Source organism: Macaca nemestrina, chromosome 9 (assembly GCF_043159975.1).
Source record: "Macaca nemestrina isolate mMacNem1 chromosome 9, mMacNem.hap1, whole genome shotgun sequence".
Taxonomy (NCBI): domain Eukaryota; kingdom Metazoa; phylum Chordata; class Mammalia; order Primates; family Cercopithecidae; genus Macaca; species Macaca nemestrina.
Genome location: NC_092133.1, coordinates 143,563,728 through 144,140,443, shown reverse-complemented (window position 1 = coordinate 144,140,443; position 576,716 = coordinate 143,563,728). Strand labels below are relative to the sequence as shown.

Sequence of the window (576,716 nt, the reverse complement as noted above, 5' to 3'; positions counted from 1 at the left end):
AAATTCAGTCAACCACTTTGTTAAGACAACATGAATGACCTTTGCTTCGGTCCTAAGTTTCTAATTTTCATCTGAGACCTCCTCAGCTCAGCCTTCACTGTCCAGATCACTACCAGCATTTTGGTCACAGCCATTCAACCAGTCTCTAAGAACATCTCAACTTTCCCTCATTTTTCTATCTTCTTCTGAGTCCTGCAAACTCTTCCAACCTCTGCCTGTTTACCCAATTACAAAGCTGGTTCCACATTTTCAGGTATTCTTATAACAATTTTCCACTCCTTTGTGCCAATTTTCTGTATTAAGCTTTTTTTCCATCACTATAAGTACCTGAGACTGGGTGGGAGGTTTAAGTGGCTCATGATTCTACAAGCTGTAGAGAAGACAGCACTGGCATGCACTTCTGGGAAGGCCTCTGGAAGTTTACGGTCATGGCAGAAGTTGAAGCAGAATCTTGCACATCACAGGGCAAAAAGCAGGAGCAAAAAACAGAGGGGCGAGTTGTTACACACTTTTAAATAACCAGATCTTATGGGAACTCACTCACTATCATGAGTATAGTACCAAATGGGATGGTGCTAAGACATTTATGAGTAATCCACCCTGATGGTTAAATTGCCTTTCACCAGGTCCACCTCCAACATTGCGAATTAAAATATGAGATTTGGGAGGGGACATACATTCAAACCCTATCAGAGGAGTCTTTATGTTTTTCCAAATATAAGATTATGTCATTGGCAAAAACAATAATTTGACTTCTTTTCCAAATGGGATGACTTTTATTGCTTTCTCTTGTCTGACTGCTTCAGACAGGACTTTCAGAATTATGTTGAATAACAGTGGTAAAAGTGGATATTCTTGTCATCTTCCAGATTTTAGAGGAAAGGCTTTTAGCTTTTCCCCACTTAGTAAGATACTAGCTGTGGGTCTGTCATATATGACTTTTAATATGTTGAGATATGTTCATTCCATACCCAGTTTTCAATGGGCTTTTTATTATTAAAGAATATTAAATTTTATCAAATATTTTTTAGCATAATGGAAATGATTATATGGATTTTGTCTTTTTTTTTTTTTTTTTTTTTTTTTTTTTGAGACAAAGTCTTCCTCTGTCACCCAGGCTGGAGTGCAATGGCATGATCTCGGCTCACTGCAACCTCTGCCTCCTGGGTTCAAGTGATTTTCCTGCCTCAGCCTTCCGAGTAGCTGGGATTACAGGTGCCCACCACTGCACCTGGCTAATTTTTTTATTTTTAGTAGAGATGGGATTTCGCCATGTTGGCTAGGCTGGGTTTGAACTCCTGAACTCAGGTGATCTGCCCACCTCAGCTTCCAAAAGTGCTGGGATTACAGGCATGAGCCATTGAGCCCGGCCCCTTCATTCTGTTTATATATCACATTGATTGATTTGCATATTGAACCATCCTTGCATCCCTGGGATAAATTCCACTTGGTCATTATGAATTACCTATTTAGGTATTGTTTAATTCAGTTTGCTAGTTTGTTTTACAAATTTTTGCATCAATATTCTCAAATATGGGGCTGTAGTTTGTTTTTTTTTATGTGTCTTTGCCTTGTTTTGATATCAGTGTAATACTAGTCTCAAAGAATGAGTTTGGAAATGTTCTTTCCTTCTCTATTTTTCAGTCTGGTCCTACAGCCTTTTTTTTTTTATTATGGCTTTAATTTTGTTACCTGTTATTGGTCTGTTCAGGTTTTGGATGTTTTTCCCATTTCACTCTTGGTAAGTTGTGTATGTCTAAGAATTAATTTCCTCTAGGTTTTCTAATTTGTTGGCAAATAATTACTCATAGTGGCCACTAATGATCCTTTGATTTTCTGAAGTGTTACTTGTAATGTCTCCTTTTCCACCTCTGATTTTATTAATTTGTATCTTTTCTGTTTTTTGCCTAGCCTGCCTAAATATTTGTCAACTGTTTTACTTTTCAAAAAATCAACTTTTTGTTTCATTGATCTTTTGCATTGTTTTCTTCATTTTATTTCTGCTCTAATTTTTAATATTTCTTTTCTTCTAATTTTGAGTTTGGTTTGGCCTTTTTATTCTAGTTAATTAAGATGTATTGTTAGGTTATTTGCAGTTTTTCTGTTTTTTATATAGGCACTTACAGTTATAAATTTTCCTTTCATAATAGTACCTCTTTTACCGTATTCCATAGGTTTTGCTATGCTATGTTTCTATTAGCATTTGTTTCAAGAAATTTTTCCATTTTCTTTTTAACATTTTTATTGACCTTCTGATCATTCAAGAGCATACTGTTTAATGTCCAAATGTTTGTATAGTTTCTGAAATTCATTTTTTAATTGATTTCTAGTTTGTTCCATTGTGGTCAGAGAAAATGCTTGATATTATTTCAATTATTTGAATGTTTTTAGACTTGTTACTTAACTTATGGTCTATCCTTGAAAATAATCCATGTGCAGAGAAGAAGAATGTGTATTCTGCAGCTGTTGGATGAAATTTTCTGTAAATATCTATTAGGTTCATTTGTTATATAGTGCAGATTAAGTCTGATGTTTCTTTGTTGATTTTCTGTCTGGAAGGTCTATCCAATGACTAAAGTAGGGTGTTGAAGTGTCCAGCCATTATTGTATTGATGTCTCTTTCTTTAGGTCTTATAATATTTGCTTCATTTATCTAGGTGCTTTAGTGTTGGGTGCATATATATTTCCATTTTTTCCTCTTGATGAATTGATCTCTTTATTATTATATAATGACCTTCTTAACATCTTCTTATAGTCTTTTGTTGAAATCTATTTTTGTCTGGTATAAGTAAAGCTATCTCTGCTCTTTTTTGGTTTCTATTGGCATGGAATAACTTTTTCCATCCTTTTATTTTCAGTCTAAATGTATCTTTATAGGTAAAGTATTTTTTTGTAGGTCACAGATTATTATCTTGCTTCTCTATCCATTCATCCACTATTTGTCTTTTGATTGGAGTATTCAGTTGATTTACATCCAATGTTATTATTGGTAAGCACTAACTCCTGCCACTTTGTTACTTGTTTTCTGATTGATTTTTGTCCTCTCATCATTCTTTTCTTTCTTCCTGTCTTCCTTTTAGTGAAGGTGATTTCTCTTTTAATATTATCTAATTTCTTGCTTTTTACTTTTTGTATATCTGTGTATGTTTTTTGATTTGAAATTACCATGAGGCTTGAATATAATATCTTATAACATCATTTTAGACTGTGGAAAATTTAACATTGATTGCATAAACAAAGAAACAAGCAAAGAAACTAATAAAAACTCTACACTTTAATTCCACTGCCATTCTTTTAAACTTTTTGTTGTTTCTCTTCCTTCCCTATTTTACTGTCTATGTCTTGGAAATATGTTGTAGTTATTTTTTATTGGTTTATTGTTTATTCTTTCTATTTGAGATTTTGGCACACCATAATTACCATGTTATAATATTCTGTTTTTCCATGTGCTATTACTAGTGAGTTTTGTACCTTCAGATGATTCCTTATTGCTCACTCACTTTTTTTCTTTTAGGTTAAGAACTCCCTTTAGCATTTCTTGTAGGACAAGTCTGGTGTTAATGAAATACCTCAGTTTTTGTTCGTTGGGAAAAGTTCTTATTTCTCCATCAAGTTTAAAGGACTTTTTGCCAGACGCATTATTCTAAAGTAAAAGCCTTTTTTTTTTTTCCTTCAGCTTTTTAAATATGTCATGCCACTCTCTCAGCCTGTAAATTTTCCCCTGAAAAGTCTGCTGTCAGATGTATCGGAGTTCCATTGAACATTATTTGTGTATCTTCTCTCGCTGCTTTTAGAATCATTTCTTTATCCTTAACCTTTGCGCGGTGGCTCAAGCCTGTAATCCCAGTACTTTGGGAGGCCGAGGCGGGTGGATCACGAAGTCAGGAGATCGAGACCATCCTGGCTAACATGGTGAAACCCCGTCTCTACTAAAAATACAAAAAACTAGCCGGGCGTGGTGGCGGGCGCCTGTAGTCCCAGCTACTCGGGAGGCTGAGGCAGGAGAATGGCGTAAACCCGGGAGGCGGAGCTTGCAGTGAGCCGAGATCGTGCCACTGCACTCCAGCCTGGGTGACACAGCGAGACTCCGTCTCAAAAAAAAAAAAAAAAAAAAAAATCAATCAATAAAAATGTAAAGGCTGAGTGCAGTGGCTCACGCCTATAATCCCAATCATTTGGGAAGCAGAGGAGGGTGGATCACTTGAGGTCAGAAGTTAGAGATCAGCCTGACCAACATGGTGAAACACCATCTCTACTAAAAATACAAAATTAGCCAGGCATGCTGGTGCACACCTGTATTCCCAGCTACTCAGGAGGCTGAGGCAGGAGAATTGCTTGAACCCAGGAGGCAGAGTTTGCAGTGAGCCAAGATCGGGACATTGCACTTCAGCCTGGGCAACAGGAGCTAAACTCCGTCTCAAAAAAACAAAAAAAAATTTTAATTAAAGAAAGAAAAAAAAAAAAAAACAAAAACAGCCAGGCGTGGTGGCTCAGGCCTGACTGCAATCCCAGTACTTTGGGAGGCCGAGGCAACTGGATCACTTGAGGTCAGGAGTTCGAGACCTGCCTGGCCAACACAGTGAAACCCCACCTCTACTAAAAATACAAAATTAGCCTGGCATGGTAATGCAGGCCTGTAATCCCAGCTACTCAGGACGCTGATGCAGGAGAAGTGCTTGAACCCGGGAGGTGGAGGTTGCAGTGAGCTGAGATCACACCACTGCAGTCCAGCCTGGGCAACAAAGTGAGACTCCTTGTCAGAAAAAGAAAAGAGGCTTGGCTCAGTGGCTCATGCGTGTAATTCCAACACTTTGGGAGGCCAAGGCAGGTGGATCACAAGGTCAGAAGTTCAAGACCAGCCTGGCCAAGATGGTGAAACCCCATCTCTACTAAAAACACAAAAAAATTAGCTGGGCTTTGTGGCAGGTGCCTGTAATCCCAGCTATTGGGGAGGCTGAGACGGATAATTGCTTCAACCCAGGAGGTGGAGGTTACAGGGAGCTGAAATCGCGCCACTGCACTCCAGCCTGGGGACAGAGCAAGACTCCAAAAACAAATGAAAAAAAGAAAAAAGATAAGAAAAGACACCGCAGGGCCATATGGGTTTACAGCTCAGTATAAAGTAACCCTAATGAAATCTGAGTTTATTTAAAATGGTCAAGGTCAAGGAAAAAAAAAAGAGTAGTGACTTTCTTCAATTAATTTTATGGTATAATGTCAAAGCTTGATATAGTTAATACATGTCAACTAACTTAGGATGAGAATGTTTATAAAACAGATGTCATTTTATGTACCATTACAAATATACTGCAAATTAAACAGACTTTCTCAACAAAAGAAAAACTGTTGTTGAGGACTTCACTTCCATTAGACGCACACATTTGTTTTTCCTTTTTGAGACAAGGTCTCGCTCTGTTGCCTAGGCTAGAGTGCAGTGGCGTGAGCATGATAATGTGCCTACTTTTCCATTTTCCTGTGTTCTTTCCACTATGTTACCAAATAAACTTTAAAACACCGAGCACTGGCCAGGCGAAGTGGCTCACGCCTGTAATCCCAGCACTTTTGGTGGCCGAGGTGGGTGGATCACCTGATGAGGTTGGGAGTTCAAGACCAGCCTGACCAACATAAGAGAAACCCCACCTCTACTAAAAATACAAAATTAGCCAGGCGTGGAGGCACATGCCAGTAATCCCAGCTACTGGCGGGGGCTGAGGCAGGAGAATCGCTTGAACCCAGGAGGCGGAGGTTGCAGTGAGCAGAGATCGCACCACTGCACTCCAGCCTCGGAAACAAGAGTGAAACTCCGTCTCAAAACAACAACAGCAGCAGCAACAAAAAACACGAGCACTGATCAGGGGCGCCTGTTTCCTCGGCCTCAGGCTGTGGCGCCTGCCAGTCCCCACCTCGGTGTTCCTCCTCTTCTCCTGGTACCAGGGTCTCTCTCAAGAAACAAACGCGCATTAGTAACCGGCATCTTGGCCTGCGCTGCGGGTGACCCGCTCAAGCCTCCATGAAGGGACGCTAGTTCAAAGTGAAGTCCGGATACAAACAGCCCGAAGGGAAACGCGGGCACGCCCGCTCCGCTGTACTCACAGTGGGGCAGGAAGCCTTTTCTTCACTTTTGCCTTGGTGGCCCCAGGTGTCCTGGAGCTGCAGCAGCATCTCCCTCTCCTCACTGCGGACGTGACCCGAGGTGCCCCCAAGTGTCCTGAAGCCGCGGCCCCTCCTGGTTAGGTCCTGAGGAGAGAAAGCTTCGTCTTCACAGTGGATGCCCCAGGAAGCCGCCGTGCGGATCGGTCACGGTTCAGGCGTGCAGCGCTCCGGGTTTGGCAGGGCTGGGCGCCCCCTCGCGGCAACTCTGGAGCATCTCTGAAAATCAGCGCCTGAATTTTTCCAGATAGCAAGCAAAGATGATGACTAGTTCACGCCTGTAATCCCAGCGCTTTGGGAAGCCGAGGCGGGAGGATCACTTGAGGTCAGGAGTTCGAGACCAACCTGGCCAATATGGTGAAACCCCTGTCTCTACTAAAAGTACAAAAAAATTAGCAGGGCGTCGTGGCGCACACTTGTATTCCCAGCTAATCAGGAGGCTGACGCAGGAGAATCGCTTGAACACGACAGGTGGAGGTTGCAGTGAGCCGAGTTCACGCCATTGCACTCCAGCCTGGGCAACAAGAGCGAAACTCCCATTAAACAAACAAACAACAACAAAAAAAAAACACCAAGCACTGATCCAGGGGCGCCTGTTTCCCCAGTCTCAGGCTGTGGCGCCTGCCAGTCCCCAGCCTCCCAACCTCCCGACCGCCTGACGGCGTCTCCGCGTTCCCCCTGGTGCCGTTCTCTGGGTACCAGGGTCTCTGCCCAGAAACAAGCTCGCATCTGTAACTCACATCTTGGCCTGCGCTGGGGGTAAGCCACCCAAGCCTCCAAGAAGGGACGCTCGTACAAAGTGAGGTCTGGGTACAAACGGCCCGACCAGAAACGTGGCCGCTCTCGCTCCGCTGCACTCAAAGCGGGGGCGGGAGGCCTTTTCCTTCGCCTGGGCAGTCCCAGGTGTCCCAGAGCTGCAGCAGCGTCTCCCTGTCCTCACCGCGGACGCAAACCCAGGTGTCCCCAGGTCTCCCGAAGCCGCCGCGGCCCCTCCTGGGTGGGTCCTGAGAGGAAGCTCTGTCCTCACAATGGACGCCTCAAGACGCCGCCATGCGGATCAGACGCGGTTCGCAGGGCCAGGCGCCCCGTCGCGTCAGCTCTGGGGAATCTCTGAAAATCAGCGCCCGGATTTTTCCAGGCCCTGATTTTGGAAATTTCAACTGAAATGGAGACCACCATCCCGTGTCTTGACCCAAATGCATGGAGATACCAAACAAAGAAGTTGGCCAGTTCACGCCTGTAATCCCAGCACTCTGGGAGGCCGAGGTGGGCAGATCACTTGAGGTCAGGAAATCGAGCCCATTCTGGCCAACATGGTGAAAGCCCATCTCTACTAAAAATACAAAACTTATCTGGGTGTGGTGGCACACGCCTGTAGTCCCATCTATTCTGGAGGCTGAGGCAGGAGAATCCCTTGAACCCGGGAGGCAGAGGTTGCAGTGAGCTGAGTTTGCGCCAGCGCACACAAGCCTGGCGACACAGCAAGACTCAGTATCAAAAAAAAAAAAAAAAAAAGAAAGAAAAAAGAAAAGAAAGAAAAAGAAAAAGGAAGGAGAAAAGAAAAGGAAAAGAGAAAAGGAGAAAGAGACCCCAGGCTACGTGCAGTGGCTCACACCTGTAATCCCAGGCGTGGGAATTTTTTTTTTTTGGAGACAGTTTTTTGCTCTTATTGCCCAGGCTGGAGTGCAATGGCACGATCTAGGCTCACTGCAACCTCCACCTTCCAGGTTCAAACGATTCTCCTGCCGCAGCCTCCCGAGTAGCTGGGATTACAGGCACGTGCCACCATGCACACCTAATTTCTATATTTTTAGTAGAGACCGGGTTTCGCCATGTTTAACAGGCTGGTCTCGAACTTCTGATCTCAGGTGATCCCCACGTGCCAAGGCTTCACAAAGTGCTGGGATGACAGGTGTGAGCCATGGTGCCTGTCCAAGAAATTTTTTTTAAATTAGCTGTGCATGGTGGCTGGTGCCTATACTCCTAACTACTTGGGAGGCTGAAGTCGGAGGATTGCTGGAGCACAGGAGGCTGAGGCTGCAGTGAGCTGTGATCACGCCACTGCACTACAGCCTGGTGACAGAGTAAGACCTTCTCTCTTAAAACAAAACAATCACGCCTGTAATCCCAGCACTTTGGGAGGCTGAGACGGGTGGATCACGAGGTCAGAAGATCGAGACCATCCTGGCTAACACGGTGAAACCCCGTCTCTACTAAAAATACAAAAAAAATTAGCTGGGCATGGTGGCGGGCGCCAGTAGTCCCAGCTACCCTGCAGGCTGAGGGAGGAGAATGGCGTGAACCCGAGAGGCGGAGCTTACAGTGAGCCAAGGTCTTGACTCCGTCTCAAAAAATAAAAATAAAAAAAAAGGCAGGTTGTGGTGGCTCACGCCTGTAACCCCAGAACTTTGGGAGGCAGAGGCGGGTGGATCAACTGAGGTCAGGAGTTCGAGACCAGCCTGGCCCACATGAGGAAACCCTATCTCCACTAAAAATACAAAAATTAGCTGGATGTGGTGGTGAGCGCCTGTAATCCTGGCTACTCAGGAGGCCGAGGCAGGAGAATCGCTTGAACCCGGGAAGCGGAGGTTGCAGTGAGCCAAGATCGCACCACTACACTTCAGCCTGGGCGGCAGGGCAAGACTCTGTCTCAAAAAAAAAAAAAAAGGAAGAAAGAAAAAGAAAAAAGAAGATGGCCAGTAGACAAAACTCAATTTATTTTCTTTCTTTTCTTTTTAAGAGACAGAGTCTCGCTTTGGCGCCCAGACTGGAGTGCAGTGGCGTGAGCATGATAATGTGCTACTTTTCCATTTTCCTGTGTTGTGTCCACTACGTTAACAAATGAGCCTTAAAACACCGAGCACTGGCCAGGAGAGGTGGCTCACGCCTGTAATCCCAGCACTCTGGGAGGCTAAGGCAGGTGGATTGCCTGAGGTCAGGAGTTCGAGACCAGACTGGCCAACATGGTGAAACCCGTCTCTACTAAAAAATAGAAAAAAATTAACTGGGCATGGTGGCGGTTCCCTGTAATTCCAGCTACTCGGGAGGCTGAGGCGGTAGAATAGCTGGACCCCGGGAGGCAGAGGTTGCAGTGAGCCGAGATCGCGCCATTGCACTCCAGCCTGGGCAACAAGAGCGAAACTCCGTCTCAAAAACACACACACACACACAAAAACCGAGCACTGATGAGAGGGCGTCTGTTTCCTCCTCAGGCTGTGGCGCCTGCCAATCCCCAAACTCCCGACCGCCCGACAGCCCAACGGCGTCTCCCCGTTCCTCCTCTTCTCCCGGTACTAGGGTCTCCCTCCAGAAACAAGCTCGCATCCCTAAGCGGCATCTTGGCCAGCGCTGCGGGTGACCCGCCCAAGCCTGCACGAAGGGACGCTTGTACAAAGTGAGGTCGGGGTACACGGGAAATGCGGCCGCGCTCGCTCCGCTGCACTCACAGCGGGGACAGGAAGCCGTTTTCTCACCTTCTCCTCGGCGGTCCCAGGTGTTCCAGAGCTGCAGCAGCGTCTCCTCACAGAGGAAGCGGCCCCAGGTGTCCCGAAGCCGCGGCCCCTCCTGGGTGGGTCTTGAGGAAAGGAAACTCCGTCCTCACTGTGGACGCCCCAGGACGCCGCCGTGAGGTTCGGACTCGGTTCGCGCGCGCGGCGCTCCGGGTCTGGCAGGGCCGGGCGCCCCCTCGCGGCAGCTCTGGAGAATCTCTGAAAATCACCCTCTGGATTTTTCCAGGCTGAGATTTTGGGAATTTCAACTGAAATCCAGCCGGCCATCCCGTGCCTTGACCGGAACGCAATGAGCTAGTAATAAAAGAAAATGACCAGTTCACGCCTGTAATTCCAGCACTTTGGGAGGCTGAGGCGGGCGGATCACTTGAGGTCAGGAGTTCGAGACCAGCCTGGCCAACATGGTGAACCCTTGTCTCTACTAAAAATACAAAAACAAGCAGGCGTGATGGCGGGCGCCTGTAGTCTCAGCTACTCGGGCGGCTGAGGCAGGAGAATCGCTTGAACTCGGGAGGCGGAGGTTGTAGTGAGCTGAGATTGTGCCACTGCATTCCAGCCTGCGCAACAGAACAAGACTCCATCTCAGAAAAAAAAAAGAAAAGAAAAGAAAAAGAAGATGACCAGTAGACAAAACTCAATTTATTTTATTTGTATTCTTTTTAAGAGACAGGGTCTCATTCTGTTACCCAGACTTGAGTGCAGTGGTGTAATCACGGCTCCTGGACTCAGCTTCCAGCTCCTGTGTTCAAGAGATTCTCCAACCTCAGCCTCCCAAAGCACTGGGATTACAGGTGTGAACCACTGTGCCCAGCCCCACCTGATTTTCTTGTATTTATTTATTTTAATTTTTAATTTAATTTTATTTTTTATTGGCAGGGTTGGGTCTCATTATATTGCCCAGGCTGGTCTAGAACTCCCAAGCTCAAATGATTGTCCCAACTCAGCCTCCCAAAGTGCTAGGATTACAGGCATGAGCCACCATGCACTGCCTGATTTTCTTTCTATCAGCAATAATGTATAGGACTAATTTGAACTTGAAATTTAAAAAAAAAAAAATGCCACTTACAATAGCACCCTCAAAATTGAATTTTTTAAGTATAGATTTAACAAAATACATTCCAATCCAAATACAATCCAAATATGCATTCAGAAAACCTTGGATCATGGTTGGGAAGAATAAAAAGTATATAAATAAACTCAGATATTCCTTGTTTAGGAGCAGTACACTCATTACTGTTAGCTTTACCACAAAAGCTAAAGTAATGAAGAGAGTGATATTGGTGAAGGAACGGACAAATAGATAAACAGAATAGAATACAGAACCCAAAAGACCCAAATAAATACTGTCAACTGCTTTTGTCAAACGGGCAAAAATATTCAATGGGAAAGAAAAGTCTGTTCCACAGACGGTGACAGACCAATCAGAAACCATAGGGAAAAAAATGAATGTAGACAGAAACTTTGTAGCTCACCCCAAAAAAATCACTGAAGATATAGTCTGTAGACTTAAATTTTCAAATATAAAATTGTAAAAGTTACAGAGGACAATCCACTTGACTTTGGATTTGTGATGAGTCTTTAGATACAATACCAAAAGCCAGTTCATAAAAGAAAAAAATGATAATGTGGACTTTATTAAAATTTAAAATGACTACTCTGTGAAGTATCTTAAGAGAATCAAAAAACAAGTCGTAGACTGAGAGAAAATATTTACAAAACAAACCTGAAAAAAGACTTGTGTGCAAAATATACAAAGAAATTCTAATAACAAAAAGAAAAACAACCCAATTAAAATATAAAGTCACCTCACCAAAAAATATATACAGATGACATGCCCGGGTGCAGTGGCTCACGTCTGTAATTTCAGCACTTTGGGAAGGGGAAGCAGGCAATCACTTGAGGCCAGGAATTTGAGACCAGCCTGGCCAACGTGGTAAAATCTTGTATCTACTAAAAACACAAAAATTAGCTGGGCATGGTGACTCGCGCCTGTAATCCCAGCTACTTGGGAGGTGGAGGCAGGAGGATCACTTGAACTGGGGAGGCAGAGGTTGCAGAGAGCTGAGATCACGCCACTGAACTTCAGCCTGGGCGACAGACCAAGACGCTTTAAAAAAAAAAAAAAAAAAATTGGAGGTTTGCTGTCACAAGCCAAGAAACTAACAGCAGCTAAAGAGAGACCAGAAACAGATCCTTCCCTAGTGCCTTCAGAGGGAGCATGGCCCTGCTGAGACAGAGTAGAAATGGGACTCGGCCCACCCCCACTAATGCGTTGTTCCATATGTGCCCGCTGACCCCCAGACCTTGCAGCACCATACTGGCTGCAGGTGCCATACTCGCTGGCCAGACCTTGCCACTGTCTGAAATAAACTAAGATAAGCAGCATCCCGCCATAAGTCTTACTCAAGGGGATTGACTCGATCACCCGCTTGTGCACAAGGCCAGGAGAATGACGGATCCCTACGCCTGGCCTCGTTATAACACTGAAGTCCCCACCCAGGTATGGGCTTTTCTGCTATTTTCCAATCACACAGCTTGTGTCAGCGCGATTCTTCCCTGCATCTGAGCACCCTTCACTCCACCCCATACATGTAATGACACTCACCTAACTCATAAATCAGGCATGTCACCCTCCTTAAGACACCACAATGCACTCCCCTTGGGGAGCCAGCCAAGAATCCTTCCTCCTGGACAACCTTTAGGGGCATAAGACTTAATAAAGCCCATCTGGGAAACTTGCTTGGCCTCGTATCAACTTCTGTTTCATGGGAGCCTAAGAACATGTAGTCGGGAACACTGCCAGCATCTTTATTTCCGACTTCCGAACTTTGGAACTGTGAGACAACAAATCTCCGTGGTTCTAAGCTACCCATTTTCTGGCACTTTGTTACGACAGCCCCAGGAAACAAATGCAGGCACATTCTGCTCCATCTGCTGCTCTCTCCAGACCACAGCTCCTCCCCAAGCCCACCCCATGAGAGGCTGAGGACAGAAGCAAGACCCTTCACAGGCCACCATCACTGCTGGATGGTCACTTCCAGCACTGACTGTCTGGGAGCTCCAACCTCAGTTCTCAGTTTCCTGGAGCCGATGGGAGGATGAGGACAAGGAGGAACGAGGGTGCTAGCCTCCCAGGAACTGTCCCTGAGCCTCCACCCTGCTGTCCCGAAACTGTCCCTGAGCCTCCACCCTGCTGTCCCGAAACTGCCCCTGAGCCTCCACCCTGCTGTCCCTGGAGCTGCCCCTGAGCCTCCACCCTGCTGTCCCCAAAACTGTCATTGAGCCTCCACCGTGCTGTCCCTAGAGCCCAGAAAGCCCAGGGCTGGCCAAACATCACCCCTCACACCTCCTCTGGCCCCTCCTCCCAGCCATCAACACTTTGGAAGAGGCATTAAGCCCCTTTTAATCTCTAGAAAGGTGCCTCAGGAAGGCACAGAGAGGTTACACCAGGTGGTCATGGTGCCTTACCTGTGTCTACTGGGCCCTGGCTGGCCCTTTAAGGGGATGAGGACGGAACAGCTGAGAGACCACACCCCTCAGAGGCCAGGGATAAAGCAAAGGGACAGTGAAGGAACCTGTGGGCAGGATGCTGAGGGTAGAGGTTCCTCCCCACAGGCACTGAGCAGAGGGTTCCTTCCTCCCTGAAGCTGCCCCCGAGCCTCCATCCAGACAGGACCTCCGACCACTACTAGGGACCCGATCTTAGGAGGTTCAGTCCCAGACAAGGGTTCCAGAGACTTAAGTCCACTTTCCCAAAATGGACATGATGCTTCTGGCAAGTCAGGGACCTAGAACGTCCAGGACAGAGCCTTGCTGAGGACGGAAGGGAGCAACGTGCCCTGGAGGTCCTCATGCAGCCCGGGCCTCTGGCAGTGACCAGCCAGCACCCAGGCACCTCCTTGCTGGGCCTCCGAGCCCTGATGGTCACACAAAAGGCCACAGGCCAGGGCTGGGATGGGCCCAGGGCTCTGCATGTTACCTGGGAGGGCTGAGGGGTGGCATCCCCTGTAGCAGCTCAAGGCACAGTAGTCACTGCTGTTACTGTTGCCCTCTGAGTCTGGGGGAGCTGGCCTGGTGGGGGACGTGGGGGCCCAGTCCTCCGGTGGCAGACAGGCAAGCGGCTGAGCCCTCCACTCCGCACACCCTGCTGGCAGCACATTCTCTGAGCTCAGGTTCCCCGGGAGGCAGGTCCCAGTGCCCTCCTGCTCCTCCTCCAGGACCACAGATTTCCAAGGACCCGATGGGCCACAGGTGAGCAGTGCAGTGGCCTCCTGGACGCAGGGCTCCGAGGCTCCTCGTGGTGTGCCAGCAGCACAGTCCCGGGTCAGCAGCACACCAGCCCTGTGGGCCCCCATCCAAGTCCGGAACAGAGTGCGGGAGGAGGGAAAGGCTCAGGCAGCATGTTCAGAACTCATCCTGGGAGCAGCTGCCTCCTTTCTGGCAAGCCCAGCCTCCCTCCTCCTCCAGGAAGCTCTTCTGAGGTCCACACCCAGAGGCCAAGGAGCGCCTGTGGCTTGGACATTCTGTCTTTCCTCCATGTGCCAGCCCAGCCTCATCATGGGACCCCGAGTCCCTTCAGGCTCCTCACCGCTCTGCCAGCACAGGGCCTGGTGCTCACAGCACCCCGAACCAAGGTACAGATGGTGACATCTGCCCAGGACAGAGCCAACTCCTGATGGCATGAGTCTCAAGTCCTTTCAGCAGCTACAGAGACTGGGCATTCCCAACACACACACACACACACACACACACACAGACACACACACACACACAGACACACAGACACACACACGCACAGACACACAGACACACAGACACACAGACACATACATGAGTTGCTGTCAGGACTGGTGACTTTCAAATCACTGGACTAAGGCTGGCAGACCTGGATCTTCCTGTGGGGTCACAGGAGGCCCCCGCCTCCAAAAGGAAGCTGTTCCCTTGGTGGGACCAGGAGCCTCCATCCCATGCACCACACATACCACACCCTCCATCACTGCACTGCTCCCTGGAGACCAACCTATGGCACCAGATGCCCACCAGAGGGTCTAAATAACCCCTGGCAGGTGCCCTTGTTCTCTAGGGAAGGGCTGGTGCCTGCAACAGGATGACAGGCCAGGGACAATCACAATCTGTGTCCTGCCCAGCCTTGTACTCAGCTGCCCATGCTCTTAACAGTCACACCTACCACCCTGGGGAAAGAGGGGGACTCTGCCAAGAGCCAGGTGCCCGGTTTATGGTTCAAATTGAATATTTGGACAAAAATCTTGAAAACTAGGCTCCTCACTGAGAGACAAAAGGATTTTTCTGCACAGTAAGCTGGAGCCGTGGTGTGGAGGGGACATCCTTGCCGCACAGGGCCCAGGGATGCCCTAGGGCACAGGGAGGGAAGATCCTGGGGAAGAGAGGTCAGCTTGGCCCAGACCCCAGGGAGGGGCCCTCACTGCTTCTTGTCCTTTGTCCAAAGTGAGGAGTCTGAGGGGAAAAACCAGAGACCACTCACTGGAGCCCTCCGTTTCCCCCTCCTCCCATCCCCCTCCTCCCACCTCCTCCTCCCACCCCCGTCCTCCTCCCACCCCCCTCCTCCGTTTCCCCCTCTTCCCACTCAGGCGGCATGAACCACCAGCCCAGCAGGGAGGGGAGGGCCTGATGCAACCCCCAAGTTGCTCACTGATTCTTGGGCTGTGGGGGCCCAACAGGGCCACAGAGGGGGAAGTGCAGAGCCCACTCCTCAGCTGTGGTGCCAGCATGAAATCTGCGAGGACCAGGGGACCAGGCAGAGCAGGAGCCCAGAGGCAGTGAGAGCCCCGAGGGCAGTGCACACACCACAGACCCTTCCCCACAGCCACAGGACAGACACGTTTGCAGAAGGAGGAGGTGAGGCACATGGTGGGTGCAGACAGCCGCAAACCAGAGGGGACAGAGATAAGTCATGAGAAATTTACATTTTTCCATCAACAGTGGAACTGGAGACATGAGAACAAAAAGAAATCAGTAATGGAGAATAAAGCTAGTTTTTCCCCATTTGAGACACAGCATATAGATTGAAATACACTGAACATACAAAAAAGGCTCCAAGCACTGACAAGGCTCGCATACTGGCTGCCAACCCTCATGAAAGCCAACATCCCGGGCAGGCCAGAGCTCTGGGGAACACCTGCCCCCGACGCCCTGCCGTGGTCTCTACACACACCTGGAAGTTCCCATTGTGCACACTGTAGAGGGGCTAGAAGAACACCACTGGAGAGGACACGTTCTGGTAGAAGGTTCTCTTCACCTGAGGCCAGCAGAGGCCAGTCAGAGGCCTGTGGGGAGCCAGGTGGCCTGAGGTGGCCTGAGGTCACTGCAGAGGCTGAGCTTCCTTCCATCAGCAGGAGGCCCGCCCACCTTGTCCCTGCCACTGCCTCTCTCCCGTCTCATCACATTCCAACCCACTCTCAGGGTAGGACCCAACTGGGCCTCCTTGCCTAACAGCCTCACAGAACTGATTTATACTGAGGCAGGTGTCCTTTACAGCGTGAGCGCCAATGGTGGATTCAGAATGGGGAGTTACCAGCCAGGTCCTCAGCCCGCAGAGGGAGCCAGCACCTCCAGGAACCTCGTCTTTGACATCAGCAGGTCTGTGGCTCCCAACCTACCCAGTGTCTCCTTGAGCACCAGACTTGCTGCCAAAGATCCACTGACCCTCCCACAAGGATGTCACCTGGGGCTCCAACCCAACAGGTGCAAATAGACCTCCCCAATCTCCCCGCAAGGGTGTCCCCCATTTCCCCACCTCAGGGGTCACCACACTCATATCTCATCCAGTCACATGTCCCCTCTATTTCTCCCTCTAAGACCCTGCAATTCCCTCCACTTTGCTCTATCTCCATTTCTTTCACTGGCTCATGCCAAATCATCTCCCTGTGGGCACCCTGCTGGCCCCCATTTGTCCCCAGCAGGTCCCCCATGTCCCCTTGTCCCAGCAATCCATTCCTCAAAACACAAACTAGGCCATATCACACAGTTTCACACTTTCCTTTGCTCCAAGGAGAAGTCAAGCACCCTCCCGCTTAGCCGCACTGAGCACCCCTCTCCCCACATCCTCTTCCTCACATCCGCTGCCTGACATAGCCCCTGCACCCCCTCTTGTAACCTGATATGTGGTACACGAGGCATGACAGTTTATTGAAGAAGGGTCTTTGTCCATCTTGTTCTCTAAGGCATCTGCCAGGGTGAGAACAGGGTCCTGTGCACACCAGATGCCTCAACTGTACTGTACTTTCATAGAACATGTGAACAAAGGAACAAACCAAGCTCCTCCAGAGGCAGAAAACTAGGACCTCCGGCTCTTGATCTCAGTGACTCTGGGTCTGGTTGGGACCCAGCTGCCCTTGTCTTCGGCCTCTGCCACAGATCCCCCTTACCTTCTCTCCCTGGCAACTTGAGAACCCTCTTCTGGCCCAGAGTGGAGACTTGAAAAGCCCACTCCATCCAGGACCAGACAGTGGAGAGAGGAGGGGAGGAACCAGACAAGAGTGGCCCTTGACGGCCTACCCACCACACACTCACACATGCACACAGTGACACATCTGCACACATACACTAGCACGTACACTCTCACCCACTCACACATGTACACACACACTCACATCAGCTACCTACCTGGGTGATGGCTTGAACAGGAGGGAGGTCAGGCCAGTCAGCAGGAGAAAGACAGACACAGCAACAAAGGTGTTGCCTGGCTGCCCCCAGGGTGGGATCAGAGGGCCTGTGGCCAGGAAGGGCCCAGGGGCTATGAGCAGCCTCAGTGCACACTTACATGTGTGCACACATAAACACATACATGCACACTCACCACACTTATGTGCACACACACACAGAGAGACACAGGCACACTCACCCTACTCCCATACACACACACGAAGCACACACATGTTCATGTCAGCATGTGTGTTCACACACACACCTGGCTCCAGTTCCTCCCCTCCTCATCACTCCAAGTTGACATCTCCTTATTTAGAGTGGGGAGTCTGCCCTGGACTGCTGCTCCCAGGAGAGAGGACCCCAGGGGAAGCCAGTCAAAGTGTTACCTCCCAGGCCTCTTCCTGCCTCTTAAAGCCCAGCTCATAGCTGAGAAGTGTGGTCATCAGCTCCAAGGCAGGACTGATGCTCCAGGTCAAGATGCAGTGGCCAGAGCTGACATTGCTCTGCAAATCAGAGAGTGGGTCCAGCTTCACTGGAACAGAGTGAAGCTACCTAAGGCTGAAGCCCCATGGGTCTGGGTGTGTCAGTCAGCACACCCAAGACTGGGGATCTGAAAGATTCCCAAGGGGCATAGTCAAGACTCTCTCAGACCAGGCACCTCAGTGGGAGACTGGAACAGAAAAGCCCCAGGCGGGACAGGACAGCAATAACTTCCTCTGGCCTCTGCAGCTACACCACGTGGTTTCTAAATATTGCTTTCCCTTTCCTTCACAGTCTGCGGCTGGAAGTTCTTCCCAGCATCTTACTGGAGTCCTTCCTGCTATGACTGAAGAACACTTCACGTGACTCAAATGCCAGCCCCTGCCCCAACTAGCAGCCCTGCATCTTTATTTTCTGCCCAAACCCTGCCCCTGCAGTAACCACGTGGACCCTCCCCTCCCAGGGTCCAAGCCCCCAGCCCTGGATCTCACTTGGCAGGGACTGAGAACACTCACTGGGCCACAGGGGTCCTAGGTTGCAGGGCCCTGATCCCAGCCCCCAAGCAGCTAGGATGTTCTTGGCAAAGGGCCCTGCCCCAGGTCTATAGCTGATACTCACCGTGTCTCCAGGGCAGGCACTGCAGCTCCACCAGGCTGACCTGCTCCCTCCCAGACACGCAGTGGTGGAAAGTGACGATGAAATTGTTGCATAGCAGGAGCACTGCCTCGGGTGGCAGCACTACAGTGCACTCGCTGACCCACGATATGCACTTACGTGTGCCACCAGGAGCCCTAATGCTAGAAACGGCAAGTGTCAGCACCATGGGGCTGCTACACTGTCCTGGTGTAGCTGCTGCCATCCTGGGGACCTCACCCTCATCCCTGTCCAGGTGGGCATGGCCCTCCACCCTCACCTGGTGAAGAGGAGCCCGGGGCTGGAGCCCTGGCCCAGCTCTGGGACAGACCAGTGGCAATCGATCCTGGGAATGTCGTTGGTGAGGCAGGTGAAGTTTCCAGCCCTTGGCCGTGGAGACAGTGACGGTTGGGAGCCCACAATGAGTGCTTCAGGGCAGAGCTGAGTTGGAGGGTTGCAGGGGGATCTGACACCCTAGCAGGGTAGTCAGCAGTGAATCATCCCAGAATCTGTCCAGGGAAGCACTGGGAGGCCTGGGAAGTGGTGGGCTCTGACCCATGGCTCACAGGCAAGTCAGACCCAGAGAGGCATCAAGAGGTGAAGGAAGGGAGACCAGGGTCAGTCCAGGGACTGAAGGTAGGGAGATAAAGGTAGGGAGAGTAGAGACTGAGGTCCAGGCTCACCCCTAGAGGACATGCCCCAGCACACTTTGGGCCAAACCTTTCCCGAGGGGCTCGACGTCGGACAACCCAGTCCCCCAAACATGCCCTAGTTATGCACTCACCTCATACAGACACTAGTGCCCAACTCTCACCTCGTCCAACTCCTGAGACAGAGACTCCCGAGCGGACACAGGTGCAGACACAGGTGCAGGCCAGGAGCCAGGTGCCATGTATCGCCTCATGGTCCAGCCTGCAAGGGGCTGGGCTGAGGGCCTGTGCGAGCCATCCCTGGTGCTCCCCATGAATTTCTCCCCAGCAGGTTGCTCAGTGGGTCTCCATCTGCACTCACATGGTGTCCTGTGAAAGACACTGGGCACCACTGCCCAGGCTTTACCGATAAGGAACTGAAGTTCAGAAAGGCCACTTGACCCAGCCAAAGACTCATGGCTGCAGAGTGTCAGACGCACCCTCAAACTTAGATCCTGGACTCTGACTTAGCTTGGTCTCCACGTCTGCCAAGAAGGCTCCTCTCTAGGATGGGCATCCTCTGCCAGCCCATCCCCCATCCCCGGGCCCAGGCCCCATCCTGCAGGGGAGTCGGGATTGGGGGAACCAGTCACTACCAACAACCACCACAGGTGCATTTTCTACTGTAATTCTCACAGCAGCTCCACGAGGGAGAAGCGCTGTCCCTGTTCACAGGCAAGGAGCTGAGTCCCAAGGAGGGAAGGAGGGGAAATGACTTGCCCAGGGTCACACAAAAAACTTCTATGCATGCTTTTTTTTTTTTTTTTTTTTTTTTTTTTTAAGACGGAGTCTCCCTCTGTCGCCCAGGCTGGAGGGCAGTAGTGTGATATTGGCTCACTGCAACCTCCGACTCCTGGGTTTAAGCGATTCTCCTGCCTCAGCCTCCTGAGTAGCTGGTATTACAGGCTCCCGCTACCATAACGAGTTAATTTTTTTGTATTTTTAGTACAGACAGGGTTTCACTCTGTTGGCCAGGCTGGTCTCGAACTCCTGACCTCAAGTGATCCACCCGCCTTGGCCTCCCAAAGTGCTGGGATTACAGGCGTGAGCCACTGCTCCCAGCCTCTATGCATTTTCTCTCCCTTTTGTCTTCTTAAATAAAGACCCATCCCAGAGTTCTGCGCCAGGAAGGTGGACGAGAGTGGCAGTGGGGTATCCATGCAACAGATGGCAGTTCCTGAACTCTGTTGCACTCCTGTTCCAAGGTGCCTCCAAAGGAGAGCACCACCAGAAGGGCAAAGCCCTCCACACTGGAGTGTGAGGCCTGAGTCCCAGGACCCTGGAGGAGCCAGAGGTTGGCTGGAGATGAGGGGCTGCATGTCAGGAAGCTCTTGGGGGTGGGAAAGCTGCTGATGCCCTATCACCCCATTTGCAGCTCCAGTGGGACACCCATAGCCCATAGGCAGGAAGCAGGGCCAACCTGATTACACAAGACTGATTAGTTTTAAGGAGGAGAAAAAAAAACAGACATGCACACAGACTACAGCACGCACACCCTTAAGGAACCCACACACCCTCAACGGGCAGCAGGCAGTACTCTAACCCCACTCCGCCCCACTCCCGGCAGCCTGTCCAGGTGCCCACGGGACAGTCCCCTGTTAAGACTGATGATCAGGAAGCCTCACCCTTCCCTAGAATGGAGCGTGCAGCCTGGCCCCACCGGCCGCAGCATGAGACACCGTGGCAAGTTCTCTGCAGCAGCGTCTGTCCCTTCTCGCAGCAGTTACTGGAAAGGTGGGAACGGGGAGGACAGTCAGCCTGCTCTTGGAATTTGTGAGAGCAGGGCTGGAGTGACCACCAGGATCTGCGGAAGCACAGGCACAACAGCCACAGCTGAGAGCTGACCCAGGCCCCAGGATAGACGACCGCTGCCCCAGCAGTGGAGAAACACCCACATGTGTGGAGAATCAGGCCAGGCCAGCCACAGGCTAACCCAGGAGCAGATGGCTTGAAAGCAGGGAGTGGGTGGCTCCAAGCTCAGCAGGCCTCGTTTCTAGACAGGGAGAGGGGATGGTAGGGCAGGACCCACATGTGACACCTGAGAGCTACAAGGGAGGAGGCCAGGACACCCCCTGGGGAGCACTGGAGAGGTGGATACTGCGACAAGGCAGCATGGCCATCTGAGGGGAAAGTCTTTGCTTTTCCTCTGCACTGAAAACTTACATCTGTACCTGGTAAGCTGAGCAGGGCAGTGTTACCACCCTCCTACAGATGAGGAAACCGAGGCTCAGACACCTGGGACCTGCCCAGCACCTGGCTCCTGACACCTCTGTTCTTGGCACATTCCCAGCAGCTTCTACACAAGCCTGGGAACTTCCTGAGGGCGGTGTCTGTGAGTCACCCCTCAGTGCGTGCCCCAGCAGAAGGCACCTCAATATTTTATAAATGGGGTGGAGATGCAGGCAGAGCTGCCTTCCCCCATCCTTGACCACAGGGCCAGGCAGTCAGGGCAGGTGCACACACCCCTACCTGCAGGGCTCCCTGCTCATGGATGTCACTAGGAGGCAGAGGTTGCAATGAGCCAAGATGGTGAGATGATGCCACTGCACTCAAGCCTGGGTGACGAGCAGGACCCCTGCCTCAAAAAAAAAAGCCAACAGGTCTGGGCTAACCTTTAGTTTCTTCTTCCATGAAGTGAGGGAATTGGACGAGACATCTTTTACAGGCATCTCTAAAAGATGACAATGCTGGGATAACCGGGAAAGACCTACACTCTAGGAATCTGCCTGCTTGTTTGTTAAGTGATCTCTGATGACCTGTAACTCATGATTAGAGTTGGATGTCATCATTAGTAAGCCCTTACCCAAACTGTTTTTTTGGGTTTTTTTTTAATTTTTTTTTTTTATTATTGTACTTTGAGTTCTAGGGTACATGTGCCCAAACTGTTATGTTACTAGTTTTGGATTTAGGAACTCTGGGAAATTCTGCTAACTACATTTCTCTGACTTTCTCACATGGATCTAATCCAAAATTATTTCATAATTCTAAAGAAAATGAAATGCTCTTTTGAGCAAGGAGACTAAAAAAATCAAAGCAAACACATCCATCTTCCATTGCATATTGGTAAATGTATTACTCACTTCATTGAACCCCATCTAATCTTCCCAGCATAGAAGAAATTACCTCAGTGTATAAATAGTATCTAAAATAGTATTTCACCTTTATATTCATGATCTGTCATGCATGTTTAGATTGTGACAGCTTAATATGTAGTATTGCTAGGTGCATAAGAATAATGTTATACAAAAATCCTAAATTTTATATGAATACCTTTTGAGTAATGCACAAACTTAGCACTGCTAATGCAATGTACCATGCTAAATGTTTTGTAATTGTAAGTTATACTAGTAAATTACAGTTTACCAATGTACTGATACACTATGGAGACTTTAATTTCCATATTTCATAATGTTTTCACTTAAATTTTTTATTATAGTGTGAATAAAGTTTTGGATTTGAGACAAACAATCTTGCCAATTCTTATTAGTCGGTTCTTAGGACAGAAATAAATGTAGAATATTGGAGAAGATATTTATACAACGAATGGATCCAGAGTCTGTTATATACCCAAATTATATGACCCTATAGAAGGGCAAAGTGAGACTCTGCAAGATCTAAATGTTTGCTTAGGCTTCCTGCTTGCACAAATCAAGAGGAAGAGCTTAGCAGCCAAACTATTTAAACATTTTTTAATTTTAAAAATAATTCATCACACACCAAAATGCCCCACATTTTACCTTAAGTCTCTAAATTGTTTCTAAGCTGTCTCAAATTCAAATTTCTATGCCATCTGCAGAAACCTGGTCTCTAGCATCAGACTTTTTTTTAGCAGGTAAAAGTTGCTATTCTGGAACAAAGCAACAGTAAAAGGAATCAAGATGAGAAAATGTGGATCATTGGGCTAGGACAGCACCCCTACTCAACCAGATGCACCTGCTTGTTCATATAGATTTCATCTAGAAAGATGCATTTCTTCATACAGTTTCAAATAACTTCTTCAGAGGCATGAGTCAGAGTTTCATTAACCACATGCAAGAGTGTTTTTCTTTATCAAAACACAAGGGCATATATGTAGATACTTGATGGTCTTTTGCAGATGAATTTGCAAAAGAAAGCTTCACTGTGAAAATATCATACATTAAATGTGTAATAAAACAGTGCTTGTTAAAATAGAAAGACTGACAGGTCATTATACCCTAAAGTGGATTTGACCTTTATTCTCTGAAGCATACGGATCGTCTTTAGTTCTAAAAGACATTGGAATTTTAAGAGAAATGCTCACACTTCTGAAAGTCAAGAACATTTAAAAGTAACCAGAGGTAAGTCCTGCAGTTCTCTGATATGGTCATGTTCAGTTTGCCCTCAGAATGAGGTCCTTTCCATGCTGAAAGGAGCAGGCTTAGAAATAATCATGTCTGTCGTGTATGAACTAAACTTGTTTTGGAGGCCGGGAGCGGTGGCTCATGCCTGTAATCCCAACAATTTGAGAGGCCGAGGCGGGCGGATCACTTGAGGTTAGGAGCTTGACACCAGCCTGGCCAACATGGTGAAACCCCGTCTCTACTAAAAATACAAAAATTAGCCAGGCGTGGTGGTGTGCACTTGTAATCCCAGCTACTTGGGAGGCTGAGGCAGGAGAATCACTTGAACCCAGGAGGCGGAGGTTGCAGTGAGCCGAGATCATGCCACTGCACTCCACCCTGGGTGACAGCACAAGACTCTGTCTCAATCAATCAATCATTTAAAAATAAACTTATTTTGGAGAAAACCTTCCGGGTTGGGTGTCTAACAACAGTTCAGCATACAGACCTTGGCTTGGACACTACTGACATTTCCTATCCTCATCACCTCCTCCCAGGCCCACCACAGAATCTCTTGCCTTCATTTTATTCATGCCTTGTTAAGCCTATTTCATTGTTTTGTCATAATCTAAGGTATAAGAAGGATCAGGTAAGTTTGTTTTAAGTTTTCTGCCTTTCTAGGAAGACTTCAAGTATGTTGCATTTTTGCTAGTTTTTTCCTCATTCCATAAATCTCACTTTTCCTGGCTTCTTAGAAAGACTTGAGATAAATCTTATTAACTTTTCAAAGTCTTTCTCCAGGCTCTTTTCTGAGATTTAATAAATCCAGCTCACAGTGAAGACTTCCCTTCTTGAATTTTAGGTCAGTTTTAATTTAAATAAATACTTCCCTATGGCATGTCTGCATCTTTGCCTATAATATTTCACTCCTGAACGAGATTTTAAATCTCTTGAACACAGGAATCACATATTACATCTTTTAAAACAGCGTCTAAGACCATTGATTCATAAAGTGCATCGCATGTAAGAAATACAGCTGGGATACACAATTCGGTTACAGTGTTTATAGTTCATCAAGTATTCACTGTAAATAGACTTTATACCTCTATACTTTTGCAGCTACTGTGGGCCCCTCATGATTCATTGCATATAAACAACAACCATATAACCATCCAGTTCTCAGACTCTAACTTCTTAGACTAATTAACTTCCAGTGGGGGTGGGGGGGGGTACTGAGGGGCACTACAGCGTGACTCCAGCCACCTGGAACATTTAAAAATAACAAAGAGGGTATTTCAGGAGCTGTTGCTCAGGCCCTCCCCTCCAGGAAACAGTGTGTCTGCATCTCCTCCCCCTTCACCCAGGGTGCCTGCCTCAGGCCGGATCCTCTATTCCACTAGGATAAAACTCCTGAGTGGAATCCAGAACGAGCAGGGAATGAGAGAAGAAGAACTAGATGAAGAGGCTTCATTCAGAGCGGGACACGGATTCGCAAGTCCACTCAACAATCCATACCTTGGAGGGAATCCCCACTCTGTCCAGGGACAGCCCTGAGGTAGACAGGCTCTCTAGAAGGTGGCCAGAGGGGCTGTTCTTCCTCCTCCTGGCCAGTCAGAACTCATCGCTGGTGTTTCTGGACTTGCCTCCCAAGATAAGATAACCCCAGAGCAAAGAACACTATAAAGCTTTAAAGTAAATGATTCTACAACTAGCTTGATTTCTCGTTACTCATCACCAACTTGAAACAAAATCCTAACCTTGGGAAAACACACACACACACGCACACACGCACACGCACACGCACACACACGCACACGCACACGCACACATGCACACGCACACATGCACGCACACGCACACGCACACGCGCACACGCACACACATGTGCACACGCCACACGCAAGCACACGCACACACGCACACGCACACACGCACACGCACACGCACAAGCAGACACGCACGCACACGCACACATGCACACACACGCACACACACACACGCACACACACGCACATGCGCACACACACGCACACACACGCACACACACGCACATGCACACGCACACACGCACACACACACGCACACGCACGCACACACCCCCTTTCTGGGAGTGGGTGGCATAGGGTTTTTCTTAAATAACTAAACAGTAGCAGGCCATTTGTGTAGAATGCTGATATATTGAAAATATCATTCATCCAAACTGTGACTGACAAAAAGAATAATACATACCTAAGACATACTTGTACTATGTCCTAGGGCTCTTTATATATTCAGAGCCAGCTAAAAAAAATACATGGATAGAAACTGTTGCTTAAGCATCTTTCCAAGTAATGTTCACATATTAAGCTACTAGGAAAGGAGAGAGATTTTCCTATCTGGCGAGAAAATGATTGCATGGTCTGATTTATACAGAATAAATGTGTCTTCAAATTCAGTCTCTACCTCTTCACGCTGCTCTTTGAAACATTAGATTCACATGTGCAACATCATATGCAAATAAGTGTTTTCTGAAAATATTGTAATTGCTTTTTTAAAAGAGACAAGTCTCTCTTGCCCAGGCCAGAGTGCTATTCACAAGCATGGTCATGCATTATAGCCTCAAACTCCCGGGCTCAAGTTATCTTCCCACCTCAACCTCCCAAGCAGTGTAGATAGGACTACAGGCACATGCTCCCAGCCTGCTACTTTCTCATTTAGCAACCTCTTAATCTTCAAATGAGAGCAGAGTATCCCTTATCAACTGCTAGGAAATAAAGATGGTGTGTCATTTCATATTCAAATACAAAGAAGAAATACATTTCTATAAGGTTAGTAATTTAAAAAAATCTAGCTAAATAAAATAACCTTCTATAAGGTTAGTAATTAAACAAAATAACACATCTAGCTAAATAAAATAAATTATCTGCACACAGGTCCAGGGCATTAAAACAACTAAAAAGGAGAGAGAAATATTCCAACTTTTTTTAGTGTTGCAAAATGATATTTTCAAAGCAACTTAACTTTTAAAATTATCTTCAGTTACCAAAACCACTCAATTTTCCAAAATTCCAGATAAATGTTACTCATTAAAAAGGCTATTTTCCTGGTTAATTCTCAGCACACACATGCTTTCTATTTGCACAATATTCTTAGGCACTCTTGGTGCGCTAACACTGCAATGCCCTTATTCTGTGTGCTCTGAAGTCTTTAGGCGCTGCCCTTGTAGACAAAATATATACGGATGCAGTCTCATCCCTGGTGTTTACCCTCTTTCCTGAACCTTGGCCATGATGTGCTCCCTGTAAGCATTCTCTTTCTAAAACTTCACAAGTGGGTAATGAATTTCTAATCATCAATGCATGGCCTGTAGTACTTCACAGGAAGTACATAAACAACTACTATCCTCAAATTTTCATCTCCAACATCATTTACAAAGACCATCACTGTTTTACAACCTAGTGATCTCACTCAAAATAAGTTTGTTACGTCTAAGTACTCTAAACAAGTGATTTCGTCTGTAGGCATTATATATGAATAGTGATCTCCTCACTCCTTTATTCACTTGGACATAAATGTTCTCTTTACTCTTTGTAAGGCATATACAGAGATGAATAAAATACAGACGGTGCCTTGGTATTACAGACTCAACATAGAAACAGACAAATAAACAATTTTAACACATGAATTTGAGTTGTGTTGTGTGCTCTTAAAGAGTGCCTTCTGGCTGGGTGCAGTGGCTCATGCCTGTAATCCCAGCATTTTGGGAGGCCAAGATGGGTGGATCACTTGAGCTCAGGAGTCTGAGATCAACCTGGCAACATGGTGAAACCCCGTCTGTACCAAAAATACAAGGCCAGGCATAGTGGCTCACATCTGTCATCCCAGCAATTTGGGAGGCCGAGGCAGGTGGATCACTGGAGGTCAGCAGTTTGAGACTAGCCTGCCCAACATGACGAGACCCTGTCTCTACTAAAAATACAAAAATTAGCCATGTGTGGTGGCGCACACTTTTGATCCCAGCTACTCAGGAGGCTGAGGCAGGATAATTGCTTCAACCCGGGGGACAGAGGTTGCAGCGAGCCAAGATTGAACCACTGCATTCTAGTCTGGGAGACAGAGTGAGACTCTGATTAAAAAAAAAAAAAATTAGCCAGGCATTCTTACAAATCCTTGGGGTGTCATTTTTCCAGCTGGAAACCTCTGTGGCCAGTGGCACCTTTCCCTGAGTTTTGCTCAGGCCCACTGGGCTCATTCTGCTCACTCGGTCTGGCAGGCTGCATTTGGCTCATGTGACAAGCCTGGATCTTATGCCTGCCAAGGGCAAGCCAAGCATGGAGTGGTGAGACGTGTGTGAGTGAGTGAGCGTGGGTTCTGGCCATTGCACACAGTCAACCATGCTGCAGTGGGGCAAGCAGCTCCAGGTGCCAGCATGGGTGCTGGCTCTCTATGAGGCTGTGGCTGGACCAAGTGCACTGCCAGCAGCTTCCACAGCTGGCACTAGGGAATGCAGTGGCACGGTGAAGCTTGGAGACTTCAGGAACCACAGGGCCCCAAAGATGGAGTTGCAGCCCTGGCTTGGGGAGCTCCCAGGTCTGGGCACCCTGAAGGGCCACAGAATTTCTCTTCTTCTCTTTGCCTGCAGTGTGGCAAGGAAGGGGCGTATTTCAGCTCTGTTTGTCTTACAGCTCTTTCAGTCCCGCCATTTGAGAGGTCCTGAGTTCTTGTCCTGTGTCCAGGAAGAATGAGGTATGCAGACAATGGAGGGTGTGAAGAGGAGCTTAATTGAGTGACAGAATAGCTCAGAGGAGGCCCTGGAGTGGACAGTTCCTCTCTGCAGCTGGTTGTCCTAATTTCTGCTCAGCTTCAGCTGAGCCGGGAGCTTTTATGGGCCTCAGAGGGGAGGAAGTGCACACTGATTGGTCCATGCATGGCCATGGGTGGGCCAGGAAAAGGCACCACAAGTTCCCATTTTGATCCATGGGATTGGCAGCAGTCCCCAGCCTTAAGGTCCTCCCTGGCCTGAAGGTGGGGCTTCACTAGGGACCCACCCACTTCTGCCCAGGAACCTATCTGCCTCCTGCTGCTGTTCATGGCACCCATGTTATAGGTGCCAAGGTGTGCCTGCAGGCCAGCACCAAGCTGCCCTCAGCTCCCCTTGGCTTTCTTCCTATGCTCATCGACACCTAAAGTCTGGAGTGGGCCAAGGCTGGGGGCTGGCGTGTCAGCACTGCCCTGAGTGTGCGCCCACCTGGCTGGGCTGTGAGAGTGTCTGCTCTGAGATTGGAGCAGGCATTGACAGCAGGGAGAAGCCAGGTGGTGGGAGCAGGCACATCCAAGTCTGTGAGGGAAGGGGGGCCTTCCTGAGGGCCCCCAAGAGTGCAGGGATGCCTGGGTCCACAGCCGTGGTTTGGGTGGCTGCCGCTGTGCCTTGGGGGACAAGGCTCTTGTCTGCTCCATGCAGTGGGAGGTCTGCAGATATAATATCTGGATATGATACCCTTTTAAATTTGTCCTAACTTTTCTATAACACTGTTTAAAGTGACCCATATTGCATCATTAATGTCATTAATTAATTCATCGTAGAAAATATGAACCAGTAACTTATGACTCGCTGACATTTTAATAAATTTCTAATATCCACAGAATTCCTTGGACACTAGGAAGAAAAAGAAAATGAGAGCTTGTTAAAGTGACAGAAGCCAACCTCCCTCACACAGTCAATGGTATTTTGACTCCTTGCTTCAGTGCTCCTCTTATACCAAGAAAGAAAAACACAAAGGAATAGAGTTGATGGTGTAGCCATTGTTAGGAAACTTAAAATTGTCCATTTCAACCTTCACTGAACTTGAAAAATGTACTATTTTTAGTCACATTTCCTATGTCAGTCAAACCGGTTTCACCAGTTTTTCCCCTACTCAGAATCCAGGTAGGCCCAAATCAAAAATGCTTTGTTGTCAACACGTATAAGAATACCCAAACACCCATTCAAATGTTCACCATGAAGTATGAATAACGCCTGAGAAAGTAAAATCAAACAAATTGGTTCCTACTAACAGTAAATTTAAAGTAATTGAGAAACGTGGTCAGTTTTGTACACAAGAATTAGGGTAAAATGTTGAATACAACAGGAGATCAAGTTAGAGCACTTGAAAGAAACACATGAAAAAAACAAGCCAACTAAAGTAAAAATATATAAAAATGTAGTGAGATTGACCATGTGTTCATAATTGTTAAACTTGGATAAGAGGTACATGAAAATGAATCACTCCCTCTCTTCAGTGACTTTTGCTTATGTTTGCAATTTTCCGTAATTAAAAAAGTGGAGAAAATAAATCTGAAAAATCCAATTTGTGTTTCTTTAAGGTCTTCTTTAAACAACTAAATATAAAAATAGAAAATGGTTAGAATATGTATAAAAACAAGATGCATTATAGTGTAAGTTTTCTGGGGGAAATTAATACAGTACAGAATATTGAATTAATCTTGGGGAAAAAAGACCACCAATTAACCATGAAGCTGGTGTGACTCTTTTTTTTTTTTTTTTTTTTTTTTGACATAGGGTCTCGCTCTGTCGCCCAGGCTGGAGTGCAGTGGCCGGATCTCAGTTCACTGCAAGCTCCGCCTCCCAGGTTCACGCCATTCTCCTGCCTCAGCCTCCCAAGTAGCTGGAATTACAGGCACCCACCACCACATCCAGATAATTTTAGTAATTTTTGTAGAGATGGGGTTTCACCATGTGGGCCAGGCTTGTTCCGAACTCCTGACCTCAGGTGATCCACCCGCCTTGGCCTCCCAAAGTGCTGGGATTACAGGTGTGAGCCATCGTGCCTGGCCAAATCATTACTTTTGAAGAAATAGTTAACAATGATAATTTCTTTTTGAATGATAATAACTTTTATTAATAAGTTAAACTTATTTACATGCAATGTTGTACATTTTTTGTATTGGGTGCAGTGGTCCATGCCTGTAATCCTAGCACTTTGGGAGGCCAAGGCGTTGGATTGCTTGAGCACAGGAGTTTGAGACCAGTCTGGGAAACATGGAGAAACCTCTTATCTACAAAAAAATACAAAAATTAGCCAGGTGTCGTGGCATGTGCCTGTAGTCCCAGCTACTCGGGAGGCTAGATGGGGAGGTCAAGTCTACAGTGAGCCAAGACTGTGCCACTACACTGTAACCTCAGTGACACAGTGAGATTGTGCCTCAAAACATTTTTATTTAAAATAAAAGTAAACAAAATGTTTATAAATTCCTCTCCAATGATTTACTATTCAAGCTCTGGACTGATTATGTGATTTTCATGACAATGACATACCTGCTCTACTCTCAGACAAGCACAGTATAATGAATAGAAAAATTAGGAGTGCTATTGACTGAATTGTGTCTGCCCAAAATTCATATCTTGAAGCCCTAACTTCTTATGTGACTGTAATATGGCCTTCATAAGGATAGGGCCCTGATACAATGATACAATAGAATTAGTGTCCTCATAAGAGACATCGAAAAAATCTCTTCCTGTCTCTCTCTCTCTTCTCCCACCATGCAAGGACACAGTGAGAAGGCAGCTGTCCGCTAGCCAGGAAGCAGGTGCTCACCAAAAACCAAATGGGCTAGAACATTAATTTTGAACTTTCCAGCCTTCAGAACTCCAAGAAAATAAATTTCTGTTGTTTGACCTACCCCATCTATGAAATATTGTTATGGTAGCCTGAAAAGACTAATAAGAATAAATTAAAATTCCATATCCCTTGACTAAATTTTATTCATGTCTTATGCTTTGGCAATCTTTGGCCAGTACTGCTATCAGTTAATTTTATTTTTCATTCCTCTGTTCCAGTTTAACAAAGCCACTGCAGTGACAGAGGAGAGAAAGGATAAGCAAGGAGTAGAGAGAATCTATATGCCAGGCAAGCGCCTCATTAAATGTTAACTTTTTATGATTCACGGTGCTTAAGTGTATGAGGACACCAAAATGTGTTTTATGAAAATTGAAGGTGAATCTGAATGGAAGACATTTCTTTGATTTAGCCCCTGTCTTGTCCAACCAAGGTAAGGTTACAGAGGTGAAGTTTTATAGTGTAAATGCAACGAGTACTTGCCTTGGATTCAGAAAAATTTGGGTATATGATCCTGGAAAACCCACTCAGACATTCTGAAATTTAGTTTCTCCCATGTTAAACAAGAGCAATAATGTCTACCTTACAGAGCATCCTGAGAATCGAGATAGCACATAGTACTATGCTAAATGACCGCTGTTACTGCTAAGAGAAAGAAGTTAACTCAGAGGAACTTTGGTGTTTGAACTGACAAGCAATAAATGCTGAATGCAGTGCAAAATTTTGTCTCTGAGAACTACACACCTAAACTATGCACTACACATAGAAAGGCAGTATTTAAAAACCTAAGGCTAACTATATAGTTTTCTTTTAATGGAAAAAATCACAAGAAGCCTGCACTCCATTTGTAGAGTTGTTACTTCCTCATATCTAGAGCTACTTGTGGCCTTAGACTTCGCTATTTCTATAGAGCTAAGCTCTTGTCCCAGCTTCTTGTTCCTAAACACGCAGCTCTGCCTCTGGCAGTTTTAAACCAAAAACAAAATTTCAAGCTCCCCCGCCACCCCAACTATTTGAATGGACTCCCTCCTAGGCCAGGTCACTCTAAAATGCAACCGGAAGGATTAGTTCAGGCCATGGTGGGAAGTGGGGGTCAGACATGCCTCATTATACCCTCCAGCGTTAACATCAACACAGACCTCAAGTCTGATGAGAAACATTTACAACCTGTTCTCTCTGAAGCCTGCGACCTGAAGGCTTAATCTGGATGACAAAACTTTGGTCTCCACTACCTCTTATTGTAACCCAGACATTCCTTTCTGTTGATAGTAACTTTTTCGACCAATTGACAATCACAAAATTTAAAATCTACCTATAAACTGGAAACGCCCCCACCCCCAGCCCCACGCTCAACTCGTGCACCATTCTGGACCAAACCAATGTCCATCTTAAATGTATTTGATCGACGTTCGACTCTTTTCATCCGCAGAGTGGAGAATTCTAACCCTGCGGTGTGATTCCTGAGACCTGTGCCTAGCTAGTGGTTTCAAGCCTTATTTACAACGATGAATTTTGATTCTTTTCAATTAAAAAAATCTTTCATTTGATTAATCTCATGTTAATGAATAGAAGGGAATTGTATTCCAATGACCGAAAATAAGTCAGCAGTGATAGAAAAGAAAAATTGTTCCCAGATCAAGACCTATTTGTCAATAGAAAAGCACCAAGAAGTTATTACTTCCTGCAATATATAAATGGAAATGTCCAAAAAGAGTCAACTAAACCTGAGTTCAAAAAAAGGGAAATCACAGACTTCTGTACCCTGTTGATTGGAATTAATTATTAGACCTAAAAAATGTAAAATTATACAAAGTCACTTCTATGCATGTACAAGTGTGATACACACACTGTTACAGGATCCTTGAGGTATCACTTTTCTGGCCGGTGGTGCCGTTGCCTGAGTTTTGCTTGGGCCCTCTGGGCTCGTTCCACCCACTTGGCCTGGAAGACTGGGCTTGGCTTATGCTACCAGCCTGGATCCCACGCCTGCCAAGGGTGAGCCGGGCACGGGGCAGCGAGAGGTGTGTGAGCGAGCATTGGGTCCGGCCACAGCGCAGTTAGACATGCCGGCTGCTGCAGTGGGGTGGGCAGCTCCAGGTGCTGGCACCAGCTCTCTGCAAGGCTGCAGCTGGACCAGGTGTACCGCAAGCACCTTCCACGACTGGCACCAGGGAACACGGTGGTGCCTGGAAGCTCAGAGATGCCAGGAATCACAGGGCCCTAAAGAGGGAGTCATAGCCCTGACTCAGGGAACTCCCAGGTCTGGGCTCAATAAAGGGCCACAGCTCTTCTTTCCTTCTCTTTGCCCACAACATGGCAAGCGAGGGGCATGTTTCAGCCCTGTTTGCGTTACAGCTCTTTTAGCCATGCCATTCGATGGGTTCTGAGTTCTTGTCCCGCAACCAGGCAGAATGAGGTACACAGTCAGGTGGAGGGTGAGGAAGCCGAGGAGGGCTTTACTGAATGATATAGAACAGCTCAGAGGAGACCCACAGTGGATAGCTCCTTTCCACAGCCAAGGTGTTCCAAGTGTTCAGCTCCTAGCAAGGAAGAGGCCCTGGAGTGGAAAGCTCCTCTCCGCCGGCAAGTCATCCTGTCGTCTTTCCAGCTCTCAGCAGAGAAGTGACCCTGGAGTGGAAAGCTCCTCTCTGCTGGCAGGTCATCCCAATGTCTGCTCAGTCCTAGCTGAATCTGGAGCTTTTATGGGCCTCAGAGGGGAGGAAGTACATGCCAATTGGTCCATGGGCAAGTCCAGAAAAGGCACCACAAGTTCCCACTCTGGTCTGCGGGACTGGCAGCCCAATCACCAGTCTTGAGGATCCCCCTGGCCTGAAGGTGAGGCCTCACCACACACCCGCTTCCACCCTGGAACCTGTTTGTCTCCTGCTGTCGTTCACAGTGCCCAGGCTGTAGGTGCCAAGGGGTGCCTGCAGGCCAGTGCCAAGCTGCCCTCAGCACCCCCAAGACTTCCCTCCTATGCTCATCAGCACCCAAAGTCCAGAGGGAGCCGAGGCGACAGGGGGCTGGTGTGTCAGCACTGCCCTGAGTGTGTGCACACCTGGCTGGGCTGTGAAAGCACCCAGGCTTGGCCCCAACTCTGCCCGGAGATTGGAGCAGGGGCTGACAGCAGGAAGAAGCCAGGCAGTGGAAGCAGGAATTTTGGAGCCTGTGGAGGCCTTCCTGGGTCTCCTATTGTTCCTGGCTCCTGCCGCTGCCATCAATACTACTGCCATATACTATTCCAGATGCCGAAGGCACATATTAAACCACCACGGGGTAACAGCATCTACCAAAAACAATCAGAATCTTCAAATAAAATATTGTGTAAATACATAAATAGATCTTCAGATACTCTATTTTGTCAGACTTTGCCTAGAATAACTTAGAAAACTTCTGATATTCACTTGTAAAGTAAGAATGATTGATACATACATTAATATGGAAGAGATAATTATTAACCTTAAATACACAAGGACAGGGCAGAAATAGAATTTTACATCAGAAGACGTTATTTCTCATTACTATAAGATACTATTACCTAAGTTTCAAAAATAGTGATGAAAGGAGTCAAGCTCTGTAAAAATATTTAAAGAAGTTTATTCTGAGCCAAATATGAGTGACCAAGGTTCAAGGCCCAGTCTCACATGGTCATGAGAACATTTGCCCAAGGTCATGGAGCTACAGCTTGGTTTTATATGTTTTATGGAGACATAAGACATCAATCAATACATTTGGAGCATGCGTTGGTTCCGTGTAGAAAGGAGGGACAACTTGAAGAGTTGGGACTTACAGGTCATAGGCAGATTCAAAGATTTTCTGATTGACAATTGGTTGAAAGAGTTAAGTTATCTAAAGGTGTGGAATCAATAGAAAGGAGTGGTTGGGTCAAGATAAGGGGTTGTGGAGATCAGGATTCTTATTATGTAGACAAAGCCACCCTTTAGAGACAATCAATGGCAAATGTTTCTTATTCAGGCCTCTAAAGGGTGCTAGACTCTCAGTTTCTCCTCAGGATTGGAAGGGCCTGGACCAGCGAAACATCTACTTACATTATTAGAGGTTCTTTATAGATACAATTTCCCTCCACAAGAATGGCTTTGCAGGCCATTTCAAAAGATTGTAGATAAACATATTTGGGGGTAAAATATTTTGATTTCCTTCTTTATCTGTCATGTGACATTATGCCAGGGTCAGATTGGAAAGTAAGCCATGTTATACAGGGTTAAATAAAACCCATCTGATGAGATTTTATGGTTTGTAGCCATGACTCCCGAGGTTACCAGAAAGGGACCCCATCTGGAACCCAAGAGAGGGTTCCTGGACCTCACGGAATAAAGAATTATAGGCAAGTCCATAAAGTGAAAGCAGTTTCATCAGGAAAGTAAAGTAATAAAGGGATGGCCACTCTATAGACAGAGCAGCAACATGGGCTGCTTGACTAAATATGCTTTTCGTTATTTCCTGATTATGTGCTACACAAGGTGTGAATTCATCATGAGGTTTCCAGGAAAGAGGTGGGCAATTCCCGGAATTGAGGGTTCTTTCCCTTTTTAGACCACATAGGATAACTTTCTGATGTTGCCATGGCATTTGTAAACTGTCGTGGCGCTGGTGGAAGGGTCTTTTAACACGCTAGTGCATTCTAATTAGTGTGTGATGAGCAGTGAGGACAACCGGAGGTCACTTTTGTAGCCGTCTTGGTTTTGGTGAATTTTGGCTGGCTTCTTTATTTACCACAACCTGTTTTATCAGCAAGGTCTTTGTGACCTGAATCTTGTGCTGACCTTCTATCTCATCCTTTGACTAAGAACATTTAACCTCCTGGGAATGTAGCCCAGTAGGTCTCAGCCTTATTTTACCCAGCCCCTATTCAAGATGGAGTTGCTCTTGTTCAAATGCCTCTGACACCTAGACCACTTAGATAGGAATTTGGACAAGAGAAGAAAAGGGTCAGTTTCGTCCTCAATAGCAATAAATAACACTACAGAAGTAAATATATGTGATAGTAATTAAATGTAACCTCCCATAGTAAACCTTCCATGTGGATTCTTAAGCTTTTTTAATTTTGTATACATATACATGAAACTTAACATCGGTGACTACTATGAAGACGAAGCATACGTCTAGGAAATTAATGTCCTTAATGGGGAAATGAAGAATACTGTGTAACTTAACATAATGACACAGGAGCCTGGAAGGAAAAATTCTGTTCTTTAATCCTTAGGGTTTTCTCAGTTGAAAAATAAAAAAGCAAAGCCATGGACAATGGAACCCATCCACTCCCAAAAGGAAGGAAAAAAAAAAAAAAAAACAAAACAAAAAAAGCAAAGCGAAGCTCAGGAGGAATGGAATACACTGAGATTTATACACCAGGCGAAAAGCAGTTGTTCTTGATCCCTTTCTGATGAGATAAAGACCTCTAAAATCTTGGGATGCAGCTGAGATTGCTATTTAAGTGGACAGAGCATCATAGGCCAGCTCCTTTGTGAGCTCCACGCCCCACATGTGTGCGGCTTCCAGCATAACCTGCCTCTACCTGTTGCAGCGGGACTACGATGTGGGTTTCCATGGCAAAAGCTCCTGGAGTGATTCCCTAGGGGTCGAAGTTTCCCTCCGGGAGGAGTGGCTAAAACCAGTAAATTTTCCTTTCACAATCTTAACGCTTCCAAGCTTTCCCTCTCAAAGTTTCTTCTCCCCACCATGCGCCCACCCCCCCACCACAAAGTCTGTATATAGATTGAGCAGTTCAGTTGATTTTGTGAAAGAGAGAGGTTAACTTGGTGACATTGTTTGAACCATACATCAGTTCAGGGAATGAGAACGAAACCTAAGTTTTGACATTGTAAAGTTTTCTTTCAAGCATAGCAACTCTGCCTCATTTGTGTTTCAGACAATGTTCAGTGTATTTAAAATATTGAAATGACAAAACTCAATGATTTTATGTCTCTTTGCAATGTAATACACAAGCTCTTTATAGGACAAAAGCTGAATATAATTGGTGGACTATTAAATGAGAATTGTATGTTTCACCAAACTGCTGAGCTACTAAATTCTAAAAGTTGTCTGTTAACTAAACAATAGGAGATTAGCTGCACACACTACTTTTTATTTATAATAAGTAATTTTTATTTATAATATTTTTATTTATAATAAATGTCAGCAATGTTAAGATATATCAACTCTATTATTTTACCACCATGATGATTATAGCACTTTTAATCTCAAGCTATGTCTTACAGAATGTATGTTCCTTTGAATAAAAATTTCACTTTTTTTTTTTGAGACCAAGTCTAACTCTGTTGCCCAGGCTGGAGTGTAGTGGCATGATCTCGGCTCACTGCAACCTCCACCTCCTGGGTTCAAGTGATTCTCCTGCCTCAGCCTCCTGAGTAGCTGGGATTACAGGCATGCACCACCATGCCTGGATAATTTTTGTATTTTAGGTAGAAATAGGTTTTCACCATGTTGGCCAGGCTGGTCTTGAACTCCTCACCTTAAGTGATCTGCCCGCCTCGGCCTCCCAAAGTGCTGGGATTACAGGTGTGAGCCACTGCTCCTGCCCTAAGAATTTCTTATAATCATGCTTAGGCATAAGAATAACTCAAAACAAACAAACAAACAAACAAACAAACAAACAAAAACGGAGTTTCGTGCTTGTTGCCCAGGCTGTAGTGCAATGGCTCAATCTCGGCTCACTGCAAACTCTACCTCCTGAGTTCAAGTCATTCTCCTGCCTCAGCCTCCTGAGTAGCTGAGATTACAAGGACCTGCCTCCACGCCCGGCTAATTTTTGTATTTTTAGTAGACAGGGTTTCACCATGCTGGCCAGGCTGGTCTTGAACTCCTGACCTCAGATGATCCACCTGCCTGGCATCCCAAAGTGCTAGGATTACAGGTGTGAGCCACTGCGCCCAGCCAAGAATAAGTTTTAAAGTTCTTAAATCTCCATCAAATTGTTAAACTACAGAATGATTAAATATAAAATTTGTAATATTGTAATAACTGCTCAGATTATTCTTTGTTGTAGGAGAAGATTTAGCATCTTATAAAAATTAGGTGTGAGAAGAGCAGATGTTTCTTTAACCAGCCAGATGCAAATAACTATAAGGTCACACTACCCGATATGGTAGCCAGTGGTCACTAATATTTAAATTAGATGAAATAAAAAATACAGTCCATCCATTGCACTGGCCTTTCTGTCAAGTGCTAAACAGATCTGTGTGACCAGTGGCTACTCTATTGGATGGTACAGATACAGGACATTCCCATTATCTCAGAGAGTTCTCCTGGGCATTGTTGCTCTAAGGAGAAGCCTCCAGAAAAAGAGAAGCTAGGTCGATGAGGAGTGTAGGGGAAGGGAGATGAGCTCAATGGCCATATTTCCTCAATGTGCAGCCATTCTTTCTTTTTACCAGTGTCATCTCATAATGGGAAGAAATAGATGAAAGGTTTTCTCTCTTACAGAGTTTGAAATGCTGCTTGTCCCGTGATGAGCTATCAGGATTGATTGAATGATGCCTCACTTTCACGTAGAGATGTAGCCCAACAAGATTTCAACAGATGTGGTATTAAGTTGTTTCAAATAACGAATCCTTCAGTATGAAGGCATAGTGAATCTAGTTATTACAGAAAAATATGCCCTTGACGAATTGGGAGAAGGTTACTTTAACATTCTAGCATTCTCTTAAGTATCAATGGACTCTTCTAACAACAGGTGTCAATAAGCTTTATGAGTCTTCAAAGACGTCTGTATGGCAGACAAAGTGTCAGTCTTTAAAAGGCTACGGTGCCGTTCCAGATCGGCACAACAATTTTGGAAAAGAGGGAAAACATGTTTCAGTTAAAAACTTCAGGACCGAAAGGAGGCAAATGTGTTTGGGCTAAAACATAGCCAGAACAGAGAGAAAAATCACCTATTTTAAAGTAACTGATATATAATATTCAATGATTTTTATGGCAAATGATTTCAACATGGGCCAGAAGGCTGCACTTATTTTCCTGATGCTGCCAGATAAACCATGGGTGTGTATTTTTGTTACGATATTACTCCTTGAATTAAAAAGTATGCAAATATGTTTATTTATTTATTTATTTATTTATTATTTTTGAGACTCTATCGCCCAGGCTTGAGTGCAGTGGCACGATCTCGGCTCACTGCAAGCTCCACCTCTCGGGTTCAAGCAATTCTCCCGCCTCAGTCTCCCGAGTAGTTGGGATTACAGGTACCCACCACCACGTCTGGCCAATTTTTGTATTTTTAGTAGAGACGGGGTTTCACCCTGTTGGCCAAGCTGACCCTGAACTCGTGACCTCAAGTGATCCACCCACCTCAACCTTTCAAAGTGCTGGGATTACAGGCGTGAGCCACTGTGCTCAGCCAAAATACATTTATTTAAAATTCCCCTAAGCACTTGTGTTTGCGTACATGTCTGTGTGTATAGGTATGTGTATTAGTCCTCACTACTACTATAAAGAATTACCTGAGATTAGGTAGTTTATGAAGAGGTGGAATTGGCTCACAGTTCTGGAGGCTCTACAGGAAACACGGATAGGTGGTCTCAGGAAACTTACAATCACGGTAGAAGGTGAAGGGGAGGCAAGCATGTCTTACCACGGTGGAACAGGAGGAAGAGAGCAAAGGAGAAAGTGCTACACACTCTTAAACAACCAGATCTCGTGAGAACTCACTCACTATCAAGAGAACAGCAAGAGGGAGATCCACCCCCATGATCCAATCACCTCCCACCAAGTCCCTCTCCCGACACTGGAGATTACAATTAGACATGAGATTTGGGTGGGGACACAGAACCAAACCATATCAGTATATTTTTTAGATGTAACTGAAATTGTGGGAAGGCAAATCTAAGTGATGTCTGTAGTTATTGATACATGCTCTGACTGGTGTCACTTCATCTCTCAAAAAGATTCAACAGCACAGAAAGGGTTCAGAACCACAGCTGCCAACTGGCTGTAAGAAGCGAAAGAACAAAACAGGCGAATATAACAATAAATAAATAAAACCTCATTTTCTTGGTGAAGAAGAAAAAGGAAAATAAAGAAGAAATTAGATTTCCAACCCTTTTGCTCTTAATAAAAATATAAGATTTGATCCTTTCAATCCCCACTGGAAATCAGCAGTTCTCTACATACAAGTTACTAATTTTCTTGTTTAAATTGATATAATCAGTACCATATATATTGAGCATATATATGTAGACATGTGTATATATATATATGTGTGTCCCTCTTAGCTTAAGAAATCTACCCCGCACTCCTCATCTCCATACAGTCATGAAAAAAATTAGCATCTGGCAACAGGGGAAACTTACTAGAGCCTTTTTTTTTTTTTTTTTTTTTTGAGATAGAGTCTTGCTCTGTCGCCCAGGCTGGACTGCAGTGGTGCAATCTCGGCTCACTGCAACCTCTGCTCCCAGTGTTCAAGCAATTCTTGTGCCTCAGCCTCCCGAGTAGCTGGGACTACAGGTGTGTGCCACCACACCCGGATAATTTTTGTATTTTTAGTAGAGATGGGGCTTCACCATGTTGCCCAGACTGGTCTTGAAGTCCTGGGCTCAAGTACTCTGCCTGCCTTGGCCTCCCAAAGTGCTGGGATTACAGGTGTGAGCAACTGCACACAGCCTAGAGTAATTCTTTACCAGAATTGGTACTTTAGGAATTTTAGTTATGCCATTTAATTTTCCTCAATAGTTGTGGACTAACTAATTGGATAAAAGTGTATTGCCTTGAAAGAGGTTGAATTCAAAGTTGTTTTCTTCTTCTAGGACATGTTTACAGATCTCTGGATATACATACCGCAACTCAAAGAGAAAGCTGTGACTGCTGTGATGGGTCACAGACCAAGTTGGAATCCACTCGCCACAGTCTAGGTGACCTCAGCTCACACCTGAGTGGACTGACTCCTCAGTGTTCTCATGATCTGCAGTGCTGGAATTCTCACTCCAGGAAGTGAACAGAAACCACACACTCATCCCTGACCACGTGCCTAAACATAAACTGGCCGCAGATTTGTTCAGGCAATATACTCATTTCTACTGGAGAAAATCAGGGAAGGCCACCCGCTGAAGAAAAGCTTCAGGCAAACGATTTGCTCATAAGAAATATACCAAGCACAAAACTCTACATCAGCTGGTTTTACTGATTCTTAACTTCCTGATGTGGACAATTTGAATAAACTAATTGGTCTAATTTTCCCAGAGATGTGGTAGGAACAGAATAACGTAAAGGCATGTTGACATGTCCTTACATCTTTTCCTTCTTTGGAAAGATAGATAAAGATAATGAAGGAATGGTTGAAAGGAAATTAGATCGGAAATAAGAAAGACATGCAGGCAAAACTGTTATGAGTTCCGTTCTTGTACTGGTGCATTTTTTGGTAAGCCAAACCTAGCTCCATAGGTTCACAGGGTGCTGGTGAGAGTGTGCTACCAGTTCTATAAATGTGGTAATCTTGACACCTAAGAAACTATTTTGGCCACATGGCTTGCTGGGGGTGTATTCATTCAAAATCAAAACAGGCATAGTTAATTCACTCTCCCAGCAACCACACAGCAGGCTGCGTTGGCTGTGGGGTTATTAGTCCCTCCAGCCAGGCATAAAAATCTAGGCTGCATACACAAGGAGGTTTGACTGTTGCAATAGAAACCCATGTAACCAGGACCCACAGGGAATCAAAAGAGAGAATTCCTTACAGCACGTGGAGATGGTGCCTTCTGGGAAAGAAAACTCCTAATGAATTCTCAATATAGGCAGAGGCTTTACTCCTTAGTCTTTGATTCACCCATTATTCAGTCTATTTCCAGATGTAAGCAGATCTGCTAAACTCTCCTTTAATAGCAATTCTTTCTTTACGCATTCTTTCTTTACACATGTACATCAACATATGCGACAAATGCACGCATGACAGCCACATTCCTCCTAAAAGACATTTTTTGAACAAGAATATATATTGGCAGAGTAAAGCTTTCTGATTCTTCTTTGGGATACATTGCATCCTTGTAGGAAATGCCTGCCAAGAGCAGGAGTTGTAGAGATCCCTGCACCTGTATTCAGGATCCTTGCGTGGAAAGAGAGGCCTCACCGGCCCGATGTGGAATCTAAGCTGTGCACGCCACTAAAAGGGTTGCAATCCACCAACATCTTACAAAAGGAAGGAAGAAAATCCTCTGACAAGGATGATGAAGTGGCAGGCAACTCGTCATCATAAATACCTCGTAAAAGGCAGCAGCTTCTTTTATGTCTTCTGATAAAGACATGTAAAAATTCTTTTTTCAAATCGAGTCAGTTCAAATATGGGAATATATTTTTATTTTGTGTCATTACATTGTCAAGCGTTTAGAAATAGTCCCTGGAGGCTGGGCACAGTGGCTCATGCCTGTAATCCCAGCACTTTGGGAGGCCAAGGTAGGTGGATAACCTGAGGTCAGGAGTTCGAGACCAGCCTGGCCAAGATGGTGAAAACCCATTTCTACTAAAAATACAAAAATTACCGGGCGTGGTGGCGGGTGCCTGTAATCCCAGCTACTTGGGGAGCTGATGCAGGAGAATTGCTTGAACCTACGAGGCAGAGGTTGCAATGAGCCAAGATCGCACCACTGCACCCTAGCCTGGGCGACACAGTGACACTCGTCTCAAAAAAAAATTATCTGGAAAAACAAAGATATTTATGTATTTCATAGCCAGTGGAGTGTATATCACCTTTGTCTATAGAGATGGCATAAGTAACAATGTTTCTTGACTGAACCAGGGTTATGTGTGTACATATAGGGATGGGTACTTTTCCTTCCTTCCTTCCTTCCTTCCTTCCTTCCTTCCTTCCTTCCTTCCTTCCTTCCTGTCTTTCTTTTGTCTTTTTTTTCTTTTTTTTTATGGAGTCTTGTTCTGTCACCCAGGCTGGAGTGCAGTGGCACAATCTCAGCTCACTGCAACCTCCGCCTCCAGGGTTCAAGTGATTCTCCTGCCTCAGCCTCCCCAGTAGCTGGGACTACAGGTGTGTGCCACCACGCCTGGCTAATTTTTGTGTTTTCAGTAAAGATGGGGTTTCACCATGTTGGCCAGGCTGGTCTCGAACTCTTGATGTCAGGTGATCCACCCGCCTTGGCCTCCCAAAGTGCTGGGATTACAGGTGTGAGCCTCCATGCCCACCTATCTTTCTGAAAGAGCAAAACATGCAGCATAAGCTTTCTATTAGTTTTAAGACTTCATTGGGCATGCTATTCCAATCTAAGTATTTTAAGTTCAGTTATTAGAATTATTATTTTATAGAAAAATGTTATTTTATTTTTAAATCTGTAATTATCTTTGTACATTGAAATTTAAAATGTCTGTAATGTGTCATGCTGATACCATTTTATTTGAGTGCTAAGACCAATTACTATTCTTTTTTCCATCAAAAATGATTGAAATTCTGCATTCTCCAAGGAAAGAAACGAGTGATAAAATATTACAGTAATGTCAATGATCACATAAAAGAAGGATTATACTCTTTTAAAGTACTTTTAAAATGATTCCTAAAAACCTATTACATTCTTTTAAACTTTGGAACTAACTTTAAAAATTACCAATACTTTGCCTTGTTACATACAAATTAACAGACATTTACCTCATCTCTGAGTGTGGATGTTATTTTTGTTAGATACCTTCAAGTCCAAAAGATGAAAAGGTGGCTTTTGCCATGGAGAAAGCTCCTCCTTGCCTGGAGCTGGGAGTGGCCACATGTTCTCAGTGGAACGCCCCTCCTCCACGGTGATGTGGTGGTCATTCTGATTGACGCTGAGAATCTAGGTCTGAATGGGAGGACTGGAAGCAGGGCGGCCAAAGCAAATAACAGTGTCTGTGGAGCCAGATACTAGTCTCATTCTGGGGCAGATTCTGCCAGGTTTTTACAACTACAGCATAATTACAAGGACTTTAACAAGCTGCAGTCATAAAAGTGGATTTACATGCATAAGCAGTGTCTTTGTTACAATGAGGAAAAGATAAACGGGAAGATAGTCTGTAAGAAAAAATATTTTTCAGGCCGGGCGCGGTGGCTCAAGCCTGTAATCCCAGCACTTTGGGAGGCCGAGACGGGCGGATCACGAGGTCAGGAGATCGAGACCATCCTGGCTAACTCGGTGAAACCCCGTCTCTACTAAAAAAATACAAAAAACTAGCCGGGCGAGGTGGCGGCGCCTGTAGTCTCAGCTACTCGGGAGGCTGAGGCAGGAGAATGGCGGGAACCCGGGAGGCGGAGCTTGCAGTGAGCTGAGATCCCGCCACTGCACTCCAGCCTGGGCCACAGAGCCAGACTCCGTCTCAAAAAAAAAAAAAAAAGAAAAAATATTTTTCTCCTTACTCCCATTTTACATGAAAGATGCAATGGAATTCTGTTTCATGTAAATGTGCTAATTTTCTTACTTAGGCTTTAATGGGAAACCTGGTGAGTGAGAAGGGTCCTCTGCAGAGAGCAGGCTTCCCTGGGAGTGGTGCCCAGAATGGGCTTTGGTCCTGCTTACCCTGGGCACAGCAGGGTCACGGGCACCATGCGTTTTGCCTCTGCCACACTCTCTCCACCCCCTGCCCACCCTGTTGGAAGCCCCTCACAAAACCACTCCTTCTGGGCATTTCACATCTTGTCCTAAAGGAAAACAGCTGGAAGAGAATGAGAGAGCAAAAAAAGAAAAGAAATCATCTATTAAATCTCAGTCTTGTTTTGACAAAATCGTAAATGAATAACATGCACATTCTAAACATTTATATTCCAGAAATTTTAGTACCTAGGTAAACTTTTGGAATTTAACTATATGACCTAAATTCTAAAAAGGCTTTCTGCTTTCCTATCAGTTTCTCTCCAAGATCACAGTGGACTTTGTAGGTTGACACATGAAAGGTAGCAATTGTTGTTAATAATAATAAAGTCAGATAATATACAGTTGAGAACTGAAAGGGCAAACGATTGTATAGACTCCCATTCCTATGTGTTATGCCAAACCTTTTATTCATGCTTAAAGTCCTGGCTAGTGTCCACAAAAACCTACTTTTCCAGCTCTCTCCACCCTCTCAAGCTGTTGCCCTAGCTGTTCAGTAACTAAATAGTCCTAAACTGTTGACATTGTTATCCTAAAATCCATGAATATAAGACCATTCAGTAAAAACTCCAGCAAACAGAAAAATCAGAAATACAAGTGGCTTGCTAACTTAAGAATTTACTTCAAACACTGGAAAGTAATAAATTAAAATAAATAAATTAAAAACACACACTGTTTTCTTGTTTTCCTATCTGCAGCCATGTCTGGGGACAAAGAAATTCCATGATGTAAGCCTTTGAAAGATAACAATGTTATTGATTTCGAATGTCACTGCAAAGAAATGAAAGAGTAATTCCAAAGGAAGGTAAACTCTAAAAGTTGAGAGGAAATCTCTTTTTATCTCGATTCCAATTATGAAATACAACATTATTAAATTATTTTTCTTACATTTTATCCTACTTAAATTTAACATTAAGTTTGGAATAAAGTCTCTAAGACAGGATATTACAAGTAACAGAACACAAGAAAAATCCTTCATGAAGGATCACTACCAATCGGTTGAAACATGAGGGGGTGTGGGCGCACTTCCAGCCCTTCTGTCAGTGCTTGCAAGAAGACAATAAATAGCATTCCACACTCTACACTGACACATCTCCTGAAAACTACTGTTATCATTTAGGTCGATTTAACACACTGAAATACATCTTTAATGTTGATGACATTCTACTATATAATTTGAATTGAGGCCCTATCTTTGAGTTTAGAGTCACTAAAGCAGCGGACAAGTATTTGTAAGTACTTATGTTACTAGGCACGTGCATTTTATTTATATGTTAGTTTTCATTGAGACATAGGAGGAGTTTACCAACTGTATTAAGAACTTCAATCAGGAATCCAGAAGGAAAAACACCAGGGTGAGAGCATCTGGAAAACTATCCCCTCAGGCACGTTTTCAGTTCAGCAGAAATGTGGCCCCTGTGTCTTATAATCCAGAAGGAAAACACCAGGATGAGAGCGTCTGGAAAACTATTCCCTTAGGCACGTTTTCAGTTCAGCAGAAATGTTGCCCTGTGTCTTATAAACATGTCAATGGCTTCTTTGCAGGAGGGAAAATGTAACTAGGAGATGATGTTTATTAAGGTAAGAAACAATGAACACCGAAGACTCCTTCCTCATTTTCAACAAGGCAAAGAACTGGCAATCCCTGCTGAGCGTTCATTTTATAGAGGAGTAAAACCAAGATAGGAAAAAGATCATTTATGATGTGTTTTTAATTAATTTAAACAAGGTAAAAAATTATACTTTTGCACATGTTGCTGTATCTGGGCTTTTGACATTTAAAAACACAAGTGTCAAATATGCTACCACTTAATCTTTGATTTCATGTTAAGACTTTGCTTTTGTTTTAATTACATAGTGATGTGGAATTTAATACAAAGGAATCCCAGTTTTTTCTATGTTCCATAAAGGTGGTTCCAACTAACGAGCTTAGTTACTTTAGTAAGAAATGGAATTTTAAATATTAATAGTAAAATCTAATTCTATTTATTTTATTTTCAAATGAACACATTTACTGAGCACTTATGGGTACCACAAAACCCCTGAATGCTAGTACTTATTTGGTACCTGCACATGCACATACATACACACATCATCATATCATATAGAAGATGTCCCTTCCCCCAGGACAAATGATAAAGTGGCACGGTGGGTGCCGAATGGTCATTTGAATTACAATCATCTAGGTGAGTGAGTGAAAGTCAAACTCAGATATTATATTTGAAAGTCTATTTGAGCACACATTGGCATTCTCACCACCCCTGGGATTCTCCTATGTGCTTGATAATATTTAGGACTGTGAAAAATAAAGCCCATTTCCCCCTAAATATTTTAAAATAAATTTATGAATATAAATATATAATTTATATATAATATATATAAATATATAATTTATATAATATATATAAATATATAATTTATATATAATATATATAAATATATAATTGATATATAATATATAAAAATATACAATTTATATATATAATATAGAAATATACAATTTATATATATAATATATATAAATATAAATATATCAGTGTTGATACCTTAATGTTATATTAACATTTAGATACAATGTTTCTGTGAATAAATAATACATATTACTCAATATATATGTTGTCACCACTGTCTTAATTGTACTGTAGTGGACAGAAAATGATATTACTTTTCATTGTTCATATTAATAGAGGGGACAGATACAAGCATAAAACAAAATTGGATATTAAAAATAATGATAAAATAAATGGGATGTTACTTTCACTTGACTAAGGTTCTATCTGCAAAATAATAAAATCTTAACTTAAGGATCAGGAACAGAGTTCTGAGTCCCCTTTACCAAGATGTTTCTCTGTAACCTGGTCTCTTTGTTGACAAAGACCATTCTCAAACATGAAACTTTTTCTCAAATTTCTTTTCTGAAGTATGGAAAGTAATCAGTAATTGAACACCAACATGGCTTCACCTCATTCCAACAGAGAAATTGCTCATATGAAGGTCACCAATATTCTCAAAAGGTCCCATCTGCTTTCATTATTTGACCTCTCAGCAAGTTTTAAAGTATCAGATTATGCTCTATGATCAAGACATTTTCATTTCTCACTTCTTGACGACACCACACTGAACTAGTTTTCCTCCTCCTTCACAAGTCAACTTTTTGGGTTTATATTTATGCTTGAAACAGGGGCTCACCCTGTCACCCAGGCTGGAGTGCAATGGCACGATTATGGCTCAGTGCAGCCTCAGACTCCCAGGATCAAGCAATCCTCCCACTTCAGCCTCCCAAAGTACTGGAATTATAGGCATAAGCCACTGGACCCAGTACAAGCCAGCTTCTTGTTCTTCTTCGCGGAGTCTTTCCAGTCTATGTAGGGATCTAACAGGGCTTTTATTTGGGTGTCTTTCTTTTCCCCATCTATAATCTCTAAAGACAGCCCCATCTAGTCCAATGATCTTAAGTAACAACTAAATGTTGATGATTCCCAAATGCATGTCCCCAGTCTTTACCTTTCTCTTAAGCTCCTGACTACTGTATCTGTACCCATCTGCTTATCTGTTATTTCTTCTTGTATGTCTTGAGCATAACTCAAAGTTAACATTAGGAACAGAATTCCTGATTCTGCTCTAAAACCTGTTCCTCCCCAAATATTCTCCATTTCCAAAAATCACACTATTCTTTTAGTTACTCAGTCCAAAAATTTGGGAGCTATATTTAACTTCTTCACTTCCTTCATTCCCCAATTTTATCCAACAAGACCTGTCAGTTCTAAACTCCTAAATACATAAAAAATGATTGACATCTGTCCAGCTTCAGTTTACATCCAACTCCTGGGATGGACATTTCAGACTCAGTGGTGTTATCAAAAACCCAGTTTCCTTCCATCCTTCCAAGAGGCAAAAGGCAGAATTCTAGACCAATGAATGTTTGGAGACCTCTTTCATCTCTATTACGCATGATGTCAATTGCTAGAGTATATGGTTTTGACTTTTAGTATTTTAAGAATCCAGATTATGGGACGATCACAGTGCTCTAGCTAATAAAGTTTAAAGGGAGGATGAACTCCACAGAGAGGAAGACGGAATATATTTGTATGAGGTAAAGGAGACATGGAGGGAAGGAAGGAAGAAGGAAGAAGGAAGGAAGGAAGGAAGGAAGGAAGGAAGGAAGGAAGGAAGGAAGGCAGGCAGGAAGGAAGGAAGGAAGGCAGGCAGGCAGGCAGGCAGGCAGGAAGGAAGGAAGAAAGGAAGGAAGGAAGGAAGGAAGGACAAATGAACCTACGGTTCCAAAATATTCTGTAAAATCCACATATTGAAGGAAGACTCTCTTCATTCTTTTCTATGATATAGGAACAACACACTTATGTCAATATCTAAAAATAAATTTAGTAAGTTGAGTTTAATAGGTAAAAAATGATTTTAATGAATTTTCTTAGCTTGGTGATGCATGATACAAGTATACTAAATTGCTTCTGACTTTACCTTTCATTTTAAAGTTAGCATATTTTGTTGCTTTTATTTTCACATTTAACAAATTTTTACATTATGTATACAATGTCACATAAGCAATTGGAAAACTATGTAGACTCAAATTCTCTAGCATGGAAATTGGCTATGGCACACAGTCACATACTAACAAAAATTAATGTCATGTTGTAACATTAACAATAATAAAAATATTTCAATTCAGATTATAACATAAAAGCATATACAAGCTGAATTTTAACGCAAATGCTTTGATAAAGAATTATAGGCAAGGCGCAGTGGCTCATGCCTGTAGCCCCAGTACTTTGGGAGACTGAGGAGGGCAGATCACTTGAGGTCGGGAGTTTGAGACCAGCCTGGCCAACATGGCAAAAACCCATTTCTACCAAAAAAATACAAAAATTAGCTGGGTGTGGTGGCTCACACCTGTGATCCCTGCTATTTGGGGGACAACAGCATGAGAATCACTTGAGCTTGGGAGGTGGAGGTTGCAGTGAACCAAGATCACGCCACTGCACTCCAGTTGGGGCAACAGAGAGAGACTTCATCTCAAAAAAAAATTATAATTAAAACAATATAGTAGTTGTAAGTCTCACATCTGATCATACTTTTGAATTCCTTCTCTTTATCTGTCCTCATCTACCAAGTCTTGCCATAAAAGAATCTGAGTAATTGGATCTCTTGGAATAATTAATAGACATAATAACCACGATGGGCCTAGCTGTGAATTCTATACTCTTAAACACTAGGTGGCCAAAGGGAAGATTTTTTTTTTTTTCACTTTGAGTGACTCATCTGAATATAATATTTTGGATTTATTTTTTGCTCGTTTTAGAATTTTTCACATATCTAAAAGCCTTGGTTTAGTGCGTGCTTCTTTCTAAAATTTTCTAAATCGTTGCTCTGATGGACAAAATATAAATTTTTAATACTAGGCAAGGAGATTTTCTGTGTGTGGCATTACAAGTACAGTCTTTAAAACATGTGCTCCTAATTGGGTAACACATCTGAAATGACAGACTTGAACAGGAATAGTAATTAAAAGTCCAGACTTCAGATCTGTCGGTAATCTTGGACTCAAGCCTGGGATAGGTTACTTGTCAGCTGGGAACCTAGGCAAGATATTTTATCTTTCTAATTCTCAGTTTCCTCATGAGTAAAATGTGGGTACTAGAGTTATCAGTTGGTAAGGATTAAATGAGCTGGAACGGTAAAAGCTTAGTCACACCATATGGTTCTCAGAATATTTTATTTTAGTTTAATGAATACAGGTCCTTATTGTGCAAGGGATCTAATAATCAAAGATAAATTTATAGAAGAAATTAATTTTCTAACTACAACTTCTCATCATCATATATAGAGTTTTTAATCCCATGAGGAATATGAGTTCAACATCACTGTAACTCTTTTTTTTTTTTTGAGACGGAGTCTCGCTCTGTCGCCCAGGCTGGAGTGCAGTGGCCGGATCTCAGCTCACTGCAAGCTCCGCCGCCCGGGTTTACGCCATTCTCCTGCCTCAGCCTCCCGAGTAGCTGGGACCACAGACGCCCGCCACCTCGCCGGGCTAGTTTTTTGTATTTTTTAGTAGAGATGGGGTTTCACCATGTTAGCCAGGATGGTCTCGATCTCCTGACCTCGTGATCCGCCCGTCTCAGCCTCCCAAAGTGCTGGGATTACAGGCTTGAGCCACCGCGCCCGGCCTAACTCTTAATGTAAAATATTGAACTGATGGTATGGTTTGGCTCCGTTTCCCCACCCAAATCTCATATCAAGTTTTAATCCCCACGTGTCAGGGGAGGGGCCTAGTGGGAGACACTGGGATCGTGGGGGTGGATTTCCCCCCTTGCTGTTCTTGTGATGTGAGTTCTCCTGAGATCCGATGGTTTAAAAGTATATGGCACTTCCCCCTTGGCTCTCTCCCTTCTGCCGCCACGGGAAAGTGCTGGCTTCCCTTTTGTCCTTCTGCCAGGATTGTAAGTTTCCCAAGGCCTCCCAGCCATGCTTCTAGTTAAGCCTGCTGAACTGTGAGTCAGTTGGACCTCTTTTCTTCATAGACTCCCCAGTCTCAATAGTTCTTGACAGCAGTGTGAGGGTGCACTAATACAACTGACTTCTGGAAGTTGATTGAGTTTGAGGGGAAACCTACATGAAATGCTATCATGAGCATTTCTTCTGATTGGACTCCCACTTAGTCTATTGGATTACCATTTTCCTACTGAACACACTTATGTCTGGCTTCACTTTTGCTTTTATTTTTCCAAAATCCCAGTCAGAGAATGCTAAAACCAATGCTATGAGGTTGAACCATATGAAAATGCCAGTATCCAATTTCTTTGACCTATAAAAATGGCTTCAATTTGATATTACTATGAACGATAGAGTTGTTCTTCATTTAACAGAATAAATGTATCCATAGGAATATAATATTTAATTAAAAATAAATTTTCTGGGCCAGGTGCGGTGGCCCAGCACACCTGAGTGTAAACTCAGCATTTTATGAGGCCGAGGTGGGTGGATCACTTGAGGTCAGTAGTTCAAGACCAGCCTGGTCAACATGGCGACACCCTGCCTCTACTAAAAATATAAAAATTAGCCAGGTGTGGTGGCGTATGCTTGTAATGGCAGCTACTCAGGGGGCTGAGGCATGAGAATTGCTTGAACCCAGGAGGCAGAGTTTGCAGTGAGCTGAGATCACGCCTCTGCACTCCAGCCTGGGCAACAGAGTGAGACTCTGTCTCAGAATAAATAAATAAATGAAATAATGTTCTGCTACCTGCATTGCATGGTACTTTTGCATTTAGTTGCTTGCTAAACAAATACCACTTAAAGTTGCACAGCAAGTCTGCTAAAATCCAACATTTCACTTTGTGAAAGGAAAATAAGTATCAGGACCCCAAAATCACTAAGCCAAAGGTAAAAGTCAATTTGGGGAACCGTGTCAGACAAACCTGCTTTCCATTTTATTCCCAAATAAGATAGCCACAAAGATAAAAATAAAAATAAAAATAAAAATAAAAAAAGCTGTATACCTTATGACAATTTTGCTCACAAGGAAATTCCTTGGGGGGACTCAAGATCTTTACCCTAAAACCATTCTGTTGAATTTTACCCTGGCAAGGTAAATTGATAGCTTATTTTCACAGGTGTGGGACAAAGGACAGAACTCAGTCATCCTTCTGCTCACCTGAGACAAATACATATCTGATTGCTTCCTCTGCCTTATCATTTATGTAAATGCAGAGTTGCTGAGCCGGAGTAAGGCATAAGTGACAATCTGTCTACCCCCGTCTCACGTATAAAGTGTGTATATCAGCAAAAGGCTGATCAAACACTCAAAAGAATACAACCGTTTGTCTCTTATCTGTGACAAGAGGAAGCAAGGAAGCCCCTGCTTGAGTTGTCCTGCCTTTCCAGACCCAAGCAATGGACATCTCACCTGGACTGACTGATGTCTCCTGCCTCCCTAAAACGTATGAAACCAAGTTGTGTCCTGACCACCGTGGGCACATGTCAGCACCTCCTGAGGCTGTGCCATGGCACGTCCTCAACCTCAGCAAAACAAACTTTCTAAATTGATTGAGACCTGTCTCAAATACATTTGGTTCACAATTTCTAGAACATTTTTTAATAATTGAAAAATGAATATGACACAAGAAAATAAAAATGCAAAAAAGAAAATGTCAAACACAAATACTTTTGTTTTCCAGAGATTAATATAGTTAATATTTTTCATATCACTTTGTGGTCTTTTTCTACTAACATACACGTTTATTTTTACAGTATATGATCCTTTTCTTTAACGTCTATCCTAATCCTAGTTTTGCACTTCACATTTAAAAAGACCTTTATAAACAACTTCTTTAATAAGTTACATAAATCCTATCATAGGAATAAATCACAATTTATTTAGCTGTCACGCTATCGCGTGTGTGTGTGTGTATATATATATACACAAACACACAAATCTTGCTGGCATAATATGCCATTTACATAAAGGATAATTAGCATTCATTAGTAAATATATAAGAAATTCTATAATTGTCCCTAAATCTTGTTGTAATCTATATTCAATTACCTTCTCTTCCAGCAACTGTCCTTTTTAAAAAATGCAATTACTAATAAAAAATTAAAAATGTTCTCGCTGGGCGCGGTGGCTCACGCCTGTAATCCCAGCACTTTGGGAGGCCGAGATGGGCGGATCACGAGGTCAGGAGATCGAGACCATCCTGGCTAACACGGGGAAACCCCGTCTCTACTAAAAAAATACAAAAAAACTAGCCAGGCGCGGTGGCGGCGCCTGTGGCCCCAGCTGCTCGGGAGGCTGAGGCAGGAGAACGGCGGGAACCCGGGGGGCGGAGCTTGCAGTGAGCTGAGATCCGGCCACTGCACTCCAGCCTGGGCCACAGAGCGAGACTCCGTCTTAAAAAAAAAAAAAAAAAAAAAGTTCCGAGTTTCACTTTCTTTTAGCTTCTTTGCCTATATTCTGTATGAATTTTCAAAATAGGTGTTAAAAAAAAGAAATGAATACAAATAAGAAAGGACAATCAGCCCCTGAATAACAGTGTGTGGAAAATTACCACCAGGCTTCATGGAGAAGAGGGACTGCGGACTGACCGATGCAAGGAGGAGGCCGAGGAAGCGGAAAGAAACGCATTGCTTTCTATGTTTTGCTTTCTACGCATGGTAGTTGAGGATGCAGAACTTCCTGTGCTTGAAATTCTCAGCGCAGTTACATTAAAAGAAAAAAGGAAGTTGTGCTCTCTGAAGCTTTCATTTCTTCTTCTTCTGTTTTTGGGGGGAGGTTTGTTTTTTGAGACCAGGTCTTGCTCTGTTGCCCAGGCTGGAGTGCAGTGGCACAATCAGGGCTCACTGCAGCCTCGAACCCCTGTGCTTGAGCAATCCTCCTGCCTCAGCCTCCAGAGTAGCTGGGACCACAGGTGCGCACCACCATGCCTGGCCTCCAACTTTTCTTTGACTTTATCTCAATACTGCACATAAGCAAAATAAACCAATCAAACTGTAAATGCAGAGACAATGGCCAAATAACATAGGAAATATTTTTGAATTTTAATATTTTGTAGAAAATATAATTTGGCACTGTAATTATTTACATTTCATTTTATTGTTCTCCTAGATATTTACTTTCTACCATTTCCCCTGGGAGATGTAATGTGTTTACTATATTTTTCTTTAGGTATTTAAGGGATTTATCACCAGACAATTTATTGAGACATAGTTTCCTTTAAATAATAGAAGAATACAAATGGACGTTTTATACTTTACTACTTCTAGAAGACAGTTTCCTATGAACTATTTATTTATAAGTATTTATAAATGTTTATTTATTTAAATGTTCCTATCCCATCAGCCTTTCTACAACTTCTCTCAGCTTTATTCGTATTAAAAACCTAAAACATACATGAAGATAACATCAGTTTTAATTTTATGCCAATTATTCAAACCTAAAGAAAGCTTTTCTGAAAACTAACAAAAGGGAGAATCCTTTAGAACAATGTAAAATTCCAAAGGCATCAATGGTAAATATTGTGATGATTTCTTAAACATTAGTTTGTATGGGAACATGAGTAATCACAACTGTGAGAAAGCTGAAGAAAGAGAATGAAAATCTTAAATGCTATATACCACAGTACTGGGTTTTAAAGAAACTAAAAGGCCAGGTGTGGTGGCTCACGCCTGTAATCCCAGCACTTTGGGAGGCCAAGGCGGGCAGATCATGAGTTCAAAAGATAGAGACCGACCTGGTCAACATGATGAAACCCTATCTCTACTAAAAACACAAAAACTCGCTGGGCGTGGTGGTGTGCGCCTGTAGTCCCAGCTGCTCGGGAGGCTGAGGCAGCAGAATTGCTTGAACCCAGGAGGTGGAGGTTGCAGTGAGCTGAGATTGCCCCACTGCACTCCAGCCTGGCGGCAGAGCGAGACTTCGTCCCAAAAAAGAAACTAAAAAAATTCCTGCACAAATTCTCATTTGCCATTGCCACAAATAGGTGGCAATGAGAAGGGAATTTCTGTAAAATTTAACATTGAAAAGGCATGTTCACAGCTCTGTGTTCAGACATGATCATTGACATGTGTGTATAGACCTCAGTAATGATGGCCAAGTGCAGGTGCCTTTTGTTTTAATGTAAGTTCACTGCATGAAACTCTCCACAAGCTGACAGTGGAGCCTATGACTAAATTTTGTCATTCCTAAAAAGTGAAAAGATGTTGGAAAGGTATCCCTGACAAAAGGTTGGAGGAAGTATATAAACATGCAAGTGTGCATTTTCTGGTACTTTAAATGTTTAAATAAAGAAGAAGAGAACAACTTCTTAAGATACTACAGCGATTATTCCCATGCCTCTGTATATTGTGAATCCAAGAATTAGTCTCTTAAACAGTCCTGGCTTCCATCCCAGGGGAAGAAGTTTTCTACAGGGAAGCACCGGTATGATAGTGCCTGCAGAGAGGCCAAGCATTATTAAGTGCAGTGGGGAAGAAAGGAAGCCAGAGATAAAGAGAAACAGGACCAGAAAGTGTATCTGATAAGAGAGCTTTTGAAGGACAGAGCAGAAACAACAGGATTTCCAGGAACAGAGGCCGGTATAGCATTGGAATTCATAGAATTTTAGTACTAATGGGAACCTTGTGCGAATTGTAAACTTCCATCATTTACAGAGAAGGGAACTGAAGCTGGGAGAGGTTGCTACGTGCCAAAAGTTACATAACTAGTCAGAAGCAGAGTCTGGGGAAGTGGCTGCTGGAACTGCAGTTCTGAAAAACAAACAACAAACAAACAACCTAAAAGAGTCAACACAGGCTGCAATTGTTTCTTCTGTTCCAGATAACGGTAATTCATCTGGAGCTAAAGATCAAAAGCCAGGAGGAAATCCCCAGGATCCAGCCTGGGTCGGGCTGTGGATCTGTGGGGACCAATGAGGAGTTGGAGATGCACCTGTGATCAATCACGCACATTTGTGTGTCCTTAGATGTCTTCACTTTGTTGTCCTGTGTGCTGGACTCCAGGACGTGGTAGAAGGGGAGCTCCTTTTGTGTCAGGCATTTCACAATATTTGGCCCATTTAATATTCATCATTACCATTTTACAGATAATAATAATTATAGATACTAATACCGAACAGTTATTCCAATCAGGTAGTATTATCATTTTACATGCATTTTCTCATTTAATCCTCTCAACGACCACTATGAAATCATATAATTGTATTATTCCCATTTTACAGATGAGGAAAATGAGATATAAATTGGTAAATAACTTATCCAAGGTCAACAGCTAGAGAATGGTGGAGTTAGGACTCTAATCCAAGCAATCTGATGTTAGAAAATCATACTCCTGAAAAACAGGGAAACCAAGGTTCAAAAAAGTGAAATCACTTCAATGTCTCACAGTAAGTTGGAATTTGGACTCAGGTGCACTAGTGCATATTCTTCTACATCATGCTACAGAAGAGAGACGGGGCCAGGCACGGTGGCTCGTTCCTGTAATTCCAGCACTTTGGAGGCCAAGATGGGCAGATCACTTGAGCTCAGGAGTTCGAGACCAGCGTGAGCAACATGGCGAAACCCCATCTCTACCAAAAATACAAAAAATTAGCTGGGCGTGGTGGCATGCGCCTGTGGTCCCAGCTACTCGGGAGGCTGAAGTGGGAGGATCGCTTGAGCCCAGAAGAGGACGTTACAGTGAGCTAAGATGGTGCCACTGCACTCCAGCCTGGGTGACAGAGTGAGCCCAATCTCAAAAAAAGGAAAGCAGGGAAAAGGGAGACAGGGAAAAGGTTAGAATGACAATTTTGAAGGAAAGAAGGCACACACATACACAAACATCCCTTTTTCATCTTGTGTGATGAATTGCCCTTGAAAAGACAGGATCATACTTTTCTTTAAATGTTCTGAAGCATATTAATCTGGGTGTGGGAGGACCTACTTCTAATAAATAGTGTACATTCATGGACAGAAGTGGGGAACTGAATTTCAGAAGCCAGTTTTGGAGCCCTGAAGAGATGCCTGGAGCCTGGGTTTCAAGGCCCACAGGCACTGGAACTAGGCCTGGCAAGCACTGTCAGCTCACCTCCTCGGTTGCTGTGTAGTAAAAAGTTGCCACTTAAGTATTGGAAGAATCATGGCTTTCAATGGAAATGGATTTCCTATACTGAGAGTTTCTTTTTCTCTTCTTTTGGAGACCGTCTTGCTCTGTCGTCCAGGCTGGAGTACAGTGGTGCAGTCACAGCTCACTGCAGCCCTGACCTCTTGTGCTCAAGCGATCCTCCTCTCTCAGCTTCTCAAGTAGCTAGGACTACAGGAGTGAGCCACCACATCCAGCTATTTTTTCTTTTTTTAAATTTTGTAGAGATGGGGCCTCGTTATGTTGCCCAGGCTGTTCTTGAACTCCTGGACTCAAGTGCCTCCCGCCTCGGCCTCCCAAAGTGTTGGGGTTATAGATGTGAGCCATTACTCCTGGCTGAAATTTTTTTAAAATTAAAATGCGGATAGTACCAGCTTTAGTCTGAGCCACAGAGGGTGGCAACAGCAATGAATGGTAACTGCTGTTACAGAGTTCGGACCACAACTTTCTAGTTTCAAAAACATGATTTTTAAAAGCATCCACAGGTGACTGGAAATCCTTAAGCAACATTAATAAACTTGTTATATACTAACTTATATGCCAGAACGTTAATCTAATAGAGAAGAAGATAAGGAGAAACCACAATCATATTCAGAACATCAATATCTAATCCTAAAGACTATGGAAAACTGTAATCAGAAGTCAGAAAGGCATGGAATGAAATCAAAGAATATTGTATAGTCTTAGAAAATATTTTATTAGGGCAACCCGCTCGAGTCCCCTTCCACGCTGTGGAAGCTTCATTCTTTCGCTCTTCACAATAAATCTTGCTGCTGCTCAAAATATATATGTGTGTGTGTGTGTGTATGTATATGTATACATATGTGTATATATGTATATTATATATATAGGTCTCTGAGAAAGTCTCCCTTTGCAGTACGAACTAACCTTGTGGAGTGGCTAGATCATGACTGCTCACTTCAGCATCTTTTACTGAATGTTTCTCATCCTCTTGCTTTGTTGGAGGTCTGAGGATGGGGGGCTGTAGCATGTGTAAGAGATGACACTCACTAGGCACACATTTTTGAGGGCTGCCCCACATCAGGAAGTGGCTCTGGAGGCAATGGGCCAATAAAGGTGCTGTGACGTTTACACTCACAGCCATCTGCAGCAGTCCACACTTTATTACAGTTACAGTTAACATTTTCTTCCACAGTATTTCCTGATAATATTTAACAAAATAAATAATGAGACTAAACCCTAACTCATGTCAAATGAGTTTGAGCAATTATTACCTTTCACACACCATACTGTACCAATAGCCAGGTAAGGAAATCTGATCTGGACACTCATTCTAGAAAATAGAGCAGTGCTGCTCTGATTGGGGGTGGGAGGGGTATTCCCACATCTTGGTCCTGCAGAGACAGCTCCCTGACAGCTCTGAGAAGCCCCAGGGCTCACTGGCACCCACTTTGAAACTCACCAATCCAAAAAGGAGAATTAAGAAGTAAAAATCTGTCTGTATTCATTCCATAAAGAGTATAGCTTCGCCACGTAAGATACTAGCACAGCAATTAGTTACTGGTCTTCCGGGCTTCCTCCAAACCTCCAACCGTTGGCCCCCAGACCCACACACACACATGCATTCAGTTGAGGGGCAAATGAAACAAATTAAACTTTTAATGGCCTCTTGGTATGCATTTCAAGAGAGTTAAGATCAACCCAAGTTTCTGCCAGCAGTGTATATAAGTGTTCATTTTGCTAACTCTCAGTAGCATTATCACTGGAAACGAATTCTGTCTTATGAAGCAATGTTACATTGTTTGAATGTGTCATTACTAGTGAATTTGAATAGTTGTCAGTATTTATTAATAGTTTTATTCCTTCTTTTGTAAATTATCCATGGCTTTTGCATTTTATGTGGGGAGGGATATTCATATTCATCTTAGTGGATAAATACCACCTTACTTGGAAAATAGAGCCAAGGGTTAAATTCTAGGCAAAACCAATAGGAAAATCAGGGTAAGTTATCTAACTTACATTAGGTTGAATGAGAGATGGTATCGCGGTATAAAATTTGAAATGATGCCTACAAAGTATAACTGGAGAAAAATGTGGAGTTATGCAGCCACTTCTTTCCTAAAAGGTAAGCTTCTTTTTATTGATACGATGTTGTCTTACTCGAGTGCCTTCTGTAAAACACACAGAACTATGCAGTCCTCTATTTTACAGATGAAGTAACAGACTTTTTAAAAAGGTGACTCACTGAAAGCTCTTCATTGTTGGAATTCCCGGTCCAACATTCAAACCAGGCATGGCTTGCTTTTCTTCTGACACGTTTTAATCCCTCTACTAAATTTTAACGATATATATTCATTCTTAAAATGAATTAAAATTATTCTGTGATGTTCTTTGAGATAACCAAAAACTCTCTGGGATGTATCAGAATGAGGGCTGTAAAGATTGTGTTTATTCGACTAGTGTATATCACAGACCTATTCAAGTACCACCCATTTCTAAATTCGAACAATCTTAGAAATCAGTTGTAAAAGCAGATTGATATATTTTATCAGAATCCCCAAATTCCTACAACGGTCTCTTCCTAATGATTTTTCAGGTGGGGACACGTGTCAAGACGCCCAAGAGACACCCGAAACCCGGGGTAGTGCTGAACCTTACTTACATTACGTTTTCTCCTACACATACCTGCCTATAATAAAGTTTAATTTGTGAGGCACAATGAGAGATTAACAACACTAATAATAAACCAGAACAATTATAACACTATACTGTACTAAGAGTTACGAGAATGTGGTCTCCCTGAAAACACCTTGCTGTCCTGTACTCACCGAATTTCAGAGGAGAGCCCTCTGACTGACAGGTGTTCCCCGACTCCCAGTGGCGAAAGGTCCTTCGGGAAGACAGGTGAACACTATCAAAATACGCTTATCTCCGAACCTTTCTTAAACCACAGTTTGAAGGGATCGTCTCTGATTAGGTCTAGAATTCCTCTCCATAGAAGATAACCTACTTCTCGCGCAAATCTGCAGTGTTCTTGCAGGGCTGCTGATGGGTGGTCCTGTTCTTTTCGCAGTCCTGTTTGCGCAGAGATGGAACGAGGAACTTAGCGTATACCACTCTTTTTGACGACAGGAGTAAAAGGCTGTTCAGACTACCCGAACAATGTCGTTAAGGGAAGCACTCGTACTTCTCAGACTTCGTCGTTCCGGACCCCGCGAGCCCGGGGCAGGCACCAGGTCCACCCGGGGCTGAGCTGCCGCGGCGCCTGACAATGCCCCCTCGCGCCCCGGCCTCGGCGCCCGCTCCCGGCTCCAGCGCGCCTGCACGTACGTAGCCTTCACGTGTGTGTGGATACGGAGTGCATGTGTGGAGACAGAGGAATATGCTCCAACAAATTTCGGATAGAAGCGCCGAGGACAGGACGTGGGGAAGGTAGGAGCCGCGTGCACGGCTCCGGCCCCGGGCGGGAGGCGGCCGCAAGCCGGGCCGGCAGCGCGCAAGTCCGGCGCCAGCCGCTAGAGCCCCCAGTGCGCGGCCCGGCCGCGGGGCGCCTCGACCCGACACAATAAACTCCGAGGGCCGGCGGGCCGAGGGGCCGGTGGGGCCGAGCGGCCGCCCCGCGCAGCATCGCCATGTGAGCGGCTGCCGCGGCCTCGCGGGGACCCAACTTTCCCGGGCGGCGGCGCCCAACTTCCAGCCGCCCGCTCCGGCCCCGCAGGCCCGCGGCCCCCGGGGGAGACGCGACTAAGTGCGGGCGGCGGGGCCCTCCCGGCCCTCACCCCGCACGCGGCGCCCCGGCCGCCTGGCCTCCCTCGCTCTGGCGCGACCGCGGCGTTCTCTGAGGTGGAGTATTACAAACATGGCGCCCCTCGAGCCCGGAGCCCTTCGCGCGGAGCCGGCGGCGGGGTCCGGGCGGGGGGAGCCGGGGAGGAGGGAGGAGGCCGGCAGGGAGGAGGAGGAGGCGGCCTGAGCGTCCCCCCCGCCCCCCGCGCCCGTCGCCGGCTCAGGCCCGAGAGGCGCCGGGCGGCGGGAAGGAGGCGGCACCGGAGGGGAGGGCCGGGCGCGGCGGCGGCGGCGGTGGAGGAGCCGGAGCATAATGGTGGGGAAAGCTCGGCGGCGGGGCGGCGGGGCGGCGGGGCGGGCGGGGGCGTCCGTGGAGATGGCGCGGCCCGCGCGGTGGAGCCTGCCTGGCCGCGGCCTCTGGGGCGGCGGCGGCACTAGCGGGTGCTGATGGTCGCTCGCCCGCTCGCGAAGGGCTCCGAGCTGCCGGGGAGCTTTGTGGATGGCGGGCCGGGCCGGCGGGGCCTGCGAGGGCGGCGGCGGGGCCTGCGGAGGCTGCGGGCCCGCGCCCCCTCGCCTTGGGCGGCCGCGGAGGAGGCCCCGGGATGAGGCCCCGGAGGACCGCGCGGGGCCTGCTCGGGCCGGGAAGCCGCGGAGTCGCGTGAGCACCGCCCGCCGGGCCCCATGCCCCTCTTTCGGTCAGGCCTCCTGGGCCCGTGCGCAGTCGGGGCCGGCGGGGAACGCGGCCCCGGGCGTGTGGCGGGCGGAGAGGAAGGGTTTGTCGCGCGGCATGTCGTGTGCTAGCCCGGGAGCGGCGGGCAGGGCTGGCCCCGAGGCCCGGGGCGGAGATTCGTCGGTCCCCCGGGGCTGTGAGCGACCCCGGCAGCGGCGCCGCCGCCTCAACAGGTCCTCGCGGACCTCCGGGACAGTCCTGCGGGGTCCGCCGCCCTCCTCCCACCCAGAGCTCCGGGGAGAAGCTGCTGAGGACGCGGCTGGGACGAGGGGGGGCGCCGGGACCCGGACTTTCACTTGCAGTCTCCCCTCGCGCTTTTCTCCCGAGCCGGGAGGAGGAGGAGCTGGCGATGTGTGCGCCGTGCCTGATGTCTTTTGCAGAGTGACCGCCGTACCTGTTTTATTCGTGTGTACCAGGGCGCGTTGTGCTGTGCGGTGTCCTATGCGGTGGGTACGCAGTACCGGGGATCGTATATGGTGTGTACTCTGTGTCATATGCAGTGTGCTCCAAGTACCCGGTGTCGTACCAGGTATCATACACGGTGTGTACATGGTATCTTCCTCACTTAGGCTGTGCACTCAGTCCCCGGTATTTTGTGCAGTATGTGCATGGTACCCTGCTGCCATATGAGGTGTGTGTGTGGTACTCCGTGTCATATCCGAGTGTGTATAGTATCTGGATAGTATTGAATATATTTACCTGGTGTCACATACAGTGTGTATGTAGTACCTGGTGTCATATATGCTGTGTGAATAGTATCAGGTGTCATATACTGTGTGCACACAGTACTTGGGGTCATATATGGTGTGTACATAGTATCCTTTCACACTGTATGTGCAGCACCCAGTGTCATATACAGCCCTTACGCAGTTCCGGTATTCTGTGCAGTATGTGCAGGGTACCGTGCTGCCATATGAGGTGTGTGTGCAGTATTCAATGTCATATACATTAGGTATATAGTATCTGGTGTCATATACAGTGTATATACACTATCTGGTGTTACCTATGTTTTGTGTATATATATGGTGGCATATACAGTATGCATACATTACCTGGTGTTATATATGGTGTGTAGGTAGTACCCAATGTCATATGCCATGCATATATAGTACCCAATGTCATATGCATCATGCATGCACTATCCTTGTCACAGAAGCTGTACCCAGTGTCAGATGCAGTGTGTGCCTAGTACCGAGTGTCATATGTACTGTGTACACAGTACCCACTGTCTTATCCAGGGTATGTAGTACCCTGGGTCATATACGGTGTGTACATGGTATCTGGTGTCATGAATGTCTGTGAGCCTGGAGGAGATACCCAGGTGGCCCATTCAGGGCCCTGCTGGTAGGAGGGAGTGGTGCAGGTTGGGTTTTTAGGGAGGTCTAGAACCCTTGGTCTGCCTCACTTAGGTGTTCTGCATCCTACAGTAAGCTGAGTCATATGGAGGCAAGAGCATTCTTTAAAATAATTTAATCTGTTTGTTCAAAAGCAGAAAGTAAATGTTTACTTGTTTTCCTCTAAACCGAGAAATATAGTAATTTTAGCTTAGTAATTACGGTGTGCACAACGTTTTCAGATTTTTGAGGTTATTGATTTTAATTAATGGTTGGGTGTTATCAGGGAGATAGTGTTGGTTGTACTTAGAAAGCTGGTAGGCAGGGTCATCTTTGTAGTTTTTCTGAATGTCTCATTTTTACATGCAGGAAAAAAATATGAAAGTAGAGGCATTTAATTTGCCTTGTCTTTGACTAAGTGGCACAGGTTACATTATAGTTGTTATTTTTGGTTGACTCATCTTTATAAGATGACCAGGCTAGAGAATCAAAGATAGAGGATATGGGATGTGATTATGACAGAATCAAAATATTTGTCTTGCTTAGCTCTGTGACTTAAAGGATTTCTGTATTTCACATGGTGCTTTTTCCCCATAGAGATTGCTCATATGAAAACCAAATCTTCCTTTTACAGTCTCTAAATTGGACAATTTATTTTTGCAATTACCGTTTGTGAGGTGTTTAAATAAATGTACATGTACAAGCTTCCAGCTTCACAAAAATAAATCAATTACAATGTTAAAATTTAGTTCTTTCATTCATACTGAATACCATTCTGTTGGTGTTTTTTTGTTTTTTTGAGACAGAGTCTTGCTCTGTTGCCCAGTCTGGAGTGCAGTGGCGCGATCTCGGCTCACTACAACCCCCGCCTCCCAGGCTCAATCAGTTCTCATGCCTCAGCCTGAGTAGCTCGGACTACAGGCGTGTGCCGCCACACCTGGATAATTTTTAGTATTTTTAGTAGGGATCAGGGTTGGGGGTGGTTTGCCATGTTGGCCAGGTCTCAAAACTCCTGGCCTCAAATGATCCACCTGCCTTGGCCTCCCAAAGTGCTGGGATTACAGATGTGAGCCACTGCACCCGGCCCTGTTGGCATTTTGAATGGATGTCATGCATGTTTCAATGAATGACATATGTTTATCTGGACTCTCGTCCTTCATCCTTTGGTAACCCTCCCAGTTTTTTCTTCTTAGGGTTGTTACAGTGGTGTATAATAGAGGCATTCATACCCTTTGGCATACCTTAATTGAGACACTACTTGGACCTAAGAATTTTAATACTTGCAATAAAAGTATCAAATGCTGCTGTAACTTGCTTACTTAAAGCCCTAACCTGCTGGTGTCAGATTTTCGGTAACTTTCTTGTCCTTCAGTTGAATTCTACATGGAGGAAAAAAAAGAGAAAAAAGAGTTAGCCTTATGATAGTTAAAACTTTTCACTGTTTGAAAACCTTAAATTGGATTTAACACTGAATTTTCTTTTTTCTTTTTTTTCCTTTTGTTGAGACACTCTCGCTCTGTCGCCCAGGCTGGAGTACAGAGGCACAGTCTCGGCTCACTGCAACCTCTGCCTCCTGGGTTCAAGTGATTCTCCTGCCTCAGCTTCCTGAGTAGCTGGGATTACAGGTGCCCGCCACTATGCCTGGCTAATTTTTCTATTTCACCATGCGAATCTTAAACTACTGGCCTCAAGTGATCCGCCTGCCTTGGCCTCCCAAAGTGCTGGGACTACAGGCATGAACCACTGTGCCTGGCCTATCAATACTTTGATGAATGATATTATTATTCATTTATTTTAATTCATTTGAATAATACAAATAACTAAAATACACTGTGTGAGAGTTCTTATTATAACCATTGGTTTTACGTGAATATTTTTCTTTTTTTCATTTCTGGCACTGTGTCCATAACTGCTTCAGTTTGTATTTTCTGTATTTCCTTGAAGCAGATAGATTTTCCGAATAAAGGAGAACTGGTGTTTTCTCTTCATTTGATCTTCATTAAAACCTCACCAACATTTCTACTAGGAATTCAGCATATGTGTGTTTAATTTCTACCAATATCTCTTACATACTTTCAGTTACTTGCAGTGCCATTATCAGGTTTTCAAAACAAATGTAAATCTGCTTTGATACAGTGATTTGTGCAGATATTAGTGACCTGGAGGTTGTTCTTCAGGTTTTCAGTGTTTTGTCTTCTCTTAGTCTCGACTTTTGAAATAGTTAGTAGCTACAATTTTATAACATAAATGAGGACCGTGATAATAATATATCATGTATTGTCTGTCTACTGTATATCAGCCACTGTGCAAAGTTACTTACACGTACACTCTCCAACTTAAACTTACACATAGTCCTTTTTTTTTTTTTTTGAGATAGGGTCTTGCTTTGTTGCCCAGGCTGGAGCGCAGTGGCGCCATCTCGGCTCACTACAACCTCCACCTCCTGGGTTCAAGTGATTCTCATACCTTAGCCTGCCAAATAGCTGTGACTACAGGCAGGAGCCACCATGCCTGACTAATTTTTGTATTTTTAGTAGAGTTGGGGTTTTGCCGTGTTGGCCAGGCTGGTCTCAAACTCGTATATATCTGCCTGTCTTGACCTCCCAAAGTGCAGGGATTATAGGCATGAGCCACCACGCCGCCCGGCCACACATTGTCTTCTTAAAAGCATAGCAGTCAGTCTTCCTTTTAATTATGGAAGGTTCACCTTGTAGCACACTTTAATCACATCCTATCCCAGACACACACACACACAGAAACACACGAGAAGTGGATAGATATTTTTTGAGACAATGTGATTTATATAACATAAAAGTTTGAGAGTCTCTGGGATAAGAGGTAAATGATAGAAACGAAGATAGTGTGAGGGAGAGAAGAACCCAAATCAAAATACCCAATACAGTAGTCTTTTTGAATAATCATGGCTTAGTTACGGTTTTAAAAACATATGCAGAAATGATTTATTGCTTAAGGAAAGATTTTGTGTGCACCTGTTGTTACTGTTTTTCCACTAGAAAATCCAGAGAGTTATTTAGTTTGTATCATGGAAATGCTGTACAAGTTTTAGTATCAAAATTATTTGCAAATGCAAAGAATATGTAAAATAAGATTTTTTTTAGTGTTTATGTAATCCATTATTATGTCTTAGGACAGAACTTTGGCAAATTATTAGACATAGATATTTAACTCAATTCAATAAATAACCTAATTAGATATTTAATCTTTCGTTGCATATATATTTTTCCTGTTCAGTAACTTCCCGATTTTTATCTCAGGTTTCTTTTAAAGAGAATTTAGCATATTGGAAAATATTTTCATAATTACAGTGCTGGGTAAATTCTTTTAAAATGTGTTCAATCAGATAGTAGTAGAAATACCCTTAGTGCACATACTTAAGTTATTCACACTATTAATTGTAAAGTTACAGTTGCATTGAGTATGTGACACATTTCATTTAATATGGTAACATCTGCAAATGTCCAGAATGTTTGCTCCATAAATGTCTACAAGTTTGCCCACTTTTATGTAAAACTAAAGAAGTAGAAATGACAAAAGTAATAGAATGCTGCTATATCAGAGTTATAAAGGAATCATATAGAATCTTCGATCTGTTTGTTTTGAGAGGGATATATTAACAGATCACATTAGCTTACACATTAATTGGAAAATGTGTTTTGCTGAAATACAGTATTTTCATTTTTCTGTAAACTTAATATTTGAGTATAGTAGGTAAACTAGTTTTACATCAGTGCGTTTATAGTTCAAGTTACTTCATAATTCGTTTTATAAGATCACACTAAAATATTGTATTTTCATATAAGGAGAATATAAGCAATTTTAATATCTTGACCTCATTTATTAATACATTGTTATTTATTGAAACTCTGCTATGTGTCATACTCTTCTTAGACGCTGAGGCGAGAAAGATAAGATGGCTCTCGCCTTTGTAGAGTTTACAGTTCAGGGTAACACATTTATTGAAGCAAGCACAGTAAAATGTAAAGGCAAGAGGACTGCTTGAGCTCAGGAGTTTGAGGCTACAGTGAGCTAAATCAGCCACTGCACTCCGACCTGGGTACTGTAGGACAGTGAATGAATTAAGGTAAGTCGTATTTGAGTTAGGATTACTTGCAAAGTCTTAGCATTGATGATTTAAAATTTATCCTGATTTGTAATTTTGAGATTTTACTATATTAACAACCTGAGGGTATTTAAAAGCAACTTTATTATAATTGGTAACTTTTAAAGCGCTCTGTTGAAAAGTAGAACTGTATTAAATATCAAACATATATTGTGTTCTCCAGATATTATCTCAGCATTTAAATGAAAGGTAGATCCAAATTAAATTTGTAGTTTTTTGTTCTCTGCGGTTTGGTCTGCACGTTATGTTAAGTAAATTTAAAATATAGGTTAAGAGCAAAGGATATTCGTTCCTAATTTAAGCATTTATCATGTGAACATGAAAGATACTAAAATATTCAAAGGATTTCTGTTGAGAGCTTGTCATATAATATTAGCTCTCATAACTAGGGTTAAAAAGCCTATTTTTAAAAATTGGGAAGATATTGTGGTTTATAGCAAGATAATCTGATTTATACACATTTTAATTTGGCTGTACACATTAGGTCGCTTTACGAGTCTGCTTTCTAAACAGTTTTTAGGAAGCTGGGTTTAATCATGAAAGTTGTTTGCGGCAGCACCATTTGTGTTATTTGTGTTTTGTTTTGCTTTTAGACACGGTCTCATTCTGTAGGGAGTGCAGTGGTGAGAACTCTGGTCACTGCAGCCTCCACTTCCTGGGCTCAAGTGATCCTCACAGCCTCCCCAGTAGCTGGAACTACAGGTGTGTGCCACCATGCCTGGCTAATTTTTTGTAGTGATGGGGTTTCACCATGTTGCCCAGGATGGTCCCAAACTCCTGAGCTCAAGCGAACCACCTGATTCGATCTCCCAAAGTGCTAGGATTACAGGTGTGAGCCACCTTGCCCGGCCTGTTTTTTCAAAGGGGTCACTTTTTGAGTGTCTCACATACTAGGCAATTTTCATATCCTGTTTAGTCCTCACAAAAGCATCATGAGGGATGTGTCATTGTAACAATTTGTAATAAGCGAATAGACTCAGAAGGGTTAAGTTACTGGTGCTCAAGGTCGTAGAGACATAATCAAATTGGTCTGAATTCAAATGTATGACTACCACACCTGTAATCTGCTATGCTGCTCTGTTTCCCGAAAACCCATCAACTCCTTAAATCTTTATAGTGATATACCTTCATTTTCCCAATGCACTTTTATAAGTGCAAAAGTACGTAATATTAACAAAGTGTAAAACTGTGTACCACTGCTTATAAAAGCAGGAGGTAGAAAGACAGGAGTATTAGGAAACTCCGGGCAATCAAAACATTCTATTTATGAAGTTCTGGTTAATGCCTACTCACTGGTAATGACAGCTAGTAATCTGAGAACAAGCATAGATAATTGGTTCATTTTCTTGCTTGTCACTATGGTAGCTCACATTAGGAAGATAACTTGGTTCAGGGACAGGAGCACTGGAGGCGGGGCACCTGCAGGTCTTCATTTTAATACTTACATAATGGAGAAAATTGTTTGAAAACATTTGGAATTAACTCAAGTATTCTTGCTGTCTTGGAAAGGGAAGTCATTGTCTTGAGGTTGTAACACTCCCCCTACTGGATAAGTTCAATTTGGATTCAGATAGCTAATTTCTTGAAAGCTGTATTAAATGCTAATTTCTTGAAAGCTGTATTAAATGCTAAGGCTTCAGCATTCTGTTGGGTATGTACTGTCATCTAACATAAAATAATACCATTTTGTGAGAAGCATATGGTTAAGAGAGAAATAATCAAGTGATAGCACCCACAGATTGAGATCATCCTGACACTCATCAGCAGTGATGCTGCAATGGAATAATTGAGGGCTAAGCATGAGGGAAGCTCTCTCAACTTTTGAAAGCTATTATGAATTTTTTAGTTTTCTCTTCTTGTAGAGTCTTGATTTATCTGCCTCTTGCTTGTTTTTCTATCTCGAAAGTATGTCTGACAAATGCTGTTTTAGAAAGCAGGTCCTTAATTTTCTATTGAATTTTGACATGGAGCCCTTCCCCAATTAATGTAAAATATACCTACTTTCACTGTCCAGTTCTTGCAATACAAAAAAAAAAAATTGAGAAAAATTTGTTTGGGCCTTCCATTGATGTCAAATTTAATAGGTTTTGAGAGGAGGTTATTTACCATTAGAGATGTTGTCTTTTTAAATTATAAATGATATAAGTCTACAGTATTTTTTCTACTGTACTTGTAATTTGGCATTTTCTTGTATGTTTAGAAAAAATCAAATTTAATATTAAAGTACCAGAGATCCTTTATTTCACAATACTTATTTTACCAGTCTGCACATGTATGTTCTACAATTATAACTTAACGAAGCCTTTTACTTGTGATCAATATTCATGTTGGATTATTTCAGGTAAGAAACTGCCATTTGAGGCAGGGTCAGGTAGCTCATGCCTGTAATCACAGCACTTTGGGAGGCCGAGGCGGGCGAATCACTTGAGCCCGGGAGGCAGAGGTTGCAGTGAGCGGAGATCCTGCCACTGCACTCCAGTCTGGACAACAGAGCAAGACCCTGCCTCAAAAAAAAAAAAAAAAAAAAAAGAAGAAACTGCCATTTCAATCATTTTAAAGTTAATTTTTAAATATTTTTAGGACTGTTCAAATAAAAATAATATTAGTCTCAGTTATTTTCAAATGAATTAAAAGCTGAACAGCCAGCAGTCCAATTTAAAGTTAGACTTTCCACTCATGCTGAGGAAAAATTCACTGTCGTTGCAGTCGTATTTGTACCTCATTTATCTATTTTAATTTAATTTTGTTTTTTAACACAGAGTCTCGCTGTGTTGCCCAGGCTGGAGTGCAGTGGCACCATAACCGCCATAACTGCTCACTGCAGCCTCGATCTCCTGGGGTTAGGGGATGCTCCTGCCTCAACTTCTCGAGTAGCTGGGACTATAGGCGCGTGCCACCACACCTGGCTAATTTTGGTACTTTTTTCGTAGTGGGGAGGGTTTTCCCATGTTGCCCAGGATCATCTCAAACACCTAGGCTCAAGTGTTCTGCCCATCTCGGCCTCCCGAAGTGTTGGGATTACAGATGTGTAATCGCCTGGCCTATTTTTTTTAAATAAACTGTTTAGAATTTTAGATGACAGTGTTACACAACTCACATTAGGAACTAGGAGTGAGTTAGCATAGTGGTTCTCAGTTGTGGCTGACTGAGCATCTGAATTCCTTTTTTTTTTTTTTTTTTTTAACAAAAACATTAAATCAATCTCAGGGGTTGGGTCTGGGCTCTAATTTTTTATTTATAGATATAAAATGTATTTTATATATAATATATGCAGACATATTTCATTAGCTTTAGGTGCAAGTGGTTTTTGGTTACATAGATAAATTGAGTAGTGGTTAAGTCTGAGATTTTAGTGTGCCCATCACCTGAGTAGTGTACATTGTACCCAATATTTTAAAAATATTAAATATTAAAGAGATTTTTAAAATCTCTTACTCCTCTTCCACTCTTCCTCATTCTGAGTCTCCAGTGTCCATGATACTACTGTGTATGCCTTTGTGTACCCATAGCTTAGTTCCCACTTACAAGTGAGAACATGCAGTGTTTGGTTTTCCATTCCTGAGTTATTTCATTCAGAATAATGGCCTCTAGCTTCATTCAAGTTTCTGCAAAAGACATTATTTTATTGATTTTCTTTTATGGCTGAGAGTATTCCATATGCATATATCACTTTTTCTTTTTTCATTTATTGGTTGATGGGCACTTAGGTTGGTTCCCTATCTTTGCAATTGTGAATTGTGCCACAAGAAACATATGCATGCAGGTGTCTTTTTGATGTAATGAGTTCTTTTCCTGTGGGTAGATGCCCAGCAGTGGGATTGCTGAATGAAATGGTAGATCTACTTTTAGTACTTTGAGGAATGTCCGTGCCGTTTTCCATAGAGGTTGTACTAATTTACATTCCTATACATTCCCATAAGCATTCTCTTTTCTTCACATCGATGCCAACACCTATTGGTTTTTGACTTTCCGATAATCACCATTCTTGTGGGGGTAAGGTGGTATCTCACTGTGGTTTTAATTTGCATTTCCCTGATGATTAGTCATAGTTAGCATTTTCTTACGTGTTTGTTGGTTATTTGTATATCTTTCTTTGAGAAGTGTCTATTCATGTCATTTGTCCACTTTTTGTTGGGATTTTTTTTCTTGCTGTTTTGAGTTCCTTGTAGATTCTGGATACCAGTCCTTTGTCAGATGCATAGTTTCCAAATATTTTCTCCCATTTTGTGGGTTGTTTACTCTGATGATTATTTTCTTTACTGTGCAGAAGCTTTTTAGTTTAATTAGGTCTTGTTTTTTTTCTTTTTGTGGCATTTGCTTTTGGGGTCTTAGTCATAAATTCTTTGTCTAGGCCACTGTCCAGAAGAATTTTTCGTATGGTTTCTTCTAGAATTTTTATGGTTTTTGGTTTTAGATTTAATTCTTTAATCCATCTTGAGTTGATTTTTGTATAGGGTGAGAGATAGGGATCCAGTTTCATTCTTCTATGTGTGACTATCCAGTTTTCCCAGTATCATTTATTGAATAACGTGTCCTCTCCCCAATTTTGTTTATGCTTTGTCAAGGATCAGTTGGTTGTAAATATTTGGCCTTATTTCTAGGTTTTCTATTCTTTTCCTTCCTATGTGTGTACTTTTATATCAGTACCATGCTGTTTTGCTTACTATAGCCTTGTAATATAAAGTCAGGTAATGTGATGCCTCCAGATAATAGTTATTTTGCATAGGATTGCTTTGGCCATTTGAGCCATTTTTTGGCTCCATATGAATTTTAGGATTTTTCTCTATTTCTATTAAAACAATGTTTGTATTTTGATAGGAATTGCATTGAATCTATAGATTGTTTTGGGCAGCATGGTTGTTTTCATGATACTGATTTTTCCAATCCATGAACATGGGATGTATTTCCATTTGTTTGTATCATCTGTGATTTCTTTCAGTAGTGTTTTGTAGTTCTTCTTGTAGCGATCTTTCACCTCCTCTGTTAAGTATACTTCTAGAGTTTTGTTGTTGTGTTGTTTTGTTTTTGCAGCTATCATATAATAAAGGATTGAGTTCTTGATCTGATTTCTCAGTGATACGGTTTGGCCATGTACCCCCCGCAAATCTCATCTTGAATTGTAGCTCCCATAATCCCCATGCATTGGGGGAGGGACCCAGTGGGAGGTAATTGAATCATGGTGGCAGGTTTTTCCCATGCTGTTCTCATCATAGTGAATAAGTCTGGCGAGATCTGATGGTTTTCTTTTCTTTTTTTTTTTTTTTTTTTTGAGACGGAGTCTCGCTCTGTCGCCCAGGTTGGAGTGCAGTGGCCGGATCTCAGCTCACTGCAAGCTCCGCCTCCCAGGTTTACGCCATTCTCCTGCCTCAGCCTCCCGAGTAGCTGGGACTACAGGCGCCCGCCACCTCGCCCGGCTAGTTTTTTTTTTTTTATTTTTATTTTTAGTAGAGACGGGGTTTCACTGGGTTAGCCAGGATGGTCTCGATCTGCTGACCTCGTGATCCGCCCATCTCGGCCTCCCAAAGTGCTGGGATTACAGGCTTGAGCCACCGGGCCCAGCCGATCTGATGGTTTTCTAAAAGGCAGTTCACCTGCACAGGTTCTCTTGCCTGCCATCATGTAAGACGTTCCTTTGCTTCTCCTTTGGCTTCCGCCATGATTGTGAGGTCTCCCCAGTCATGTGGAACTGTGAGTTCATTAAACCTCTTTTTCTTTATAAATTACCCAGTCTCGGGTATGTCTTTCTAGCAGTGTGAGAACGGACTAATACACTCGGCTTGGTCGTTGTTGGTATATAGCAGCACTACCAATTTGTGTACATTGATTTTGTAGCATAAGACTTTACTGAATTCATTTATCAAATCTAGGGGTCTTTTGGAAGAGTCTTTAGAGTTTTCTAGGTATATGAGCTTATCATTGGCAAACAAATAGTTTGACTTTCTCTTTTCCAATTTGGATGCCTTTTATTTCTTTTTCTTGTCAGATTACTCTGACTAGGACTTCCAGTACTGTGTTGAATAGAAGTAGTGAAAGTAGGTATCCTTGCCTTGTTCTAGTTCTTAGGGGGAATGCTTTCAACTTTTCCCCATTCAGTGTGATGTTGACTCTGGGTTTGTCATAGATGGCTTTTCATATTTTGAGGTATGTTCCTCCTATTGAGCTGTAATTTTTAAAAGGAAACAGTTTTATTTTAGCTTTTCAAGTTTCAAATTTTTATTTTTTGAGGTGGGCAGAGGTATATGTGCCTTTTTAAATATTTGTTTTTGGAGTAGCGTATATAAAATGTTGTACCCTGGGACTTTTAGCTCCAAGCCTCAGGAATTCTCTTTCAAGAATCAGATCCATGAAGTTCCCTTAAAAAGATGATAATTAAAATAACCCGAAAAATAAATGCATCCTAGATGAGAGCCTTAAATCTTTTTGGATTCCTCAAACATGCTACTGTATTGCCAGAGAAAATGGATATCAAAGGTATCGTTTATTGATATTCCCTGATGGTCACAGATATAACTATAATCATAGGTAAATGCACATTAGATCTTGAGATACGTTATAGTCAGGATATGGGCTGCCATCCACTTTGAATGTCTGGGCATTCCGGTAATTTGAAAAACAGCAATACAAAAGTGTTCCTGCCTGTCCTGTAGCCAGCTCTCCAGGATGTCTCCTAATCCTGATAGGCATCCCTGGGGCAGTCAGATCAACCATCTTGGGGTTATGTCTTCAGTCAAGTGAGACCACCCGAGAAGGTTTTTCAGGCTTTGCCTAGGTCTCTGGCTAGCCTCTTCTTTATCCCTGATGTTTATCTGGATTTCGGGTGATTATTGATGTTCCTCCAGGCTAGGGGTATTATTTCCACGTACAGATGGTTCTACAGGCTTGTCCGTCTACAGGAGGAGATGAGAGTCTCTAAACTAGTGTCAGAAGAGTGTGTCTTAACTTCCTTTGCTCTGGGAAGAAGCCCTTGAGGTGTAAGACTCACTGTGGCTCCAACCCCTACTGTCCAATATTTGCATTCACTCCTTAGTAATTATATTACTCACACTAGGGTTTTGAGGCTTCACAGGTATCCCAGGACCTAGGCAGTGCCTGATAATTTCCACAGGTTTCTTTATTTTCTCTTTAACATAGTGTTCATAATTCTTCACTGATTCCACAAAAGCCAAGATGCATGGCAGGTGGAGTTTTAGGGAGTGACCAGGTAAGCCTCCCTGGGCTTGGTGCTGACTGTCGACAGGGTGCTCACCAGGGCCTCATCAGGGCTCTTCGTTTGCTCTTCTGATGGTGCAGCACAGCCTTGTCCACCATTGGTTTTCCACTGGTGTCAGTGTCCTTACTGTCTTCCGGGTTAGACCTCAGGTGATAACACACAACGTCTGTGTTTTTAAAGTGTGCTAAGCCAAATTTTCTTAAATATACATAATTTTGTGAGTTTTAGATTACCGGATACATTCAAGAATTATATTCTTAATTGCTGCTGTGTTAGAATTGCATTTTAAAGACAATAATTTTATGAAATTTGAACTTGAAGAATAAAGTGGAAAATGTTACACTAGACATTGTGAATAATAGGAAGGGAGAGGGTCTGATGTCTGACTCATAGAAAGTAATTGACTTTGAAAAATATGAATTTTCTGAAAAGAAAGGCTGAACTGAAACTTGACCACTCCAGTCTCTGATCTCTTTCTCCTCAGCTCAGTGAGACCACAGGCTCCCTTTGGATCTCCATCCATGCACTGTGGCCTGGGAATTGCTGTGAGGCAGAACGCTGAGGTGGTGGTGGTTGTTGTTATTGTTATTATTATTTGAGACGCCTAGGCTGGAGTGCGGTGACGCTATCTCGGCTCACTGCAAGCTCTGCCTCCCAGGTTCAGCCATTCTCCTGCCTCAGCCTCCCGAGTAGCTGGGACTACAGGTGCCCGCCACCCACCACACCCGGCTAATTTTTTGTATTTTTAGTAGAGATGGGGTTTCACGGTGTTAGCCAGAATGGTCTCGATCTCCTGACCTCGTGATCCGCCCACATCAGCCTCCCAAAATGTATTATTATTTTTTAAATATGGTTTACTTTTGAAAGAACAATACAATAGTAAATAACTACTTAATACATGTACTGTTAATAATATTTTCATATTAAATTCTGGGTATGTTTTAGTATAAATGGGCACTAATTTTATACTTTATCAAGTCTCACACTTTAAATAGACATTATATCACTTAAGGGAAATTCTGTTGTGGGAGTGGAGAAGAAAGGCTGAAACAGAGTCTAATGAAGTACATTATTTCTACACTTCTTTCTCTTCCTTTTTAATGGAACCCTGCCCCTCAGATAGAGTGGCCACTAGTTGCTTTGACCACTCCATCTTCAGAGATTGCAAGGCAGAAAGTTTGAGAAATGGAGTCATAAGTGAAGGAAATAGTTTGGCAGGATTCACCCCAGTTTAGCCTGAAAGTGTTAGGAATGGATGTGAGCTGGCCAGCACCAAGTCTAAAACCTGGCAGATTTTAGAGAATCTGTGCCTCAGGCTGTAGCCATTTTTAATGCTGATGAGATGGGATTATTCTAGAAAATATACCTTCAGAAGTCACAATAATTAATTTATTTATATATTTTAGTTTCCTGGACACCGACTCTCCTCCCCCTTCTCCCCAAAACCTGTGTTTACTCCTAGACCTCAGAATCCTTCTTCACCCAGTGCCCTAGACAGTCATTACACATCCATTAAAAATGTGAAATGTGAGCAGACTTAATTGGCACCCCTTTTCAAGATTACAAGAAACATATTTTAACCAAATTAAAACTCAAAGTACTTTAGAAAGAGCTATTATATTGCAATAACCGAAATATTTGGTTATTTAGCTATAGAAAGTGCCAGATTTATTGGCACACATTGTCAGTGTCCACTGTTGGCCATGTCTACTGTTGCCTGACACTTCACGATGTGTAAAGTAATTGTGAAATTTTAATTTTTTATTTCACATTTAATGAAATATTTTATATATTTTCAAAGATACAAACTTTGAGAACTATATTCATTCAGTAAGACGGAGTCAAAAATAAGACAGAAATGTGTATTTTCAAAACCAGAATTCTGTTGCTCAAAAGTTGGACATCAGCCTGAAGTATGTTGTGATTGTGGTGACATGTGGCATCAGAGTGAGTGCCAGGAGCTGTTCTTCCCGCGCATGTCTTTGCTAGATTTGATCTAAAAAGTGGCCGTATAATTCCCTAGTTCTTTTTCCTGTTGTTCATTCATGCTAGTAATATGTATATAGTCAGGTAAAGTTTTCTCCTTCATTGTGGTATAGTCTCTTTTGCATGGAATGGCAAATAGTTGAGGGTTTAAAAATTATAGTAATTCCCATGTAATCACAATGTAAATAATGGAAAAGTTCAGTGGCAATTTGGTCTAACTTCATGAATTAATTAAAACGTGATAATTTCAAAGATAAATGTATTAGGAAAAAAGAGAGGTCAGTAGAGGTTGAGATACCACCTGAATTGTTGTCTGTAGTATTATGCTATTATTAATGTGTATAACATATAAACTATTGCGTTATCCTACCTTTTAAATTCATTATCAAGCAAGATGTGTAACTTGTGGTGTAAGCTATTTGTATAGGAACAGATTGAAATTTCCTATTGTCTCTCTGCCCTTGAATACCTTTAGCCATGGTACTGATGTACTGATATGTTCTCTAGGTAATTCACATTCCACCAGTTTTGAAGTACAGAATTGTTATTTGCTATTTTTGTCAGATATGAAGCTTACTATTATACAATCTGCAAATTATGACAAATCTCTCAAAAAATTTGAGAAATGAAACATTCTGGTTAAATTTAGCACAGACTAGTATGATTGCTATATAATAAGTGAATAGCCAATTAAAATGAATATTAATAAAAATGTTTACATATCCTGTTTCTTCAATTTTCAAGTTCCTAGTAGACAGTGATTATGTCATTGTAATTAACTTGTTAGGAAATGTTCTAGCAGATGACAGGATCACAGTAATCCCTGATCTACCATGCTGGTAATTATTCAAAGTTGGCTGTCTCAAACTAGAAATATCACAAAAAGTTTCCATTTTTTAAAAATCTACCTCTGTTATTGGCATACATTCTATTTATATCAGTAACATCTACAGAATGTTTATTGTATGTTACAGAAATGGCGATTCAAAACATTTAAAAAGCAAAGATTACATACTTTATTATAGTTGAGTCTCATTATTCACCGTTATGCACTGAATTGATGAATGCTGACCTGTTGCACTAGGGGAAATAGTTTGGTTCCTGTGAGCCTCTAGTCACAACATTTTTATAAACCAAAGTGCCATTTGCATTAGTTGGGTTCATTTACCAATGTCCTTGTAAAACAAGCCAATTTCTTCCACGTAACCCATTCCCTCTGTAACCTTTAGCAAATATTAAAAAATTTCTTTTGCAGCCTCCTGATCTGCAGAAACTGCCTTGCCTTCAAGTTTAATGGTTTCATGCCATACCACCTTTTGAACATGAGACAGCCAGCACTAGCCAAGAAGGGTTTAACATTTTCCTGACCCTGTGTAAAGAGATCATGAATTTCTTTGGCTTTCAGCTTTACAACATTGCTGTTCACCACACTTGCTGTTTAATTGATCATCATCCCATGAATGCACAAAGTTAGCCACTTTTCTATAACTTCATCACATGCTATAGATGTTACCGTAGCACTTTTGGGAATGGCCTCATACACAGATGAGCGCATTTTCTTTTCATTTTTCTGGGTGTATCATATTGTTGAATCATTGACATTGAACTCAAGGCCAGCATTACTATAATTCATACCTGAACAAAAGCTCATCTCATACATACATATGTGTGGTGTTACAGTGTCTCTGTAAGGCACATCACAGCCTTCTTGCACTTAGGAACACTAGCACATCAGCATTACACTTGGGGGCCACTATAAACAGCAAAATCACAACAAAAAGCACAAAAAAGCGAAAAACCTGGCATCATAGATCTCGAGACGGATGCCTGTTATTACAGCATGAGAACTGAAACGAGAAGGCAGAGCATGGTCGCGGGGGTCCCAGCTGGGAGTGTGCATGCTGGTGACTCAGTTGTCAGCTGCTCTGTGCATTTCTGTGGTCATATGATGTCAGAACACCATAAGGATTGATTTGGGGATTACAAATAATTCTAGCAAGTAGGAACATTTGCAAATACATAATCTGCAAATAATGAGAATCGATGTAGATAAAATAGCTACAGCTTTTCTATATGAGGATTTTATATCTTTTTAATAGATACAAAGATTTTTTTTTTTTTTTTTTTGAGACGGAGTCTCGCTCTGTCGCCCAGGCTGGAGTGCAGTGGCCGGATCTCAGCTCACTGCAAGCTCCGCCTCCCGGGTTCACGCCATTCTCCTGCCTCAGCCTCCCGAGTAGCTGGGACTACAGGCGCCCGCCACCTCGCCCGGCTAGTTTTTTTGTATTTTTTAGTAGAGACGGGGTTTCACCGTGTTAGCCAGGATAGTCTCGATCTCCTGACCTCGTGATCCACCCATCTCGGCCTCCCAAAGTGCTGGGATTACAGGCTTGAGCCACCGCGCCCGGCCGATACAAAGATTTTAATAGATATAAAGATAAAAACATTTTCACATCTTTTAATATCTCATTTTATTAAAAAGTCAATTTTGTACTGAAATTTCATGGCTACAAATGAAATATAAGAAAATTTCTCTTATTTTGTCTCCCATCCAAGTACTAACCAGGCCCAATCCTGCTTAGCTTCCAAGATCAGATGAGATCAGGCGTGTTCAGGGTGATATGACCGTATTTTGTATTCTATTAGTTGGACATCTTTTTTTTCCATGTAATTTTATCTCTGTTTCCAACCTAGGCAGTAGTGGCTTAGTATATAATATGTTTTTGGTGTATATGACTTTAAAAGAAGAATCAGTGTTTGGCTTTTGGCTTTGGCCCCCCCCCCCCCCCCCCACAAAGCATCTCATATGGTTAAAAAGAAAGTGAGATTTTTATGATGAAAAATGTACTTTTTTGGTATGTAGCTTTAAAATTTTATGTTGAGAAAAGTGTATGCAAAATCTTGAAGGAGAAGATGGACAAATTTAACTACATACAATTTAAAAATGAAAAACCCTGTTGTTAACAAAGAAGGGAACTGGAACTATATTGGCAACATAGATGATAACCCAAAGGATAATACTCTTATGGTATATAAAGAATTTTTAGCTGGGTATGGTGGCCCACACCTGTAATCCCAGCAATTTGGGAGACCAAAGCAGGAGGATATCTTGAGGCCAGGAGTTTGAGACCAGCCTGGGCAATATAGCGAGACCCCATCTCTACCAAAACAGCAACAACAATGAGAAACAGAAATAGGAATTTTGAAGAATCATTAAGAAAAAAGCAAACAATACAGTGGGAACACAAGTGGTACTTTTCTAAAGAAGAGCTACAAACAAAAAAAAAGGTTTTGCTTGAAATGATGTTTGGCTTCACTAGTAATTTTTTAAAAAGCAAATTAAGACATGGTATGATTTTTGCACTTTTGGTTTTGGCCAAGATTAAACCAAGACCAAAAATCTAAAAAGATTACCTATTAGCCATAATATTTATAATTTAAAAACTCACGCCCTTATTCAGAGGGGAGCTTCCACCCTCTTTTACCGTAACCAAAGAGGTCCTCTTTGGGAGACTGGCTGTCATCATGGTGATGTATTGACGTTTTGGTGTACAAGAGACTTAAACCAGTTCTAAAAGGACAAGGGAATCCTTTGAGAAACCTATATACAGTTACTGGGCCATCGAGTGGCAAACCTTGAGGGAGGATATAGAAAACAACAAATTTTAAGCACAGGAGTGCAAAAGCCTGACCATTTAATTTACAGCAGGGATTTTTCAAGTCTGGTGGACTTTACCCTGCAGGGGCTATTTGGCTCTGTCTGGAGACAATTTTGATCATCATGCCTTGGAGGATACTATAGGCATCAACTAGGTCAAGGCCAGGGAAGCCACTGAGCATATGATGCACAGGATGGCCTCACAACCAGGAGCCACTGGCCTCAGATGGCTCCAGGGTTGAGAGAACCTGCTGCAGAGAGAAACAGCCCCTGTGCACCTGAGTCGATTTTTCTGTATTGTTGCATATGATGACCTTGGGGAGTTAGAAAACATGTTTGTTTATACTCTGTTTAAGCAGATATGGGCATTTCAAACATACGTTACAGTTGCAGTCACATCTTAAGAAATTTTTAATGCTTAAAGAAATCACTTACTTGGAAAATTTATAGAATGTATCTTTAAATTGGGATAAATCAAACCTTACTGTATTTTGGTGTTTTACTTACACAAAGCACATAACTAAAACTTATGGATGGTAGATCCTTTTCCCTCTGTTCATGTGATTAATTTCTTAGCATAAATATGCTACATGCTTTAAAGTTCTAATCACAAAGATATTATATACTTTAGCTTAAAGGCCCTTATTAAGTAAAAACAAAACAAAATAACTAGTTCCCTAACCTTCAGATAATGTGAGGACCATCAATTTGGAAGTAAACTAGTGGAATATATTCATTTGAGAAGTAACATATTTGTGGAGTGGAGAATTTCAGATCGTTTGGTCTGAGTTTTCATACATATCCAGGTCATGATTCCAAATACTTATTTAATAAAAACACAGAAAAAGAGCCACGTTAAAAATACAAACAAAATGAGGCCGGGCGCGGTGGCTCAAGCCTGTAATCCCAGCACTTTGGGAGGCCGAGACAGGCGGATCATGAGGTCAGGAGATCGAGACCATCCTGGCTAATACGGTGAAACCCCGTCTCTACTAAAAAATACAAAAAACTAGCCGGGCGAAGTGGCGGGTGCCTGTAGACCCAGCTACTCGGGAGGCTGAGGCAGGAGAATGGCGTGAACCCGAGAGGAGGAGCCTGCAGTGAGCTGAGATCCGGCCACTGCACTCCAGCCTGGGTGACAGAGCAAGACTCCGTCTCAAAAAAAAAAAAAAAAAAAAAAAAATACAAACAAAAAATACCTTTGTATTACTTACCTATTTTCAATGATCTAGGCACAGATCTCCTTACTGGTATTTGAGGACTGGCAGTATAGGCTCTCTTACATTCTTTGATATTTCTGATGGCAGACAAGAGGGTATTAGAAAGAGTCAAGTTTGTTTTTTTAACTGAATTTTACAGTTAACACTTGTTATTTTTATTGATAAATTACTGTGTACCATAGTGAACTTTTGATGCCTAGGACTTGGCAATTTCAGGAAAATAATTTAGATTTAAAATATGGTAAAATGTTAAGTTGTACCATAAAAGGTTTATATTATTCTCTCTAGTATATTTGAAAATTTCCATAATAGCTTTTTTTATTTTTGTTTTTGGAGACAGAGTCTTGCTCTGTCGCCCAGGCTAGAATGCAGTGGTGCAATCTCGGCTCACTGCAACCTCCGCCTCCCAGGTTCAAGCAATTCTCCTGCCTCAGCCTCCCAAGTAGCTGGGATTATAGGTGCATGCCACCACACTTGGCTAATTTTTGTATTTTTTGTAGAGACAGGTTGTCACCATGTTGTCCAGGCTTGTCTCAAACCCCTGACCTCAAGTGATCCACTTGCCTCAGCCTCCCAAAGTGCTGGGATGACAGGCATGAGCCTTTGTACCTGGCATAATAGCCATTTTTAAAAGTTAATAATTAACAGTAATGAAAATGAAAGCACACATAAGCTACTTTCCTAGAGGGTAGGGGAGGCCTCAAGGAAAGGAAGGGCAAAAATCAGGAATCCTGGTTTGGAAATTCTTTATAATTCTGTGTAAGTTCATAATTTTAATAGACACTATAAAAATAGTCCTCTGCTGACTCCTCACTTGAACAAAGTAACAGGTAAATTGACTCCAGTGACTTTTAAAAAAAGTATACAAATCAGTGATTTCTAGTGCATTTACAAGGTATTGTAGCCATTACCACCGTCTAATTCCAGAGCATTTTCACCACTCCAAAAAGAAACCCCAGACCCAATAGCAGTCATTTCCCATTTTCTTTCACCACATCCCCTGGCACCTACCAGTCTTTCTGTGGATTTGTCTGTTCTGGATGTTTCATATAAACAAAAATCATATAATATGTGGCCTTTTGTTTCTGGCTTCTTTCACTTAGCAGAATGTTTTCAAGGTTCATCCATGTTGTAGCATGTGTCAGTATCTTACTCCTTTTTCTGGCCAAATAACATTTCATTGTATGAATAATATTCCATTGGATATAACACATTTTGTTTCATTTTGTTTATCCATTTATCAGTTGATGGACATTTGGGTTTTTTCCACTTTTAGGCTAATGTCAGTAATACTGCTGTGAATGTACATGTACATGTTTTTTGTGTGGATGTATGTTTTCAGTTCTTTTGTGTATATGTTTAGGAGTGGAATTGCTAGGTCATTTGGGAACTCTGTTTTCTTTTTGAGGACCTGCCATACTGTTTTTGAAAGCAGCTGCACCATTTTACATTACCAGCAGCAATGTATGAGAACACTGGTTTCTATTATTGCACCAGTTTCTATTATTCTGTTATTCCTTTTCTTCTTCTTTTTTTTTGAGACAAGGTCTCGCTGTGTCACCCAGGTTGGAGTACAGTGGTGAGATCTTGGCTTACTGCAGCCTTAGCTCCTGGACTCAAGTGATCCTCTGACTTCAGCCTCCTGAGTAGCTGGAACTGTAGGTGTTTGCCACTACGCCCAGCTAATTTTTGTTTTTTTGTAGAGACAGGGTTTCACCATGTTGGCCAGACTGGTCCTGAACTCCTGGGCTCAAGTCATCTGCCCTCTTTGGCCTCCTAAAGTGCTGCCATTACAGGCATGAGCCACCGCACCCAGCCTATTGTATGATTTCTTGATTGAAGCCATCCTCGTGGTTGTGAACTGGCATTTCATTGTGATTTTGATTTGCATTTCTCTAATAACTAATATTAAGCATCTTTTTATGTACTTACTGGCCATTTACGTATCTTTTTTAGAGAAACATCTGTTCAGATCCTTTATCCATGTTTTACTTGGGTTATTTGTATTTCTATTGTTGTAGTAATTTTTGTATATTTTGAATAGAACCTCTTTATCAAATATATGATTTGCACGTTTTTAAAAATTTTTTAAAATTTCTTTTACATTATATGGTTGTCTTTTCACTTAATGGTGTTCTTTGAAATACAAAACTTTTTAATGTTGATGAAATCCACTTTTTTTTTCTTTAGTTGCATTTTGACATGATCCCTCTTATTTTTTTTTTTCAGTAGGTGATTATACTCCACTGTATGGATGCCCCATACCGTATTCAACCAGTTCCTTATTGATTTACTAGTACAGATAGGGCTATGATAAATGACTTTATATATACATCATTTTGTGATTTTTGCCAGTGAGATTGGTGGGTCAAAGAGTAAATGCATACGTAACTTTGGTGATTATTGCCATATTCCCCTCTATAAAGACTGTGACATTTTGTGTTCCCACCAGTAGTGTATGAGAATGCCTACTTCCCTGCAGCCTGTAAAGCAGAGTACATTGCCAGGCTTTTAGAGTTTTGCTAGTCTAATATGTAGAAATGATATATTAAATGTAATCTAAAAATTGCTCTTCTCTAATAATGAGATAAATTAAGCATCTTTCAATGAATGTGTAGGCCTTTTGCATTACTTTTTGTGTTTTCTGTTTATCCGTATCTTGTGCTTATTTTTTTTCTATTGGATTTTGGGGTGTATTCCAAGATTTTAGAGGTTCTTTACATATTAGGGATATTAGCCCTGAATTTATAAGTTGCAAATATTTCTTACACTTTTGCCTATTCAGTTTGTCACTTGTATTTTTACTTTGTGTGTGCTGTATTTGGGATGTGCAAAGGGTTTAATTTTGCTTGTTTTTGGGTTTTGTGTGTGTTTTCTTGTTTGTTTCTACTCTTTGATTTTAAAGGAATTTACTCATATTTCCATCTAATACTTGATAGTTTTGATTTTCTGACTTTTGATTGTATTTTTCATTCATTCTTTTGAGTTTTCTGAATATATAGTCACATCATCGGTGCCATCTGCAAATAGAAGATGCTTTACCTTTTTCTAGTTCTGATTCCTCTGATTGCCTTCTCATGTGATTGCATTGGTAAATACCCTCAAAGCAGTATGTAATAAGAAGGGATATAGTGAGGATCCTTAACTGTTTCTTTATTTTAACGCAAAATCTTCTAATGTTTCTCCATTAAGTAAGATGATAGCTTTGAAGCTAATATGTATACAAGCATACCTTGGATATACTGTGGGTTTGGTTCCAGACCACCACAACAAAGTGAGTATCACAACAAAGTGAGTTACACACATTTTTTGGCTTCCCAATGTGGATAAAAGTTATGTTTACACTATACCATAGTCTGTTAAGTGTGCAACAATGGTATGTCTAACAAGACAAATGTACAGACCTTAATTAAAAAATACTTTATTGCTAAAAATGCTAACAATCATCTGAGCCTTCAGGGAATTGTGGTCTTTTTGCTGGTGGAGGGTCTTGCCTTGATGTTGGTGGCTACTGGCTGATTAGGTGGTGGCTGCTGGAGGTTGGGATGTCTGTGGCAGTTCCTTAAAATAAGGACAGCAGTGAAGTTTGCCCCATCGATTGGCTCTTTCTTTCATGAAAGATTTCTCTGTCTTTGTAACGCTGTTTGATAGCATTTACCCACAGTGGAACCTCTTTCAAAATTGGAGTCACTCCTCTCCAACCCTGCTGCTGCTTTATCCACTAAATTTATGGAATTTCTGAAACCTTTGTTGTCATTTCAGCAATGTTCACAACATCTTCATCAGGATTAGGTTCCATCTCAAGGAACTGTTTTCTTTGCTTATCCATAAGAAGCAACTTCTCATTCATTAACGTTTTTCCTGAGATTATAGCAATTCAGTTATATCTTCAGGCTCGACTTCTAATTCTAGGTCTCTTCCCATTTCCACCACATCCGGAGTTAACATGCCCAGATCTATCAGAGGAATCACTGTATCAGCTTTAAATTTAGGAAACGTATTCTTTAATAAGACTTGAAAGTTGAAATTACTTTTTTTTTTTTTTTTTTTTTTTGAGACTGGGTTGTGCTCTGTCATCTGGGCTGGAGTGCAGTGGCACAAACAGGGCTCCCTGCAGCCTTGAACTCCTGAGCTCAAGTGATCCTCCTGCCTCAGCCTCCCAAAGTGCTGGGATTATAGGTGTGAGCCACTGTGCCGAGCTGAAATTAATTCTTGATCAGTGGGCTGCAGAAGGGAGGTCGTGTTAACCACATGGAAATAACACTCATCTCCCTGTACATCTCCATCAGAGCTCTTGGATGACCAGGTAGATTGCCAGTGAGCAGTAATATTTTGAAAGGAATCTATTCTTCTGAGCAGTGGGATTAAAATATTCTGTAAACCATTCTGTAAACAGACATGCTGTCATCTAGGCTTTGCTCCATCTACACAACATGGGCAGAGTAGATGTAGCATAATTCTTAAGGGCCCTAGGATTTTCAGAATGTAAATGAGCGTTGGCTTCAAGTTAACGTCACCAGCTGCATTAAGAGTCAGCCTGTTCTTTGATGATTTGAACCCAGGCATCATCACCTCTCCGGCTGTGAAAGTCCTAGATGGCATTTCTTCCGACGTGAGACTATTTTGTCTTCATTGAAAATCTGTTGTTTAGTGTAGCCACCTTACTCAGTTATCTCAGCTAGATCTTCTGGATGACTTGCTGTTTCCTCCTGTATTTTTATGAGACAGCTTCTTTCCTCATGAATGCCCTCATGAATCTATCTCTGCTAACTTCACACTTCTCTTCTGCAGCTTCCTCACCTCTCTCAGCCTTCAGAGAACTGAAGAGAGTTAGGTCCTTGTTCTGGATTCAATTTTGGCTTAAGGGAATATTGTGGCTGATCTGGTGTTCTATTCAGACCACTAAAATATTTTCCAAAGCAGCAATAAGGCTGTTTTGCTTTCTTATCATTCGTGTGTTCACTGAAAGAGCGCTTTTGATTTCCTTCAAGAACTTTTCCTTTACATTCGCAGCTGGGATAGCTATTTGGCTTAAGAGGTCCAGCTTTCAGCCTGTCTTGGCTTTCGACATGTCTTGCTCACTAAGCTTAATCATTTTTAGTTTTTGACTTAAAGTGAGAGAGATGTGACTCTTTGTTCACTTGAACACTGTGAGGCAATTGTAGGGCTGTTAATCCACCTGATTTCATTATTGTGTCTCAAGCAGGCCCGAGCAGAGGGAGAAAGATGGGAGAAGGAGCAGTTGGTGGGGCAGTCAGAACACACGCGTTTAGTAGGTTCACTGTCTTACATAGGTGTAGTTTGTGGTACCCAAAATAATTAGTGACAGCAAAGATCACTGATCACAGATCACCGTAACACATATAATAACGATAATGGAAAAGTCTGAAATATTGTGACACTTAACAAAATGTTATCCAGAGACATGAACTGGGCCCACCCTGTCGGATCAAGGGCAGTAGACTTGCTTGACTCAAGGCTGCCACATCAGATTTTTTTTTTGAAAAAAAGCAATACTTGAGCACAATAAAGCAACTTGTAAACCAATGAGGTTTGCCTGAATGTTAAAGCGATATCCCTCAGTTCTTCGTTTTTAAGGGTTTTTTATATGAATGAATGTTGAATTTTGTCAAGTGCTTTTTCAGTATCTCTAGAGGTGATCATATTCTTCTTAGTTCTTCTGATATCATTTATTATATTAATGTATTTCCTAATATTGAACCATCATTGCATTCCTGTAATGATACATTAAAAACGGTATTTTGATTCTGTTTACCAAAATTTATTTAAGATTTTTGCATGGATATTAATACATTTGTAGCATAAATTTATATGTTTATTGGTATATGTATGTGTTGAGTCCAAGGCAGTTGCTCAGTTTGTTTGTTCCCGGGAGCCCCTTTTCTAAGCCTGTCCTGCGCTTGCTCTAACAGTGACTGGACTTTTTTACAGGTCTGCTATAAAGCTCTTGGTTTGGGAATTCCCGTTCCATCCCTTCTTCCTGTGTTGAGTCCTGTTTCCCGGACGAGGCAAGATTGCAGGTTTTTCTTTCTCCTGATTTATTTATTCATATTCGTAGCTTCCTGAGAAAAGGCGCATACATTTTTTGAATATCTACGTGACTGAAGTGTCTTTAGTTGGCCTTCACTCGTTGATCATTGAGAGGGATTAGACATTTAGGTTGAAAATAATTTTTCTAAAGAATTTAGAAGGCATTCATCTATCATTTTCTAGTTTCCATGTTGATACCAAGAAATCTGATAACATTTTGTTTTATGACCTCTCCCCATCACCCATCACTGCCTGGGAGGCAACTCTCAGTGTTTTGATATTCTAAGCTGATGTGCTTTGGCCTTCCTTCCATTTATATGTTGGACAGTTGATGGGCCCTTTCTGTTTGCAAATGGCTGTTTTTCAGTGCTAGAAACTCTTCTTGAATAATTTTTTCCTTCCATTTTATTATTCAGATATTATATCATGTATTTTTCTTGTCTCCTATTATGCATTCCTTATTTTTTTGTTCTACTTTTTGGGAGATTGCCTCAACTATTTTCTAACCCTTTAACTGAATTTGTTATTCCTCATATTTTAAATTTTCCTGAATATTCCTACTTATAGTATCTTATTTATGGTTTATAGATAAAATTCTATTTCTAACTCTTTCATATTAATTACATATATTTAAAAAATCTTTACTGTTTCTGCATTTTCTGTTTTTAATTCCTCCTTCTCCCCCAACCCTTACCCTCTTCTGTTTGTGTGATGTGGCCTCTTTCTTTATTGAGAAGCTAGTCTCAAATACTTGGTTATCCGTGGCTGTCTGTTCACATTTAAGGGTGAGACACTGGAAAACTGGTGTGAACAGTTGTCTTGGACTCAACACATACCTGTACCTATTCTGTGTGAGTTGGCTTTACTGTTGGGATGTCAGGTGGCCAGGTGGCTTTTTCTTTAGATACCTTCAAATGTCAGTGTCTAAAGAGTCTTTCTCTGGGAACATTTAATTTCTCCAGAAAGGTATTGTTTGGTTTCTTGCCTGAGCCTGAGATCTGGAATTTGGCTGTAGAAAGGGAATGCCAACTATTTTTGATTGATTATGTAGCGTTTTGCTTAACACCGTGTTCCCCTCACACCCTACTCCAGCTTAAAATCCCTTCAGTTGCTGTGTATTGCTGTCATATTGCAATCCAAGCTACTTATTGTCAGCTTTACATTCTGCATGATTTAATCTCAGTATGGCTCTCTTCTGCTTTTCATAGGTCTGTTTACCACATTCCACTGTCCTTTCTGCTTCAAACATACTGAGTTCTTTCTCACTTAACAGCTTTGCATGTGCTTCCCTTTGTAAGGCTAGCTCTCTTTCACTGTTTAAGTCTTTCCTCATGTATAATCTCCTTGACTTCCTAGGATAGGCAGGGTTGGTTAGGTTATGCTGTGATACCAAGCGACCTCAAAATCTCAGTAGTTTAAAACAGTGATTGTTGCTCATAATATATGTCCATCACAGATGAGCTGGGAGTTCTGCTGTCATTTGTCCTCATTCTAGTATGTAGGCTGACAGAGCAGCCACCAGTTTCGGAATGGTATAAAGAAAAAGAAAGCATAGCAAATCATAGTGAGCTTTCTTACATCATCCGTTGTACAAGTGGTATAAATCCCTTTTACTCAGATTCTGTTTGTCACATTCACACATGGCCTCGCCTAATTTCAGTGTGGTGGGGAAGTGCATTGTCCTAATTAACAGTGCATTTTGATTTAACTAGAAATTGGAGTATGACTTTCTCGAGAAGGAAAAAGGAAGGATAGTGTGTGTGTGCTGGGGAGGTATATGTGAAAGAGATTAATTGACTTAAGTAGGAAGATAATTACATAAGGGTAGGGTTTGTAAATACAGAGGTAAGACCCAAAAAAGAAAACTAAAATAGTTGACAATGATTGCCTTACGGTGGCAGGAAGAGGGGGTAGGGGGTTTGGGATTATTTGATTTTTGAAAAATCATGTGTATATAGTATTTTAATTAAAATAATAAAATTTAAATCCTAGACCTTCATGTGACCTCTCATCTGTCTCTTTCCAGCTACTGTTCCATCTACCTCCTTTACTTTTTTCAGTCATTCTTCTGGAAGGAGTTCTCTTCTCTATTTCAGTTCTTCACCTGCCACTTCTTAACCCACTCCTATCCAGTTGGGGTGCTATTATTTCACTAAGACAGCTCTTGCTGAAGTCATCAGTGACCAACATATTGCTAAATCTAGTGGATATTTTCAGTTCTTTCTGCTTTTTGACATCCTAGCATTATTCTGTACTTTCTGAAATCTTTTTTTTTTTTTTTTTTTTTTTTTGAGACGGAGTCTTGCTCTGTAGCCTGGGCTGGAGTGCAGTGGCCGGATCTCAGCTCACTGCAAGCTCCACCTCCCGGGTTCACGCCATTCTCCTGCCTCAGCCTCCTGAGTAGCTGGGAGTACAGGCGCCGCCACCTCGCCCGGCTGGTTTTTTGTATTTTTAGTAGAGACGGGGTTTCGCTGTGTTAGCCAGGATGGTCTCGATCTCCTGACCTTGTGATCCGCCCGTCTCGGCCTCCCAAAGTGCTGGGATTACAGGCTTGAGCCACCGCGCCCGGCCTTTTCTGAAATCTTGCCTTCACCGTACTTCTGTAAGACAACTCTCCTAGATTGGCTCTTAGTTCTTAGGGGCCTAGGTCGCTTTCTACCATATTCTTTCCTGGGGCAGTCTAATCTACATTGATGGTTTCAGTTACCATGCTTAGGTGCCTCACAGATCTTCAGCATATATTCTCAGCTCACTAGCTCTATCTCCACATACCTACTTAACATCTCCCTTAGATGTCTAAAAGACGCCTGAACTTAGTCTGCCTAAAACCAAACTCAGCACACACATACATATACCACTGCCTTCTGCAAACTTAGTCTCCATCCCAGATTTCTTATCTCAATTGAAAACACCCCAATGTAACACCCTGTGAAAACCGGAAATCTAAGCATTATCCTTGACACTCACCTCTCCCTTATTCCCAGTCCAAAATTAAGTTGTGATATCTTTTCCTCATTCTATACCCTGTAGCCAGAGGTAACTTAAAAAACCCATTATTTTCTAAAGCTCCCATTGGTCTTGCATTCTTTTTGCAGCTTTTCCTCAATTACTACTCTCCTCTTCCTCATTTCAAAACTTACTCCAAAGCTACAGTAATCAAAACAATGTGGTATTGGAATAATATAGATATGTAGTCTAGTAATAATATAGATTTATAGTCTAGTGGAATAGAATTTAGAGTTCAGAAATAAACCCATACATCTATGGCTGTTGATTTCTGACAAAGTCCACTCAATTGGGAAAGAATAGTCTCATCAACAGATGGTGCCAAGATAACTTGATTTCCACATGTACAGAATGAAATTGGACCCCCTACCTCACATCGCATATAAAAATTAACTCCAGATGGGTCAGTAACCTAAATATAAAAGCCAGAACCCTAAAACTTTTCAAAGAAAACAGTTTAATCTTCATGACCTTTGATTTTGCAGTGGATTCTTAGGTATGACACTAAAAGCATGAGCAACAAAAGAAAAAATAGTTAAGTTATATTTTATCAAAATTTGAAAGTTTTATGCATTAAAGGACCTTATCAAGAAAGTGTAAAGACAGTCTACAGAAGGGAAGAATGTTTGCAAAGCTTGTATCTGTTCCTGGATTGGTATCTAGAATATTTAAAAAACACCTACAGCTCAACAGCAACAAAAAGACAGCCCAATTAAAAATGGGCAAAGGACTTGAATAGACATTCCTCCAGACATATATACATATCCAGTAAATACATGAAAAGGTGTTCAACATCATTAGTCCTTAGAAAAATTCAGGTCAAACCCACAATGAGGTAATTACATTTACTTAGATGGCTATGATTTTTTTAAAGTGAAAAATGGGAAATAATAAGTGTTGGTATTAATGTGGAGAAATTGGAACACTTGTACATTGCTGTCAGGATTGTAAAATGGTGCAGCTGCTTGTGAAAAAGAGTTTACTAATTCCTCAAAAGGTTAAATGTAGAATTTATTACATGATCTGGCAATTCCACTTCTGGGTATATGTTCCAAGGAATTGAAGGCAGACCCAAGCAGGTACTTGTATGCCAGTGTTCACTGCAGTCTCATTCACAACGTTTTTCAAAAGGTGGAAACCACCCAAGTGTCCATCAACAGATGAGCAGATAAACAAATTGTAATTTATCCATATGGTGGAATATTCTTCAGCCGTAAGAAGAAATAAAGTACTGGCACATGCAACAAAATGATGAACCTAGAAAACACACTAATTGAAATAAGACAGACACAAAAGGACAAATACTGTATGATTCCACTCATGAAATGTCTAGGCATATTAATAGATATAGAAAGTGGATTTGAGGATGTCAGGGGCTTGGAAGAGCAGAGAATGGGGAATTATTACTTAATGGTCTGTAGTTTGGGGCGATAAAAAGTTTTAGAAATAGGTAATGGTGATGGTTGCAAAACACTGGGAATGTACGGTAATTAGTGCTGCCAGATTGTGTACTCAAAAATGGTTAAGATGGCAAATCCTATATTAATATATATTTTGCTACAGTTTTAAAAATAATATAATGTTCCAAAAACCACTGAATTGTACACTTCACATGGGTGAATTGTATGTGAATTATACCTCAATAAAGCTTTTTAAAAAATAAAAAGGGTAACAATTTTCTCACCCACCATTTTGTTTTGTAGACTGTTTTGTCAAACTGAAAAGTCCTGAAATATCCTTTTGCATTTACTAGTATAACTAAAAAGGTAATTAAAACATTTTTTAAAAAGTGAATAAAGGGTTCACAATGACCTGTTTTGCTATCAGGAACCTTGATCAATGTGTTGCGTAGCAATATTTCCCCATTCTTAATCTAATGTACTTTGATCCAAACAAACAGAAAGCTACCAGGAGATCCATTCTGAGGGCTCTGTATTACCAGTCATCCACGTTCTGTGACTGCCACATGTGGAAAGTGTACAGCAGTTTGTCTTGGGGCTCTTGGGGCAGTATTACTGATCTTTACTTAAGACCTGGTAGTTAACCATTTATTATTATAGACTAGATTTTTTTCTCTTCCTATTTTTTAAGTTTTTTAATGTGGCAAAATACACATAACATAAAATTTATTATCTTTATCATTTTTAGGAGTACAATTTAGTGTATTTAAATGCATTTATAATGTGCAATTCTCACCATCATCCATCTCTGTGATTCTTTTTGTTTTGTGAAACTTAAACTCTATACCCATTAGACAATAACTCTTGATGCCCCCTGGCAACCAACAACTAATTTTTTAATATCTCAGGTTTGGCTGGGGAGAGTATTGAATCAGTAAGTATTTATTTAGCATCTGTTTTATGGTAAAAGTTATTAGGGGCATGAAGAAGGTTTAAAATATGAGATGCTTTAAAAAACTGACAATACTGCTGGGCAGACAGTACTATATATGCAATAATTATATAGTAATCACAATGATAACATGGCATTTATTATAATTATACCTTGGATATATGTAGCTTATACATGCAAGTTATAATGATAATTGTGGGGCACCAATAAAAGACCAAACACATTAAAAAAAACTAATGCTAGGATTGATAAGAATTTAATATATAACGCCAGGCATGGTGGTATGTGTACCTGTGTCCTTCGGGAGGCTGAGGTAGGAGGGATTACTTGAGTGCAGGAGAATGGAGTCCAGCCTGGGCAACATAGTAAGATCCTGTCTCTAATCATTTAATGTATGATTAGGGAGGTATCACATTTTGTTGGAGAAGAGAAAAATCCTTCAGTGAATCACACTAGCTCAGTGGTTGCTTCTTCAGGGAAACACTCTGTATTTTCATTTAATGCCACATTCAAAAAGTAATTCCATGGTTTCCAGCCTGGCATGGAAGGAGCTCATAAGTAACCATGCTGTCCTAACCACAAGTAAAGAGCTGAACAAGCAAAAATAATAATAATAAACAAAAAAGCTCTTTTAGATCCATCAGGGAAGTGAAGCCATGGGGCATACTGCTGCACCGAGAATTGGAGACAGACAGGTGGATGTGAAGAATCACAACTTAGCAGAGCAGAAACCCACGAGCAGAAACCTCTGTGGGGACCAGTGCTGGAGTAGGAAAGGCTGAACCGTAATGGATGAATCGCTAGATGTGGGGACCAGTGCTGGAGTGGGAAAGGCTGAACTGTAATGGATGAATTGCTAGATGTGGGGACCAGTGCTGGAGTGGGAAAGGCTGAACTGTAATGGATGAATCGCTAGATGTGGGGACCAGTGCTGGAGTGGGAAAGGCTGAACTGTAATGGATGAATCGCTAGATGTGGGGACCAGTGCTGGAGTGGGAAAGGCTGAACTGTAATGGATGAATTGCTAGATGTGGGGACCAGTGCTGGAGTGGGAAAGGCTGAACTGTAATGGATGAATTGCTAGATGTGGGGACCAGTGCTGGAGTGGGAAAGGCTGAACTGTAATGGATGAATTGCTAGATGTGGGGACCAGTGCTGGAGTGGGAAAGGCTGAACTGTAATGGATGAATTGCTAGATGTGGGGACCAGTGCTGGAGTGGGAAAGGCTGAACTGTAATGGATGAATCGCTAGATGCACAGCATGGACAACTCTGAGAGTTAGAAACTTCAGAGGGACCCAGTCATGGGGGACGGCTGCCACAGTTTTGAATTTTTACCTCCGGGAGCTTGACCTCACAGTGAATATTGGAGAAAAATCTCCTTGTGCTTCTTGCAGCGGGAGGGGGAAAGGGATCATTTTGTTATGTAAGAGCTTTCTGTTCTTAACAAAGCCTACCCTCAGGAGACATGGTTTTACCGAAGCCTAGCCTACCTGGGGGACGGGAAATACCTAACTCCAGCCTACTGTAGCTTTCTACATGGGGAAAGGGAAATATACAACCTCAGCCCCCTCCAGTCATCCCGTCCCACCTAAGGGGGGAAACTGCAGCCCTGGTGAAGTTCAAAGTCCAGTGGCACAGGCTGTCTAAAGATTAAATCGTAGGGCTAAGAAGGCTTCCCTTCCCCACACCTTGCACTATGTTATTAAAGGCCTATTTAGCAAGGTTCCTTTTACCCAGTACATCACGTTCACCTTTCAGCAAAAAATTACAAGAGGTCTACTAAAGCAAAAACCAGCAGTGTGAAGAAACTGAACAAGCATTAGAACTAGAGTCAGATATGGCAGGAATGTTGGAATAATCAGACCACGGATTATTAAAAACTGTGATTAAAATGCTAAGAGTTTTAATGCCAAAAAATAGGCAACAAGAATAAATGGACGATACAAGCATAGAGATGGAAATTCTAAGAAGGAACCAAAAAGAAGTGCTAGAGATAAAAAACACTGTAACAAAACAAAAAAAACTGTGGTGGGCTTATCAGTAGACTGGACGTGACCAAGGAGAGAATCTCTGAATGTGAGGATATGACAACTAGTAATCTTCAGAACTGAAAAGCAGAGAGAGACAAGTCTGGGAAAAAAGCAATTGAGAAAAGAATATTCAAGAACTCCAGGAAAGCTACAAAAGATGTAACATATGTATAATGGGAATACCAGAAGGGAAGGAGGAGAGAAAGGGACAGAAGAAATATTTGAGTCAAGAATGCTTGACAGTTTCACCAGTATCAGACACACCAACCAAAGATCCAGAAAGTTCAGAAAACACCAAGCAGGCTAAATGCCAAAAATATTATACCTAAGCATACCATATTCAAATGTCAGGAAATTAAACTTGAAAGAAGCCAGAGGAATAAGCACTTTACCTGTAGAGGAGCACAGTTAAGAATTACATCTGACTTTTTTTCAGAAACCATGCAAGCAGGAGGAGTTGGAATGAAATAAAGTGTTGAAAGAAAAAACCCCACCAACCTAGGATTCTGTATCCAGTAAAACTATATCTTTCATAAAAAGTAAAAATACAGACTTTCTCAGACGAAATTAAGGAAATTTGTTGCCTTGTAATGTTAAAAGAAGTTCTTCAGAAAGAAGGCAAATTATTTCAGTTAGAAACCTGGATGTAGATGAGGAAAGGAAGATCATTCAAGAAGGAATAAGGAAAGATAAAATACATTTTTTTTCTTTCTACTAACAGATAATTTGTTCAAAACAATAATATTAACTGTGTATTTGATTGTGTGTGTGTGCGCGCTTATGTGTAAGTAAAATGAATGACAGTTTATGTGTAAGTGAAATGGCACAAGGGACTGGAGGGAAGAATTCAGAATATTTTGTTGTTATAAGGTACTTGCACTGCCCATGAAGCAGTATAATGTTATTCGAGAGTGGACTTGGGTTAGTTGTAATGTGTGTTGCAAACTCTGGGGAAACCACTACAAGTAGTAAAGCAAGAAGTATAATTGATGTGATAAGAAAGGAGAGAAAATTGAATTGCATAAAATGCTCAACTAAAACCACAAAAGGTAGGAAAAGTGTGGAAGACAGAAATAAGAGTAACAAAGTCAAACAATAGAACATAGTGACAAACATGGCAGATATTAATCTAATTATATTAATAATCACTTGAAACATGGCCTAAACACAGCCATTAAAAGACAGAGATTGTGAGAGTGGATCAGAACACTCGACCCAACAATGTCTTGACTGCCAGAAATGCACTTTAAATATACAGATTGAAGAGATAAAGAATATAGCATGGTAACACTAATGAAAAGAAAATCAGAATAGCTGTATCAGTTTCAGTCAAAGGACTTCAGAGGCAGGGAAGTTATCAGGGATAAAGGTGGGCAGTATATAATGATAAAGGAGTCAATACTCTAAGAAGGCATAACAGTGCCTAATGTGTATGCACCTAACAACCGAGCATCAGAATATGTGAGGCAAAAACTGATAGAACTCCTAGGAGAAATAAATGAATCCACTGCTATAGTTGGAGATATCAATACCCCTCTAGCAAAAATAGACTGATCTAGCAGGCAGAAGGTTGGTAAGGACATAGTTGAACTCAAAAACATCAATCAACTGGATATAATTGACATCTATAGATTACATTATTCAATAACAGCAAATCACACTATTCAATCACAGCAAATCACACATTCTTCTGAAGGTCACACAGAACATTCACTGACATAGACCACGTTCGATGCCATAAAACAGACCTTAATAAACTTAAAATAATAGAAATAGTATATCTGCTGTCAGACCACAATGGAATGAAGAGTGAAATTAATAACAGAAAGATAGCTGGAAAATCCCCAAATATATTGAGATGAAATGCACACTTCTGAATAACAGGGCTCAAAGAATAAATCTTGAGGAACTTTTAAGTATTTGGAACTAAGTGAGAATAAAAATGGTTTATCAAAATCAGGTGATCTTACCAGTAGATACAGAAAGAGGATTTGACAAAACCCAACATTCTTTCATAAAACCTCCCAAGAAACTAGGAATGAAAAGGAGCTTCCTTGACTTGTTAAAGAGTATCTACACAAACCCTACAACTAACATCATACTTAATGGTAAGGAACTTGAAGCTTTTCCATTAAGATCAGGAACAAGGCAAGAATGTCCCCTCACCACTGCCTTTCAACGTCATATGGGACGTCCTAGTTGTCTTACTCTATTCCTGCTGCTATAACAAAATACCACAGACTGGGTAATTTATAAATCACAGAAGTTTATTTCTCACAGTTCTGCATGCTGGGAAGTCCAGGATCAAAGCACTGGCAGATTCGTGTCTCGTAAGGGTTGCTCTGTTTCCAGGATGATACTTTATTGCTGTGTCCTCACATGGAAGAAGAGATGGAATGGCCAGGCAGGTCTCTGAAGCCTGTTTTTTAAGGGCTAATCCCATTCATGAGGGCAGAGCCCCCAGGGCCCACTCACCTCCCAGCCTCTCTACATCTGAATGCCGTCACCTTGGGGTTTAATTTCCCACATAAATTTTGGATAAACGAAAACATTCAAACTGCGGTACTAGCTAATGCAATAAGATAATAAACAGAAATAAGAAGCAAATAGATTGGGAAGGAAGAAATAAAACTGTCTTTGTTGGCAGATGACATGATCATTTATATAGCAAATCCAAAAGAATTAACAGAAAAACTCCTGGAACTACTAAGTGGTTATAGCCAGGTTGTAAGATACAAGGGTAATATACAAAAATCCATCACTTTCCTATTTATCAGCAATGAACAAGTGTAATGTGGAATCAAAAGCATATTGTTTACATTAGTACCCCTGAAATGAAATGCTTAGGTAGAAATCTAATAAATTGTGGACAAGATGTATATCAGGAAGACTGCAGAGCTCTGATAATAGATATAAAAGATTAAATAAATGATGCAATATTCCATGTTCATGGATAGGAAAACAATATTGTCAAGATGGCTCTTCTTCCCACTTTTATGTACAAATTCATGTAGTCTCAATCAGAATACCAGCAAGTTATTTCATGGATTCAACAAATCAATTCTAAAGTTTATATGCAGAGACAAAATACCCAAAATAGTCATCGTAATATTGAAGGACAAAGTCTGAGGACTGATACTACCTGACGTTGACTTACTGTAAACTTCAGTGACCAAGACAATGTGGCATTGGTGACAGGACAGACAAATGGGTGGATGGAACAGAATAGACAACCCAGAAATACATAAATACAGTCAGTTCAACTTTTACCAAGGAGCAGAGGCAATACCTTGAAGCAAAAAGCCCTTGAGGAAATGGTGCTGGAACAAATGGACATCTACTTTCAAAAAAAAAAAAAAAAAAAAGTTAAGAATCATCTAGGCACAGACCTTACATCCTTCACAAAAATTAACTGAAAATGAATCAGGGACCTAAGTGTAAAATACAAAACTGTAAAACTCTTAGGCAATAGCATAGGAGGAAACCTAGATTACCTTTTGTGTGGTAATAATGTTTTAGGTACAACACTAAAGGCATGATCCATGAAGGAAAGAATTGATAAGCTGGACTTCCTTAAAATTTAGTACTTTTGTTCTGTGAAAGATAATGTCAAGAAAGCGAGATGACAGGCCACAGACTGGGAGAAAATAATTGCAAAAGACATATCTAATAAAGGACCATCAAACAAAACATAACAAAGAACATCTAACATTAAATAATAAGAAAATGGAAAACATGTTCTGGAAATGGGCAGAAGGGCAAAGGTGGGAGCATCACTTGAGGCCCGGAGTTGGAGACCAACCTGGGCAACGTAGAGTAATCCTGCCTCTCCAAAACATTAAAAAATAAAAAATGAGCAGGGCATGGTGGTGCATGCCTGTAGTCCTAGCTACTCTAGAGTCTAAGGCAGGAGAATCACTTGAGCCCAGGAATTTGAGGGTATAGTGAGCTATGACTGCACTGCAGACTGGGTGACAGAGTGAGACCCTCTTTCAAAAATATATTTAAAAAAATTTTTTTAAGGGCAGAAGACCTGGCTGGACATCTCACCAAAGAAATACGGATGACAAATATATGAAAATATATTCAATATCATATATCATTAGGAAATTAAAATCAATAAGGTATCACCACACACTTATTAGAATGGCCCAGATCCAAAAGACTGACAATCCCAAATGTTGATGAGGATGTGGAACAACAGAAGTGCTCAGTCATTGCTGGTGGAAGTGCAAAATGGTCTGGTCACTTGGGAAGACAGTTTGGCAGTTTCTTATACAACTGAACATTTTCCAACCATACGAACCAGCAGTTACACTCCTTAGTATTTACCCAAATGAATGGAAAACTTATGTGCCATAAAAACATGCACATGGATGTTTACAGCAGCTTTGTTTTGATTGCCAAAACTTAGAAGCAACCTGTCCTCGAGTAGATGAATGGATGAACTGTGTTATATGCAGCCAGAGGAATATTATTCAGTACTAAAAAGTAACAGTCTATCAAGCCATAAAAAGCTATGGAGGAAGCTTAATGCATATTACTAAGTGAAGGAAGCCAACCTGAAAAGGCTACATGTTGTTTGATTCCAACTCTGTGACATCCTGGAAAAGGCAAAACTATGAAGACAGTAAAAAGAACAGTGGTTGCCGAGGGTTAGGGGAAGGAAGGGATGGATACGTGAAGCACAGATGATTTTTAAGTCAGTGAAAGCTTTCTGTGTGGGTACTACAGTGGTACATACTTGTCATTCATACATTCGTCAAAACCCATGGAATGTGCACCACCAAGAGTGAGCCCTCGTGTACACTGTGGACTTTGGGTCGTAATGATACGTCAGTGTGGGTTTGTGGAGTTTTAACAAATGTATTGCTCTGGCGTGGGATGTTGATAATAGAGGAGGCTGTGCATGTGTGGGGCCAGGGAGTATATGGAAACTCTGTATTTTCCATTCAATTTTGCTGCAAACTTAAAATTGCTCTAAAAAATAGTTTACTAATCATAATTTTAAAAAAGTAATTCTCCCCAGCACTTTGGGAGGCCTAGGTGGGCGGATCACCTGAGGTCAGGAATTCGAGACCCAGCCTGGCCAACATGGTGAAACCCTATCTCTACTGAAAATACAAAAATTCCCCAGGTGTGGTAGCACGTGCCTGTAATCCTAGCTTAGCTACACGGGAGGCTGAGGCAGGAGAATCACTTGAACCTGGGAGGTGGAGGTTGCAGTGAGCCGAAATCACACCATTGCACTCCAGCCTGGGTGACAAGAGCGAAACTCCGCCTCAAAAACTAAAAAATACAAATAAAAAACTACAAAATATAATTGCATATTTTTCTGATTGGAGTGTAGAGGGACTTCTGATCACAAAAGCAATGATAAAAGAATACATAGCTAGATTTCAGTAAAATTTAATGTTTATTAAGAGGCAAAGAGGAAAGCATTTTATGGATGAACCTAATGTGAAAATTAATATATAACTGGGAAAATGGTATGAAGAGACAATGAAAAATAATTTAAAAGTGCTAATAGACTTTGGGAAAAAGTAATAATATTTGATGCAAATATTTGAAAACATTTTATGCAATGTACTGATAAAAAACCTGAACCTACCACCAGAAGTAAAAATCAGAACCTATTTGGTGTTTTGAATTCCCATACTGTGCTCCTCCATCTCTTTTCCCTGCCCCCTCAGCTGTTCTTGGTAACTATTGTGTTTATCATTTCCTTAAAGCAGTTTTCACAAATATATATATCACCAAGCAACATCTTGTTTCATTTTGAATATTCCTAAGCTTTTTTCTGACATGATTTCTCCTTTATTCTCCCTTTTGCCCTCACCCGAGTTTGTGTAGAAGTAGTATGGATATAAAATGACACTTCTGTAGACTGTGGAGATTGCCGTACATATGGATTTGTTGGGATGGAGAATATCAGTATCACCTAGGGGGTTATTAAAGTTACTCAGAAGTTTTTGCTATTTTTTATTTTTATTTTTTTAACTACAGGCTTCTTGAGAATCATGGTCTACTTTTACCAAAAGGGGCCTGTTCCATTCCTCAAATGTGTTGGAGCAGAACAAAGATTGAAGACTGTATTAATGATCTCCATAGAGTCTTCTGATCTTTCTTTTTGATGTCTCAATCTTTGATAAAACATAAAGAAAGGTACACTCTGGGCTCTTGTTATTTACCTAACAACTGAAAAAATTGAATTTAATAATTTTATATTGAAGGGTTAGTATGTTCAAAACTGCTAGGCACGTTGAAAAACATGAGTTATAAAAATGAATAAGATGTATCTTGTCTTAGTTGAATTAAAACAATTCTTTTGAGGAATTTGTAAGTATTTGTACAAGCAATACATTTGTAAGAGATGTATAAACAAATTGCTATTAGAATACAAAGGACAATTGAGTTTTATTTGGTTTGATTCCAGGAGAAGAGGCTGGTCAGGGAAAATTGCATTAAAGTAAATCCTAGAAAGGACAGGGAAATTTTTAATAATTGGTAAGGGGCAGGGGAGAACATTCCAGGGAGAGAGAACTGCATAAACAAAGGGATGGAGGTGTGACGTTTGGGAGAGTAATTGGGAGCTGTGGGCAGTAATGCAATATGCACTCAAATAAGGATGGACTGTAAGATTTGGTTTGGCCATATCAACAAGGACCTTAAATAATCAGCTCTCTGTACCCAGGATTCCAAGACTTTCTTTTTACTGATGAACACCCAAAGTGCTGTTCTTTTCTTATATATCTAGTCACATCATTAGTCATGTTTACTGGATGAGAGGAGGATTTTTGCCCATTTTGCTTATTGCTGTATCCCTAGAACATAGGAGAGCACCTGGTGTGTAACAGGCATACACGAATTATATGTTAAATGAGTGAATGAATTTAGATTTCATATGAAAGGATAATTTTATGGTTGCACTTTAAAAAGATCTTGCCTCCATAGGTCAAGTTGTTTTTGATAGCTTTATAATATGCCTCAAACTTCATTGTATTTCTCTCACTTGGATTTGTCTTTCCCTGGCATTTTTTGCAATGTTCTGCGTGGGCTCTTATAACTAATGATCATCCTCCTTATAGTGCACCTGTATTACAAGGTATGTTTATTTTCTGTGACTTGATTCAGGTAGTTCTCAAATCTTTGATTTTTAACTTTACACCTGCTTTTCTGAAATGTAGCATTGCTTCATTCTTTAATCTTGATTTTAATCATTTCTAGGAATCTGTGACATCACTTTTAGGGTTTCTGCTACTTAGTCCCCACTATATTCTTCTGGTTATGTTATATAAATAGTTATATTTACTATTTATTATGATATTATTTAAAAATGTTAGCTTTGCTGTTAAATTTAACATTTTACATTTTTTTATAGTTCTGAATAAATTATTCATATTCTTACATATCATGAATTGTGAAAAAAAATTTACAAGTTGAATTGTTACCTATACCTATTTGTATTATTCTTCAATGTTTGCTCTAGAAATTATAATATACATCCTTAATTTATGATAGCCTCCCTTGAATTAACATAATACTACTTGCATAAAATGTAGGAGATTTATAATAATATATTTCTACTTACTCCCACTTCCCTTCCTGTGTGTTTTGGTTGTTATATATTTTATTTCTACGTGTGTTTAAGCCTAATGACACCTATCAATTATTTTTATCTTTGCTTTAAACTGCCAGTTATCTTTTAAAGAAATTAAGAAAGGGAAAAATTGGCTTTTACATTTTCCTACACATATTTACCATTTTGCAGAGCTCCTCATCTCTTTGCTCAAATTTTACCTAAGTGAGAAGTAGTGTCTCCCTTGTCTGAATTTTTATAGTACATATTGTGGACCATTTATATGTCATATATGACCTTACAGTTAGTTCCATGTGTGTATGTCAAATTTCCTCTGCCAGTTTTAGAGTATTTTTTGGCAAGGGTCGCTGTTTATACAGTTTTAACTACTTCATTGTGTCTAGCACAGTGCCTTATATAAAGTGGACACCTGTATATATTTTTGACTATATAGGAATAACTGAAACTTTGTTCATTTTTCTGAGTATTTGTATAATCTCACAGGATTGAGTTGTATTATTACAGTTCACCATTAGATGTCACTTTCTGACATATGGTAAATCCTTACCAATGAATTCCTTCCATTAAGGCATATCAAATTCTGAAAGTTGGTGCTCCAGTACAAGTGCACTTCAACAGAGAAATGTTTGTACATTTTAAAGTGATTACTGTCTAAAATGGAAGTGTTCCTAAGTTACAATTTTTGTATTTTAGTTATGTGTAAAGTTATACAGAACCAACTGATACTCCTGAAGTTTTCTTTAGAACTTGAATACTGGTATTATTTTTGAATTATTCGCTCTGTGGAGCAACTTGGAACTATTAGAAGTAATAGTGTGAGAATATTCAGGAATACCTTTAAACATGTTCAAAATGTATTCTGATGCTGATGTAATTCTGAAAAACATCTTATTTTAGGAGCCTGACTGACCCAATTTTCTCAAGATAAGTTTTGGTAGCAACTATAGAGTTTATTTGTTTGTCTGAGAAAGTGGGGGAACCGAGTGGGCTGTGAAGAGACACAGAAGTAGAGAAAAAGGAGATTCCTGTGGCTCTCTTGGCCAGTCATGGAACCCAGCAAAGTGCTTCCCTCCCTCATTCTCCAAACTTAAAATATAGGAAAGGGCAGATCAAAGAGATTTCATCGATCTCAGAAGGCTTAATGTTCACTGTATATTCTAGAACCTAGATTTTAAAGTCAGCATGATAGCACGTATGATCTAGAGAGATGTTTCAGTGGGTCCTCAATGCTAGGATTCATGGCGAAGGCTTACCGGATGCCTACAGACGCGTCTCTCCATGCTGAGTTAAGAGAATCCTCTCTGTGATACTGCTGTTCTCCGGACATCCAGGGTTTAACTCTTTTCTCTCCCCATCTTGCCAGGAGACAGCAGGAAAATTATTGGGAGGTGTGGTGGCAATTTTCTTCAATTCATCTAGAATACTAAAATTTGAATAAAATAGCAATGCTGTTTCCTAATAGTGTAATAAATACCCTCCGAAACTTACACCTAAACCAAGAATGTTACCATTCTTCATCATTTGTGACCTTCTAGTGTTCTGTCCCTCAACCTTTCACATCTCATCCCAGAAGTAACTTCCTTATATTTAATGTTCATGGTTTGATTTTAAAAAAGAATGTTGTTTTCATGTATCTATGTATGTATATAAAATTTGATTAAGCCATGATTATAATAAACCAAAGTACCAAACAATTAGAATATTTAAATTCCATTTTGTATTGATCAAATTACAAACAATGTAATGTCAACAAAGGAAGTTTTATCTTGCAGTATTTCTGTGTTTTAGGATAAACTTAAATGCATATTCTAAAAGTATATTGGTATGAAGTGACCACTTACTCTTCTTGGGGTAACCTTTTTAACTTTTTGGCTTTTAGAATGTCATTCTTCATGATGTAATGAAATGAATGATACTTTATATGAAGTAACTGGTGATGTCGATGGTAGAAAAAATAGAAAGTGGGCAATACTGCATACTAAGTATAATCAATAGTTGAGAGGTCCTGATAATGTTATTCGCTTATATTGATAAATCATTTTGTAATCTGTTTTTTGTTTCCCTTATGTTTTTATTACTGCAGCTAAAGAAGTAAACAGGTCATGGCACGTTTAACAAAAAGACGACAGGCGGATACAAAAGCTATCCAGCATCTTTGGGCAGCCATTGAGATTATACGGAACCAGAAGCAAATTGCCAACATTGACCGTATTACAAAGTAAGTAAATTTAAACAAAAGTATTTCTGTAAAATTTCATAGAAGATTTTGGGGGAAAGGCCAAAAAATTTTTCATCTGTTATGCTAATCAACATATATTACAAAGAACTGAAGACACCTTTTGCTTTGCAGGAATATTTACTTGTTAGAAAAACACAGAAACATACAGAAGCAACTTGTGTTTAGAAGTTTCATAGAAAAATTAGATAAGGAAAATATCACTATGTACTATTTATAATAGTTTTTTAGTTAACAAAATTTTTAGCTCTGTTTATTGATTTATTTTGGGATGGAGTCTCACTCTGTCACCCAGGCTGGAGTGCAGTGGGCTCACGACAACCTCTGCCTCCCGGGTTCAAGTGATTCTCCTGCCTCAGCCTCCCAAGTAGCTGGGATTACAGGCACCCACCACCACGCCCAGCTAATTTTTTGTATTTTTAGTAGAGGCAGGGTTTCACCATGTTGGCCAGGCTGATCTCAAACTCCTGACCTCGTGATTCACCTGCGTTGGCCTCCCAAAGTGCTGGGATTTACAGGCGTGAGCCACCGCACCCGGCCAGAGATTCTTTTATTAAAAACACCTTTAGTGAATCACTTTTGTGTAGTAGAGCTATCTAAAAACAGTCTACTGTTCATTACTAATTTTAATACAGGATAGGTGTGGTATGTGTAGTAACATCTTACTACTTTATAGCCCACTAACAGAATTTTCAACAATTTCCTTCTGTATTTTAGAAATCATGTTAAATAAACATTCAGTTTTAAAGAATAAAATTCTCCACCCCCACCCCCTAGTTTCTCATGCTATTTATATGGGTAGACAGATCCAGGATACAAAAAAAAAGAAAAATCAAAGTACTTTATGAAGCTTCTATTTACATGTTGTATACTAATTATAAGGGAGTCTTCAGTTAGGAACTTGGTTTTGTTTTGTTTCTCTGGGTATTCTTAAAGAAATAAAGCTAAATTTATCTTTTTTAAGTGTTTGGAATTTTAAAAATAATTTAGAGAAAATGTCTTGATGCTTTAGAGAAAATGTCTTCACATTCTTTAGATGCTATGGGTAAAAATGGAGAATGGGAGTAATTTACAAAACTCAAATAAGTGCTTTTTTTGACCTTTATTAATAAGTAATAAAATAGAGTTCCATGTATTTTTGTCCTTTCCCTGTGTGCTGGTGAAGATTACAAAGGCTACTTAGCGATGGGTGCAGTGGCTCACGCCTGTAATCCCAGCACTTTAGCAGGCCAAGGCTAGTGGATCGCCTGAGCTCAGGAGTTGGAGACTAGCCTGGCCAACATGGTGAAACCCCATCTCTGCCAAAAATACAAAAATTAGCCTGGTGTGGTGGTGTGCACCTGTGGTCCCAACCACTCAGGAAGCTGAGGTGGGAGAATCACTTGAGCCTGGAAGGCAGAGGTTGCATTGAGCTGAGGTAAGACCACTGCACTCCAGCCTGGGTGACAGTGAGGCCCCCGTCTCAAAACAAAGAAACCCAAAGGCTAAGAGGGAAGAAAAAAGGATATAGAGAAGGGGTGAGGATATATGTGGCTCCAACTCTGTACTCGCCCTTGGGGTATTTTAAAGCTGACTGTGTACAACTCCTTGCTCCTATAAGATAGTAGAAGAAAAAAAAAGATAATACTATGTGAACAATAAGAATAAAATAAATAGTACATTATTTTAATTATGTTTTTAAATAAAGCATGTAATTTGAGGTATGATAACTAAATGCAAATGATGTTGATGTAAAACATTTTAAAAAAACAGTGCAAAACAGTATTTCCTTATGGTTGAGATTTTTAAAAAACCATCCTTTATATAAAAATTGCTTAGAGAAGAATGTTTAAATAAAATACTTTTCTTTGGATTCAGCTTTTTAAATTAAAATCATGTAAACATGACAACTATTTCAGTTTTTCAGATGACCTTTATTCATCTGTAGCATCTTTCTCTAGAAGCTTCAGGGACATTTCTCTGAGCAGCTCTCACAATCTCCCAGTGTGATGTTGCTGTCAGATTGTGACCACCTTCTAATCTGGGAGTAAGAGAATTAACTCCCACAATACGTGTGTGTACATGTATACACATGTTAAACTGTAGTAAAAGACATGGAGATTATTAACAGGATTGCCTACATCTCATTTTGCATTGTATATGATTGATAAGCATTCTTTTCTCTCCTTTCTTCATCAGCGTAGCTTTAATTGATGCCAAGGCTTATTTTTCTTCATGCTGTAAGGTCCATAGTTTTACAATTAAATATGAATACATTTATTTACCTACCAGATAGTCTTGGTTTTATTAGTTTCATCTAAAGATGAAAAGAAAGAAAAAGAAAGAATCAGAGGTTAAGTGCTTAAGACTGGGTCCCTGTGTTTCCTCTGCCTCATCTCATCTGAGAGGTATGCCATGTTTGTTTTTATTATGTGGCTCAAATCAGAGCATCCTGTACTTCCTTCATAGCATTAATCACATTTGTCATTATTTCCCTGCTAGACAGCTCCAAGAAAGAACTGTCTAGAAAACTGCCCAATCCGGCCAGTGCCTTTGCTTCTTGGCTGATATTAATTTCCTTGTTTGTTAAACTTGCCTAAGGTAAGTTAGGAAGTAGCAATGCACTATGACAGGAAGTCAGATCTTTTGCTCTAAAGCCTAATATTCCTATTCTGTACTCTCGATAGGTAAATACTTTTCAAGCCTTAGATTCATTTAAATCAAGTTGATCTACTTAGTCAAGTCCGAACATAAAGATATCTTTTAAACTTTGCAAATATGTTAAGGTACTGAAGGCTGTAATAGAGTCACTGTCAAGAATGCGTATTAGTCATTAAGTTTCATTTCTTATTTTGACTGATGAGTGATGCCATTATAAAAAAAGCTACATAGGTTTTGTCAAGCATTAAAAGTTGTGGGCTTTGGGGTGACTGGCTCTTAGCCTGGTACACCCTAAACACTCTAATTTACTTCTGTATAATGGTTTAGTTCTGCTTGCTGTTGTTCTTTTAATCTCTAGGTTTCTCTTCTTTTTTGTTGTTGTTTTTTTTTTTGGAATTGATTGAAGAAACCCAGCCATTGGTTGTGATTTTCCATAGTCTGGCTTTTGCTGATCGCATCCCTATAGTCTAGTTTAACCTGCTGCTCAGTCCTTTTTATTTCATGGAGATTGATAGCTGCGTCTGGTGGCTGGCGGGAGGGGGCAAGACTATTCCATGGGAGTGGTCTGTTCTATCAGGAGACACATGATGTCAGTTGTTTCTCATTTTGTGATGTACATAGCAATTGATGCTAGATCCAGTAACTCTAATTAAGGACTGCCAAATGGTAATCATCCAATCTATCTTTCCTTTTTTAACTGGACTACTTCTATAAGGACATAGCTTCCCATCATCTGCTATTTGGTTACCATGTGGTATGGTTCATATGGGAAAAGTAGAATAATTCATTCTCTTTATGTATTTAGCAGTTTTTAAAATAGTATCCTTTAACGGTAACCAATTAGATTTAGAAACAAATTGCCCTTTGGAATTCATGCATTTAATTACATTTCGTGTATTTCAGTCCATTTTCAAAATACCCCTTATTGATGCTATCTTTGACCAGTTGGAGCTTCTGCAGTGTTGGCTTCTGAACTTCTTTCTGCTTGTTACGGAACAAGATGTTTCGGGATCCTCTTGTACATATCCTGCCCCAGGTCTGGAACCACTGATTTCTCCCAGGTGCTCTGGTTTCTTTTAGTTTTAAAATGTATTTTAAGAGCACTTCCTGGCTACTCAGTGTCGCTACTGGGTGGGTCTCTTTCTAGGCCTTTGGACAGAATTATGAAATGCACATACTTTTAAAAGATAAAAACACCTCCTGAGTTCATGCTGATATTTTCCATTGAACTTTGTGGCTACTGGGTTTTATTTACTTAGCTCATCTATCTAAAATCTTTATCTACTTTCTGACATGGTGAGAATCATGGTTCTCAGGGACGTCATCTGGGATAAAATTGTAGAATTTCATGTAGTCAGCTATTTTATGCAACATTAAATACACAGCTATTAGAATAAGAAAATCTTAAATATTCTATATACCACGTATAGTTATGATTATGTTATTATTTTCTTATCTACACACATCCTTATTTAGTTTGGAGCCTCTCTTAGTGTGTTGGATCTTCTTTTCCTGTCTTCTGTATTTATACTTTTCTATTTAATTCATTTTTTTTCTTTTTGATTTTTAGTATGTTCCTTCATTGCAACCTCTTTTTATGTAACATTATCTGGTGTATATTCATTTTTGTGTACCCTCTAGTTTAGACTTCACCTCTGAAGTGATTTTTTTTTCCATTTACTTCAAATGTTTAACTGAGAATTCTGAGTTTTTCTTCTGATTTATAGCTTGTTTACCTTGTATCATTTTCTTCATGTCTTTTCTCATGTCTTGAGACAGCAGATTCTAGCTTCCTTCTGTTTTGTAGGCTTATCTTTCTGGCATGTTTCTAACCATCAGGATGTCATTCTGTTCCATGTGCCGTGGTCATTCTCTGTTGGTCATTCTCACGTGAAATCACTTTTCCTAAACTTGTGTCAGGGCAGAGTGCTTCTGAATACTCTTTCCAGATTTATGGCTTTAAAGTTCTTCTTACGCCATTTTTACGAAGTGCTAAAAATAGAGCTTAATTTTTCCTGAGATTTCCCAGATTTTTCTCCATCTTTTCCCCGGTTTTTTGTGGAGTCACCTTTTCTTATACTGAGGGTCTTTTCAACTGATTGCAGCAGTATTTGTTACTTTTATTTGTAGCCTTTCTGTGTAATACCGGGCTTTGTCCTGGAAGGGAACTGTGACTGCTTAATTTTGAGTGTTTGTAGGCCCCATTAAGCTCTAGCTCCTTAAGAATTTACCACAAATTCATGAATTACCATGAATCATCTGCAAATGGGAGTGTGTAAAATCCAGTTTCAGTGCTATTATCAAGTGGGCCTGCTGTGCTTTCCAGTGTGTCTCTGTTGGGTATTTTACCCTCTTATACTCCGTTCCATTAGTATCTGTTGTGCTTCTCTTTCTCCTGTAAGGGTATCAGTACCAATCAGGATTGTAGCTCTCAGAGATTTGTTCTCACCTGCTCAAATTTTGGAATGCATAGGAGTTCTTATGACCTAATTTTGTACTGTGTATGCTGTCCAAGGGCATTTTGCTTTGTTTTATTTGGTATTCTTCCAGTAACTCTGTCTAGTAGGTTTGGGGAAATTTAAAAACTATGTTGATCGGGCGCGGTGGCGAGGTGGCTCAAGCCTGTAATCCTAGCACTTTGGGAGGCCGAGGCGGGCGGATCACGAGGTCAGGAGAGTGAGATCACAGTGAAACCCCGTCTCTACTAAAAATACAAAAAATTAGCCGGGCACAGTGGCAGGTGCCTGTAGTCCCAGCTACTTGGGAGGCTGAGGCAGGAGAATGGCGTGAACCCGGGAGGCGGAGGCGTGCCACTGCACTCCAGCCTAGGCCGCAGAGCAAGACTGTCTCAAAAACAAAAAACAAACAAAAAAAACCACAAAAAACTATGTTACCATCATCATCATCCCATCTCACAACAATCTTATGATTTTTCTTTAAAAAAAAAAAAAAAATGGGGGGGAGGGGCCGGGCAGTGGCTCATGCCTGTAGTATCAGCACTTTGGGAGGCTGAGGTGGATGGATTGCCTGAGGTCAGGGGTTCGAGACCAGCCTTGCCAACATAGTGAAACCCTGTCTCTATTAAAAATACAAAAAATTAGCTGGGCGTGGTGGCAGGCACATGTATTCCCAGCTACTGGGGAGGCTGAGGCAGGAGAATCACTTGAACCCGGGAGGCAGAGGTTGCAGTGAGCCAAAATTGCGCCATTGCACTCCAGCCTGGTTAACAAGAGTGAAACTCAGTCTCAAAAAGAAAAAAAAAAAGTTTTTAAAGGCACAGGATATTTTCTGAAGTTCAAAAGCAATAAATAATTCCTTCTGACAAAGGTAAATCAAAGGCGTGTTCTCCGTGTTTGTATACTGCACTGGACACATCAGAATAAATGGCAGCATCATATTCAAACACACCATCCTTTTTTTTTTGAGACGGAGTCTCGCTCTGTCGCCCAGACTGGAGTGCAGTGGAGCGATCTCGGCTCACTGCAAACTCCGCCTCCGGAGTTCACGCCATTCTCCTGCCTCAGCCTCCCGAGTGGCTGGGACTACAGGTGCCCACCACCTCGCCTGGCTAATTTTTTTGGTATTTTTGGTAGATACGGGGTTTCACTGTGTTAGCAAGAATGGTCTCAATCTCCTGACATTGTGATCCGCCTGCCTCGGCCTCCCAAAGTTCTAGGATTACAGGCGTGAGCCACCGTGCCCGGCCAGGATTCTTAACACAGCAACACTTGGGTTGCAGTTTAAAGAAGAAATTCTGGCCAGATGCCATGGCTAAGGCCTGTAATCCCAGCATTTAGGGAGACTGAGGCAGGCAGATCGCGAGGTCAGGAGTTCAAGACCAGCCTGGCCAACGTAGTGAAACCCTGTCTCTACTGAAAATACAAAAATTAGCCAGGCATTGTGGCGCATGCCTGTAGTCCCAGCTACTTGGGAGGCTGAGGCAGGAGAATCGCTTGAACCTGGGAGGCGGAGGTTGTGAGCTGAGATCACGCCACTGCACTCCAGCCTGGGCGACAGAGCAAGATTCCGTCTTGGAAAAAAAAAAAAAAGAAATCCCACGAGTTGAATTTGTGGCCATTTTAAGTCTCAGATCCTCATAATTAATTAAATTGTTAGGGACTAATAATTTTCTTATCTCTGTAACAAAATAGGAAAACTTACCTTTCTAAATGTTTATTCCATCTAATTGTGATGGTATTTAACTTTGGAGTTCCTAACAGTAGTCACCCATTAGTTGTCACGATATCTGCCCAAGAAGGAGAGTTCTGAGTCTTTTCTTCCCCACATTCTTTTAATTTTCCTTTTAAAAAAACTGCTGGTGTCAGCTAGGTGCAGTGGCTCATGCCTGAAATGCCAGCATTTTGGGAGGCTGAGGTTGGAGGGTCGCTTGAGAGTAGGAGTTTGAGACCAGCCTAAGCAACATAGTGAGACCCTATCTCTACAAAAAATTAAAAAATTAGCCAAGCGTGGTGGTGCGTGCCTGTAGTCTCAGCTTCTTGGGAGGCTGAGGGAGGATCGCTTGAGCCCAGGAGATCAAGGCTGCAGTGAGCTGTGATTGTGCCACTGCACTCTAGCCTGGGAGACAGAGTGAGACCCTGTCTCAAAACCAAAACAAAACAAAACAAACCTGCTAGTCTTGTATCCAAGAAGGTAGTAGGGAAGGTACTGTAAGTTAGATAATCACTGCTAAGATGTTTTGAATATTTCAGATATTTAAAAACCATACCCAAGATAAACTTCTTTAACAAGCTCCAACATTTTGGTGTGGAAAATATTAAAAGGGTCAGTCTGAAATCAAAATATGTAAATGTGGTTAAGTCTGATTTTTGATTAACAATGAAACTGTCCCTCTGATTTAAAGCTATATTTACAAATTTGACTTAATGATAATATGAAATTCTATAGATGACCTCATTTGGGAGCTAAATAAGCACAAATAAATTTTGGCCTGTCAGCGAAAACATTTTACATTTTTAGAAACTGGAGGATATTTGTGATGTTTAAGCATTATAAAATGGAAACAAATTAGTCATTTTATCATAAAGAAGAAAATGCAGTAGTAAGTTGAGGGTTACGTGTGAAGATAAGCATAGGCAATAGTAGCTTCTCTTTTCAGTTTAAATGTCTGTAAATGCTGAATTATAGCTAGCACATGTGAATTAATCAGTATTGTGTAATTTGAATAGGTATCATAATAAACTTTTGAAAGTTATTTAACAGTAATATTAAATATTTATAAAATATTTTTATGCCTAAGATGTTAGCCCTCGTTTTACACATTATACATCAAGAAGTAAAGGATGAAGAACCATGTAACAACAAAATCAGTAACAGAAGTGACATTTAAACTTTTAATTACTGACTTTCCCAATATGAGGCCATGTGCTGTGGCTCACGCTTGTAATCCCACTACTTTGGGAGGCTGAGGCGGATGGATCCCTTGAGCGCAGGAGCTTCAAGACCAACCTGGGTAGTGTAGTGAGACCCCATCTCTACAAAAAATACAAAATTAGCCGGGTGCGGTGGTGTACGCCTGTAGTCCCAGCTACTGAGGAGGGAGGATGGCTTGAGCCTGGAAGGTTGAGGTTACAGTGAGCCATGATTGTGCCACTGTGCTCCAGCCTGGGCAACAGAGTGAGACCCTGTCTCAAAAAAAATAATTTCCCAGTATGATTCATAACTCATTGTCATGTTATTTCTCTAGATGCCATGTCTATTTTAATATCCATTAAAAACAAGTTACATATATCACTTCCTTTTCTTCTTTAATCCAAACAAATTACATCTGATTTGGACTATTATGACTTGGCTTTAGAGGTTGATAATAATTTTAAGTAAGACAGTTTAAAGACATACTTTTGAAATAAGTACAGATTTTATACTAGTCTCTACTGGCATTGTTGGCTAGACTGTGTGATTGAGGGAGGTTAGCTTGTTTATTATGGACTACTAGAAAAAGCAATGGAAGTATTTGACCTATATGTTTCCTTCCTGTCTTGGGCAACTTTAATTTTGTGTTTCTAGTGGTGATTACACTGTGACTAGTATGATTAAACTAACATTGGATTGGTAGACTAGTCCCATTCAAGTGAATATTTCAGATTAGGGCATCAATTAATTACTTGTATTGCTTACTTTAGGGTCAAACCCCAGTTAGAAAATGTGACCTCTGACCTCTTGTGACATATTTGGCATTGAAATTTCTGAGTTCTCCTGGAGTTCTTCCTGTCGCTACAGATATACATAAACCCAAACTGTAAGTCCTCTTCGTGTGTAGGTTGCGTTTGAAGTTTCAACTAGGTACACATTATTTCTTAAGTTAAATTTTGCTATGTCTCACTGTCAATTTCTGTTCCTTCACTGGAATTATTGGAGAGGAAGAGAATAGCCATTGCCTAAGTTACTTCTTTGGAAATAAGTTCATTTAAAAAACGATTGATTCGTATTATACTGTTCATGTAATCCCAAGGATTCTCCACAGAATTGCTCAATGTATTCTCATTTCCATCTATATTGATTTAGTGTTTCTTACATATCTTATTATGAAACCAGATTGGCAGGTATACTGTTGTTATTTTATTGTACTTTATACAATAATGGCCTTACACAAGAAGTAACTGATTCTGAATAAGTATAGTCCACAGTGAGTTTTTTTCAGGATGCCAAATTCTTAGGACATTCACCTCGCCTTGGGTTGTTGTCTAGCTGTTTTCATGTATTTCACATTTCTTTGTGTGTCTATGAAGGAGACATACAAGGTACATAAAAGTATAAGACAGTAGTACAAAATAATAGAAGGGGGTCAGTAGCACAGATTGGAGTCTATCAGTTTACAACACTATAGGCCTTATTTGAGGGGACAGTCACTGTGAGAATGCTTGGGATGCGTCGTGAAGGGTACAGAAATAGTTAGGTCTTGATAGTTGGATGGGATTCGACAAGGTAGAGAGGCGAGTCAGAGCATAGACTATCTGGATCAAGCAGAGGGGGACTGTAGGGCTTAAAGAAAAGTGGATAAAAAGGCAGAAAGAGTTAGACCAGCAGGATCTTTAATGCTAGCATTGAAATTTTTATCCTGTAGCGAGAGGGCAATAGCAAATATTTTTTGAATGTAGAAATGGTAAAAGTAAAACAGCCATTTTTTTCTACCGCGGCTGGATTGACTCGAGTCTATCTGTTCTTCTCTGTTCTGGCCTGGGTTTTCATCCTTATGACTTCCTTGCCTGTTTTTCCAGTCCCCAGCTTTGCTAGTCTCTGTTTCTTCCCATCGTTGGTGTTAGAGATGCTTTTCAAAAACATCATCAGGATAATGGACCAATAGGTCCACTGTTGCAAACGTTTTTCTGCTGCCCGTGAAGTCCACATTCCTGTGCAAAGGTGTTGCTGTCTTGGCCTCCCTCTTCTGCACACCCTCCTGCAACTCCCCACTCTCCTTATGCACTGGCTGGGCTCTCGCAGGCCCTCAGATCTGTGTTTCCCATGCTCCGCCTGGGACGCCCTTCCCAGACTCCTCCTTCAGGTGTTATCTCCTGACACCTTTAAGTCAACCTAATTCTATCAGTTATTTTTCTAAATTTTAGGTCTGATTGTGGTCTTAAAATTCTGTTTTGATTTCCTCATTATTGATAAAGTCCAAATACCTGAGCAAGGCATTTGTACAAAGCTCTTTACAGTGAGACCCTGACTTTTCTTTCTTTTTTTCATACCCAGTGTCTCCCTACTCAGTGTTCCATCTAATGAGACTGTTCTCAATTGCCTGAGTACTTTATGGATTCTTCATTTTGTGTTTTTCCTTCATCAGTGGGCAAAATCATACCCATTCTTTTAGGATCCAACTCAAATCTCCTTTGAGATTTTTGAGACATTCCTTATTCAGACCCATTTTCCTTTCTCTTTGTTTCCTTAGTAATATATATACACACACACATACATACACACACACACACACATGCATACATATATATTATATATTATATTGTGTGTGTGTACATATATGTGTATATATACACATATATCTAAAAGTAATATATATACACTATTTGATTTTATTATTTATTAGTCTCTTAGGATCTTTGAAGAGCATTCTGCATCCTTTCGATGGTGAGCACCTTGAGGGTAGAGTATATATATTTTCTCTCTTTGTAGCTTAGTGTGAGGCACAGTAATTGGGACTTTAGTAATAATATTCAGCTGTGTAAACTGTAGAAGTGGTTTGAAGGAGGGTTATAATAATTGATAACATTAGTCATTTTGTGAAAAGCACTGACTTTATATAATTATTTAATTTTCACAACAACTCTGTGAGGTATGTTGTCATGAGTCTCATTTTGCTGAAAAGATAAAGCTTAGGAAGGTAAAATGGATGGCCCAAAGTCAGTGGCAGAACTAAAATTTTAATACAGGTCTCTCTGATATTGGAGTCCAAGCTCTTAACCATTAAATGTTTCCTTCTGGTATTTTAATGGATTTGTATTTATATCTTTGCAAACTTTGAAGTTTTCAAAACATGATCATCTACATGGAACTAACATGTTGTCTCATTTCATCCTCACAACAACTGTGAAGTTTAAGTTAGCCCCACCTTATGGGTAGGGAATGTGAGGCTATCAGGGTAAATTATTTATCCCAGGTTACGTGTTAGAATTAGGAAGAACCTAGTGCTTCAGAATGTGTTCTGAAATATTAAAATGACTCCATTGATGAAGGAGCCATAACAATGCTATTTTAGGTTTTGAAGTGTATTGCTCTTTGTTCCATGCAATTTTGAAATATTTGTTTGCCATGAATTATTTTCTTTTATTTCTAAAAGTAACATAAACATATTACAAGATACTTGGAAAATAGAAAACAGAAAAATAACCCTCTATAATTTCTCTATCAGAATTCAAATCAGATACTCATTTTGATTTTCTTTTCCCCTTTCATTTTCCTATTTGTGGTTGTTGTCTCAGCAGCATTCAACCTTTTTCCATGTCATTGCTTGGCCACCATAAGTTATTATTTGTAGTGGTTGCACAACGCACAGTGTTTCATCTGGTGAGACCACACTGTAATATGAGCTGGGAAGGAGGAGAAACAAGATGAATGAATATTTGTTATATGACTTACATTATCTTATTTACCCTCAAAACAACAGCATGGGGTTGACTTTACTAATTTTACTTCATAGATAAGCAAATCGAGATGCAGTGAGGGTAAGTGACTTGTCCAAAGTTACACAACTAGTCAGTTGCAGAACAGGTGTCTGTACCTGGATCTGTGTGACTTTGCAGGCCATGCTTTTCCACTCTGCTTTCACGATGCCTCCATGTGTCATCTGTTAAATTCTTATAGCAGCACTACATATTCCAGTTATACAAAAAAAGAAAGAGGCGAGAGCTTAGAGGGGGTAAAGTGTAAAGTATTAAATGTGAGGTACTGGACTCCATTTTGTATCCATGATATCATTTAGCTGCTACTGCAGCCCTGTAGTATTGCCTGCCTTCTGACCATCATGCTGCCAGTGTTACGGTCTAGAATAACTTGGATGTTTTCAAGTTTTTCATTGTGCTACATATCTCCTTGTTTTTTCCCCATGTTTTGAATTATTTCCTTGCCATGGACACTTAGGATGTCTTCAGTTTCCTTCCACCATAAATTACTATGCCTTGCCCTACTTTTCAGTACCACAGATGACACTATAAGGAACTTGTTGGTCTGTCTGTCTGGAAGCAGAAATTCCTCCCTGATTTCAGGGTAGGCACATAGGTGCCTAATCTGACTGAGCTCTTGAGAAGGGCCACCTCCATCTTCACGCTGGGTAGTGCTGTGCACAAGGAGTTTTATTTTCCTGCTTATCTGCATTTGCTTAATGCTGTTCATTTGCCCACATTTTGTCACTTGGATGTTTGAACTTGCATTTCTTTATCTGTTCGTGAGTTTAGGCAGCTCTTGGTGTTCTTACAAGGTTTTGGGTTTCCTTTTCTGTGGGTCCCTGTTATTCTCTGCCTGTTTTCCACTGGGAAATTACTATCTTTTTCTGTTGATTTACAGGTGTTCTTTATTCTAAATATTAATTCCCTTATAGGTTTTATGCTTTGCAAACATCTTTTCTCATTCTGTCATCTGTTTATTTACCTTTTTCCATAGTTTTATTTCTTGAGCAGAAATTTCAAATTTTGAAATGATCATATTCAATCTCTTCTGCCTAATGTTTTATCCTTTTGAAATTTTCTTTTAAGAAGTCCTTCTCCTTAAGAAGGCCACAGAATATTCCCTACATTTTCTTTTACTAATTGTATAGTTTTATCATTCTCAGATAGGTCTGCAATCCATCTGTAGTTCCCTTTTTAGGTGGTAGGTAAGGATCTACTTTACCTTTTTATGTTTCACTCCATAGTCAGTCTGCCTTTTTCTTTAGGATTTAAACTTGAAAATCAAAAACTCTTTTGCGAGATGTTTTAGGGGCCCTTACAGCATTCCATCTAGTGAAATTATTTATCAGCAGTACCGTTATTTGTGTGCCCTGTGCCCCTGCAACCTCTGTACGGAGTAAGGATCTTGTTTGGGTATGGGGTGTCCCAGACACCTAGAACTTAGTGACTGGCATGTGACAGGCACTCAACAGTCTGCAGCGGTGTTTGTCGAGTGCTAGGTGAACGTAGGCTCTTTTCCTGTAGCTAGTCATTCTAACAGAAAGCTTGGAATCTTTAATAAAACCAGACTAGTAACTCTGCTGTTAACCAGCTGTGTTTTCTTGAAGTCATTTTCTTTCCTTCCTCTGTAAACTAATGCCCTGTGTAACCACTATCTCAATTAAGATTATAGGAAGTTTTTATCACCCCAAAAGTTCTTTGTTCTCCTTTGTACTGCCTTCTGCTCCCTTCCATCATTGATTTGCCTACGGTCACTGTGATTAGCTTCGCCTGTTTTAGAATTTTATATGAATGGAAATATATTATTTTCCATGATCAGCTTTTCTTGATCAGCACGTTTTGTGATCTGTTTGCTACGTATATTGGTAGTTCATTTGTTTTCTTTGCTCAGTAGTATTTCATTGTGTGGATATACCACAATTTTAAACATTTGTTAATCTACTGGAGGAATATTTGAGGTGGTTTTTTAAAAGGGAGATAGGGTCTCACCTGTTAACCAGGATGGAGTGCAGTGGCACAATCTCGACTCACTACAGCCTCAACCTCCTGGGCTTAAGCAGTCCTCCCAATTCAGCCTCTTGAGTAGGTGGGACTACAAGTGTATGCCACCATGCCCGGCTAATTTTTTTTTTTTTTTTGGTAGAGTTGGGGTTTCTCCATGTTGCCTAGGCTGATCTCGAACTCCTGGGCCTCAGGCGATCTACCCACCTCAGCCTCCTAAAGTGCTGGGACTACAGGTGTGAGCCACCATGCCTGGTTGGTGTTTTCATTAGGAGGCAATTATGGCAAAAGCTACAATATCCTTTCATGTACAGGTGTAGGCATATGTGTTGAGAACTACCTAGGAGTGGAATTGCTAGGCTATGTGATAAGTGTATGTTTAACTTTATTAGAAATGGCAAAACTATTATCCAAAGTGACTATTTTACATTTCCAACTGCAGTCTATGAGAATTCCGAATTTTCCACATTCTCTCCAACACCTGGTATTGTCAGTTTTTAGAAGTTCGAGTCAATCCCTGATTTATACTAGCATCTCGTGGTGGTTGAAATTTGCATTTCCCTGATATAAGCATATTTTAATGTGCTTGTTGACCAGTTATAAATTCTTTTACATAGTATTCAAATCCTTTGCCCATTTTTTTTATGGAGTTACTTTATTTCAGTATTACTGAAGTGTTACAGAGCTCTCTATATATTCCAGATACAAGGTCACTCACAGACCTGCATATCTAGAGTTCTGGAGGGATGTAATGGAGGAAATGAGGAACAATCAACATTTATAGAGATACTGGCTAAAAAGTTGCTGAAATTATTGAAAGGTACTAATACTCAATCCAGGAAGCCCATTGCAGACCAAATTTAAAATGATATCCACATTTAGCCGTATTATAAAAACTGCAGTATTTACTATGGGGAAAGAGTGAATCTTAAGTGTAGCCAGTAGATTTTTTAAGAGACATCATGTATACAGATGTGGTAGTTAGACTCACAGATTGACTTCTGAACTGCAGTACTGGAATCCAAATGACTGTGAAATAGTAGCTTCAATGTGTGTCAAGAGACAGTAACTCTCAGCCTAGATTTTTTTACCTTTCAAGGAGGAGATTCAAATAAAGACTTTTGTAGACAAATACAATCTGAGAGAAGAGAAGTTCTCACTGGCTAACATCAGGCAGAGAAAAATGATCTCAAGTGAAAGTTCTGAAATATAAGAATGAATAATGAGCAAAGACTTGATAAATACGTGTTTAAAATTAAAACATTAACTATAAAAAATAAAAATAATGTTCAAGTTGTGAAAAAAAATCAGGCTAGTGCCACCATAATAGTGATCATTGGCAGTAGAATGGATAGTCGTATATTTCTATAACAGACTATTATACTACAGTAAAAATAAACTATAGCCTCACACATCAATATGGGTTAATTTCAAATACATAATATTAAGAAAGTAATCAAATTACAAAAGAATACATGCAGTATGATTCCATTTTTGTAAACTTCAAAAACAGACAACACTGAACAGCATGTTTTTAAGGGATAGGTATACATAGGGGCCAACAGTATAAAGACACAAAAGGGGAAATGGTGAACACAAAATTCAGGACAGTGGTAACCAGCTTTGGGGGTGAGTGCCACCAGGATGGGCACATTCTAGGAGCTTTTGTCAGAGTTGGTTTCCGCTTTCTTTCCTAACATAGGAGGTGATTTAACTGGTGTTTGTCTTGTTCTTCACACTACACGTATTTTAAAATAATTTCTTATACGTGTAATTTCTGAATTGAAAAATTTAAACCAAGAAGAATTAAATGGGAGGCATGGAAGTTTGCTGGGGAAAACAGATGACACAGAAGGGTCAGGAAGGCGGGGCATGTAACTGAGAAGGATGAAGTGCTCGGCATTGGCTCACCACCGGTGTACTGTTCCCCGATATGTGTATCTCGGTCACATTCCGGTCTATTGATGACCCACTCCACTGTTTTAGGTAATTCATTTCATTTCAGCAATAATTATCATAATTTAAGTCAACTGTTTCTTTTTGGCTGTTTCTCTGTTCTTCTACTGAAGACTGTGTGTGCCAGATTATCAAAATGCAAAGGATATCTTAGTTACATGGAAATTACATTATTCACATGCTGTTCGCTTCTAAACATTTCTGGTAATACTATGGAAAATTTTTTCTGCTAAGTATTGTTGTAAGTAGAATTGTATTTAGTGTTATCAAGAGGAATTTTATACGGAATTGAAAGAGAAAACCTAGTTATTTAGCTTTTAATTATTTTTCTCCAACAAACTGGATAAAGTATATAATTTTATTATGACCATTTTTTATAATTGAGTTAAAAATGAAAATGGAGGTTTTTAAGATGTGTATGATCTGAAAAGACATATTATAATTTTTAACTTATTTTGAAGGAAAATCCATCAACAAAATTAGTAGGTTATACATCATAAAATTTGGTAATCATTGAAATTTTGTCTTAGAGTTGTGTTTATATAGATTGTGTACTAATATACTAAGAAGCATTGTACAAATAAGGTTAGATTTAGTTTGGGGCTAGTAAATTAATATTAAGAAGAAAAGTATAATATATTTCAAATAGTGGAATTCAATTTTAATATAAAAATTTGAAACATCCTGTTTCATTGTAAGACATTGATGAATTCATATTTTCAACTGCTGGGAAACAGAGAAAAAGGGAAGAGAATGTCTGAAACTGGGGTAAGAGTAAAAGGGGAACTATTAATAGTTCTGCCAGTGCAACATGTAAACGTAGCAGTCCTGGAAGCACAGTCCCCCTTTCGTCATGAAGAAAGAGTGGAAGGTGGAGTGCTTTTAGTTCATGTGTGTGCCCCCGCGCACATTGTATTCATGTATGTGTATCAATACGTATACACGGTATATTTCATTGGAAGTTCTTTTGTTTCAAATATATTTTGGGGGCAATTAGAAAAAAGATATAGAATAGAGTAAGGTTATATACATCAGAAGGGGATGAGCAGGATGAGGAAAAGGAGAACGAAGTTTAGTATATGAAATAGAGCCACAAGTAAGGCTAATATGATACAAGAAAGACTTCTATACCTCTATGAAGCCCAACAGCCTGCCTAGGATGGGTTGCAGATTTGGCTTTCCATTTTCTAGTAGCTAACGGAAAGGAGAAGCCTCAACATTTTAGTGATGTCCATGAAGCAAATCAGTTGCCTAGGTAAAGCGTGGCTATTTCTAGTAGTACTGAAACCAGAAAGAAATCTTTAGGGTTTTCAGAAAGCTAACCATTTTCTAATAGTTACAAAGCTCGTGTCAGGTGGCAGAGTGTAGTCCTATGTCTTGAGAAGTCATGGTTGAGATTTCAGAGGCAATTTTAATTGAAATGTTATTGTTATATAATAAACAGTATGCCAAAACAGTACTCTGCTGTTACTTTTACTGTTTTCCAACTACAAAGGAAATTGACTATCAAACTTACAATATATTTCAATTTCAGATGTGAAACAACTACATTATTCTTGAACCTATGGTGATTTTTGCATCATTACACAGATATGTCATTTTCATTAGTTGTATCATTGTTATAAACTGGTAAGTAAGTTTTTAAAAAGTTGGTAAAATTTGGGGATAGGTCTAATTTAATAATGTAAAAAGATTCAAGCAAGCTGTAAAATATATAATTCATAATGACCGAAATTGAAATTTTAAATTAAAAATATTTCCTTTTTATAAAATGGAACCAATGTTAATAAAATAAGTAGTTATATATGTCATAGTAAAAATGTTCTTTGCTCCCCAAATGAAAACTTTGCCTGTTATTTGAAGGGGTACCTAGGTCTCTACCTAGCTTTAAAATAACTAAATGTTTTACTTTACCAGTTTAAATATGGTCACTGAATAAATAGAGATCAAAATCAAAAGTAATTATTTACAGTGTAACATTTGGGGTAATCATAATGGAGAAAAATTTTTAAAGAAAAAGTATAATACCTTTACTATTAACAAAAATATAATTGAAAGGAAGGACTTTTTTGGTTAATCCCCATAAAATCTTTACAGTGTATCTATATTCAGCAAATACGGTAAATTATTTTTAATTCAGAAATAAGGGAAATTAAGACTCAACAGTTTTGCTTAAATAGAAATTATGAAAAGGGTTCATATTTTAGTGTTATGAAAACTAGAATATTTCACCTCTCCTTGTTAGCATTTTTCCTAGATAGTCAGTCACTGGAGGTCCATGATAAGTAGTTCTGTGCATGGTATTTAGACAGTGGGACAGAACTGAAAAGAAGGATTATTACACTCTAGCCTAGGACTTTACAAACAAATAGGTACTTGCATATTGCATGTTCTTTCCACTCCCATGTGAGTGTTTTTATTAACTGTGTGCCATGTATCTGCTTGAAATACAGATTAGAGGGACACAGGCTCTAGGATCATGGTGTCTGGTGGACCACCAATTTCAAATCACCTTTATCAAATCAGGAATTGACATGATTGAAACTGGCCTTTTAGTGTGTATGCGGACCAAGCTCTTTCTAGGTTTGCTTTAAGCATAGCCTTTCAGTATCACAACCTAGTCTGTGTGTTCTTGCCAAGGCTCCCTTTCTTGGTGTGCCTGAATAACAGTTTTTGTCTCCCTGTCTCCATGTGATTGTCAAAAGCTGTCACTTGCCTTTTCCAGAATTGGCAGATACTCCTAAATGAATTCTTTTCTTTGGTTTTTCTAGTTTTCGATGGAAGGATTGATCTGAACAACCCAATAAATTACTATTGGTAGCAGAACTATCTCTCTCTCTCTCTCTCTCTCTCTCTCTCTCTCTCTCTCTCTCTCTCTCTCTCCCCCTCCCTCCCCCTCTCTCCCTCTCTCCCTCTCTCCCTGTCTCCCTCTCTCTCCCCCTCCCTCTCTCTCCCTCTCTCTCCCTCTCTCCCCCTCTCTCTCCCTTTCTCCCCCTCTCTCCCCCTCTCTCCCCTCTTCCCCTCCCTCCCTCCTTCTCTCTCTCCCTCCCTCTGTCTCTTTCTCTCTTTCTTTCTCTGTATGCATGTAAGTATGTATATGCATATATAATTTTAAATCTTATCCTTCTTATATACACTGTGAGCATTTTCTCACACCATTGTTGTTTTTCTGGGAGACAGTGTCACCTAGGCAGAAATGCAGTGGTGCAATCACAGTTCTCTTGCAGCCTTGACTTTCTGGGCTTAAGTGGTCCTCCCGCATCAGCCTCCTTCTTTTTTTTTTTTTTTTTTTTTTTTTTTTTTTTTTTTTGAGATGGAGTCTCCCTCTGTCACCCAGCCTGGAGTGCAGTGGCCGGATCTCAGCTCACTGCAAGCTCCGCCTCCCGGGTTTACGCCATTCTCCTGCCTCAGCCTCCCGAGTAGCTGGGACTGCAGGCGCCGCCACCATGCCCAGCTAGTTTTTTTGTATTTTTTTTAGTAGAGACAGGGTTTCACTGTGTTAGCCAGGATGGTCTTGATCTCCTGACCTCGTGATCCGCCCGTCTCGGCCTCCCAAAGTGCTGGGATTACAGGCTTGAGCCACCGCACCCGGCCCAGCCTCCTCCTTAACTGGGACCACAGGTGCATGCCACCATGGTTGGCTAATTTTTAAAATTTTTTTATAGAGATGGGGTCTTACTACGCTGCCCAGCTGGTGTCAAAATCCTGGGCTCAAGTGACCCTCCTGTCTCAGCCTCCTGAAGTGCTGGGATTGTAGGCCTGAGCCACCGTGGCCTGCCACAACATTGTTTTTTGGAACATTAATTTTATTAACTGCATAGTATTCTATAAAGTGGATATACTTTAACTTATTTTACTAGTATTAACATTTAGTTACTTTTTTTAACTATAAAATTTTATGATGTGGGGAACATTTTTTTCTTTTTTTTGAGACAAGGTCTTGTTCTGTCATCCAGGCTGGAATGCAGTGGTGTGATCACAGCTCACTGCAGCCTCGACCTTCTGGGCTCAAGCAGTCCTCCCACCTCAGCCTCCTGAGTAGTTGAGACTACAGGTGTACACTACCATGCCTGGCTAATTAAGAAAATACCTCAGATTTTCTAAAAGGGTCACCACTTCCCTGGCCCATAGGAATGATGAATACACACCATTTCCTTTTCTAAAACACTCTAACAGAGGTTTTGGCAGGGAGAGGAGGGTTCGAGTTAGGGTTAGCTGAGACTACAGACATGTGCTGCCATGCCTGGCTAGTGTGTGTGTGTGTCTGTGTATATATTTTTAGAGACAGGGTCTTGCTGTATTGCCCAGGCTGATCTTGAACTGCTGAGCTCAAGTGATCTCCTCACCTTGGCCTCCCAAAGTGCTGAGATTACAGGCATGAGCCACCACTTCTGGCTGGAAACGTTTTTCTGTTAATACGTAAGTCTTGCTCCATCTCAAGTCATTTACTTAGAAATGGAATGGCTGTCAAGTGATAGGGTTATCTGTAAGGTTGTTGGTGTGTGATGCTGGACTGCTTTCTAGAAAGTGCTTTCAATAGCGATGTGTTGAGGGTGACTGTCTTGATGCCTCTTTACCAGCATTGAGAATAATTATTTTAATTATCTTGCTGATTTAAGAGGGAAAAATTGTTTTCCTGTTGTTTTAGTTTCACATTTTTAGAATATAAACTTTTTGTCATATTTGTCATAAATGCTTTTCCTTTTTATTGTTTTCTTTTAATTTACAGAATGGAAATTAGTGATAATTGCTTCAGAGGCAAGAAAAAATGAGTTTCAGATGTTTGTGTCGTAAAGAAATTCAGGCCGGGCGTGGTGGCTCAAGCCTGTAATCCCAGCACTTTGGGAGGCCGAGATGGGCGAATCACGAGGTCAGGAGATCAAGACCATCCTGGCTAACACGGTGAAACCCCGTCTCTACTAAAAAATACAAAAACTAGCCGGGCGAGGTGGCGGGCGCCTGTAGTCCCAGCTACTCGGGAGGCTGAGGCAGGAGAATGGCGTGAACCCGGGAGGCGGAGCTTGCAGTGAGCTGAGATCCGGCCACTGCACTCCAGCCTGGACGACAGAGCCAGACTCCGTCTCAAAAAAAAAAAAAAAAAAAGAAATTCAACATTTCTAATCTAGTCAGGTATTTTGGATCTCCTCCTGTTATACTTCCATAGCTTTTATACTCATAAAGTCTTTTGACATCAAGATACTAGATCAATATTCATTTAAATTTCTGTGTCAAATTTTATGATTCTGATGTTTTCAGCCCCCTGAGCTAGTACACTGAGCCAGTAGGGGGCCATAAGGTACTGAAATTGGGGGGGCAGTCCTAAGTCTTAAGGTATTTATCCAGATTACCTAGAATACACTTAAAATAAATTTATGATACCATCAACATTGTAAACGGCCTCTAGACTCCACAGTGGTGTGAACCGTTTATGAGGGACGAGAAGACATCACAGGCATTTGTTATGTTTTTCGTTGACAGAAAGCACATCACTGCATTCTGTGGTGATTTGTTCTTCCACTGGTTGTGGCTGTTTTTATACTGTTTTTATTGTGCTCGTTTTCCAATATATTAATTTCAAATGAGATGGCAGAAGTTTCTGAGATTGAATCATTGTTAGAAGGCTTAAAGATAGGTGATTACTTTCTGCAAATTATGACTCATGAGATTCCTTACTTTTGTAAAAATGTTAAATCAGTGGCTGTTACCATGAAATACACAGACACACACACACACACATTCTATATATTTTATATATATGTATGTATTTGCCTTGGAACTTTCAGAATGATCTTGGGGAGGGGAAACAGTGTAGGCTTCTATGGCCTGTGGCTTGGAGGCTCTTGAGTGCTCAGCAACCCATGGAAGCTCACACCCTGGGAGAGAGGGGAGCGCTCTGGGGCGCCAGATGGTGGAAAGTTGTGGGAATGGAGTGGGGTGGGAGAAAATGAGGAAGTTATTGAAAAGTTCAGAGAAATTGAGTGTATACTTAAATATTAGACATTTACATGCCATTTTGTGACTTATGGTATTAAGTGAAATGAGAATAGCGGACTAGAAGGCCACTTATCAGTGTATCTGAAACCCAAATTGCTATGTTCTCTCTTTATTGGAAGAAGAAAAGTTCTCGTTACAGATTAAGCAGTTTACAAGAAAACGAGAGACCTAGAGTATCCTTTACCTGAATACTAGCAAATGTGTTTTCACATGATGCAAACCTGCCTGAGTGATGATCTAAGAAAATGAATAATGAATTTGACCATTGTTATATTTGAGGTGTCATATAAATCAACCTTCAGAGTTTATTATTAATTCTAGAAAATCTTAAGCCTTATCAAATATACTTGGCCTGTAATGCGTAGTAGGACCCCAGTGCTCCTCTGTTATTTACAGGGTTCTGGCTCAGTTCTGACCTTTGCTTTACTTTTGAAGAAAAATAGGTGTGAATCTCTTCAAACTTATTTCTTAAGAACATAACTATATATAACTATATATATATATATATTTAAAGAATAGAGTGAGCAGGAAAAAATAAATTCATCAAGTTTAGACATTACTTTATGAGCTTGTATTTCTTGACACAACCGTTATAAATAATGAACACATGTTCTTAGCCCTTAGATGACACTTTTAATATATACTAGATCAGTTCTTCTTTATTCTAATTTACCTAAACTCAAAACTTTCCATCCAGAAAACAAAGTTATTAACTCCTTTGTTATATTCTCAAGGTGCATCAGTATAGGAGGAAGCACCTAGTTTTGCACTGTTGTCATTCATGTGTTCCAGTTGCCACTAATCCTTCAGCCATACCCTTTCCCGACCTTTGTCTCTATGAAAGGGCTCCCTGATTCCAACCTGCTCTTCAGGGCAGACATCTTTTTAGTCCCTCAAAGACCAGCGATAGAGAACGAAATGACCAGAATATATCATTTTAACTGACTTCATTTCACTTTGAATTAAGAAAGTTGAGCCCAACATGCTATGACTAACAACAAAGCAGACCTTTTCTTGTGTTGTGTGTTAATCCATGCTCTATGGTTGTTTCTTAGTGGCTAAGAAAACCCATTGTGTGGTGACAGTCTGTGGATAAAAATATATGAAGGAATAATAAAATGCAGTGCCATTAAAAAAAAACACTTAGCAAACTGGAAAGAAATGTCTTCAATAAAAGTTATGCACCAAAATCCTGTAGCAAGCATCATATTTGCATTTATATTTATCATTTTATATTTATAAGATATGTCTACCAATAAGCATCCTCAAGAGTCGTGTTTAATGGTGAACTATTATAAGAATCCCCTACAAAATCCAAAACAAGATAAGGATACCCACCATTACTACCTGTGGTGTGTACTTTACTAGAAGTCCTAATCAGCTTGATAAGAAACGAGTCCAATGGAATTTACAGACAAACCTGAAACTAGTAAGAGAGGTAAGCAGATTGCCCAATAAAGACCAGCAACCACCAACCAGGAAATACTATATAAAATAAAATTCCATTTTCAAAAGAAACATTAAAATATCTAGGAAAAACCCAAAAGATATGTAAGAATCTTATGGATAAAAATTATAAAACCATATTAAAGACATAGAAAAATATATAAATAAATGAGCATATGTGCCAATTTCGTCAGTGGATATTCTTACATTGGTTATGGAGCTTTAACTATTTTTGTGGATTTTGGCAAACTAACTTTAAAATCACTGTGGATGAATATGGGACCAAGAAGAGCCATAATGAGTCTGAAAAAGAAGGAGGGGATCTCCCTAAGGCTGGCAAGCTTACGTGGGAGCAGGAAACTTGTATGTTGCTGGAGGAATGGTAGATGGTAGCTACTTTTTTAAAAGTTAAAATAGTCTAGCTAATAGATGCAAATGAATTTCCAAGGGGCATACTGTGGAAAAAAGTCTTCTCTCATCCCTTGTTCCCTGAGCCCCTCTTAGCAGTTTGTGGAAGGAATCAAGCTCTAGAACTCTTTTGTGCATATCAGTTATACAGTGTTTTGAGAAATAGTAGTGTCTTATACCACGATTTTTTAAAAAATGTAATATAGAGCTTATGTTATCTTAACACCTGTAACATTGCTTCATTTCTTGTGAAAACTGTATAATAATCCTTGGTACAATTATCAGTTATTTAACCAGTCCCCTAAGATGTATGTTTACATTATTTCTAATTGTTTCTTGCTGCCAGCAATACTAAAATGAATTTCCTTCCTTGTGTATGTGTTATTTCACACATGCTGAACAATTGTGTGGTTTTGTTGTCGATATTTAAAGCTGATCCATCTATAGTTTATAGGTACAATCTAAGGTAGGGCTCCATCTCCTTTCCCAGGTTAGATAACCAGTTGTCCCAATGTCCTGCATTGATTAATCAGTCTTTCCACCAATAATGTGAAATGCTACTTTTATTGTAATGAAAATTCCGATTTGTTCATCTTTTTTCTTTGCATCAGTAACATTTCAGAATTTTCTTTACACAAATTCTGTCATTCTATTTCTTCCTGGAAATTTTATTTTTCTTACTGTTGTAAATAATTGAGGTTTGGTCTTCTTTTCAGTCATCTGTCTTTTTGGCTTCTGTATATGAATGCTTTTAATCTTAGTAAATCAGTTTGTACCCAAAGAATTTATTGAACTATATAGTTAATTAAAATTACTTAAAAAAGCATATCAGCTGATTTTTTTGGGTTTTCTAGATACATGATTTGCAAACTCCTTATCAACTTTTATGACGATTTCAATTATGTTGGTTATTACCTTTTCAGAGTGTTAAGGAAAAGTGACAGCCACAGACATCTTTGAATATTCTTGATTAAGTTAAGGAAGTATTTACTCATTCTTGTTTTGTTAGGGGCTAGGTGTTGAATTTTACTAAATGCCTTTCAACATGTATCAAAATCTTCATGATAATTTATTTTTGACCTGTTAATGTAGTAAATCATATTTTTACATTTCTTCATATTAAATCTTTCTTCAGTTCCTAGAATTAGTATATTATTTTGACATTTGAATATATTAATATTTATATACAATATTAGATTATATTCAAATATCTTATGTAGGATTTTTATATCAGTATTTCTATGGGTCACTGATTTTCTTTGTCTATGCTATTTTGTGGGGTTTTCTTATTACATGCTAAATTCCTTGCTTTCCTATGATTGTGCACTGGAAGAGTTTGAGTCTCATTGGAGTTACCTGGTCATTATAAGTTTCACAGAAGTAACTTATGAATATGTCCGTAGCTGATGTTTTTCTGGGTAAGCTCTTTGCAAACTTCCTCTATTTATTTCTTTGGAAATTGACCTTTTAAAGGTTCTGTTTTATTCTGTGTTCAGGTTTTGGTCATTTATATTTTCTTATAAAATCATAGTGTTTATATTTTTGCACAGAACTGAACAAAGTAGTTGCTTGTATTTTAATTTCCTTTTTATATATAGGTGTCTCCCTGTAGCATTTTTTGTGTATGTTTGTGCTTTGTGTCTTCATTATTGATTAGATTAGGTAATGATAACTCTTTTATTTTTCCCTAAAGAAGGAGTTCTTGGGCCAGGCATGGTAGCTTATGCCTGTAATCCTAGCACTTTGAGAGGCTGAGGTGGGAGGATCACTTGAGGCTGGGAGTTTGAGACCAGCCTGGGCAACATAGTGAGACCCTGTCTCTACAAAAAATTAAAAAGTTACCCAGGTGTGATGGTGTGTGGCTTGTAGTCCCAGCTTCTCAGGAGGCTGAGGTGGGAGGAGCACTTGAGCACAGGAGGTCAAGGCTGCAGTGAGCCATGATTGTGCTATTGTACTCCAGCCTGGGTGGCAGAGTGAGACCCTGTATCAAAAAAAAAAAAAAAAAAAAAAGGAGTTCCTGGATTCTACAAGTTTTCTTTTTTAACAGCATTGCTTTAGCTTTTCATTTAGATCTTCTGTAATTTTTCAGTAACTTTTTTTTGACTCAGTGGTTGTTTATGAGGGTTTTCTGGTTTTGTATTAATATCTGATTTAATTTCACCATGATTAACAATGGCGTGTATCACTTTTGAAATCTCTTCAAGTCATCTTTGTGGTGATTTTGTGGTCAGTTATGTATGTCTTCTGGACCTGTTAAAGGTATTGTTTTGGTGTCAGGATAAATCAATATACCTGTCTTAAGGTGTTTTTTTGTTTGTTTGTTTCAGAATAAATCAACTAGATAAATAATCAATAAATAAAAAATCAGGCTGGGCGCAGTGGCTCACGCCTGTAATCCCAGCACTTTGGGAGGCCGAGGTGGGCAGATCAGCTGAGGTCAGGAGTTCAAGACTAGCCTGACCAACATGGTGAAACCCCATCTCTACTAAAAATACAAAAATTGGCCAGCACCTGTAGTCCCAGTTTGGGAGGCTGAGGCAGGAGAATCACTTGAACCCAGGAGGCAGAGGTTGCAGTGAGCTGAGATCATGCCACTGTGCTCCAGCCTGGACAACAGAGTGAGATTACATCTCAAAAATAATAAATCAATAGCTCTGTCTTATTAGTTAGTTCTTCTATAGCCATACTTAGTTTTTTGTCCAGTTGATTTTTTTTGTGTGTGAACTGAGAGAAGTGAATTAAAATCTCACAATTTTATATTTCTGTCAATATTTCTTTTATTTCCTATAGTTGTTTGCATTATAACTATGCTCTGTTTGTCTTTTTTAAGAATGATTTTTGCCTTGTTTTCCAAATCCTATACATTTCCATCTTGACCCCTGCTTCATTTAGATAGCATTTTTATGATATGCCTTTGCCCATTTGTTTACACTCTTTCTGAGTCACTATTTTTAAATTGTTGAGTTTAGCCCATTTGTATTTATTAAAAAGAGAAACGTCTGGTTTTGGTCTTCTCATACATAATATGCCTTCTGTTTTTATCATTTTGTTTTATCACTACGTAATACATTTTCTATGGGTTTCTTCAGGTAGCTTAGAAATGTTTTTTGTTTTAAGGGTGATGTTTATATATTTGGATAGTGCACTCAGTCCCTGAGATAGTTATTCCTGACTCTGCACTGTGAGCGTCAAGGACATTAGCACATTTTCCCCTTCAACATTGCTTTTTTGTCAATGCAGTTAATCGAAGGACTAAGACAGAAAGAGAGGTGGGAATTATGATCGGACCACAGAACGCTGGCCCTGACAATGGCAACGTCTGTAGCAATGAGGCGGGGAAGGAAGAAGGTGGGAGCTAATCCAGACATACTGGTTTTGTCACCTTTATTTCCTTGAGGACTTATGAGGCATTACTCCCCTGACTTCTAGCATGGAATGTTTCTCTGGAGAAGTCTGAGGCCAGTCTGATTTAGCTCATGCTATGTTTTTTATCTGGATATCCAAAGATCTCTTTGAAGTTTAGTGGTTCACTGGAGATGCAGATAGATACATTGACATTGATATGTGTGTGTGTGTGTGTGTGTGTGTGTGTGTGTGTGTGTGTGTGTGTGTGTGTGTGTATAAAGAGAGAGCAATCAGTGTTGAGGTTTGGAGGAGAATGGAAAATGGCACAAATCCAACTTTATAAAACTTATTTCTGTATTAAACAGAAAAGATACAAAGCAAATATGCCAAGTATTAACATCAGTTGAATGTAATTGGTGAATCTACATTCAATCTACAATAAGGGAATCTACAATAAGGGAATCTGCAATATTATTCTCTGTGATCCAGGGCGTGTTGGAAATATTTCACTTTTTTGTTTTTAAAAAATATTTTGTAACTATAAATCAGGGAATGTTTGCGTGCTTCAGTGACTCAAAATATGTTTCACTGAAAATCACATTTTTGCTTGATTGATCACAACATGCATCCATGTTTTCCTTATATGTTTACAAGCACTCATGTAATTTCTAAATTTTCTCTGGTGTCATTTCCTAAATTTTGAGTAAAAGTATTACAAAATATGTTTGTAATTCTAAAGTCCTATGGTTGGGGATTATAAAATTCTAAATGTAGAATCTGTAGAGTAGAAGTTAGTGGTAATTGCTCCAGAGGCTAAAACTAAATGGGATGTTTGACTACAATCTCTTAAGTGATTTATATTTGCTGATTTGGAACTATTTTGAACATATCTTGGTCTAATCATTACAGAATAGAATTTGAGTTTAAAATAGCATGATAATTAGAAGAGTTGAGTATTGAAGACTTTTCCTTTTCTGTTTATCGTGTTCTTTATCTTGTTCTTTATCTCAACAGGACTCTCATAAATACAAGTCATAATGAAAGAAATTACCTCCATTTTCTTATTTTCATTCATTTTTAGTTTTCAGTACTGAAAGATTTTTAAATGTGTTTTTCCTTTGTGTTAGGTATATGTCTCGAGTCCACGGTATGCATCCTAAAGAGACCACCCGTCAGCTGAGCTTAGCTGTGAAAGATGGTCTTATTGTCGAAACTCTAACAGTGGGCTGCAAAGGTTCAAAAGCTGGTATTGAACAAGAAGGATATTGGTTGCCAGGAGATGAGATTGTAAGTACATTTTGTTTGATAAACATAGAGATGTGAACTTTTAGCTTTTAAACATTATTTAGATATAACCTATAGAAAATCATCTTCAGAAGTTTAATATTTCATTTTAACATTTTTATCAACATTAAGGCTCTACATTGGTAATATGGTTACTTTCCTTACTAATTATTTAGGAGATGACTTGCTTTTACAAAGAACCTACTTCTCTATATATTACCTTGAATCTAAAAAATAAAGCAAACCAAAGCTCTTTTGATGTACCCACACTTCATGGCATTCCTGTTTTCTTCAATAAATATTAGCAAAAAATTTTTCCATGCCAGATAATATTGATGCCATCTACACAGATAGAAGGAGATGAACTGTCTTCCTAGGGAAACAGTCTCGGTTCAGGGGGGATGAAGGCAGGCTTCAGTAGGGATTTTGTGGCAGAGTACAGGTTCCAAACGTTAAGTTCCCCTGGCCAGTGCCTACATTGACTAATGACAATTGCAGGTTTTGTGTACTGGAACAGAAATCAAACAGGAAAGACAGAACATTAATTCTCTTTACATTTTTACCTAGTTCTCACTTTGACTCCTCTTTTAAATGTTGATATTTTAATCTTCTAATTCCTTCCATTATGTACCTTTAAACTGAGAGGCACATCTTGAAGTACATTTTTTTCTTATGTAAAGATTGATTTCATGTGTAATATTTCTATCTTCTTACCTTATTTTATTTTGCTATTTCTAATACCTTGATTAAAAATGTCTTAATTTTTACAAGGGAACATCGTTTAAGATGATAGGTTTCAAATGTAGCAGCTGTGGCCAGGTGGCTCATGCTATAGTCCTCGCACTTGGAAGGCTAAAGCAGGAGGGTCACTTGAGCCCAGGAGTTACACACCAGCCTGGGCAACATAGTCCCCATCTCTACAAAAAATAAAATAAAATAAAATAAAATAAAATAAAATACACAACCCCATCTCTACCAAAAAAAATTAAAAATTAGCTGGATGTGGTGTCACATGCCTGTAGTACCAGATGCCCAGGAGGCTGAGTTGGGAGGATCACTTGAGCCCAGGAGTTTAGGACTGCAGTGAGCTATGGTCATGCCACTACTGTACTGTAGCCTGGGCGGCAGACCAAGACCCTGTCTCTTAAAAAGAAAAAAAAATCTATCTATAGATATAGATAGACATACCCCTTTCAACCTCTTTCAAAAATCTATCTCTTTTTATAGACTTACTTTTTGAAAGGGATAGATTTAGTAATTGAATACTTTGAGAGTGTTTTATCATAAATTCTCTAAAATCTAAAATTATAAAAATGACATAGAATCTTATAATTGGTTCTTTGTGGAAAAATCTTCCAAAAAGTTTGAGTTTATTTTCTTTTCTGGCTCTACAGCAGATGAGCCAACAAACATACTAATGTGTGAAGCCTGACAGCAGTAAACTAACTAGCACAGTGCCTGTGGGGAGGTGGTTTACAGCAACAGCTCTGATAAGTTATGAACTTAGAAAAGCTGTTCACTTTTTTAACTTTGTTTTTGTCAATTTAATCTGCACCTTCAAAGCTTCAGGAAAGAAAATTCACATTTTCCAGCAACAGAAAACATGGAAGAAAAAATCTTTACTTTCACTGGTGTAATTTCATTTGTGCACTGGAAGTATTCTTGAAAAGTTAAGTGGAAATCTTTATATAAGAACAGTTTTTCTATTGAGTTTCCTTACAGAAAAGTAAAGCTTTGCTGCCAGTGAAGAAACTTAGGGTGCCAAAACATAATAAAAATAATGTCAAGTGGTATCAATCTGTTGCCTCAGGTATTTAAAGGAAGGCCATTAATTGTTGATACCTTATTATATACTCAGAATAATCCAGATAATGTAAAATTTCTAATCTTAAAACACTTAGGAATTTATAGACAGTATAGAAGACTATACTGATAATTTCCAAGATTTGTATAGTAATTAACTAACAGTAAGTGCAACTTAATCTATAGGATTTTGGTTTATGGATCATGTGTACATTTTTTCATAAAAGCGATTTTATTTCTCTTTCCTGTTTAGATTGGTACTTCTCCATATGCTTTCTTCCTCCCCAAGCTGAACTTTTTTTGTTTAATTCAACAAGTCGTTAATGAGCACGTTATATTTTTACCACTATATTAGGTCCTATGTTCTAATTTTTATTTTTATATGTTGTTCTTGCATATATTTATAGAATCATCCTTTTTTCTTCTGTCTAGATGAAATATTATATGTAAACCAAACATATAGTATGCAGGTTTAATTCTGGTTCTTTCTCACAAACATTTTTATTCTAAATATGGCTGTATAATTTAAGCACAACTGAATATATCAAAATTGTGCCTGGTTTATAAAATATGTAAATATTTAAAATTCAGAGGTAATGTAGTTTATTAGAAAGAGGTAAGATCTCATATGTCACAAACAAACAGGGGTTTCAGATCCAATTCAAGCCTTTATTTAGTTATGCAACCTTGAGGAAATTTCTTAGCTTCTGATCCTCAGCCCTCAGCCGTCATATGGGCATATTAAGATCTATTTCATTTGATTGTTTGAAGGATTAAAGGAGATTATCTACATAAATTATATAACCAGGTACTCAAAGCAGGTATTTGACCAATGAATAAATATGCTTACAACAAAAAAATGCCTGTGTGTAATATAGTAAAAGCACATTAGTTTCCTACTAATCATACAAAAATTCTAAATAGGGTCTTTTTACTTTTCAACCTGTATTCTCAAACACAAGACTTGTAAAGAGGTTTTCCATGAGAACACTAGATCTTTATTTAAAGTGTAACTCTAAAATAATGAGACAAATTATATGTGTATTTTGTTACCTTGGCTGGGGTCCCACTTGGCTGCTCAGCAGCTGTCCATGTGCCACAGTTTTCATGCCCTGATGACACTCTAGGAGGACATGTAATTGTTTCCCACTAGGCACAGCACATGCATCTTGTCCTGACCAGCTTTGTGTACTTTTTTTAATGTATGGCCAGTGCGTGGAGGCCATTGCAGATTGGGGTGCCAGATGTGAACTGTGCAATTTAGGAAGCCCCATCCACATCACAGACATTGTGTATTTGCCTATTTATTCAACAGTGCATTTGTTCTAATAAACAAACATACAACAAGAGTGTCTTGTAGAAGGGCCATCTTTTCTAGTTTACACTTGGTGTTCTGTGCGCTAATGATTGTCCTGCATGCCAGCGTTTGAGTCTGGGGCCCATGCTTTATAGTTTTACCACCTTGTATATAGGATGAATCACCTTGATGTCTCTAAAAACTTAACTTTTTAAACTGAAAGATGTATGTTGTTATTTATCCATCAAGAAAGGAACACGACAAGTAGATGTATATGACCTTAGGAAGGGAAGGCGTAGGATGTTTTTGGTTATCTATTTTTAAACCTTTAAGTCAAAGTTACAAATGTTCTTAACTTAGGCAGTTCTGTTATTTTTTAAATGGGTGGTAAAGCTCTTTTTTTTCCTTTTGTTATCTCTAAAAATTGCTGTAAACTCAGGTGGGGAAAAGGTGTATTTATCTTGATAAGTCCCACAAGTTATATCTCCTGAGATACTTTGTATCAGCAAGGAGTCTGGACTCTTGTCTCCAATTCCACAATTCTGTTGATAAAGAGAAGGTAGACAAAAGTGTAGTTTTCTCTATGCTGCCTATTATTGATGGAATTTAAAAGTCAGAGTTTGTTGATGTTACATTTTTATTTCACCTCTGCTACTTTTTTCAATGCTTATTTTTAAAAATTGGAAACAATTGAGAAATATGCATATATTGAACAAGATTATTTTTATCAAATCTAGCACTCATGTAACAAAAGCCTAACTATAATATGTCAGGATATAGTTATAAATAATCCAAGTGCAAGCCTGTATATCTAAGGCCAAGATAGTGACCTCATGGTGCTGAGATTCCTTCTTCTAGACTGCAGTTAATTTAGGCATTTTGGGATGCTGATCTCAGTCACCGTTTGCAACCCTCCACATAAGTGATCATTCATTTGGGGAAACTGTGGTAAAATTAGGTAATAGATAAGCATCTTCGTGGTAATGTTTTAAATAATGACCACATGAAATGTTAGAATGAAAAAGTAATTATTTAAAGTATGTCCACTCCCAATTTTAAACGGTTTGCTCAAATATTAGTCAAGCAAACAGAAGTATATGTACCGAGGAGCCAGGTGTGATGGCACACACCTGTAGTCCCAGCTACTTGGGAGGCTGTGGCAGGAAGATTGCTTGAGCACAAGAGTTTGAGTCTAGCCTGGGCAGCATAGCAAGACTTGTCTCTTAAGAAAGTAAATGCATAAAAAAGTGTGTGTGCCAACTAGTTTTTAAAATGACAAACTACACTCTTGTAAATTTTCTATGGACATCTCACACTTTCAGATTGGTCTGTCATTACCATTTACTCATAGGGTCCACATAATTCATTTAAAGGTATTTTCATAAGCTTTTAAAATTATATTGGAAAAAGACTGTAAGACCAGGGCACTGAGTGAAATTTTGTGATATGTGGTCATTCAATGTTTTGTTATTTCAAGACTTTTTTCTTTTGCTTGTTTAAAAGAAATGCTGTATGTCCTTGTAGGCTCATAGCTTACTTCATCTGCTTGCTCTAGAGAAAGACACGTGAATGGCTACACTAAACCCATATTTCTTCACAGTATTTCACCACCTTTATTTGTAAAATGTGAGAAGTGTGTTTCTTGGACAGAATTTTACCATTTGCTGAGCTAAGTTACATTTGGTATTTAGTAGCTTTCTGTGATAAATATAACTTAATATCTTACAAATTACACTCTTAAGCAATAAGATACTCATAAAGATGAGAAGGTCTTAGCAAAGTCTTTAATAGAGTAAGGCAGGTCACCTTAAATTATGAATCATTTGCAGATAAAGCATATCAAATATGTTATTTGAAATTGAGGCAGTGTTAATTTTGTGACTTCCAACTTTATATACAGCCCTCAGCACAAAGCTAGGATGTTATTTGACAGATGCTTTTGATCTCACATTTAATAATTTAGTCAAAAGTGTTGAGGATGCCTTAAAAATATTAAAAAGTGATGTTTGCTGTAAAACTGCTTCTCCCTTTACTTAGCTGCCATATTTGGTCTCACAGTTTCATTTCCTTGTCATAGTTAATGCCAGGACAAAACCAGTGTATGAGTTGAGGAACCACAGCTGACACTTTGGGTTAAAGTCCTGCCAGTTTGTGTTGCTGCTTGTGACTCGAGCAGCTGCGCACAGGACTCCGCTGTTGCTTCTGTTTGAGAACCTTCTTTTCACATGCTCCAGTTGGTACTGCCTGTGAGCAGGATCTCATACGACTTTTAAATAGGCCTGGGGGGCATCTTTTTTTTTTTTTTTTTTTTTGAGAGAGGGTCTCCCTTTGTCAGCCAGGCTGGAGTGCAGTGGCACAGTCACGGTTCACTACAGCCTTGACCTCCTGGCCTCAAGCAATCCTCCTGCCTCAGCCTCCAAAGTAGCTGGGACTACAGGCATGTGCTACCACACCCGGCTAATTTTTTCATTTTTTTGTAGAGACAGGGTCTTGCTATGTTGCCTAGGATGGTCTCGAACTCCTGGCTTCGAGTGATCCTTCTGCCTCAGTGACCCAAAGTGCTGGGATTGCAGGCATGAGCCACCATGCCTATATCTTTTTAAATGAAAAGGTAGAATTCTATATCTTTTGCTTTTTCTCATTTAAGGCTTTTGACACATATTTTAAAACATAATTAATGAAAATACATATTATCTGGCTTCTTAAAGAGATTAACCTATTATGTTGGGGATAAACAAACTTAAATCTTAATTTACAGAGGGCCAAACTAGACACTTCTTTTCTGTCATCATCTGTTCTTCCCACCTCAAAATGCCCAGTCTAAAAAAAGTTTCAGGTTATATTTCTCTTGAAATTTAGCTTAGCTCACATCTTTTAGATAAGAGATAGGATTGGAATTTATGGCTTTATTCTTCGGAACTACCACCATAAGCAGCCATGGCAAGCAGGGGCTCCCTTGCATTGTTCTTGAGAAAAATACTAAGTGAGGCTGTATTCAAACTGAGCCTGACTCCCCCAACCCCTGCAACCCTTTTATATATATATGGCATATTACAGTAAGAATTCCTTTTTAAAGTTTTAGGTCTTTATCTTTTTCTTGATATAATTACAGTTATAATAGTTGTCATAAATTAATCATATGTTTTAAGTGCCCTTAGTGCCAAATTTGATACCCCTTGGATACTGTTGATTTATTTAATATGAAATATACCTTTTGTTAATTTTTATGGATAGGTGTATATGTTTATGAGGTGTGAAATATAACTTATTCTGTTTGTTACTTACTTGCAGAACCACATATTTCTTCCAAATGTCCATTCCCTATCTTAGTTACAAAAATATAATCATTTACCAAGTTAAGTATTGGTGATTATTAGAAATCATTTATACTGTGGTTCTATGTGCATTTAAACTATAATATACTTAGAAATTATTCTTGCTTTGGTAAAAGAATTTCCTTCTTATTCAATAGGGTTTTTTGGGTCATGCTGTCTTATTATACTCTTTTAGGTTTATTATGATTGTGTGTGTATATGTTTCTTTTTCTTTTTCCTTCTATCTAAATTCTGTTGCACTGAGCAATGTTGTAATATTTTTATTTTAAATATAAGTAATATTTAAAATTACTGGAAATATGTAACCATCAGATTCTTATCTCCTAATCTCCTAATGATTAACAGAATTTGTTAATTAAGCTAAACCTAGAATTGTAGAGAATTATTTTTACATTGCATCTACATTAAAATGCTATCTCAAACACACATACTTGGTTGTGTAATATTTATCTACTCAGTAGAAAGAGGAAATTACTTTAAAAATTGCTTTTAGATTATTGATGAGAGTGGATTATACTTTAGAACACTTTATTCGAACAGTTCTTCCACATATCTCCCTTCTGACTTGACTGAGCAACTCTTTCTGTGCTTCGGTTTGGTCTCTAAACCAGAGTTAATATTTCTTGCTCTGTCTAGCATATAGAAGCGTTGTGGGCTGGGCGCAGTAGCTCACACCTGTAATCCTAGCACTTTGGGCGGATTGCCCAAGCTCAGGAGTTTGAGATCAGCCTGGGCAACATGACGAAATCCTGTCTGTACTACAAACACAAAAAATTATCTGGGTGTGGTGGCGCATGCCTGTAATTCCAGCTACTCGGGAAGCTGAGACTCGAGAATTCCTGGAACCCGGGAGGCAGAGGTTGCAGTGAGCCAGGATTTCGCCATTGCACTCCAGCCTGGACGACAGAGTGAAATTCTGTCTTAAAAAAAAAAAAAAAAAAAAGGTGTGAAATACAGATGTAATAATGAATTTTAAAATGCCTAGCAAAGAAATGTGCACATATATATATAAAATTATAAGCATGTTATATCATTTTGTGACTTGGTCAGTTCTTGTTCTGTGCACTGAGTAGATAATAAGAAGAAGAACACTTCTGGGTGCTCACATTGTGCCAGGCACTCCTGTAAGGACTGTCTGTGTATTAACTCACTTGATTCATAGAAAAACCGTGTAGACTGGGTACTATCATTTTGTTAATTATACAGATAGAAAATGACACACAGAGAAGATAAGCATTCTGCCCGAGATTATACAACTGCGAATGCCAGGGCCAGGATTTGAACCAATCTAGCTCTAGAGTCTTAACCAAATGCTATATGAATGACAGAGGCTTAGATCAATAGGCTACTGTTAGAGGTGGATTTTTCTACTAGATTCTGAGGACAGCCTGTATAAATTTCATGTTCTGGTGAGGTGTTGACTTGACCACACTCACATTCATCATTTCTGATTTTTAAAGAATCCAGTGTGATCCAGTTTTAATAAGACATGCATTCATGTCTTGTGCAAGTTTATAATGGCGCTGAATTTATTAGCAAAATATTTTTCTAGTATCATTATGGTTTTCATGGTACATTGGGGAGAGATTTTCTCTATGTCCATTTGTAGCTTTTGTGTTGGTTAGTTGAAAAGTTTCCTCTACAACTAGTAATGACTCTTTATGTTTGCATGCTTCTGTCTTTTCATTATTGATTAGCACATTGATAGATTATCAGTTAATATCATCTGTAAAATAGTATACATCATATAGGAAATAATAAACAGTTTGACCCTGTGTGAAATCCCTTTAGCCCTGTCTATTGCCTGACATTTAGCAAAGTTAAGTAGTGAGACCAAGATTATTTTGTTTGATTTTGAAAGGCCTACAGTATGCAGCCTTTCTCCAGGACAGCAGCCCCAAACAAGGCGAACTAATTTTGCACTATGTTATTTTACTGTAATTCTACTTTATTTTTTGTATTATATTTCTCTTTTACCTTAGGCTAGCTTAGTTAACTCTTGCTAGATTCGTTTGGTAAAACCATACTATCTTTACGTGGCTTCTAGTTTTGAATTTTGTGCTGGTAGGTTTGCTATTTAAAAGCTTTCATGTTTTGAATTGGCATTTCACATATGCTGTTACTCAGGCTATCTCTAGAGTAGCTGATGACATCTGGGGGAATCCAGTGAAAATGTAAACCTAGGGTTTTTGACATACATGTCTGAGTGCTAGTCAAAAAGCATTATGTAAAGGATTTCTATTTACCAAAAGACAAATTGTAGGCAGCCTGTCCTGTAATGAACATGCCTGTATGATTCATACCTCAGGAAAATATTTCCTGTGTTCAGAGTCTAATAACTTTTGAACTTGATTTTGCATGTTTTGCATATTCTGAACAGCTATTGCCATGATTAAAAGAATGGACAGCACTGCTGTCCCAGCCCATACTTTCTGTCTGAGAATGGAGCTGGTTATATGCCATCGTATAAACATGTCCAGATGTTTCTCTTTTACTTCATTTGAGTTATGCTTTCATTTCTATAATTGGTTATGAAAAACTAGGTCAAGAATTAAACACCCTATCAAAGAAAGACCCATTTCATGGGTGGATGGGGAAAGAGTAGGGATGCAAAGAGGTAAAGGTAATGTGGAGAGGCCAGAGGTATGCACAGGAATTACACTCTTGCTTCCTTTTGTTAATTAACCTAGTAAGTACTAGAATATTTTGCCCAGCACATGAAGATGAATTAATGTAAAAAATTCAAGTAATGAAAGATGGCAATTTCTCTTTTTAATATTGAGTCAAATATAAGCCACCAAAATCCCTTAGGATGTTTTTAAAACAGCTATGAGTGTGAAGAAAATATCCTGAAATATTTTGTCGTAAATTTGGAAAGAGTACTGTTAATTAAAAGTAGAATATCTTATTTCCACCAAAACCTAATTTGTCAATGATTTTTAACATAATAATTGATAAATTGAAATAGCTAAAATGCAGCTTACATATGAGCCCATCTCAAATGGATACACCAAGGATGACGGTTTTAATACAGCCAAGCACCATACACATATATTGTTGTCGGTGTGATGCCATTGTGCCCAACTTTGTGGAGTACATTATTTCCTGCCATGTGCAATCAGGGTTTTGTGTAAAAATCAGTATTTTAAGATTCCAGCCCAACTGAAATTACCCTACCAAAGGAAGTTTGTGGAGTGTATACATCTGTAGCAAATAACTAAAAATGGTCTTTGTCTTTTTCTTTATTACTTTGGTCAACACAGACTGCCAATTTCTTAATAAAAAGCAAACCAGAAAGTTTACATTTCTGCAGGATTTACTACTGCACTCTAGCCATGACTCTGGATGTGGGTTGGAAGACATGAATTTTTGGACATTCATGTACCTCTTCCCTTTCGAAGGACTGGGTAGTCCTTCATATCTGGCACTCAGACATGGTCAAGCAGTAACACGTTTGAACCTAGTTTCCAAAGAAGTTGCTGCTTATGGAGTGAGTGCTGCATGGAAGCCCATTTATTGGGGGAGTATTGACATCAGAGAAAACAGTGAAGCTGTTCCACCTTGGAAACAGTATTGATAACAATTTATAGAAATAAAATTGATGGTGGAACCCAAATTTGGAATGTCACGGTCCCTACTGGAAGTGGCCCTGTTTATACTAACTGTGGACTTTACCCTTGTTCATTCGGTTACCACATCTACAAATAAAGTTGAAAATTAACCCATCACTCTTAGCATAAATATATTTTAAGAAAAGCTAAGAGTAATATTTATAAATAATGAATTCTAAATTAAGAGAACTTCTAACACTCTTGTTGTGTATATTTAAAGGGTATTAGCTGTACAAAAAAAAAGATGTCAAAAATAAGAATATGTTGAAGAATGCCTGTGTGCCTGCAGTCGTGTTCTTTTATTTCTAGGAATAGCCCCAGTCAGGAAACAAGCCTACTTCCTTTTTGTTTTCTGTGGCAATCTCCTTTGGATAATGTGATTAAACCTTTAGTTTCACAGTTTCAATTTATTTTTCTAAATTCAACAGCTCTGAAAATCTGACATCCTGTCAGAACACGGACATTCTGATTAATGGTTATTTTCAATAAAACATCCAGTGCCACAGATGAGAAGATAAGAATAGTGAGCATCACCACCTATTACTATTCTCTCTGTTCCCACGGTGTGTCAAGGACTGTTATATACATATATTTAAAGCAGAGCAAAACAAAGGTTTGTTTATTTGAAATACAAAGCTATAGGTTGGTTTGGGATTCTCAGTTTACTAAAGAAATTATTCCTTAGATTATATTTCAAAATGAAAGATAATATTAGAACTGGAGTTGGCTTTGGACTTATTTCATTTTGGACTGGTTTTGCTATCAGATTATCTTAAGATATTTCTGAATATTACCACTGTTTAGGAAAGATTTTAAAATTTAAAGCAGCAACTTTCTAGGTATTTTCCCTCTTGTTTTAACACAGTAAATGTCTTTAAATTGTTTATGATGCCTAACTGCTGATGGACATTTAGTTTCAATTTTGTTCTTAGTCATTGCAGATATTGACAAAATGTCATACAAAACTATTTTGTATTTTTTGTAGGACTGGGAAACAGAAAATCATGACTGGTATTGTTTTGAATGCCATTTGCCTGGAGAGGTGTTGATATGTGACCTGTGTTTTCGTGTGTATCATTCCAAGTGTTTGTCTGATGAGTTCAGGCTTAGAGACAGCAGTAGTCCCTGGCAGTGCCCAGTTTGCAGGGTGAGTACCTATGAGCTTTCCTGTGCTGGTTAGAGGGTTGGAATTATTTCATAATAGCTTCAAAAAGATATCCCAGGTCGTCTTGCCAGGTGAATGGATAAAGGACTGGAGGGTGGGGGTTATCTAATGAAATGATGATACTCATAAATGGACATCACAGAACACATATACCGTATTTCAGGGTGTGGATTTAGAAAGTTTTAATCATGTAAAAATATATCGTCTCCCCTTCCCTTACCTGCCTCTGGCTTATGTGACTACTTTAATGGATGGCCTTTGGACATCAGAAATACGAAAGCTACTAACATCTGTTCAATAACTACTTTGTAATAAACTGTACAATTTATGGTATTCAGGAAACAGTTAGCAAAAGGCAGGTTGTTGGGGGCATTCTTTAGCTATTTCCCATTTTATATCCATGTAATGTTGCCTTTATTTTTGTCATGAGTTTGTTTTTTTTTTTTTGCTTATATTTTACTTGGAGGGTGGAGGGATGAGACATCGTGTATAAAGAATTCTAATTATTTTTTTAAAGTAAAATGAAATTGCCCTGTAGGTAAACTAGGTACTTTCCACAATTACTTTTATTCATTGATCCCGCTGAGGAATATACATACTGTGATTGTTAGTTGCAGAATGTGGTATGTATGTGTATACGAGTGATATGTGGTGACTGAATATTACATATGGCATTGATGGTAATAAGGAATTATTTGATTGCAACCTCTATTATTTTATACTTAACTATTAAAATACTTATTTGAAACCATGCACATTGTCAGGATTACTCATGATGATTTCCAGTTTGTGAATATGCTTTATAATAACTTGTGTAATTTAAATATTTCTTCGCTTTTTCAAAAAACATTTTTTCATAGTATTTTCCCTCTTTGGCATCAGTCAAAAATTTCCTACTAGCATGATGAGCAAACCACAGTATATGTTCTAGTCTTCTAACTGTGGCTTTGTATTGCCTAAGTGTACTTAACGTTGCTATGTACATATTCAACAGGCAGTTGGGAGAGCATTTTAAAAAATGTTTAATGATGACTTGCCACTCAAATGCCTAAGTGCCAAATAAGTAATGTCAGTTCCCTAAGTCTGAGTAAATCAGTGTCAATATGTAGACCTTCTCTCTGAAGTCCACAAGAATGTCTGTAAGAAATTAGTGTAAGTGGTGCTCTGAGTTTCACAATTTTGAGCAAAGGAGCTGTATTAATATTCATATTTTATTCTCTTGTGGATTTGGATTGTACATTTTAAAAGCAAATATACATCTTCTGTTTTCTGGTAAAAGTTTACCCTAGGGGAAGTAAAAAATTAATGAGATTTAAAAAAAGAGGCAATGTTACTGGTCAAATGGGGATCCTAATGTGGACGCAGGAATTGGAAATACAGCTCTGAGGAGTATGTCTGTGTCTCTACAGCCGTTGCTCTTTTGTATTTAATATTCTTATTTTCGTAGTAAATAGCTTAAACGAAAATACTGGGACTTCTAAGGGCAGGTTAAGCTTCTTTGTAGATATTTTATATTTCTTATGGTAAGAATGGGAATTGAACAATTATTATCCCCTTGCAGAAAGTGTTTAATACTTCTTCCGTCAGAAAGTGTTTAATACTTCTTCCGTCAGAAAGTGTTTAATACTTCTTCCCTCAGAAAGTGTTTAATACTTCTTCCCTCAGAAAGTGTTTAATACTTCTTCCCTCAGAAAGTGTTTAATACTTCTTCCGTCAGAAAGTGTTTAATACTTCTTCCGTCAGAAAGTGTTTAATACTTCTTCCCTCAGAAAGTGTTTAATACTTCTTCCCTCAGAAAGTGTTTAATACTTCTTCCGTCAGAAAGTGTTTAATACTTCTTCCGTCAGAAAGTGTTTAATACTTCTTCCCTCAGAAAGTGTTTAATACTTCTTCCCTCAGAAAGTGTTTAATACTTCTTCCCTCAGAAAGTGTTTAATACTTCTTCCCTCAGAAAGTGTTTAATACTTCTTCCGTCAGAAAGTGTTTAATACTTCTTCCGTCAGAAAGTGTTTAATACTTCTTCCCTCAGAACTCATTATCACGTTGTCTGATTCCGTGTTGTGTTTCCTTTATTTATTTATTTATTTTTGAGACGGGGTCTCTCTCTGTCACCCAGGCCGGGGCGCAGTGGCGCGATCTCGGCTCAGTGCAACCTCCACTTCCTGGGTTCAAGCGATTCTTCTGCCTCGGCCTCCTGAGTACCTGGGATTACAGGCACGTGCCACCATACCTGGCTAATTTTTTTTTTTCTTTTTTTCTTTTTTTTTTTTTTTGAGACGGAGTCTGGCTCTGTCCCCCAGGCTGGAGTGAGTGGCGCCATCTTGCTCACTGCAAGCTCCGCCTCCCGGGTTCCCGCCATTCTCCTGCCTCAGCCTCCCGAGTAGCTGGGACTACAGGCGCCGCCACCACGCCTGGCTAATTTTTTTGTATTTTTAGTGGAGACAGGGTTTCATTGTGTTAGCCAGGATGGTCTCGATCTCCTGACCTCGTGATCCGCCCGTCTCGGCCTCCCAAAGTGCTGGGATTACAGGCTTGAGCCACCGCGCCTGGCCAACCTGGCTAATTTTTGAATTTTTGAATTTTTAGTAGAGACGGCGTTTTGCCATGTTGGCCAGGCTGGTCTTGAACTCCTGACCTCAAGTGATCCGCCCACCTTGGCCTCCCAAATTGCTGAGATTACTGTTGTAAGCCATCGTGCCCGGCCTGGGTTTCCTCTACTCTTTGCTGATTAGATGAAATTTTTACAGTGTTACTGGCTTACACAGAAACATGATTACCCTATTCTGTTCTGTTCTTCTCCTTTCTTTTTGCCTTTGTCAATATAGATATTTTTATACTGCTATATAATTGTGCTTACTGAAATGATGCTGTCAATAGAAAATCTTGAATATTTCATTCATTTTATGGTCTGTGAGCTACTGCCTGCTAAGGCTCAAAAAGCCTGTTTTCCAGGGTGAGGATGGAGAGTTTTATCTTGAGCTTTAAATTTTCCAAAGAAATAATTAATTCGTTTTAGATCCATTCTATTGTTTTATGGTATTCAAGTAAAAGATAAGTGCTAACAATTCCTTTCCTTTGAGAAGGGGTAATAATCTCGAAATTGTAATGGAATTTTTAATATCTTTAAGGTGAAGTTATTGGTTGATTTGTTTTAAATTTTAAATAAAGTGTCAAAACTTTGAGTAAAGCCGTTTTTAATAATCTGAGAGTGACCAGATTTAAGTAATCATGGACTAAGAGAACTTAGAGTCTATAGACAGAAACTCAAGAACTGTGGTTCTGAATCAGAATAACTTTCTGCTGTGGGGTTTTTTTTTTTGTTTTTTTTTTTTATGTTTGGAAATAATATGGATTAATTAGATATGTTGATAAAGAATGTTGAAGATAAGGTGCCATAGCCAAATTTTCATATGGTAAAAATAATAAATGGAAGCTAACCATTACTATCTAAAACTGACAATGAAAAGAAGCCCTTTTCTAACAGTTTGCAGTGATTGGAATACTCTTCACTCTTACATTCCTGTCTCTCCCTTACAGTGTTGAAAGCGCCACTGAGAACGGGTGTTCTGTCTTCTAGCTGTCACCTGTGTTACCAGATTTAATTCAGCTCAAGCAGCTTTATCTTATGTATCTATTTCTGAAATGTTTTAACAGGACAGTAATAGGCATTTTTCTCAAAAATAGTTTTGTGACTTTCCGTAATAAGTCTCTAGAATCTTATAACCCTGAGAATAGTTCTTCGGAATGTCTGCCTTTCTAAAAAATAAACTTTTGCTTTATGGACACAGTAGATTATTATTGAAAAGTAGCTTATTAATATCAGATTAGATTTTACTTTGAGAAAGATTTAAATACTGTCTAGTTTCACACTTTTACTGAGATCTCTCTCATTAAGTTTTAGAAAAGAGATTTTAATTTTTTCTATAAAAATTCAAATAATTTAGAATAGGATAAGAAAAACAAAATTCCCAGAAACCGTATTCCATAGTAGGTAATATTCTCACAGACTTCTTCCTGTGTTTGTGTGTCATTTTGTTTGTATCTGTATCCACATGACTTTACGTACATTACTGGATGTGGCTAGTGTGTGTGTACTCGACAGTATCCCAGAATGACCTTTTTTTGGCACCTGTTACGATTTGAGAGGGCATGCTGTAACTTACCTGACCAGTTCCCCATGCAGCAGGCGTTCATGATTTCTACTGTTCTGTATGGAAACGCCTGTCAAATGTCAAAGGTGGCATGCAAATGCTATCCTGGAAATCGTGCCCCCTTTCCAACTTCGGAGCAGGAGTCTTCTCATTATTATTTATTTCTGAATGAAACTGAAGTTTATATTTTGTTTTCTTTTATTTGAATTTTATTTTCCTGAAATAGCCACGAATTTTCCAGGAAAAAAATGAGAAAAGCATACTATTTTGTGAAACTTGCTTTTAAGATTTTGTTTACAAAAAAGAAATACCTTTAAAACACAATATAGTCCATTGCATTTTTTTAAGATAGAAAATTATATACATTTATGTAATGCTGCCTAAACACCTTTGGTAGGATAAGTTTATTAACATGGGATTTTTAGGTTTAAAGGATAGTGTACACGTTTAAATTTTTGATAAAATCACTAGCTTGTTATTCAGAATATTATACCCATGTACATCAACAGCACGTGAAACTACTTTTCAATTTTTTATTGCCTATTTGATAAGATGAATTTTTTTATTTTTTATTTTTATTTTTTAGGCAGGGTCTTGTTCTGTCACCCAGGTTGGAGTGCGGTGGCACAGTCATGGCTCACTGCACCCTCAACCTCCTGGGCTCAAGCCAGCCTCCCGCCTCAGCTTCCGAGTAGCTAGGACTATAGGTGCACACCACTATGTATGGCTCATTTTTAATTTTTTTCCGGAGACAGGGTCTCGCTGTGTTGCCCAGGCTGGTCTTGAACTCCAGAGTTCAAGCAATCCTCCTGCCTTGGCCTCCCGAAGTGCTGGGATTACAGGCATGTGCCACCACACTGGCTGTCTCATTTTAATTTTGCTTCATTTTCATATATATAGTTCCCATATTACAAAGTCATTGTATACTTTGAAGGCATGGTTAGAGACAGACATGTGCTTGGACGTGTGTGTGTGTGTCCGTGTGCTCCATGCTTGCTGGATTGCAAGCCTGCTGGTGAAAATCATGATACTGTAATTGATGGGCAAGGCAGTCTGTCATAAGAAGCCCTGGGCAGCCAGCCTGCTGGGCTGGCAGACTGCCTCATGGAGCAGGGCTGTGCGAGAGCCTCTGGTGGTGGGAAGGGTCTCTGTGCTGTGCGGTGTGAGCCGCTGACCTTGTGTCTCTGTGGAGCCCTTGAATGTGACTTGCAGACCGAAGAACTGGACTTCAGTTTGCCACATGTGGCTTGTAGCTACCATATTAGATAGTGCAGTTTTGGAACATGCATGTTCTCAATGCCTATACCACTCCAACGGAAGCATCTTTAGGTATAAAATATCGACCTCTTGAGAGGCGCCTAGCATTTGTCTCCCCATCATGCCAGAGTTACAACTTGGAGAGTTCTTAAAGAAGCACACAACTACTTGACTCCCCACCCTTCCTCTCCCTTGTATACACAGCAGGTTCTATAGCAAACACTGCCCTGCACAGATTAATGGCTATCACATCTGATAGTGTTGCTTTTGCTCAAATGCCTCACAAAAAGTCAGCAAATTAGCTTTTTAAAAAACTGTATAGCAAAACAAAGTGTAGATTTTTTTCCCAAAATAATTGGCACTGTTTAGGTTAAGAATTTGGAGACGTGGTTTGAAAGTGGGCCCCTATTTCTTCCTCTTTAATATACGCATGTTTCTTACATAAATGAATTTTGATTTCATAACATAGAGGAGTTGTAGATTCATGTTATTTCCCCTATTTAAATTCAGATAAATGCAGTTTTCATATGTGGACTAAATGTATCATTCAGAAATAGAATTTAGGGCTTTAAATTTTGTATGATGTGCTTTTACAGTAAGTGAGTTACAGAGAAAGTGAGTAAATGGGAAAATCACAGTGAGCTACCTGTTTTCTTTTCCATACTTGGCCCGCTGAAATGGAATACCGCTCCACTGAAATCCCTTCAAGGACTTTTGTCTTGGAATTTTACAATTGCTTTATAATGTTAAATTTTTATATTACTATTCTTTATATCATCTAACAAACTTTGGTGTACATCCCACTTTGAAATAAAAGGATCAAATGAAGTCAGAAAAGACAAGTCAAGGTAATACAGAGGGGACATATTATTCCCGTGTGTCTTTAAAAACTGGAAAAGACTCATCCCCAACAAATGTTTCCGAAGGCATTTTTCTCTGTTTAAGGATCACAAGTTTTAAATTTTATGTTAATGTAGGGTGAATCAAAATCAGCCCACTTAACAAAATGTAGAAACACAAGAAAATACAGATGAGGAAATAAAGAAGAATCTATGTGGAATAATTTTATTACTAATTTCAAAATACTTTGGTTCTACATCTAATCCAAAAAGTCCTCCCAAATTTGCAGCACTTGATTCTCTGACTCATGTTCTTGACCATTAGGCGCTTACTGAGATCCAATGAAGAGAGCTATTTGGTAGTACTTCCACATTAGTAGGAACTATTCCTAAAATTTATTTGCTCCTGCCCTTTTGAAAATACTCAGAATGATATGTGTTTTGCAGGACAGTTAATACTTTAAAAATAGACTCATAGAAGTCTATAGAAAGCATTTAAAATTAAATTTTAACTTGGAATGTTAAGCCTCATGTACTTTTTAAAACTCCCCATTGGGAGTTCACCTAGAGCTTTATCAGTTGGGTGCGCACTGGCATGCCAGTGTTGACTTAGGTCTAGGTAGGTTATGTTTGAGGCATTTGTACTATAACTTTTTGTTGTTGAGATGGTTAAAGAAAAAAAATCATGATGAAATCTCTGTTGAAATTAGAGAAATTTGTTTCTGAATATAGTTTTCACGCCTTTGGGTATGTAGGCAGTACAGTCTTTTTAAATTCCAAAAGTAAAGAGAATACACATATAATGTTTAGAATGAAAAATGGGATCAAATGCTGAATGAAAATACTTTGAACATAAATTCCTTATTATGTATCTATGAAGCTATAACTGCTCTTGCTTTCTGATAAACCATCTTTTAGTGTGGGAAATTTATTAATATTTTCACCCCAAATGTAAGTACCTTTACACCTTCAAGATACATATTAACAAATCTAGAATGGAGATTTGATTTTTAAATAAGTAGAAATCGAAGCCATTGTTTTCTTAAATAGTAGACGTAGTATTGAAAAACAACTAATGAACATCAATCAAATATTTTTACAATTTTTAAGACAACTGGGTCTTATAATTTTATACTAACAAAAGTAGAAAGTTAATTTTAGAAAGATTGTGTCTGAGCCAGGCACTTTGACAAGGCAGATTTGCAGTTCACCACAAGCTTAATTGGAGGAAAAAATAATGGGAACAATGATAAAGCCAGAGGATTTAAAAATTGGATCTATAATATAAAACTGTAAAATCTTATGTATTGTTATCGAATCTAGGCCCAAACAAGAAGAAAAAAAGCTCACATAATTTTCCATGTTACCTTCCTGGGGTGAATTTAACGGTGGTTATGATCAGAAAGGATATGACTGTGAAATGTTTTGAATGTTGGTGTATTTGGCCTTTGTGATATATCTTTTGGTGGTTTGTTTAGAATCCTATTTGAAGTTTATCTTTTAACTCTGAGGGATTGAGAAGGTGATACTGGGCTGGTTCCTACATCAGGATGCTTACAACTTAATGTAGATTAAATAGAAGCTCACTCAGTGTTTCCAAAGTTGATGAACTGAAAATATTTACAAAGTACACACAGTTTCCTTGTGTTACCTCTGCAGTGCAGAAGGGATGAGAGGGAATGGGAAAGTAGGTAGTACTTACATTGACTGGATGTCAGCCCCGTTAATCAAAGAACAAGTAATATTCATGCCTCGACCTGAAGACGGAGACATTTAACTTATTTTCTGAAAAGAATGGAAAGATTTATTCCGCTGAGGAATGCATTCTGCCTCTGCCGTTCAGTCTTGTTCTTCCTTTAGAGACTAGTGTTATGTAGAAGGGGAAAGGAACAAGTAGATACAAAACCTGTGTTCCATAAAATTTTTCTCACTTCCCTTTCCTATTTCTAAGTGGTATAGCACACCACCGAGGGGTAAAGTTACCAGAGAAAGTGCATTAATATTGAATGATAAAATTTCTGATATGCATAGCACCCTTGGCTCTGTAGATAAATGCTATTTTAGCAGTTTGTGTGTGTGTGTGAACCTGTGGGCATAGTGGATTTAGAAATACTACATGTTTTTCTATCGCAGTTTGTTTTGTAGACTATATTTGAGAGATGCTTTCATAGTTACTAAGTCAGCCCAGTAGTAGACTGGCTGCTACAAAGCTGCTCATATCATGTGAACTCTTGATCTTAATGAAAATTTATCTTCCATTAGAGAAGAAAGAGTTGGCCTTGTAAAAATTAATAAATATAGATACAGCCACAGTGGTATTCAGTGGCATTTTGTAAATCTGGATGAACAATTCTTGTGCGTCAGTGATTCTACAGGACTAACTTATTGACTAGGGAGTGGCCCGTGACTGGAGTCTTCTTTGCCAGGATGCTCTAATAATCTACCTTGAGACATTCTTAGTAGTTTGAATTCTCTTGAGGTCCTACTTTTACCGATAATAAGGCATATTTGTGATAGCTTAGAGGAGGTTTTTAAACTTGAATTCTTACAAGTTAAAAAAACTGCTCTCAAAAGCTCAAGTGCAAATACCTGTTGGGACACAGTCTGTGTGGGAGTTAGGGTGCGGCTCTATGGAATCCTGTGTAGTTCAGTGTGATTCGTTCCAGAGGAGAAGTGGGTAGGTCAAGTTTTCTACCATTAACACTAGCAATTGGTGTGATGTACTGTTCTTCTGGTCTAATAGGTAGGTGATTTCAGTGTGTCAGTACTGGGAGTGAAAAAACTGAGCAGGAGTATATTTTTAGAAAATAGTTTTAGAAAATGATTTTCATTGATGGGCTACTTGAGTCTTAGTGGTTTGAAGGGAGAAGGGGCAGGATAGGGTAACTCATCACCACTTACGCTAGACCAGCTTCACTTTTAAAGTCTCAATTATTGGGGCTTCTTAAAAATTCTGTGTTATTTCCTTTATATTCCATTGTTGCAAGTGGGTCTAGAGGATATTGCAGAGTGTCTTGACTTCTGTAACAACATAGAATCAAAATAAATTAAAAAACAGCTCCTAGATCTCCTCTATAATTCTGATTGCAGAACACAAAAGAACCAAAATAAATTTTATCTAAGAGAATTTTATCTAAGAGGATTTATTTTGATTCTTTTGTGTTCTGCGATTAGAATTATAGAGGAGATTGAGGAGCTGTTTAATCCCTAAGATGATACAGGTAATTTATATGTAGATTAGTATTTCTACAAATAAGATCTAGAGGCCACTTGTACAGGAATCACCTCGTGTGCTTGTTTAAAACAGCCTCCTACTGGGCGCGGTGGCTCACGCCTGTAATCCCAGCACTTTGGGAGGCCGAAGCGGGTGGACCACGAGGTCAGGAGTTCAAGACCAGCCTGGCCAATGTGGCAAAACTCCATCTCTACTAAAAATACAAAAATTAGCCAGGCGTCGTGGCACCTGCCTATAGTCCCAGCTACTCAGGAGGCTGAAGCAGAAAAATCGCTTGAACCCTGGAGGCGGAGGTTTGCTGTGAGCCGAGATCGCACCACTGCACTCTAGCCTGGGTGACAGAGTGAGACTCTGTCTCCAAAAAAAAAAAACAGCCTCCAGGGTTCCACCCCAGACAGGCTCTGGGGATAAGGCTCAGGAATCTACATTTCCAGTCAGTACTGTAGGTGGCTATGCTCACTAATATTTCAGTGAGCTCTTGGTGACATTATTCTTGATTGTTAGAAGTCAGCAATTGATATTTCAGTGTCCTCTGGCAATGAAATGATTCATACATCAGAAATAAAATGATTTATGTTGGTCAGAATATGCTGACACAGACTTGGGTGTAACTGCTTCCCATTTTAGATGGGTCCTCATATTCTTAACTGCATGGAACAGTTTCTCTAGTAGGCAATGAACACAGTAATGAGTGTCACCAGTTCAATTCAACTGATACGTATTGAACATTTACTGTGTGCCAGGTCCTATGCATGGCTGTTGCAAAAGAACGCTGAAATTGACATTATGGGCCCTGCTTTCACAAAACTTAGTCAACCTCTAGGGGTCAGCCTGTGTTTTTGTACTGCCTGTGAGCTAAGAATGGCTTTTATGTTTTTAGATTGTTGAAGAAAAATGACAAGAGAAATAATTTTGGCCGGGCGCGGTGGCTCAAGCCTGTAATCCCAGCACTTTGGGAGGCCGAGACGGGCGGATCACGAGGTCAGGAGATCAAGACCATCCTGGCTAACCCGGTGAAACCCCGTCTCTACTAAAAAATACAAAAAACTAGCCGGGCGAGGCGGCGGGCGCCTGTAGTCCCAGCTACTCGGGAGGCTGAGGCAGGAGAATGGCGTGAACCCGGGAGGCGGAGCTTGCAGTGAGCTGAGATCCGGCCACTGCACTCCAGTCTGGGCGACAGAAAGAGACTCCGTCTCAAACAAACAAACAAAACAAAACAAAACAAAAAGAGAAATAATTTGTGATGTGAAAATTATAAAAAATTCAAATTTTAGTATCCAAAAGTTTTCTCTGAACACAGCCACACTCGTGATGTGTGCATTACTCATGATTGCTTTGTCACTACAACAGCAGAACTAAGTAGTCAAGACAGAGACCAACCACATGGTCGCAAAGCCTAAAATATTTGCTCTCTGGCCCTTTCCATAAAATGTTTCCTGACTTTTGGTCTAGTTTGCTGTGGAAAGAATATTCTGGATATTGGGAATGCCCAAGGAAGGTTGAAGCCCTTGTCTCGTTTAATCACAGACGTGGGGACTTGGCTGAGGTGAACTCTAGCTGCATAGATAAGTATGTCTGAAAAAAGAAGTCTGGATTTCCAATTTTGCACTTCTTTCCTGCTTTTGGATACTCAGTGAACCGAAATGACCAAGATCTCCACAGGTTCATTTTCTGCCAAAATAGGTTTCTATGACTGAAAAACTGTATCTCTATAAAGAACTGAAAATTCTGTACTAATAAAGGTATTTAGTCCTGAATGCTCCTTTAAGTAATGATCCTTGGGCATCATTATCAATAGTCAGCTATGGATAAACTTTGACAAGATCAGGAGTGGCCAATAGTGTCTTCCAGGCAGAAACACCGAAGGGCACCAAGTGTGTGTTACTTGATTCATGCTTTGTCTGTTTTCTACCTGGAGGCATCTGGTTCAGTGTAGCCTGGCAGTTACTTACAGCTGGCTTAAGAATCCCTTGTTCAAGATGTTCACATTTTCTGTTATTTTTTTCTTAAAGGAGGGCAGCCTCAACATGTACTTTAGTTCTTCCATAAACATCTACAGCACTGCTTCAGATCTGTGATTACTGTCACTTTTAAGTAGTTACAACAGCTTTGCCATGCCATAGAATGTTTCTTTCTTGATTACTTGTCAAAGTTAACCACAGTCACTCCCACATGCCTGCAGGTGATGTGAACTCTGGATTCTGACCTGAACCCTGTTACAGGGAGGCCTTGGTTGAAGAATCCTCAGGCCTGCAAATTGAGAATAGGAATAATTCTTCAAAGCCTGAGAAAGATTTGGATCCGAAATAATCTGTACATATTATAAAGCATTGTTTTAATGTTTTTCTGACCTTGTTGTCAAGAGCTATCTGCTTAGTTTACTTCAGAAGCTACCTCTTTCTTAGTTGTAGCTTTTTCTCAAGTCATTGACAATGTTTTGGTCTGGCTGACAGGCGCCAGCTGAAGCCCTTCAGTGTGAACGCCACAGAAAGCAGCTCCACAGCTTGTTACCTTAAAAACCCCCAGAAATCTCCTTGGACAGCCCTGGGACAGAGTGTGCAATGTCCTGTTGATTTCTTTTGTGAAATGCCAAGTCTCTAAATTATAACTAGAAAGTCTTGGAAAGAAAACCCTCAAGTTTATCAAATGTGAAAGCATCTTACAGCAAATGTTTTGTTCCTACAAATCACTGGGAGGGATTTTGGTTCTGTCGAAAGTCCTCTTGTTTGTTTGTGTCAGTTCACCGAGAAAGCGCCTCAGCCTGTGAATCTGGGAGCAGTTTCTGTCAGCCTCTGTGGCCTTCCCTGGGGTGGTGTGAGGCCCATCACAGAGCAGTGCTTGAGAAGGGCTTCATGGTGTCTGGAATAGGATTCCTCATTTATCACCGAAAAGGTGGGTGGGCAACAAGTAAATAAAAGGAACATAGAAGCTTTCAACAAAATAATCTCCTTTGACTGTGAAATTCCTTTTAGTCAGTCCTTCTATACAGCCCAAATCATTGAAGTTTCTAACTATAATAACTGAAAAAATAAAAAACCCAAATACTTAAAACATAACCCCCATAGCACCCCTAGCGTATAAATGAGAGAAGTATTCCTCTTTGTGCGATTGAGTAGATTGAGACTGTCCTAGAGCTGGTAAGTTAGGATTCAAAATAAAAACTCAGGTTAACCTCCAGATCCCTTTAAAAGAGCATGTGAAGACACACCACTTGACATCTCAGAAGACCAGCACAGGTTACAATCAGGGCTGCTGCACCAGTGTGTGCTTGTCCGTGTTTCTGTGGCGCAGTCTCTCAGGAAGTTGGGGCAGCGCTCTTAATCACACCTCTCGGAAACCCCTGGGGGCTTTCAGGACTATGAATGCCTAGACCCCATCCTGCAACCAGTTGTATCAGAATTTCCGGGGGTGGCACCTAAGACATTGGTGGGGTTTTTTCCTTTGAGGTAAAATCACATATACACTGACATGCACAAGTCTTAGGTGCCATTCGAAGAATAGACAGGCGTGCACTGGTGCAACCCAAGTCCCATAAAGCTACGGGGAAGCTCGCTCTTGTCCTGGGCCAGTAGATCCCCACTCCCACGCCCCCTCCTCAGACAACCATTGTTCTGCTTATTTTCCATGAGGGGTAAGTTTGGCCTGTTCTAGAACTTTATAGAAGTAGATATTGATGTTTCTTAAAGGCTTCCCAGGTGGTTCTACTGTAATAGACACGTAAGTAGGATATCTGAATCTGAATGGTGCTTTGTTAAAATGAGGTGTAGAAGACACTCCTGGGGTAGTTATGAAGGCAACATCTTCAAAGAATTCTGGAAGTTTCATCAGAGTTGAGAAGATGGGGTGGGCCCCATCCGGGTGACCTTGTTTCCTTTCATGCTTTACTCAGTCATTTTTCCAGGCCCAGATTACCACTTTTAATTGCACTCAGAAGGAAAGAGATACTCTAGCAAACTAGTTCTAAGCAAATTTAAACAGACAAAATCAGACTTTCATCCTCTATTATACCACTTAGTTTTGTGAAAATAAGGCACTCAGCATGAACTGCCTGCATTCTGTCTTTCCAAAAATAAGGAAATGTTGCTTGCACATGGTTACACCAAATTAGCAATTGATTTAAAAATGTTTAAACAGATAGAACCAAGTTTGTGAGAGCGTGTAATATCCACAATTTATGTTAATTCTTTATTTAAAAAGAGTAGGAACTAAATATAGACCTTTATTTAAACTGGGTAATTACATGAACAAGTGTTACCTAAACTTCTGTACTACCGTTTCAAAGAAAGAACAATCTAGTTAAGATGTTTTAGCTATAGTGATATTAATTCTGATATAAAATTCTGATTCTAGCAGTGCATAATCTTTGCCCATATAGAAACAATGGATTGCTTTATTTTCTAAAGAGTTAGAAACAAGAGAGGTGAACGTGCAGAAAGGAAAAAACAACAAGAAACTCCTGCACATAATGCAGTGCACAGTACCTTGAGACAGAAGCAAGAGGTCTTGGCTGGATGGAGCAAGGCTGGTCAGCAGGGCTCAGGCCTCCTCTCCCAGCTGTCACTACTCAAGGGACGAAGAGCCTAGAGCTAAGATCCAGAGGGGAAGGGATTCCTGCCCTGTTGAATTGATGGAAGGCTGTGCACGATAGTGGAATATTAAAATTATATTTCAGCGCTACATAACAGTGCTGGTTGTATCTTTCCTTTGAATAATGTTTCCTATTAAAGGAACCAGAAGCCCACTGATGGTATTATAAGACTTCTAACCTGGTGTAGATTGCTATTATGTCTGAATTTAGATAAATTCATACTTTAATGATATTGATATTTGAAATCAGTTTTAATAGTGCACCCAAAGTTTGAGTTGGCATGAGAGAAGGCCATGTGGCTAGAAGCATGAGTTTTTATTCTCCTTTCTTTTAAGAAGAATGTAGATTTTATAAGCGCCAAGAACAACATAGCAATCTCTGACCTTCTTAGCTTTTCTCCTCCCTGTATCTGACAGTTCATCACACCGCTTATTTAGTACAGAAAGCCGTGCACTGAAGGATGTCCATTCTAGTAAGCAGCTGACCGTGCTTCAGATCCAGGGCGCACCTTCTGCATTCCTGTGTGAGACGCCGAATGCAAAACGGAGGATCATTTTTTACTGTGGTCTAGGGTACAAGTGTACAAGAGGTGCCCGCTAGTATTTCACAAGTGTGTGTGTGTGTGTGTGTGTGTGTGAAAAGCACTGGGGTCTTGTGAAAAATGAGGGTGGTTTTCAGTGTTCTCACTACAAAAACCATTTAGCTCTATTTCGCCATTGCACATATTTCAGAACATCACACTGTACCCACAAGTGTATATAATTTCATTTTGCCAATTAAAATTTCAAAAAAGTTTTTTAAAGAGTTGCTAACCAATGCTGCTGATTAAACAAACTTAATAACTATAGAGTTCAGTGTTTGTGTAAAGTTTTGTCTCTAAACAGTGCATATGGCCAAATACTGTGCTAATAAATTACTTGAGTGAGTTCTTCATATCCTCCTTCATGTGGCTGTGTTCAACTCATTTTAATTTCAGTTAAGTTCTTTTGTTAGTTTTCAAAAAGAGAATTCTCAAGTTACATCAGTTCCCCCTCCCAACACCAAAAAAAATAAACACCAAGATTATAAACCCTGGGTTCAGGAAATTTCATTGCACTTTACATTCCATATCTGTGCCATGGGTACTGTCTTGGCCATGCATCACAGTCACCTGAGGAATAAACAAATGAACAAGCAAATACAAATCACAGGCCCTGCCTCCAGAAATCACAGCCCAGATGCTCAGCAAGTGATGCCAGCTGCGTTTCATAGAAGTTCAGTCCGTATCTCTGATGCCAGGCCAGGCGTGAGAAGAGCGTTTTATGAAAGTTCAGTCCGTATCTCTGATGCCAGGCCAGGCGTGAGAAGAGCGTTTTATGAAAGTTCAGTCCGTATCTCTGATGCCAGGCCAGGCGTGAGAAGAACTGCTCTGTAATCGGCGTAAACAGAGCCACTGTGGGCACTGGGCACAGGCTACAAAGCGGCCTAAGGAGAGAGCACTGACTGCACTGCCAGAGGACCTAGGTGAGAAGTGGAGTCAGGAAGGTGCAGTGCAGACATCAGGTAAATGAAGTCAAGTTTAGTTTCTCACTAGTAAAATGTGTTTCCACTTGTTATTTAGATATTTTATGTGTATCTAAACAGTGTGTGTAAGTATAATCAATTCACTTAAGCCCTAGCTAAAAGTTCAGTTATGTGAGAAATATTTGTCCTTTCCTCTACTGTGTTTAGTATACTGGAGTGACTTCCTATGCTTACAGTTCTTTTAGGAAGAATTATACCATTGGGCAGAGAATCGTCATCTAGTGACCTGAAAAGTCAAAGCATCTGTTAAAATAGCGGCCACACCACCCATTTCCTCTGCGGTGTGAACCGATCCCATTTCCCATTTCCTCTGCAGTGTGAACCGATCCCATTTCCCATTTCCTCTGCAGTGTGAACCGATCCCATTTCCCATTTCCTCTGCAGTGTGAACCGATCCCATTTCCCATTTCCTCTGCAGTGTGAACCGATCCCATTTGCGTGCCTGGTGTTTTGCCTTTGCTTCCTTTAGGCTGTTGTAACATCAGGGACTTTGACTAAGGAAGTAGGCACACTTGTCCTCATTTCCTAGCTGTTTAGAAATAACATGCGTAGAATCCTATTTTTTCTTCATGTGAAAGTAGACTTTTTTGGTGCAATAAATTGAGGAACCTAACTAGCCTGCAGGCAGACTAGGAATTGGAGTTATTCCTGAGCAGATCCATGGCGCTGAGAAGTGGAGATGTGCTTGCAGGCAGACTAGGAATTGGAGTTATTCCTGAGCAGATCCATGGCGCTGAGAAGTGGAGATGTGCTTGCAGGCAGACTAGGAATTGGAGTTATTCCTGAGCAGATCCATGGCGCTGAGAAGTGGAGATGTTAGTTTGTGCAGCTGTGCTGTACGCAGTGAGTGACGCAGATTTCCAAAATCACCTTTTAAACAGAGAAGACTGTTCTATTGAAAGTCACCATTCATGATTGCTAATTTAAGATGTTCCCTCAAAGGACTTTAGCCATTGATATTGTTTGTAAAATAAGCGATTCTCCCTTATGTCTATTATTTGTAACCTAAAAATTAAGTTTTAAAATACCAAGAAAAGAAAAAATATATACTCCTCTAAGGATATTATATCAGGTACAACATATTTTTAAATTCTCACCTTGTTCCATTAGATGCTGTTTTTCTTTGCAAATATCCAAGATTTCTCTTTGTCAAATATGTTAGAAAAAGTGCATCTTTTAATAAACTCTTTGCATACTGTTTCATATATGTCTTTTACATGAATATAGACATGAATTATCAGATTTTGTACCATTTTTTATTCTTTTATTTTCAATAGAGCATTAAGAAGAAGAATACAAACAAACAGGAGATGGGCACATACCTGAGATTCATTGTCTCCCGCATGAAGGAGAGGGTGAGTCCTGCTCAGGGAATCCTTCAAAATATCCCAAAACATATTTTACTGTGGTTCATTCTTTCAAAGTTGAAAGAGCGAGAAGTAACAAATATGTACATAGCAATAAGAAGTGTGGAGAGCACCCCGTCATAATTCTTTTCTGCAGTCAACAGTTCTATAACAGGCAGTTAGATTTTTTTGTCTGTTTTTGACATGGACATTTTGACATAAGCTACATGAGATTAGAAACGTTTACATTTTTGAATGTCATTCATCAGAATGAACATTTTCATTGATGACTCTTTAAAATGAAAGGTTTTTCCAAATAACTATTCTATCACAACTTTAAGGAATGTCATATTAAACTATATAGTAGTATATGTCCATTTTTTCTGTTAAGTTTTAAAGTACTTCCTCTGAGATTTTGCTTTAAAGGTAGAAAATCCTGGCCGGGCGCCATGGCTCCCGCCTGTAATCCCAGCACTTTGGGAGGCCGAGGCAGGAGGATTGCTTGAGCCCAGGAGCTCAAGATCAGCCTGGGTAAGATGGCGAGACCCTGTCTCTGCAAAAATAAAAAATAAAAAGATAGAAAGTATTTTGAGCTTTAGGAATTGATGTCTTACCTGCCTTCCTTTAACCACATTTAAATTGATGTACTAACACCCTCTTAGGCTATAGATCTTAATAAAAAGGGGAAGGACAGTAAACACCCGATGTACAGGAGGCTGGTGCACTCAGCTGTGGACGTTCCCACCATTCAAGAGGTAAAGTCGGTTTCTTTTATTTCCACTTCAAATAAATTTTGTTAACTAACAAGTTAAAGAATAATGTAGCAGTTAAGCAGATTTTGGTTCTTCTTCTTTCCTTGAAAGTATACTTTTTTCCACTTCCTAAAACAAAAGACAAGCATAACTACCAAATGAAGCATTACTAATTTGTAAATTTCATGTGCTTACTGTAATACAAATTAGGTGTCATCTTTAAAAGGCCTGGTTCTAAAGATGAGCAGCTTATAGCTTCTTGGTCCTTGTTGATGTAAGGAAATGCCTTACAGCCTGGGCAGTTTAGTATTTCAGATGTGAAAAATGTTTTCCAGGTTTAGCAGTGGGACCTGAGAGTTCCCCTCAGAAAAAAAAGTAAAGCATAGAACTGATCGGCAGTCTTGGGAAACAATAAAATGAACAACAACAACAACAACAAAATATGGTTAGAAAAGTTAATTATTCTTAAAGGTCTTAATTTTACTGACTGTAGCTGAGGATTGCTTTAGTTTGTTCACGTCCAGTAACAAATTGCAACAAAATCCAGTAGAACACATAGACATATTTGCAGTCAGGGTTACTGAATTACTAATTTTGCGCCTCATGTGTCATGTTGGAAATTTAAAATCTTACGCTTGGTCATTATAGCCTATAGGGAGACCACAGTAATAATTTAAAATCATCCTACAAGTTTCCTTAGTCCCTGAGAAGGACTATAGCTGTATTATTTCAATATTAGATAAGGGTAAATGAAGGTTTTTCCCTTAAAGTAACTGGTAAATCCTGGAACAAACCAAGTAGTTTTAATTTTACCTCCTACCCCCAGCCATAGCCCCTTCTCCTAAACTGTAAGACCTCTACAGAATATGTAAGAACCCAGACGTCCCTTCCTCCCCCACTGCCTTTACTCATGCAGGTTCCTTCCTGTTGAAATCCTCTAAGATTTGGCACAGAGAGGGACACCTGAGATATTATTTTTAAATTATTTATAAACCAATTCCTAGCCCCAATTCAGAATTACAAATATGTCTTAGTAGTTACGGTAAACTGTCACAGAGGCTAACAGTTCTGTTTTTCAATCTTGATCTTCCTGTGTTGTAAAGAATGACAGGTGTGTGCGTAGGGTCTCATCACCCACACTGGCCCAGGCATTCATGTGTTACAAAGCTTAGCAGCAGCTTTCTACATTGTTGTCAAATGAGATGTTCAAGCCATTAACGTTCACTCTGATAAATTAACGTCGTATCTGTGTGGCTGCAGATATCTGACCTGTCATGCTTCCTCATCCTGCATTATTAAAACCAGCCGCAGGTGGAGTTGTTGGTTTCTTTTACACACATTCTCTGTCAATACTGTGGGATGGCAGTAGTCATCCTGATGTCATCCTAGAAGTCTGCTTGTCCTATGAACTTAGTCCAGACAAGTGTTTTCATGGGTAACTCTCTTCGTCATTCTGTTTTTGCCCCCTGCAGAAAGTGAATGAAGGGAAATACCGAAGCTATGAAGAGTTCAAAGCTGATGCTCAACTGCTTCTCCACAATACCGTGATTTTCTATGGAGGTTGAATATTTTTGTGTTTTTTTGTATGCATTTTTAAACACACCATTTACATTCCATGTTGAACACTATCTTTCATAAAACATTACATTCAAAGAATTAATACCTTAATGATCTACAGTAAGTGATAATGTTAGAGTCTAAGGTTAGGAATATCTGGTGATACAGATTATAGAATGGACTGGCCAAAGATAAAATCATAGTATACTAAATGATGAAAACACAATTGTTCTTTACAGTTTTATATGTATTTGTTTTAGCTGAGAGGTTTTTTATAAGCACTATGATTAATTCTGATCATTTCCCCAGAAGTATCACATCATCCAAAGGTAAGGTCATGCTCTATACCTAGAGAATTAGTGGTTGTGTTGGATGGAAAGCAAAAGCCGCCTGTGTAATTTTATTTTGCTATTGTTATTTTAAATGGACATTTTGGTTTGAAATGGTAGATGTCTCCTTTTGCAGACTGAAGGAAAAGGATACTAACTTTGAATCTTGTATTTGCAGACTCTTGCTTATAGGTAATATGTTTTTAATTACAGCAGACAGCGAACAAGCTGACATTGCGAGGATGCTGTATAAAGACACGTGTCATGAGGTACTGTTCACTGCCCAATAATTGTACTCTTTCTATAATTGAAATTAATTTATTTCAGGATTGCACTCTTATCTACATTTTAATTGTACCATTTCCTTTAAATGTTTTTTATTGCTGGGTGTGGTGGCTCAAGCCCTGTAATCCCAGCACTTTGGGAGGGCAACTTGGGCAGATCACGAGGTCAAGAGATTGAGACCATCCTGGCCAACATGGTGAAACTCCGTCTCTACTAATAATACAAAAATCAGCTGGGTGTGGTGGCGCACGCTTGTAGTCCCAGCTACTCGGGAGGCTGAGGCAGGAGAATTGCTTGAACCTGGGAGATGGAGGTTGCAGTGAGCCAAGATAGTGCCACTGCGCTCCAGCCTGGTGACAAAATGAGATTCTGTCTCCAAAAAAAAAAAAAAAAAGTCTTTTATTTTCACGTTTGATGTAGATGGGAAATAATGCAAATAGAAAAATAATTCTCATGAAACTGGGAGTCAGATTTAGTTACTAATTAACTTCTACAAGGGAACTCTCAGCCACCTTCAGGACTGTTGCGTTAGCTACGTGCTGCATGCGAATGTGTCTTGCTGGGCAGATGTGCAGTAAACATTACCCTCTTGTAATGAAGGATCCAAATTTACATCCCTTCTAAACTACATAGGCAAAAAGCAAACCCAACCAAACAAAAATGAAGTGCATTTAAGGAAGTATATCTTTTGGTGGTCTTACTTAAAACACTCAGCCATATCATCTTTGCAAAAGTTCCTCAGTTTATACAAAAAGTTTTGTTTCTTGAATTCATTTCAAATTTGACTTTTGTTTTTATTTGTTCAATAAGCATTTAGTGGGTGCCTCCTATGTGCCAGGTGGTATGTGAGAAGGAGTAAAAGGTGATCACAGCAATAAGCATTTACTGGGTGCCTCCTGTGTGCCAGGCAGTGTGTGAGGAGGAAAAAGGTGATCACAGTGCAGGCCTCCTGCTCATAGAGCCACATTCTGAAGAGGGAGACTGGGAAAAAGGAAAAAGAAACAGATAAAATATGTCTGTTTACAAGTTGTAAAAGAATGTTATGAAAGAAAACAAGGAACTAAAATAGAGAATGAGGCACAGGACTGCTGTGATTGGTAGCAGATGTTGTTACCTTCCTGAGGAATATTCAGTCTGAAGTGCTAACCAGTGAGGTCTGGGCAGGGCCCAGTCAGACCAGCCTCGGCTTCTGTTCCAACTGGGGCCTGAGACCAGCGACATGGTTCTAAGAGGACAGTGACAGGGTCTTCAGTGCCATTTATTGAAAACTTTAAAATTTAAGCTTAAAAGATTAAGGAACAAAATTCAACACTATTTATGTATGTGAATGTTAATTGACATGGATACATTTTACATAGTTTAATGTGTATGTATGTTTTATGTAGGCTAAAGTAGTTTCTTTTCTTTTTCAGCTGGATGAACTGCAGCTTTGCAAGAATTGCTTTTACTTATCAAATGCTCGTCCTGACAACTGGTTCTGTTATCCTTGTGTATGTGAAATTTTGTGATTTTTGTTTTTTACCTCTTAAGTGTGTAACATACAGCTCTAACGAAGTTTACTTCCGGTTTGGTTAAAGATTATAATTTTCTTCCTAAATTTCTAAAATATCATAGTATATATGGGTTTAATGAGTATAAACAACTGAAATGAAAAAAAAAACAGGGCTTGTTACCCATTTCTGATTTTAAAATGAGATATTGGATAAAAATAAATCTTGGGTCCTTTTTCTTTTTGAGACAGGGTCTCACTCTGTCACTCAGGCTTGAATACAGTAGTGTGATCTCGGCTCACCATAGCCTCGACCTCCCCCAGGCTCAAGTGATTCTCCCACCTCAGCCTCCAGAGTAGCTGGGACCATAGGCATGTGCCACCACATCTGGCTAATTTTTGTATTTTTTGTAGATATGGGGTTTCACCATGTTGCCCAGGCTGGTCTCAAACTCCTGAGTTCAAGCAGTCCTCCTGCCTCAGCCTCCCAGAGTGCTGGGATTACAGGCATGAGCCACCACGCCCAGCGTCTGGATCCTTTAATAAAGTGAATTTTTGTTTCTCTTTTCATTTTTTCACGAGAGACCTAAGGCTTTGCATTTGTCTGTAGCTGTAAAATTTCCCCAAAATGATATGGCTTCAAGCCGGGCACTGACAAAGGGAATTCTGAGCATTCTTGGCCAGCAGCCTTGGCTGCCTGAGAGAAGCCAGCCCTGTGAGACAGTGCTGTGCCAGCCTAAAATGTCCCCATTTCTAACAAATTCCCAGGGTGCTGATGCTGCTGGCCCCCCGGCTGCACTTGGCAAAGCGGGTGCTCTTGTCTGCCACCATCATGCATGTGGATGGCCTTGGCTTCAGGGGCAGCCATGCTCCAGTCCCAGCCTCTTACGAGGAACTCTGATGCAAATAGAAAAATCAGTCAATCCCAGAAAAAAAAATCTTGTGTTTAAGAGTTATGAAATAGGCCGGGCGCGGTGGCTCAAGCCTGTAATCCCAGCACTTTGGGAGGCCGAGACGGGCGGATCACGAGGTCAGGAGATCGAGACCATCCTGGTTAACACGGTGAAACCCCGTCTCTACTAAAAAATACAAAAAATTAGCCGGGTGCGGTGGTGGGCGCCTGTAGTCCCAGCTACTCGGGAGGCTGAGGCAGGAGAATGGCGTAAACCCGGGAGGCGGAGCTTGCAGTGAGCTGAGATCCGGCCACTGCACTCCAGCCCGGGCGACAGAGCGAGACTCTGTCTCAAAAAAAAAAAGAGTTATGAAATAAATGTTTTAGAAATAATGGATTATACGTGGCTAGTTTAATATTAATGGTACACTTGCATTTAATACTTTAAAAGTAATATAACAAGGTAAAACATTTCATTTCCAGATACCTAATCATGAGCTGGTTTGGGCTAAAATGAAAGGTTTTGGGTTTTGGCCAGCCAAAGTCATGCAGAAAGAGGACAATCAAGTCGACGTTCGCTTCTTTGGCCACCACCACCAGAGGTAATTCGCGACCCCATGTTCAGTGTCACCGCCGTGCTTATTAAGTCCTTAAGAAAGTCTGATGATTTCTCCATCAGAGATGCATGAAGTTTATTTTAAATTGAAAAAAAAAAAGGCACATTATGCAGCCAAGAATATGTTCCAAGATAAATTGTTTCCAGGTATTTTTCAGATACTGTTTAGTAAACAGGACATTTTAAATAACTGACACTGTTGAACTTCAGAAGCACATTAGTGCTAAGACTGAATTTATAGTACAATGGGCAGAAGGGCCTCAGAATGTGTCCATTCCATAGACGGTAATGACATCACAGTTGCTCTAGCCATCTTCAAGGCTCAGTTAAAGACATAGACTAAAATCATCAATCTTGTGATCTCAGAATGTGTGTAAATACCTGAAGTGTGCATAAAAATAAGCCACAATAGGAATAAAGAATTAACATGCCATTTATTTGGTTCATTTAACACAGATACTGAGATAAGGTGAAAAAGTGACAGTAGTCAGCTACGCGATCTAAAAGTGATACTTTGCAAGGATTTAAATGAACAGCCCATGGGGCGTCTCCTGTCGTACCAGGAGGCTACTAGTGCGTAGAGAAGCTGCACAATGAGGGGCCTTACTCCTCCCTGTGGTAAAGTTTTACTTGGTCTTTAATTTAAACAGAAGTGTAGTTATAAGAAACCTATAAATACTATAAATTTCCGAAAAGGTAGTTCTGTTCTTTCATAAGTAGATACACACTTACCTGACACTCTCATGTCAAGAAACATTAAATGATGATCCAATAAAATAACTCAATACAAAATGAATGTTTTAATTACATTATTATTAAGTGGTAATTTTTAACATACGCTTAATACCTTATACTCAGATGGTTTCAGTTTCTTATCAGAACAGGCAAGGAGGTAATGTATTTTTGGTAGGTTAGGGTAATTCTTTATGTGAGATTGTGTCCTTGCTTCACCGTCTTCTACCCTAATCTTGACACATTAGTCAGTTTCTGTGAGCCTGAGCAAAATAAGGGCCTCTTGTAAGAGTTTTTGTAAGGTTTAAAGAAATGTTTAGAGAGACTGAGCATAGTACCTAGCACACAGTGAATACTCAGTAAAGGTCAGCTTTTATAATACAACAAATACTCAAGGAATAATGGGGGACAGTTTGCTTCAATGTTTTTCACATTAAGTAAAACACAGTTAACTTAGAAAAAACAAGAATTCAGTTATTTTATAGCCATACTAATAGGAAAGAATAATCTGATAATTAGAACTTTTTATCTATATATTTTTCTTTTTCATCAACTTGCAAGTAGCTTTATAGTGTCTTCAACCGTGAGTGATATTAATAATGAGTTAACTGGTTAGATGTCATTCAGTACACTATGCAGAAAATATTTTTAAAGAATATTTAGGCTAATCTGCAGTAGTCCTAGTCTGTCACCTGAAGAGAGAATTAAAACATCAGATTGCATTTTTAGAGGTATTTTTTTTCCCTCAAGCTTCTTAGGTCCTAGAAGATTTTACCTAAATAATTCTAGACCGATGGGACTCTTAAGGACTTTATTTTAGAAAATAAGAGAGGTTGACAAACTATGTAAAATCATTTTCCTTTTTCCTGGATACAATGTGAACAATTCGAAGTGACGGATTGGTTAGGATATACTTTATAGTCTACCATATTAGAATGTTTAAAAAATTTGATAAAATTATAATCATGAATTTTTAATTATTTAAGCAACATATGCTCAAAAGTTCTAGTTGCTGAGGAGCCTCTGGTTGCAAGTTCTGGCTGATAATTATTCTTTGCTAGTCCATCATATTGTTACATGTGAGTGGGAGGAAAAAGAATGAATGGTTTTGTACCGTTTGTTTCCTCCCATACGCGCCAACAGAATGTGCTGCTCCTTCGTGGACAATGAGCACGTTGTAAATTTCCAGGAAAAGGTCGAGTACGATTGTGTTTACACGTGAGAGCTGCTGCAGTGCGGTTTCTGTGGGATTTGCAAGAGTTTGCCTGCCAAAGAAAGTAGCCGGTAGGACCTGTCTTAAGGAGGCTGAATCTTTTTGCTGCAAGTCACTGGTGGATGGCCCAAAACAAGAGGCCCTTATTTTGCTCAGGCTCACAGAAACTGACTAATGTGTCAAGATTAGGGTAGAAGACGGTGAAGCAAGGACACAATCTCACATAAAGAATTACCCTAACCTACCAGGTACAGACAAAACAGAGCTAGAGCACTTTGGGCTCACTGACATCAGATCACAGAACCATTTTATTCTGCACGTATAGTCCGAGCATTGACAGACATAGAGCCAAATTAGACTCTTCCTCTTTTTATTAGGCTTACCTTAAATTACAGGGTGTTTGTTTGCTTTTTTTTTTTTTTTTGTAGATCAGAGAGCATACCCTGTGATAATTTTTTAAACTGAAATCTGATTACCTACAGTACTGGAGTTGATTAAGAGAATAGAAGTACATCATGAACTGTGTGGAGGCTTTTTAAAGAACAGATGTGAATCCATTTTATTTAAGATAAATAAGGAAAATACCCCTGTAGATACAAGTTCAATCCAGGTAGTCAGCACTGCTTGTAACAGAATTCTCTCTGAAAAGCAAACTACTTTGAAAAAGTCAACAAACCCCTTTTATTGAATTCCTACTACGTAATAGGAAATCAATAAACATCTGTTGACTGGAAGAGTAAATATATTCAAAATCTAATGGCAAGAAACTCTTCCACAAGCATAATTTCATTTGCACTCTGCATTAGAGTTTAGTTTTTCAAAGTTCCGTTTACTTTGGTATGGTTTTTAACAGAGCACTTATGCCAGATGAGATATAATTGATATAATATTCACCAATATATTTATAAATAATGTTATAGAACTTCACATCTAATAATTATAGCTGTCGTTAGCATCTAGTGATACAGATTACTATATATTTAAAATGTGCTTCTAGATTATAAAGTTTGGCTTGTACAAGGAAGTAGAAATCGTTATTTATGGCTGAGCCACATGTGTGATTCTCTAAGAGATTCCTTCAAAACAGTCACAGGCCCAGTATTTCTGGAGCTCTATAATTACAGGCCAGGGATGAAAACTGTGATATATATGCTTGTAGCAGGAAAAAAAATCTTTAACAGAAAAGTGAAAAGCATGACTGTGTGTGTTTCTAGTACCATATCGCAACGTGGACTCTGCTGTAGAAAATTGTCTGTTACTCATGCATCCATATAGTTTCCCGCCTCATTTATGATGTTCCCTCTGCCTGGAATCTCTCCACTCACATTATCTGCTGTCTAAATCTTTCTTATCTTCCAAGACCAAGGCCGAATAAAACGTTCTGACCACTCACAACCAAATGTAAACTCTTCCTCTCCATAGCACCCTCGAGTACCTTTACTACCTGCTGCATTGCATTATAATTATTCCTTAGTTCTTTCTGACAAAATTGTAAGTCCATCAAAGGCAGAGGCAGTGTAGGAAGTGCCATCCTAATAATCAGAAGACCCGAGAGATTCCAACCACTAATAGTTTACCTTAACCCCTGTGGGCAGCGTCTCTTGCTGCCGTCAAATGAGGGAATGAAACTCAGGACCACGTAGACCCCATTCACTTTTCCATTCTTTGTAGTGCCCTCCCCTGGTACACAGTAAACATCTGTTGAATACAACATTTGGGATGGGTACGAATTTAAATCCAGAAAGAGACCAATGCCCAGGAAAAATGTTCTTGAATTTTTAGCATTCTTTCCAACAGAACCAAATGTAGTTTTCATTCGCTAGTTTTAGATATGTATTGCACTTATGTTCACAGCTAACTACATTGTGGCTAAATAATAAATGGCTCTGCTTGTTAATCTGGTTTCTCTAATGAGTAGAGGCATGATGCAAATATGATTTACTGGATAATATTTTTAGATGTTCCCATTTTATATGAATACATGTATGTATCTTGTGAAAATCTCTGGGCATTTTCAAGTGATTCTTTAGTGCTAACTGCAAATAGCTAGATAGGTTATATTAGTTTACAGTATTCAGAACAACAAATAACTTTAAAAGGACTTAGGAAGAATACAGATGTGAACTGTGACAAGCTAAGCTGATTAAATTGTGAACAATTGGGAGGCATTTGTGAATCGAATTCTGAGAACTTTTGTTGACTGTGAAAAACAAAAGAAATCTCATTTATTTTCCACTTGGTAACTGTTTATTCAAGCCATGACGAAGCCTAAGTGATTGCGGTTTTTGCAATTGGCAGAAACGACAATTACTTTTGCACCAAGCTAACAGCTGAGAACTGCCATAGTCACACCTTATGGCAGGCAGGGTCCACTGAAGCCCTCGACCACCTTTCCTGCCATTTGGGGTGTTTCAAACTATCCCTTTACATGTTTTTCCTAGGGCCTGGATTCCTTCTGAAAACATTCAAGATATCACAGTCAACATTCATCGGCTGCACGTGAAGCGCAGTATGGGTTGGAAAAAGGCCTGTGATGAGCTGGAGCTGCATCAGCGTTTCCTACGAGAAGGGAGATTTTGGAAATCTAAGAATGAGGACCGAGGTGAGGAAGAGGCAGAATCCAGTATCTCCTCCACCAGTAATGAGCAGGTGAGTGTGTCTCAGGAAGGAAGTGCCTATTCATTATTACTTTTAAATGCAGAAATCTTAGTGTACACTCCTCACTGTAATGAACAGATTTTGACATTTTCCTTCCCTTTTTTACATTTGTAAAGTGCTCTGCAAAAGTAAACCAAAACCAATTCAAATGAATACATAGATGTAACAATGACCTTGACCCTGCCAGTACCAAGAGAGTTAAGTACAACTGCTCCTCCCTGAAGGTGCGCTAGCTCTTTCAAGCCAGAATAGTAATAAGTCAGTGGTAACTGAGTGGATGGAAGGATGCAAAAGGTAGAAATGTATTCACTTCTCACCTGTGGGTCCACTATGAGTGTTTTCAGCAGAGAAGTATTTCCTAGTGTCTGGAATAATATATTACTTTTATAATGCCCACAGCTAAAGGTCACTCAAGAACCAAGAGCAAAGAAAGGACGACGTAATCAAAGTGTGGAGCCCAAAAAGGAAGTAAGTTGCCCACCTCGCAGTATCCAGGTGGCAAATGAAACAGGAACTATTTTCAGAGTATTTTGTATTTTCAAAGTATTTCAAAGACAATCACTCTTGGTGGATACTTGGAAATTCAGTTGCTGTCAATCGAATAATATCCATCAAGCTGAAACCAGTCTTCTGACTTCCCTGTCATTATCTGTTACCCTGGAGTAGCTCCAAGTCTCCATCTTAATTCAGCAGCCACTGACCAAAGCTTGGCTAAGTGGGAAGGGCACGTTGCTATTAATACATTTCCTGGGCGCTCTGATATTTTTCCTAAGTATTATTAAAAACAACACATTTATCCAGTATATCGGTTGTGCCAACATTTGAAAACTTGAAGGAGACTGTGGTTGAGCTCAGCCGTTTTAAGTGATATAAGCTCTGCATGTTTTAAAACTGTGTAAATCTGGACACATTTCAAACATATATTCAGTGAGAAGTGGTTTAGGCTTTTAGGAAATTTGTTAATGAATCTAGTCCAATGAAGTGATTATAAGTTGACAATACTTTTTATATTCTATAAATTTTTATGTTTATTTTAAAAACAAAACTTACAGTATTAAGTAAAATTATAAATGAAGCTTACGTTTGTAATTGTAGCTGTTGTTAATTGTAGCTGTTGTTAATTGTAGCTGTTGTTAATTGCATGTTCTTTTCATTCACTGATTGGGGGAGATTTGTTTATTTTTAAATTGTGGCAAAGTATACATTAAATCTACCATCCTAACCATATTTTTTAACAGAAGTTTATTATATGGCTGTTTACGTATATCACTGTATTTTTAGCCTAATAGAGTAGTTCTTGAACTAGTGAATTATATTGCTTTGTTTTGCATCTAAACTCTTGTCTTACCTTTTAGGAACCAGAGCCTGAAACAGAAGCAGTAAGTTCTAGCCAGGAAATACCCACGATGCCTCAGCCAATCGAAAAAGTCTCCGTGTCAACTCAGACCAAGAAGTTAAGTGCCTCTTCACCAAGAATGCTGCATCGGAGCACCCAGACCACCAGTGATGGCGTGTGTCAGAGCATGTGCCATGACAAATACACGAAGATCTTCAATGACTTCAAAGACCGGATGAAGTCGGACCACAAGCGGGAGACAGAGCGTGTTGTCCGAGAAGCTCTGGAGAAGGTAATGCTTGTCGCCACACTGGGTGCCCTGCTGCAGCCGGCACTCCTGTCATGGTTAGGCTCCTTTTACTCATGCATCAACCCAGTAGCAGCTTTTAAATGTAGCAATAGAATGACACCAGTATCTTTTATAGCATTTCAAGTAATAATGATACTTTTCTCACCTAAATTTTTTACACATGTAATGAAGGGGAAAACGGTACCTCATGCAAGTAGAAACGATGTGTTAAGTTTCTGTTCCGTTGTAGGCGGTCTGTGTAAGTCGTGCGCTCTTACTGTGGGTTGTCTTTTCATTCCAGCTGCGTTCTGAGATGGAAGAAGAAAAGAGACAAGCTGTAAATAAAGCTGTGGCCAACATGCAGGGTGAGATGGACAGAAAATGTAAGCAAGTAAAGGAAAAGTGTAAGGAGGAGTTCGTAGAAGAAATCAAGAAGCTGGCAACACAGCACAAGCAACTGATTTCTCAGACCAAGAAGAAGCAGTGGGTAAATACCAGTCTTTTTTAGACTGTTATTTCTGAAAACGTACCACAGGTATGATGCCAGTTTATTCAGAAGGTAGCTGTGGCACGTGCAGAAGATGTTTCTGAAATAAGATCAAATGTGAAGTGGTCAGCTTTAGTTTTTAAAATTTTATTAACAGTCCTATGATCTCTCAACCCCAGATCCCGTATTACTGTGTACTGCTCAGGATTATTTTGTTAAAGTGAGATTATAATACCTTATTACATATTTATTACAATTAACTTATATAATTTCTCCATCTATGCAAATATTTTATTTGGGCAAATTGGCTGGCCCTAACTTTTACCTGGTGATTTCAGATGGGTAACATCCAAATGGTGAAATTATAAATGTAATTATCACAATAAATTAAAGAGTTTCAGATTTCCCTGCACTTAACATTTATGCATTAGATTTTGTTAAAGAAATCAATTATTTTTACTTTATAGTAGTGACATTTCACTGGTCTCTAACTACCCTCCCTTATACCTGACCAGCTAGTGTCATTTGTCATCATGTCCGGCTCGCGAGTCTCATCCTCCCCACCAGAGCGGGAGCGGGAGCTTCTGAGTACACAGCATCCAAGTGCTTATCTTACAGTCGCCACAGTGCTCAGTGAATTAGGGAAAAGTTTTGCTCCCAAAAGCTCATAACTTGGTTTCAGTTGACTATATAAAGTTCTGTGATAATTCTTCATTTTATCCAGCCTATATTATATAAATACACATAAACTCTTCATGAAAGAAATATTTTTAAATCTGTGACAAAGATTTGGCAAGAAGGAAAAGAGAAACTTAGCATATAATTTAGAAGAATACATGAAGATAACTTGGTAGGAAGAGGTGGTGAATAACAAAATAAATATTGTTAACAAAAGACCAGGCAATCTGTGGAGGGAAAAAGAGAGCTTTATTTTCTGTTAAAAAAACAGCCTGCACATTGGGTGGCACAGCCTTCAGTACAAGTGAAAGTGTGCTCTCCGAAGAAGAAAATTTCCATATTCTTTAAGAAATTTCATTGGTGCTAGTAAAGTTTTGAGGAGCTGACAAGCTCTGATTGGTGACGGATGGCAGTCGGCAAAACTAGTCTGAGAGTTGCAGCCAACATTTCGTGTTCCAAGTGCTTTTCCCCCCAGCTCCTCAACTCAGTTTTAGTTGGGTATGACAAGAATGACTGAATTTGTGTGATCAACTCTCACAATATCATTAGATAGGAATTAAGGTATGCTCAAGATAACAGAAGCACAACACCCAAAGACGCTCATGCCTGTAGTCCCAGTGCTTTGGGAGGCCAAGGCAGAAGGAGTGCTTGAGCCCAGGAGTTCAAGGTTGCAGAGAGCTGTGATCGCACCACTGCACTCCAGCCTAGGCGATGGAACAAGATCCTGTCTCTTAAAAAATTTTTATGAGTAGAAATCTCTTAAGTTTACTAATAAAGAATCAAGAAAATGGGAAGAAGAGGCCATAATTATAAAACTGTCTTTTATAGCACTTTACCATTTGTGAAATAGCTGAAGTGGGTATTTTTGTACTCTAAGATGAGGAATTTAAGACCTATTAAAAACCCAGTTGGCAGAGCTGAGCTTTGTGTGCTCATCACATTGGGTCTAGTAGACTAGTAAAAGGGTTAGAATTCTTTCTTCTTGGCCAGGCTCAATGCTCACGTCTGTAATCCCAGCACTTGGGGAGGCCGAGGCAGGCAGATCACTTGAGACCATGAAACTCCATCTCTGCAAAAAATACAAAAATTAGCCGGGCATGGTGGCGTGTGCCTGAAACTCCAGCTACTTGGGAGGCTCAGGCAGGAGAATCTCTTGAACCCAGGAGGTAGAGATTGAAATGAGCTGAGATTGTGCCACTGCACTCCAGCCTGGGCAACAGAGCGAGACTCTGTCTCAAAGAACAAAAGAATTCTTTCTTCCCAATTACATCTTTCATTGTTGTAAGAAATAGAATAGTATTACAGGACAGAAAGCATGTAGGCATGCCAGATGCCGAATAATGGATGTCACGAGAAACATAGAAAGATGCATCTATTAAATATACCCATAGAAAGGGGGAAATTGAAAACGGATGAATACACAAAGAAAGAGTAGGTACTTGGGGGAAGGGATGGTGGTGCTCTGTCAAGTCTTAAAGATGAGGAAACTAAGAAGTTAAATAGCTCGATCTGAAGCCGTGTGACCAGTGGGTGGCACAGACCCCAGATGTGAATCCCGACACGCCTCACTCAAGCTGTTTCCAAAATTCACTCTGCACCTTTCTAATGGGGATTTTACTGAAGGTGCAATTGCTGAAATAATAGATAATAATGCATACGATACACAATCAGGAAGAAAATTAGAATTTTTAGTATCAAATGTAGGCTATTCTCCCTCCAGGGCTCTCACCAGCCATCAAATCTGCATGTGTCTATCTACAGAACTTTCATATTTATACTGATCTGTTGTCAAGTGTTTACATTCAAAACAGTCTCTCATCTTCCTTGCCTCACTGTGGGTGTCTGTTCATGATACTACCATTAGTTCACCAAGCCAGCTTGGAACTTTAGCTTTACTTTTTTCACTGTTCTTCCATGACCAGAGTTCAACCACGGTACTATGGACCCTTGCACTAGAACATTCTTCGGGGGAGGTGTACATTGTGGGATGTTTAACAGCATCCCAGGCCTCTGTCCGCCAGTAGTACCTTCTGCCCCAAAGTTGTGACAGTCAAAAGTATCTCCAGACATTGCCAAATAAGATGAACACTGAGACTTGGCCACTAGATTTGAGGTTGTAAGTGACCTTGCTAACAGCATATTAGTGGCACGGGATGAGTAAAGACTGCAGCGTAGCTAGAAAGGGATGTGAAGTCAAGGGCATTTTAAGAAAAGAAACGGGAATGACCCCCATAGAGATGGAAAAAACAGTGGTGTCAGGTACCACCTGACAGCAGCTTGAGTTTGCTGACAGCCGGGCATGAGCTACAGTCATCCGCAGCGCTCCCTTTCCATCTGCTGTGCATAAAACGTATTCAGATTCCACAAAGGGTCGAGCCAGAAAGATCTGTTAAAAGCACCACCTCAGGAGTCTGCCGTTTTAACCAGTCTCTTAGACATCCACACCCCAGTCTAAAGACTGCCCCGATTTCTTCCCCGCAGTGCTACAACTGTGAGGAGGAGGCCATGTACCACTGCTGCTGGAACACGTCCTACTGCTCTATCAAGTGCCAGCAGGAGCACTGGCACGCGGAGCACAAGCGCACCTGCCGCCGGAAAAGATGAAGCCGGCCCTTCCGGAGTCGCCCCAACGATCACTCTTTCCAGACACAGCGGTTTTTGTTTCCAAGAAGCCAAAATTGTTTAGAATTTGCTTCCCATTTTGCACCAGCCTTTAAACACTTTTCGTGAAGAAATTTTGCACAGTAGTTTAAATCTTTTGTTAATGCTCCTCCGAAGTTTTTCAGGGGGTAAAAGTAACATCAGTGGAGGGTATTATTTTAAATAAATTTTAATTGAGAATTTGTTGCATTTTCAGCAAATTTTAAAACATTTTTAGGTTTTACAGAGATTTTAACCTTTAAACAACAGATCTTTAAACAGGTGAATACAAGTGAGTTTAACAAAGAAACATTTAGAATAGATCTGAATGTAAGAACTACAGAACTGTTTCAGAAATAAAACATACTACCTTGATGTGACATTTTTTTCTTAACCTTGTTGAGCTGGTTTTGTTCAGCTTAATTTACTGTTCAAAGGCATTATCTGTTGGTCACACCAGTGGGTATATGATTGAATTTAGGGAACAGGGTTGACACAGCAGGGCTAGTCCTGCATATTTTTTCTTAAATATTTCCCAATTGTGTTTTTCATTATTTCTTTTCAATATATAACTTTTATAACAAATTATTAGCTTTGATCTTGTAGTTTAAAATTGCAGGGAACTGGGGTAATCTTTTACTGAGCTGGATCTTAGAGAAAATGAATATTTAAATTTTAAAGTTTGCACATTTCATCTTTGTCCTAACATGAGTGCTTGTAACAAAATAAACAACAAAAACAAAGAGCCAAAAACTACCTTTATCCATATGTGAAATTACAGATGAGGCATACAAATTTATTTAATGCTTCCCTTCCCTTCCCACATATCATCTCACTGCCTATTATCTGGTGTCACCTCATGTATTGTAAGTTAATACTAAAAGAAGAGAAAGCACTTAAGTTTCACAGAAGCCGTTATGTTTGTAGTAATGGGTCATTGCCTACTAATGAACTCCATCACTGTACACAGAATGAAGAATAATGCATGTTAATTTTCTTGTATTAAAGATGCCGTGATTTGTAAAAAGTCTGTATTTTGCGGAATGTCTGGATTAAGAAGCATTACCAATAGGAATGGATCGATAGTTGAATAATGATTTTTTATACATAGATATATAAAATACAGCCAGGAAAACTTAAATTTCTTTTAAAATATCTCACAGTTTATGTGTTTTTTTTTAAAGACTGATCTTAGAACAAGTCAAATTCCCATTTATCATTTAGTTATTTTTTGAGGTTAGAGAAATAATTTGTAAATATTTATTTAGACCTTTGATATTTATTAAAGCAATTACTCACAATGGAAGTGAAAGAATCAGGAGAAAAGCCTTTTAAAAAGTTTTCTCCAGGTTTGTCAGGGTCACTCTAAAGATAAAAATGTAACTAAGTCTTCTGTGAAATATCCATCTAATCTTGATGCTGTTGCAGATGGTGGTGACACAAGTTAATTGACAAACTACTGCCAAATGGTGCACAATATTTTGTAAAAAGTACCCAGTAGCCCCATTTCATACAATGTTCCTAAATTACGCAGTGACTTGGCATCATCGCTCCCTCCTTGTTGCTGTGTAATTGGAGTTGCCACAGTGTGTGGCGCTGATGGACGTGTCAGAACCGAGAACACTTAACCTTCTTTGATTGTTTTTCAAGTTTTAAGACTTCGATCCACCCCTATGAGAGCAAGTAATTGTGGAAATATTTTTGGTGTAAAATCATTCCAGAGTATGTAATATTTAACTGATAGCTGCATGAAAGTGAGATTCGTGTTACTTTGGCTTTTTTGTCTCTGTTGACACGGTTGCACATTTCCAAGTTACTACAGCGTGAAAACTGTGTGTTTAAAAAAAAAAAAAAAACAAAATTAAAAAAAGAGATTGTGGCCTGGTTTTGTAAAAGTTTTAGGTAAAATTACAATTGATTGTTTTAGGAATCATTATTAAAAATTTTCTGCAAATCATAAAGCTATATCGAGGTGTTGAGCTTAGCCACTATGCACATTGTAATTATTCATTGTGGCTGTCCAGTTCTATGATGCATTCTGGCATTTTGTAAGCTGCTCTGACTAGCAATATATAGATTCATTTAATGTGTTAACATTGGTTAATAAATGTATTTAAAAAAAAAACTAGCTTTAGAAATTTATTTAGTCTAGCCCCTGTATCCAACCAAATACTACTGTTGCTAAATGTTGGTCATATACTGTGGCTCACTCTTTGGTGACTATTTAACGTTATATAAAATCAGTGTGTTAAACATCATTCATTCACCTAAACATATAAATTGAATTTACTTTCACCAGATCTCAAAAAGACCATACATGATATAAAAAGGAGAGGATGATGATTGTATCAGCTGCATATCAATTATTGCAAATCAGCCTGAAAAACAGACAACTCAGAATGAGGCAGATTCTTAATTGGAAGCCAGCTGAGGCTTACCCTTTGCTGTTTTCATCTCCTTGTTGGTATGGTGGTTGCAGGTAGTTAACCAGCCCCAGTTCTTAGTGCCAACATTAACCCAGCCTTAGTCGGTACTCTCTGGTTTTCATCATTCATGCCCTGTAGATGCATCACAACTGAGATCAGATGGTTTAGGTCTGAATATTAAAGTCCCAGTTACTGTAGGATTGTAAAGTTTCCAACAGTTAGTAGTAGTAGTCTATTCATCCTCATTTTGTCTTTCTTCTTCTAGATACATTTTCCTAAGCAACAGGTTTACTGGTCCTCACTTAAAAATAAGGTGTCGGCCAGGCACAGTGGCTCATGCCTGTAATCCCAGCACTTTGGGAGGCCAAGGTGGGCAGATCACCTGAGGTCAGGAGTTTGAGACCAGCCTGGCCAACATGGTGAAACCCTCTCTCTACAAAAATACAAAAAAAAAATGAGCCAGGCATGATGACAGGTGTCTGCAATCCCAGCTACTCGGGAGGCTGAGGTGGGAAAATCGCTTGAACCCGGGAGGCAGAGGTTGCAGTGAGCCGAGATCGCCCCATTGCACTCCAGCCTGGCGACACAGCGAGACTCCGTCTCAAAAAAAAAAAAGGTATCACTTGTCACTTTATGAAATGCCAACTCTGATTCTAGACCTTAATTATTAGAATTGTGTTTTAAAATAGTCTTTTCAATTAAAAAAATGTCAGTTGACAAATACGAAACCCGCATCTATAATGCATGAGTATCACTAAAAATTTTAGTCATTGATGACAGCAAAATGAAAGAAGGCCTCTAGGAGGGTGTATGGAGTGAATGAAGTGACAAGGTTGCTTCTGTAATTGGGGGCAGACGAAATTGAAGTAGTGAAGCAAGTGACTGAGAGAATAAAAAGCAGTTTGCCACTTTCCAATATAAAAGAAAATAAAACTAGAAATAGGATACTTGTGTGAAAGTGGTCTTTTCATAAACAAGAAGGAAAAATGTGCAACTGTAGCAAAGCAATAGCTTTGGTCGGGCTACTCAAGACAAGATAGGTGTAAACAGGTAAGTTTAAAAAGATTTAATAACTTGCTCAGACTTACCTAGTAGGTGAGCGGCAGAGCTAGGTCTCAAGCTCGGTTCGGTTTGATTGTAAAACCCATTTTCTTAACTCTTACGCTAGGCTGAATATACAGATAGAAAATTACTTGACAAACATTTGAAATTAAAGTCATCAAGTTCAATACATCTAGAATCAAACCCATCACCTTCCCCTGCCTCACTCCACTTCTCCAGTCTCACAGTCCTGGTCACCCAGACTAGACTGATGTAACAAGTGGCCTCGCCCTGTTCTTTGCCTTCAGTCTTTAATTCAGTAGTTCTCAAACTTGTGACATCAGGATTGCTGGAGGGCTTATTAAAGCACCACTAGGTTCCACCTCCAGCATGTGCATTGCTCCCAAGTTCCTAAGTGTTGCTGATGGGAACATCCCTTGAGAACACTGCTTTACTGACACGTGGAGGGGGGAAAAAATAAAAAGAAATGGACCCTTTCCTGAAAAGTGCACATTTACATACACGCACAGATAATGCTGCGCAAAATTCTGTGGATTCCTAAGGCCCAGAATTCTGTTGACCCTCACGTTAAGAATCCTTAATCCAGTAGGACTAGAGCAGCAAAATGGGAGGGATACAAGTGGAGGCCCGTTACTGTAATTTAAGTAAGTCAGGGCCTCGCAAACGTTCGTGAGCACACAGATCACCTGAGGACCTGGTAAAGGGTCTGGTGTGGGGGAGCCGGTAATTCTGCCCCTTCTAATGAGCCTCCAGGTGGTACTGATTCTTGTGGACAGGGACAGTACATGAGAGGCCGGGTGCTCAGGAGTGTGTAAACTCATGAGATGAAGTACTACTGCACTAAATTATAAACTCCATAAAGCAGTACTGTTAAATAAAAATATATGAGGCATGCATGTCACTTCAAATTCTCTAATAGCCATATTTGAAAAGTCAGAAATAGGTAACATTAATAATACCTCTTAATATATCCAGAATACCACTTCAACATGTGATTAACATAAAAATGATTGAGATCGCTTACATTCATGTTTAGCACTAAGTCTTTAAAAGCTGGTGTGTCTTTTATAGCTTCCGCGTATCTCCATTCAGACTGGCCATGCTCATTTACACGTAGCCAGTGGCAACCTGTATTCAATTCAGTGTATTGGACAGAGCAACCTAAAAATAAGAGCTTTGTCTTAGACCAGTGCATGCCGTATCAGCGCCTTGCCTATAGTAGATATTCATACAGCAAAAATGTATTAAAGCTTACTCGGAACAAAGGAGCTGGAAAAAAATCAGTTCTTGCCAGAATTTAAGCCTCCCTGAGGGTAGGCTCTTGATATGTTTCAAAGTCTCAGGTCTGAAAACTTAAAAATATCTAGTCAAGCTCCAAAATGACATTTCAATTAGGCAACCCTGGCAAGGGATCCTAAGTATCCTTCTGCTCTAAAGGGCAGTCTAAGAACCCTTGAGTCTAACTCCTGAACTCCAGACTGGAGAGAAAGCAGACCCAGAGCTTCCTGGTGTCACAGTGTTAGTAACACCACGCCTCCTCGTCGGTAGTCCTTTACAGACTGTAGGCGGCTTCATAAAGTCTTGCAAGGACAGGAAGTAGTCCCTACCCTCCTGGAACGAACTTTTTTTTTTTTTTTTGAGACAGTTTCACTTTTGTTGCCCAGGCTGGAGTGCAGTGGCACGATCTCGGCTCACTGCAACCTCCGCCTCCCTGGTTCAAGCGATTCTTCTGCCTCAGCCTCCCGAGTAGCTGGGACTACAGGCGGCCGCCACCACGCCCAACTAATTTTTGCATTTTTAGTAGAGACAGGGTCTCGCCATTTTGACCAGTCTGGTCTTGAACTCCTGACCTTGGGTGATCTACCCGCCTCGGCCTCCCAAAGTGCTGGGGATTACAGGCGTGAGCCACCGCGCCCGGCCGAACGAGGAAGGATAGGAGAGCAGAAGCTGAAGAATGCTGAGGAAATTCAGAAAACGCTGTGTAAGCATCATCCACCGATTCGTCAATGTGAGAACTGCTTGAGCTCCTACAGCATCTGTGTGGGATGTGGGGTAAACAGCAATGAGCACAGCAGAGCAGACCTCTCCGGTCTCCTGAAAGCTGATCCTCTAGCGAGCAAGGTGCCATGAAGACAGATGCAGGACCGCAGGATACAGAGGAAGCATAAAATCTCAGGAGGGGAAAGAACTAGTGAGCTGAACCTTTCAGGGTGAGCAGGGGTTAGCTGGAGATGAAACAGGACAGAGGAACCATATTGATTTTGGATGATTTGTTTTCCACCTTCATATTTTTACAGTGAACATTAATACTTTTGAAAGTGGGGGGAAGTTAGAAAAAGGCTTGCTAGAGAGGTGTGTAGTAAGAGTTATAGGAGAGTAATGGGAGATTTGGCGTGGTTACAGTCAGCGACAGGGGCAGAAGGAAGGAGGGTACTGGCTTTAGAGGACGAGCAGGGGCAACGGCATAGTGAGGGCAGCAGGCCAAGACGTGAAGATGAGAGAAGACGATCCAAGAAACATGGCAAAAGGGGGAACGAAACAGACGGAGGGAAATGATGTTTGGGACAACACGAGGAACCTATTTTTTTTTTTTGAGACGGAGTCTCGCTCTGTCTCCCAGGCTGATGTGCAGTGGCGCGATCTCGGCTCACTGCAAGCTCTGCCTCCCGGAAGAGAAACCTATTCTTATCTAACCAGGAGCCCCTAGAGAGAGAAGGTGCAAGTATTCTCCAACTTCGGAATTGTAAAAAATGATCTTAGTTTTAAAATTGATACAAAAGTCAAAGGTTGAAAAAGTTACAAAGTGAAAATGTCTCAGCCGATTTAGTTCTCTTGTTCAGAGGCAATCAGGGACTCCGCCAGTTTCCTATGCATCCTTCCAAAGACAGACACACACAAGCTAGTGCTATCCTAGCATTGAGAACAGTCAAATTCGGTTATCTGTAAACGTGAATTTAGACACATATGCATATACATACACGTGTGTATATGTGTCTGTATATATGTCAAAGTGCACTCAAAGTTTCATTAAAGTATAACCAGAAAGTAGAATACATTGTAAAGTATGAGCGTGGTGGCTCACACTTCTACTCACAGCACTTTGAGAGGCCAGGGCAGGAGGATCACTTGAGGTCAGAAGTTTGAGGCCAGCTTTGGCAACACAGTGAGACCCCACCTCTACCAAAAAAAAATTTTTTTAAACATTATAAAAAGTGCCAATCCACTGTCTTCTATCTCACTTTAAAGAGGATCATAAACATTAGGAAAGACTAAGCTCTGAATTTTTAGAATCTTTTAATAATTCTAGCAACTGAACACCTGCGAATGGGAGGGTGAAGAGATGAGGCACTGAGGACCACACATTTTTAGGTTTGTCTCCAGTGAAGATGTTATTTGTATTCAGTTTCTTACTGCTCTTGATCCTTAGGCCAAAGAGAGCTCAGAACAAAGGAGCTGAGAACAATCAGTTCTCGCCAGAATGTAAGCCTCCCCAAGGGCAGGCTCTTATCTGTAAATGTGAGTTTATACACAAAGGTACACATTTATACACATAGGTACTCTTTTCATAAATCATTTCCAAGCATTTTTACTCAGATTTCACTAATGTTTCTGGGAAGCCTTCAGAGTCGCAGCAACGCACTTCCACATCCCCTCCCAAAGATGCCAGTGGGAAGGAGCCCAGCTCAGACTGCAGCCCCTGAGTCCCAGGCTCTGGCCTAGAGACACAGTTCCAGTTCCCAAGCCCAACCCTGTGGGCCGTGAGGGAGGGGCATCCTCCTTCACACCTGTCTTGTTGGGAGGTGTCCTCACCCCTAGCCTCTAGCAGAGACGGCATAAACCTGCCTGACCAGCAGTCCCAGGCACAATGTCTAAATTAAATCCTGAAGATGTTTCTGTTTCACCAACAATTTAAAAACTCTCAAAGATTACTAAAATCACATGAACCTGAAAAGCACTGGGGCTTATCTGCTTAATTTACAAGTACTCATTTATTTATAAGCCAGTTTGGTACCATGAACAATATACAGACAGACATGTACACATGCATATACAAAAACACAGACAGACATAAAGAAAGATCTTACAGCTTTAGTTTTAAAATGTGAGCCATGAGCCAGGTGAAAATCACTAGTATCAAAGAACAGTTGGTTTAACCTGTGTCTCTGTGAATGGAACAGGCGGAGATTTATCTGTCCCACAGGGCCCAAGCCCTCATGGAGTTTTAGAGAAAACGGGGTAGCAAATTTATTTCCCAAAGCACACACAGAGAATTTAAGCCTCGCTAAGGAGGAGCTGAAGTGTGGTAGTCAGAGGAAAATTAAAAAGGGATGCCAAGGTAACTTACCATAGGATTTTATGGGGAGGCCAATTTCATTTAGATAGGTAGCTTTCAGTTTAGTCTGTTTTCTAACTGGACCAATGGACTCAGGGCAGAGCCCATTAAGAAACAGGGCCAAGGCCAGGCACGGTGGCTCACACCTGTAATCCCAGCACTTTGGGAGGCCAGGGTGGGTGGATCACGAGGTCAGGAGTTTGAGACCATCCTGGCTAACATGGCGAAACCCCATCTCTACTAAAAATACAGAAACAAAATTAGCCGGGCGTGGTGGCGGCGCTTGTAGTCCCAGCTACTTGGGAGGCTGAGGCGGGAGAATGGCGTGAACCCGGGAAGCGGAGCTTGCAGTGAGCCGAGATCTTGCCACTGCACTCCAGTCTGGGCAACAGAGTGAGACTCCGTCTCAAAAAAAAAAAAAAAAGAAAAAAGAAAAGAAAGAAACGGCTAAAAAACTGTGAAAACCAGGCAGTTAGAAGGCAGAGCATTTAGGTGTTTAAAAATCAAGGATTTTACTTTTTTTTTTTTTTTTGAGACAGAGTCTTGCTCTGTCACCCAGGCTGGAGTGCAGTGGTGCGATCTCAGCTCACTGCAGCCTCCACCTCCTGGGTTCAAGCAGCTTTTCTGCCTCAGCCTCCCAAGTAGCTGGGACTACAGGTGCCTGCAACCATGCCTAGCTAGTTTTTGCATTTTTTGTAGAGACAGGGTTTCACCATGTTGGCCAGACTGGTCTCGAACTCCTGACCTTGTGATCTGCCCACCTCGGCCTCCCAAAGTGCTGGAATGACAGGTGGGAGCCATCGCGCCCAGCCAGGATTTTACTTTTCTACTGAATCCCAGATCCCCTCAAAAAGGGGACTGTCATGGGACGGGGCCATACAACACCTCCACAGTACACTTCATTACAAAGACATTTCTCTACATGTTTAAACTGCACCTTTTTAATCTAAACATGGAAAGAAATGAGTAACTCCCTGTAGTAATAACCATTTACTATAAAGAACTGCCTTCAGACACCCCCAAAACTGCAGCTCTCACCAGTGACGCCGGGCATCACACACACCAAGGTTAAGTCCTGTCCCACAGTACAGCGTAATCTCCAGTGCCCCAAAGCCAAGAGATCAATCAGGTCATGCAGCACATAATGTGGTCTCAGACCTGAAAGGACCCTGCCCATGACTCTCGAGACTGCACAGGAAGACAGAAGACCCCGAAAAGCAGTGAGTGGTGCCTTTTCCTGCGTTCATTAAGGTGTCTGAGTCATGAGATGTCCCCTCCAGATCCTTTCAAGTGGAACCAAAGACAGCAAAGAGTAAGGAGGAGCAGGAAGAACAGGGAGAGCCGTTCTTGAGAAAGGAAGTGAACACAGAGGAACCAAAAACACATAATTTTTTTTAGAAAGGGTTTCAATTTACTGAAAAAAAATTTCCAAAACAAGACCCAAAGAGCAATAGCAGAAAGGCCTTAAACACACACACACACATACACATATAGCTTGAATATCAGTTTTAATTAAGCTGACCATAGAGCTTAAAAAAAAAATTGCCTGGGCGCAGTGGATCATGCCTGTAATCCCAGCACTTTGGGAGGCTGAGGTGGGTGGATCATGAGGTCAAGAGATCAAGACCATCCTAGTCAACATGGTGAAACCCCATCTCTACTAAAAATACAAAAATTAGCTGGGCGTGGTGGCAGGCACCTGTAATCCCAGCTACTCGGGAGGCTGAAGCAGGAGATTCACGTGAACCCAGGAGGTGGAGGTTGCAGTGAGCTGAGATCGCACCATTGCACTGCACTCTAGCACTGGCAACAGAGTGGGATTCTGTCTCGAAAAAAAAAAAAAGAAAACTCAAATCTCTTTATCAGATTCTAGCCAGGACAAACAGATGATATTTCTGTGTTTTGAATCATTTTTACCAAAGGTACCTTCCTGAGTGGCATAGCAGTATCCCACAAAGTCGGAAGTTATCACAAATATCGAACCAAAAGGGACAAGGGAGGAGTCGGCTGCAGCAGTGAAAGCACGAACCCTAGGCATCAGGCCACAGGGTGGACATGCTTTTGTTTTTTCCCTTTTTTCCTTTTTGTGTGTAAATCTTGCAGGGGATCCAAAGCAGGTAGTTTGAACATTTAAGGATTTAAAATTGTTTTTTGTCTGATTTCAGCTGGAATGTTGCTTAGCTAATTCCCTGGATGTCAGCCTTTCATCAGAGTCAGTCACTAGACTCCTAGTGTAGAAAACATTGGTTGGATCTGCATTTTAAAGATCTCAGTAATTTTATTTTTGTCCACTCTCCTCTTTTAGACTATTAGTCTTTTAGTTATTTGTTTTATTGCCCTAAGCAATTGTCAGCTAGGCAACAAAGGTGTGTTTTGGAGACCCATCCAGCCCGCTGGGTGGTCTGTTTAATTGAGCAAAGAATAGGTGAAGAATACTGAGCAGCCCCCGAACCAGAGGGTTCACAGTGACCCTGGGGCTGCACAATAGGAGTCTCAGGGAGGAGGTCAGAGACCTGGGCGTTTCCTCAGGTGGTCGTGACAGGGATCTCTCCGTTCACCTCCTGAATGGAGGTGATTTTCTCAGAATTCATTTTAGAAGTTTTTTAGGTGCCACTGGAAGTCTTCCATTTAATTTGTTTCTAAAACTGGCTTTTTCCAATTGTGTATACAAATAAATGATTTTAGGTATTTCAGAAGACCTCCATTTTTGGTCATTGCTGTCTATGATCACCCTGGGTTAGGCGGGTTCCCTTTCCCAGATATCTATAACGTATGTAAAACCTACTGGCATTTAATAGGAGTTTGCCACAGATGAAACATCAGGTCCAAATTTCAAAAATAGAAACACAGCTGCAATTTTTAAAAGCATACTATGTACAAAGAGATCACAAATGCCTAACTGCAAATCTGTTGACCCGAACCTCTGCTGTGAGACAGGGGCAGAACAACTTGGACCCAAATCCCTTGTCCTGAGACAGAAGTGGAAAATATTTCTCTATAGAGCTCTTTACCTGAATCTCCTACACAAAGACAGAGAGCACAGCCCTTACTCTTAAAAGAAAAAAGAGTTTGAAAAACAGCCTAAATAAGTCAGGACTTTCAACCAAAGAGTGGTGTTACCAGAATGCTAGGGGTTTGATCTCGGTCCTGCTGCCTTCTGCACAGAAAGCCAATCACTGAGACAAGTACGGCCAGGGAAGAAGGCTTTAATCGGGTGCTGCAGCTGAGGAGATGGGAGATCAGTCTCAAATCCATCTCCCTGACCCACTACAATTAGGAGTCTATAGATCAGGGAAGAAATGTAACTACGTGCAGGAAAACGGGAACTAGGGAGGGATAAGGAAGAGGAGTCAGTCGACAGGCAGCAGGTGAGCGGTTTGGCCTCTCACTGTCCAGATGTGGTGACTGGTGAGTTTGAGCTCCTCGATACTATCTGGTAGGCCTGATAGTTGGTGTCCTGAGAAAGAAACTCAGGTAAGACAAATGTAAGGTTCTCAAGTTTTAAGACTGGGAAGGTCAATTTCTATGTTTATCCTAAAGCAACCACGAATGTCAATTTTATAGGACAACTGGGCTAGTTTGAGTGGGAGGCCCAGTTTCAGGAGAACTCACCCAAAACACCTGGTGGGACTTCTGAAGACAGAGTTTGTGCTGGCACCAAGTGCTGCTTTCAGAGAGAAACACCATGTGGTCAGGGGGTGACACTCTAAATCCTGCAGACTATACCAGATAGTCAAACTAAAAGGAAGAATCTGAGGCAAAGTTAATATAAGCAGGGAGTTGATTTGGGCCAAGCTTGAGGATTGCAGCTGGGAGCATAGATTCAAGTTGCCCTGAGTATATGCTCTGATAATATATGCTCTGAGAAGCAGCAGTTACAGGTGGGTTTTTATTTTGTTGTTGTTGTTGTTTGAGATGGAGTCTCGCTCTGTCACCTGGGCTAGAATGCAGTAGTGCAATCTCAGCTCACAGAACCTCCACTTCCTGGGTTCAAGCAATTCTCCTGCCTCATCCTCCCAAGTAACTGGGATTACAGGCGCATGCCAGTATGCCCGGCTAACTTTCCAGGGTTTCACCATGTTGGCCAAGCTGGTCTTGAACTCCTGACCTCAGGTGATCTGCCCAATTTGGCCTCCCGAAATGCTGGGATTACAGGTGTGAGCCACTGCGCCCAGCCACAAGTGGGTTTTTAAAGGCAAAAGAGGAGGACAGGGAGTTGGCTGACAGCAAGTTGGCTGTCAGGAATTCTTGTCGGTTTATAGAAACAAAAGTGCTGAGTGATTGGCTGTACATTGTTAAGCTACAGGATGCCAGTCACAGCATCTGGTGTGGCGTCACTAGGTTGACTCATGACTGTAGGGTACAGGGCATGGGGTATGGTGTCCGGTGCATGTCACTAGGTTGATTCATAACAGTAGGGTACAGGGCATGGGGTACAGTGTCTGATGTGGTGCCACTAGGTTGATTCACAGTTACTTGCAGCAGCAACAAGTAGTTTCAAGAGATGCAGGCATAAGGTCAAGGGGTGTGTGTGATGTGACTGCTGCCTCGTTTTACTGTCTCTCTGGACTTGATAATTTAAAAGGACTCATACTCCTGAGATAAAAGTTCTTTTCTCACATTTCTATGGACAGGAATAATTTGTATTATCATAAGTTCTCTACAATGTATAGAGCTGTAAAGTAGCTCAAAGACAATAAAATGCAGAGATAACCTGGATGGATAAGCTAGTCAGGATATCCAAAAAAATAAATATTTTGGCCCATGTAAAAATCTTTCACAGTATTTCCTGACAAGTTCAACAATTCAATAGTCCAAGGGATACAAACAAAACAGTCTATAGAAAGAGAAATAGAAACGGCTTTAAAGATATTTTTAAATACACTCACTTATGACAAGAGAAATGCAAATGAAAACTACCATTTCTGACCTGGGACACTGGCAAACGCATAGAGACACCACGATTTCTGTCAGCGAAGTGTTGCTGGTAAAAGTGAAAGTGAAAACGAAGCCACCATGGAACACTTCCTGGGAAAATCTGACCAGATGACAGGTGCGTTGACGCTTTGGTGCTGCAATCCCTCTTCGGGAAATCTGTCCATCAGACACGCTTGGCCAATCATGAAATAAACTGTTGTCATGGCAAAAATCGATGACTCCTAATAGCAGAAGACGGGAAAAAGACTAAGTGCCCATTAATAGGGCCTGTGGTACAACCACACAATGGAATACGAGGCTCCTTATAAAAAAAAAGTAATCAAGATGAACTGTACAGAAAGCAATGTATTACATAGTACGTGTCCTTTCCGATTAGAAGGAGGGCGGTAGGAATATACACTCATGATTGGCCTGTATTCCCATAAACACTGAAAAGACAGCAGTAACTAGGAAAAACGGTTCTCTCTCAAGATGAGCTGCGGGGACCGGGGCACAGGAACAAGATTGCAAGCACGACTTCACCATGAACACCTTCTCATGCAGTGTCCACATTTGGACCATGTGATCGGATTATCTACTTAAAACACTACATTTTGTGTATTAAAAAAAAAAAAAAAAGGCCGGGCGCAGTGGCTCAAGCCTGTAATCCCAGCACTTTGGGAGGCCGAGACGGGCGGATCACGAGGTCAGGAGATCGAGACCATCCTGGCTAACACGGTGAAACCCCGTCTCTACTAAAAAATACAAAAAACTAGCCGGGCAAGGTGGCTGGCGCCTGTAGTCCCAGCTACTCGGGAGGCTGAGGCAGGAGAATAGCGTAAACCCGGGAGGCGGAGCTTGCAGTGAGCTGAGATCCGGCCACTGCACTCCAGTCTGGGTGACAGAGCGAGACTCCGTCTCAAAAAAAAAAAAAAAAAAAAAAAAAAGATTTTTCTTAACAACCCAGGCAGTAAATGTTGAGATGTTGACACCAGGTAATAGTGACATTTTTCTTTTTCTTCCTAATTGTGCCATTACTAACCTCAGGGGCCATGGTCCCTCCACACGTGCTGTGGCGTCCACTTACGAAGGGATGCTTTGTTTCCATGTAGCTCCTCAAACCCTAGTCCCATCCCAAATTAAGTGCTTTAAACACAGTAGAAACTCCTTAAAATGCCAGTGGCCTGACTGCTGTCCTAATTCTCTGAACTTCAAGAAGCCTTCGAAGGCACGACTGAGTTGAGTGGGCTGCGTCCAGCACTGAACTTGGGTGGTGATGGGGAAGACGGGTCTTTCTGTAGAAACATAACCCCATAAGTCATCCTTTTACATAAGTTAACAAAATACTTCACATGGTAACACCTAAATACTCGATCTGTAAACCGATGGAGGGATTATTTACGCCGTAAAGGATCACAGGGTCTCTTAAAATTGCTCCTTCTCAAGTGTGTCTTCACTTATCTCGAAACATGGTAGGTGTTAGAAACTTGTAGCAGATCTGTTCACTTCTGTTGATGGACTGTCAATCAGCATTAAGCTGGAGTAATTCTGAACTTCGGTGTTGAAAAGGAATTCTTATATTTTGGAGACCTCATTGTTGTTTCCGGGAAATTAAAGCCCTGGATACCCAGCACCCTTCCTCCTAAATTAAGGAAGGAGAGGCGTTGGCTGAGAAAGGGGGCAGACATGGGTGCTCCTGCCCCTGCCTCGACCTGCCACGATCCCATCAGGCTGGCAAGCGTGTTGCATCGCACCTGAGGCCAGAGGCTAATCAGGACCAGAGGTTTGAAGGCAGGAACAATATGTTTAGGCAGAGGAAGCATCAGTGTGGTCATATTTTGGTTAGATCCATTTAAAGAACGCCGTGTTAGGAAAAATAAGAACTTCACTGTCATCTACTCTTATCCCTCATCTTAGAGACAGAAAAGATAATACGTGATCTGCACTTTGTGGCTGAGCCAAGACACTGCTGTGACTGGAGAGGGTGGGCACCTCCCTCAGAGCTCACGCCTCAGAGCTGCCAGACTTGGGGAGCTGTGGGATCCTTAGCACCAGTGGTTGGAGTTCAAATATTTGCTGGCTGAAGAAATGAATGAGGCAGAAGTTGAAAAATTAAACTCCTTTGAGGGCTGCCTCCAGCTGTCATTTATTTCTGTAGGACCCACGGGCTAAGAATAGCCTTTATACTTTTAAATGGCAGAAAAAAGATCAATAGGATACTTCATGATGGGAAAATCATTGGAAATTCAATTGGTGTCTCCCAAAAAAGCTCCATGGGACTAGAGCCACAGTACTTTTGCGAGGGCTATCTGTGGCTGCATTTGTGCTACAGCTCAGAATCGAGTAATTTAGGTAGAAACCATCTGCCCACAAAGCCTAAAATATTTTCTAGCTGGCCCTTTACAGAACAAGTTTGCTTTCCCCATCTTATAAGGTTAGCAGTGAGCTGGAGCCGACACCAAGCATGGCCAGCATGCCTGTTACCTTCTGGGGCAACTGCCCACTAAAGGCTAATGGTCTAATCTTAACCCACAGAATCCCTAAAACCCATTAATATCACCCAAGCCCATCTTTGCAGCCCAATTCTGCCTCCGGGAAACAGCTGGTGGCTGATATAGGTGGCAGAGTGTCACCTGTCTTTGGTTTATGAGCCCCCAAAACGATCGTCCAGCTGACGGCAACCTGATGCAGCCCAGGAAATGCCTGCGATATGCTCACCAGCAGCTGGGAACCCCTCTGTGAGGATGAGAACACTTTACATTAAGAATCCCCCGTTTTGTTTTGCAGCAGAGACTGCTCAGGCCGCACATGTGTGGCCTCTCAATTCTCTCAGCCATTTGAAGTGCCCTATCCCTGCCGGGAGGCTGAGTTCTCCACAGAAACCGGGTCCGACAGTGCGAGGCCTGAGGAGCAGACCCTGTGGAAACACCTTTTTATACCTGACCAAAGCAGCTAGTCATGGGCCAGTGATGCAAGAAGGTCAACCGGTGCATTCTGGCCCCTCAGAAAAGCAGTCACCAGGAAGGTCAGGAGGAGGTTGCTGACTCCAGCTTCCCCTGCAGCTGCCCCAAGCAGGCCCAGGAGCCCTGCAGGTTTGGGTTCACCAGGTCCCACAATGCTGCGTTTCTTACAAGCTCCTGGAGGATGCAGATGGTCCCGGTCAGAGGCCGAATTCTGAGTATCAGGAGCCGTGGGACAACGCTTCTGCGATTGAGGAAGGCATTTCTGGGGTGGGCGGAAGAAAGGTCTTTGGCTGAACTGGAGCATCTGCCTCCATCAGTGTTTTCCGGTAACTGTACTATCCGCCGTCTTCCCTTCCCACAGCTGACCATGGCTTTGGAAAATGCTCTGAAACTTTCCTTTCAGAGGAGTTGACTCCCAACTGCACACTTAGGGGAAGTCAAGCCTACTTCTCAGAATTCAGAGAAGGAATAAAAAGGAATTCGTTTCTAAAGGCCCTTTAGAAGTAACTTCAGGTCTGACAGCGGCCAGCTAATCTCTGGTCACCTTCCAGGAATCTTCCGGCTGCAATAAAACATTTACTACCTGACTATAAACCCAATTACAGATAGAAAAACATAGTCATTTAAATTGAATATAAGCATCTGGCCTCTGCCCATCATAATGGAGTAACATAAAAATCTATTTTCAAAAGGAAACTAAATATTGACCAAAACATGAATGGGAGACCTCAGAGTAATACAGCTCTTGCCTGGATGGAATCTGTAATCAGGAGGAGACAGGATTGTAACTCGTGCCAGTGTGAAAGGGTTTGCTCAGGTATCACTGATTTTGCTTAAATGCAGGGGTAATTTCCAAAGCTCTTTGAAGCTGAATTTCACTATTTAATTTAGTGCAGGTCCTGGGGAGCCCACCCTGACTTATCTTACAGTACGATGCAGTGATGTGGCCACAACGCTGGGCAAGAGAAGCCAAGGTCAACAGCCCAGGAGTGGCTGGGTCCTTACTAGGCTCCCAGGCACACTTCATGGTGGGCCCTGGGCCAGAAGGAACACCTTTGTCTGGTCCATGAGTATCTGGGTCAAAGTCTCCTGTGGACACAGAAGGCCATGGCAACGGGCATTTGCGGGAAAAGGAAAGGGCAGCAGCTGAGATCGTGGAGCAGGTGGAGCAGGCAGTCATACTGCACAGTCACCTCTAACCAGGCTCCCTCCCCCTCAGCTTCAGGGTGAAACTCTCCTAAGCTGTGTCTTTGGTATCTGGTGGGCATTGGGTGCCGGTGAAAAAGCTGGAGGGTCCTTTGGGATATTATAGAAGCCCAATCTAGCCTCATATTCAATATGTAGGCACTCTCACCCCTGAAATTCTGCGTTTCCAGATTTCTGAAAACATGGGAAAGCATATGTGTGATGTCCGAGGTCCCCCTCAGCCTCTGGTGTAGGGTTAGGAGGGCTCTACAGGATGGCAGCTCCAGTGTCCCAGTGGGGCCTGAGGTTGGTCCCTTCCCTTCCCAGCTCCCACTGTGGTTTAGCCCAGTCCCTTCCGTCCCTAAGAGTACTGCACATGGATGTTTCATGCAGAGGCTCTGCTGCATTCCCAGGAAATGGGATCTGCAGTCGGGGCTGAATCGCTGTTAAAGACCAGACCGAAGAAATTAGCATTCTGACATCATTTCCTGCAGAAGCACATTTTTAAATAGCTCAGATTCTTGTCCTGGTACTGGAGTCTCGGTGTCGCTGGGGTTCCTGGGATGAAAAGGTCGCTAAAGGCGGGGTTCTCCGACAGTTTAGCTCAGAGCAGAGAGACCAGGATGCACTGTCGAGGGGGTTACCTGTCCTGTGAGGTCAGGCTTGTGGTTCAGGATATTCCACGCATTCTGGAAAAACTTAGGGCCCCTTTCCCTCCACTCTGCTCTATCCCAGACCTGCAGCAGCTGAAGAGTGGCCAGGCCCATCCGGATATCCACTTGGGCCTGGCTACTTCTGCACCTCCTGAAAAAGGGATAGCTCCCTGGGGCCTCCTGGGAGAGGCACACACACCTCCAGGTGCTTCTCACACACTCTTCTCGAATAGGGCTGCAAAATATTTTCCACCCAACTATGCTGTGTCAACAAACTTCCTAAGGTTCTCAACCTTTTTGCCTCCTGCACCCTCCCTCCCCGGCAGGGCTTCTAAGAAACACCTGGGATCCTCATCTGAGTGAGGCCAGCTGGTTTGCAGAAGTTATTTGCTAGAAGTCTTTGTAGTAGGTGTAGTTAAAAAACTCAGGCTGGGTGCAGTGGCTCATGCCTGTAATCCCAGCACTTTGGGAGGCTGAGGCAAGCGGATCACGAGGTTGAGAGATCGAGACCATCCTGGCCAACTTGGTGAAACTCCATCTCGACCAGAAATACAACAATTAGCCACACACGGTGGCGGGCACCTGCAGTCCCAGCTACTCAGGAGGCCGAGGCAGAAAATATAGCTTGTATCTGGGAGGCGGAGGTTGCAGTGAGCCAAGATCGCGCCACTGCACTCCAGCCAGGCAACAGAGCAAGACTGTCTCAAAAACAATAAACTCAAGTGTGAGAGACAGTCACAGAAGCCCTTTCTATTTCTATTTCTACCCTTTTCTGCCTTAAATGCAGTTTCTAAATGGGGCTGAACTGGCTACCGCGCCACAGAGCTCAGGCACAAACTCACTATGCCCACGAAAGCCCGAGTCCCATTTAGAGATGGGGTAAAGACAGGCGTGCGATCTGGGGAGCGCAGAGCAGAACCACCACTGGACCCCAAGAGCAAGCTGGGCGGGCCCGTGTTCCCAACACCCCACGATGCTCTCATCACAGAATGACAAGCCACGTTAGCACCAGGGCCAACCCAAATCCCTTGCTAAGGTATCAGTTTGGTCTTGCCCAGTTGTTTTGTTCATAGAATTAACATTACAGATTAACCAACAGCAAGAGCTACAGCTGAGAGTATGCACTCGACTTGAGTCGCATGTGCCTGCAGTATGTTTTGCCAGAGGGACATGACAACGACGCCGGCCGACGTTCTCGTTCTACAAAGAAAACCCAGGGATTACAGGAGAGGTCGTATGGGATCCCTGCACGACTTTCTGGAATCTCGTAGAAAGAAATGTTTAGTATGTCAGTAGGGATCATGAATGGCAAGTTCTACTGAGACAACACAGAGCTGAGCATCCCAGCAAACACAGCAGTTAGGAAATGACCCCTTTTGCTAAGCAATCTCTCCACAGCAGCAGTGTGACTGCTTCTGTCCAGGTGGACAGACCATTGTGAGTGCACCGAGATGTTTCGTGGAGGATTCACAAGACAAAACGGGGACTGGCCAGCCAACAAAACTGCTCTTGGTTGCGTCCCAAGAACCCAGCCTTGCGCGAGGGGCCATGGAGAACGCAGAGCACAGCTTCACACTAGCAAATCCTACACTCACACACCAGTGCTGGAACGCATGCACAGTCCAAAGAAGGGCCCCACGGGAGCAGTTCTCCTGGTTACCTGGTTTGTACTTGACGGGCCATGGTGAGGGCCCCACGGGAGCAGTTCTCCTGGTTACCTGGTTTGTACTTGACGGGCCATGGTGAGGGCCCCACGGGAGCAGTTCTCCTGGTTACCTGGTTTGTACTTGACGGGCCATGGTGAGGGCTGCCATCTGAGAAGCGGGAGCCTGTGGAGAAGCATCTCTCCCTTGCTATCTTCTGCTTCTTCCAGTGCAGCCCTGCAGGTCTCACACCAGCTGTTCACTTTCACACACCCAAAGCCTCATTCTCAGTCAACGAGGGATTGTCCTGAATGAAAGTTAGGGGTCAGGGAAGGCAAGTGAAATTTGAACACAAAGGCACTCAGATTACACCTGGTGCTCTGTGTGAAAATTTTAGTTCCATTGATATTTTTTTGTTTTCGAGACGGAGTCTCGCTCTGTCGCCCAGGCTGGAGTGCAGTGGTGCGATCTTGGCTCACTGCAAGCTCCGCCTCCCGGGTTCACACCATTCTCCTGCCTCAACACCCCAAGTGGCTGAGACTACAGGTGCCCACCACCATGCCCAGCTAATTTTTTGTATTTTAGTAGAGAGGGGGTTTCACCATGTTAGCCAGGATGGTCTCCATCTCCTGACCTCGTGATCCGCCTGCGTCGGCCTCCCGAAGTGTTGGGATTACAGACGTGAGCCACCGCGTCCAGCCCTAGTTCCACTGATTTTCTTGTGAACAAACATTTATCTTCATGGAACCACTAGTCTGAAGGGCAGTTGACCTGCTACTGCTTTCCCAAAGACAAAGCCATAAGAATTCTAAGATCTTGGGCAAAAGATGCAGTTTTTGGTTGTCAAATGGATAAAGACAATTTGGGGTGGAACAGTCAAGTACTCCTACTTCTTGACACACTTGTGACCCTGCGACACAGCTGACAGAAAGCATCTGCACACAGGACTCACGCTATTTGTCCCCAAATTACCAATAATCTGTACACTTACAGCAAATATGAACAAATATATTTCGATATATTTAAAAGAATTAAAAAAAAACATTTCACAAAACATTTGTTGCCATAGGAATTATTTTTAGCAATAAATGCCCCCATCAAAATTTAAACATTGTTCAAAGTATGATTATCTGTACTAAGTAATGCAACAAATTCTGTAAACAGAGTCAGATACATTTCCCTGTAGGAGTCACTTCCTTCCTGGGATTAAAGCTGTCCCAGACATCTTTCCAGGGGACCAATTAAGAAACTGCTATTTTCAGAGCAACAAAAATAAAAGCTTTTATTTGTTCATTTGAATATAAAACAGGCGTTATCACAGATGTACAAAGCGTACTGGTGGTTTAACATACAAGAAGGTTGCTGTCCTTCGCACATAAAAATTTTGTTTGAAACTGTGATTGGTTGAGTACATGAATTTCTCTAACCAGTCACCACACTCTGAAATAACGCTGCTAACATTCAACTGATAAAAGGGACCATCTCCCTTGGGTAAAGTGTCAAGCAGGATTAAATATATATAATAAACAAGCACCATGAGGAATCTGCTCCTGTTTGATTAGGTCTGTGTTTATATGTTCATTGTGTACCCTCTTTTTGTGCAAGTTGATTACACGGTTTTGTCTGACTTCAAAAGCACAAGGTCACAAGACAAACATTTTTTACATTCTCATGAATGATTTATCTACAGTACAATTTCGAATACAGAATGACCCTTCTTTATTGCTGAAACTGGTGGTACTGTCTCCTTTCCTTTTTCTTGCACAACCAAATTTTGATCTCAGTCCACCAACTCTTTTGAGCCTAAACTCTAACATCAGAGTTGACAGGATGCAGAAGAGACTGCTGCTAACCGCCCTCACAACTACACTGCAGCGTCCACACTCCTCGAACACAGAGTTGATTTGGTGACAGTTAAAATTATGTTTGAAGTGACATCTAAATTTGTTTTGCTTCCTGACTTCAGCTGGACCTCAAAGCTGTCCTGCACACTGCAGCTAATGTTTCATAATCAGTGTCTGACCTGAAGCCCCAAACCTACTTCCATTTAAACAAGGTGAGTGGGTATAGGAAAATGTCTTTTTGTCCCCCTATGTGTGGTGGTTCCCCCCTTAGGAAGCAGAGACTAGGAATGTGTATCTAAAGCATGTGGAGAAATATTCACACACAGCAATGAGGCCAAACAATATCTCAAGAATCAAATGGTTTGTGGAGATGGAAGGATGCACCACATATGCAGACAAATTTTTTTAAATGTGCCTTTTTTTTTTTTTTTTTTTACAACAATCAGCCTTGGATCTCAGAAGTCAAACAAAACTCTTTTAGCAAAAGGCTTACTGCTGACTGCAAAGGCAGACAAAGACACTGCCCACAACATAAAGAAAGTTAATCTAAATTTTGCCCAGCATCAATCTTAGTCATGCATATCTAGCACCGAGAGCCACTGCAGGGTCACGTGGGGCAGGTACAGAACACATCTTTCTCGGAGTGCAGATGCTCCTTCTTGGACTCCGTGGGCCAATTCAATTTAGAAGTGCACAGGTGAGCTCTGAGAAGGTGTGGCCAGGAGCTGCCAGGGCAGAAACTGGGGTGCACTCATCCACAGGCGGCAAACGACGCAGCTGGAGGACTTCTTGCTTCAGCCAGAGCTCTAGCATGAACCCCCGGGGAACTGTGCTCACCGAGCGAGGGAGCCCCAGAGGCTCACACAGAGCTGGCTGGGTCTTAAGACGAGGGGACGATCACCGATGTGAGTTCCGGACACTTTGTCCACTCCACATTGGCCATCAGAGAGGGAATCAATGCAACCCAGTGCAAATGACCACAGAATCGCATTCCTTTCCGTAGCAAGGACCAACAAAAGATGACACTAACAAAAATGATGAAAAACATTGTGCAACGAATTCTTGCAGCTAAGAAAACAGTGCTATTTGCCAACCTAAAGCCCCTCAGTATCATCAGCACACGCTGGCATAAACACATTCACTGTTGTCCCACAGCAAAGAAAAAAATAGTGCACATTGAGCTTTGAATTCTTTCACCATCCTTGAGATGGCAGTAATTTCACTTGCTGGTCTCTGGTTCTAGAAGAAACTTTTAGACAGGGCTCCTGTGGTCTGTGACTGCTGGCAACAGCAGAGTGGATGTGAGTACGGGGGGCACACCATGCAAGTGACAAGTTCTGCGTCTTAAACTTTAAAATCTCCTTTGTTCATTAGTGAATTTATATTTCATATATATATATTTGTTGTGATACTATCCACGCAAGATAATACAACACTTTTTTATATTAGCAAACATTACAAGACTTTAATATTCTTGAATGTTTTTCTCTTTTATAGTTCTAAAGAGATCAAAATAAATTAAACGTTTTGTACATAATTACATATTGAGGAAGTTAACTTATTTTATCTTTTTAGTTTAGTACAAAGATATTTGCAAGATAATTGCCGAAATACACCTTATTTATAATTTCTTCTCATTCTATACTAACTTCAAAGGCCATATATCAGCCTTTGTTTCTTCAGCACATTTCTGACAAAGAAAGCTGCTATAATCTAATTGGAAGGTGCTATTTGGAAGGTTTTCTCGTACCTCAAACTTCCCTAAAAGGATGAGATCTAGCAATGGCTTAAATTAGTAACAGATCCATGTCATTAAGATTTCATGACACATTAAAACAGAGAAAACAATTCTTTGTCACACTACATAAATTGTTTAAAAGAACCCATCTGGAGGGCAGGATATTTTTTTAATTGCTATTTCGGCTTAACAAAATACCACATTTACGAAGAAAGCACTTATTATCCAATAATTAAAAAAGAAAGAAAGAAAAAAGAAAGTTTTTGAAATGGGCTTTTCCAACGAACTGAAGGCAGTAATCCAAAGTCCTTCTGAGCGAAATTCAGTGGTAAATTCACATTTCACCCCCACGCCGATCGTGGCTGCTGTGAGAAGTCCTCTTCCTCCTCCTCTTCCTCCTCCACTCTCACCACAAAAGGCTGCATTCTGGTGAGTGTTGCCCTGTGTCTGCACGCTTCAGTGGACACGGAGAACAATGTCTACATCTCTAGAAAAGTCCATGGAAGCCAAGAGACGAGACTACATGTTGTAGGCCACATAGATGGGGTCTAGCTGGTCTGCCAAAAACCCGTCTCGCAGGTGCATGCGCTGCTTCTCCCCACGGGAGTTGATGGGGATGACGCCGATGTCCACCACGACCACCACTCCGACGATCAGGTAGTGTTCCTCCAGGACCACGTTGGTCACCAAGGGAACCAGGTCCAAGGCTTCTTGCTCTGACCCATCCAGCTCAACCACAACCACCAACAAGTTTGTCCAGGTAAACACAGCACTAAAAGACAGAAAAGAAAGCCAACATTACACGTTTATTAATGCTTTATTTAATAGCTGTAGTTTCTTTTCAAAGTTCCACTTGGCTGTCTCCAACCTGCCTGAGCACTCCCGACAGTCTCCTCTGGCCTCTCCATGTCCTCCGTCTGCCGCCCACTGATCGTTCCCCACACAGATTTCTGGCGACAGCACGGATCGGTGTTTCCTACCAGCTTCTCCCTCGGTGGCTTCTGCGAGGGTCTCACCGTCTTCCTGAGTTCCCGTTTCTAGTACAGGCTCACTCCACCCGGCTAGCGGAGTCTGCGTTCCAGGGCTGCCTCTTTGCTGCTGCCTGGAGGACCAATGACCCACTGCCGAGTGCAGCGTGCCATCAGCCTCTGCCCTCAAGGCAGCCCTGTGCCTCCTGCTTCCAGACCCCAGCTCTGCGGCTGAGAGGCGTGCGTGCAGAGGCCTAGGGCATGGGTGCCTACTCCTCTCTGTCTGTGCGGTGCGCCTGAGTGGGAGGTGTGTTACCCAGTCCTGGCGCTTGTGCTCAGCATGGAACCTAGTCAGCCTATGTTAGGGAGGGTGAATGACGGTGGAGGCTCCAGAAGGGCTGGATGTGGGGGCTTTTCCTGGCGTGCCTGTGTCATTGCAAGGACGGGGACACACCTGGGCTGGCCCTTGGGTCCAGAGGATAAGAAACACATGGAGAAGAGCCACCAGTCCTGGGCCCAGCCGAGCTGCTCGCCCCAGCTGAGCCAGCCCCTGGAATGCAGATGTGGGGACATCGTAACAACTCTGTCTAAAGCACTGAGCATGGGCTGGCTGCCACACCGTGGCTAACCCATGTGCAGGGGTAAGTCTTCTGGAATGTGGAAGATTCACTCAGAAATGTTTTATCTGGAATCGAGTCATCTTTCGGCAGGACAGGCACCAGAGTATGTAGTCTATCCAACTGGCAGAAGCAAAAACCCGGTGCTTTAAAGGATATAGGGCTGGCTTTTGGAACTAGCTGTTTAAGGGCCCCAATATTCACAGAGCCTGGTACTTGAGGTCTGCTTGGCTGAGGAGGCCAGACGGTTCCCAGGCAGAGGGGGCTGGATGGAGACCAGGCTCCAGGGCTGCTGGTATCTGCTCTCATGCGCCTAACACGTTCTATTGCAGCTTGAGGCAGGAGGTATTTTGGGAAACTCACTATTGTTCTAAGTGTGAGAGTAAGTCAATTAGGAAAATAACACATATTTTATTCAGTATGGCTAATCTATGTTAAATTGACAGGGAAAATTGGAGAATTTTCCTGGAAATTCTCAATAGTTCTCCTGGATTTTGCTTTGTGACTGCCGCACGCCTATGGAGCATGCTAAGAACTGTTTCCGAGCAGACGTGCTGGTGCTGAATTCCTGTCATACTGCTCCTGGTGATGTCAAAACGCTGCTCTACACGGCCCATGTGAGCCCACATTGTGAATCTGTGATATCACAGATACACACATCTCAGGAACATTGGGTCTACTTTTATTATGGCATTTGGAATTTATGGAATAGTCCTGGAGTATCCGAATCAGCTTGGCTCTCCGGAGGTAACAGAGCTGGCCGAGGGTGTGCTTGATCTGCTATCTCCTCTGGGCTGCCAGGGACCTAGGGGGCGGTGCCAGCGACTCTCAGAGCCTTTCCAGGAGCTGTGCACGCTACTCAATGCTGAGAACAATTGATGAGAAATGAGAAAGTTTGGCTTGAATTTGGCAACATGGAGAGTCCCATTCTGCAACGCTGGGTGACACAACCACGTTTCTCAGCATGGAGCAGCCGACGGTGGCCGGAAGGGCAGTGCAGGGAGGCTGGGAGAGGGAAGGTGGAGCAAAGCAGTTTGTATCTGGATCATCTCAAACATTCAAAAGTCCACTCAAAGGACATCGTGTGGGCAAGGGGCATGTGAGCCCCTGACCAGGTGAGGGATAGACCCAGTTCGGTGGCCACATGGCGGGTAACAGCAGCGACACTTTCAGAACAAGGCCCAGCACCACGGTCTAGAAGCCCACAGAGGGCACCAGCGAGGCCCTCGATGCACACCTTTTAGCGGCAAACCAGACAGAAATGCTTGAGGGAGGTAATAGAAGCCAATTAGAATTGTTTTCTTAAAAATAAAAAAACGGAAAGGCTGTTAACTGATATTCGTAGCTATTTAGATGGAAAATAAGGCAGGCCCTGGTAGAGTTTCAGTGCCAAAGTCTTCCTAGAGTTTCTGTCTTCTCTGTATACTCAAGGAGAGAACTGTCAAGGAAATCAACAATTTAAGGAATTTTGTTTGAGAGTAGGGGCTTAGCCAATTTGAACCACAGGATCACTGACAGGTAAGCAAAATGGATCTTGCAAATTCTGCCAAGTCCTCCATGTTCAAATTCAGCGAATGGCAGTAAGTACTAGCCTTTACTGCACCTCAACTAGCTAAGAGGAGGAAGGAACAATCTCAGAACCCATCCTTTCAGCCCAGAAAAGCTGTTCATGAGAGAGGAGAATGCACCTCCCTCAGGGTCTCTGACCTGAGACGGAGACCAGTTTCACCAGGCACCCTCAGTTAGCACCCTGTCTGTTATCAAGGGAATGAACAAGTCTAAAGTCAATGGTGTTGAGTCACTTTTCGGCCTAAATGCAAATATAAGGGCACTGAACAAGCCTGTGACACTCCCCGGCCCTGGCTGACTTAACTCATGGCACGCCAGCATCCAATCCACTCCCACACATCAGAAGAAAATGCTGCTGTATTTCCGGCAGCACCGTGGACATACTCAGCACGTCACGACAGATTAAACGGGCCAGAGAGACAAAGTCCCAGCCTCCAAGTCCTCACCTGGCCCAGAGCAGAGTCTGCCCCAGGCAGCAGGTGCGACACACACACCTTCTCACTGTCAGCCTTGGTTTAACTCAAGCAATTCTTCCTTTGGAAGTCTCTTCTGGGGTCTGGACAAACGCTGCCTCTCCTTCTCACCTAAAGTTTTCCCACGTCTCATGTTACTTACAGTTCCCAAGTCAACAGTCATAAAAGTATCTTCTGTGCCTACATATGTGTGAGGTTCATTTTTTTCCTACATCATGCTTTTGTAAATTAAAAACCAAACAATTTGGCTTCCTGGAAAACATTATCAAGTAGTTTTCATGACAATAGAAGTCTATCATTTTCAGGTAATATATGGTACATTACCTCTATGTGTGGAGTGTTCTTTTGTTACTTTAACCCCAAAAGATAAAGGTTTATAGTCGGCCGGGCGCGGTGGCTCAAGCCTGTAATCCCAGCACTTTGGGAGGCCGAGACGGGCGGATCACGAGGTCAGGAGATCGAGACCATCCTGGCTAACACGGTGAAACCCCGTCTCTATTAAGAAATACAAAAAAAAACTAGCCGGGCGAGGTGGCGGGCGCCTGTAGTCCCAGCTACTCGGGAGGCTGAGGCCGGAGAATGGCGTGAACCCGGGAGGCGGAGCTTGCAGTGAGCTGAGATCCGGCCACTGCACTCCAGCCTGGGTGACAGAGCGAGACTCCGTCTCAAAAAAAAAAAAAAAAAAAAAGGTTTATAGTCAAATGCTGAATTGCACTCCCTTCCCTACCTTAGCAAAACTCTCCTCTGCCGCCGTGCCCTCCACATCCTCAGTGCTTCACAAACTCGGCTCCTGATTTGGGTACAAGCTGCAAGCTCACGACTTACCATTCCGTAACGCTTTTATGGGCTCTGATGACCGAGGTCTCAATGTCGATCGGGTGGTACCGCATGCCCCGCAGCTCCATGGCTTCGTCCAGTGCCCCGACCACGTAGAGGGCATCGTGGCGCTCTGTGGAGGAATGAAAGCCTGTGTGAGCTTCCCCATAATGCTGCTCAAGTCACTTTCCTTCTTTTCTGAAAAAAGATTAAAAACTACCCACAAGTGAGACAGGGACGCCAAGGAAGGGCCTCATGGATCCAGGGACAGTTTGCTTCTTCTGCCAGGGAGCTCCTTGGCAAGTGCCCGGCTTGTGTGTCGGTGCCCCACAGCTGGCTGCAAAGACGCCATGTTCCCTCTACACTTGTTCTTTGGGAGAAGACCTTTCTTGGCTCAGCTTCGATATCCAGTCAACTGCCTGATCACATGTTCACCGGGAGCAACTGAGGGGCGAAGTCAGCACCCAGTGGTCTGAGTCCCATGGACCCACCGGCTGATGCCTCGTCTGCCCAAGGTCACACAGGATGCAGCAGTCACAGACCAGCTCCCTGACTCCAACCCACACGTGCTTCTCTGCGCTATTAATTCTGTGTCTAAGTGGGAAAAGAATGCGTAGCTCCTGGTCATGTTCATGAAGATTTCCTTAGCTCATAGAGCCATGAAATTTATTTCTATCCTTCATGCAAACCTCGGAATAACGACAATGACAACCAGTGGTCAGGTCCTATCTTTCCTTAATAAGGAAATGTCCTATATTTTTATAAGGTAGTAAGCATAGTAGGGAAAATCTGAAAGGCATGATTGACATATAAAATAATATCAGAGATAAGTACTTTCTAATTTAAATCAGACAAAGAAAGATGGAGACCCTGACTCGGCCTCTGCCCCCTACAGCAGCTTTGCCTCTTCTCCAGTGGCAGGGACACGTCCTTCAGGGTATCCCTGCTCCCAGGACACAGCGGGAAGTGGCTTTCCTGGCCTTTCTCTAGGATTATAAATGCCACCAGCTTTTGCATCTTCCAGGAACCTCACACAGCACCCTCAAACTAGTCTACAATTTCCCACAATGCAAATGTCATGCCAGGATATTTTTGTAGGAGTCCTAAATGTAGCCCTTTGGGCCAGGCCATCGTAGGGATGTGAGAGGCATGTAAGGAAGCCTTGCTGATGTCTAGAAACTCATCTCCCTGGGGTTTTGGTCAGGCAAGATCTCACCAGGAACCTCAACTGCCATTGCTGTGAAACAGCCAAGTCCTGCCTCTACTTTTAGCAGAACTAAGGAGGTGAGAAAGGATTCTTGAACAAGCAAAGAATTAACTATGCGAGTGCACTTTTACTCCTCCGTGTCATGAAATACCCCTGGCCTCACCCCACTCTCCTCTGATGGGGCAAAGGCAATGCTGTCCACACTAGGCACCAGCATCAGCAGCACCAGGCCCTGCACTCTGAGGAACGCATGGGCAGAGACGGCCAGCCACCAGGGCCCGAGAGCTTCACGGCCTCCTCTTCCCAGACAGGGGCAGATCCAGTCCTAGAAGCAGCAGCGTGCACGTTCCTGCAGCCACTGGGCCGGCTTCTGTCTCGGATGGACCCCGTGGGAGCAGGCAGCCTTCAGGCTTGCTGAGGAGACTCTGTGGGCTGAGACGTCGGGCACTTTGCTGTGGGCGACACGGCAGCCCGTGCTCAGCAGCCGCGCCCCTCCCCGATTTTCAGTCAGCATTTGGTTCTCAGGACAGGACACGGTATGTGATGTGCAGCTCAGCTTGTTGGACACATTTGCATCTTGCCTTCCTCTCTTCTCTTAAACTTGGCTCTTTTCGCACTAGGTTGCAGCTAGCACATGTGTCCTCCCTCCTGGGTTTGGCTGCCATAAACCTTGGGAATAGCTTCTGTATCTAGGGGAGCCTAACCTCTCTGCCCATCTGTGTGGGGGGCCAGCCAGCCTGGACTCTCACCTCCATTTGCATCTGTGAGCTCAGTTCTCCGCAGGAACCCCAAGTAGCCTGTGCGTGCCCAGATGGTCTGGGTGTCTCCAAAACTTAGTCTTGAGTTGAAGTGATCCGACTGGAGGGATTCATCTCCGTAAATAGTAAAATAACCGCTGGCATTGTGGGCACTGTGAACCCAAATCTGCAAATGGAGGGAAATTTCACTGTGGGTGACATTATTTTATCTCCAGGGAAATGAGGCTACAACTACTTTGACAATTCAATAAATTATATTCAGTGATATTAAAAGTTTCCTTGGACTGAATAACCAAGATGTTAATCTCATTCAGGTTTCTGGAGACACACACAGAGGGTACTGAAATAAAGGCAGTCTACCAAGTTTGTGGCCAAGCAACCAATCAAGCCATCCATCTACGGGGAACTTATTAAAGCAGATTAGATGAAGATTTAACAAATAGCTTTTAAAAATATACACATCAAATGAACAAAGTCACACTAGATTCCTTCGCTTTTCCAAACGATTGTTTCTAAAGAGCAAGAACAATGTTGAAAAGCTTTGAGATTCATTTTCTCACTTCACCTGGTGAGTTTTCTTCTGGACACATAATGCAAGAAAACCACACACCAAAAAACCAAACCTAAGGGATGAAGGCACAAAACACCAAAAAACGGCAACAAAAATGCCTGATGTCTGACATTTGGGAAAATAGGTAAGCAAAGACTGGTATGGTGAGTCAAAGCCATAGCCACGTGGATTACGTAGAACCATGGTCAGGGCTGGATAAAAGCAAAACCAGGTAAGTTCCCCAGATGCCCACGCAGCTGCATGCAGCTGTGCCCACACAGCAAGGGTCAGGAGACGAGGCCTTTTAGGCTCTGGAGTGTTTGGTGTGGAGACATTCTGGGCTTGGCTGTTTCCATTATTTTACTGACAATGAAAAGCGGTCAAGTTCCGGGAAGTCAGAAACAGGTTCAGTATTGCACCCACGTCCCCAGAGCAGCGCCTCACAAATGAAAAAGTGAAACTGAGAAAAAGAGAGTGCACCATCGGATCAGGGAAATGACAGCTGTCCTCTGTTCCTTAACACAAAGAAAATTCTCATTAAGGCAACTGAGTATTACTCAGTCATAAAAAAGGAGGAAATCCTGCCATGTGCAACAGCATGGATGAACCTGGAAGACGTCATGCTGAGTGAGAAGCCAGAACAGAGGAGGACAAATACTGCACCACCTCACTCATGCGGGATCTAAAGAGCCGAGTTCACAGAAGCGGGGCGCTAACAGTGGTTACCAGGGGCTTCAGAGTGGCAAGGGGGAGATGACGGGCAAAGGTGCCAACCTTCAGTTAGAGGGCGAATAGGCTCTGGGGAGAAAATGTAGTGTGGTGGCTACAGTTAATAATACTGTATTATTTACTTGAAATTTGATAACAGAATAGATCCTAAACGTTCTCATCACACACACGCAAAATGTGAGGTGACGGATAATAGAACCAACTCGGTCGTGGTAACTGTTTCAAAATATGTATATACATCAAAGCATCACAGTGCATTCCTTAATTTATACAACTTTCTCAATTAATCTCATAAAGCGGAAAACACACACATTCCCAATAAGAAAGTCACCCTGGAAATTTCGCCAGTTCTGGCCACCCTCAGAGGGAAGAGAATTCTGACCTTGGCCTAGCACACGTCTCGGGCAGCACCTGTGAGGACCCCCTCCAGGTGCTGAGAAGCAGGCTCTGCTTCTAGCTTGTTTCTAGGAATGCATTTAAAGGAAACTCCTAAGTGAGAGCAGCACAGAATTTCATCTTCACAATTCTGATCTTTCATGTGACTGAGAGAGGTCAAGTGAGGGGCCAAAAAAAAAAATGCCCAAGAAGCAAAGCAAGGTGGGACCTGAGAACTGGTGAGGGCTTGCTCATTAGTCAGGCGTTCACCCACATACGTGCAGAAACGTGTTCCTGCATGTGCCGGGGATGTGGCCGGGGATGTAGCCGGGGCTGGGGAGGAGGAGGGCTGGTGCTGTTTATAAGAAGATGCCAGTTCTTAGCATGTCTCCCACATGTGATGCTGGGAGCCATTCAGGAATGGGGGCACCTAATGAGACCGGACAGGTAACAAGGGGAGCGAGGGTGTCCTTGGCTGGACACGGGGCTTGGTCCAGGGCACGGCAGGCCTGGGGTAACCGGAGGGAGGGCACACGTGCTGCCACCGTGGGAGGAGGCTGGCTCCAGACACGCTCTTCTCCAGTGCCCTCTGCTTCCTTGTAGAAGCAGCAAGCTCATCGCCAGAGAGAATGGGGCAGGAGGAGGACGCATGAGGCACGTGGCCTCTCAGACTGGGGACACCCAGCAGTGCTAGGCCCTGCTTGAGATGAGGTGTCAAGAATGGAGACCAAGGCCAGAGAGCTACACAAGGCAGCCTTCTCCAGCTGCATCCTGCCAGCAGCGCGGAGGGGCACGGAAGGGCACAGTGGCAGGGAGTTAAGAGCCAGCCAGGGTGGGTTTGTCCAGAACAAAATGAGGCAAAGGTGTCAAGTTCCACTGTTTGCCTTCTGATCTGAAATAAACACATGATTCTCTTGGTTACTGTGTCCTGATGGTGTCGTTTGCACATTACTCCCTGTGGAGGCCTCTGCCATTTTCCTAGTGAAGGACTTCTCAGTAATAAAAGCAGGAACATGGAAAGCAAACTCAAGAACTAAGAAATAAAGAAACTCCGTCCATACACATTATGTGTTTAAATCTTTCCTGAATTATTTCAGGAGAATCTATTATGGTTCCCTAAGGCAGTGCCATTTGTAACTGTGAGCTCTCACGGACTCACTTGAGCCACAAAGCTCACCTCACGCTATTTCCCTGGCAATCATGTGAGCAGTTCTGACGGTGTCAAGGCAAACCGAGGATACATAACAGAAAAGTAACCTGGATATTGGAGGACACTCAACTCACCTCTCCAAGGTGTGAGTCCCCCAGCGGTCCTTTTGTTTCTGGGTTGGCAATTATAATCCGAACCCCTGGAAGTATCTATTTGGGAGAGGAAAAGTCTCTTGTCAATGGAAGGAATACAGGGAGAGGCTACACACAAGCCAACCTCAATTTCGTCTTTATGTAATTTCCTTTCATATGCCATGTCTCTTGGTCTCCATTCTGTTTAGAAAGCAATTAAATCAAAATTATATGCCACAAAGTTATGACCCATTAGACAATCACAGCATGACAATCGCATTCTCACTGTAACTGTTACAATATTGTATGCTGTTATGGTGACCTTAAAATTAAACATTTTGATTGTCATACCTCAATAAAGCTAAAAGAAATCTATTGAAAATCATGAAAACAATTTTTGAAAAAAAACATGGTAAATGATATAACGTTTAACAGAGCCTGACCCTTGCAAAATGGGAATTTTCAGTTGTTTCAATGAAGTTATTTAAGATATTTACATAGATTCAACATTACATCTCACATCATGGCACACGCATGGATGGAGGGTGATGCTTGCAGTAATCGCTGAAGGAAGGGAGTCACAGAGTGACATTTTCAGGGGTAAGCATGGACTCGAAGATAACCCAAAATGCTTTTGGCAAAACGACAGAGTAGGCAGCTGCTTTGGTGGTTCCAGAAGGGAAAGATTCTGTGTCAACTGCTAGTGAAGTCTGCAGGTTTTAATTAGAACGTCCATGTGGATCTCCAGCTCATCTCCACCGAATTTTCAACTCAAGATACTGGGGAACTTTTTCCTGCAGGTAAACATCTTTTACTGTGATGGATGTCAGTATTAAGCATTTTTCTTTTTTTTTTTTTTTTTTTTGAGACAGAGTCTAGCTCTGTCATCCAGGCTGGAGTGGCACAATCACAGCTTACTGTAGCCTTAAGCAACCCTCCAGTCTCAGCCCCACAAAGTGCTGGGATTACAGGCATGAGACACTGGGTCTGGCCAGAATCTCCTTCTTAAAGTTTAGCTTAGAAATATCTCACATTCCACTGATACCACTTATATAAGGAATCAAAAGTTTATTCTGGAAATCCTGAAGATAGCCTGTCTCAGATCAGCTCATCGAACATTTACGATTGAGATAAAGGCAAAACATTTTATGGTAAAAACACAGAACATCTTGGAATAGTCATACTGTTAAATCTCACTTAAGTTTGAAATGAGAGTTCAGGGCTCTGGTCTCTGCTGCTGACTATGGTCTGCCAGACTGTTAAGATGGATGGTGAGCACATTCCTACTGTCGGAACCAACTCTGTAAACAATTCTAAGTTGCAGCCATGCAGGCAATTTTATAATAGGTCCAGAAGCAACGTGAGATGCTTTTAGAATTATGTCAACGGAGAAGGAATTTGACAACTGGGGCCAAAAAGGAAAAAAAAAGGTTTATATATGTTTTAGGTTTAAATATGTTTCTTGCCCTTTAGTGCTAGGAAAAACAAAACAAAACAAAAACAAAACAAAACAAACCAGCCACTGTGGCAGAAACTACTAGTTGTTCTTGATAACCATTCTTTTCTACTTCCATAGTAATAGATACCCTGATTTTTAGATAGGCCTATAGATATTCAGATTTGATATCTCAATAGTTCCCAACCTTTAGCTACGTGTGGCCATGTGACCACGTTCTGATCAATGGAATTTCAGTGTAGGACAGCTTGGGAACCTTCCCTATGGTCTGCATGCTTTGTTCTTTTCTTTTTCTCCTCCTGCTGGCTGGAACGTGGAAATGATGGCTGGAGCAGCAGCAGCCGCCTCAGCTCCTCAGGTGCCCCTGGGAATTGGGCTCCAACGTGCAGAAAGAGGCCAAAGGCACCAGGGCCTGTGCTGGCTTCACGGGGCAAGAGATGCCTATTTCCTAACTTTTACCTGAGGAAAAAAGTCTAACTTGTTTAAAACACTGTTATTTTGAGTTTCTATACTCATGGATATGTTACTTTCAAGTTAGAAAAAACATTCTAAAAAATACATTTCTGAAAACTTCAAAGCTCCTACACTCAGAAGCAAACTGATACAGAAATGCAGGTTTCTTCCTATAATACTTACCTTTCCCGATTCCATCAGGGGCAGGCTATGAGGGGATCCTCTTTCCACTAAGCGAACTCTGCAAACAGAAAGAGAAAATGTTCCTAAAATATTCCTAGATGTGTTTTCTGTCCAGTTTTCCCCTTCACCAATTCACATGAGGTCACAAGCCCGGCAGCTGTCCGGGAAAGTTGATTCTGAGCATCATCCAATGGCAAAGACAGAAGTTGCAAAAAGAACAACCCAGCAGCAGAGGAAACTGTACCCAAAGTAAGGGCCACAGAGAAGACAGATGAAGCCACATCTCTCAAACCTGCAAAATAACTGGAAAAATGACTCTGAACTTAAAGTTACCATGAGTCCACTTAGCATTTTCAGAAAAGGAAAAGAACACGGATTACAGAGCATCCTTGAAAGAGCTGTGGGTCACCCATGACCGTGTCGCCTGGTCCTGAAGCACCAACGGCTGTCCTGTGGGTGGAAGGCAGGGCTAGGTGTGCAGCAGGCGAGAGCCCTCCCAGGACAGCATGTGCATCACAGCCAAAGGAGCAGAGAGAATTGCCGGGCCCTGACGGCAAAGGTACTCAGAAATTAAACTCTTTTACTTCAAAGAATACGTAATGATAATTTAATCTTAAGCACTGCCAAGGAAATCGCAGCGGGTCACAACCAGAGCTTCGGTAACGGTCCTCCCAGGTGCATTATTTCTGTATTTTGAGGTCTTCACTATGGTTTTGCATTTTTACCAAGTGCCTAGTGGACCATGACACTCTTCGTTCACCTAAGGGGCAATTTTTATTTAAACAAAATAAAGCAAAGGAGAAAGTGCTTGAAGGCTTGAAGATGGCGTATCAGAGGACCTGCCTCCCACCTGGGGACAGGCTGCGCACAGGGGGCCCGTTGGCTCCTGAGACACCCTTCTTACCATCCCCAACTGATGCGTTTTTTGTTTTTTAAAGAGACAGGGTCTCACTCTGTCACACAAGCTGGAGCACAGTGGCACAATCGTGGCTCATTGCAGTCTTGACCTCCTGGCCTCAAGCAATACTTCTACCTCAGCCTCCTGAGTTGCTGGGGCTACAGGTGGGTACTACCACATCTGGCTAACTTTTACGTTTTTGTAGAGAGGAGATCTCACTATGTTGCTCAGGCTGGTCTCAAGCTCCTGGTCTCAGGTGATCCTCCTGTCTCAGCCTCCGAAAGTGCTGAGATTACAGGCGTGAGCCACCATGACCAGCCCTCACTGAGATTTGAAACACACCAGGGACCCACTCTCAGGCACTCGGCACCGCAGTCTTCCTCTGTAACTGACAGATGTGCCACAGAAGGAGGATGAAGGGTAGGGAAGGGGCAGGAGGTACCAAGAAAGAAGGCTGAGTGTCACGGGGCCCTGAGGGGCCAGTCCAGTGCAGCCCTCTGCGTGGCATGAGGGTGGTTGCGGAGGGTACACACACCTCTGGGCATGGGGGTGTTCCTGCCCCCACAGGGGGAGGCACCCAGCAGTGTGGAAGGTGGCACCGGCCTGACGTCCTGCACGTGCCAGACATGTGATGTCAATAAATCAGGGAGCAGCGCAAAGCGCTTGACAGGGCCTTGACCGGCCGCACTGCTCCTGCTGGACCTGGGGCGTCTGCAGTCAGGGGCACCATCTCCTCTGGCTGTTCAGCGACTGAGGCCACAGGACAATTTCCTCGCGCCCAGCCTGGCGCGACTTCTCTGGTTGCTGCAGACAGGAGCAGCCGGTGCCGGGGAGGATCATCTGTGGCGGAACAGGGAAGGCTGGCAGCACTTTCTCTTCTGCAGGAGACAGGAGAAGAGACGCTGGGGAGGGCACCTGTGTGCGTCAGCAGAAGTCTGATGAGGGAGGAGGACTCACTAGAGCCATTTCAGATCAGATGAGAACCATTAACTCTGTGGTGTGTCTCAAAGGGAAACCTTGATGCCAGCAGCCGATGAGGACGGCCAAAGAGCTCACACGATTCAAGCTCTTATGGACTATGCCGATAGGCTTGATGACGCTAACCTCCAAAAATGCCTTACTGGCTGTTTTCACACACAACTGCAAGAAACTAAAGAACTTTTAGGAGCCAGGTAGCATTATGCTAATTCACGACTTGCCATGAGAGAATATCTAGAATTTGTGGTGCAACACAAACGTGCTCTCCTTTGGACACTGACCACGGAGCAGCTCACAGCCAGAGGTGGCACGCTCACACCTGGGATGTCGGCAGGACGTGACCATGTCAGGACAATGCTGCTGACTCCTTCCTGCCGTGCCAGGAGGCCCGCACACGTGCCCTGATCTGAGCGGCCAAGTGGAGTCAAAGCCGGCAAACTGTGGGTTCCAGATAGGGGCTATCTGCTCCAGATGAAGCCAGCAGTAGAGAAGCCAGACCATTCAGGCTGGGGCAGCGGCGAGAAAGGGGCACCTGAAGATGGTGAGGAGAAAGAAAGAACGAGAGGGGGTCAGATGCCCTCACCTCAGCACTACAAAAGCCAGGTGACCAGCCAGGGAGTGAAACTCAGCCAAAACCAAGGGCTGTTTGGGACACACACCATCTCTGTTTCTGCGCCTAGTCCTCAGTCATCTCTACTTCAGGACGTTCGAGATCCTGTCGCTGGCTGGAGTCAGGTGCACAAGGCAGCTCTGGGAGCTGTTGCTATGGGGATGACTTCAGACAGGGTAAGGGGGTCACTCAGGAAACAAGGCTCTTGAGTTACAAAAGCGAAGGGCAAATGCCCCAGGGCTCCGCCAGAGAGGGCCCAGGCTCTGCAGCATTCCCAGATCTTCCTTATCTCCATCCTATGGGTTTTTACCTTGGCCTGTGCTCACCTACTTAGGGGGCGTGCAGGAAAACAAGACAGGTGAGGCTCCGGGCAGGTGTGTGCTGGCCAGCGCCTTGCCCTCCGGCCGCATGTCCTTCACTCTCTCCGGCCTCTGCCCCCATATTGACCCTCAGCCTCGCGAAAGGAAGCAAGACAGAATCTCAGCTGATAACCTTGTCTGAAGTGTTGAAAACACAGAAGATCATCAAGAATTCTCTCTCTGGTTCATGTGAAAAATGTGTGCTTCATATGAAAACAGGCACAGGATGCTAAATCACTCAGGACGGTCCTGGATGAAAAAGCTACATATCCTGCTAGCAAGTGCCACACAGGAATTCCTTCTTCTACACCAAGGGGAACAATATCCACGCAGCCAAGAGAGGAAAAAAGCTACCCCCTATCTAAGGGCAGAAGAGATGTCTTCCGAAAGAACCAGCAGATGTATTTGTAACAGACACATCAAAGGGCTGATTCCCTCCATGTGCAAAGAACTCATAGAAATAAAACCAGGTGATCTTGGTTGTTCTCAAAAGTAGTGTTCTCCACAGTTACAGAGTGGGCTGAGTTAAGACCCAGGTCAAACTGTGCTGCTTGGTGTCGACTTTCTCAGACTGGGGATCACATGCAGGCATCACCAGGTTTGGGCGAATTCAATGAGCTATGGATCTGAAGTGCTTGTTTTCCGTGAGTTATGAGTAGCGGTGATTATTAACACTTCTCAGTTAGAACCAGGTTGTAAGGTTAAAACCAAGGTGTTGCCTGGCACACGAGAGTGGGGCTGCTGGAGGGAGATACAGAGGTCTGTGGACTCCGGGAGCCAGAGTGGAGCAGAAGGACTCCATGAGGGAGGGAGGACTACAGGCTCAGCCAGGCTGGCCCTCTCCCGCGGGAAGTGTGACTGAGCCACGAAAAGGACCAAGTGATGCTGCAAGAAGACTCTCATCTTCCAAGAGCCATCGTGCCGAGGCTGGCGTCCAGCAGAGCTCACCTTCTGTGAGGGCACCTTCCGCTCAGGTCACGCTGCAAAGTCAGCTTTAGACAACTCAGGGCTGAGGAAACCCGTCAGCTCCAGATCCGGAACTTTGTGCCACTTTTCTTGCTGCCTCCAACGTGCATTACTGCTGCCCAAATTGGCTCCACGAACCTTACTAGGTGAAAGTCGGTTTTAAACAGTGCACCTACTTTCACATCAAGGCTACAATTTAACCGAGTGTCTGAATAAACTTTTCCAGCCTGGCCTCTGTCTCACCCCTTATTTCTCTCAACTCCAGTATGAATCTTGGACTTGTGGGGAATAAACTGTCTTTTCATCCTATGCTGTCAAGTGGACTTGAAGTTAAACTTTTGCTAGAAAAGCAAAGAGAGAGTTGACACGAGGGGACTTGCTACTAGCCTCTAACTTGCTCTGTTCTTGAACTGCCCTCACATGGACTCGAACTTAGCAACCTGTTTTGCTGGAAGCAACATCTCAGAAGGCTGAAGCCCCGATGGCGCCGTGCAACCCTGAGTGGGGAACGGACGCACGGCTGTCACGAGAGGTCTGTGAGGTCTTCATTCTTCACTCGTGCCTCCCAGCATCACACGCCTGGTATCCTGGGAACGGGCGGGAAGGTGCTGCTGAGATAACCAGGTTTTTCATCATTTGTCTAAGGAGAGCCATGGTTGAACTTCTCGCTAATCCTTCCCCACAAAGCTACAGAAGGGACTCTTTCTTTATTCAACTGAGATTCTCACCAAGGAGCCTTGTCTGAGCCATGCAAAGGGGGATGAGCACACCTGCCCAGGACCACCACCCCCTGGCAGCACCCGCGGGCTGACAGAGCATCCGTCAGCACACCAGCTTCGAAGACGTGACGACAACCAAGAAACAAATAGCACTCTCTGCCCCAACAGAAGTGCGCCGGCAGACGGCAGCACTGTTCCCGCCAGAAAGACGACTGCTTCAGACCAGGGCAGCCGGAGCCCCTGACCAATGCCCCGAGGTGGGGCACCTGATGCAGATGCCAGCAGAGCACCCACCGGAAGCCCACCCTGCCCACCCACGCCACTGTTCACAGCACTGGCCTGATGGTCACTCATGACCCGAAGGGTCCAGCACCCTCTGCACCTTCAGTCTCAAAAACCGGCTTGACAGACCAGATGCAGACGGAGCTAGTGCTGTCCTGTGCCAACTCTGTGGCATTTCAAGGGGAGCAGACAGGACATGGGGTAACCCAGTCATGGAAAGCCAAGCTGCAGCACAGCCACACTCGCAGTTTGAGGATGGCATTTATGAATGTGCCACTGAAAAAAACAACCAAAACTTTTACTTAAGATTTTAAACTACACCTTCTTCCAAAAATAATTTGAAGCATTTAAAATACCCAGTATAATAAGACCATCTGAACAATAAGCTTTTAAAAATCCCCAAAGATAGAGGGGAAATTAAATACTCAAAAACTTTAGATTAATTAACAGGCTGTGACTGAGTCTAGTCTGCAGCTTCCTGCCAGCTAAGGCACACAAAGGATGAGGCAAGTGTTACTGTCAAAGTTGGGATTTTAATATCTTGCCATCTCCTTTGCAACCAGTGGAGCACGTTTAAGAGTATTAAAATCACAAGGAACAACAACAGTGCTTAAAAATATATAGGCATGTTCCCACATCCAAAACCACAAACAAAACCAAAAACAAATGCACTATTATTTCCACAGGAGGTCCTCCCAGGACTCAAGCCCTAACAAAAGCTACAGAGGACCGCAAGAGACGGCCCACGGTGGCCACCACAAAAGGCTAAGGGCAAGCAGATCTCGATCATGGAAGTCCAGAAACAGATACCAATCACCCTAAAAATGGGCAACGAAAGAAAACAGAGGAACGTTTTCATCTCATCTAACCGCATTGCACAAATGAAGTACCAAAGCATACTTTATGTACTTTTTTCATTTATAAAATTATAAATGTAACTCCCTCCAATCCAGACTCTTCTGTCCATCCTTTTCCCTTTTCTCTCCCTCGGGTGGGAGAGAGCTCTGTGTTTTCTTCCCTTAAAAGACACCATTTGGGCCGGGCGCGGTGGCTCAAGCCTGTAATCCCAGCACTTTGGGAGGCCGAGGTGGGCGGATCACAAGGTCAGGAGATCGAGACCACAGTGAAACCCCGTCTCTACTAAAAATACAAAAAATTAGCCGGGCGCGGTGGCGGGCGCCTGTAGTCCCAGCTACTCAGGAGGCTGAGGCAGGAGAATGGCGTGAACCCAGGAGGCGGAGCTTGCAGTGAGCCGAGATCGCGCCACTGCACTCCAGCCTGGGCAACAGCGTGAGACTCCGTCTCAAAAAAAAAAAAAAAAGACACCATTTGGAGGCATGGACTGAGCTGATCTTGCAGCCCAAACTGCCCTCTTCCATCTTCTTCCAAGGCCAGATGGGTTTCAAGTTTCAGAAGTGCTCAATTTCTGAATGCTAATCCTGAGCACAGATCCCTGCTACCTAAGATCCTAATCACATGCATCAATATGCTAGGTGCAGTGGCTCATCCATGTAATCTTAGCACTTTGGGAGACTGAGGCAGGAGGTTCACTTGAGCCCAAGAGTTTGAGACCAGCCTAGGCAATGTGGTGAGACCCTGTCTCTACAAAAAATGCAAATATCAGCAAGGTGTGTTGGTGTGCACCTGTAATCCCAACTACTGGGAAGGTTGAGGTGGGAGGATCGCCTGAGGCAGAGGTCACAGTCAACTGTGATCATGCCACTGCACTCTAGCCTGGATGACAGAGTGATACTCCGTCTAAAAAGAAAAAAAAAAAAGAAAAAGAAAAAAATGCATCAATATTTCTGTGGCAAAGAGTGGGATAAATTGTTTATCACTTTATGTCCATTCATAAGGTTTTCATGACATTCATTCGCATTGAATTAAAAAAAAAAACTTTTCATTTTTGGGAACTCCTTGGTTTTTAAAAAAATACTTTCTGAATAAGACCTCAAAAGCACAGGCCACAAAAGCAAAAATAAGCAAATAGGCTTAATATAACTTAAAAGCTTCTGCACAGCAAAAGGAAACAAAGTGAAAAGACAACCTACAGAATAAAAGAATACATTTGCAAACTACTCACCAGACAGGGGATTAATATTCAGGATATATAAGGAACTCAAACATCTCAACAGCAAAAAAACAAACAAAAAACTGATTAAAAAATGGGCAAATGATCCAAACAGACATTTCTCAAAAGACATAAATGGCCAGAAAATACATGAAAACTGTTCAACATCACAAATCATCAGAGAAGTGGAAGTCTTTTTTTTTTTTTCCCCAAGTGAAAGCAAGTTTATTAGGAAAGTAAAGAAATAAAAAAATGGCTACTCCACAGGCAGAGCAGCAACAAAGACCGCTCAGCTGCTTTATACTTATTGTTACTTGGGAGGTGGAAGTCAAAACCACAGTGAGATATCACCTCACTCCACCTAAGATGACTATTATCAAAATGACAAAAAATATCAAATGCTGGCGAGGATACAGAGAAAGGGGGACTCTTACACACTGCTGGTAGGAATGTAAACTAATACAGCTACCATGGAGAGCAGTATGAAGGCTCCTTAAAACACACACACCCTTGGGAAGCCGAAGCAGGCTGATCACAAGGTGAGGAGTTGGAGACCAGCCTGGCCTATATGGTGAAACCCCATCTCTACTAAAAAAACACAAAAAATAGCTGGGCGTAGTGACACACGCCTGTAGTCCCAGCTACTCAGGAGGCTGAGGCAGGAGAATTGCTTGAACCGGGGAGGCGGAGGTTGCAGTGAGCTGAGATCGTGCCACTGTACTCCAGCCTGGGTGACAGAGTGAGACTATCTCAAAAACAAAACAAAACAAAACAAAACAACCCTCCCCACCCCATACACACACACATACCAAACTACGAATAGAACTACCATATGATCCAACAATCCCACTACTGGGCGTTTATCCAAAGGAAAGTAAATCATCAGTGTACTGGAGACACCTGCACTCCTCTGTTTACTACGCCTGATTCACAATAGCCAAGATATGAATCCACCCAGGAGTACAACAGCAGATGAATGGATATGGAAGGTGTGGTATGTAACACTGAATAGGATTCAGCCACAACAGAGAATGAAATCCTATCATCTAGCAACAATATGGATGGAAGCACAGGACATTAAGTAAAGTGAAATAAGCCAGGAATAGAAAATTAAATACTACACGTTCTCACTCATATGTGGAAGCTAAAGAAAGTTGATTTCAAAGAAGTACAAAGGACAACAGGGCATAGTGGAGGCTGGGATGGGAGGGATGGGGAGAGATTTGTTAAAGGAAACAAAATCACAGCTGGATAGGAGGAAGAAGTTGCAATGTTCTGTACCACTGCAGGATGACTATAACTAACAGTAATTTATTATTCAAATAGCTAGGAGGAAGACACCAAACATTTCCAAAGAAATGATGCACATTCCTGATCTAATATCCTGATCTGCTCACTACGCGTTATATATATCGAAACATCACTGTGTACCCTATGAGTTGTACAATTATGTGTTAATTAAAATAAAAAAGTTAAAAATATACTTTTTAGGAGTTTCAGATTTAAGAAAAATTGAGCAGATGGTAGAGCTCCCACATTGCCCTACAATACAACCCAGTCTCAGAATGCGCACACATCCAACATTAGTTAGAATTAGTGAGCCAACACTGAGATGATTTAAATCTATCCTTTACTCAGTCTTCCTCATTTCCCCCTAAAATCCCTTTCCTGTCCCAGGATCCTACCCAGGATTCCACATGACAATTGGCCGTCACGTCTCTTTGGGCTCCTATGGGCTGTGACAGTCTCTCAGAAATGTCCCCGTTTTGCTGACCTTGACGGTTTTGAGGGGACTGGTGAGGTGTTTTGTAGGCTACCCTTTGGTTGGGACTTGTCTAACATTGTTCAAGGGTAGACATAGATCACAGGCATTTTGGAGAAAGGCCTCAGAGATGAGCGCCCTCCCCATGGCATAATATCAAAGCCCCCCTGCTCATCACCGCTGACGGTGACCTCACATTTAGCTGGGTCACGTGTGCAGGTTTTCCCCATCCCTTCCACATGCCCTCTCTGGAGGCATTGCTCTGCACAGCCCATGCTGGAGAGGAGAGGGTGTGTGCTCTCTTCTTGGCTTTTGAGATGTGAGACTGCAGGCCTCATGGAGGGCACAGCCTCCCGCCTCTGGGTGACCAAGCCCATGCCCCAGGCCCAGTAGCTTGGGGATGGGCAGCCGTCTGACAGAGGAGGTCTAATGATCATGGGGCTGCAGCATTCTCCTAGGTGGAATGAGCACAGAGAGCTGATCCATTTGCACAGAAGTGTGCACAGAGCAGAGAAGCAAGGTGACAAGGGGACTCCTGAGGCTCTTCTGGGCTTTGCTTCCAGACCCTCCCTGTCACTGGGCTGCACCTCCACCCCACCCTCCAGTTCCTCAGGCACCTCTCTCCTACCTCAATCTTCACTTGCTGAAATGGTCCAACTTGGTTTCCGTCACTGAAGTCTTGACTAATGTAGAGCAACTTTCCCTTTTTGAATAAGACTAGAAAGACTTGAAAAATAACTCTAGATTTGATGTTTATGAGCATGTGTAAAAGTTTTTTCAAAATAATTTCAAAATTATAGTAAACTTGCAAGAATGAAAACAGTATAAAGAATACTTGTAACACACAGGTTCATTGCTTGTTAATATTATGTTCCACCTGCTTTATAATTTGCACTGCCCACCCCATCTTACCCAATATGCACACACAGTTTTTTCTGAACCATTTGAGGGTAAGTTAAATACATCAAGGCCCCTTTACTCCTAAGTATTTAAGGGTGGATTTCCTGAGAATAGGGATATTATCTTACTTATGCACAGAACAGTTATCAGTTTCAATTATTTTAATATTGATCCAATATTTAATCTATAGCCTCTTTCCAATTCTTTCCATTACTCCAGTAATACCCCTACAGTTCCCACCTTGAATGCAGGGCTCACCCTAGCATCAGGTTTTGTATTTTGTTGTCATTTCTTTAGCTTGCCTTAAATGGGAAGATTTCCAAAGTCTTTTTTGTCTTTATGACATTGACATTTTTGCCAACGTCATGTCCCTGCCTTTAAAAAATATTTAAAATTCTTTAACTCAAAGTGGATCAATGACATAAATGTAAGAGATAAAATTGTAGACTGTTAAGGGAAAAGCCTCATGACATTGGATGTGTCAATTATTTCTTGGCTACGACACCAAAAGTATATGCAGAAAACAAAGAGGATAAACTAGACATCAAAATTAAAAGCTTCTGTTCATCAAAGGACACAATCAACAGAATCAGCAGAGTGAAAACATGACCCAGGAAATGGGAGCAAGATTTGCAAATCACATATCTGTTAGGGGGCTAATACCGAGATTATGTAAGGGACTCTTACAACTCAATACCCAAAAAACCCAAAAAACAAACCAAACAAAAAAACCACTCCAGTTAAAAAGTGTGGAAAAACTTGAATAGTCATTTTTCTAAAGAAGGTATACAAATAGCTGTTGAGCATGAGATGCTTGACAAGACCATCACTAGGAAAACGCACACCAAAGCCACAACAAGATAGCATCTCACACCCATTAGGATGGCTACTCTCAAAAAAAATAGAAAACAGCTACTGTTGGTGAGCACATGGAGAAACTAGACCCATGTGCACTGCTGGCGGGAAAGTAAAACGATGCAGTGGCTGTGGAAAACAGTATGGCAGTTCCTCCAGAAATTAAAAATAGAACTATTGTATGGTTCAGCAATTCCACTTCTGGGTATATACCCAGAAGAACTGAGACCAGGTCTTCAGCATATCTGTAAACCATGTTCACAGCAGCATCAGTTACAACAGCCCAAAGGTGGAAGCAACCAAAGTGAACATCGGCAGACAATGGATGAGCCAAGTGTGGTGTATACGCACAAGGAAATACTATTCAATCTTAAAAAGGAAGGAGAATTTGACACATGCTACAACATCGATGAACCTTGAGGACATGCTAAGTAACATCAGCCAGTCACAAAAAGACAAATACCACAGGACTGGACTTATATGAGGTACCTACCTAGGTAGTCAAATTCATAGACAAAGTAGAATGGCGGGTACCAGGGGCTGAGGGAAGAGGGATGGAGAGTAGAGGTTTAATCAAGACAATATTGAGTGTGTGGAGAAACCGGAACCAGGTGCGGCCCTGAGCGTGTGGAGAAAGCGGAATCAAAGGCGGCCCTGAGCCTGTGGAGAAACCGAAACCAGTCGCGGCCCTGAGCCTCTGGAGAAACCGAAACCAGTCGCGGCCCTGAGCCTCTGGAGAAACCGGAACTAGTCGCGGCCCTGAGAGTGTGGAGAAACCGGAATCAGAGGCAGTCCTGAGCGTGTAGAGAAACCGGAATTAGGAACGGCCCTGAGCGTGCGGAGAAACTGGAATCAGGAGCGGCCCTGAGCGTGCGGAGAAACTGGAATCAGGAGCGGCTCTGAGCGTGTGGAGAAACCGGAATCAGGAAGGGCCCTGAGCGTGTAGAGAAACCGGAATCAGGGAGGGCCCTGAGCATGTGGAGAAACTGGAATTAGGAGCGGCCCTGAGCGTGTGGAGAAACCGGAGTCAGGAAGAGCCCTGAGCGTGTAGAGAAACCGGAATCAGGGAGGGCCCTGAGCGTGTGGAGAAACTGGAATCAGGAGCGGCCCTGAGCGTGTGGAGAAAGCGGAATCAAAGGCGGCCCTGAGCCTGTGGAGAAACCGGAACCAATCGTGGCCCTGAGCGTGTGGAGAAACCGGAACCAATCGCGGCCCTGAGCGTGTGGAGAAACCAGAATTAGGAGCAGCCCTGAGCGTGTGGAGAAAGCGGAATCAAAGGCGGCCCTGAGCCTGTGGAGAAACCGGAACCAATCGCGGCCCTGAGCGTGTGGAGAAACCGGAATTAGGAGCGGCCCTGAGTGTGTGGAGAGACTGGAATCAGGAGCGGCTCTGAGCGTGTGGAGAAACCGGAATCAGAGGCAGCCCTGAGCAGCCCTGAGCGTGTGGAGAAAGCGGAATCAAAGGCGGCCCTGAGCCTGTGGAGAAACCGGAATCAGAGGCACAGCCCTGGGTGTGGAGAAACAGGAACCAGGAGCGGCTCTGAGCGTGTGGAGAAACCGGAACCAGCAGCGGCCCTGAGCGTGTGGAGAAACCGGAACCAGGAGCGGCCCTGAGCGTGTGGAGAAACCGGAACCCAGGCGCGGCCCTGAGCGTGTGGAGAAACCGGAATCAGGGGCGGAATCAGAGGCGGCCCTGAGCGTGTGGAGAAACCGGAATCAGGGGCGGAATCAGAGGCGGCCCTGAGCGTGTGGAGAAACCGGAATCAGAGGCGGCCCTGAGCGTGTGGAGAAACTGGAATCAGAGGCGGCCCTGAGCGTGTGGAGAAACCGGAATCAAGCGTGGCCCTGAGCCTGTGGAGAAACTGGAATCAGGAGCGGCCCTGAGCGTCTGGAGAAACGAATCAGAGATGGCCCTTAGCGTGTGGAGAAACCGGAATCAGCAGCGGCCCTGAGCGTGTGGAGAAACAAATCGGAGGCGGCCCTTAGCATGTGGAGAAACCGGAACTCACCCTGAGCAGCCAGGCAACTCCTTCTCCACAGAAAGGACTTGAAAAGCATCTTTTTGTTTATTAAATCATAAGACATCTTTTGTTTATTAAACAGAAAAATAAGCTTTTCTGTTTATGTCACCAAAATAACTATCAGTGTGTAGTTCCTAAACCCAAAGAGAAGAGCGAGTTTCCAGCAGGAGGGTAGGCTCAGCAGCATCCACTAGCATGGCACTCAGCGTGGAACATTAGGGTGGGGTCATAGGTGGCCTTGCTGGGTGCCACCAGGGAACTGTGGGGACATAGGGCTTTGTCTCTCATGAGCCAGATGAACCCAGACCCTCTGAGGTGTTCAGCTGTCTGGGGAGAGGGCCGTGTGGTGGCCACAGGTGAAAAGGGTCAAAGGAGGATTTTTGTTTTTAGACGGCATTTGTCATGTCATATTTACATTCAGATAGACGACTTCGAAGATAAGGAAACACTGGTGATGTCAGAGGGAGGGGATGCCGGTCAGCCCCAGGACCTTGAGCAGACAGTAGAGGGCTGGCGTCTGGGGAAGGTGGAGGGGGTCAGGAGAAAAGGCAGCTGCAGGGGGTCATAGTGGGTGGGAGCTGCTCATTGCTGCTTAATTGCCTCATTTAGGAGATAAACTGAGGCCCTCAAAGGTTTAAAGTTTACACTGATGTGGCAAAGTGAAAGAATAAATTAGAGAATGGGATGTAAAGACTAAAAATATTAATGAGTTTAAAGATGGACACAGTCTCTCTGGGATACGGATGGTAATTCTAAAACAGCAGAGACAAAAATATTTTGGCAATAAGCCTGCCTCTTCCATCTCCTGAAAACATGCCTTAGAGGGTCAGGACCTGGGAGCCCGCCTCTGGGAACTGCGTCCTCACCCGCTTGTGGGGTGGCCACGGTGCTCCGTGACTGCTCTCCTTCCACACACACCTGGCCAGGGGATTTTTGGAGTGGGGAGCAAGAGAAGTGGGAGCTGCAAACCAGGCACCAGGAGAACGACAAAGCCTCACAGGACATTGTGTCCAAATACCACAAGTGACATAGTGTGAATGTGAATTCTTTATTTTTCATTCGGTTTTCCCCACTGGTTTGTCATCTGTTTTCAAGTAGACTGCAAGTTCTATTTAAGGAATCATGAAAGCCCTACTGTCCCTTACCCGATGATCATCTCAAGTTGGGCAAGACGATGGATTAGGAGGCTGTTCATGCCTGAAGACAGCCAGAGCAGAAAGAAAGGAAAAAAATACAAACTAATAAGAACAAGGCATTTGCATGAGTACATACACACAATCGTATATCCAATGTAAAGGTATAACTATATCAGATAATTGTACTGAGACAGCTGGCCAGCATTGTCCCAAGTACCTGACACATACCAAGAATCCTCCTAATGACTCTAGGAGTGGCACTGCTTCTGCCATTTCACAGGCAGAGAAAGTAAAATACAGGAAGGCAACGTGTGCAGGATCACATGGCCAGAAAGTGATAGATCTGAGGCCAGACAATGGGTCCTGAGCCTAATCCAAGCACCTGTTAAATTCATTGCAGCCAGACAAACCACCCTGAGGCTCAGCTCTGGTACCCAAGGGACAGGGGAGTGAGGGTGAGGCTCCTGGGTACTCTGCTGGGACAGTCACCTGAGGATCGTGTGACACGCTGAGAAGCCACAGGTAAAAAGTACAGTCATGTCACTCAACAACAGGGAAACATCCTGAAAAATTAGCTGTCCATTGTGTCATCATGCAAACACCACAGAGTGGACCTACATACGCAAGGATGGGGTAGCCTCCTACACTCCTATGCTGTATGGTACAGCCAAGTGCTCCCAGGCTGCACACCTGGACAGCAGGTGACTATACACAATTGCAATACAACAGTATTTGTGTATCTAAACATAGAAAAGGCACAGTAAAACATGCTGTAAAAAGATAAAAAATGGTGCACCCATATAGTGAACTTACCCATAAACAGCTTTTAGAACTGGAAGCTGCTCTGGGTGAGTGAGTGGTGAGTGCACACAAAGGGCTACGACATCACCATATGTAGCTGTAGACTTCGTAAACACTGTACTTGTAAGCTAAGACATCACCTCACACATCTGTAGATTCGTAAACACCGTACCCGTGGGCTAAGACAACACCACACACAACTGTAGATTCTTAAAAACTGTACTCGTAAGCTAAGACATTACTGCATGTGGCTCTAGACTTCGTAAACACCGTACTTGTGAGCTAAGACAACACCACACGCAGCTGTAGATTTGTAAACACCGTACTTGTAAGCAGACATCACTGCACACAGCTGTAGACTTCGTAAACACTGTACTCATGAGCTAAGACATCACCGCATGTGGCTGTAGATTCTTAAATACTGTACTCGTAAGCTAAGCTATCACCCACATGCGGCTATAGACTTCGTAAAGACTACTTGCGAGCTAAGACATCACCGCACGCGGCTGTAGATTCATAAACACTGCACTTGTGAGCTAAGACATCACCGCACGTGGCTGTAGATTCATAAACACTGTACTCATAAGCTACACTAAATCTGTAAGAAAATTCCTTTGTTAAATAAATTTCCATTTAGTGTAACTCTATGTTGTAAATTCCTTAAAGCTTTTTGACTCACTTATAAAAACAGAGTAAAACATATTGTACAGCTGTACAAAAATAATTTATCCTTATATCAAGTTTTCTATTAAAAGTTTTTGACTTTTTAAACTTTGTTAAAAACGAATACACAGACACACATTAATCTGGGCCTCCACAGGGTCAAGATCACCAAAATTACTGCCTTCCACCTCCACATCTTGTCCCACTGGAAGGTCTTTAGGGCAGTGACATGCACAGAGCTGTCATCTGTGTGAACAATGCTTTCTGCTGGATTCCTCCTGAAGGACCGGCTGAGACTGTCTTACAGTTAACTTTTTTATTGTAAGCAGAGAGAATATACTCTAAGATAACGACATTAAAGGTAAGTACATAAACTGGTTACACAGGTATCTTATCACAATCCAGTATTATGCATGTACTGTGTATGATCCTACATGTTACATGTTTATACAACTGGCAGCACAGGTTTACGCTAGCATAGCCACAAACAGGTAATGTATTGCATTATGATGGCCACAACATCAATAGACTCCATTTTCACAGGAATTTTTCAGCTTCATTACAGTCTTATGGAACCACTGTCATTTAGGGAACACTGTCTTGAAGACCACTGTGGTCTGTCATTGACAGAAATGGCACTATGCAGCACATGACTAATTCAGTAAAGGGGCAGGAGCTCCACTGAGAGCCCAGCTCTCAGTCTGCTAAGACCACAGGCCGTGATGAGTGGACTAAAGACCACCTGGAGAACTGTGGCCCCCTCCCAGCGAATCCTTCTCATGTACACATGTATGCACACGAATGCACACACACGTCCACATGCATGCACACGTGTGCATACTTTTAACACAACTCCACATACAAAATGCAAGGCAATACTAAGACTCAATGTGCATGTGCACATGCACACACATGCAACACACACAATACTCACATAGCCCACACATCAGCACAAACTCATCTGCATGCACACATGTACACATGCAACATACTTGCACACACATAAAACACTTGGTACACTACACTCACACATGCAAACTCACACTTGAACACACATGCACATGGGAGTGCACTTGCATTCTTGCAAACCTTCATACACTTGTACCACACACAGGCACCCACCCATGCAACACACACATGCATACTCATACTTGCATGTACTCATGTTTGCACAAATACATGCTGCATATTTGTATGCACACACACATATGCAAAGTCATAAATGTGTACACATTTGAAACAGTCACACAATTGCAACATACTTGCAACACTCATGACACACACATGCACGTCTACACTTACAGCACACACTACACTCGTGCACATGCATGTGCAGTAGAAACATGTAATATTGCACACACATGCACACTTGTAACACACAACAGCATATATACACGACACACTTGTACAAACTCATACTGTCATGCGTATATGCACTTGTACTCACATCACTCACCCACACAACACATAACACAGGCAAGCTTGCATATGCACAAACTCATTAACATGTGCAGACACTATTCACATACTTGCAACACACACATGCATGTATTCATAGCACACTCATGCACTGAAACACACACACACAAGGACCTGACCGGGTGAAAGGCTCTTGTTAAGCTATTTGTCTTTATCTCTGTCTTCACTCCCTCCATTCTGCTCCTAAGTCTGAAGTTTATTGATGCACTTTTATTCTGTGCCCCCTGCTCTCAGGATCTTGATACTTGGACTAACACTGAGCAGGAATTAATTTAATATCTATGCTTTTCTGGTAATACCCTTTAATTATGACTTCAGGTTACAAGCCCTGAGGAAGCTAAGAAAGTTTTCATCCTAGGACTTTACACCAATGTAATGTTCTTAAGATATAAAAAATTGCTAAAACTATTTCTTTTTCTTTTGAGACAAGGTCTTGCTCCATTGCCCAGGCTGGAGTGCAGCAGTGTGATCACGGCTCACTGTAGCCTCTAACTCTTAGGTTCAAGCAGTCATCCCACCTCGGCTTTTTGAGTAGCTAGGACTATAGGCACATGCCACCACACCTAGCTCATTTTTAAAAAATGTAGAGATGGAGTCTTGCTATGTTGCCCAGGCTGCTCTCAAAACTCTTGGGCTCCATGATTCTCCTGCCTTGGCCTCCCAAAGCACTGAGATTACAGGTGTGAGCCTGTTCCCAGCCTTAAAAACCCCATCTTCAAACGCAGACAAAAATATATATATATTTCCTATCTAAAGTCTGAAAAACTAAAGTGTTCATGGAAAGACCAAATTGGAAGTCATTGAGAGACTTATGAATTCATTTAAAATGAATTACATTGTAAAAATATTTTTAAAATGAACAGTCACTTTCAAATAGTATTAACACAATTTCATCATTTCCTTCCTGCACATGTGGGACTGTAATCTGTTCCAGAAGCAGGGAGAGTGTGTCTCCTCACTCTGTGATGCAGAAATGCTCTCCATGGTGACCTGTCACAGATGCAGGCAGGTCCCACCCACCATGGCTCCAAGAATAAAAAAGGCATCAGAAACAGAGGCAGAAAACCAAGTAGAAATGGCTAATACACCTGTTTAACCACTGACTTCCACAATGGTCGTCTTCCTCTGTAGGCCGTCTTTCTTGTGTGTGTGCACATTCATATTCTCTCTCAAGGAAATTGCATGTGCATACCAATAAGCTAACCTTCTCCACAGTAATTAGACGATACATGGCCAGGTGCCTTGGAGCTCCCAAGTGAGTGTGCCATTAAAGCAACAGGAACAGTAATTAATCCTGTGACAGACCCTAATGCAGATCAAGTGAGAAAACCACCATCCCATTTTTATAGGAAGAGTAACAAGAAAGAAAAGGGTCAGTGCTTTTAGTGGCTCTCATATTTCACTGCCTCCCGACTGCTGGCCTTGGACTGTCGACTTTCTCACCCTCTGTGGTCAGCAGCCCTAGGCCAGTGGAACAGAAGAGGTGAGTCCTCTGTCATCATCCAGCTGCTGGAGCTCACAGTGACAGCATCGGCCCCGGTCCAGCTCTTCACAGCATTCCTTTACTTTGTCCTCACAGGTGCCCGGGAAGACTGGTTTTACTGCACCTGTTCTGAGCACCTCCCCCCCTACTCCCCAAGCTCCTGCTGAAATGTGATCCCCAGGGTTGGAGGTGGGGCCTAATGGGAGGAGCTGGAGTCATGGGGACAGATACCTCATAATAGACGCAGGCCCTCCCTGCGGGGGAGCAGGTTCTTGCTCTACCAGCTCCCAGGAGAGCCGGTGGCTAAAGGCAGTCTGTCCCCTCCTCCTACCATGGATCTCTTCACTTGCGGCTCCTCTTTCCCTCCACCATGAGTGAAGCTCCCTGAAACCTGACCAGAGGCAGATGCAGGCACCACACTTCCTGTACAGCCTGCAGAACCCTGTGCCAAACACACTTTTCTTTATAAATCACCCAGTCTCAGGTGTTCCTTTGTAGAAACCGAAACTGACTAAAGCAAGAGGGAAACAGGTTACAGAGCATAATACCTCGTTCCCAGAGCAGCTGAATTCTTACCTGTGTGACCCAGAGCCCCCTCTGCCAGTGGCTGCAGCATGAGGTGTGTTACATGCTAGTAAAGGTCGAAAGTGATGCTGCAGATTAAAGCTGGATGTATTTTTACTTGGGAATATTTAAGGGAGGTTTAAGGAAGGAGAGGGCTTTGGAGCTGAGCTTGGAGGACTGGAGGAAAGGCCCCTGGGGCCAGACTCCTTGGAGGTGGGCTGGGGGTTGCGGACTGTGAGTAGGTGGTGGGGGCATCAGAGAGCAAGGCTGGGACGCCACTGAGGTTCTCTGCACTGAGGGTAAGGGAGAAGGGACCCAGCCAGACGGAGGGGGCCACAGACAGACCCAGTCAGAAAGGTCAGAGAGAGAACATCACGGAGAAAAAACCTGAAAGGAATGAGAAGAGTGAGAGCAGCCCCAGAAGCCGGGAGGGAAGGGCAGCGTCTCCCACCCGAGGGCATGCGAGGAAGAGTGGCACATGGTCCATCTAGAGAGCAGCAGGGAGGGTTCAGGGGTGCCTGGGCAGGGCCCAGTGAAAGGAAGTTGCTCTGCAATGTAGAGCCAGACTTTGCTTTTCTTCTTTGTATGTAAAGTGCTGAGGATGGGGGTCAGGTCTGAGTCTTGTGAAGATGTCTGGCATCCAAGGAGCTCCGCTCGGCACTGCTCAAAGGTGAAAGCCTAGGCCAGCGAGCAGCAAGAGTGAGCGGCGTGGGTGCCAACCAGACCCACGCAGTGGTGTGTGGGAAAGTGAACTGCACTGCAAGCTCCTGTTCCCTACGTGCTCTCACTTCCATTTCAGATGCTTTCCAAAGCACCTAGCAGCCTAGTCAGGGAAAAGGTTACTCTTATGAGGGCCAGGCCACAGATAGAACTGCATACATGTGTTATTTGATGAGATATTGCTCACTTCTCCAGGAAGTCATACAATTATGAGATATTTTCCAAAGAATTCTTACAGGGAGTTAAGTAGACATGCTTTAAAGCCCAGAAGTGATTATTTAGAAAATTGTATGCTCAGAAACAAGTTATCTAATGTAAAACTACATTTCTGATTTTTCTAAGTGTTCCAGACTGAACTTTGTCCCTGGCAGCTGGTGGCCTTGGGGGCAGGCGTTGCCTCTGGCCCTCAGCCTGCAGGGCCTCCCGAGGGCTCCTAGGTGGCCACCACTCTTCTGTGATTTCATAACTGTGCAGCCAGGGGTTCTGTCGACCGGAGGGCCTGATGGAAGAGCCACAGGGCCAGGCATGCATCTACAAGTGTGAACCGTCAGGGCGGTCGTGGCTCCTGGCCCTGGCACGTGAGCTCTCAGCCACTGGCTGTCCCATGCAGGCTGTTGGGACATCCCTGGCATCCCCCCACCAGATGCCAGCTGAGCCACTGCCCAACTTGTGCTGATCGAAAATGCCTCCAGGCCCGCCAGACACCCGAGGCACAGGCACACACAGCAACATGTCACGGAGCGGCTGCTGACGGCGGTTAGGGAAGACACCACGTCCCACACACTTCACCTAAGCAACAAAGAACGGGCACCTCCACAGTCGCCAAGCGGGAAATGATCTGTTTCAACGGGTAAAGTCTGCAGTAAAAATGACGCCTTCTTTCCTTCCTCTTTGGCATCTTAGTGGGTCCTCCTTGGTGGGCAGAGATTCCTCTGAAGGGCTTCTCACCCTGCTCAACCCCATCCCTGCCTTCTGGAGTCCTCACACACTCACCAAGAACTCCACTTCTCAGGGGGCGCTTAGGAGGCCACATAGAGAAGGTAACCTGAACCCTAACCCCTAATTTAAGCACCTTCACAAAACATCATGTAAATAAATGTGGGCAGGATGCTGACATTCTACAAGGGGGGCAAAATGGTGCCTAAAATAGGAAGGAAAAGAACCAAGTGCCTGCCTTCCGGTGAAACGGTCAGATAAAGCGGCTTTGGCCACACTCCTGCTATCACACCGGCCACTGCCATCCTGCAACAGTTTTTCTTTTTCTTTTCCTTTTTTTTTTTTTTTGAGACAGAGTCTTGCTCTGTCTCCCAGGCTGGAATGCGGAGGTGTAATTTCAGCTCACTGTAACCTCTGCCTCCCGGTTTTAAGCAATTCTCCTGACTCAGCCTCCCAAGTAGCTGGGAGTACAAGTGCCTGCCACCAAACCTGGGTAATTTTTAGTGGAGACGGGGTTTTGCCACGTTGCCCAGGCTGGCCTTGAACTCCTGACCTCAGGTGATCCGCCTACCTCAGCCTCCCAAAGTCCTGGGATTACAGGCATGAGCCACCGTGCCTGGCCAGAGTCTTCAATTGCAAAGTTCAAGCCAATGCCTAACTCCACCACTTCACTCATAAGACAATCACACTCTGAGCAGATAAACATCACGCGCACCCCTTCTTCTAGATGGACACCTGCATGCAAGGCCACAGAACAAAACATAAAAAGGAAAAGAAAAAAACCCAGAAGCGTACAGTACCTGTCATGTCTCAGGGCTCTCATGTCCACATAGACAGTGGTTGGGTCAGGTCCTGAGGTTCCCTGCAAGCAACAACACAGAGTGGTTAACTCAAGTTTACGTGGAAGGAGACTGGGGTCTGTGCTTCTACTAGCTAGGAAACATTTCTTTGGTAAAATGTTAAAGTGAAAAATAAAACTAAAAGCACTTAGACCAGCAATCTCTGCAAGGCACCTGCTAACTTTCAGTTTGATAACTTAAATTCCAGAAGGCATATCTTATTAGGATAATACTGGATTCACACAGCTTGACCGCCAATATATAAAAATAGGAAAGAAAGGAGACAAGCCACGCACTGTGCCAAAAAAAGGGAAGGCTGAAACTGCCAAGACGGCGGCTGCAAAAGCAGGTTGGAAGGATATGAAGCATCTGTGCAGAGAAATTTTACTACATGCATCCACCTTTAACAACAAAAGGTGTACTTTGAGGGCCCAGGACAGTGAAGCAGATGCATGATGTGGATGGACAGGCCAGGGAGGGAGGTGAGGGGAGCATCTTGCTCCTCCGGGCTCTGCTTGTGCTCTGGCTCTCTGGCCTGAGGAGGGCATTTTCGGCTGAGACATAGGTCAGAGAAGGGGTATTTTATCCTGGTAAGCTGGGCAGGACTTGGTGGTCTGAGCCACTGGGCTGTTGATTTTACACAGGAGTCCAGAAATCTTTTCTTGGCACCATGAATTGCTTGAAAAATTATACCATGCTGACTTCTGACCAGTGACCTCTGTCCACAGAATAGCAGTATCATGAAGGCTGTGTTACAAACCAAAATTGTACAACCATTTTTGGGGAAGGCAATACAATACCTTGGTTGGAAAAAGACAACCTACAATAAATTTGCCAAAAAATAAGGGAGCACTTCAGAATTCATTTGAAGAATTACACTAAAATTCTTCAGGAGAGAATTCCAAATTTTGTACTAAAGGCACACAATTTTCTTATATTGCTTATATATAAGAAAAAAAAAAGACAATGTCATTAAAATACACCATAGTACTCAATAACCCTGGGCCCTGGTATCTCACCACCGAGATAGGGAAAAAGAACAGCACATGCGAGTCAGCCTCCCGGCGGACGCTCCCAGTGACAGCTCTACCCCTGCTGCTCAGCAAAGCCACGCCACAGACTAGTGCCGAGCGGAGAACCGGCCACGGTGAGTAACGCGAAGTACAGCCATGGAGGGTCAATTAAAAAGTAAATGGAAAACAGGTGGAGAATTAAGTAAAACAGAGATGAACCAAACTGGCAAAGGAACCACTGACCGCGCACCCCGGGAAGACAGCGTCGGCTACGCGTGAGGCCGGAACGTGACACTGCCCGGCAGGCAGCACCCACGATCACAGGGTCCGCAGACCCCCGGCCAATCTCTGCACTCAACTGCTAGTCTGTCCCATGGCTGGATGCGGGCAAGGCAGCGGGGCTGGGCAGGGAGGCATGGGTGTGACGGACAGGAAAGTCCCCTACCTGCTCGGCCAGGGTCCACAGCCTGTGAGGCTACAGCAGCAGAAGGGTGAGGATGAGGAGAGAGGAGAGAATACCAGACAACAGAAACCAACACACACAACACATAGACACACATGACCCGACAGTGAAAAATGGGATGGAGAAGAGGGAGGGGTGGGGAGGAGAATGCGAAAAGCAGGAAACAAAATGAAAAGAAGATCAAAAACAACATCAAATATGGAAATCATTAAAATTAACCACTGTACAAGACTAAAAGAAATGTTTAAAAGATGTCAACATATCCACGGAGCAACAGAAGAGGGCGAAGCAGGTGACTAACCACGGCGCAGGGACCTGAGTCACTTCGAAACACAGAAGGAAAATGGTGGCACTGCACCGTCTCACTCACAGCACTCTCTGAGGGACGTGGGAGTGGCAAGTTTCATTCGCTAAATCAGCTGAGGTAGTTCCGAGGTTCTGATTCCAGTAACAATGGAGAGCCTGTAAGCTTTTACACCTGAAATTAGGGCACTAGCCCTCTCCACCTAAACGATGAGGCAAAAGGAGAGGCCAGCGCGCATCTGAAGCCTGAAAGAATCCAGCGCTGGGCTCTCACATGGTCTACTCAGCAGCCTCAGGAGCAGTTTTCACCCCAGCAAATGTGCTCTGTTGCTGTTCCCCAAACAGATACACCAATTTCTGTTTTCTCCTCCTCATCATCCATGGCTGTGGTCCCTGCCTGCTACCCGTATTAAATCATCTACCCCAGCTGCTGGACAATTCCAGAAAGCAACTTGGGCAAGCTCTTTGGATGCAAGGTATTTTTCCCTATGTGACTTAGCTGTCTTTCCCAAACATTCCCCAGAAGTACAAAGAGTAGAAGATTTTTCACAGGTGCCTGGACTGATGCACACCTGTCCTTTGTGTGTACGGCCCAGCACCCACCCACACCCCCATGACAACAGGAGGCAGACACTAGAGACAGCAGCCGCAGCCGCAGCCGCAGCCGCAGCGGTGGAAAGGGAGTTAAGTGTTTTTCTTCTGGCTGAAATTTGGTCACAAAGCCAGATGGAAAAACTGCCACCACTCACAACAGAGCCAAGTCTATGAAAATAAGCAACGGTTCAAGATTTTAAAAGGAAATTATGATTCCACTCTTCTCTGTTACTTCACTAGGGTAATTATGGCTACTGCTGTCTCTCACCATCCTTATGTTTAAAAAGGAGAGGAAGGGCATGAAGAAAGAAAATAGCCAATAAAGGTGTGTACGCTACAAACACATAGTGGACTTTTACTGAATATATTTGAGCTGAAGCAATGATTTAAATAATTTCCTTCATGATTCCTTGAAACCTAAATATTAACTGGAACAAAAATAAGTCAGCATTCTCTCTAAATTATCCAAGTTCAGAAACTGTTACAATGGCTCAAGGTGGTATCTCAGGAAAAAATGTGCATGGCTAGTCTCAGGACTAGTGAGTACCTCCTTTCCTATCTTGTACCACGTGAAGGAGGCAACACTGCGCCTGAAGCCAAATAGGCCTGAGCATTAATAGAGAAGAATACGTGAAGGAGATAAAGAGGTAAGACACAGCTGCTTCCAAATTATAAAAACCCCTGAGGTAAAAAGTCTGAAATTTCAAGATACATACTGAGGGAGTATTTATCATATTGCCAAGGAATGCTAGCCAGTGTTTCCTTAAATACAGAGATCCCTAATGCCCCTCAGTATTTAAGGATCAAATACTTGCAAAAAGGACCCACAGAAAAACAGCATTATCCATTCCAACTAAAGCTCAATCAGAAACAAAGATAAAGCATTTTTGAAATTGCAAGTTACATTAATGAGAAAAAAGGATTCACATTAAAATCCAGTTATATAATAAAAATGTTAAGCAGTCAGCCTTCCATATCTGTGAATTTTGCATCTTTAGATTTAACCAATCTTGAATCACAAATATTTGAAAAAATTGCACCTGTACTGAACAGGCACAGACTTTTTCTTGTCATAATTCCCTGAATGATATAGTACAACTGTTTACACAGCATTTACATCATATTCAGCATCACAAGTCATTAGAGATGATTTAAAGTACACGGAGGATGTACATGGGTTCTAGGAAAATGCTGAGCCATTTTCCAGCAGGGACCTGAGCGTCTGCGGACTTAGGTATCAATAGGGAGCCTGGAAACCTGTCCCCCACTTAGGGACAAATGTATATACCAAAAAGTAAGTTTCTTACCGACATAAAAGTATTATATCAATTAGGTATTAAGTGCTTATTGCACAAATGAGTCATATTTAAATCTCAGGTGAAGATATACAGACTCACATCCCAAATATCAGCACAGAAAACACAAAACAGGACTAATTTTAGCATTTAAGCTGACTGGTGATTTTACTATTTAGCAATTCACACACCATAATATTAGCACAACCTAGTACTTGCACATAGGGCTACAGTAAGTAGAAATGTGTGAAAGAATGAACAAACTCCAAAGACCTGATACTGGGCTTATGTAGTACGCTGGGTACGTCTAAGACGAGAAAAAGCTTAGGTTGTATGTCTCCAGGCAAATGACACTCTTCAAATTGAAAGGGAAAATGACACAAAAATTTGACTACCTCTTTGTACTCCTATTTCCAAAAGAATTTCTCTATTTGCATTAAAATGTGGGGGCTGTGGAAATGTCACCGGCTTAGAGAAGCCTTCATGATGTACTCCAAGTGATCGTTTCAAAACGATTAGCTAAATATGACAGGTCCCTGCCCTAAGCACTCTAACAATTTCCCACTGATCTTGGGAAAAGGACCGGCGCTTGGTGCAGCCTTCTGTCGTCCTCCCTCTCTGGCCACCCTGGCCTCTTCCCATCTTTCCTGACCCCTCCAAAGTTGCAGGGGCTTCAGCTCAGCTTCCCTGGCCAGAGTGCTCTTCCCTCCGCACTCTCGTCACCGCTAACTCATCTTTCTTAACTCGGCACCAGCCAGCATTCCCTTAAAGAAGCCTGACAGGGAGGTTGGCCTCCCTGTGCTGCACCAGATCACCCAGCAGCTGGACGCCATCCTTCGCAGGGTCTGTGGCCAATGTCCGCCTCTCCTGGGCACGGGAAGGCACCAGGACAAGGCTGGGTCTGTGCTCATCTGCTACCCCCTGCTGTGAAATACCTTAGATTAGGTAACAGGCTGTTCACAGCTCTGGAGTCTAGCAAATCCCGGATCGAGGCACCTGCAGAGTGGATGAAGATGCTCCTTTAGGGTGGAAGTCTCATTCATGAGGGCTCCATCCTCATAATCTAATCACCTTCTAAAGGCCTCATGTCTTATATTACTGCATTAGGGATTATAGTTCAACATAGATGGTTTGGAGGGGGGGACACAGACATTCCAACCTCAGCAATCACGTCATCCACAGTTCATTTACTTTTCACGTCCTTATTGGCGCGATTGCTGTTGGTTCTTTACTCGTCCCTTTTGTTCTTTGTTCCTCCCTTCCTGCCTCCTTTTCTCATGAATAGAAAGAATATTTGTGGTATTTCATTTTACCCTCTGTGTATTTTTTGCATGATTTATTGCATTCTATCTTCACATAGTGTTATGCATTATGAAAATGAAGATTCTTGCAATGGTGCATTTCCAGGGCCCGACTTCCTGTTGTCTCATCTATTATTCCTATACACATTATGAACACCTCAGCAGTTCATATTTTTAAACGGTTAATACTTTTAAAACAAACTAAAAAATATTTACATGTCTACATATTGATAGATTCTAAAACATTTTCTTGTATTTACTCTTTTCAGTGTTCTTCATTTCTTCTTAAAAATTTGGGCTTCATTTTGCTATCATTTGTTTTCATCCTGAGACATTCTTACTATTTCTTGTGATGCGTATTTGCTGATGGATTCTCTAGGTTGGCTAAGTATCTGCTTTTCTCTTCCATTCTGAAGGATCTCCTGCTTCCAGCATTTCTGATGAGAACTCAGTGTTTTTTTTATTACTTGCCCCTACTTAGCTTTATTTCTGCAGGGGCTTTAAGATCGACTCTGCCATCGACTTTCAGTGTTTGGACAATGTGTCTGGGTGTGGTTCTTCTCATTTACTCTGCCTGGAGTTCACTGAGCTTCCTGAATCTTTGTGTTGATTCTTCCCTTCGCTCCTGGCCATAGTTCTTCAAATTGTTCTCTTGCCCCATTTTCTCTCACCCACTCCTGCTGGGGTTCCGATCACTACAGGTATGTTAGACCCACGGGTCTCAGACACTGTTCCACTGTATTTTCATGCCTTTTCTCCTTGTTTTATGCTTAGGTCATTTCTATCGGTCAGACTTCAAGTTCATTCAATGAGTCTCTCCTCTACTGTATCTAGTCTCCTATTAAACCATGGGAATTTTATTTCCAATACTAATTTTCATTTCCAGCATTTCCATTTTGTTTTTTTCATAGTTTTTATCCTTCTGCAATACCCCTCACCTCTTCAAAGATGTTGTAGACCTTTTCAACAAATTCCTGGCCTCACCTATCACAGCTATTCCAAAGTCTCTGATAATTCCAGCATGTCTCTTCTACTGACTGTTTTAGGGGCTGTCTCCTCTCATGAACATGAGTCCAATTCTCTTGCTTTTTTGCAGCTCTTTTAAATTTTGATTATATAACACAATGTTTTATGAACAACGAAGACTGTATTTAAAAGAACAGTAAATATTAAATAACATTTATCCCCAGAAAAGAATTTACAAGTCTATGGGCAGGACCCGGATGCTGGGCCCGACACTGACCCTGGAAGTCGTCTATGCTTCACGGCGAGGACCTGCTTTCCAAACGGCAGGAGACTCCGCCCACCGCTTCGCTGTTGGCTTTTCAGGTAACTGGGTGATTCTCTCTTCAGTCTCACCCCCAGCTTCTTCTATTCCACTGCCACACCCCCAACCTTTGGAAGGCAAATATATTACACATGGTGAAGGGCAAGGGCGCTGCAGAGGGATGTGCTATGCCCTCATCCCACTTCCGTTGTTGAAGTGTGAGTGGAGTTCCCACAGTGATCTGGGCCACCCTGGAGGGGTAGCCAGGGCTCTGCTGGGTGATCCGGGCCGCCCTGGAGGGGGTAGCCAGGGCTCTGCTGGGTGATCCGGGCCGCCCTGGAGGGGTAGCCAGGGCTCTGCTGGGTGATCCGGTCCGCCCTGGAGGGGTAGCCAGGGCTCTGTTGCTCACCTCCCAGCCCTCAGGAGCCCCTGCCTTTTGCACACTAAAGGTCCAGAGTGCCTCAGAGAAAATGGATCCACTTTTAGGGCTCCCCTGGGATTCTCATCTACCTTGCTAACCAGATACTGCCATTTATGTTTTTTAAAAAGTTCAGAAACCTTTTGCTTTATCATTTTTTATGGTAAATTCTTTCTCCTGGTTCCTCTGCCATGGGAAAAGCCACATACAGGTCTCTTTTCTCCTCGGAAGAAATTTAATTCATTTACATTTGAGTCTTCAACTCTCTGATGGATCTTAAAAACGATGGATCTGCGTATTAACCAGATTGTTCCGATGGTTATGGTCGGAACAAGAGTCTCTTGTGACTTCTACATCTCAATAAAAAATGGAATTCAGAAACCTTCAAAAAATTTGCAAAAATCACATTGAGCTTGTTTCTATGTTTGGCATCCAATGGATGGATCTGGATGTTGTCATCAGGCGTTGATGCAGGTGACAGACTGTCAGGAAACGGGGCACTCTGGAATGGATTACTGGTGGGGTGGGGGCCACAGACAGTGTGAACCCAGCTCAGGCCACCCACCAGCAAACTGGTCATCAGGAGCACCACACACTGGCTTTCATAAAGTTTGACTGAAGCACGGCGATGCCTGCTCATTTACATATTGCCTATTTCTGCTTTGAGTGGCACAGCAGGGCTGAGCAGCTGTGCAGGAAGCACCATGAGGCTGGCAGCCTGGACGCCGTGCTCTGACACTTGAGAGAGAGGGCCTGGGAAGGCTTTAGCTTAGGGGCTGCCGAGTCACAGAGCAGACGAAAGCACCCAGACGGACGCAGCATGACTGTTTTGTTGTACTGACTGAATGATGAACTCAGATTCTTGTTTTCTGGTTCAAGACACAGACTAAAAGCCAGGAATGTTCTGTGACTGTGACAGAAAATCCCTCGCTGAAAGCCAGGCGAACACTTGAGGCTGTGGAGTTAACCCCTCGTACCCTCTTCACGATCTCCTGGGTCCCTAAGACTCTTCTGGTGGTGATTCCAACATTCCTGGAGACAGATGGAAAGACTCACTTAGCAACTTGAAGATCCCCATGATTATCTGTTCAGTGCAGTGTCCACCAGCGCCTAGGGCACGTGAGACATCCAAAAACACTGGTAGAAGAATTTGAATGTTTCTCCTCTTTTCTCTCTCCATCCCTCAATTGTAAATTTTACAATTCCATCTGTAGGTCACAGAATGCCAGTGATGGAAATGGAGGAAGAGGAGGCATCACCTAGAAAGCCGTGGGTTTGACGCTGGTCATGGTAATTCCAGAGGCTTTGGCTTGTTTCCCCTTTGCATGAAGGGCGAGTGCCTGAGTAGATGTAAAAGCAGCAGCTGCATCACGGTGGTTTCCTAGGGCTGTGGAGAGCATGAGGGCAGGACGAGAATGCAGCGATGCTGGGCAGCGAAAGGGAGGGGCGGGAGCAGTCACCAGCTGTCACAGTTTAGTCACCGTACATCTCTACCTTCCTCCTGTATCAGGAGAACTCCACTTTTTGAGTCCTGTTTGGATACAGAGCCCTCGTGGCTCTACAGGAAGTAAAAATACCAGAAGTCCCCTTCCCAGCCTTCCTGGAAGCTAGGGTGTGGGGAGATGACTAACCAGTTGCATCCATTTACAGGACAAAGCAATTGGGCTCTTGCTGTCGGCAGTGAAGGTGTCCTGACATGATCCAGGTTTGGGGAATGCCATGCTGGTGGGGAAGTCTCGTGTTCACGAACAAGGTCAGCAATGCAGACTTCATGTTCTCCTCACAAGAACATGCTACTGCACAAGCGGCTCCTAGACGCAGGGTCCCAACACTGGTCCTACTCCCTTGGTGGTTCTGAGAGCCACCTATTGGTGCCTCAAATTGCCAAAGGTGGTTTCCATTGCTTACAGGTCAGAAAGCTGACTGATGTGCAGGGTACCTGGAAGACGGTTTCCATGATCCCCAGCACTGGCTGGGATGCCGTGTAGCAGGAGAGGGCGTGAAGTTCCTGCTGACGGTGGCTCATTCCCTGAGGCTTTCAAAATCCCCAACAGCACCTTATTTATTTCCTTCACCTAAAAGCAGTGTAGGGGGACAAGGAAACTGAGAGCTCAAGTTAATGCAAGTCTTATTATAACTTTATTTTGAGAATTACTTAAGATTTACATCATCTCCTGAGCCTTCCACATTTCTTTTCCTTTTTTTTTTTTTTTTTTTTTTTTGATACAGTCTTGCTCCATCGCCCAGGCTGGAGTACAGTGGCACGATCTCAGCTCACTGCAACCTACACCTCCCAGGTTCAGGCGATTCCCCTGCCTCAGCCTCCCGAGTAGCTTGGATTACAGATGTGTGCCACTGAACCTGGCTAATTTTTGTATTTTTAGTAGAGACAGGGTCTTACCATGTTGAGCAAGCTGGTCTTGAACTCTTGACTTCAAATGATCCACCCGCCTCAGCCTCCCACAGTGCTGGGATTACAGTGTGAGCCACCATGCCCGGCTCACTTCTTTCAACAATCCATGACTCTTTCTATTACTAGGGTGGCTGTATTTCTCTTTCGTTGTGTGAGTTTCAAGAGTTAAGGGTCACTGCAATAGTTACTATTGATTTAATCCCACAAAGCTACTTATAATAAAGCTGCCCTCTTAGGTAAATCAGGTATTTTTCTATATAATAAAAATCAAAGTTTCTGTTGATGTTTTTTTCCTAGTAAATAAACAACTGAGGTCTCTTTTGGAAAACAGAATACCTCATGTTTTTCTTCCCTTCTACTAGAAGGAGGATGCTAATTTTTCTGTTACAGTGAACAATATCTCTAAATGTAATGCAACAAGAGACCTTCCAGTTTACATTTCTGAAGAGTAATTGTGGCTGTGAGAAATATATTCCCAAGTAATAAATGACACCTTCTAATAATACTAAAAGAAATTTATGTGAAAGCTAATTAAACACAGAAGTCATAATTTGATCTTTCTAATGTCCACTTTTATCATAAATTCAATAAATTCAAATTGTTTTAAAGTCATTTTTACAGCTAAAGATTCTGGGAAATGTTACTCCTAAGAGTAACAAATAGCTTTTACTTCTAAATTTTGTTCTGTTTTTACCTCCTAGCTTTGTCAATTAGGAAAGTTCACTTCTCAGGGCCTCCATCTCTCATCTTCAAATGACTGAAAGGGCCCTTAAGGAGCATGGGAAGACCTAACTAGAGGCTGTCTGAATCCAACAGTCAGACCTAACTAGACGCTGTCTGAATCCAACGGTCAGACCTAACTAGACGTTGTCTGAATCTAACAGTCAGACCTAACTAGACGCTGTCTGAATCCAACGGTCCAATGCAATGACTAAAGAATGTATTTTTCCGGTGTGAATGTCTCTTAAGGTGCAAGCCCCAGACTTCCTATTTGAGATGAAAATGCTGTTAGAAGGTTGAAGAATAGTAAACCCTGGGTTTTCACTTGCAAGGAACAGTTAACAGATGTCGTGTGAGCTTTTAGCTGGTGAAGATTCACACCAGGGGTTCATTTTAGAGAAAATTCATCATGCCAAGTCATTTTCCACGGGAGACTACACTCTAGTCAAGTAAGTATATGTTTAATTTCTCTAATGTAAATTGTATTTATTACACAGATTGGCAGTTAAAAGAATCAACTTTGGGAGGCTGAGGCAGGAGGATCACGAAGTCAGGAGTTTGAGACCAGCCTGGCCAACATGGCAAAACCCCGTCTCTACTAAAAATACAAAAATTAGCTGGGCGAGGTGGCAGGTGGCAGGTGCCTGTAATCCCAGCTACTTGGGAGGCTGAGGCAGGAGAATTGCTTGAACCCAAGAGGCAGAGGTTGCAGTGAGCTGAGATCATGCCATTGCCCTCCAGCCTGGGTGACAAGAGCAAGATTTCGTCTCCCAAAACAAACAAACAAAAAACCCCAGAATCAAATATCAGTGCTTTCACAAAATGTATACAACATCAAGAAGTGACTGTGATGATGTGAGATGGCACTGGACACTCAGGGAGGGAGATTCTTTGGTAAAACTGTGCTCTTGGTTGATTGTGGTGGCTCACGCCTGTAATCCCAGTGCTTTGGGAGGCTGAGGTGGGAGGGTCACTTGAGGCCAGGAGTTCAAGATCAGCCTAGGCAACACGGTGAGACCCTGTCTCTACAAACAATAACTACAACAACAAAGAAAAAACTGTGTTCTGTAACACAGCTACTCACAGAGCAGAAGAGACATGCATATGTTGATAAATAACTATAAAGCAGGTGGAAAGTGCAAAGGAGGAAGAACGAAGTACGCTGGCAATTCAGAGGAAAGAGAGCATTGCAGCTGACAGAGGTGGAGAAGGCCCCATGGAGGGGACCCACGCGGAGAAGCAGGACAAGGGCAGAGGAGAGTCCATCCAGGCCGAGCACAGTGTCCGGGTTACGAAGCAGAAGCAGGAAAGGCTGCATGAGAAAGCGGCTTAGGAAAGGCTGCATGAGAAACTGGCTTAGGAAAGGCTGCACGAGAAAGCGGCTTAGGAAAGGCTGCATGAGAAAGCGGCTTAGGAAAGGCTGCACCAAGGGGAGGCACATGCTTGGGGCTGGACGGTGGCAGGACCAGAGCACCACTGATGGAGCCGATTTTTGCAAAGCAAAAACAAATGCCCAGTGTGTCTCTGTACACCTGTAACGTTTCGTGTATCAGGTATGTTTTAAAAAGTGCCTGTCTGGGTGCCAAGTCAGCACTGGTAAAACTGCACGCGGCTTCCCCCTTGAGGATGCAGCACTGCTCAGTAGCGCCGGAAAGGCCTTTAAATCCTGCAGTAATAATACTCATGAACTGCGCAGCTCAGCCTTCCCTGAAGACCAGGACCCCCTCTGACAGTGACGACCCTGACGCCTAAGCCCTGTCGCACACGGGTGAGGCTCCCTCTCTCTTTTGGACAATGTTCCTTGCTGAGTTTGCTCCCTATCTCCTGGAGACAAAACTCTTTCCTCACTCCATCAGGCTTCCTCCACCAGAGCACACAGTCAGGGAAGGCCTGCGGGGGCTCCAGCGAAGCCAGGAGAAAACAGCGCTGCGAGAACGCAGTCAGTCAGGGGCACGGGGCTCCGGTCGGGAAACCAGCGCTGTTAGAATGTGGTCAGTCTGAGAGCAGACACCCCCCAGCTTCCATACTCATTCACAATGCTGTTGCTTCAAACTGAAAACTACATTTGTCAATATCTTTAAATATTTAGGTACAAGGTTTGGAATTTTGGGAGTATCTTAATTTTTTGTTTTTTATTTTTTACATCAAATGATTAATTGTGATCATCTCAGGGTAGATGGGTTTATGAGTGTTATTTATAAGCTAAAGTATATTTTCTGATTTTGTTTTCTAAAATATTCTTGTATACAGAAAAATAAATTCAAAGGACACAAAATTCAGAAACATTTCAGGCTTTCCTTACTACCACTCGTAAGCACTCAGTGTACATTGACTGTACCAGGCATGTCCTGTGTGCTGGGCTCTGTGGAGAGCCCGGCAGTGAGAGGTGGTTTCCGCCTCTGGATCCTGGGCTTCTCCTGCTCTGCTTGTTTGCTATCACCAACATGTAAAATTTTGCAAAAATTCCAGAAAATGAGTGTTTCCAAAGACCAGCTCCGCCTGAAGCCTTTTCACTTACGGTTGCCTTCACTGGACTTTTGCATGGCTCCGCCCTTCCAGTGTGCTCTGCTGAAGTATTCCTGACCGCCCTCCCCCAGAATGCCTCCCCATGTCCATGGCACTCTAGCCTCTCACTGCTCACTTACTAAGAATGAGTCGCTTCCTGAAAAAATTACCTACATGCCTACTGTCCATCTCACTATGAGAAATGTTTGATGATGGCACAAACTTTGTCTTAAGTTTCTTTGTAGTAAAATTTGACCTAGGCTGACATGAGCCCCTTTAAGTCTGGGTCTCCTGCCCTTCCCTGCTGCAGGAACACTGGCACATGTGATACTGAACTGTGGCATCATGCATGGCATCTGTGCCACGTCACCTCTCACAAAGCCAGAAACCTAATTCTGAAGCGCACCTGCCCTCAAAGCTTCAGGCAAGGGGAGGTGAGCCTGCATTGCTTTGTACATAAATTTAATTTCTGCTAGTAGACACTTGGATACTTCCAACTATTTTCCAATACTATTCAGATAAGGAAATGCTGACCGAAAGGAGTTATGAATAGGTCAAGCAGAAAACTGAACATGGACAAAAATGCTTAAAGATGCTGCCAAGATTGCAAAATAGTGCCACGACCCATGATTAACAATATTGAATTTTGACTCAGCGGTCACACTGATGAACTTGTCTTCTGTACAAGAACATATTGCTATTTCCCATTAAGAATACAGAACTGGGCTCAGCACTCTCACAGGGCACATTCATTCAACATCCAGCACGTGTCCGGCCCCGCCCTGGTGCTGAGGTAAGGCTAGTGGCACACTTCAGAGCCTCGCGGAAACACCAGCACGCCAACTGTTCTTCAGGCTGTCACTTTCCTGCAATTTTTTTTCTTTCACCTCCATGTTTTTGTTCGTTTTTAGTGTATTTTATCTTCTCCCACTGAGCGTACTCCTTCCCTGTAAACCATCTTAAAACATTTTGGGGCCAGGCGCAGTGGCTCACGCCTGTAATCCCAGCAATTTGGGAGGCCGAGGCGGGCGGATCATGACGTCAGGAGATCGAGACCATCCTGACTAACATGGCAAAACCCCATCTCTACTAAAAATACAAAAAACTAGCCAGTTCTGGTGGCGGACACCTGTAGTCCCAGCTGCTGGGGAAGCTGAGGCAGGGGAATGGCATGAACCCGGGAGGTGGAGCTTGCAGCAAGCCGAGATCGCACCACTGCACTCCAGCCTGGGCTACAGAGCAAGACTCCATCTCAAAACAAAAAAACAAAACAAAACCAAAACAAAAAAAAACCATTTTGGATCCAGGTGGATAGAAATAAATAATAAATGAAAAAGTAAAGAAGAAAATAAATGTACGTACTCTACAAGAGGCCAATTTTGCAACACAGGTTGAACTCTGTCACCTGTTGGAGGGGGCAGTGCTAAGGGTTACTCTCTGCTCTTCTCCCTTCAGCCCCACCCCGACATTTTAAGAGACAAAGCCAGAAGCAGCAGCCTGGCTGTGGCCAGTGCCCGTCTCTCACAAATCACTGATTTGCTCTTGCCCAGGGGTCCCTGTCACTGGTGGGCAGAGACAAGTGGGACATCACACTATTGCTGAACTGATTTAAGAAGCCGACTTCTGCATTTCCTGTTTCTCCTAATGGGATCGATGGTGATAAACATTTATGAGGAACAGAAAAAGGTGAATAGGGAGAGAAAACTTCAATATTTTAAGAACTAGGTTGGTGAGATAAATCTAATTCTTCAGATGACCTCTTAGAAAAGGGTATTAATTTTAACCATAGGACAAGGTTTACCTGACTCTTGAGAGCAATTTGGTAATTTATAATTTCTTAAAAATGAAGCTATTGTAATAATTAAAAGAGAAGGAAGACAGAAGCAAGGAACATCCCATGTATGAAAATTTAAAAAAAAAGGCCAGGTGCGGTGACTCATGTCTGTAATCCCAGCACTTTGGGAGGCCAAGCCAGACAGATCATTAAGTTGATGAGATCAAGACCAGCCTGGGCAACATGGTGAAACCCTGTCTCTACAAAAAATACAAAAATTAGCCAGGTGTGGTGGTGGGCACCTGCGGTCCCAGCTACTCGGGAGGCTGAGGTGGGAGGGTTGCTTGAGCCTGCCTGGGAGTGGGGGCGGGAGCGGGGGCGGGGGCGGGGGGGTCGAGGCTGCAGTGAGCCGCGAGAATGCGTGATTATGCCACTGCACTCCGGCCTGGGTGACAGAGTGATACCCTGTCTCAAAAAAGAAAAAGAAAAAAGAAAATCAAGAAAACCTTTCTGCAGCTACTTTTTCTGAAATGATCCTGGGCAGAGAGGAGGTTCCCTCCTCTGACCTAGTGGCTAACTCCAAGCACCTAGACAGGCATGAAAAGCGCAGACGGAGCCTTCAGAGGCTCACCCAGCAGCAACCTTAAGCAATCACTCTGGGACCACAAGTAGGACAGCAGGTGGGCAGAGAGGGAGGTGGAGGTGACGCCCGCCAACCATTTGCCTCACCAGCACCTGCGGAGAGGGGAGCCCTTACTCTTCCAGGAACCAGATCTGCAGCTCTGCCTGGGGCTCATCAGCCACTGTTAATGCAAGGCTGTCTTGCCAGAGCCCCTTCACGTACGCCCGCTTCGCACAAGTGCAGCTTTGCTGTTTCTACACTGCCACTGCAGCAGCAAATCCCAGAACCTGCTCAATGTAATTAAGTTCTTCCTACAGAGATCGTCTGCACACATGAGACCACGTACTTCGAGGGACTGGTTTCTTGATCTGTCTAGTATCTAATCTTTAAAAAGTCCGACAGCAGAGGTCTGGACAAACTGTTCCTCCTGTCACAAAAGTTACAATGTTCCAGGACACAGTAAGGGCTATGAATGCTTGTTATGAATATGGATACGAACGCAGACTGTAGTGTAAAAACACAGATATCTGCACCAACCGCATGCGTGTGACTGAAAGATCTCTTCTGAAGGTAGCTGAGCATCAGCCCAGGGAGACGCCTGGAGCCAGTCGGCCGTGCCCACCCCGGGAGCTTCCAGCTCCGCACCGTGATGTCGGCGAATCTCACCTGCAAGCAAATCGCCAGGTTCACCCTGCAACCGAACGAGGTGCTGACGGCCCGCGGGTGAAGGCCCAGGTCCTTAAACAGCTTTGAGAACGACTGTGTGAGCGCGATCCGTGGCCGCTCTTCCGCCACGACCACGCAGGTCCTCACTCGGGACAAGTCCAGCCCTCGTGCCTGGAGATAACGACAGAGAAACCAAGTCAGCCCCCACGGGCCGGCCGAGCTTGGAGTGAGCCGGAGACGCCTTCCCTCGGATCCCCACATAAACACTGGAAAACTCAACACGGCGATGCCTTTCCAGGGCCGCCTGTGTCCACTTCGTTAATGTAACAAACCCACAGTGGTGAAAAAGCACTCACACAGCTATTCAACTGATGAACAAACAGCCGCCTGGAGCCACAGCAAGAACTGTGATGAGGAGACAGGCTGAGGAAAAGCAACTTCCTGGATGAGACGATTAAATGCAGTTCGGAAAAGGAGAGGCATTTGATACATTCTTCTGGGCGTGGATGTACCAGAACACACACTGGAGAGGAATGGGGAAAATCTACATATTTTAAAGAGATGGGGTCTTGCTATGCTGCCCAGGGGAGCTGAACTCCTGGGCTCAAGTGACCATCCCACCTTGTGGTCTCCCAAGTAGCTGGGACTACAGGCATGTACCACCACACCCAGCCTGAAAACCTGCATTTTAATATGTAGGAACATAAACCTAAATTTTTAGACTTCATAGACAGTGCTCCATTTATGCCCCATTACACCAAGAATTATTCTCACTCTCAGCGTGTCTGTTTCTACAGTAAGCATAAGATTAAGAACATCTCAGTTTCCACAACAAATTCAGTCAGCTGAGCACAACAGCAAAAGTCATACAAGGATTTCAAGGAGTTAAGCACAGCTCACTCTGTGGCACTGCCCGGGCCAAGAGGGAACACAAGGGAGTGATAGGAACGGCTTGTGAATGTGAAGGCGAACCGTGAATGACTGTCTTGGAGTGGAAGTCAGAGCTGCTAAGAGGGCGGCCACCAAAACCCCAGCCGTCAGGTCCTTCGAGCCCTTTCCAGGCAGCCTCAGCCCACGGACCACTGACAAGCGTCCTGAGCAAGGAGGACACACAGCTCTAGCTGACTTCAACATTCGTGCTGAGCACACAGACACGACTGCACACACAGAGGTAAACAGGAAAAACTCAAGTCTGGGGAATACAAATCACGTATTCACACGCGCTCATGTCTGAGAGGTAAAGCACATGCAGCTGCAATAGCAGGTCTGAAGCCAAAGATTATAAATTTGGCTCCAGGTTCGTTCAACCTAAGAACCTGGAGAAGTCGCTTAATTTCTCTGTGATGTAAGTTCCTTAGCTTTAAAATGGAGACAATAACGGCTCCTATTTTAAAGAGCTATTGTAAGGATGAAATGAATACGTAGTGACCCTCAACTATGCCATTATTTATTCTGGTTATTTATGTATGTGCCAACAGGAAGGTCATGAAAATGTACTCACTTTTTAATACAATATAGATGAACATGAATAATGCTGTGTAACTTTTTCCTATATAAATATAGAACTCAAAATGATTGCACAATTACTTATATTACATAACGTTATCTTGAGTTTTGCTTTCCTGTTCAAGCTTTATGCATTAGGAAAACAATGCAGGACGGATAAATGTACTGTTGCACTATTGATCTGTGTGTGGATGCCACAAACACAATCCATGTATATACGAAGACAGACACACAATCCAAACAGTACAAAGTCGGTTGAAATTTAGTCAAAACTGGTCATATGATTATTCCCTCCTAGTTACTTGGAGCTAAGTACTACTTAATTTACCATGAAGATATACCTATCAAAACATCATTGGTTTAAATGGAGGGAAATACCATTATTCTTACATAATGGCAGTTACTTAAAAATAAAACACAACACTGTTAACTTAATTGTAAAATGAATTGAGCTTAGGGTCCAGACCCACAAATCAGGGTCTCCAGGAAAAACAAAAGTGAGTGGCTAAATTCAAACCTACCTTCTTAAATACCAGTATCAGAACAAGTTAACATCACCTCAGAGCTTCTGAACACCGAACACTTCAAAACACTGAATCCACTCAACAAAAAAATCAAATTTAGGATCTTTCAAGTAGACCCAGAGGAATGACTGGCATTGAAAATATTTTACATTCTGGTTTGTTACTGTCTGTGGTCGTGGGGAAATATTCACGTTAAAAACATTTTCATATAAAGGCAGTTTGCAAGCTTCAGGTGACGTTAGATTAAACCCAGGCTTTTTTTTTGGAGGACTGTTTTAACTTCACCCAATCACAGACGTGCCTTCTTAGAAACAAGTCCCTGTGGGCTCGCGGGGCGCTGAGCTGCCAAGGGAGCTGCTTACCTTAAGGGACTCTGTTTGCGAGCCCAGCCCCTTGGTGCACAGCTCCATCACAGAGTAGGAGCAAAACGTGTCTCGGACTTTGTACTGACTCACGGCGAGAAGCCACAAGGCGGGGTTGGTTTCAAGCTCGGAGGGTGGGATCAGGATGGACTGGTGCCCAGAATACACACTGCAGAGAAAGAGGAGGCTGTCAGGATGGGAGCTCAGCAAGGCTGGAGGGCTCAGGGCAGCACTGACTCCAAGGAAGAGGAGGACTTAGAACAGCCTGTGCTGCCATCTGTAGAAGGGGACAGTAAAACCAACGCTACAAACTGCAACCATGTTCACATGAAAGCCTTCTGAAAAGCAAATATGTACTACAGAATCATGAGGCAGTTACTACCACTTTGAACACACATTTAAGACTACTGAATGCTGTGATGCTCTGACGTCTCTCAGACCCGCGACATCAGCAAACTGGATCCTCTTAGTAGAAAACACAGGGTTCAAATTTTGGTCCAAAAAAGTCTAGCTTCAGAACAGGAGCTGGCAAACCACAGACACTTCCTGTTTTTGTAAATAAAGTTTTATTGGAATAGGGCCAGCCACCACCACTCATTTAAATATTGTCTCTAGCAGCTTTGAGATGAGTGATAGTACAGAGACCACAGAACCTAAAATATTTACCAAACAGCAATTTAAGAAAGAGTAGGCCTATACGTGGTTTAGAAAACTGACAGCCAGGGTGAAAAAAAGACAATTATGGTAAGTAGTCACTCAATCTTTTTAAGTTCAGATTTTTATTTAAAAATGATCCCAACAAATCACCAAACAGAAGAGAGAAAATATAACCATTCTTTAATTTTACCTTCATATGAGAGAATAAATTTAGAGAAATGAAGCAGTGATAGGTTACATATTTTAATTTATCATCAATTGATGGGGTAAGTGTGGATTTAACAAACAACTTGTCAAAACTACATTTTTAATGGTTTTTTTTACTACTATGAATTCACATTAATAGATGCCATACATTAAAATAACATATCCCAGATAAATCACGTTCTAAGATTTAAAAATTAGTAAGAACGTTCTGTTGCCCAGGCTAGAGTACGGTGGTATAATCATAGCTCACTGTCACCTCAAACTCCTGGGCTCCAGCGATCCTCCTGCCTCTCCTGAGTCGGCAGGACCACAGGTGCACACCACCATGCTTGTTTTTTTTTTCCAGTGGTAGGGTCTATGTTGTCCAGGGTCGTCTTGAACTTCTGGGCTCAAGCAATCCTCTCTTGTTCCTGCTGTGGCCATGTAAGATGTGCCTGGGCCTCCCAAAGTGTTGGGATTACAGGCATGGGCCACCATGCCCAACCTACACCTTTTTTTTTTTTTTTTTGGAGACAGGGTCTCATTCTGTCACCCAGACTGGAGTGCGGTGGTGTGATCTGGGCTCACTGTAACCTCCGCATTCCAAGCTGAGGCCATCGTCCCACCTCAGCCCCCGAGTAGCTGGGGCTACAGGTGCACAACACCACGCCTAATTTTTTTTTTTTTTTTGGTAGAGACAGGGTTTCGTCATGTTGCCCAGGCTGGTCTCAAACTCCTGGATTCAAGTGCTCCTCCTGTGTTGGCCTCCCAAAGTGCTAGGATGACAGGCATGAGCCGCCACAAGAGGCCTACACAAAATTTTACCAGTGAAATAGCACTATGATTAACAAGTTAGGCCTTGTTAACTACTATGCTATAATACTAAAGCCAGTTCTCTAATGTGGCCAATCTCATTTAGAAATTTTCATAATTGTTTATAAGGGAATTCAACTAAATAAATGTAAGGAAATTAAGTTGGCTAACAAAATTTATTTCAAACAGGACCCTTAGTATGAAAAACTACTCTTTGGCAAATGTGACAAAAGCGTTTTCGGGCAATTTTCCATTTCTTTCCTCATTCTCTTTTCCAAAGCTTGATTTATTCTTTTCAAAAGGACAGAGAGCCCTCTGTGTCTGTGGGTTCCTCACCCCTGGCTTCAACCATGAATCAAAGATGTTCATGAAAAAACCTGCGTCTATACCTAACTCATAGATTTTCTTGTCACTATTGAATAAACACAGTACAACTATTTACAGAGCATTTACATTGTCTTAGGTATTACAAGTAATCCAGAAATTATTTAAATCCTGAGAGAGGAAGTGCACAGGTGATGTGCACATACAATGCCATTTTACGTCAGGGACTTCAGCATCCTCGCTTTTTGGTACCTACGGGGTCCCGGAACCCATCTCCTCTGTGGACACCGAGGGATGACTTAATAGCAAATAGTGACCTTTTCAAGGGTTGAATCCTTGGAGAACAGGGTTAGGCACATAAGGGGTGAATATGAGGCCTCGAATTATTACTCTGCTGTAAATTGGCCATTTAGTCTTAGTTTTAAAAATTTTATTGTGGTAAAACATATGTAACATAAAATTTACCATATTCACCACTTTTCTTCTTTTCTGAGACGGAGTCTTCCTTTGTCACCCAGGCTAGAGTGCAGTGGTGCGATCACAGCTCACTGCAGCCCTGACCTCATGGGCTTCAGTGATCCTCCCACTTCCCAAGTATCTGGGGCTACAGGCACGTGCCACTATGAGGGGCTAATTTAAAACTCTTCTGTGGAGATGGGGTCTCACTATGTTGCCCAGGCTGGTCTTGAAGTCCTAGGTTTAAGCAATCCTCCTGCCTTGGACGCCCAAAGTCATTTTAACCATTTCTAAGTGTCCCTGGAAGTGGATTCCTCAAAAATACACATCAGCATTAATGATTTGCTCTGTCAGAACTGCCAGCAGACAAACGGGCTTGGGTACCCAGTGTGAATTCCTGGCTAGAGAATTTGAAATATACTTGTGAAAACGAAATATAGTTTCACCTCCCTCCTCATCCCCATAAATAAGAAGTCAACATTAAGAGAAAACAAATCTTGACAGCAGAAACAAATAGAAAACCCAACTCATGATTTCCTACTTGCCCTTATCTCACTCAATACGATAAATGTTGGTTAATTGCTGTATTAGCCAAAATTGATTTTTGCCACTGGCAATAAATTCTGCCATGGACAAGACAAACCTACTTAAGAGCAGGTTGCTTATTCTGAAGACATTCTTCTCTGAGAATGTTGGGAACCTGAGCTGTTCTTTAGATCTTAACTTCAAAAAGAATAAAAATGGACATTTGGTAAGTAACATACATTTGTACATTAGCAATTTGATGATTTCGGATTACTAACCTGACAAAACATACCAACAACTGAAAACTCTCCCAACTTGGGAATTCAACAAGACAGGTTCACCTCACCCGGGGGTCCTCGGTGGTGCCCCCTCTGCCAGCAGGCATGCCTACACACTTCAGTTACTGCAGTGAAGCACTTTATTATTTTTTGTTGTTGAGACAGTCTTACTCTGTCACCCAGGCTGGAGTGCAATGGTGCATTCTCGGCTCAATGCAACCTCCGTCTCCCGGGTTCAAGTGATTCTCCTGCCTAATGCTCCTGAGTAGCTGGGATTACAGGCTCCCGCCACCACGCCCAGCTAATTTTTATATTTTTAGTAGAGACAAGGTTTCATCATGTTGGCCAGGCTGGTTTTGAACTCCTGACCTCAAGTGATCTACCCACCTCGGACTCCCAAAGTGCTGGGATTACAGGCATGAGCCACTGTGCCTGGCCTATTCTAAGAAACCCATCAGCTTTATTTAGGTAAACTTTGCATACCCTAAATTTCATTCATTTTAAGCACAGAATTAAATGGTTTTTAGTAAAATTGAAGAGTTGTAACATTGTCACCACTCTAGAACATTCCCACCTCCTGAAAGGGATCCCATGTCCATCTGCAGTCAGTCCCATTTCCAGCCCTAGCCACTGTCATCACTCTACTTTGTTTTTACAAACTTGCCTTTTCTGGACACTGCCTACCACACAGCCACACTTCCTTCCCTCAGCAGGTGCTTCTGGCTGATCCTGCACAGAAGCCCCCACCTTATGGATGTGGCAGGCGTCCCTTGTTCGTTCACCTGTTGGCGGGCACCTGGATTGTTTCCTCGTGTTGACCGAGGTTCCAGGGAACTCACACCAAGTCTTTGAGTGGACGTTCGCTTTTCCTCCTCCTAGGAGGGCAGCTGCTGCGTCTTGCAGCAAGTCTGCTTAATTAAGATCATGCCAAACAGTGGCTCCCCATTTTACATTCCCATCATCAGTGTATGAGAATTCGTTTTTCCACCTTCTTGGCTACTGTTGCTTCGCAGTGTAAGTTTTGAAGTCAGAAAACACGAGCTCTCCAACTTTATTTTCCTGTGTTTTTGGTGACAGCATTCTAGTGGGTGTGAAGTGGCATCTCACTGTGGTTTTAATTTACATTTCCCTAATTAATGCTGGGTATCTTTTCATGTCCTGATCGGTCCTTTGTATGTCTTCTTTTGGTGAGATATCTATTCAGATCTCTTGCCCATGTTTAAATTATGTTGCTTGTTTCTGAGTTTTGAGAGTTTATTACATAGGCTGGGTGCAGTGGCTCACACCTGTAATCCCCAGCACTTTGGGAGTCTGAGGCGGGCAGATTACTTGAGGTCAGGAGTTCGAGACCAGCCTGGTCAACATGGCAAAACCCTTTCTCTACTAAAAATACAAAAAAATTAGCCAGGCATGGTGGTGCATGTCTGTAGCTCCAGCTACTTGGGAGGCTGAGGCAGGAGAATCACTTGAACCTTGGAGGCAGAGGTTGCAGTGAGCTGAAATCATACCACTAAGATCCAGCCCGGGCAACAGAGCAAGATTGTCTCAAAAAAAAAAAAAAAAAAAAAAGGGAAAAAGTTTATTACATAGGTGCTTTGAAGTACTTCATGAGATTTATAATTTGCAAATGTTTTTCCCCAGACTGTGGCTTGTCTTTCTAATCATGTCTTTTGATATACAAAAGTTTTAAATTTTGTTCAAGTCCAATTTATCAGTATTTATGTAGCGTACCTTTAGTGAACTCTGTGCCTAACCCAAGATTATGAAAATTTACTCTTGTGTTTTCTAAAATTTTTATAATTTTTGCTCTTACATTCAGATCTATGATCCACTTGAACTAACTTATGATGTTGAGTCAAGGTTTATCTTTTTTCATTTTCATGTGAATGTCCAAATTTCCCAGCATCTATTGTTGAAAAACTCTTTTCATTGAATTGCTCAGGTAACTCTGTTAAAAAATTATTTGACCATAAATATAAGGGTTTATTTCTGGACTCTCAATTCTGTTTGTCATATATAATCAATCTGTCTCAGTCTGTCTCTATGCCAGTACCATGTTGTTTTGGTTACTGTAGCTCTACAGCATTTTTGAAATCAGGAATGAGAAGTTCTAAATTCTCCAATTTAGTTATCTTATTTAAAAACTGCTTTGACTATTGTGGGCCCCTTATATTCACTTTAGGATATTATCAATTTCTGCTCCAAAAAACCCCCAAAAAATAGCCTGCCAAGATTTCGATAGGAATTACATTAAACCTATAAAACAATGTGGAGAGAACTACCATTTTAATAATATTGAATTTTCCAATACATGAATATGGTCTGACACAATTTTTAAAAACAGGTGTAATCTTAAAAAGTATTTTGAAACAATCCCATTATATTCATAATTCTCAGATAAACAATCCTCTACTTTATGACAGAAGAAAGCTTTAGGATGAGAACACAAATTATTTGTGTTACCTAACTTTCGAATAATCACAAAGTCATAGAAAAGTTACAAGTACATTTAAAATAATTCTCTCTCCCTTGGATTATCTGATGGTGAGTCACTGACCTGATGCCTAATCCCAGACACCTCAGCGGGAATTTCCAACAAACAAGTCTATTTTCCTCCATAAACAACTAAGCTATCAAAATCAGAAACCAACACATTCCTTCTGTCCCAGCTCGGGCCCTATTCAAGTCTCCAGCTGTCCCCGATTATATCCTCTGTAGCAAAAGGGTCCAGTTTGCACAGGCACACCGTGAGTAAGTGGTCGGCTCTCAGCCTCCCTCTGCCCAGAGCGAGTTTCTGGATGTTTCCATGATTCTCACGACACCAGGCTTTGGGAAGATTCTAGGCAGGTGCATTGTCCAGTCAGTCCCCTAACTTGGGGGGCCGATGCTTCCACATGGGGAGACACAGGGCAGGTGTCTTTGGCAGGAGTATCGCGGATGCTGTTCTCCTCATCCCACCCGCCATGTGCTGCGGGCTTCACCACCACTGAGGTTTGCCTGGACCACCTGGTTCATGCTTTTCCACCGTGAAGCCTCTCTTTCCTCTAACTACTTCGTGGATGGCTACTATAGAAATCCTCACTTCTCATCAAGCTTTCCATTTGTTCATCTATGTATCTAAATAGTTGGAAAATTTCCTATATTACTCAAAGTGTTATAATCTGTTGCAATCTTTTTATTTCTTGAGACAGGGTCTTGTTCTGTCACCAGGCTAGAGTGTAGTGGTGTGATCTCAGCTCACTGCAACCTCAACCTTCCAGGCTCAAGTGAGCCTCCACCTCAGCCTCCCAAGTAGTCGGGGCCACAGGCACACACCACTACAGCCAGCTAATTTAAAAAAAAGTTTTTGTAGGCTGGGTGTGGTGGTTCATGCCTATCATCCCGATACTTTCGGAGGCTGAGGTGGGAGGATGGCTTGAGCCCAGGAGTTCAAGACCAGCCTGGGCAACATGACAAGACCCCATCTCTACAAAACATTAAAAAATTAGCATGCCTGAGGATAGCGATGCTTTGGTCGAGGACAGGTCCATGTACAACAGTGGTCTCATGATTCTATAACGAAGCTGAAAAATTTCTACTGCCTAGAGACGTGGCAGCACACATGACTTGCGTTGGTGGTGGTAACTGGTCTAAACAAACCTGTGCTGCCAGTCATATAAAAGCACAGCAGGTACAATCACGTCTTCAGTTCTGCTTACATGATGCATCACATTTTTTGATTTGCGTATGACACCACCTTGCATCTTGGGGACGAAGTCTACTTGGGCACGGTGGATCAGCTTTCTGATGAGCACATAAAATTATGTACACAACCTAGTACTTAACCATGATGATAAACAACTGTGTTACTGGTTTACGAAGTTACTGTACTTTGTTATTTTACAGCATCCTCCTACTTATATAAAAAAAAAATAAATTGTAAAACAGCCTCGGCAGGTCCTTCAGGAGGGTCTTCCAGGAGAAGCTATTGTTATCCTAGGAGGTGACGGCTCCGTACGCGTATTGTCCCTGAACACCCTCCAGTGGGACAAGAGGTGGAGGGGAAGACAGTGACATGGAACACTCTGGCCCTGTGGAGGCCTAGGAAGGTGTGTGTGTGTGTTGTGGAGGCCTAGGGTGATGTGTGTGTATATGTGTGCTATGGGGTCCTAGGCAGCTGTGTGTGTGTGTTGTGGAGACCTAGATAGCTGTGTATGCAGGTATGTGTGTGTGGTGGAGGCCTAGGCTGATGTGTGCGTATATGTGTGGACTGTGGAGTCCTAGGCAGCTGTGTGTGTGTGCATGTGTCTGCATGTGTATTGCAGAGGCCTACGCAGCTGTGTGCGTGTGTGTTGTGGAGGCCTAGGTAGCCGTGCGTGCGTGTGCGTGCGTGTGTGTGCACATGTGTGTTGTAGAGGCCTGGGCTGATGTGTGTGCCTATTAGTTTTTAACAAAAGCATAAAACATTTTTAAAAATTTAATAGAAAGCAGCTTATAGAGATAATTTTTGTACAGTTGCATAATATGTTTGTGTTTTAAGCTAAGTGTTTTTATAGATGAGTCAAAAAGTTTAAAAAATTAAAACGTTAAGGTTAAAAAGTTACAGTAAGCTAAGGTTAAGTTATTATTGAAGAGCTAAAAACATATTTGATAAACTTGGTATAGCCGAAGTGTCTGGTATTTACAGAGGCCACAACAGTGCGCAGTCATGTCCGGGCCTCACGTCCATGTGCCACTTACTCACCAACTCGCCGACTCCCCTGGGCAACCTCCACTCCTGCCAGCTCCAGTCACGGGAAATGCCCTACACAGCTGTTTTTCTTTTTTTTACCTTCTATACCATCTTTTTACTGTACCTTTTCTGTGTTTAAATATGTCTAGATACACGAATACTTACCTCTGCGTTACCACTGCCCAGAGCATTCACTGCACTAACACGCCGCACAGGACTGCGGACTGGGTGTGTCAGGCTGTACCAGCCAGGTCTGTGTAAGCAAACTCGATGTTCACACAACGAAATCGCCCATTTGGAACGTATCCCCATCACTTACTTCTAATCCCCCACACGAAGCTGATCTCCCCCTCTGCTGCTGCTGATTCCCGGAACAAGCTGACTTCCCCACACTGCACCCTGCCTGGCTCCCACAGCCCATGCCAGGACACCCCTCCGTGGACTCCCCTCCTCCGACCTGGGCTTGGGCGCCCTGTGCGGCTGCCCCCGACCAAGACGCCCTCCCCACCCTGCTGCGCTATCGTAGGAGCACAGCCCGAGGACGAGGCCTCAAATGTGACACCCCAGGGCCTCTTCTGCCCAATCCTCTTCCCAGACCTGAACTGCATGGGCAAGGGAAGTCACCGTTATGTTTAACTTCTGTATTAGTCATTGTGCATCTAGGATCCAAGTGATTTTTTTGTTTTTTAAAGCAAGTCCATTGGGATCTGTTTCTATAGAGAATTTTTTCTTTTTAATGGAAAGGTTTATGGCTATATTTACTGTTGCAAGGGCCATCAACAGAATACTGTGATCTTGTGACTTCTGAGTTATATTTTGCAGGAAAGATGCTTGTTAAAGTTCACTGCAACCTGGACAATCCCTTAACGAGTCTATTGTTATCGTGGGTTCACATCGAAAACTTACTTTCCCCGCCACAAACACCGTCTCTCTGGTTTCCACGGGGAGCCAGGCGTGGTGAGCCTGCAGGCAGGCGGCTTCCATCGCCCGGCTTCAGTTCTACTGGCATACTTTGCCAAATGAAATACAGTCACCCTACAAGGGCAGTTGTTCGGAACAGGCCTCTGCCCTTCAGCTTGGCATGTGTAGCTAAGGCCATGTTCTGAGCGATTTCCCGCGAAAAAAAAATTTACAATGTTATTGCATTTTGGACTCAGGCAAAAATCATTAAATATTTCATTTATTCACTTTTATCTGCTTTCTCAAAAAGCTGAATTATCCTAATTAGAACATCGGTATTTTTCAAAAATACAAGATTACATTTTAATCCAACTTAATACTATTAAATATTAGTAATACATTAAAAATATTTGTTCCAAAGAGTGCTGACAGGAGAAAAAAATCTGACTGGGTGCAGTGGCTCACGAGGGCGAGGCAGGCAGATCACTTGAGGTCAGGAGTTCGAGACCAGACTGGCCAACATGGTGAAACCCCATCTCTACCAAAAATACAAAAATTAGCTGGGCGTGGTGGCAGGTGCCTGTAATCTCAGCTACTCAGGAGGCTGAGACATGAGAACTGCTTGAACCCAGGAGGCAGAGGTTGCAGTGAGCTGAGATTGTGGCATTGCACTTCAGCCTGGGTGACAGAGCGAGACTGTCTCCAAAAAAAAAAAAAAAAAAAAAAGGAAAAAAGATCCACTATAAAGAAAATCATAACCAATTTCATACTGTAGCATCTCAGCTTTATAAATATATTAATGTATGTTTATTCATAAAATGTGTAAAGAAGATTTATAAGTGAAATTATTTTTATGTTTGTGTTAGCTTTAAAATACCCATTTTTAAAAAAAGGGGGAAAGCAGGCGGATAATACAAAACCACTAAAATGCTGACACGTGAAGCTGGATGATGGTCACAGGTGTTTATTACTGAACACGCCCTATGCTTACATGTTTGAAAATGCTCCACGGGAAAATGAACTCTGAAAAACTATACGTCCAATGCTAAGAGTGGATTTTACTGGTAACATCCTTTATCAGGTGGTACGATTGTTGATGGCTTTATTTTATTCCTTATATTACTTTGTATTTTCTAAAATTTCTACAATGAACATGTATGCATAATCAGACAAAAAAGCCAAGAAACATCCATTTGTTTTTCTGGTCCTTCATTTATCCCATAAATACTTGCCGAGTACCTGCTGTGGGCCAGGCTCCGAGCCGGCTGCTGGGTAGCGTGCCACACCCCGGAGAATGCTTAGCCCTTGCACTCACCTTGGGGCCTGCCCAGCCTGAGCCCTGCAGTAACAGCTGGGGTGAAGCCGGTGGGAGGTAAGAGCCTGCAATGCCTGCTGGCCCAGCGAGAACCCAGGCCCAGCACCATCGCCAGGCTTTATATGCGTAAGAACCAAGCCTGGAGCCTGGGAGTCTTCTGATGGTCAGAAATAAAGGTCCTTAACAGACAGTTCCCTGAAATGTTCCTCCACTGCTGCAGAAAGTCAAAATCACCCCAGGCACTGCTCTGTCCCTGAGAGCCAAGTCCACCAGGAGAGGCAGAGGGGACAGGGGTCAGCCCAGGCATCCTCTGGCAGGGGTCGGGGTGCGGGGACAGTGCTCAGGCTGCCTGGCTGGGTCTAAGGTCTAGAGAGGAAGGTGCACGATTTTTTTTTTTTTAATGTAAAGATACAGAGAGGAATCTTACCTGCAGAGGCACCAGAGGACAAATCCCAGTCCACAGTAAGGGTCCAGGCAGATGGCCACTTCTCTAGAGGGGTAAAGTTCACACTGCAGCTTAATGGAACGGCAGAAGGCACTGGTGGCTGCGTGAGACATCTGCAAAACACAAGCCTGCGTTAAACGCGTCGGACCTGACACCGTAAGACACCCGTGGGAAAACAGGGCTGCGTTAAACGCGTCGGACCTGACACCGTAAGACACCCGTGGGAAAACAGGGCTGCGTTAAACGCGTCGGACCTGACACCGTAAGACACCCGTGGGAAAACAGGGCTGCGTTAAACGCGTCGGACCTGACACCGTAAGACACCCGTGGGAAAACAGGGCTGCGTTAAACGCGTCGGACCTGACACCGTAAGACACCCGTGGGAAAACAGGGCTGCGTTAAACGCGTCGGACCTGACACCGTAAGACACCCGTGGGAAAACAGGGCTGCGTTAAACGCGTCGGACCTGACACCGTAAGACACCCGTGGGAAAACAGGGCTGCGTTAAACGCGTCGGACCTGACACCGTAAGACACCCGTGGGAAAACAGGGCTGCGTTAAACGCGTCGGACCTGACACCGTAAGACACCCGTGGGAAAACAGGGCTGCGTTAAACGCGTCGGACCTGACACCGTAAGACACCCGTGGGAAAACAGGGCTGCGTTAAACGCGTCGGACCTGACACCGTAAGACACCCGTGGGAAAACAGGGCTGCGTTAAACGCGTCGGACCTGACACCGTAAGACACCCGTGGGAAAACAGGGCTGCGTTAAACGCGTCGGACCTGACACCGTAAGACACCCGTGGGAAAACAGGGCTGCGTTAAACGCGTCGGACCTGACACCGTAAGACACCCGTGGGAAAACAGGGCTGCGTTAAACGCGTCGGACCTGACACCGTAAGACACCCGTGGGAAAACAGGGCTGCGTTAAACGCGTCGGACCTGACACCGTAAGACACCCGTGGGAAAACAGGGCTGCGTTAAACGCGTCGGACCTGACACCGTAAGACACCCGTGGGAAAACAGGGCTGCGTTAAACGCGTCGGACCTGACACCGTAAGACACCTGTGGGAAAACAGGGCTGCGTTAAACGTGTCGGACCTGACACCGTAAGACACCTGTGGGAAAACAGGGCTGCGTTAAACGCGTCGGACCTGACACCGTAAGACACCTGTGGGAAAACAGGGCTGCACTGAACGCAGGGGACTTCATACCCATGGGTACCTACAGGACAATAAAGCTGCATTAAATGCATGGGGCCCGACACCCAAGACGTCTTTAAGACAGAAAGCTCACACGAAACGTGTGCTGGCCTCGCGCAGTGGCTCGTACCTGTAATCAAAACACTTCGGGAGGCCAAGGTGGGATGGTCACTTGAGACCAGGAGTTCCAGGCTGCAGCGAGCTAGGATTACACTGCACTCCAGCCTGGACAGCAGGGTGAGACCCTGTCTCTTCAACAAATTTTAGAGAACAAAACCCAGAAAACAACAAATGATACCTGGTCCCAAATGCCCAAGGCTGTTTTTAGGACTGGGGACGACTGTCGCCAAGCTGGGGCTATGTCGTGTCTGGGGAATGTGAGTGGCTGATATTTTCACGGGACTTCTCATTTTCAATGAGTAAACCTCACTCAGAACCACTGGCCCTCCAGGACCTGGCAACGCCAGCTATTCAAAGAGTTCATTTGAACAGCAAGTCACGCAGGAAGTGGTTCTTGTGTGATCCACTCTCCAACACACTGTCCCACAGGTAGGGGAGGCACCATGGCACGCTCCCACCTCTGCTGGTCGAGGCCCCGCCTCGTTCGTGGCTATCTCCAGGGCTGGACATAGCCTCTGCTATGCAGAACGTGGCCGGCGAGACCTGCTGGGTGCCCACCCATCTTAATGATCAGAAAGTGAAGGCTCACAGAAGTTAAAGATTTTGCTGCCTGTGACATAAGTTAGAGCTGGGAGTTAGAGCTCAGGTCCTCCTACATTCCAATGCCCTTCACCATCATCTTCCACCATCCCACAGGGAGATGGTGGCCAAAATCCAATCATCCCCCATCGTGACCAGTGAAGAGCTTCCGCATCTTCCCCTTCCCTAATCCCTGTAATAGACCCCTACAGTCCGTATGTAATGTCGATTACTTTGAAATACAATAAAATATATTAACAAGATCAATTTTCTCACAGAAGCTCTCTAGCCAAACCTCAGGAAAAAGGAAGTCAAAGCAGCAAAGAAAATGGTCTGATTTTTGCGGTTTTAAAACACGTCATGGCTGGGCGCGGTGGCTCACGCCTGTAATCCCAGCACTTTGGGAGGCCAAGGCGGGCAGATCACAAGGTCAGGAGATCGAGAACATTCTGGCCAACACAGTGAAACCTCGTCTCTACTAAACATACAAAACATTAGCCGGGGGTGGTGGTATGTGCCTGTAGTCCCAGCTACTCAGGAGGCAGAGGCAGGAGAATCGCTTGAACCAGGAGGGTGGAGGTTGCAGTGAGCCAAGATCGCACCACTGCACTCCAGCCTGGGCGACAGAGCAAGATTCCAACTCAAAAAAAAAAAAAAAAAGTCACAAGTTGATCTGAAGCAGAATGTCACCAGAGCTAAACTAGGGACCAGCACAGAGCCTTGTAACAACTGGGGAAATCCAAATGCGTGGCTCCCCATCATTCATTCATCACTCCAGCAAGAGGTGAGAGAACTTGGGGTGGGGGTCCTCCCACTGTAAAATGTTCCATCACTATTGGAAGTTCTGCCCAGGAAGTTTCGTAACTGTCTTACTATATGCATACAGGGGAACGTAGAATTATTATGGAACGTAAAATGTAAGTAATTCTTTTTAGCTTTGCTTTTAAGGCAAATTTTTGTTTAAAGGAGAAATGAGACTGAATTTATAGAACATCCATCCAGACTCCTGCCTCCCTGGATTAGGAGGTTAGTAAAATCCTGCCTCCTAAAATTACCCACCCACTCAGCTCAGCAACTAGAGCAAGCCTGCCCTGAACTGCTGCTCTGTGCAAAGCACCATTTCTAGGTGGAGAATTGAGTTCTTCAGCTCAGCAAATACTAAAGTACTGAGAGCTTATCAGGCACTGTGTTAAGCGCCGGAGATGAACAGAAGAGTAAGACACGGCCCTGCCCTCAGGATCCAGGGGGAATTCAGAGGCGAGTGCATGGACAACCGTGTATGGAGTGTAAGAGAAAGGGTGCACAGTGCTCCCATCACCCTGGCTGTGGGTCACAGGGCCAGTGGGGCCTTCGCGGGACTTCAGCAGAGAAACAGGAATTGACACCGGCTAAAGCAGCCAAGAGAGTTCTGATGATCTACTCTACGTCAGACGCTGAGATTGTAAGTGGGCCATGAAAATGCTACGATTGGAAGCAGGTGCTTCTCTTTTGGCTATGGCAGTAGGAGGGTCACAGCTAACTTCAGACTGCAGTAACTAAATCATCTTGATCTGAAAACATTTCTTTTCAAAAGCTTTTGAAAAATTATTTTATTTCATATTGTAACTATTTTGGTATTCCACCTCAGTTCTACTAAGAGGTGGATGGAGCGTGAGAACTGTGCGAGGCAAAGCCAGCTCACCAGTCAGACCCACGGACAGGGGCAGAGGGCGTGCAAGGCTGCGAAGTCCCCAAGGCGGGGCGGTTTGCAAGGCACCTCGACGAGGGCAGCGTCTGAGCTGAGAGGGTCATGATGATTTCTAATACAGCCCAGGTTAAAACGCTAGAAAGTGCAGTGTACAGAGATTTATCACAGAGCATTCGGATTTGAGAACCAGTAAGAGGAAAACATTCGCAGTGTTCTTCTGTCGGCTACTGAGACCATGTTCACATAAAAACATACTTGGGACATTTGGAATCAGCCTGGTTAAGGAAATGGTCATACGTGTCATACTGTGATGAAACACGTATGTACAGCTCTTTCCACGTCTCAGAGTCTGACTACACGAGAGGCGCTGAGAGTCAGCACGCAGCCTGCCACCCCCAGCACGCTCTGTGGTTGCCTCCCGCGGCCGCCCCGCTCACCTTTACGCCAGCTAGCATCCCAGTTGTGGACACGCTGAAGTCAAGATACGCGAGGGTGTCTGGGTTGCAAGGTTTGCAGATCTGGCAGGCCGCTTCTTTGGCAAATCATCTGGAGAGGAACACGGCTTATCAGCAGATCCAGCCTGAGCAAGGCCTTGAGCAAACCACCTTCTGCAGCCAAAGCACTGACCTGTGTCCAGGATGAGGGGCCACGTCCTGACGTCTACAGCCGCCGCCGCCTCCCTGGACCGCAGCAACTTACAGATCAGCTGTGTCGTCATCAGACAGGCAGAGCGACTCACCTGGCATCAGAGAACGGAGCCATGAACGTGGACCCAGATGAAAGCGTGCTCGCTTCACACGGGTCTCCTGCTCACTATGCACGCTAAAACCATGTAGCTTTAACGGGCAGATTAGGTTACCGAGCCCACTGTCTCCTGCTGCTGGCTGAGGAAGAACAGAGCTAGGGGTCTGGTTGTGGAGGCACGGGGGCTAGGGGTGGGGCCTGCAGCTGCTGCGTCTGCACTTCCTGGTCCCAGCGCACCCACAGCGTCAACGTCATGACACGTGCAGAAAAGAGCTCACCACTCACAGCATTAGCTCTGTTCTCCTGGAAGCGTCACACACACCCAGACACGTCGCGCACGGTTCTCCTGGAAGCGTCACACACACCCAGACACGTCGCGCACGGTTCTCCTGGAAGCGTCACACACACCCAGACACGTCGCGCACGGTTCTCCTGGAAGCGTCACACACACCCAGACACGTCGCGCACGGTTCTCCTGGAAGCGTCACACACACCCAGACACGTCGCGCACGGTTCTCCTGGAAGCGTCACAGACACCCAGACACGTCGCGCACGGTTCTCCTGGAAGCGTCACACACACCCAGACACGTCGCGCACGGTTCTCCTGGAAGCGTCACACACACCCAGACACGTCGCGCACGGTTCTCCTGGAAGCGTCACACACACCCAGACACGTCGCGCACGGTTCTCCTGGAAGCGTCACACACACCCAGACACGTCGCGCACGGTTCTCCTGGAAGCGTCACACACACCCAGACACGTCGCGCACGGTTCTCCTGGAAGCGTCACACACACCCAGACACGTCGCACAGACTTTCTAGCAGGAGTGGCCACTGTGGGAGTCTCCGGCACCACGCTAAAAGGGACTCAGGTGTGGGCGGGACAGGTGTATTCTCTGCCCAAACGGTTTTCCCCTGTAGTTCCTCCTTCAACAGGGAAAATACAGCTGAATCCTCTCAAACTCCTCCAGCTGTATACGAAGAAAAACAGATCTATACTTTCAAAAAGGAGCAGGAAACTTCTACATCTTGAGGAGAGGGCTTCTGAAAAAGCCCTGCCTCTGCCCGTGGTCGGTCTGCGAGGCTGGGTTTGTGGGGAAGCCCGTGGTCGGTCTGCGAGGCTGGGTTTGTGGGGAAGCCCGTGGTCGGTCTGCGAGGCTGGGTTTGTGGGGAAGCCCGAGGAATGGTGGTGATGCCCTCTCTTGGGAGCCATTTTCTCCAGGGTGGACACTGCAGAGGCTACCATCCAGCCTCTGCCTCCAGGCACACCTTTAGATCTTGCTTCTAGACCCAGACTGTAGGCTCCCTGCAGGTGGAGACCCTGTCCTGACCATTTGACTCCAGACACACACCGGCTCCCACAGCCAGCAGCTGCCCTGGGAGTTGTCAGAGTCTGCGCTCTGCGAGCTCCACACTCCGCTCCAGGCAGTGGAGGCCCCGACACTCCCAGGCATGTTACCTCTACAATCATCTTGACGGTAGGCAACGTCGTCGCGATGTTCTGTGGGTGCGGGGGACGGACGGTTATGGGCACACAGCCTGCGTACAGGCAACCATAAAACGCTGCTATCAGGTCTATTCCTACACAGGGAGAAAAACATCATTATTGAGGCGGACCACGCTACTGAGTGCCCACTGTCCCTGTCAGCATAAATGCTCGTCTGAGACAAGTTCAACGGGTGAACAAGCAGCTGAACTTCTCGCAGCCTCTGTCATCCCGGCAGGTTTTGTCAGCTTTGGCGGTCACCGTCACCAACCCGTCCTTTCAGATGTGAGGTGACAAGGCAGCCCGGAGGTTTAATTTTACATCATTTTGCTAAGGAATTACCCACCTTTGTAACTGTGAATTTAGTCAAGATTTAGGTACTATTAAGTAAGTTACCTGAGGTATCTAATACCACAAATTTGGATATAAAAGTCTTTGAAAACATCACTTTATTGAAGCCTGTAACAGCAGCACACAAGGCTGGTGCCCGTGAGTGGTTGTAGCCAGACACAAAGGTGCCAGTTAGCAACCAGCTGGATACGGCGCAGACTCCCGGCCATCGCGCTGCCCTCGGCTCAGGCCCCAGCGGGTGTAAGGGACCTCCTCGCGCTGCGGTTGACCGGCGGCCATCTCTGAGGGGAAGCCCGCCCTGCGCCCGTACCTGGGGGGTAGACCAAGGCCACGTGGTCGCCGTCCTGAAGGTGGCCCCTCTCCATGAGCATCACGGCGATCTTCTCGGCTCTCTTGTGCAGCTGCACGCAGGTCAGCGAGTTCGCGATCGCACCCTGCGGGCCGATCACAGGGACAAGTGCGTAAGATTCCTTCAGCAGAGCAGCTTGCGGAGAGCGCGCACGCGTCATAGGACTCACTGACGCAAAGCGAACGTCAGTGTTTTTTAGAACAAGCACAGACCTGTGCAACCAACATGACAGTCAATTTTAGAATGTTTTCAGCTTCTCCCAAAAACTACATATACGTTAGAGGTCAACCCCATTTTCTTCCAACTAGGTAAGGAGTGCAGACCAAAGAAGCATCTAGATGTATTTAGGGTAACAAGAAATATTTTGAAAAATGATTATGTCAATTAAAAAACAGAAAAAAAACCCTAACAATTCTGGGACTCGTGTTACTGTCATGGGCAGTGAGAATTCTTAGTATACCAGAAGGGCCTGCACACTAGAAGTTAAGACTAATTAAAAATTTTAATTTAGAAAGACCACATCAAAGATCAAGGAATTCAGAAAGCGAAAAATAAAAGCAAATAGTTAAAAACACCTTGAAGGCCGGGCGCGGTGGCTCAAGCCTGTAATCCCAGCACTTTGGGAGGCCGAGACGGGCGGATCACGAGGTCAGGAGATCGAGACCATCCTGGCTAACACGGTGAAACCCCGTCTCTACTAAAAAATACAAAAATCTAGCCGGGCGAGGTGGCGGGTGCCTGTAGTCCCAGCTGCTCGGGAGGCTGAGGCAGGAGAATGGCGTAAACCCGGGAGGCGGAGCTTGCAGTGAGCTGAGATCCGGCCACTGCAGTCCAGCCTGGGCGACAAAGCGAGACTCTGTCTCAAAAAAAAAATAAATAAAAAATAAATAAATAAATAAAAACACCTTGAAGGAATGAAAAGAACTATGAAATGCATTTTCACATAGACTTTAATGTAGAAATAAATAGAAAACATATTTGTGCCGGAAAATAGCTTACAAAAGGGTTTTAAGGGAAGGTGAATTGCAAGATATATACTAAGCAACATCACAAGAGTGTGGGAGTCACTATTTATTGAGACAGGGTCTCTGTCTCCCAAGCTGGGGTGCATGGCATGATCACTGCTCACTGCAGCCTGGGCCTCCTGGGCCCAAGCGATTCTGCTGCCTCAGCTCCCTGAGTAGCTGGGACTACAGGTGCCACCAGCATGCCTGGCCAATTTTTATAAAAATTTTTCTCGTAGCGATGGGGTCTCCCTATGTTGCCCAGGCTGGTCTCAAACTCGTGGCCTCAAGTGATCTTCCCATCTTGGCCTATTTAAGCCAAAAAGAAAAATGTGAATAAATTGCAAATTATAAGCATGTAACTAACCAAAACAAGCTTCTCCTGCCGACACACTTCACAGTTCTAGCTCCTCTGCAGCATTCTCAGATGTGAAGACTGCTTCTACGTCATTTAAAAACCTCTTGGGATCGGATTCTGTCTCACAGCTATTAACACGGTGAGGATCTTCCCTCAAGCAGTAGCAACTGGACCGCAGTCCACGGGGCGGGCCAGGAAGACTCCAGAGCCGAAGAGTGACTGAACATCCGGGCTCAGGAATTTTTTTTTTTTGGAGACGGGTTCTTGCTCTGTCGCCAGGCTGGAGTGCAGTGGCATAATCTCAGCTCACTGCAACCTCCGCCTCCTGGGTTCAGGCGATTCTCCTGTTCCCCTGCCTCAGCCTCCTGAGCAGCTGGAACTACAGGCGCCCACCACCGCGCCCAACTCATTCTTTATTTTTAGTAGAGACGGGGTTTCACCATGTTGGCCAGCATGATCTTCATCTCTTGTCCTCATGATCCGCCCATCTTGGCCTCCCAGAGTGCTGGGATTACAGGCATGAGCCACCACGCCCAGCCCAGGAATTCTTATGTGAGTCACAGCTACAAAGATGAATGCATGAGTGTGGGGACGGGGGACGGAGCACGCAGCCAGCCTGAGAAGGCTGTCAGGGAGCCGACTTCGTGCAACAAAGAGGACGCTGCATGGACAAACAGTGTCTGGGGCTATTCAGCGGCCATGCTGGGAAAAGCACGTCAGCCTCCCAGCTGGAAGGGCCCGGGTCAGAAACACGTGGGTGGGACAGGGTGGGAGTGAAGAGAATGTCTCAGGAAGCATCAAGATGTGAACGCCAGACCCTGACCTCTACCAAAACGTCCACCAGACAGCCGATGAGCCAGCTAGGTCTGTGGGGAAAGCGCCTTCTCCCTGAGGACCTCTGCACAGGCCAGGGCTGCCGGGAGGCTGCCCACGTGACGGCCCGGTGGATCTTCAGACCCTTCCTGCTGACTGGCTGGTTTCCTCCATGGAGGAGAGAGTTAGCTTACACTTCTCTGAACTCAACCTTCTCATCCCGCACATTTTCCTTAATTATTTCCCCACTCAGAGGACACCTAAAAAGTAAGAAAACAGAAACTGATGTAAAGTGGAAGAGCCCAAGAGCAGAAGGCAGCAGAGATGGGCAAAGACAACAAGGCAGGCAGGGCTGGAATCCAGGAAATCCCGCTGAGAACTCAGATCTGGGGGCCTTTGAAACTGGACTGTTCCTCTGAGCATTCATTCTTGGGCGGCTCCTTGCCACCTGTTCACAGCAACCAGCCCACCGGGACACACTCTGCACGGCCAGGCTGGGTGCTGATGGGACCCATTCAGATCCACCCGACTCCAGAGGCAGGTCTCCCCACAAGGAAAACCAGCACACCACCCCTCGGCGTGAGCATGGCCGGGCCTGGGGCTGGTGGGGGCCGCAGGTCTGAGAAGAGCCGGGGCAGAATCGGCTCAGCCCCCACCCCGCTGAGGGAGGCCTCGCCACCCCACAGCCCATTCTCATGCCAGGCCTGCCTGCAGCAGCAGCGCCCACAGTCTGGTTTGTTCGGCTTGTGGAACAGCTTCTTCTCCATCTCTGGAGAGCTGAAGCCAATCCCCTATCAAACAGCCGCTTTGCTGTCAGATGACAAAGCCTGTGGTTTGCCCACTTCCTGGGTCCTGAGATTTGAGAGGCTCAGATGAGACACAGCCAGCAGCCAAGAGTGTCTTTGAAAACGTTTTGATTCCGGTGCACAGAAATCCCCACCTATGGGTACTTGGAAAACGTGAAGTGTAACGTGCATGCTGTGCGCTGTCCTTTATCTTTGATGACCTTGTGAAACGCCATTTTCTCAATGCTGGTTGACCCCTTTCAGGGCTGACATAAAAACAAACAGCAAGGCTTCCAGTCACGCTCCACGAGGACGGCATCCCTTCTCGGGTGTTAGGTCCTGAAGCCAGCTCGCAGGGTGATTTAAAATAAGTTCCTCAAAAGCCCCTTGAGATGGTGCTGTGCTGGAGACAGGCACACAATTTCACAGCCGGTCAGATGTGAGCAGGCACCTCTCGCTCCATGGCCGGGCGGGGCCGTGCCATGGGTGACACCAGGTGGGTGCCTTTCTTGCCCGGAAAGGATGAGGTGAGCAAACACTGGACTCCCCATTAGTGGGGAGGGACAGTCGCTCCTGGCTCACACTGCAGGCTGGCAGCCCCAGGCGTCTACAGCAGCTGAGCAGTTTCCCTTCTTCCTTACCGCCTTTCCCCTTCCCCATGTGGCTGAATGGGACACAGCCACACCACACGGCAACTCCACACACGCGACACTGTTCTTAGCCTCACTCCCCAGGAATCCTAATGCAGCGTGTACCTCAGGAGAAATGCCATTGGCTTTGGCTTGCACTTTCCATTCCCACAAACTCGATGTTAAGAACGTGATGCATTCTCGGCGAGCATCCCATAAAGCAACAGCCATTCACCGCAGGTAAGTCATCATTCTCTGGCATCCTCATCAACATTCACTGGGGTTTCCCGTCCTGAAACCCACCAGGGCCAGACCAGATGCTGAGCCCGGGACCGTGGTACCACCCAGCAAACAATCTGAGGGATCGTCCCCAAATCAGGCACAGCTGGAACAGCTCTATTTTCCTCCTCCTGATGGCACATATTGCCCACGAACGTACCCAAATCATTTCTGAATCTTTGTGTATATGGGGGTCTCTGCTACTTCTTGAGCTGCCCATCAATACCTCTAGATTACTGGACACAGACACGCGTGCAACCCACACATACGGGAGCAACGTATCAGGCAACATTGGGGCAGGGATTCAGAGAGACTCAGAGCTGACACACCACTCACTGCTTGCAGCTTGCAGCGGGGTCGCTGCCTCTGTGAGGAAATCAGGGGAGGGAAGAAGGACTTTCAGCAGAAGGGATCTGAGGTGCCGAAGGAGGCTGGAGTTAGTGCTGCAGATTTAGGTCACCACATTGGAGGTGACATTGTAAGTCTCTAGAGAACCACGAAGACCACAGGGAAAGCGGAACAAGAAGTCACAAGCAGTCTACTGGAGAAACACTATTTGGAGAGGACAAAGAATCAGACAAGCAGAGATGGGCAGGAAATCAAGACAGCACCCAAGGCCAGCGAACCTGACGATCGGGTTAGCAAAGGGGTATCATCCATATTCACAGGCTGAGGAAGGGTGCAGTGGAGAAAGATGAAAAGCGGAAGGCGGCATTTCAGATACAGGGACCCACAGCACCTCTGGTCCTCAAGGTCTCCGGCCCCCATGGGACCCACAGCAACTCTGGTCCTCACGGTCTCCGGCCCCCATGGGACCCACAGCAACTCTGGTCCTCACGGTCTCCGGCCCCCATGCCTGAGCTGTCGGCGCCGGGCAGTGGCTCCATCACCGTGCCAGTGAACGAGGGCCCGAAGGAGGTGGCAGAAACAGGCCTTCCTGGTTTTAAAGGCTCTTCCTGGGAAACGGTCTTGAGCAAATACGGTGAATGACCAACTGCTGGGATCAACTCAGCATCCACGACAATGTCAAGACAATGAGTACTTCTCTGGCAGAGGAGGAGGAGAGGTTGTTCCTATCAACTAAAGCACATGCAGAGAATGGTCTGATAACTGAAACTCAAACCAGAGAGTCGGGGAATAATTTCGTGATGCTGCTGGCATTTCCTTTTGTCTTCAATCCGCGGCTTCACACGCTAAGATTTTGAATTGAGCAATTCTAAGCAGCCATGACTTTTGAAGAGTTGCAAAAGTGCCTATACTTGGTCAAGAGGACTTACATTTTTCATCCGTTTTCAAGTTTTATGTCCAGGGCAAAAAGAAGTCACAAGCATATTAAGATTTCTGCATTTAATTTTTATTGTTAATAGTATTAGCTTGTTTAACGCCTTACTCGTAAGTACTACTGTGGAACAGTGTTTGATGAGTGTGCTTTTCTTACGTAAAGTGTCAACAGGAACTTAAATTACAAAGTGGAAATGATTTTCATTCCTGAGTCTGCAATAAACATAACTTCTGATGTATAAAAAAGTAGTTTAGGGCTGGGTGTAGTGACTCATGTCTGTAATCTCAGCACTTTGGGAGGCCAAGGCAGGTGGAACACTGAAGGCCAGGAACTCGAGACCAGCCTGGCCAACATGGCAAAACGCCATCTCTCCTAAAAATACAAAAATTAGCCAGATGTGGTGGTGGGCGCCTGTAGTCCCAGCTACTCGGAAGCTGAGGCATGAGAATCGCTTAAACCAGGGAGGTGGAGCATGCAGTGAGTGGAGATCGTGCCGCTCAACTCCAGCCTGGGCAACAGAGCAGGACTGCCTCAAAAAACAAAACAAAAACTAGTAATCAAAATAAACATGCAAATATCTCATAGACTTGCGATTTCTCTCTGGTAGATACCATTAATTACTCATTTTGGGGGAGAAATATTGTAAACAGGGTGCTAAAATATCTGATACACAAGTAGGTGTGAGTAACTGCACAAATGGTTACGCTTAAAAGCAATCCCTAGGTACGAAAGTCTCATTAGTCAGAAGGGCAAAACATAAAAAGAATTCGCATAAGACTGAAGCAAAAGGACTGAGTCAGAAAGCAAGCAGGAGCGCTCCCAGGAGCCAGGCTGGGCCCCTTGAGGCCAGCAGCCAGGGAACGCCAGCCCCGCGCCTCACCCGACAGTTGAGCAGCGTGTAGAGGACGTGGTCCGGGGTGGTCTGTGCTCTCCACTGCAAGACCTCCGAGAGGAACAGGAACTGGAAGAGAGCACGGGGGTGAGGGTCAGGCTGTGCGGTCGGATCGGGCTGTGCAGTCGGATCAGGCTGTGCGGGCGGATCAGGCTGTGCAGTCGGATCGGGCTGTGCGGTCGGATCAGGCTGTGCGGTCTGAGGCGGGACAACCTGGATACTCAAACCCATAGAGGCCGAGCGCTCTGGGTCTTAAAACCGCATGCTCCTCCACGGAGTCGAAGACATGCATGCTGGGAAATCCCCGTCACACACCACCACAGGACAAGCAAGCGCCCACAGCTTTGTTCCTGCAGGGCTTAGATTCACAGCGCCCGAGTCAGTCACAGGCAAAGGGCTGGTGCTGTACCCTGGTGTGAAGTGTTCTGAAAGTCTGCCCAAGGATGGGAACCATTTCCCTCACAGGCAGGAGCAGCCTGCACAGAAACCTCTTCTCCTGGGGCTTCCAGAAGATGCAACATGGATTTCGGTGGCTACAATGAGAGAATCAGATCTATCTGGTTTGAAAAAGTGGGCTCTGATATTTAGGTTTCTAGAATGGCAATACCCCGATGGCATGAAGCCACAAATTACACAAACCACACGTGTGCCACTGACCTGCTCCACAGTACAAGGGGCACGTCAGGGACAGAAACCACAGATACAGCTTCATCCCTTTCATCAACATTTCACAGGGCTGATTTTGTCCCATTTCCTAATGGGCCACACAGAAGGGGACAGCTGTTGGCTGCGGGAAACAGGACCTCTGGGTGAGCCCTGAGCATTCTCAAGGCCGAACAGTTCTAATGGGGACTGTGGACACACACGGCGCACAGTCAAGGCCAAACGGTTCTGATGGAGACCGTGGATACACATGGTGCACTGTGCAAAGTCTGGGCCTCGGGAGTTTCTCATATGGCTTTTAACGCCACTGTCAGGAGGCCTGGCCCCTAAACCTGGGTTTCGAACTGCTTCTTAGGGTCCAGAGAGCACAGGACAGAAGCCTTTTGCTGCAAGCTGCAAGCTGCTGTGGGCAGGGCAGGCTTTGGATCTGGGCTGGTGGGGAAACTGCAAAGGAAGGAGTTCGGGGAACCGTGGGCCGGAGAAGGACTGCCAGACATTTGCCTCGGTCCTGCCAGTCATGGGATCGGACACCCATCACCCACTTCTGCGTCGCTGTGACATTCTTTGAAACTTTGTATCTCCCATAAACACATTTTTCTTATGAAATTATATGGTCTCTTGCAGGAGAAGACAAGTAGAATAAAGGAAGATTGGCAGTGGTAGACCACCACCAGCGCAGGAAGTCGGGGAAAGCCGGGAACGGTCGGGGACGGTGGGGGATGGCCGAGGAAGGTCGGGGAAGACCGGGGACTGTGGGGAACGGCAGGAGAGGGTCAGGGAGGGTCGAGCAGGGTCGAGGAGGGTCGAGGAGGGTCGGGGACCCAGTTCCTACCTTCCGGGCCTGGTCGTTATCTTCAATCTGACCCAGATCTCTGCCGCTGGCCTGCGCAATTCTCTTCCCAGATACCAGGTTCCCCACCATCACAGAGGCGGGGCCGATTTCTGGAAAGAAACAGAGACACGGCCTTGAGGAAACAAAAGAGAAATTCCTTAAGACTTGACCTCCCTCCTTGGTAAAGACCTTACTCTCGGAAAACTTCTGGAAAGACCTGGCTTTGAATAAACCTTCTAAGAACAGGGATTCAACGAAATCAAAGGATTGTGAAGGGGAGTGTGACAAGCCTTGGTTGGGTTCCTCAGAAACGATGTTTTTATCATCCCTGAAGCTCCCTGGAGGCCCTCCAAGCCCACGCCTGACTTTCCAGTTAGTGTGAGAGCCCCGGGTGCCGGCACTCACAGCCTTGATTATAAAAAATAAGACGGAAGACAAACACAGAATTAAAAGCCAGGATTTGTTTCACTGCAGAGACCTGTGGCTCCCGTCTGTTCGAGTTCTCTGGGGTCCACACACCTGAGATCTGATTGTGGACAAACAGACAGTGGACATTTCACATACGGATGTCATGGCATGGAATTGAGGGTGACACTGTGGACAGGACAGGATACTGAGTCGCTTCTCAGTATGTTTTACACACTGAAAAGGTCTTATGTTCTGTCAGGCTCACAGTGAGGTGTGGAAGAATAAACCAAGGGCTGTCATAAAGTCAAGTTCCTTTTTAGTTTACCATGAGTGATGAGGTGACTATCATCTGGGCAAAGTGGGGAGGAAGGAGGAGAAAAAGGGAAGGGGTGAGAAGGGGGAAAGGGGTGGGAGGGAAGAGGGGAGGAAGAGGGGAGAGGGCATGGGTGATGGGGCAGGCGAGAGGGGCAGGCGAGAGGGGCAGGCGAGAGGGGCCATGGGGGAGGGGGCATGGGGGAGGGGGCGGGGGAGGGGGCATGGGGGAGGGGGCGGGGGAGGGGGCATGGGGGAGGGGGCGGGGGAGGGGGCATGGGGGAGGGGGCGGGGGAGGGGGCGGGGGAGGGGGCATGGGAGAGGGGGCAGGGGAGGGGGCATGGGAGAGGGGGCGGGGGAGGGGGCATGGGAGAGGGGGCGGGGGAGGGGGCATGGGAGAGGGGGCGGGGGAGGGGGAGGGGTGGGGGCGGGGGAGGGGGAGGGGTGGGGGCGGGGGAGGGGGCATGGGGGAGGGGGAGGGGGCATGGGAGAGTGGCAGGAGAGGGGGCATGGGAGAGGGGCGGGGGAGAGGGGGCATGGGAGAGGGGCGGGGGAGGGGGCATGGGGGAGGGGGTGGGGGGGAGAGGCAGAGGAAGCAGGGAGAGAAAAAGAATGTTTACCAAAAGAATTGCATGTAAAATAATGATGACATTATCAATTTGCGCCTAATCCTTGGCTTGCAGGCTACTATTAAGTCAAAGTCTTAAATTCCCGATAAAGGTCAAGTGACAGGTCTATAAACCGGGCCACATGCGCATTAGTTACCACACAAGCAGAGCTGTAGCTAAGCAGATTGTTCATTGCCCTGTGAAAAACACACACGTGCCCAGATGCAGTTGACTGGGCGGTGGCACCGAACAAGGCTTAGGATGAGCCCGTCATCGTGACAACCACCACAGAGTCCCTCGGCTTCCCGAAAAGCTCACGGAAACGGTGGCACCAGAGCAAGGCGGTCAGGGCCTGACGTCCTGTGGCCGGCCCCCAGGGAGAGGAGAGCCACTGGGTGTCTACAGATGCGCAGCCATCCTTTTCAAATGTGGGCTGCCAGAAACGCTTCCACTTACACAGCTACGCAGAAGGCACAGCACTTCAGCCAGGACTGAAATCTGGAGAACGGCCTACAAGCAGATGTCTGGGCTTCTGCCTGCCGGTGCCTTGGGTTCTAGGTGACGTGTAGGAGCCTTGAGTCTGGACTCCGTGTAACAGTAAAATGCCGTCTACACCCAGCAAATCACTTTTGAATGTTCACGTCACAGTTGTGAACAGACTGAATTTCTTTTCTTAGTTCTTAATGAAGTATGGAAGAGGAATAGCCTTTTCACATTTAGCTAAAGAATCTGGTCAGGCACCGGAAGGAAGGGAGCTGCCCCGTGGTGGAAACAATTGCTCCTGTGTGATCTCTGAACACCCGGGAGCCCCTCATTCACCCGCCGCGCATCCTCTATCTCTATCAGATAGAAGCCTCTTCTGAATGAAGCATCTTTAACAGATTTTTTTTTTTGAGACAGAGTTTCACTATGTTTTCAAGGCTGGTCTCGAAGTTCTGGGCTCCAGCGATTCTCCCACCCCGGCCTCCCGCATCGCTGGGACCACAGGCGTGAGCCACCGCGCCTGGCTGATGAAGTTCTTAGCCTTCTCCTTGGTGACCGATGCTGGGCAAGACGACACGGCTCTTCTAGGAAGCCAACTTGGAAACTGGCCTAAATGGGTTCCAAGGTTTCCCATAATGTTTTTAAGAATTCATGCTAGGGAAAGCGAGCTTTTGAGGAGAGATCAGGCTTTTGTGGAGCCTTATTTTGTGCCCCTCTGCTACATCTTCCCTCATCTCCACGTGCATCCTCTGAACGGAAGTCTGGGGCCTTGAATGCCTCCCACACAGACTCAGGGACGCAGTTTTCCCCACAGCTCCTGGGAGGCAGAGGCCTTCTAGCCGCGCCTCACTCTCAAAGTCCGTTCTTGGCAGCCGCTGACGGTCTCCCCTGCTGAAGAAGGGTGGGCGTGTCCCAAATGCTCCCAGGGTATATCACAGCCTCGCCATTTGAGCTACAGAGTTGAGAGGAATCCCAAAACATGTGTATTTGAGGCTCAAGTCTCTTCTCTCCGCTCCCATTAATGGACTCACCCATCTGCAAGTCAGCAGCTGCCTCGCTGGTATCATCAAATATCCTGCCATGCAATGCTTGGCGAATTCGCTCAGGGCACAGGGCGGGAGTTTTATCTCAAAGACAGCAGCAAGACACACGGAATCCCAAGCGGGAGACAAGCCCTTCCTGGGTGCCGGGCTCTGGCCATTCCTCAGCAGATTCCTCCTGCGATTCTGGGGCAATATTCCCAGGAACCTTTAAAGCTGAGGAATTGGACCTTGTTTTGTAACTAATAGTTGTACCAGCTCAGCCGGTAAGTTAAAGGTCTTTTAATACTTTTGTGCTCAAATAAAATAATCTGAGGGTACACAGTGCCATTCCCTGAGTAAACATGAATTCATCCAGTAAGAAAGGCAATTTGGTTGTCAACAGGCTGTCTCCGTTTCCAGCATCTCAGAACACCGTCACCCATAAAACGGCTCAAGGAATGTTTGCTTTGGCTTCCGATAGGCTACTCACTTGTCAGGGTCATTTTAAATGTTTATCCAAAGGGGCCTCAGAAATCATCCAGCCCAATTCCGTCTCTGTGGTTTGAAGCTGAGGCCCAAGCTGCGTTTCAGGCCCTCAGCAGAGACAGATGAGTCTGTGGGCAACTCATGGGGCCTCAGCGCTGCCAGTTAATATTTGTTAAAAAGCTTTTTAAAGACACAAAATTAGGTAACCTCTCAGTTTAGCAAAAACAGATGAGACACTAAATATATATATTATTTTCTTTCTTTAAAGTTATCAATCACATGAAGCTTCATTTAATGAAGTTCTGTATTAGAGTAAAAAGATTTCCAATCTCCTGCGCCACCATTCCCCAGCTAAACCCCTGACGAAGAGGGCTTTCTGCAGGCCTCCTGACCACACCGCATGGCTGCTGGCTCTGTCTCCTCACTGGGTTTTCCTGACCTTGGCGTGAGGCTGCCAGCTGCTCTCTCTCCCTGGGTTTTCCCAGTCACGTATCGACATTTGGCTCAGGTGAGCCAAGCCCTGTAGCTATGGAGTCATTACAACTTTGTATTTGCAAAGGATCCTCCCTTCCATAAACACCTGTCTGAACCCTTTCTCCACCAGCTACTGAGCTGCTTCCCAGCTGGGACCACGGGTCTCTGGGTCAAGTGTCTGACAATGAACCAACCAGTGGGGAGAGAGGATCAGGTCGCTTCAGAGTTTACAATGAGGATACCCTGGAGAGCGCCGACACCTGTTACAAATCTTCATACTGCAGAAGCAGCCTGGGGAGAGCAACGGCCTGTGTCCTTCACAAGGCTGTTTACTTCCCGAGGTGGCAGACGGAGGCGGCTTTCCCACCTTTTCGGGGCACTCCCTGAGGGAGGATGCCCATGGTTTGAGTGGCTCCCAACAGAAGGCCATGCACCCACAGAATGTAGTGAAATGGATACTGCTCCCTGCAACTCCACATTCCCCGCGCGCCAATCATGAAAACCAGGGACCACGAGAACAACAGTTTGGAAAAAAACTGTCAATCATAAAAACCAGAGACTGCGAGAACAATGGTGTGGGGAAAAAAAAAGAAGAAATGGAGGAAGAATATTTAAGGAAATCTACAAGAAAAGAAGTAGGTCAGAAATGAAAGAGCAACAAGTCACGTGAACCCGATGTGCTTAGAAAGTGAGCACCACGGCCGTGTCCTTCAGGAGAATGAGCTTTTGCTACAAGAGAACAGAGCCAGCCAGTTATGTGCTGACGACCACACTAACACCCCTGAGCCTACAGAGAATAAAAGCAAGGCATTTACAGACGGAAGACCAGAATCCAAGTTGCCCCCGCCCCGCGTTCTATTCTTGGGGTAACCACTTCTTTCCCACAAGCATCAGCTTCCTGCAAGTGGCCCTGTGTGAACTCCTGCACCTCTCCGTGCCACGCGGCCCTGTGTGAACTCCCGCACCTCTCCGTGCCACGCGGCCCTGTGTGAACTCCCACACCTCTTCGTGCCACGGGGCCCTGTGTGAACTCCTGCACCTCTCCGTGCCACGCGGCCCTGTGTGAACTCCCGCACCTCTCCGTGCCATGAGATCCTGTGTGAACTCCCGCACCTCTCCGTGCCATGAGATCCTGTGTGAACTCCCGCACCTCTCCGTGCCACGTGGCCCTGTGTGAACTCCCGCACCTCTCAGTGCCACACGGCCCTGTGTGAACTCCCGCACCTCTCCGTGCCACGCAGCCCTGTGTGAACTCCCGCACCTCTCCGTGCCATGAGATCGTGTGTGAACTCCCGCACCTCTCCGTGCCATGAGATCGTGTGTGAACTCCCGCACCTCTCTGTGCCATGAGATCGTGTGTGAACTCCCGCACCTCTCCGTGCCACGTGGCCCTGTGTGAACTCCCGCACCTCTCCGTGCCACGTGGCCCTGTGTGAACTCCCGCACCTCTCCGTGCCATGAGGTCCTGTGTGAACTCCCGCACCTCTCCGTGCCACGCAGCCCTGTGTGAACTCCCGCACCTCTCCGTGCCACGGGGCCCTGTGTGAACTCCCGCACCTCTCCGTGCCACGCGGCCCTGAGGGAACTCCCGCACTTCTTCGTGCCATGAGATCCTGTGTGAACTCCCGCACCTCTCCGTGCCATGAGATCCTGTGTGAACTCCTGCACCTCTCCGTGCCACGCGGCCCTGAGGGAACTCCCGCACCTCACAAGCTGCCCAGGTGGTGCACATACCTGGCTGCTTCTGTCGAGGCTTAGGCAAGTTTGTGACGCAGGTGTGGGGGCACATTAGGACGTTGCAGGGGTGCAGAGAGCCCTCCAGAAAAAGCTGTTTTGTTTCTGACAAATGGATCCCACCAAGCGGGGTTTTGGGGAGGGTGTTCGCTGGCACCAAGGCCAGGCAATAAACTCCAACTTGATGTATACTGTCAATCGCCTAGAAAGTTAGGAAAGAGGAAGTCATATTATAATAGGAAGCATGAACACTCAGTACATATTTATATTACGCAAAACATGATCCACAATCCACAGAAGTCTGTGCAGTGTAAGCACTGCTCCCAGCGCAAAAACACCAAGGTAAGAGAAAGGCTTTTCTTACTAAACTCACTAAAGCTGAATAATGTTACCCAGGGCTTGTGGAAGACCAAACACAGTAAAAAAGGAACTTTGGAGAAAAGACATGTTCTCACGATCAAACAAAAAGCTTCCTTTGACCTCCCCAAGGTGACCAGTAGGAACCAGCTGTGCCAATTCCTGGTCCCTACACCCCCGAGTTTCTGGACACTTGATGTAATTTCTGATCAAACGAAGGGAAGGGAAAAAGGGCCACCCCATGGGCAAAGCCACAGCTGGTCACGCCATGATGTGAATGAAGGAAGGAGGCCAGAAACAAGACAGAGGGGACCAGTGCCCAGGGCGAGGGAAGGCAACCTGCAGCACGCGGCTCATCCACTGGAAGCTGTCCTCCTCCGTGGAGTCGGGCCTCTGCTCCGCCACGATCACAATCCTCTCGTCGTGCAGCACAGTCACTGAGAACACGGCTATCCTGCGGGGACACAGGAGCACGGTGAGCCTGCACCGGACGCCCGTGCGGCCCTCCCTCCGCGATCAGGGCTCCAGCACCATCACGAGCGGGTGACACAGCTCCAACGACGACTTCAACACGGCAGCCGTGCTTCCAAATTTCCCCCCACTCATCATTACGGGAAGAGCTGCGGGAGGCGCCCAGGGATGCTGCCGAGGCAAGGTCACCCTCATCCCCAGGAGGCCACACACAGCACCCGTGGGCTCTGGTGACCAGGGTACGCCTTTCGGTACACAGGGGCAGATGTGCAGCGATCAGACCTGCTGAAATCGAGAGCCACACCCTTCACAGCTGAGTTTGCACCTGTGAAGTTAATGGTCTCCAAATCAGTAGAAATTTCCTGTTTCAGAACTAGTGACTTTCTGCTAAGTATATGTGCCTTATACCATCAGTACAGCACAGTCACCTCTAGTAAACTCTTTTTTACAAAGAGGTTGTAGCTTTAAAAATAATTCAAAGGAGGCAACATCATCTCCAGGTATCTACTTCCTGCTCCTGTCAGCTTCCAAACTGAAAAAAGGCTCTAAAACACTTTATGACTTCCTCCCGATTGGCAAAAACTCAGGAATCCTGGCAACTCATTTCATCACAGAGCCTCCGCTGTGCGCCAGGCAAGGCAGGGAAGAAAACGGCGGTAGAGCGGGGAAGTGGCGAGCGTCTGCGCGCACGCAAGTCTGTGACTCAACCGTCACCCTTGGGTCTCTCCAACCCGCTCTGTGATGAATATCTGGATCTTTAATTTGTGCCGTTATTTATCAGAAGCTTAGAGGGGAAGTTCAATGGAAATATATTTATGGGGTTCAGGGAATTTCTATAAAATCTTGGACATTCAGAACTAGGTTAAATCTCAGAGGTCAGAGTCCAGTTGCTTCAATTATACAGAAGAGGAAACCAAGACACAACACATTTAAGGAATCTGTGCACTTTCAACCCTTCAAAACCACATAAAAAGTGTGGCCGACCGGAAACTATATGCTTAATTTGCAGAACGCCACTGACCTTCCCCTGTAGACAAACTTCATGGGTTCGACGGCCAGCGCGGTGGCCACAATGTCGTCGGCGTTGTGCCTGCGCCCGCTGACCACCATGAGGCCATCCATCTTGCCCACCACGAAGACGAGGCCCCCAGGACCCACAAACCCTAGCAGGCCTGTCCTTATGAACGGGTATTCGCTGATTGGAGCCCCGGAGCTGGTCATGGGAAATACCTGCGGAAACAGCATCCATCAGGCTGCCGTTCACGTGGCCAGCTGGTTTTAGTCCTCACCGCTTCTCCTGCCAGCACGGCACCTGCTTTGCTTAAGCTCTGCCTTTCATCCCAGCAACCCTGCCCGAGGGCCGAGGTCGCAGTTACCGCTGGTGGCCAACAGGCAGAAACACACTTCCTGCCCACCTCAGCAGGACCCCATCCGTTCCTGCACCTCCACTCACCTGCGGGAACTCCTCCTGCCTCTGAACCCTGAACAGGTAATACCCAGAAGACTCACAGGAGGCCACTCAGCAAGAACTGATTACTTCGTTTACAAAACCACAATGTATAAGATGAGTGAAGAGTCAAGGTACATTTTAAACAATGTATGTTAGTTTTAAAGTCATCTCTATTCATTCATAAAATGTTATTTGCCCTTGTTGGAAGTATGCTGAAAAGAAAAATATTAAGGAAGCAAATCCAATCAGTTCAAACTGTAAACCTCTTTTCCTCCACCCTTGCAGATAAATCACATAGAAATGGAGATGGGGTTTTTATTTAGCTTTGTATCTAGCTCAGTTTTGAGGGATATTTTAGAAAGTTCAATTCACATTCAAGAAAGCTATCATGGACAGGTATTGTAACATCTGTTCAGACACATCCAAAGTTCTCAACATTTAGACCAGGAACAGTGGCTCATGCCTGAATCCTGGCACTTTACGAGGCTAAGACGGGAGGATTGTTTGAGACCAGGAGTTTGAGATCAGCCTGGATAAAAGCACAAGACCCCATATGTACAAAAGAATTTCTTTTTAATTATTTAGGTGTGGTGGCACACGCCTGCAGTCCTAGCTACTCGGCGGCTGAGGCAGGAAGATGGCTTAAGCCAAGGAGTTTAAAGCTGCAGTGGGCTGTGATCGTGCCACTGCCCTCCAGCCTGAGTGACAGAGCAAGACCCTGTCTCAACAACAACCAAAAGTTCTAAACATTTAGGAAATGTATCCCCAAACAATTTATATTTTCTTACCTATAGCTTAAATATTGTGCTACTTGTAAGGCCACGACCTACTTGGTAAAAAGATGAGTTCTGAGTTGTAGCACTGAACGTGTGTCTGACCCCTTCATGTCTCTGCTCATTACACAGCACATCTGTGCACACGCCCCTTGCACGCACATTACACACGTGTCTGTGTATACCATAGACATACTTGGGTGAAGCCCTTCTCGCACACGAGTGCACGTTCCCTCATGATCCACTTTTCACAGTAAAAGTGAGAAAAGTAACACAAAGGATCCTTTCTTAGGAAATCGTGCTTGTTGTTTTAAGCCCTGGTTATAAGGTCAGAACAATGCTGATACAACAAATGTATCAAAAGTGACACAAAGTGGTAAAGCGCCATCATTTTCATGAATATAAACACGTCTTGCTGAAAATGGATCTTACATTCCATGTCTGTCACTATGCACCTGCCAAGGCTGTTTGGAGACGGAGCCATAGGCAGTGCTCGTGGCAGGACTGTCCTCCACCTACCTCAAAGGTGTTCTTGGTCATGCCGGAGAGGCCATAGTAGGACGTGCCCGTCGCAACTGCACACACACACAGCTCCCCGATCTCATCCGTTCTACACAGCTGAGGAACCCCGTCTGGCTTCACTGAACACATGATGGCTAAAAGCAAACAGGAAAGCACACGCAGCGTGAGAGGGGGTGGGTGGGGAGAATAAAGGAAACAGGGAAGACGCGAATATGAACGACGACACCAGTGAACAGGAATGGGGTCTGGAGCAAAACTGCACGGATGGTCGTCAGCCAGACATTCCTTTTCCCTGAAAAGCCGTGATTTCTCCTGTTGCAGCAATATGGCCAATTTCATAGCTGAAACATCAATAAATATTGCAACTGCTTTAATGTTAATGTGCAAGTTGTATTTAGGGGCGTAACATCATCTGCCATTTAGATTTGGGGAGGACCCTCAGAACCAACCTCAGGGCCACCTGCCACACGTACATCAGCAACGTGGTGCAACCTGAACTCTGCAAATCAAGCCTCTAATGTCTTAGGGGAATCTGAACCTTCGATTTCAAGCTCCATGCAAGGTGAGTCCTTCCGAGAACACCACTGGAGCGCTTCGCGCACGGTTCAGTGCTGATCAGTTCTCACTGGTCTGTACCACCAACACTTTGATGCTTTGAACAACAACGTCCTATGTAGCCCCCAACTGCAAGCCACAAATCTGATGAGGGCGCCAAGAGCCTCATGCTTCAGAGGGGTGGGGTGTGCATTAGTGACAGCTGAACTGTTTAGAAAGAGCCTGAAACAGCCGGCACCTGCTGGGCTGGAGTACGGGTGTCTAAGAAGTGGAACAGCGGAAACATAAGTTAAACTCACAGGAAGAAAAACTCACATTAAAATTACACTGCAAGATTCTTCACCCATCAATATTGGTAAAAATAAAAGTCAGGTAATAGGGCGGATAAGGGAGTGGAGAAAGAAGTGCTGCTGTTTACCGCTCGGCAGGGTGTAAAGCCTCAGAAGCTTCGAAAAGACAATCATCATAAAAGCTACATCGGTAGTTCTCTTTGAAACAGAACTCCCACTTCGAGAACTGTTTCTATTAGACACGAGGGGGTCACTCACCGCAGCAGCAAAAGAGGGAAAATTCCCAAACAGGGGAGGCTCAAATAACCTTAGTGCTCCCACAATGTAGCACTGCGCCGCCTCGAGAACAGCACGGAGCTCATTACGTGCTGACAAAGGACCCCAAGATATAAAATATGCGTGTGTAGGCAGTGCTCCATCATGATGTGAGAAAACCCCCAAACCCAGGGCAGAGAACACACACGGGGTGCGGGGCGCACGCGTCTGTCCCACAGCCCCAGGTGCCTCTGACAGGGAGCCTGGGAAGCTTGCGGTTGCTCTCACAGTCACAAAGGAGCGTTTCCATTGTGTCCTTCAGAACCTTTTGAAGACTTCACCATGAAGCTCCATTTATTTGAAAACTAGGTATTAAAGAATGGAGCCAGGGGGCCTGGCCACAGCTGGGGGGCAGGGAGTGGGCTGGATACAGGGGCTGGAGGCTGGAAGCAGAGGCAGAGCCGCAGGGATGCTGGAGGGCGTCCACAGGGAACTGCGTAGTGAGGAGTAGGGAAGCCAAGGGCTGCCTTCATTTCTTTTATGCCAAACCGGGCGAACAGAAAGGCAAGAGCTTCTGGAGTGCCTGGCCCCAGCGCAGCTCACCATGAAGGGGCATGAGGGGTCTACCTCTGTGAGACTCCACGGGGCGGGGGTCCCTGCTGAGGCCCACCTGACCTGGCGTCCTGCACCTGCTGCTGATGGTGGCAGCACTGCTCACACGGGCATGGCTACCCTGCTGGGCTTGAGCCCACACCCCATGCCTGGAGGGCTCAGCAGGAGACACAGGCTCTGGGGTTCCCAGCTGAGAGAAGAGCCAGGTTCCCTTTCAGGGGCCAGAGAGCCAGGGGCTGATGCTGCCAGTGACCCCATGAGTTGAGCGCCAGGTGTGTGCACCCTGAGAATGGTAAAGTGGCTCCTGGGAGGTGCCTGGGAGCTCCTGGTGGGGCTGGTGGGAGGCACGGTGGGCCCTGCAGCTGGGCGCTTCCTCACGCATCTGTGGAAACGGCTTCTGAGACTTGGAAAAAGGGCTCTACTGCTGAAAACAGGCTTCATGGTCACACAGACTCACACTCCTTGGTTTTCACATGTGTCTGCCTTGGGGGAAGCCAAGCTTGGCTGTTCCCACTCTGGCTGGTGTCTTAGGGTGATGGACGGGCACGTCCTCTGGGGCAGAGAAGGGAAGCTGCCCAAGCACCAGTGTGGACCCTGCACTGGCCCCGAAGCCTTCCAGGGAAGGGGAGCCTGAGGTCCCAGTGTGCAAAGCTGCCCTTCTCCATCTTCTCGATCATCTACCAGGAGAGGGAACGCTGCCTCAAACGTCTGAAGCCTGACAAGGACTTCAGAAGACTGGGAGTGAGGCTCTCAGCCCGAGGACACACCACAGGAATGTGGGAACGTGGGAGTGTGGGCTTTGTTGATGTGTGTTAGAAAAGCATTTAATAACTGGTTAATCTGTGTGGCTCGCGACGCACACTCACCTCCAGGCATCACGAGGCCGACATCCTGCACAGTGAGCACGGAGAGCTTCTCTTCCGAGTCCACACGAATGACTCCGTAGGTCAGCCCGTGCATGGAGAGGACGCCCCGGCCCGGGGGCTGGTTACTGTCATCCGTGGGCCTGTAACGACAGTTTTTAACTTGAATATGCAGGGGCAGATAAGCCATCACAACCACAGCTGTGCAGTCAGCACACACGCAGCAGGCTGGGCCCCTGGGAACAGGGCCGGCCACCCACGTGGCCGCATTAGGGGGTGCTCGTTCTGTTTATGAAAGGCTGGTGGCGAGTCTATTGCTTCCGCCTCTGCGTTCCCAGGGAATCTCAAGAATACCCGAAAACTACGAAGGCAGCTCCTCTCCTGCCCTCTCTAGGCAGGCTCTGCACAGACCGGCTCTCTCTCTCCTCCCAGCTCCTGCTCACTCCACAGTCTGCTCTTCAGTTTTGCAAATGTCTGGAAGCGGGTGCATCCACTCCAAGAATACAGGCAGAACTGCTGAACAGAAATGATGGAAATCCCGACTGTCCAGCCTCAATTCAGAGGCAGGCTGTCTGGGCATATGCCCAATTTTATATATAAGAATCTAAAATAAGATTTACGCTGTGCCATTCTGGCTGCCAAGTTCTAAGGAAAATTATTTGGGTGGCAGGCAAGCTGTAGAATGCACTGTGGGTCAGGAGAAGGAGGTCCACACAAGGCAGTTTTCAGAAGACCACTGCGCACACGTGCACCACTCTGGGCCTGCCCCCCCTCCTCTGCCGGACACCCCAGCTTGCTCCCGCCGTGGGGCTGCTGCGCTGCTTCTCGCTGCTACCCAGGACGTTCCTCCGGCAGACCCCCGCACGGCCCTCTCCCTCCGCATCCCCAGGACGTTCCTCCGGCAGACCCCCGCACGGCCCTCTCCCTCCGCGTCTCCAGAGTTTGGCTCAAATTGGGGACTTCTCATCCCCTCAGAAAACACTCCCCACCCAGGTGCCTGCCACACAGCACACACCTCTGACTACCTGTGCGACCTCCTCCCTCAGACCCAACTCTCCTGAGTTTGTTTTGCTCACTGCTGCATCCCAGCCCTGGAAAATGTCTAGCAACAAATATCTGCTGACTGAATTTGTGAACAAAATCTCTCCAAGATCATGGATTATATTCCTGAAAACTAACAATTCCTCAATGGTTATCTAAGTGAGTCACCACAATTTAGGTACACATTACATTTGTTTCTGTAATTTTCCATATATAAATCTTTAATGCACTTCAGACTTAAAAGCTGAACCTAAGCTTGCTGTTTAACTTTAAAATATTATGGTTTATAATGAAAGTGAAGACATAAATGAGGCAACATAAAAGTTAAAATTTGCAAGAGGAGATCTCATTTGAATGAAGTAACTGGTATAACTGAAAAAAGCATGAAAGACTCTGGAAACAATTATTCTAGATGTAAGAATCAAAAAGGATAGAGCTAACCAGATAGAAAAGAAAAGTCTGCCCAAATAAGAAAACCCACACGGAACCACCTAGATGGCGTGAGCTCAAATCACTGGGCTTTACATTATTCTCCCGGCCTTTACTTCCCGGAGACTTCAAAAAAACCAAAACTTCAAAATGAAAACACAGTGTTGTCAGTGGTCCTGCCACCATTCCCTCACCCTAACAGTCCTCTACAAAGATCGATGTGGGAGTCAGGAACTGTGAGCTTCAGTATCTGCTCTGGGTTGAATCGTGTCCCTGCAAAAGATCACCCCTCATATCTGTGACCTTATTTGGAAGCAGGGCCTGTGCAGAGACAGATGCCCCTGGACTTACAATGGGGTTACAACCTGATAAACCCATTGTAAAGGTGAAAATCACAGGTTGAACCATCTTAAGCCAGGGCCATCTTATGACCAGGTTAAGATGAGGTCATACTGGGTTAGAATGGACCCTAAATCCAATTACTCGATCCTTGTAAGAGGAGAGAGAGGCCCGGACACAGGGAGCAGCTCACATGATGATGGAGGCAGGGACTGCAGTGACAGGTACCCCTCCAGGATCGCTGAGCACCTGAGGCCGGGGTGAGGCCTGGGGCGGGTTCCCTCAGCACCTCCAGAGGCCCAGCCCTGTGGCAGCTCAGGGTCTCCGACTCCAGCCTCCGGAACTGAGACAAGTGTCTGTTGTTTAAACCACCCACTGTATGGTACTTTGTTACAAGAGCCAGAATACACTAACTGAGTGATAAAAATTTAAGGTACACTTATTTTTGTTTTAAAAAGTCACATGAAATCAAAACGCTGGGCTAGCCGAGATTCAGAACACTGACCTGCCAGGCCAGAGGCTGGGAGGAAAAGTTATCTTAGGGCCCCATCATATGTGTTTTGTTGTCTCAATTACAAAATCCCCCTTCCCTCCCTTTTTCTTTTCTGAGACACAGTTTCACTCTGTCACCCAGGCTGGAGTGCAATGGTGCGATCTTGGCTCACTGCAACCTCTGCCTCCCGGGTTCAAGCCATTCTCCTGCCTCAGCCTCCTGAATAGCTGGGACTACAGGTACCCACCACCACAGCCAGTTAATTTTTTTGCTATCATTAGTAGAGACAGGGTTTCACCATGTGGGCCAGGCTGGCCTCAAACTTCTGACCTCGAGTGATCCGCCCACCTCAGCTTCCCAACGTGTTGGGATTACAGGTGTGAGCTACTGTGCCTGGCCAAGATCCTCTTTTCTATGTTTAAACACAGTTAATGAGAAATAAGACTTGCACATTTAATAATACCTTAAGATTACAAACTGCATTTGCTATAGGAATTTTTCAATGATGCTTACACAATGATAGTTACAGGAGGCTGAATATGTTCTTATTAGCGACATTAACCTTGTATTAATTTAACCTGCCACTGTACATTTATTCATATTTGATAGATTCTCTTGCTAGTTGGAGAAAATGCATGGCCCTGGGTTTCCTTCCTTGCAGATGTGCAAGACACTGGCACACAGCCAGGCACAGAAGTGCAGTGCTCCCGACACACACACAGGTGGACACAGAAGTGTGGTGCTCCCCCCACACACACAGGCGGACACACAGGCAGGCACACAGCCAGGCACAGAAGCGTGGTGCTCCCGACACACACACAGGCGGGCACAGAAGCGTGGTGCTCCTGACACACACACAGGCGGACACACAGCCAGGCACAGAAGCATGGTGCTCCTGACACACACACAGGCGGACACACAGCAGCACGGTGCTCCCGGCACACACACAGCCGGGCACAGAAGTGCGGTGCTCCTGACACACAGGCAGCCTCACAGCCCCACCGACGTGGTGTCCGGGGCCACCACTTAACTTCTGACCTGGTGGTGCTGATGCCTCCCCCTCCAGATGGCAAACCAATGCCCCAGTGGTACCCTCCATGTGCCAAATGGTTCTGAGTCTTTCATGCATAGGTACTCAAAACTCACCACAAGCCTATGGCTATTATTCCCCAATTTCAGATGAGAAGACTCAGGCACGGAAAGGTTGACTTCACCACCCAAGTGAGCAGTGGGACTTGGCAGGACTCAGACCCAGAGCACAGCCTCTATTCCCAGGACACTGAGGGCATCAGTCTACTGCTTTTTATAAAAACTTAGAAGCAAACAGTACAACCAACGTGAGCACATTCTTACTATGAACAAGGCAAACATCACAGTCCAAAGGGAAAGTGCCTGTTTCTGCTCCAATCCTGTGCCCCACAGATAACCACTATGGAGATTTTTATATGTCAAAGTTTAGACTCCTAGATATAAGGTTAAGTATAAAATATGTATGTATACCACTACATTGATTTTTTAAAGAAAAGCAGAATCAAGATGCTGCTGCTTCTATGTTGGCAGAGAAGCTGAGTGTTGGGAAAAGCTCAGTGTTGGGAGAAGCTGAGGCAGGGCTTGCATGTCTGACATAACGTAAAAGAGTCTTGGAACATGTCCGGGGTCCAGGGTCTAAAACTCCTCATGGCCTTTGGAACACCAAGCTCTGTGCTAAAGCGTGGAAGGCTACCCTGATGCACCGTTATCTAAGCCCAGGGCATAAAACCCCTCGTGGCTTGGACAGAATCCAGGGCTCGTGGCCTCTGGAACGTGTCTAGATTCGCTGGCTCCTTGCTCTCCCAGGATCGAATGTATCTTGAGTTAAAAGAACCTGCTCTCCAGTATCTGAAGTAGCAGAGTATGTTCCACATGCTTCAAAGGAAATGCTAAACCATCACAGCTGCAGACCATGTGCTTTCCCTTTCGACTGCCACATTCTCGACACCTGTTTCTTTGATCACCAATAAATAGTCTGGACGTCCAGAGCTCAGGCCCTTCACAGCCTCCATATTCGTAATGGTCCCCTGGTCCCACTTTCTCTCTCAAACTGTCTTTTCTCATTCCTTTGACTCTGCCGGACTTCATCACCCCCATGACCTGGTGTTGGGTCCAATCACCCAACATTCTAAAACTCAGTCTCCTCACTAAACATACCTGCAGATCTTTCCCTGTCTCTGCGTGTGGGTGTACATCTGTGTAGGTGTGTGCACCACTGCATTCAGCTGGTTTGTCACGTGGTGTTCAGTAACATCAATATATGATCATATATTTTCTTTCATTCAATTTTTATACAGCCAGAAATATACCTGTAACATGTGTATCTAGAAAGAAAATGGAGGATCAAAAAGCACATATACTTAAAATTTTAAGACCACCTAAATACCTTCCCTAAAGAACATATTTTGCACTCCACTAACAGAACAGGAGTATTATTTCCTCATCTACTAGAAAAGCACCTCACATTGGCTGTCTGGGGTCGTGGTTATATATTTAATGACCTACTGCGCACAGTAACCCTGTGGAGATGGGAGCAGCATCATGACCCCACCGTTTAGCAGACGGGCAGGGTGAGGAGGGCTGAGTGCTGCCCAAGGCCGCTGCTGCAGAGCCAAGCCAGCGCCAGTCTCAGGCTGGCTTCAGGATCTATCTGTGCATCTGGCCACAGCGCCAAGCTGCCTCGGCAGTGCCCGTCTCTGCACACTCTTGCCAACACTTAAAATGCTTCCCAATTTGTTGAGTAAAACATCACTTGTTCCAATTTGTGTTCCCTATATTATTAAGCAAGTTACATGATATTTACCTCCATCAACACCTTGTTAGGAAGTAAAAATCCCAAGAAGGTAGACAAGGTGAGGAAGGGAAGAAACAGTCCCCACAGGCAAAATTCAAGGGGATTTAAAAACATCCACCTGAAGAATCAATATCAGTACACTAAACAATGGCTGATAAAGGTATCCGCCCATTCATCAACTTCCACACTCAGTTCCAAGGTGAAATGATGTTCAAGACCAAGCGGCTTCGTGTGCCTCACGAAGAATATGAATTCCAGGAGGGACCGTCTCCGTGATCTCTGCGAATGTAAGGAGGCAGCATCCACTCTTGAGAGACATGGAAGGAGCAAAACACAGAGCTACGTATACAACACCACGATGACGTGCAAAAGGAAAAGGAAAAGAAAACTAAGGACAACAGAGTCTGGATGTTTTGTTGCCTCCGGATCTCCCGTTGAAATGTGATGTCTAGCGCTGGAGGCGGGCCTGTCCTCGCAGTAACGCGAGAGTTCTCCATGAGTTCACATGGGATCTAGTTGTTTAGAATGGAGCTGGGCATCTCCTCTCTCCCTCCCTCTCGCTCAGTCTCTCACCATGTGACACACGGGCTCCCGCTTTGCCTTCTGCCCTGATGTAAGCTTCCCGAGACCTCCCCAGGAGCTGAGCAGATGCTGGAGCCATGCTTCTCTTACAGCCTGCAGAACTGTGAGCCAGAATCAACCTCTTCTCCTTATAGATTACCCAGTCTCACACATTCCTTTATAACAATGCAAACAGACCAACAAAAAGGAGAGAAGCAGGCCAGACCTTGCAATGTGGCCTCACAAGGAATGTACACTACGGCTTCCACCAAACCGTTTGCACTGTTGACTTGTCACAGCGTTTCCAGCCTCTGGAAAACATTCCATAAGCCTTGCCTGCATAACACCTTGAAGCAGCAGCTCCTATAAATTTCATGAACACGTCCAGTTTGCTACTCCTGACCACAAGCAGAGCTCGGCCAGGCTCAGGACGTTAACACAAAACAAACAGATCAAGCAGTAAACAGGCCTTACCAGCCTCCAGCTCTAGGGCTTACCAGAGGAGCCGCACTGCACCTGCACCGCTTCAGTGCCGCCTGTTATTTGCTGAATCCCTGAGGCAAGCGAGTTAACGAGGGTCTTTTTCTTCATCTTACACGGGCTCTCTCCAATCTAGTAATTCTCAGCTTAACAGCAGCAGCACATTTGGAGAACAAAGAGTTAAGCTGCAGACCCCTCCTCCCCCCAGCAATCTTTACACAGCCTGTCTTTGCAACAGATCACACAAAACACGCCTGTAGTCATGTAACTGCGGTAACGGCAGCAACACCTGCTGAATTCTTACTACGAACCAGGCGTGTTTTTAAGTGCTTTGTGTGTATGAACCCACTCAGTGCTCACACGGGCCTCTGAGGGGGCTACTGCTGTGATTCTCATCTACAGACGAGGAATCTGAAGGGGCTGAAGGTGAAGCCCCACCCACGTCACAAAGCTGGCGCGAGATGAGCACAGAGGAGGACCCAGGCCGACCTTGGCCCCCGACAGAGCAGGCACAGAGGAAGACCCAGGCCGACCACACAGAGGAGGACCCAGGCCGACCTTGGCCCCCGACAGAGCGGGCACAGAGGAGGACCCAGGCCGACCTCACAGAGCAGGACCCAGGCCAACCTCACAGAGAAGGACCCAGGCCGACCACACAGAGGAGGACCCAGGCCGACCTCACAGAGGAGGACCCAGGCCGACCTCACAGAGGAGGCCCTAGGCTGACCTTGTTCCCCGACAGAGCAGCACAGAGAAGGAAGGAGGTGGTGCTCATCCCACGCCTGCCGTTTCCTAGCTGGCCTCAAAGCACCTGCACAACGTTGCTTCTTTGGGAAGACGCATTCGGGTTCCAGACAAAATGAGAAGTTACTGGGAAGCCTGTCTGAGAGTGGAGGGTGTTCCCTTCCGAACTAGCAGCCAGAGCCCCGAGGAAGTGTCTTTTTTTAAAAAACAGGGTAGCCGCTCTGGTCTTGAATCACCATTCACCACCAAAGGTTTTTCTTTTAGACGAATGTAAATCAGCCCTGATGAAGGTGCCTGGGCACACAGAACACAGAGCATGTCCTCTGCTTTCTTTCCTCCCCGGGCCACGCTTCAACAGCAGCAGAATGCCCTTACACACTCATAGTACCCGGTAAAAGTGCCCTTTAAAGGACAGGGAGCAGGTAAGCTTGTGAACTCATTTTAGCAGAAACAATATTTTCGGGAAACACTTCTGCACCACAAGGAGAAATTCAGTGAAAAACGTGCATGTACAACGTTCAGTGTGACAGACTTTCAAAACCACAACAGATAACGGAGGCTCTGATTTTTAACAGGAAAAGATACGACGTAAAAGCAGCCAGTGTATTAAGTTATGAATTGATTTAATGTAACATTCTTCCTTTTCCCTAATAGCAGCAATGCATGCCCACGAAAATCAGCCCATTTTAAGAGCCGCGCAGCACAGTGAGCCGCCCATCTCCACGGCCTCGCCCGCCCTGCATAGCGCAGCACAGTGAGCCGCCCATCTCCACCGCCTCGCCCGCCCTGCGTAGCGCAGCTTTTTTTGGCACTGAATATACTGTTTAGATACTTAATGTTTTGCTACCAAAAATGGGATCACACTATATAAACTTTTTTGCAAACTGTTTCTCATAAGCCTTGGCCACCTTTGTTTCCAGGGGAGGTTACGGGCTGAAACTGGGGGGACCCTGTGGGGAGGCCCCTCCTCTGCTATTTTCTCACTGCACTGCGAACCTTTGCCAAAACAAACTTCTCGTGTAATTCACCACAAAAACAGAACGCACTGTCAAACGCAGGTGGTCGGGTGAAATTAAACAGGAAAACCTGGCTTGCTCTTCAAGGCTGCCTAACGGTCATGCTCTAGTTCAGGTGATTTTCATCTCAACACTATTCTATAGAGAATTTCAAAATTTTATCCTGCTTTTTAGATAAAATTACAGTTTATCTTGCTTTCCCTTACATGCTGGATTCTGGAACTTGGGTCTGACTTTTCTGAGCAGTCAGAAGTACTGACTTTGGAACCACTTTGTCTCAGAGCTATGCTGTTTTCTCCTGTCACTCATCCAGGCACCACCCGCACCCAGTGGGCACCAGACAGCACCCTTCTCCCTGTGGACACCTCTTCTTCGATTTTCTCCCGGCTAACTTCTAGCTTGAACACTTTCAAAAAATGGAAGATGGCTGTTGTGACAAGGGGGCAAAAGACAAGATTTTATCTTTTCTGGAATTACTGTTTCATTGTTTTACATGAATTTTTGCCTTTTGTTACTAAATTATCGGGATATCCGAATAATACTTTGTAGTTACAAAGCTAAAAATTAAGCTTTTCAGTTCAATAAACATTTTCACAATGTAGCTTTAAGAAAACCAATTCTGTCACATCTACATTCTAGAGATGGTAACAGACTCAAATGGCAGGAAGTTTAGGGAGAGATGGTAACAGACTCAGACAGCAGGAGATTAAGGGGATACTTGTAGCCAGGAAACAGTTTCCTGGTTTTTGCCTTGCAATTTGTCCTTTAAAAAATTTCTGATGAGTTTAGGCACCACAAACCCCTATTTCCCCAATATTTTCTACTCTAAAACTAATATCAGTAGAAGAGAAAACACAAAATATAACAGGACAGTAACAGTTTTAAAGAGAAGAAAATACTTTAAATGCCTGGGTGAAAATACAGCTCACATAGGAAGACTGAGCAGACTTCACTAGAGCAAGTGATTTCCTGCCACCACTTGGCTGACACACGTGAACACAAGGGTGAAAACAGACACACACGAAGGCAGACACATTAATACAAACATGAAGACAGGCATACACAGGTGAAGACAGCCATGAAGAAAGGCAAGCATGCATGAACATGCATAGACACGCATGAACACATGCATAAAGACACATGAACACAGACATGCCTAGACACACGTGAACAGACATGCATAAAGACGTGAACAGACATGCCTAGACACACGTCTTTATACATGCATACACACGTGAACACACAGACACGTGAACAGACATGCCTAGACACACATGAACAGACATGCATAAAGACATGTGAACAGACATGCCTAGACACACGTCTTTATACATGCATAAAGACACGTGAACACAGACATGTGAACACAGACATGCCTAGACACACGTGAACAGACATGCATAAAGACATGTGAACAGACATGCCTAGACACACGTCTTTATACATGCATAGACACACATGAACACAGACACGTGAACACAGACATGCCTAGACACGTGAACATGCATAGACATGTGAACAGACATGCCTAGACACGTCTTTATACATGCATAAAGACACGTGAACACAGACATGTGAACACAGACATGCCTAGACATGTGAACAGACATGCATAAAGACATGTGGACATGCCTAGACACACGTCTTTATACATGCATAAAGACACACGTGAACACAGACACGTGAACAGACATGCCTAGACACACGTGAACACAGACATGCCTGAGGACAGGCACGTCTCCAGCCCTTGCCCCTTCAAGGTCTCCGACTCATGTTTTCAAAGAATCTCAACCACCCTACAATGAGTGCTGGTCATTTTTTGGCAACTGGCCTTTCTCTGAGGGGAGAACCAACTGTGTAAGTTCCAGCAGTGACCTGCCTCCAGTGCTGGGCAACCTGAGGGAGGGCACAGTACCTGGAGCCCAGGTGCCAAGCTGCTCCCACATACCCCCCCATCGCCAGGGCTGCCGCTGGCTCCCGTGCGCCGCACCCCCCCACAACCCCTGACAGCCGCTGCTGGCTTCTGTACGCTGTGACCCCCTATCCCACCCGAACCCCTTCCCCATCACCAGGACTGCTACTGCTCCCGGAAGCGCCCGTGCATCCTGCCTATTTATCAAGCGGGACACTGGAGGTTCCATCGATCCTGTGAGCCCTGAAACCTTCCAATGTGCTCTGTTTTGCATGACAGACATTCTATGTTGCTTGCAAGAGTGACATTAAGATACTCCACAGCTAGTAGGCTGCGGGCACCCTTGTCAGACCTGGGGCTCTTGAAGGCCCTGGCCCTTGACAGCCTGGAAGATCGACTCATAGCCCTGATGTCCACGCCCGGCCCTGCTGGCACCTGCAGCCCTGGGTGGCTTTCTTGTGAGTGCCTCAGCTTCTGATTTATCTACTCTTTTTTTTTTTTTTTTTTTTTTTTTGCAGAAGAGAATCACTAAGTGACACATATTCCAGAGAGGGCCAAAATTCTATAAATAGTAAGCAAATGCATATCTGCAATTTTATCTGCATTCTACTGCAGATAATCGTTATCCTTTTTTAATTAAACAGACCGAAAGCCAAACAAGCAACCAGCTGCAACTCAGCATTGGAAGTTCAGTCTCTGCTTCGCTACCAGGAGCAGGGGCTGTCCCTGGAAGATGGTTCACACAGAAGACGCTGTCCCTGGAAGATGCTTAACACGCAGGACACAAATGCTTAGATCCCAACACAAAGGAAACGCCCATCCTAGAACCCCTTCAAATAGGCATAATCCATCCTCTACAGACCCTTCTCTGCAACAAAACAGGGGAATGTAGCCCTTGTTTTTGTTCTTTAAAAAACATAAGGAGTAAGTAAAACGAGAGTACTGTACTGCCTCCTCCCATGCTGGACACGACGACATTTAAGAAGGCATTCATTTTGTTCTCACGCCAGAACCTGCAGGGAAGCCTTGCCAGACCTCACTTAAAGCAGCTTTATAGAACGTACGAAAGCCATTTTTCAGTTAATAACCTGGCCTCTGGCCTCTCCTACGTGGAAAGTTCACCTCAAATCTTAAGACAGAGTACACCGAGTTCACAGTCGCCGGCTCATTTTCCAAAAACACGCATGTGTCCCAACCCTTCTATGGCACACAACGGAGACCCCAGCACAGAGGGAAGTTTCCCTCTGTTCACACGTGCAGACAACGATGCGGAGAGGGCTGTGTTGGTGGAAATGCAAGTACAAGTGCTCCTTTCATCAAATTTATTCAAAAGTGACTTAAACATCAGGGTAACGAAAGATACAGGTTCTAAGGACCAGCACTGGTTTCTCTCCTCAAGATTTTCACCACTGAGATAGAGTTGCCGCCTAATTCATCTCAGGCAATTAGGGAGTCCAAGTGCAATGGCCAGTTATACAGATTATTCTTTTGTAAAGCATCAGCATTTAACAGTTTCTGCATCATATGCATGATAACGACATAAAAAGACAGTCTTGATGAGACTGAGAATGACGGGCGGCAGGGAGAACCGGCACAGGAACACTCGGGGGGCTGCTGTTTGTTTTCGGGACACTGTCGTTCCTAATTCAACTTGGAATGCTAAAATCGTATCTTTTAATCCCTCTCGGTCCTTCAATTTGTTGAGCCCAATCACGCCAATCAGAAAAGTGGCACACCCGAGGAGAGGGGCACACCCGAGAAGAGCACTGAAGCCAGCGCCAGGGAGGTAGCTCTGGAGACAGGCTGCTGTAACCCACGGTGGGCCGTGTCCAGAGACCACTCCTCCAGACACTGCGCAGGGTACAGGCCGCAGCCGACCTGATTTATGTGCCCACGTGCACCACCGGGCGAGACAGTGGGAGGGAGACACATCCTGCTCTTGTTATTTGTTTGTGTCCCGGTCAATGCCTGCCCTTCCACAGTTTTGCCTATAATAATTTAAAAACCACACACTGCTATGGGAAGCCTGTTGCAAGCAGGCCTCCTGCACTCATCTACACTCCAGAGCTCACCTCACAAGAATGGAATGACCCTCCTCTTCCCCACCACTGGGAGTACTGCTGTGGACACGCTGCCCCAGACCCCCACACCACACCTCCTTCTCTCTCGCCACACCTTCCTCTGGACCAGCCTTGGGTGGGCCGGTGACAGCCGACACAGGAACGCAGCCTCTCTGCAGGAGCCTGTTCTCGGCAGATGCTACAACAGCATATTTAGGCCGTCAGTGGCACCTACGTCAACCAAGTAAAATGAAAACAAAAACCCAAACGCACACATGGCTCCATTTATGTAAAATGCCAAGCGTGTGCATATCACGTGCATAAACACACGTGAGGTTTGGGCTTCACTTCTGGTGAATGACATGGGATTGTCAGAGCAAACTGTACAAGAGGCAACTTTCTGAATTTACTTACTTTAAATTTTACTTTCATTCACTCAAAAAATATGCATCAGGCATCAACTATACACCAGAGACAGACAATGAAAAAAATAAATATACCAGTAAATCCCACAGCACATGGAAATCAGTAGCACTGCAAGAAAAGCAGGCTGATGAAAACGGACTCTATCCCACCCCAGATGAAACCAGAGGAAGGTGTGGCGAGAGAGGAGGAGGTGTGGCGAGAGAGAAGGACGTGTGGCGAGAGAGGAGGTGTGGTGCGGGGGTCTGGGGCAGTGTGTCCACAGCAATACTCCCAGTGGTGGGGAAGAGGAGGGTCATTCCATTCTTGTTTCCACGTACACACACGTGGAAATCGGAGTAAATTCCTATCCCACCCCAGACGAAACCAGAGACTGACACACACGAGGAAATCGGAGTAAATTTCTGCCAACGGCAAGGACAGGATATTATGATTCCATGAGCCTCTAGACAGTTCCACTTATTAAGGAATTACGGTGAAACTGCAGAGAGTGATACATGTTTTTTAACGAATGAATCTACATAAAAACAGAAATAAACTCATCTTGAAAGGTTAGGTCCCGCTTTCACCCTCACCCTCAGCGTTCACCGTTAAGATTTCCTGATCTCCCTTCGCTGCTGAATCAGGACTGTCTCTAGGTTAGCTACGTAAATCGACAGGACCCAGTACCTCCGGATGGCCACAGTGAGGGCCTCTGGCGAGCTGGCACAAGGACAGATGACCTCCTGTCGAAGGCCTTTACTTTGGAAGACATTGAGAAATGCATCGCAAGATGAAATAGACCCTAGAGTGAAAGAGGGACAATGGTCAGACAGCTGAAGCACTGTGATTGATTACAAAATCCCACCACAGAAAACCGTTCTGAAGGTGGGATTTAGGCACAAGTGGATCTAGGCAGTATGGAAAACTATTTAATACAATTTATTATTTATGTTACACTGAAAGTGGTCATTCTCAAACAGAACTCAAGAATTTAAAGAACTCAACCTCCACATTTATGACCCCTTTTCTGACAGATGAACTTACTTTAGTAACTTTTCTGAGACTTGTTCCACTGTTTTCAGTATGGAAGTTCCAAGACAGGGGTAAATCTAAACCAAATGAAGAAAACTTTCCTCTCTATTAAATGATGAGGTTGAGGCATAATTATCAAGAACATACCTGCTAAACTATGTCCAAATATAGACATACTTTCCTTTATGCAAGATGTATTGTTTTGTAGAGTTATGGGTTAAAACAATTGTTTATTAAATTAGCTCAGGATTTTTGAAATTTTATATTTGAAAACTGTTTATAAAACCTGTTTATGAGTCTGCTTTTGTATATCTGGTATTAAAGGAGTTTATGCTGTTTTAACTTACAAACATAAAAGTTGCATATTTCATAAATGTGGTCAGAAACCTTTCATTAATTTCACTCGGCTTTTAAGTTTTATATACTTTTCTCACAAAAGCATGCTAGCTAGGTTCTCGTTTCAGTTGGCTGAAATATTTCTCAAGGTGTATTTATAGTATTCTGTGGAGCCACTAATTTACTTCATCTGAGTATTTTTGTTAGAGAATATGATAATGAAATTACATGTAAAATGACAAATTACTTTACTGATCAAGAAATCCACTACAGACCGTAAAGTACGAGCAGTCAAATATTTCCTGAATATTTCCTTATTACCTGCTTAGGGCTTACTTCATTTCACCCTCATGAAAGTTTATGACGTAAGCACCGTTCTACAGGCAGGGAAACAGGGTCACCAAAGGAACTTTCTCTACAGAATCAAGACATCCTCTGAATCCCAGGGCTGTGGAGTCTACAAATGTCTGTCCTTATTAAGCCATCGTACCTCTCGGCCAGAGTGAGAGATACGGTTTGGTGATTTTAAGACAACTTCTTTACTAAGATAAGGATTAGAAAAAGAAAAATCAAAGTATAAAGAATGAAACCTGGGGGAAAAAAAATAAAAAAAGGCTCCACAGCCTGCCTCGTTCCCACGGCTCCTCACTCACAGGGGTTCGCGCCGTCCGCCACGATCAGCATCCGCAGAGAGGAGAGGTTGATGTCTCTCTGGTCTCTGTGGGCCACCAACGCCCAGTGCATATCCCTGGATTTCACACACGCCACTTTGGCTAAAAGAAAAATAGAAATAGGTTAGTATGTGCCACCGTCAGATCGCCCCCTGTTGAAAGAGAGATCGTCGTGAGTGGTGGGGAAGGGTGAAGAATCACTGTCACCCAGCCCCCGTGAGCCTTGTTTTTTTTTTGTTTGTTTGTTTGTTTTTTTTGAGACGGAGTCTCGCTCTGTAGCCCGGGCTGGAGTGCAGTGGCCAGATCTCAGCTCACTGCAAGCTCCGCCTCCCGGGTTCACGCCATTCTCCTGCCTCAGCATCCCGAGTAGCTGGGACTACAGGCGCCCGCCACCTCGCCCGGCTAGTTTTTTGTATTTTTAGTAGAGACGGGGTTTCACCGTGTTAGCCAGGATGGTCTCGATCTCCTGACCTCGTGATCCGCCCGTCTCGGCCTCCCAAAGTGCTGGGATTACAGGCTTGAGTCACCGCGCCCGGCCTTTTTTTTGTTTTTTAATACCAATCTCGGCTCACGGCAACCTCCTCCTTTTCCTGGGTTCAAGAGATTCTCCTGCTTCAACCTTCCAAGTAGCTGGGATTATAGGCATGCGCCCCCAGGCCCAGCTAACTTTTGTATTATTAGTAGAAACGGGGTTTCTCCATACTGGCCAGGGTGGTCTGGAACTCCTGACCTCAGGTGATCCACCCTCTTCGGCCTCCTGAAGTGCCGGGATTACAGGAGTGAGTCACCGCGCCCGGCCAGACCCACCTTTGTACTGGCAGACCTTCTGGATCCAGGAGAGAGGGTTCACCTTCATCAGCGAGTACGGGATGCTGATCACATGCATCATGTTCATGACGCTCTGCAATCAACACAGGAACACGCAGGGTGAGCACGGAGGGGCACGCAGAGGAGCAGCTCTCAGCCAGTGGCAGGGACGCTAGGCCGCAGGGGGGCAGGGGGAGCCCTCAGAGTGCTGCAGACACCAGGCCGCACAGCCCCTGGAGGCTCCTTAGGGTGGGGCTGGCAGGGACGGCAACTACAGAGGGGCATGGCAGAGGAGCAGCTCTCAGTGAGTGCCGTGGACACCAGGCCACATGGGGCCCCAGAGGAAGAGGGGAAGAGGAGGAGGAGGAGCCGCTCGCAGGAAGCACCACAGACGCCAGGCTGCATGGGCCCCCAGGGAAGGAGGAGCAGCAGCTCTCACGGAGCACCACAGACACCAGGCTGCATGGGCCCCCAGGGAAGGAGGAGCAGCAGCTCTCACGGAGCACCACAGACACCAGGCTGCACGGGCCCGGAGGAGCAGCAGTCGCACAGGACCCTGGAGGCTCTTTAGGGTGGGGAGGGCGCAGACGGCTGGTCTGCATGAGCGTGGCACGGTCGGGTCTGGGTGTAATCCTTTAAAGCATGTCCATGGGAAAGCGACTCCCAAGGTCTCCCTCGAACTCCACTGCTTTCCCTAAACTACTGCTGACAGAATTAAATAATTTAAGTCCAAATCCTTTTTAAGATGAAACCTTTGGTGAAGTATCACCATTTTCAACAGCCTTTCGTATCCTCGAAGCCTAATTCTTCCTAGTGTGTTACGCTAACTTTTATTTTGCAGAACCCGTCTTGAGAACCGTACGCTGCTCTGAAACGCGGGCCCGAGGGAAGCTCACATTCTGGCTCTGGCCAGGCCTGGCTGCAGCAGATTGAGACTCCTGACAAAAATAAACTAGGACACACTGGCTAGTACCTGTACGCTGCTGCACGCTGAGGCTGGGACTCACACCTGCCTCACGCCACAGCAGTCAGACCAGGCACCACCTGGCGGGCTGTGCAGTCGGCTAGGATCCTTGCAGTCTTGTAGGCTACGGGTTGGGGGCAGACAAGAGGGCACAGACCCCTCCGCAGAGCCACTGGCTTGATTCAGGAAGCTCCAGATGAAAGCGGAAAGACGACGTGCGCCTTCCCTCCTCAGAGCTCCAGCAACTCCCTCCCTACTCTGTGCTGGGGTTTGTGAGGGCATCTTAAAAGCTGCTGCTGTCTGCTCAGAGACCTCGCCTTAGATGCGACAGTGGAGAGACTCACACCCACCAGGGCTGCCGGCCGTACCCCAGAGCACAGAGCAGGCAGGCTGGTACCACCAGCGGGAGACCCTCAGAGAGGCGGCCCCACGACGAGGCCTCAAAAGCAGGGCTGTGCGGACAACGCCACAGCCAGAAACTTGGGGGTTCTAATGACGAGAGTGACTAACAGCAACAGTGACATAGCTATCTGTTCTTTAGGACCTGATCATTGAATCATGTGTCAAACGTGTAGGTGGAGTGGGTGCTTAAACTTTAGGCCACATAATTCTCACACCAGCCACGTCAAATAGGATTGTCGTTCTCATTCACAGATAGGAAAACTGAGGTTCAGATTTGAGAAGGGACTTAGATGCACGTGTGATATGCCTGAGTCACAAAGCTAAGAAATGAAGGGCTGAGACACAAGCCCAGGTCCTCCAACCCCGAAGCCGGGCTTCCCCACTGCACCAGCACACGACGGTTCTGGGACCACACTGCTCCACCTTATCCCAGGTCCTCCAGTCCCAAAGCCAGGCTCCCCACTGCACCAGCACACAACGGTGCTGGGACCACACTGCTCCATCTCACCCCCTGACAGCATCAGACTTGAGAGATGACCCACATGTATCACAGAAGGCAGCCAGGTGGGCTGCTCTGGAGCCACAGATATTTGGTCTAGGAAATGCTTGCCGGCTCCTTTTCACATGAATTCTGGTCCACTGAGAAACGGCACATCCTGTATTCATATGCCCATCACTCATGTGACAACTACTAGAATCTTCTACCACCAAAAGATAAGAAGCTTCAGCATAAGAAAATATTCAAAAGAAAAATTAGTGAAAATTACCACATTCGAAACAGATGGGGGGAGCATCTAAGCAGTCACGCTCCACCTAGCTTTTAAGTGCCAAGCCTGCCTTAAACAAATAAGGTTTCTTCCCCATAAGAAGTGCCCAAGCCCGGCACTGTCATGCAGGGCACTCGTGATTGTGAGACAATCATTTCCCTGTAACACACACTGATTGCCATCCTCAAAGGCAAATCTGTAAACTACTTTTCCCCACAGAGTAACACAACAGCAGGCCCCACTGACTCAAGAAGTAACAGGAACATGCAGCTAACCAGATGTACAGGACAGTAATCCCCACACCAACCAACCTTGGATGTTACGCTAAGATACTGAATGCCAAAAGTGTGGGAAGGAAGATAAAGATCTCCACATGAGCCCTGGAAGGCTGTTTTCAGCAACTGTAACCTCAATCCATGTGTCCAAGACCCTCAAACCAGTGGCTGCTGAAACAACTGGCTTTGTGGTGCAGTCGTGAACCATGTTAGTGGACAACATCGGTCTTCTAAACAGTAATGATTTTCTCTTCACAGTGTGGGAGGAAGCAGCTTGCCCAAGTGAAACATATGCACACCTAGGCATTTGTATTCCGACACCCAGCACACTCCTGTGTGGACAGGCTGGGCGGGGTGGGGGGACTCCTGTGTGGACAGGCTGGGCGGGGGGGGGACACCTGTGTGGACAGGCTGGGTGGGGGCGGGGGTGGGGAACTCCTGGGTGGACAGGCTGGGTGGGGGCGGGGGTGGGGAACTCCTGGGTGGACAGGCTGGGCGGGGGCGGGGGACTCCTGGGTGGACAGGGTGGGCGGGGGCGGGGGACTCCTGCGTGGACAGGCTGGGCGGGGGGGACACCTGTGTGGACAGGCTGGGTGGGGGCGGGGGTGGGGGTGGGGAACTCCTGGGTGGACAGGCTGGGCGGGGGCAGGGGACTCCTGTGTGGACAGGCTGGGCGAGGGCGGGGGACTCCTGGGTGGACAGGCTGGGTGGGGGCGGGGAACTCCTGGGTGGACAGGCTGGGCGGGGGCGGGGGACTCCTGGGTGGACAGGCTGGGCAGGGGCGGGGAACTCCTGGGTGGACAGGCTGGGCGGGGGCGGGGCGGGGGACTCCTGTGTGGACAGGCTGGGCGGGGGCGGGGAACTCCTGGGTGGACAGGCTGGGCGGGGGCGGGGGCGGGGGACTCCTGCGTGGACAGGCTGGGTTGGGGGGGGCGGACTCCTGGGTGGACAGGCTGGGCGGGGGCGGGGGCGGGGGACTCCTGCGTGGACAGGCTGGGTTGGGGGGGGCGGACTCCTGTGTGGACAGGCTGGGCGGGGGCGGGGAACTCCTGGGTGGACAGGCTGGGCGGGGGCGGGGGACTCCTGCGTGGACAGGCTGGGCGGGGGCGGGGAACTCCTGGGTGGACAGGCTGGGCGGGGGCGGGGGACTCCTGGGTGGACAGGCTGGGCGGGGGCGGGGGCGGGGGACTCCTGTGTGGACAGGCTGGGCGGGGGCGGGGGACTCCTGCGTGGACAGGCTGGGCGGGGGCGGGGGCGGGGGACTCCTGCGTGGACAGGCTGGGCGGGGGCGGGGGACTCCTGCGTGGACAGGCTGGGCGGGGGCGGGGCGGGGGACTCCAGTGTGGACAGGCTGGGCGGGGGCGGGGGCGGGGGACTCCTGCGTGGACAGGCTGGGCGGGGGCGGGGGTGGGGGACTCCTGCGTGGACAGGCTGGGCGGGGGCGGGGGACTCCTGTGTGGACAGACGCGGCCAGGGGACCTCACTTACTGTCAGGATGCCATGCCAGAGCCCGACGTCTTTCTTGAAGTCCAGCACGTTCACAATGGTTTCAGCTGCACAAAAGAGGGAGTCAGGAGATTTTCTTAGGACAGGACAGCAACACACCAAAATGCAAAGAAAATCCAACACTGCATCGCAGGAAATAACAGATCTTGGAAAAATCCCATTTTGCTGCATCGTGGTGGAAATTCTGTAGACCCGTTTGAGTGCTGGTCACCCTGGAGTTTCTAGACAGATATCCTGACACACGAGTGAGCAGCGTCACCTCTCCAGGCTGGGCCTTAAAACACAGTGTGCCTTCTCTTTTTATATGTTTCCCCTCCCTGCCTTGTTCTTTAAAAGATTTCTTTTCACTTCCTCACGAGTCTCCCAGGAAAGGAAGCTTTGCAGCTGGAGAGCCCTGTGTGCACAGAGGAGGTGGATTTTTGGCAACACGGGGACCTACGCAGCTCTACTGGAAGTCTCCAAGGTTGGAGTTGCAATAAAACAAGGAGGCACTGGAATTTGGAAGACAGGGAGGGAAATCTATTCGATGACTATGGGGGAGGGCTCTAAAAAGGTGCTAAAAGCTCGTGCTTGATGAGGATTACTATCACAGAGCACCCTGGCCATGAACAGGCCCAGCTTTCTCTGGAAGTCACCTGGCCCCCCGAGGTCAGTAGCTGCCTGCACATGACTCAGTCTCCCCGTCTAAAGGCTGAAGTGTGGAGGGTAACAGACAGAGGGGCTTTCACAACACGCGGCCCAAGGAGACAACCCAAGTTCCTTTTGGAAAAAGTGAAGCAAGGAGGGAATGTATCTATTCCCTCCCCAAGAGTGACCGCCCTGGACCTTGGAGGTGTTATCAGGGCAAGGAGCAGGGGGCAATGCACCCCCAGGTGTGGAAAGTCCACGGCTAAACATCAGAACACCCGCGAGACACGTGCGTTGTTTTTAAAAGGGAGATGATGAGGATGGGGAGAGAATAAAAATAGTAGAAAGAGAAGTGTTTCATTCCACAGCGGAGTGGCACATGCCACTGCAGCTTCGTCAGGTTCCAGAAAGAGATGCCAGGCAGGGTGCACACTGCAGCTGTCCTGTCAGGGGGTCTCAGGGGGTCTCTGCAGGGGGTCTCAAGGGGCCTCAGGGCATCCCAAGGGCTCTCGAGGTCATGGGGGTTCTCTGGGGGTTCTGAAGGGGTCTCAAAGGGCCTCAGGGCATATCACTGTGTCTCAGAACATCTCAGGAGGCTTCAGGGGATCTCAGTAGGACTCAGGGCACCCATGCGGGAGTCTCTGGGGGTCCCCGGGATCTGCTTGCACCCTCCCCTCTCTGTGCCATTTCAGCACAGTTGCCACGGTTCCCTCCACTCACTTCCCCTCTTTGCCTCCCATACCGGCCCACCCGCGGGAAGGAAAACACATAAACACCACCAATTCTTCACCGCAGCAGCAGAGACCTGCAGAGACTGACTCAACCGGGAGGGCGGGCGGACACGGGTGTTTCCCTTACAACTAAAGATATGCTCATGTGCACCCGGGATGAAGCTCCATGGCGTTCACGGCGTCTCCCCAAATCCACATGCTGAAGCCCCGGGCCCCAGTGTGGCTGTGTGTGGAGAGCGTGCCTTTCAGGAGGTCATTCGCGTTCAGTGGGGTCGTCGGGATGGGTGCCTAACCGCACATCTTACACCTCCCATGAGAAGCCGGGAAGAGACCCCCACTGGGAACTGCCCAAGGGCACGCTGACCTGAGACCTCCGCGCTGTGCAGACACAAATGTCTGTGGTATTTTGCTATGGCAGGCTGAGCTGATATCCTAATTCAGCAATAAGTGAACGTCAGCGGAGCTGGGCACAAATGTCACACTATTTCTACAGCTCCTCGTGGGAAGGACGTGGCCTTCGTGTCAGGTGTCCCGGTTAGAACCAGGGTCCCAAGGAGTCGGGGTCTGGCACCCCACCTTCCGTGTAGCCGCACGCCTGCGTCAGGGCCTGGCAGTGTGTCAGCAGCGCGGTCCTCGTCACCGTCACACCCAGCACGCTGCCGTCCTTACACGTCTTGTACTGAAACGAGACAGAAAGCACAAGGGAGGTGGGGCTGGGAGGTGACGGCAGCTTTTCTGGTTACTTGAGGTCTCCGAGTTCCTGAATTTTGGCGCTCGAGTAACCGTCGGAAAGACACATTAATTCCCAAGGCCACACTCAGGGCCAGCGGAGGAGGCCGAGGCTGACTCACCTCAATATACGCGGTGTCGTTATTGGCGTCTTTAATGTGTGGGAACCAGTCTCGGGGCGGTTTGGAGAGATGTTTCGACTCTGTGACAAACCACAGCAGCTTTGGCCAACCTTGGAAATAAACGGCAAGTTCCTTTTAAATGTTACTCAGAAAGTAGGCCTGCAGAATTTCTCTCCATTCATGTGCTACCCTTTCAAACACATCAACTAGATTGAATCTCTGGTGTTTCCAGATTTCATGAGATCTAAGACATGAACAGAAGAGCACCCAAGCCTCCACCATGCATTACCTTCATGTCACCCCACGGGCCGGCAACCCGGCTGCGTCATCGGGGACGTGAACGCATGAAAAGTTGTGGGTCCACAACTGACGTTTCATTCCACCGAGGATTGAAACCGAGGCGGGGTGACGTATTCCCGCACCCGTCTTCTGACAAAGGATGTGGGCATGCGAGCTCTCGGAGCCTCGGTGGCATACCTTTAAACTGTGGGATCTCTCCTGTTGGGCTTTTTGGAAGTCCTTTATGGCAGGCGTCACTAGTCAAGGCTACGGTAACACCACAGCTTCCAAGCAAGAAACCTATTTGCTGGCTCCCTGCGTCCTGAGAGGGCAACAGAGAGAGAGGGGTTAAGAATCCACGACCCGCCCTGCTCCGCCCGGCCTTCGGCCCTCCCTCCAGGGTTCGCACGGACCCTGGAGTCTGCAGAACGGGGATCCAACCCCAGCCCTGCGCTTGGCATCTGTGGGACCCCGAACAGGTGAGCTGGCATGGCCTCAGTGTCCTCACGGGTAAAACAGGGACAGAAAGAACGGCGTCTCCCAGGTTTGTTGAGGATAAATTGGAAGAGCGTATGGAAAGTGCTCAGTGCAGGGCTGGTGCTCAGCGGGTCACATTAAGAGGCTGCTGTTACAGTTCCCTCCGACTCCATAAGACTCTGATCATAGGACACAATTACTGTAGAGAACAGACAGGGTCTGAAAAAACACTTCTAACACACTAACATCAAGTGCCTGATCTTTGAAACATTCAAAGACCAAAGGAACGGAAGGCACACCTGGCATGGGTGCCAGGCAGGGAACCTCAGCCAGAGGAAGGAAGACCTGGGTCACCTTCTCCTCACCCTGAACAGCTCGGTCTCAGCGAAATAACTGAAGCTTGCTGAAACGGGCCACTGCTGTGCAGCCTCACCAGACACCAGGTACAGGCGGCTCCAGGCTGCCAGCTCTGGTTTGGAAGGTCAGACCTGAGCAGACCACGCCAGTCCTCACTCCTGTCCATCTGCCCAAAAGCAGCCAAGGCACTCACGTCACTCTCTCTACGCCTGCCAGCTGTGCGGGTTTTCCATTATTTCATTCATAAAATAAACTGAAAGCTCCAAAACAGCCAGGGTTCCAGGAACTAAAAATACCACATTGTAGTGAGCAAGTCACCGTCTTCACTCCCCAGATGGCTCAGCGTGGACGCCCCCCTCCCCCGCATGGACCCTACACGGCCCGGTTGCTGTCAGTGATCAGAGGCCTGGCTGTGGATCTTCCCACCTGTTTCCCTGAAAACGGGAGAACATGAACTGAAGAGTGATGCTTTCACCTGGGTAAATCAGGCAGCATTAAAATTTCAAAGCTGTAGTCTCTTGAGTGTCTAGTACTTTTCTTACTGTAGATTTAAATCTGCAGTGAAAACGCCTCTCTGGAATTTTCACGGCGCAACAGCCGAACGGGCCAACTAGCACACGTAACAGCCGAACGGGCCAACTAGCACACACAACAGCCGAACGGGCCAACTAGCACACGCAACAGCCGAACGGGCCAACTAGCACACGTAACGTAGCTCCCCGAGGAATTTTCATGGAGCAACAGCCGAACGGGCCAACTAGCACACGTAACGTAGCTCCCCCAAGGTCTGGTCGTCGGGAGCTCGGTGGACAGACAGAACCCGCCTCGGGGACGTCTTGTGGTGCTTTTCCCACACGCGGTGCTTGCTCAAGGAAAGCCCTAATCAGTTACTTTAATGTGAATGTAAACATGACATTAGCAAACATCCCAACTCTGCAGAGGTAAGGGACAGAGGTGGGGTGACATTAGCTTCCACAGCAGGAAGGCAGCTCCGCGGAGCCAGAAAGTGCCGGGCCGAGGCAGGAGCACATGCGTGACGGTCACAAGACGGAGGAACGGCTGAGGCCACTCATGGCTATGGGTGGAACGCTGACCTCAGGCCAGGAGCCAAACTTTCCCTAAACCCTGCCCTGGTAATGTCTGCCCATGATTTAATATCCCAAATGATAAAATCATACACATAACAAGACTCCCTAAGAAATAAGAGACTGAAAACCACAGGAGCAGCAGGCCTGGGAGGATGCGGCTACGGTTCAGCCGAGGTGAAGCTGGGCCTGCTGCTCCTCAGCACGTGTAGAGCGCCCCCGCTGCCCCATCAGACGCCAGCCCTCAGCACAGCTCTGCTCAGCCCCGGCCAGTGCACTCAGAACAGCACTTACCATGTCTCACCCTACACACCTGTGTGGGAGGAAACCCGTGCAGCCTTCAACACACAGACGTGCCCACATACACATGCACACACACACGGATGCGCACACAACAGTCACACTCACATACATGTGCCCATGCATACACACGTGCCCAGTGTCCCCACACTCTCACATGTGCCCATGCATACACACGTGCCCACACTCAACACTCACACACATGTGCCCACACACACACGCATACACACTCAACAAAGAAAGGGATCGGACAGGTGGACCCCACACACAGCACCGGAAGCAAAGGGCTGCAGGTCCTCGGTGGGCCTCACGGCCTCCGCAGGTGACCCACGGATGGGACCTGGTTGCGCCTGGACTAGTGGCTTTCTTGACTCACAGGCCTTAGTTCTCTGTCCTTGGAAAGGTGATGTCAGCCTCATGTGGCTGGATCTGAGGCCAACTCCGGGAAACAGGTGCTACATCTCAGGAAAGTGTGAATAAAAATAATCCTCCCGGGGCAGAGCTTGCAGTGAGCAGAGATTACGCCACTGCACTCCAGCCTGGGTGACAGGGCAATACTCCGTCTCAGGAAAAAAAAAAAAAAAAAATCCTCCCAAGATGTGTTCAGAAAACTGGGTTCTCATTAGGGCCTTTATTCGAAGATACTTCTAATGGCTGTAGGACTGGCAGATGGAAGAAATATTAGGGTTCACATACTTATCACTACACAAATATGCTCATCTGACCCCACTTTGACTTGCACCATAGCCAACAGATTCTTTCAGTTAAAAATAAGAAAAGTTCTCTAAGACCAACAAACTGCTACATTCTAAAGGCACACTTCTCAAAGGATGGCACCCAAATGGCCAACAGGTCCATGAAAAGGTGCTCAACATCACTAATCATCAGGGAAATGCAAATTAACCACAGGGAAGCCAGGCAAGATGGCTCAACGCTTGTAATCCCAGCACTTTGGTTGGCCATGGCGGGCAGATCACTTGAGGTCAGGAGTTCAAGACCAGCCTGGCCAGCATGGCTAAACCCCATCTCTAGTAAAAACACAAAAATTAGCCGGGTGTCATGGTGCGCACCTATAATCCCAGCTACTCAGGAGGCTGAGGCAGGAGAATAGCTTGAACCCAGGAGGTGGAGGTTGCAGTGAGCAGAGATCATATCACTGCACTCCAGCCTGGGTGACAGAGCAAAACTGTTTAAAAAAAAAAAGAAAAAACAAAACAAAAAAAGCCACAAGACGACACCACCTCACATTGCTTGCATTGGTTACAATGGCATTTATCAAAAAGAGGAAAAATACCTGTTGATGAGGATGCAGAGAAAAGAAAACCCTTGCATGCTATTGGTGGTAATGCAAATTAGCCCAGCCATTATGGAAAACGGTATGGAGATTTCTCAAAAACCTAAAAATAGAGCTACCATATGATCCAGTAATCTTGCTACTGGGTATTTGGCCAAAGGAACTGAAACTGGTCAGGAATCCAGGAGATTATCTGCATGCCTACCTTCACTGGAGTGTTATCCACAAGCGCCAACACGACAAATCGACCTCAGTGCCCAAAGACCCACGAATGGATGCAGAGCAGGCCGACCCAGCACATTGGGTGCTATTCAGCCTTCAGAGAGGAGGCAAGCCCGCTGTGTGCTGAACCGGAAGGACATTACACCACATAGTGGGCGCTATTCAGCCTTCGGTGAGGAGGGAAGCCTGCCACCTGCTGAACCGGAAGGACATTACACCACATAGTGGGCGCTATTCAGCCTTCAGAGAGGAGGGAAGCCGGCCCGTGTGCTGAACCGGAAGGACATTACACCACATAGTGGGCGCTATTCAGCCTTCGGTGAGGAGGAAAGCCTGCCACCTGCTGAACCGGAAGGACATTACACCACATAGTGGGCGCTATTCTGCCTTCGGTGAGGAGGGAAGCCGGCCGTATGCTGAACCGGAAGGACATTACGCTGCTGGAAATAAGCCAGGCACAGAAAGGCCAAGGCCACATGAGCTCATTTACATGTGGCATTTAGTAGTGAACGGAATGGTGACCACGAGGGCCAGAGAGGGAGGAGATTGGGGGGGAGGGAGGAGATTGGGGGGGAGGGAGGAGATACAGGGGTTGGGAGGAAATGGGGAGATGTTAGTCAGAAGAGACAAAGCCTCAGATTGGAGGAAAATGTTTTGAGATCTATTGCAGAGCAGGGTAACTAGTCAATAAAAATGTTACCTACATTTCAAAATAACCAAGACTAAATTCCAAATGTCTCCATAAAAAATGAGAGGTAAGCAAGGTGACAGATATGTTAATCAGTTTGATAAACATTCCATGTTGTATGCATATATCAAAACACCACACTCTACCCCATAAATGTATATAACTTGTCAGTTAAAATAGTGTTTAAAGTCAAGTCACGGTGTCTTTAGAACTCAAAGGCTTGGCCTCAGGGGAAGGCCTCTGTCCTTCACCTGTGAAATCACTTGTGGTTTCCCTAGAATTCTATCCCATGACCACTGGTTTGCACAGTAAAGGTTTCTAATGCCCTGTTAAGGTCTGTGCATTCTCCACAGCTTTGGCCTCAGGGGAGGGTCTCTGTCCTTCACCTGTGAAACCACTTGTGGTTTCCCTAGAATTCTATCCCATGACCACTGGATTGCACAGTAAAGATTTCTAAATGCCTTGTTAAGGTCTATGCATTCTCCACAGCTTTCTGCATAGCCTGAGGCATCTGTAGGCAAAGTCACCTCAGGGTTATATTGGCATAGAGTGGGGCAAGGCGGGAGTGTCAGCCCTTTCTTCTGAGAGGTGTTTTCGTGCTCATGGTGCTTGGTGACAAAACCGCAGCCACAGAGGGCCCCTCCCCTATGTCCTGGAGGTGAGTGAGGGACAGGCAGGGGCTCTTTCCTGTGCCTGCGACCTCATCACCTGCACAGGTTACAGTCACTGATACCTAAGTTCCCAGGGACCTCCGAGTGTGAAAAGTCCTGGCCTCCTGAGATGTCCCCACGCTGTTCTCCTGCTGTGCTCCATGCCCTCTGACCACAGAGTCCCCGCGAGATGCCCCTCGTCCCCATGCGGACCTGCCCTATCTACAGTGAACCTGCAGCCTCTACTCAGGTGCAAGGGGCTCTCAGCCGAGGGGGACTGTCGGTCCTCCTGTGGGGGAGGAAAGCTCCTCTTTCTCCATCATCACTGCCACACCTTCCCAGCCACGTGGCCTTGGAAAGATTTCTGGTCTGTTCAAAATGGACGGTTTATGTCTTTACCACCATTCAAAGGTACTGTACTTCATTATTTCAAAGCATCTTAAACATGTGTTACACTGAAACGTTTCATGGCTGAAATGAACGCCACCTTGGTATTTGGAGCTATGCCTAGGATTTCAGATAATAGGATGGCATTTCTGCCAACCTGAGGGCAGCACTGGAACCTGCTCAGGAAAACCAACCCCTCACAAACACAAATCATTTTTCTCTGCAAACCAGCCTGGATTGGAGGACACCAGGCTGTAACACTTAACATGGACAAATACAAATTGTTCAAGTGAAGAAAAGAATAAATTGTTACGAATAACAATGATAAATGTTTTGTGTCTGGTTATTGAACCATCACCATATGCTGATGCCTACAGGTTCCCGCAAATCATCATTTCACTGTTGCTTAGAGACCTCAGACCATGTCCAGAGAGCCCCTAACCACTGACATGAACATCAGCTGAAGGGGAGCCTCGTCAACTCCTCACTAGATCCCAGGACTGGGTTAACTACAGTACTGAGGCTGTTATGTAAGCATGACTGGAGTCCTCCAGTCCTTCCACTTTTCTCACGTGTCATGAAGACCACGGGAACCAGGGGGATGAGAAAGCACCTCACGGGAAGTCTGACCTGTCTGATGCACATGTGGAGTGCTGGCTGCAAATCTGGGGGAAACTGGCTGCAAATCTGGGGGCAGGGGACCTGGCATTCTCCCATGGCAGCTACCACAGACTCCCCTGCCTCTGCCAGACACGCGCATACTCGGGAGGCCAAGCATGAACTTCCTGGCTTTATACGTAGGAAATGAAAAGAGCAATCATCTTTCCTGTTTCCAAAAGGAACCCCGTTCCCATTCCAAGGGGCAGTTTGAAATGCAACCGTATAACTGGCATAGACTCTGAAGAGATACCCATGTGTGTTCTAAGAGGTGGTAGACAGTTTTCTTAAATATTGAGTCAACAAACTTTAATGTTGGAATAGCCACAAAGACAGCTGGAAGTTTCTTTGGGAACTCTTAGCCTGGGCTACCTATGATTGTTGCCTTTTAGAGTTAGAAGAGTCATCCACACAGTGCACGCATTAAAGATGTGCTAAAGGGGCCAGGTGCAGTGGCTCACGCCTGTAATTCCCACCCTGTGGGAAGCCGAGGCAGGCAGATCACCTGAGGTCAGGAGTTCGAGAGCAGCCTGACCAACACAACAAAATCTCGTCTCTACTAAAAATAAGAAAATTAGCTGGGTGTGGTGGCACACGCCTGTAATCCCAGCTACTCAGGAGGCTGAGGTAGGAGAATCGCTTGAAGCCGGGAGGCAGAGGTTGCAGTGAACTGAAATCACGCCACTGCATTCCAGCCTGGGAGACAGAGCAACTCCATCTCCAAAAAAAAAAAAAAAAAAAAAAGTGCTACAAGGAGCTGATGGTTTAAGGGCAGTGTGCATGGGCACATCACAGGTTTACGCAGCATAAGCCAAAACTAAAATTCTAAGCCCCTCAGCCAACTGAAGAGACCCCTTCCCTCAGCCAAGGACATTCCAAAGTTAACCTGAAAAACCAGTTCAGCTGTGATGGGAAGGAGGGTCAGAAGCGCCTCCTTACACCCTCATCCTCTGGTTAAATTCAGGCACAGCTGACCAGCAACGGCATTAAAAGACAGAACTCCAGACCGACAAAGCTGACGCTCTGTAGCAATAAAATACCAACATGACAAACAGCAGGCCCTGAAAGAAATCAAAGTATTTTACCTCAAAATATATTTGACATAGTTGGGAATAGCCTATAAAGCTCTTTCTTGTGGGGAAAATCTACATTCTGTAGAGAATCTCCTTCCCTTTCCAGGGCCTTTTCCTGATCCAGGGAGAATTAACTAAGACTCTGGCACCTTTTTAAGTCTGATAAGAACCATTTACATCTCTTCTCTCTGAAGCCTGCTGCCTGGAGGCTTCCTCCACATAATGAAAACCTTGGTCTCTACAACCCCGAACCCTAAGACACTGGCTTCTATTGATTCCAGGGCTTTAGATAAACTCTTTCAACCAACTGCCAATCAGGAAATCTTAGAATCCACCTGTGACCTAGAAGGCCCCCAACTGCTGCCTCAAGCTGTCGGGCCTTCCTAGACCAAATGAACATACGTCTTATGTGTATTGCTTAATGTCTCATGTCTCCTGAAAATGTGTGAACCCAAAAGCTGCAGCCAGACCACCCTGGGCACACGGTCGCAGGACCTCCTGAGGCTGGGTCTTGGCCATGTCCTTAACCTTGGCAAAATAAAATTCTAAATTGAAACCTGTTTCAAATACTTTTTGATTGACAATGCACATTAATTTCTTTACATCAGACTAAACAATAATTACAATAGCAAGTTTAGCAGTTTATTTTCCTTATAGAATAAGACCTGACAAATCACAGGTCAACCTTGGACTGGATGTCAAAACACCTGAACAAAAGCAGCATCCACCACCCTTCAAAAAATAATAAATTTCAAAAAACTATCATTTACCCCAATTCTAGTGCACATGACACCAAGAACAAGATTCTGAAACACCCTTGCTTTACTGACCAAGAGGCTGCTGCTCCGTGTTTAACGCCAAAGCAAGCTGTGCTCCACCCTCCGGGACACCCATCCCAGGCTGCAGGGCCCACCAGCGACCACGCCCCCTATTGAGGTAACTGAAGGAAATCCAAGGTCCCAGAAACAGCGAGGAGACCCTCACCCAGCTGGGAGACAGCCACCATGAAAGCCATCTCACTCAGCAAGAGACCGAGCAAAGGGCGCGTTCCTTACCTTCCTCGTGAGCGGCACCTCGATGGGCACGGGGACCACCTCGGCCAGCAAGCAACCGTAGAAAGCTGCCATGAAGGCGGCCGGATCGTTGTTGGGGAACACCAGTGCCACCTGTGGGACAGGCCAGAGCAGGTCAGCGTTAACGTGGGGTCCTGGCTTCCTAAGACTCCATGGAAGAGCTTGGTTCTAGGTGAGGGCATGCTTCAGTGAGAACCAGATCCCATGTAAAATGCATTTCAGTAAGCCGTGTTTTAATAAGCATCACGCACCTGGCCTTGAATTCATGTAGAAGACAAACGTGTGAACAGTCGTCTGTCATACCATCACCAGAGTACGACTGCCTTTAATTTTTGCATATTACCTTCCATACCCACACATTTCACATAGATGAAGTCATATCCTACTGTTTCTCACTAAGCTTTGTAAGTACTTCCTTGTATTTCTACACAGTCTTCATGACTGTCATGGGACAGTTGTGCAGTTTGTTAGGCCATGCGCAGGACTCGGCTCAGATCCCATGTCAGTGTTTAGCTCTGGAATCTCAGGCACAACTGTGGCCTCTCCAAGCCTTAGTATTCTCTGAAAAGTGAGCATGATAGAGCCTATGTCTTAATGTGATCGTGAAGGTCTAAAGAGAGAATGTACATGGAGACCTCAGTGGGATGCCTGACCCACGGCGTGAGCTCATGGACGCTGACTATGAGTAAAGGCCAAATTACTGGCACTAGGGCTGGTAGCAGCATCAGTCCCGATGCCACACGCGCGCACTTGTTGTGGGCCCTGCCCCTCCCTGCAGCAGTCTTCCCTGTGTAGCTGCCTGGATGTGGCACCGATCCATCCTGCCAGATCAACCGCTTAGGAACTAAGTTCCTACGAGAATTGTCAGAGTTCTAAAACTGTGGTTAATGTAAATTATCAAGTAATATTGGTACCTAATAGATTTTTTTTTTTTTTTTAAAAACAAGTTCACTCTATTACAAAGGCTGGAGTGCAGTGGCACAACCATAGCTCACTGCAGCCTTGAACTCGTGAGCTCCAGCGATCCTCCTGCCTTACGGGTGGGCACTACTATACCCAGTCAATTTTTAAAGAATATTTTAGATGGGGTCTCACTATGTTGTCCAGGCTGGCCTTACACTCAACTAAGTTTTAAAAAATATGTTTAAGATGGGGTCTCGTTATGTTGCCTAGGCTGGCCTCAAACTCCTGGCCTCAAGCGATTCTCCTGCCTTGGATCCCCCAAACTGTTTGGGTTACAGATGTGAGCCACTGTGCCTGGCCAATGTGTTTTCTCAATACGTTTTCCGACGGTCCTTTCTTGACGAGGAACAATTTTCCTTCGATGATAGAGTTTTAATAGACAGCCCTATTTCTGGATTCCCACTATGCCCTGCGAACTCTGCTTCTATTTTGACACAGGTTACTCGTGTGTGGGGCAGCATTAGTGTTCCTCTTACGGACAGTGTTTTCATCAGCACATGAATCCTATGATTTTCCTATGATTTAGCACACGTGCATCGTTTTTGCATTACCTCATTCTGGATTTTTTTTTTGAGACAGTCTTGCTGTGTTGCCCAGGCTGGAGTACAGTAGTGCAATCTCGGCTCACTGCAACCTCTACTTCCCAGATCCAAGCGATTCTCCTGCCTCAGCCTTGCGAGCAGCTAGGACTACAGGCGTGCACCACCACACTCAGCCATTTTTTTTTTTTTGTATTTTTTGTAGATACAGGGTTTCACCATGTTGGCCAGGCTTGTCTCGATCTCTTGACCTAGTGATCCACCCACCTCAGCCTCCCAAAGTGCTGGGATTACAGGCATGAGCCTCCGCACCAGGCCTCATTCTTGAAGTTAAACAATTTATTAAAAATGTCCTAGCTGGAACTAACTTCATCACGAACAGTTTTGGACAAACATCCTAATCATGTGTGTATCTAAGTAAGCGGGCTGACATGAAAGCATCCCGATGGTCACTGAGAGGGGAGCAGGCCATGCTGGAAAGGTTGGAATGCAGGATCATTGGCCGACACAAAATTAAGTTGTAGATTCTATGAATATATGAATATTTCCTTTCTGTATGCCATTTCTACAGTCCACTACAATCTGCTAAGAGAGATTAGAAAGGGAATAAAATTTGTACGTCTATGCAGATAAGCTACAACCAATTATTTCTTCAAACTGAGGTTTACAGTCATGAGTGTCACGTGATGGACTGAGCTGATGGCATGTTTTTCAGATCTTGATACGGTAAACAAACAGTATTCAGTTAAATGTTTGTCAGATTTTCACATTACTACTGCTGTACAACTACTTCCCCTAAGGCGGACCAAAAAACACCAGGAAACCTTCGAAAATTCAGATGTTAAAGTTCCATCCAAAACTGATGATTGCACCTATTCATAAAGAACATGTTCAATTCTGACTTGTTAATCTTCCCAGAATGCCAGCTCTGGAGGCAGAGTCTTCACCAGGGGCAGACAGCTGAGACGGAGAGGATACGTGTCATCCCCACGGCCAGACTGCAATCAGCCCTCTCCCAAGAAGCACCTCGCGTCTGGCTCCTCTCCCAGCTCCTGGTGTCTCTGCTCAAAGGAAGTTCTTCTTTATCAGGGGTTTAAAATTCTCACTAGAGTTAATGCTGAAAATTCCGTATTATAGACCACTGCAGAGTTGTACTGAAATGTGATGAAATGGGGTGTAACAAAGTTAATAAAAGCAGAATATAAAATTGTACATTATTGTACGCACGTGACAAGTAATGCATAGAAAAGGGGAAAATACTTAAAGGCTCTTTTAGCATCAAAACTGAAATTTTTTTTTGCAATTTAAGGAAGAGAACATTCTGTACTTACATCATTCCTTCAATATTTGAATCAGTCACAAATCCTGTTTTATTGCTATCTCTATAGTGATTCCAATGCAATACTTTACAAATACAAAGATGCTCGATTTTTGTAAACCCACATGGCTTCCCTCCATTCAATCCTCTGTGTATTTCTTTGACACCTCACTGTACCTAATTATTCACAGAGCAGGCGCCAGCCAGTCAGGAGGCACATGTACAGGCTCTTCAGGGCAGCGAAGGCCTTTCTGGCCGAAGGATTCCCAGCTCCCCTCCAGGGATCCTCGCACAGCCGGCCCTGCTGTCCAGACGAACGGCTTCAGCACCTTCCACGCTACCTCTGGGCACCCGACCAAGAGCTACAGGCTCATCTTTTCTCCTCGAGAGCCCTTCTCAGATAATATTTTGTAAGAATAATTTTAAAAAAGTAGCACCTTCACCCCTGACCCAACCAAGCTAAACCAATCCCTGCCTAAAATGAGCCTCTTTACATATTTCATCAAAACCGTGCTTCCTGTATCCCTACTGACATCTCAGGGGAACCCAGGAGTTTATCTTGTAATTATCATATGGAAACTTCAAGTATCTGGAGGCCATACCATGAAAGAATTGTTAAAACTATTAAGACTATGGACTGACATCTCAGGGGAACCCAGGAGTTTATTTTGTAATTATCATATGGAAACTTCAAGTATCTGGAGGCCATACCATGAAAGAATTGTTAAAACTATTAAGACTATGAACCGGCCGGGCGCGGTGGCTCAAGCCTGTAATCCCAGCACTTTGGGAGGCCAAGACGGGTGGATCATGAGTTCAGGAGATCGAGACCATCCTGGCTAACACGGTGAAACCCCGTCTCTACTAAAATACAAAAAAAATTAGCCGGGCGAGGTGGCGGGCGCCTGTACTCCCAGCTACTCGGGAGGCTGAGGCAGGAGAATGGCGTGAACCCGGGAGGCGGGGCTTGCAGTGAGCTGAGATCCGGCCACTGCACTCCAGCCTGGGCAACAGAGCTAGACTCCGTCTCAAAAAAAAAAAAAAAAAAAAAAAGACTATGAACCACATTACAGATAATGGAGATATTCCATTACAATTACCATTTCATTATGTGGTAACACACAATTTACAACTCTAACAATTTTTACATGTAGAATTCAGTAGCATGAAGCACAATCACACTGTTGTACAAGCACCACCACCAGCCATCTCTAGAACTTTCTCACCTTCCCAAACAGAAACTCTGTTGCTATTTAACACGAACTTTGCATTCCTCTCCCCCAGTCCCTGGCACCTCATCTTTCTACTTTTGGTTCTCTAGAGTTTGACTACTCTACGGATGTCACGAAACCACTCTTGTGAAAATGGTAACTGAGGAAATTATGACAGTGGAAGGGATCAGACCTAACCAACTCCATCTTGCTTCCAATCTTTAAGCTGTCCTTGTTCATTCCTGGTGTAGGCCAAACTAACCTTGGGAAGGAATTCAGCTCACAGTTCAACTCTGAAACAAAACTGATAATAGCCCTTTCCCAAAATGACCCCCTTCTTGCTTGGGGACCAGTCTGCCTTTGCAGGACTAACAAATTAGCTGCAAGATTAGAAATTACCGGTTAGGGGTCATACAGCCTCTGGTTCCAACAGTCTGAACCTCCCCAAATTGCCCCTGGGGATAACATCACTATCATAAAACCTAAGATCAGTGCTGGAGGTATTCTGCAGACCTTGCACTGGATGGAACCGCTGACACCACCCAGACAGGTCATCTGGCTCAGCCAGTTCTGGGAACCCACCCAGGAACAGAAGACAGCAGGAAAAACTCACTTTGATCCCCGTTTGAGTCCACCTCCAACCCGACCAATCAGCACTCCCCACTTCCCAAGCCCCCACCCGCCAAGTTATCCTTAAAACCTCTGAACGATCCTGGAACACTTGGGGAGATTTGAGTAATAACAGAACTCCAGTCTCCCGCACAGCCAGCTCTGCGTGAATCACTCTTTCCATCGCAATTACCGTCGAGATAAATTGGCTCTGGCTAGGCAGCCGGCAAGGTGAACCTGTTGGGCAGTTATGCTCATAGGAGTGGAATCACATAGTACCTGTTTTATGTCTGGCTTATTTGACTAGACATAGTATCTTCAAGGTTCATCCATGTGTTATGTGCCAGAACTTCCTCCCTTCTGACGGGAAATCCACACCTAGTCCTTAGATTTGGGGCTGCTTCCACCGTTTGGTTTTGTGAATCGGCTGCTATGAGCCTGAGTGTACTCAACTCTCTCCTAGACTCTGTTTTCAATCCTTCTGGGTACACACCCCAAAGCAGAATTGCTGGATTACACGGTAATTCCATGTTTAATTTTTTGAGGGACTGCCATGTTTTTCGGAGAGGCTGCACCATTTTACATCCTCACCAGCAGTGCGCGAGGGTTCCAATTTCCCCACGTCCTTGCCAACACGTGCCCTTTTCGGTGGTTTGGTCATTGCCATGCTTCTCGGTGTAAAGCAGCGTTTCACTGAGCTTTTGGTTTGCTTTTCCCCATCAGAGATGCTGAGCATCTCCTCATGTGTGTATCGGCCACTGCCAAATCTTTGGAGAAACGTCTACTCAAGTCTGGCCCATTTAAACATTTTTGTTGTTGTTGCTTCTTTTGGTGGTGGTGGGTTGTAGGAATTCTTTAAATATTCTAGATATTAATCTGTTGGCAAATAATTTGCAAACATTTTCTCCCATTCTGTAGGCGGCCTTTTCACTTCTCTCGATAGTTCTTCTTGATGTACAAAAAATTTTAATGTCAAATCCAGCAACGTGAGGTATCTTCCCTATATTTTCTTCTAAGGCATTTTCTTTACGTTTTCTTCTAGGTTGTGGTTTTAGCTCTTACATTTAGGCATTTGATCCATTTTGAATGAATTTTTTGCATATGAATTTTTGCACGTTAGGTAAACATCCAACTTCATTCTCTTGCAAGTGGATATCCAGTTTTCCCAGCTGTGTGTTGGAAAGGCTGTCCTTTCCCCATTGAATATCTTGGCACCCTGCTGGAAATCACTTGTCCATATACACGAGGGTTTATCTCCGGGCTCTTTATTCTGTTCCATTGGTGTATACGTCTGTCTCTAAGCCAGTACACTATTGTGATTATTATAAGCTTTGTAGTAAATTTCATAATCAGGAAATATGACATCTACAGTTTACTTTTAAAAGAGGCCAAATGTGTTCAATAAAAAAATGGGAAAGAATCCCAGTCCATGGTCTCCTGGACCTGCTGCAATCTGTTGAACACGCCCCACAGCAGACTCATGCCTTTATAGTATTGCTTAAGTAATCAAAGCTCATGCTTCTGTTGGTTTATGGAGCTCTAAATGATGTCTTTATGTAATTCACTTGGAGTCCTTTAGGTAGGATAACCTAACCTTTGGGGCACGTAAAGCACATAGGTAAAAAGCTGTACATATAAATGCAACAAAACCAGGTTCTATACCCAGCTCCACATCTAAACTGGGGCATAAGGCATGGACAAGACCATTACCTGCTCAGGATGTAACATTAGAATGGAGATACCATTAATAGTATGTGTCCTGTGTAACTTACCAGGTAGCAGTTAAGAAGGAAAACTTGCTTTCCAGTGGAAAGCGGAGGTGGCGCTGAACTCTGCAATGTTTAAACAGTGGGCATCTTTTCCACACAGGACTGTGTGTTCTGTAGATTCAACAATTTAAGGTGCACTTACCCTATCTCCAGGCCGCACCATGGGTTCCTGCTTTGTGCCTAATTTGTGCAGAATGCTGTAAGCGACCTTCATACTTCTCGTCCACAGCTTGCCTATGAATACAAATCACAGACAAATGTGCATGTTAAGCCACACAGAGAGCACTGCTTCCGCAAACCGAAGTCCAGGGCATGAGTCCACTCTGCTTCCTGTATCTTGACTTCCTGTATCTTGAACTGGGGGCAGCTGAGCAAAGGGGGAACTGGTAGGAGAGAATGGAAAATGAGTGAAAGTAGAACAGGGATTCTAAAAACAGCTTCAGGAGAGAGAATGAAAAAAAAAAGTGAAAACCAAGTGTTGGCCTGTCTTCTGATCTGTGATGTGGGGGCCAGCGGTGGGGGGAGCTGACAGTGCACACACCGTCACAGGGCTGGGATCTGCCCAGCTGAAATGACACTGCCAGGGAGCAGGAGGGCCCCAAGAACCTTCTCCCTGCAGATCAAAGCTCCAACTCATCCTGAGTCCCTGGAGTCAAGAGGAGTAAAAGCAATGACTCCAACTGCAACAGTCAGAGCTGCCCGGACGCTGGAACAAGGCCGGCACAAAACAAATCCCCTCTGAGTGCACAAGGTGCCTGTAGCAAAGCCCCAGAAAACACCAATGGTCAGCACAGAAACCGTGGGGAAGGTTCTAGGGAGGAGAGTCCTGTGGGGCCACCGCAACAACGTCACTGCCACAAAGTCACGCCCGGTGACACGTCCCTCATCCACAGTCGGTCCCACGGGACTGAGGAACACAGCAGAAAACCACCTCAAGAGGCTCCAAACTCAAGTCCTGTGTTTCTCACCTTCAAACTTTCCTAACCTCAGGGTTTTAGGGTTTTTAATGATGAATCCTTGGATTCAGATAAAGATAATGGTAAATATAACAGTCTGAGATCAAATAACAATGCCTTTAAAGCCTAAAATGAGTTCTTAAATTACACAATGGCCTTTTACAAGCTAGTCTCAGAGGCTTCAGCTGCGAGAGCTTCTCGTAGTCAAGGTGTTAAAAGACACGATAATGCTTTAATACTGTAATAAAGGTAACAGCAATCTTAACTATTTTGTTTCAGTGCAATCACTGTTTTAATCTTTTCCCTATTTTAAATGTAAACGCTAAATCAGATTTCGTTGTTTACAACACAGTGCAAATTTAAAAACCCTGAATTTGTTTATTTCCTATGGGAATGAGGACTCCTCGGGTATTATTATTTGTTTACCACAGTATTTATCCCTTGCTAATGAGAACATGAAGAGAATGATTTTTTTGTTGTTCTAGTTCCTAGGACATGTCCTGGTCATAGTATGGGTTCAGCAACTGTTTCTTCATTTTACTAATGTCACAGGCAAGCTGTAATGAAATACAGAGTTACAGTGTGCATTCTAGCATATTCTTGAGCACTTTTGCTAGACACACTTTTATTCATGTACCCTCCTCCCGTCTTCCTTAGCTCCTCATCCTCAACACCATAGGTAGTCTTCAAGACTGGCAGCTTTACAGTCATCTGCAATTCTATTTGGGGATTTTATTTTCCTGAAAACGATCACTGGCTCATTAGATGTAACTTGGAGTATTTCTTCCCCAACAAAAACTATTATTCTGTGGCTTCGGATTTCTTTAATGTGAATAAGATTAGGGAACTATTATAGTTGGGTAAACAATAACAATTCATTGCAATTGAGAGAAAAACAATGTGTTGCAACTGAATAAATCAATTACACTCGATTAGCACCATTCTAGTTTGTGAAAATTTCAACTTCATTCTCAGCTAAGAGTCTTGACATCCTAAGTTCACACAGAAGCTAGTTAACAATAGAGAGTTTGATAAAACACATGCAAACTTTTGGCAAAATTCTTGAAATATATTTGGTATACTTCTCAAACAGAAAAGGCAAGAAGTTAAGCTGCTGATATAAAGATACAGCAGTTCTTAACTGATTCATAAAGGAGATGTGTGTGAGGTCAGCACTGTTGTATTAGATATTAATTGTAATTTCACTTGGTTTGGACTGAGGAACAGGCAACTGTACAGTGTAACTGGTGAGGGGAGAAGTAGTGGGTGGCGATGGGCTGAACCGGAGCAAGCCCGGGAAGGAGGCGGGAACTTGAGACACACCATCAACTATGCAAAAGAGCAGCAAGGCCACAGAAGGGTGACCCAGTGCGCTGCTAGCTCAAGCGTGTAGATTGCTCGAAACACCTGGAGTAATAGGAAAACCATAAATAAAACATTAAAACGGAGATGAACATGAGCATCTGGCTTGGTAGGAACGCAAAATGAATGTGTAGGTCTCTCCCGAAAACCACAGAGGCAGAGTGTAGCGCAGAGCTGCTGGACGCAGGACGTGAAGGGCAATTAACGGCACAGCGTGACTTATTTTTACAAGATTATGAAATGCCACGGGTAGTCTAAGGTGGAAAACAGAATTATAAGATGTTCCACAAGTTTATTGACTTGTGGCTTTCATTAGCCACCTACACTTTCTATTAATGATCCTAAGTTTATCAGCTGGGAATTCTGCTACCCCAGCGCTTCGTAGGAAGCTAAATTTGGGGGTTGAGGGGAAACAGCAGGAGCTTAGAGAATACAGCCCTTCAGTTACACCAGGTTACTCAGTATTAGAACAATTCTCATTCGACGAGCTTGTTTCTGAGTCATCTCAGCAACAGCCAATCATTCGTTCATCTACATTAGCATTTCTGTGCAGAGGGAGCTTTCCACAGTGTTCACTGCGTTTTCATCTGATAAGCTGTAATCTTCCATTTGGAAATGTGTCACTTTCTTATATTCCTTTAACAAGTAAAAACCAAGATCAACCCACGGCCTGCAATTAATGTGGGTAATTAAAATACAACAACATATAGATGATTTAAAAACAGGAGTTAAAATGCATTGGTTGGGGGCACGAGTTCTGATGACTCCAACTTTTCATATGAATATTCAGTCTGTGTCTTACGTCTCCCATTTATCTTAACCTTGCAGGAAGGGGAAAGACGCCAGCACTGTTCAATGTTCCAGCAGCAGAGAGGAGCGATCCTTCTGATCGAGATCATGAGCCCCGTGAGAACTGTGTCTTATTCGTCTTTAATTTCATAAAACTTAGTCCCACGCCAACACATACTGCATGCTTAAAACGTCCAAGTGAACGTGTGTTAGTGCTCAGAGTGAACGCACGCACCCGGAAGAGCACGGCTGCTCCTGGAATTCCCGGCATGTAGGCAGGGAGGCCTCGGAAGCCATCAGCTGTCATGCAGCAGTGACTCCAAGTACACAATTAGCTCCAGGGCTGAATTTGGCCGGAGATGAGGGTCACATAGAAAAGTTTTTCATCCTTTTGACTGAATAAAACCTATTTCTGAGGGCATAATTTTAAAAGTAAAGCTTATGCTTCATCATGGATGACACACACTATCCATTTAAAACCACTGAATGAAGCCATAAAAGCAAAGGAGCTACAAAACACACGCTCCCAAACCCAGTATGCTCCTAGGCCCAAATCCCCCATCTGTCGGTGAAATGCACAGGTCGACAGCTGCCGCCTCCCGGAGCCCCACCCCGAAAGGCTGGGCTCTACTTAGATTCCATGATTCAACAGAGCATCTGGCTTTGGGCCTCCATGGCTAATGGAGAAATCAACTCCTTTCCTACCTGCAATCAGAAAAGTGTTGTGTTATAACAAAACCTAAAGTTAAAAACAAAACCTGCGAACAGACAACAGGTGGAACGACGTACTGTACCATGCCCAAGAGCCTAGAATTGAAACAGCTATGTTTAAAATTTGGAACATCACACACCGGGGCCTATCATGGGGAGGGGGGAGGGGGGAGGGATTGCATTGGGAGTTATACCTGATGTAAATGATGAGTTGATGGGTGCAGCACACCAATATGGCACAAGTATACATATGTAACAAACCTGCACGTTATGCACATGTACCCTACAACTTAAAGTATAATTGAAAAAAAAAAAAAGTCAAAAAGAAAAAAAAATAAATAAAATAAAATTTCAACTGTCAACATAAATCTCAGACATGCAGACATAATGAACCATTTTGGTCCTTTAGTTATTTTCTTATCTTTTGAAAACTCGATTTTTTAGAGATGGGGTCTTGCTCTGTCACTGAGGCTGGAGTGCAGTGACACAATCATAGCTCAATGCAGCCTCGAACTCCTGGTCACAAGTGATCCTCCTGCCTCAGCTCCCAAGTAGCTGGGACTATAGGCACGAGCCATCATGCCAGCTTTTTAGTTACTGTTTTCTTTGTAAAGCTGAAGCAAAGAGAAAATAGCCTGACAATCTGCTCCTCCATGGTCTCTTATCCACAGAAAAAAAGAGAATGCATTTCTCTACTATCGTTAACCATGTGCAAAAGTTTTCAGACTGTAGTAATTGTACTGAAGACTTAAGGGAAAGGTGGTTTCTCTGGCCTTCTGAAAAAGTCCCTTGGAAACCGATTTTGTTTCTTCTGAGTGATACATATCTGAAAGCTTAGACAGATTTTTCTAACTACCAATCTTTGCTGAAAGCATGCATTTCAATAAATCACGTATGTATTTAAGAAAATCTAACATCTTATTAAGAGTTATGGTCACTGCTTCAAGCAGCCATTTCTGGTTTTAACTCAAAATATATTTAACAAAATAACTTTCGAGATTCCATTTATTTCTGTGCCAGAAACATAAGGCAGCTTAAAATCCATCAGTCACCAGAAGTAACGGACACTGAGCTTTGTGCGTTCGGGAGTGGCTGTGCGTGGCCATGGGCAAAGGGCAGAGGGTGAGCCTCGGGATTACTGTGAGGATGTGAACGGACACTGAGCTTTGTGCGTTCGGGAGTGGCTGCGAGAGGGGGTGGGCAAAGGGCAGAGGGTGAGCCTCGGGATTACCGTAAGTGAGGATGTAGAGGGGCTTCCCGTTGGTGTCCATGGTGGTCAGGCAGGGCGCCTTGGGCGAGATGGTGCCCCACCTCTGCAGCGCGGCCTCCAGCGACGGTGGCCAGTTCGTGACCACGCCCAGCTGCTCTCCACGCATGGCCAGCATCTGGGCCCCCTCCGGCTTTGGTTGGTTCGGATCTGGTTGTTGAACTAAATCATTTGAATACAAGAGGTTATGAGAGAAATGCATCCACATTAGCGTGGCTACTTTTTGTTCTTTATAAAGAAGCCAGGAGATTTATACTTAAGGTGCACATTTATTGGCTGATAGAAAAGCATGCTTTTCTACAATTGGGGTCTATACACAAGCATCACGAATGCTGGTAAAAAATCAGTTCTTGTAATTTCCAAGGCAGCATGTAAGTGGAGTGCTTAGGTGGACCTGGACACACCTGCAAACTGACAACAGGTGGAACTGAGCAGCATACAGGCAGAGAGCCTGGAATTCAAACAGCCATGCTGAAAATTTCCATTATCAACATAAACTAGTGATTTTGGACCCCAAATTGCTTAAATCTTGCTAAATTATATTTTGTCCTTAAAGATTAATGGTACATTTATTTTCCGAGGCAGGGTCTCTCTCTTCTGACTTGGCTGCGGTGCAATGGCATGATCACAGTTCCCTGCAGCCTCGACCTCCCAGGCTCAGGTTATCCTCCCACCTTAGCCTCTGCTACAGTCCTAGCCTGTAGCTAGGACTACAGGCATGCACCACCATGCCCAGCTAATTTTAGTGTGTGTGTGTGTGTGTGTGTGTGTGTGTGTGTGTATACATATATATATTTTTTTGTAGAGCCAGGGTTTTGCCATATTGCCCAGGCTGGTCTTGAACTCCCGGGCTCAAGTGATCTGCCCACCTTGACCTCCGACAGTGCCGGAATCACAGGCATAAGCCACCGCACCTGGTCTGAGCTGTACATTTAAATCTGCTACAAGTACTCTGAATAACAGCAACACGGAGCGAGTATTTTCCTGAGTAAAACTAAAATCAGTGCATCATAAATACCACCTGCCCAATCCTTGCGAGAGGTGAAGAATGGAAATTATCTCTTCCATTTCTGGAACAGACTTGTCTCTCACTTTATGACTGAGAAGAAAACCGGCCGCTTTTACTTGTGGTTTAATGCATAAGATAATAAGGAGCTCAAGTTTGCTACAATGAGCAGTTCTTGTGCTTTGTTTCAACTTTAAGTTGTTTGTCTAAAAAGACCCAGGAGCATCTGGGGGCAAAGGCAGCAGCTCTGGCATCTATAAGGAGCGGCAGGAGGAGGAGGGAGGAGGCGGCACCTCACACGCCTGTTTTGCTGTGAGCGAAGGATTTCCCCAGTTTACTTGTTTTTCTGTATGTTTATACTTTACTTGTATTTCTATACTCTTAGAGTTCTGAGAGAGAGACCTGACCTGGGTAATGGAACAAAATCACCTCCTGCAGAGGACGACTAACAACCAGGTTTAGAAACCTGCCAACACCGAGGCTGCCTGGGAACATCACCTGCTCCCTATACCTGGGTTCCCATTATCCAATGAATGCCAAGATTACTGCTCTTAAAAAGTAAAATAGCCCTGCAGAAAAAAACGTCATTGCTTATGGGACCATAGGAGCATCTGGAAGAAACATGTGGGAAAGAGTTCTCTCACCTTCTAATAATTCTTCAAAGTCATCGACAAAGAATTCTCGTAAAGGTGGTCGTTTCGGTCGTTTGAGGGTATTGACGAGCTGCTGGATTTTTGCTGACACCCGGCTACTTACTGGTACTCCTGAAAAACAGGAACCAGTGGGTGGGGGAAGCGATCATCACAGCTTCAACGAGCACCCACAGTCCCACAGCCCCCCTGCCCAGCACGGCTGCAACAGGCTGGCGTCCTTCTAGACGCCATCCCGGGAAGGGCCTGAGGTGGTCATGCTGTACAGTAGCCCTGTGGCTACGCAGGAGACAGGACAGAGATGCATCGGACCCAAACGTCTCCCACGTTCCAGCATGCGCTGTTCTGCCGGTCATGCTGGGAAGAGCCTCAGGACCACATGCTTGACCCCGGCTCTGATTCTCAGGACAGAACTGTCATCTGCAGAGGGCAGACTCCTCATTCTCACTGCCCCAGGTCCCCCTTCTCAACAGGGCGAGACCATCAGTGGAGCAGTAAGGCCTTCCCTGAGTCTGTCTCTCCAGGGACCGTCAGCATTCGGCCTCACGGAGGCACGAGAACATCGGGCTGGTGAGTCACGTCTGGAACCCCCAGCATCCCACAGCCCCGGGCTCGGGTTCCAGCACCACCACGTCCAAGCCCTGTCCACTCCTAATAAGGCTGAGCTCCTCACACATGTTCCAAACCCACGCAGCTCAGCCCACACACAGGCAATGCATCCTCAAACACAGAAGTTAAAGTCTCTAAACTCAAATTTTTGTGTAACAGAATACTAGCACATACCTATCCAAGTGGACTGAGAAAAACCCCATTTTATAATACTGTGCTAATTACAGCAAATGCTGCATCACTCTGAAAATCAACTGATTTAATAAATGAAAAAGTCAGTTTTCAAATTTCAAGATAAATCAATCAAATAAATGAACAAGACAGAGGATCAAGACACTGATGCTCCAACTAGATCGAAAGAGTCCTCCTCAGGCACACGCCGCAAGCCAGCAGGACCTGGGAAACCATCAGCCAGAGTTGTGGGCCTGGACAGTGCCGGGGTCTCTGCAGGTGCAGCTGGCAGGCCATTCCCTCACCTGAGGCAGAGCCCTTGTTCGCCCCTGCACTGGACCATAAAAAACAGACCTCAACATTTGGGGGGAATAGAACAGAATTCAAGGAAATTTTTTCTATCAAGAATTTTTAATCAGTGTCTCAAAATGCTCTGTAGGCACTTTCAGAATTGAGACATTAAATATTTCATATCTCTGAAAATACAGAAAAACACACAATCCAGATCTCTCAACATCTAAGCATAGTATTTTCCCATTAAATAGCCCAACTAATTTGGTTCGGACCAATCAGACCATCCCCGCCAGGCTACGATTCTCAAGCTTAATTTGGCAGACGTCAGAATCACCTCAGGGCCCCCAGAACTTCTAGCTCATGACGTCTGGGGTGTGGCCCAGAATCACCCTCCCAGCGAGGGCCCCTGTGGGTTCTGGTGTGGGAGGCTGTGACACATCAAGACGACACAATACACCACGCGGGATTTACCTGGGGAACAAAGGCGAAGATGACAGACTTGAAAGATGACATAGTTACTAAAATGACCGTGACAAGAGTAACAAAAACGGCCAATTTACTATAGACTGAACTTATCAGAGAACTAAAGCAAATAATGACACAGAAAGGCATTCCAGCAAAAGTCATCGCACCAGCAACCAGGGCGATTTCAAGTGCACTAACTGGACACTTGCAAAGCCACGGCCGGGCTCTGCCTCACCTGAGGATGCAGCGGTGTGCCTGTTGGAGCTCGGATAGGCCTCCCTGTCCACTGTGCCTTTCGGCGCTCCCACCGGCCTCCCTGTCCACTGTGCCTTTCGGCGCTCCCACAGGCCTCCCTGTCCACTGTGCCTGTCGGGGCTCCCACAGGCCTCCCTGTCCACTGTGCCTGTCGGCGCTCCGATAGGCCTCTCCCTGTCCGCCTGTGAGTTCCCTGCACCACAAGATGAGGGCACACCAAGGCTGCTCCATGCAGCTTCACACGGGGGCATTGTATTTCATTCACTGCTAGGTTCTACACTGACTCTTATGACCCCGGGGAAGGACTAAGACTTAAATAGAACAGCGGCTAGGTGATACAAACCGCCGCTGTAATCAGAACATACCAAGACCAGGCCACAGGAAGGAAGAAGCAGCCCTCGGCCACAGCCTGTTACCAAGTCGCTGACATCTCTGTCCAACATGGATAAAAAGACCCTCTTTCCTCCGAAGTCTAAAGCAACATATCGGCCCATCTAACAGTAATTCTGTTGTACATTTAACTTCATCTTGCTCTTCTAAGTGACTGTTCATGGTCTTAACACCTGTACAAGAATTTCTCAGTTGCTGAACCACTGTTAGTTATTCAGCAGATAAAATGACAGCAGATTGTACCCCAGGAAGAAACACACCCAGCCACGGGCACAGAACGGGACATCAGCACAAACCGTTTACCAGAAAAAACGCATCTCTGCTTTGGGACGTACCATCCCCGGTCTCCATGAGCTCGGCGTTGCCGTACTTGGGCGCCGTCCGGGACCCCGTGGAACCCTGTGGTCTCTCCACCTGTATGGAGTGCTCTGAGGTGTACGTGGTTACGTCAGGAGGTGCAGAATGATTTTCTGTAAAGAAGCACATCATGAGTGTTTCTGGTGGTTGTGGCGTTTGCTCCCAGGTTGAGCCATAGCTCAGGAAGAGACCGGAGCACAGGCGCTCACCCTGGGGGTGTCGTGAGAAGCCAAAGCCGGTCTCAGCCACGTCTGCCACAAACATCCGGCACAAAGGGGGACCCCAGCATAACTCATGTTGCCGCAAATGGAGCAGAGTTCAGTGAAACCTCAATTTCCTAACAGGAGCCACGTCAGCGGCATTTTAACTAGAATAACGCTAGACCGGCGATGGCAGGGTGTCGGGAACCCTGTGTGTGTTCACGGAAGGGTCCCGTTTCCTGTCGGCCACCGTCGACATAGCCCAGGGCTTTACTCATGCTTTGGAGCCCAGGGCCTGGAAATGGAAACCCAGCTCTGGAAACTTCTGGGGATTTGAGGATGTCCCTTAAGCTCTCCGTGCCTCAGTTATTCATCAAATGGGAACAGTAATGGCCATGACCATGTAGGGTAGTTGGGTGGATTGCATGAGCTAACACATACACAGCTCATAGGATTTTCTTTACTAAAGGGGAAAAACATCAAGAACTATTATTATTTGTCTTAGTACAAACAATACTAATCATTCAAAAAACCACATTTACACCCTAATGTGTACTAAGGACTGCGTGAGGCCAATGAGTGCATGGAGCTTTCTCTTATAGCACGCGGTGGAGAGAAAGCCAAGCCGGACGTGGCTAAATGGGGAAAAGCCTGCTTTGCTAGTTAATGAATAAAACGTTGAAGATGGCCAAGCAGCCCACGGACCATGCCCGTCACACCTAGAATCCTGATGGGCGCCACAGTGCAGATCCGGATTCTGAATCCTCCTTTGACAGCAGCTTTTCAGGATCACCCACCACTGTCCCACGTGACAGAAGCCACAGAAGCGTGACATTCTGTGCTGCTGAAAGTACTGCTCATCCCCAAAGCCTTTCTTCACCGGACGCTGCCCGTGTCAGCACCGCACCCAGAGGCCGTCTAGACGGCGAAATCAACCGAACGCACAAAAACAGCAACAGAAAATCGAGGCACAAGAGAGGCCGTGAAACGAGGCTCCTTTATGATCCGAGAACCGGGCGGGGTGGGGGTGCTGAGCCGCCTCCTGAGGGTGTCAGTCTGGCGTCACAAGTCGATTTGGCAACGCCACTCGCTTGGAACCTCTGACTGAGAAGACAATGATCGGCTCTCACTAAGGGGAGGGTCCGCCACACCGTCCGTCCGTGCCACGACTTCCCACCTGGAGGCAGGAGGCCCGACTTCCTGCAGAACCAACCCTCAGTCCTCCGTGGACTTGGACGGTAGCGTCTGGGAGGCCTCCTCTCAGCTCCGAGGTGTGAAAGCGCTGCAGACAGCCTCTAGATGGACAGCGGGTACAGCAGTGGAAACAGAAAACTAGAATGCAATTTCCTATCTTATGCCAAACTGGCTTGACTGTGAAGATGCATGTGAGATGTCCCTACTTAACTGCTGGCATAAATTGGTGGGAAAAATCCACAAAACACTTGAGATTTCGCTTCAACAAGTAGAAGCGCAGCCAGCTCTGTGAGACCGCGTGACCTGGAGTCTGCAGCCCTGGCTTTTCTCCCCTCGGACCAAGGCAGCCTCTGTGGCCGCCCCTTCGGTCCCTTGCTGGAGGGCTTGGCCAGTGTGACTCTGTTGTGCCCAGACTCCTTACAACACTCGCGCACACACGATCACACATGCCACGTTCTCGTTCACAGGCACATCTGACTTTTTACTTCTCTTGTTTTGCCACACAAAATATTTTTCCTCTTCTAAGTTTCATTATTTTGCCACGGCTTTTCCAAAAAAAATTCCAAGTTATAGAAAATTTCCAGATAGTCTAGGAAGATTATCTTTGTGCCCAATTAGAAATTACCGGAATGTGATCACCCGAGAGTTACATTTGGGTCACACTGAGCCCTGATGTACATGAGTTAGGAGCCCCTCATAGTTTGGATAAATTAATTCTTTATACTAAAACTTCCTCCAGTATTGAAATGGTAAACCCACAAAGGGAGGCCCAAGTGCAGTGATCCATTTATTCAAAAATATGTGTTTTCCTTGGTAAGATTCTGTGCATTTTCTTAAAATTGAATAAAATCCGAGGATACAAATGCTTCCACCAAGTGGCAGAGGTGGTGTCTGGCCTCCCCGTTCACGTCTGGCAGAGCCTCAGCCACTATCCTGGGATCCAATATACACACGGAATTTTATTATGGAAAAATACATAACAGTCACACATTTCTGTTCAATATTTAACCTACTGTGATTTCAAGTATAGGTTAATTCACATAAACCAGTGTACATGTTCCTGAAACTGTGTCATACTGAAGTTTAACACTGCTTTGCATTTGAGTACTACTTTGCAAACTTTTAGAGTGTATTTCTGTTTTCTCCTTTATACTCACAACAGTTGAGAGAGAAAAATTATTTTCAATTTTTTTTCCCTCACTCAAAGCCTGAAGCAGGAGAAGGGACTTCAAGATCCCAGCAGCAGTTATTGGGAAAAGTGAGACAGACCCAGCTCTCCTGACAGCAAACTCCTGCTCCAGACAGAAAACAGCTGACGCTTTCAGGGGCAGCACCAAAGGGGATGGGACCCAAGTCAATCCGAAACGCCTCTGGGTGTCAAGGAGTCAGTGATCTAGAAGTGAACATTCTGGGGTTCTGGGGTGTCTGTGGGCTATCTGATCACACATGACGTCCACCTGCTTCCCACTGAGGGTTTTGCAGAGATCAGGCTTTCCTGCAGTAGCTGGTGCTGGGAGCATCTGAGCCTGTGGCTGGTGCTCCGTTATCGGCGACGTGGTACACAGTTGTCTCCGGCTACTGCTTTAATAGAGACACACACCAAATCCTATTCAACCCTAGTCCTGTACTTGATGGAAAACATTTACTCCTGAACCATTCAGAGGCAGAGCAACACGAGGCTCATCATGGCTCCCCCACGCGCAGACTCTTCCTCTAATAATTCTCACTTCACTCCTTTTCCACGGCATCTTCAAACGTTGTGGGGCAGTGATCCTGACTTCATTCTTTTTCTAATACAGAGGATCTCCCTTGTCACAGAACCTACACAAAACAGTGCGCCACGCCCAAGAAATTTGAACACCTGTGGCAGACAGTACCGTAAAGTGGCCGTGATTAAAGCCCTCGTTTCCTTAAATGACTCCCGTGGTCAGGAGGAGCACACTTTAAAACCCTGTCCTGTTGACTGGGACTGTTAAGGTTTCATGTAGGAGCATAAGTGAGAAGAAAAGATGGGAGCGGATATGGCTGCAGGATTCCCCAGGAACACGAATGGACTTATGAACAGAAGGCCCCTGGAATTCGGATATGGCTGCGGGATTCCCCAGTAACAAGGCCCCTGGAATTCCAGCTGTGGGAGGGACCTGGGCATGAGAAGCAGTAAAGCATCTTCCAGAAACAATCCAACCAAACCACCCCAGGGGCCAGAGGGGCTCTGCGCTCTTTCCACTAAGGGATTCCACAGCCATGATGCAAACAGAGGAGAACATGCACACACAAAGGCATTTAAACAACAGGCACAGAAAGACACTGTGAAGCGTGCTCACCTATGTGGGTCTGGGCCATGACGTCCGCCAGCCTGTGGGCAGCCCCGCTGCCCCCGCTCTGCGTGGAGGACGAGGAGGTGGTGGACGTGGTGGAGCCGTGGATGGCCTGACTGATCCAGTGCTCCATGTTGATGCTGCCCTGGCTGGAGGTGGGGGTGCCCTGGGAGTCCCCCTGCACTGAGCCTTCATCTTCTGAGCCAGAAGAGGTATCTGTGTAAGAAGAAAGGCAATTTGCTATATGTTGCAGCAAAAACATGCACCACAATCTCAGTCCCTCGCCACAGATTTACTTCACCCAAGTCTAAACAGTTGTTCAATGACTTTGCTGTAGACACTCTCGAGAAGTTAAACCACTTTTCAGATAATGAACCATTTATTTTAGCATAATGAATTTTTCTTCCAAAACACCTTAAACATGCTATAAGATGTTTGATACTGTCATCTCAAAGATGCACTGACACATTTCCTCTGCACAGCAGTTTGGGAAGAAACCAAGTGTTTTCTTGTGTGTCAGAAAGTGAGAGGGCAAGGGGAGGCGGAGGGCCTGTGCAGCTCTCAGGAGTCTCAGTGTGACTATGTTTAGCCCTGGTTAGTCCTGAGATGCTCTTCTGGGCTCTGATTTATTTCTACGTTGGTGTGTGTGTTAGATACCCATGCAGGTGATTTTTGCATCTGTGTGTCAGTTACCCATAGAGCTGATTTATTTCTACATCGGTGTGTTAGATACCCAAGCAGGTGATTTCTGCGTCGGTGTGTTCGATACCCATGAGGGTGATTTATTTCTACATCGGTGTGTTCGATACCCATGCAGCTCCCTAAGGATCAAGACGCTGATGATGGTAACAGGAGAGAAAGCAGAATGTGCCTCACATGGAGCGGCCCCCTCCACCTCCCCCGTTTTCCTCTGGGGCACACGACAAACCCTCATGTTACATTTTACACTCAAATCTATTCACCTTGCAGTATTCGTTTCTTATACATTCTCATCGGTTTTTCTATCTGTACAAATTGGATATCTTGGATTATGATAAAATACATCTATTTTTTCACTGTAATTCACGAGAACATTTTTCATTTAATACTTTTTCATGCAGTACCAAGGTTTTTGGGAATAAATCGCTGGTGTATTTGTTAAACTTCAATGTAAGAATGACACTCAGAATCCTACCTACAGGTGAGTAATGGGAAACGCCGGCTCAGGTGAGCAGCTCCAGAGCATTGAGTGAGAGGAGGAGTCACAGCAAATAATCTTAAGACACGGGTTTGCTTTTTAAAAGACAATAATAGCAAACGATATTGACACTTATTACCACTCTCACATGACTTACGCTGTCTGGGAATTTTTTTTAAAAGTTTACTTGTTAGAAAAGCAACAATATTAGGAGCCTGAAAATTCTCTATCACCTTTTTTTTTTTTTTTCTTTTCGAGACAGAGTCTTGCTGTTGCCCAGGGTGGAGTGCAGTGGCACGATCTCAGCTCACGGTAACCTCTCCCGGGCTCAAGCGATTCTCCTGCCTCAGCCTCCCAAGTAGCTGAGATTACAGGCATGTGCCACCATGCCTGGCTCATTTTTGTATTTTTAGCAGAAATGGGGTTTCACCATGTTGTCCAGGCTGGTCTCAATCTCCTGACCTCGTGATCCACCTGCCTTGGCCTCCCAAAGTGCTGGGATTATAGGCGTGAGCCACTGTGCCTGGCCCACCCTGCCTTTTAAGAAAACTTACACAATTTATATAAAAATAAAAGTAAAACTGACACAGCCTTGAGACTTTTGAGAAAGGTACACAACCAGGTGTCCATATGGAGCACAACCATCTCCCCAGAACGTCTTCTCACAACCCTTTCCAATCTTTCATTCCCCACTCCCACCTACCTTTTCCAAGAAACCTGCAGAATAATGTGATATAGACACTCGACAGAAAAGCAGCAAAACAAGCAAGCAGCATATGAAATGGATGATACAGCATGACCAGTGGTGACTAGAATTATATACCATGGGGACAGGAAGTCAAGTTGATTTAACATTCAAAAGTGCATTAATGTCGTACACCATATAGAATTACGGAGTAGAACCGCATGTTAACCTTACGAGACATAGAAAAGTACTGGCAAATTCAAGATAACAAAACTCAGCAAAACAGGAATAGAAGGCAATTTCCTCAACCTGGTAAAGTACATTTGCGAAAAGCCACAGCTAACATTGCATTTAATGGTAAACAATAGAATGCGTTTTCCCTAAGATGGAGAACAAGACAAAGATGTCCCCTCCTGCCACTATTATTCAAGATTATCTGGCAGGTTCTAGCTGGTGAAATAAATTAACAAGTTTAGTAATGAAGACATCCAGACTAGAAAGGAAGGAATAAAAGTGTCTTAATTCATAGATGACATTACCTTGGGATGTAGAAAATGGCAAGAAGTATATCAAAAATGTTTTGCATTACTAAAAAAAAAGTTTGATGAGGTCACAGGACATAAGACAAAGATATACATATAGTAGCAATAAACAATCTGAAAACAAAATTAAGAAAATAGTTCCATTCACAATAGCATCAAAAGCATAAAACACTCAGCTGAACTTCTAACAAAAAGGTACAAAATGTGTACAATGACAACTATAAAATATTACTAAGAGAAATTAAAGATCCAAATAAATGGAAACTAAATAAATGGAGATAGATTCACCATCGAGAATTGGAAAACTCAGTATTATCAAGAGAGCAATTCTTCCCAAACCGTTCCATTAATTCAAGGCACTGCCTAATAAAATCCCAGAAGGCTGTGTGTGAAATGGAAAGCTTACTCTCATTTTTATCTGGAAATACAAAGGACCTACAATAGCCAAAATAATTTTGAAAAAGGAAAACAAAGTTGGAGGACTTCACTATCTGATTTCAAAACTTTACATAAAGTCACAGTAATTAAGGCAGTGGTATTAGCACAAAAATAGACGTATACATCAAAGGAACAGAATTAAACCCAGAGATAAAGCCTTATATTTATGGTTAATTTATTTTTGACAAAGGTCTCAAGACAATTCAGTAAGAGGTAGTTTGTTTTTTCAACAAATGTTGCTGTGGCAACTGGGTACCCACACACCAAAAAGAAAAAGTGTGGGGGCAAAAATCCCCCAAACCAAACCAAAACAACAAAAATCCCACTTAGATCCCTACTGCACACACAAAAATTAACTCCAAATGGATCACAGACCTAAATGAAAGAACAGTAAGACCATGAGACTTCTAAAACTTCCAAAAACACAATCCGTAAAAATTAGTAAAATGGACTTCATTAAAATAGAAAACTATTAAGTTTTAAAAGATGATTATCTCCCTAGAGCTAATGTAACAAATTACCTTGATCTTAGTGGCTTATAAGACATGAATCTATTATCCTACTGATGGAGAAGTCAGAAGTGTAAAATCTAAGTGTCAGCAGAGCTACATTCCTTCTGGAGGCTTCAAAGGAGAATCCACTTCTTTGCCTTTTCCAACTTCTAGAGGCCACCTGTGTCCCTGACTCATGGCCCCTCTTCATCTTTAAAGGGCATCACTCCTGTCTCCAGTTCTTTTCTCTTGTAAGGACCTTCTTGATTACAGCGGGTCTACACACTTAACCCAGGATAATGGTCCCATCTCAAGATCTTAAATTAATCAAATTAATCAGCTGCAAAATCCCTTTTTCCACTTAAGGCAACAGGTTCATAAGTTCTGGGGAATAGGACCTGGGTATCTTGGGGGGAAGGGCATTATTCTGTCTGCTACATAATAGTTTGTTCTTTCACTGAGAAACTTTACATCTGTAAAAGTCTTATATTCAGATTGTATAAGGCACCTATAACCCATAAGACGACAACCAACCCATTTAAAACATAAGCAAAACATCTGAACATTTTACCAATATATACAAATGGCTATGAATAGGAATTAGCACATTAAAAGATGCTTAGCATCATTCATTGTTGCAAAGTAAACACACAATGATATACCATTTCACATCAATTAGAATGGCAAAAATAAAAATATCAACAATAACGATTGCTGGTGATGTGGAGAAACTGGGATGCGCATATGCTGCTGGTGGAAGTGTGAAATGCCGCAGCTATTTTCCAAACAAGTTGGCAGTTTTTAAAAAGCTAAACCTAAACTTACAATAAGAGTCAATCATGCTACTTGGCATCCACTTAAGATAAAGGAAATTATATGTATACACAAAAATATGTACATAAATGTTGACAGCAGCTGAATACTGGAAACAATGAATAACCAACTGGTAAATGAATAAACAGAATGTGTCATAGCCATCAAATAGAATATAAATAAAGAAGAAATAAACTACTGGTGCATGGTACAGCAAGGACTTCAAAACAGGTAAAGGAGGTATACAGAAGCGTGTACATTTTATGATTTTAGATCATAAAATTATAAGATCATAAAAAACCAAAAATCATAAAATCATAGAGTAAAATATTCTATGATTTTATATTCTAGAAAATTTAGAGTGCACTGTTATGATTTCTAGGGTTCTTTCTCATAGAGCTAACCTTTCATCTGATATCCTTTGCCATCAGCCAAGTACATTCTTTAGCACGTTTATAGTGTAGTTCTGCTGATAACACATTCTCTCAGCTTTCGTGTTTGGGAATGTGTTGTTCACCCCTGTTTATAAAGGAGATTTTCCCTGGATATGAGTTGACAGGCCTTTCTCCTGCTTTTAGTGCTTTAAAAAATGTCTTTCCATGGTCTTCTGGTCTCCACTGTATCTTCATAGAAGTCACGCGTTGTTCAAATGCTTCTCTGGTGTGTCACGTGTCTTTTTCTTCTGAGTCCTTTCGGGATCTCCTCTTCATCTTGGGATTTCAGTACTTTGGCTATCATGAACGTGGATGTGATTCATGTTATACTTGTTCTGCTTGGAGTTCACTGAACTTCTCGGGGCCAGACACAGGTGTTTGACATCAATCTGAGAAAATTTTGACTCATTTTTTCAAAAGCTCCTGCTCTTCTCTTTTCCTTCTTGTATTACAAGTATATTAACATATCACTGGAGCTTCAGGTTCTGCTGGCTTTTAATTTTGGTTTCTCTGGGATTCACTTTGGTTAATTCCTTTTCATCTCTCTTCGAGCCCACAGACTTCATCTTCCTACTCCAACTTGTTAAGCCCATCAGCGAAATTTCATCTCAGTGTCATATTTCCAGCTTTATAGTGATGTCTCATGTATACCCTACATATGCACAGCATCTCCTGTCATCGATATTGCCTACCAGACTGGTACATTTGTCACAACTGATACTTCTACAGCGAAACATCATTACCACTCAACTCCATCATTCACATCAGGGTTCATTCTTGGTGTTGTACAATATATGGGTCTGGACAAATGCATAACATGTATCCACCATTACAGTATCGCACAGAGATCACATGATACTAAAAATTCTCCTGCTCTGTCTATTCATCCCTGCCTCCTCCTGGCCCCTGGCAACCACTGATCGTCTTACAGTCTCCATAGTCTTGCCTTTTCCAGGATGTCGTAAAGCTGGAATCATACAACCACCTTTTCAGATTGCTTCTTTCACTTAGCAATATGCCCTTCAAGTTTCCTCCGTGTCTTTTTATGGATAGCTCATTTACTTTCAGCCTCAAATAATATCCCATTGTCTGGATGTACCACAGCTCACTTATACATTCACCTACTGACGGGCATTTTGGTTGCTTCCAAGTTTTGGCAATTATGAATAAGGCTGCTCCAAATATCTACGTGCAGGCTTTGTGTGTAGACATAAGTTTTCAACTCTTTTGAGCAAATGCCAAGGAGTGTAATTGCTTTATCATATGGTAAGAGTATATTTAGTTTTGTAAGAAACCACCAATCTGTCTTCCTAAAGGCTGTTCTATTTTGCATTAAGACCCGCAATGAATGAGAAAGAATTCCCACAGCTCCACATCTTCACAGGCTTTGGTGTTGATAGTGTTTTGGATTCTGGTGTAGTGATATCTTACTGTTGCTTTAATCTGCATTTCTCTAGGACACATGATGTAAAGCATCATTTTATAAGTCGATTTGCCATCTTTATATCTTCTTAGATGAGGCATCTGTTTAGTCTTTGACCCATGTTTTACTTAATCATTTTTTAAAGACAGCGTCTCACAATGTTGCCTAGTCGGGAGTGCAATTCACAGGCGCAATCCCACTACTGATCAGCCTAGGAATTCTGACCTGCTCCATTTCTAACTTAAGCTGGTACCCCTCCCAGGAGGTCACTGGGTTGACACTGAACTTAGTGTGGACACCTGAGAGGCATAACTCAACAATCAGAGCTCCTGAACTCAAGTGATACTCCCGCCTCAGCCTCCCGAGTAGCTGAGCCTGCAGACACATGCCATCACCCTTGGCTGGCCCCTATATTTTAATCAGGTTGTTGTTATTGTTGACTTTTAAGAGCTCCTTGTATTTTTTTTTTTTTTTTTTTTTTGAGACGGAGTCTCGCTCTGTGGCCCAGGCTAGAGTGCAGTGGCCAGATCTCAGCTAACTGCAAGCTCCACCTCCCAGGTTTACGCCATTCTCCTGCCTCAGCCTCAGCCTCCAGAGTAGCTGGGACTACAGGCGCCCGCCACCTCGCCCGGCTAGGTTTTTTTTTTTTTTTTTTTTTTTTTTGTATTTTTAGTAGAGATGGGGTTTCACTGTATTAGCCAGGATGGTCTCAATCTCCTGACCTCGTGATCCACCCATCTTGGCCTCCCAATCCTTGTATATTTCAAATAAAAGTTATCATTTATGTCTTTTGCAAACATCCTCTCCCTGTGTGTGGCTTGTATTTTAATTACTTTAAGAGTCTCTGACATAGCAGAAAATGTTAATTTTATTAGAGTCCAGCTTATCAATTATTTCACACATTGCACCTTTGGTGTCATATCTAAAAAGTTATTACCAAACCCAAGTCACTTAGATTTTACCTTATCTTCTATGAATTCTACAGTTTTGCACTTTACGTTTAGATCTGTCATCTATTTTGGCAGGCAGGAATACTTCACCACTATACTAATGAGGACAGCGGTTGTGTGATCTGTTTTAATTTTTTTGAAAGATGTTAGGTCTGTGTGTAGGTTTATGTTTTTCTTTGCATGTGGATGTCCAGTTGTTCCAGTACCATTTGTTAAAAATACTGTATTTGCTCCACTATATTGCCTTTGTTCCTCTGTCAAAGTTTAGTTGACTATATTGTTACTGGGCTCTCTATTCTGTCCCACTGATCCTTTTGTTTGTTCTTTCACCAATACCACAGTCTTGATTACTGTCGATTTATACTAAGTCTTGAAGTTGGATATTGCCAGTCTTCAACTTTGTTCTTCTAATACTGAAGTGGCTATTCTGGGCCTTTGTCTCTCCAAATAAACTTTTGAATCAGTTTGATGATATTAAAAACAAAAAACAAAAACAAAAAAAAACTTGTTGGGATTTTGGTTGGGATTGCATTGTAAGGAAAACATCTTGACAATATTCAGTGTACCTATCCATGAACATGAACTACCTGTCCATTTAGTTTTCCTGTGAATGAGTTTTATAGTTTTCCTCATAAAGTCTTGAACATATTTTGTTAGATTTTATGCCTAAGAATTTCATTTTGGGAAGTGCTACTGGAAATGGTTTTTATTGTTATTTTTAGTAGAGATGGGGTTTTGCCATGTTGGCCAGGCTAGTCTCAAACTCGTGACCTCAAGTGATCCACCTGCCTTGGCCTCCCCAAAGTGCTGGAATTACGAACATGAGTCAGTTTTTAATTTCAAATTCTACTTGTTCTTTGCTGGTAAACAGGACATTCAGTGAACTTTTGTATATTAAACTCAATTCTTTTGGATCTTCTACATAGGCAAACATGCCATTTATGAACTAAGTTTATCTTCCCAATGAACATATATTTTTCTTGTCATAATTGCATTAGCTAGGACTTCTAGTACAATGTTGTAAAGTGGTGGTAAGAGCAGATATCCTTGTTTTTCCTGATCCCCTTTCTGGATCTTAGTGGGAAAGATTCTAGTTTCTCACAATTGGGTATGATGTAAACAGGTTTTTTTTGTCCATATTCTTTATCAGGTTGAGGAAGGTCACCTCTGTTCCTAGTGTGCTGGGAGCTTTTATTATGAATGTTAGAATTTGTCAAATGCTTTTTTCTTTTTCTTAGCCTGTTAATGTGATGAATTATTTTAATTGGTTTTTTAATGTTAAACCAGCTTTGGATATGTGAAAGTCCATGTGGTTTTGGTTCACAATTTTTTTTTACATTTAGATTTAATTTGCTAATATTTTATTGAAGACTATTGCATCTATGTTCATGAGAGATGTTCTGTAGTTTTCTTGTAATATTTTGTTATTAAAATGGTATTTGATATTAAAATGCTGGCTCTATAGAATGAGTTAAGAAGTATTCCTCAGCTTCTACGTTCTGAAAGAGATTGTAGATAATTGGTATTATTTCTTCTTAGATATTTGGTAGAATTCACCAGTGAACCCATCTGGGTCTGGCACTTCCTGTTTTGAAAGGTTATTAACTACTGATTCAATTTAACAGATATAGGCCTATACAGATCGTTTCTTCGTGTTCAAATTTTGGCAGATTCCATCTTTAAAGAAATTGGTTCATTTCATCCACGTTACCAAATTTGTGGCCATAGAGTTGTTCATAATATTTATTGTCCTTTTAATGTCCATGGGATCTGTAGTTATGCCCCTTATTTCATTTCTGATATTGGTAATTTATCTGCTGTATTTTTTCTTGTTAGAGGCTTATAGATTTTCTCTCAAAGAACCAGCTTTTGGTTTCATTGATTTCCTCTACTGATTTTCTGTTTTCAATGTATTGATTTCTGCTATTTGTCTCTTGCTTAGAATTTAATTTGATGTTCTTTTTCTAGTTTTCGAAGGTGGAAGCTTAGATTTTTTTTAACATATGCATTTAAATCTATAAATTTCCCTATAAACATTACTCTCATTGCATCTCACAAATTTTAACAAGTTTTCATTTTTATTTACTTCAAAATTTCAAAGAAATCTTCAGATTTCTTCCTTGAACAATGTATTATTTATAAGTGTATTTTTTAATATCCTAATATATTTTCCAGTCATCTATTATTGATTTCTACTTTACTGTGGTTGAGAACATACTTGTTTGATTCCTATTCTTTTAAATTTGTTAAGGTGTGTTTTATGGACCAAACATGGTATATTTTGGTGAATGTTCTGTATTCTACTGTTGTTGGAGGAAATAGTCTATAAATGTCAGTTATATACAGTTGACTGAGGATGTTGATTTCAATTTTGTCCTTACTGATTTTCTGGCTACTGAATTGGTCCATTTCTGATAAACGGGTGTGAAAATCTCCAACTATAATAGTGGGTTAATTATTTCTCCTTGAAGTTTATCAGTTTTTGCTTTGGCATTCTGATGCTTTGTTAGCAAAAATACATTTAAGGATTGTTACATCTTCTTGGAGAATTAACCACTTTATTATGTAATAGTCATCTCTGGTAACTTTCCTTGATGTAAAAAGCCCACTCTGTCTGAAATTAGTATCACCACTTCCATTTTTCAAAATTAGTGTTGGCCAGGTACGGTGGCTCATGCCTGTAATCCCAGCACTTTAGGAGGCCGAGGCAGGATGATCACCTGAGGTCAGGAGTTCAAGACCGGCCTGGCCAACATGGTGAAACCCCATCTGTACAAAAATAGAAAAAAATAAATAAATTACCTGGGCATGATGACATATGCCTGTAATCCCAGCTACTCGGGAGGCTGAGGCGGGAGAATCGCTTGAACCTGGGAGGTGGAGGTTGCAGTGAGATGAGATCAGGCCATTACGCACAAAAAAAAATTAGTGTTAACATTTCTATCTTTTTCCATCCCTTTACTGTTGATTGATCCATATATATGTCTTTATATCTAAAGTGGATTTCTTATAGACAATATATAGTTGGATACATTTGGACTGACATTGAAAGTAATGATACACAGTTGAATTAACATCTACCATATTGTTACTATTTTCTATTTGTTGCCCTTGTTCTTTGTTTTTGTCTTTCACTTTTTTCCCTTGTGGTCTTAATTGAGCATTTTCTATGATTTATTTTCTTTCCTTTCTTAGCATATCGGTTACTTTTTTTTTTTTTTTTAAGTGGCTGCCTTGGAATTTGCAATATAAATTTACAAGTAACCCAAGTCCACTTTCCAATGACACTACACTGGTTTCTTGATATTGCAAGCACACTATAATAACAAAATCCTAATTCCTAATTGCTTTCTCCCATCCCTTGTGTATCACTGCTGTCATTCATTTCACTTATATTTAAGTGTGTGTATATGACATATACATAAGCATATAATCAAATATACTGTCGCTATTATGAATGAACTGTTATGTTAGATCTATTAATAAAAATAAAAGTTTTTCTTCTACCTTCACTGTTTCTTCTTTGATGCCTTCTGTTTTTCTATTTTTTAAACAGACAAGGTCTTGCTCTGTTGCCCAGGCTGGAGTGGAGCAGCATCATTATAGCTCACTGCAGCCTTGAACGGGATTCCTGGACTCAAGTGACCCGTCTCAGCCTCTCAAAGTAGTTGGCACTATAGGTGTCAGCCACCAGGTTTGGCTTTTTTTTTTTTTTTAATGAGACAGAGTCGCACTACATTGCCCAAGCTGGTCTCAACTAATGGCCTCCAGCAGTTCTCCCATCTTGGCCTCCCAGAGTGTTAGGATGACAGGTGTGAGACCCTGTAAACAGACTGTGCTCTTCCTTTCTTTATGCACAGCTGAGTTACTGACCTCTACTATTTTCTCTAAAGAACTTTGAACATTTTTTGCAAGGCAGATCTACCGGCAACAAATTTTGCAATTTTTGTCTGAGAAGGTCTTTACTTTTCCTTCACTTTTAAAAGATAATTTCACAGAGTATAGACTTCTAGGTTAATGGAATTTTTTTCCTCTTAATAGTTTAAATATTTCACTCCACTTCTTGCTTTCATGGTTTTTGAGGGGAAGTAGAATATAATTCTTATTAGTTTGAAGATTATATGCCCAAGTATAGTTTATTTTTGTTTTGTTTTTGTCATTGTTGTTTTCACATTTATCCTTCTTGGTGTTTCTTGAGCTTCCTGGATCTATGGTTTGGTGTCTGGTATTAATCTGAGAAAATTCAGCTATTACTGTTACAAATATTTCTTCTGTTCCTCTTTCTTCCCCCTTGTATTACCGTTATGCATATTTTATGCCTCTGTGGAAGTCCCATAGTGCTTGGATACTCTGTTCTTTTTTTGCTTTTCAGTTCTGGAGATTGGAGTTGGTTATTTCCTTTCCCCCAGGTCAGAAGGCTCTGATAAAATCCCACCTGGTTAGTCTCTAATTAACTAGCTTCTCTGGAAGGTAGACCTAGTGAAGAGTGCACCTGCATATTTAAAAATGATTCCTATTCTCTTTCCCCTGTAGTAAGTATGAGGGGATTTTTCTCTGATATTTACTTCAAGAACCTGGTTGAGCTTCTGATGATACAACTCACAAAAGCATGAGACCCATATGCACAGGCCTCCTGGAGGTTTTAACTCTCAGACGTGGCCACACCTCACCGCAGCAATTTGTCAATTCCAGTTCAGGCTTTCCAATCCCAGCGTGGGTTCCTTGGAGCATTGTGCTCCAGTGTATGGTGATTCTCCGCTTTACCTGTCCAGCCAATCTGGGGACAGTGGCTTGCCTGTGACCTCATGTCTCTTGCAGGTTTAAGAGGAGCTGCTGATTTTTCAGTTTGCTCAGCTTTTTACCTGTGAGGAGGGAGTGACAATTCTCAAGATTATCATGTACGGAACCTGAACCTCCCCAACTCCATTTATAGTAAAAAGTGTCTTCCCTTCCTCTGGCTCAAGAATTAAAATATTTTCATTCTTCGACACGTTGTAATTTGATTCCCTAAATATTTATAATTGTACATTTAAAAACTTGGTCTTCTGCTGTATCAGACATCTAGACAGGCACTTTCCAACAGAATTATGAGAATCCTGTTATAGAACTTTAAACCTTCCTTGTAGCCTCATATAAATATATAAACAGGTACAATTAATTTTATTAGTATATTTTTAACTCAAAATGCTCATACTATACTTTCAATAAGAAACACAAATAAGCCGGGTGTGGTGGCTCACATCTGTAATCCCAGCACTTCGGGAGGCCGAGGCGGGTGGATCACGAGGTCAGGAGATCAAGACCATCCTGGCTAACACGGTGAAACCCCATCTCTACTAAAAATACAAAAAATTAGCCAGGCGTGGTGGCGGGCACCTGTAGTCCCAGCTACTTAGGAGGCTGAGGCAGGAGAATGGCGGGAACCCGGGAGGCGGAGCTTGCAGTGAGCCAAGATCGCACCACTGCACTCCAGCCTGGGGGACACAGCAAGACTCCATCTCAAAAAAAAAAAAAATTACAAATACAATATTTTCTATTTTTTATATTAACTGGCATGTCTTTCATGCAGCAAATCCACTTCAGTCCGGGCACACTTCATGTGCTCAGCTGCCGCATGTGGTGAATGACAGACCATCCTGCATGTGTGTGCACTTTTTACTGCCTTTTTTTTGATCACAGATTCTACCTCCTGTTTCTGTGTATGCAGTGATTATTTGCTGAATATTACACATTGTGGGTAACATGTTGAGCACACTCAGGATCCCTAACCTTCCTCTGAAGCTCTCCAGCTCTTGTTTTAGCAGGTAGCACAGGCACTGCTGGGTCATTGTGACCATGGGCAGGCTTGGATTGATTCGCTGCTGGTGTGGATCTGTGGAGAGCTCCAATCCTGCACTCACTCCGATCTCCGCTTCCTGGACGTGGTAGGGTGGCCATGCTCCGCCCACACCTGAGATCTCTCCAATCTCCCTCTCCCGGACGTGGCAGGGTGATATGCTCCGCCCATACCTGAGCTCTCTCCGATCTCCACCTCCTGGACGTGGTAGGGTGATATGCTCCGCTCACACCTGAGCTCTGTCATCTCCGCCTTCTGGACGTGGTAGGATGATATGCTCGGCCCACACCTGAGCCCTCTCCAAGCTCCACCTCCTGGACGTGGTAGGGTGGCCATGCTCCGCCCACACCTGAGCTCTCTCCAATCTCCCTCTCCCGGACGTGGCAGGGTACTATGGTCCACCCATATCTGAGCTCTCGCCAATCTCCACCTCCTGGACGTGGTAGGGTGATATGCTCCGCCCACACCTGAGCTCTCGGTGCCACGGTCTGCAGGAAGTGTACTGTGGGTGCGTCTCGTTCATTCTCCGGCCCTCAGGTTCTGGCCGGCACAGCTGTGCTCACAGACTAAAAACAGCCATCTCATTCGCTTTGCGCAGTTTTACGGTTGTTTACGGCAGATGTGTGATTTGGGTCCCTGTTCTCTCATCATGGGTAGAAGAAGTTTTGGCCAATTATTCTTATATGTTTACATTGGAAAACTAAAGGAAACTTCACCCATAGAATATTAGCGGTGCGACAATCCTAATGAGAGTTTCTCCAGAAACTAGGATCCAGGTCAGCAGCCAGTCATTCCATAGAAGATAAACTTCAAGAACATTCTCTGAAGGGCAATGAAACTGAGTAAGATCTAATCACTGTTACCAACAACCAAGAAAAATAGGTAACAAAATGCAGCTAAGACTTTGTTCAAGTAAGTACGGTAATAAACATGCAAACTACCACTAAGCACAAAATAGGCTGGGAGTAAAAAATTTTTATGATATTGACATTTATGATTGTACAAAACTGCCCCATGTGATATCACGAGGACTCCTGATGAAAATTTACAAAGGATGCTTTATGGTTTATATAAAAATGCTAGTCAAATCCAAATACTTCACAAAAATAACATTTCAAATAATTTTCTTTTATATTTTGCAGACATCTGTACAATGAGGTTATTCATCACACATGACCCAGTAATATTTCTCAGCAGTTGGATTCAATACGAGAAATAAGCAAATAACCGCACTGCTTCTTCCATTTCAAAGTCATCATTTCTCTTATAAAAAGTGGTCAAGAAAAATGCCTGTTGCCTTAAATACTGGTTAGTGCCAAAAATGTGGTTTAAAATATTTCAAGTGGGTTATCCTTTTAACGTCCATGTTGTTAGTTACACAAAGAACACATACAATTTTTTACCAAATTATAACTTTTGGCAAATTATAACCATAAACTAAACAGGATTAAGCATATTTTTTGAGATAGGATCTTGCTCTGTTGCCCAGGCTGGAGTGCAGTGGCACGATCATGGCTCACTGCAGCCTCAACCTCCCTGGGCCCAAGTGATCCTCCCACCCCAGCCTCCTGAGCAGCTGGGACCACAGGCACACACCACCATGCCTGGCTGATTTCTGTATTTTCTGTAGGGATGGGGTTTGGAAGTTGCCCAGGCTAGTCTCAAACACTGGGACTCAAGCAGCCTTGGCTTCCCAAAGTGCTCAGGTTAGAGGCATGAGCCACCATGCCCGGCCTAATCATTTTTAAAGAGTCTCTATTTATTACCATTATTTTTTTCTAATTGAGACGGGGGTCTTGCTCTATTGCCCAGGCTGGAGTGCAGTGGTGCCATCTCAGCTGACAGCAACCTCTGCCTCCAGGGCTCAAGTGATTCTCCCACCTCAGCCTCCCAAGTAGCTGGGACTACAGGTGTACACCACCAGGCCCAGCTAATTTTTTGTACTTTTGGTGGAGACAAAATGTACCAAAGGCATTTCTGTACATTTTGCCATATTTTCCAGGCTGGCCTTGAACCCTTGGGCTCAAGCCATACACCTGCACTGGACTCCCAAAGTGCTGGAGTTATAAGCATGAGCTACCGTGCCGAGCCCTTAATTATGTGCTGTGGCTTAATATTAAAATAAAGAAAGGGAGGAGCCCAAGGGAGCACGTAGGCAGAAAGGGCTCCCTTGCCAACAACCTTGCTAGCACGGCGTTCACTCCCTTGCCTGGCTGGCACTGCGTTCTTTAGATGAAGAACACGTTATGTGTAAATGGAAAACAAAAACAACATAGGAACACCCTGTCTCTACAAACACTTAAAACTTAGCTGGGTGTGGTGGCGAGCACCTGTGGTCCCAGCTGCTTGAGGCTGAAGTGGGAGGACCGCGTGAGCCCAGGTGGTCACAGCTGCAGTGAGCCAAGAGCTGTGATCATGATGAATTCCAACCTTGGTGACAGAGCAAGACCTTGTCTTAAAACAAAAAGCAACGAAAACCCAAAACGATGCACTCTAAGTTCTATCCTATAAATTTCAGTGCCTTCATTTGTAAAGGTACATAAAGGTGAAACTCAGGAGCTACTTGGAATAATGTGGGCATACGCTTGACCTCAGCTCTGATCTGAAGCACGTCCTTCTGTCTCACTGCTTGCCAAGACTAAGCTAAACTTCAAAAGTAAAAATACTCCCAAAAATGTTGTACATTTTCAACTATTCATATTGTACCTTAAGTTTCTCTTGTAGTGGAGGAAAAACACGGTGTCATTTAAAGTGATATGTAGCTTCAACGTGGGATGTAAGGTGATTCAGGTCCTTTGAGAAGACAAGCTTGCAACAATGGCATGAATAATGTTGGAATCAAAATCACAGAAACTAAACACCAAATAGCGTAGGTTCAATCTGTGTCTCTAACAAGTATCTGGATAACTCAACTTTCTGCTTTACTTGAGTGTGAAGATCATGAAATGTAGTTTATAATTATTTGGGCAGAGAAAATAGAGAATTTGGGTAGTTATGTAAAATTCAAGATTAAATAAAAGTAGTATTATATAACAAATATAAACCGGCTATTACCTTCGGTAATTTAGATCAGGGGTTGGCAGGTCTGTGCACCAAATCTGGTCTGTTCTTGTAAATAAAGTTTTATTGGTACACAGCCATACACACTTGCTATCACCCATGGCTGAGGGCAGAGTTGAGTGGTTGTGAGAGACCTTATGGCCTGCAGGAACTAAAATACTATCTGGCACCTTGCAGGCAAAGTTTATGACCTGATTCGGGTAGCTGCCGTAACCGTCCAATTCGCTCGTTCTAAAACAATCCAACAATATAGCACACTTGTCTGAAGATTTGAGCACACACATGCACCAGACTAATAAGAAAAGTCCAATTCCAACCAGAGGGCTACAAACTCTTCTCTTTTCCCTACAAAGAATTAAATGAATAAAATTGTGTGAGATTTTACTGGTATGTATCATATGTATGAGTCTTGATGTAAAGTTAAAAATGTATATTTATACAGATACATAATGATGTTACTTTTCCTTCCATGTTTAACTCATACACTGATTTTGGACTTCTGGTTCACAAAATCTGCATTTCTGCACCATGATTTTGAAGGCAAAAACCCGACTGCTGGGCTAGTGGTCAATTCTGAGGCACCCAGCATGTTCAGGAGGCAGCGTCCGGGAGCGTGTCCCTTACCTGGAGGGGTGTAGGCGTCCATGGAGGTCTGCACGACCAGAGACCTGCGTTTGGAAGGCATAGGCACCGCCATCTTCCGCTCTTTGTGTTTGGCCAGAGCTGCCTGTACAGCTTCCGTGTGGACGTCTGAAACGGAGAGAGCTCAGTCACTCAGTGCTCAGCTGAAGTCCCAGAGGCCAAGCTGCACCCTCCTCTGTCCCCGCAGCACGGTTCATCCACCTTCTGAAACTCACCAACAGATGGGTGGGCGAGGAAAGAAAATCAGTGTTTACAATTCCAGTAAAGACATTAACATTATTCACAGACTTTTAATTATTCATTTTATTACTGCAGAATCCATATCCACAAGCAAACGCTGGCTGTAAACTGTGCTGATATTTTTCTTTTTAGGGTGAATGGACCTTGATCTTTGGAGATTCTTCGTAGGTCACACGTTTGAGCCTCCAAATCCTTTCACTGTACCACTGCGAGGCGTGTGCACGCCTCGCACCCCAACTCCCACAGCCACGGTCGCAGCTCAGCTCAACACCGGCCATGGGCCAGGACTGTGTTGGCTATGGATATGGTTTGGCTGTGTCCCCACCCAAATCTCACCTTGAATTTTACGTCCCAGAATCCCCATGTGTTGTGGGAGGAACCTAGGGAGAGGTAATTGAATCACTGGGGCCCGACTTTCCTGTGCTATTCTCGTGATAGTGAATAAGTCTCATGAGATCTGATGGCTTATCGGGGTTTCTGCTTTTGCTTCTACCTCGTTTTCTCTTGCTGCTGACATGTAAGAAGTGCCTTTCGCCTCCCACCATGATTCCGAGGCCTCCCCAGCCATGCGGAACTGCAAGGCCAACTAAATCTTTTTCTTCCCAGTTTCGGGTATATCTTTATCAGCAGCGTGAAAATGGACTAACACAACCATTAACACATTTTGTGGCTATTAACCCATTACATTAATTCCACACATTCACCGAATGCCTCTTTTGTAAGTCCCTATGGGCTGGGGACGAAGTGGTGATAAGGAAGACAGTCTCATGGCATCTCATGCAGGCCACTTGTTAAGGGATGACACAGGTGACAGACGGGGTAGAGAATTAAAGCAGACACAGACGCAGCGGCAACTCCAAACTGTGAAGCCAGGGAAGAACCCTCTTAACACAAAATCAGAACAACAGGAATGAAACATACCAGCTGTCAAGACGAGAATCTTCGAGACACAGGCAAAAACCCACTCAAAGGCCCTACACTGTGAGCGAGAACGGTGTTAGCAGAATTAAAACCACCACCACCAAAAATGGCCAGTGTGAGTGAAGACGGGTTGGGGGAAGAGGGTCCCCAGGACGGGGCAGTTTTCTCTGAAGCTGCGAGAATGATCCCACGGAAAGGGAATCAGACGTGGCTTTCCGGCTTAAACCCCCCGCACTGCCACCTGAGACAGGACCCAGACCTGCCGCATCACGCCCGCAAGCAGCTCATTGCACTGCTTGGTCTTGGTCAGCCTTTGTGCACACTTCTCTCCCTAACTAAAAAGCCTGGTCTTCTGGCCACTATTTCTAATTCCCAGGTCAAAAACCACTATGTGACTGACTTGGCTCATGGCCGAAAACTGAAGGGATCAATGAGGTGACAGTCCACTCACTTCCACAAATCACTTTTTGTTTTGCATATTCTCCATTTTAAACTTTTTGGATGTAATTTCAAATACACAGAAAATCTGCAAGACCAGCGCAGTGAATTCCCACATAACTTACCAGGCTCAACTTAGGCCCAACTGCTCCTATCTTACATCACTGCTTTCCCCCCTCCCCCATGAATTTTCTAAGTCAAATGAAAATAAATTTCAGATACTATGTCCTTCCATACCTAAATGTTTCAGTGTATTTCCTAAACACAAGGATATGCTCTCACATTCATTTTCCTCAAGATCGGGAAATTTAACTGTCATATACAAAGTTCACTTTCAAATGGTGTCAACTGTCTCCATAATTTTCTTACTTTTTCTTCCTATTTTACAATCCAATCCAGGATCATGAATTGATTTGTCATGTGATTTTTACCCATCCAGAATCCAAGTTTCTCAGCTTTTGTGTTTCTTGAAATTGGAAATGTTAAAGGATACAGGTCAGTTATTTTACAGCTTGTCCTTTATTTTGGTATCTTCCGGACTAGACTCGAGTATGCATTTTAGCAGGGACACCGCAAGTCTGTCCTGTGTGACAACGTTAACATCGGCAACTCAGTGAAGGTGGTGCTTAAGTGCCTCCAAAGCAAAGATGCTACTTCTCGCGTTGAAATTAAGATTTGGGAGGAGACACCCTGACACTATGTGCATATTCTGTTTTCCATCAATTCTTCACTACTAGTTTTAGCATCCACTGATTTCCTGTCATTCCTTCTAAATCATTAGATCTTCCATATTCACGTAAAATTATTTTATCTTTCATCATTCATTTACATATGTCAAAATGTACTCATGCAGTCTGGCTTGGTGGGCTATAATTCGTAGTTATAATGGTGTGTTTTGTTGCTCAACTGGTTCCAGATGTGACACCGGATTCCCCAGCCCTTGGACTAGGGCTCCTTCTAGTGAAGAACGGTGTTTGGAAGCTAAGACCGGGCACCGGGTGCTGCTGGGCATTGCCGGCAAGTAGAACACACAACACGCATGTACACGCATGTGCACCCACAGCCATCCACAGGCACTTCTGTCCCTGTCTACATCTGTCGGGAGCCACCAGCTTATACTGGTACACCTCCTGCTGCAACCGAATCCCACATGATCCATTCCAGGCGTTGGCCTTTTCTTATTTCTACCTCTCCTGCCAAGAAAGAAACCTGGCTCCTGTAACCCTCAATCTATTCACTACTTTATTAAGCTTATTTGCTTAAGCCTGGAGATACAGAAATGCTTTCAGAACTGCTCTCTAATACCACTGTGAAAAATCTATCAAGTAGAGTTCAGTATTCATTTGTAATTCTTTTTTCATTTTTTTTTTTGGAAGGGAAGGAGTACAAAGTATACACAGTGAAATGTTCATATCTTAAGTACACTTGGTGCATTTCGATAAATGGAAATCTATTACCCTAATCAAACCTTTTGCCTCAAAGTTCCCACAAGTCCCCTCCCAGTCAATCCCAGCCCTCAAGAGACAGCCACTGCTCATTCTCGAGGAGTGTTCTTGGTGCTTTTCCGTCACCCGAGACTCGCATAGATTCTCCATCGTCACATGGACTCCACGGCGTGGTGTTCACTCTCTGCTCAGTTCAAGGCTCCTGGAACTCATCCCCGTTGTCTGTTTTGGTTTCAGTATTTTGTACGTTTTTCCCGATGGGAACTAGGACAATGTATGAATATATCAGAATTTGCTCATGTTTCTCCAGATGAGAGAGATTTATGTTGTTCCCAGTTCTTGGCTATGACAATTTACTCTGGAGAAAATGTGCATTCTTTCACAAGGACACACATTTTCCACTCTCCTTGGTGAACGTCTACAGCATACCTGCTGGGCCATATGGTAAGTGTACACATTTTAAAGAAACTGCCAGTTTGCTGAAGTGGCTGTGCCATTTTAAGTCTCCATCAGTCTGAGATCCAGTCTGTCATATCTTCACCAGCACCTGCTACTGTCCTCCCTTCTCCAGTCTTGTGAAGGGGAACCTCGTGGGTTTAAGTTATACTTACCCAATGACTCCCTGGTGAGCACCTCTCACAGGCCACTGGGCATCCATACACATCTGTTGCAAAGAGTCCATCTTGCATGCTTGCAAAATTCACACCATTTCTGGTTGTTTGTACATTTCCTAAAATATTCTAAATAAGGCCCTGTGTCTTCTGTACATCAAGCATCTCCCTGCTTCCAAGTCTTTATGCCTTTAGTTCTCCTGACTCACTTCACGGACGACGGCCCCAGTGCGCACCATGCGAACCTGAAGCACGGAGAATGGCCATGCTCCCGACACCCCTGACTGTGGGCAGAGCTCCCCGGCTGCCACCACCGAGGAGGGGGGTCAGCTCTTGTTTTTCAGGAGTGGCCTTTATCAAATGGAGAAAGTTCCCTTCTGTTCCTGATGTGGTAGGAAATTCGTATAAGGACTATTAAATTTCAACAGATGTTTTTCAGTGTCCACTGAGAGGATAAAATAAATGGGTTTTCTGCTTTATTTTTTGTTAATGTGGTGAATTACATTGATTTTTGAATGATGAGCCAAGTGTGCAATGCAAAACTACAGATCATGAGGACAAACTCTAAGTGTTCATGGTATTCTTATCCCTTTTACATATTTCTGGGTTTGATTTAGTAAGAATTTGTTCAAAGCTTCAGCATCTGTATGTCAACAAGAGTGAAAGGTATGAGATTTTGCTTCGCATGCAAACTAACAAGGGAGCCAGCACCAGCCCAATGCACTGACAGAGCCGGGACATTTCCGGGCCAGAAACAAAGGGCTTGTCACACACAGTGGGGCAGCAGGACCGACTCACCCCGTCGATACTCAGGATCACACACAGTGGGGCAACAAGACCCACTCACCCTGTCGATACTCAGGATCACACACAGTGGGGCAGCAAGACCCACTCACCCCGATGATACTCAGGATCACACAGTGGGGCAGCAGGACCCACTCACCCCGTCGATACTCAGGATCACACAGTGGGGCGGCAGGATCCACTCACCCCAACAATACTCAGGATCACACAGTGGTCAGGGTAAAGAACCGCTTACATTTTTCTCTTCTGAGAAAATTTGTTTTTAGCAACCATGGCTCTCAAGGCACTCACTTGCACATTATACATAATACTGCTTGTGGCCAAAGTCACGGTACCTTCCTACTCTTAAATAATTTATCAAGAGTCCTGAAAGGTGAGTATTTTAAAGAGAAAAGAGGTATGTGGCTTACCCCAGGCTAAGGAGTGAGTTAGCCGGACTATTCTTGTGAAATATGCAATTTTTCTAATTAGAAAATCTGAGAACAAGGTATCATTGTGAGTCTGTTATCTCCAGGGAGGAGTGAAATGGGTGCTGAGAAATTGAGGGAGCCTCGGAACGGGAATCTCACAACCTCAAATGGGGAGACCGGCAAATGAGAAAGCAGTCGCTCTGATTCACGGACGTTTCGGAAAGATTCACATCCACTCCGTGCTGCGTTTGAGTGACTTTTCTTCTTGTGACGTGGACCCGACAGAAGAGAGGTCCCACGTAGACACTCGGCATTTGTGAGGGTCTGGCACCGTGACTCACTGCTACAGATTTAACATGTTTATGTATAAATTACAATGGCTCAACTGTATAAAAACTGATAGCAGTTACAGATCAATTCCCTCACTTCTCACTTGGGCCACACTTCCTGTTTCTGCAAGAACATATGGCTTGGCTGGAAGACACGATGTTGACATTGAAAAGAAAAAGGACCCTGTATAAAAACGATGCAGAGAATTCTTCTTAAAGGCCACTGGGACACACACTGTGTTGGTGACCAGCTGTCTACCGGCGGCAGCGAGAGACAGAGCTCCACGCGTGAGCAGCCACAGCTCCCGTGACCCACACCAAGACCCCCAGGGTGACGACAGGCCAACCAGCAGCCTTGGAAGGTACACTTCCTTCCCAAAATAGCTTCCCGAGAGACAACAGTGATAATTGCAGGCATTTCTATGACTGGTCTGGAACAAAGAAACCATTCACCTCCAACAAGGAACACGTCTTGTTTCAACTGAGGCGAATGAAAAAATTAAGGAAACAGCACAAAAGCCAGGCAGTTCTGTCACCTATGCACACACGGGTATGTACACGTATGTCATACACACACGGATACGTACACATACGTATGTGCACACATCTATGTATATGTCCGCATGTGTGGGTATAAAATATACTGTCTACGCCTCAATAACGGCATCGTCTAAATTCAGCCGGCAACCTCCTCAGGGCCAGGGCGGGAGCCTGGAAGCCCATCTCCGCAGCACCCTGGGCTCCCCAGCCCCTGCCTGTGGGCGGTGACTGGGAAGCAAGAAACCCTCCCAGTCCTGTTCCTTCTACACCACATCCAGAACAGGCGTACACCCGGTGTAGAAAGCTCCCAAGGCCTGAGCAGATCATTCAAATCTAATTCAGACTGACCTAATCTCCGCAGTGCAGTCCTACAAACAGATTTTCAAAAAGTTACCAAACCACTACCTCAAACCTCATGCTTTCTCTGCTTCCAAAGAGGACATGGGACTGGCCACCATACGGCCACCAAAACACACATAGGATATTATCCTATTGCCCTTCAGTGCCCAGAAGAATCACGTGGTCTCTCGCGGTAAAAATAAAACCACAACCACCACAACCCAGCTTTTCAAGTTGCAGGGAGTTTTACAGCCTCTTTCTATGTCGTCTTCCTTTTTGCCCCAAACTGGATATTCTTTTTACTTTCTCCTTATTTCCTGAATATAATTTGATCAATACAATTAAAGTGCTTGTGTTAGAAGCAATTTTACTTTAAAAGAATTGAAAGAACTACATCAAAATATTAAGAGTAGCCATTTCAGAACGACAAGAGAACGATATATTGTTTTTTGTTCATTCTTTTCAACATTTGCAAAGGTTTTTGCCTTGAGTGTAGTCACTTTTGCAATCAGAGGTTACAGTGCTTGATGGGATGAGGCCATGAAGCACACACACCACCGAGTTTCTAACACAGAGCAATCTATGGGGAAGGAAGGAGATACAGGAAGGGTTCATCTGAAAGCAGTGCAGGTGTTTTTTTCACAAAGGCAAAAGACATTTTTAAAAGTGTTTGCACCATACACAAGTCTGCTAAATTTGGTCAAAAAACAGAACACAGTAACAGAAGAACACTTCAGCCCACAAGGAGACCAGCACACCCAGCTCGAGGCCACTCCAGACGAGTGGAGGATCCCGCAGGATCAGGTAACACGAGCAGGAGGGAAACGTGGGGACCACAGAGACGTCAGACTGTAGACTGCACAGCAAGGGACAGCAACACAAACTAGTGGAGTAATTAAAAACTATTATAAAAAGATGTCTACATTCTATTTTAACCTGAAATCAGTGGCACGGTGACACTTCAAAACATCTATAAACAGCACCGCTGAAGATTCAGACTCTACACTGAACAATGTTAAGACGAGTAACAATAACAGGATAGCCTCCCCAGCGGGTCACAGGGAGTCCTGGCTAGTCTGAGGGCCGGGTGCAAGGAAGGGGGCAGTGTTGGATGAACACACAGTGCTGGAAAGGGTATGAGCTGAGAACAAAGACGTTTACAAAGCTCTGCATAAAACCCAGATTATTCTGAGAAGAGCTCATAAGATGAAGAACTTTTAGGAAAATATAACATGGGTAAACAGGTTGCTACAAAACAAATATTCCCTCGAAAACACAACATCCTTTTCACAAAATGAGCCGATAGATGAAATCCAGCACCTGTGCAGCATCAGAAATCCATGAAAGCATCTGATCAAGTGTCCTCCAAAGCCTTAATTACAAATGCCCTGAATACAGTTTTACCCAGCCACGTCAATTGAGACACCAGATGAGAGGTCATGGACTGGAAACCATGAGAAACAGAAATATCCCAGGTAAAGGTACCAGGCAGGATTGCAGAGGAGTCAACAGATATGTGCGCGGACGTCATGAGAGTAACAAGATTTGCTGGTCATGCTGGACACACAGTGTCACGGACTCCAGCAAATGCCTAAAATGCAAATACTTAAAAAGACAGGAGAAAATCATCTGGAAACTCAGCAGTTAGGACAGAAGGCAGTGACTTTTTAGTATTTCTAAGTATCTTTGAGGATGAGCACCAAAAGTGGTCAAGGATATTTCCACCTACAGAGAGGCCGGGAAGTAACCAGTATACATGTGCCATGGTGGTTTGCTGCACTCATCAACCTGTCATCTACATTAGGCATTTCTCCTAATGCTATCCCTCCTCTAGGCCCCCGTGTGTGATGTTCCCGTGTCCATATGTTCTCATTGTTCAACTCCCATTTATGAGTAAGAACATGTGGTGTTTAGTTTTCTGTTCTTGTATTAGTTGGCTGAGAATGATGGCTTCCTGCTTCATCCATGTCCCTGAAAAGGACATGAACTCACCCTTTTTTATGGCTGCATAGTATTCCATGGTGTATATATGCCATGTTTTCTTTATCCAGTCTATCATTGATGGGTATTTGGGTTGGTTCCAAGTCTTTGCTATTGTGAACAGTGCCGCAATAAATATACATGTGCATGTGTCTTTATAGTAGCATGATTTATAATCCTTTGGATATATACCCAGTAATGGGATGGCTGCGTCAAATGGTATTTCTGGTTCTAGATCCTTGAGGAATTGCCACACTGTCTTCCACAATGGTTGAACTAGTTTACAGTCCCACCAATGGTGTTTCTCCACATCCTCTCCAGCATCTGTTGTTTCCTGACTTTTTAGTGATCACCATTCTAACTGGCATGAGACGGTATCTCATTGGGGTTTTAATTTGCATTTCTCTAACAACTAGTGATGAGCTTTTTTTCGTATGTTTATTGGCCGCATGTCTTCTTTTGAGAAGTGTCTGTTCACATCCTTCATCAACTTCTTGATGGGGTTGTTTTCTTCTTGTAAATGTGTTTAAGTTCTTTGTAGATTCTGGATATTAGCCCTTTGTCAGACGGATGGATTGCAAAAAATTTTTCCCATTTTGTAGGGTGCCTATTAACTCTGAGGGTGGTTTCCTTTGCCGTGCAGAAGCGCTTTAAGTGCTTTAGTTTAGATCCCATTTGTCAATTTTGGCTTTTGCTGCCATTGCTTTTGGTGTTTTAGTCATGAAGTCTTTGGCCACGCCTTTGTCCTGAATGGTATTGCCTAGGTTTTCTTCTAGGGTTTTTATGGTTTTAGGTCTTCTAAGTCTTTAATCCAACTTAATTTTTGTATAAGGTGTACAGAAGGCATCAAGTTTCAGTTTCTGCATATGGCTAGCCTGTTTTCCCAACACCATTTATTAAATAGGCAATCCTTTCCCCCATTGCTTTTGTCAGCTTTGTCAAAGATCAGATGGTTATAGATGTGTGGTGTTATTTCTGAGGCATTTCTTCTCTTTCATTGGTCTATATATCTGTTTTGGTACCAGTACCAAAGCATGTTGCATTTCAGTATCATGCCATTTTGGTTACTGTAGCCTTGTCAGTACTCTTTCAAGTCAGGTAGCATGAGGCCTCCAGCTTTGTTCTTTTTGCTTAGGATTGTCTTGGCTATGCGGGCTTTTTTTGGTTCCATATGAAATTTAAAGTAGTTTTTCCCAATTCTGTGAAGAAAATCAATGGTAGCTCGATGGGGATAGCATTCAATCTATAAATTACTTTGGGCAATATGGCCATTTTCATATCGATTCTTCCTATCCATGAGCATGGAATGTTTTTTCATTTGTTTACGTCCTCTCATTTCTTTGAGCAGTGGTTTTGTAGTTCTCCTTAAAGAAGTCCTTCACATCCCTTGTAAGTTGGATTCCTAGGTATTTTATTCTTTGAAGCAATTCTGAATGGGAGTTCACTCATGATTTGGCTCTCTGTTGTTGGTGTATAGGAATGCTTGTGATTTTTGCACATTGATTTTTGTATCCTGAGACTTTGCTGAAGTTGCTTATCAGCTTAAGGAGATTTTAGGCTGAGATGATGGAGTTTTCCAAATATAAAATCATGTCATCTCTAAACAGAAACAGTTTGACTTCCTCTCTTCCTATTTGAATACCCTTTCTTTCTCTTGCCTGACTGCCATGGCCAGAATTTCCAATACTACCTTGAATAGGAGTGGTGAAAGAGGGCATCCTTGTCTTATGCCAGTTTTCAAAGGGAATGCTTCCACTTTTTGCCCATCCAGTATGATACGGACATCAAGGTCACCCTGATTTCCTCTCATGTTCCTCCTTGTTAACCCAACATTCAGGTCTTACTGCTATTATCTTGTGAGCATTTCTCAAATCTCACTGATACTGAATTTTTGTTGTTGTTTTTTTTTTTTTTGGAGACACAGTCTCACTCTGTCGCCCAGGCTAGAGTGCAGTGGTGTGATCTCGGGTCACTGCAACCTCCGCCTCCTGGGTTCAAGAAATTCTCCTGCCTCAGCCTCTGGAGTAGCTGGAATTACAGGCATGAGCCACCACACGCCCGGCTAATTTTGTACTTTCCGTAGACATGAGGTTTCGCCATATTGGCCAGACTGGTCTCAAACTCCTGACCTCAGGTGATCAACCTGCCTCGGTCTCCAAAAGTGCTGGAATTACAGGCATGAGCCACAGCGCCCAGCCCCGACATATCTCTTAAGTACACATCAGTTTCAGGCATTCAGGGATGTTCAGACTCCCCCACTTTCAAGCCCAGGCTCCATGCTGCTGCTAACGTGATCTTCAAGCCCTGACTGGCCCTTTGCCTAAAATCTTCAAGTGGTTCCCCCATCATCTTCAGGACGAAGTCCAAATTTCCCAGCATGATGCTCAAGATGCTATAACCGGCCCCTCCTACCTGACTTCTTTGCCTTCCCCAAACGTGTCATGCTCCCTCATCTTCCTTCAAAATATAGAAGCCAGGCAATATTTCAGGTGCATGGCCCACACAAATGAACAAAACAGAGATCCTGGCCTGTGTGGACCTCATATTCTTACGGGAGAAGGTGAGAGGTAGGGAGGTGGATGGTGGAAGAATGGCTGAGTAATTGGGTAAATGGATAAGATGTCTGATGATGGATGGATGGTGGACATAAATGGGTGATTGATAGGTAAGTAGATGATTGGTGAATGCGTAGACAGAGAGGTTGATAAATGGATGACTGACAGGTAGATAAATAACGAATACACAGATATGCAGACAGATGGACAGTGTGTCATGTGGTTATAACGGCAGTGGAGACATGAGTCAGGATGGGGAACGGGAGGGATTGTGTATGAAGAGGTGCCGTATTTCACAATTTTACAGAAACAGCAGAAATGAACCATACTTCTCATGTTGGGTCTGGCTTCCCCTCCAGGGCAGAGCCTGCAGTCTCTGAGCTGAAGCGTCGGTCTCCTCCACCCACCCTCCCACTCTCAGCCACCCCCCCGCCCTGTGCCTCTCTCCCCCACGCCTTCCTGCCTTTGAAGAGGTGAGGTAAGGTGCACGGGTGAACAGAAAACGCGCCCGAAGCCAAGAGATCACCATCTCCTGCTACACCCACCTCTCTCAGGCTTTTATCGAGAGAGAGGAGTGTGAGATAACCACAACCCGCCACACTTATCTCGTGGAGTAGCTGGGATTGTGAAGATGGCACGATCCGAAGGTAAACACAGGGTTCATCAACCCCACCGCAGCATCGTGGAGAGAGAATGTAGGAAACAGATGCAATGGTGACTGATGTGGATCTTCCTCTCCTGTGTGGTAAGATGTCAGGCCAAAGCTGGGCTTGCATCCTCCTGCGAGGAGTGGCCCCGTGTGATCGTCAGCCATCGGGCAGCCTCCCTGAATTTGTTTCCTCATCTATGAAATGGAAGACAGACCCACACTGGCTTCCGTGAGAACTGAAGCGACGTGAACTCATGCCTGCGTGCACGTCTGGGTGTGTTGCGTTCACAGACAGGGCGCCTGCACAGCAGCATTGACACATGGTGAGGAAAGCGTTCACCGCAGACTGACAGCACGCGGGCACCTCCACACTCCCGAACTCGACAGGGGCCTCCGAGACACCCACGTGAGTAAGACAAGATGTCAATGTGTGTCAGGGCTTAAGACCGCTGTGAAACAACGGAGGTTGGATTTGGGAGCAAATCCTCCTTCGTTTCATCCCTACACGTTTTCCTGGGGTCAAAGCCTCCTTGGAGAAGGCAGCAGGGGCACCGTGGAGGCGGCACCGGCTTTTCATTCAGGCTCTCAGGTGTGTCCTTCTCGTTTGCACGGGTGACAGTCCCCGAGGCCATAAAACCTCTCTAGAAAGAAGAGCAGAGCCAGGAGACCAGACGGCGACTGAGGAGGATGCAGAAGCGGCTGATCACACAAGCCTGTGTGGACCGAGATTCGTTACAGCACAGCTGAGACTCACAGCCTTTCCTCCACCACCGGGTGAGTTCCCAGACTCACAGCCTTTCCTCCACCACCGGGTGAGTTCCGTCATCCCTTAGACTCCGTTTTTTCTTCTGACACAGGAGACAACAGCCACAACTTCACCTGCTTATCATGGAAGCTCCATGTGAGAACGACGTGAGAACGCCAGTGAAGGGCATTTGATAAACAAAGGGATTCACGCATCGGGTCCATCACCAGCGACCCACCCCTGCCCTCACTGCGGCCCTGGGAACTACACAAGAATTCACAGGTAATTTTCTTTTAAAGAAGCAACTTTAACCTACATGTTGGAAAAACTCTTTCAGAGTAATTCAGACATCAATCACAGCCAGAGTTTTTGTTTCTGTGATGGAGTTTTGCCCTGTCTCCCCGACTGGGTTGGGGTACAGTAGCGTGATCTCGGCTCACTGCAACCTCCGCCTCCCAGGTTCAAGCATTTCTCCTGCCTCAGCCTGCTGAGTAGCTGGAACTGCAGGTGCCCGCCACCATGCCTGACAGCCTGAGTTTTCTGTTACTAAGTTAATGAAATTTCAACTGGCCAAGCCCAGGTGGCAGTGGCAACTCAGTCTCCAGACAGCCCTGTGCAGACGACATCATAAAACACGGAGGAACAACAAACAGGAAACACATGACAATGTGTGGTTTTCATTTCTGGTTAGAAAAGTAGACCTGGAAAACAAATCACTGAGGGTAAGGAGAAGAAAAAACTTGCTAGCAACCACAATTAAAAAGTTACTTAACAGTGATGCCTAAAAATGAGAAAAATTTGGCACGAGATTATAATCTTTTCAATTAGTGTGAAATTCTGAATGGTAGACAACGTGGGCTTGTAAACCACGTGAACAGCTATGTACCAGACACTGGGGTCTCCCAGCAGGGTGTGTATGCACAGAAAGCTGGAGGCCCACACCCACCATGCTTCTGCCTCGCCCAGTGGCTGGGCACAGGCACCCTCCTGACACAGGCAGCAGATGGACGTATTGCCACACCCCACCCCGCGCTTACCTGACCGATAGCGCTCATCTCGTGACCCTGAAGACCTTCGGCGGTGGTAGCGAGAGGCAGAGGAAGGAGTGACAGGAGCCCGGCGTTCTTGCGGCAAAGCTTGGTCCACCCCTGGATTTCAGGGAAGAGGGAAGAGGGAATAGTGAAGAGTGAGGCGTGGCTGTGCTCAGCGGACTCCAGCAAATCATTCCCTCCATCCCCACAGCAAAGCCAGAGTTACCCATGGGACTGGGCATGGCGGCACCTCAGAGCCCACAGGCAGGAGGGCCAGGACTGCGGGGGAAGCTCTCCCACAGCCGGGGAGACCCCTCCTGCCTGGACGCCACCACGGCCCCTCTCACAGCACAAGGGTCCACTGACAGGCAGGGAGACACACAAACTCAGCCACAGGTAGCAACTGAATTCCTGGGAGTTAGAGAAACAGGGCCCAAGACACAGACTCAAGTTACGACCTTTCATATTGTAAATATACAGAATGGGCTGTATAAGTTCTTAAGAAAATTTAAAACTTAATTATTAAAGCAATTTTTAAAATAAATCTTACAGGATAATTTAACAGTACAATTCAGGTAACCAGGACATACCACGAACGTCCAGCTTTGCTCATTCCAGATTACTCTCTGGAAACTCACTCCATTTGGAAACTCACTCCATTTGATGCCAAGTGGTTTAATAGATTATATTCGACTATGAATTACAATTATTTGATGAATTACCAAAAAACGTTAATGTGGTCAGATAAAAACAATTTAATAGTATTGGTCAAAACACTGACATGAATCCACCTGTCACGGTATTGGTTATACTCGGGTAATAACAGGGTGGCAAGGAACACAACTAGATGAAACGAAGCCCCCCCAAAGGAAGGACATCATTATCACGGTTCCACGAAGAACTGCTCTGATACCACAGGGAAAAAGTCATCCCCACAGTTCTGTGAACGGCTCTGATACCATAGAAAGGACGTCATCCTCACATTCCGTCAAGAACTGCTCTGAGTCCACAGGAAGGATGTCATCGTCACAGTTCCGGGAAGAACTGCTCTGAGACTGAGCACCAATCACTAACAGATGCTTCTTCAGAAATGAATCAGTAATATTTGATTGAAAATAAACCAGAAATAAAGCTTTAAGTTAACAAAAGAAATATTTAGTCCCTGGTTTTCCACTATGGGCTCTTATGACAGCTGTCGAGTCAATCTGTGGGCTTCATGTTCCTCTCACTCCGGTGGTTTCTGCACACCAGCTTTTCATGGTGTGTGTGCAGACCCTATGTATCAGGCTGGCGAGTTCAGAACTAAATGAAGCACAGCTCCACACCCCGTCACCGCTCCCCCACCCTGTCATTTGGTTAAGTCTCATGTGCTCTTCTTTCAGCAGCATCCAAATCACCATCAGTTCCTGAGGAACAAACTGCTGCTACCAACCTCTTGCAATCATCATCTACAAATGATCCTTTAAAAATGATCTTCAATTACCTTTTTATCAAACAGATGCATTTAAGGATTTAGGAAATCAGAGTGTTATCAAGTCTCACATGAAAAATAGTAGTTACCTGGCACTTACGTTCATAAACACGGACTTACCACACAACTTCCCGAATTGTCCTTTAGACACCACCCCTTACAACACTGTGGTCATCACGTCAGGGTCTGCAGCGTGCTATAAATACCATCCTATCTTATGCTTTTCAGTGATTCTGGAGTTAATACTTTTTATCTATTTTCCATTATCCTGGCTTTCGATGTACCTATTGCCAACCCTTTCACAGTTCTTCCGCAGAACTGAACAACTCTCTCCCACACTTTCTCGCCCACAATCACTGACAACCTGGTGAGAATCTCTGATTTTCCTGGAAATTCTCTTGGAGCCCCGCCCTGATCCCCAACGTGCTACTGTCACTGGGTGCCTTTCTTCCCGCTGGCCGTGCTGCTCACTATGTTGGTCACTCGTTCTCAGCCCCTCGACGCCCCTCCTCTCCCATCCTAAAGGAACACCTTGATTGCTTCAGAAACGGTGGACGAGAAGGAACACTTGGGGGTCCCGCGTGTCCGAAAGTGCTTCTCTCTCTACCCCAGTGAGACTGGGTCTTTCCCCTAGATATGGACTTCTAGGTGAAAGTTACTTCTATTCATTGCCTTTCATTTCCATTATTGGTGAGAAGTTAAACATCATTCTGATGCTATAATCTTTATGTAATATCCATTCCTTTCTCTTCTTTGATAATTTTTTTCATTCCCACTGGAGGATCTGCAAGCCAGGTTGTAATACCCATTCCTTTCTTTCCTCCCTCGATAATCTTTTTGCTGCATACCAGGTTTTTCTTCTCATAGGGGCACACGACCAAATCTCTCCCCCAGGAGGGCTTCATCAGGGCTGTTTCATTAGCCTGAAGAGTCCTCTCCTCTCCTGTTTCATAACCAAACACAGGCACATTCATCCCTCTGGGCTGGGCTGTTTCCTCCACGTGTGCTCTGACCTGGGGCCTGTTTTCAGTACCACCCCCAAATCTGGAGCCTCCCTGGTTTAATTTCTCCAGATAACACACATGGCTGGGAAGGGGGGGAAGGGGGGGAAGGGAGGGAGGGGGGGAAGGGGGGGAAGGGAGGGAGGGGGGGAAGGGGGGGAGGGAGGGAAGGTGGGAAGGGGGGAGGGGGGGAGGGAAGGGGAGGAAGGGGGGAAGGGGAGGAAGGGGGGAAGGGGAGGAAGGGGAGGAAGGGGGGAAGGGGGGGAAGGGGGGAAGGGAGGGAGGGAAGAGGGGGAAGGGAGGGAGGGAAGAGGGGGAAGGGAGGGAGGGAAGAGGGGGAAGGGAGGGAAGGGGAGGAAGGGGGGAAGGGAGGGAGGGAAGAGGGGGAGAGGTGGCCGCCTGCTTCCTGGACACCGTTCTCTGGGCTCCACGTGTACAGCACCACGGCTGTCCCGTGTGTCTCCATCTTGGCTTTCTCCATTTTGCTAAATGATGAACCACAAATTCCTCTACTTGACTTCTCTTGTGCTGTCGACTTAGTCACTGACATCTTAGCAGAGTTTGGAGAAAGAGATAAATGCACACTTCCAAGTTGCCAAGTGTAACCAGTGGCCGGACGTTTTTAATGCTTCACCTTCAATCTCAATATCGCACCTATCCAGTCCATGCAAACGTGCTTCTTAGGATTACCTCCAACCCTAACCACCTCTTGGTGCCCACGGATGACGGTGTACGTAGTTCTAGGCTGCTGCTCGGCTTCTCACAGGCCTTGTGTGTCTGATCTCAGAAAGCTACTTTTGCATACCAACCTTGTGAATATCTCCTCTCATAGGTGGAAATGCAGAGTTTGCAACAAAAGTTTGAAAACAAATGAATAAAACGGAAGACTAGCTTCTACAGGTTGCAATAAGACAGCAAAAGAAACAAGTATGAACATGCACGTTTCCTTCATTCATTTTCCTCTAACGTCATCCCAAATGAGGCTGCAGGTGGCTTAATGGTGTGCTCTGGGAAGAAGAAAGCCACAATTGAATAGGCGTCGCTCAACTGGATTCTGTCCTGTGACCGCACAGGACCCAGGGGCGTCCCCACTGCCCCCATCACAGGGAAACCAAGCACGGCTGCTGGAACGGACGCCTCTTGGTAGCACGAACACGAATGATCACTAAGATGCACGACCACAGCATAGTGCTCTGCGCTGCCGAGAGCTCACGTTCATAGTCACCTTCGGTTTGGGGAACTGTGGTTGAAAACCAGCTCTCAGGCGCGTCACAAAGACTGGAAGCCTCTTGACAGAAGGCGTGATCAGGGGAGAGGCTGGCGTGGTCCCTGGGAAGGGGGCGGCCGCCAACACCACAGCGGCCTCCACAGGCTGGGGGCCCGGCAACATGGACACGATGCAGTTACTCAGGATGTTAAACGCACTAGAAAAAACGTCTACTGTATTTCTAAACTTCTCAATTTCCACTGATTTCTAAATTCAGATAAATACACTGAAAATCTTGATTTTCAACATATTTTTAAAAGAAATCATCACAAATGTGCGGAGAAAAACAAATTTTAAAAGTATGTAGGATTTAAAGATGAGAAGGCCTTACTCCAAATTCCCATCTTATTCTCAACTAATCCCCTGTCCCAGCATGCTGGGGGTGTAGATATATCCAAATTCCCGTCTTATTTTCACTCATCCCATGTCCGGGAGTGCTGGAGCTGCAGACACATCCGAATTCCCATCTTATTCTCACTCATCCCGTGTCCGGGCATGCTGGGGTTGCAGACGCATCTGTCTCTATGGCTGACCTCAGCTCCCGGGGGGGGGAGGGGAGGGGAGGGGGGGGGAGGGGAGGGGAGGGGAGGGGAGGGGAGGGGAGGGAGGGAGAGGGGAGGGGAGGGAGGGAGGGAGGGAGGGAGGGGGAGGGGAGGGGAGGGAGGGAGGGAGGGGGAGGGGAGGGAGAGGGGAGGGAGGGAGGGAGAGGGGAGGGAGGGAGGGGGAGGGGAGGGAGAGGGGAGGGGAGGGGAGAGGGAGGGGAGGGCCAACAGGCTTCTCCTGGCCTCTTTCCCGGACACCCAAGGGCAAGCACGCCGGCCTCCACAGGAGCGTCCTGCACAAGAAGCCTGCCCTGGGCCCTTCGTGGAACTGCAGGGGACTTTTCTGTATTTCAGGTCTGTCCCAAAGCAGTTTCTGAATTCTCTCCAGGCCTCCATTACATGCTCTTGTTCATATCGCAGAACTTGTTTTTTAAAATAAGTGCAATCAAGGACTTTGCCAGAAAGCAAACAAGACAACTGTTGTAAACACACAGGTAAGAAATTTAATAATTTTCTTTGTATTTACTCAGATGGGAACACCATACAATGGAAAGACTGAAATTCCATCCTAAGCACCTGACACCTGCCCGCCCCAACCCTGTGAATTCTCACACTGTCCTTTGTTGTTTTTTTAGATGGAGTCTTGCTCTGTCGCCAGGCTGGAGGGCAACGGTGCAATCTCAGCTCACTGCAACCTCCGCCTCCCAGGTTCAAGAAATTCTCCTCCCTCAGCCTCCCGAGGAGCTGGGATTACAGGCACGCATCACCATGCCGGGCTAATTTTTGTGTTTTTTAGTAGAGATGGGGTTTTACCATGTTGGCCAGGCTGAGCTTAAACTCCTGACCTCGTGGTTTGCCCGCCTCAGCCTCCCAAAGTGCTGGAATTACAGGCAAGAGCCACTGCGCCCGGCCCCACGCTGTCCTCCTTTCTATCCATCTTTCATGAACCCAAATCTTTGCCGCAAATCACTATACATTTCCTTAACAACCCTTTTCCTGTTATACTAGTTTAACTCGGTTAGGGACTCAAGCATTGGAAATTGCCAGTGATCCGGGGTCAGGAGAGTCTGACATCTGTATCTCATCCGCCAGCCTGAGCCCCGGTCCACGTTCGCTGGATGAGATGCCAATCTCACCATCAGGGCCAGGGTTTCAGGGCCAGGGTTTCACGTTTCCGCACTTTGCTTACACCTTGGATTTTTCACAAAACCCACATGCGGAGCTCCAAAGAAAGTGGGTGCTACCCTCCCCACTGGAGACACACTGCACGGCGTGGGCTCAGCTGCACTCCCTCCCTAGCGCCTGACATCTGGGAGGAGGAACGCGATTCACTCAATATTGCTAAAAAGACCAGGAAACAAATGCACGGATCAAACCGACAGCTGCGTGTGACAGAACACGTCTCCAGCAGCTGAGCGTGGTACCCTCCGAACACGGCTGACCTGGAACACAGGTGGCTCCAGCAGCTGAGCGTGGTACCCTCGGAACACGGCTGACCTGGAACACAGGTGGTCCACCTCTCACGGCAGCAACTTGGTCTAGAAGGATTCGTGCTGTCACAGGCAGTGCAATCTGGACACCCACGTTTCCCCTCCTCTGGGATTGAAGTTTAAAGATCCTCACCTTGTGAGCTGCCGCATGGCCTCACCACTAAGTGGAGGCCACCAGCCAGGGACAAGTCCCCGGGACCTTCAGCCCAGGTGAGGAGGCGGTCCCTGCCCCAGTACTTGCCGTGTGGGAAGGGCTACTCTGGGGTCACCGGACTGTAACTCTCATAGCATGAACCCGCTGTGCACCTGCCCTGGGAAAGCACAACTCTGCTGACACGAAGAATCAGAACAACCAACGGCCGTCCCAGGCAAACAGGTTGGGGTCAGCCAGCCACGTCTTCTAAAGACGACAAAACAAAACAAAACAGCATTTATGTACTTAAATATAGGAAAGTTTCTCATTCCATATGTAACCAAAGTGCCAGATTCACAAACGCCAACTCCGGGGCACCTCTTCCCTCACATGACTGTCAAAGCCTAGTGGGACAATCTGCAACAGGACCTCAAAGGAAGCCCTCTCCATGGGGACAGGGCAAGGCAGCCACTGCAAGCAACAGCACTCAGGCCAGAGCAGCTGTTCTCATGAGAACAGGTGATCCAGTTACAGGATCAAACACTGGGATGCGAGCCAAGTCCCGAAAAGATAATTCCATGGACTGGACGGTGCTGAGGTATATGTTACCCACTGTCATTCTGATCATTAGTTAGCACTTACATGTTACCATCTGCCATTTAAATTTATCCAAATCAAGAATAAAAGAAACTGTGGCCCAGATAGACGCCTGAGGCGGTGGAAGTTCTGCGGTGCCTGTTTAGGGCGTCACGTGGGCATGGTGGCGTCTGCCCTCAGGGACACTGCACATCCATCCTCGTACCACGGTGGGGACCGTGTGGGGGAGAAGCAAGCACCGCCCCGGCCGCCCCCATGGGCAGACTCAGCCCGTCTGTGCCGCACCCCGGAATCCATTCAGCAAATACCTGCCCAACGTCCACTTTCCGTGAGCAGGTGGCCGGGGCCTCAGGTGACTTAGGTGCTGCTGCTGGGGGTTGGGGTGCAGACCGAGCATTTAGTAACCACCGCCCAACTACGACTGTGGTATTTCAGGGACAGGACGACACGGAGATGGGAATCTGGATGGTCTAGACTGAGGGATCAAGGGAGAAATCCGAACTGAGCTTTAAACACTGCCTGGACATGGCTAAGGGCACGGCCTGAGCAGAGTTCCTCATGTGGACAGCAGCATGGCCATTGGGAGCCCTGGCAGCAAACTGAGATAAATCCGGGTTTGTGATTAGAGTCAACAGCTGAACAGCACAGCGCGAGCCTGCAGGCCAGGGCAGCCATCAAGGCCTCCGGTGGAAACTGTGTGGGGCTTCACGCACTGACCCAGGAGGCCTGTTCCCTGGGGAGGCTGCTCACGCGACCCCATAGTGGAAACTGTGCGGCACAGACTGACCCCCTCAGAGTCCTTGTAACTTGCACCTGGGCATCAAGCTGTCCAGCTGTTGAAGGAAAAGCAAGCTGGGCTTGGAGAGGAATATTGGATCTTCATAAATCACTCAGTACCAAGAAACATTTCATGGACAATCAGGTAACAAGTTGAGAAAGAGGAGTTGTATCTGAGCAAGGAAGGCTCCACTATTTATAGCCACACCAAAGTTTTACTCTCAATCTCCATGGCCTGCATCATAAAAGCAGTGAGGCCTTGTTATCCCAGTCGACGATGTTATTAAGATATCCCTGAACAGGGTGCCAGGCAGTGGATTCCATTTCCTCTGTTTGCAAGTTTGACTGGGCTTAGAGACTGATGAGGGCTGGGTTTGAACCACAGAAGGGTGAGTGCCAAGTGGGCAGCTTCCCTAAGCCACGTCTTCTCCCTGAAGATGATCTTCCGGGCACTCTCTCTGACCTGCCTTTCACTGCACATACAAGTCACGTATCTTCCTGGCTCCTGGCACTCTTCCTCAGCTAGATCCAGGCAGCTGCTCAGCACCACACTCGCTTCTGAATCTCGACTGGAGGCCCCGACAGACGCTGCCCTCCTGAGCAGCTGGCATGTGCCTGGCTGGCCCAGGGAACGGAACCCCCATTGGAACTCATAATTCTGCATCCCAAACATCCTAGAAACACTTAGTTTCTGGACACAGGAATGTAAATGTTAAGAAAAAAGGGTGGAAGTTAATCAGAACACAAACCCCTTACAGGCAAAAGTGTGCAGCAGCACAGGGGAACAAAAAGACGATCCTGCAACAAAGGAAGTCACGTCCCATGGGGCCAACCAAGAAAGCAGCCTCAGCTTTGGAAACATCTGCATTCCTCGCTGCTTCCCAGGACAGGAGCACACGGTGCACGCTCACGCAACACCAGCAGCGTCTCCAAATGAAGGTTGGCAGGGAAACGCAGCCTCGCTGGGCCCCAGCACCCCTGTCCTAACTGCCCCTGTGTCCCGAGTGCCCCTGTGTCCTGAGTACCCCCCGGCCTGAGTCCGGTGTCTGGGCCTGAATCAGGCGGCCCAGGCGGTCCCTCCTCCTGTTTTCCTCACATTTCCGGCAGATGAATTCAGAAACGGACCTTGTGGCTAACACCCAACGCTGTCATCATCAGCTCTGCCACTTTCTCCTGAGGGCGCGAGGGCATCAAGCCAGGGGCCTGGAGAGGAGGAACGCGGTGGAGGCCAGGAGATGAGGCGGGGTGTCCTCTTCTGAGACCCCGATGGCCAATTGTAACAATAAAGTTTACCTCTATGACTTGATTTTACCGATTTTTTAACAGGGTCTCGCTGTGTCCCCCAGGCTGGAATATGGTGGCACAATCACAGCTCACTGCAGCCTTGACTTCTTGGATTCAAGCAATCCTCCCGCTTCAGCCTCCCGGATAGCTGGGATCACAGGCACGCACCATCATGCCTAATTTTTTCTTTTGTAGAGATCGGGACTCCCTTTGTTGCCCAGGCTGGTCTCAAGCAATCCCCTGCCTCGCCTCCCAAAGTGCTGGGATCACAGACATGAGCCACCACACCCGGCCTTGTGATTTTAAAACACATTTTGAAGTGTAACCCTGAACATGAACCTGAAACTTCAACCTACATATGATTTTTTTCATCCTGTTGGAAAATGCATTGAACTCCCCTTTTGCCTCATGAAATTCCTATATTCACAATACTGTCCACCAAAGTAATTTAGACCTTTGAACAGAATCTTTACCTCTAAGAATATACTCTATGATTAACTGGTTTTTCTATTTCAAAAACCCTTACTTTGCTCTTCAGAGATGGAAATCTCAAAATCACTCCCTCTAGCCGATCTCAGAGGCCAAGACTCATCAGCTCATCCTGTAATCGGGTCTCTGGCTATAAGACCAACGTCTGCAGAAGACCGGTGGCTTTAAGAAAAGTTTTATCATCTGTCATGCATTCTTCTTACGTGTTCTCTAAGTGGTGCCCCGCTGAGAAAGTGGAATTGTAAAAGCAACATTCTACTTCAACAGGCCACGCAGAACAGGGCCCTGACTCACAGGGACGCACCCGGTCTCTGGCAAGCTCTGGACCCGCGGAGCGACCTGGCTCACTGGAGAACGGGAACCTCAGGCCCCCGGGCCACGCCCTACACGTCTGTACAGGATGGCACTTGGCAGGTGGCCCCTTTTCTAACGTGTACCCTGCTGTGGGGCTGGCTCTCAGCAAAGCAGCGCTCACCGAAACGAAAGTAAAACAGAGGCCGGTTCCCTGCGGTGCTGGCCACCCGCTCCCGGGCCGCGGCTTCTCGGACGTCGCACACCCCGATGTGGGCAGAGCGGAATGTTCTCCTCGGCGCTCCTTCACTGTGCTGCAGTCTACACCGAACCACGGCAGCTCCATTCGCTGCTGTAACAAGTTGAAAAAAAACTAATTAATTCAAACTTTAGTTTTTTTTAAATTTGTTACAGCGCTGAGCAGAGCTGCCGACCCCATGCAGGACAGCACACAGACCACCAAGGGGACCACAGGGCGCGGCCACCCTCCGCGCCCGGCCAAGGTCACTGCGGGAGGCACAGTGCGCTGGAGAACCGTCCTGGGAAGCGAGGAACCGCTTCTGTTTCACTTTTGTTTGGCAAGGCACAAAAGTTAAAACCAACAGCGTCCACGGCCTACAGTCAGCCCCCCACCTTCCTGTAGGACGTGAGCGCACCTGCAGAGGGGAACTGCCATGTGGCTCCGTGAGAAGAGAATGAGGGAGGGGGCGCAGGCCATCGGAGGATCTGCCCAGCACCGCCCTGAAGCCTCTCGCCCCCGCGTTCCAGCCCAGCCCTCTGCTTCCCTTCTCTTGGGTTCCTCGGCATCTCTCCCTGACTTAAGCCTCTGCTAAGCAAGGTCCACACAAACACGTTCACTGTTACATGACTGTCTCAAAAATCAAGGTAAGGAAAACACGAAATCAAAACAAAACTACCAACAGCAAAAGCTCCACACTGAGTTTCCTGGAGCCTGAGCCCCAGGAAGTTTTCCTTGCTGAGTCAACAGGACCCTGGATGGGCATCGGGGCCTCGGGAAGAACAGAATTGGGGTTTGTGCAGGTGTGGCCACGTGCATCCTTAAACCTTTTAAAATCTTGTTGCAATGGTAAGAACTATGGAAGCTCAGTTTCCACCTTTAAAATTTATGTTGCTAGCCTTATGTTTCAGAAAGAAACTGCTTGTGTTAGCTTTAAGCCATTCCTCAAAACTAGCTAATTTTCAAGGTCACTCTCGGGCTGAACTGAGCTTGCCAGATGGGAACTGAGGTGCTAGAATCCCAGTCTAATATGAGGTTCTTTTTTCCTGACATTTATGGAACCCAGCTCAAGTGCAGGAAAGCTGCCAATCTGCACATGTAGAAACGCTGGCGGGAAATCAACTGTCCTTCTGAAGAATCATGTATGTTTGCAACCATATCTCAACACACAACCAGCTTTCACAATTGCAGAGTCCTGGGCGGCATATCACAGCACTGTCTAGATTTGGCCTGTGCCACCAGTAGATGCCTTGGATTAAACCAGAATCAATTACTATTGATTACTATTGTACTATAAATAGCCCTCTAAACCAAATACGTTGAAATCACTAATGTGCTCATATTTTTACAATCATAGCATTTTAAAGTAATCAACACAATATTGATCTCTGCTTATAGAGAAAACACCCGTTAAATTAGGCACACTTATAGAAAAATCCTCTGTGCCTTCTATGTAATCACGCAAAGGAACCGGACGCCTGGAGCATGAACGCCAGACGCCACCTCCTGCCGACGCGGAGTCAGGGACCGTCTGCCTCCAGGTGTTTCTCTGGCACGCAGTGAACACGTGAAATGAGAGGACTCATGCTACTCATCGGGGCTACGTACTCGGAGGCTGTGGAAGGTAGGCTCCAATTAACTTTGACCTCTTCTTTTCATATCCTTTCTGTGTGATGTCCCCTGCAAGAGAAGGAAAACGAAGCTCAGCATGGTCTGAGTGCACAGAGTTTATCATTCGGTGGCACCCAAGAAAACAGTTACCACTGTATCTTCTGTGTGCCTCATCGTTAGAATTTTAAAAGCAAGCACTGCACATCATACAACTTCAGTTCCTCCCCTGCTCTCGAACAAAAGCCCACAGCGTTTAAGTCACTGAAACTCATTTGCTAAACACACGCCTGTTTCTGGCCCCTTCTTGATTTATCTGGATGAAGTCCAGAATTAGATCCCTGCCATCTCATCCCCACCCGCTGGCACAGGAACCCAAGCCCGGTGGCGAGGGCGCTCGTTAACTCGGTGAACGACAGATCCTGTGGCTGGCGGGGCTGGGATGGCCGACACCAGCACCAATCAGCATCTTCTTCATTAACGAGACGTTTCCTAATCAAGCGTGTCGGTCACAAGGACCTGAGCCGCCACAGTGTTTTTGAAAAAGGAGTGACGAAGGCCAAGGGAAGAAGTGAAAGGCATGAAACCTGCAGAAATCCAGAAGAGAAGGATGCTTGTGGTGAGGCGAGAATCCACACGTTAAAGCCACCAGCTCACAGACGGCAAGGGGGCCGCGCAGCAGCCGCGCCTCTCCTGGAGCCGGCGCGAGCAGACAAAGCCACCTCATCAACCCGCAGAGGCCCTTCCCGACCGCAACTCCAGCGCGCAGCATCCTCACTCGCCCTTCATTTTCTTGGACCTATTGTATTGTTTTCTAAGAGTGATCAAACCATAATTCCTAGAAGAGTTAAAAATTCAAGCTTTAATAAAAATACAGCAAACGAGTGACAAGTTATCATGATGTACACACAAGGTGGTCACAGTTCACTTTTCCTAGTGAAGGGCGGGTACTCTCGGGTGCCACCTCTGCCTCCACCAACTCACAGCTCACGACACGGGTTCTCGTCTCCGCCATGGAACACAAGGGCCGACGTCTGAACACGGAGCCGGGAACCAAATGACACGGACTCCGCATCTGCCCATCCACGAGTGTCCTTGATGCTAACTAGCCAGCCGGCCACCGCCGACAAAGGGACGGTTTCTGCAGAAGTGTTGAAGCTTGCCAGGCACTCCACACCCGCAGCCATCGGCTGCCCGCTACGAGACTGCTCGGCCGCTTCTGGAAATGCCTTGCTAACCCATTTTACAAAGATGTCCAAAATCTGAACCCAACAGCCACATGTGCATGTGCACTGGAGCTCAGGGACGAGTCACCTCGGACGCTGGCTGTGAAGTCAGGTTCACTCCTTTCCCTACACACTGCGGCGCCTCTCCCACCACCAGAGAAAAATATCTGGTTTTGAGGAAACAAGATGCCAGAAGCCTGGAAGTTCTGTCCAGGCCCATCAATCACAGGAGACCTGGTTCACTGGCAGGCACCCCCCTCCCCAGCCCTTTCACTTCAGCCCACTTGAGAGCAGAATTACAGAGCAAGAGGCCGACCCGAGCTCCGCTCTCCTGCTGCAGAGAAGGTGGGAGAGTCCCACCTACAAGGGCAGAGCAGAAAGCCCCCGGATCCACACACGCCCGGCCTTGGGATCCCCTGAAAAGGCAGCAGCAGCCGATTGCTGTTCTCCCAGTGGTTCCCAGTCCTGCCTTGAAGGTGGCTGCGTGAGGAGGAAGCTGCTCCACCCCCTCCGCCCCCTGCTCAGCATCTAGAGGCACCCCCAGACCCTGCTCCCTGCAACTGAGGAAACACCCCAGCGAACAGGAAAGAAAGCACCAGAAGCGGATGGAACACAGCTGCACCCAGGACGATGGATGAGCAACTGCCCCGCCGCACAGCGGGACGTGCCCTCAGCACCAGCAACGCGCCCAAGGTCGCTCTCACAGCCGCTCCAGCAACGCGCCCAGCGGCTCTCCCGGCCCCTCCAGCAACGTGCCCAGTGGCTCTTCCGGCCGACGGCCCCACTGCTCTGACATCCTGGTTTCCAGCTGCCTTGCACAATTCTATGATCAGGTCCCATCCTGAAAGCCCTGTCTACACCCAACATTCAGCTCCCAAGTCACTAATTTCTCAAATGAACACTTAAGCATGGGGAGCTGCTCCTCCATTTTCAGTTGATGCCAGCATCAAAGAAAATTGACGTTGCACTCTGTCTCACATTCGGAAAGCTCTGATTGCCAAGGCCCCCAGCTGGAGGAAACCCAGCGCGTTCCTCCGGGCCGTGGCTCCTTCCTCTCCCCCCCCCACCCCCCGAGTCACCCCGGCAGGCCTAACCAGACGTGTCTTCTCACGTTCCTCACCATACAGGCTCCGCAGTGAATCTCAGGATGGGGAAGGGCCAGACATGAGGAGAAGCCTCTACTTAAGAGCAGGCATTTGGCTGGATTTAAATCGAGCCCCCAATCAGCAAAGAAAATTTCCAGACAAGACTTCAAGAAATCCTAGGTTACTATCATCTCTCAAAACCTAGGAGGTGGGAAAGGACAGCACCACTGAGTAACTTCCATGGCCCGCACTTCCCCCAAACCAGGGTCTGCAAACTAAGTCTCCAGGCTGAGCCCAGCCTCCAGACCACTTCTGGAGACATGCTCTGTGCTCACGGCCTACTCCCTCCCAAGCTGCAAGGCAAGATAGAGTTCTGTCCAGCTCTTCACAGGAGGGTTTGCCAGCTCATCCCCAAAGACAACACTGTTTAATCCTTTTAACAACTTATTTTACGGATGAGAATTTGAGGCACAAATGGTACTTACGTTCCTCACTCAGGACCACAGATCTAAGACAAAAGTCTGTCCAGCTCCAAAACCGTGTCCCATGAAAACCACATCCGGAGTCTTACACTCTAAAGCTGGTGCAGTGTCCAGAGGCCACAGCCCTGGCTTCCTGGGCCTTCCTCGCATATTCACGCCCCTGTATGTCCTCCTGACTCTGTAACCTGCCTGGGAAGTGCCTTTCTCCAAAGGAAATGCAAGTCTACTTCCCGCTTTGCCCTCTCCCAGCCCCTGCCCTGCCTGGATGCCGCCTCTGGGTGCCCACAGCACAAATCACACGCTGTAGCTTGCGTGATGTCGTGGATGACTGTTTATGGTTTATTTGTAACACACAAACACAGTTATCCTTAAAACCAGACCACGTCCCATAGAACTGTGCCCCAACCCAGTCGTCTTACGAACTGAAGCCAGGGTGCTCCTGCGTGTACCACACACACAGATGCCTGTGCCTGACGCAGAGACCTGCAGATAAGCGACTGGCTGGGAGTGCGCTGAAGACCTGGGCAGACGCGGGGCGATCATTTACCTGTTCAGTGACTGGGGGGTGGGCAGAGGGGAAACTTACACCGATTCTATCACCAAAATGCAGAAAGCGATGGCTTGATGTGCCGAAGTGCTGGATGCCGCGGCCCTCAGACCAGGCTCACAAGCACCTGCTACGTTTTCATGTGAAAAGTCCAGTTATTTTCAACTCTGGAACTGCCTCAGCATCTGGTAGGCAGAGATCCACCAGATTCCCATAATAGATTTGCTACAGGTTTACAAGTGCAAACCTAGCAGCAGCTTTTATGTGCCATCCTTTATTGTGAAGCAACCAATGTTTCCTGTGTGAATACAATCATAGGCGACAGGTCACAGGTAGGTAACATGATGCATATAGACAGACGACAGAGATGATGGACAGAGGACAGTGGCGGGAGGTGAGTAACTGACAGGCGGAAGCCAACTGGCTGACTACACAGTATCCTCCCAGAACACCTCCTTGGGTTGGGCCCAAGGCCTGACCTTCAATCAATGCCACGCTGTCACTAGGGAGACGGTGGCTCTGACGGTGCCTGGTGCTTCCTCCGTTCCACACGAGGGAGACGGTGGCTCTGACGGTCCCTGGTGCTTCCTCCGTTCCACACAAGGGAGACGGTGGATCTGACGGTGCCTGGTGCTTCCTCCATTTCACATTGGTTCAGGCTGAATGATCAATTCCTGACTTTCTCTCCCCCTCATCTTGTGTCCATCAGGGCACGTGGTTGTCAGTGTGCAGCTAAACTAAAGGCGCAAATGCTCCGAGAAAGGGCACGTCCTTCCCCATGTTTCTAAGCAGGGGCCATCACAGGTCTGTTATCCCGCTAGGCATATCCACTGCTCACAGCAGGCTTGTTCATATTCCCCAAACCTGGAAGCAACGGGAACGTCATCCAGGGCTATTTCAAAAGTCAACTCCCGTCTCCGGGGACAGCCTCTGGGAGGCTGCCGTCAGAGAACGCGAACCACCCGAGCCTGTGCTGCAGCGCTTTCCATGTAAAATTCCAAACAGCACATTTTCCCACTTCCACATCAAGATACCCGTTTATTCTCCTTCTCACCTTAGGAATAAGTATGACAGAAGAGTAAATGCAGAAATTGTAACCTTAGTGAGAAAAAAAATAAAAGTGATCTCTTTTGAAACATTTTCTACTTCATTAAAAAAAATGCTACTTATATAATTCTGAGACTTTCCATAAGAATTAAAATTTCAGAAGCAGAAATTAAAATCACAAAGAAAAGAGATCTACAGAAAATCGTTCTTTGGAAGTGAAAACCGCAGTGAGGCCAAGTCACCAGCAGAAGGTCGAATGAGACAGACGGATGATGCTTCCTTCCCTCCCCGAAGGCAGGGATTCTTTTTCTCACTTACGTTGCAGCCCAGAGTTTCAGGCCAAAACCCTATCTTAGAAAAGCAAGAAAAGGCCAGCCTGGCAAACGCAGGGTTAAGACGACAGAACAGCCGCCCGGCCCCTGTGGCTTCCTCTCGGCCTCAGGCCCGCGCCAGCCAATGTGGCCCCAACTGGAACCCGTGCAGAGCCCGAGCTGTGGACGTAAGGCTCGAGAGACAGACACCCGAGAGCCGGGGAGCCCCTCAGGGATGAAGGAAACGGGCCACGGAGCTGCTTCCACGATGTGGCTCAGCTCCGAGCACACAGACCCACTTGGCAGTGATGGTTTCCACGTGCAGTGTCGGGAGATTATTTAATGCTGGAATGAATACTTTATATTACAAAGCAATCGTTTCCATGTTCGGAATTCTACGGCTGTCAGGAGCCTGGTGCTGCTGCTCTGAGCCTATTGCTTTATAAGGAGCCGGGAGGCCCCAGAAGGCAAGGCTGCAGCCTCATTTTAAAATCTCCAATAGGCTTCTTCGTTCTCCAGCAGGCGCAGTAGGCTGGTGACAGCTCCTGTGTGTAGCCCGCCCCTCGCCTGCACTGGGGGACAGGGGCAGGAGGACCTGGGATGTCCTCTCACTCCAGCAGCTGAGCACAGCAGGGCCCCCCCAAGGGCCAGCTAACTAGTGTGGGTCTCATTTTTCTCATAGATAAAATATAGGTAATAGCACCCATCTACCTGCTACTGCGGATGGAGAGATCAAACACACAGGATGTGAAGGTCTCAAAGCACGAAGGACATAAAATCTTTAAAAATTTCAACAAGCACTCAATTCAATATCTGCTTCACATTCAACTCGTGAGACGTCCGAGTTGATGGGAGGACTCATGAACACAGACCTGCTGTGCAGCCTGCAGGGCCACAGGCATCGCCCCTTCGGGGGAGGGAGGCAAAGAAGATGGACCACGGAAAACCAGGGATAGGAAGAAACTCAAAATCTCAGCCTGAGAACCCAGTTGTTGTTCTGCTCCAATATCAACTACCATCTCGGGACCCCAGACACCGCAGGCCCTCATGTCACTGAGACGCTCCAGCTCTGGGGCTGAGGCTTCTGGCCCCACGCACACCCCAGACAGCGGCCAGAAGGGTCACTGCAAGAATGCAAACATGGTGAGCCTCTGCCCCCAAACCGTGTCAGAGGCTTCTCCCTGTTTGGGTTGAGGCCAAACTCCCCACAGGGTCTCCAAGTCCTTCCCGACCAAGCCCTGCCGCCTTGGCTGTGCGTGCTCTGCCATGGCTCCACGTGCACCTGCTGTGCCCATCACCCCCTCATTCTCGCAAGCCCCCGCCACGTTTCCAGTGTGAGTATCGGCAGCTTAAATTCCATAAAGATCTTTTAAATAAGGTGCCAGGGTAAACAAAGCCTACACTAGGATTCATTCACCTGAGCTTTTAGTTTAATAAAAACATGATTTATTGTTATTTAGGTGCCTAGTGTCCCACTCTCTGGGCGACAGAGCAAGACCCTGTCTCAAACCACACACACACACACACACACACACCCCCACACCCACACATTTAATTAACGGTAGGAGCAGGAGGGAAACAATTTGAGACACGCTGTTGCAGGAAGATCTTACTCAGGCGGGGTGGGTGGACCAGGTCATTTAGAGTTTTACCTTTTTGGGTTTTTTTAAATTTGTATCGTCCCCCGTAGCTCTTCTCTTTGGTACATTAAGAACTCCGGTTAGAAGGGGGATTAAAGGAAAGAGCTTGTTTGGAGTCCATTCTATTTTTAACACATGGATCAAAAGAACACGAGAAAGAGCAACAGAAGTTCACACTACTGCAGCGGTCTTGAAAATAAGCTTCTGATGTTAAAAAAAAATGTAGTACTAACAGTCCCCAAAGGACTTAGAAATATGAATGCCGATGGAATTTTTAAAAATTCGAAGCGCGTGTGCAGTGCACCGTGTGGAGCAGTGAGGAGATTCCTGTCCTCCTGCAGCCTCGAAACACCCCCTCCCTTCCAGTCCCTGGCAAGACCAGGAGCTCTGCACGAGGTCCCTGAGATGCCCCAGCAGCCATCCTGACCAGTGGGAAGATTTAAACACACCTGTTTCACACAAAACTGCTGTCGTAACTTGCTAAGAACTCCTTGGGCAAGCATAATTTCTCCAGCATGTCCTGGGAGTTAGAAATCCCTCCTTCTTAAACACAGCTATATCCCTTTCCCATGACATTCATTCTCAATTTTGCAGATCTCAGGCCTCAGCAGTAAGTTGGTTTTGTGGGATGTTGTATTTACATTTTTTGGTGCTGTGGGGAGGGAGAAGGGGAAAGGGGCAAGGTAGGGACAATGAAGCCCAGGGAACATGAGCATGAGGACAGGCGGACGGGGGACAGGGGAAAGGATGGAGGACGACCATCCACCTACAAAGTCGGGGTCTTACTGCGAACTTTACAGACAACTATGTCATTTAAACATTCCACAAGCACTATCATCATTTCACAGATGAGTCTCAGCAAGTCTGAGACGCCCGCCAAAGGGCCACACTGGTGGCTAAAGTCAGCACGCAGAACCGCCTGGCCCAGCAGCGCCAGCCCACCCCTGCTACAGGAGATGCTTCAGATGTCCCAGCAGGGAGAATGTCACAGCCCTGCTGAAGGGGGAGGACGACAACTAGAACAAATGTCCACATCACTTCCAGGATCTGAACAGTCACACTGGACCACCTCCAGGTGAGAAGTGGACGGTCTATCTCGGATGCCAGGCCACAGGGAGTGGTTACAGCCACGTACCATATGCCACGTGCCCTTCGGCATCAGAAAGTGCTTTTGTCGGGAAACAAAACTGCTAAGGCATCAAAGATGGAATCGCTTTGACAGCAGAAAGAAGTGGGCTAATCTCAGTCAATACAAAAGCACATGCAATCCAGAGTCCTAAACCCCAGGAGGAGCCCATCTCTGTAATCAGAGCTTCACCATCACTGTGTGTTCATGCCAGAGCCAGAGGCGTGCAGTGAACAGGGGCCAAGAGAGCCTCGACTTTCCACAACACATCCAGCATTGTCTTCCTGTTTTAGACTCTGGATGAGGGAGTGTGTGCTTTTAAGTCTTTGCAGAATCATTTAAGCAGCTGCGTAGTAGCTATGGCTTTCTGCTCAGTTGCCTTTTTAAGTCAAAGCTCCCAAGAGTCAAAGCAATCCAAGAGGCTGCTCAGCCAGTCTGTCTGCAGCATGAGAAAGCAAAACTCAGAGGTGGCAGTGAGCGGTCAGGCCACCTGTGCCCACGCCAGGGAACCCAAGGGATCTAGGAATGTAAATTCTGCAGTGTTGGCAGATGTGGAGCAAAGGGAACCCTTGCACGCCGTTGGTGGGAGTGCAAAGCAGCTCAGCTGTGAAATAGTATGGAGCACCTTCCAAAACTAGAAACAGGACTCTATGATCCAGCAATCCCATGTCTGGGTAAATATCCAAAAGAATATTGAACCATTAATGGAGAGATGCCTGCATGCTCACGTCCACCACAGCGCTATTGACAGTCACTTAGATGTGGAATTGACCTATGCACCTGTCAGTGGATGAACAGATAGAGACACTGTGGTGTACGGACACAAGGCGTACAATTCACCTTAAAGAATGAAATTCTGTAATTTGCAAAAACATGGATAAACCTAGAAGATATTTTGCTAAGTGAAATAAACCAGGCACAGAAATACAAATACTGCATGATCTCACTTATATGCGGCATCTTAAAGTATTTGTAGAAACAGAGTGGAATGGGGGTTACCAGGGACTGGGAATGGGGAAACGGCGAAACGCTGGTCAAGGGTCATGACACTTCATGAAAAGATGAGTCAATTCTGGAGACCGAATGTATAGCATGGTAACTACAGTTAATAACGTATGGTCTGCCTGAAATTCATTTAACAATGTATTATCTGCCTGAAACTGGGTAAGAGAATGGATCTTCCGTATTCTCAACCACACACGAATTAACCACAAGGTGAGGGATGTGTTCTCAATAGCTTGAACTGGGGGAGGAAAAAACCCTGAAATCCTTCCCCTCCTCCTAAAAACTATTTATAGATTTTGAATGTTGGTCTGTGTGGAAAAAACTGTTTCTTCCAGTGAGTCTCTTGAAAAAATAAAGCGTGTTACAGTACAGTCACCCTCGGTGTCTGTGGGAGCGGGTTCCAGGGTCAGGATCCCAAAGTCTGCGATGCTCAAGTCCGTGATAGAAAATGGTGCAGCATTTGCATAGAACCCACATGTGCCTTGTGTATTTAAAAGCTCGACATTACTCGTAATACCCCCAAACAACGTGAGTGCTGAGTACACAGAACCCACGCGTGCCCTCCTGTGTACTTAAAATCTCTACATTACTCGTAATACCCCAAACAACGGGAGTGCTGTGTAAATGGTGGTTGTACTGTATTGTTTAGCGAATAATGAAAACGACAAAGTCTACACATGTTCAGAACAGGTTAGGCCATTCTTTTCCTTCTGAATATTTTCACTTTCAGTTTGGCTGAATCCAGGGCTACAGAACCCATGAACACAGAAGGCCAATTCTGCGTCTGAGAAATTTTTAACATTCAGCAGGAGGGGGAAGGAATACAGGTTCTCACCTCCCACATCCCTCAGTACTTCCCTGGTCATTCTGCTGTGTCAGCTGCTTCTCTTTTGACCAACTTCACCAACTTCACAATCTTCATCAGCAACGGGGCAGCTCTGGACAGGGAGAAGCAGCCGTCCTTCATCTGCAAACCATGTTTGCCGCGGGAATGAGCTCAAGACCGTGTCTTCTTCCAGACACTCACCCGAAGAATCCGAACCATATGTAGTGAGGATCAGTCCTGCCACACACAGCCATCTCTTGGATGCAGAGAACCTGAACAAGCGGCCAGGGCTCCTCTGACACACATGAGGCCATGCGGAGAAGCGTCCCGTAACGTTACGGCACCTGGCTGGTTCCACCATACAGATGGGATGCAGAGGAAGAATTTCTTGAAGCAACATTTGTACATTTGGAGTTGAAATGCAAAATGCAATCGCCAAAAACATTAGCTATTTTGGAATAGGTTGGGACAGGGAAAACATCTGTCATGACATTAAAAAACAAATTCTTGAGACAGGTCTGCCTCTGTCACCTGTGCTAGAGTGCAGTGGTGCGATCACAGCTCACCGCAACCTTGACCTCCCGGGGTCAAGTGATCCTCCCACCTCAGCCTTCTGGGTAGCCAGGAACACAGGTAGGCACTACCACACCCGACTAACTATGTAGTTTTTGTAGAGATAGGGTCTCACTGTGTTGCCCAGGCTGGCCTCAAACTCCTGGACCCAAGTGATCCTCCCTCCCGGGCTTCCCAAAGTGCTGGGATTACAGGCATGAGCCACCAAATCCAGCCTCTGTCATGAGTGTTATAAACACAGTACTTGAATTTTTTCCAACCTCTTGCTATCCAGCCAGCTTCCCCGGCTGTGGCAAGGGTGATGCTGCTGCTGTTGTCTCTTCACGAAGGGCGGGGCAGCAGATGACAGGCACACACCGTACCCAGGGAACGACTTGGCTCTACCAGGAGATGCCTCAGCTGAAGGAAGTCCTCAGAGCCCCTCGAATCTGCACACCTGAGAGAACCAATCCCACTCAGTCAGTTCATGCCACAGAAGCAGGTGCCAGTAGACATGCCTGCCTCTCCTCGGGGGTCCCGGCCGAGAGACCCCACACCAGGACGTGTAGAACAGCAGAGAGTCACGCTTTCTTTCTCCCTGCTGCCCGGGGGTCTCAGAGTGCTCGTCAGAGATGCACCTCTGTCAAGGGATGACTTTCATTTATCTGAAATGAAGTTTCTGCCCGTTCCTTCTCAGCAAATAGAAGTTTTCAATGAAGAAAACTTCACCCCAAGACTCTGGGCTCAAGCGTGTCCCAACCTCCATCTCCAAGTACAAAATCTCCTCTCAGCTCCAGGGCACCTTGGGGCAAGCCAGGACCCCACTCACTGGTCCCCAATAACACCCCAGGCCTGAAAAAAGTGTCTGCTGTGTGGGCGAATTAAGGAAGCAACGTGCGTTTGTTGAGTCCTGCCAGCTAACTATAGATAAAACACGCTTTCTGAGAGCTGCAAGTGTTACTTATCTGCATGCCGGCATTCTCACCATCATCAGACATTATACGGTACGACTTCAGTAGGTCCTGTGACCCCACAAATCCAGGATGCACGAAGAGAAAGTGACTGCTGCTTAGTAATTAATCACATAAATACTGCAGCTTTCACTTGGGCCTTGTTTGGTAACACTGCACAAGCCTAGGCTGTATGTGAGAATCTCCAAATGCTGTAGAAATTATCCTGAACTTCATTTCCTCATTCATTCATTCATCTCCCAAATATTTAATACCTACTGTGTGCCATGCAGTGGACAGAGTACATGAAACAGAAATCCTACACACAACAGAGAAAGCGCACACGGAACACAGACATAATATCGCCAAAATGTTTGCTGCATAAAAGATTTAAAAAGTTGTATTTTAACTTAAAATCTTTTAAAAGCTGGAAATAAAGGGATGCTTAATTCAATGACTCCAGTGATTTTCTTAAATCACCACATCTGGGTAAGCAATGGAAAACAAAACGGGACAGGCCAGGTACCTTCAGGACAGGAATGACTGCGCTGTCTCCTGCCACAGGTTTCAGGCTTCAGAAGATGCTAAGATCTTTCTATCATCCTTAAAGCTGTATTTTTTTCCGACAATCTTGCTTTCTAAAATAATGGCTCAGTCCCGAAGAGGCTTGCCGTTAATTTAAGACGTCTGAGGTTTTTTTTTTTTTTTTTTTTGAGACTGGGGGGGCAAACGACCTACCAGAAGATGTATGTAATAAGCTCAAGTTATTCCACAGAAGTTCGTACACACGTTACGACTTTCTGAGGTCAGTGAGCTGCGGGCATCCCTCCAGGAAACACTGAGGCTTCCTGTGCACTAACTCACATCGCGTCAAAAATACCGAGCTGCACGGAGCAAAGCAGACATGATTCCTGGTGCAACATGTAAATGTGATAAGATTTTGATGGTTTCACTAGCTATTTATAAATAACAATGTTGACAGTACAAACTTTAATTTGTGGAAACATCTTTTCTAAAAGATCTTGCCCATCCTTTATTAAGTGGCAATGATTAAGAATATTCTTTATTCAGAAGGCAAATAAAGTAGAATATATGCAATCCTATACTCACTGATACATTATGAGAAGTAGAGCTTGTCAAGATCTCTGCTTTGCAATACCAACTCTTAAAAGAATCAAACCTCTGTTTATGTAAGCATGTGTGTAATTCAAGGATTTTTATTATAACACGTTTATGAAGAGACATGCATTGGTACCATATATCCCAATTACAGAGGGAAGATGAGAATATCTTAGAATTGGGGGGCGGGTACTTGTTTCATTTTAAATGAAAAAAGGTCAATAATCAAAGTGCAAAACCGCTTGAAGAACGTGATCGTATTACAGGGTAACCTGCAGAACAAAGCAGTCCAGACAGGCAAAACGACTGGCACAGAGAAACCCGAGTGAGTGAAATTACATTTAATTCAATATCGCAGTATCCATTCACTCAGGAATATACATTTCTCATCGACCGCAGGCCAGGCACTGTCAGGTATGTGGCAATATCAGAACACAAAACCTGAAACCTCTGCACCCTCGTGGCACTTCAATTCCCAGCCAGGTATGCTGGCTCACGCCTGTAATCCCAGCGCTTTGGGAGGCTGAGGTGGGACATAGCGAAACTCCATTTCTACAAAAAACAAAATTAACTGGGTGTGACAACATGCACCTGTAGTCTCAGCTACTCAGGAGACTGAGGTGGGAGGACTGCTTGAGCCTGGGAAGTCAAGGTTGCACTGAGCTCTGATTGCACCACTATACTCCAGCCTGGGCGAGAGACCCCCTGTCTCAAAAGCATTCAATTTCCCACATAATAATTTTTACAACACTAATATACCATGCAGCCATCTCCCTGATAAGCTCACTTACTTACTGGTCAAGGCACAGAACGTGAAGATATTATGAGGCACACACAAGAACTAAACCTGCATGAATATTTATCTTTTGCTAAAATGAGATTTGAGTGAACTAAATAAAACCACCATGAGTGTTCCAAGGAAAATAATTTTCAACTGAAGTGAAACAAAAATTAAGATCTATGAAATGGAGCCAAAATAATGACGGGAACTAAGCTTATAGCACGAAAGGCTCATATTTGAAAAAAGTAAGGTCTCGGGTCCATAATCTAAGCTTCTATCTTCAACTCAAAGCCAGCAAAAATACATCATAATGAGCACAAATCAAAGAAACTGAAAACAGAAAGGAGAAAACTCAAGTCACACCAAAAGCCCCTTGGGAATATAAAAATTCCCAAGGAATCTACAACTGTCAGTCCTAGATCCAATAGCTGAGTTTAGCCAAGTCACAGCACACAGTCAAATCTTACTCTACATACAGGCAATTCGTATTTGGGACCTACATTTTAAAAACCACACACTCACAGTAGCTGTATAAAGAGCACGTAGGTATAAATCTAACAAAGCACGCAGAGGATGGGTATGAAGAAAACCACAAAACGCTGAAGAAAGAAAAGAGCTACGTCAACTGAGCCACAAGTCCAAGGAGAAGCGGCAACATGGTCAAGACGCCAACTCTCTCCACATTGACCAATAGACTTACCACAATTCCAGCATAAACCCCGCCAGGACACCGACCTGCAGACTTACAAATTCCAGTATAAATCCCGGGAGGACACTGACCTGCAGACTTACAATTCCAACATAAATCCCGCCAGGACTTTCTGCAGGTAAGACAGGCTAAAAGTTACATGAAAGGGAAAGAAACAGAAGACAATCAACATTCCAATTAAAAAACTGGCAAAAATTGGACAGACACTTCAACGAAGGGGATGGACATAAGCACTAGGAAACTAACAGAACTGTCCACAAAAGAGTGGCAGTCCTACTACACATAAATTTAAAAAACAAAACTACAAGGAAGAAACAAATGGAACCAAAGGCTACAAAGATTATCTTATAGTTGGCAGAAAACCATGGAGGCGTTCCTTGCGTCTTTCTCTGAGTGCGCCACCTGACCACCCAGGAGACATCACTGGCAGACCCAGAACCGGTGGACACTAACCACAGCTTCCACGCTGAGAGGAAGGAGTCATTTGAAGAACATCCAGAAACATTCCTTCGGCTCTTACCCTTCTGCTGCAAAGCACTGAGTTACGTTTGACGGCCTCTACACGCACACCGAGGTCTGCATTTATAATCCACTTTTTAAATCTTTCAGGACAGGACAATCCTTCTTTGTCCCCTACCGTTTTCATCACGTTTCTATACAGACCTCAAAAACTCGGCCGCCTACATCAGATGTTTTGTCTAAACCCGTTACTGTGACTTACCCTAAATTTACAACCATTCATTTCAATTCCAAGTCCAAAGACTCATTTCCACAGTAATTATTTTACTCAGAAGTTAAATTCCAGCTTCCTGATCACACTTGAAGTCAACTGCTTTCAACTTCTGCATTACAGATACAACTGGTCTAATTCTGTAAACAGAGGATTTCATGGAAATACTCTCTCTATCTCACGACATGTGCAGGCATCACCTGCAGCCTTCAATCCAACTCCCTGCCACCCAGAGCATGAAAGAGCAACAAAGAGTATTTATCCCCATCTCCTTAGGCTGGGGACCCACAGCATATCACTCACTGTCAAATCACTGTTGCGCAAAAATCAGTTCCAACGCTCCATGGAGAATAAAGGCCATGCTGGAAGCCGAGGCCAGCCACCCGCTGATACCCTGCTTCCACGGAACTATTCCAGGCGCGAACCACCTGCAAGTCCTGGGGAACAAAGCCAGCATGCAATGTTGCCGTCAGACCTGCGAGTAGGATCCCCTAGCATGGCCATGTTAGTCTGAGAGTGAGGACGGGACTCGGAAGCTGCAGGATGACCATGCAGAGAAGCACCCACAGGCTCCGTGACCAAGTCACAAGTAAGATGAGATGCTTCCTGCGTTCCCATGGTGTCACTTTACCACTAAAAATTTAGTACATCTTCCTTTTTCCTAAGAAAGCACAAGGCCCAAGTAACAAGTAACCACTAACCTGGTTCTTTTCAGCCTCAGAAGGCAACAGCTGCATAAACCAAATCACTAGAACATCACACTCTATGGCTACATCACAGCTTTTATGGCATGTCAAACCCTCAGCTCCAAGCGGCAGTGACCCCAAATCGTACTGAAAGAACAGCTGAGCTCTTCGATCTCCATTTCTCAACACTCAAAGCCGTTTCTATATGAGCTCATGTAACTCTGTGCTAGGTTCATTCATTCATTCATTCATTCATTCATTTAGCAAAACTGTCGTGAACCCGCGGGATCCCCACCCTGCCCTCCAAGGGATACTGTTCCGCTGGGACAGTAATGTCCACCCCAACATTACTGCAGCCGCCCAGCACTCTTCCCGGAACCGGGCACACCTCCCCAAAAGAAAACCATGCAGAGAACGGCCACACGTCCAGTCATGTTCGGAGGAGCAATTCCAATCGCTGATGTTTTAAGGCAACAGACTAATAACTGGCACCTCATCAATACAGAGTTACTAACTTTCCAGCAGTGTCTCCAGTCCCTCTACAAAGACATACAGATATATACACAGGAGCTAGCTTAGGAGTTAAAAAGACGCTGTTCAGGGAAACAGGAGAAAGCAAAACATTCGAGGAACGGATGGGGGAATGTCCACCTTCTACTGCCAATTTGTGTCTCAGTGATCAAGCCAAGGTTCTCAACCTTTCCAATTAACCCCCTGCCTGAGGCTCTGGGGGGGCTGAACCCCAGCTGTACTTCCTGGCAATAAACAACCTGCCCAGCTGTGAGTCCTGTGTGCACCTGACACCAGTGGAGATGGAGCCACCTGCCCAGATGTGCTTCCTGTGGGTGCCCCTGACGCCACAGGAGATGGGGACCACCTGCCCAGCTATGCTCCCTCTGGGTGCACCTGAGACTAGTAGGATCCTGCTGCATGTGCCTACACTGACAGCTGCTGCCTCACCTCCTGCTGTAAAATCCCCTTTCAGAGGTAACAGCACAATGGGACAGGTTTTTTTCCTGGAGAAGTAAAGAACCTGAGAAATCCAGAGATTTGAGAAATCCAGGGGATTAGGAACACAGGTGACAAAGAAAAGGAGGCTGTGACATCTACACATGACATTTGGCAGCACGAGAGTGTACTGGTATTCCCAGAGCCGCCTCGCACTGCATGGCACTGACACGTTTCCCACGCTTGTTACCTTCGGACGACACATTCAAGTAACCTTGACTTGCTAGGTTGCAGGTGGAGAGAGACTCCTGGAGACCACCAGGTGGAGCCGAGCCTCCATTATCTCCTGCTTGCAGGACTTCTGCATGAAGCTAACGTATCCAAATGTGCGTAAGATTTACGAACAGCAGAAAAGCTCCCTCCAAAATCTTCTGAGAGGGAAGCTGTGCCGTGTCAGGGGTTGGGACAGCAGCAGCAAGGGAGGTCAGCACGAGGCCTCGGGAGACGCAGCCGGGAAATCTCGTTGTGTGTAGCCCTGGGGTGTGAGGCTTCCAACTGTCCATGTGGCTCCCACAGCTCAAGTCCAGCATGTGGTCATGGCCCGGGGCAGGGCCACTCACAGAGCACAGTTCATCTCAAATGTGATGGGGGCGCTGAATGATATGCCAACATGAAGAGAATCGCCAGAACTCACATGCAGAAGGCATGGATCAGGCCACTCCCAGTAATATGCAAGCCCTCACCACCCTGCAGCTGCCTCCTTCCCGCCCCCACACACAGCGGCCTCCTGGGACAACATCCTACTTCCACCCTGCAGCTGCCTCCTGTCTCCCCACAGTGGCCTCCTGGGACAACATCCTACTTTCCGGCCACAGCCTGGAGCCCCCAAAGCATGGAGGGGCTGAGCAAGCCACACAGCATTCCCCCTTCACACCTGGGAGGTCAGCCTCTCACTGAAGTGCGCCCGCCAGCTGTGCACGATCAGAGGTGTGAGGTCACGGACCTGGTCACCCGCTGTGCACAATCAGAGCCGTGCGAGGTTACAGACCTGGTCACCAGCTGCACCTAATCAGAAGCTTTTGAGGTTACAGGCCTGGTCGCCGGCTGTGCACGATCAGAGGTGTGTGAGGTTACGGACCTGGTTACCCACTGTGTCCAATCGGAGTCATGCGAGGTTACAGACCTGGTCACCAGTTGCACCCAATCAGAAGCTTTTGAGGTTACGGGCCTGGTCACCCACTGTGCAGAATCAGAGCCAGGCAAGGTTACAGACCTGGCCACCCGCTGTGTGCGATCAGAGGTGTGTGAGGTTACGGACCTGGTCATCCACTGTGTCCAATCGGAGTCGTGTGAGGTTACAGACCTGGTCACCAGTTGCACCCAATCAGAAGCTTTTGAGGTTACGGGCCTGGTCGCCGGCTGTGCACGATCAGAGGTGTGCAAGGTTATAGACCTGGTCACTTGCTGTGTCCAATCAGAGCCATGCAAGGTCACGGACCTGGGTCACCCGCTGTGTGCGATCATAGGTGTGCAAGGTTAGGGACCATGTGTGTGCTGATGGACCTGGTCACCAGCCAAAACTCCTGACGTTTCCAGTGTCATCCCACCTTCCTTCAAAACTTGAAAAGTCTTTAGATATTGCCCAAAAGCTCATCCATCTTTGAAAATGATATGCGTGCACACATGTGAGTTTGTTCCTGCACATTCCTTTCAGTACCGACGACTGAAGATCGAAGGTTAGAGCATTCCAGCCCAGTGCCCATGTCCCATCCCACCTGCGAAAACTTGAGCACAAGCATCCCCCCCTCTGAAGCTCCCTGAACCCCGTGGCAGGCCTGGGACTCAGGCCCAGTGTCCCATCAGTTACACCGAATAAAATGTAATTCAACACTGGCCATGTGCCCTATGCTTTAACGTCTGTATTTTAAGAAGATTGACCAGTCTTGACCTAAATCAAAGCCGACACTGCCCAAATTGACTCTGACCCCAGCTTCATGCACAGGCAGCCATCGCCTGGTCGTCAGGGTGACCAGCAGCCTGGGCACAGACAGGACCAGCGCCGGTCCCTCCCTGCACCTTAACCAGGCTTCTGAGCTGCTGTCCATGACCAGTGATGGTGACACCCAGAGCAGCTTTCCAGGAAAGCAGTAAACCTTTCAGGTCGTCACCTCACGAGGATGGCCACGTATAAATCAACCGCCTTTGTTACATGCCCTGCCATTCTCAAAGAAGGGATGGGTTAAGCTTCTTCCTCCTCCACATGCCCAACACAAGGCACACCTGCCCCAGCAGGAGGCTCATCTACTTCATCCCAGGAAACTCACACAACCCACAATCAGAGGCCGCGCACAATCAGAGGCCGCGCACAATCAGAGGCCGCGCACAATCAGAGGCCGCGCACAATCAGAGGCCGCGCACAATCAGAGGCCGCGCACAATCAGAGGCCGCACAGAGACCACAATCACAGGCTGAGCACAACCAGAAACCGCACACAACCAGAGTCCTCAGAGACTGAGCTCTGAGGCCACAGAGGCTGCACAGAGGCCGCACAATCAGACCACACAGAGACCGTGCACAGAGGCCACACACAATCTCTGCAACCTCATCAGAAACTGTTTCTGAACATTCACCTGAGGCCACCAAGTTTAAATGAGTGGCCCAAGGTTTTAAAAGACAGGAGTTCTCTGAAGGCAGAGTCCGTGCATTCCACCATCAGCACCATTTGTGCCTGTCACGGTCAGGAACTGCAACCATGTCTCGGGGTGCCCTTGCAGCGCAGGGCGCTGGGTTTCTCCCCCCTTTCCAAGCCCGGGGCGGCTCCTGGCGACCCAGCGCCTCTGCTCAGCCAGGAGCCCCCAAGGCCTTCCTCCCTCACCCCACAGGGGAGCTCCTGCAGCCGGGCTTTCTGGCTCATCACTCTGATTCAGTCACTTACACCGTCATTCCAGGCTGAAAATCTCTTCTGAAAATATCCAAATCTTACCCAAGTCAGGCTCCATCTTTTCCCCAGAGCTCCTCACCCGCTCCAGAGCAGCAGCTCTGTTGCTTGTGCAGCCGGGGCCAGGCGAGGCCAGGGGGCGGATCCGCGGGGTCAGAGCGCCCAGCCCCAATGCCCTCCATCCTCGATTTCCTGATAGGCAAAAGTGGGTTAAATTCTAACAGTGCTAACCGAACTGGATCACTTAACACCGCGTCTGGCCCAGAATACCCCTTGATCAATGACAGGTATTGCTGCGCTGTTACCACTGCGCTGGTTCTGGGTTTCCTGTGAGCCCTTTAGGCTCTTTGCGGCAAGGACCACTCAATGGTCCGGTCCAGACCTTTCTGTGGTGGATGGACAGGTGAGTGGCCCATGCACACGTGTGATGCTGAATGGGATCGTGCAAAGCTGGCCCTGCGTATTGTGGTCAACGTAAGAAAAAAGTCGCCCATGCTTGCTTGCTGCTGCCCTGCGGTGTCCAGAAGGAGCCGCTTAAAGGCAACTGCCCCGCACCCACCTTCTTGGAAGGAGACGGCAAGACCAGATTGGCTGGAGCTGGGAAGTTATGCGCTGCAGATCAGGGCTGCGGGACCCAGGGAAGGCATCGCTCCAAACACGCGCTGAAGGGCGGCCACTCCGACCCGACCGTCCACCTCCAGGGTCAGCCACCTGGCTCCTCTTGATGTGTCACCCTGATCACCCCTCACAGTACATGAGCCTTTTGACTTCAGCCTGTCCCAGGTACAACACCGACTCCCACCTCCTGAACCGGCCTGTTCCGGGGATTGCTGTGGACATAGACAAGCGGGCCCAAGACATCTAGTGGCATTTCCTGGCAAGGACACTCACCATGCTTGACCATAAAACTCGGGTCTACTGGTTTTTCGGAGGGACTGTAATTTACTTGTGGCACGCATGGATACTGATTGACCCAGGGAGGGGCACGGAGGAGGCTGAAGGAAAACCCATGGTGACTGCGCCAGGCATTCCCGCACACACCGACATCTTCAGACTAGAGCGGCGTCCTAGTCTTACAATCAAACCGAAGCCCAGAGAAACTAGGGAGCTTGTCCAAGACCCGCAACAAGTATGTGGGCAGCCGGGATTCAACTAAGTCCTTCCCTGGATTCATCCGCGCTGCTCCTCCCACCCACACCCCGCCATGGCCCCGGATGGACACAGCAGGTCTGAACATCCGGCACCCCAAACGCAGAGTAGGGAGCAGAGCCGGCTACCGCGGTGGAAACTCAGGCAGCGCACTCCCCCCTTCTTGCCAATGCCTCAGGACTCTGTGCGGTAAGGGCTGCAGATGTGACCTCACTCTGCGCCAGATCTGGGTGGCAGGCAGCGTTTTGGAGAGTGCTCGTCCAGACAGGAGAGGGGCATCTGATGGGGCTCTTAGGCTGATCCAGGAGACACAGGACACCTGAGAGGAGGACTGACAAACCCCCCAAAGTCGCTCCCAGCCTGGAGAGCAGCTTGGAGAGGACAGGGCCGCCCCAGGCTCCTCCCAACCCACACTTCGGACGGGTCTTGCTACAGCCTGTGGTGCTAGTTCAGGCTAAACAGCGCGAGGAAGCTTCCCAGGGCAGGAGCTCTCCTTACACAGCAAAAGCGGCACAGGAGATGCAGCAGGGCGTACTTCAGCCCAGGGCTCAGGAACCAGGGGGTGCAGCGCGGCCTGCAGCAAACCAGACACATCAGAAGCCAAGATCCTACTTTTACATTCAGTGACATCGAACGGAGAGTTATTTATCTGTAGCAATCGCCTTCCTGGAGGACCCGTACAACCCGCAAGACCACCGACACTGACCGAGCCCTTCCCAGGTCCTGGGGGCTACCCCACTTTACACGCACGGTTCCATTCACAAATCTATGCGGGGCAGTTGTTAGCCCCAGCTTAGAGATGAGGAAAACGTTGCTGGAAAAGCTAAGTGAGAAAATCAGACTTCAGCACACCTGCCCGTCTACAAGACCACTACTACTCTATGTGCTAGGGTCTCAAGGGTTGGGTGTGTGGCATTTTAAGTGACTAATCATAGGCGGTTTTCTTCTCTTCTACACCTGTTCAGCCTGAACGTGCATGCACATGCTCTGCTGCAGGTGCACTGCCGTATGTGGACCAGCAACGCTCTTTCCTGCCTCGGGTTCTCGTCACTGCCTTCCGGAAAATCTCACCTGCTTTACAGCCAAGCCAGGTAGGCCTGGTCAGCCGCACAGTGAAACTCCTGCAGTGTCAGAGCTAAGAGCTGGCTGAGACTAACAGCGAAGACAGCAGAGTAATGAGGATAAACTGAACACAACTGTATTGTAACGCAGACGAAAAGTCTAGAAGCAAAAGAAGTTGACACCCCTGAGGGCGCAGGCGACTGCGTCTGTGATGTTAATAGCAGCTTGCTGTTTCCAGTCAGCGTTTGTGTTTATCTGCTGCTGGGCTGCCTGATCAAAGCTCTGCAGAGATCAGGGATATCTAAATTTTTTTTTTTTTTTTTTTTTTTTTTTTTGAGACGGAGTCTCGCTCTGTCACCCAGGCTGGAGTGCAGTGGCCGGATCTCAGCTCACTGCAAGCTCCGCCTCCTGGGTTCACGCCATTCTCCTGCCTCAGCCTCCCGAGTAGCTGGGACTACAGGCGCCCGCCACCTCGCCCGGCTAGCTTTTTGTATTTTTTAGTAGAGACGGGGTTTCACCGTGTTAGCCAGGATGGTCTCGATCTCCTGACCTTGTGATCCGCCCGTCTCAGCCTCCCAAAGTGCTGGGATTACAGGCTTGAGCCACCGCGCCCGGCTCAGGGATATCTAAATTGACCCAGTATCTGCAGGCTGGCTGCTCAGAGGCCGTGGTGTGGAACGGCCAGGACATCGGTTAGTCATATGGGGCACAAGCACCTCACTTGCCACTCCTAACTTTCTATTTCATCATACCGTATTTTATCCTGAATATTGACCACAGCAAAGTCATTAGCCTTCGAGATGCATTTGAAACATCAACTTGCTTTGTTCAAGAGGTTTAAGAGACACACGTAAGTCTTTCTTGCCATGCTCAACACACACAGCCGGCCGTTTCTGAAGTCAGTGTTTCTGGAACAAAAGCCTTGGCCTGCCCCAGGGAACATTCACACTGAGCACACTGTCGCAGGCTGCTTGGCCATCCAGCAGGGGGCAGGAGAGAGCTGCAGGGGCCACGTGGGGTCTCTGCAAACCAGCCTCACTCCCTCAAATCAAGAGCGGTGCCTCCTGCCAATCCAGCGGCTTCCTCCAAGGGGAAGAGGCCTCTTCAGCTGCTACTGCACTGATTTCAGACGGCTCAGCCAATGGGGCAACAGATTCAACAGAGGTCCATGTTGTTTAAGGAAAACTTCTGTTACCAGGCAACCTTAGTACCATATTCAACGTAAAATAACCAACAACATTGTTTCCAAAACAACATGCTACTAGTGCCTTATCCTTCAATGCTGCTTAAACACGGAAAAGTATGAGGATAAAAGAGCATGGCACTTACTTCTTAAAAAATAACCCCTCTTCCAGGTTATTTTTCCCCCTATCATAAAGACTTAGAACTATGGATTCCCTACAGGAATGTGGAGTGGGGGTGGATCCCCACGCTGACCCAGACTCACCCCAGGTCAGTCATCCCCCCACCACGGGGTTCACACCTCTCCAGGCCCTGTCACCTCATCAAGGAAAGGTGGCGTCTCTGAGCTCTCTTCGCAGGAAGCACCCGAACGGGAGCTGGAGAGACAGACACACCCACAACTGCTTTAAAATCCTGAAACGCAATACGTATTTCAAGACTTCATTATTAGTTACTTAAAACTTTAAGAACAAAGTGAGCCTGGTTTTAACCTCTCTGCCACAATAAACACCATGTACATCCGTCTTCTACCGTTTGTTCCTTCTCCAGCAGCTGCTGCCTGGCTGGCCGACTGCAGAAGAACAGCCTCTGGTACTCCCGGGAGGCCCTCGGTAAAAGCGTGAGCACCACGATCACGTCTCAGGACGCCACACATTAGGGTCGCCTACAGACCGCCAGTGCCAATGCCTGGAAGGCACTGAACGGGCCTCCTGCTCTTTGTAAATGTCAGCCTTAAGCTATGTTGTGTTGAAAACTTTTAACTGCAGTCCACACATTCTTATGGAAAATTAAGTTTGCAAGGTTGAAGGGTTTTCTGAAAGTCGACTTCTAATCCTGGAAGGAAAAAAAAAAAAAATGGGCCAGATGTGGTGCTCACGCCTGTAATCCCAGCAGTTCGGGAGGCCGAGGCGGGCAGATCGCTAGAGCCCAGGAACTCAAGACCAGCCTGGAAAACATGGCAAAACCCCGTCTCTACTAAAAATACAAAAATAAAATAAAATTAGCTGGTCGTGGTGACATGTGTCTAGTCCCAGCTACTCAGGAAGCTGAGGTGGGAGGATCACCTGAGCCCAGCAGGTGAAGGCTGCAGTCAGCGAAGATTTGCGTCACCGCACTCCAGCTTCGGCGACAGAGACCCCGTCTCAAAAAAACAAAAAGCAAAAACAACTGTATAAATCATTACAGAAGGGAGCTGGCTGGGCACAGTGGCGCATGCCCGTAATCCCAGCACTTTGGGAGGCCGGGGTGGGCAGATCACCTGAGGTCAGGAGTTTGAGACCAGCCTGGCCAATATGGCAAAATCCCATCTCTAATAAAAATACAAAAATTAGCCAGGCGTGGTGATGGGTGCCTGTAATCCCAGCTACTTAGGAGGCTGAGGAAGGAGAATCACTTCAACCTGGGAGGCAGAAGTTGCAGTGGGCCGAGATTGTGCCACTGCACTCCAGCCTGGGCAACAAGAGAGCAAGAGTCCACTTCAAAAAAAATAAAAATAAAGGGAGCTAATGTTTTCATTTAAGGGAAGGGAGAAGAACATTCAGTATTTATACATCTCATGCACACATCTGCAGTGCCCTAAAGTATTCAAGATACACATTCCTACAAATATAGCTCAAAACTACTCACCAAGTTGCATGCTAAAAGCACATGCATTGGAAGAATGCTACATTATAGTTTATGAGCATCTGTATCCAACATTTTAGCATACTGGCAGTTTTCCCTTCAGGTGCTGTATGCCTAAATTATTACATGTTTAGTCATTCATTTTAGAATTTATGACTTGCTTTAGACAGAAGAAATATATTTAAATGTAAGCTACTAAATTAATGACTTAGGGGAAAAATTACTAAGTTAACTTGGAAATTAAACTTTGCAAACTGAATTTGTTGGACGTCATGTAAGCTAGATGACCAGTTTTTTAAATTGTGTTTCCCTCGAGGATGGAAGTCTCCTCTTTTCTCTCATCCACTGTGCACACCACTGCAGCCCGCGTCTCTCTCGTCCACTGCACCACAGTGCGACCTGCAATTCACCCTGTACCACGCCTTCCACACCTCACCTGAAAAGTCACTAAGTATAACCAAGAAGGAAATGAAAAGCAGATAAATGACCTCCACCCCCACATCCAGCATGCAAATGTTAAACATTCATCAAAGTAAAACCAAAAACCCATGTTAGCTCACGATTGTAACTGGTAGAGTTATGTGCATGGCAATTTTAAAAGTCTAGTTAAGTAAACACCTAATTGAAAGTCTCAAATACAAAGTTTATACAAAAAGACATCTGCAAACATCGACAGTGCAGAGAGGACTTCACTCTGCATCCTCGACAGTGCAGAGAGGACTTCACTCTGCATCCAGCCTGTCCTGGAAGCCACGGCCAAATGCCAGGTTGTATAGATCCGAAAAGCAGGAAAAAACAAGTGTTGAAGTGTATACAGTGTCAGCAATGTACAAATTCGATGTAGGATGCTCAGAAACCTTGAATTTCCAATCAGAAAACAGGAACATGAGCAAGTTCCCCAGCAGCGCCCACCTTCTGCCTACGGCACGTGTAACAGGAATGCAGGCCACCTCCGGGGGGACAGAGGCTTCCTGGTCACATTCGCTCTGGCAGCCACACAGCTGGCCCCGCCAAACACCTGTCTAATACTGAGGAACCACTCTCTCCCTGGGCTTTGCTCACTCTAGCCAGGAGAGCATATTTACAGAGTACTTTACTGAGTCCTCGTTCAATGCGTCAAGCTTGTTGAAGGCAGGGCAACCCCATTCCTGGCCCAATTAAGTGAAGCGAGCAGAGCAAATGCCCCCAGTTGGACGGCACTCAGTCACGACAACAGTGGCCACTGTCCACAGGGTGCTGGCTTCGTGCCGGGAACAGTTCCAAGCATCTTCTCTCTGTCCGAGGAATATGCACTGCAACCCTGTGGGGCCATTTGCAACGTCCACCTGAGTTCTGGGTAGCCAAGTCCAGGCTGTCTGTGGGCCTCTCCACGTGGCCGTCCACGTCCCCTGCAGACCAGACCTCACTGCAGGGACCGCGGGTTCCAGGGCTGCCTTGAGGCACATGCTCCCTTCGCCATCTCCTCCTGGCCCCCGACACCAACCCTCACCACTGCTGCCAACACTTGATTTTTCTCATGGCTCCTGAGGGGCCTGTTCTTTCTGCCCTTCCCTGCTCCCGGCTCGGAGGATGCCCACATCAACGGCAACGCTCACGTATCTGTGCTCCCGCGCCCGGCTTGGAGGATGCCCACATCAACGCCAATGCTCACGTATCCCTGGCTCCCGTGTCCGGCTTGGAGGGTGCCCACATCAACACCAACACTCACGTCATCACCACCCCTGCCATGGGGCTCAATGCCTAGGAGTCTCAATATCAGAATGTCAGATTCCTGTGCTTGTTGGAGAATTTATCCCCATTGTGGAAGTGAAGGAGATAAAATTCTAGGTGCCTGCAATAACCTCATTTCCACAGCTAAGCAACTTCAGTAGTAGGCACAAAACAAAAAAAGCTTTAACTTCCTTTATACAAGCTAAATACAATTTAATTTTTACATCCACATTCTCATCAGCTCCCACCTGGTGAGTAGGCAAACAATAATTTTCAAAGAAACAAATTGTTCCATAATTTTAATACTTAGCACATTATCACTATTAAGCAAGAATTATCCCAAAAATACATGATGATCTTGTTCTCACATTCAAAAATTGATTGTCACACAGTGAAATAGCACTTAATGCAAAGGAATGTTTTTTTCAGAGGTTTCTGTTCTGGAAAAAAATTTCTGGCAAAGAGATAAACATTAATTATGTAACTATCCAAAATGCCTCCGGGAAAAATAATGTCATCCAATTAGTTCTTTAAAGTGTTACAAATGCAGCTGAGTTTTAATAGTAATGTGTCCATAATTATCAAAAGAATCTTTAAAACTCTTAATACTGAAATAACCACCATAAATGGATATAAAACGCAAAGCAGAACAGTTAACATTTGGAGTAGATTTTGGCCCATATTTTTAACATATGCATAGTTATTTACCTAGCTGAAGTATATCCCTCTCCTCCTAGGCTCTTCAAGACTGATTTTCAAACATAAACTGGCTTTTGGTACATGAAGGCAGCTTTAAAAGATGTCAGGATCGGGCCAGGTGCAGTGGCTCAAGCCTGTAATCCCAGCATTTTAGGAGGCCAAGGTGGGCCGATCACTTGAGGCAAGGAGTTCGAGACCAGCCTGGCCAATATGGCAAAACCCAGCCTGCATTAAACATTTTTGTAATTAGCCAAGCGTGGTGGCTCACACCTATAATCCCAGCTACTTGCGAGGCTGAGGCAGGGAGACCTGCTTGAACCCAGGAGGCAGAGGTTGCAGTGAGCCATGATCGCACCACTGCACTCCAGCCTGGGCGACAAAGTGAGACTGTCTCGAACAAGAACTTAGCCCTCAGGAAAAGCTGTGAACACCCCCCCCCGCCCCCCAACCAACCCAAGGAATCACATGGCAATGGTTATCATCTGATTTTGACACAATAAAGTTCTATTCTCTCTGAACACAATGGTAAACACCTGCCATCAGCTCACGGAAACTCCCAGGACCCAGTAACACCGGACTAGCAAGATTAATGCGCCACGTATGCAGGGTTCAGCTGCAAGAATGTGTGTGCGCTCAAACCAGATTCCTTGCTTTCAGGCTGGAGGGTCTCCCCGGGAAGATTATCCAGCGGGATGGTTTCCACTTCCACCACATGAGGAGGAAATGGGGGGCTTTCCTGAGGGCACTGACTGTCCTGTTACGGGATGAGGGTGGGCTGAAGGCAGGTTTCCCCTACATCTTCCGGGCAGGAGAGATGGAGCTGACAAGTGGACGATGGCTTTTCCAAAACGTTCCCATGTTTATAACCTGTTATCAACCTGTTTTCCCTGGAGATCAGTGAAGCAGCATCATTGATTCTCTTCCATTAGGGACAACCCGGTGGTACGGGAGGCAGGAGACGGCACCCGCCCTGGGTCAGCCTCCGAGGGTCTGAGTCAGTCACTTGTGCTTGGGCCTCAGCGTGCTCCTATCAAAGGGGCGACCCCACAGACCAGTGACTTTCAACCAGAGTTCCAAGGAAGTTGCCCAAGGACAGCGAGGGGGAAGAGTAAGAAAGGCTGTCCAGGGAGGGGGGGGAAAGGAGGGGAGCGTGGAGAGGGGAGGGGGGAAAGGAGGGGAGGGGGGAAAGGAGGGGAGGGGGGGAAAGGAGGGGAGCGTGGAGAGGGGAGGGGGGAAAGGAGGGGAGCGTGGAGAGGGGGAGGGTGGGAAAGGAGGGGAGCGTGGAGAGGGGAGGGGGGAAAGGAGGGGAGCGTGGAGAGGGGAGGGGGGGAAAGGAGGGGAGCGTGGAGAGGGGGAGGGGGGCGAAAGGAGGGGGAGCGTGGAGAGGGGAGGGGGGAAAGGAGGGGAGCGTGAGAGGGGAGGGGGGAAAGGAGGGGAGCGTGGAGAGGGGGGGGGGAAAGGAGGGGAGCGTGGAGAGGGGAGGGGGGAAAGGAGGGGAGCGTGGAGAGGGGAGGGGGGGAAAGGGAGGGGAGCGTGGAGAGGGGGAGGGGGGAAAGGAGGGGAGCGTGGAGAGGGGAGGGGGGGAAAGGAGGGGAGCGTGGAGAGGGGAGGGGGGAAAGGAGGGGAGCGTGGAAGGAGGGGAGGGGGGGGAAAGGAGGGGAGGCGGTGGAGAGGGGAGGGGGGAAAGGAGGGGAGCGTGGAGAGGGGAGGGGGGAAAGGAGGGGAGCGTGGAGAGGGGAGGGGGGGAAAGGAGGGGAGCGTGGAGAGGGGAGGGGGGAAAGGAGGGGAGCGTGGAAGGGAGGGAAAGGAGGGAGCGTGGAGAGGGGAGGGGGGAAAGGAGGGGAGCGTGGAGAGGGGAGGGGGGAAAGGAGGGGAGCGTGGAGAGGGGAGGGGGGAAAGGAGGGGAGCGTGGAGAGGGGGAGGGGGGAGGAAAGGAGGGGAGCGTGGAGAGGGGAGGGGGGAAAGGAGGGGAGCGTGGAGAGGGGAGGGGGGAAAGGAGGGGAGCGTGGAGAGGGGAGGGGGGAAAGGAGGGGGAGCGTGGAGAGGGGAGGGGGGAAAGGAGGGGAGCGTGGAGAGGGGAGGGGGGGAAAGGAGGGGAGCGTGGAGAGGGGAGGGGGGAAAGGAGGGGAGCGTGGAGAGGGGAGGGGGGAAAGGAGGGGAGCGTGGAGAGGGGAGGGGGGAAAGGAGGGGAGCGTGGAGAGGGGAGGGGGGAAAGGAGGGGAGCGTGGAGAGGGGAGGGGGGAAAGGAGGGGAGCGTGGAGAGGGGAGGGGGGAAAGGAGGGGAGCGTGGAGAGGGGAGGGGGGAAAGGAGGGGAGCGTGGAGAGGGGAGGGGGGAAAGGAGGGGAGCGTGGAGAGGGGAGGGGGGAAAGGAGGGGAGCGTGGAGAGGGGAGGGGGGAAAGGAGGGGAGCGTGGAGAGGGGAGGGGGGAAAGGAGGGGAGCGTGGAGAGGGGAGGGGGGAAAGGAGGGGAGCGTGGAGAGGGGAGGGGGGAAAGGAGGGGAGCGTGGAGAGGGGAGGGGGGAAAGGAGGGGAGCGTGGAGAGGGGAGGGGGGAAAGGAGGGGAGCGTGGAGAGGGGAGGGGGGAAAGGAGGGGAGCGGGGAAAGGAGGGGAGCGGGGAAAGGAGGGGAGCGGGGAAAGGAGGGGAGCGGGGAAAGGAGGGGAGCGGGGAAAGGAGGGGAGCGGGGAAAGGAGGGGAGCGGGGAAAGGAGGGGAGCGGGGAAAGGAGGGGAGCGGGGAAAGGAGGGGAGCGGGGAAAGGAGGGGAGCGGGGAAAGGAGGGGAGCGGGGAAAGGAGGGGAGCGGGGAAAGGAGGGGAGCGGGGAAAGGAGGGGAGCGGGGAAAGGAGGGGAGCGGGGAAAGGAGGGGAGCGGGGAAAGGAGGGGAGGGGGGAAAGGAGGGGAGGGGGGAAAGGAGGGGAGGGGGGAAAGGAGGGGAGGGGGGAAAGGAGGGGAGCGGGGAAAGGAGGGGAGGGGGGAAAGGAGGGGAGGGGGGAAAGGAGGGGAGGGGGGAAAGGAGGGGAGCGGGGAAAGGAGGGGAGCGGGGAAAGGAGGGGAGGGGGGAAAGGAGGGGAGGGGGGAAAGGAGGGGAGCGTGGAGAGGGGAGCGTGGAGAGGGGAGCGTGGAGAGGGGAGCAGAAGGGCGGTTTTCTGAGGAGGACCAAGTTGCTGAGGCGTCTTGGAGTCAGAGGTGGCAGTGGCTTGGGCTCTAGGCCCTCTGTTGCATAGTTTTAGGTTTTAACTGTATTTGTGGACTCTTTAAAAGATTTAATTTGAAGAAAACCGGAGTTGGGGACACCTTGCTTCTAAAACACAATTTCTCAAGCCTAAGACTAAGTGCTAGGCATTGCTCATTCCATTACGGTTGTTTCCTCCTATTTAAAATCAGCCGCACACCCCCAATCTCCCTTCAGTGTAAACACCACCTTTTCCGAAGATCTCAAACAGCAGAGCGAGCAGCCCGTGACCCCGGCCGTGTGCACGAGAAGTGAAGAGCAGACATGTGGAGAGGGCTGTGGATGACACGAGAGGCCGAAGCCCGGCACCTCCTTGCACCGTTGTGCTCCTCCAGGCCTAAAAGGACATCCTCGCCTCTGGGGTGAACAAGCAGCACAAACTATCAACACTTATTCCAAAGGAATAGGAAGAAAATTCAAACGAACTTAACAGTTATCCCAACACAACACCGCAGCAGCCCAGAAACAGGAGGGCCAGGGAGCCTGAGATGGGCGGTTCCAATGGTGGGACATCAACGTTGGCATTAGGGCTTTTCGGCAAAAAAAAAAAAAAAAAAGACGAAAAAGGTAACATGGGCCACCCGTTATTTCCTACCAGTGGAAAGACACCACAGGCCCCACGATGCCAACGGCCTCCTGGAAACGAGCGGCGCCTCGGGTCTTCGCACGGGCAGGCACGTGGTGTCCTCAGCACCCCCGCCCGGGACACACACACCACACTTGGCTCCCACACCTGAGGGGGTCTAGGGGAATGGCGGGAAGTCCCTGGAGGACAGGGCATCCTGTGAGGGCACTGCACGACTACGCACCTCAGAGGGGCCCCCGGGCTGGTGCTCTCTCCCCAAAGGATGAGCCAGTCCTGACCACACCCAGATCGCGGTGGCCTCCAAGCCGAGCGCCAACATCTTACGTCCAAAGGGATGCGCAGGTGCCTGGTGCGCGTGGAGCCCAAGCCCCTGGCAGAGCTCAGGACGAACCCAGTGTCCAGGCCTGGGGCCAGCACCAGCCAGGAAAGGCGTCCGGGGCACTTCCCAGCAATGGCCACGGGAAGTAACAACTCGAGACCCATCAGGGGCTTCCTCACTATGCGGGTTTTCTAAGTGGAGACAGGTTCAGGTCTAGTGGCACAAACATCGACGGACCCCATGGAAATGCGGGCGCGGCCCCTCCATCCCACCAGCCTGCATGACTCTCCTTTCTGCTCCCATCACACACGTCCCCACCCCGCCAAGCCCCTTCTCCTTTTCCCCACTGGATTCATCAAATCAAACCTCACTGTCCTTGGCAAATGCGCAATTTATTTACTGCCCAGAACAAAAGCACACTCCAGTTAACATGACACCCCTGCTATGAGAGAACAGCCTTAATTCAAACATGATGCAGAGGAACCGGGGGGGGGGGGTCGAGGGTCGTTCTGGAATCGGCAGCTGTTTTCTGGGGAAAGCCTCTGTCCCACCCGAGCCTGACACTCGTGCCACACTGTCCCCATGGTGTCTGAAAGCTCCATGAAGACAGGCTCACTCTGACCCCTTCACACCCACAACGCCAAAGAGGAGCAGGTGTTCAGGAAAAGTCTCCTGCTAGTGCTGAAGAATAATTCCTCGTGGTGCCCAGAATGTCAGGAGAAAACAAGGCACCACGTGGACGCCTTCCAGGTGAATTTTGGAATGATTATACCGAATGCCAGTCATCCTTTTTCAGAACAAAACCAGTACCAGGAAACGTGTCGCCAGCAGAGATGGTCCCTTTGACGGCTTACAAACACACCTACGTTACGCTGAATTTATCTCAAGCCACCCTTTCTGTGCTAATGTAAAAAGTCTCCTTTATTAACCAGTAGCCTTTGTCTTCTGGTGCTTTTAAACAAAAGAGTCTACTGTAACACTCAGGCAGTGTCCAAAACGTCAAAGGGAAGCCTAGAATCCTCTTCCATGCATCTTCACTGCAAAGTATTTTGACGTGAGCCAAATCGTGCTATTCCTACACCTCCATAGGAAACTCAATGCTTCCTATCAAGGAGATGCAGCATGATTTCTGCTAGGCACAGAAACTGGTGGGGTAGGGTGGGGTGGGGATGGGTTTGAGGGAACATTACATAGAAAGCACACCCCGATAATCACCTGCATGAGAGCCACACTGGCCAGCAAGCCCCGGTCGGCTCAGTCTCTGCACAGTCACAGGCATGAGGCCTACACAGGGCAGACAACTGGCACTGCTGATCCCCCAAGGTCGTGGCCTCTGCCCCTTCTCTGCTGCCCATCAGTTCCAAGCTTCTGGCAACACCGCCTGCTGCCCCCACTGCCTGATCGACCCTTCGCGAAGAGCAAATGTTGCCAGGATAGCTTATGAGTACATTTGCCAAGACGGCAGCTCCGATTGACGCTGAAACCCCGTTCTAGCACCCCTGGCAGCTCCCCTCCCCCCGCTGTGTACATGCTTGCAGCTCTGACCTCGCTCAGTGTCCACACAGGCTCCGTCCCCTAGAGAGCCCAATGCAGACTCAATGTTGAGTCAGAAATACACAAAGAGGGTGGATGGTTACGAGCTGCCTGCCTGTCCCCCAAAACACAGGTTGAAATCCTCACCCTCCATGTGATGCTGTCAGGAGGTCTTTGGGAGGTGATGAGTTCCCGAGGCTGGAGCCCTATGAATGGGTTTTGTGCCTCAGAAAGGGGTCCAGCAAATCCATCACCCTCCCATTGTGTCAGGGCCAGAGAGAAGGTGTGTGCCAACCAGGAAGGAGCCCACACCAGAGCCCACCCGTGCGGCACCCTGATCCCACCACCTTCCAGCCTCTAGAACTGTGAGAAATTTCTGTTGTTCATAAGCCAGTCAATGGTATTTCGTTACAGCTGCCTGAGCTGCCTGAGATGACAATGCTTCACCGTCCTACGGAGACGGCTACTCCCCTCTCCCAGAAAGAGGGGTTTAATTAAAATCCCTGTCTCTCCTCACCGCCACCACAGATCTCATTCCCCAACCAAGCCAACAGTTGCTAGGATTAAAGGAAAAGGAGGATCGTTTTAGACCAGCCCCTCCATGTCGGTCTGAAGCCTTTGACTTTGCCCACTTGCACGGTGGCCGTGTTACCGGGTTCCCCATGCCAGCTCTGCAACTGCACCGGGTCCCAGGCTCTGCACAGACTTCTCCAGTGGCCCATCCAGCACACCCATTTCCCTTTCTCCTTTGCAGGTTGTCCTTTGATATCCAACCCCCACCCTTCTGCAACCCAAGGCCTTCCGATCCAGGCATTCGGGGTGAGCTCAGCCGTGCACTGGAGTCCTTGGCTCAGGTAACCCAGGCCCAAGCCGTTGGCACCAACGATCTACTGGCTGTGGGGTCTGCACAGCCACCAGCTGCCCCAGCCCCAGCCACACCAGGGCCTGGGAGGGGAGACAGAGGAAGCTGTGAAGCTGCCAACAGCCGTGCGGGGACAGGGGCCCCTGGGATGAGGAGGATGCCATGGAAAGAAATTCAGAGAAAGAGCCCCAGGGCTGGACAGGTCATGCCCGAAGCCTGTACTGCTGAGTTTTCCAGGTTCCTGAACTCAATCGCTGACCCACATAGCACGTGTTTCCTGAGTGCTGACCCCACGTGGCATTGGATACGGCTATAAAGCAGGACCCCCACCTTCCCCCTCCCCCCACATACACGGGGCCTCCGTCCTGGCGGGAAGTCAGGCCTGGGCGCCCAGCTGGCACAGCGAGCCTGGGAATGGGGCCGTTTCAGACGGACAGTGGGTGCAGCCTTGCCAAAGCCCAGCAGTCACCTGCACTGCCACAGCCAGGCTGAGTCCGGATCAGCCGCACAGAAACCTGACCCTCCCAAGGGCATGACTGAGCTCATTAGTGACAGACACTGTCTCCTGCTTATCTCCAACACTTTCTCTGCATGTCTAGTTACAAATGGACGACGCAGTCTCGGAAGCACAGATCCCAGGCCTCCCCCTGGCTCCTCTCCTTGGTGCCACTGATGGGAGGGGATGGTATGGCCTCAAGGCCGCACACCCACAGCCACCCTGCCGCTGAGACGCGGGCCTTTGACGGTTACTTCTGCCAAAGAACCTGCTCCATCTTGGAGCATACCATGGCGGGCGGGAAGCTCCACCCGGAGAAACAGCGATGCTTCTCCCCAGAGCCAACGGAGGGCACCCCCCACCCTGCATTCAGCAGCTTACTTACATTCTGGAAAACATCTGAATTAATGGGGAACGCTAAAATGAAAAGGTCACGCAAGAAAGTTTAGAAGGCCGTGTGAAGTCTCAGCGAGTCCAAAGGTTTCTGAACCAAGACTGCTGGGGTCGACGAGCTTACAGGGAAAGTTTCCACACGGGCCTTCAACAAGCAATGCTCAGCAGAGAGGAGCCACGCTCTGGGCAGAACCTCAGACACCACAAAGTCACATCAGAGCCAACAGCAACTGAAATACAGCACTCTCCTAAGACGTGCGTGTTATCTGCAGAAAGTTACTAGACACTAAGATGGGGGAAGAAAAGGATATGGTTAAGAAACAAATTTAAAGTAATTTCTGCATACAAAAAAATTCTATATCCACTGGCTTTCTTTCTGGGAGTAACAACTTTTACATGAGATGCACATCCCAGTTGGAAGGAGTCTGGGTTTTCCGTGGGCAGAGACAAGGGCTCTCCAGGAAATGTGAACCTTTCTCACTCGCTGAGCCGCGTGCCCTGAGGCCATCCCGACCTGCCTGAGCACCTCCCTGCTCTGCCTCCAGCCAGCTCCTTCCGGCACTCACCCCACTGCTCCCAGAGCCTGCGCTGGCCCAGGATCTCCTCTTCTGCTGCTGTCAATCTTCTGCTGCCAAACTTTCACTTTAGGGCAAATAAGTTGGAAACTAAAAAGTTATAAGACCCCTTGGCTTTTTAAAAATTTGTCTTATCAGAAAACAAAGAATACTAATTCTACTTCCACAGTTTAATATGTTGCCCCCATCTGCAGGTTCATGGATATGTGTTTATATATATATTTTAATCAATACTTATAAAAGCATGCACTGTTGGCTACATTCAGTTTAATTACGTTTGAAGTAAGTTTTAAATTCAGTGAATTCAGGCACTCAAAATTTAAGCCCTCTGACATCTATTAAATGGAAATATGAGAGGTAGATATTACAAAAATCAAGAAAAGTGTTTAATATAAATCCTGGACTTTTAGATATTTCCACAAATGTAATATATATGTTAGTACACAAACTCGAGCATTTTCACAAATCTTTGAACTCAATTTCCATTCTTAACTTTTACAGGTAAATCAATATCCATATGTGATTAAGTAGCTCAAGCATCAGCTCTTAAAAACAACCAGAAATGCTGCGGGCCAATTCCACCGAGTAGCAAATAAGGGAACTGCACCCAACAACCCAGGTACCTCCCCCCCTGAGGCATCTGGAACATGAGGATTAGGAGCAGCCTTTGGTTTCTGAGGTGCCCGAGAGTGGGGACTCCTGACTTCCCCAAGTCTAAGAAGGCATCAGCAATAAGGAAAACTGGTCAAAAAATCATCCCTGCCGGCTCCCTGCCACGGGCTCCTCCCTGCCATGGGCTTACACAGCTCTCACTTCCTCTCTGCTCCCCAAAGCCTGACTCCTGGTCCCAGCCCTGCTGCTCACTGGGGTGAGGCCGTGGGCATCACTGCACCTGTAAGGGGAGAAGCCAGTCAGGATACAGGATCCTGGCTATCCTGGCAGTGCTCAAGCTGATGCTGTAATTAACTTTGTAGTGAGTTACTTAATGCAAAGGTTTAACTTCTGAATAATTTAGATAGGTGTATTCTAACAGGGAAATCCTAAGCATAGAACACAGGCCACACCCTCACACAGATGCTATCTGGCTAGCACTCTTTTGTTTGCCCTTTCAATAGACGTTTTTAAAAGCAGTTTTCAGTTCATAGCAAAATCAGGAGGAAAGTAGAGTCCTCACGTATCTCCTTTCCCAGCACAGGCAGAGCCTCCATCATTCTCCTGCCCCCACCGGACCAGCATGTCTCTACGACCGACAGACCCGCATCAACACGGCACCACCACCGAGTCCACAGCCCACACGAGGGCTCGGCCTGCTGCTGCTCACTCTGTGGGTTTCACAGACATGGAACGGCATGGATCCCCCATGAAAGCCCCACCTAGAGTTGTTTCCCTACCCTACACATCCCCCTATGTTCCTCCCATTCATCCCTCCCTTCCCCAACCCCTGACAGCCGCTGACCGTTTTACTGTCTCCACAGCTTTGCCTTCTCCACACTGTCCTGTGGTTGGACTCAGACAGCAGGCAGCCTTTCCAGATTGGAGACTCACTTAGCAACATGCGTTTAAGATCCGTTTCTTTTCATGGCTTAGTGGTCCAGTTCTTTTTAGTGCTGAATAATGCCCCAGTTTCTGACATAACACAGTTTATCCATTCACCTACTGAAGCACATCTTGGTTGCTTTCTAGTTTTGGCAATTATAAATAAAGCTGCTGTCAACGTCTGTGTGCACATTTCCGCATGGAAGTAAACTTTCAGCTCCTCCGAGTAAACGGCCAGGACTGTGATGGCTCCTGTGGTCAGAGAGCTTAGTTCCAAGGAAAACCGCCACGCTACCTCTCACCACAGCTGCCCCACTTCCCCCAGCGATGAGTGAGGGTCCTGATGCCCACACACCCACCAGCACGTGGCGGTGTCGCAGTTCGGGTTTTGGCCAGGCCGATGGGTGCACAGTGGCGCCTCGCTCTACGACATAAGACGCGGGCCATCTTTCCACGTGTAGGTTTGCCATCTGTGTATCTTCTTTATTGGGTTATCTGTCCAGGTCTTTGGTCCATTTTTAATCAGGTTGTTCATTTTCTTGTTGAGTTTTGCGAGTTCCTTGCACGGTTTGGATAACATCCTTTATCAGATGAGTCTTTTACAGATGCATTCTCCCCGTCTGTGGCCTGCCCTCTCATGCTCCTGAGACACTATGTTTATTTTAAAAAACATTTTAGACAGAAGATGGACCTCCCAGCCCACCACGGTTCTCATTTTGGCCGTGGTCAACACCCTCCCAGCCCTGGTTCCCACCTTTCCACGATCTTCCACGATCTGCTGGTCCTATGGGGGTCAACCCATACTAAGTCCCTAACATATCTCCAATGATGGCAACGTCAAAGCAGGCAGTTTGCAGGTAGGAAGGAGCTGATGGAGGCCGGAGCGGAGTGTGAAGGCCAGCAGCTTCATCTCCCGGGGACAGGCAGGCCTCTCAGATGTCCCTCTGGGTCACCTCCCAAATGAAGTACCTGCTTTGGCCGTGGGCAGGAAGCAGGACCTGGCCCAGATCCCAGATTTGACCTGGCACGGCATTTACAGGTGAGCCTCCGTAACCGGAAACTCAACTCTCTGGGGAGAATACATTTTCATTATCAAGGCTTTTAGGCTTTTAATTAAGAAACCAAAGAGCAGTGCCTGGAGTGAGGATGCAGGAACTCTGCGTGACCCACACGCTCATTTCCACCTGGCGCAAAGGACCCTTGAGTGAGGGTGCAGTGCCTGCTCTGAGTCGACAGCATACCCGTCGTTTCTACGTAAAGAACCCTGTGAGTCTGTCCCAAGACTTTTTAGCCTAGACCTAAAAATTCACAGCCCAGGAAACCCTAAAGCACTTTAGGAACCTGAGGGGTGGGCCAAGGGGATCTCACAGAGTTTGGTGCTGGCTATGCGGCCAGCAAAGGGCAGTTGGGGCTTCCCGCAAGCACTCTCGGGAGGCCATGCACTGGCCCGAGGCTGGTTCTGCCTCCTGTCCTTGGTTCTCATGCCCAGCCATGAGGGGAGCCCTCCCCTTCCAGAGCAGTCCCTGGTTCCAGGCCCTAACGTCCATGTCCAGGCCCCTGGTAGGGCAGCTTCTACCCCAGGGAGGCTGGGACTGGAGAGAGCCTGGAGCTCTAGGCAATCCTGGCAACCACCTGCTTCCCGAAGTGGCTGCAAACTCCTGCTTCCAAAACCTGGCACGGGCTATGTGAGGCCTGGAACGCGGGAGGCGCACTTCACGGGGTCCCTGCTCAGACGCAAGAGCAAGGCTACGAGCATGGTCATCAAGTAAAATCACAGTCACTTAGACCTATGTGTGACTAGAAGTATATACACTATAGAAGTGTATATAGATGTGAATATATACATGCTTGTTTTTCTTTTACATACCTTACATATATATGTATATATGTGCATATGTATAAAACATGGATGATAAACCATAGTTAAGATTTCAAATCTCCCAAAGATCTCAAGCAAATTACTACCCTTAAATTCTAAACAAAGATGTAACATTTTACATTCTTGCAAACTAAACGTTCTCTAAGTATTAGCATTTTATTTTAAAAACTAAGAATGCATTGCACTCTCAATTTCTATTTTAAATAATCACTTTCACTGAGAGATTCTATGACTTGCTATACCTTGAAGATTTCCAACAATAATAGCTCATTAGTTTAACCATTAGGGAGTTCATTTTTAAATACAACCACTGATTAAGAAAAACTGCTCTTTAGGACTTTCACTATTTTAAAGTGTAATGATGTCTATCTCTCTATACTCAAGAACAGAAAGATGCCCGTGCAGATTTTTCCAAAGCAATTCAGATGAGATGGTCTAGAAACAGTTTAAGACAATCATTTTCCAAAAAAAATATAAATAAATAAATCACATTTTCAAGGTCAGAAGATCAAGACCAAATTCTGAAGGGTCACCTTATATTTAAGTTATTTCATGTGTTTGTAATTTGGGTGGAACACGACATCCTTAAAGATAACCAAATAATGCATCACAGCCCTTAAAACCCACAGCATAGTATCTCTTGTTTTAAATACACTTAATTTTGCCACATTTTCATTTTATAATTTCAAAATTTCTAAAGCTCCTAAAGCCTCAAATCGAGATAGAATTTGACTTTGGCAATTCCCAAGTCACAAGCAGGTTCTATGTCCACAGCTATTCGCAATGAGGTTTCTGACGGAAGCTTCTATGAACACACATGAAATCCCTTTGGACTGCAAAGGCTGACTCAACAAGTCTCAGAATGGAAATATATACAGTTGTGATGGACAACAGAACAGATACTAATTACTAAACCAACGGGAAAGTCTACAGCACTTCTCACACAGAACGAATGCAAAGTGTTTGAAGAAAAGTCTTTCCAACTGAAAATATCAGAGCTGATTGGAACAAAGAAGATTCTGAAGATGGTCCTGGCTGCTTTACAAGACTTCAGAATTTTCCTCATCTGCAAGTGAAAATGAACCTCCTGCTTGCCCACTGAGGACAGGGAGAGGACAGGGAGAGGACAGGGAGAGGACAGGGTAGGATAACAGGCCTTCAAACCCTTCATGGGGGGAGAAAGGAAGATGGGCCAGCCCCGTACACCCATCAGCACACCCACACCAACTGTGCAGATGACTCAGCTAACTCTGCAATGGCCGGGCATGTCAATGAGACAGCCGGGCACGGGTGACCTGCCAAGAGACAAGATGGCCAAGTTTGGGCGAAATCCCTGGAGGGTGGTCACTCCAGGGCCTCTCAGGTCTGTGCCCAGGAATCTGCATTTCCAAGTAACCCAGGTGAGCTGCTGCCCAGAGGCCCTCACCAGTCATGGCTCACGCAGGCAGTGGAACCCCACACGCCGCCGCCGCCTCCTCCTCCTCCTGCAACGCCTGGCGTGGATTTTCCTTTATTGATGACACGGCGCTCTACGCCTCCTCTCACCACTGGTCCCGAGTTTACTCAACAGAAAAACAGAAGGGAACTACAAGGGAAAGCATCCACCTGAAACAGGACTGACCGGGGCTCGTGTCAGCGGACAGGCAAATGCAGCACATATCTGCGCACGGCTCACCACTCACAAAGCCCACAGCAGCGCGGTTTCCACTCAGAACATCCGGGTGGCTGTGGGCAGGGAGAAGATGCTGCACAATTGTTTCTACGCTAAATACTTAAAGGTGTGAATTACATATAGAAAAATGTGTTTGGCATACTAATGTGTACATTTATGTTAATTACATGAAAACACGTAATCCAGGTGTTTCGGTTCATACTGCTGTGGAGACTTTTGTTTTCGTACAACTGCCCAACTGGGGCCCAGAACCAACACCCACCAGCTGTGCCACTGCATCTGTTTTACTGTCACACACCAGCCCTACCCCCCCCAACACGCACACACAAGCATGACACATAATAAAAAATAAATTTACGTTAGTTTTACAACATTATGAGACAACCTCGTGGTCCTCTTTGAAGAGATTGCAGCACGTGAAGGATTTCAAATACAAGTATGTTCTGCGTCTCCTGATCTCAGGACCCCGTCCACACTGGTGGCTTTAACGGTGCTTCATGGAAACTTCCAGAAGGCATGTGTGTCATGTCTAAGAGCAAACTGGCGTTCACGCCTCAGCACTGTGTGCCTCTTCTTTCCTCCGTCCCACAGGCACTTCTCCCAGGGAGCTGGTGCTGTGCCCTGAGGCTCTGTCCTGCCACTCCCTGCCAAGTCCCTGGTGCCATTGTGGAGAACCAGCCCCTGCCTGTCCAGGTGTGTTTGCAGAAAGCAACTCATCCAAATCTGTTTAAAAACCACACATTTGCAATGCCTAGAGGCCTCAGAAAGTGGAGGCAGACAGAGTAAGTGCATCTGTCATGGAGGCTGAAGATCAAGCTAGTCAGTCTGGTGACTGATGGGCGATGTCTGCAGTGAGCCACCACACGTTCAGCAAGGCTGTCTGGCTCCTCACCTCCGCCAAGCCTCCACCCATCGCGTCTGGCCTGGATTCTCTGACGCCTGCACCTGGTTCATAACTCAGCTCACAAAGGCCCCTGTACCGGGGCAAGGACGGCAGTGGTCGCACCTGCGGCCATTTATCCTCTCTGCATCTAGCTCCTCTCCCTGAGGCAACAGCACCTCTGAGGTCACAGCCTGGCCTCCCAACTCTCCCCCGTCCCGGGCTTCTTGGCGTGTTGCTCTGCTGCCCACACCTCAGCAAACACTGATTAGGCAGAATCACCGAGAAATCTCTTAACCTGGATTCTGGCTGCTGCTTTTGTAATTTGTAGTATTTGTACTTCTGGTGTGATTTGAGGAACAACAAATTTTAAAATTAGAGCAGAAAGATGTGGTTTTTATTGTTTCCTTTCTACTTGCAACCTTGAAAATTCAAGTAGCAGCAAGGGTTTGTTGAAAGTAACTTCCACCAAATAGAACCTATTACAAAGGTACTACAGAGTGTCAAATAACCACATAGATGTAAATAGAGATGCAGACACATATAAAAGCCAATGGTTAAACCAGACTGAGAAATGCTTGCCAGTTTGTAGGACTTCTAAAACTCGACATAAATGTGGCTAAGGGATACAAGATGTTATGAGATGAGATGCTTGGCCTAGAACCACAGGCTCTCCCTTTACAGCAGAAAATCCAGAAGGAAGTCAAATCTGAAAGAACCAGGTACCGCTGAACAGCATAATCAGCTGTCCTTCCCATCCCTGGGCCAGCTGCAGTGAGTGCAGCCAGTCATTCACCAACGTCCATCATCCATCCTCCAGGCCACGGCTACACTTTACTCCCAGCTCCCTGCCATTATGTAGATTAGGTAAATCATGGCCACTATCGCTCTAAGCCTCCCCCAACTAGTATGGCAAACACCCAATCCCAACCACAGCAAGGACAGCCGCGTCCTTGGGAACGCAGAGCAGGGGTCTGGAAGGAACCTGGATCCCTGAATACCTCATGGAGTAGTCACCAGCCTGGAACTTCCTCCCTGAAGGGTTTGCAAGAGAGAAAACCTCCTTGGTTCCTCAAGCTACAATACTGCAGAGTCTCAGGTCACAGCATCCTTACCTACCCTCGTTAGGAACCGTTCATGCTCATTAAGACATGAGAACAAAACTGCATTGGCACAGTCACACACACCCAGAACGCAGACCACCTGCCGCTCACATTCATCGTATTAACACCAAAAAGCCACCGTGGTGGATATCCTGGATGTGGACACTCGGCAGCCTTTTGCTGGAGATGCGCTTTGTGTGTTTATTGCACGACCATCTTGGCGTCAGGAGGGGCTGTGCAGATGGCGGCTGTGCACATCACAGGGAGTCTCACGTGCTGGATGCTCGGCCAGCTCCCAGCGCCCGCAAGGTCCTCTCCTCCGGGAGCACGTGCTTGGACGCCACAGTGGCCTGTGGATCCACAAAACAGCACTGTGTGCCCCAGGAGCTTAGAAAGTACCACTGCATCAATGCCTCCACAGGTGAGGCCAGGGGCAGAAGCCAGCCTCAAGCAGTTACGGTCTCCGTGGGGCTGGCGTCCAGGCAGGAAGGCGGCTCAGCGGATCTCCTCTGTGGAACTTCCTAGGTCCCCACGTGAACAGAACCTAAGTAACATGCAAGAAACAGGAACAAGAACACGACCGGCAGATTCTGAGATGAGCAAGCTGGACTGATCATGAGACACCTGATGGGGACGGTGCCAGTGCCAGTGCCCCTCCTAGTGACCTGTGAGGACAGCGCTGCCGGCATCTCCCTAAAAACAGCCCAAGTCGAGTTAGACTCGAGGCTTCCCAGGAGTGGGCAGATCCATTCAATCCCACAGTCTGAACATTTTAGGCCATCTCATGGCCCTCATCTCACAGATGGGAACCCGGACACTGCACCATAGACCCGGCCCCAAGCCCCCGTTCCTTCCTCTTCACCACACACCAGTACAGTGAGCACTTAGGGACCGGGCATCCACGTAACATACTGCTTAACTGAAACTTCTGATTTAGAAAGTGTTTAATTCCTACTCACAGAGCTCAAAGTGTTCTGTCCTAGGAGGCAGCAGCTGTAATTAAGCATGAGAGAAGGGATCAGAGTGGTGCCAAGTATTAAATGTTCATCTAAATCTATTTACCATGTCGCCACGTTCCTGTCACCTGCTTCCTTTTGTCCTTAAAAGACACAATAGTTAGTTCTCAAAATAGACAACCTATTTTACTGATGCCTAGCTATAAAGTAGCGAGCTACGTATCCAAAAGGGAGATATGGGAAAACAGAAAAGACAGGCGACAGATCCTCAATACTGTAAAACATAAAATGTCCACAAGCGATCAGGTGGGAGGGCGGCTGCAGCAGCACCTGGCTCTGTTGCGTTGTGAGGCAGCCACGTGGGCTGGACAGCTCACTTAGCCACCGAAATTACATCACCTAAGATTTTGTTGCAATTACTTTGATAAATTCTCCCTCCTACTATGGAGAGTAAGGTTTAGCTGGCTTGCTTTTTTTTTTTTTTTTTTGAGTCGGAGTCTCGCTCTGTCACCCAGGCCGCAGTGCAGTATTACAATCATGGCTTATCGTGGCCTTGACCTTCTGGCTCAAGCAATCCTCCCGCCTCAGCCTTCCAAGTAGCTGGGACCCACAGACGAGTTTCATTTCTTTGCTAATGAATTCCTAATTCACCACGTGGCGGGCCCATCAGGGCCATCTGCCGGGACATCCACCTTGCCGACCGGCTGTGTGGTCTGTAAGGTGGATGCACTCCAGTTGCCCGGGCTCTGCACGAGATGCTGAGTCTTCAGGTCTGCCACTGTCTAAGGGACTGACAGCCCGGAGCATCCCGACGTGCCACGGTGAGCCGGGCTTTATTCCACAGGGCGACTCTGCTTCCCATGATGAGATGCAGCACGTGATCACAGATCAAAGGGTGTCAGCAATAACACACTCCCCAGATACTAAGCAGAGGACCAAGGGTTTAGTTCCTTACTTATTTGCTATGGGCTTGATTCAAAACAGCTTTCTGGGATCCTGGGGACAAACATCTCTGACTGGGGAGAATTCTGGCTTTAGTAACGGAAGAATCACCTAATGCCTATTTTGTAACTGCTGTTCTCATCAGAACTTGAGGCCAAAGGGAAAAATAAAAGGGGGGCCAAGATCGTGACACCCCAGTTTGTACAAGGCTAACCAACCTGCTTGAGGGGGTGGTGAAAGGAGTAGGGTTTTTAAACTGCTGAGTTTTAAAAAAAACATGGCTGTAGGCTGGGCACACTGGCTCACGTCTATAAGCCCAGAACTTTGGGACGCCGAGGTGGGAGAATTGTTTGTGGCCAGGAATTCAAGACTAGCTTGAGTAACACAGTAATACCCTACCTTTTTAAAAAGAAAAAAATATTAAAATAGTAATAAAAAGGTTAATACAATAAATTACAATGTCAACATGGCACCCCCTGCTGTCAGACAAGGTGCACTCTCTGTGGCTACGATGAGGACCGGAGAGAAATGTAACCGGCATCACAGGGAGGAAGGTCGACCCCAAAGCCCCACAGCACTAACTCCTGTACAGTTTGTTAACCAGCATGAAGTCTCCTCCACAATCAGAAGCCTGGTTTACAAGAATGCTGCCCACGGGACCCAGGTGCACTCCCGACGCCGGCCAGCCGGCCGACCAGACAGCCCCACACTGGGACCCTGCCAGCAGCCCCAACTGAACAGAATGACCTCATGAGTGTCCTTTCCCGCCAGAAGCTGCAGACCCTGAGCCAGAGGTTGCGCAAAAACCTCTGCACCCAACAGCTCGCCTTTGTACCCGACATGCTGTGTCCATCTCATTCCAAATGTTACGCTCGCCCCAAGGCGAACACGGATATTACAGGTTAACTCACTGCATGTGTGCTAGACTTTCCCTGTAAGTGTCCAGACATTCCACGAACCGAATGAAGACACCCCACTTTCCCTGTAAACATTCAGACATTCCTTGAGCCCGATGAACACACACAGCCAACAAACCCCGGAACGTGTAATGCCGCGGCCTCCTCCCCTCTGGAGGAGCATGTGCTTACAGCTCCTCCAAGACCACATTTCCCAAAGCACAGACTGTTACTCTGAAAATAAAACCTTTTTCCTTCCTCTGTACATCTCGTGATCATGTTAACAACTATTGCTACAAATGCAGAGAAATGGGGTATCATCCGTGCTGGTCACCGAATTCCTAGCACCAAAGCTTCAGGGCCCCCCAGTCTCACAGAAGCTTCTATCGCCCTAAAGCCAACTCTGGAGACGAAGGCCGAGCTGGGGAAAGGCTGTCACCCACAAATCCACACCACGGGGCCCTCTGCAGTTTTAAGAAATTCTTGGCCTGTCCTGGGGTTTGGGGAAATCAGGATGCAAGCAGATACCATACGCTCTGCCACGGGACCGTGAAGTCTGCAGAACCTCAGAGGAACACAAATGGCTGCACGAGTCCCACAGGTCAACCCTCGACGGGCACCCACGTCAAGAACACAGACACGCCGGGAGGGCAGCCGATGGCAGGCAACGCCTGCAGCCCCAGCACGCGGCAGCGTCTGAGTGTGGGGGTCTCTGGCCAGGCTCCACCACAACCGCCATATTCTGTGGCAAAATTTTAAAAATAGGTTTTAACTAGTTATAACTCTAACTTGTTTTACACAAACAGAACACAGGGTACCAACAGGCTCCAAAATACTTCGCCTAGAACCAAGGCTAGAATGCAGATGGCTGCTGCTCCGAGTGTGACGAGTCCCCTGTAGTGCCATAAATCCTAGATCTAGGTGACTAAGTGCTCTTCCTAAACCAGACGGCACCCTGAGGCTCTGAGGGCACCCTCTGTCCCCAGGCCAGTCCATCAGCCCCGGCAGAAGCTTCTAGAGTAAGAGCCTGTGGATTTGTACTGGATGGATATAAACCAGACAAAGTCACAGGGGCTCGTCCTGGAAGCCCATCTGTTTACCCACTCATGCCCTGGAGAGCCGTTCCCCCAACTCCACACCCGAAGTCATGCTGAACCACAACAACTGGTTTCTAGGCCCTCAAGCCACTCCCTCTCTCCCCTGGACAGATCCTTCTCAAACCATGAGGCCCAGAGTAGCCTTAACAGGTGGTCCCAGCAGAACTAGCCACTGCACGAATTGATATTTTGTGTGTGTGTGTGTGCGTGTGCGTGTGTGTGGTGGTTCTTGTTCTGTCACTCAGGCACAGTGCACCATAAGTACAGTGGTGCTATCATGGTTCACTGCAGCCTCAACCTGCCAGGCTTGGGTGATCCTCCAGCCTCAGCTTCCAGAGTAGCTGGGACCACAGGTGCACATTACCGCCACTATTTAATTTTTTGTAGAGTCAGGGTCTTGCTATATTGCCCAGGCTGGTCTCAAACTCCTGGGCTCAAAACTGAATCTGCCCACCTCAGCCTCCCAAGGTGCTGGGATTACAAGTGTGAGCCACTATGCCCAGCCTAGAATTGTTATTTCTTCAACTATTACTGAGTTTAACACATGACCTCCACTTACAGAGATATCAGCACACTCTCACAGCCCAAGAGTTTTTCTGAATCTCGATTCTGTCCAAAGTCAATATCTAAAGACAGAGTCAGAACTGACCCTCCCTCAATGAAGCCTAAGGGCAAATGCAGCAGCATCAAAGGGTATAAGGAGACAAAGAAGGGCAGAAAATACACATTGAAATTCCGGTGTTAGAATCATAATCACCAACACTTTAAGAGGCAATCTGCTTTCCAAAACATGTAGCTGCTGGATTAACTTCAAAGTCACCAGATTCCACAGCCAGGCGCTCAGAGGGGCATGGCTTCCTAAGGCCGCACAGCCCGGGGCAGCGTAACAGCCTCGGGGCAAACTAAACAAAGGCTTGGTTCTCCCAAGAAGCTGCTCAAGTCCTTCCAAATAGTTTATTCTTCTAAATAAGTTAGACGGCCTCCTACAACACTGTTTAGAGTGACAGTGTGTTCAGAAGTGTGAAGTGAAAAATACATCTCAGGACCCCAAAAATCACTAAGCTAAAGGGAAGTCAAGGTGGGAAATGGTTTAGAGCAAACCTGCCTCCCATGCTCCTAACAGACTGAGGGGGGGAAAAAAAAAAGCCACGTACCTCCCTCACAACCGTCAGTCCACAAGGAAATTCCTCAGGGACAGAGGACAGAACTCAAAGTCACCATCTGCACACGTAGATGCGGATCTTACTGCTTTCCCTGGAAAGGCTCACCAGAAAGGCATCTGTCTCTGATCTACCTGTAACCTGGAAACCCCTCCCCGCTTCCAGTCATCCCTCCTTCCTGGACCAAACCAACATACATCTCACATGTATTGATGTCTCACATCTCCCTAAAATGTGTAAGATCAAGCTGTGCCCTGAACACCTTGGGCACATGTCCAGGTCCTGAGACTGTCACGGTGCATCCTCAACGCCTCCTGAGGCTGTGTCTTTAACCTTGGGAAAATGAACCTTCTGAATGGGCCGAGAACTATTCTCAGATGCTTCTGGGCTTACAGGAAGCATTCTCTCCTGCGAGTATAACCATGAAATCATGTGGAATTACAAAATGCCACTTTAGTAAAGGCCGAAGGAATTAGGGTTTGATGTGCTTTAAAAAAAAAAAAAAAAAAAAAAAAGAGGAACGTTCTATTTATCAATGGACCATGAAAGCCCACACCCCCTTCTACAGTGATGTCAACTGGGACGCGGGCCCCTCCTGTGGATGCAGCAAAGGCTACCCTCTGACCCCACTTCCCAGAGTCCAGGCTCCTGCTGCTCAGCGAACAGCAACCCCAGCTTCATGGGGCTCAGGCCTCCAAACCCAACTCCCATCTATGCTGGAGAATCACCCCAGGGACTAGTAAAATGGTAGGTGCAACATCTCTCCTTCCTGCTGGTGGACACAGGGGCGGGAGCGGGAGGGGCGGGAGCGGGAGGGGCGGGGGCGGGAGGGGCGGGGGCGGGGGCGGGAGGGGCGGGGGCGGGAGTGGGAGGGGCGGGAGCGGGAGGGGCGGGAGCGGGGGCGGGAGGGGCGGGGGCGGGAGCGGGAGGGGCGGGGGCGGGAGCGGGCGGGGCGGGGGCGGGAGCGGGCGGGGCGGGGCGGGAGCGGGCGGGGCGGGGCGGGAGCGGGCGGGGCGGGAGCGGGGGCGAAGCAGCCTGGGTCCCTGCTAGTCACAGATGGCAAATGCCAACCAGCCCCGGCCTTCGCTTTGCAGAGAAGAAATCCTCTTTTGTCAGGTCCCCGTTAGAAGTTTGCACCCATTCCTTTAAAGAAAAAAAAAAAAAAAAAACACTCAGGTACAACATGGGTGTTTTGCTGACAATATTTCAATTATGGGGGGGGGGGGCCTTGGGTCGAATAACGCCAAAACAGGAAACTGAACCCTGTTCTTCGGGAAACCACCTTCCAAGCCCCATCTACCACCCTCCCAGGCTGTCACTTTATGGGTGTTTGTCTGCTAGATGATTATTTTTAACAATAACTGCTCTTAAGAGCTAGGAGTACAGAACAGACAAGAAGTCAGCTCGGGTGGAGGAAGCAGGAACAGACCCTCTCCCTGCGGGACGGTGGAGGAGGAACCTTCAGCACCTGGGCTTGCAGGATGCTGGATCTCCGAGAGCATCTCCTCTCACAGCTCAAGTACGGCCAGACCCTCCTCTGCCGCAGCCTGCTCAGGAGAAGGCAGCACCCGCCCTAGAGACCCACAGCCCTGTGCAGGGTTCAGCTGGAGCTGAACTGTCCTCCCTTGGTAAGAGCCAGAGCCAGGGGTGAGGAGAGGAGAAGCAGCAGGCATGAGGAGCACTGTGGCAACTCCACGCCGTGCTAACTCTCATCTGACGTGCTCCGGCCAAAGCCATGCTTCCCGGAGAGCATTTCCCTTCACATGTCCAGAAATCATCAACGTCTATTCTCTCCACAGAATAAATCCTTCCCCCAGGAGGCAGATGCTTGGCTGTAACACGTGGTAATAACGGGCGCGCCTTCGTGCCCATTCCGTGGTGCTTCCTGTTACCTATTTTACCTTAAGCTAAAAACGGTTCCCGTTTACACTCTGTAGTGAGACAGCAACACACATGAGATTCAGTGCAATGCCACACCCGTCACTGCTGACCTCAAGTTCTTTACTTGTTCATTTTGCTTCTAGAGTTTTGTTCTCTATCCCAGGGTTCCAGGCCTGTGGATTCAACCAACCATAGATCAAGAATACTTTTTTAAGGTGTTTGTACTAAGCATTCAGACTTTATTATTCATTAAACAATATGGTTTAACTACTCACATGGCGTTATGAGCAACCCTGACATGACTGAAAGTCTGCAGGAGGATGTGTGTATGTCATATGCAAACACGATGTCATTTTATACCAGGGACCTGAGCACCCACAGACCTTGGTATCCATAGGCAGTCCTGCAGCCCACCCCCGTGGGCACTATGGAATGGCTATAATAGAAAATAGAGGTTTTAAACAGTTATGTACGAAATCTAATCTTTTAAGAAATTACTGTGTATCACGTCCTTCCTGGCCCAGAGACTTGACATGTTATCTTATCGTACACTGATCTAGTCATTCCAGTAAGCTTATTGAACACAAATCAATTTTACAATTAAATTCTTACAGGAATCACACTCATACTGTAAACTGGTTTGATTTTTAAAGTGAAATAACCAATAGTTTTGAAAACCAGCTGTATCATAGAATAGGATAAAGCAGCCCCATGACATGCAAAAACATGGGGTTTCAAAGCTAACCAGTATAAAATACGTTACAAAACCCCTAAATATGAAAATGTTTTATACAACAGATATTCCAGAAAAAAGATGTTCAAAACACCTCTTTGCAGAAAAGCACTTTCCCCTTCATTTTTCACACGGTTTCCAGAAGCTTGTGTTTGGCAATGACCATGAACCAGAAGTAATGTCCGCTGCAACTACTGCTACTGCAACACAGAATATTAAGGCAAAAAAAAAAGGACACAGCATATTTCCTATTGATGAGAACAGGTAGAGTGTTATGAGTGTGTCCTAAAGTCAACAATGTTCAAATTCTAGGTCTCCCGCAGACACTAGACGGTAACCGCCAAAGCTTATGTACTTGGCAACGTTCAAGGAGACCGAGTTCAGAGCTGTCACAATGCAGCACCATCCTCACGCGATTATCTCAGGCGGGTTTGAGGGCAAGTGCCCCCGTCACAGTGGGAAAGCTGCCCAGCCCAGCACTTCCTGAGATCACAGACCTTCACCTTCCCACGTCTTCAATAGTTCCTTTACACCGGGAACCAGACAGCAAAACCTAAAACACTTCCTCAAATCTCAAGACAGTCTTTAGAGCTCTTTTCCTTCCCCTTCTCTTACTGAAAAAGCCTATTTTGTAAGCAACCTGTAGTGCTTCCCAGAGCTGAGGCAGGAGGAGAGCTGGTGTTGGGTAGACCAAGTTTCAAGCGTGGGGAGACCAGGAAGTTCTGGAGATGGATGGCGGTGATCGTGGCACCACAGTGTGAACACACTTAATGCCACAAAACCATACACTTAAAAATAGTTACAGTGCTATGCAATTTTACCACAATAAAGAGACTGAGAAGAGTCATCTACAATTACTGTCTCCAGTATCTTGCATCCTGTAAGGTGCATCTGCTTTTGGAAATCCTCACAGCAATCATGAAAGACTAATACCCTGTCGTCTCTAAAACGCAGGCCAATTCAAGGGCTTTGATTATAGGAAAGTAGCTGGAAAGCAAAGCGTCCGTTAGACACGGCAGCCGTGGCAGGACAAACACATGGTAGGAAGGTGGTTGCTACAAGCAGATGCGAAGGGTGTGGGGAGCCACAACACCCGATGCTCGGGAGGCACCTGGGGCAGGAGCTGAGAATGTACCAAACATGTTCGATCACACAACATTCACGGACCCCGAGTCCAGCCACGGCCACTGACATCTACTGTGCCCAGGGTGTCCTCTGCCACAGAGATAACGCACCCTGCCGAAGATAGTGCACAGATTAAATGTCAAAGCACAAACATGCTCAGGGCCAGCTTCTCAGAGAAAAGCAAAAAAACACATTTCCCAGACCCCAGCAGCATGACTCTCCACCTAAATGTACCCCCGTCCCATTGATTCTCAAACTCGTCTCTCCCCGTCCCGTGCATCCCCGCACCTGTGTCTCGGCCCTCACTCACTCCCTCGTTGGATCAGGCACCAACAGTCCACTGTGTGCCTGGTGCACTGAGCCTTGTCAGGGGCCTCTGGGCTGCGTGCCAGGACACGCACCTGGGAACTCCCAGTGCACACGTTGGTCTCCTGCAGGACGCTTGGCTCTTCTACCTGCGGGAGCCGGCACCCACCCATACAACTGACTGCACTCTCAGAAAAGTCACAGAAGGCCCCTCACCAACCCAGCACCACCCTGAGGCCACATCCCACTCGCCTGCTGGCTCCTGAGCCTCCCACCCTGTGATGGCTCGCTCGTTCCTGAGCTCCTTTGGTTCCCTGCCTCGATTCCACTGGTTTCTCTCCTCATGGGCCTCTTTCCTGTGATCTGGCAGGGTTCCACTAGGACCCTCTGGCTCTCACACCACCCCAGCTCCACAGACCCCCCCCACTGGGTGGGGCACATGCCTCCAGCCCGACCTTGCTGATATGCTCCAGCTGGCCCTGGACTCGAACCGCGCTGCTGCGGCTTTCCATCAGTGTGGCATCTGCGAGTTACCTCCTGGGCAACGCCAGGTAATGGTAACGTCAACCAGGAGGCACCGCTGAGAAGCAGAACGCATGGTGCGGTGCCCAGAACATCACATCCTTCAACAGACGCTCCGTGTCTTCTCTCCTGGCAGAGCTTCGCTGTAGGAAGGAGGCCATTCCTCCAGTGCTGCCACTTCCAACACCGGGGAAAGCAAGCTTCAGAAATGAACGGTGTCAAAGAGGCAGGACCCACCAGCAGGGCTGCCAGCGGCTGGACGACCACAGCCCCAGCATTCCCCAGCCACCATGGCTGACAGCCCAGGCTCCAGAAATGCACGGCTTCAACCTTAGGAGAAAAAACCCTCCCAAGCCAACTATTACTTTCAACAATGGGATTGGGGAGTGGGGTGTTCTAACCCTGCCTCTCTCGACAGCACAGATCATCGGATCCCAGTTCTTATAGGATTGGGGAGTGTGGGGGGGGGGTGGTTCTAATCCTGCCCCCTTTGATAGAAAACAACTGGGATCTGATGATCTGTGCTAAGTCAGTACTTTGCTTCCGCCACATAGAGTCATCCTCAGCACCAGGAAAAGTCAGAAGCGTTGAGTGATGATACCAATACCAACACGTGCGGTTCCGGCGGCTCCGGTAACTGGCTGCACAGACACAACCCGACAGTAGTAAGAGCCACAGACATCACCAGTCTTCCAAGGATCGTGTTCCTGAATCTTCTGCATTCGGAATAACCGTCTCCTTTGCCAGGGCTGAGCCATGCTTCCCTCTTGCCTGTCCTTCACCAGCTCCGTACGCGTTTCCGGGCAAGTGTTTGTGCAGGTGCTATCACGTATTTCCACAGCAATAACGTACACAGACACCACACAGAAATGGGTAACCCTGTTAGGAGCTGTGCAGGGAGATCTAACTCATCAGATGTGCCAAATTCCGTTGCCATGGAAATTCAACTAACGTTGCTATGACCTCATCTCTTACTGTACCACTGAAGACCATCCGGGTAAGAGGAGTGTGCCTCTGCATAGCATTCAGCTCACGTTTACATGTCGGTTTTCCCTGAATATGGTTATGTGATAGGAAACAGTAAGATGGGCTGTAACATATAGTATAGGATCGTTGTGTCTCCTAAGCTCCAACACATCCTTTAAGATCCTCAGAAAATGAAGTTTAACTCTCAGGGGACGTGAGTTACATAGTAACATGTTCTGGATACTGTCTCTTTCACATTCTAAATATCAACACCAAAGAAGTTCTTGAGTTCTCTTTTAAATTGAAAAGCAATTTACAAATCATAAAAGCCCCAATATTAAAGGACACAATTCAGTCTTTTTAGCATATTCTCAAAGCTGCACATGCAACCAACCACTAGTATGTAATTCCGGGACTTTTTCACCACCTGCCAAAGAAACCTTGAACCCATTAAGAGTCAGCACCTGCTCCTTCCTCCTTCCGCCAGCCCCTGGCAATCGCCAGCTGACTTCCGTTTCTCTGGATTTGCCCATTCTGGACACCTGTTGAGAATCGTACAGTGAGTGACCTTTGGCGTGACCTTCGGTGCTGGCATCTTTCACGTCCAAGGCTCATTCGGGTTGGAGCACATGTTTTCTTTTACGGCTGATATTCCATTGTGTGCATATTTTCTTTATCCATTCATCCGTTGACAGATACTTGGGCTGTTTCTACTATTACGAATAATGCTGCTATGAAGATTCTTGGATAAGATTTCTTGTAAAAATATTTTCAATTTTCTTGGGCATATGCCTAGGAGTGAAATTCCTGGGTCGTACGGTGATTTTATGCTCAACTTTTCTGAGGAACTGCCAGACTTTTCCAAAGTAACTACCATTTTACTTCCCCTCCCACTAGCAATATATCAAGATTTCAGCTTTCCCAAATTCACCATGTCACTGTCTAATACGGGGATGTACCCATCTCGGTGGTTGTGAAGTGGTATCTCATGGTGGTTTTGATTTCTATTTCTAAAATGACAAATTCTGCTAAACATCTCATGTGCTTTTTAAGGCATTTATATGTCTTTCTTTGGAGAATGTCTATTCAAATCCTTGGTCTATTTTTAAATTGGATTTTTATTAAGAGTTTTTAAATATATTCTTGATATCAGACCCTTATCGTGATAATGTATCCTGTTCTGTGGGTTGTCTTTTTACTTTAATAGTATCCTCTGAAATGAACATTTTTAATTTTTATACCATCTTTTTCCCTTCAGTTGCTTGTCATGCTTTAGACGTCTCATCTAAGGAAACATTGCCTAATCCAACGTAACAGTTTCTCCAGGATTCTCCCCTAAAAGTGTCATCGGCTGAACTGTGCCCCCCCCCCCCAAAAGATTCCCATGTTAAAGTCACAACCCCAGAAACTCAAAATGTCACTGTATTTACATACAGCGCCTTTAACTTGGCAATTTAGGTCCCATAAGATCTTACGAGTAGGCCCTGATCCAGTATGACTGGTGTTCTTATAAGAGAATTTAGACACAGTCCTCAGTGCTGCACGCACATAAGAGAAACCTGTGAGGACACAGAGAAGACGCCATCTACACAGCATTGGGGTGAGGCCCTAGAGAATCCAACCCTGCCCGCACCTTGACCCCAGGCTTCCAGCCTCCAGAACAAAGGAAATAAGATGCTGTTTAAGCCGCACGGTCTGTGGTGTCCGTTATGGTACCCAGCAGACTGACAGAATGGGTCTCAGTCAGCTCCTTACATTGGAACCATGTTGAGCTTTGCGTGTAGGGTGAGGAAGGGTCCAGTCCATCCTTTTCCATGTGGACACCCCAGTTGTCCCAGCACCATCGAGTTGTGAAAGGAAAAAAGTAAAGCAATCCTTACGTCCTTTTCTCCATCAACAGATTAGAAGATACGCGAAGAATCGTGGACAATTTTGTCAGTTTAAGCCAGTGGTTTTCAAACTTTTAGGTCTCGAACCCTTTGCACTTTATTCAAAATCACAGAAAGCTTTCCCATGAGGCCGGGAGCGGTGGCTCATGCCTGTAATCCCAGCACTTTGGGAGGCAGAGGCAGGTGGATCACTTGAGGTCAGGAGTTCAAGACCAGCCTGGCCCACATGGTGAAACCCCATCTCTACTAAAATACAAACATTAGCCGGGCATGGTGGTGTACACCTGTAGTCCCAGCTACTAGGCGGACCTTTCTGCCCCAGCTCCTTCTAAGTCGACTGGTCTATCCTGCACTTGAATGGCTTTTCCCAACACACGATTTTATAATCACACATTGGTTAGAAAACACTGGTTCAGAGTTATGAGCAGCTTCCACATTATATGTCAAAAAAAACCACATCAATATTCACCATTGATCACATGGGAAAGTGGTGGACACAAGATTTTTATATTTTAATATTCACTGGAAAGCCAAATGTCTATCATTGGGAATAATGTAAGGTACTTTCCTTGAGATGAGTCATTTTGTTCATTTTTCAGGCCACACCTGCAAATACCTCCCCATCTGAAGTGGCATGGATTGTAAGTCATTCTTTACATAAAGGCGGCCGTTAGTGGAAGAAGTGGTTCTGCAGGTTCACAGCTCTGAGGCACCAGTGCCCTCTCAAGATAACCATAAAATCCGCAGAAGACGCACCTGTGCACACTTCCTGTTTCTCACTCAAAACGTTCCAGAAGGAACACTGAATTTTGGTGCCACAGCGGGACTGAAGTTTGCTCTCACCCACACAATACACCCAGGGAGCTCCCCCAGCCCCCACCCCAAGGCCACAGCCTTGGTCCTCTGGTTTAGGAGGGTTCCTGCAGCTACAGCCTACAGGGAAAAGCAGGCACCCACATGTCAGAAAGCCCTCCCAAGGCCCGGCGAGCACTTCTGCTTACGTGCCAGCCAAGTGCGTTTGACAATTCTACAGCCAGCTGTACGGCAGGCAGCGAGGTACCCAGCAAATACTCAGGGCTCACGTTACTGAGGAAGGAAGGTGCACAGCGAGGTACCCAGCAAGTACTCAAGGCTCACGTTATGGAGGAGGAAGCCAGGCAGATAGTGAGGTACCCAGCAGGGTTCATGTTACCGAATAGGAAAGGAGGGTGGAGACAAGCGGGCTGGAACAGTCTGTCATAACCTTTAGCATTTACAAGGCTTGCTGAAGATTATCCGATTTGATCTTAACAGCTCACAAGATAGGCAGAGGCATGACTGTTTTCACTTCATAAAAAGAGATCCCGGGAACTGATGATGACCACGTGCTCTTCCCATAGGCTCCCAGAAATCATCCTCAGATCATCTCTCAGTTGTATACATGTGGTAATATCTCAGTCACGTCCCCTCTCTGCAGGGGAATTTTACTGCCGCCCTGCTGTTCCTTTGCACCCCTGCCCTCTCCTGCATTTCGGCCATGCCCACCATCCATGGGGAGTCTGCACCACCCCACCCCCACTGCTGCTGATGGCTTGGGTCACCCTTATCTTTCATTTCCACCTTCAGGGACCTGGTTCTTCCTTCAAATGCAGCTCAAACTCACTCGTTGTGTGAAGCCTTTTCCAGCCATCACAACCGTCATGTGTAAAATCAGTGTGTGGAATGCTTCGTTTAGGAGGTGCTTATGTTGCCTCATTGGCTGTGATCAGGACCAAATTCTGAGCAAACCAGGTGGTCTCCCCTCTCCCCATCTCTGCTCCAGTGCACTTAAAACAAGGATTCCGGGAAGCACTTTTTAGTCCAATTCACGCATGAGTCTGCCCCCACACCCTGCAGAAAAGCCCAGCGGTCAGGGCTCAGGGCCCCCAGGTGGGTAAGGAGAGTTTAGTGCCCTCTCTGGAGTTGTCGCCCAGACACTCACGGCTGGAAGGGAAGAAACTTGCATTCTGTGAAACATCCAGGTCCCGAGACCCACTCAGGAGCAGAAAACGGGGAAAGAGCCTCGAACAGACCCTCGGGAGGGCAGTCAGCAGGAGCCACGGAGGCCACCAGGAGGGAGGGAGGCAGGCAGTGAGGCCGGAGGTGATGTGGCCAGAGGTGACGTGGTGCAGGGATGACACGGCGTGGTGGGGGGAGGAGATGTGGCCAGAGGCAATGTGGCCAGGGAAGGAGACACAGCTGGAAGTGACAAGAGGGGTCTCTCCAGGCCTCAGACTGTGCCTGATTTATGGATGACATTCTAATTAAGATGTTATATCTAACTTTAAAGTAGCAATTTAGAACCATTGTGTACATTTAAAGCACGGTACAAATATAGCACATTTCCCAAACCAAAGAACAGTGCATTGAAGGAAAAAAATAGCTCACCAAAAAAAAAAAGTGAGTAAAGAAAAAATTCATTTAATATCAGAAATAAAGAGATCCTACAGCTCTTCTAGTTCAATCCCCACCTTAACGTGAATGGGGGGAAAAGGGAAGTAGAGTCTAGTCAGAATTAAAGGCAAAACTGATCCAGTTTACTTTCTACTCGACAGAAAACAAGAAAAGTTCATCAAGAAAGCCCTAACAAACAGTAGCTTTAGGAGTCCGTGAAATGCAAAATTCACCTTCAAATTAAATCAACTGCTAAGTGTATATAATTTTTTTCATTATTGCCTTCCTCATCCCCAGGGGCTTTTTTAGACCTTGTTTCCCCCTAATTGCCTCCAACATCCAGGAAATTTAAACCCCACAAGTAAATCATGTCTCGATTCACACACAGCGTCCTTTGGAGCAGACCCGTCTGTTGCTCTAAGACATCCTTGTCACCTAAGCACCGAGTACAGCCTGAGAATGCACAACACGCACACACGAACTCGGACAAACAGGTGAGATACAGCCATGAGGAGGAAGACGAGACAACCGACTTCACCGACACCCCAGATCCGTGAAGAAGTGACACATGCAGCCTGCTCAGGTGCCAGTGACTCCTGGAAAACAGCCAAGGGCAGTCTTTGGAGAAGCAGCACCACAGGCCAGGAGCGTCTGGGGGCTTCAGAGGGGAGGGGCACCCCGACCAGGTGCTGGGGTCGGCAGGACAAGCCCTGGGTCCCCCTCGTCACTTTTCACTCCCTACTCCCTAATCTCGCCCTGAAGTTGCAGCAAGTCCAGGTATTCATTTACCCACAAAATTAAGTATCTGTGAGTAACACAAGTCACTTATCCACACAGATCTGAGTCCACAGATACCCCCCAGAGATGCCACCATCCCTTCTGGTAGAAGAGCAGCCCAGCGGCCCACGCTGCTAGGAAGGGAGACTGTCTCCAGCCTGACGCTGCAGAGTCCTCAACACAAAGTCTACCTTCGGGAACCATGCCGTCTCCTACAGAAGCAACTAGGGGCATGTAGGGTTTTTTCAAATGTTTTCTTTTTTCTTAAGGCAGTCTCCCTCTGTCACCCAGGCTGGAGTGCAGGGGCACAATCTCTGCTCACTGCAACCTCCGCCTCCCGAGTTCAAGTGATTCTCCTGCCTCGGCCTCCCGAGTAGCTGAGATTACAGGCGCCTGTCACCACACCTTGCTAATTTTTTGTATTTTTAGTAGAGACAGGATTTCACCCTGTTGGCCAGGTTGGTCTCGAACACCTGACCTCATGTGATCTACCCGCCTCGACCTCCCAAACTGCTGGGAATACAGGCATGAGCCACGGTGCCAGGCCCATATGGCTATTTAAATTTGACTAAAATTAAATAAAATTAGAGGTTCAGTTTTCTCATTTGCACTTCAAGCATTTAGTTACCCACAGGCAGCCACTGACCAGAGGCTGATAGAGATGTCTCACTCCACGCTGTAGAAGGATCTAGGGATGAAATGGCTCTAAGATCATCTCGGAATCTTTATGTTGAAGCTACTGAAGTTTTACTCTATTATAGACATCAGCATTCTCCCACTTAAAAATGTCAGTGCTATTGCAATGATCAGATCTGTGACTTCCCAGCAGCTCTTCTCTTCCTGGACAGAGAACTGCAGAGCATCTGCACTCTGCCTCCACACTAAGGGACAGCAGAAGCCTCCGTGTAAAATCAAGGGGAGGAAAAAAAATGAATCCCTAGTCCCTCTCCCCCCACAATTTTGTGAAACGCCTCAATATTCAGAAAAACTGCCAGAGTTGCAGTAAACAAGCATCCCTTGACCAGGAAGCAACAGGGAAGCAAGAAGAGGGAGATGTGAGGACCCCTCCGTTCCCTCTGGGACCCCAGGCCCAGCCAGGACTGAGAAGGGCAGCACAGCCTGGCAGAACTGCACACCCAATGCAAACCATGCACACGGCTTCCCCGGGCCTCGGTCCCCCGCTCTGCCCTCACTGGCCACTGTGGCTCTGATAGAGGCAGCTCCCTGAGCCCCAACACCCACAGCCAGTTCCCTCCTTGCAGGTCTCAGCTCTGCTGTGACTGCCTCAAGTGCCTCCCTGATGCTTATCATCCACGTACCGTGCCCCCTCTACCCCACAGCCCTTGCTACCGCCCACCCCACCATGGAGCCTGGCACATAGCAGGTGCCCGAGACACCCCAACGGGCGGGCATGCCAGGGTAGGGCTTAGAGTTCCAAGGGCCACGTCCTGCATACCACAAGCGCCGAGGAGGCTGTGGAAGGGGTCCAGGCTTCAGGCCTGTACTCAGCTGCTCCCTGCCCCGGAGGCCAAGAACCTAGCAAGGGAGCACAGCCGGAAACAGGGTCCCAACCCCTCTTCCTGCTCCTCAAGAGGAAGGAGGCCTCGGGGCACAACCCCAGGAGCACCTTCCTCCTGCCAGGCTGCCTGTCACAGCAGACACCTTCACTGCAGGGAAACCCACTCCTGTGGGGAGAAAACCAAGTACCACAGGAGCCACGTCCACCAGCAGCGTCTGCTGAGCCCAATCAGCGACAGCAGCAGCAGCCGCCGGGCCCCCACGCAGCACGCACCGACTCTGAACCCGCCCTGCACACCACAAAGCCGACCATCCTGAAGCTCAGCTTCCACTCATCAGGGGCCTCTTCCAGGAGAGCTCGGCATGTCTATCTTCCCTGGGGGTCACAGAAAGGTGAGAGACTCAGCCCCCCCAAGTGTACACAGAGTCAAGCTCCCACTAGCTGTACAGGCAACCTCCCCAGCCCTGGCCAGGGAAGGGGCCAAGTGCAAATAGCCATCTTTTACCCGCACAGGTACGGAATTCAGTCAGCTCTCTCAGTGGAGTCGTGACAGGTGAACTCCAGGCTCCTCAGTGCTCTGGGGTTCACCTCGGGCCACTGCACCTTTGAAACGTGGCTGTGGACTCCTCTCGGCTGCTCAGTGTCACGGCCCATTTCATTCCGACACTGCAGGCCCCTGCCGTGGTGTCAGTACCCAGGACACCCCTACCGGCATCCTCCGAGATGCTGCTGCAGCTGTTGTGATCTGAGAACAGCCACGTGCAAGCATCAAAGGGAGGGCTTCTCAAGTCTCCTCCGAGAGCAGTGGCTGCAGCTCCGGAAGACGCTGCACTGAATCCTGGGTGAGCCTGGCTCGGTCTGCAATCTAAGCTGGGATGCTGGGGAGACATACTCTGTTGTAACTGACAGAGGCTGTTGGTGGCAGCTCTACCAAGACCGAGAATGGCAACTACTCTGAGATTTACTATCCATATTTTCTATCTGATGTTTAAAAGGAATGCATCATGAAGTTCCAGTAGCAAGGAATTTTCTATAATCTATCACATCAAGATACAGCAGAAATGTAGCTAAAATGTTCATAGGGTCTATGCAGAGGAAGAGACAGGTCTATTTCAGGAAAAGTGCTCACTGGCTTTTTAGAAATAGAGTGAAATCCCTGCCAAGTAAAAGGTTGTTTATACTTTTGCTTTGGAAACAGAGAGGGAAAGTTATTATTTGAATACATTAACTATATTTAAGTGTTCTGGTAGACTAAGTATTCAATATTCAAAAATAAGTAATTCTGTTCAGTCTATTTCATTCTTTAAATGTAGCTTTCAAAAACTGACAAACACCTGGCTGGGCGCGGTGGCTCACACCTGTAATCCCAGCACTTTGGGAGGCCGAGGCGGGCGGATCATGAGGTCAGGAGATTGAGACCATCCTGGCTAACATGGTGAAACCCCGTCTCTACTGAAAACGCAAAAAATTAGCCGGGCCTGGTGGTGGGCACCTGTGGTCCCAGCTATGCAGGAGGCTGAGGCAGGAGAATGGGGTCAACCCAGGAGGCGGAGCTTGCACTGAGCTGAGATCACACCACTGCACTCCAGCCTGGGCGACAGAGCGAGACTCCGTCTCAAAAAAAAAAAAAAAAAAGTGGCAAACACCCCATGTCTGCCCTGGCTCCGGCCATCTCCACGGAGTGGACGGAGCTTGGGAAAAGCTCACTGTGGAGATCCAGAAGGCCAGGCCGGGTCTTTGCTCAGCAGATGAGCAGGAGGTTCAGCCACCCTAGGGAAGAAGCCCATATTTGCTATGTTACTGATGATATCCACATAAACTTCTATTTTGCCTCCCACACAGACCTGGGATCCATGATTGAGCAAGTGGCTCGTGCCAACAGACCCTCCACGCCATCATTTCCCTGACCTCCCCAAGAAGAGCCGGGTCCTGCCCCTCTTCTCCCTCATCCCTGCAGCACATGGCTTGCTGTGGAAGCCCAGCAGTGCTGGCTGAACCCACGTTCACCTGGGGCGTTCAGGAGAAGCCTCTGTGCAGAAATCAGCTGGGAAGCAGGGCTGTGTCTGCTGGCAGGTCACTCGAATGGATTTGCAGAACTCAGTTTTCAACACAGGTGCCACCACCAAGTCCCTCAAGCCCTTCGTGAGCCTTGAGCCACAGAGCTATTTGCTGCCCTCCCACAATCTCTAACCACCCTGCACAGAAGCCCAGTTTATCCAAAAAAACATAAAATTTTGCATGTAAACGAAGTTTGGCATAACGAATTAAAAGTGAAGTCACCACTTCTATTTTCCATTAATCCATTCATTCAAACAAGTATCTCTTGAATATGTGCATCGAATACTGTGGAATTAGGATTTAGCCCATGTCTTCAAGAAATATACATCACAGAAGAAAAGGTATAGCTTGTAACGACAGTGGTGAAGAGGCAAGAAATAATCATCATAGAAGGAAAGGTAATAGTTTGTAACCAACATAGAAGGAAAGGTGTCGCTTGTAACCAACATAGAAGGAAAGGTGTAGCTTGTAACATAGAAGGAAAGGTATAGCTTGTAACCAACATAGAAGGAAAGGTATAGCTTGTAACCAACATAGAAGGAAAGGTGTAGCTTGTAACCAACATAGAAGGAAAGGTGTAGCTTACAACTACCAGTGGCGAACAGGACAGAATCTCACACGCTCATCAGGAGGCGCCGAGGAGGAAGCCACGATCCATTTCCACCTGCAGTAGATAAATGTTTCCCAGATAAAGTAATTTTTCTACAGTGATATCTGCTTATTGTTTAATCCTGCTCGATAGGGTATTAAATTACCACTTTATGTGCTGCTTATATAAAATACATCATTGTCAGGGGAGGTTATAAAATAATACTTCACACAAGCTTAGGCTGTGAATGGTGCGAGGCAATGGGGCGATGTGTTCCCGTGTTCGAGACACAGAAGGGGCAAGATGCTGGCTCCCTTCTCCTCCCCTGTTCCCAGATGAAGGGTAGAGGCAAGGCCGCTGTGCAGTCCTAGAGCTGGGCTCCAGGGCCAGGACACCACGCCCAGACACTCTGCGCCCCATGCGAGACATACAGCCTGGGGGGCAATCACCAATTTACCTGGCAGTGGGGAAAAACTTCCAGGTGCTCCTGGAAAGCCAGGCAGAGTCACAGCCTGGCAGGAAGCACCAGTGATGCAGGTGTGGCCCAAGACTGGGAGGATGGCCAGACCAGCCTGCAGGAGATGACCACTTCTCTCTGGTTCGTTCGAGATAGTCTGGGCTTCACTTTTGTATGTGGAGTCTCACAGTACAGAAATATCACAAAGGGATTAGACTTCGTATACCCCAATTTTTTTAATTAAAAAAAAAATCACATTTATTGCAACTAATTCTAAATCCAACGAAGTATAAAAATGCATGCCTATAAAATGTAAACTACAATCTCTTTACCCATAGGAGACCCAAAATTTAGTTTACCTTTTCTTCAGTATTATCTGATTTCTGTTTTTTAAGCCATTACTGAGGTGTCTCCTCACTGCCCCATGAGGAGGTTCATGGGCTCTTCAGGGCTGTTTGCTGTTTTATCGTTTTTTTAGGTTTAAGGGCAGGATCATTTTCCCACACTTGTTTGCTTCCTTGATCACCAATTTTTCACAAGGACGTCATTGTGCATTGGAAAACCTAGTAACTGAACTTCATTAAAAGTGAAAACAATAAGGACATGTTGGCTGCTGTGACAGCATCCTCAGTCACCGAATCTCCCTGGGGGACCACACACACCCCCAATCTCCTTGGAACCCCAGCATGCAGGTATCGCTGCGGCTGACAGGACTGACCCACCCTGGGGGAGGCATGAAAGCAAAGGGAAGAGAAGGCAGGTGACTCATTTAGGAAACTCGGGTGATCCTCTCGACGCATGTTTCTCAGGGTGTCAGGGGACCAGCCACATGCAGGGAACATTCTGGCCTGGCAGGTGGCAGACTCCTGGGGCCCGCCTCAGACACGTTAATCAGAGAATCTAAAGGCGGGCAAACTCTGATAAGTATCTGTAAAGGACTTAGCTCTGCTGTGAGCCCACTACACGTGGGGTCATGCAGGATGCCGCTCCCAGCGTCCAGTCTCCATTTCACTCTCCTGGGAGGAACACCCATCAAGTCACAGAGCACGGTCTTCAGCGAACACCTTCCTGCGCGACCTCCACTGTCGCCCAGCCCTGCAGGAGTAGCCGCCGAGTAGGGGAAACAAGTCTTTGCTCCTGACCCGGCCACCTTGACGCTGGGCATAAGACCAGCACTGCTACGTCTCTGGGGAAAGGAGCGGCCCTGGGCAGGAATGCACTTGGCAGCCCCAGGGAGGGACCAGGTGTGGAGGACCAGGCCTCTGCCCGCAGACACGTCAGCACAGCATCCTGGAGCAGAACCTCCAGCCCAGCTGAGCCTACAGATGGCTGCAGCCCTGGACAGCATCTTCACAGTGACCCGGGACTGGGCCAGAGCCGCTCAGCAGGGCCGCCCTGAATCTGCAACCTGAAGAAGCTGTACAGTCGTACGTGTATGTTGCCTTAAGCCCCTAGGTTTTGGGGTCACTTGTCACACAGCGACAGACAGGGGATGCGCACGGGCTCCCAGGCCACGATGGCCTCTACCGGCCTCATCTGGGCTGTCTCATCTGTTCCCGCAACATCACATTTCTCAGAGCCAAAGGCTGCCAAGGCCCCCTCTCTTCAGTCGTTACAAGCGCACGATACAAAGCGAAAAAAAGCAATCTGTAAAATACAATGTATGACGCAATACAGGGTGAATGCGCAGGCACATGTAAAGGGTACTTCAAAGTACTCAGATTTGTAGTAGGGTGAAGTAGATGCCTAGTAGGATCGTAATGAGTAGGGCTTGGATTATTTTCGATTACTTTCTATCAGACTATGGTGGGCCCAGGTGATTGTAACTCCTGATGCAAGTAGCACAGAGGTGTTTAAAAGAGGTACTTCTAGTGGATTTAGGGGGGTAATTCCTGTTGGAATACGCACATACACATGCGAAACAGGCGCATGCGCATGAAACAGGTGCACACGTGAAGGTGTGCACACGTCAAACAGGTGTACATACACAAGTGAAAGCACCAGACATGAAGGGCTGTCTTTGGGAGCCTCGTTTTTAGACATCTCCCTCACACCCTTTTACATCTGCATGATCAAACACAGCACACCACACTACTGAGGGGAAGCCCCAGCTTCTCATGGGGGCACATGAGGCTTTTTATTTATGCCACAGGTTGCATCACTACATTCTAGAACTGCAAGGCCCCCCACTGCCAGGACTGGGTCAGGTCCACCCTGTGCTCCAAGGACCAGGCCGCCTGCCAGCCCATACGGACCTGCCCCTCGGATGGTGCGGCTGCTTCTAAAACAGAGGCTCAGCCCCACCCAGAGACCTGCAGTACCTGTTATTAAATCAAGACTTGGCTGTGGGTAAATGAAGATTTTTATTAAACATGACTCTGAAACATTCAAAGGACCATAACCAAATGCTCCTTTCGCAGCCACAGCGTGTCCAGATGCTCATGGAGAAGGCCAGGGCATGGGAACCCATGGAGCCCCGACAAGGCAGACTCAGAGCTGCGTGGTGTAGTTAGCACCGATTTTGTTTTGACACTTGCCTTTTATATTCAGATTAAAATAAAAAAGACGCAAAAGTAGCTCACATTCTATTTCAATTCTCTGTATTTCTGTAGTAACTGGGCCCCTTTCCCTCTGGTTTCCCAGCCAAGCGTTAAATAGGCCCAGCTGGGATTTGTCAAGTCTGGGCCTCTGTTGTAGAGTAAGTGAGGGGGTGAGGGGGTGGGGGGGAGCGGGAGAGTGGGGGATAGGGAGGGACAGAGGGAAGGAGAGAGAGAAACCCCGGAGGGCTGGAGGCAGGAGGGATGCTCCCTGGCAGCCTCAGGCTCCCCCACTTCCAAGGTAAGTAAGCTGGCATCACGCACACGGTGCCGTCATATAACTTGGCTGACACACGCCAGAATTACAACAAAATGCTTAAGGAGAAGAGTAAGCACCCGCATCTTCAGATTAGGGTAGTATCCTGGTTTCATGCTTGCCTTGTATGATATTCTATAAATTGTAAAGATAACACATTTTCTTACTAACTATAATAAAGACCTGACAGCATCTGGGTACTGAGCGTGTGTCACGCCCCGTGAGGAAGGCATCATTTACTTTGCTAGAGAAAGAAACAGGCTCTGAGAAACTTCCTGAGGCCAGGCAGCTGTCTCCAAACCCACCCTGCGCCTCCTGACCCTGAACGCGGAGAACCCAAGTCATTCATGTGAATAATTTGCCTACATGCATGTCAGATTGAGATTTGGCCCCCAGATCTCATCATCTCTATGCAGAAACATGTCAAGGAAGGTACAATTCTAGGACCTCAAGCTGGGGGAACAAAGGCAGGCACCCTTGACACAGATATGGGGTGGAGGTGGGCGCCCAGCGCAGGGGCGGGCAGGAGCACGTCCAGCCCTGCCCAGTCACACAGCCACACTCCCACGCCAGCGCATGGGCCGCCACCGCGTCTCGGGGAAAAGCAGCTTCTCCTGCACAGGAATCTATCCCTGAAAGTGTGTTCCTGAGAAGGTGCGGACCAACATCTTGGAAATCAGACGCTGTGTAACACGCTTATCCATAGAGGCTGCCTAAGTCCAGGAATCACCGATCATTCCCCATCTCGCCATCAATTATTTCTGGTAAATATTAAGTTAACTGAGGCAATACAGGAACAAAATAATGGAAATGTCAGTGAATCTGCTCCACCTGCTGAAGAGCTGGGACTAATGTTGAAACAGAAGGAATCCTGGAGAACGCAGCAGGACCCAGACCCCGCGGACCACCCCAGCCTCCTTCCACAGAAGAGTTAGTCGTGGGGCCAAGGAGTGGTTTCCAAGGAATCTCAGAGGTTCTCAAGGTCTTGAAAGTTTAACGGGAATTGAATATTTGCATCTGAGTCACACGAGCACATTAAAAGTAAAATTTCCTCTTTCCACTAGAATTATGAGCTTGGGGCGGCGGCACTGGCTGTATCTCATGCTCACGAGATGTTTGGAGGCAGCCATGGGTCTCAGGTGAATCATTTTAATAATGAAAGAAGTGCTTGGGCCCTCGATCCAGGACCACAGACCCCACCAATGAGGGTCTAACCAGGACAAGCCTCGGCCTGGAACGGGCTGGTGTCCGTGGGGGCTGGGAGGAGCACCAAGGAAACGCAGGGGCAAGCCCCACGCAAGCTCAGCAAGTCCTACCCCAAGCAGTCGGCATCAGCCACAGGGATCTTTTGTTTTTTGTTCAGAAAGGAACATATTAAAAAGCCCAGGGCCTGGACTCCACAAAGCTCCCCACAGAGCCGGGTTAATTGGCACCTTCCGTCATGTTAAAATCAACTATATACGGCTGCTGAGGGCATCTCAGAGCAGGTGCAACACTGAGCTTTCTTGCTGTCTGGGGAAAGCAGGAATTCCAGGCCTCTGCCTTCCTACCTCCCCCAGAGGCTCTGGCCCAGGTGAGCTCAACTTCTCCCAGGTAAGGAGCACAGAAAAGCTTCCCACATGCCCCTCAGGTCACACAGCAGCAGTGCAGACCCTTGCACCTTGGCACAAGCTCTCGCAACCCACCCCAGAGGCAGAAGCCCAGCCCTGTGGCCCTGACCTGGCAGAAAGCAGCTGCTGGGGCCCTGCCCAAGGTTCAGCACAGCGAGGTCCAGCCACACCGGGTGAGACATCCACCACCCGGCCATTCGTCTTTAACCTAAAACAGACACAGGAATTCGGCAAGGGGTTCCTTCCCCTGACAAACCCATCCTTCCTGTTCTCATCTCTCCCTCCTGCCCCAGTACTGCGCCCAAGGCCACCCAGCACTGCGCCCAAGGCCTGACTCCCAGTTTCACAGGGAATCCAAGACAATTAGGATTTTGAGAAACTGGGAGCGCTACATAGAAAATGGGTCGGTAAAGCCAGTGTCCACTGATCCTCCACTCCACACAGCGGAGAGCAGTCCTCAGGATAAAACCCACGGGGCGGGGAAGACGCGATCAAGGTGGGCAGGATGGAGGAGCCGCAAAGGGGGTGGTTCACAAAAAAAAAACAAAACAAAAAACGTGAACACAAAGCTAAAGTGCTCAGTGGCTGGAAGACGAAACACAGGAGACAAACACTGACCGTTTAAAAAAAGAAAAAAGCCTCACTGTTAAGCCCATCAAGATTTAAGTTCTCAAGTCACAATGTATCAGCACAGACTTCTCATGCCTGAAATGTGGGGCAGTAACACATGAGTCAGTTCTCCCAAATCCATCGTTTCCTTTGTTGAGCCTCTTGATTCTCAGGCGGGTTTCAAAGTAAGCCCTTCTCTGTTGACTTAATAATTAACATACTTGAAAACACATTGACTTCCAAATTAATCTGCTAATAAAATATTAATTACCACACTGGCTGTCATCCACAGAAAAAACACAATCACTTTCTGGTTGTAAAAACATTAGAATTCAAAGCCCCCTTGGCCATCTGAACAGCCCCTGCTTTTGACAAGGGCATTCCAAAGCTAATCTGAAAAACTAGTCCAGGCCATGATCGCTGGGGAATCGGACTTGCCTCATCACCCCACCTCCCTTCTGGAATTAGAACTTAGACTCAGTCTGATGGGAAACATTTACAATCTATTCTGTCCGAAGCTACCTGGAGGATTCCCTCCACGTGACAAAGCCTTGGTCTCCACAACCCCTTATCTGACAACTCTCTCAACCAACTATCAGGAAATTTTTGAGTCTACCTATGACCTGGACACCCCTGCTTCCAGTTGTCCCACCTTTCTAGACCAAACCAATGTACATCTTACATTTTTATTTGATTGATGTCTCATGTCTCCCTAAAAGCTATAAAACCAGGCTGGGCTCTGACCACCTTGGGAATACATTCTTAGGATCTCCTGAGGGCTGTATCAAGGGCCATGGTAACTCATTTGGCTCAGAATAAATCTCCAAATGCTTCACAGAGTTTGAGTCTCTTTGCTGACACGGTACCTTTCATGGGTATTCATCTGGGGGACTCACTATCAACCGGAGGCAGCAGTTGCCCACTGTGCAGAAGTCTCTGCAGGACTGAGCCTCTGGCACGGGGACTCCAACCCCTGAAGCAGCAGCTCTCCTGCATCCCACGGCCTGATAGACCTGCACCTCCCGGGCTTCTCATTTCAGAGTCTCAGCAACAAATCTACCAAATGTGTCAACATCACAGAATATTCCTTGAGGCTTTCAGCTGTTGCTTCTCCACAAGTTTACTCTAAAACCACAATGGGAACACTTGGAACAGGATGGTTCTCAGTCACTGACCATCCTGGTAACGCACTGTCTCCAAGGCCCTTTCCCGCCAGTCACAGCTTCCTTCGAGTCAGGCTTGAAGGCCACCTCCCCCAGGAAGGAAACCTCTTCAATCCAGCAACCACATCTCCTGGTCCCATCTAGAGCTTGTCTGCCAGGAAGGGAAGATTCCTCATTCCAGAGACAGCAGGTGCCACAAAAACTCAGGGTTTTAGCCATTGTGAAGGCAAACACTCATGAAATTAATACACTTTTTCCTCCTTGGATACTGACGTTTCCTCTTCTGGAGGTCAGCCAAGGCCATCTGCACAAGTCACAAGCGTGACAGCTCCAGCCCCTGCTTCGGTGTCAGCAGGGTGGCTCTGCTGAGACCCTCCTGCATCAGCCAGGCCATGCACCTGTTCCCACGACTGCTGTCAGCAGACTACAGTGATTCTAAAATCATCAGCAAGATGACATTCCGAAGGATGCATTTTAAAGAAAAATGTTTTACTGCATGAAATCAGCTACATCTTTTGCTACTCCAGAGGCTTTTTGTTTTGCTTTCCTCAAGGTTCTCTACAATGATTCCGACAGTCAAGGTTCCCAGTTACAGGCAGAGGGTTGGGCAGGCCACATCTGATGTTTAAAACAGAGGGGATCCACGTCAAAGGATTTTCCCTGTTCACCAACATCATCAGGACAAACTTTAAGCAGTAATAATCTGCCTGTCTGGAAAACTGAGCTCACTTGAGAACTAATGCAACAAATGTGTTTGACAAAGTTGCAAGTGGACATTTTAGTGAATAACTATTTCAAGTAGGATAATGGCTCACTATTCAAAGGCATGTTTTTGTCAATTCTTATTTCAGCTTCATGCATCTGAATCATGAAGTGAGACTTGTACCTGATACATTACAGAATCTCTACAAAATAGACAAAATTCCAATTCTGTACATTCATTCTTTTCCATATGCATACAGATGGTCATAATTTAAGTTGGCTTTCCAACAAGATTTATAAATTAAAATGTCTTCTACTTTAAACACTACGTGTTAAACATTACACATTCCATTGTTAAACATTTGTAACAGGGTCTGCATGGCCAGTTTTAAAGATTTCTTCCTCACTGAAAGTAAGTGTTTAACCAATAAATTGTCTACTTTGAAATATTCTAGAGAAAGAGATACATTTGGAGAGTGGACACACAACACAGAAATCTGCAACATCAAACAGGCACAACCAGCAGTGAAGGTGGAAGGGGCACCATGTGAGTGCCCCTAAAAACACACACAAGCCTGGCTGCTTAAAAGGAATGAATATAGCTCAACACTCCCATGTGAACATTGATGTGTCTACTGCCTTACAGAATCCTCCTAGCTGAGCTGCAGGAATCTTCCTTGGAGACTTTTCTCACCTACACTGCCTACAGGTGCCCACTGGGCTCCCTGAGCAGTATCGTGTCTTTGTTTAGAATATCACAGTGGCCAGGCGCGGTGGCTCAAGCCTGTAATCCCAGCACTTTGGGAGGCCGAGACGGGCAGATCACGAGGTCAGGAGATCGAGACCATCCTGGCTAACACAATGAAACCCCGTCTCCACTAAAAATACAAAAAAATTAGCCGGGCGTGGTGGCGGCGCCTGTAGTCCCAGCTACTCGGGAGGCTGAGGCAGGAGAATGGCGGGAACCCGGGAGGTGGAGCTTGCAGTGAGCCGAGATCGCACCACTGCACTCCAGCCTGGGCGACAGAGCAAGACTCCGCCTAAAAAAAAAAAAAAAAAAAAAAAGAATATCACAGTATTTGGAGGTCTGTTTAATCCCAAGTCAGAGCCTTATCATAAACTCAGACACCATCCCTCAGGTGGCTTGTGAGCCAACTTCGGCTAATGCAGGCTGCTCCACAGTGTCCTGCAGGTGGGCTTAGTGCATCCACACGATTTTAAGATTTGGGGCTGCCGTTTTCTGCAGTCACAGATGCAGACTTACATATTCATAATAACTGAAAGTAGCACATATTTTTATGTTCCTTCTGTAATGGTAATAATCATGGCAACATTTCCCCAATCCTTAAAAAAGCCTAACAGCAGTTGTATTGCACCCCCTTCCTTAAAATTAATAGATTTACCAAACTAGGTGAAATTGGTCTTCATGAGAAAGTGACAAATCAGTGTTTGCACAATAGCATAGTAGCTGGGCATACAGTGTACATCAACATCCCAAACTAAGCACCCATCACAATTATTGCCAACTCGCAGGAAAGCCAGAAAAATCAGAAGGCTTAAAATATAATTATAAATGAAAATAGCAAGAAACCAAAGTTTCTGAGGAGTGTTTGTTAGCCAAGCAAGGAAAGCCATTAACCAGTGCTGATTACATTGCATTTGATTACAGCAGCCAAAGACGTGTCCAGAGGAAGAGACTTTCAAAGATTAGTCTTTTGGTAAGAATGGTTGCTTAACAAGTTCAGACTATGGGCTACACCAATCGTCAATTAAGCAAGGCAAACGAGTGTGAGTCGTTTTCCTTAATTCTTAATGTGTTAAAAATTCCAACACTGCTAAGGTCATTCAGGGAATCGAGGCTGAATTTGAAGAAACTGAAGAATTAAAGTCTATGAATAATATGAATGAACCAATTATCTAAGAGAAGATTTCAAAGCTGAGAACACACTAATTCCACACAACCTGAAGTGGAATCTGCTAAGATGTGTCATAACTAATAAAATGACTTTGGGGAGCAAATTCTCAGACCCTGTGAGAATACAAAGTGTCTGAGTCCATGGTGCTCCTCTCATTACTCACTGGCAGGCCCCCGGGGGAGAATGTTCCCCGCTTCTTGCACGCGATTGAGGCAGCAGCATCCGGGTGAACATCACTGGCTCTCTTGGACATAACCATCCTCGTCTCCTTGGTCTCTCTGGTGCACAGCTCCATCTCCTCAACCATGGATCACCCTCCCCACACCCACAGCCTGGACGCCACCTTGGGGTGGCCTCACTCACTTCCCCCTCCTCACCCACAGGCCTTTGCTGTCTGACAAAGTCTTAAGAACCATCATTCCACATATTTTCTCCAGGAACGGGGCAAGTCTAGTACCTGTTATTCCATCTCGGCCAGTAGCTGAGAGCCAAATGCAGCAGAGCTAAGGGTGTCCACACAGAAGCTGAGCACTGTGTTCTGATCCCGGTTCTGCCGCTCCACTCTGTGGCGTTTTGCCTGTCTTCTTTTGGCCTCTGTTTCCTCATCTCTAACATGAGGTAAAAGTTCCCACCTTAGCAGGTTTCTATGAGGACTCAATGAGCCTATATGCCTGAAGCACTCAGTATATAGCGTCCAGCAGACAGGAGGCACTGCACAGAACTCAGCCTACTCGGCCGAACACCAGCCACCTCTACCCAGTGCTCTTCCCATCTCAGAAATAAACACAACACATGAGCAGAAACTGGAAAACAAATATCTTCCCAATGTGACTTCCTAGAAGACTCAAATGTACAACAGAAATCTTTCTTCTGTGTTTGACCACATTTATGATATATCCAAGCAAAACCACATTACAACTCAATGATTTAACAACTACTGGAAAGAAGAGAACACCCTTTTCTGGTCCCCTTTGTTACCAGCAATTTCGCTTCCTCTATTCAATGGCAAGCTGCCAGGTGCTGCAGGAGAGGGCAGTGCCGTCACTCCCCTAATCAGGAAGCCCTCCATGGAGCCCAGACCACCCTTAGAGGTATCAGGGCCTCAAGAGAGGACAGGAGAACACGTCCATTCCATCAATAGACCAGGTGTCAACGTCCTCTGTACAAAACATCATGCTGGCATTTGTACGTATGCAGCGTTTGAGTACCACCCTTCCACAAGTTTAAATTCAGCTGAGGAAACCACATGAGACTCCTAAAAAATACGAAACAGTATCTGAGTCCTAAAAAAATAAAAGGCCTAGACAAACATGCACACCCCTGTAATGCAGTCAAACCTTCAAAACCACACATTTCACATGCAGTGAAACGGTCGGCAACCATAGTCAGCCCAGAAGATCCCTTCTCCATCTTAGCTTTTTAAACAAGGTATATGAGGAGCAATCAGCTTTTCCAATAGTAAGAGATGGCATTTTCCACAGACTAAACCAACTTCACACCTAGAATTTAAAACCACAGAATTCACATGTGCTAAAGGAATAAGGATATAAAATCGTGCATTTCCCATTTGCTACATGTAAGCTTAGTTTTAAAAGGCATATCATCAAATGCACTTAAATTTCAAACTCCTGCAGTTGCCCAAAACCCAAGCATAAAAATACATGCTTATGGTCACAAAACGGAGTCAAGCACAGAAAGGAGACTAAAGCAAGGGTTACCCTCCCAGGCTGGCGCCCTGCTCCAAGGTACGTAACAGTCTAATAACCGAGTCCAAGGGTGGAAGGAAACCACTGACCAGCACTTCACACGCTGGGAAGCAGGCAGGGCCGTGTGGGCACCCAGCTTTGATTTGCTGTTTCAGATTCACATCACCTGCTCTCCTGCTGGAGGAAGCACCTTGGCCTCCTGCAAAGGCCGGCGTTCAGACACTGTGGGACCCTGACGGAGAGGGGTGGATTCCAAATCCACCAGAAAAAAAAAAAAAGAATAAAAATAAAAATAAACCTGTCTCAACACTGGGACACGCTCTAAGAATAGAAACTTCTAAAACCAATGCCTTATTTTAGGACTTTCTAAGCTCTTCAGTCCAAAAAAAAAGTAGTAGCTTACATTTTAGAGTGTCTGAAGGAATAATTTGTTTGCCCATTTTTAAACTAATTGTAGTTACCATTTATTAAAAGCCCGGCCAGCAATCTGACCAACTCACTTTTTCACGTGACCCTCGCGGGGTAACCGTGCCAGGCCTTCCTCAGAAGCGGTGTTGCTGCTGCTGGTTCACCTGGTGTATGTGCCACTGACCCACCAGAGGCTCCATCAAACCCTGGAGCATGACAGTTGCCTTTCCTCTTACGTAGCACGCCACAAACAGCACCGACACGCCACACACTGATAGTTGTACAGTTCACTTAGACTTTGATGCTTACACATTCAGATAGCAAAACAGATGCCAGTGCTGAGGAGACAGGTGTCAGCACTTTCTCCTGCCCTCTCCAGAGGCGAGGGCCCGTGGGCCCCGGCACACAGAAGGCCCAGGCTTTCTTCATAGCAACCCCTGGCAGAGATTTTAGTCTCTCGCATGGAGGCAGTGTTTTCCAAGACAACAGCAGCACCTCGGAGGGTCCCAGTGGGGTGCAGCCGTGGCCAGGGCACCACGCAGAGCAGCGTCTGTGGCTGCTGTGATGCCAGAGACACATCTCCTCCACAGCATGTACTCCCTCTGAACCGAGGCTCGGACAACAGAAATCCCAATTCCATAAACCATCGAAGGCTAAGGAAGCCATCTCAGAACTGACGTTCCGGTGGCTCAAATCTCTGAGATGCACTGACCTATTCAGAAAGGGAAAATAATTCCTTGTAATTGGAAAGAAGCTAAATGTTAAGACTCACTTGGTTGCAGAGCCCAGATCAGCATCATCCGAGAATGTGGAATTACATGTATCCAGGGCCCCATCTCAGAGCCGCCAAATCAAACCCAACTCTGGTGAAAGGAGGACAGGCACCATTTTTGGGGGGTTTAGTTTTATTTTTTGAGACACAGTATCACTCTGTTGCCCAGACTGGAGTACAGTGGCACATCTGAGCTTACTGCAACCTCCGCCTCCCAGATTCAAGCAATTCTCCTGCCTCAGCCACCTGAATAGCTGGGCTTACAGGTGCATGTCACCACACCCAGCTAATTTTTGTACTTTTAGTAGAGACAGGGTTTCACCATGGTGGTCAGGCTGGTCTCGAACTCCTGGTCTTGTGATCTGCCCGCCTCGGCCTCCCAAAGACAGGCACCTGTTTTAACACCCACCCCTGCTCCCAGCCACAACACGACTGAAAGTTGGCAGATAATTAACAGAGCTGTTGATTCTCTTAATCAGAAAACACTTCCTAAATCATCTGAATATTTCTGCCAAACAAACATTCTCTCCTCTGCTTACAAGTCGTGAGCACCAGTCAGCATGAGGAGTTTGGTTTTGTTTTTCTGTGAGAGTCTTCCTGTCATCCAGGCTGGAATGCAGTGGTGTGATCTCTGCTCACCGCAGCCTCCACCTCCCAGGTTCAAGGGATACTCCTGCCTCAGCCTCCAGAGTAGCTGGGACCATAGGTGTGCACCACCTCACCCCGCTAATTTTCAGTTGAGACATGGTCTTACCACGTGGGCCAAGCTGGTCTCCAACTCCTGACCTCAGGTGACTCGCCCGCCCCGGCCTCCCAAAGCGCTGGGATTACAGGCATGAGCCACCGCGCCTGGCCAAGAAGTGTTTGATAGAGACTGAGGGGAGGACTCCCGTCCCATCCACATCCCACCCAGCTTCCCACACCGACTACGACACTCAAAGTGTCACAGCAAGGGCAGCTGCATCCCCACAGTTCTCTGCACTAACACCACAGCTGCGTGAGCTGCCACAGTCCTGGAGCTGCCCCTCAACCTTAACGTGCTGGCACAAGCACAGCAGAAACTACCAAGCCCCCAGGAGGGAGGAGTGTGGGCCCAGGGGGATGAACCAGGAGGGAGGAGTGCGGGCCCAGGGGAGCGAACCAGGAAGGAGGAGTGCGGGCCCAGGGGAGCGAACCAGGAGGGAGGAGTGCGGGCCCAGGGAGCAAACCAGGAGGCTCCGCTCCGGGGGTAGCGAGTTCACACACCTCAAATACCTCCCACATCCATCCGCGTGCAGGGAGGGGCCGGAAGCCACGCAGGAGCTGCAGCGCTTTCTCCTCACAAACGAGGAGTGAGGATACCAAACTCATGCATGAAATCAGAGCTGAAGTTCTACCGTGGTGGGGAGACGCTGTTCAACAAGTTTCCTAGACCCAAATGGGAGCAAAAAGAAACCAATCTTACAAGATGAGTAGATGGAAAGGGATCAGAAATTTAAGCCTGTCACAAGCTTTCAGAAAAAACTTCACTTGATCTGCAAGATGGCTGCGGCTCTGCCTGATCATTTCTGAAAATGTCTAACCCGCGACGAGCCATCTCAGAGCCGTTCAAGAGGAGTCACAAAATCAAAACACCAAGGCACACTCTGTATTTTAGATAGCCTGCAACAGCACGGAAATGAGCAGCGGTGCCAGAGCTTTCAAGTTTGTTTGAAGTAAATTCCAGCATGAGGGCAGCATCTTCCTGGCTGAAGCAATGAGGTGGCCTCCTGATCACCACATGGGAGACCAGGTTTCAGGTAAGGTGCAGTCAAGGGTCTGCAAACCATGATCCCCGACCGAGCCTTGGCCAGGGAACCAGAAGTGATTTTTACACGTTGAAGTTTTAACAAAAGAAAAATATGCAAAGACTGGTGTGGCCCACAAAGCATAACACGTTGCCTACCCTGCCCTTTACAGGAGCTTCTAGCTTTGGTGTCAGTTACAAAGTGTTTCTATAAAATAATGTCACTGATTTTCAAGCAGGCCAGGAAAAGTCACCCTTCTCAACAACCCTCAATGGAGATGCACCATCCTGTGTTTCACACAGATTTTAGATTTTTAAAAGCCAAAATAAGGGAGGTAATTCAGCTAAGTATTATAGTAACACAATTTGAGATACTTAATGTGTGACAACAGAATACTTGGCATTCCTGTGAGGCAATAAACTAGCTCAAAGTCAAACACAAAATAACAAACCAAAGCATGTTTTGGCCTCTCAAAGTGATCAGTGAAATTGGGAATAACATTCAGTTAAATGATACTAAAAAAAAAAAAAGCAAAAACGAAACAAATACCACTACACCATCACTCCTTAAATTTATTTAACTACTGCTGCCAAATAAAGTGGAGAGACTTCTTACTGCTGGGTTACAACTGGCCTTCGTCACCATGAAATAGACCGCTGTGCAGGCTCAGGCCCTCCAGCCCACAAAGGCAGGGGGAGGGAGGAGAAACGATGGCCAGAAAGAAAGGGACAGGGCAACCATGGCCTAGTAAGCAATTGTACCCTCCCACCTTGCTTCTGGACTTACAATTTTGGAGCCATCTGGGTTTACCTTCCTATGTCCATAAGTCAGCAAGTTCTCGAAGCCAGAAATCTACAATACTTCGGGCAGCCAACTCCTCTCGGCCTTCCCCAATGTTTTAGGGTCCCATCAGCTCACCCCTGGATAGTATCAATGGCCTCGGAGTGCCAAGACAACCTTGCACTTCACAGACTGAAGTATGCCAAGAGCCACTCCAGGCTGCCACTGCCATGACCAAAGGCTTTCAGAGACAGTCGCCAGCACTGCACAAATCCATGTGGCTTCACCAGGCGCAAAGCGGCTCCAGCATTCCATCCAGTCTGTCGCTGCTACCATAGCTGTGAGTCTAGGATGTGTCAGGAAGGGAAGGAAGACACCATGTACATCATCTCATTTAAGCTTCAGTGTCACAAAGTGGATTTTGTCGTGCCCGTTTTATGGATCAGGAAACAGCTTTATTAAAGAGGCCAAGCACAGGGCCCTGCTGACACAGCAGCAAGTCCCGCAGAGGCCTGGGCATGACCCCCGCCCCATGCTTCCTGGGTCCTGATGTCCACTCCTCCCCCGTGGGAGCCTGATCCTGGGTCTGCCTGAATTGCTACCATTCCTAAGACATGACCCACGTCTTCCCACCTCCCCCTTTATCTCTTTCCCGCAGCCCAGAGGCTTGTGCTCTTCCATCCAGCCAGACACTACACTTCAGCACCTGCACCTGACACCACTTCAGCCAAAAGCTTCTCTCAAACCTTCCCTCACATCTGCTGGTCACACAGGTCTGCACCTATCACCTTTGTCACATGAATTCTCACATATTCCTGTGTAGCGCCATCCAACTGATCATAGTCTGTTGAGAGGAGGAAGCTCTGTAGATAAGTCCACATCCTACTTTGCTCCCCAAGCACACCATCTTGCGTGAGGCAACCGATTAACAGCAAATTCATTTCAACACATTTCCATTTGAAGAAATGTAGAGCATAGAACTCTGGTCATAATTAAAAGCGTGTTTCATTCATCATTAAAATTCCATGTACTGCTGCAACGGCAACACCCCTTCCTCGCCAGGCTCTGCCCAACGGACATCATTCTCACAGTGCACGGACTCCCATCAGAGCCCTGGCAGCAAGAGCCCCACAGGCTTCCCAGCGCCTCGGGCTGTGGCTTCCACGCTGGGCCGGCACTGACCTAACGACACGACAGCCACACGACAGGAGTGGTCCCCCAACAACTATAGGACCGGAAGCTGGCCGACTGCTCTGTAGAATGGAGACATGTTAGTAATCCCTGACATTTGCACTGACAGGCTGCTCAGCTAAACTGGGAAAAATCCACAAAATAGAAAGAACCCATGGGGAGGAGCACTTCTCTCTCCAACTTGACAGCAAACGGTGGCTGTGCACACGACCTCTTCGGGATAACCGTTGACTGCATCTCAGGTCAGCAACAGCCCCGCTGAGGACCAAAAACTCAGCTCCCCCCGGCCCTCACTTCCTAAGGGTCAGCCCTCCCAGGCCGCCTCTCCTGGAAGATCAGCTCTGACGCACCCACTACGGTCAGGAACCGGCTCTGGGACTCATTTCCCAGGCTCCTGCCCACTGCCCTCTCTCCCTTCTCCTCCATCTCCCCTTTCACTTCCCTTCTCTCTCCTTTCCTCTCCCTCCCTCATTTCCTTTCAGCCCTCACCTTCCTCACTGCACTTCCCCATCCAACTCTGCTGACGCATTCTCAGGTCAGTAGAGGGTTTTTCACTGTTTTTATTGCAATGATCATTCTTAATGAACAGAAACCTGTTTCGGACCATCTGGATGCCACCTCATGACCAGCTGCTGCCCCGTGGCTCCGTGTCCACTCAGTGTCCTCACGGCGCAGGTGCCCAGCAGTATGGCTGTGACCAGGGGTAGCAACATGGGACATGGGAGAGGTATCCCAGCCAAGAGGCCCCACAAAGCCTCCCTAGCAAACCGGAGCAAGGCCCAGGGCGGTAGGGAGAGCACCCTGCTCATGATATAAGCAGTTCAGCTTCCAAAAACTGTCCATTGACTGCAAATTACTTTGTTTCCATGGTTACAGAAGAACCATAAGCATTCTGAAGTATGTTCTTGTTTCATGTTTGTGAAATCTGAGCAACATTATAAGAAAAATCACTGAATTCTGCCCGAGGCTCTAGGGGTGTTTTCCTCTTTGAAAGGAGCCCCTTCTGGGACTCGGGATTGAGTGACAGCCTTTAATCACGGTTGTCCTAGTGGTAACAGGAAAATCCTCAGCCTGCCGGGAGCTGGGGCCCGTGACAGCCTCACGGCTCCACACACCAGTGTTCTAAGGATCACACGTGTGCAGATAGCACCTGGCGTGTGTGCAGCAAGCTTAGCTAACATGCCCCAAACATCTCATAGTTGCTAACCATATCTCTTCTCTCGGCCTCCACGGCGTTTCACACTCTGCCTTTATATTGCGGTGAACTGTGCATCCTGAGCGCCACAAAAAGTCAACTCCTTCCGGGCAGAGGGGTGCATCTTTCCATCACGGGGTCCTCACTCCAGCCGGCACAGGATTTGCAGAGTGGGCGAGTCTAATGTTGATGACACTTTCTCAATATTCCCTTCACACCCCTCCAAAAACAAGAGTGCTGCCAGCTTCTTACCGACGTTGTAATGAGCAAAATATTTTTCTCTTGCCACTTTTTAACATACTTGTGAAGAATGTGACTCTGCATGTACACTGTAAGCACCCACACCGTGAACTTTCTGCTCTCCCGTGACTGTATTCACAGGTCACAAGGACAAAACTTCTCCATAGTAGCCCAAAAAAAAAAAAAAAGTTTTTTTTTGTTTTTTTTTTTTAACACGACTTCCACTCATCTGAAAGTCACAGATGTGGTTTTTCCTTCATAAAAAGATCCAAATGATCCACAAGCCAGGTTTAATAAACACGATGGTCCAGGTGGGAAAATGATCCCTCAGTCTCCCTCCCCTCAAACACCAGGGCAGCCAGGAAACTGAGCTCTCCAGTAAATGACAGCGACAAGATTCACTAAATAAGCAGCCGGAAGATTCCCAACTCGCAGAGCGCGCCTTGAGCGGGGACTCAAGATGTCCCCAACTCCCTGAATGTCCTACAAAGAACAGGGCTACGCAACTGCGGACTGAGGCAGTAAACATGTTTCGGCCGGGTCCGGTGGCTCAGGCCTGTCATCCCAGCACTTTGGGAGGCCGAGGCGGGCCAATCACAAGGGTCAGGCGATTGAGACCATCCTGGCCAACACGGTGAAACCCTGTCTCCACTAAACATACAAAAAATTAGCTGGGCATTGGGAGGCTGAGGCAGGAAAATGGCATGAACCCGGGAGGCGGAGCTTGCAATGAGCCGAGATCACGCCACCGCACTCCAGCCTGGGGGAAAGACCGAGACTGTCTCAAAAAATAAATGTTTTCAGCAACTAGCATCATCACCCCACAAATGAGGTACAGTTTTCATTCTAGGAGGGAAACGCTACACAAAGCATGTACATTTTAGCCCGTAAGTGAATTCTTTGGGCGTTCCTGTGTCTGCTGTCAAACGCAGCACATCACCTGAAAAGGCAAAGTTCTGTAAGTCACATCCGAGGAGGGGAACACATCATTCCAAGTTTTAACAATCCAGTAAGAACCTGATCAAGAGAAGCCTACTTGCTCCAGACTCTCAGCAGCAATCAAGTGCTACAATGTAATGAAAAAAAGTAATGAAAACACAGGGATGATTAAGAAAATTTCAGTGCTAATTAAAAGACTAAAACGTAATTGGATTTATTCTACTCTAGACAGAGAGCAGCCGGGCAGTTCACCCATACGTTATTATCGTTGCTGTTTTTCAGACAGGGTCCCAACTCTGTCAACAAGGCTTGACAGCAGACGGGCGCGATCTCCACTCACTGCAAGCCCCGCCTCCCAGGCTCAAGTGATTCCTACTTCAGCCTCTGGAGTAGCTGGGACTACAGGTGTGTAGCCATCATGCCCAGCTAATTTGTGTGTTCCCAGTAGAGATGGGATTTCACCAGGTTGCCCAGACTAGTCTCAAGCTCCCAGGCTCAAGCAATCCGCCCGCCTCGGCCTCCCAAAGCACTGGGATTATAGGAATGAGCCATCACGCCCAACCCCCCTTTTTTTTCTTTTCAAGTGATTAATGTGCTTCAGAGTTTTGTAGGCATTAAAAAAAAAAAAAAAAGAACAAGCAAAGTGATTCTGTAAGGGAAAGAAACCATTAACATGTTTTACACATCTCAAAACTGAAATGCTAAGAATAAAATGTATTTTATTCACAGAAGCAGCATTCTTAAAGTTCTGTAAGTGATACCATGGACACCACCACATCACAGACAAGCGTGGCAGGACTGCTCAGATTCCAAACACGTTCTGAACAGTCCTCCTGCCACTTTCCTAAATGGGAACACTTTATTCTGTCTTTTATTCAAATTAAGTATCTTGCAAGGTAGTTGAAAACCGCGTAGATTTTAAAATTTCAATGCTTTTCTCAATGTTCGCCACATTCTGATGCATTTTACTGACTACACGGCCAATAAGTTTAAAGCTTTCTGCACTGATAAAGACAATGCTCCTTGTAGCAATAGGCTTTTTTCTACACAAAGATCTATAACTTAAGCTAGTAAACTGGGCATTTCACAAAGATTTTGTACAATTCCTAGCACAGATTTTAGCAAAATAAAACCGGTATCTTTCCGCAATTAAGTAACCAAGGATAGGAAACTGCATGATCAAAATAACCGTTCCATTATTTTATATAAACACAAACGATAAAGGAGAGTATGCTTTGGAAAACAGTATTTCCATATGCCAACGATGAAGCAGAAGACAGTTCCTCAGCCTCGTATGACATTTGACAACCGAAGTACTCTGGCCCAAGCCCAGCCCGGTTACACGGAAATGAGGTAAACGTGTGAGTGACCGTGGTGGGGCACTGTGATAGCCACAGTCCAGGAAAGAACAGCTAACATCTTTCTTCTTCATGGGAAAACTGAAACATACTCGAGAGACCTTGATTCTTTAAAACACAGTCTGCCCCAGTACTAACCTTAAGCTCCCATTGATGAAGATTGCGATAACCACAGAGGTGTTTTTCCAGGCCCTCGAAAATCACGGACATGGTACATACACAATGTTTTCAAACACTCAATACAGCCAATGTGTTAAATGCGCTGTGATACCGGAGGTCTTGTGCAGGACCAGAAGCGTCGCAGCCTGGTTACCTGTCCTGGTGTTCAAAATGCTTTGCATGTGCAAAACCTGCTGTTACAATTTACTGGGCTTAATGTGATTCCGTTCGTCACAGAAGAGAGCTATGACATTTACTTAATTCCACGCACAGATTCTCAGGTTCACCTTCCACGAGTGACTGCTCTGTCCACGAGACAGCGGAGGGAAGACCCAGGAAAGGCCTGGGAGATGCCAGGTGCTCACAAACTGGTATCCGTCTGCTGGTTCTGGCTTAAAGGAAAACAGACATAGAAAAAGCTAAAAGGGCTCACTATACCTAGTATCACAATGTTCTCAACTTTACCTTAGCCAAAAATAAAAGCAGAAAAGCAAAACTACTCCAGGGCATGATTCCAGTGCTAATCTGAAACATGAAATATTTAGAAGACAAAGCTCATTGTGAGTGCAAGTAATATACACATAAAACACTGGTTTCACAAAACCCAGTCTTTGCGATTGCTTTTATAAAAAGTAAAATTCTCATGAGGATCACGTACATTAACTGATTTTCAAATGAAGGGACTGGTAAACTTCAGGGCATATGATTTCTGCCACACACGAGGGGAGCAGAGAGAGAGAGAAGAGCTAGGATCAAGCGTGCTGAAGTTGTCCTGGGACTGAAATTCAGTTTCTGCCAAAACAAAACAAACACAGGAGTCTGTCAACTTCGATAGGAAGCTCTGCTTGAGAGTCAAGATGTTAAAGTTGCAGAGGGGCTTCTCCCTGCTATGGGCACGTGTGATCTTTGCAAACACATAGCTCAGCATCATCAAAAACCAGAAACGAACACAAGCCTTCCAGACATGAAATCCAAGAGCAGAAGGGAGCAGAGTCCAAGCTTGCTCAGCAGAACTGTTCCCGGGGGAGAACAGCACAGAGGACGTCACAGGGAGGGCAGGGCAAGCAACAGCAGCTTCCGTCTCTCCGCCAGCAGGGCCTGAGCCAGGGGCGTAGTCTCCTCCAACCTGACGAGGCACGAGGAGCCACAGAGAAGTCAACTTACGGTCCCTTTTCAGAAAGGGGTAACAATGAGAAACAATCTGGTCCCTTCTCCACAGTAACAGCTGAACTCGCATGTTCAAGATCTCAGGGGTTGGGCATCTGTTACGTTCCCCACCCCCTCATGCAGATGCTCTTCCTGCACCTGGGTGCCCGTCTCTGCACTGCTCCTGAGGCCACACCTGTTGCCATGTAGTAGTGACCAGGAATTCACCTTTGTCCGAGAGAAGCAAACACCGAGTTCACACACTCCTGTACGGGTTTGCTGGCTGAGAATCTAACTACACTGTCCGATTCCAGATGTGCTGGCACCAAGCAGAACGTCAGATGTCCAGCATTTATAAACGGTATCAGTGGGTTCTCCTGGGACTCCCAGGCAGCCGCACGAGGGAGGGAGCTGTTGCCCTGTTACCCCAAGCCAAAGCAACACTGAGGCAAACACCACAGGCCACATCACACTCGAGCACTGACTCTTGACAATGGCTTGTTCGTGTGTTGAATGGCAATATTAAGAGGAGTTCGGGGGTACAGGCGTCAGACAGGCCTGGTCTCAGCCATGGGACAGCAGTGACGGCCCACAAGTCCTGTATCTAAGCTCTGACTCCCCATCAGGCATTCCTTCAGGATCAATGCCCACCTCACAGTGCTGCCATGAATGCTAAGTCAGCACGTACATACACAACCAGATTCATTTCGATTGTGCTTTCTACCCCAATTTAATACAACCAGGCGCTATCATTGAGATTGAATAACCAATATTAGAACAGAAGGTCAGGCCAGGGATGGTGGCTCAGACGTGGCACTTTGGGAAGCTGAGGTGGGTGGATCACTTGAGGCTAGGGGTTGGAGACCAGCCTGGCCAACATGGCAAAACCCTATCTCTACTAAAAATAAAAAATTATACAGGCATGGTGGCACACACCTGTAACCCCAGCTAATAGGGAGGCTGAGGCATAAGAATCACTTGAACCTGGGAGATGGACGTTGCAGGAAACCAAGATCGTACTACTGTGCTCCACCCTTCCAGCCTGGGTAACAGAGCAAGATTCTGTCTAATAAAAAAAATAAAAACAAAAGGTCAAGTTGAAAACGAATTGCCAAGGTCCACGTTCCATGTACTTAAAATATAAAATTCATTAGCTGGTACTTGATTCAAGTTGTTTTCTTCATTACAATCTTGTATATCCTAACACGGCTCAAAATGTTTACATTTGAGCACACCTTGAGTGTGACTAACAACAAAATATAAAGTGCCTATATTTCATAAATGAGCAAGTTCCAAGTAAGGCTGCATCCTGCTGTAGTTAATCCTTTGACAACGTAAAACTGAGCCATCCTGACATAGCACTGACACGTGGTACAAGAATGACCTCCAATTAAGTCCCTAGCTTTAGGGAACACAGTTTATCACTAATTCACTAGCGATGAGCAAGAATTTAAAGGAAGAAAAAGTATCAGGACTGTAACTAGGAATAAAGGAAAAAACATGAGAAATTAGTCACATTCAAATCACCCTTTCTGTGTGGCCGTAACAATTTGCACACCTGTTGTGTATACTTTATCATGCTAAGCTGTCATCAAGCTCTCTATGACGTAAGAACGTCCCGAGTCGCAGAGCCTCATATTCCTATTTAAACTCTGAACACCCAACACCACACACAGCACGCGCTGAGACCTCTGAATGCTCAGAGGAATGCATGATGGGATGACGGGCCTCAGCCCTGCCATCAGCCTGCTGCTTTATTAAAAGTATAAAACAAAGCCCTGCCTTCAAGATGCTCAGATCTAACTAGTACAAGGTTTTGGTTTTAACAAGTTAAACCACTATATATACATTCTCTTAGTAGAAAGAATGTATAGGATAGCTAGTTGGGAACATTATTTTAAAAAGTTTGTATGGAATGAGTTATCCCAGGGAGCCTGTTTGGTACCTGCATTCAAAGGCAATTCATTATTTGACATCGAACCTTTACAGAAGGTTCACAGTAAGATCCCTGGAAATGGCATTCCCCTGGTGACTTTTCAGTGCTCAGATTTCAGTATCGATACAGCTTGGTAAGCAGTCAGGAGAGGGGCGGCTCAGAGGCTGAAAGCACACAGGTCGGGGCGCTCCTGAGTCCGACAGCCTCACCTGGGCCTCGCTTTCTGCACTGCCCAGGGCTGCTCATAGAGATTGTGCTGAAACGGATCTGTGCACACCAAACAGCTCTCAGCAGGGGCTCAACAGCCAGAAGCCGTCCCACCACCGTCATCCCCCTTCTAACCAGAGAACACCTGATACAGAAACAGGCATTGAGTTGGCAAAGCCAAAATCCACCCCATCTACCACTCCAAAACAAACATACACCACTGCCCAATATTGATGTGAGCCAAAAACATGGAAGTCCTGAGAGCCCACACTGACCACAGCCAGACACCACTTCTGCAAGAACCAAGCACGCGCCTAGAGATCACCCGTCATGACCCAGGAGAGCAGCTTGGAGCAGAGACAAACGTGAAGGAGAGGCACAGGGGCCAGGGTGCTGGGTGTGCCCTCCTCGGTGTGACCTCACTGAGATTGCTGACCTCTGGCCCTTGGTGTCTGTCCTGTGGAGGAGGTAGCCCCCAAATCCCTGCCTCCCCTTCAGCGCTGGCTGAGGCTGCCCTGAAGTCTCCCCAGGGCTGAGATGGCTTCGAAATCCTGTTAACTGCACACCCACATAAAAAAACAAAGTATCAAGTACACAGACAGGAAAAGAAAAGTATGTGAATCCTCCCCTATTCAACAGGCATTTAAAAAGTAACAGGAAAATTGTGGTAGTCTTTAAACCACCACCAGCTATCACGTCCTGTTGAGATGTTTTAGCTAATCAGGAACATCTTTACCAAGCACCTGTGTTTTTAGGAAGTCCGTTGACAGATTCCAAATAACCTCGGAGCCTGCCACCTGACCCCCATTCACGCGCATCACCTCTCCGGCGGAATAAGCCCTGGACACCATGCAAATGGTGAGGAACAGGAACAAGGGTAGCTTTTTCCCTCAACACCACAAAACAAGCTCGACCCCGAGGAGCCCGGAGAACAGCGACGTTTGCTTAGACGCTTTCCCACTGACCTTGTCAGAGCGAACGTTCCCATCCCACGCCACCCAGTGTTTCCCTCTCCCTGGGATACCAGCAGCCGCCAACCCTCACAACTCGCAAGCCGGAAACAGAGGCCAAGCTGACAGGAGGGAGGCCTCTCTCCATTCCCTACTGAATTGGCTCAGGACACGGATGTTCCCAAACACACACGGCCCCGGGTATTCCACACCTGGAGAACATTCTAACAACAGACGCTGCAAAGACGTTCCCCTAAAGAGAAACTCAGTTCCTAACTTCCCTTAGGGAAAAATATGAGGCCCAGAACTTTCCAGAAAATCAAGTCTGGGAGGAAGCCACTCACCTCTGGCACTTCCTAAACCTGCCTTCCCGCAGGTGCTCAGGGATGTCCCCGCGCCAGCCCCGTCCACCCAGGACGGCAGCAGGGCTCAGGCAGCCAGCACCTGGGCAGCAGGCGAAGCAACCCCAGGGTGAAAACGCCATCCCAGGCACCACTTCCCAGAGCCCCTCAGCAAGAAAAACAGAGGCGGGACCAGAACCGAGGGCTGACTCGAGGCTGGGGAGCCACAGACCCGCACAGCTCAATCATCGGACACGCTCTGCTGTGGACAGAGGGGCCCAGCCCAGCCCAGCCCAGGGAGAGGCCAGCCCAGAGATCCTCGTGCCGGCTCCACGGGCCAGCGTCCTCCAAGGGCTGCAAGTTTGCGATCACAGCTTCAGAGTCGGGTTCCAGAATCTTCCGGAATCAAAGACACACCAAACTGTAAAGCTGCCAGGACAGCAGGGCCCAGGAGCAGGCTCAGGGGAGGAGCAGGCAGAAACCCCACACACAGCACACACGTGTGCATGCTTACTCCACACATGCCACCCCTTCACCCGATACTATACACGCAAACGCATCTATGCACTCTCATACACACCCTCAAATACACTCACCAAATGTGATGCGTGTACACACTCCACACACCCTCCAATATACACGACACACGCATGAACATGCTCATTCCACACACACCTGCTAAATACACTCACCACACACGCACACACGTGACACACGTGCACACTCATTCCAGACCTCACACCCCTCACCAAGTACACAGGTGCACACATCCCCAAGTCCAGAACCTGCAGACTCCACAAGCTTTGGTTTCCCCCACTGTTTCTCTCATCGCATGAGATCCACACACAGGCGTCATTTACTGACATCTAAAACCCGGGGAGGCCCTTAGAACTGCAGTCACAAGTCGGCTTCATTCAGGCATTCATCACCAGCCTCCGGAAGCCACCTCCTGTCCCCACGGGGAGAGGGGCCGAGACCGCAGACGCCACTGGGCTTACAGATCCCCAAGACTGGCAACCCAGCGAAATCAGGAGGGCTCAGCCACGACCCGGGAGGAAGAGGGGTACTGGCTCAGGTATGCGGAACATGGGTCCTCATTTCCATACAGTGCCATGTACGACAGCATCAGGTGAAAGCCAGTGGGGTCTGGCATTCCTGGGATAGACGGTCCTGGAATTACAACACATAAGGTCCATGGTCCCCTCACATCTAACCCTGGGAATCAGAATCGGTGACTCCTTGTCCACCTGAGGACCACCCAAGAGGATCCACACACCTGCTGCAACAGCAGCACCGCACCTGGTCTGCAGGGGAGCAAAGCAAATCTCACCTTTTGACTAATACTGGATTACCCTGACACTGGCAGCCTGCAGCGTGTATATCATCAAACTCCCACGTCTACACCACCTGTAAGAGGAACAAGCCCTTAGTCTCGGGTTCTCAGGACAGCCTGTGAAATGGATGCTGGCACCTTCATCTCCCAGTGGAAAGAAGGCCAGGGTCAGGGCTGGCGTATCAGGAGGTCAGGGTTCAAAACCCCATCTGCCTCACAAAGAAGCCCTTACTGTTCAAGTGACTTCTATCATCAGCCTTAAAATATACCACAGTTACCAGCAATTCTGAGTGCTGTTCCTTGGGACATCATAAGCAAACATTTTATTAGAAAGATTTTTATCAAATCTGCTTTCAAAATCCTATGGTATGAAATGACTAATGAAAACTTGAGCTATGAAATAAAGCACATATTTAAATGAATCCCAAAATGACTATCACGAAGGAAGTTTTAACTTGAAGTGAAAAATATCCTCTAAATGACATCAGCCAGAATTATCTTCAATCATTACTGATCCCATATGATTAATGAATTATACAGCATCATCTCAGATATGAACTTAAAGCCATTAGCTGAATGCACATTTTAGCACAACCAAAGTTCTGCTTTCATAAGCAGTACAGGTGTCTCTGGAGAGGATTTTAACTGGGACTACAATGCACACGATCGTGGTAAGAGGTTTCATGCTGGCTGTTCTCCAAGGTGCGACACAGAGAACCACCACTAACCTCGAAGACACCTGCTGCTTTGTAACAAGATAACGAGATGATGAGAGACAATGTGGACAGAATACTGTAAATATTTGAAAAGGAGAAACAATGCAAGGAAAGAATCTTTTAACAGTCACCCTTTACACGCTTAGAAAAAACCGATTTCTCTTTTGGGATGATTAAAAAAGAAAATGACATTTCTGGATTTTTTTTTTTTCTTTTCCTTTCTGAGACAGGGTCTTGGCTCTGTCAACCAAGACTGGAGTACAGTGGAGCAATGGCAGCTCACTGTAGCCTTAAGTGATCTTCCCAGCTCAGCCTCCAGAGTAGCAGGGACCACAGGCACGCACCACCATACTTAGCTAATTTTTCTGTTATAGAAATGGGGTCTTGCTATGTTGTCCAGGCTGGTCTTGAACTCCTTGGCCTCAAGTGATCCTCCTGCCTTGGCCTCCCAAAGTGCTGCAATTACAGGCATAAGCCAGCGTGCCCAACCAACCTTTTTCTTAATTTTATAACAATTACGCCGCATTCAGAGAAAGGATAACTATTAGAAGAAACTTGGTAATTCCTCATTTTTAAATTTGAGTTTGAATATTTGTTCCATTCGTTCTATGCCACGTTAAATACAAAATGAAACTTAACATACCAAGCAAAAATGATAGCTCAAATCAGGTTTTACAAAGAAGTCCAATAGATGATGATTCCAATTGTATATTTCTAGATTTTAGAAAGTCATAGCCAACTTCTAGTTTTGTTGCCATAGACCCAAGATTAAATCAAAATGTGCGTGCGAACGTGCCTCAGGGTGCGGCAGAGAACCCCACGCCCACCGAGCACGCATATGCAGAAATATTTTGCCCAAATCTGTTTTCCAACATGTAATTAAAGACGTCCCAGATATACTTTTCTCTCTCCCCACAAAGGATGTGAGGCCAAGTTTATCCTAGTGTTCGATAAAAAGGCTCATGTGAAAAAGGGAACAGCAATGCTCAGGCGACCCACGCAGGCCCCGGCAGACGCTCTATAGCAGGAGGGACGCGGCACAGGCAGGGCTGTGGGTGCACCTGCACCCTCGCTAACCTCATGGTGCAAGCACCCGAGGCTCTACAGATTCCACTCCCAGAGTTAGTGGGAAACTCCATCCTAGCACCGGGACGCTGTGTTGCTAGATATACCTGCTTTAAGATATGCATGAACTGTCCTCACTCTACACACGAGACTCGCTAGGAGATACTTGCAGATTTATCGGAAAATAGACATTCCAGCAAATGCATTTCTGTAAGATACTCTACCTCTTTTCACTAGGGGGTGGGGGGTGGGGGATGGGGAAAAAGGTAACTTGCCTCCAAGGGTTGGAGACAAAGCCGTTACTGCAGACAAGAGTGCTGCGCACCCCGGGAACCGCTGCGCCACGAGGCACGGCTGTGCACCCTGGACGCAGAAGTGGCATACGAGGCTAGCACAGGCTGACGCCAGCCCTCTCCAGAAGCTGGCCTGTCCCTCCTCCCTCAGCCCCCAGCTCCCTCCAGGCCTCAGTGGCTGCTGACAGGGCAGACGCCACAACTAGAGGCGGCTCTCCACTCCACCAGGGACAGGAGCCCCGGACGCTGGGGACTCCGCTGCTGCCCTCCACGCCCACCTCCCTCTGCTCCACCCTTCTCAGAAGCCAGGCGTGGCAACTTTGACCCTCTTTTCCCTTCTGTGGCTCCTACAAAAACCAGTCCAGCGAGCCCAGGCTGCCTCGCACGCCAGGGATGCCCAGCACAGGCCACACGTCCTCATCCAAGCTCCTGGGGCAAGAAGGCTCTTGCAGTATTTCACTTTCTGGTTGAGCATCCCCAGCCTGAAATCCAAAGTGCTCCAAAGAGCATTTCCTTCGAGTATCATGAGGGAGCGCGGAATGTTTCAGGTTTCGGAGCATTTTGGAGTAGGGACGCTCAGCCTGAATTTGAACGTCTTTCAAGGCGGCCACACACAAGCCCCCGATGTCCGCCCCACACAATCCCAGCACACCCTCTGAAGTCCTCAGCAAGATTTTCTTGCTTCAAAAATAAACACAAGTCACAAACTCACACGCAACCACTGAAGGTGGTTGTGGACACCTGCATAGACTGGATGAAATTTAACTGTCACATTTTTACCAGGGTAATTTAAAGTCATTCCTCAAAACACACCCGTTTTACTGAGCTGCATTTTAAGGTGAACACACACAAATCATTTTGGGGAAACAAATGTCACTTTGGGCTTTGTGTGGTTTCTTGACTCCTGTGAGTAACTCGGCATTCACCTTCACTTCTGGATAAGGGAGAAGATGTAAAGAAATTTGTTAAAACAAAGACATGGAAACAAGTTTAAGAAGGGTTTGAAAGGTTCCTCCTGTCCCCCTGGAGGGGAGAGGACGACACCTGGAAGGCTTACGGGGGACAGGAGCACAGCCTCCTCGGTGTGCCATGGACGTCGCCTCGCTAAGGGGAGAGGACGATGCCTGGAAGGCTCATGTGGGTGGGGGCAGGAGCACAGCCTCCTCGGTGTGCCACGGACACCGCCTCACCGAGGGGAGGGAACGATGCCTGGAAGGCTCACGGGGGTGGGAGCACAGCCCTCCTCGGTGCTTTCTACACCCAGCAGCTTTAGAAATTCCTATAGAAGCAGAACGCGCAAGAACAGAGACCAGAACACCCCAAAGAAAGGGGACGAGGGGTCAAAAAAAAGCATTCGATCATTAACAAGGAGGGTGGGCATGAAGCCGTTTCAAAGACTGTGTGAGAAGCCACTCACAGGCATTTCAGAAAATAAGGGTAGCACGAGATTGCTCGATCAGCTCAAATAGGCTGCTGTCCCTCAGGCCATGAAGTCCCTGAGATGAGCCTCTTAGAAGTCACTCGCATCTGTCAGAGAAACTATTACAAGCCGACACGTGACCTCACGAAACCCGGGCTTCAGTCCGTCGACAACAGTGAGTCTGACATGGTACATATCCCTCCAGATGGTTAAAGACCCCAGGAACTCATCAGACAACCTCGAAGGGCTGTATCTATCCAGCCCCTTTCCAAGTTCTGGACGATTTTTCTTAATGTACTATAAGTAACACGTTCCAATAGACACATAATTAACTGGCTGTGGGTTCTCAATTTTGAAAGTAGAAACATACTTGGCCAGGCACAGTGGCTATGCCTGTGATCTCAGTACTTTGGGAGGCTGAGGCAGCTGGACTGCTTAAATCCAGGAGTTCGAGTCCAGCCAGGGCAATATTGCAAAACTCCATCTCTACAAAAAAAAAATACAAAAATAAGCCAGGCATGGGGACGTGTGCCTGTGGTGCTGGCTACTCAGGAGGCTGAGGCAGGAGGATCGCTTGAGCCTGGGAGGTCGAGGCTGCAAGTAAGCTGTGCTCACACCACTGTGCCTGGGCAACAAAAGTGAGACCCTGTCTCGGAAAAAACGAAGAGAAAAAGAATTCTATACCTGACTAGGCCAAAATAAAAGAGGCCTGGTGGGACCACCTGAAACACAGCTGCAAATTCTGGCAGGGCCTCGCCTCCGCCGGCTTGATTTGTGGTGGGCGCGGGACCGCTCTGAAGGTATTACCCCAGGCACCTTCCGAAACTAGACCTTACAGTACAACTTGCCCTTGCTGGACAGAACACTGGCCTTGGAGCCTGGGACACCCTGGGGTGGTGCCACCATCCCGAGGCCGCCATGGCACAAGGAGACCCTAGCATCATGAAGCCTGGGACGTCCATCAGAGCAGTGCCACCGACCTGAGGCCGCCATGCCAGGGGAGCCTCGACATCATGAAGCCTGGGACATCCTGGGGGCAGTGCCAACTGAGGCCGCTGTGACACACGGGGGCCCCTGGTGCCACCGAGAGGCTGCATGGGTCCCAGCCCAGGCCAGGAGTGAAGAGGCTCCACATCCTTTCCATCCCTCCAGCTAAGGCCACAGATATCTCGGAGCAGAAGTGTATCACTCTCAATGTCCATGGGTAAGTTTTTGGCCACAGAATCTGAAAGCATAAAAGATTGTTCTGGGCTGGTTGGTTGCCTGCTCGGACCGGGGCTCAGGCTCCTGCGTACGACCTGTCCTCTTTCCACACAAAACCTGGCTCACACCAAGCAGCGTCTAAGTCCTGGAAGACCTAAACACAAGTGCAGTTACAAAGTGGAGAAACGGGGACGCCTGGAGGGAGCCGGGCTGTGCTCCAAATGGCACCAGGGTTTTTCAGGAAGACCCTGGGCATTACAGGGTCCAGGGCATGGGCTTCCTCGGATCCAGGACATGGAACAAGAACCCATTTCCTGGTCCTGTTGAATATGAATCGGCTAACAGCAGATTCTCTCCGAGGACTGAGCACCGCCCCGCAACACATACAAGGTAATAACAAGCCCAGGACGAGCAGGAGGCTGGTAATGAAGACGTGAGAACGAGGGATCCTGACAGATCAGCCCTGGCACCGAACAAGGGGCGGACAGCACCGCCTGTTCCTGATGCATCAGCCCTGGCACTGAGCAAGGGGTGGCATCACGGCCTGTGCCCCTGCAGATGCAGAGGGATGTGAGGGGGGTGCAGGCCGGGCTTGGAGACTGACTCAGCCGCCTCCGCTTGCACTTCCACTCCTCAGGGCGGGGAGGTGAGGCACAGGCAGCATTAGCGCTCACCTTGCCCCTGAGCTGCGTTTTTTTCTGCTTATGAGACGTGCTCGCTTTACGTGGACAGGCATAGCTATAATGGTTCCCTGATTATTTCGCTGCCTACATAAAGGGCTTTCAGAATTCACTTCCATCCTTAGGAAAGGGGGCCCCAACACCAGGCTGTCTCCCTTAAGATGCCAATGTCTCATATGGGGAAAAAAAATCAATTAAGAGAGAAATCAAATAAAGGCCATAAAATACATCAGTTTCAACATTAAAATTTAATAGTACGCTTTAAACTGAAGATGAGTTAAGTCACATATCCAAACCTCTGAAAGCACAGTTACTGGGAGTGGTTTGCAACACACAAAGGCAGCTCTGTAGAAGGGCCCAGGCTGGACGAGGGCTCAGACGTCAGTGCAAGGAGAAAGTCTGAACAAACGCTCTCCTGCCCTGCAGCTGTCCTCTTCCAAAACACACTGGTTATCTGTCAGTTTAGAACAAGGCCTGGGGAGGCGGGCCTGGGAGGGTCACCTAGCAACCAAGCTCCTCACCCACACAACTGCACCATGCTGAGGTGAGCAGCACACACAAACACCACTAATTCTCCCCAAAAAGACAACGGAAGGCAGCACACTGCCACGCCAGGCGTCCTGCAGGTGAGAAGACTGAGGGGAGCCAGATGCACGTTTAATCTTGCTTGCATGGTGGAGGGAGGGGAATAATGCCTCTCTCACTTGGGTGTTGCACAATTCTTTCTAGCACCGAGCAGCAGAAAACAAAAATTATAGATGCTTCCTCAGAGAAATGTTTCTGAAGAACTGCATGTAAGTTACGTTCAGGAAACAGCGTTTGAATGCCTCAAGCACTTTCATTTTTAATAATCCCAGAGTAATTCTATAAATCCAGGAATCACAGTCTCAACCCAGCTCCAGGATCACGGCCCAGGTGATGTGGGCACACATATCCTGAAGCTCCAATGCTCAACTCAAGTGGGGCAAGTGAAAATGATCCTGGGTACAATTTACACGGACACAGGAAGGTGGCTGAGCCTGAAACCCCTGAACCAGGAAGACCGGCATCCTGCAGGGGCCTCACCTCTGTCCTTTCCCAGCCTCTGGGAACCACCACTCTGCTCTCTACTGACACAAATGCCACTCCAAGGTACAACCGGGAAGATCATCATTCAAAACTGAGGAACGTGGCACAACAGAGCTGTCAGGAGATTTTAATCACCAACAACACTAGTTACATGACCCTAAGATGATTAAAACTCCAGGCCCTTCAAGACTGAATGTTATCTATACTTAAATGCATTTAATCACCGTATTGGGGGGTTATTCCTTTGTTTTGCTGCAAATATATCCAACTGCTGTAAAAGGAAAAGGCAATTTGTTAAAGAAGTTTCTTGGAGTGTCTCAATGGGCCTCAAAGAAAGGCAGGATAAAAGGCAGGACCTCCTGGCAGAAATGCTCAGCTGAGGGCAGGCAGAGTTCTTGAGCACCAACCAAGGCAAAGTAAGGTCGAAGACCACACCACACTCTCCTCAATCATGTCTTCATTCCACGTCTCCTATTTGTCACGACTTCTCTGGGAAAGAGAATTAAACTGTGCTGAGCCTCTGAAAGAAAATGGACACACACACCCGGGAAGGCCTTGCAGATGCTGAGAATCTTTCAGGGCCATCTGACCTGGCTGGGATCCAAGTATCCAAGTGCAGGAATGTACGTCGGACCTGTGAAGCCAGGATTACAGCCACTGAACGGCAGTTTTCCATCCCACTGCAACCAGCTTTGCTAGGGGCTTTCTCGGGGACCACCGACCTCACGCTACCACCCCTCAAACTACTTCAACTAAACTATATCATGCCAGAGGCCTCTCCAGGCAGACCAGCCCTGCCCAAGTCCTGCTTCACAGCAAACCCTCCAGGCAAACGTTCTCGGCCTCCTCCAAGAGGCTGTGCTCGAAAGGTGCCCTCATTTACTTCTGTGGCTCTGAGACATTTAACTAGAGCCCAACACACCTCTTCCTGTACACGTAGTATTGAGTTAACCGATTTTTATGAGTAAACTTTCACTGGGAAGAACACCATTTCAAGAGCCCCAATGACCACAGTGAAAATGTTTTTATTTCCCCTTACATGACATCCACAAGGCCAGGTCCAGGGAACGTTCTGGATCTCAGATAATGGCATATCCACCTCATAGTAAGTCTTGGTCTTGTTTCACAAGCTATCAAATGCTGCCCAGAAGCAGGAAAACCCCACAATGTGGCAGGGAAGGGCGACCAGAGTGAGATCTAAGGCCAGACCACCCGGTCCCGCTGACAGCGTGGTGAGGGGCAAACAGTGCAGGGTCTAAGGCCAGACACCACCTGGGTCCCACTGACAGTGTGGCTTCAGGAGTTTCCTAAACCCTCTGCTCTCCAAGTTTCACATCAGAAAAATGCGGTGATAACCGTGGCCACCTCGTGGGATGACGGGAACGCACACAGTAACAGTGTCAGCAGGTGACTTGCTGGGCGCGTGGTGAGGCCACACTACAGTAGGTTGCCCCACGTGAAATTCAATCCGTTTAAAAAAAAAATACCCCAAACCTACAATCCTATAAAGGTCGTTAATCCTAACTATCCCTCAAGGCATTGAATGATCAATAATGAGCCATCCCCCTGCTGCTGACCTGCCTCAGCCCCACCCTCCGGAAACCCTGCATCCACACCAGCCACAGGATGAGGCCAGGGAAGGAGCAGGACTGTGTCTTGGGAACTCAAACTCTGGAAGCGGAGTTAAATCAGTGCCGCTCAAATCTTGGCACCAACGATCTTGTTAAATTGGGAGATTCCGTCTCGGGGGGTCTCGAGGGAACCTGAGGCTCTGCACTGAGTGAGGTGGGCACTCGTGCTGGAATGAGACGTCAGGGAAAGCAACCGAATCTGAGGTCACAGCTGTCTGAGACTTGGGTCCCACCGGGAAACTGGCACCAGGGCCCTCAGGACAGTGGCGGAGGTCCCAGGAGGCAAGTCCCGGCGCAGAGATTCATGGACCCAAAGCTTGCTCCAGGGCCAGGAGGGGCTGCTACGCTGACAACCACGAGGCAGGCAGCCTTCGAGCTCCTCCAGCTGCCATCCTGCAGGCAGGGAGGACAGTGCCCAGACCACCCCGGGGCTCCGCCAACCTGCCAGGCTGGTACTCTTACTCTGACAAGAGTCCCCAGGTTCCAAGCTAGGTTGAAACAGTGCCTCAGGCCTCGGGGCACACGCACCCCTGCAGGGCCAACTCCTACCCAACACCTGGGGATAGCTATTCCCACACATCCCCAACTCACAGCACAACTTAAAAATGAAAGTCGGAAGATACACAGCCAGGAAACCAATGCTAAAGAAGCAACTCCAGGGTGACTCTTCCTAGAGATATTGCTACTGAACATCTTTAAAAACATTTCCAGGGTGATTTCCTAGAGCTATTGCTGTCGGAAATCTTTAAAATTCTTCATTTCAAAATTAGCTTTTATTACACTGTCGCCCTATTCTACCAAGATTCTAGAAAACAAAACCATTAAAAATTCCAATTCTATCTTATGGCAAGTTAGAAATACACACGTTTCCTGAAAGGATTCTATGTGTTTCCATGGCGATATCCTTTCCATGCCCCATGGTACTGCCCGCAACACAGGCGGCTTTTCCAACCCAACGGCTCCGAGACAGGCCCCTAATGAATCATCTGCAAACTCCATCTTCCATAAAAACAGTATTGAAAATGAGCTTATTCCAACCCAATCTGGGTACCCTGAGACAGGCTTGCCCTAACGAATCATCTGCAAACTCCATCTTCCATTAAAAACAGTACTGAAAATGAGCATATTACCACTTTTTAAAAATTACTGTAAAGTGGACAGTGTTCAGTTCTGTGAAGTTCGGCACAAATATTCCCATAATCATCATCACACATGCAGAACAGTCCCACAGCCCCAAACCCACTCACGAGTCACCTACTAAGCACACCCGCCCATTCCCAGCAACTACCGTCTCCGTGTTCTCCCATCCCACGGGTCTGTCTTTTGTGAGTGTTGTCGGAGGGGCAGGTCACAGCAGAGCAGGCTCAGCCTGTCTCTTTCCTGGGCATCGTGCCTGGAGGTGCACCCAGGGTGTCCTGCGATCAATGCCCGGCCTTGGGGCTGCTGGGTGTTTATTATCCCACGTATGGCTGCGCACATTGTAACCTGTTTTGGGCAACTATAGACAGCGCTATTAACATCTGGACACAGTTTTTCTTGAACATCAGCTTGTTTCTCTGGGGTAAATACCCAGGAGTGGGGTCACCGGGCCCCACATTTGTGTGAGTTCAGTTTTGTAAGAAACGGTTGAGCTGTCTGTACCGTGCTGAACCCCAGCATCGCACAGGAGTCCCGACTGCCTGTCCTCACCAGCACCTGGGGCTGTCGGAAGACCTTAGTCAGGCACTCCAGCAGGGGTGTGAACAAATTCACTGCGGCTTCGGTGCACATCTCGGTGCAACCAGTCTCGCTGAAGGTCACATTTCAGATGCTTTCAGGCCATCCTCCCGTCCTTCTCAGCGAAGCATCTGTTCAGGTCTCTGCCTGCTTTTTAAATCAGGTGGTTTGTTCTGTCATGAGCCATGGGAGTCCTGTGCATTCTGGATACAAGTCCTTTGCCGGCTGCATGGTTCATAGACATCTTCTCCCCATCTATAGAAAATGTGTCTCTTGGCCAGGCACGGTGGCTCACGCCTGTAATCTCAGCACTTTGGGAGGCTGAGGCAGGCGGATCACGAGGTCAGGAGATGGAGACCATCCTGGCTAACACGGTGAAACCCCGTCTCTGCTAAAAATACAAAAAAATTAGCCGGGCGCCATGGCGGCGCCTGTAGTCCCAGCTACTCAGGAGGCTGAGGCAGGAGAATGGCGTGAACCCGGGAGGTGGAGCTTGCAGTGAGCCGAGATCGCACCACCGCACTCCAGCCTGGGCAACTGAGCAAGACTCCATCTCAAAAAAAAAAAAAAAAAAAGAAAAAAGAAAAAAAGTCTCTTCAACTCCCTAGGCGTGCCTTTTACATTAAAAGTTTAATTTTGATGAGTCTTACCTACTTGTTTTCTTCCTTGATTATGGGGATCATGGTATCATGGCTAAGAGCTCTAAACCTAAGTCGAGACCCTAGGTCTCGACAATTTCCGTTTCTTCTACAGGTTTTGTAGTTTGGTATTTTACATTCAGGGCTACGGTCCACCTTAATTTCCATACAGGAATTTCTCCTTGTTTTCACTCGTTTGCATACGGCTGTCCCATAATTCCAGCACCATTTGTTGAAAAGACTCAAATTCCACTAAACTGCTTTTGCGTCTTTGGGTCTGTTCTGGACTCCACTGTCAGGTGACCCGTGTGTCCATCCTGAGCATAATTTATGACTTTAGTGGCTGTCTCTTTGTCAAAAAAGTAATTCTGTCTGGAAGCAAAAAGCACATTAGCTATGCTCTAAATAAGATTCTTCCTGTTGTCAGGAGAGCAAAGCCACCGCCCAAAGCAGAGGTGAGGCCTCAACAGCTCCCAGGCACAACCTTAACACACAATGGGAAGGCAATTCATTTCAAGATAGTTACACCAAGGGCCACAACGTGAGACCAGCATAGTCATGAAAGCTACAATAATTTCACAACAGGATGAAATTTATAAAGAACTGCTGAGAAGCCTGTGATAAGTTACATAAATCACTGTTCCTTAAATTCTGACGGTTGACTAGAACAGAAATAGCTTCACGGTACAGTTCAAATGGGAGAAAGGTAGGTAGGGGTGGTTTCCACACCACACAGGCCTGCAGGAAAGGGACACTCTTCCTCTAAATGGGAGATCCTGGGAGTGATGTGATAAACCATGGTGACAGGCACGGAACTGTGCAAGCCGGAGTCGCGGCCTGGGCCCCACCACGGAGCCTGTGTCCACGAACGGCAAGGCTCGAATGTCAGGCTGGGGGCAACCGAGGCAGTTATCAGGGGACAAGAAAACGAGCGCACGGTGCGAGGCAAAGGTCTGAAACTGCGCAGCAACTTCGAGTCAAGTGGGAGAAACTGACTCAAAATACAGGTTCCAAAAACCACCACAGAGAGCTGCTCCTCGGCTCTGGAAAGGCTAAGTGACTAATGCCCACACTGAGCATCTGCTCCCAGAGACGACCCTGGTGACCTAAGGCCCAGCTGCTCCGAACCCGCGCCGAACCTCAGTGAGGGACTTTGTTGGTATCTTACAGCACATCAACGTGTTCCCTTAAAATCTGGTATTTCATCAACAATGCAGGCGCCAGCTTTGACTCATACACATTTCAATTGAACAAGATAATTTACATGCCAGGTAAGAGGTTTACTATAATCTTGAAACACAGCCAGAGGCTACAGTCTGCTCCTACACAACACCACGTCTCTACAAGTTTGATGGGTTTTTACTTTCCATGTCTTCACTTGCCTAGTGCTAGAAAGCAGATTAAAAACAGAAGGAACCCAGAAACACTATTGAATGAGACTCAAATATCCTGCAGTCACCATCCTGATGAGATGTTTACTAAACAGAAATGTTCTCCCCTGTAGAAAGCAGCACACATCAACACGCACTGATAACTGTCGCCAGCATTCCAGATCATCTTCCCTTCCATGGCCACAGTGCAGGGCAATAGACCACGCACACCTGCAGACCCACAGAAAGCGGGCTGACACGGCCGATTCTTGTAGCGAGCAGGCCAGGGTGCACTCAAAGAGCATCTCTTTCCAGAGGTCTGCCATGGAAAGTTACACATTTATTCCACGAGTTAATGGCACTGCACCGAACATTTCTGTAAGACTCTCTAAGCAAGATTTTCCTTCTGCCTAAAATGGCCCGACACAAACTGAAAAAGCTCTTGGAGCTGGCAAAGACTTCAATGTCTCCTTAACTATAGTCTTCACTTTCAAGGTGTGGGGTAAGATCCTATAATCCCCAACTAGGCTTCCTGATGCTGTGTGTGGCATCCAGCAACAGCATGTTCCATTCCTGGATTACATTTGAGTCAAGAGTCCACAGTGAGAACGATTTCTAGTGAATGAACCACCAGGCAAGAGGGCGATTCTGCTGGGCAGCTCTTCACACACAGCCCAGGAGCTGGGGGGAGAGGAAGAGGCCGACACGTCTCAACCGTGCTCACACCCTTCGAATGCCCCCCACTCCTGGAGGCCCGGACCCAAGGGAAATCTGACCTGAAAATGGGCAAACCCTCACTGTAGCAGAGGGACGGGGACTCGGGGCCACAACTTGACCTCAGAGCAACACAAGTGCAGACAGCACCCCAGGACACCCTCCCCACCCAAATTCAAGGACGAAAATCAACACCCCGCCCCCTTGTGGAAACCCCAGCTGCTGGAGCAGACGCCTGCCGCCCGGGGTGTGCAGCCTCTCCCGGCCCACGTTCCAGGCTCAGCACCTGTGCCTCAGCCCTGGCACTGCTCGCCACACCCACAGGTGTGCCAGGAGAGGCAGGTCCTAAGGTCTCCACCGCACCAAAGCCTGCAAGGCGAAAGGGCCACTCCCTCCAGCAGGAGTCCAGAAGCACACACTGCACCAGCATCACAGCGTGAGAATTCTCCCCTCGGTCTCCGAGTCTCCAGTCTGTTGCCCGCCAGGGTCTTCTGCCAATGGCAAGGCCCAAGCTGGGCGGCACATTTGGTTCTGACCATTTCCCTTGTCAAGATCAATACTGCAAACACACATCCAATTCATCCTGTCACTAAAAATGAAATAATCCGCCATCTCCATCACAAATGACGCAACCAGGTTTCCATTACCTGGGTTTTTTGGTTTTTTTTTTTTTTTTTTTGAGATGGAGTTTCTGCTCTGTCGTCCAGGCTGGAGTGCAGCAGCACGATCTCGGCTCACTGCAACCTCTGCCTCCCGGGTACAAGTGATTCTCCTGCCTCAGCCTCCCCAGTAGCTGGGATTACAGGTGCCCGTCACCATTCCTGGCTAATTTTCATATTTTCAGTACAGACGGGGTTTCACCATGTTGGCCAGGCTGGTCTCGAACTCCTGACCTCAGGTGATCCACCTGCCTCCTCCTCTCAAAGTGCTGGAATTACAGGCGTGAGCCACCGCACCCTGCCATTACTGGTGCAATTTCTAAGCCACTTTCTCACACCCACTCCAATTTTTTTTAATAAAACCAGCTTTATGGCTATATTTTTTCCAAGAGAACCAGTTACCAGTTCAATTGTTCTTATTGAAGAACAAATAAGACCATGTTTAAAAACCAAAAGTGCCAATTTGCACGGAAGTTTCCAAACACCCGGTCGATTTGAACCTTGAGAATAAGATCAAGCTGTTGGCTGAATACAACTTCCCTTTCCATCTGTCTGCCTGTGAGTTGGACACAAGGATGAAGCCACGAGCTAGGGACATAAAGGCAGGAGCCACCAAGGCAGCTGAGACTCCAAATAAAAGTTTGAGGGACCAACACAAAGGTACCACACCCTGAACGCCCTCCTCTCCTACCTTTTCAGAACTTCCAGAGGATGAAACGACCTCCTCAGATGTCCCATGGTGCAGGCAGCCAGAGGGGAAGGCAGCGGCAGCCTGAATGAGGCGACCAGGAAATCACATTCCACAAACAAATTCTCCATGTGCTTTACATCCTGTCTCTGAAGAACTATGCCAGGCTAACAGTCGCTAGAAAACCGTATTCAATTGTCATTTCACATTTCAAGCAAAGAAAACTGGTGGGGCATGAGGGAAAAAGATAGCCATGTGTTCTGGGGTATTAAGTTTTTTTTCTGTTATAAGCATATAATTATACATTCTCAGTTTTCTGTATAATTGATATGCTTCCTAATTAGCAGACAATAGTAATAAAAAGTGAATTCCAAGTGTAAGATCAGAGGACACATTCACATGACTTCAGGTTCTGCTACTATGTTTCAACTTGAGAAAATGGTTCTGTGTATTGGTAACAAGGCCTGAGAGTGTGTGGCTGTAATCAGGGTTCGTGTTGGCTCCGTAGCAGAGGATGTTACACTGTTACACTACCTTCTACAAAACATCCTGAAAAAATGAAGGCTGAATAGACATACACACCCCTCCCCCCAAATAATCCAAATGTCCATCGATATGAAAAACAGATGAATTACGGTTTCCATCATGGAATATTCCTCAGCAGTGAAAACAAACTATAGACACAGGTGCCAACTAGGATAAAGAAAATCTTTTCAACACGCTTAAAGTGAACTGACTAGGCTGAATTCCTCGATTATAGGCATCTGCTCCAAAAGGGTACTGTTCTGAATCCTGTGATGTAGAATTGTATTTAGCAACCCGCTTTAGGGGCACATCTAGAAAAAAGCAAAATAATGACTACACAATTTTAAATTCTTCGTAAATTATAACTACTATGAAAATTCTAAAAACGTGAAAATCTTCCCAACTGTTCCTTTGACAAGCTTCAAAATACCCTGGCATTGCTCGCCACACCCACAGGTATGCCAAAATAAATGAAAATATAGCCTAAGTTAGTGGAATCAAAACCTGAAGACGTACGAGCCGTCCCCTGCCTCGCTATCTATACATCATGTAGAAATCTAAGAGCAGGTAGTGAGCAAGGCTCAAACCAACTGCATTATTTGGAAACTTCTGTGCAAATTGGCATTTTTGGTTTTTAAACACGGTGTTATCTGTACTTCAAACAGTACAAATGTTCGGTTCCCTTGGAAAAAATGCAGTCATAAACCTGGTTTAAAAAAAAAATATGCGAGTGGGTATGAGAGAGAGCAGCTTAGAAATTTTACCAGTAACGGCAGGGAGCAGTGGCTCATGCCTGTAATACCAACACTTTGAGAGGCAGGCCCCACAGGGCCTTTGAGGGCATCAGTCTCCTCTGCTGCCTTCCTGCTGGACTGAACCCCCATGACATTTACTGGGTTTCCACCCATCTCATTCAACATCCCCCACAAGGGTGGTCTCATCCTCGTCTGGGGCTCAGCTCTGCCCCAATTTCCTAAATCTCTGCCTTCAGAGCCTGAAAACACCCACGCCCAGGGTCACCCTAAGTCCACGTTTACCCCAGAGAGTCCCCATTTTGTGTTTTCCCAGCATCGCCTTAGTGATAATTGATCCTGTAAATTCCAACTGCCTTCACACCTCACCCCTGCTGTCTCCCAGCAGACCCCACTCAGATGCACCTAGTCTTGGACCCCACACCCAGGTCTGTGCATGCTGCCCTGCTCTGCCCATGTGGGGACCACCTCTCTTTGAGGAATCAGCTGGCGATCATCTTCCTTGAGGGCTGCCCTGACTTCCAACACTCTCCAGCAAAGGCAGAAGCCGTCCTCGGTACTTCCTTAAAACTCAGGCCAAGTATGAAGATGGCGCAGATGCTAGCTGTGCCTGGGATGCCATGGGCAGGGTCCACAGATGCTCTGCACATGGCCCGGGGCACCGCCTGAACACAGCAAGTGCTGAAGAAACAAAACTGACGTGCGCTGACCTCTGATAGGGCCTCCTTCACCATCCACATCTGTCTCCCCTCTGGACAGTAAAATCCACAAGACACAGAGGACTTCTCTCATCTTCAAACTCCCAGGGTCACCCTAGCAGGTAAAGGGGACTCAAATGTCTTCTGAAGGAAGCAGCTGGTTAGCTGCCGAGTTAAAGGGCCTCTGAAATTCAGAGCTCTGTGTAGGAGTCGAGCACACTTTATTATGAATGACTCCAACCACGGCAGAAGTGGCCGTGGAACCAGTGCTAACCAATTCAGGGTTTGTTCACCGTTTCTCCGTTTCTCAGTTCATTATCACACAGAGCAGCCGCGCAGATCCTCAGACATCTACACAGAGTGGGACGATGACGCCGAGTCACATGAACGTCCTGTTGCAGACTGGGAGACACCGGTCAGACACGGACCCAGGCAGAGCACAGACCTTGCATTAAATCAGCTCTGTGTAAACAGCACTCCCTGCCAGGCCCTTTGCTATCTGCACAGCTTCTACAAATTCAGCTCTCGCACCTGACACCTAAGAATACTGCATAATACCCCCCCTTGTGAGCCCCCCACTTACCCCCCAAAATGACCCGGCACGGCCGAGTACAAACCATTTCAACATAAGGGAACTGGAGGGCATGTGGGGCTTTGAGTCCCTGCTGCCTCTTGACAGGAAGGCCCAACGCTTCACACCCCTAGTGAAGGGCGGGTCTCTTCGGCCCCCTCAGAGTCAAGAAAACCCATGTTCCTTTTCTCAAGACCACACACAACCAAGTCACAAAGCAGGGCGGAACCTCGACTCTCCGGGTTCAGGTCATGTCGACTTTACGACCTGCTGCTATGAACACTGCAGGAAATGATGAGCCTGATTCCGGCTTTGACCTCGAGCTAACCAGCACTAATTTCACTTTCCAGGACCAACTTCAAAGGCCTGCAAAGCCAGAGAAGGGAGAGGAGATGGAACACACCCTCACCCAGACCTGCGGCAAGCACATGCTTCTCAGAGGCGTCCCAACGTGCACAGCGTGTCCGATGCCCGTTCACATCCACCGACCCGCAGGTCTTCTACATGGCATCAGCCTCCTGGGCACTGGGGACAAGAGGTAAAATGGCAAGTCCCCTCTGCAGCAAAGACGAGGCGCAGGGACCCAATGGAACAGAACTCTTTTTCTGACAGTCTCAAAACAGAAGGAAAATACTGTACAGCCAATGTCCCCTCTCATGCAGGTTTATTTACCTGTGACTCACAGGCGACAGACAACTTCAGGTTCTTACTGATTCCTATTTTCCCCATCCAGGAAGCCTTTGTTTTTAATATCGTACGAACTTGCCATTTTGTAGGCCAAAAACAGCAAATATTGGCAGTTTCCTACGGTTCAGCCGAATATGATCACGACCTTTTGTGAAACCATGAAGAAAAGGTGAATATCTCAATGTTTCCAGACTGTGGCTTTGTTCCTGAAGCACTAACTCTTTTCACTCAGGATTTTAGACACTGAAGAATAAACGTCAATATCCCACCAAGAAAACTAAAAATGAAATGATTTTGCATCTAACTTGGAGCCTTTTTAGGACAAGCAGGACACAAACTTAAAAAGCTGCAGTTGTCCCTCTGTATACACAGGGACATGGATTCCAGAACATCCTCCCCCCCCACCCCCGAGTTTAGCAAAATCTACGTGTCCACGGGACCTGCGGCCACCCTGCGGAACTGCAAGTAGGAAACATCAGCCCTCCACAAAGCCAGCTTTTTTCAATAAGGGTTTGGTTGGGGAAAAAAAATTAACATAAGTGATCCTTCGAAGCTCAAAACCCATGTCGTTCAGGGTCAGCTGCATTTACTACTTGTTTCATGAGGCCTGAAAGCCATCATTCTCGATACCTTACTGTTCTGATTAGAAAGAAAAATCTTATTTTTAAGCTCACAATGAGAGTGGACGCTGCTACGGTGAACGGAGAACAGACGTAAGTAAGCACCAAGGCTGGGGTGACTGCCTGTGCTCAGACCCACCAGGGCCTGTTCCTCCATCTCCCTCTGCTGAAAGGGATAACCCTTCTCCCCCACGACTAAAGGACCTTTAAAGATTCACGCGAGAAGTGCTATGAAAAGCTGAAAGGTCACAGATAACATTTTTTAAAATAAATATTAATATAAGCATTTAACAAGCCCATTATGATATTTAAAAAAAAAAGGTGGTATTAAGTTGGCTGGGTGCCGTGGGGCTCATGGCTATAATCCCAGCACTTTGGGTGGCCGAGGTGGGTGTATCACCTGAGGTCAAGAGTTTAAGACCAGCCTGGCCAACATGGTGAAACCCCATCTCTAACAAACATGAAAATTAGCCAGGTGTGGTGGCAGACGCCTGTAATCCCAGCTACTTGGGAGGCTGAGGGAGGAGAATCACTTGAACCTGGGAGGGAGAGGTTGCAATGAGCCGAGATCGTGCCATTGCACTTCAGCCTGGGCGATGAGTGTGAAACTCCATCTGAAAAAGAAAAGTATAAAGTCTTCCTTCCAATGAACCTATCATTCAGCCACCGAGGTATCCTATAGCTACCTGTTCAGCCATGAGATACACACCACAGGAGACACAGGCGAACAGGACACAGTTCCTCCCTGAAAGAAGGCTGCACCCCAACAGAAGGCAGGCACATACTCCGAATGGAATCGGCATAGGGAACAGATGCTGCTGCAGGTGGAACTGGCTGCACACAGCACCCACTCAAGTGTCTGAGAAACAAGGAGCCGTTGGTGGCATCACCTTCCGCACCTGAGCTGGGGCGGTGGGGAGCCTGTCATCACCACCACCACCCGGGACAAAGACCCCCAGAACCACACAACGAGCTTACAAACTCACCGAGGCGACGACCGAGCAATGTGCGTGGAGTGATGCGAACACGCAGATGTCAGGGCCACGTGCGGCGTTGGTTTTGTGCGTCGACTTGAGCGTGCCCCAGGGTGCCCAGATGGCTGGTTCTGCGTGATTTCTGTGTGAGATGCATGTTTGCCTCTGGACTGAGTGGAGACCCATCCTCGCCGGTGTGGGGGGCACCACCCTGTCCACCCAGGGCTCGAGTAAAACAGCAAGGTGGGGAAGACTGGGCTCACTCCACCTGTCTGGCTGTGGGCCAGTGGCATCCGTCTTCTGCCGCCCGTGCTCCTGGGTCTCAGCTCCTCAGACCTGGGTGGCATCTGCACCCTCCGCTTCTCAAGTCTTCAAACCACACGCTCCCAGGACTCTAGCTTTCAGGCTGTGGGTCCTGGGGTTTCTTGGACTCCGTAGCCCCTGCAGCAAGCCTCCCCCTGGAGACACACGCACACCCGGCTGGCTGTCTCTCTGGAAGCCCTGACTAAAAGCCGCCCCTAAAAGTGGTCTTCAGGGTTTCTTTCTAGCCCTAAGATCCCAGCGCCCCCCTACAATTCTAGGCGGAAAGGTGAACGGAGACCAATGGACACAGGTGTGTGCCGAGGACACGCCAGGCAGCGGCGCTGGGCAGGAGGGCACTAATGCTCTCACGAAGCAAAGAATCAATGTTACTTGCCACAAAAATGAGAACAGTAAAGATTTCTTCAAACAGAAATGAGTTTGTTTCATGATTTGCTCTTAATACATAAGAAATCATAAAAGTAGGCCTATTAACAATTACATAAGTCTTTAGAGGCCCTTGAACTACTTCTGTCGCTTTGTGGTTTTATATAAAATAAGCCTAAGGTTAAAGAGAATAACGTCGCCAGCCACCGCTGGGGCCACGCGAGGACACAGCTTATACCCATGAGGCCCCGGGTGCCCCGAGTCCTTCCCTTGCTATTGATGGAAATATGGGAGAAACCAGGAGGTCTGAGCATGCACCTGGCCATGGCCCCAGGGGCCGAGGAAAGTACCCATCTGTCCAGTCTTCCCTCCACCCCGCGCTTCCCTCCTACCCGGACTCTTGGGCTGATGCGGCTCATGCACTCAGCAGCACACTCATTAAACGTTTAGCTTCGCAACAAGAGGGCCTCCCTCTGACCACTCCTGAACCTGCAGTCAGCACTAGTCTACAGGACACGCGTGGACAAGGCTGATGGATCACAGCCTCCAACGAGGAAGATGCCAGGCAAGGAGTCGGAGACACCAGGGATGGAGCAGCACTCACCCAGGGAGGCGAAGGTCGGCACAGGCCACCACCGAGGACCTCTCTTCCCACGCTGAGGGCAGCTCACCCAGGGAGGCAAAGGGCAGCACCGGCCACCACTGAGGGCCCTTCCCACCCTGAGGGCAGCTCACCAGGGGAGGCGAGGGCCAGCACCAGCCACCACTGAGGGCCTCGAGGGCCCTTCCCACCCCAAAGGCGGCTACGATCACATTTCCCATCACACCAAGAGCCCCCTGTATTGAGCACAAACCTTTTCAACCTTCGAATCAATAAGGAATGACAACACGGACATTCCCTCAATCCAAATGGCCAGCCCACAAAACAGACACGCAATCATACACATTTCCTGTGGGAAAGTCGGTCAGTCCCTGGGGCCTCGCGCCGGGGGTTGGGGAGCATCATGGGGAGACACCACAGCCCCAGCCCGGCTCCTCCCCCTACAGCTCCGTTTCCCTCTGCCCCCCGCCCCTCCCCACCCCCTCCCAGCTTCAGAGGCTCCTTCCTCAAATTCTTTCCCCTTGATGAAGTCATTCATTCCCAAAATACAAAGAAATTAAAAGCATGGGGACTCAAGAGAAAATCCACAGTGGCTCGTGTTTTAGATTCTCATAAGTTTGAGAATAACCAAGCAAGAATCTTTGGCATCTGAATGTGGTCTGAAGGCATCTGAGCACACTGTCACTGGCCCGCAGTGGATCATGGGTATCTCGGACGTCTTCGTAACTCTACACCAATTATTTTGAAACATCACTAGCAGAATAGAACCATGTGAATATCTACTTCTGTTAAAACTAGGAAGACTCCAAGCTGCCCTCAAGGAACATCCTTCCCACAAGGAGTTTCTGCATCGAGCCTTTCAGGCACAGGCACGGCACCCGGGCCCAACTCCCTCATCCCTGCGTCATAAAGCAGCAAAGACGGTGGGGAATAAAGCAAGTGAAGGAGTCAGTCCCGCACAAAACGGGCTCCAGAAGCCACAGCCCCTCTTCCCAGTGTGGGAGCCAAGTCCAGAGACCTGGAAACCCCAGCGTTCCCAGGGAGGAGGGCAGAACAATGCCATTTCCCCCTAGTTTAGGGAGACAGCACCCCACGTCCTCTGACCTTAATAGAAGAGACTTCACATAAATGATTAGAATGAATCCACCACACACAGAAAGTGGGCTGAGGGCTAAGACACCCATTTAAATGCCTGGCAAAAACACATTAAATGAACACACAGATAAGCAAGGTTCTCCTGTTATCCACCAAATATTCAGAAACAAATCCAGTAAGCAATCTCTTTGCAATCAAAAGACCAATTCAGAGGTGCAGATTAAAAATAAACATACAACTGAAGCCTTAATACACCAAGAACCAAATTCCACGGAAGTGTTATCACATCACCACCTCCCAGCTGAAGGAAGCAGCACTGGCCACTGACCAGCTGTTCACTCGTGGGTCAGTGAACAAAAGGCAATGCTGTCCAGGACAACGATGAGATGTTAACCTGAAAAGGGCCAAATCGCAGAGGCTGGAGGGACCTTCCAGGTAACCCGGCCCCCTCAGTGGACAGACGACCCCCGTGGGGCCACAGAGGCCAGAGCTCCAGTGTGTTTGGGGCAAGCATGCAACTGCAACCCTGATGATGTCCGAAAGCCTTCTGCCCTTCTGTGTCTCTGCCCCACTAACAGGGAATTCGTGAATGCTAAGGAAATGTAACGCATTTTACAATACATTTAGACTTTTAGCAAATCAAACAGTGAGAAACTTTGGGAATTAACCAAAATACAGTTCACTGAATGCCCAAACTCAAAGCTAGTCTCCAAGTGGTGATAAGCTGTGTGTGGTGGTGAACGCCTGTGAATCCCAGCAGTTGGGGAGGCTGAGGCAGGAGCATCACTTGAGCCTGGAAGGTTGGGGTTGCAGTGAGCTGTCACTGCACTACTGCACCCAGCCTGGGAAACAGAGTGAGACTGTCAAAAAAAGAAAAAAAAAATTAAAGGAGTTCAAATGAATTCGCCCATACCCTTTAAATTTTCAGTTGGGTACAGGGGGTGATCTAGTTCCTTTTTCCCTTGCAATACATGAATAATCTAATAATTAAATATAATCTAACAATTACATGGGAAAATTTAATTATTTTCCCATTTCATTATTCCCTATCTCAGGGAAAAAGTTAAAAGTATTCCCTATTTCAGGGAAAAAGCTAAAAATCATTTTAAACCTTCCTTCCACAAAACAGTATACTCAGTCATCTCTATCTGCTTGATCATGTGGAATTCAGCTTCACATGTCTACAATACGGTTTTTGTTAAACAGCGTTTATGTAGACAGGCGAGAGAAAGAAACACTTGGTCTATGTAGAAGCAGCAGAAGACACGTTTTAACAGAAAAGGGAGAAGATACCACCGTGTGAATCTGGAAATTCTGTCGTCATCTTGTCCACACACACAGAAAACACCCAAGCACGTGCCTAGTGTCCAACAGGAGCACAGAAAGGACAGGGATCCCTCCAGTCGTTTAATGACCAGCCCCACTTGTCACCGCCACATAACAAAATCCGCACGGCAACTTCAGCACGTTTCATTCACGATTCCACGGAAATCAGGCTGAAGAACATACAGATGTTTTGCCCACATTTAAAAATCCAAGTGTGGGACTCATAGAAATAAAACACATTATGGGTTCACTTAACTTTTCCAAATTTTTACTTGGAGAAACCTCTAAAGTTCTTGTCAGTTACATCCTTAAGTTTTTCAATAATTTTTCAATGCAAAGGTCGGGCAAGACTTGTAAAGAGGTACACACATACGGCCCGGCGCGGTGGCTCATACCTGTAATCCCAGCACTTTGGGAGGCCGAGGCGGCGGATCACGAGGTCAGGAGATTGAGACCATCCTGGCTAACACGGTGAAACCCCGTCTCTACTAAAAAATACAAAAAACTAGCCGGGCGAGGTGGCGGCGCCTGTAGTCCCAGCTACTCAGGAGGCTGAGGCAGGAGAATGGAGTGAACCTGGAAGGTGGAGCTTGCAGTGAGCTGAGATCGTGCCACTGCACTCCAGCCTGGGTGACCAAAAAAAAAAAGGGGGGGTACACACATACATGCCAAGTTCTTCTCTCAAAGAGACAGGCCCTTTTTTAAGATTCCAGATGTAAATGTGGCTGTCACCCTGCTTTTGAGAGGATGAGCTGTGTTTTAAGCATGAACAGACTCCTCCATGCACCAAGGACGCACCATGGGGGACAGTGCTGCCGCTGCCTCCCCAGTCTCTGCTCAGGATGGGGCAAGGGGAGCTCATCTGTCTCCCATGTACACCACAAACAGGCCAGGTGCTCAGGAGGGGGCTTCCAGGACTCGCTGTAGGCATTAGTTGGCAGGCAGTGCCTCATGCTAGTGGGTATCCAGCAGTGAGGGGGTCTTGCACTTCATTCCCTGGGCCCAGCCCCAGACAGAGAGGAAAGAGGCACCTGTATCATAACTAATGTGTATTTATAGACACACAGACTCTGCAGTGCAAGGCACAGAACTAGAAGAAATCGTGGAAATAAGAGGGAAGACATTTGGTTACAACCGGCAGAGCCACCTCAAGCCTCGGCACTTCCTGCCGGAGCCCTCACTGACCAGACTCCTCCGGGGTCACACTGCCACTGCCTAGCCCAGCTCACGACAGGGCAGATGGTGACAGAGCCTCAGAACAACCTCCCACTCCTTCCTCACCAGCCCAGGGGACGAGCTGCCCTGAGTGTCCCAAAGCCCGAATGCGGGAACAAAGAGGTGACTGACCAGAAAGGGGGACAGGAACAATGGCCGCGGGTGTGGGGATATTGCTGGGCACCCCCACAGCCCTTTCCAGCTTAAAGAGGACAGCCACGGGTATGCGGATGCTCCCGAGTGACACAGCCGTCCTTTCCATCTTATAGGGGAATGGCCACGGATATTCCCGGGTGCCCCGGAGCCCTTTCCACCTTAAGGAGATTTTCACACTCTCATTTCAGTCTCCAAGCCAGTGAGGTTGGAGGAGTATCACTGTGGACCAACACCGACTGGCATCAAGTAAGGGCAATTTTATAACCACGTCTCAGCCGTGAGAGAATCAGGTGTTTGGCCATCCGGTCAAAGCTTTTTCTGTAACAAAGTTGGATAATTAAGTTGAACTTTGGTTTTCCCAAAGCTTGTTACAGAAACCACATCTTCCTAGGTGTGGCTCCGTGGTGTCACGTGCACACATCAGGAGCCAGGCTTGCCAAGACTCACGGCACGTTGCACGTTCACCCGAAAAGGCTGCTCAATCATTGAGGGCTCTGGCGTGCTCTGAAATGAATTTGCCACTTCAGCCTACACTCTGCTCCCTTGTTTGGTTAAAGAAAACCAAACGGCAGAATTTGTTTTGGCCAATCGCCTGCTGCACCCAACGGCAGAAGTTTTAATTAGAGTACTTTCATTGCATCATAGAAAGCAAAGTCATACAGATCAACTCATTACCCACTACTCCGAAGGTTTAGTAAATCTCCAGATAAATCAGGCAAACATTTTAAAAAGTTACACATTAAGATTTACAATACTCAAAATTTAAAACTACATCCATGCTTCAAAAACCACCATTCCCATTTTAGACAGCCAAATGCAAATGAGAAAGAAACGTGCTGAGTGCATTTTTTTGGTAATCTTACGGAGAAACTGCCACTTTAAAAACGGCTCTAGTTCCGGGCTCCAGATGGGTGGATTGTCTCACTCAATTTCAACTCCACCTGAACCTGGAAAACTAGAAATCCATTCCCAGACTCCAGGGCACGAGAATTCCCACTTCTGGAAACAGACTGGAATGCAGAGTTGTGGCAGAGAATTCTTTCCTGCCCACCCTAACGGTCCTCTGTGGAAGGCAACAAAGACAAGTCCACCCCTCTAGGTGCAACTGCACCACGAAGAACCATTTCCAGGTGGGAGGCGCCCACTGCTCCAACGGCAGGCCTGCCGGCATCTCAGAGCAGCTCCCTCCTACACAAGGAAGGGGAAACAAGGCCAGGAGGAAGCGAATGGGGAAGCGAAGGGGTGGCTGATCGGGGATCAGAGGTTTCCTCAGAGGGGCCTCAGGCTAGGGTAAGGAGAGAAGAGAAGGAATCAAGATTTGGCTAACAAGCATTTTGCTCTGATTGATCAATGGGAACAGGCAGTTTAGCTAATCACTTACAAGGCAGAGAAGGGGGGTTTGAAGGCCTGTGTCTGGCCTTGTCCTCGGTAAATGGTCATCTGCCAGTCAGCCTAAGCCACATGGGAAGGGGCTTCTTGCAGTAAACAAAGTGGGGGCGCAGTTGTGGGGAGGGGGAATGTCTTAACCATCACTGTTTTACAGGATCACAGGGCTCAGGCAATGTTCAGTATTGTCACACACCAAGGTTTTTACAGTCTGAAGAAAACTACAGTCCTAAGGTGTCAGTTCTCAAAGCCCTTAAGTTCCTCCTGCTAAGATTCCCAGAGGGTCTCCACTTCTTGCACCGAACCCCAACTTACACACGCACCTGCGTCTTCCTCCTACAGCAAACGCAGATGAGAAGCTGTGGCTCTGCTGCAGTAATGACGCCATGCAGCCCTAACACCACAGCAGAGCAATGGCTCTGGCCTGAATGTCCCCAAAACCTCATGCTGAAACCATCTCCGGTGGGATACATTAAGAGGTGGGGCCTTTGGGAGGTCCTGCTCTCAGGACTAGGGTTGGTGTCCTTGTTGGGAGGCCTAGAGGAGCCCTCCTGCTCCTCCGCCACTTGAGTCCTGACGAGACGACCACTGCCACACAAGACCCGGTGATGTTGCTGCCGTCTGTGAGCCACAGGCCCTGGGGCACCAGATCTGCAGGCGCCTTGACCTTGGACTGCCTTGACCTTGGACTTCCCAGCCTCCAGAGCTGTGAGCAATGTCTGTTTACAAATCACCCAATCGACAGCAGCCAGAGAGACAGTAATGTTACAACATGAGTCACTTTCTCAGCGGGCCAGAGGCCTCCCGTGAGCCACCACCGTAAAGCAGGAACTTCCTGGAGGATGAAAAGGGGTTCACAAGGAATTCTACCCAGCACCAGGGTGTCTCTCCTTTCTTGCAGGAAGATAGCTGAGCCATGGCAGGAAACTACAGGGTGGGTGGGGCTGGACAGTAATGTGTCACCTGCTCATCTAAGCCTCAGTCTCCCGCCTCTCAACACGACAGCAGGGGGTAGTACCCCTCACCTGAACTGTTGGGGGAGGTAAGAGTGCTGATTAACAATTGTTAGTTCCGCAGAAATTAGGCAAAGAATCCACCCCTACGTCTTATAAAACCAAATCAGCCCAGGAATTCCACATCACTACTAATTTGCATGGGAAAATGCTGGATTCTCCTAAGTTCTGGTTGTCATTTGTATTAATAAAGTTTGCAGAGTTTTCATATACTAAGTATATAAAACAGGAAAATAAATCATGCAATTTATAGGCTGAGGCAGGAAAATTGCTTGAGCACAGGCGGCGGAGGTTGCAGTGAGCCAAGGCCTTGCCACTGTACTCCAGTCTAGGTGACAGAATGAGACCATCTCAAAAAAAAAAATTTTGCTGCTTCATACTAGTAAAGTGGGTGGATTCTACATGCCAACTCTTATTCAAAGGTCGGCTAACACCAACTCAGGAATTCTGTCCCTGATGGGAAGTTTTCATCCTAACAGTGTTAAAGACCACTCCCCCAGGAGCTCTGAACAAGTACTCCAGGTATACGCTGAACAAGACCACACACTCTGACCGAAATCTAACTTCCCAGACCCAAACTACAGAACCACAGAAGACACTGCTTCTGTCCAACTTTTTGTTCTGCCATCGTTTGTGTCCATTATTTCCTACAAACCATCTCATTAGAATTTAGGGCACACAAAAGGCCAATACAACAGGGTTACTTTTCAAAGGTTTGGAGGTGAAGAACAGATACAATGCATTAACTTCCTACTGCTGCTGCAACAAATTACCACAAATGCAAACCTCCTCTCAGCCCCGGAAGTCAGGAGTCCCAGGGCTGAAGTCAGGGGTCAGTAGGTTGTGCTCCTGCCTGGAGTCTCCCAATTCATAGAGGCCACCATGCAGCTTGGCTCACAGCCCCACACCCCCCGACCTCTGCCCCAGCCTCAGCCCTGCACCCCTCCAGCCCCTACTCCACCCCCGCCCCTCAGCCCCACAGCCCTCTGGCCTCTATCTCGTCCTCAGGTCTCCTCCTCTGAGGCAGACCCTCATACTCCCTCCCATGCCCCTTGGCCCCATGCCCCTTGGCCCCATGCCCCTTGGCCCCATGCCCCTTGGCCCCATGCCCCTTGGCCCCATGCCCCAGCCCCACAGCCCTCTGGCCTCTATCTCATCCTCAGGTCTCCTCTGAGGCAGACCCTCGTACTCCCTCTCATCAAGGCACATGTGAGGACACTGGACTCACCTGGACAACCCAGGGTCCTCCCCCATCTCACTGTCCGTTAGTCACATCTGCAAAGCCTCTTTTGCCACGTATTCATTATACTATCATTTAACAAGTCCATTATAATGATTAAAAATTGGCATCGTTTTTCTAATGAACAGATCAGTCACCCATGTAACCTATAAATATTTGACTATTAAATATACAATACTGTAGGAGACAGAGATGAGGAAGACGGTTCCTCCCTGAAAGACGACTGGACCCTAGACGGAGGGATAAACATTCTGAACAGAATCAACATAACTCAACATTTGAGTCGGAGAGGTCAAGCAGTAAGACTTTCAAAAAAGCAACCAGAAAGTATGTACCGTGCCTGTAGTTCACAGCTGAGCCTGGCGTCATGAGCACGAGCGTGCGGACACGCACACAGGGCCCAAGTGTAAGATCAAATATAAGGAGCTTTCCACTGTAGTATTTAACTAGATCTTATTACAAAATAGCCTCTTGATTGCAGTTTTAATCCAAAAAGTTCTCTGTAATTAAAGAAATTAATTTCCCCTAAAAGACATTTATCTATCGTCCCATATAAACTAAATGGGCATATTAAAGAAAAAAGACAAATGTTTGACTTCGAGGGTTTGCCTACGACTTGAATAAGCATGATTTTCTTCTGGCCAAGCAGGGAGCAGCTGGACCAGACTGGAGGGAAGGAAGAACAAATTTCCACTCTGACCTCAGTTGGGCACCAGAGTCTTCCCTGTCAGAATGTGGGTGTGGTGCTTCCCACACACCAGCCTCTGAGGAAACTCAGCCCAAGGGTGTGGGAAAAGGCTGTCTACTTCTGAAAAATCTACAAAGTGCAGACACATCAAAAGCTTCAGAAGACTGTAAAGGGCCAAGGAGACCACTGCACCCTTGGAGTTTACAGAAAATGGTCAGCATCACACGTGTCTGAGGTCCAGGGTCGGCTCCCAGCTGCCACGACGCCGTGAGCACAGCCCTGGCTTCCCCTCTGATGCAGAGAGCTGGTCACTCCGCCGGCAGCACTCAGAGCTCAGAACATTCTAGATGAAAGCAACGTATCCTTTTAAAATGGGGAACCGGGGCAGCACAACTGAAGCTCTACGACTATCTCAACTACTGGGTTTCGGGGTAGCATTAGGAAATCATGAGAATCCAAATCTCAATTTCATACAGATTCCAGACTCACGGCAGGTTCCAGAATTTCCTGAAACATTCTTCCAATTTGTCACTCAGGATTCCCTTGCCAAAGCTAATAAAGTCTAAATTCCTTACAGAAAAGCGACCATAAGCACCACCACAAATAAGATCAACTGACGCCCGCCCTTCGCACCAAACATAGAAACTGTTACCCACACAAGACTGTGCTGGAGGCAGCTCTCAGCTGAAGCCGAATCCGTGAGACTTCATTATCCCCATTTTGGATCGAGTGTGAAGACTGTCAGCAAACCAGGGCCCCAGTGTGAAGCAGAGAACAGATCCTCTGATGCCTGCCTGAACATTTCATTCCCCCCTCTGGCTTGCATATTGAACACCCTCAGAGCTACTGAGTCACCCACATTTGCAGGTCATTAACCAGCCACCAGGATAACACAATTATGCGATAAAAATGCCTTCTCAGGGCTTTGTCATACTCAACAAGGAAGCTCAGGCTAGGTAAGCGCAAGAAAGGGGGAGTGTCCTCCAAAGAGACAAAAACCAAGGAAAACCGTGCAGAGACTCTCAAGAGAGCAGAAACAGAGCCCGCCATAGCCTTTTGGGCCCTGCTGGCTGCAGCCCTGTCTTAGGCGGCACCATTTCCACAGATGCATCCTGCTGGGCCCATTTGAAAGGTCCCGCTTGCGAGACATTCACCCCCACTTCCAGCTCCTGCAAGACCCGCTGCAGCCCCACACTCCACCCCGGGGGCCGACTGTGCAAGTCTTCCTGGCGAGACCCCTCAGAGCCTGCGCAGCCTCTGAGACTGGGAAGCACCAAGGATCCAGAAACGCACAAACCCGTGCTCTTCGTGCTGCTTTCTGGGTTCCAAGTTGTCTTCAGAACGAGTCCTGCATAAATCCCGGGCTGGGGAGCCAGCCACAGCCGAGCAGCACCCAGCTCATGTGCTCCACTCACTCCACAGAGGACCACGGAGGCCCCAGCACGCTGTCCGCGGGGCAAGACACCAGAAACAGCCACAGTTCCGGGCTCTGCCACCCGCCCCGCTGCCGTCATTACCTGCTGTGATCTGAAGTCTCATTGGTTGGGAAGGGGATCTCACAGCTCCGCTGCCTTAATTACCTGCTGTGATCTGAAATTGCATTGGTTGGGAAGGGGATCTCACTGCTCAAGCACTCCCTGGCTGCCTCCTTGCAAACAAAAAAAAATCCAAAACCCGTCTTAAAGAACGTTTACTATAACCTCGAAACAAGACCCATCCCGAGACCAGGGAAGATACACACGCACATCTGACATCTGGTGGGCATCAGTGACCGACGCCACAGCTTCCGTGTGGTTTGTGAAGCCGGAAGCCTGTCACGGTGACTCAGGCTGGGGTTTGAATAGGGGTCTTCCAAGCAACTAGGGAGCCAGGACACACCCCCCAAAACCCAAGTCCCCGTACTCATGTACCTGGCAGAAATGCTGCGTGGCCATCGACACGTTGTGAACCAAGACTGATCTGTGTCCTGTGGCCCTCACAACGTCCGTACACGCCTGGGCCCAGCACAGGCACGCAGGGCACCCTGCTCGCCTCCAGTGGGGCTCTCTCCTGCCAAGGGGGATGGCCCTGAAGTCCATTGAGATTTCCAAAGCTCTACAAAGTCATCCTTCTTCCTGCTTGTTCAGAAGGCCCAAAGCCCTGAAGACACCAGTGAGAATTGGCCTAGCCTCTTAAGGCAGCTCAAACACCTACACACAGGAACGCTGGACCTCTCTGCACCAGAGAGCAGCTGATAACCCACTGGGCTGAGAAGGCACAAACGTCACATCCAGAAGCCAGTGGGCTCACGTTTGCATTCCAGGAGCCACCCATGTGAGTCCCTCCAAGGCTTCCAAGTCCCACTGGATTGTTTTCATCATATCTCTATAATCAGAGACATTATATCTCATGGTATCTATGAGATCGTCTCTACTTTTATGAGCACATATGCTCCCTGACTTACCATGGGATGAAACTGTTCCAATAAACCCAGCGTAAGCTGAAAATATCCTAAATAGAAAGTGCATTTGACATAATAGTTTCAACTTACAACGGGTTCATCCAGAGGCAGCCCATCTCAGGCCAAACACTGCACCGAGTGTGACTAGTTCACACCATTACAAGGTTGAAAAAAAAAAAATCACAAATGTAACCATTGGGAGCCAAGGACCATCTGTATTGCGGCTCCTGTCTTCAGAGACAACAGAAACCTCCTCTTAGATAAGAATCGCAATTTATAATCCTCAAAATGTTAAACTAAAATTAGTTTAACAATCTACAGGTTCAAACAAAGCCAAAGTAGGCCCACAAGGCCGTTTGTGCCATTCACTAAGACACACGACTCTAATAACCCTCACCACAGCCCCTCAGGGTGGGTCCCAGAGGCGGCTGAGGCTTGTGGCTACGGACACTAACGAAACCAAAATCAGAGTACGCAGGTGCAGTCAAGTCATATGACTTCTCCACTAGCATATGCACAAATGTTCATCAGCAAATCTCATCTTCGCTTTACCTCCCTCCCATGACCTAAAAAGGAGTCCACCACACATATATACACACACCCCACTTCAAAAACATAATTCGTACTTGCATTCAATTCCGGGCATTTGGAATAGACCTAATGGGGGATTAAACCTCTCCTCCAACCCATTGCTTAGTCTTCTTAGAGGATGAAGGATTTTGCATAACACAAGTCAACATATAAAACATCTGCTATAGAAACAGACTTTCAAGTGGTCCTCATTATAGTGATTCAATATACAAAGGACCCAACACACAGCACAATGTCTATTAGAAGAATGATTTGTTCCCCTAAATTCCTAATATCTACACAGAAAAAATACCCAATACACATTTTATCATTCTTTACCAGTATAGTCATACAAAGGAGTATCACAAAAGCAAAAGAACACATTTGGTTTGACTTGCAGTTCTAGATTTAATACAAAATTGCTAAAACCACCAAGACAAACATGACTATGAAATATTTAACTATCTTCGCCTAAATTCAAGTCACTATTCAACCACCAATAGCTCTGCTCTCCTTACAGGAGCTTTCCAAAAGTAAATTCTGGAATTAACAGGACAAATTTTTCTGGTGAGAGAAATTAGGAAGAAATTGCTTGAAGGCTGTTCCTTGGCTGTCAAACTTTTTCTCAATATTTTGTGAAATAAAAGCAGCAAACAGATCTTTACATTAACTTACAATCGAGCAATACTGGAGCAAGCTTTAAATATTAGCCACATTCTGTCAGGGCTGACTAACATTAAGTCAGCATCAGTCTCATGTCTTGCAGCATCCACAGCTCATCTTCTCAAAACCACTTAAGATTTCATAATTGGCCGGGCGCGGTGGCTCAAGCCTGTAATCCCAGCACTTTGGGAGGCCGAGATGGGCGGATCACGAGGTCAGGAGATCAAGACCATCCTGGCTAACACGGTGAAACCCCGTCTCTACTAAGAAATACAAAAAAATAGCCGGGCGAGGTGGCAGCGCCTGTAGTCCCAGCTACTCGGGAGGCTGAGGCCGGAGAATGGCGTGAACCCGGGAGGCGGAGCTTGCAGTGAGCTGAGATCCGGCCACTGCACTCCAGCCTGGGCTACAGAGCGAGACTCCATCTCAAAAAAAAAAAAAAAAAAAAAAAGATTTCATAATTAACTCAATTAAACAATGTAAGTCATCTCCTTGATCTTTGACATGAAGGGGTAATTTTCCCCCAAAATAGTACCTCTTTGACATGATTTAATCTGTGGTTATTTAACAGGATTTCTTTCCTTAGAAAACAAAAGATACACCTTTCCAACATCAAAAACACTAGCTGATAATGCTATATAGCTTAACCAGGTCAAAAGCGTTTTTGTTTTTTTTAAAGTTAAAAAAAGAACCTAACTGCATCTTTGGACCTTATGTGAGATCGTGTCCAGGGTCACTGGGACCCCCACGCGGTCAGTGCAGCCAGGTGCCAATTAAAGACACCCAAGCGTTCACTCAAAGCCCCTTCCCAGCGGTTCATCCTAGTGAAAGTCGTGGGCACAAAGGAATGCGGCATTCCACAGAGGGCTTTGGGGATAGGCTGCTTGAGAACAACAAAATGGCTCATGTTCCCCGAGTAGAGTCAGTGACTGCTCCCAGCTTCAATGCAGCACCATCCACAGCAGCCAAGGTCCAGAATCACCTGAGTGCCCGTCAACAGGGGATGAAGGGAACGGGGCCCGTACATACACAGGAGCCAGGAGCAATACTCCACCACACAGCGGAGATCCCTGTCATCCGCGACAGCATGGATGGAGCTGGATGACATTACGTTAAGCAAACGAGCCAAGCAAAGAAACAGCGCATGTTCTCACTCTTAAGCAGGAGCTGAGAGCAGATCTCATGGAGGCCAAGAGTAGGTGGTCAACAGGGCCCAGCAGAGCCCACTCATAAGCAGGATGGGCAGAGGCTGGTAACGGGCACAAACACACAGCCTAATGGGAGCACAAGACCTACTATTGACAAATCAGCAGGGGGATGGCTGTGGGTCATCTACTGTGTATTTCAAAACAGCTAGGAAAGAATAACATGAACATTACCAGCACAAGGAAAAGAAAATATTTAAAGTGAAAGACATCCCAAGTACCCAGATTTAATCAATATACGGATGAATCAACATATCACATGCACTCTGAAAATATGTACGTATATTATGTATCAACAGAAACAAAAACCAATGACAGAACCATTTGCGAAGCACGTGCAGGAGAAGAATGGGAAGCCTGACATGGTGTGGTTGTGTGTCCCCACCCAAATCTCATGCTGAACTCTAACCCTATGTTGGAGGTGAGCCCTGGTGGGAGGTGATTGACTCATGGGGGTGGTTTCTAATGGTTTAGCACAATCCCCCAAGTGCTGTCCTCATGATAGTTCTCCTGAGATCTGGTTGTTTGGAGGTGCATGGCACCTTCCCCTTCACTCTCTGTCCCCTTCTAGCCATGTGAAGATATGCCGGCCTCCCCTTCACCTTCCACTCTGATTGTAAGTTTCCCCAGATGTAGAAGCCTGTACAGCCCACAGAACTGTATGCTGACTAAACCTTTTTTTCCTTATTACCCAGCCTCAGGTAGTTCTTTATAGCAGTGGAAGAACAGTACAGTCCTCAGGACCAGCAATGTTTTCCTTCTACCCAGCGGCCAACAAGGTCCCACACCCTAGCTGGTTTTCTGAAGCCTTTGCCAGAATGCTGAGGCTGTTTTGGGGATACTAACTTTCTCCATCTCTGGCAAACCAGATGGGGCATCCTATTTGCCTCTTACCACCTTTCTCAGAGAAACCCCACCTCTGAAACATCCTCCGCCAGGGGCCTCCTTCAGCAGCGGCAAAGCTGAGTGTTCCTTGCACTTCCCTTCTTCTGAACAAGTAAACATCTTAAGCTTGTTTTTCCATCTTCCCAGCTCATTGAAAAAAAATGTTATGCTTTCTATTTTCCACACACACTCACACATACACACACACAGAAGAGAAGTGCCGGGAGGGCAGGGGCTCTTGCTTTTCCGGATTTGAGCCTGGCCCTCAAACACTAGCCGAATTCATACTGACACAATATCCAGAGGCAGAAATGCAAATATCCCCAAGACTTCACATACCCTAAGTATCTAACAGGCCGAGGGGCCCATGTAACTATGGTTTGTGCTGGGCCATTCAACTGGTGTCCAAATCCCTGTACAAGTGAGCTCTTTAATTTCGGGACTTTTCAGACAACTGTTTTTTGTTTTGATTAAAGGGATCTATTGCAGTTACAATCAAGAATAGCCCAGGCCGAGTGCGGTGGCTCACGCCTGTAATCCCAGCACTTTGGGAGGCCAAAGTGAGCGAATCACCTGAGGTCAGGAGTTCAAGACCAGCCTCACCAACATGTTGAAACCCCGTCTCTATTAATACAAAAATGAACCAGCCATGGTGGCAGGCACTTATAATCCCAGCTACTCAGGAGGCTGAGGCAGGAGAATGGCGTGAACTCAGGAGGTGAGGCTGCAGTGAGCCAAGATGCGCCACTGCATTCCAGCCTGGGCAACACAGCAAGACTGTCTCAAATAAATAAACCAATACGCCCCACTTAGTTCTTCACCAATGTCAGATACATCAGTTAAAAGAAAAATAATATGAAGCATGTTTTTAAATTTCAGTGTTGAATTTAACCATATCTTTTAAGATATGAAGATAGAAGTTCCCCAAGGATCGGGGGAGAAAAAGCAGTTAAAATTTTAAAACCTCAGGAGAAAAACAAGTATGGGGTAACACCTCAAGCCAAAACTTTTTCTTTGCACTTTGATTTCAAAAGAACAGATGCCCAAAATATGAACTCTCCCATGGGCATCTTATATTCCTCTATGTCCTTTGAAAGGTTGGAGATGGGATCCCAGGTTCCAAAGTGCCCGGCCACAGCTCACCTCAGGTGGCATCTTTCACAGTCATTTACTCCCGACTGTGCCTAGAGCTGTGACCTGATTTACACAAAAAGGTCCTAATTTACTCATGTTCATCGCTTTGAACAAAGCCTCAAATGAGAAATATTGACACTCCACAGAAGCAAGTATTCTCCGAAAAGTCAAGTGCCAGGTTCCCATGAGCCAGGCAGCTGGGTTACAGAAAGCACTGGCTGACTTGCTGGTTTAGTGTTAAATGCATTTCAAATGTTAAGTGATCCGGGCCCCCCCCCCCCCCCGTGGGTGTGCTCGTTGAGCTGGCAGTAGTGATGCACACTGACCACGTTCTTTCCTTCAGTTTTGCTTCAAGCAGAGCACCCCACACCCAGGAAGAGGCCATAGGACAGCATCGAGGTCTAGGACAGTTCCAAGGAGAGCCACAGGCCGACTGCCTCGTCCGCAAAGAATAGTCACTCTCATTTCAGAGGAAATCACTGAACAGAGTTCATAACACATGAATTTTTAAAATTCGTATTTCTAATTTCATCCCATTAGAACTTTTGAAGAACAGATGTGCACCAAGTCAATGAGAGGACGCTCAGCCAGTCCCTCACAGGTCCTCAGCCTCCACCTCCCACCTAGAAAACGTCAGTTCAAGCCGATCACAGCGCAGTGCGATTTTCTATAAATAATGTGCACGCCTGCATCTGAGCAGAGATGTGAATGTCTGGAATGTGCCTGCCAGGCCCGGGAGGAACTGCAGCAGCTGTGGGGACACAAGCCGCTAAGGAATCCGATTTGGAGGGAACTCAAGGCAACTAAAACTAGGTCCACTGGTTTTTCTTGGCAAGGCTTGACCAAACAACTGCATTCGACTCACCCTGGATATCTGTGATTCCTTACCTCTCAATCATTATCACTTTTGCTAATTCATGGTAATTGGGATGGGGACTTAACAGCAAGTAATTAAAGCAATTACAGAATTTGCTACTCAATTACAATGTCAGATTCCTGAGAATGGAAGAACTGTTGCCCAGGAATAGAGTTCAATAGGTCCTCCCCACGCCCCGGGAAACATGGCATTTCCACGCACCCCTGCTTTGGTCCCCCAGCCACCACCCTCCTGATCTCAGCCATCTGATGGCATCACTCCCCACAGCTGGAAACACTTGACCTCTTGTCACCCTCCCGCGTCTGCCCTGCCTTCCTCCAGCCCAGGATATTCAGGGATGCCCACATACAGGACCAGGAAACCGGGGTTATCCCAAACCAGTGCCTGCATTCAAAGTCCTCCACGGCAGCACAATCACCAATGGCCAATACTCCCAGAACCTTCCACCTCAAAACGGGCGCACATCTGGATTCAAGCTGACAACCTTGCATTCTTTGCCATGTACACACGGAGGCATGTCAGGTTCCACGCTGGCCAGGAGCCCAAACCTAGTCACTCTGCATGATCTCAATTCACCATCCACAGAGAAGCCTGCAGTTTTCCTCCAGTGCCGGTGTGGATGGTGGATGCATTTCCCCTGAAGACTCGGGGACGGGAGCCTGGCCAAAGAGGCCCATCACCCCAGCCCCTGCAAGGCCCGGACGTGCCCCTCTGCTGTCTGCACACAGTACCCAAGTCTAGCAGTGCTGGCTCTGTGGTGGGATCCATCTGGGCCTGCAGAGGACCCGAGGCACAGGAACCGTGCAGCCTGGCTGCAGCCAGAGGCCTAAGGGATCCCCACGAGGCTCTCCAGCCTAGGTGCCCTCACCACAGGCAGAGCCATGCAAGAGAGTTGCCTGCTGAACTGGAAACGCCCCAATCTGCTCAGCCAACACAGAAAGACAACAGCCACCTACAGCTGCTGAGCCCCGAAACGTGGCCACTGGGCCTGAAGGGTTGAATCTGGAATTTAATCTATGAAGTTCTTTTCAAATGTGTTTAGCTATGTAATCAAATCTTTATTCTAATTGAATTTAAAGGAGCCTCTGGCTATGGGCTCCCTTGTCGGGCATCACAGCTCCAGGGAGTAAGAATGGGAGAGAGAGGCCCAGAGCCTCTCTGCATTCTCCACGTTAATTCAACAAGTCATAAGGAAAGGCACTCCAGCAGGAGGGGTGTGCACGGCAAGAACTGGGTTGGCCCTGACAAGCATGACCCCCATGGCATCACAGCTGCCTCAGGCAAAAAGACAATGATGCCCACCTGGACAGGCCACCGGATGTGATGCACCCCCAAGCCCTAGTCCCACAGCAGCCAGAGACCACCTGCTGCTCGTCCCGGGTGAAACACAAGCCCTGGTCCCACAGCAGCCAGAGACCACCCGCTGCTCGTCCGGGTGAAACAGGCAGAGCTGCCCGAGCCCGCAAAAGCAGGAAGAATTAAGGAGACGATTCCCGCAATTCCCACAACACACACGATACTCCTCGGAGACAAACACAGGCTTCACTGTGAAAGTGCAGAGGATGGTGGAGTCCCTAGGCGGGCTGCTTCTTCCAACGATCGGGGAAGAAACCAGATCCATTTCCTTGTAGGAGAATCATTTGTACTATGATTAGACAGAAGACAGAAGGTGGCTGATGTTATCAAATCACCAAGCACCACACGGCTGCTTCTCCAAGGCAGGCCTGGAAACTTGCAGCCACCCGCGTAGGGGCCGCAGTGTTTACAATGGAGATACGGGTGACCGAGGTCTGGCTTCCTCAGGGAAGCTACATTTGAACTTTCACCACTGAGGAATCGGTGATTTAGTCACTAACCCTCAATGCAGAAGAGGGCTCAAGACACTGCACCAGACTTCAACACTCAGGGTTAGGGTCAGGGTCAAATTCACAAGTTTTACAAGATGTATTTACCTGGGATGCCAGAAGAAATGCAGCTTCACACCCCCCCACCTCCATGGTTTGCTTAGCCCCTTCACCAGTGGATCTCACCAACGGATGACACATCCACGCCTCATCCATGGCAGCACAGAAAACCACTTGGAAGACAGCCACTCCCACCAAGCTTCCTGGCTTTGGTGTTTAAAACCTGCATCTCATGCGTGAGATTACACTTCTCCAATCAGACATTGCGACTGTCATTTCACCCAAAAGGGCTTTAGGAAATGACACGTGGCCCAGACGCCACAGGTCGCCGGCCACCGTACTCTAGCCAAATTCCTTTGTGCCTGTATGGAGGCTTCACAGATACAGCCCCATCACATTAATGACCGTATGAGCTCAGGGCAGAGACGAACTCAGCACTGAATTTTTACACATTTATCGCCATTTTGTTTTATCCAGAAGACAAAAGAGAAAGGCTGGGGCAGATCACCTCATTGAGTGTAATGACTCCAGCCACTTCTCTTCACCCCAGGTCACCCCTTCAGTCACACACTTTTGAGAAACCAAAGCCACTGTTCTCTTCACTCTGGGTTCCAAGTACTAAATTCCTCCATTTTATCCATTAGATTATCAAGCAGCCATTTGTAATCTGGACTGCAATCTGATACAAAATTTAAAGCTAATTTAGGTTGCAGTAATAGCTCCTATTTATGTTATAAACAAGGCATGAATGAAAACTTTAATCTGTTCATAGGATCGATTTTGTAAACAAACCAATTATTCAAGCAATGATTGTCTGCAGTCAGATGCAAATTAATTTGTTCATAAAAGATTTTCCAATAGGAATTTTTTAATCCATGGTCTGTATTTCCGGAGCCTGTCTTTGCACCTTCCCCCGAGTGCACAGGACTTCCCAGGGCATCCCATCAGCAGGCCCACTGAAGAGAACAAGCCCACAGCCCCCAGACCAGGAATCAAGTCCGAGCCCCAGCAGCCCCTCATTCAGCCGGGGCTTCCTCACCAGCACAGCACCCAGGTCTTCCAGGTTTAATGTCACGTGTGCGTGGAAAGTCGAGTGCTGGAAGGACCACAGTGGACATTCTACAAATGCAAATTCCCTCCTGGAACAGCCCAGCAACCCTCTGTACCTTTTTCAAAGTACCCATGCCAGGCAGGTGTAGAGAGTCTAATGGGGTGCCTAGGAATCAGCATTTAACACAATTCTGATGAATAAAAGTTTGAGAGGCCGGTCAGTGAGAGGCTGCCGTGGCCTCCACTCATTTGCAAGCTCTGAAGAGATTTTCATGTAACAGGTCAGACAGGACAGGACAAGGATGGGGAGGTGGAGGGCAAATTCCATGGACCACGGACCACCAACCACCCCACCATCCCCACTGAGACTCCATAATTTAAGGAGAGGCAAAGCCATGGAGAAAAGATGCCCGCACCACGCGAGGGACTGAGATTTCACCTAAAGCACGCAGCATGTGGCTGAAGGCCAAGGTTGGGCAAGCCGGGAGCACAGAACGGGTTTCACAGGCCCAGAGGTGCGTCCCCTATACCCAGACCCTGCACAGACCTCCCAAGCACTGCCTGTGTCTCCTGCCTGATTTCCCGCCCCCCTCTACTGTGTTGGTTTCTCAGCCGCCCCACCACCACCACACACACCTCTCTACAAGCTTGGTGAACTGAAAATAGCACGGGGGTGTAACAGCTGGGCTCTGGGGCCAACGTCCTGCCTAAGACATTAGTTCCACCCTACCCAGCTGTGATGTGAGCCCGAGATTTCTCAAATGTGAAATGGAAGGTAACTGAACCCACTTCCCAGAGCAGCTGTGGAGACCGAGATCACATATAGCCACACCTCGGCGTCCGGCCAGCCGTGTTGACCCTGATGGGAATCCCTCTATGCCCCTTCTGCTACCAGAGCCAACTCCCAGCAGTAGCTGTGGAGGGTGCGTCCTCTATTCCCACTCCACTCACCTCCCATCGCTCCACGCAGTGACCTGCCGCGCAGCAGCCACCAGCAAACCCAGCCCCACCATCCAGGCTCCGGTGGATAACCGACCCCCCCACCTTGGGGCGTCTTCCACTTGCGGTTCCAAAGGGGGCCGAGAAACCGCCCTCAAGGGCACTCACCTGTTCCTTATTGCACGTAATGACCTGCCACGCAGGGCCACCAGCAAACCCGGCTCTACCATCCAGGCTCCTGTGGATAACTGAACCCCCACCTTGGGGCGTCTTTCACTTGCGGTTCTGAAGGGTGCCAAAAAACTGCCCTCAAGGGCACTCACCTGTTCCTTATTGCACATAATGATCTGCCAAGCAGGGCCACCAGCAAACCCGGCTCCACCATCCAGGTTCTGGTGGGCAACTCCCCCCCCCCCCCCGCTTCCTCCTGGGGCATCTGGGAGGCTCAGAAACTGAGTGCTCCAAGGCACTCATCTGTTCCTTATTGCACTAATGCCTCATTTACAGAAATCCACTTTGACTTCCAGCACTGCAGGTGTTGACAATTTAGGAATCCTGCTTGGATTTAGGAATCCTGCTTGGACTCAAGGCACAGATGAGTGCCCTTGAGTGCTCCAAGAGCACTCATCTGTTCCTTATTGCACTAATACCTCATTTACAGAAATCCACTTTGACTTCCAGCACTGCAGGTGTGACAATTTAGGAATCCTGCTTGCAAGCTCCAAGAGCTTGAGGTCACATCCACCTCACCAGCATCCCAGAGACCCAGCACTGTCCCACTGTGTTTAAAATTCCAAAATACTCTTTCAAAATGCTAGTGGCATTTGGTTAGCGCATAAAATGCTAAAAACCTTCAAGTGAAACAAATATCTTCAACAGTTTGATTCAATCATAACATATGAGTTACACATCTGCCAAGTTGTAAAGCCTCATACATTTGTAACATTTTATGTAGGGTCAAATGGTTAAATTATGAGACTCTTTAAGAAACAGGTTTTTTTCTGGCATTAGATGACCAAAGGAAAACTGGGTTCTGGCTGGCTTTCAGGCCTGTAGAGGCAGACATATCTGCTGACACAACCAAGCTCCTTCCCACTGACGTGGCCTCACCCCAGGCCCCTCACCCGGACGCCCGCAGGCCCCTGGAGGAGCAAGCTGACCTGCCCACATTTCTCAACTGCACAGCTGTTGCTCACACTGCAGATGGAGCTCAAGGCACGAGCAGGCCACCACGCTAAAAATACCACGCAGCGTCCATGCCAGGTGACGGTGGTTTTCACTCCATCCCAAAGCCCCATATTTGAGTTTACAGCCATGACTACTAAATGGATTTTTAGACCTTCAAGACATACTTTGTTTCCTTTTATGCCACAAAGTTAAAAGACTATCCCTCAGCTACAGGCTCTGAAACTGTGGAATTATTTGGGAACAGAGCCTTTGCCAGATCAGGATAAGCACTTGGGACAACACCCCGTGACCTCGGTCCACACAAACCCATCCAGACCAGAAGCCTCCCGCACTGCTCTGGAATTTCGGTGGATTTCTGTAAGTGAGGTATTACTGCAATAAGGAATAGATGAGTGCCCTTGGAGGGCAGTTTCTGAGCCTCCCAGCCACACGGCCACATTCAGGCTGAAGCCGCACCACCTCCACAAACACTGTCCCTCGCTGAGGTGTGCCTGGCTTCTCCCTTTTCCCAGAACTTAAAACCTGAAAAGGACAGGTCTGTGTAGAAAAATACAAACTACTTGAGATTCCTCTTCCCGGTTCAGGCTGTAGAAAGCTCATTTCAGCCCTCACCGTGTTCTGTGGCTTAGTTTCCATAAGAAATAAAGTCAGAGGCCGGGCGCGGTGGCTTAAGCCTGTAATCCCAGCACTTTGGGAGGCCGAGACGGGCAGATCATGAGGTCAGGAGATCGAGACCACCCTAACACAGTGAAACCCCATCTCTACTAAAAAATACAAAAAATTAGCCGGGCATGGTGGTGGGCGTCTGTAGTCCCAGCTACTTGGGAGGCTGAGGCAGGAGAATGGTGTAAACCTGAGATCCGGCCACTGCACTCCAGCCTGGGCAACAGAGCAAGACTCCATCTCAAAAATAAAAATAAAATAAAGTCAGAATTCTAGTCCCCATCTCCTGGGCGGGGCGGCAGGCATACATACCTTCAGTTACATGAGGAAAGGCGTGGCGAGCCCCCTTCCTTCAGTAAAACTGCACAGTTCCCAGAGCCCTGATGCCATCCCCCTCATGCCACCGTGAACACCTGGACAGAGCACATTTCAATGCGTGCACCTTTGTGGGCTAGTTTTCTATTTCTCCACTAAATCACCCCAAATTTAGCGCCCTAAACACTGACTTATTTTCTCACATTTCTGGAAGCTGGAGTCCAAAACAGGTCCCACCAGCTAACGTCCAGGTGTCGGCAGGGCTGGCTCTGGGGAAACGACCATCTCCCTGCCTCCCGAAGCTTCTAATCCCCTGGTCCATGCAGCACCCACTGTCTTCAGGACCCACAGTGGCCCTGACGGCCCCTCAACAGGAAGACGCAGAATGTCAGGAGCCCGAGCGCTAGTGGAAGGGCCAAGCCTCCCCACCCTCCCAGCTCCTCACGCACGCCCGTGCGAGCTAATATAGATTCCACTTTAACTAGTGTCACCTGTGTAAGGGGTAAATGCCCAGCTGTGAACTGGTTAACCTCGCCCACACAGACCCAGGGAATAAACTCACGGGCCATGGACCACTGCACAAGCAATAAGCGACCACCTGCTCGGGGACCTCCATGGCCCGGCAGAGCCCTCCAGTGCCTCCCGGTGGGCTCAGGGACCGGCGGCCAGGGTCTGCAGAGCCAGAGGTCCCTGGATAGAAAAAAAAAAAGACAGCTCCCATGTTGGGAGGCGCCCGCCCGTGGTTGAGTTCCTGGTACTTTAAGTAGCCCAGGTGGACAAGCCGCACCGCGTGCAACTCCATCACCAGAATAACCGCTGCACGTGGCGAGTGCACGGGTGTCCACCCCTCAGCCCAGCTGGCCGTGCTAAGCACATCACCGCCGTGACGCCCAATCAGACGCAGCTGCTGGCACAGCAGTGATTGCGATCAGGGCCACATGTGGCTGAATGTATTTACAGGAGGACGCCACAGCCAATCTGGCTGGACTGAGAGCATTTCCCACTGTACATTCTTACAACACCATTTTATTTGCACTTTATTAAACTTTTATGGCATTTTCTGCCTATCTACTTTATGGGAGTGTTTCTTGTTCTTATGACTGCAGTGATACTTCAAACTACAACTCTCAATGTGTAAAATTAGTTTGAAAGGCGCCTTATCATTAAACATTTCACAAGCAAGCAGTCAGAGGCACCTAACCCAGAGGCCCGTTTTCTTCTCTGAGCCAAACCTACATTGGACTCAAAGAAAACTGCACACGGAGAGGGGCTGGATCTCCAGCGCCCATTCCTAGGGGGCCTCCTGGGGAGCAGATATGGAAGGAGAAGCCCTGAGCTATGGCACCGTCGTACTAAAGAAAAGTCCATTTGGGTAAATGTAAGCGCCAGACTTAAGAGATTAAGCAAACCATGAAAAGAAACCACTAACCACAGCTTCTCCAAAACAGAACTAAACTCCCTTTAGTTTGAATTGGAAAAGCAGAAGTGATGATCAGGATACAAAAGAAATGACAAAGTATCTGAACACAGGAGAATAAACAAGGGCTACTGTCTCTTCCTGTGTCAGTGGGAGCCTCACATCTAAGCTGGATTTAGAAGGTTGCTACTTTGGACTGAAAGTTATCCCCAACCCTAGTTTGTAAGCAAGTGGAGCAGAACGCTTCAATTATTTCAAAGTTTAGCGGTAAAGCTCTGCAACTCTCACAACCATTTTAATTGGTGTGAATTTTAAAGTGACTCAATCTGTTGGCTGAAGTATCTAACGGCTTAACCACAGGGTCATGTTGGAAAATTATTCCAGTTGCTTTGTTTTTCCTACTGAAGATGCATTTGAAGTCTTGTAGTTTGCAGTTGGCTGGTGCTGATGTTTGGTCCTGAGGAGGCCCAAGTACCCGGAGAGGAAGAATCTGAAACCTCAAGACACTCGAGTGCTATCTGGGGAGATGGAGACCCCAACCCGAGGGCCACTGATGGACTCAGCCGGGTGCAGGGCTGCCCGACACAACAGGCCACGTATTTGCTGCTTACAAAACAACATAAGCACACACCCCCAGGGTGCACACACACTCTGTACACACTCACGTCTGTCCGTGCCAACACCAGTACACACCCCCAGGTGTGCACACACGCTCTATACACATCTGTCCCTGCCCACACCAGCACACACCCCCAAGGTGTGCACACACATTCTGTACGCACTCACATCTGTCCCTGCCAATGCCAGCATACACCCCCCAAGGTGTGCACACACGCTCTGTACACGCTCACATCCCTCCCTGCCAATATAAGCACACACCCCCAGCGGTGCACACACGCTCTGCACATACTCACGTCCGTCCCTGCAGCCTGAGTCAAACAGTCACAGAGAGGCGGAGGAGGAGGAGGAAGGACGCGATGGGCACTGAGGTCCTGGGCCGGCTCCCCTCCCTACCTCGGGAGAGACCCTTCATGTGATCCTGCCGTCACTCACCCTTCCGCCTCCATCCTCCATCCTCCCACATGGATCAGGAGGACGCCCACTGCACAGAGCTGTGATGAGCATGAACAGAAGATGGCAGGAGCTCATGCCAAGGTGCTGAGCATGGGGCCTATGGAGTGCTTCTTTCTGCTGTGGCTGATATCAAACAAGAGGCTGACACGGCTTCCGGAGAGAATGTCACTCGCTGAGAAACTGAAATGTGTGACCTAGGAGCCTGTGAAGGTCTAAGAACAAACCAACAAACCAAATGGTTTTGTTTGTTTTTCAAACACCATAGCCTTTTTCTTTTTTTTAATGCTCTACCTTGGGTATCATTTAGTTTAGTTTCAAAGTAAGTACAATAAATACACAAAATCACAGGACTGAGCATGGAGCATTGTTTCACTTCATGTCCTCCAGCCTTTAGGACACATTAAGGAAAGACGTGATTCCAGGATTCCCATTAGAAAGGCTGCCCTGAGGCACCTGCTGGGGCAGCCAAATTGCAGCTGTTGATGCTGTCCCCAAGCTGCTTGGATGAAGCAGAAGATTCCGGAGTTCTCCTCTCTTCTGCCCCTTGTCCAGGAGAGAAGGTGGGGGGAGAAAGGTGAGAGAAGATAGGAAGAAGGAGAGGGGAAGGAGGGAGAGAGGAGGGGAGAGGGAGGGAGAGAGGAGGGGGGAGGGAGGGATAGGGAGAGGTAGGGAGGAGGGGCATGTTCCATCCACCAAGGCAGCTGCACTGCAGAGAGAATGGAGGGTGTGTTGCCTCTCAGGACAGCAAGTTCAAGCCGTTTATAATTGTTAGCGTAAACAGTGACCAGCTGAGGACAGGGCTGTAATTGGAGTTGATAACATTTTATTTTCATAGTTGATATTGGGGACCTGGACCTAAAGCAACGTGCCTTGCCCTTTCGCCAGATGGGCCAATGCCTCTCTATACTTGACTCTATTTGACTAAATACCCGATATTGGCTAGGAATTATGACGTGTAGGATACCCCTTACCACAGTAACGTCAAACTCACGTTCTCAATGCAATTTGCTCAGGGACTGGCTTCTAACTCTGGTTGGGAATGTTAACCTCAGTCCAGTTCAATTCAATAAGCATTTATCAAGAAATTCCTAGACCAAGAGCTGTGTTAGACACTGGGTATGGGGTGATGGGGATACGAAGATGTGGAATTAGAACTCGACAAGCTCAAATGCTCTCATTTAATTCCCTAATGCAATTACCTAGCTTCAGCCTGATGGCTGTAATGTCTAAATTCACTTTTTCTTCATTGCAGTTCTACATAACAAAGCATAAATAATCACAGAGGAATGATTCCGTATTGGACTATTCAGTGGACAGAGAAGAGCATTCTGACCGGCGTGAGACACTGTCTCCGTTCCCAGGGAGCCCGTGAGGTGGCTGCACAGAGCACACGCGTGAAGATTCAGGAGCACGAGCGTCAGGCGATGGGAGGGGCACGGAGACAGCACCAGAAAGATGCCTGCCGAGGGGCCGCTGCAGCCGGGCTGGCCAGGAAGGTCACGGGAGCGGGCGCAGGTGTCTCCCTCCAGCCGCACTTGGTTTTCATGAGGACACATGCAGGGAAGGGGATGACACCGAAATGCTGTGGCGCTGAGGGGAGGAGGGGAGGGACACAGGGCCAAGGGCTGGCCACCACCCCTTGCGTCCCTGCCGCTATGAACGCTGCCAAAATCAGCCCCAATGGGGAGAAGTGAGGTGGGTGAAAGAGGTGGACAGACTTGGCTTCCATGGAATTCACAGATTCCAGTCATTAAAAATCCCTTCTGAGTTTTCATCTGGAAAACTTTGCAAATGTATTTAGGGACAAGACGCAGAAAACAAAGCCAACACAGTTGGGCTCAAACCGCCGCCCTTCTCCTTCTCTCTGCATCCAGGACCCGCCCTGAGCCCGTGAGTGCGAGGACCCGGAGCTGCCCAGCCCAAGGGAGCGGCCTCTGACCAGAGGAGGGAGCCGCACAGCAGGGCCCCCAGCACGTGGATGGCAAGATCTGTGCTATCTCAGTCCCAGGGCCCCAAGCAGAGAAGGCCTGGGGCTCCCAGCTGAAGCTTTGCTGCCTCCTGTCACCAAAGTCGAGAAGGACTGAGTAGGACCAACGCCGGACCTGCCAGCTCCTCGGTGGCTGCCGATGTGGCCCTCAGGCTGCGGGTGAGACCCTCTAGGGGAGCCCAGACAGCAGCGGGAATCACAGCCACGAGTGCTCCAGGGGCCCCAAAACACAAGCGCAGCCTGAGGAAGGCAGCGCCCGCTCAGATCCCCGTCCAGGCTTGTGTGCCACACTCGAAAGGCACACGGCACCAGAACGTGGCGCTTTAAGCGGCTTTGTGGGGTGTGTAGGAACACAAAGTGGGGCCTCGAGTGGCTCAGAAGTCACTCTCACTACCCCGCGGGGACCCGGGCGGCCCCTCTGGACGTGGCTGGAGTCTATCCAGGACGGGCTCCAAAGTCCCACGGAGGAGGTGAGCGTCGATCTTGCTCTGACCTGAGGAAGGCCCCTGACAAGTATCCTGAACATGCAGGCACACAGCTGGCTGACTCATCTGAAGGGACCTGCTGAGCCATGAGCCAGGGAAGGCTGGAGAGAACTCGACTAACACACGAATCCTGCCCAGGCGCCCACCTGGGGCACCCACGAGAAAACTACAGAAGCTGTGAAGACGGAGGTGTGCACGGGGCTGGGAGAACCCAGGGAGGAGCCACACTGGGGACCAGGTGGGACGGAGGGCTGGGCCCCACAAGCAAAGGAGGGAGGCGCTCAGTGCCATGAAGACCCCGCTGCACCCACAGCTGCAGGCCTGGCTGGCAGCACGACCTTGGTTGCAGGGGCCCAGGAGCACGTGTGTTTGGCAGGAGCTGCCCTCCTGGAGCCACACTATGGGTACCCTCATTTTAGAGGCAGGTAGCTGATATCAAGGATGACAATCAACCACACCACCCTGAATTACAGCCATGTCCTCAGCGGGTCGCTATTTACGCTGACAATTACTAAGAGTTTGAACTCGCTGTCCCAAGAGGCAACAAGCCCTTCATTATCACCGCCGCAAGCCTCTGTGGGGCCCTCCTCCCCCGCCGCTTCCCATCGGGGCAACCTGAAGTCCCATGACAGTGACTCAGAGCCAGCCCAGCAGCTTCAGTGCAGGAAAAATCACAAAAACTCAAACACATCCTAAACATGGGCAATTGGTAGGAGCCGATTCCTCAATTAAACCTGTTTGGAGGCTTTCTGGGCTAGCACAGCTCTGATAACAGGCTTGCACTTTCTGCTCCCCGTGAAGGGCGGCGAGGAGGCCAGGCTCTGCCATTCTGCAGGCTCCGCTATGTGGAGTCTGCCCTGTGGCCTCGGTGGCCTGAGCCAGAGAGCGTGACCGTCGCCCGCAGTGAACACTCGGCACAGCAGAGCAGGCTTGGGGAAGAACAGAAAGCGACCTCTGAGCCTGCAGAAGACGCTAAGCCACGCACGGCCTCACGCGCACTGCGTGTCAATCACGCTGAAGCAGGAACGAGCTCTTAATAGTTCCAGTAAATGCAAAGGTCGCCCTGGAAAACAGTGTGAACCTTTCTGACAACTCACAGGTAGGTAGCTACTGCCTGAGACACGAAGGTAAAGAATTCACCTGAAACTGCATATTATAAAACTTATTTTTAAATGATGGTGCTTAATTTGAAAGACTCCCAAAGAATACTGCATTAGAAAATGACAGAGTGAAACCGTGAGGCTGACCACAGGAGTCCCTGGAAATGTCACCAAATGTTGTGTCAAAACTGGGAAACAGAAGAGCCACACCTGATGAAACATTCGATTAATCACTTGAGTCCTCCCCACATACGAAGCTATGTAAAAAGTGTTCCCAGAAGGTAAAGTGAGCAGGAGGGCTGTGAACACACAAAGAGAGAGCCACTTCGTCCGCGGACCACGACAAAAGAAACGCTAACGAGTGCCTACGACACGCTGGAGTCCAGGGCTCTGGGCGCAGCTGTGATGGGGACACTCAGGGTCCCACTGTCCAGATGGGAAACCAGGGCAGAAACACCAGGGAGCCTGTCCCAGGGTGCAGAGCCAGTGAACGGTGGTTCATACTGGGCCAATCCCAGCTGCCAGGCTCTGGGGCTCCTGGGGACAGAATCCTGTTGACTTCACTCTGGGGTGCGAGAGGTGGCAGCATCCCCCAAAGGCACCTGGAGAAGTGGTGTTACCCTCCTTCCCTCCACCCCCTGTCCCCGATGTTACCCTCCATCCCCTGTCCCCGGCGTTACCCTCCATCCCCTGTCCCCGGAGTTACCCACTGTCCCCCTGTCCCCAGCGTTACCCTCCGTCCCCCCGTCCCCGGAGTTACCCTCCATCCCCTGTCCCTGGCGTTACCCTCCGTCCCCTGTCCCCAGTGTTGCTCACCATCCTCCTCACCTCCAGGCCCCTCTCCCTGTCCTCCCTCATTTTCCTGTTCACCCAGAGCACGTCACATGACTCTTCCCTTTTCAAGAGGCTCAGCTGCACCCAGAGGTATTCCAGCCTATTCAGGACGGGACACACACCCTGGGGAAATGCCAGCACAGGGCGGGAAGGGCCTGAGACCCTCTCACTGTCGCCCAGGAGGGATGGAACAGCCCACGGTCACGCTGATTGTCAGGCAGGATGAAAACTTCTGTGTCCAAAATATTCTTTTCACTGGAACTGTTCGGACCATTCGTGAACGAATCAGTTAAATACCAGCAAAGGCCATTCCCACTTATTCTCTGGCTAGTTTTCCACCCACCCGCAACCACACTCCTAGGAATTATCCCTAACGCAGAATCAGCGCCTTGTGCCTTTAGGAAAACCTCTTTCTCTCCAGCTTTGTCCTCCTTCCACAAAAGGTGCCTCTGACTGCCTCACTCGCCGTACCAGGATTTCACTCAGCTATGGAGGAAAATCTGCGTGGGGCTCAGAGGTGGGTGGTCCCTGCATGGGCAGCAGCTCTGTGACATCCTCCGAGGAGCCTGGCCCAGGCCTGCCTCACACGCCAGGACTCTGCCTTCTGGCCCTCGGGCCTCCGAAGCTGCTTTCCCTCCAGGGGTCATGCCTCGGGCAAGAAGGCCGGACAAGGGCCCAGGGCTGCTGTGGGTCGGGAAAGCCTCCCGACACCTCCCACTCCAGGACCCCCCATCAGCATCCCAGCATCTGGACCTGTGTCACCAGCCGCTCCGCCGTGCAAGAGAATTGGATTTTCAGCTGGGTGCGCTGCTTCCCTAAACAAAGTAGGGTGTTGTTACTGAGGAAAAAGGAAAAAGCTGGCATCTTCTTGGCAACCCCACGACATCCAGCCACTGGTTATCACCACCCCAGAGACGTCCACCCAGGGCAGACAGCATCTTCAACCAAGTGCCACTGACCCAGAAGTGCAGTAATTAGTACACTTTCACCAGAATCACCCACTCCTTCACCTTTACACCCAAGAAAAACATGTTTGCCAGGCAAATTAGATGTCCAGGAGGTGTCAGGAAACCCCAAGCCTGGCTTTAAGCCTCAGACTTTTGAGGCCGTTGAGGGCCGTGCACACAAGAGCAAGGCTGCACCCGAAAGCTCTGCTCCTGCCAGACGTCATGGACAGACCACACGGCTCAGCCACATGGACCCTTCCAGGACTTCAGGAGAGGGACCTCCGTGGTACACGCAATGACATGCACTTCGTTCAGCCTCGAACAGACCACGCCCTCGTTACAGGGTCGGTGACCCACCTCCTGCCATCAGCCCCCACCTCACCGAGGGTCTGTGTCTGCATCTGAAATAACTTTGCTGTTTTACCTGGGTACCAAAATGCAGCATCGCGATGTTTAAAGGTCTTTAAATATCAACACTCCGGGTGCAGTTCCTGGCACTTTAATGCGGTCACTCGATGCAGGCCTCACTCACAGCTCTGAGGTAGCTCATACCTTCCCTACCTAACCAAGGAAGAAAGGAAGGCATGGAAGGTGCAGCTCCTAAGGAGCAGATTAGGATTCAAACCAGTGATCTTCGTCACATGCTGACCTACCTCTCAGGCTGAGATAACGTTGAAAATTAACCAGGTAGAACAGCGTTCCATAAATCAGCTGGAAATGGTCCTTGTGGACGGGCCTGTGGTTACTCCCTGAAGAACAAGACCATTAGCCCAAAAATCCACCTGTGTCACACTCAAATGTTTACATATACAATTATTTTTAAAATAACCCAATCAAGCATGTTCACAGTCATTTAGAGCCATAAAGATTGTCTGCTTCGCTGACAATCAACCCAAGACCTCTGTTGGCAAAGGGCACGGTGCCAGGTCCAGAGAAGGTGGGACAGAGACACAAGCAGGAACCTCTCCATCCCTGGGAGCCTCGCTCTGATGGGTCCGTGAGGACACGGTACAGACCGTGGGGCACAGGCAGACGGCAGGCCAGGAGAAGGGGCTGCGCTGCCGGGAGGCAGTGCTTTGAGCTCTAATGGATGGAACACTGCTAACCAGTGAAGGTGGAGAGAGGGCACACGTCTGAGAGCATGTAGAGGCAGCAAAGCACAGCCAGCCTCGGGGAACCAGAAGCCACAGGGACATCAGGTTGGGTGCTGCTGTCTGCCGGCCACTGGCTGGGGGACTGTACTGGGCCTGGAGGGACATCCCTGACACTCCCCTCCAGATGCCAGGGGCACCCCCAGCCCCAGGTGAGAACCACGGATCCCATGGCGAATGAGGACAGCCTGTGGGAAGTGGGGCTGGGACAGCTCTGCACAGCTTAATAGGAAGTTGGGTTCTATTTTGTGGGGTTTTGGTCACGACAATGGCCGGTCAGGGCTGTCCGTCAGGAAGTGATTTGAGGATAGACTAGAGAAGGGGCTGCCAAGACCAGTGAGGCATTCGCTGCCTGGGTCCAAGGAAAAGGAAATAAAGGCTGGCAATGTGACAGTGGGGGGGAGCACAGAGGGAAGGAACTGGTGGAGACACAGGACTGGCTCCGCACAGGGCCACGAGCAGCTACCCGGGGATCATCCTATTAATTCTCCTCAGGGCCCCAAGAGGCAGCTGTGAGGATCCCCCTCCTGAGGACAGAACTGCTCCAGAGCCACACAGCGAGGATCCACAGAACCAAGATCCGGGCCAGCTCCAAAGCGGGCGATCTTGACCCCTCACCCGTGGTCCTGAGGCAGGGATCAGAGCCCTCTGGACACACAGACCCTCCCAGGAACTGCAGGAAGGGGAAGCAGACGCCCCGGACCAGCGGCAGGACCCAGGGTTTCTGCCCTCCAGGGCACCTTTGGACCAGCCACTGCACAGGTGGACACACGGTGCTTTAACCCGCGCTGGGGAAGGAGCCCTCGCTCTCAGGGTGGAAGGGTGGAGACCCCACCCTCGATGGGGCCGGCCTCCCTGCTTTAACCCGCGCTGGGGGAAGGAGCCCTCACTCTCAGGGTGGAGACCGCAGCTCGATCAGGCCGGCCTCCCTGCTGGGCACAGCCTGAGCCACACAGGATGCTGAGGTGCCCCAACGTTGGGGTGCTCAGAGCCACTCAGCTGAGATCGTGGTGCTTTCTGTAACCACCCTCGTTTCTTTATGGTATAGATCTGGACTCCATCCTTTGCAATGTGTGGGGTTCTAGGAAGAGGCTGGCCAGCCGGGCAAGTGTCCTGGGCTCTGTCCCAGTGATGACGAACTTGGCTCCCCACAAGGGCGGCCTGTTCACCACAGTGACCCCCGGGGACCACGCCCACACCCACCTTGCTGAGGATAATTCACTTCTCATCCGTGAAAGAATAAAGCTAGACTAACTCAATTTCACACTCACTTCCAACTTTAACAACTTGTGTTAGGAAATCAAAGACAAGGACTCTGACCACGTCACAAACCCAGGAAACAAAATCCGAGACTAACGGAATGATGCCACCTTCGCAGTTCCGAGCTTTACTAGTTGTTTTTCTTTTCTGGTCTGTTTTTCTCTTTTGGTTTAAATAATTAAAGACCCTCGTTGACAAGAAAAAAAATTCTCTATGAAACTAAAAAAAGTGGTTCTAATTAAACATTTAAACATTCTTCCATATACTTTTTAAAACAGTTGTAATTATAGCTCTACTTACTGTTAAGTACTTTAAATGAAAGGTTAATTATACAGACTGGCAATTATAAAAAAATAAGGTAACATATTCATGGCATCATGAATAATTAATAAGAACTCTTTGGTTTCATTCAGACCAGGGATTCTGTGCTAATAGGCTCTCAGCTGTCTTGAAATAATGGTGAAATTTTAAAATTACTTTTGTACTTAAACATGTCCCCAAAGTGAAGCACAGCGGCTAACATCCATCGTGGTGCCGAGCAGTACGACCCGCCCTGCCATGGCCGACGCCCTGATTCCCGAGGGCTGCATCCCGGGGCTGTGCTAGTGCAGAGAACATTCAGGAAACAGACCAGGTGGCAGGAGGGGGTCTTGTCCTCAAGGAACCTCACGTGTCTCGCTAGGCGGACAAACAGCAAGAGAATGAAACCGGCAGCCATGGAATCTGGACCACGATGCCCAGGCCTCGCCACGCATACCCGCTGGCTGGCATCTCCCTGAGACCCGTCTGGCACAGGCAGCGGCAGGGTCCGGCCCTTGGACCGCAGGGACAGCAGAGCAGGGCCATCAAAGTGGGTGGCATGCCGACAGCGGCTTCTCCGCAAGAGCTCCTGGCTCTCAGGGAGCTGAGGGCTCCTCAATGGGAAATTCTGCCTGAGCGCCAGGGGAAAGCGGGTGGGAGGCCTGTCTCCTCTGTCCCCGTCTCCTCTGCCCCCATCTCCTCTGCCCCCGTCTCCTCTGCCCCCATCTCCTCTGTCCCCATCTCCTCTGCCCCCATCTCCTCTGCCCCCGTCTCCTCTGCCCCCATCTCCTCTGCCCCCGTCTCCTCTGCCCCAACCCTGGAAGGGGGGCAGATATCAATGCTAACTCTTGTGCTGACTCAATTAATTCAAACAATTCAAAAAACAAACTTGCTTTAAGTATTAATTTCCTAAAAAGAACTAAAATGAGTTCAAATAATTCACATAATTAAAATGATTTTAATTGTTAATTTAATTAAAACATCTCCGTTTTCACAGTATCATGTACCTTGGTACTTTCTCCTTATTGCATTTCCCATCTTCCAGGGCAGGTTTCCTTCCACCCAGGGCAGCAGCGACTCTGGTGTCTCGGGTATTCCCAGGCTTCCGTCAGCCCCTGGGGGGCTTACAGTTCTGCAGCGGTCTCCATCCTCATTAATCTGCATAAGAACATCCGTCCGCAGGGATGTCCTGTGGCCCCGTGGCCACATCTGACGTGCAGCTAAACGCTGGGCGTGTCGCCTGGTGACAGCAGATGACACAACTGTGGACAAGGTAGCACCTCTGGGCACCGACACTCTCGATGAGTTTTTTACAAGACCATTCTTTAATGGGTGAACCCTGACAGGAAACACTAAAGATTGTTTTTAACTATTTTTATATCGAGACAAATCTTTGTCAAACGTTCACTCAATGTTAAATGTCACTTCTCCAGCCAACCCCTTTAAGAATACCTAAAACTTAAGACTGGAATGACGCTTTCAAACACATACTCTACTCATGCATTCCCGGGAGCAGAGAGCAGCTTAACGTTTTCACGCTACACAGGCATGAAGTTTGGTGAAGGCATTTTAATATTTTTACCTGAATATTTTCATAAAATCAAAAGATCATTTTCACTCTAATACTCTACTTAGAATGTAATTTTCCATTAAATAAACAGTCAATGTTCAGTAACCCACATGCTGATAAACTTTTGAAAACTTTAGAAAGTATTAAGTATAATGAAAGATTACTTTTAATTTTCGAGCTGGCAAGAGCCTGTGTCAGGGAAGAGAGTTGAGATTGAAAAGATAAAAGCACAATTATTTTCTTAAAAGCGAAATTCATAAAAGAGACCACGTGATTCTATAAAGCAACACAGAATCTGTTTACAGAACAGGCAAACATGGACCACAAAACACCAGTGTTGCCCATGATGAAACAGTTAAAAGGAAGAATTCACGGTGGCCCAGCATAGGTCAGGTGTGGGAGGACAGAGTAGTGACAAAATGATCCTTCTTCTAACTTCCCAGAAAGGCACAAACAGCCAGCACTGTAACTGAAGACCACGCAGGAACCAGTATGAACTCAGACGCCATGGCCAGCACCGTAACTGGAAACCACACAGGCACTGGAGTGAACTCAGACGCCACGGCCCGCACCGTAACTGGAGACCACGCAAGCACCAGTGTGAACTCAGATGCCATGGCCAGCACCGTAACTGGAGACCACACAGGCACTGGTGTGAACTCAGACCCGACAGCCCACACCGTAACTGAAGACCACGCAGGCACCAGTATGAACTCAGACCCCACGGCCCCAACCGTAACTGGAGACCACGCGGGCACCGGTGTGAACTCAGACGCCATGGCCAGTGCCGTAACTGGAGACCACGCAGGCACCAGTGTGAACTCAGACCACACAGCCCGCATCGTAACTGGAGACCATGCAGGCATCAGTGTGACCTCAGACCCCACGGCCCCAACCGTAACTGGAGACCACGCAGGCACCAGTCTGAACTTAGACTCCATGGCCCCAACCATAACTGGAGACAACGTGGGCACCGGTGTGAACTCAGACCCCACGGCCCGCACCGTAGCTGGAGACCACGTGGGCACCAGTGTGAACTCAGACCCAACAGCACCTGCCTGGGCTGCTCCAGCCACCACCAGAACCTGTTCTGCAGCTGAACTGGAAGCTGATTCTGGAAGGAACTGAGGAGCATGAGGACGAGATCCTTCTACCTCAACAGGGATCAATTTTTTAATGATTTCTTTCTTTTAGAAAACTGTTAATAAAATACTTTGCTCTAAAACGACCAGGATTTCAGCAGCCTCTACATTCCTTCATGTCAATCAAAGCTTAGGCACGTGGGTTACTTCACTGTTCGCGACACCCTTTCCAAATAAAACCCGGGGCCGCCTGTGTACCCAAGAGCCTGGGCACTGAGCATTCAGAGAAAACGTCCAGGGCAAGAGCGCTGACGTCCCAGCGGTGAGGTAGAGTGGATGGGGGGAGTTCGAGCCACAGGTGGCCACGCCTCCCCTGCCTCCGGCCAGTGCCCACTGCTCACGCACTCCTTCCTCGGCCCATCCTGAGCCACGGGGCCCTCGCGTAACCAAGGGCACTGCAGCACCTCCAGGAACAAACTGGTCACAGGTGGACTGCTCTCTACGCAGGGTGCAAAGATTGTTTTTAAAACTGCTCGGCTCAGGAACTTATCCCAGTAACAGGCTAGATTAAGAAAACTGACTAAAAACAGTAGGAAGAAAAACTCACTCTATCCACTGAGGCAAGAGAAATGCACACAGCCTCTGAAATAACTGCAGAGGAGTTTTCCTGGGTTAGGTATGCGGTGGGGTGACCCTACCCCATAGACGGCACGTGGTGGGAACCGAGGAACATCTCTGAATAAATGCGGGAAAATGCACTCAACTCCCAAACAGAGAGAGAAACTGCTTTTTTCCTTAAAAGCTTCTCTCTTTTATTCTCAGAAAGACTCTCTTTGGTGTCTTGACTGCTGAAGGGACAAGCCTGTCATCCCCAGAAAGCAGCCCTGGACAGTCTCCAGATCCTATGGCCCTCAGGCCCACCTTGCCTACTGATGATCCCACATTACGAAACCTAATCATCAGAAAGAGCCTCCCAGTCCGCAGCTCACCAGTGACATTTTATTCAGGGAAACGCTAATAAAAACCTCGGGCTCCGCGTAAATGCTGTCCCCTAGGTACTGAGGCTCCACACAGATGGCACACAGGGAGACAGGCCTCACCCTTCCTGGTGCCCCATGTCTCTCCTCACATTTTATTAGCTGCGTTTTGTGGTGGTTTGTTACTTTTAACCTGGCTGTCCAAGGCAGCTGCACTAAACTACTTGTCCAGGGCAGATCCACTCATAATGACCATCAGCTCAGAGGTGGAAGTAGCAATGGAGAATGAGGCAGTTTCAGGGCACTACGCTTCCCTGCCCTCTTTGCCAGAGATGCCAAGTAAGTTTCTGCCGTGGCTGATGATGTCAGCACTACACTAACATTAGTTCAATGGCAGGCCACCAATCAATACTTAATGAACAATGTCCTTAAGAGCGAAACCCCATCTCTACCAAAATACAAAAAATTAGCTGGGTGTGGTGGTGAGCGCCTATAATCTCAGCTACTGGGGGGCTGAGGCAGGAGAATTGTTTGAACCCGGGAGGCAGAGATTGCAGTGAGCCAAGATTGCACCATTGCACTCCAGCCTGGGCAACAAGAGCGAGACTACATCTCAAAAAAAAAAAAAAAAAAGAAAGAAAGAAAGAAATGATTCTAACGACACCGTCAACATCTTCAGTTCTTCCCAAGGGTAGCGTAAAATTCACACACACAATGTAAAGCCAATTAGATCAACATTCTGTCCTCACCAATCCATACCTAAATCCTTATTTCAAATTGGCCCCCAATTTTTCAGGATTTAAGAAGACTGAGAGGAATAACCACGAACAAGAAAGGTTTACGCAGACGTCAGTCTTCCCAACTCTCGCTCAGGAACTCACCCCAAACTCCTCCTGTGGAATCAGCCTGGGTAACAGTCCCTGATGGCCGCACAAGAACAGAGGGTTCCACGAACCCACGACAGACCCCACCCTCCAGGCCCAGGCAGAGGAGGGAGGCGGACGGTCACGAAGCCAGAAAAGCAGGGAACTGTGATTCTTCTGACTTAATGCAGGCGATTGGGCCAAAAAACAAGGCACATCCACCTGTGAATGGGGTGAGCTCCCAGCTGTCTGCGCAGAGGCTGTAGATATGAAGGAACTCGCTTCCCTGCACACTGAAGTCCATCAGCGTCTCCACATCGGCTACACCGGGGCTCTGCTCGCCCCTCACAGACTAGGATGACAGTGGCAATGTCTGGACAGAATGTCAAGGACGGATGGACAGACAACCTGGACAGACACTGTACAGAGACCAGGGGCTAGGCAGGGGGAAGCGGCAAAACCTTGGGGCCAGCAGGGGCGAGGCCAGGAAGGCTCGGTGAAGGCCAGCATCTCCTCATCCAACAGAAGCAGGAGCGGCCACCCAGTGTGGGCTGCAGCTGCGGTGAAGTGGCCAGTGGGACACAGCAGGAGGCCGGGGCTAGCCCTGCCCCCAGCCCGGGAGGAGGGGCCCAGCTGCAGGCACTACCTCAGAAGCCAGCATCCTGAGCCCCCAGGGAAGGCGGGAAATTGCCCCTGGGCACTGGGCGCTCAGGCTGGAGGCGGTGAGACCTCGAGGCCCTGCAGTCGGGGAGGTGAGGGCAGAAGTGGCCAAACTGCAGCTCAGTGAAGGGCTTTGTCAGGAAAGGCCCCCAGAGGCTGCCTCACCAGCCCGGGGGAGGTTACTCCCGGCCCAGAGGCTCAAGAGGGCCCTCGGCGGTGACGCTTAACCTCGTCCTCTGACAGAGGACCATCGAGACAGAGTCACTCAAACCTCTGCCAAGCTCTGCACCCAAGTGAAGCTGTTACCACAGACGCTGAGGCAGGCAGTGCTCATCTCAACTCTGTACAAGTGGTTTATTTAGCCAGTTCTCCAAATTCTTAATGACAAACCACACTAAACGTGTGTTTTCAGTATCACCTATGCTCATAGCTATGTATAAAACAACTATCACAAGGAAAACTAGGTGGTGAACCCAGGAGGAGGAAATCCCCACGGCCAGTGGAGAGAACACCAACGGACCGTTGGCTCTTCCCGGCTGAACCCAAGAGCGCTTGGCTGGGCTCACTTCCGTTCTAATTTCCAGATTTATTTGTACTTTCTCACATTTTCATTATGAAAATGTTCAGACATATTTAAAAAGTAGAAGAGCAGTATAATGAGTGGCCAAGTTTTCTCCACGTGCAGCTCCAACAACTGCTAACATTTCATTAGATTTGCTTTCTCACTCTCTCTGTAGATCAGACAGAGAGACAGATTTGTTTCTCCTCTGGAGCCACTTGAAGGTGAGAGGCTCCTGCTGCCTCACCGAGTCCTCAGGCACACGTTCCCTAGGAATAAGGGCCCCTCTGCAGCCGCAGTACCATCATCAGGAGACAAGAACGATTTCAGAGCATCGTTGTCCAGGTTATGTTCAGGTAGCACAATCGTTCCAAAAACGTCTTTTCTATCCGGGACGCCCACCGTGCCGAGTGACTCTCCTTCCCCGTCTTCGTCAGGGACAGCCTCGCACCCCTTTTATCTGTGATCTTCACTTTTCAAGAGTCCAAGACCACTGTCCTGCAGAATGTCCCCTACCTCAGAGGCATCTGTTTCTCGGGCCATCATTAAATTCCCTGCTATGCACCTCCATTCCCTATAAACAGGAAGTTTCAGTCTCAAGGCGCGATCACCTTCTGTCAAACGTTTCCCGGCAGCTTCTGGGTGAGGCTGCTGGTTCACGAGGGGCGCGAGCTCCTGCTCCTGGTCACTGACGGCACGGCCGCGACCAGCACCACACCCCGAATCAGAAACGTCTGGAGGGGCCGCGGGCAGCCGAGACACCTCCCTAGAAAGTATCTGAAGCCAGAAAGTACGACAGAAAATTTACAACCTGCCTTCGTCCACCCAGGCTGCTCTAACAACACACCACAGGCTGGGCAGGGGCTGGCAAATGACCCAAGTTCATTTCTCACAGCTCTCAGTCTCAGTCTCAGGCTGGGAAGTCCATAGTCAAGGCCTGACAGGTTTGCCTGGTGAGGGCTTCCTGGTTCATAGACGGCGCCTTCTCACTGGGTCCGCACACCGTGGAAGGAGCGAGCGAACTCTCTGTAGTCCCTTTTTCGAGGGCACAAATCCCATTTATGAGACCCTCACGACCTCCTCACCGCCCAAAGCTCCCCCTCCTAGCACTATCTCCTCGCGGGTGAGGATTCCAACTTGTGAATCTTGGGGAGACACAGACATTACAAAAGCCCATCACTTAATTTTTTTTTAAGGCATTTTTGCTTCTACAAAGTCTCAAGATAAAATCAAAAGAAAGAGGTCTGAGTCAATCCACACAGTTCTCCCAAAAGGGCAAGTGATCAATTGCCACCACTTTTTATCCGAGACTCGCTGGGTGCCCCGGTCTGCATGACTGATTCTAAATCACCGTCCTCTCCTCTGCCACTCAGAGGTCAGAGTCAGTCCAGAGCTTAACACCAAGACAGAGCTGACTGAGAGACACCAGCTAATCCAGTAAGACAAGCCAAGACTCCTGCCCAAGTCCTAATCCCTCCCCCAGGGAAACGTGGAAGGGCCAGACGCCTGGCAGCCCTTCCTTCCTGCTCTAAAGCCTCAGAGACACAGCCCCAGCCAGGCGTGAGCCTCGGGCAACGCAAGGTAACGTCAGCTGGGCACCGAGTCTGAGAACATGTTCTCAAGTAAAAATGAAAACAAGACTGCTGTGAAAAGTTCATGCTTAATCACCTCTGGGCTAAATTCTAAATGCAATGTTATTTCAGAGCTAGGTGGAAGTAATTCCTTAAAAATATATATGAACAGTGACTAGCAACCCGGGCGATAAGTACTCAATATGTGTTTGATGAATAAATGAATTTTTAAAATTTATGGAAAGAGCACGCTCCATTTAGGAGAATTCTATTTAATTTGACATCCTAACTATACAGTGGCTCCTTTGTGCTGACAGCAGAGTTTGCTTCAGTTAACTCAAAAAAATGGTAAGTCGCTCTAACAGGAAACCAAAAGGCTTTACAGAGAGTTAAATTATGGTGCCAATTCAACCGTGCATGGCAATTTCACCTTAATATTTAAATTCTCGAAGCACCATACTCAGAAAACGAGACATAACATACATAAATGCATCGACTAAAGCACCATCATCTAGAATTTGACAAAGTTTGACTGTGAGTTTCAAGAAAAGGGCTGATGAGGCCAAGAAGTTCCTTCCCCTCTCCCCTTACCTCCCATTTTGGTGACCAACTTAACGCAGAGAAATTCCTGTTTCAGGTTTGCAGACATTGGAACAATCCTGGTATCTATTCCCCCAAGACACCAACAGGCTGAAGTCTGCAGGGTGCACATATTGAAAATCACAGGAGCACTGGAGTGGTGGAAAGAGGTGCCCGCGAAGGCGTCATCCTTTCCAGGACAGGGTCTGATTCCGCCTCCGGTCCCTTTTGCAAAAAGCCATTGCTACAAATTCACAGCCACCAGGAGGAAACACGCAAAAGACCCCACTGCCCTCCTGGCTTCCCAGAAGGCCTCAGAAGGATGAGACACGGAGCCCGCACGCAATCCTGGACCCTTCTTCCTGCATTCAGTTTGACGTGTGTCACTTGCTTGAGTGACGGAGGTCCCACAATGGGCACAAGGGGACCCGTCAGGTCAGGAGGGTGCTGCCCGGCTCATGGTCCACACATGGGGATCCGTCAGGTCAGGATGCCCGGCTCATGGTCCACACATGGGGACCTGTCAGGTCAGGATGCCCGGCTCACGGTCCACACATGGGGACCTGTCAGGTCAGGATGCCCGGCTCACGGTCCACACATGGGGACCTGTCACGTCAGGATGCCCGGCTCACGGTCCACACATGGGGACCCCTCAGGTCAGGAGGGTGCTGCCCAGCTCTCAGTATCAGCCGCACATGCACATTCTCCACTGAAGCCACTGAATGAAGCCACTGCATGAAGCCACTGCATGACGCCACGCTGGAAGCACTTTCTGTCAGGTTTAGGAAGCTCGTGTCCAAGGTCATTAAACGCATGGCAAGCTCGCCTTGGAGGCATTTTACTTTGCTTATGACAATGAAGCATTCTCATTGCACTGAAGAGAGCACGCTTTCTTGTCCACTGCCTCTTTGAAACAGGCATTCTGTGCCCGTTTTACAGATTACATCAAGGCCCTAATACACGTAGACCCTTGTCTCAGGTACACACAAAGCAGCGGCATCACTAGAACGTGTTTTGGACCATGGGAGGAAGCCAAATCGCAGCATTATCCATTGGTGCTGCTTAAAGTGTATTTCCAAATGTGTCTCCCGAGCCCGGCCTGTGTTCACGGCTTCCGCTGACCACACGGCATCTGCTGGGCACTCTGCGCACTTTCTCCCACACCTGCCACGCCTGTGGGCCTGTGCCTGTCCCTCCACGCGTGAGCACCTACCACATGGCTAACGCACACCTCCCACAGGCGGCAAGTGCCTGAACATTCCCACGGCTGGTGGCCGGGTAGGCTCTACAGGACCCACAGACAGGCATGGCCGCCCTGCCCACGGCCACCAGAGGCTTTGCTTTGTCTCTAGAGGTGCCCTTCGATGGGGCGACAGGGCAAATGGCCCAGTGTTAGATAATTAAGACTCAGGAAATCACGGCGGGCCTTACCTTTAGAACTCACCTGTCTCCCCAGCACTACATCGCGAAGGGTGGGTCGCCAGAGCTGGGGAAGAGATGCCCAAGGCTCCCTCCCACTCTGACAGCCTCGGACACTGCTCCCTCTGTTGGTTTCTCACCGCACCTCAATAAACTGAGCTCACAGCAAGAGGCGGGCATGGCCTGAGTAGAAACACACAGCAGACCCCCCGGGTGGGCACGACGGAGGACAAGGGTGCGCGCGGGGACGAGGGTGCGCGCCGGGAAGAGTGTGCGCGCGGGGTAGAGGGTGCGCGCCGGGAAGAGTGTGCGCGCGGGGTAGAGGGTGCGCGCCGGGAAGAGGGTGCACAGGCCCCGAGAACCTGGTGGCAGCAAGGCTGGTCAAGGCTGAACTCCAACAGAGACAGCAGCAAAGGTGTTGGGCAAGTCACAGAGAAAGCACCACCCAGAGGGGCTGCATGAACCAGCAGCGACCCCAACCCAACGTGCTCATCGGACACACGCACACTCACACGCACACGCTGTGGACACGTGTGAATATGTTCCAATTAACGTGATGCTACCTAATAATCAACAATGTTAACCCCACAACTTCATTACATGGCATCTGGCACATTGAGACTTTTTATTCTGTCTCTCTTCCTATACAAAGAAGTGGAAAATAGGTCCAAGATCATTCACAACAAATTATTGCTAATTGCAAAAAAAAAAAAAAAAATCCTACCCTCACCTTGGAGCATCTCAAGGCAACACCTCGTTCTTTGAGGTCACGGTTGGGACGCTCTCCGGACCCCTAGGTGGGTCTGCAACTGCAGAGAATCCCCAAATGGGCAGTTTTGGGGCCAGCACGGACACCAGCCATGCATCCAGGCAGGTCTTGGCACGTTGCTCCGTGACCTCGGCTGGGTCACCAACCTGTTCTTGCACTCAGATCCCGCCAGGAACGAGGGCACCGGCCCGCACATCTCCACTCCCAAGGCTACATCCCCTATGTTCCGCTGCACTCTGGGTTCCATGCCTTAGATCCCAGGCACCTTAAAGTTGACGTTTCTCCACCAGCCCTCATGAAGATGACGCTCAGATAACGTCCCTCCTCTCCCACCTGGTCAGTACCCAGGGAGAAAGGAACCCAGATCTCAGCTTGATTTTCTGCCAGTCCATCGAAAAAACAGCTGGCCAGCAGCACTGGTGCACAGCACTGCCAGGTTACCCGTGAGGAAAACAAAGGGAAAGGAGATATACTCAAGTCAGCTGCGGCAAGTGCTTTTACATCCCTGCTCCAACAAGGAAAGACAGGAGGCCGGGAGTATGGCTCACACCTCTTGTCCCTCCTTGTTGCGGCAGGGGTACAGAAGCATTTGGGGAGACTGAGGCAGGAGAAATGCTTGAATTCAAGACCAGTCTGGGCAACATAGCAAGACCAAAAAAAAAATACAAAAATTAGCCAGGTGTGGTATCATGCCTGTAGTCCCAGATACTCAGGGGGCTGAGGTGAGAGGATCACCTGAGTCCAGGAGGCGGAGGTTGCAGGGAGCCAAGATTGCACCACTGCACTCCAGCCTGGGCATCAGGGTGAGACCCTGTATCAAAAAAAAAAAATGATAATAATAAAAAGAAATACAGGAGACCACTAATAATTCCAAATAGTGCTAGTTACTAATTTGAAATCTTTTCCAGATATGATGAAGGAAATAATTTTTCTTCCTACACCCATTCTAAGGAAACGTTTCTATTTTTCTGCTATACAATTTGGTAACCTTCCATTTCAGATCCTGGCCTCTTTAAGCAGGACTTGCTGGTGTGCCAGCAAAGCAGCGCTCTGAAACCTCAGCATCCTCAGTCCCACCTGGAGGGCAGGTGAAGGATGCTGGGCCTCCATCTCCAAAAGTCACACTGGGGTGGGGCAGGTCTGGGGTGGGGCAGGGTTTGCACTTCTAATGCATTCCAGTCTAGGGCCACACCACCCTAAACACGCCCATCTCACCTAATGCATAGCAGAGGGAGAAGCCACGTGGGGCAGGTCACAGAGCAAGTGTCCAGGCACCAGGTCACCAGGTGTCTATTTAAATGCAAACCAGTCAAGCAGCTTAAGTCAAACAGGTTCACCCTCCTAACACATTGGCCAACACAGCCAGTGATAAATGTCACTGCTGTTAGACCTTCTGCTCACTGACGACCAGAGCAATGGCCTGAAACATCAAAGCTGAAGGGTGTGTGCCACAGTCAGGGCTCTACACACCCCCGTCCCAGGCCATCGCACATGGGTGCCTTCACCGGCACTGGGGTCTCACAGACCAGCCCCACGCTCACACTTACTGGGACGCAAACATCCTTTCAGCCCTTCATGCGTCTGTACCCTATAGCAGTGTTCGAGGGAGGCTAATTTAAGAAAGAAATGTAATACGGATATCTGTGAACTCTTCCTCCATATCCACTGAGTGGCCGTCCAGAAAAAGAAATATTAAAAAAAAAAGAAGATTTAAGAGTCAAACACAGAGCCGGGTGCAGTGGCCCATGCCTGTAATCTCAGCACTTTGGGAGGCCAAGGCGGGTGGATCACCTGGGGCCAACAGTTTAAGACCAGCTGACCAACATGGCAAAATCCTGTCTCTACTAAAAATACAAAAATCAGCCAGGCATGGTGGCACATGCCTGTAATCCCAGCTACTTGGGGGGCTGAGGCAAGAGAATTGCTCGAACTGGGAGGCAGAGGTTGCAGTGACTGGAGGTTGCAGTGAGCCAAGATCGTGCCACTGCACTCCGACCTGGATAACAGAGCAAGACTCTGTCTCAAAAAAAAAACAAAAACAGGCCAGGCACGGTGGCTCGCGACTGTAATCCCAGCACTTCAGGAGGCCGAGGCGGGCGGATCACGAGGTCAGGAGATCGAGACCATCCTGGTTAACACAGTGAAACCCCGTCTCTACTAAAAATACCAAAAAAATTAGCTGGGCGTGGTGCGGGCACCTGTAGTCCCAGCTACTCGGGAGGCTGAGGCAGGAGAATGGCGTGAACCCAGGAGGTGGAGCTTTCAGTGAGCCTGGATCGCGCCACTGCACTCCAGCCTGGGCGACAGAGAGAGACTCCACCTCAAAAACAAAAACAAAACAAAACAAAAAACACAGAAGCTCGTGGAACAAGTCCTTGCCCCACTCCATGTCAGCTGTGCTGTGCCACCCAGGAGCATGCCAGGCTCAGAGTCGTCCACCTGCCTTGCGTAAATGATGTCACTACTCAAATCACAGAGGCTGCGATTCCCTAGCCCTCGCCATGTGCATGTCACTCACAAGCAGGCACAGGGACCCCCACAATGCACAGGGAATCCCTCTGGCCATCCGATGACCATCCATTGATAAATAAAAAGCATTAATTCCAGCTGGGTTGCAGAGTTGCACACATCAATACTTGTTACTGTTCACAAATGTCCCACTTGAGGATGGAGTGACCTTACAGAATTAGGAAGAACTTCACAGACGTACAAGGGGTGCATTTAAGGAAAAAGTGTAAGGAAGAGGTGAGAAAATGGAATATGCTAACCTCTGTCTTTTCATCACCCTCTAAATCCTATGATTCCAGTTCTGTTCATTCTGCAGTGAAAAATAACAAGTGATTCACATTCAGACACAAGGTGGCTTAGGAAGCTGTGGCTGTTTTAAAAAGATGAAACAATTTAGAAGATCAGGATTCCATGAGTGTATTTCTTACTTAAAAAGAGAAGAGACTGGGAGTTACACATCAGCTTGCCAAGGCTGTCCCGAAGTCCAGGAGCCCCTTAGGAGAACAGAGAATGTGCATCCTCCACAGACCAAGGCAGGTGGCTGGGCCCAAGAGTGGGGACGGGGAGGCTGCAGGAGGCTTGCAGAGGGAGCTGCCCCGCCAGCCTCTCGCAGATTCCTAATTAAACCCTGACAGCAGCTCTGTTTAGTGAATTTTCTCCTGGTCACTAAGAAGAGTGAAGCTGTTGAAAGCCTACAGCCAAGCCTCTGGATAACAGTTGAGATGTATTTTAGAGAAGGAAATCATCCTGTCACAATCCCAGACCTGCCCACACCTGCAAGCACGTCCTGGGAGTGCGGCTTCTTGCTCTGTCAGCACCACAGCCCACCGTAGAGCCACACGGGTTCTGCCCGACGTTCCCACTTCAGGGAGTCTGGGCAGGTGCAGCTGAAACACCCAGGGGGCAACCCCCACCCCCACTTCTCAAAAGTACATGCAGAGGCAGACAGAATGAAACACGGCCCCCAAACCTCAGATGTACGGTTCAGCAACACGGCCCACCATAGAGCCACATGGGCTTTGCCCGACGCCCCCAATTCACAGAGTCTGGGCAGGTCCAGCTGAAACAGCACCTGGGGGGCAACCTCCAACCCCACTTCTCAAAAGTACATGCAGAGGCAGACAGAATGAAACACGGCCCCCCAGCCTCAAACATAAAGTTTGGCACGGGCATCTGTGAAACAAGAACAAAAGTCGCATGGGAAAGTGAGTGCAAAAATGAAAAAAATAACAGAATTACAGTGAAGATGGATGAGATGGGGAGGATTGCAAGGAAGTTGAGAAAGGGACTGAGGACCTGAAGAGGCACCTAAGGGCTGGACATTCCCAACAAGACAACAAAGACACCTCTGGATGAGGTGGGACGTCATCTTCATTATGGAAATAAAGGGGAAAAGCCTGAAAACATCAGTTTCCTATGACGAAGCAAAAATCAAACTGGCTTCAGACTTCTCCTCTACAACACTGGGTTCCAAAAGATGAGGATGTGGCATCCGTGGGGTCTTGAGGGAGAGCTGGCACAAACGTCCCAGAGCTGCCGTCTCCAGAAGCAGCTGAAACAGCCTCAGATCCAGCAAAGTCTTGTCTTGAAAACTCTATCAGAGTACACCCCCTTATCAAAGGGGCACATGGCTGCAGGGGATGTGGTGTAAGGTGATTTAGAAATCCTACTCCGTGCAGACCCTAAACCTGGGAGGCCGCTGGTCATACCCTGGGAGTACCTCAGCCAGTGGGAAGCCCTGTGCCTCCTCTCTGCTCCATCTCTAATGGCAAGAAACATTTTACTCATAAAATTACGTTATTTCCAGTTTGTTAAATTGTATATATTAAGTCCATAAAGAGACTAAGAAAATGTATAAAAACATTGATGACTTCACGGTGGTATTATAACCAATTTTTAAACCAAACATGTTTAAATTTTCCAGAATGAAAAAACACTCTTTTTAACAAAAAAGGTGCTTTTAAAGTCACCATAAACAATTATATATCCATCCTACGAACGTGGTCTTAAAATAAAAAGTGAAGAGCAAAAACAGCAGAAGGAAGTGCATGAATATGTTGACAATGTTTATCTCTGAATGGGGGGGGGCTGTTTTGCCTTCCATTTCCCTATGTTTGAAGTGTCACCTCTGTAATGTAATAATAGAGCAGACACAACAGTCAAGGAAACACCGCTGCCCACTAGGACATAAACTGAGTCTCCTCCAAAATGCTGCGACCCCAACGTCTGATTTTATCTTTTAAATCAGCTAGGTTTTCTCCCCTAAAAAGAAGCATATTGTATCATTACTCTTTAAAGTTAGGTGACTTAACAGGCATACAGACTTAAACACCTTCTGGAAAGGTGATGTGTCAAGTTTAACTAAGATTTGTTTTGTTCTGAGAAGAGCAGGGGCACGTTCCCAGGTGAGGGGACTCCAGGAAACACTGGCTGTGTCCGATGGGCCCTCACCTGGAGAAACAAGCGCTCGACGCCTCCACCCTCCACCCGGACTCAGCAGGAAACGGGTGCAGAGCTGAAGACAGACTCATCTATAAAAACCCCAAGGGCTGTTTCCAGGAGCTACTCACTGTCCCGTGCCGCTGCACCCTGCCCCCCTGTGCAGGTACCGGAGCTGCTGTCCAGCCTTTCCCAGGCTCTCCACGCCTCCTTCCACCCCACGTCAACCTGCACCACCCAACTCCCCACCATCTCTTACTGACCACCGGCCTCAACTCCCGCACAGCCTGGAAACTGCAAAGCTGCCTGGCAGCAAGAGGGGATGGGCAGTGAACGCACCAGCCAGGTGGCACCTGCTCCCACCAGCCTGCAGGGTCACAGCGCCTGCCTCACGGAGCCGTCTTTAAGCACAAGTACAGCGGGAAATCAATGCAGCTTTAGCTTTACTTTGGTGCTAAATTAACTTTATAACACTTGGTTATAACATACATTAATTTTTATAGCAATTACTAAAATAACAACTCATAATGCATTCATTTACCATATTAAGCCAAGCAACTGAAAAGCCAAACACACAAGCAGAATTTTATAGGACTGTAGTAGTTTTTGTTAGGCTGTCAAATTATTTTAAGCTCAAAATTAAAGTAATGAAATCTGTGACTCTCAACTGGGGGAGGTGGGCACACACAGAGAGGGGAAGTTAAAATCCTTTTTTTCTTCCAAACCTCACACAGACCCACTCGGCTGGTAATTTCCATTGCTGGAATTATATCCTGTTCCTTAGGTTAAAAACAACTGCCTTCGTGCCTATTAAAAATAATGTTTCTTCCTTTCCTGAGTGAATGTGAAATGAGCCATGGTGGCAAGGTAGGCACGAACAGAGGGAAACTGAGTCCACATCCACATTTGATGGTGGGTGAGAACAGGGGGAAACTGAGTCTACGTCCACATTTGATGGTGGGCGAGAACAGAGGGAAACTGACTCCACGTCCACATTTGATGGTGGGCGAGAACAGAGGGAAACTGAGTTCACGTCCACATTTGATGGTGGGCGAGAACAGGGGGAAACTGAGTTCACGTCCACATTTGATGGTGGGCGAAAACAGGGGGAAACTGAGTCCACGTCCACATTTGATGGTGGGCGAGAACAGGGGGAAACTGAGTCCACATCCACATTTGATGGTGGGCGAGAACAGAGGGAAACTGAGTCCACATCCACATTTGATGGTGGGCGAGAACGGGGGAAACTGAGTCCACGTCCACATTTGATGGTGGGCGAGAACAGGGGGAAACGGGGTCCACGTCCACATTTAATGGTGGGTGAGAACAGGGGGAAACTGGGTCCATGTGCACATTTGATGATGGGCGAGAACAGGGGGAAACTGGGTCTATGTCCACATTTGATGGTGGGCGAGAATGGGGAAACTGGGTCCATGTGCACATTTGATGGTGGGCGAGAACACGGGGAAACTGGATCCACGTCCACATTTGATGGTGGGCGAGAACACAGGGAAACTGAGTCCACATCCACATTTGATGGTGGACGAGAACACAGGGAAACTGAGTCCACATCCACATTTGATGGTAGGTGAGAACAGGGGGAAACGGGGTCCACGTCCACATTTAATGGTGGGCGAGAACAGAGGGAAACTGAGTTCACGTCCACATTTGATGGTGGGCGAGAACAGGGGGAAACTGGGTCCATGTCCACATTTGATGGTGGGCGAGAACAGGGGAAACTGAGTCCACGTCCACATTTGATGGTGGGAGAGAACAGAGGGAAACTGAGTCCACGTCCACATTTGATGGTGGGCGAGAACGGGGGAAACTGAGTCCACGTCCACATTTGATGGTGGGCGAGAACACAGGGAAACTGAGTCCACATCCACATTTGATGGTGGGTGAGAACAGCGGAAACTGAGTCCACGTCCACATTTGATGGTGGGCGAGAACAGAGGGAAACTGAGTCCACATCCACATTTGATGGTGGGAGAGAACAGAGGGAAACTGAGTCCACGTCCACATTTGATGGTGGGCGAGAACACGGGGAAACTGAGTTCACGTCCACATTTGATGGTGGGCGAGAACACAGGGAAACTGAGTCCACATCCACATTTGATGGTGGGCGAGAACGGGGGAAACTGAGTCCACATCCACATTTGATGGTGGGCGAGAACAGGGGGAAACGGGGTCCACGTCCACATTTGATGGTGGGCGAGAACATGGGGAAACTGAGTCCACGTCCACATTTGATGGTGGGCGAGAACGGGGGAAACTGAGTCCACGTCCACATTTGATGGTGGGAGAGAACGGGGGAAACTGAGTCCACATCCACATATGATGGTGGGCGAGAACACAGGGAAACTGAGTCCACATCCACATTTGATGGTGGGCGAGAACGGGGGAAACTGAGTCCACGTCCACATTTGATGGTGGGAGAGAACGGGGGAAACTGAGTCCACATCCACATTTGATGGTGGGCGAGAACACAGGGAAACTGAGTCCACATCCACATTTGATGGTGGGTGAGAACAGCGGAAACTGAGTCCACATCCACATTTGATGGTGGGCGAGAACACAGGGAAACTGAGTCCACATCCACATTTGATGGTGGGCGAGAACAGGGGGAAACTGAGTCCACGTCCACATTTGATGGTGGGCGAGAATGGGGAAACTGGGTCCATGTGCACATTTGATGGCGGGTGAGAACATGGGGAAACTGAGTCCACATCCACATTTGATGGTGGGTGAGAACGGGGGAAACTGAGTCCACGTCCACATTTGATGGTGGGTGAGAACAGCGGAAACTGAGTCCACATCTACATTTGATGGTGGGCGAGAACACGGGGAAACTGAGTCCACATCCACATTTGATGGTGGGTGAGAACGGGGGAAACTGAGTCCACGTCCACATTTGATGGTGGGTGAGAACAGCGGAAACTGAGTCCACATCTACATTTGATGGTGGGCGAGAACACAGGGAAACTGAGTCCACATCCACATTTGATGGTGGGTGAGAACAGCGGAAACTGAGTCCACGTCCACATTTGATGATGGGCGAGAACAGAGGGAAACTGAGTCCACGTCCACATTTGATGGTGGGCGAGAACACGGGGAAACTGGGTCCACGTCCACATTTGATGGTGGGCGAGAACACAGGGAAACTGAGTCCACATCCACATTTGATGGTGGGTGAGAACACAGGGAAACTGAGTCCACATCCACATTTGATGGTGAGTGAGAACAGCGGAAACTGAGTCCACATCCACATTTGATGGTGGGCGAGAACAGGGGGAAACGGGGTCCACGTCCACATTTAATGGTGGGCGAGAACAGAGGGAAACTGAGTTCACGTCCACATTTGATGGTGGGCGAGAACAGGGGGAAACTGGGTCCACATCCACATTTGATGGTGGGTGAGAACAGAGGGAAACTGAGTCCACATCCACATTTGATGGTGGGAGAGAACAGGGGGAAACGGGGTCCACGTCCACGTTTAATGGTGGGTGAGAACAGGGGGAAACTGAGTCCACATCCACATTTGATGGTAGGAGAGAACAGGGGGAAACGGGGTCCACGTCCACATTTAATGGTGGGTGAGAACGGGGGAAACTGAGACCATGTCCACATTTGATGGTGGGAGAGAACGGGGGAAACGGGTTCCATGTCCACATTTGATGGTGGCTTTTAATGCACTGCTGCGCGTGTCCCCTTGCCTTCACGAATTTTCAGGTAGTAAGAAAGCAATTTTTCTTATTGGAAAGGAGAAAACTAAGTAACTGTAAAAATAATATAATTTCCTTAAAGCAAAACAACAGAGAACCAATTTTTCCTTTTTTCACATTATCCAATAATTCTAAGACTCAGGGTTTTGTTACGTTACAGCAAATGCCGTTCATTAGGAGGAAATCGGAAGTCAGAACAGTGTGTGCTATTCAAATTATCTATGAATAATTAACTCAAATGTGTTCAGAGTGCTATAAAATGAAATTAACTTATTTTTAGTTTAACCCCAAATCCCCAATCACTTGCCAAATGATCCTCTATGTATCCTATGTAAAGGACAGGGTCTTTCTGGCAGAAAACCATCGAAGTTTTTATTTGCAGTAAGAGAAGCATGCTTATTATCAAACAGGTGCATGGCCCCCTTGCGGGGGGTCGCCCATCACCCGCATCCCCATGCGTCACGGTGTTGCCACACACATCAAAACGCATCAAAACGGAAAAGGAAATGTAAGCAGTGTCTGCTGTCCAAATTTCACGTCAACAATTCCTTATTAGGAAGGCACTTCTGAGCCTTTCCTCCTGCATCTGGGAGCTGCCAGCAACCCAGTTCCAGGAGAGAAAATAGCTCGACACCTCCTGCAGCCCATGGAGTCCTCTTGTTGGGACAAGGTCTCCCCAGGACACAGAAGCCCCCAGCAAGGTCAAGACTAGAGGTCCTGGGGGTGGGTGGTGTTGGGGAGGCCACGCGGGGAGGACTGTTCCCTGTTCCCTTCCCCTCAGGAGACAGCTGGCCCGAGGTGACACACCACTGGATGCAATTTCAGGGTCAGGGACCACGGTGCCCGGAGCTGTGGACCACGCCGGCCCACAGCCACTGCATGCCCCAGACCGGGGCTGTGGACCATGCCAGCCCACAGCCATTGCATGCCCCAGACCAACACGAGAAGAGTGCAGACCAACAACATCTTCGTCTACGGCAGGTGTCACGGTTATCGTTCCTAAGAGAGTCCACAGCCACTTCTACTAGGTACCCTCCACTCTTCCCATGCCCCAGCTGGTCCCCCTGTGACAGCTGTGTCCCTGAGAATGGGGTGTGGAGCCGGGGGAAAACACAAAATAAACCACCTGCTATTAGAAACAGCCTCGCTGTCCTCAGGGAGCCGGTCCTGGGGCCAGCCTCACTGGACTCAGGGAGTCGGTTCCAGGACCCCATGGACACCAAATCCAGGCACATTCAAGCCCCACAGGTGGACCTGCCGAACCTGCATGCACAAAGAGTTGGCCCTCCGACACGCGTTTCACATGGCAGGAACACTGTACTTTCTGTGTGTACAAAGTCAGCCCTCCGACACGCATTTCACATGGCAGGAACACTGTACTTTCTGTGTGTACAAAGTCAGCCCTCCGACACGCGTTTCACATGGCAGGAACACTGTACTTTCTGTGTGTACAAAGTCAGCCCTCCGACACGCGTTTCACATGGCAGGAACACTGTACTTTCTGTGTGTACAAAGTCAGCCCTCCGACACGCGTTTCACATGGCAGGAACACTATTTTCTGCGTGTACAAAGTCAGCCTTCCAACATGCGTTTCACATGGCAGGAACACTGTACTTTCTGTGTGTACAGAGTCAGCCCTCCGACACGCATTTCACATGGCAGGAACACTGTACTTTCTGCGTGTACAAAGTCAGCCCTCCGACACGCGTTTCACATGGCAGGAACACTGTACTTTCTGTGTGTACAAAGTCAGCCCTCCGACACGCGTTTCACATGGCAGGAACACTATTTTCTGCGTGTACAAAGTCAGCCTTCCGACATGCGTTTCACATGGCAGGAACACTGTACTTTCTGCGTGTACAAAGTCAGCCCTCCGACACGCGTTTCACATGGCAGGAACACTGTACTTTCTGTGTGTACAAAGTCAGCCCTCCGACACGCGTTTCATATGGCAGGAACACTATTTTCTGCGTGTACAAAGTCAGCCTTCCAACATGCGTTTCACATGGCAGGAACACTGTACTTTCTGTGTGTACAGAGTCAGCCCTCCGACACGCATTTCACATGGCAGGAACACTGTACTTTCTGCGTGTACAAAGAGTCGGCCCGCCGACACGCGTTTCACGTGGCAGGAACACTGTACTTTCTGTGTGTACAAAGTCAGCCCTCCGACACACGTTTCACATGGCAGGAACACTATTTTCTGCGTGTACAAAGTCAGCCCTCCGACACGCATTTCACATGACAGGAACACTGTACTTTCTGTGTGTACAAAGTCAGCCCTCCGACATGCATTTCACATGGCAGGAACACTGTACTTTCTGCGTGTACAAAGTCAGCCCTCCGACACGCATTTCACATGGCAGGAACACTGTACTTTCTGCGTGTACAAAGAGTCGGCCTGCCGACACGCGTTTCACATGGCAGGAACACTATTTTCTGCATGTACAAAGTCAGCCTTCCGACATGCGTTTCACATGGCAGGAACACTGTACTTTCTGTGTGTACAGAGTCAGCCCTCCGACATGCATTTCACATGGCAGGAACACTGTACTTTCTGCGTGTACAGAGTCAGCCCTCCGACACGCATTTCACATGGCAGGAACACTGTACTTTCTGTGTGTACAAAGAGTCGGCCCTCCGACACGCGTTTCACATGGCAGGAACACTATTTTCTGCGTGTACAAAGTCAGCCCTCCGACACGCGTTTCACATGGCAGGAACACTGTACTTTCTGTGTGTACAAAGTCAGCCCTCCGACACGCGTTTCACATGGCAGGAACACTGTATTTTCTCCCTGAGTTTGGTTGAAAAAATCCACATATAAGTTGACCCGCCAAGCTCAAGCTTGTGTTGTACAAGCGTCAACTGTATGCAACTGACACTGATTCCTACCAACAATTTCCAAATCTTAGCATGACCAGCACGATAAACAGAATGAGCAAAATTCAAAAACTAAAGCAGAGTTTTTTCCTGTGAGTTGGCGCACTGCGTATCCCCTGGGAGAAAGACCACACTGGCTGCTGACCAAACTCCACCGGCCTCTTCCTCCGTCCTGAGGGCATCTTCCTCCATCCTGACAGCAGCCTGGGCTTACCTCAGTCCCAGGGCGGGAGAGGGGGAGGCACTGTGCACCCTCCCAGCTCTCCTCCGCCCCTTCCCTCAGGCTGGCCCAAGAGCAGCCTTGACAGTCACGTGCTGGGGACACCGAGCTGCCCCTCCTCCGCCCACAGCCTCAGGCCACCTGTCTCATCTGTGACTGAGAAACAGAGCTGCAGCTGGAGGCGGGAGGCGGGACACACTGGGATCTACCCATGGCCAGGCCGAGCTGCTCCGATCACTCAAGCTTCACTTTCATCACTTGCTCTACCAAATAAACTAGAATAAAATACGCCACGTCCTCCTTTCCACACACTCCGAAGCCTCCCATCCCACTTCCCGGCGCTGACCCCATAAGAACACTTTCTGCGCCTTTCCAGGTATTTTCTATCCTCCTCAAGCACAGAGCCACATTCAGAGTGAATTTTTTTTTTTTTTAACAGAAATGGCACCAGGGCAGATGATGTTTTTTTGGACCATTTCTTTGGTTTCTTGGGCATTTTCCGCACCAGGACAGATGGGCTCTGCTCTCCTTCCTCCATGCCCACAGCTGCCTCACAGCAGCCACACACAGAGCCGTAAACCCTCGCAAGACTGTGGGTGTCTCGGGGTGACCCACGTCCCCAAAGACCAAGGGGTCACAGCTCCACATTGTCCAACAACACTTCAGACACGGCCTCGAGCCTGGGAGCCCTGCTGGCCAGCCCAGGCCAGCCCCAGAACAGAGGTGTGAGGGGTGACGTCTGCACTTCTTTTAAAAAAAGGCAGATATTCAGTGCCACATTTAAAACGGTCATGACGGCCAGGCACAGTGGCTCATGCCTGTAATGCCAGCACTTTGGGAGGCCAAGGTGGGCAGATCACTTGAAGTCAGGAGTTCAAGACCAGCCTGGCCAACACAGTGAGACCGCTGTCACTACTAAAAATACAAAAATTAGCTGGACATGGTGGCAGGCACCTGTAATCCCAGCTACTCGGGAGGCTGAGACACAAGATTCTCTTGAACCCTGGAAGCAGAGGTTGCAGTGAGCTGAGATCATGCCACTGCAATCCAGCCTGGGTGACAGAGCATGACTCTGTCTCAAAAATAAAAATAATAATAACAAAAGAAAAAAAAAACAACATATGCATTCCTAGTCCCTTGGAGCTGCAGCAACAAAGCTGGTGATATATTTTGGGTGTTTCTAATCAACGTGTTCCATGAGCCACACTGCAAGTCTCAACCTTGACCCTGCTACAGTAATCATCTATTACAAAAAAGAGCCATAACTCTGTCTCCTACTAAAATATCCTAATTGAGACATGTTAACAGAATACATTTCTTTGGGTGAGAAAGTCTCCACCAGGGTGGGGAACAGATGGCCCACCGATTGTGCTGTGGCCCTAACCACCAAGGACTCACGAATCATCCACAGCAAGGCTGGCAACTCAAAAAGAACACCGATTGCTCTTTCACATTAATTCTTAAACCTTGAGAAACCAAAGTTCTCTTTGTAACAGACGAGAAAGGATGAAGTCAGAAGTAGCTCAGCAGAGATGCACCAACTCTTTTTTTTTTTTTTTTGAGACCGAGTCTCGCTCTGCCGCCCAGGCTGGAGTGCAGTGGCTGGATCTCAGCTCGCTGCAAGCTCCGCCTCCCAGGTTCCCGCCATTCTCCCGACTCAGCCTCCCGAGTAGCTGGACTACAGGTGCCCGCCACTATGCCCAGCTAATGTTTTTGTATTTTTAGTAGAGACGGGGTTTCACTGTGTTAGCCAGGATGGTCTCGATCTCCTGACCTCGTGATCCGCCCGTCTCTGCCTCCCAAAGTGCTGGGATTACAGGCGTGAGCCACCGCGCCCGGCCGCAGAGATGCACCAACTCTTCCCAGGGAGAGACATCCCTTGCTAATCACGTCTGGATTAACGGATGCGCTAAAAGCATCTCTTCCAACAGGGACACAGACTGCAAACAGGAATGCTGCCCACACCTTCCCCAGATTACCCAGTCCTGACCCATCCACCCCTCAGGAGGTCCCCAGCCAAGTCCAGTAAGGAAATGACCCCACAGCAGACGCAGGTGCAGGCAGTGAGGGCAGTGGCGTCAGGGAATTCCGCTCCATAAACCTTGGCAGGACGCAGGGAGGTGCATCTCTCCTTATCAGGCACTGTGGAGATTCGCTAGTGTCGCTTTCATTCTTCACAGCTGCTATCTGATCTCTTGCTAATCCGTGTTTTCCTGACAACAAAGTCAAGGTTTCCCTGAAGAGACTGCCAGATGAAAGAAAGGGAGAAGAGACAGAAATGCCCGAAGCCCGTTTCTGTACCCAGCTGGACAGGTGAAGTCATTTAAGTGCAGGATGATCTGGCCATTCCAAATATGCAGGACTTTCCAATTTTGTTAAAATGAAACCCAGCCTTTGAAAAGGCCCAGACTTCCCACAATGCATGGTATTTATAGTGTGAAGGGCACTGTAGAGAAGTTATCAGAGGGTTCACGACAGCAAGATCCACAGAGGCTCTGCCATGTGCCAGGCACGAGACACTGTTTACATAAAACATGTCATTTCACCCTACACAGAGTCCACCGACTGTTTCACATTTCACCCTACACAGTCCACCGACTGTTTCACATTTCACCCTACAGAGTCCACCGACTGCTCCACATTTCACCCTACAGAGTCCACAGACTGCCCCACATTTCACCCTACAGAGTCCACAGACTGCCCCACATTTCACCCTACACAGTCCACAGACTGCTCCACATTTCACCCTACACAGAGTCCACCGACTGTTTCACATTTCACCCTACAGAGTCCACAGACTGCCCCACATTTCACCCTACACAGTCCACCAACTGCTCCACATTCCACCCTACACAGAGTCCACAGACTGCCCCACATTTCACCCTACAGAGTCCACAGACTGCTCCACATTCCACCCTACACAGTCCACCAACTGCTCCACATTTCACCCTACAGAGTCCACAGACTGCCTCACATTTCACCCTACAGAGTTCACAGACTGCTCCACATTTCACCCTACACAGTCCACAGACTGCTCCACATTTCACCCTACACAGTCCACCAACTGCTCCACATTTCACCCTACAGAGTCCACAGACTGCCCCACATTTCACCCTACACAGTCCACCAACTGCTCCACATTTCACCCTACACAGAGTCCACAGACTGCTCCACATTTCACCCTACAGAGTCCACAGACTGTTTCACATTTCACCCTACACAGTCCACAGACTGCCCCACATTTCACCCTACAGAGTCCACAGACTGCTCCACATTTCACCCTACACAGTCCACAGACTGCCCCACATTTCACCCTACACAGTCCACAGACTGCTCCACATTCCACCCTACAGAGTCCACAGACTGCCCCACATTTCACCTTACAGAGTTCACAGACTGCTCCACATTTCACCCTACACAGTCCACAGACTGCTCCACATTTCACCCTACACAGTCCACAGACTGCTCCACATTCCACCCTACAGAGTCCACAGACTGCCCCACATTTCACCTTACAGAGTCCACAGACTGCTCCACATTTCACCCTACAGAGTCCACAGACTGCTCCACATTCACCCTACAGAGTCCACAGACTGCCCCACATTTCACCCTACAGAGTTCACAGACTGCTCCACATTTCACCCTACACAGTCCACAGACTGCCCCACATTTCACCCTACAGAGTCAACAGACTGCTCCACATTTCACCCTACAGAGTCCACAGACTGCTCCACATTTCACCCTACACAGTCCACAGACTGCCCCACATTTCACCCTACAGAGTCCACAGAGTGTTTCACATTTCACCCTACACAGTCCACAGACTGCCCCACATTTCACCCTACAGAGTCCACAGACTGCTCCACATTTCACCCTACAGAGTCCACAGACTGCTCCACATTTCACCCTACACAGAGTCCACCGACTGTTTCACATTTCACCCTACACAGTCCACAGACTGCTCCACATTTCACCCTACAGAGTCCACAGACTGCCCCACATTTCACCTTACAGAGTCCACAGACTGCTCCACATTTCACCCTACACAGTCCACAGACTGCTCCACATTTCAGCCTACAGAGTCCACAGACTGCTCCACATTTCACCCTACAAAGAGTCCACCGACTGTTTCACATTTCACCCTACACAGTCCACCGACTGTTTCACATTTCACCCTACAGAGTCCACCGACTGCTCCACATTTCACCCTACAGAGTCCACAGACTGCTCCACATTTCACCCTACACAGAGTCCACAGACTGCCCCACATTTCACCCTACACAGTCCACAGACTGCTCCACATTTCACCCTACACAGAGTCCACCGACTGTTTCACATTTCACCCTACACAGTCCACCAACTGCTCCACATTTCACCCTACAGAGTCCACAGACTGCCCCACATTTCACCCTACAGAGTTCACAGACTGCTCCACATTTCACCCTACAGAGTCCACAGACTGTTTCACATTTCACCCTACACAGTCCACAGACTGCTCCACATTTCACCCTACACAGTCCACAGACTGCCCCACATTTCACCCTACACAGAGTCCACCGACTGTTTCACATTTCACCCTACACAGTCCACAGACTGCTCCACATTTCACCCTACAGAGTCCACAGACTGCCCCACATTTCACCTTACAGAGTCCACAGACTGCTCCACATTTCACCCTACACAGTCCACAGACTGCTCCACATTTCACCCTACAGAGTCCACAGACTGCTCCACATTTCACCCTACAGAGTCCACAGACTGCCCCACATTTCACCCTACAGAGTCCACAGACTGCCCCACATTTCACCCTACAGAGTCCACAGACTGCTCCACATTTCACCCCACACAGTCCACAGACTGCCCCACATTTCACCCTACAGAGTCCACAGACTGCCCCACATTTCACCCTACAGAGTCCACAGACTGCTCCACATTTCACCCTACACAGTCCACGGACTGCTCCACATTTCACCCTACAGAGTCCACAGACTGCCCCACATTTCACCCTACACAGTCCACAGACTGCCCCACATTTCACCCTACACAGTCCACGGACTGCCCCACATTTCACCCTACACAGTCCACGGACTGCCCCACATTTCACCCTACACAGTCCACGGACTGCCCCACATTTCACCCTACACAGTCCACGGACTGCCCCACATTTCACCCTACACAGTCCACGGACTGCCCCACATTTCACCCTACACAGTCCACAGACTGCCCCACATTTCACCCTACACAGTCCACAGACTGCCCCACATTTCACCCTACACAGAGTCCACAGACTGTTTCACATTTCACCCTACAGAGTCCACAGACTGCCCCACATTTCACCCTACACAGAGTCCACAGACTGCCCCACATTTCACCCTACAGAGTCTACAGACTGCCCCACATTTCACCCTACAGACTCCACAGACTGCCCCACATTTCACCCTACAGAGTCCACAGACTGCTCCACATTCCACCCTACAGACTCCACAGACTGCCCCACATTTCACCCTACAGAGTCCACAGACTGCTCCACATTTCACCCTACAGAGTCTACAGAGTGCTTCACAGAACACCACCAAAGGGGACTATCAAATGATCCCCAAGAAGTAATGAGCGCCTTAAAAGTAAGAAAACTGCCGGGCGCGGTGGCTCACGCCTGTAATCCCAGCACTTTGGGAGGCCGCGACGGTCGGATCACGAGGTCAGGAGATCGAGACCATCCTGGCTAACACGGTGAAACCCCGTCTCTACTAAAAAATACAAAAAATTAGCCAGGCGCGGTGGCGGGCGCCTGTAGTCCCAGCTACTCGGGAGGCTGGGGCGGGAGAATGGCGTGAACCTGGGAGGCAGAGCTTGCAGTGAGCTGAGATCGCGCCACTGCACTCCAGCCTGGGCGACAGAGCGAGACTCCATCTCAAAAAAAAAAAGGGAGAAAGCCAACTTCCTCCCCCTCTCTTAACTCCCTCTCCTCATTTCCACAGAACCAAAGAAATATGAAGGGCCAGTGACGCCCCACTAAAGAACGCTCTCCTGGTGGTTACACTCTGTACACAGGGAGCACAGCCCTGCTCCGTGCTGCCTGAGGCTACTATTCTATACTACACTAGTACGATCTGTTTGTTCTATTCTATACTATTCCATTCTCTATGATAGAACACTACAGTTTCATTCTATACCATATAATACTGTACTATCTGTTCTGTTCTATACTATTTTCTTCCATACAGAAAGGAGTTAGCCAGCTTGCTTTAAGCAGACAGTCAGGGAAGGGTCCCAGAGAGCCTCCCGCCCATGTTTTGTGCAGATAGGGGGACTTGCACGGGGGGCTCGCCTAAACATGCTCACAGCAGACTAAGGGCCCCCATGCGCACGGGGGAATGGGGTGGAGCCACCAGAAATTCACTCCTTACACAGACAGGGAGCCCAGCCCCAAGGAGCCCAGCCCCATCAGCTTCTATATAAAAGCCCTTGTAGTCAACTGGGAAGGGGGCAACCAGCAACCTGCTCTCAGGACCCCTCTTTTCGCTGAGAGCTTAACTTTTAGCTTAACAAGTTCCACTGCACTCACTCTTCGATGTCCCCGTGCCTGTTTCTTCCCGGTCATGAGACAAGAACCTGGACCCAGCCGAGTTAAAGAGCAAAACTCCTGCATCAGTGCTACAGAACACTATCCTCTCTGTTCTGTGCCATGCGACTCTACTATTCCACACCACACTACGTAATATTAATACTATGCTGTGTGTTCTAATCTAGACTGTATTATGCTATGCAATACTACGTCATTAGTTCAACTGTATACTCTACAATACTATCCCACTTGTTCTATTCTAGACCATGTAATACTATTTGTCCTATTGTATACTATACTACATAATGTTACACTGTTTCTTCTATTCTATGCTACCCTATATAACATTATACTATTTGTTCTATTCTGCGCTACACTGTATAATTCTATTTTGTTTGTTCCATTCTATACAATATCTTGCATCACTTTACCATGCTCCACGATACAAGAGTAGAGCCAGTTATACATTCATAATCTCTTTTCCAAGCTCTTACCCAGTAAGAAATGTGATGCTTTACTATGCCTCACATAAATGCACATTTCATGATAATCAATGCCATTTCCTATGGTTATAGAATTCTGTCTCTATGATTCTATTGATATGGTTTATTTGGGCTTTTCTGTAAGTCCTTTGCAGTGTCTGGTTTCCTAGTGAAAAGATGACTAAGGTCCCGATAAGATCCTACGAAACCAGCATCCACACAGGCTCACCTGTGTGCACACTGCTGGACTCTGTGTTGAAGAAGTGACAGGAAGACAGACGGCTGTCGGTGGATGGAAGGCAACAAGGACAGAGTAGATTCCAGAACTGAGACATGTACCAAGGCTCTGGCACAGCTGAGGGTCGATCCCAATTCTAGCCTCTCACAGAAAGGCAGAGGAGACTTAGCACAAAGAGCATGGAACTTTGCTTTAATAAAGCAAATGCTTACCATCCACTGTGAGGAGCTCAAGGAGAAATGGCAGTAGGCTCTACTAATAACTACTGCTTTAAAAAATGGAAGGGAGAGGGTACATTTTCACATGGGCCATGTGGAAAGTTGGCTGGACCTGCCGCTGGACCTGATGCTGGACCTGCCGCTGGACCTGCCCCTGGACCTGCCGCTGGACCTGCTGCTGGACCTGCCGCTGGACCTGTCCCTGGACCTGATGCTGGATCTGTCCCTGGACCTGCTGCTGGACCTGATGCTGGACCTGACGTTGGACCTGACACTGGACCTATCCCTGGACCTGCCGCTGGACCTGCCACTGAACTGCTAACAAATGCTGCAGATTTTTATGGAGAGAAAAGTACAATGCGTCTGAGAGCAGCTGTCCCAGCTCTGGATGAAGCCGGCAGAACAAGGAAGCAGCAGAGACGCTGGCATCATTCAGTGGGCAGAGTCAATGACTCTCCTCTAAGTCCAGCAAAGCTCAACCTGCATGTCTGCAACTAGAAATACCAATCATAAGCCAGACCTCCCGGCAAATATCATCATTGACCCGCTGTAATTCTGTATGGTGTATTATGTCCCATGCACAGGAAATCATTCACAAAGCCATTAACAAGGAAGTATTAACATGACTTTTAATGCAATATAACAGCTTTGCACCCATTTAACATATATTTAACCCCAATGGTATATTTAAATATATATTTTATAGAACATCAGGCATGTTTACCTAATGGCTCGAACCTTCACAATGTCTCTCTCCCTGAGAGGACAGAAGAGTATCCCATGCACTGTCTCCAGGAACATGCCCCTCCCAGAGAGGACTCACAAATCCAGTGTGCACATGCATGCATGCACAGACACATATCACACACACACATGCACATGCACACCTACATGCAATACATACATTCACACGTGCACATACATTCACATAATCACATAATACCAACACATAACACATGCATGCACAGACACATATCACACACACACATGCACATGCACACCTACATGCAATACATACATTCACACGTGCACATACATTCACATAATCACATAATACCAACACATAACACATGCATGCACAGACACATATCACACACACACATGCACATGCACACCTACATGCAATACATACATTCACACGTGCACATACATTCACATAATCACATAATACCAACACATAACACATGCATGCACAGACACATATCACACACACATATGCACATGCACACGCACACCTACATGCAATACATACAGTCACACATGCACACACATTCACATAATCACATAATACCAACACATAACACATGCATGCACAGACATATATCACACACACACATACACAGGCACACGCACACCTACATGCAATACATACATTCACACATGCACACACATTCACATAATCACATAATACCAACACATAACACATGCATGCACATACACACAACACTCAAACACACACGCACAAATATACACACAACACTCAAACACACATATACATATACATTCTGACCCACACACATAGGTAAATGCATAGACATAACATGCACAAATGTACATGTATAACTATACACACACGAGCATCCATGCATTTATACTTGCACATATGTGCACTCTCGTGCCTAAACATGTAACACATGCACACACATACATGCAACACAAATACACATGCACACATATACACATGCATGCACATGTACATTACACACAAAGGCACACATACATGCACAACACATATACATGCAATACACACTTTCATACACATAAATGCAAACACATATACATATATACAGCCCTCAAAGACCCCATTATTCAATTCTAAACAAAGTGGTTTATCCCCCAAATGTACCTTCTCATAATTAATAAGCTCTACTGCACATTTCTTGTTTCAAATAATGAGGTCTCACACACAGCACACACACATTTATACTCCAATACGTGTGAACATATAAATAGAAATAGGCACACGTGCACGAAGACCCTCTTCTGTAAAGGTATTCTCAAACTTGAACTGAACGAATTCTGCTAATTATAGTCAGAGTCAGCAAAGATATATATTTGACCTCAGAATGAATATACTCGTTCTTTTCGTTACCCCTGGCAACAGCAAGAATGTAAAACAGAGTTGTGTGATACGATGCCACTTATTCAATCCCACTTCCTGGGATCTGACCCACTTGTAATAGCGTTTCTGTCTGAGTGATTTCCTTCTGACTGAAATCATGAGATAATTCCTTCCCTTCCTGCTTTCTCTTTCCCAGGCCTTTTCACTACCCTTTCATCATCTCGGAAACTAAATCATAGTTGTCAAAATGGAAGGCAAAGAAACAGCCTTAGGAGAGAATCCCACAATGGAATGGACCCAAGACAGGAAAAAAATATTCTTTTTGAAAATGTACAAAAGGAAAAGTCAAGAGGCCTGGGTTCCCTCTCACGACAGAAACAGACGTTGGCAAAGCAAGTCGCTCAGCACAGTTCAGCTCTGTGGATGAAACAGAGATTCTAGTCCTTGTCCCTGTTTCAAGCTCTGTGTATGAAACAGATTCTAGCCCTTGTCTCTGTTTCATGATGTTGCAGTGAAGGAAACAAAACAGACAAAGGGCACAGGCTGGAGAAAAGGATTTTAAAAGGATGACTTTTAAAATGTGCACCTGCTTTTCAAGGGCATAATGAGGACACTACCAAGTATATTAAAGCTGATCTATAAGAGACGGGTATAAAGACTCTACAAGGTCATTAGACTTACAAAGAAAACAAATCACATTCTCCTAGCATCACCAGTCAGGTGTTCCACAAACACTAAGAATAGCCACCACAACGGGATCCACTATGAGGTGTCAAAACATAACCCAGGAAGCGTGGCCGAGAGCTCCTATAACCTGATTTCTAGGAATCTAATTTTAACCATCCTCACAGCTAGCACATCACAAAAATACAGAGCTCCAAATGCCGTAACACAAGTGCTAACAACACCTAGCCAAAAATATACGAGGCATTTCAGGCAAAAATCCCAGAATCAGAAGAACACAAGTTTTATAAGTTCTTCAAAAGCTGGTGCTGGTTGAGGCTCTTCTGCAGACTTCAACAAAAGACACGCTAGAATTAGCCATTGACGGTAACCCTGAGTCAACACGCACAGTGTTCGGAAAAGCACAAGGCCTGCTCCGGCCTTGAGACCCCTGGGAACTTTCTCTGGACCGCACCGAGTGGACGACTTTGAGAACTCAAAATAACCAACAACCAGTCCATGAACAGGGAAAGAAGACTGCAGCCTCCCTGGGGACCTGGCTCCATGCCTGCCCCCTTTCTTCCGGATACCTTTGCCCTTCCTGGCTCCCTCCTCCACCTGGAGACGCTCTGGGTTCAGGCCCCTCTCCAGTTGTGTCTCGGTCCACAGCTGGCTGCCCATGTAAAGCACCAGGCCTTGAAGGACCATCTCCACCTGCTTCCTGCACTTCCCACCCACTTCCGCCATGACGCCCAGGCTCTGGCTACTCTCAGGGATCAGGGCCGCCAGGCTCCCCTCGCAGGCTCCAACTGGAGTCCTGCCCCCTGGTTTTCAGCAAAACTTGGGACTTTCTCCTGGAAACTCTCGGCTCTGGGCTTTAGTGAACGGCGCCATCCGGCTCTTCTCTGGACTCTAAGCAGGGCCTTTTCTGGGTCTTCCAAACCTTCCTCCATTTCCAAATGTGGGCTTTCCTTTGGCCTCCTCTCTCCAGACATGCACGCCTCACACTCTGGCTACTTGACCTGCACTTCTACCTAACAGGCTCCCAAATGCTCCCTGCTCCAGATTTTCCCCCAAGCCTCCTCCTGTATTTCCAAACTCGCAGCTTGCAGTGGTGTCTCTAAGTGTCTCCAAGTCAGGTCCACACTTGCTTCTCCTCCTGATCTCCGGCAAAGCACAACGGCGACCCCGGGGTGCAGACTCGCAGCTTCATCCGCCTTCCTGTACTCCCTCTTCCCCTCCTGACCCAGGCACCGAATTGCTCAGCTCACTGGCTGCCTTCTCTCCTCCTCCGGCCACGGCGAGTGCCCTGCATGAGCCTGCCCTGTCACCCCCCGGCTCCACGGCATGCCGCACATCAGAGACACGATTCTCTCCGAAACCCTCAGTGGCTCCCTAGTATCCCACAGGTAAGGACTTCCACATTCTGGCCCCAATCTAACTTTCTGGCCTCAGATATGCACATGCATATTTTATCTATGCAAAGAGAGTACAGGCCTCACACCCGCTCTCATTCCTGGGCTCCTAGTTCCTCTTAAAGGTGCTGTATGAGGTACCTATGCACTTTCCAAACACTGAGTGAATACGCACTTGGAGAACACTTACTTGATAATTTTGTGGCATTGTCGGATAACGTGGACAAAGTGAGAACTACGCAGGTGTGTGGATGCTGCCTTGCCCAGACCTCACTCACCCAGACACTCTCGGATGCTCAAGGTGACCAGCCCTATTGGCGCACAGGCAGGCGCAGGCTGCACCCCCACAGCCGGGCCCCGCGAGCTGAACTCTAACCATGAAGCAGTTGTTTGCTCCTAAACCTGTTCTTGCCAGTGTACTTGTTACACATTACTGAAACCAGTAAAGTATGACTCCAAAGAGAGAATAACTGTATGAAAACCAAGTTGGATGCCTTTCAAAGACTTGATAGAGGTGAATTTTTATTTCATTTTAATCTTTTTTAAATTGCTATCAAATTAGGTATGGGCAAAAAATATATACAATGTTTGAGGAAATACTTTTTAAAGGTTTCCAATCTAACTTATCTTGTTTCTCTTGTGTTGCCTTTTCTCTTCTAGAAGAATAAAAACTGTGGCAGGCCTGCGATGGCTGTGGTTGAGGAAAGAGGCCACAGCCACAGCCAGCAGAACCACGCTCAGCAGCAGCCTAGCCCCGCGTGGAAGAGGCGTGAACACCCTCGGGAGAAGTGGATGTGCACTAACCGTTCCCAGCTCTGACCTCTTTGATTAACTGAATATGGTGATTGGTTTTATCTGAACGTCAGACAAAAGGGTGTCTACGTCCAGGAAAGACTCTAAACATTCTGGACCCGTCCTGGGGCAGAGGGTGACCGTGACCAGTGATACCGCTCTCCAGGGGGCAGCATGGTCTGCAGAAGGGGAGACCCCTGGGGCAGCCCTACCCCAGCGTGGGTGAGTTTCTGTTGTAATTCTATGTCCAGTGTAAATAAACTGTGGAAAACTGGGAGATGGTACAAGAAAGCAAGGATGCCAACTAAATGAATAGAAAGATCTACAAGGGAAGGCTGAGATCGGCTGAAATCAGCTGAAATAGGCTTGGGAAAGTAAAGGCCAGGCTGGAACTTCGTAACGGCTTTCGAGGCTCGAGAACACGGACGGTAGCTGCCCTGTCCATCCCAGGAGAGAACAGACGGGCTTGGTTGGAAAGCACTTCCCTGACTAAAAGTGTCTTTAAAAAGGGAAATCTCAGAATTGCCCTCCCTGGAACGCTTTAACCCTTCATGGAACACAGAAGAAATTCCACAGCCCTGCATCCCAGGAAGCAGGGACAGGACAGCAGCCTCCAGCACACAGAAGCACTTAGAGGCATAAGCAGCTATGCAAAGATGGCACGATCCGTGCCTCAAAAAGGCCAAGATCTCTGAGAAATAAAGTTGTATGCAGATTTATACCTGGGCAGCTTTAAATGCATGTGCCATGACAGTTCCGGAAGCTTGTCTACTCGAAGGTCCGCATTCAGGTACGTTTCACAGTCACCACAATTAGACTTTCAGAAATTTAAAACTCTTAATGAAGAAATGCAAACCTGCACGTCTCACGCCACCACCTAAAGCAGCGGTTCTCAAGTAGGGGCGATTCTGCTGGGAAGAGGGATGCTGATGGCATCGTGGGAGGCAGAGGTGTGACACTGAGCACCGCAGGCACCGAGAACAGTCTCCTCCTCACAAAGGCTCCCCACAAGGGCTCCGGGGGGCCACACCAGAGGATGGGAGGCAGGGGTGACACTCAGCACCGCAGGCACTGAGGACAGCCTCCTCCTCACAAAGGCTCCCTACAGAGGCTCCAGGAGACCACACCAGAGGGTGGGAGGCAGGGGTGATGCTCAGCATCACAGGCACTGAGGACGGCCTCCCACAAAGGCTCCTCTGGGCCAGAGCATCCATAGTGCTGAGGGGAAAAGCCCAGACACAAAGGATCAAGTGTTTTCAACGTACTCAGGGCATCTCCACACAGGAACTCCCATCTGCCTGTTGTGCAAAGTCTGGGGACTTGCAATCAATAAACCTTCACAAGACACAACACATGGACCTAACAATTCTATTTCGCTCTGGGAGAGAGAAAAGAAGGAATGGTTTGGGGAGATGCATTGAAATTCCATGAGTTCTTGACTAAAAATCACCAAGTCCGCTGTGTTCTGTTATCAGCAGTCCTGGGTAGGCCCAGACCCACCTCACCGCCAGCGGGACCCAGGCAAGGCTTTAAACCCCAAACGTCCCTTTTCGTAACACTGGCTGTTTCGTGTGGTTAATAAATCATCCAATAAGATGACACGCATAAGCCTAGTTATAAACCTGGCACATTAACGCTATTGATCATTGTCAGACATCCGGGTTAATCAACTTCACAATGCTACAGAGAAATCATTGGTACTAAGAGTTGTAAGGATGATTTTTTTAAATTTATGTACCTCAATTTTTATAGTTCCTTTTTACATTTTAAAAAATGCATATTCTAAAATATTTTTGATATTTTAAAATGTTAATGTATCAAGCATTTTAAAATGCACCAAATATATATCTACTAATACATAGGGAATTTTTAAATAAATATCAGGGTAGAAGGAATTAAAACTCCTAACATAACACTAAATAGACAGGAAAAAACAAAGTAGAGAGTTCTCACAGATTCCTGAAGGAATATATTGTAACAAAGCTCAAAAAGTACATTAAAACCTTTATAACTATAAAATGTTTTAATTACCAACTAACAAGAAACTATCTACTGAATCGCGACTAGCAGATCCCCAAATCTGTTCAACACCTGTACCCTAGCCTGGGTCTGCTGAGGAACAGATCGATTCTGTTGGAGTTAACCTCAAAATCTAAAAAAAAAAAAAAAAAAAAAAAAAGCTTTAAAGATTTAGATTTCCTGAATAAAACAGAAAATAAAAATAACATTCCTGCACCTGTGAGTTGACTCTAATTTATTTTTTACTTTGGATGGCTCATAAAATATACATAGATACCTTCACCATGCTTTATATTATATACTCGTGACTCTTAATTCATTATTAACCTCACTCTGTAGCTAAATTCTAATACCAATCATGGTGGCATCATTAAGACATTGTTCTAGGTGCTTTTTTAACTGAAAAGAAATGGGGGATAGGTAATAAATAATTATGTAATCTAAAGGAAAAGTTTGAATTGTATGAGTCCAGGAATGCTATCATCTAGCATGGAAAATACTTTCAACAGTTCCAGGAAACTTCACATAAGAAACACTAAATAAACTCTAAGTCCAGTATGACTTAGAGACATTTCCAACAGAAAAGCACACACAGTGGGCTGGGAGCGCCTGGATTTTCTCTAGCAAAGACTCGTGGAATCCATGCTTTCACCGCCACGTGACGAGGCACCACGGACTGGGACGCGGCCTCCACCCTCCAGACACACACGCTGCGCGAAACCACAGCCAGATTCTCACACTGGGGAATCCCTGGGGGAAGACCTCACGTGACTTTCCTCCTCGGCAGCTTCCCCAAAACAAAACACATCAATCAAACGAACCCGAGAGCGAAAGGAAACCAAGAGCCAGGCTTATCTCTTACAGGAACACTCCATAAATCTCAGACGAATTCCCTCATCCTTCCACACCATCTGCTGATAAGAGGTCAATAACCAAGTGGAAATCACTCAGAGAGGCGCTTTCCCTCCCCCAGCAGACGTGGAAGTCTTCGCCGTGGCGTTTATGGGGCGCTCTAACTTTTAAGCGCTGGCCGTCCCCAACGCAGGCCGGCAGGGCCCTGGAAAAGCAGAGGCTCCGCAGCTCCTCCCTGGACGCGGCTACGGTGGAGGAAGCGAGAGCGGCTGCGAGTTCGTGGGAAAGAAGGGCTGTTTGGAGTAACACAAGACCACGTAACACAGGTAATTGTGAGTTTTTGTTTTCTCCGAACTGGCCTCATTATTATTAATTATTCCTCCAGCACCTACTGGGAACGTGAGAAGAAAGCAAAGGGCGTCACTCCCCACCCGCGAAAGCCTCGCAGCATCCCTGGAAAAGCGAACGAGAAGAACGGCTGGTCTGCGTTCAGAGCGGGTGAGCAGCAGGTGAGAATCCAGAGCGCCCCGCCTCCCTCCCTGGCCGCCCTCCTGCACCGATGTGAACACGTGCGCAACAGCCGCGTGGGGAAGCCGCTGGCTCCCAGAGCCCGGGCCGCTGCAGCAGAATCACCGAGACTGAGATCCTGCGGCCTGAGTTGGGGCCGGGGAAACCACGCCTGCAGGACCGCAGGGAGCAGCCGGTTTCTGCACAGGTAACATGGAACTGGGGGGTAAGCAAAGCTGACGAGGTGGGCCCGTGGCCTGTCTGCACACAGGTATTAAAGTTCAATAGCCGTGGTGGCAGCAGCTGAGCAGGCTACACAGGACGCAGCTGGGGTCTGGACCTGGGCCTGGGGGCCGGTGGAAGGCACGTGTGTTGAGGCGTGTAGTCAGGGCCGGCCTACTTCCCCAGGCCTACAAGGACAAATGTAGCTCCCCAGGAAATACAGGCAGCCCCTGCCGGCAAGCTGCCCCAAGAAGCAGTGCACCCCCCAAAATCAGAAGCAGTCAAGCTGACCCCCACCTCATCTAAAAGAGCAGGGCACCAGGGAGAGGGCACCCACCCAGTCTCCTAATCGTAAAGGACATTCATAGCAACACCACAAAAAAGAAACACGACTGTTCTGAGCCGGAAAAGTGAAATTTAAAACATTAAATATACAGGTTCTAACTAAGAGGCAGACAGACCCGGCGCGGTGGCTCATGCCTTTAATCCCAACCCCTTGGATGGCCGAGGCGGGTGGATCACTTGAGGTCAGGAGTTCGAGATCAGCCTGGCCAACATGGTGAAACCCCATCTCTACTAAAAATACAAAAATTACCCAGATGTGGTGGCATGCACCTGTAATCCCAGCTACTTAGGAGGCTGAGGCAGGAGAATTGCTTGAACCCGGGAAGTGGAGGTTGCAGTGAGCCAAGATTGCACCACCGCACTCCAGCCTGGGCAACTCCTTCTCAAAAAAAGTAAAATAAAATAAAAGGCAGACAAACAAAAGGAGATTTCCTCTGATCTTAAAAACAGAAGTATTTGTTTCACAGCGTGGATAATTGAAGATCTGCATAGAAATCACCTAGGGTCCCGCCCTCCCTCACAACACACTGGGATAGAGGGAAGGAGGGCAGGAGGTGGGCCCCTTGTCCATGAGAGGCTCCTCCGGCCCCATCCCCTTCCTCAGGAGGGCAGCCTGCCCAGCACAGGCTCCATTCTCCCCAGGTAAGACCCTGGCGTCTCTACAGGAACACCCACCTCCCTTCCCTGCAATCCACTCCAGCTGCTCACGGCCAGTCAAGGGGGGCGCTCTTCAGAGCGGAGCAAACGGTTTTGGGGACAGCCTGAACTCCAACGTCCCAGGTGTGGCTTGCCAGGGAGCACAGAGGAAGGATGCAGGTCCCGAGAAGGAGGAGGCACAGGAGGATGACAAGAGAGACAAGAGAGGCAGACTGCCCAGCGAGGGGCCGAGCACAGAATCCCGCTGAGGCCTCCTGGGGAGGGGCAGAGGCAAACAGGCTGCTGCTTCTAGGCTGCTCCGGAGGATACATGCTCAGAAGGCGCTGCAAGGCAGGACTGGCTGAGGAGCAGTCATGTGGATGCCACGCCTCTCACACGGCACACACTGACAACATGCAACTCACATACAACACAACACGCATGTACAATGCACTTATACAACACTGACAACACACAATGCATACACACACACAACCTATACAACACACACCCAATACATGCAGCTCACAACACAACATGTACGTACAACACACTCACACATACAGCACACGTAACTTACATACAACACAACACACGTACAATGCACTCATACAGCACACAACACACAACTCACATACAACATGCACATGCAACACACTCATACAACACACAACACACGCAACTCACAACATGCACATACAACACTCATACAACATACACACGATACATGCAACTCAACATACACATACAACACACTCATACAGCTCACGTACAACACATGCAACTCAACTCACATTCAACACAACATGCATGTACAACACACAACACACGCAACTCAACATTCTCGTACAACACACTTATACAACACAACACTCACACAACATACACACAATACATGCAACTCACAACAACATACACATACAACACACTCATACAACACATGCAACTCACGCACAAAATATGCAAGTACAACACACTCATACAACATATAACACATACAACATACAACACATGCAACTCAACACAAATACATGTACAATGCACTCACAACACACAACACTCATACAACACACAACACATGCAACTCACAAACACACATACAACACACACAACACACAACACTCATACAACATACAATACATGCAACTCATATACAACATATACATACACACAACACACAACACTCATACAACATACAAAACATACAACTCACAAATATACGTACAACACACTCATACAACACACAACACATACAACATACACACAATACATGCAACTCATATACAACATACACATACATACAACACACAACCCTCATACAACATACAAAACATGCAACTCACAAATACACGTACAACACACTCATACAACACACAACACTGAAACATAAAATAAATGCAACTCAATACAATATGCACATACAACCCATGCAACTCACATACAACACAACACACTCATACAACACATTCATACAACACACACTGTACAGATTCTAAGTGTGAAATAGAAAACAGCACACGCACAGTTTCTAAAGTATGATGAAAGCTTTTTTCAAGAAGGTCATCCAACATCCAAACTGGTACCATGTCCTCATTTTCAGCTGCTGTTCAGATTCAAGCATTTTTATTATCTGCTCTATGAATTATAATAATACAGCATAAGCCCATTTTTCATTTTACACCCACTTTAGTGTGGGGTACTCCAAAACAGGGGCCAGGAGCCTCAGAGTCGTCCCTCGGAACAAAACACAACCGACACTCAGAGGCCAGGAAGGGAACTCGGGGGGCAACACACGTGTGCTCTCTCATCTGCAGAGCTCTGCTTCAATTACTTTACACGTAACCAGGGCTGGAACGGGGTTGGTGAGGGTACAGACATGGCAAACTGAGAAGAAACTGGCAGGTGGAGAAAGATCAGCCAAAATCCAAGGAAAAATGCTGAACATTTTCCACAAATAGTTCACACAACAGATGATACTCGGGCTACTGAAAGTTTATTGAGAGGGGTCTTGCTCCAAATAAAAAGTTCTCTCCCAAGGTTATCGAAGATTCACAGCAGACACCTGCCCCCAACACACCATCTGCCGAGGGCCTATGAGTCAAAAAGAAGGTAAGATAGAAGTAAGGGTGCAGGGGGAGGAGAGTGGGAGGGGACCAAGAACTTGGAACCAAGTGATGGGCAGACACTGAATGCCTGACTCCAGGGTTATCACCTCAGAAAACAAGTCTGTTTAAGTCCGTAGTAACAGTGTTAGTGCCTTCATTGAACCTGCACTCAACACTGGAGAACCTCCCTGTGTTATGAAGACGATCTGAAAAATAACATTAATTCACAATGTAGAGTGATGATTCAGCCACAGAAAATAAAACTGACATAATCCACTACAAGTCACACTATGTCTTTCTTTAAGACTGGTTTATGATGCAGAAAAGAGGCAGCCTGAGATCTAAAATACTTAAACTGGCAAACACCTTGTTTCCCTGAATTCTCACAACCGTGGCACCAGCTAGGGTAAGATAGAGTGGTTTTCAGAGCTTCCAGAACAGCAGAACAGATCAATCATAAATATGCAAAAGTGATCTGAAGACAGAATTAATATTCCACGTTTTGGCTTAAACTAGTCATGTGATTTCCAATAAGTGGGAAACATTCACACCAATTTTTATAAGAAAGTTCAATGTGAACACATAGTACAGAACACTACCTTTGTTTGGGAATTTATTTATTTAATATGACAATTTCAATTGTCTTTAGGGATTCTTGATATTGAACGCTCATCTTTATTAATGATGAGCTACCCATTTTCTGACTGAGGAAACGGAAAGTTGTCACTGCCTAACAACAATACTCAAAACAGCCTGTATGAAAGGAAAAGGTATATCTGTGTGCACACACATGCATACACATACCTACACATGTACACACATGTGTACATATGTGCATACACATACAGGCAAAAACGTGTGCATGTGCACACATGCATGCACTGTGCACATGTGTGTATACATACATGTGTGCACACATACGCACATACATGCATACACGTACACACATACACGTACACACACAGACATATATACATATACACACGTACACATGCACACACATACATGCATATACACGTGTACATGGACACACGTACATGCACATACATACGCATACACACATGCACACACATGCATGTGTACATGCATATGTAAGTATCATCTCAGGTACGTGGATTCAAAATTCTGATGCAAACAAGAATAATCACAAAACAGGGTAGGGTGTCAACAAGTGAGAACTGAGATGGATGTTCTGGAATGTTCCAGAGACAATATAGGGGAGGGCCACACATCACATAAACATCTTACCCATTTTAAACATGACCATTCCTACCAACACCAGCCTGGATTAAGATTATTTCATTTACACAAGGAACAGAAAATATAATACTTGTTCTAATGAGATTCTCTAATCATTAGATTATTTTCACAATTATAAGTAATCACTAAATAACTTCCTCTCAAGGGTCTAAAAATAAAAATAAGATAACAAAAGAAAGTTACAGTCCTGACAGGTTTATCATGCAAATCACAGCTGTGAAAATAAAGCATGTTTTTGAGACTGTGCCCTCCTCAAATATCCTTCACGGAATTTTGTACCAGTAATGGCTGGTAATTAATTGGTATACCAGGTGGAAAAGTGTATCATTTGGGGTATATGAAGTAAACATGTAAAGAGAAATGACCACACACACCTGAAACCAGGTCTCATTTCACAACTGCTTCCTACCTTAGATTTGCTTAATTTACCTCATGAGGTGCCTCCAGGAGACAAAGCAGAGCTGGGATCTGCCCCGAGGCCACTTCGGGAAGAGCTGGGTGGGCACCAAGCCCCTCAGACCGAGGGCTGAGCTGCGTGGCTATGACCCCATCACTGCGGCTCCCCAAGCGTGTGTCCCTGTGTGTCACGCAAACCCCTGCCACACAGGTGACACACGCCACACGCCTGACACAGGCTCAGCACACAGGGAGCGATCAGTAAGTGGTGACTAGAGAGAAGCGACGGTCTTCAGCGTGGTCGGAGAAAACAGGCCACAGAGTCACAGAGGAAATGCCACAGATCCACAGACGGAGAAAGCACCACAGACGCATGGACGGAGGAAACAGGCCACAGAGGCACGGAGGGAGGAAAAGCGCCACAGACGCACGGAGGGAGGAAAAGCGCCACAGACGCACGGAGGGAGGAAAAGCGCCACAGACGCACGCATGGAGAAGACGCACAGACGCACAGATGAAAGAAACGCCACCGACGCACGGACGGAAGAAACGCCACTGAGGCAGGGACGGAAGAAACGCCGCTGACGCATGGACGGAGGCGCCACAGAGGCACGCCCCCGGAGAAAACAGGCCACAGACGCAAGGACGGAGGAAACAGGCCACAGACGCACAGACGGAGGAAACGCGCCACTGAGGCACGCGGAGAAAACAGGCCACAGGCGCAGGAAGGAGGAAACCACAGAGGCACGGACAGAGGAAACAGGGCAGAGAGGCGCCCGCGCCAGTGTGGAACATCAGATGGGAACCTCCCGGCCCCACTCCCACTAGGGACTCCCCACCCCAGACCACTCAGGATGGCTGTGGAACTCTTGCCACCCACCCCGGACGTGAAGCTGGGGAGCCAGAGATGAGCAGGTTCACGTCCATCAAATGCGGATGCAATCCCTGTAATAACTGGAGGTCACCATTAAACAGAAGGGTACTTCACTTGGAATAAAAGCACTCTGCATAAAAGAACTAAAGATTGGCTGGTGACTGCTTAGAAACCGTCACAATCATTCTTGTCAGTGACAGTGAAGCTTCAAGAGTGGTCACTTTTCCTGTAGAAACGCCACAGAAGTGATTCCTGGAACTCATTTAGAATATTTCTTTCCCAGAAACCACACAACCAAGAATTTAACAGTGCCGTCTCTTGACCAGAAAGATTAAGATTTCTGATGAAACTAAACCCTGTCCAGCCTCCTGATTCTAGAAGATGCTATACAGAAAACCTAACTCAAAGAGGTTGCATTTCTTTTGTCGTCCATGACACACATAAAAAAAATTTTAAACATACAAAAAATTTAGGAATTATACAGTGAATACCCATGTATCTACCCCCTGGATCACAGATTAGATTTAAATGTAAAGTTCTAAAGGTTCCCAGCTAAGGAAATGTGCAGTGTAAGCATCTACCTGGTTAGAACCAAGGGGAATGGAATGAGCTTTCCCCAGCCTTGCTGCTCAGCTGGGAGGGGCTGCCACAGCTCAGCCACCCCACCCCAGAGCACCCAGGATGGCTGTGGAGTTCCTGCCACTCACCCCAGAGGTGAGGCTGGATCCCCAATCGTGGTGTTAAGAATGAGCCAGCCTTTAGAGGCCACGTGGTCTATACTTGAATAGAAAATGTTTCAGGAAACCAAAGATTCCAATGCCTGCGCTGAATTCCTAACCATCTGAAACCCAGGCTCCTCATCTATAAAAAGAGAACAATGCTCTCTCCTGGGAAAGCATTTCAGAAGGATAGAGAAGGATCCACATGAGAGCAGCTGAAAACTACAAGGCACCCTGCAATTATAAGATTTTTTCTATATCTTTGTTTCAAGGAATGTCAGCATTCTAAATATTGTACTTCATTCCACATCACCTTTCAGGAGCAAATCATAACGATCAAAACTATCAGCAGAATCCCTACCAGCTCCGTCACCACGTGCTGCTTCTCCCTGCATGAGAATTCCTGCAGAAAGATGGGACCATCCAAGAATGGCTCCCTGCCATCATGTGCCCATACTCCTTTCCCAGGGAGCTAGTCCTGTACTCATGGGGCATGGGAAACCTGTATAACGCCACCAGAAAGTCCTTGTTTGACTTACTTCCCAGAAGGGCTGATTTTTTCCAGAATCCTAACTGTGTCAAACACTAAACCTAAGAAATCATCAAGAAACCAAGGAAATGTAAGGCCATCTCCTGCCCCGGGTGCATGGCTACTAGGGGAGAAATAGAAAAGGAGACATGAAAAGAAACTTTTAAGATATTCAGACCATCACTGGATGATTCCAGGAACCCATTACAGATCATTGCTGTTCCTAATAACAAGAAAGAAATTCTAAAATTCCAACAGGCATGGTGAGTCCCTCACTTGTAAGAAATCAAAATAATAATCCATCATTATCTTCAGAAGGACAAAAGAAAAATTCTACTTCCTTTTCATATTAATTTGTGTACAAGTAACTAGGTGAGAAAATCTTAATGTCTGGACTGTGATATCAATAGCAAAATAACCCCAAGCACCCCAATTAAAAGATATAGACGGGCTGAGTGGATTTAAAACAAGAAAAAACAACTTATATGCTGCCTACAAAAAACTGACTTCAGCCATAAAGACACACATAGACTAAATGTGAAAGGATGGAAAAACATGTTCCACATCAATGGAAATCAAAAGTGGGCAAGAGTAGCTATATTTATTTCAGACCAATCACAGTTTAAGTCAAAAACTGTAAAAAGGAGACAAAAAGGTAATTATATAATAAAGAGATCAACATAGCAAGAGGATACAACAATTACAAGTATATGTGCACCCAACAACAAAACACCCAGATATATAAAGCAAATATTAGTAGATCTAAATAGAGAGAGAGGTCGGGTGCAGTGCCTCACACCTGTAATCCCAGCACTTTGGGGGGTGGAGGCAGGTGGATCACCTGAGGTCAGGAGTTCAAGACCAGCCTGGCCAACATGGTGAAACCCTGTCTCTACTAAATACAAAAAATTAGCCCAGCATGGTGGCACATGCCTGTAATCCCAGCTACTTGGGAGGCTGAGGCAGGAGAATCACTTGAACTCGGGAGGTGGAGGATGCAATGAGTCGAGATTGCACCTCTGCACTCCAGCCTAGGCAACAAGAGCAAAACTCCGTCTCAAATAAATTTATATATACATATTTATAGAGAGAGAGAGAGAGACAGAGAGACACCAACACAACAATAGTAGGGGCTTCAAAATCCCACTGTCAGCACTGGAGATCATCTAGACAGAAAATAACAACAAAATATCAAATTTAAAGTACAGTGTAGACCAAATGGACCTAACAGACATTTACAGAACATTTCATCCAACAGATACAAAATGCACATTCTTCTCCTCAGCACATGGAACATTCTCTAGAATCAACCACATGCTAGGCTACAAAAGAAGTCTCAATACATTTTTTTAAAATTGAAATAACATCTAGGATATTCTCAGACTGTAACAGAATAAAGCTGTAAATCAACAACAAGGAAGAGACACTTCTCAAAAGAAGACATTTATGCAGCCAACAGACACAGCTCATCATCACTCGCCGTCAGAGAAATGCAAATCAAAACCACAATAAGATACCATCTCACACCAGTTAGAATGGCGATCATTAAAAAGTCAGGAAACAATAGGTGCTGGAGAGGATGTGGAGAAATAGGAACACTTTTACATTGTTGGTGGGACTGTAAACAAGTTCAACCATTGTGGAAGACAGTGTGGCAATTCCTCAAGGATCTAGAACTAGGAATACCATTTGACCCAGCCATCCCATTACTGGGTATATACCCAAAGGATTATAAATCATGCTGCTATAAAGACACATGCACACGTATGTTTATTGCGGCTCTATTCGCAATAGCAAAGACTTGGAACCAACCCAAATGTCCATCAATGACAGACGGGATTAAGAAAATGTGGCAGATAACAACCATGGCATACTATGCAGCCATAAAAAAGGATGAGTTTATGTCCTTTGTAGGGACATGGATGCAGCTGGAAACCATCATTCTCAGCAAACTATCGCAAGGCCAGAAAACCAACCACCACATGTTCTCACTCATAGGTAGGAATTGAACAATGAGATCACTTGGACACAGGAAGGGGAACATCACACACCGGGGCCTGTTGTGGGGTGAGGGTAGGGGGGAGGGATAGCATTAGGAGATATACCTAATGTAAATGATGAGTTAATAGGTACAGCATACCAACTTGGCACATGTATACATATGTAACAAACCTGCACATTGTGCACATGTACCCCAGAATATAAAGTTTAATAAATAAAAAAAACAACAACAACAAGGAGAACTTTCAAAACTGTATAAATACATAGAAATTAAACAATATGCCCTTGAATAGCCAATGGGTCAATGAAGAAATTAAGAAGGAAATTTAAAAATTTCTTGAAACAAATGAAAACCAAAACACAACATATCAAAGCCTATGGTATACAGCAAAAGCAGTATTAAGAGAAAAGTTTATAGCAATAAACTCCTACGTTTAAAAAATAGATTTAAAATAAACAACCTAACAACGAACTGCAATGAGCTAGAAGAGTAAGAACAAATCAAATCCAAAAGTGGTAGAAGAAAAGAAATAACAAAGATCAAAGAGGAACTAAGTAAAATTGAAGCTAACAAATATAAAAGATGAAGAAAAAATGTTGTTTTTTTTGAAAAGATAAATAAAATAGAAAAAACCATTAGCTACAATAAGAAAAAAAAAAGAAATCCCAAATAAATAAAATTAGAAACAGAAAAGAATTACAGTTGATACCACAGAAATACAAGGGATCGTTAGAGACTATTTTGAACAATTGTATGTCAACAGATTGGAAAACCTAGAGGAAATGGAAATATTCCTGGACATGTACAACCTACCAAGATGGAACCAAGAAGAAACGGAAATCCTAAACAGACCAATAATGAGTAACATGTATGACTAAGTAATAATAAAAAGTCTCCCAACAATGAAAACCCCAGGAGTAGGTGGCTTCACAGCTGAATTCTATAAATTTTTATTTCAATTCTTCTCAAACTATTCCAAAAATATTGAAGAGGAGGGAATTCTGCCAAGTTCATTCTTCAAGGCCAGCATTACCCTGATACCAAAATAAGACAAAGACACAATAAAAAGAGAAAACTATAGGTAAATATCCCTGATGAACACAGATGCAAAAATCTCAACAAAATACTAAAAAACTGAATCCAACAGCAAATCAAAAAGATTACACACCATGATCAAGTGGGATTTATCCCAGGATGCAAGGATGGCTCAACAAACACAAATCAATAAACACGCTACATCACATTAACAGAATTAAGGACAAAAACCATAATATCATTTCGATAGATACAGAAAAAGCATTTAATACAATTCAATGCTGCTTCATGATAAAAAGTCTCAACAAATTAGGCACTGAAGGAAACATACCTCAACACAATAAAGGCCATATGTGACAAACCCACAGCTAATGGGGAATGGGGAAACACTAAGAGCTTTTTCTCTGAGATCTGTAACAAGACAAGGACGCCCACTTGTGCCACTCCTATTCAACACAGCACTGAATGTCCTAGTCAAGAGCAGTCAGGCAAGAGAAAGAACTCAAGGGCACCCAAAGTGGAAAGGAGGAACTCTAATTGTCTGTTTTCAGACAATATGCTCTTATATATTTAAAAAAAAAAAAAAAAAAGACTCCAGCAAAAATATCTTTGAACTGATAAACAAATTCAATAAAGTTACAGAATACAAAATCAACATATAAAAATCAGTAGCATTTCTATAGACCAACAATGAGTCAGTGGAAAAAGAAATCAAGAAAGCTATCCCATTTAGCTACAAAAACATAAAATAAAAATAAAAATACCTTAGAAGAAATCTAACCAAGAGGGTTAAATATCTCTATGAGGAAAATTATATTCTACCGTCGGAAGGTAGAACAGTGGATTCTAGAGACAGGAAAGGGTGGCGGGAAGGGAGAAAGGGAGAGGTTGGCTAATGGATACAAAATTACATCTAGACAGTAAAAGTAAGATTTAGTGTGCTATAGCCTTGTAGGGTGACTATGGTTTACAATTTATTGTATATTTTCAAGCAGCTAGCAGAGAGGATTTTAAATATTCCCAGCATTAAGAAATGACAAATGTTTGAGATGATGGACATGCTAATTACCCTGATTTGCTAATTACACATGATAAACATGTATTGAAATATCACACTGTATCCCATGGATATGTACTATAATGTGTCCATTAAAAATAATAATTGTTAAAAACCCAAGGGCTATTTCTCATTTGTCCTATGTCAATGTTGTGGTCCATTGGTGGAGACCTAGCCATTTGCAAATAAGACTATAGTCACTTGAGCTGAAAGCAAATGAATCGTCACAAAAACTACCACTGGCACCAAGTCTTCTTTCCAGAGTTTCCTGCCCACAGCACTGCCACAGTCACTGTGGGCAGGAAAGACACACTAGCAACCAAGTTTCAACACCAGCACAGTTGATGCTTTTATTTCTCTGGTTTGGAATACGTGTGTTCATAACTTACATTTACTCCAACTGTCCCCTTGCTTAAATAGCTCCTTAAGGATGACTTCCTGTTACTAAATTCCAACAACTTCTGAGCATCCATTATATTCTCCAAAGTAAATAAAAAGAGAAAATGTGTTGAAAGCCTGATAATGTTCACTTAAGAATCCAGCATGTTGTACCGCTTGAAATGGCCACTCCACCTTGTTCCTTTACATTTCTTTTAAAGTAGTCCCAGTTATTATACATAATTGAAGCCATAATTTCTGCAATACCATTAGGTCCACAAAGGGTGGGGCCAGGGGACTTCAAAGTCTGTCTCTGATTTTTTTTTTAAAAAGGAAAGCTTATAAGAGTAGGTAATGAAAATAAACATTCACACAACTCGGAACAGGGGATTGTGAAACATAAAGCCCCAGCCTGGCACAGGTGTCCAGCCAGTGAGGGTGGGGACACAGACTCATACGGTCCCCACAATCCCCCAGAAGTGCCACAGACAGGTGGGTGGCCTGAGATGCAGCCAGACTCCGAATTCCAGGAGCTGTCTGGCTCATGTGCACCCCACATGGTCCACAGTGCACGAGGATGCCCCACATCACCAGTCCCTGTGCAGAACACAAGAATGCCCTGTGTCACGAGCCCCCGCTGCAGAGCATAGCCCGAAGGTGCCAGCCCAGCCTCCTACACACACTGGCCACCAAGGCACTGCCCTCCAGGAAGGAGGACCCCAGAGGTCGTGGCAGGGTGAGGTTCTGCTCTTCATCATCCCTGAGCAGAGGGTAAAGTCCCAGCAGACATTTGGGGAGCCTCTACACGTGGTGCTGGGACGCTGAGTGGAGGTTCAAAGATGTCCCCAGGTACGCCAGACTCAAACCTAAAACAGGCCATTCTTCCAGATATGCCCAGACTGGAACCTATATAGGCCATCCTTCCTAGCTTTCCTCTGGAAAAGCAGGCTTAAAAGAGTATCGACTAAAAGGGGTCACCAGGAAGAGAGAAGTCCTATCTTTAAAAAAAGAAAGAATTTTTTTAAAAAAAGAGGTACTGAAGCTCTGACCCATCTGAGCACAGAGTATGTGCTCGGCAGCATCTGTCAGAGCAGAGCAAGCACACACATGCTCTCCATACCCTGTGCTCCCAGCACCTGTGTTCCCCGCACCCATGCTCCCCATACCCGTGCTCCCCACACCTGTGCTCTGGGCACCCGTGCTCCCCACACCCATGCTCCCAGCACCCATGCTCCCCACACCCATGCTCCCCACACCTGTGCTCCGGGCACCCGTGCTCCCCACACCCGTGCTCCCCGCACTCGTCCTCCCCACGCCCATGCTCCCCACCCCCATGCTCCCCACACCCGTGCTCCCCCCACCCGTCCTCCCCACGCCCATGCTCCCCACACCTATCTGTGCTCCCCATGCCTATGCTCCCTGCACCCATGCTCCCCACACCCGTGCTCCCCGCACCCGTGCTCCCCACACCTCTCTGTGCTCCCCGCACCCGTGCTCCCCACACCTGTCTGTGCTCTCCGCACCCATCCTCCCCACACCCGTTCTCCCCACACCTATCTGTGCTCCCCATGCCTATGCTCCCTGCACTCGTGCTCCCCGCACTGTGCTCCGTGTGCCCATGTCTGCTCCTCGAGCTCTCTTCCACTGATTTCCTCTGTATGTCCCTCTTGATAGTCACTGTCACCTCGAATCACCTGGCTAAATGGAGGCAAAGAAAAAGTCTAGAGTAGCACATTGGAGGACAGAGTGGAAGTGGCTATTTACCAAACAGGGCTATGAGATGAGCGCATCTGATCCCCATTAATCCTGACGGTCAGTTGATTAGCCCTGTTCAACAGCTGGGGACACTGAGGTGTGGAGGGACGGGCTTGCTTACCCCGGACGATGCTGACAGTGTGGGCCCAGCCCAGTCCCACAGCCACCAGGAGGAGGCTCCTCACTGGGCAGGCGCGGAGGTGCAGCCCAGAGAGCGGTTGGGACCCTGGCACAGACTCCTCAGGAAGGAAACAGAGAAAGGCCCACAGAGACTCAAGCAGCACAGAAGAAGGTCACCCACAAGTTAAAAATAGATGTTTGTGCTTTACCGTCCCAGAGTGCTAAAAATCCAACCTGCTCACACATACAGCCTGACGTGAGCCTGGCCTCCTGCAGCACTGGGCTAAGCGAGAGATGCACCTGCCCCTCTCCCAACAATAGCAGGCTCGGCAGCTATTCTTCAATGTACTTGACACCCTTCCATGAGGATTAAGCTACACTCTGTCGACACTGGGTAAGTTTAATCCCGATACAGCTAACCGTGTCCATCTGCAGTGGACAAACAACTTACTTTGGATGATTCTGTCACTGACAAAGACCCTGAATCTCCCAGCAAAGCTTAGTGACATGACTTACCTTTCTGTTTTCATTTCAGGTACACTGGCCCATACGGTCTAGTTTACCTGCTGATAATGCCTTGGAAAGACCACCAGGGGGCCCCACACCATTTTCAGCTTTAGAGGGATGTGAATTTCCCTTTGATGAGAAAGGGGATGGGGAAATAAAACAAGGATCCAAAACAGATGCCTGTGTGTTTCCTGGGAGTGATAAAGTCAGGAACTGCCGCTCTGGGTCAGGCAAGGGAGTAACAGAGACAATGGCACCAACTCCTGAGACAGAGGACCTGACGCATGGTGCAACCACCGCCTGTGGCCACGGAAATTCCAGGGAATGCAGAGCTCAGTTGCATGGTATAGCCACCATCTGCAGCCACAGAAATTCCAGGGAACACAGACCCTCAGTCACATGGTACAGCTACCATCTGCGGCCAGAGAAATTCCGGGGAACACAGACCCTCAGTCACATGGTATAGCCATCATCTATGGCCACAGAAATTCCAGGGAATGCAGACCCTCAGTCACATGGTACAGCCATCATCTATGGCCACGGAAATTCCAGGAATGCAGACCCTCAATCACATGGTACAGCCACCATCTATGGCCACAGAAATTCCGGGGAACACAGACCCTCAGTCACATGGTACAGCTACCACTTATGGCCATGGAAATTCCAGGGAACACAGACCCTCATTCACATGGTACAGCCACCACCTATGGCCATGGAAATTCCAGAGAATGCAGACCCTCAGTCACACGGTACAGCCACCACCTATGGTCACAGAAATTCTGGGGAACACAGACTCCAGTCGCACGGTGCAGTCACCACCTGCAGGCACAGAAATTCCGGGGAATGCAGACCCCAGTCACATGGTACAGCCACCATCTATGGCCACGGAAATTCCAGGGAACATAGACACCAGTTGCATGGTGCAGCCACCACCTGTGGCCACAGAAATTCTGGGGAACGCAGACTCCAGTTGCATGGTGCAGCCACCACCTGTGGCCATGGAAATTCTGGGGAATGCAGGCCCCAGTCTCTAAAGTGTTATTTGTTTTATGAATTTCACTGCAGTGAATGCAGAAGAGTTTCTCTCTGTGCAGAGCTCAGTATCCAGAAAGGAAGTCGGCCCCAGGAATGCCTTCCTCTTCTTCAGAGCTCAGGGCCCAGGGCTGACGCTCTTGGGAGGGGTCCTTGTTCGGCAACTGTGCATGTGGAGGGTCCCCCAACACTCACTGTGCACCTCCTAGGAGCGGAGGCTATGACAGGGAGCCAGAGACCAAGCTCTGCTCAGACAACAGTGAGCTGATGGCCTTCCACTCTAAGTTCAACAGGGACCCAGGGACCAAGCTCTGCTCAGACAATAGTGAGCAGATGGCCTTCCACTCTAAGTTCAACAGGGACCCAGGGACGAAGCTCTGCTCAGACAACAGTGAGCTGATGGCCTTCCACTCTAAGTTCCAACTGCATGGAATGTGTATTCCATGAATGCTTGTTAAATGAATGATTCATATAAGGTCATCTGTGCTGACCTTTGCTGGTCTGCTGACTGTGGGCTTCAGAGCATAGACCTCATTCTTGGAGCAGCCAGCTCTTCCCAGAGCGACGGCCACTGGAGGACAAAGCCCAGGGCTTCCATCCTGCAGCAATGCGCTCAGGACCCTGCACTGGGCACGCTGGGGGCCTCTCCAGCAGCCCTGACCTTGCAATACCAGTGAACCCCAGGGGAGTCCCAAGTGCTCAAAATCAAGTAAATGTCCATTGTGATTTAACATATCAGTTTTAGAAGAAAGGGCAGATTGCCACCTCCCTCCTCAAACTAGGGACTATAAATCGATCCACCACCCTATCTGAGGCTCTGCCTTAAATCCTGCTAAAACTACCAGCCAAACACTCAAATTTACATTAGCGTTAAGGGGGAAAAAAACTAAACCAAACACCTGTAAGAAACGGTCAAGTAACCCGTGATACATCAACCCAGAGATTAAACATTATAACAATGAAGTAGCAAGATATTAAAAGAATATAAACTCTATGTACATCATGGCTCAAGGTTCTAAAATTACACAGAGACCAAGACTGGAATGGAAGGGGGATGTGTTTACAGATACATTTTTTATTTTTTAATTTTTAATATTACTTCTCTAATGTAATGACTAACCAGATAATTCAGCAAAAAAAAAAAAATCAATTATGCCTATAGATAAATATGTAAAGAATCCTTCTCTCTGATGCCAATGGAATTAGTCTGGGTCTGGCCTACAGTCTTCAATCTTTTAATTAAGACACAAAAACCATCTTTCAAGCCATTAGAAAAAAAAAAAAAAAGATGTAAAACCAGGAGCCCAGAAGAAAAGGACTCACTGTGTATCACAGCGTCTCTCCACGCCTCTCCGCCCCGGACAGTGCTCCCTCTTTCCCCATTTTCATACCTACTGCACAAAACACTTAGTAAAGAACTATCTCAATTCATGAGTCGCACAGCACAAAGGGCCGGTGTCGCTGCCAAACATACCCTGCAGCCCCAAAACGAAGCGGCAACCCCCAGTGAAGGAAGAATAAGAGGCTGCTGGTTGTAATTTTAAATCTCACAACTCACTGTCTTAGCACTTTCCTGCTTTGTTGGTTTCAAGGGCTTATTAACCCCCCTACTGGATACTGAAGAAAGAAAGCAGGACAGTTGTGCAGGCTCCGAAGAGGCAGAGCCCTCGTTCCGCTGCCACCTCTGTCTTTCTACCCACAGCAGCCGGGTTTACCAATTAGTCTCCCTTAAAGGGCACTGTTTATGCTCATCGCAAACAAATGGATGCAATTGCTTCTTTTGAGATGTAGCAAGTTTTGGGCCCTCAGCAGAAAAAAAAAAACAGGGCACTGGCACAACAGTCATAACCTCTGCGTGGCACACACACAGAAGGAAAGTCAAAGCCCTGGAGGCGGAGGCGTTCGGAAAGGGAAGGTGGAAGCAGGAAGGACACCCACGGGATAGAGTGGTCAGAAACAGACCACCTCACCAAAGGGCACCTTAGACGTTCCAGAGGACAAAATGCCCCTCTTTCCAGGGTAAACACCCATTTGCCAAACAGCCAGTGACGGCAAGCAGGAGTTTGCTTTTTTTTTAAGGCGTCTGAGTAACGATGAGAAGAGCAAGAAATGAGCTTAATAATGGGACTGACGGGGCCCTGGGCTGGTGACTCAGCTGATGTGCACAGCATCAAAACCCAGGTTCCTCAGTGCGCTCCCTCTGCAGTTCAGGACAGCACTACAACTCACCCCATCAATCACTGCTTAAAAAATCAGTTCTAAAAAAAGACGACCCATTTGAAAGCAGCCGGAGGAGGAAGACAGAGAGTGTCTCACAGAATCCAACCGCTTGTAGCCTCGGAACCATAACAAGAATATGAAACTAGCGGGTCCAGTGTGAGGCAGAACAGAGACGCCGTCACGGCTCTCAGGAGGCTGAGCAGGAAGCGCATGGCTCAGGCCCTGCAACGCCCTAAGGGCGCCTGGAGCAGCCCACAGGCCTGTGTCCTTCGCGTGGGTTCACCTTCCTAGTTTCCTGGGTAAATTCAATGTACAGCATTTATTCGCCAAGAAAAGAACATTCAAATCAAACTACTGTCATAACTCTGAAGGGCTCTTAACACTCCAGTCCACACGTTCAAAACCCACAAATATCAGTGCTGCCACTGTGCAGGTAACAATGTTTTGGATGCATCATGCACGTAACCAGTAACGATGTTTTCATGTTTTCCGTAGCCATCTCATTCCGGATACTTAAATATCTGTGACGACTTGATACTTAGTTATCTGTGACTTTCAGATAGATTTAACAAGGCTACCTGGCCAAGAAGGCCTCACCCTCCTGAACCCACTGACGCTCCCGCCCTCCTCCCAGTTACAACAAACTGTCCATGAGGCTCAGTGAGGCTTGGCTTTTGCACATTTGTTTTTCAGAGTAAACTATTTCTTTTCAACGAAAATAATGTGTACAGAGTCCTCAGGGCCTCCTCTTAGGCTCTGAAAGGCAGCCCTCAGGTCAGCTCTTACACAAGTGTGTCTTCCTCACTGTGCAGGGTCGAACCTCCAAGAAATGCATAGGGCTGGGGGACGCAGGGGACAGAACTCTATTCGAAAGCCACACGTCTGTGACCTTGTGCCAAGTGCCCTGAAAAAGCCACCCCCAAAACCTACAAACCCCCCACTGGGCCGTCGTTTTAGGGTTCCCTCTTTGGCGACAGCAACGTGCAGGCTATGTGCAGACCACGTCTCTGCACTTGACACATATTCACATGTGCTAATAGTAACACACACAGCCGGGTGGGGCGGCTCACGCCTGTAATCCCAGCACTTTGGGAGGCCAAGGCAGGGGGATCACCTGAGGTCAGGAGTTCGAGACCAGCCTGGCCAACATGGTGAAACCCCGTCTCTACTAAAAATACAAAAAATTAGCTGGGCGTGGTGGTGGGCACCTGTAGACTCAGCTACTTGAGAGGCTGAGGCAGGAGAATCACTTGAACCCGGGAGGCGGAGGTTGCAGTTAGCCGAGATTGCGCTACTGTACTCCAGCCTGGGCAACAAGAGTGAAACTTTGTCTCAAAAAAAAAAAAAAAAAAACAAATTATATATATATATATATATATATAAACACACACACACAGGTCCCTCAACCAACGCAGGGAGACCCGGCACGTGTGCGAGCCTTCACCCCGCTCCGTGAGCAGGTTCTCCCCTGCTGAGAAAACATTAGGCTGCACCGCTGGGGAGCAGATCTGATCACTGAAGGAATCGGCTACATTAATTAGCAGAGCATGGAGGATGGAGTCAGTGGGCATGGAACACACTGACAATGACCAAAGCCACAGAGTGCAAAGCATGGCACCTGTTTTTCAAAACTTCTCTTCCACCAAAAACCAACAATTTTTGCAGGGCTATATCACGAGTTCTATAGTTAAAAATAATTCAGCGCCTCCTAAACAAATGGAAAAAAGCGCTTTCTGAAGCATACACTGCCCAAAAAGATCAGTGACCAGTCAACAGAGAAACTTTCTTCCTAATTGGAATCAACAGCTAAATGTAATCTTTTTAAAAATAATAATAATAATAAGACATGAAGCCAGGCACAGTGACTCATGCCTGTAATTCCAGCACTTTGGGAGGTTGAGGCAGGCAGATCACCTGAGGTAAAGAGTTCAAGACCAACCTGGCCAACATGGTGAAACCTCATCTCTACAAAGGTACAAAAATTAGCCAGGTATTGTGGCGGGCACCTGTAATCCCAGCTACTCAGGAGGCTGAGGCACGAGAACCACTTGAACTCAGGAGGTGGAGGTTGCAGTGAGTTGAGCTCACACCACTGCACTCCCGCCTGGGAGACAGAGTGAGACCCTATCTCAAAAAATAAAAAATAAATAAGACATGAGTTTGTCTTTATGGGGAAGTTTTCTGTTTCCACTCCAATTTGGCAATTCCACGTAAAGTATCAGTTGTTAATGAAATTGTTTTTAGGCCCTTTAAAGCCACAAAAAAGAATACCCAATTATGAAGGGCAAAAATGTAGGGAAGAGAAGGCAGAAGAAAATATTCTGGGGAAAGGAGTATGAGAAAGCAGCTGCCACAGCCCTCCCATTCCTTGACCCTCCCCAGAATGGAGCTCCAGATCACTCTGGAGGCCTCCCCATCCTCATGGCCTCCTCACCCGCAGGGCCTCCTCCCAGCTGTGGGGCCTCCGCACCCTCACAGCCTCTCCACTCATGGGGCCTCTCCATCAGTCTAGCCTCCCGCCCTCATGGCCTCCCCACCCATGGGGCCTCCTCACCCACAGGGCCTCCTCACCTGTGGAGCCTCTGTACCCTCACAGCAGGGCCTCTCCACCCATGGGGCCTCTCCACTAGCAAAGCCTTCCCTGCATGTGGCCTCCCCACCCACACAACCTCCTCACCCGAGGGGCCTCCACACCCTCATGGCCTCTCCACCGGCAGTGTCCCCACCTGCACAGCCTCCCGACCCGTGTGGCCTCCTTACCTGTGTGGCCTCCTCCCTGGCTCACACTCAGACCCAAGTATGTGAGGAGATGACCCCTCTCACCCTACACCCCGAATGTATCCCCACACAGATTTGAGGCTGTCAGCTCCCACGAGCGCTGCCCAGCCCTTCTCCCCACAGAGAGTCCTTGTGTTTTGCTGGCCACGTGCTCTGTGGTGTGAGCTGGCCTCGCCTTCCCCTGCAAGGGGCATCAGGTGGCACGGGGCAGGGACAGGCAGTGGAAGAAGGATGGAGCCCTCGGCCCCGCAGCAAGAAGTGCGCCTACAACTCCACAAAGCGGAACGCCAGCAGGTGCATGTAACGGCACCCAGCAGGCGGGTGCAGCAGAACCAGACCGGGGTCTCGAAACCTAGACAACGTATGACCCACGCAGGCTGGCAGCCCACGCAGGAACCTCAGGGGAATGCTCTACTCTTTCTTTCAGTCTACGTTATGTGCTTAAAATGGAACTTTTTCCATCCTCCTCTGTAGGAAATGAGCACTGGAAATTCCACATATGTTTCTATAATATTTTCTGATATTTTAATAAAATGATGACAACTAACTTAAAGAATTCTCTCCACTTGAATTTTGATTGAAGATGGGAAATAATTCAGCATTAACAGCTGTTTTCAGCTTTCACTCTGAAAGCAGATATGTTGAGGAATTTTGGAAGTCCAATAACATAAAGAAACACAGATTTTTGATCCTTCAATTCTTGGGTTTCTATTAAGCAATACTGGAAAACAAGTTGATTCATCTAATTTAAGCCCGTAAAACTGTTTTATGTGGTTATGAGACAGAGAATTCCAAATGACCTTACAACACTACCCCCATAAACTCAACCTGGGCAAACCCACACTTCACAGCAAAGTCAAAGACCATCCAGCGAACAGATGAGGCAGTGGGGCCAGCACAGGCCGGAGGGCGCAGGGAGGCTGAACGGAGCCACGGAGCAACCCTCTCACGATTTCTTCTTAAATGTGTAGCTCAGGTCTCAGTAAGATTCATATAGAAGGAAAAAACATAATTAGGCTTCCTGCATGCAAACACACACACCTCTTTCTCTGCCTGTTCGCTCAATAAGAAACTCATTAAGCCCTTTTTAAAAAACCTGTACAGACGCAAGGTGTTCACGGGGAATTCGGCTGAGCACACCTTCGTCGAAAGTGGCTTTGCCATCGTCTGGGCAGCAAGACGGTATCACTCACCCTTCAAGAGCGACTGACAGGCAAGTGTCATCACCTCGAAAGGCCATGACGCACGACACACCGGACACCCGTTCCCAGCGACATCCCACACTCTAGGAACAAATGTGGGTCCAACTTCTGGGCTGGCAGTGGGTGGGGGACACTCAGACGGGGCTCGCCCTGCCGAGCTTAGGGGTGCCTGAGCTCAGATGGCATGGTTGGGGCACTGACATTTCACATCAGTGTGATGCAGGCAGCACAGAAGTCCCTGTCCTGAGACAGCGCACGGCGGCTACAGGCAGGGGTGCACCTGGGCCGTGACACGAGCCAGGAAACCTACCCAAGGCTGACACAATCAGACAACCAGGATGGGCCTTTTGCAAATGATACTCTCCTTACCCGCCAAACGAGCTGTCTGCACAGCACACTCTATTTGCCAGTTTACAACCGAACCCTGCACACAGCCTCTCCTGCCTCCTAGCCATGCACTCCTCATCCTCGGCTCCTCGGGAGGGCGGCAGCCAAGCCCACAGGCCTGGGAGACTCTGTCCTCCCCGCCACTGTGTCACGTTACAGGACACTGACACACCTCGTGGAACCCCACATCTGAAACTGAAAAACAGGACCATTTCCCGTCCCTATAAGTCTGGAAAGGCATTTGGCTGCATACTACGGCCCCTGCTCACTCCCTTCTCTGCCCTGAAAGTGTTAAAAAGGAAAACATAAAGTCAACACCAGCTCCTCCCTGCTGGTGAAAATTGGCACGAATGAATGTACTTTCTGGCTGCCGGCCCTCACAAAACCGTTACCCAAAAAAAGTTCACCATGCTAAACTGCTCCAAATATAAATGTGAGACGCGCCGGCCCACCCCCATCCCACCCCACGTTACAGGAATGGCCTGACCAGGGTGAGCCCGGACACGGCTAAACACACATCAAACATTTCAGATTTGGGAACTTCAGTGGTTTTGGGAAAAAGACCTGGCAAAGCCCGATCTGAAACTTATGACAGTTGAGCACATGATCTCCGCCATGAAGAGCAAATAAGAGGCGTACACAACCCTCCATGAGACCGCGGTGGCCGATCCGCCACAAACCCTCCTACGACAGGACCAGGACGGCGAGGCCGGAGCCCAGACCGGGGAGAGGTTGACGATTCCGCCCAGCCTTCCCCGCGCAGCGCCCGCGAACAATGGGGATGGGATCCCCCGGGCCGCGCCAGAGATCCAACCCGGGGTCCAACGACAAGTTTCGCATTGAAATCAGGCCGGGCGTTCCAGGCCGAACCCGCCAGCGAGGAGGTGGCGCGCACCGCGCGGCTGCACCAAGGACGCCGCGGCTCCAGCGCAGAGCGCACGGGAAGGCCGATCCCGCCGGGCCCGCTGCATCCTGCGTCCCCGCGCGGCGCCCAGGCCCCACAGACACCCCAGGGCGCGGGGGGATCGCGGCCCTACAAACATCCGCGGTGGGATTGCAGCCCCACAAACATCCCAGGGCGCCGGGGATGGCGGCCCCACAGACACCCCCAGAGCGCGGGGGATAACAGGCCCCACAGACACCCCGAGAGCGCGGAGAATCGCGGCCCCACAAACCTCCCCAGGGCGCGGGGTCTGGGGGTCCGGGGGGCGCGCACGCTCTGGGCTGGGGTCGCACCTCCCCCTCCGGGCCCGGCCCCCGCCCCGCCGCAGGCCCCGCGCCCCCAGCCCTCCGCGCGCGGCCCTCCCCGGTGACAGCGCGGCCCGGCCCGGGGCGGGGGCCCGGTTACCTTCCGACAGCTCCAGCTCCAGCTCGGCCAGGCGCGCCCGCACCTCCAGGGGCAGCGCCATGCCCTCCAGGCTGCGGTCCGCCATGCTCCGCGGGCGCCGCGCCCCGCACGGCCTCCTCTTTGTTCACAGGCGGAGGTCTCGGCGGCTCCTCGCGCCCGGCGGAACCGCACCGAGGAGGAGGCGGCGGCGCGGGCGCGGGAGGCGGGCGGCGGGCGCGCAGGGACCTCCCTCCCCTCGGCGTCTCCTCAGCGCGGCCCCGCCACGGCCGCCTCGCGCGCCCCCGCGCCCCACGCGCCCCGGCCCGCCCCGCGCGCGCTCGGCACCCCCGCAGGCGCTGCGGCCCCGGCCCCGGCCCTGCTGCTCCCGGCCCTGCTGCTCTCGGCCCCGGCCCGGCGGGAGCGTCTCTGCGCGCGCACGTCACGGGGCCGCGGGGGCGGGGCGCGCGGGGGGCCGCGAGGACGCGCAGGAGCGGGAGCGCGCGGTGGGCGCGGCGCGCGCAGGGGGCCGCGGGGGCGCGCGGGGGCGGGGGCGCGCGGCCGCGTCGGCGAAGCGCGCGCTCCCAGGGGCGCGCTCGGGGGCGGGTGGGGGGCGCGGGGCCCGCGGGGCGGGGCGGGGTGGGGCGGTCTTGTCTGTCCTGGGCTCTGCGCGTCCAGCGGAGCCTCCGGGCCCTGCCCCAGCGCCTGGTCCTCCCGGCTGCCTGCGAAAATCACGTCCTGGAGCCGCAGCTTGACGTCTGCGCGGAAACTCGCAGTGCCCCCGGGTC

At 46.2% G+C, this 576,716-nt stretch overlaps 3 protein-coding genes and 2 long non-coding RNA genes across 19 annotated transcripts; 2 read left to right on the top strand and 3 right to left on the bottom strand.

Annotated features, from left to right (window-relative positions):
- Positions 1 to 11,776: 11,776 nt before the first annotated feature.
- On the bottom strand, positions 11,777 to 15,180 carry LOC105490825 (interleukin-9 receptor-like). The gene has a single exon (XM_071070562.1). The coding sequence runs from the start codon at positions 14,012 to 14,014 to the stop codon at positions 13,448 to 13,450; it is 567 nt and encodes a 188-aa protein (XP_070926663.1). The 5' UTR covers positions 14,015 to 15,180; the 3' UTR covers positions 11,777 to 13,447.
- A 45,223-nt stretch (positions 15,181 to 60,403) lies between these two features.
- Positions 60,404 to 177,645, top strand: LOC105490820 (zinc finger MYND-type containing 11). Of its 15 annotated transcripts, XM_011756751.2 has the most exons (16): positions 104,400 to 104,533; positions 113,332 to 113,447; positions 121,817 to 121,911; positions 132,603 to 132,762; positions 143,791 to 143,952; positions 160,881 to 160,958; positions 161,612 to 161,704; positions 163,174 to 163,261; positions 163,801 to 163,856; positions 165,285 to 165,362; positions 166,737 to 166,855; positions 171,256 to 171,463; positions 171,872 to 171,940; positions 172,828 to 173,100; positions 173,399 to 173,584; positions 176,744 to 177,645. In XM_011756751.2, exons 3-16 carry the CDS (start codon positions 121,847 to 121,849, stop codon positions 176,864 to 176,866), a joined length of 1,758 nt encoding a protein of 585 aa, XP_011755053.1. In that variant the 5' UTR covers positions 104,400 to 104,533; positions 113,332 to 113,447; positions 121,817 to 121,846; the 3' UTR covers positions 176,867 to 177,645. The 15 variants fall into 15 exon arrangements, with proteins under 15 accessions (XP_011755047.1, XP_011755046.1, XP_011755049.1 ...); XM_011756745.3 differs by lacking the exons at positions 113,332 to 113,447; positions 121,817 to 121,911 and adding an exon at positions 60,404 to 60,538 and having other exon boundaries at positions 104,399 to 104,533; XM_011756744.3 differs by lacking the exons at positions 113,332 to 113,447; positions 121,817 to 121,911 and adding an exon at positions 60,538 to 60,644 and having other exon boundaries at positions 104,399 to 104,533.
- Positions 177,646 to 197,339: 19,694 nt separating this feature from the next.
- On the bottom strand, positions 197,340 to 576,160 carry LOC105490816 (disco interacting protein 2 homolog C). Its single transcript, XM_011756731.3, is given in 40 exon segments — positions 197,340 to 200,438; positions 204,119 to 204,242; positions 206,066 to 206,240; positions 209,013 to 209,087; positions 211,102 to 211,159; positions 232,104 to 232,165; positions 233,601 to 233,630; positions 247,497 to 247,667; positions 249,889 to 250,057; positions 260,481 to 260,611; positions 264,525 to 264,607; positions 264,610 to 264,633; positions 264,715 to 264,826; positions 266,290 to 266,411; positions 266,978 to 267,101; positions 273,047 to 273,127; positions 274,554 to 274,663; positions 280,081 to 280,282; positions 280,777 to 280,891; positions 281,930 to 282,138; positions 283,651 to 283,787; positions 286,232 to 286,371; positions 299,220 to 299,334; positions 300,554 to 300,673; positions 301,379 to 301,472; positions 305,275 to 305,339; positions 307,227 to 307,329; positions 307,502 to 307,611; positions 307,979 to 308,102; positions 316,026 to 316,136; positions 322,595 to 322,686; positions 327,502 to 327,699; positions 329,188 to 329,307; positions 331,713 to 331,847; positions 335,453 to 335,662; positions 351,920 to 352,045; positions 364,981 to 365,091; positions 374,501 to 374,668; positions 376,163 to 376,234; positions 575,953 to 576,160. Coding segments are annotated over 40 exon segments (4,866 nt in total). The 5' UTR covers positions 576,038 to 576,160; the 3' UTR covers positions 197,340 to 200,185.
- LOC139356439 (uncharacterized) lies at positions 224,556 to 232,092 on the bottom strand. The gene is made up of 2 exons (XR_011608407.1): positions 229,044 to 232,092; positions 224,556 to 224,718 (listed from the first exon to the last, which is right to left on the bottom strand). It is a non-coding gene; the product is annotated as an uncharacterized lncRNA (long non-coding RNA).
- On the top strand, positions 238,310 to 240,551 carry LOC139356440 (uncharacterized). The gene is made up of 3 exons (XR_011608408.1): positions 238,310 to 238,440; positions 240,011 to 240,086; positions 240,447 to 240,551. It is a non-coding gene; the product is annotated as an uncharacterized lncRNA (long non-coding RNA).
- Positions 576,161 to 576,716: the final 556 nt, after the last annotated feature.

Coding starts and splice junctions, on each gene's coding strand:
- LOC105490825 (XM_071070562.1), bottom strand. CDS start 14,014: ATGGGGGCCCACAGGGCTGGTGTGCTGCTGACCCGGGACTGTGCTGCT.
- LOC105490820 (XM_011756745.3), top strand. CDS start 104,418: ATGGCACGTTTAACAAAAAGACGACAGGCGGATACAAAAGCTATCCAG. Junction 160,959..161,611: donor TCTCCCGCATGAAGGAGAGG/GTGAGTCCTGCT, acceptor ACACCCTCTTAG/GCTATAGATCTTAATAAAAA. Junction 166,856..171,255: donor TTTGGCCACCACCACCAGAG/GTAATTCGCGAC, acceptor TGTTTTTCCTAG/GGCCTGGATTCCTTCTGAAA.